At 44.9% G+C, this 424115-nt stretch overlaps 4 protein-coding genes, 1 non-coding gene and 2 pseudogenes across 6 annotated transcripts; 5 read left to right on the forward strand and 2 right to left on the reverse strand.

Moving 5' to 3' along the window:
- Positions 1–9325: 9325 nt before the first annotated feature.
- On the forward strand, positions 9326–18600 carry LOC121554756 (transcription factor p65). The gene is made up of 11 exons (XM_041868497.1): positions 9326–9566; positions 10743–10778; positions 11139–11275; positions 12072–12217; positions 12658–12749; positions 13180–13314; positions 16195–16299; positions 16693–16908; positions 17186–17263; positions 17353–17430; positions 17631–18600. Exons 1-11 carry the CDS (start codon positions 9560–9562, stop codon positions 18395–18397), a joined length of 1797 nt encoding a protein of 598 aa, XP_041724431.1. The 5' UTR covers positions 9326–9559; the 3' UTR covers positions 18398–18600.
- trnat-ugu lies at positions 11521–11596 on the forward strand. The gene has a single exon. It is a non-coding gene; the product is annotated as a tRNA-Thr (tRNA).
- Positions 18601–57270: 38670 nt separating the features above from the next.
- On the forward strand, positions 57271–66198 carry LOC121554244 (annotated as a pseudogene).
- A 3816-nt stretch (positions 66199–70014) lies between these two features.
- LOC121554243 lies at positions 70015–70745 on the reverse strand (annotated as a pseudogene).
- Positions 70746–76938: 6193 nt separating this feature from the next.
- Positions 76939–83282, forward strand: LOC121554443 (dr1-associated corepressor). The gene is made up of 7 exons (XM_041868039.2): positions 76939–77319; positions 80261–80333; positions 80638–80731; positions 80876–80998; positions 81128–81218; positions 81431–81519; positions 81717–83282. The coding sequence occupies exons 1-7, from the start codon at positions 77278–77280 to the stop codon at positions 81886–81888; spliced, it is 684 nt and encodes a 227-aa protein (XP_041723973.2). The 5' UTR covers positions 76939–77277; the 3' UTR covers positions 81889–83282.
- A 1934-nt stretch (positions 83283–85216) lies between these two features.
- On the forward strand, positions 85217–131361 carry LOC121554741 (mitogen-activated protein kinase kinase kinase 11). The gene is made up of 10 exons (XM_041868469.2): positions 85217–87129; positions 105795–105975; positions 113528–113676; positions 115610–115785; positions 117633–117879; positions 119177–119293; positions 122548–122719; positions 122838–122944; positions 123063–123791; positions 124954–131361. The coding sequence occupies exons 1-10, from the start codon at positions 86370–86372 to the stop codon at positions 125577–125579; spliced, it is 3264 nt and encodes a 1087-aa protein (XP_041724403.2). The 5' UTR covers positions 85217–86369; the 3' UTR covers positions 125580–131361.
- Positions 131362–165651: 34290 nt separating this feature from the next.
- Positions 165652–422600, reverse strand: LOC121554279 (neurexin-1-beta). 2 transcript variants are annotated; one of them, XM_041867759.2, is made up of 7 exons: positions 420851–422600; positions 289415–289596; positions 217237–217408; positions 203904–203993; positions 186955–187283; positions 179181–179259; positions 165652–169035 (listed from the first exon to the last, which is right to left on the reverse strand). In XM_041867759.2, exons 1-7 carry the CDS (start codon positions 421179–421181, stop codon positions 168146–168148), a joined length of 2073 nt encoding a protein of 690 aa, XP_041723693.1. In that variant the 5' UTR covers positions 421182–422600; the 3' UTR covers positions 165652–168145. The 2 variants fall into 2 exon arrangements, with proteins under 2 accessions (XP_041723693.1, XP_041723694.1); XM_041867760.2 differs by lacking the exon at positions 203904–203993.
- Positions 422601–424115: the final 1515 nt, after the last annotated feature.

Genomic DNA, 424115 nt, shown 5'->3' on the forward strand with positions numbered 1-424115 from the left:
GTTTGCTTATGTCAGTGCTTGATTAGGGATGAAAGAGGTCGGTCCATTAGACTAGCATATGTTCACCGAAATTCACAAATGACATTATCCTATAAAGCTCGGAGTATTCACTGTTAAGGGTTCATACACATTTTGACAGATGGAGTCATGACTTTTCCATGACTTCTCCATGACTTTTAACAACATTTCCATGACCAATAATTGATGGCGTCTCTATGTAGCCTATACATGAAAAAGTAAGCATACATGTGGAATTGAAAGGCTGCTAGTCTTCGATCGATGTAGCATCCCCTGCGTTGTGCCCTTGATCAAGGCACTTAACCAAAGTATAATAACTGCACTGTTATGTTATTCTTGATTAAAGCAAAAAACATAAACAAATTAGTAAATAATTCAGTAAAAATGAAAGACATCTCATTGGGTAGCCTAGATTTGTAAATCACTTCAAAATCAATAGTGAATTTCATTTATATAAATACTGGCAATCTTGTAGACTGGCTTGTTTTTATTCCTCCTGGAGTGAAATATTTTATTCCTCTTGGAGTTGAGTTGACTTTCTGAGTAGGCTAGTGGAGACTGGAGAGAGGGTGATGGGTCAGCTTCTAAACTTGGCTTTTTGCCCTTGATCCAAGAGCACACTAGGATAAATGCCCACACTGGTGACTTTACCCTTTTAACTCGCTCGAAGACAGTACCAATTTATGTTCTATAAAGAACATATACAGGTACATGTACATTAGCACAACAAATGTACATATAGGTACAATAAAGATTTGGCCTTTTTATTGGACAAAATAGTGATACCACATGCCTGTAGGTTCACTGGCCCAGTTGTATATACCAAACAACTGTATTCTGCCTTGCTGACCTAGTCTCTTACGTCTCTACTCAGCTTCAACATATTAATAGGCCTATAATATAGGCTAAAATTATAAAATAGAATAGAATATATGGGATTATGAATAGAATGTAACATACAACAAATACGCATCGAAATTGCACTAAAACTCTTGGTTGATTAAGGACTTCAGCCTTCCGAGCCACGGCCTATTCACTCCGCTAACATCCAGAAGGCGGAGACGGTACAGGTGCATCAAAGCTGGGACCGAGAGACTAATAAATAGCTTCTATCTCCAGGCCATCAGACTGTTAAACTGTCATCACCAGCCGGCCTTGCCCTGCCCTGCCCTGAACTTTAGACACTGTCACTAGCCGGTTACCACCCGGTACTCTACCCTGCACCTTTGAGACTGCTGCCCTATATACAGTGCATTCAGAAAGTATTCAGACAATCTTCCCTTTTCCACATTTTGTTATGTTCCATTCTTATTCTAAAATGGATTTTAAAAAAAAAATCTACACACAATACCCCATAATGAAAAGGCGAAACCAGGTTTTTAGATTTTTTTTGCAAATTTATAACAAATAAAAAATAGAAATACCTTCTTTACATAAGTATTCAGACCCTTTGCTATGAGACTCGAAATTGAGCTCAGGTGCATCCTGTTTCCATTGATCATCCTTGAGATGTTTCTACAACTTGATTGGAGTCCACCTGTGGTACATTCAATTGTTTGGACATGATTTGGAAAGGTACACACCTATCTATATAAGGCCCCACAGTTGACAGCGCATGTCAGAGCAAAATCCAAGCCATGAGGTCGAAGGAATTGTCCGTAGAGCTCAGAGACAGGATTGTGTCGCGGCACAGATCTGGGGAAGTGTACCAAAAAATGTCTGCAGCATTGAAGGTCCCCAAGAACACAGTGGCCTCCATCATTCTTAAATGGAAGAAGTTTGGAACCACCAAGACTCTTCCTAGAGCTGGCCGCCCGTCCAAACTGAGCAATCGGGGGAGTAGGGCCTTGGTCAGGGAGGTGACCAAGAACCCGATGGTCACTCCAGAGTTGCTCTGTGGAGATGGGAGAACCTTTCAGAAGGACAACCATCTCTGCAGCACACCACCAATCAGGCCTTTCTGGTAGAGTGGCCAGATGGAAGCCACTCCTCAGTAAAAGGCACATGACAGCCTACTTGGAGTTTGCCAAAAGGTACCTAAAGGACTCTCAGACCATGAGAAACAAGATTCTCTGCACTGATGAAACCAAGATTGAACTCTTTGGCCTGAATTCCAAGCGTCACGTCTGGAGGAAACCTAGCACCATCCCTATGGTGAAGCATGGTGGGGATGTTTCTCAGCAGCAGGGACTGGGAGACTAGTCAGGATCGAGGGAAAGATGAACAGAGCAAAGTACAGAGAGGTCCTTGATGAAAACCTGCTCCAAAGCGCTCAGGACCTCAGACTGGTGCGAAGGTTCACCTTCCAACAGGACAACGACCCTAAGCACACAGCCAAGACAACACAGGAGTGGCTTCGGGACAAGTCTTGGAATGTCCTTGAGTGGCCCAGCCAGAGCCCGGACTTGAACCCGATCGAACATCTCTGGAGAGACCTGAAAATAGCTGTGCAGTGACGCCCCCCATCCAACCTGACAGAGCTTGAGAGGATCTGCAGAGAAGAATGTGAGAAACTCCTCAAATACAGGTGTGCCAAGCTTGTAGCGTCATACCCAAGAAGACTCAAGGCTGTAATTGCTACAAAAGGTGCTTCAACAAGGTACTGAGTAAAGTGTCTGAATACTTATGTAAATGTGATATTTAATTTTTTTAATGTTTATAAATGTGCAAACATTTCTAAAAACCTGTTTTTACTTTCATTATGGGGTATTGTGCATAGATTGATGAGGGGGGAAAAACATTTAATCAATTTTAGAATAAGGTTGTAACGTAACAAAATGTGGAGAAAGTCAAGGGGTCTGAATACTTTCCGAATGCACTACAGTAGATAGACTCATTGAACACTGGTCACTTGGAAATGTTTCCATACTGTTCTACCCACTGTATATGTATATACTGCATTTTACTCATGGCTCATCCTATGTAACTACTGCTGTACACACCTTTTCTATTCACATAGACTACTGTCCATATTGTCTATACACACCATTCACAAACATATATATCTATATTCCGGACTCTGGTCCGGTACCTGAATTCCTGCAATTCTATCCAGTTCATGGGGTTTAATATTGTGTATTTAAATACTATATTCCCGACATAGCTCATTCTATTATTTATACTACTGTACATTGCATTTTAGTTACACTGTTTATACACACTACATATTTATTAATATAGGGCCTACTGGATTCTTGACGTAGCTCACTCTAATATATCTACTGCTGTACATATATATCATTCTTAGTAGGTCTATGTCTTGTGTAAATATATCCGGTGTATATATACACTACCGGTCAAAAGTCTTAGAACACCTGCTCATTCAAGAGTTTTTCTTTATTTTTACTATTTTCTACATTGTAGAATAATAGTGAAGACATCAAAACTATGAGATAACGCAAATAGAACCATGTAGTAACCAAAAAAGTGTTAAACAAATCAAAATATATGTTATATTTGAGATTCTTCAAATAGCCACCCTTTGTCACGACTTCCTCCGAAGCTGCCTCTTCTCCTTGTTGGGGAAGGCTTCGGCGTTCGTCGTCACTGCCGCTCCTCTTCTCATCATTCCATTTGTTTTGTCTTGTTTTTTACATACACCTGGTTCATATCCCCTCCTCAGTCCCTGTATAAGTATTCCCTCTGCCCCCCATGTCTTTGTGTGTGATTGTTTCCATGTGGAGGTGTCAATATCTCGGTGGAGCATTATGTACTTTATCGCCGGGATATTCACCCGTGTGTTTTGTTTTCCCCAGTGCGCCGTTAAGTCGCACTGTAGTTGTTTTACGCATTGCTGTGAACCACTGTATTGGCCGAATAAACCATTATTCTGTGATTTACACCTACTGCGCCTGACTCCGTCCAAATCACCCGCTACAGAATCACACACCCAACAGCATGAAGTCAGCAGGAGCAGGGAATATGCCTGGAGTCTTTGAGCGGGTCCGGGGGCATTCCAACACGTTAGCCAGCTTGGGCGAAGCGATGGATCGGGTTCTCCAGGCTGTCCAGTGCCTGGAGAGGAGAGGACCCGACGCTGCGGAACCAGCTGAGCGACCGGATCCAGCCACCCACACCCCAGCACCCAGAGGTATTCACTTGTCTCGACCGAGGAAATACGACGGGACAGCGGCCTGCTGCCAGGGTTTCCTCCTGCAGCTTGACCTCTATTTCACCACCATCATCAGCCCTGCTCCATCGGAGCGGGAGAAGGTGTCCGCCCTCGTCTCCTGCCTCTCTGGGAATGACCTGGATTGGGCCAACACGGTCTGGAGTGAAGGAGGAGACGCGTTGAACAACTACAGAGAGTTCGCTCGCCTCTTCCGGGCAGTCTTCGATCATCCCCCCGAAGGAAGAGAGGCGGGCGAGTGCCTGGTCCATCTGAGGCAGGGGATGAGGACCGCGCAAGACTTTGCCCTGGAGTTTAGAACTCTAGCGGCTGGGTCCGGGTGGAACTAGCAGGCCCTCATCGACTCTATGTCCGCATCCACCGCCCACACCACTGGCGCCACAATGCAGGAGGCCGGGAGAATGGGGGTGTTGTCAATAGGCCTCTCCTCTGTGTCATACAGCCGTAACAGTGTGTCTGCCTTCACGTTCTTCGTGCCTGGTATATAGGACAGCGTGAAATCAAACCAGGTGAAGAACAAGGCCCACCTGGCCTGGCGAGGGTTCAGCCTCCTCGCTGCCCGGATGTACTCCAGGTTACGGTGGTCAGTCTAGATGAGGAAAGGGTGTTTTGCCCCCTCGAGCGTGTGCCTCCATGCTGTCAGGGCTCTGACAACAGCCAACAGTTCCCGATCACCAACATCATAGTTCTGCTCCGCCGGGCTGAGCTTCTTAGAGAAGAAGGCACAGGGGCTGAGCTTGGGTGGCATAGCCGAGCGTTGGGATAGGACAGCGCCTATCCCTACCTCGGACAAGTCCAACTCCACTACGAACGGTAATGATGGATCGGGATGGGCCAGTACCGGGGCTGAGGTGAACAGAGCCCTCAGGTTACTGAAAGCCCTGTCAGCTTCAGCAGACCAGCGGAGCCGGGAAGGCCCACCCTTCAACAGAGAGGTGATGGGGGCTGCGACCTTCCCAAAGCCCCTGATAAACCTCCGATAGTAATTGGCAAAGCCAATGAAGCTCTGCACCTCCTTTACCGTGGTTGGATTCGGCCAATTACACACGGCTGAAATGCGGTCTCCCTCCATTTCCACACCTGAGGTGGTGATGTGGTATCCGAGGAAGGAGATGGATTGTTGGAAGAACAGACATTTTTCAGCCTTGGCATACAGGTCATGCTCCTACAGTCGGCCAAGCACTCTGCGAACCAGGGACACATGCTCGGGGCGCGTAGGGGAATACACCAGATTGTCATCGATGTAGACCACCACACCGCGACCAAGCATGTCCCGAAACACCTTGTTCACAAAGGACTGGAAGACTGATGGATCATTCATCAACCCGTTTGGCATCACCAGGTATTCATAATGCCCGGTGGTTGTGCTAAATGCTGTCTTCCATTCGTCCCCTTCCCGGACACACACCAGGTTGTACGCACTCCTGAAATCAAATTTTTCTAAATAGTTTTTCAACAGGACAATGACCCAACACACCTCCAGGCTGTGTAAGGGCTATTTGACCAAGAAGGAGAGTGATGGAGTGCTGCATCAGATGACCTGGCCTCCACAATCCCCAGACCTCAACCCAATTGAGATGGTTTGGGATGAGTCGGATGGCAGAGTGAAGGAAAAGCAGCCAACAAGTGCTCAGCATATGTGGGAACTCATTCAAGACTGTTGGAAAAGCATTCCAGGTGAAGCTGGTTGAGAGAATGCCAAGAGTGTGCAACGCTGCCATAATGGCAAAGGGTGGCTATTTGAAGAATCTCAAATATACAATATGATTTGATTTGTTTAACACTTTTTTGGTTACTACAGGATTCCATGTGTGTTATTTCATAGTTTTGATGTCTTCATTATTATTCTACAATGTAGAAAATAGTAAAAAATTAAGAAAAACCCTTGAATGAATAGGTGTGTCCAATTTTTTGACTGGTACTGTATGTATGTGTATATATATACATGTGTATATATATATATATATATATATATATATATATATATATATATATATATATAACATTGCATTTGGATTACTGTTACAGTGCTATTTCGGTTAATTGGATTCGTTCAAAATGTATTGTTTAAAAAAACAAAACAAAATTGATTATTTGTGTAGGCTACTTGTTTGCCATTTTACTATATAGTTCGTAACATTAGCTAGTAATATAACTCTGCACCCGCTATAACATCTGCTAAACTGTATACACGACCAATATTGATTTGATTTGATCTTTTCCCATGCAATAGTCTAACAGTTTTTTTTTTTTTTACTTTGAATACCTGCGGTAGGGCTATGACTGCTACCAAACCAATATATAGTTATGTTCCTTTATAGCAGCATTAAGCAGTAAAACAAATTAAAGCATTTTTCTTCCCCTGTTACGTTAGAAAGCTGAGGGATGGGGCTGAAGAAATGAGAGCATTCTCAAATTCATAGACAGAGCTATTGATGCAACGATTGACCATCCATGATATCAACATTTTGTTTATCCATGTTTTGAGGCTATATATAGTGTTTACATTTACTTTGTTTACAAGGAGGTCTAAGAGAGAGAGGAAGAGGGTGAGCTAGAGTCTGTTAAAAATGGTGGGGAAAGGGGAGATAGAAGAATGATAGAAAGTATAAGCAGAGTGAGCTGAAGACAGGAGGAGAAATGGAAGTGAATGAGGGCGAAGTACCGGAGGTGGTAGGTGTGGTGAAGTTGTTGGAGCCCGAGGCTTGCACCAATGGTCAGGATAAAGATGAGTGTGTGACAGTAGGAGTGAACTTTTTGGAAAAAGTGGACCCTTGTCTTTTGGCTGATCCATTTGTGGTTTCAGGGTGGGTGAAAACAGAGTTGGGTGCTTTGGAATCGGTGACGGTAACCAGAAGTGGTCTTGTGATAATTGTTTGTGTTTCTGCTGGTCAGAGGGAGCAGGTGCTCCGTGTTAAAAGAATGGGGGCAAGAGATGTGAATTGTTTTGTGCTCAAGAAAAGGGCACCATTGAAAGGAGTGATTGCTGGGGTAGCAGTAAATGTAAAAGTTGACCAACTGAAGGGGAAGATTCCCGGTGTTTGTGATGCTCGTCGTTTGGTGTGATGCAGACAGGGTGGCGTGAGTGGTGAAACAGAAGAGTCATTGTCTGTTCTTTTGAGTTTTGATATTGAGTCTTTGCCCGACAAAGTGATGTTAGGATATACACTGCTCAAAAAAATTAAGGGAACACTAAAATAACACATCCTAGATCTGAATGAATGAAATAATCTTATTAAATACTTTTTTCTTTACATAGTTGAATGTGCTGACAACAAAATCACACAAAAATTATCAATGGAAATCAAATTTGGAGACATCCTCAAAATTAAAGTGGAAAACCACACTACAGGCTGATCCAACTTTGATGTAATGTCCTTAAAACAAGTCAAAATGAGGCTCAGTAGTGTATGTGGCCTCCACGTGCCTGTATGACCTCCCTACAACGCCTGGGCATGCTCCTGATGAGGTGGCGGATGGTCTCCTGAGGGATCTCCTCCCAAACCTGGACTAAAGCATCCGCCAACTCCTGGACAGTCTGTGGTGCAACGTGGCGTTGGTGAATGGAGCGAGACATGATGTCCCAGATGTGCTCAATTGGATTCAGGTCTGGGGAACGGGCGGTCCATAGCATCAATGCCTTCCTCTTGCAGGAACTGCTGACACACTCCAGCCACATGAGGTCTAGCATTGTCTTGCATTAGGAGGAACCCAGGGCCAACCGCACCAGCATATGGTCTCACAATGGGTCTGAGGATCTCATCTCGGTACCTAATGGCAGTCAGGCTACCTCTGGTGAGCACATGGAGGGCTGTGCGGCCCCTCCTGCTCCTCCTTGCACAAAGGCGGAGGTAGCAGTCCTGCTGCTGGGTTGTTGCCCTCCTACGGCCTCCTCCACGTCTCCTGATGTACTGGCCTGTCTCCTGGTAGTGCCTCCATGCTCTGGACACTACGCTGACAGACACAGCAAACCTTCTTGCCACAGCTCGCATTGATGTGCCATCCTGGATGAGCTGCACTACCTGAGCCACTTGTGGGTTGTAGACTCCGTCTCATGCTACCACTAGAGTGAAAGCACCGCCAGCATTCAAAAGTGACCAAAATATCAGCCAGGAAGCATAGGAACTAAGAAGTGGTCTGTGGTCACCATCTGCAAAACCAGTCCTTTATTGGGGGTGTCTTGCTAATTGCCTATAATTTCCACCTGTTGTCTATTCCATTTGCACAACAGCATGTGCAATATATTGTCAATCAGTGTTGCTTCCTAAGTGGACAGTTTGATTTCACAGAAGTGTGATTGACTTGGAGTTACATTGTGTTGTTTAAGTGTTCCCTTTATTTTTTTGAGCAGTGTATAAGTTATCCTGTACGAGATTTTGTGCCGAATACATTACATTGTTACAGGTGTCAAGCTTATGGGCATGTGGGAGCAGTGTGTAGGAGGGAGGTTCCTAGGTGTGAGAAGTGTGCAGAAGGGCATGAGACAAAGGAATGAGTAGCATTGGGGAATGTAGTGGTATGTGTTAATTGTAGGGGTGCCCATGGGGCTGGGGATCAGAAATGTCCCGTGGGAGAGAGGCAGGTTGAGGTTTCCAGGGTTAGAGTAGTGCAGAAGTTGTCATATGCTGAGGCTGTGAAGAAAGTAGAGGAAGATGGGTCAAGGGGGAGGGATCCTGAGTGGAGTGGTGCGAGTAGTAGATCTGTACCAGTACAGAGGAATAGGCCAACAAGTTATATATGTTTCAGTAAGATTGGATTTTTAGCATTTATAGCAATGGTTATCAACTGTACTGCAGGGATGGAACATAAGTCACAGAAAATGGAGGTTGTGGTGGCAGCTGAAGAGAGGTATTTGGGTGTGCGAGACTTGACATCAGAAGAGTTACAGGGTGTGTTCAGTGGTGGTGTCCATCCTTTCAGGTTGTTGGCCTGAGGTAGGACTAAATAGATTTAAATAGTGGAGTAGGGTGGTGTTATTCTTTTGTTCTATTTTTTGTGCATTTTGTTGTTGTTGTTGTTGGTAGTGTAGTGTTAGATGGTAGGGTATTTATTTATTTATTTTTTCAAGCAAAATATAAGGGAGTTGTACTCCAGTCTAGTAGGTGGCGGTAATGCGACATTTATTGGATGCCAACCACCGTAAAACTCATCGAAGAAGAAGAAAAAGACTAAGAAAAAAATAAAAAAATAAGTAGCAACTGCAGATTGTTTTTTTAACATATGTTTACGTAATTTGGGTATTTCCGCATCATTTGAGTGGGTGGTTGCAAGTTGAATTGGAGACTCGAAGGTGGTGGTGGCGCGAGGGAGGCGAAAGAGCAAGCTGTCAAGAGAAGTTAACACTGTGTTCAAGGGAAAAAATAACCTATAGGGAAAAGGCTATTCGATTAATCACCGTGGCCGAAGTTGGAAATGGATGGTAAGTTTGTTTACAAACTGATCCTCAAAGTAAATGCATTTTAGAGTCTCGTGTGAAGCTTAGCAACTTGTTTGCGCACAAGGGTGAAGCCCGGATACCATTGGTTTAGTACTACCTCAGGAGGAGTCAATACAAAATAATGGAGATCATTGCCCGCACTGTACTAGGAAGTAAATAGGCCTGCGTCTATTAGGCTATAGTTCTAGAATTGCACATCATATCTAGTAGAACATATCATAGCCTATGCTCATGATGGATGCTTTTTAAAATCCAAACATTAGACTAGTGCGGTAGTCAAGCGCCTACGTGATTCTCCGAGATATTTGACTTTAGTCACAGGAAGATATTTAACTTGTAGGCCTATGACAAGATATACAGCTTTGACACTTAATTGATAAGGGGACGCCGATGTCCCCAAAATGACGTAATCAAATCAATGATAAATGTATGCTAGCTGGGCGTAAATGTTTGCAATGTAAAGTTATGAAAATATCCAACGTCGTCACAGGTTTTGTGCTTATACCTATATAGGTTAATAGCATGTTTAATAAAGCTACGCAACAATATGACATTACGAAAAGTTACATTGTAGACAATCAACACACATGGAAGACATCCCTTTCCGTTAGTGGCCATTTCAAAGAAAAGTAATCCATGAAATAGTGGTGGGTGGGGCTATGAACAAGCACCACAAATGAAGTTTCCAGTCTTTTCCATGAACCAGGACAGTACTTTTAGTGTAGATGTGTTAAATTGGACACCGACTACTCACAGACACAATAGGAGCGAACTAATCTGAGACCTTTTATTGTCCCCGTGTGAATACTTTTCTTTATTCATCCGCTGTACACGTTCAGGCCGATCCTAGCAGGTCTAACATTATGAGCAATTATGCCTTGGCTACTATTGTGATTAAGAGGAACCTCCAGTGTTTTCAATTAAAAGCTATTAACTTCTACTTTTAGTTAACACCCTTCTCCATATGTAGGAGCTGAATTTCTACAGCAGATCTGTGCTGAACTGTTGTGATCTTCAACGTCACCAGTTATTGTGTGCCATTACTTATCAGAGAATAGTTGAGGGAAATTATAGGTTGTGTATTTTGGTTGATCATCCTTTCTTACTGATTTATTTGTTCTAGTAAATGTTTTGTGTAAATTTCTGCCATCTCCATAGGAATGTTTGGATGGGGACAGACCCCTTTGAACCAAGGTAAGGAGAGTTATATCACTCTGTGTAACCGTTTTCTGTTTGTCTCAACTTTTCATGTTGATGGGTGACAATCAGTGAGTCAACTTTTTGGCTTCTCCCTCATCATGACTGTATTGAATTGAATCTCCAGCTTTGTTTTAAAACACATACAAACATGATGAATCACAGCTGTTGCAAAAGCTCAACACAGCATTAGATAAATTACATTGTGATAGTTTAGAGATACATTGTGACCTTAATTACATTGGTATCTCTCTACATATATTTCTCTCTATTTCTTTCTCTATTTTCTCTCTCTATTTCTCTATATATCGATTTCTCACGCTCTCTCTTTATCGCTCTCTCTCTCTCTCTCTGCAGGGAATCCCTTCATTGAGATCATTGAACAGCCCAAGCAGAGGGGCATGAGGTTCAGGTACAAGTGTGAGGGGCGCTCTGCGGGAAGCACCCCGGGAGAGAAGAGCAATGACACCACCAAGACACACCCTGCCATTAAGGTGAGGATGCCCTTTAATAACACACAGATAATGGCACTCAGATAATTAACCTGTAATTTTACAATGATTCCATGCCATCGTTTACACTGTAGCTCAATGAATTTATTCCGATACCTTAAAGGGATACTTCGGAATTGTGGCAAAAAAGGCCCTTTATCCATTTCACCAGATTCAGATGAACTCGTGGGTACCATTTTTATGTCTCTGTGTCCAGTATGAAGGAAGTTAGAGGTAGTGTTAGAATTGGCCCCGTGTAGCTCAGTTGGTAGAGCATGGCGCTTGTAACGCCAAGGTTGTGGGTTTGATTCCCACGGGGGGCCAGTATGAAAAATGGATAAGAGCGTCTGCTAAATGACAATAATGTAAATGTTAGTGCAATGACTGGAAGTTTATTGGTATCTTCTGCTAACATGCTAGTGGATACCTATAGACTTCCAGTCATTGCGCAAGCGCTAGTTAGTAATTGCACTAGTTAGCAACTTAAAAATGGTATCCACAAGTTCACCTGACTCCGGGGAAGTAGATAAAAATTCCCAAAATCTCGAAGTATCCCTTTAATAATCGTAGCTTAGTCACCTTATATTCTGAGATGGTTAATGAATAAACTATTAATCAAAGTAAGATTTGTTATACAAATTAGCAATTTTGTCTAGTTATAACCATGGTATAGCTAATCAGTACTACACCATGCTTTACGACACATGATTTATGGAGATTTGAAGGTGATAATTAAGTGGTGGAGATTCTATGGTGAGTGATGATACACATCCTGCTAACCTGGCTTGCTACCATGCAGGTACACAACTACAATGGCCCCCTGCGTGTCCGAGTGTCCTTGGTGACCAAGAACCCACCTCACAAGCCCCACCCCCATGAACTGGTGGGGAAAGACTGCAAACATGGTTACTATGAGGCAGACCTGCAGGAGAGACGAGTACACAGGTTAGACTGTGTGTGTGTGTGTGTGTGTGTGTGTGTGTGTGTGTGTGTGTGTGTGTGTGTTGGGGGCTTGAGGGTTTGTGTGTGTGTGTATGCGAGGGCAGGTCTGTGGAAATTACTAGACAGGCATGGATGTGTATGTGCACGTGTGTGTCGCAAGCATGTTAGTGGGTGGGTGTGTGATGAAATACAAAGGAACAAAATGTTTGTTTGGTGCAGTGTGCATCTGCCAATATCTTGATCGAGGACATACACTTGGATGACAAAAGGGTACCAGTTAATGATTTATATGACCATTTAGAAAAAGTTGTTTCACGTGGTCTTGATTTTAAAGGCTAGAACCAGAGGATGGTTGAATGAAGCACCCTCTTCTGGTCGATATCTACAGTATCTCACTTTCACACACGTTCACTCTGACTCCTTGTCTCACTGTCTGCTCTCAGTTTTCAGAACCTGGGCATTCAGTGTGTGAAGAAAAAGGATGTGGCCGAAGCAGTTTCCTGTAGACTGCAGACCCAAAACAACCCCTTCAACAGTGAGTACATACATACACACACACACATTTGTTGTACTATCATTGTGGGGACCAAACAATTGATTCCCACTCCTAACCCTAATTCTAACCCTAACCCCAAAGCATAAAATAGCTTTTTTCCTTGTGGGGACTGGCAAAATGTTCCTTGTTTTACTATCCTTGTGAGTACTTCTGGTCCCCATAAGGATAGGTAAACCAAAAGAACACACGTGACAATCCACTGTCATAACATTATACCAGTTATATAATTCACTTCTCCAATCAAATTTTCATGTTTGTTTACCTTGGTTTAATCCAATAATATTGTGTGAATAGGAATTTATTTTTCCTCCGTTGACTGTGACTGACAGGATACAGTCAGTGTCAGATAGCCAATCTCAGATGCCACACCAATTTGCTTTGTGTCTGATGTGTTGTGTTTTGGCTGCAGTTCCTGAGGCAAAGGTGTGGGAGGAGGAGTTTGACCTGAATGCAGTGAGGCTGTGTTTCCAGGCCTCGATCACTCTACCTACCGGGGAACTCTGCCCTCTGGAGCCCGTGGTGTCCCAGCCCATCTACGACAACAGTGAGTCTGCCCCACACACACACACACACACACACACACACACACCCACACACCAAACACTCACCAAGTACACACTGACTCATCTGTCACTGTTCTGTCCTGGCTGTTCATGTTTTTGTGAACAAATATTTTTTGTTATTTTCTATATAAGGCTAAATACACTGCTCAAAAAAATAAAGAGAACACTCAAATAACACATCCTAGATCTGAATGAATGAAATAATCTTATTAAATACTTTTTTCTTTACATAGTTGAATGTGCTGACAACAAAATCACACAAAAATTATCAATGGAAATCAAATTTATCAACCCATGGAGGTCTGGATTTGGAGTCACCCACAAAATTAAAGTGGAAAACCACACTACAGGCTGATCCAACTTTGATGTAATGTCCTTAAAACAAGTCAAAAAGAGGCTCAGTAGTGTGTGTGGCCTCCACGTGCCTGTATGACCTCCCTACAACGCCTGGGCATGCTCCTGATGAGGTGGCGGATGGTCTCCTGAGGGATCTCCTCCCAGACCTGGACTAAAGCATCCGCCAACTCCTGGACAGTCTGTGGTGCAACGTGGCGTTGGTGGATGGAGCGAGACATGATGTCCCAGATGTGCTCAATTGGATTCAGGTCTGGGGAACGGGCGGGCCAGTCCATAGCATCAATGCCTTCCTCTTGCAGGAACTGCTGACACACTCCAGCCACATGTGGTCTAGCTTTGTCTTGCATTAGTAGGAACCCAGGGCCAACCGCACCAGCATATGGTCTCACAAGGGGTCTGAGGATCTCATCTCGGTACCTAATGGCAGTCAGGCTACCTCTGGCGAGCACATGGAGGACTGTGCGGCCCCCCAAAGAAATGCCACCCCACACCATGACTGACCCTCCGCCAAACCGGTCATGCTGGAGGATGTTGCAGGTAGCAGAACGTTCTCCACGGCGTCTCCAGACTCTGTCACGTCTGTCACGTGCTCAGTGTGAACCTGCTTTCATCTGTGAAGAGCACAGGGCGCTAGTGGCGAATTTGCCAATCTTGGTGTTCTCTGGCAAATGCCAAACGTCCTGCACGGTGTTGGGCTGTAAGCACAACCCCCACTTGTGGACGTCGGGCCCTCATACCACCCTCATGGAGTCTGTTTCTGACCGTTTGAGCAGACACATGCACATTTGTGGCCTGCTGGAGGTCATTTTGCAGGGCTCTGGCAGTGCTCCTCCTGCTCCTCCTTGCACAAAGGCGGAGGTAGCAGTCCTGCTGCTGGGTTGTTGCCCTCCTACGGCCTCCTCCACGTCTCCTGATGTACTGGCCTGTCTCCTGGTAGCGCCTCCATGTTCTGGACACTACGCTGACAGACACAGCAAACCTTCTTGCCACAGCTCGCATTGATGTGCCATCCTGGATGAGCTGCACTACCTGAGCCTCTTGTGTGGGTTGTAGACTCCGTCTCATGCTACCACTAGAGTGAAAGCACCGCCAGCATTCAAAAGTGACCAAAACATCAGCCAGGAATCATAGGAACTGAGAAGTGGTCTGTGGTCACCAGCTGCAAAACCAGTCCTTGTGTGATTGACTTGGAGTTACATTGTGTTGTTTAAGTGTTCCCTTTATTTTTTTGAGCAGTGTATAAGCAGTACATACAAGCAGTACCCAGGGGGAGCAACATCACACAAAAAGACGAGAAAAAACTAAATAATAAATAAAGACGAGTGAAGGAAAACGCAAATCAAATTGCAAACATACATATACACATTTGGGCTGTTAAACGTTTTAAAATAATGAATTGAGTTAATGGCATTAGTAAACAATTACCTCGACTAACCGGTGCCCCCACACATTGACTCGGTACCGGTACCCCCTGTATATAGCCTCGCTATTGTTATTTTACTGCTGCTCTTTAATTATGTTTTTTTTTTTTTTTTGGGGTATTGCTTCTTAAAACTGCATTGTTGGTTAAGGGCTTGTAAGTAAGCATTTCACTGTAAGGTGAAACCTGTTGTATTCGGCGCATGTGACAAATAAAATGGGATTTGATTTGAAATCGCGATTTAAACCGTTTTTGAATTTGCTCAAATTTGGCCCTAAAATAAAGATTTTTTAAATTTGAACAGCAGTGCATTGAGTTACAGGCATACTATGCTTTGATTGTAAAGGTCGGAAACACAAAATAATCTACATCAGAAAGTTTTAATAGCATTTTCACCATAAAAACACAGAAGCCACTGTAACATTCAGCTATTAATGCTCCCAATGTTTAAGTAGGCCTGCTCCCTCTTATCAATGTCCTTGATGTTTAACACTTGCACACACACTTTTTTTTCTTACACACACACACACACACACACACCTTTTAAGTACTGTTAAAGCTTCAGGCATTCTAAATGAGTGTGACTATAGGAAAAAATAACTGTCTCTATGGATACAAAGAGCTTTTAAACTTATGAAAACATTGTAACCATCTGTACACACACAGGCCTTCACATCCTCTCTGACACACACACAATCATACACACCCCACAATTTTGGCAGTTGATCTTACTAATATACAAATGTTGTTGTACATGAAAACCCAAAGCCTGCACAGTACAACATTCGGTTCAAACCAGCTTTTAAGAATGTTTTTTCTTCACAGCTGTTGAAACTGCTATAATTAATCAATTTTCTTGAAAAGAGATGTGGACATTTGGGTTATAACCAAAGAGCATGAGAGCGGGACAAAATTTTCCTAAGACGTCAACAACATATTTCCAAAGAAGTTAAACAGTGCCAAAACGTATGCATGCATGTTTCACAGTTGACTCTGTCAGTTTCACTCATTTCTAAACATGAACTAGACAGCCGCTGTAGGCCTTTTACACTCCTTCACTCCAGCTCTCTCTTCCGTCTCACAGGAGCACCCAACACAGCAGAACTGAAGATCTGTCGAGTGAACAGAAACTCTGGAAGCTGCAGAGGGGGGGATGAGATCTTCTTACTTTGTGACAAAGTGCAAAAAGGTTTCTCTGTCACACACACACGCGCTTCTATTTTTGTTGGTATTAATGAGTTGAGCCTTTTTTAGTTTCTTTAACCTTCCATCAACGGCTTTGTTCCTGTATGTCCTCTTTTGAAGTTCCTCTTTGCCAGACACACATTTGAAAGTATTGTATATAAGCCCACAGGTAACCACTTATTTAGTTGGTCAAACTTAGAACCAATGGACTACGTTATCTCCTTTCTGTATTACATGAAAAGGTGGCCAATGAAAGAATGTTGTTACAGAATGTTACCAAGTCAGTTAGACTGGCTCAGAATCAATTCTCCCAGACAGTCAATCTCGTCTCACTGTCCCACCCCTCCTCCTTCCCATCCCCTCCCCTCTCCCACTCTCTTCTTTCTCCCCTCCACAGAGGACATCGAGGTGCGGTTCTTCCAGGACTCGTGGGAGGGGAAGGGCACCTTCTCCCAAGCGGACGTCCACAGGCAGGTGGCCATTGTGTTCCGCACCCCGCCCTACTGCGACACCAACCTGACCGAGCCAATCCGAGTGAAGATGCAGCTCCGCAGGCCCTCGGACCGCGAGGTCAGCGAGCCAATGGACTTCCAGTTTCTGCCCTCCGACCCAGGTCACTTCCCTTTCCATTACAATGGCGACCCACTTTGGCCCTCCTGTAGCTCAGTTGGTAGAGCATGGTGCTTGCAACACAAGGGTTGTGGGTTCGATTCCCACAGGGGGCCAGTATGAAAAATGTATGCACTCACTAATTGGAAGTCGCTCTGGATAAGAGCGTCTGCTAAATGACTAATATGTAAAAATGTTTCTCTGGCATCACTCCTGTAGCCTGTGTGGTTGTAATGCAAAACATTTTACCCAGGCTAACTCTAGATTTTTTCACTGTACAGATGAATATAGACTGATGGAGAAGAGAAAACGGACCGAGGGAATGTTCCAGAATCTGAAGCTGGGGTCCATCATGCCAGGTAAGTGTCTAAAATGATCCATGTTGCTGAACTAGGCAGCTGTGTCCTCTGATGGTTTTAATGTGTGATGGTGTTTGTTTGAATTCCAGGGGCCATGCCAGCAGAGAGAAGGCCTTTCAACACTGCCAGGAGAACAGTCACCGCCAAGCTAGCAGCTAGCCAGCCTGGTAAACCATACTATTTATTTAGCTGTTTATTATTAATAGGTGCGTTAATACAGTAAAGGGTGTTGTTCTGTATGTAACATTAGTGGTCAGAAGTTAACATGGAAACTACTGTTTAGGGACCCTACATTTATTTGTACATTTGGCAGGATACAGCATTGGGTAAGGGACAGTGGTATTGACTGTTTGTTTGTCTCTTTCAGTGGTGAACCCAGTGGTGCCCCCTAGTGCCGTCTCTGTGAAGCCCCAGCCTTACTACAAAGGCCCCCAGCCAGGCCAGCTGTTTCAAACCCAACCCAAGGCAGAGGCCTCCTCCACCACAGCAGAGACCTGGAAGTTCCTCAACAGCCTGACTCTGGACTCCCATCCCAAAGCCACCCCCGTGGCCAGCTTCACCACCAACCCCCAGGCCTCTGCAGCCACATCCTCCTCCTCCTCCGCCCAGGCCTTTTCCACCGTAAACCTGTCGGACCTCCACGGCTTCGCTTTCTCCACCTTTGCTTGTCCCCAGGAGCCGGTGAGTGCAGCCGCTACCCCAGAGCCCACCTCTACCTTCGGGGTCCAGGGCTCCCAGTTCAAGGTGGATGAGGAGCTACCTGAGTTCCCCAGCTTTTCTGAGGTACAACCGTCAGGGACTCTAGATAGTATAAACGTTGACGACTTCCAGGCTCTTCTGGGCCAGAGTGGTCTGGCTGGAGAGGGACCAGGGAGCAGTGGGCCGTCAGCCCCTCAGGCACCCTGCCAATTACCCTCCACCATCAGCTGTGGCGGCAGCACCTGGATGAACTACCCCAACAGCATTGTCAACCTGCTCCAGAACGAGAGCATGATGGACAGTTCCCCCGGCAACGCCAGCCAGCCGGCCGTCCTTGACGACCTGGACGTCTTCGGCTCCATGGACGAAGACTGTCTCATGTCCATCCTGAACAGTAGCAACCAGACCGGTTTTGTGTCCGGTCATCAGACCTAAGAGACATCCGTGTGATTTGACTGACATGATTTTTGACATAATCCCCCTTGCAGACTACTTTTAGCTTTTCCCTCGCCCTTGAGACCCTGGGCCCGGTTGCATAAAACACCTTAAGTTAATTTTCCCCTTATATTTTCCCTTAACTTTAAGTCAGTTGCACAAAACATTTTAAGGTGAATTTTCCCCTTAAATTAAGTACAAAAGTTAAGGGTGCCCATGAGGTCCCTTAACTGCTTCATTCAGTATGGATATCAATGTAAACAGCATTTGTGGAGGTGAATGTTGCCTTTGTCTGCTCTGGTTACAAAAGGAAAACATCAACCAGCTAGCTACTTAGCTAAACAATGGAAGGTGCACAATCCATTGCTACAAAGCTAGCTGGCTAGTTAGCTATAGCTATTCTGTAAGCTACCTTGACGTACTAGAAACAAGTTGAGAAAAAAGTAACAACAAGAAACGTGGTTTATTATCATCTGAAGCAATTTGGTTATCCTGTCTTGATTGTGGAAGTAATATTTTGCTATCTCACAAAATGAAAGGGATCAGTCAGTGAATCAGGCCGTCTCCATGGTAACCAGATACTCTTTCTGCCATACATGCCTTCAAACTACCGTAAAACCCCTTAAGTATGCCCGTACCTAAGGAAATATTTGAGGGGCTCTATGCAACGCCCTTAAACAATTCCCTTAGGAAAGGGAAAGTTATTCCGTAAGGTAAACCCTTAAGGGAAACACTTAAGATGTTTTATGCAACCGGCCCTAGCTCCCAACCCAACTTCCCTTTGTACTTGCTATTCTAAAGGGCTACAAAGGAGAGTCATTTGAAGGCTGGCTGAAAGAGAGTCAGAAGGTAGGGCTTTCTGCTCTCTTCTCTATGTGGATTGTGGACATGCTTATTAGGACAGATGCAGAACCCTGCCAGTACACAATGAACAGAGTGAATAGAAGGAAGAGCTACAGGGAAGTTCTGTATCTGCCAGTTTGTGGGCAATCGCAAGACCCGAGGATGAACTGTATGACCTGAAGCGTCCCTCTTCGTCAACCCCTAAAGATACACCCCCACTGGGTTGTGTATAAACCCAGGTTTGTTTCTAGTCTCCAAAGGCAGTGGTATTCACTTCTGTTCCCACAGAGCTTCAGGGTTCAAAATGTGTCTACTTCAATCATTGTCAATGTAACCAAAGTTAAAGATTAGGACTAAATCACTTTATATGCACTTTAAATAAAGTTTGATTTAGTCCTATTCAGCCACTAAATATCATTACATTTTAAATCAACCAGAGCTTGAAACCCTAGACCTATTGTATTGTCTATTTTTAGTTGAATTCTGGGTTGAATTCAAACAATAGCTGTTGATGACTTTGCAAATGTTATATAGGCCTAAATAGCATCATTGATGATAAAGTATGGTCACATTTAATTTGCTCTGTTAAATCTACCCTTTGGAATGACTTCGATAGCCACAGTGAATCGATTTAGTTTTTAAATGGAGATCTCTCAACAATCGTTCTCACGATAGCACATTGGTAATAGTTAGTGTCAAATATCATAGCTAATTAGGGCTGGGCTTGGTTAAAACCCTGCATGGAAGACTAAAGGGTAGCTGTAGATCGATCAATTCTCCAGTAGGAGGCCTATTGTGTTTTTCTTTTCTGAAAGTACATATAACATTGAAGATCTGACGTTGTTTTAAAGGTACAAATTCTATATTTTATACAAGGTTTGTATATGTTGAAATGTGGTTACCATGATGACATAATCCTGTGGTAAAAATTTCACAAATTACATTGAAAAAATGTTGATTAAACCAGTTTGTGCCCAGTGGGTATTGACTAGACAGACTAGGTGAGGAGAAATTGCTGAGCCAATAGACCAGGAGTTGAACCTGCCAACCAATCAATTGGTGACAAAATGTAACCATTATTCTATTATGGGGAGTAGGGGGAAGTTGCCCCTAGACACTGATCTTGAGTCCTTTTGCATTTCCCCCACTTACAGTTAAGGGAAGGGAAGCTGATCCTAGATTTGTACCTAGGGGACACAGCATAACATTAACAGACTACATTCCCAAATCAACCTTCTACTAAAATACTTTTGATGCTTGCACTTTGTGTTCACCAGATACACCAAAGTCACTAGGTGACCACTATGTCTGTATCAAGGCCTTCTAGGATGGTTTTTATTCAAATAAGAATCCAAATGAAAAGTTTCATCTTTTATATTGTGCTTTTTTGTGTACTATCTGTTCTGTTGGACTCCTTGAAGATTGTCTGAATATTAAGATTTTGACAAGAAATCGGGTCATAATATGGCCAACCTTGGCTTTCACAGCTGAGATTGTCTGGTGGTTGTGAAATTTGTTTGTAAAAAGGCAAATATTTCTCAAAGGGAATGACAATCAGAATAGTTCATTAATGGCTGTGGGGTATACTAAAGTAGTGGAATATCATCATAAAGAAAGATTGTAATTTCAATGTGCGTAAGCCTTAGGTGATGATATACACTGAGTATTCCAAACATTAAGAACATCTTCCTAATATTGAGTTGCCCCCCCTTTTACCCTCGGAACAGCCTCAATTCGTCAGAGCATGGACTCCGCAAAGTGTCGAAAGCGTTCCACAGGGATGCTGGCCCATGTTGACTCCAATGCTTCACACAGTTGTGTCATGTTGGCTGGATGTCCTTTGGGTGGTGGACAATTCTTGATACACACGGGAAATTGAGTGTGAGAAACCTGCAGCGTTGCAGTTCTTGACACAAACCGGTGCGCCTGGCACCCACTACCATACCACGTTCAAAGGCACTTGCATTTTTTGTCTTGCCCATTCACCCTCTGAATGGCACACATACACAATCCATGTCTCAAGGCTTAAAAATCCTTCTTTAACCTGTCTCCTCCCCTTCATCTACACTGATTGATTGAAGTGGATTTAACAGGTGGTATCAATAAGGGATCATAGCTTTCACCTGGTCAGTCTGTCATGGAAAGAGCAGATATTCTTAATGTTTTGTATACTCTGTGTACGTGACATACAGTACTCACCTTGATGACGGATATCTTAATGTTATGTACAGTTTTACCATGACAACATCTGCAAGTATAACTTTGGAACAGGAAGGATATTGCTGTTTATAAATGTAAATTATGTCAGAATGTAGCAGATGCATTGATAATATCAGTTAAAAAGACTAATTCCATATCATGTTAGTAGTTTTGAGTCAGTATCTCAATATATTTCTGTTCATCACTAGATCAATTATACTTATTCACAGTGCGGTTTGCTTTTAGACCAGTGTAATATTAGTACATTTTGCTGTATGGTATATGAACATCAGTGGCAGTTTATTTTCCATTGTCAATTAGGACATTTTTAAACCGTAACTTTGTACTTACTCAATGCTGCCTTAATGAAAACAGAAAATGGTATAATGTTTTGTACAAGTATATATTCAGGCAGGAAATAAATGACATATTGAAAACATTTGGGTTTGCTAAGTGATTCCACAATGTGTAGCCTACTTTACTTCCACAATGTCACTCAAGACAGTATAACCAAATATTGTTTTATCTGTGGTATAACTGTAATACAACAAATGTTTAAAATAACTTTATTTGGCAATTGTTGTAATTAACTGGTAACTGAGTGCAAACTATATTGAAGCCAAACAATAAAAAAGGTAAGAAATTGTCACGTATATACAGAAGATCAGTTTTAATAATGATAAATGCAGATAAACAAAACATGAGAAGCGTACAGAACGTGAATCAAAACAAACCAATACTGACGATACTGAGGGCTAAATAAAGGGAAGGTGATGATGAAGTCCAGGTGTGCTTAATGATGGGGAGCAGGTGTGCAAAATAATGGTTGCCAGGGCCGCTGGTTAGTAGACCGTCGAGCACTGGAGAGGGGTAGCGGGGGTAGGTGTGACAGAAATCCACAATAAATAAAAAAAATCACATAATCAGAAAACTTGACATGTTTGTCATACAGCCATCTTTGTAAAAGTTAAGGTACAGAGTTAAAGGGATACTTCGGAATTTTGGCAATGAGTCACTCATTGTCCAGTATGAAGGAAGTTAAAGGTAGTTGAGCCCTGGAAGTATATGGGTATCTAGCATTGAGATCTTCAGTTTCTTGGCAATTTCTCGCATGGAATAGCCTTAATTTCTCAGAACAATAATAGACTGATGAGTTTCAAAAGAAAGTTATTTGTTTCTGGCCATTTTGAGCCTGTAATCGAACCCACAATTGCTGATGTTCTAGATCAGGGGTGTCAAACGTCCGGCCCGCGGGCCGGATCAGGCCCGCAAACGGGTTTAATCCGGCCCGCGAGATGATTACAAAAATAAATCAAAAGAAAAAAAGAAAAAAAGAATTATAATAATTTTGTAAAGTATAAAAATGCGCTGCAATTTTTCAATAAAATTAACTGCTTTTCCAATTGCGTCCACTGGATGGCGCAATAGCAATTGTGTTAAGCAAGCAAATTGTTTATACCGGGGCAGAGCAAGTAGGTCAAGCACGTGCAGCCAATGAGCTACTTTGTTTTGCCCGCAATATTTATTACGGCTTCTACTTTTAACATTATCTGTCAAAAAAGAGAAAAGTGGATGCAGAGTGCAGAGTGTTCCAAGAAAAATGGTCATCCTATTTATGCTGAAAGAATATAACCTTCGTCGCCACTATGTGAGTCTTCATGCCGACAAATATGACAACTTTCAAGGACAGCGGAGATGAGAGAAGGTGAATGAACTGTTGGCGGGTCTGAAGAAACAGCAGTCTGTGTTTACTCACAGCCGAGACATCAGTGACGCTGCAGTGAAAGCTAGCTACCTCATTGCTAATGAAATCGCAGTGGCTTCAAAACCATTTAGTGAGGGTGAATTTGTAAAAACATGCATGATGAAGGGAGCGGAGATTGTGTGCCCTGAAAAGCGGCAGGCTTTTTGCAAATATCAGCCTGACAAGAAACACAGTTGCAGACAGGATTTCCGATCTTTCAGTGGATTTGGACAGCCAGTTGAAGCAAAAAGTAAAGTCATTTATTGCGTTTTCGGTTGCAATTGATGAAAGCACGGACATTACAGATGTTGCACAACTGGCCATTTTCATCCGCGGAGTTGATGACACATTGACCGTCACCGAGGAGTTCGTGGAGTTGGTGCCGATGACAGATACAACGACAGCAGCTGATATTTTTACCGCACTCGTCGGCGCGCTGGACAGGGTCGGAGTGGACTGGTCCCGCGCTGTCAGCCTGGCTACAGATGGTGCGCCCTCAATGACAAAGTTCAGAGAGAAAGTGCAATCTGCAAATGGAGGACGTGATTTTTTGACTTTTCACTGTATTTTGCACCAGGAGGCTTTGTGTTGCAAGTCATTAAAGATGGATAACGTCATGAAGGTGGTCATCCAAACTGTTAATTTAATCCGATCCAGAAGCCTGAATCACCGTCAGTTTGACAGCCTTCTCAGAGAGAAAGACCACATCTATGGCCTGCCATACCACACTGAGGTAAGATGGTTAAGCCGAGGTGCTGTGCTGAGGCGTTTCTTTGATTTACGAGAAGAAATTGAACAGTTCATGGAAGAAAAGGGCAAACCAGTGTTAGAATTTCATTCCGCAGAATGGATGCAGGACCTTGCATTTATGGTGGATGTTACAGAGCACCTGAATAACTTGAACAAACAGCTGCAAGGGCGCAACAAAGTTGTCACGCAGTATTATGACAGCATACGTTCTTTCAAGTTGAAGCTGTCATTGTGGGAGACGCAACTTGCCGGTGGTGATGCAGCTCACTTCCCCTGTCTGAAAAATGTGTGCGCGACCCAACATGTGGCAGACATGAAGCGGTTCAAAGATAAAATAACGGGACTGTTACGGGAGTTTGAGCAACGCTTTCAGATTTATGTTTATATGTTTTTATGTTGATGTGCTATTGTTTTTAATTGATTTTATTTGATTTGTATATTTAACCTATTCTTGACTCTGTGGTTCTTGCACTTGTTTGGGGAACAGGATTTCATTATTTTTATCTACATTTCTGCCTGAGAAATGACACCCTAAAATATAGTTCTGTGATCTGTGATATACTTCTGTGAATCACTGAGGCATTGTGTGTTTGTGTGTTCTTTGTCCTCAGAACTTTCAAATAACTTGAGGTGTTTTATGATTAATAGTGATGTTGTGCTTTTGGACACTGTCCTCAGGCTCCAGCTTTATGTTTATATGTTTTTATGTTGATGTGCTATTGTTTTTAATTGTTTTTATTTTATTTGTATATTTAACCTATTCTTGACTCTGTGGTTCTTGCACTTGTTTGGGGAACAGGATTTCATTATTTTTATCTACATTTCTGCCTGAGAAATGACACCCTGATATAGTTCTGTGATATACTTCTGTGAATCACTGAGGCATTGTGTGTTTGTGTGTTCTTTGTCCTCAGAACTTTCAAATAACTTGAGGTGTTTTATGATTAATAGTGATGTTGTGCTTTTTGGACACTGTCCTCAGGCTCCAGCTTTATGTTTATATGTTTTTATGTTGATGTGCTATTGTTTTTAATTAATTTTATTTTATTTGTATATTTAACCTATTCTTGACTCTGTGGTTCTTGCACTTGTTTGGGGAACAGGATTTCATTATTTTTATCTACATTTCTGCCTGAGAAATGACACCCTGATATAGTTCTGTGATCTGTGAAACAGTTCTGTTAATCACTGAGGCATTGTGTGTTTGTGTGTTCTTTGTCCTCAGAACTTTCAAATAACTTGAGGTGTTTTATGATTAATAGTGATGTTGTGCTTTTGGACACTGTCCTCAGGCTCCAGCTTTATGTTTATATGTTTTTATGTTGATGTGCTATTGTTTTTAATTAATTTTTATTTTATTTGTATATTTAACCTATTCTTGACTCTGTGGTTCTTGCACTTGTTTGGGGAACAGGATTTCATTATTTTTATCTACATTTCTGCCTGAGAAATGACACCCTGATATAGTTCTGTGATATACTTCTGTGAATCACTGAGGCATTGTGTGTTTGTGTGTTCTTTGTCCTCAGAACTTTCAAATAACTTGAGGTGTTTTATGATTAATAGTGATGTTGTGCTTTTGGACACTGTCCTCAGGCTCCAGCTTTATGTTTATATGTTTTTATGTTGATGTGCTATTGTTTTTAATTAATTTTATTTTATTTGTATATTTAACCTATTCTTGACTCTGTGGTTCTTGCACTTGTTTGGGGAACAGGATTTCATTATTTTTATCTACATTTCTGCCTGAGAAATGACACCCTGATATAGTTCTGTGATCTGTGAAACAGTTCTGTTAATCACTGAGGCATTGTGTGTTTGTGTGTTCTTTGTCCTCAGAACTTTCAAATAACTTGAGGTGTTTTATGATTAATAGTGATGTTGTGCTTTTGGACACTGTCCTCAGGCTCCAGCTTTATGTTTATATGTTTTTATGTTGATGTGCTATTGTTTTTAATTGATTTTTATTTTATTTGTATATTTAACCTATTCTTGACTCTGTGGTTCTTGCACTTGTTTGGGGAACAGGATTTCATTATTTTTATCTACATTTCTGCCTGAGAAATGACACCCTGATATAGTTCTGTGATCTGTGAAACAGTTCTGTTAATCACTGAGGCATTGTGTGTTTGTGTGTTCTTTTTCTTTAGAATTTTCAAATAAACTTGACGTGTTTTATGATTAATAGTGATGTTGTGCTTGTACTATTTTGGACACACTGTCCTCAGGCTCCAGCTTTATGTTGTATGTTGATCGTATTAAAACAAAGAAAACAATCTGAAGTTGTTTTTTTTAAGTTATATATACCATGATTTTTCCGGTCCGGCCCACTTGGGAATAGATTTTCCTCCATGTGGCCCCTGAGCTAAAATGAGTTTGACACCCCTGCTCTAGATACTCAACTAGTCTCAAGAAGGCCATTAAAAATCAGCCGTTTCCAGCTACAATAGCCATTTACAACATTAACAATGTCTACACTGTATTTCTGATCAATCTGATGTTATTTTATTGGACAAAAAATTTGCTTTTCTTTCGAAAACAAGGACATTTCTAAGTGACCACAAACTTTTGAACGGTAGTGTATGTCTACAGAAATAAGACAGATCCTGCTTCTGTTGCCGGTTTGAGTGTTTGTTTAATAGCCTACTGATTCCGTGAACACCAAGCCTCACGCAACGACAAAATGGAGGATAAAGCAATTTCACAGATTCAGCTGTTTTTAATTTTTGCTATGCTGTAATAAAGGCATTACTTTTTGTTTCTCGTTAGAACAGACTGGTATTTCTTATAATTTATTTAGTGTTGTTTACACTGTTCCAAACAGGCAGGAAAATAATATTGTCATCTAACAGCACCTGTTTGTCACACATAATATGAACGCAGTTCTAGCTCCTATACCCCCCTTTTTTAAATATCCTTCTTATTGTTATTATTACAATATTATTATGATTAACATTATAATAATAAGTAACGTCGTTATCATTAGTAGGCTTTGTATATTAGCCTTGTATAACCACCATCGAGCTGTAGGCTAAGAGCGCGTCCTGTTTAGTGTTAATACTGTACTTACTTAGGCCTATAATTCAATATATAGGCTACTGTATCAATCAATCAATCATTAATTTGTTCATGCCATCACACAGCATACCAGACATTCATGCTTTGAAATGCAATCAAGTATTTTAGTTTTTAAATTAAATAACAAAGGGAGCTTTGAATAATTAGCCTAAACAATAAATAAACCGCAATTCACGAATGCATGCAACTGATTTTTGTTATGTGGGCAGCTTGTCTCTCCCTTTTCTGTTTCCCTTCCTCCTTGTTTTGTCCCCTCTGTGTCTGTTGTATCTGTATGTGTGTTTGTCCCCTTTATGTGGGTGTGTCTGGAGTGGATCAGGGGGCGTGCTCAGGATCTGCCTCTCCGGTGCAGCTGCGGGTTGTTTCCAGTGATTCCTGCCTACGCAGCTGCATCCTATTCTCTAATCAACCTGCACTACTAATTCCGGGGCATGGCTCTCCACCGGCGCCAGATCGTTGTTCTTACCAGAGCGTTTCGGACATACCTCCCTTCCTGCCTTCCTGCCTGCCTGCCTGCCTGCCTGCCTGCCTGCCTGCCTCAGCCTCTCCTTCCTCCGGAGCCGACTAGCCCACTCTGTTCCTTTACTTCAGTTGTTTTTGGACTAAGACAATTTTAACTTTTATTAAATATTTTTGTTTCTTCCACTCCCTTTGTCGTGTTTGTTTCTCTGAGTGCTGGGTTGAACCATAGCCTAACAGAACGATCTGGCCATGGACCCAACAGAGAGATAGCACGGGGCAAACGAAGACAGCTTCCAACAAGCTATCCAGGCTCAAGGAACGTTGCTAGGACAGCATGACCAACTGATTCGGACTCTTTTGGAAAATAATCATCAACTGCTGAACCAGGTGACTCAGTTAACTACACAAGTCTCTAAATTGTCTGTTATCAGTTCTCCATCTCTCTCTGACCCCCAGTTTGATGCACCCCAAGTTGGTTCCTCGGACATGATGCAGGCTTCGTTTCCATCGGGAACCCCCTGTCACGTCGCCTGAACCGTTCAATGGAGAATTGGACAAGTGCCGGGGATTTTTGCTTCAGTGTGACTTGATTTTTCGGCAGAGACCACTGTCATTTTCTACTGATTCCTCTAAGGTACATTATGTTCTGGGGCTGTTAAGAGGAGAGCTCTGGTTTGGGCTGAGGCTGTGTGCTCAAATCAAACTTTGACTGGATTGACTTTCGCTGATTTTTCTGCTAAATTGAAGACTGTTTTTGACCATCCTGACCATGTGGGTAATTCCTCCAAGATACTTTTTAATTTGAGGCAGGGGTTCTAACAGTGTGGCTGAGTACTCTATTGAGTTCTGGACTTTGGCAGCGGACTCCAAGTGGAACAATGTGGCACTTCAAGGAGCATTTCTAAACGGTTTGAATGAAGCCATTAGGGATGAACTGGCTGCTCGTGACGCAGCCACATGATTTACATTCTCTCGTTTCCCTGTCCATTAAGCTAGACAACCGGTTGCGGAGGCGTCGGGAGAGAGGCGGTCGGCCGCATCTAGGAGGACGAGTTCCCCAGCCTTCAACCACTCGAGTCTCGCCTCCCGGAGCCGGCAGCTTCTTATTCCTGATTCCATCCCGAGCACAGAGGAGGAACCTATGCAAGTGGGTCAAGCTCGACTACCTCCAGCAGAACGGCAACGGCGCCTCCAGGCGGGTGAGTGCCTGTACTGTGGAGACGCCACACACATTCTGGCTACATGCCCTAAGCGGCCAAAGACAAGGCTCGCTCAGTAGGGTGGGTCTACTTGCGAGCCCAGAGTTAGATCCTGAACCCATCATTCCCCGATTACAAGTACCTGTAACCTTACGTTTCCAGAGTCATTCCCTGCCACTCTCAGCTCTCATAGACTCAGGTGCAGAAGACAACTTTATTAGCCACCAGTTCGTTACACAAGCTCGTATCCCCATGGAGCCACTACCTACCCCCATTCGGGTCACAGCCCTTGATGGCGCCTCCTCAGGAGATAACTCATCAAACCATCCCCGTTTCCCTAGTGATTTCTGGCAATCATTGTGAAAGCATTCAGCTAAGAGTTATGTCTGGCTCAGCTACCTCCCCTAATCCTTGGCTTCCCCTGGTTGGCTCTTCACAACCCACAAATTGATTGGACACGTCACACCATTCTCAGTTGGAGCACTAACTGCCATTCAGAGTGCCTTAGGTCAGCGGTTCCCCCCACTAAGTGTAACCCAACTCATCCCTCAGCTCCTCTTGATCTGTCATCTGTCCCCAAAGAATACCATGACTTAGCGGAGGTTTTCAGTAAGGACAAGGCTCTGTCTCTACCACCACATGAGGCCTTATGATTGCCCTATTGAACTGCTTCCTGGTGCTCCCTTGCCCTCTAGTCGCTTATACAATCTGTCCCGACCGGAAAGAGAGGCAATGGAGCAGTACATTGGTGATTCTCTGGTCTCGGGCATAATCCGTCCCTCGTCGTCTCCTTTGGGTGCAGGTTTCTTTTTCGTGGAAAAGAAGGACAAGTCGTTACGCCCCTGTATCGATTTCAGGGGTTTAAACAACATAACTGTTAAAAACAAGTATCCCCCTTCCACTCATCAACTCTGCTTTTGAACCTCTGCATGGCGCCACAGTTTTCTCCAAGCTCGACCTCAGGAACGCTTATCACCTTGTCCGGATCCGTAAGGGAGATGAGTGGAAAACCGCTTTCAACACTCCACTGGGACATTTTTGAGTATTTGGTCATGCCCTTTGGGCTCTCAAACGCCCCTGCTGTTTTCCAAGCCATGGTGAACGATGTTCTTAGGGATTTTTGAACCGTTTTGTCTTTGTATACCTGGATGATATTCTTGTTTTTTCCAAGTCACCCGAGGAGCATGAGTCACACGTCCGTCAAGTCCTGCAACGGCTCTTGGAAAACAAGCTGTATGTCAAAGCAGAGAAGTGTGAGTTCCACAAACAGTCTACATCGTTCCTTGGTTTCATCATTGAGAGCGGGCAGGTGAAGGCGGACCCCGAGAAGATCCGGGCAGTGACGGAATGGCCCATACCCACCACCCGTAAGCAACTTCAACGATTTTTGGGCTTTGCTAACTTCTACCGTAGGTTCATTAAGGGTTTTAGTAAAGTGGTGGCACCCCTTACTAGGCTCACATCCCCAAAAGTCCCTTTTCTGTGGTCCCCTGAGGCGGAGCAGGCGGTAGGGGTTTTGGAAGGAACTGTTTTCCACCTCCCCTGTGTTGATACACCCCAATACCTCTCTGCAGTTTGTTGTGGAGGTGGACGCGTCGGACTCAGGTGTGGGAGCCGTCCTCTCCCAGCGCTCCCCCACTGACCAAAAGCTTCACCCCTGTGCTTTTTCTCCAAAAAATTGTCACCCACAGAACGGAATTACGACGTTGGAAACCGAGAACTGCTGGCGGTCAAGCTAGCACTGGAAGAATGCGGCACTGGCTGGATGGAGCTGAACTGCCGTTTGTGGTCTGGACAGACCACAAGAACTTGGCTTACATCCAAGCCACTAAGAGACTCAACTCACGCCAAGCCAGATGGGCCCTGTTTTTTAGTAGGTTTAACTTTATTCTTACATACAGACCAGGGTCAAGAAATGTTAAACCAGATGCTTTGTCCCGCCAGTTTGCTGACCCTTCGGAGACCAGCGAGCCTGAGGCAGTCCTGCCTTCCTCATGCGTCGTGGCGGCTGTTCAGTGGGAGATCGAGTCTCTTGTGAAGACTGCACTTGCCACGGACCCGGGACCGGGTGATGGACCTCCCAACCTACTCTTTGTTCCCGAGACGGTCCCGGTCTCAGGTGTTGCAGTGGATTCACACCTCCCGTTTTGCTGGTCACCCTGGGATGAGGCGCACGTTGGACGCTGCTTAGGAGACATTTTTGGTGGCCTTCAATGGAAACTGACGTTCGGGCTTTTGTGGCAGCCTGTTCAACCTGTGCTCGGGGCAAAGCCTCCCATCAGTCCCCTTCGGGGCTGCTGCTACCCCTCCCAGTTCCCAGCCGTCCCTGGTCCCACATAGCCATGGATTTTGTCACCGGCCTACCCAAGTCTGAAGGTAATGATACTATACTTACCATTGTGGACAGATTCTCTAAATCTGTTCACTATATAGCATTACCAAAATTACCGTCTGCCAGTGAGACAGCGGACCTCCCTAGTCCAACATGTATTCCGTCCCCATGGAATACCTGTGGACATCGTATCTGATAGAGGCCCACAGTTTACTTCCCGTGTTTGGAAGGTTTTCTGTTCTGCTTTGGGTGCTTCCGTTAGTCTGTCCTCAGGGTTTCATCCCCAGACCAACGGTCAAACAGAAAGAGCCAATCAAGACCTCGAAGCAACCCTTCGTTGTGTGGCTGCTCAACATCCATCATCCTGGGCCAAACATCTGCCTTGGATAGAGTACGCCCACAACTCCCTCACCACCTCTGCCACTGGTCTTTCACCCTTTGAAGTTACCATGGGTTATCAACCCCCTCTGTTTCCTGCTCAGGAGAAGGAATTGGCTGTTCCTTCGGTTCAGGAGAACCTCCGCCGCTGCCAGAGAGTGTGGCGCGGCGCTTCGGGAAGCGTTGCTTCGGACCACCGACAGGAACAAGATGACAGCGGATAAGAGCAGGACTCCCGCACCTGTGTTTCATCCTGGTCAAGAGGTTTGGCTGTCGTCTAGAACGTACCTCTTCGTACCAAATCACGCAAGCTGTCTCCTCGGTACCTGGGTCCGTTTGTGGTGGAGTCCATCATTAACCCCGCTGCGGTTCGTTTGAAGTTGCCTTCAGCCATGAAGATACACCCCTACTTTCCCACGTCTCCCAACTGAAACCTGTGTCCTCCAGCCTTTTGTGTCCGCCGGCTGTTCCACCTCCACCTGTTCGTCTCATTGACGACCATCCGGCCCTACACCGTCAGTAGGCTACTGGACTCTCGGAGGCGGGGTAGGGGTCTCAATACCTAGTCGATTGGGAAGGTTATGGACCAGAGGAGAGGTCTTGGGTCCCAAGCGTTTGTGTTGGATCCTCAGTTGATCACGGACTTCCATCACGACAACCCTGACAGGCCTGGTGGGTCGCCAGGTGGCGACCATTGAGGGGGTACTGTTATGTGGGCAGCTTGTCTCTCCCTTTTCTGTTTCCCTTCCTCCTTGTTTTGTCCCCTCTGTGTCTGTTGTATCTGTATGTGTGTTTGTCCCCTTTATGTGGGTGTGTCTGGAGTGGATCAGGGGCGTGCTCAGGATCTGCCTCTCCCGGTGCAGCTGCGGGTTGTTTCCAGTGATTCCTGCCTACGCAGCTGCATCCTATTCTCTAATCAACCTGCACTACTAATTCCGGGGCATGGCTCTCCACCGGCGCCAGATCGTTGTTCTTACCAGAGCGTTTCGGACATACCTCCCTTCCTGCCTTCCTGCCTGCCTGCCTGCCTGCCTGCCTGCCTGCCTGCCTCAGCCTCTCCTTCCTCCGGAGCCGACTAGCCCACTCTGTTCCTTTACTTCAGTTGTTTTTGGACTAAGACAATTTTAACTTTTATTAAATATTTTTGTTTCTTCCACTCCCTTTGTCGTGTTTGTTTCTCTGAGTGCTGGGTTGAACCATAGCCTAACAATTTTAGTCTGCTGTAATAAAGGCTTTATATATATATATATTTTCCCTGTTAGAACACTCTCTGGTACACTTATTTATTTAGTGTTGTTTACATGTACACTGTTCCAAATGGTCAGAAAACATTATAATAGTGCAATCTAACAGCAACTGTTTAACACACATAATACTAACGTAATGCTTGCTCCTACACCCTCCTTTCTCCAGTAGTTTCCACAACTAAGTCAAATGTCTTCCACAGATCTGACTTCACCTTTCCCTCCTGAGCAACCAGTAAACATTCGCCCGTTTGGAGTTTTTTTTTCACAAGGGAAAAAGCTGTTATGTGTTACTCTGTTCGGAGTTTGTTATAACCAATTTATTGATGTGATTATGATAGGCTATAGGTCAGGCCCTATTGGTCACATGCATGCGATGCTTACATGTTTCACGTAAAGAGAGCCAGGGTTGAGGGAATAGGGAATGTTTTTCCTAAACAAATTAGGGATTTCGGTAACAGAACTGTTCAGTCACAAACAAGTAACAAACTAAATGGTTGAAATTATGTTGCAGCTTCAGCACGGACAGCGCAATAAACACTTACTATGCTGTGGTGCCTTTTTGCTGCAGTAGGGAGGAGAGCGAAACACCGTGCGCCAGTCACACAGGCACCCGCTGTCATTTTCTTTAACACAGTGTGACAATCGGGCTCTTTCTTGAGTCATTTTTGTGTCTTAATTATTTAATCAAACAGTATGCTTAAGCATCAGACAAGCTCAGTGCATATGTAGTTGATTTTATTCAAACGCATAGGGTGTGTCTGTCTATATATGGAAAAATAAGTTGAAACATTTCGCCCAATCGATTGGTCGAAACAACAGGACGACTCTCGGTTGACCAATATTTTTTTAGTCGGGGACAGCCCTATGCTACAGCATACAATGACATTCTAGACGATTCTGTGCTTCCAAATTTGTGGCAACAGTTTGGGGAAGGCCCTTTCCTGTTTCAGCATGACAATGCCCCCGTGCACAAAGCGAGGTCCATACAGAAATGGTTTGTTGAGATCGGTGTGGAAGAACTTGACTGGCCTGCACAGAGCCCTGACCTCAACCCCATCGAACACCTTTGGGATGAATTGGAACGCCAACTGTGAACCAGGCCTAACCGCCCAACATCAGTGCCCGACCTCACTAATGCTCGTGACTGAATGGAAGCAAGTCCCTGCAGCAATGTTCCAACATCTAGTGGAAAGCATTCCCAGAAGAGTAGAGGCTGTTATAGCATTAAAGGGGGGACCAACTCCATATTAATGCCCATGATTTTGGAATGAGATGTTCGACGAGCAGGTGTCCACATACTTTTTGTCATGTAGTGTATTTGTTTATGGTTGAGCAAAAGCTTTCAAGATTTTGGTTGATCGTCCTTACTGACCTATTTTCGATATCTCCATACATGTCTTTGTCTCCATAGAAATATATGAATGGAGACAGCCCCCTTTGAACCAAGGTAAGGAGAGTTCTATCATTCTGTGTAACTGTTTTCTGTTCATCTCAACTGTTCATCTTGACTCATCATGAATGTTTTCACTTGAAGCTTCAGCTTAGTTTTGAAACACATGCATACATGATGAATCACAGCAGTTGCAAAAGTAGTTTAGCTGTTGTGATAGTTTAGCAGTATGGCCCCATGCGTGTCCGAGTGTCCTTGGTGACCAAGAACCCACCTCACAAGCCCCACCCCCATGAACTGGTGGGGAAAGACTGCAAACATGGTTACTATGAGGCAGACCTGCAGGAGAGACGAGTACACAGGTTAGACTGTGTGTATGTGTGTATGTTTTGGGAGTGAGTGTGTGTGTGTCTGCATGTGAGGGGAGGTCTGTGTGTGTGTGTATGGGTGTGTGATGAAATACAAAGTAACAAAATGTTTGTTTGATGCAGTGTGCACCTGCCAACATCTTGTTAGAGGACACAGAAGACATCTGTGGGAAGCCGTTGTCACGGATTCAGCCGAGGCTGCCCCTCCTCCTTGCTCGGGCAGGCTTCGGCGTTCGTCGTCCACGGAGTACTAGCGGCTACCGATCCATGTATCTATGTTCGACTTGTTTTGTCTTTATTGATCACACCTGTTTCCCATTATGTAGTTATGTCTTCCCTATTTAACCCTCTGTCTCACACTGTTTGTTGTGTGTGTTTGTTCATGTTTCGGCTGTCGTTAGTGTGCAGGTTTGTTCCCTCCCTGCGTGGAGGTTGTTGTTCTTTCTTTTACCTTCGAGTAAAGTACGCCTTCTGATTAGCTCTGTGTCCTGCGCCTGACTTCGCCTACCGCATTACAACTACGCCCTGACAGAAACACACACCATCTACATGGAGTCAGCAGGTACAGCGATGCCAGCCGGATCGATGGAGGAATGCGTCCAACAACAAGCGGCCATGATCCAGGCTCTCGGCACCGCCATGGAACGAGTGGTGAACACTATGGAGCGATGGGAGAGAGGAGGTCTCCCTATACCTCCTCCGATTACACCACCACCCACACCATGTCCATCACTTCACCTCCAGGGTCCAGTGGGATTCGGCTCTCGCTCCCGAGGGCTTATGACGGTACAGCTGTCGGGTGTCAGGGTTTTCTGCTCCAGGTAGAGCTCTACCTGGAAACCATCCACCCGGCTCCCTCGGGATACGAGAGCGTGTCCGCCCTCATCTCCTGTCTGTCTGGTAAAGCGCTGGAGTGGGCCAACGCCGTGTGGGGGGGAATAGACGCCGCAACGGTAAGCTATGCAGAGTTTACCCGCCGCTTTAGGGCGGTATTCAATCATCCACCAGAGGGGAGAGCGGCGGGTGAGCATCTATTCCACCTCAGACAGGGGAAGAGGAGCGTGCACTGGACTTTCGGACTCTGGCTGCCAGCGCAGGATGGAATGAGAGGGCCCTCATCGACCACTACCGTTGTAGCTTGAGGGAGGACGTTTGTCGGGAATTGGCCTGCAGGGACACCAACCTAAACCTGGACCAACTGGTTGATATGTCGATTCGACTGGATAACCTGTTGGCTACTCGCGGACGTCCGGATCAGGGGCCGTCCATTCCAGCACCTCCGACCCTACCCCTATGGAGCTCGGAGGTGCTGCTATGAGGGAGACCGGTAGAGGGGCCGTCTCCTGCACCAACTGTGGCCGCAGAGGACACACTGCTGGTCGGTGCTGGGGAGGGCCTCCAAGGAGTCGAGGCAGTAGGCACCCAACTCACCCAGAGCTCCCTGTTGCGCATATGTGTATTCATGTTGTGTTTCCCGAGTTTTCTTCTCATTCCCAGCATAAGGCGCTAGTAGATTCAGGCGCAGCTGGGAACTTTATTGATCGTCAGTTTACCCGTAGGTTAGGGATTCCTATTGTGCCAGTCGATGTGCCCTTCCCTATCCATGCCCTAGATAGTCGCCCTTTAGGGTCAGGTCTGATTAGGGAGGTCACAGCACCACTCTGGATGAAGATGCAGGAGGGGCATGAGGAAATAATGAGTCTATATCTGATTGATTCTCCTGCGTTTCCCGTGGTGTTGGGGCTTCCCTGGTTAACTTCTCATGACCCCACTATTTCATGGCAACAGAGGGCTCTCAAGGGATGGTCAAGTCAGTGCTTGGGGAGGTGTGTAGGTGTTTCCATAGGGGCAACTACGGTGGAAAGTCCAAACCAGGTTCCCACCATGCACATTCCGACTGAATATGCCGATTTGGCTCTCGCCTTCTCGCCGACTCAATTACCACCCCATCGACAGGGGGATTGTGCGATAAACCTCCAGGTAGGCGCTGCGCTTCCCCGGAGTCACGTGTATCCTCTGTCACAGGAAGAGACGGCGGCTATGGAAACATATGTCACCGAATCTCTGAGACAGGGATACATTCGGCCTTCCACTTCCCCTGCGTCATCGAGTTTCTTTTTTGTGAAGAAGAAAGATGGTGGCTTACGCCCGTGCATTGACTACCGTGGTCTAAATCAGATCACAATAAAATACAGCTATCCATTACCTCTGATTGCGAGTATGACGGAGTCATTGCACAGGGCGCGTTTCTTCACTAAATTGGATCTCAGGAGCGCGTACAACCTGGTGCATATCCGGGAGGGAGATGAGTGGAAGACAGCATTTAGTACCACCTCGGGGCACTATGAGTACCTCGTCATGCCATACGGTTTGATGAATGCTCCTTCAGTCTTCCAATCTTTTGTTGATGAGATTTCCCGGGACCTGCATGGACAGGGTGTAGTGGTGTATATTGATGACATTCTAATATACTCCGCTACACGGGCCGAGCATGCTTCCTTGGTGCGTCAGGTGCTTGGCAGACTGTTGGAGCATGACCTGTATGTGAAGGCGGAGAAATGTCTGTTCTTCCAAGAATCCATCTCCTTCCTAGGACACCGCCTGTCCGCGTCAGGTGTGGAGATGGAGATTGACCGCGTTTCGGCCGTGTGTAATTGGCAGACTCCAACGGTGAAGGAGGTGCAGCGATTCTTGGGTTTTGCCAATTACTACCGGAGGTTTATCCGGGGCTTTGGGCTGTACTGTCTCAGCGCTCGTGTACGCCACCAAAACTCCGCCCCTGTGCTTTCTTTTCTAAGTAGCTCAGTCCGGCGGAGCGCAATTATGATGTGGGGGACCGGGAGCTGTTAGCTGTGGTTCAAGTTCTGAAAGTGTGGAGGCATTGGCTTGAGGGGGCTAAACACCCTTTTCTCATTTTGACTGACCATCGTAACCTGGAGTACGTCCGGGCGGCGAGGAGGTTGAACCCTCGTCAGGCAAGGTGGGCCATGTTCTTCACTCGTTTTGTGTTTACGCTCACTTACAGACCAGGTTCCCAGAACGCTAAGGCAGACGCCCTGTCCCGACTGTATGACACAGAGGAGAGGTCCATTGAGCCCACTCCCATACTCCTGGCGTCGTGTCTGGTGGCACCGGTGGTATGGGAGATTGACGCGGACATCGAGCGGGCGTTACGTACCGAGCCCACTCCCCCCCAGTGTCCAGAGGGTCGGATGTACGTGCCGCTCGAGGTTCGTGATCGATTGATCTATCGGGCTCACACGTCACCCTCCTCTGGTCATCCTGGCATCGGTCGGACAGTGCACTGTCTTAGTGGGAAGTACTGGTGGCCCACTTTAGCCAAGGACGTGAGAGTTTATGTTTCCTCCTGCTCGGTGTGCGCCCAGTGTAAGGCACCTAGACATCTGCCCAGAAGGAAATTACAACCCCTACCTGTTCCACAACGGCCGTGGTCCCACCTATCGGTGGATTTTGTGACGGACCTTCCCCCCTCGCAAGGGAATACCACGATCCTGGTCGTTGTGGATCGGTTTTTGAAGGCCTGCCGTCTCATTCCTATGCCAGGTCTTCCTACAGCCTGCTGAAGCCCTGTTTACACACGTCTTCCGGCACTACGGGGTACCTGAGGATATTGTGTCGGATCGGGGTCCCCAGTTCACCTCAAGGGTCTGGAGGACGTTCATGGAATGTCTGGGGGTCTCGATTAGCCTTACCTCAGGTTTTCACCCCGAGAGTAATGGGCAGGTGGAGAGAGTTAACCAGGATGTGGGTAGGTTTCTGAGGTCCTATTGCCAGGACCAGCAGGGGGAGTGGTCAGGTTATATCCCCTGGGCAGAGATAGCCCAAAACTCACTCCGCCACTCCTCTACTAACCTTACGCCTTTCCAGTGTGTGTTAGGTTATCAGCCGGTCCTGGCACCTTGGCATCAGAGCCAGATCGAGGCTCCTGCGGTGGATGAGTGGTTTTGGCGCTCGGAAGAGACCTGGAACGCTGCTCATGTACACCTGCAGAGGGCAATCAGGCGACAAAAGGCAGGTGGCGATCGCCACCGCAGTGAGAATCGGGTCTGGCTCTCGACCCGAAACCTGCCCCTTCGCCTACCCTGCCGGAAGCTGGGTCGGCGGTTTGTGGGGCCATTTAAAGTCCTGAGGAGATTGAACAAGGTTTGTTATAGGTTACAACTTCCTATTAATTACCGTATTAACCCCTCGTTCCATGTGTCTCTCCTCAGGCCGGTAGTAGCTGGTCCACTCCAGGAGTCTGAGGTACGGGAGGTTCCTCCGCACCCACTGGACATCGAGGGGGCTCCGGCGTACTCGGTCTGTTCCATCTTGGATTCGAGGCGTCAGGTGGGGGGCCTGCTGTATCTCGTGGAGTGGGAGGGGTACGGTCCGGAGGAACGGTGCTGGGTCCCGAGGAGGGACATCCTCGATACCTCCATGTTGAGGGATTTCCACCAGAGTCATCCGACCCGCCCTGCTCCGTGTCCTCCTGGCCGTCCCCGAGGCCGGGGTCGGCGCACGGCTGGAGCCGCACGTCAAGGGGGGTACTATCACGTATTCAGCCGAGGCTGCCCCTCCTCCTTGCTCGGGCAGGCTTTGGCGTTCGTCGTCACCAGAGTACTAGCGGCTACTGATCCATGTACAGTGGGGAGAACAAGTATTTGATACACTGCTGATTTTGCAGGTTTTCCTACTTACAAAGCATGTAGAGGTCTGTAATTTTTATCATAGGTACACTTCAACTGTGAGAGACGGAATCTAAAACAAAAATCCAGAAAATCACATTGTATGATTTTTAAGTAATTAATTTGCATTTTATTGCATGACATAAGTATTTGATACATCAGAAAAGCAGAACTTAATATTTGGTACAGAAACCTTTTATTGCAATTACAGAGATCATACGTTTCCTGTAGGTCTTGACCAGGTATGCACACACTGCAGCAGGGATATTTTTTTTGGTGTTCTTGGGGTTGTACTCATCCTTCTTCTTCCTCCAAACACGGCGAGTGGAGTTTAGACCAAAAAGCTCTATTTTTGTCTCATCAGACCACATGACCTTCTCCCATTCCTCCTCTGGATCATCCAGATGGTCATTGGCAAACTTCAGACGGGCCTGGACATGCGCTGGCTTGAGCAGGGGGACCTTGCGTGCGCTGCAGGATTTTAATCCATGACGGCGTAGTGTGTTACTAATGGTTTTCTTTGAGACTGTGGTCCCAGCTCTCTTCAGGTCATTCACCAGGTCCTGCCGTGTAGTTCTGGGCTGATCCCTCACCTTCCTCATGATCATTGATGCCCCACGAGGTGAGATCTTGCATGGAGCCCCAGACCGAGGGTGATTGACCGTCATCTTGAACTTCTTCCATTTTCTAATAATTGCGCCAACAGTTGTTGCCTTCTCACCAAGCTGCTTGCCTATTGTCCTGTAGCCCATCCCAGCCTTGTGCAGGTCTACAATTGTATCCCTGATGTCCTTACACAGCTCTCTGGTCTTGGCCATTGTGGAGAGGTTGGAGTCTGTTTGATTGAGTGTGTGGACAGGTGTCTTTTATACAGGTAACGAGTTCAAACAGGTGCAGTTAATACAGGTAATGAGTGGAGAACAGGAGGGCTTCTTAAAGAAAAACTAACAGGTCTGTGAGAGCCGGAATTCTTACTGGTTGGTAGGTGATCAAATACTTATGTCATGCAATAAAATGCAAATTAATTACTTAAAAATCATACAATGTTATTTTCTGGATTTTTGTTTTAGATTCCGTCTCTCACAGTTGAAGTGTACCTATGATAAAAATTACAGACCTCTACATGCTCTGTAAGTAGGAAAACCTGCAAAATCGGCAGTGTATCAAATACTTCTTCTTCCCACTGTATCTATGTTCGACTTGTTTTGTCTTTATTGATTACACCTGTTTCCCATTATGTAATTATGTCTTCCCTATTTAACCCTCTGTCTCACACTGTGTGTTGTGTGTGTTTGTTCATGTTTCGGCTGTCGTTAGTGTGCGGGTTTGTTCCCTCCCTGCGTGGAGGTTGTTGTTCTTTCTTTTACCTTCGAGTAAAGTACGCCTTCTGATTAGCTCTGTGTCCTGCGCCTGACTTCGCCTACCGCATTACACTGACGCCCTGACAGCCGTGGACATGTGTGTGGATGTGTGTGTGGATGTGTGTTGAGTCTTGGTTTTAAAGGCTAGAACCAGAGGATGGTTGAATGAAGCACCTTCTTGTGGTCGATATCTACAGTATTTCACTTTCACTCTGACTCCTTCTCTCACTGTCTGCTCTCAGTTTTCAGAACCTGGGCATTCAGTGTGTGTGAAGAAAAAGGATGTGTTTCCTGTAAACTGCAGACCCAAAACAACCCCTTCAACAGTGAGTACATGCACGCATGCACGCATGGACGCAAACGCACACACACTCTCTACGTGACAGTCCACTGTCATAACATTATGCCAGTTACATACAGTAATTGACTACTCCAATCTAATTTTCATGTTTTGTCCTCCATTGACCCTAACTGAAAGGATACAGCCAATGCCAAATAGCCAATCCCAGATGCCACACCCATTGGCTTTGTCTGACTGTGTTGTGTTTTGGCTGCAGTTCCTGAGGCGAAGGTGTGGTAGGAGAGTTTGACCTAAATGCAGTGAGGCTGTGTTTCCAGGCCTCGATCACTCTACCTACCGGGGAACTCTGCACACTGGAGCCCGTGGTATCCCAGCCCATCTACAACAACAGTGAGTCTGTTATACACACAGACACACCCACGTACATACACATGTAAATGCGCACTCATGCGCACACACACACCCAATACATTATTTCGATACACACTCTCCCCAAACACTCACTAAGTCCAGCCTGGCTCCTTCCTCTGTCACTGCTGTCCATGCTGTTTCACTGTGGGGCAATTCCACAGTAACGGAATTGCGCTGAAACTAAGATTTTTCTCTTAAAATGTATGCCAAACAAAAACAATTGATTTAAACATTTAACAAACCACACAGCTCTATACACAAGGACTACTTTTAACAATTTACACTGAAATTTTTCAAAAACACATTTACTGGAAGAACTGTGCAGACGCAAAGTTTGGTAACAAAATGTCGGTAAAATCTCCCTTCGTTTTTTTACGTGTCCACGTTTTACAAAAACTAAAATATCTGCTCCGAATTAAGATTCAAAGATGTCTACAGAAAGAATGACATGGCACCTTGAGTTTGAAAAAAACTATTTTGGTTTTTGAACTACAGTAAGTGAAGTGGATTTACACCCGATAACGGAATTTCATCATGGGTCCCTGATCTGTACTTCACAGAAATGCATAATTATGGATATGAATATCATTCTCTTCATGATGATATATCCTAAATAGGTACACAAATGTAGAAATATGCAATATCCTCTTCTGCATATTTGGGTATTATTCTACATACTGGCTATTATTTTAATGAGCTCCGCCACCAAACAAGACAACATTTCCGGACCGAATTTGAGCCAATCATAGGCGTCTACGTTTCATAAGTTTGGACATCAAAGTACAGCACAGTAGAGCTCAGTAGAGTACATAACAGAGAGTAAAGTTCAGTACCAGAACTTGGGTAACTATAGTTTTAACTATGCTTTATGAAAAGTAACTATTTTTCCGGGGAAACAAATAGTTACTTTGGAGGTGACTACAACTATTTTAATACAGATCCCAAAAAAGGACTACTTTTCAAAACTATTTGAATACAGATCTGAGAAAGCAACTACTTTTCAGAAACTATTGGATTGGCTGCCTTCAAGTAATGGCAGGGCTGCATCTGAAACTGCATGTTGAAGAATACAATTTAATGAATAGAGCACACACAATCACCTATATTATTCAAATCAATCTGACAGTCATATCTGAACTGCACAATACATTTATATCTGAGCAGTTTGTAAATGTCCATTCTCCTGAATGTCCATTGCCCCATGGGTACATGATCAGGTCAAACCAATTAACCAATGATATTTTGTACAGATAAGTATAAATAAGTTGTGACACTCAACTACTGTATGACCCTGTCAACATGCCACTGAAAAGATCGAAAGCTGCAATTCATTTAATGATACCTGAAAATACTGCAGAGTAATTCAAAGCCGTTCGCAAACATTGCAAACAGCAAATTGGATGCTTAGCAAAAACAACTTCGAACATCTTTGTCCATCTGAGGGTAAGTGTTCTTGTTTCAAACAAACACTATAGCATATTTAAAGGGATAGTTTACTCAGAATACAAACTAACATGATTTTCCACTTACCTTGGCTGTAGTTGATTTAAGAAGGCAGTTTTGGGATATTTAATTTCCTTTCGACACTTAATAGCCATATTTGTTACTGTTAGTATTCTCAGTAACATTAACATTAACATTATTGTTCTTGTGCCTGTGTAATAAAACTGTAATTACATTTGGAGCAACATTTTATTAGTATATTGTTAGATAATAGTTTGGCAATTTCATTGTAATTGCCTAGCAATGAGCTGAGAGTTTTTGTAACTACTGTACACAAGAGGAATAGTGACTGTTCCTTATTCCACTTATGTAATAACTTAATTATTATGCAATTATATAACAATTTCCAAAGTCCTATGTAACAGCAATGTTGCTATTGTAATAATCACAAAGTTACTACACATACAGTGCATTCGGAAAGTATTCAGACCCCTTGACTTTTTCGACATTTTGTTACGTTACAGCCTTATTCTAAAATTGATTAAATCGTTTTTTCCCCCTCATCAATACCCCATTTATTTCCACACAATACCCCATAATGACAAAGCAAAAACAGGTTTTTAGAAATGTTTGCAAATGTATATAAAAAAAATTATATCACATTTACATAAGTATTCAGACCCTTTACTCAGTACTTTGTTGAAGCACCTTTGGCGATTACGGCCTCAAGTCTTATTGGGTAGGACGCTACAAGCTTGGCACACCTTTATTTGGGGAGTTTCTCCTATTCCTCTCTGCAGATCCTCTCAAGCTCTGGCAGGTTGGATGGGGAGCGTTGCTGCACAGCTATTTTCAGGTCTTTCCAGAGATGTTCAATCGGGTTCAAGTCCGGGCTCTGGCTGGGCCACTCAAGGACATTCAGAGACTTGTCCCGAAGCCACTCCTGCGTTGTCTTGGCTGTGTGCTTAGGGTCGTTCTCCTGTTGGAAGGTGAACCTTTGCCCCAGTCTGAGGTCCTGAGCGCTCTGGAGCAGGTTTTCATCAAGGATTTCTCCGTTCATCTTTCCCTCGATCTTGACTAGTCTCCCTGCTGCTGAAAAACATCCCCACTGCATGATGCTGCCACCACCATGCATCACCGTGGGGATGGTGCCAGGTTTCCTTCAGACGTGATGCTTGGCATTCAGGCCAACGAGTTCAATCTTGGTTTCATCAGACCAGAGAATCTTGTTTCTCATGGTCTGAGAGTCATTAGGGGCCTTTTGGCAAACTCCAAGCGGGCTGTCATGTGCCTTTTACTGAGGAGTGGCTTCCGTCTGGCCACTCTACCATAAATGCCTTATTGGTGGAGTGCTGCAGAGATGGTTGTCCTTCTGGACAGTTCTCCCATCTCCACAGAGGAACTCTGAAACTTGGTCACCTCCCTGACCAAGGCCCTTCTCCCCGATTGCTCAGTTTGGCTGGCTGCCAGCTCTAGGAAGAGTCTTGATGCTTCCAAACTTCTTCCATTTAAGAATGATGGAGGCCACTGTGTTCTTGGGGACCTTCAATGCAGCAGAAATGTGTTGGTACCCTTCCCCAGATCTGTGCCTCGACACAATCCTGTCTCGGAGCTCTATGGACAATTCCTTCGACCTCATGGCTTGGTTTTTCCTCTGACATGCACTGTCAACTGTTGGACCTTATTTAGACAGGTACGTGCCTTTCCAAATCATGTCCAATCAATAGAATGTACCACAGGTGAACTCCAATCAAGTTGTAGAAGCATCTCAAGGATGATCAATGGAAACAGGATGCACCTGAGCTCAATTTCGAGTCTCATAGCAAAGGGTCTGAATACTTATGTAAATAAGGTATTTCTGTTTTAAAAACCAGTTTTTTCGCTTTATCATTATGGGGTATTGTGTGTAGATGGCAAAAAATAAAAAATAATAATCCATTTTAGAATAATAACTGTAACGTAACAAAATGTGGAAAAGGTCAAGGAGCCTGAATACTTTCCGAAGGCACTGTATATAAGAATTTGATGTCAAATGCTACTGTATTACCTTATGTCTCAGTCATTATGAAAATATATTTGTTAGTCATTTTGAAGCTGCAAAAGTGGTCTACTCTAATGTTGAGGTGAGTCCATGGCCCTCATGTATTTAATTTTAGGCTATAGGCTACATTAAGATTAATATCTAAGAGCCCTCCAAACCATGTGCTTATGATCATACTGTATATTTAGACTAATTCAACTAGCTATTGTCGTTTTTGGTTCTTCATCAAATAATGTTTTATTTTTTTCAAATAACTTGCATAATCTTTAGCAAGCTAGCAAAATTTGTCAAGGAAACTTTCAAAACAACAAACCGAGCTCTCTCGTTCTGCATTCCATATGCGTTCTGATGACATGCCATAGCTTCCTCCGAGGCAGCAAAACAATTGTATCACTCCTCTCCCAATGAATCTTCCAGCAGTGTTTTAAAAGTAGCTATTCTACCCTAGTAGCCTCCCACTTTACTAAATTACTTTAACCCTTATCCTCTCTGGAGGCAGAAGAGTAAGTATGCCTAACATGCCATTCTGCCATAGTACCTTCTCCAGAAGCAGTAACATCTATAATATATATCTATCTGAGATGCTACGTTCCCCGGGGCAGCCATATCAACAGTATACACCATTCTGTCATAGTACCTTCTCTCGAGGCAGCAGATTTCTAATCGTACCTTCTCTGCACATCTGCCATAGTTCCTGCCCTTGGGGTAGCAAGAACTGCTTACTAACTTCAACCTTATGCCCGCAGAGGCAGTTAAGCCAACGGTATCACTCCTTTTGCCATAGCTTCCTCGAAGGCAGCAAAAAAATTGTATTACTCCTATCCCAATGGCTCTTCCTTTGAGGCAGCAAAATAAATAGCAGCAGTAACTTTACTAGATTACTTTAACCTTATTATACTCCCTGGAGGCAGAAGAGTAAGTAGGCCTAACATGCCTTTCTGACATAGTATCTTCCCCTTCCCTGGAGGCAGCACAGTTCTAATCATACCTTCTCTGCACATCTGCCATAGTTCCTGCCCCTGGGGTATTAAGCTCTAAGTACGGCTCCCACACATCAGGACTGTTTGAGCACTGCTCTGGATCAAAGCATTCTAGAGCAACATCCAACGGGGTAGGCACTGTTGTCTGAGGCGCCGCTTCTCCCTCACAAAACATTCTCTATAATAATCATATCATTGTCTCACTCTCACTACGCTAACCCCGTTCTCTTATTGACTGAAAACTCAATATAGGAGTAGCACATTAAACTCTGAATCAGTACACAGCTCTACATCTGTAAGTCGCTCTGGATAAGAGCGTCTGCTAAATGACTAAAATGTAAATGTAAATGTACACCAGAGGAACATGTAAGTAGAGTACATCATCATTACTTCAGTCTTTCAGTTTAACTCAGTCAGTACTTAAAGGGATGCTAGTAGATACCCGTAAACTTCGTCATTGCGCTAATGCTAGTTAGCATTGGCTCGCGAAGCTACCTCTAACTTCCTTAATATTGGACACAGAGACATAAAATTGCTATCCACAAGTTCATCTGACACTGGGGAAGTAGATAAAGTGTATTATTGCTAAATACCCAAAGTATCCCTTTAAAGTGATAGTTCACTCCAATGATTTTACTCCTCAAACGTTGTGTAATGTCGAGTCCACATCCCTCAGTTGAGTATAATAGATCAATTTATATGCCTCAATCCCAAATAATAATAAAAAATAGACGGTGGCTGTCTTTTCCTTTCATTTAGAAGGGTTGGTTGTTTAGCAACAAAACCGACACATGCGCAACTATTGGGCAAAACAGACAGGGTTGGCTTAGATTGTTGACAACATGTTAACTATATTTAGTCTCCAAATGTTTATTGAAAACATAAATACATTTGCACAATGAGAACTTGTCTCTCAAATACATCGTTACAGTTGTTGGTTAGCTAGCTAGCAAATGTTTTGCCATATTAGCATTAACATGAAATAAGTAAAAACACTTCAAAACAAGACATGGTATCAAGAACAAAATACAACTAGCTGAAACGAGCCACCTACGATTCCCCACATGGAAGCTTCTTGTCATAGAGCCCCACAGTGGTGTCATAATACCCATAAAACCTAGCGGTCAAACAGGGATATGGTTCCAATCGTTTTTCCACCATTCATTTTTCCCATAGGGGATTTTAGAAACACTTAAAATAAGGGCTGCGTTTCGCGCAGGCTTACCCTGGCATGACGTTTTGATAAACATGTACAGTTAATCTCTCTCGGACAAGTTGACTTTTATCAATATATTTGGCTCTATTAACTCTCAGATTTCGAAAATGCTAATTAGCATCAAAGTAGACATCATGCAAAACTACAAATCCCTGCAAGCTCCTGCACGTCATCTCTAACTGACGCCTTTGCTAACAGGAATTGTGTCAATTTAAAACTTGCACAAGACAGTTAAAAGAATTGTCCATTTAAAGAAATGTAGCCAATTCATTCATTACTACATTTAGCTAACATTAGATAGTTAATCCAGAGATTCTTACCTTTGCCCTTCGACTCGGCAGTCTCGTCCAGATCATCGTGGCATTTGTATTTTTTTATTTTTTTATTTCACCTTTATTTAACGAGGTAAGCCAGTTGAGAACAAGTTCTCATTTACAACTGCGACCTGGCCAAGATAAAGCAAAGCAGTTCTTTATGATAGCCACATTAGCTGAAACATAGATCTGAAAACATCGGACAAACATTTTGTAGTGAACTATCGTTTTAAGAGGACTGATGTGCAGATTAAAGGTGGTGTTTCTATAAGACTGCTGATTTTATTGTATTTTCTTTCTGCATTACAGACTCCAGTAATTGTAACAAAATTAACACCTGAAACAACCACAAAATTTACAGAAACCTCATACAGGTGACTATTTATTGCTGATAACATTGTTACATTTGATTCAGAGGATGTTATAATTATTGTAAGGGTGATTATTGTCCTGTGGCTCCCAGGCTCCAGTGCTCCGATGCAGGTCTGTTTCAGTGCAGTTTGACAGGGCTGGTGTTTCTGATGGAGGGGGAGGTGCTGTACAAGACTGTCCAATGGGACGAGAATCTCCTGCATTCTACAGGCCGGACTCCTGCAGGACCCCTGTTCAGTATTGAGTGTCCTCAGGGGTCTGTCTGTCAGCTACACCTCCCACACTGTGAGATTCTCTCTGATGAGTTACACACCACTCAAGCGATCATAAAAATGATCAAAACAATGGGTAAATGACACACAGTGTTTGTTGATATTTCTGTTTTGCAGGAGATGGTCTTGATTCCCTGTCTGTGGCCCATGTTACTGGTGACAGTGTGTAGGTTTTACCACCGCTGAGGGTGACTGACACACACATAGTGGTAAACACCACCAACCTCTCCTTATGGGGCCTTGTCAGAAAGTATATACGGGAAGCCCTGCTCTCGATCAAGGGGCAGGTGTTGCCTTTCCAATCACTCCAATCAGTTCTCAATGTGATCGTCCTGCCATCAAATGTGCCACTTGAACAGGTAAAAAATCCCTTCTGATGGTTGGGTAACTCTCTTTTTCTACCACAGACAGCCAGATGTGTATTGAGTTTTCAGTGTGTGTCCAATATGCTGTGGTAGACAGCATTTCTACACAATTTAAAAACTCGAAAAGGCTATTTGGAGAACAGCAAAAACAAGCAAAAGTGACCCCAGCCATTAATTTTCACCACAATATTAGGTTTAAAGGTCTGTGGAATGGCATATACACTGTCAACCACTACTCTCATCATACATTTACTCATTTACTTGTGAAATGGCGCATAAAGTGCAACGTGAAACAGATGCACAACATGTATGCACTCTACTGTAAGTCTGCTAAAATGCTAAATTATAAATGATGCATAATACACGCTATCAAGTCACAAAGGCCGACTTCAAATGCTGAAATCCAAAGGCGGTGCGCGAGTTTCAAGTTTGGTCAAGCAATTTTTTCACCATTCTTAATGTGATGAGTAGATTGCACAGTCATAATAATATAACTCAATCACCATTAGCAAAACAGACAGTTCTGAACAATGCATGCCTGACCGCATAGTGACAGAGTAGGCCTAATCAGAAACATTTCTTCTCCTTTCTTTGCAGGGAAAAAATGTGGCCTTTCATAAACACATTTCATGCAATTCTACGACACTTTACAGTTGAAGTCGGAAGTTTACATACACCTGGAGACATTAAAACTTGTTTTTCAACCACTCCACAAATTTCTTGTTAACAAACTATAGCTTTGGCAAGTCGGTTATGACATCTACTTTGTGCATGACACAAGTAATTATTCCAACAATTGTTTACAGACAGATTATTTCACTTATAATTCACTGTATCACAATTCCAGTGGGTCAGAAGTTTACATACACTAAGTTGACTGTGCCTTTAAACAGCTTGGAAAATTCCATAAAATGAAGTCATGGCTTTAGAAGCTTCTGATAGGCTAATTGACATCATTTGAGTCAATTGGAGGTGTACCTGTGGATGTATTTCAAGGCCTACCTTCAAACTCAGTGCCTCTTTGCTTGACATCATGGGAAAATCAAAAGAAATCAGCCAAGACCTCAGAAAAAAATGTGTAGACCTCCACAAGTATTGTTCATCCGCAATTTCCAAACACCTGAAGGTACCACGTTCATCTGTACAAACAATAGTATGCAAGTATAAACACCATTGGACCACGCAGCCGTCATACCGCTCAGGAAGGAGACGCGTTCTGTCTCCTAGAGATGAAAGTACTTTGGTGCGAAAAGTGCTAATCAATACCAGAACAACAGCAAAGTACCTGATGATGGAGGAAACAGATACAAAAGTATCTATATCCACAGTAAAACGAGTCCTATATCGAAATAACCTGAAAGGCCTCTCAACAAGGAAGAAGCCACTGCTCCAAAGCCGCCATAAAAAAGCCAGACTACAGTTTGCAACTGTGCACATGAGGACTGTTTGTCCATAATGACCATCGTAATGTTTGGAGGAAAAAGGGGGACGCTTGAAAGCCGAAGAACACCATCCCAACTGTGAAGGACAGGGGTGGCAGCATCATGCTGCAGGAGGGACTGGTGCACTTCACAAAATAGATGGCATCATGAGGAAGGAAAATTATGTGGATATATTGAAGCAACATCTCAAGACATCAGTCAGGAAGTTAAAGCTTGGTCGCAAATGGGTCTTCCAAATGGACAATGACCCTAAGCATAATTCCAAAGTTGTGGCAAAATGGTTTAAGGACAACAAAGTCAAGGTATTGGAGTGGCCATCACAAAGCCCTGACCTCAATCCTACAGAAAATGTGTGGGCAGAACTGAAAAAGCATGTGCGAGCAAGGAGGCCTACAAACCTGACTCAGTTACACCAGCTCTGTCAGGAGGAATGGTCCAAAATTCACCCAACTTATTGTGGGAAGCTTGTGGAAGGCTACCCGAAACGTTTGACCCAAGTTAAAGAATTTAAAGGCAATGCTACCAAATACTAATTGAGTGTGTGTAAACTTCTGACCCACTGGGAATGTGATGAAAGAAATAAAAGCTGAAATAAATAATTCTCTCTACTATTATTCTGACATTTCACATTCTTAAAATAAAGTGGTGATCCTAACTGGCCTAAGACAGGGAATTTGTACTAGGATTAAATGTCAGGAATTGTGAAAAACTGAGTTTAAATGTATTTGGCTAAGGTGTATGTAAACTTCCGACTTCAACTGTATATGACTGGGGCCATAAGCAATATCTTATTTTAATATGACACTGACAAACAGATCCGTAAAAACAACCTTGTCCTGAATGCAGCGATCTAATCTAGGCCTATGAAAAGGGGACACACAAGTTGTACAATATGACATCCATCTAGCCTGGAGGAGGAAATGATTGTCCCCCAAAATACTTTTCAGTGGCACTAATCCAATGATAAAGACAGTGAATATGTGTGCACTCTCCGGGGATATGGCTAATAAGATAGGCTACCATACGCTCAATTGGGAGTTGAGAATTTTGATAACTATGTTTTTCCTACAATTGTATTTTGAAATATTGCGATAGGCCTAGGACTATTTAACTGCTTTTCACTGACTGCTGCAACTCAACAATCAGCTATTTTGTATGCTATTTGCCGCCCTCATTTTAAAAAGAAGCTAATGATCCTCTGTGACCAAATCATGCTCTCTGGTAGCCGACAAAGCACACACGCTGGCAGCTTCTCTCCGAGTGATGCTCCGCATGGTCCTAAAGCCAGCCAATCAATACGCTAAACAGCCGTTGCATTTTAATTGGGTTGGAATGATTTTAGTCTACTTTTTTGTAGCATACTTTTACATTTTTGGTCTTGAGCTAGGGCATGGCAACTGCCATACCCTTTCATACTCAACTGATGCCCCTGATAATGTCACCTTTAATTTGAGGGTATGTTCATATATATACAGTGGGGAGAACAAGTATTTGATACACTGCCGATTTTGCAGGTTTTCCTACTTACAAAGCATGTAGAGGTCTGTAATTTTTATCATAGGTACACTTCAACTGTGAGAGACAGAATATAAAACAAAAATCCAGAAAATCACATTGTATGATTTTTAAGTAATTAATTTGCATTTTATTGCATGACATAAGTATTTGATCACCTACCAACCAGTAAGAATTCCGGCTCTCACAGACCTGTTAGTTTTTCTTTAAGAAGCCCTCCTGTTCTCCACTCATTACCTGTATTAACTGCACCTGTTTGAACTCGTTACCTGTATAAAAGACACCTGTCCACACACTCAGTCAAACAGACTCCAACCTCTCCACAACGGCCAAGACCAGAGATCTGTGTAAGGACATCAGGGATAAAATTGTAGACCTGCACAAGGCTGGGATGGGCTACAGGACAATAGGCAAGCAACTTGGTGAGAAGGCAACAACTGTTGGCGCAATTATTAGAAAATGGAAGAGGTTCAAGATGACGGTCAATCACCCTCGGTCTGGGGCTCCATGCAAGATCTCACCTCGTGGGGCATCAATGATCATGAGGAAGGTGAGGGATCAGCCCAGAACTACACGGCAGGACCTGGTGAATGACCTGAAGAGAGCTGGGACCACAGTCTCAAAGAAAACCATTAGTAACACACTACGCCATCATGGATTAAAATCCTGCAGCGCACGCAAGGTCCCCCTGCTCAAGCCAGCGCATGTCCAGGCCCATCTGAAGTTTGCCAATGACCATCTGGATGATCCAGAGGAGGAATGGGAGAAGGTCATGTGGTCTGATGAGACAGAAATAGAGCTTTTTGGTCTAAACTCCACTCGCCGTGTTTGGAGGAAGAAGAAGGATGAGTACAACCCCAAGAACACCATCCCAACCGTGAAGCATGGAGGTGGAAACATCATTCTTTGGGGGTGCTTTTCTGCAAAGGGGACAGGACGACTGCACCGTATTGAGGAGAGGATGGATGGGGCCATGTATCGCGAGATCTTGGCCAACAACCTCCTTCCCTCAGTAAGAGCATTGAAGATGGTTCGTGGCTGGGTCTTCCAGCATGACAATGACCCAAAACACACAGCCAGGGCAACTAAGGAGTGGCTCCGTAAGAAGCATCTCAAGGTCCTGGAGTGGCCTAGCCAGTCTCCAGACCTGAACCCAATAGAAAATCTTTGGAGGGAGCTGAAAGTCCGTATTGCCCAGCGACAGCCCCGAAACCTGAAGGATCTGGAGAAGGCCTGTATGGAGGAGTGGGCCAAAATCCCTGCTGCAGTGTGTGCAAACCTGGTCAAGACCTACAGGAAACGTATGATCTCTGTAATTGCAATGAAAGGTTTCTGTACCAAATATTATGTTCTGCTTTTCTGATGTATCAAATACTTATGTCATGCAATAAAATGCAAATTAATTATTTAAAAATCATACAATGTGATTTTCAGGATTTTTGTTTTAGATTCTGTCTCTCACAGTTGAAGTGTACCTATGATAAAAATTACAGACCTCTACATGCTTTGTAAGTAGGAAAACCTGCAAAATCGGCAGTGTATCAAATACTTGTTCTCCCCACTGTATATATATACAGTTCCAGTCAAAAGTTTGGACACACCTACTCATTGTAGAATAATAGTGAAGACATCAAAACTATGAAATAGCACATATGGAATCATGTAGTAACCAAAAAAGTGTTAAACAAATCAAAATATATTTGAGATTTGAGATTCTTCAAATAGCCACCCTTTGCCTTGATGACAGTTTTGCACAGTCTTAGCATTCTCTCAACCAGCTTCACCTGGAATGCTTTTCCAACAGTCTTGAAGGAGTTCCCACATTTGCTGAGCACTTGTTGGCTGCTTTTCCTTCACTCTGCCGTCCGCCTCATCCCAAACCATCTCAATTGGGTTGAGGTCGGGGGATTGTGGAGGCCAGGTCATCTGATGCAGCACTCCATCACTCTCCTTCTTGGACAAATAACCCTTACACAGCCTGGAGGTGTGTTGTGTCATTGAAAAACAAATGATAGTCCCACTAAGCCCAAACCAGATGGGATGGCGTATCGCTGCAGAATGCTGTGGTAGCCATGCTGGTTAAGTGTGCCTTGAATTCTAAATGAATCACAGACAGTGTCACCAGCAAAGCACCCCCACACCATAACACCTTCTCCTCCATGCTTTAAGGTGAGAACTACACACACAGAAATTAAAGCACTTTATGTATATATTTTGAATAAGTCGTAAGTATTTGGACAAATTCACTTATTGTGTATTAAAGTAGTCAAAAGTTGAGTATTTGGTCCCATATTCCTAGCACACAATAACCAGATTTCCATCCAACCATTTCATGCTGATGAATTACCTGAGGCATAAAAAAACTCACGACAGCCTGATGGAAACAGCAAATTTGTCTGTAAAATGTTGACAAAACTAAATACGCTAGACAAGGGTAGTTCATTTTTTGGTCAGTGAAATAGATTATGCGACAATTGCGGTGGAAACGCCCAACATGACGTGGAAAAGCATGAAAAGTTAATAGGCAGATGAAATACGTTATGATGAACTTCATATGGTGGTTAAGTGCATCTTCATGCAAATTTCCAACAAATATCAAGGGTATTATTTGAATGCTGCTGACATGATGATCTGTGCTTGGCTGACAATTATCCCAAAAAATGTGTATAGCTCTTATCCATTTCTCATCATATAACCTACCCTGTCCACTTTATCAGCAAACTGTTGTCTAGAGAGCATGCGCCAAAACCAGATTGGGCAATTTTGTGTGACAAAACCATCGGTAGGGTTGAAAATGTGATGGAAACAAATTGAAATTCTGCTGTTTATTCAGTGCATGGAAACTTAAGTGCAAAAGTGATTTTTATGTGCACTATGTCATCACACACACCTTTTCATCTGCAACAAGTCAATTTGATGGAAACACCTCTGTTGGGAAAATGTGCTTATGCAGATTTTATAATATTCGCATTAAAAATGTTTGCCAATTGGATGGAAACTTTGTAAATGACTACATTAATAAGCATGTGACTCTACAAACTCGTTGGATGCATTTGCAGTTTGGTTGTGCTTTGGGTTATGTTTTGCCCAATGGGAACTGAATTGTGAATTATGACTGGAGTAATTGTGTTTTTAAGTGAGTAGATATGTTTCTGAACACTTCTAAATGAATCCTGATAATGTCATGATTATGAAAAATTACAAATGAGGTTACAGAGGCTGCAACAATGTATGATCTTTGTGCCTCTAACTTTCTCAATCATCATTATCATTATTCACGATTCATTCGCATCCACATTCATGTAGACATGTTCTATTCTTACTTACAAAAAAGGTGACTCCAAAATGACACAATACATTATTCACCATTCAGTTCCTATTGGACATGCACTTCAAAACTGCAGCCTTTGATATTATTGACCATTTGTTATTGAAAAACTCAAGTGTTATGGTTTTACATCATCTCCCATATCATGGGCTCCAGAGTGGTGCAGCGGTCTAAGGCACTGCATCTCAGTGCTTGAGGCGTCACTACAGACCCCCTGGTTCAATTCCAGGCTGTATCACAACCGGCCGTGATTGGGAGTCCCATAGGGCGGCGCACAATTGGCCCAGTGTCGTCCGGGTTTGGCCGGTGTAGGCCGTCATTGTAAATAAGAATTTGTTCTTAACTGACTTGCCTAGTTAAATAAAGGTAAAATAAAAATGGATAGAGAGTGTAAGGAGGCAGACTGGCTGGAGTGTTGTTTAAGGTGCCAAAAGACTGGACAGGAGAATTGTGGACAGTTGCAACTAGTTTTATTAATTTTTTTCAAAGGTGAAGGCTTTTTACAGTACCCGAGTTCCAAAAATTATAAACATAAAAAATTATAATAAAGTAGAAAAAAAGGAATAAAGTTAACTGAAAAAATTTGTCAAAAAAAACTTAAGGGAGAAACTGAACCCTTGTACTGCTTTAGCTTAGCGTCGGCATGTTAGTCTGGGAGCCAGCCCAGCCAGCTCTCACGGCACTCCAGCTCTAATTGGCCCTGCCTGGTCAGTCAGGCTTATGCTGTTCTGGATTGGAATAAACCAACCTATCAATTAGCTCAAAGATTCACCATATTGCATATTACAACATTTATCTTTTCACATGTTAATCTTTATAATTTATACAATGTTGATAAATAATTTAGAACTTCATGATTATCAATTCCGACAAAAAATGTACATGATCACATTTTATGAACCCATTCAATCTCCATTTTGAAGTAGTACATTTTCTTCTTCACTATTGACTGATCCTAAACTAAAACACCGTAATGGGTTCAGGACATAGAGAATCATAGAGTTCCCTAGTGGCCAAAAGGCAGCTTTAGAATGGACAACGCCATTAAGGGCTTCCACCATTTTAATGTAGTGAACTGGGTGGGACTTCCAGCTACAGTGGGGAAAAAAAGTATTTAGTCAGCCACCAATTGTGCAAGTTCTCCCACTTAAAAAGATGAGAGAGGCCTGTAATTTTCATCATAGGTACACGTCAACTATGACAGACAAAATGAGAAAAAAAATCCAGAAAATCACATTGTAGGATTTTTAATGAATCTATTTGCAAATTATGGTGGAAAATAAGTATTTGGTCAATAACAAAAGTTTCTCAATACTTTGTTATATACCCTTTGTTGGCAATGACACAGGTCAAATGTTTTCTGTAAGTCTTCACAAGGTTTTCACACACTGTTGCTGGTATTTTGAGTTGAGTTGAGTTTTTACCAAAAAGTTCTGTTTTGGTTTCATCTGACCATATGACATTCTCCCAATCCTCTTCTGGATCATCCAAATGCACTCTAGCAAACTTCAGACGGGCCTGGACATGTACTGGCTTAAGCAGGGGGACACGTCTGGCACTGCAGGATTTGAGTCCCTGGCGGCGTAGTGTGTTACTGATGGTAGGCTTTGTTACTTTGGTCCCAGCTCTCTGCAGGTCATTCACTAGGTCCCCCCGTGTGGTTCTGGGATTTTTGCTCACCGTTCTTGTGATCATTTTGACCCCACGGGGTGAGATCTTGCGTGGAGACCCAGATCGAGGGAGATTATCAGTGGTCTTGTATGTCTTCCATTTCCTAATAATTGCTCCCACAGTTGATTTCTTCAAACCAAGCTGCTTACCTATTGCAGATTCAGTCTTCCCAGCCTGGTGCAGGTCTACAATTTTGTTTCTGGTGTCCTTTGACAGCTCTTTGGTCTTGGCCATAGTGGAGTTTAGAGTGTGACTGTTTGAGGTTGTGGACAGGTGTCTTTTATACTGATAACAAGTTCAAACAGGTGCCATTAATACAGGTAACGAGTGGAGGACAGAGGAGCCTCTTAAAGAATAAGTTACAGGTCTGTGAGAGCCAGAAATCTTGCTTGTTTGTAGGTGACCAAATACTTATTTTCCACCATAATTTGCAAATAAATTCATTAAAAATCCTACAATGTGATATTCTGGAGAAAAAAAATCTCAATTTGTCTGTCATAGTTGACGTGTACCTATGATGAAAATTACAGGCCTCTCTCATCTTTTTAAGTGGGAGAACTTGCACAATTGGTGGCTGACTAAATACTTTTTTCCCCCACTGTATATTGGCTGAACCCTCCTGATGACCCTGTTGGAGTGTCCAAATGGGTCATCAGGAGGGTTCAGCCAATATAGCTGGAAGTCCCACCCAGTTCACTACATTAAAATGGTGGAAGCCCTTAATGGCGTTGTCCATTCTAAAGCTGCCTTTTGGCCACTAGGGAACTCTATCATTCTCTATGTCCTGAACCCATTACGGTGTTTTAGCTTAGGATCATGTTGCAGCAATATGTAGGAGGGCATGTGAGAAGTGTGCAGGAGGGCATGGGACAAAGGAATGTGTAGTATTGGTGGAAAAATATGTGTATTAACTGTAGTGCACAGGAGGTTGGTGGCACCTTAATTGGGGAGGACGGGCTCGTGGTAATGGCTGGAGCGGAATAGGTGGAATGGTATCAAACACATGGTTTCCATGTTTTTGATGCCATTCCATTTGCACCGTTCCAGACATTATTATGAGCCGTCCTCCCTTCAGCAGCCTCCACTGCTGTAGTGGTCCCCACCGGGGTCCAGTGAGAGAAAGACAGGTCGAGGCTGTCAGGGTCAGAGTAGTACATGGGGGCATGGCTCAGGTAGCTTAGTGGTTAAGAGCGTTGTGCCAGTAACCGAAAGGTCGCTGGTTCTAATCCCCGAGCCAACTAGGTGAAAAATATGTCGATGTGCCCTTGAGCAAGGCACTTAACCCTAATTGCTCTTGTAAGTCGCTCTGGATAAGAGCGTCTGCTAAATGACCATTTATTATTATTTACATAAGGTGTCGTATGCTGAGGCAGTGAAGAGAGTACTCGAGGAAGAGGGATCCTAAGAGGCTCCCTGTGAGTAGGCCAAGGCCAATACAGTGATACAAATAATGTGCTTCAGTAAGGTTCTCTTCTTAGAGTTCATAGCCATGGTTATCAACTGTACCGCAGAAATGGAAAGTAAATCACAGAAAATAGATATTGTGGTGGCAGCTGCAGAGAAGTACTTGGGTGTAAAAGATTTTTGCTTCCCTTTTCCTCTGTCCTTTTCCCCGTTTTTATATCACAAAGTGTAATGAACTTACATCACCAGTACAGTAGGTGGCAGTGTATGCACCTGTCAAATGGGTGAGATTTCACCTATACAAACTCAAAGGAGAAGTCACTTCCTTTATAGGCCTTGCAGTGAGTGGAGGAAGTCAAACCAGATAGAGAAGTTATTTGCTCTGATTCATGTGCAGACAAGACCTGCTTTATGAGGTGCTACAAACCCATGGCAGGATTAGACAGATGGGTATACAGATAAGATTGACTTGGGTCCCAGCCCATGTGGGGCTGGATGGGAACGAGGCAGTTGATGTACTGGCTAAACAAGCACTTAGTAGTGGGGATGTTGATGTTGTAGTTTCAATGTGCAAGGCAGAGGCAAAAAGCCTGATATATACAGTGATGGTGCAGAGATGGTAGGAGCAGTGGAATAGAGATAATAAGGGCAGGCATTTATTTCAAGTACAGAGAAAAGTTGGGGAGGGGAGGACGGCAGGAAGGGACAGAAGAGAGGAGGCTATTTTTACAAGATTAAGGGTGGGACACAGCCAGTTGAATAAGACATTACATGTGATAGGAAAGCATCCAACATGAAAGTGTGATTATTGCCAGGAAACAGAGACCGTGGAGCATGTATTGCTACAGTGTGGGAAGTATCAGAGGGAAAGAGAGAGGATGAGATCTAGTATGAGGGAGAAGGGGATACAGGAAATTAGTTTAAAGAGTATATTGAGTAGAACGTCATTAGTTAAATATTTTGTTATCTTTTTTAAGAGCAACGGGGCTGGCAGGTAGGATTTTGTTTCTCCTTGTCTCTGGCCCACACTCCAGTACAGTAGGTGGTGGTAATGCACCATAATGTTGGATGCCAACCGCCAATAAACCCCATTGAAGAAGAAGAAGCCACTTCCTTTACAACTCCCAGGAATGCGCACATAAAGGTAAGTACACATCTCAGCTACTGAAACACAAACCCAGTTAGCGAACAGCAACTCCCATACAAAGCACAACATCACAATTCTTAACAATACTAGGTGATCAGTCTAATAATGGACAAGAGATAGCTTAAATGTGTTGTTTGTTTCTTCTGTTCCAGCTTAATGTGGGCCAGCTGTGTGAACTTCCAACACTTTGCACATACGGTGCTCTGTTGCACATTACACACACCGGTGCTCAATAAACAATTAAACGTTACCTTTTATACATGTGATCATTTATAATCGATTGTGGCGGGCCGAGAAACGTCACAGAAAGCTATCTAATCAAATCAAATCAAATTGGCCACATGCGCCGAATACAACAGGTGCAGACATTACAGTGAAATGCTTACTTACAGCCCTTAACCAACAGTGCATTTATTTTTAATAAAAAAGTAGAATAAAACAACAAAAAAGTGTTGAGAAAAAAAGAACAGAAGTAAAATAAAATAACAGTAGGGAGGCTATATATACAGGGGGGTACCGGTGCAGAGTCAATGTGCGGGGGCACCGGCTAGTTGAGGTAGTTGATGTAATATGTACATGTGAGTAGAGTTAAAGTGACTATGCATAAATAATTAACAGAGTAGCAGTAGCGTAAAAAGATGGGGTGGGGGGGCAGTGCAAATAGTCCGGGTAGCCATGATTAGCTGTTCAGGAGTCTTATGGCTTGGGGGTAGAAGCTGTTGAGAAGTCTTTTAGACCTAGACTTGGCACTCCGGTACCGCTTGCCGTGCGGTAGCAGAGAGAACAGTCTATGACTAGGGTGGCTGGAGTCTTTGCCAATTTTTAGGGCCTTCCTCTGACACCGCCTGGTATAGAGGTCCTAGATGGCAGGAAGCTTGGCTCCAGTGATGTACTGGCCGTACGCACTACTCTCTGTAGTGCCTTGCGGTCGGAGGCCAAGCAGTTGCCATACCAGGCGGTGATGCAACCAGTCAGGATGCTCTCGATGGTGCAGCTGTAGAATTTTTTGAGGATCTGAGGACCCATGCCAAATCTTTTCAGTCTCCTGAGGGGGAATAGGCTTTGTCGTGCCCTCTTCACGACTGTCTTGGTGTGTTTGGACCATGATAGTTCGTTGGTCATGTGGACACCAAGGCACTTGAAGCTCTCAACCTGTTCCACTACAGCCCCGTCGATGAGAATGGGGGCGTGCTCAGTCCTCTTTTTTTTTTCCTGTAGACCACAATCATCTCCTTTGTCTTGGTCACGTTGAGGGAGAGGTTGTTGTCCTGGCACCACACGGCCAGGTCTCTGACCTCCTCCCTATAGGCTGTCTCATCGTTGTCGGTGATCAGTCCTACCACTGTTGTGTCGTCGGCAAACTTAATGATGGTGTTGGAGTCGTGCCTGGCCATGCAGTCATGGGTGAACAGGGAGTACAGGAGGGGACTGAGCACGCACCCCTGAGGGGCCCCCGTGTTGAGGATCAGTGTGGCAGATGTGTTGTTACCTACCCTTACCACCTGGGGGCGGCCCGTCAGGAAGTCCAGGATCCAGTTGCAGAGACAGGTGTTTAGTCCCAGGATCCTTAGCTTAGTGATGAGCTTTGAGGGCACTATGGTGTTGAATGCTGAGCTGTAGTCAAAACTGTTCGCTGCTCTGGCACCCCAATGGTGGAACAAGCTCCCTCACGTCGCCAGGACAGCGGAGTCACTCACCACCTTCCGGAGACATTTGAAACCCCACCTCTTTAAGGAATACCTGGGATAGGATAAAGTAATCCTTCTACCCCCCCCCCAAAAAAAAATGGAAAAAAAAATTACAAAAAAAAAATAAAAAATTGTAAAGTGGTTATCCCACTGGCTATAGGGTGAATGCACCAATTTGTAAGTCGCTCTGGATAAGAGCGTCTGCTAAATGACGTAAATGAAATGTAAATGTAAATGTAGTCAATAAATAGCATTCTCACGTAGGTGTTCCTCTTGTCCTGGTGGGAAAGGGCAGTGTGGAGTGCAATAGAGATTGCATCATCTGTGGATCTGTTGGGGCGGTATGCAAATTGGAGTGGGTCTAGGGTTTCTGGGATAATGGTGTTGATGTAAGCCATGACCAGCCTTTCAAAGCACTTCATGGCTACAGACGTCAGTGCTACTGGTCGATAGTCATTTAGGCAGGTTATCCTTGGCCACGGTGACTATGGTGGTCTGCTTGTAATAGAACACAGACGGTTTTCTTTAATGGAAGCTTCTCTAACGTAAAACATGTCAAGTGTGGTGTTCCCCAAGGGAGCTGGTCCTTTATTGTTTTCTATTTTTACTTATGATCTACCACTAGCCTAAAACAAAGCCTGTGTCTATGTACGCAGATGATTGGTATGGCAACTGCTCGGCATCCGACCGTAAGGCTCTACAGAGGGTAGTGCGTACATCACTGGTGCCAAGCTCCCTGCCATCCAGGACCTATATACTAGGCGATGTCAGAGGAAGGCCCAGAAAAATTGTCAAAGACTCCAGTCACTCAAGTCATAGACTGTTCTCTCTGCTACCGCACGGCAAGCGATACCGGAGCGCCAAGTCTAGGTCCAAAAGGCTTCTTAACAGCTTCTACCCCCAAGCCATATGACTGCTGAACAATTAATCAAATGGCCACCCAGACTATTTACATTAACACCCCCCCTTTGTTTTTACACTGCAGCTACTCGCTGTTTATTATCTATGCATAGTCACTTTACTCGACTAACCTGTACCCCCGCACATTGACTCGGTACCGATACCCCCTGTATATAGCCTCGTTATTTTTATTTTATTGTTACTTTTTATTTAATTTAATTTTTTACTTTAGTTTATTTAGTAAATATTTTCTTAACTATTTTTTAAAACTGCATTGTTGGTTAAGGGCTTGTAAGCATTTCACGGTAAGGTCTACACCTGTTGTATTCAGCGCATGTGACAAATAAGATTTGATTTGATTCAACATTATACATGTCAGCACCCACAACTAGTGAACTCACTGCAACCCTAAACAACCCCATGTCCATTATTTTATTATGCATGCACACAGCAGGCCCACCGTCGTGTGGGAGACGCATCTCCAAGGCTTCCTTCGGTTCCATTTTCACACTGACACATAAAGTCACACACACACAAACTGTAGCTGATAGCACAGTTCTCCCACGCAGCACACAGGTAGGCCGCTCCATCCATTAGGGCATCCAGCCGATCAAAAAGCTGAATCCTCCTTCCTACGCGAGAGCGCCCCCATGCAGCCACGCATGTAGAATCGTTGTAGTTAGTCGCATCCATCTTTTAGAAGCCAAGGCTCAGGCCCTCATTGAGTGGAGGAAGAAGCACCATTCCCGTTACGTCCACAAAGCAAAAATAAATGTCCAAGATGTGTAAAAGTCAGGGTAAAAATTATTAATGACGTTTCAGACAAGTGGACATTCTAGTACTCACTGTTCGTATGCCCGACAGTTAACAGTGAGGGAGATGGTGGTTGTCTGTCATGAATAAAGTCACGTCTCGTAGAGCTCCTGTATGCTGCCTCTGTCTGGTCTTAACTTTCATTATAGTTGACGTTCCACTCTTCAAACCCTCCAAACGGCGTGATACATTATTCCAACTTGGAAAATTGTTCGAGGTGCAGTATAGTGTCCATTTGTCAGGCTGTTTGTTAGCTTCGTTCAGTTCAAGGGTTGCGAACGAAAAATTATGTAGACACGGCCAAATGTGCAGAGTTTACCCACACAACATGTTTAGGCGATACGCATGCTCAAAATATTAAATCGGCTCAATGCAACGAATGAAGCTACTTCAAGCTAGGCAATGCAGCGACGCCCATGCTGACCCTGTCCATTAACAGTGACTGGAGTGAGGAGTGGCCGCACGCGTCAACGATTTGAATGGATTGAAAGGAAGGCATGAAGATCCTAGTGCCTTTCCTGAGGTTTTGATGCAGTTTTAGCAAATTGTACGATTTTGAGCATAAAAACCTACAGAATCATTGAGAAAAAACATTAGATAACAAAGTATTATTATTTTGTATTTGGCTTTTCATAAGCATTTTTTTTTATTATGGAGGAATTGTCTAAGATCCCTGTGTTCCCCAATCCCATAAAACATTTTAGAAAATGCTCAGTGTCGTTATCCTCGCAAAGGGAGTATTGAAAACAGGGGATCCCATAATTTTGACCCCTATCTTTTTTAAAAGATTTTTTGATATTACTTGTTAAACAAAATCTCTTTCTCTAAGCAATTGTATTAGTATAAAATAATTGTTCTATTTGTTTGAGCATACAATATAGCTCAGTATTTGTGTTATGTACTTTATACAATCTTTTTTGCTAACCTTTATTAAGGGATCCATTAATTCCGGACCCCACTGTATGTGACAGCTGATACTGTATGTACTGTGCCTTCAGAAAGTATTCACACCCGTTGACTTTTTCCACATTTGTGTTACAGCCTGAATTTAAAATGGATTACATTTAGATTTTTTGTCACTGGCCTGTTTCAGTGGAGGAAGGTAGTGGAGGGACGGTGAGAGCGCTGAGACTGACCGTCAGATGGAGACACCATCAGTCCAGTAAAATAAATAAAAGCAAAATCAATTTATGCTCACTCAGCTGTGGCTCACAAGTAATACAACAGCTGGTGTTGTGTAACAGTATACCGGTGTGATCATATACCTCAAAATGGTCTGAGAAGAACAACTTTGGCATGGCAAGTCATAGCCAATATGCGGTGATAATGTGTTGGACCTATAGCCTAGTGCACAAACGTAATTTCTACAGAACTGTTTTTAATAGGTTAATGTTGCATAGGCTTACGTTTGTTAAAATAATTTCATGTAAAAAACAACAACATCTGAGCGGTAGATCTCGGCTTGCATTTTGACTCAGAAAGTAATCTTGACTGAGACCACTGCAGTAAAGGTTGTTCTGTATGTAACATTAGTTATCCAAATTTAACATAGATACTACTGTTTAGGGACCCTACGTTTATTTGTATATTTGGCAGTATACAGCATTGGGTAAGGGACAGTGGTATTCTCTGTGTTTGTCTCTTGCAGTGGTGAACCCAGGGGCACCCTCTAGTTCTGTCTCTGTGAAGCCCCAGCCCTACTACAACAGCCCCCTGCCAAGCCAGCTGTTCCAAACCCAGCCCAAAGCAGAGGCCTCCTCCTCCACCGCATTAGAGACCTGGAAGTTCCTCAGTAGCCTGACCCTGGACTCCCAGCCCAAAGCCACGGCCAGCTTCACCACCAACCCTCAGGGTCAGGGCTCTGCAGCCACTGCCTCCTCCTCCTCCTCCTCCTCCTCCTCACAGGCCTTCCCTACCGTTAACCTGTCAGACCTCCACGGCTTCACCTTCCCCACCTTTGCTAGTCCCCAGAAGCCAGTGAGCGCAGCCGTTAACCCAGGGCCCACCTCTACCTTCGGGGTCCAAGGTTCCCACTTCAGGGTGGAGGCCTCCATGCTGGATGAGGAGCTATCCGAGTTCCCCAGCTTTTCCGAGGCACACTCGTCAGGGACTCTAGATAGCATAAACATCGACGACTTCCAGGTTATGCTTGGTCAGAGTTGTCTGGCTGGAGAGGGGTCAAAGAGCCTGCCACTTACCCTCCACTAACACTGTGGCCAACAACGCAGCCCAGGACCAAGCAGACCCAGCAAACCACCACAACATCAGCTGTGGCGGCAGAACCTGGATTAACTACCCCAACAGCATTGTCAACCTGCTCCAGAGCAAGGGCATGATGGACAGTTCCCCCGGCAACGCCAGCCGGCCGTCCTTGACGACCTGGACGTCTTCAGCTCCATGTACGAAGACTGTCTCATGTCCATCCTGAACAGTGGCAATCAGACTGGTTTTGTGTCCAGAAATCAGAACTAAGAGACAACCGTGTGATTTGACTGACATGTTTACTGATATAATGCCCCTGGCAGACTACTTTTATCTGTTCCCTCGCCCTTGAGACCTTGGGCCCCTCCAACTCAACTTCCCTTTGTACTTGCTATTCTAAAGGGCTACAAAGGAGAATAATTTGAAGGCTGGCAGAAAGAGAGTCAGAAGGTGGTGCTTTCTGCTCTCTTCTCTATGTGGATTGTGGACATGCTTATTAGGACAGATGCAGAACCCTGCCTGTACACAATGAACAGAGTGAATAGAAGGAAGAGCTACAGGGAAGTTCTGTATCTGCCAGTTTGTGGGCAATCGCAAGACCCGAGGATGAACTGTATGACCTGAAGCGTCCCTCTTCGTCAACCCCTAAAGATACACCCTCACTGGGTTGTGTATAAACCCAGGTTTGTTTCTAGTCTCCAAAGGCAGTGGTATTCACTTCTGTTCCCACAGAGCTTCAGGGTTCATATGTGTTTACTTGAATCATTATCAACGTATGCACTGGACAGTCCAGGTGTGGAGAAATTGATGAGCCAACAGACCAGGAGTTTATATCACTGGTTAGTGTACCAAAGCGTCTGTCTCCTGTCCACCTTTCTGCTCATTGGTCATTTTCGTGGCCAGAAAGGAGATAATTAGCTCCTTGGACCAAGCCTTTGAACCTGCCAACCAATCAATTGATCACAAAATGTGACCATTATTCTATTATGGGGAGTAGGGTGAAGTTGCCCCTAGACACTGATCTTGGGTCAGTTTTGCATTTACCCCGCTCATGGTTAAGGTTGGATTGGGGCAAGGGAAGCTGATCCTAGATCTGTACCTAGGGAAAACATTAACAGACCACTTTCCCAAACTGACCTTCTACTAAAATACTTATGTTGATGATTGCACCTAATTCACTCGACATCCACAATGTCTATCAAGGCCTTTTGGGATGGCCCTTGGTTTTTCTCCAAATAAGAATATAAATGAAATCATCATCTTTTATATTGTGCTTTTTTGTGTACTATTTTCTGTTGGATTCCTTGAAGAGATTATCAGAAGATTCAGATTTTGACAAGAAATCGGGTCATAATATTGTCGACCTTGGCTTTCACAGCTGAGACTGTCTGGTGTTTGTGAATGGGCAAATATTTCTTAAAAAGGGAATCATTTTTGTAAACATAAAATAAGTTCCCAATTTTCTAACAACCAATGGAAAGCCTTACTTGTTGGTCCGTCTATTTGTAGATGAGTTGTGCAGATGTCTATGCATTATGGCCATTCAAAATGACAATCTGAATAGTTTATTACTGGCTGTGAGGTATACTAAAGTAGTGGAATATGACCAAATACTGTAAAGCAAGACAAGAATACATTGTCATTTCAATGTGCATAAGCCTTAGGTGATGATATATACGTGAAAAATACAGTACTCACCTTGGTGACAGATATCTTAATGTTATGTACAGTTTTACTATGTCAACATCTGTAAGTATAACTTGTCGTTTTAATTTTCAATACATCTTTGGAACAGGAAGTATATTGTTGGTTATAAATGTAGCAGACTCATTCTATATCATGTTAGTAGTTTTGACTCAGTATCTAACATTTCTGTGCATCACTATTTTATTTATGCTAATTCACAGTGTGGTTTGCTTTATATTATTTCACTTCAGCTGCAGAATAATAAATTTACATTTTACATTTTAGTCATTTAGCAGACACTCTTGTCCAGAGCGACTTACAGTTAGTGAGTGCATACATTATTTATTTGATTTTTTTCATACTGGCCCCCCGTGGGAAACGAACCCACAACCCTGGCGTTGCAAACGCCATGCTCTACCAACTGAGCTACATCCCTGCCGGCCATTCCCTCCCCTAGCCTGGACGATGCTGGGCCAATTGTGCGCCGCTCCATGGGTCTCCCGGTCGCGGTCGGCTACGACAGAGCCTGGATGAAGACATGTTTAAAACCTACCTGGGCCGCTCCATGAAATGAGTGCCTTTTACGTCCCTTTGATATTTTAAGTAGAAATTGTGCGCAAATATTAAATGAAATGCCCTTTAATATAGACCACATGGAAAATTCAATAAATCTGACATTTTGACATGTCCCTCTGTGCATCCTCTGGGAAGAATTTAACCCACTTAACCCCAACATTTAGTTCTCACCATCATTTTAAACCCTGGTTATTTTGTTTCTTTGACAAAGTCAATATGTATTCAACCCCTTTGTAATGAGCTGCTTAAATAAGTTCAGGAGTAAAAATGTGCTTAACAAGTCACATAATAAGTTTGCAATAATAGAGGTTAACATAATTTTTGAATGACTACCTCATCTCTGTACCCCACACATACAATTATATACAGTATAAGGTTACTCAGTCGAGCAGTGAATTTCAAACACAGATTCGACCACAAAGACCAGGAAGGTTTTCCAATGCCTCGCAAGGAAGGGCAACTATTGGTAGATGGGTAAAAATAAAAAAAGCAGACATTGAATATCCCTTTGAGCATGGTGAAGTTATTAATTACACTTTTGGTGGTGTATCAGTACACCTAGTCACTACAAAGATACAGGCGTCCTTCCTAACTCAGTTGCTGAACAGGAAGGAAACCGCTCAGGGATTTCATCATGAGGCCAATGGTGACTTTAAAACAGTTTAATGGCTGTGATAGGAGAAAACTGAGGATGGATCAACAACATTGTAGTAACTCCACAATACTAACCTAAATGACAGAGTGAAAAGAAGGAAGCCTGTACACAATACAAATATTCCAAAACATGCGTCCTGTTTGCAATAAGGCAATAAAGTAAAGCTGAAAAAAATGTGGCAAAGAAATTAACTTTAAGTCCTGAATACAAAGCGTTAAATTTGGGCAAATCCAACACAACACTGAGTACAACTCTTCATATTTTCAAGCATGGTGGTGGCTGCATCGTGTTATGGGTATGCTTGTCATCGGCAAGGACTAGGTCATTTTTAAAAATAAAAATAAATGGAATAGAGCTACGCACAGGCAAAATCCTAGAGGAAAACCTGGTTCAGTCTCCTTTCCAACAACTGGGAGACAAATTCACCTTTCAGCAGGACAATAACCTAAAACACAAGGCCAGATATACACTGGAGTTGCTTACCAAGACAACATTGAATGTTCGTGAGTGGCCTAGTAACAGTTTTGACTTAAATTGGCTTGAATATCTACGGCAAGACTTGAAAATGGCTGTCTAGCAATGATGAACAACCAACTTGACAGAGCTTCAATATTTTTTTAAATAATGTGATAATATTGTACAATCCAGGTGTGCAAAGCTCTTAGAGACTTACCCAGAAAGACTCACAGCTGTAATCGATGCCAAAGGTGATTCTAACAAGTATAGACTCAGGGGTGTGAATACTAATGTAAATGAGATACAGTATTTCTGTATTTAATTAGAAAAAATGTCTAGAAACATGTTTTCACTTTGTCAAAAATCTATTTAATCCATTTTGAAATCAGGCTTTAACACAACAAAATGTGTAATAAGTCAAGGGGTATGAATACTTTCTGAAGGAAATGTTTTACCAATAAAAATTTTTTTGTGAAGCTTGTATTCAACTGCCCCTCCTTGTTGCACACAAGCTTCCATTTCCCCTGTCACAAGGGGATTTATGGATGATTTAAGATGAAGTTGTCAACCCTGTTACTTTACTATATATATATTTTGAGATGGGAAAACATTATTTTGATTAAGTTGAACATGTGCTCTTTATGATGTTAAAATAAGTTGATAACTTTGTTTCACCAAGTTACACTACTCAAAAGGTACCTAATCGGTGGAAGGACCCAACTCTGTACTTAGTCAATGCTGCCTTACTAAAAACTGACAATTGTATAATATTTTGTGGACAAGTATATACAGGAAATAAATGAAATGAATTGAAAACTAAGTGTGATAAGTGATTGTACAATGTGTAGCCTACTTTACTTCCCACAATGTCACTCAATACAGTATAACTGACAATACAACTAATTAGAGGTGTTTAAAATACACTACATATACAAAAGTATGTGGACACCCTTTCAAATGAGTGGATTCGGCTATTTCAGCCACACCTGTTGGTATAAAATTGAGCACACAGCCATGCAATCTCCGTAGACAAACATTGACAGTAGAATGGCCTTACTGAAGAGCTCAGTGTCTTTCAACGTGGCTCTGTCATAGGATGCCACCTATCCAACAAGACAGTTCGTCAAATTTCTGCCCTGCTAGAGCTGCCCCGGTCAACTGTAAGTGCTGTTATTGTGAAGTGGAAACGTCTAGGAGCAACAACGGCTCAGCTGCGAAGTGGTAGGCCACACAAGCTCACAGAACGGGAGTGCTGAAGCACGTATTGAGTAAAAATCGTCTGTCCTCGGTTGCAACACTCACTACCGAGTTCCATACTGCCTCTGGAAGCAACATCAGCACAATAACTGTTAGTCGGGAGCTTCATGAAATGGGTTTCCATGAGTGAGCAGCCGCACACAAGCCTAAGATCACCATACACAATGCAGAGCGTCGGCTAGAGTGGTGTAAAGCTCGCCGTCATTGAACTCTGGAGCAGTGGAAACACGTTCTCTGGAGTGATGAATCCCGCTTCACCATCTGGCTGTCCAACTGACAAATCTGGGTTTGGCAGATACCAGGTTTACGCTACCTGCCCCAATGCATAGGGCCAACTGTAAAGTTTGGTGGAAGAGGGATAATGGTCTGGGGCTGTTTTTCATGGTTCGGGGTAGGCCCCTCAGTTCCAGTGAAGGGAAATCTTAACGCTACAGCAGACAATGACATTCTAGACAATTCTGTGCTTCCGACTTTGTGGCAACAGTTTGGGGAAGGCCCTTTCCTGTTTCAGCATGACAATGCCCCCATGCACGAAGCGAGGTCCATACAGAAATGGTTTGTCGAGATCGGTGTGGAAGAACTTGACTGGCCTGCACAGAGCCCTGACCTCAACCCCATCGAACACCTTTGGGATGAATTGGAACACAGACTGCGAGCCAGGCCTAATTGCCCAACATCAGTGCCCGACCTCACTAATGCTCTTGTAGCTGAATGGAAGCAAGTCCCCGCAGCAATGTTTCAACATCTAGTGAAAAGCATTTATAGGCTGTTATAGCAGCAAAGGGGGACCAACTCCATATTAATGCCCATGATTTTGCAATGAGATGTTCGAAGAGCTGGTGTCCTCATACAATTGGTCATGTAGTGTAATTACAGAAGAAGTAAACTTAAAATACATGTATTTCTCTTGAAGTAGACCTAACAAAACATAATTAGCTTTTATGGTAGACAATAGAATCTGAATCTTGAAGCACCCTCCAATGATATGATCAGAAATTATTTTCAGCACGATGAAACAAGCATGCTTCGAGACATAGGAAGAACTCAAGGAACAATTAAACCCCATATATGGGGAATTTACGAACCGACCCCAAGTCAGAAGTACTATACTGTGTAACGTAGCCTAACACGTGGCATGTATCCAACTGTCTGCTGCTAAGTGCTTGTTTAGAAATAGTAAACTATACTCCCACTCTCCTTCCTTTGCGACCTCCAGATTGGTGACTTTGTTGATGATGTGGGAGCGTCAGGGCACACACTCCAGGCCGAATTTACTCGCATAGATGGTAGGGCAGAGCTTGCAGCGGTAGATGCATCCTGCTTGAAAGACAGCGGACGTGGCCCGGGTGACTGCGTCCAGCCTCATCACCTCGTTTTCGTCCATTAAGTCCTTGTTATAGGAACAGATGACGTGCTTGCTGTCAGACTTGGGGTCACATGGGCTCACCTTGGTCAGGGAGATCTTCCCTTCCAGGGCTGCTCTGGGCACACACTCCCAGGCATGGTCCACCTTGAAGCCTGAGTCCAGGTGCATCAGTCACTTCCCGGTGAGCACCCCGTGGTTCAGTGCCAGTTCCTTCACAGTCTGGAAGGTGACAGGTCTCCCGCTGTCCAACAGCCTCTCCCAGCTCTCCTGTAGTCCAGTGATGTCCCCAGTGGCAGGACAGTTGTCCTGTTGGTCTCCAGCCAGCCGTCAAACTCTGCTCTGGGTGTTATGTGGGAGTCAAATACGATCCAGGGGTCCATGTCTGCAGCCATGGCCACTGCTGCATAGCTCTCGGCGTAGAGTGGCTCTGGGTTCTCCACCTCTGTCCCCTTCCCTGTGACATCTTCCTCCACCTGAACCTCCTCCATAGTGGAATCTCAACAAGGGGTTCCTGGGGTGGGTTCTCAGCAATGGTCAAACGGGTGCACAATTTCCCTGTACTGTAGATAAGCATAAAGTTAGTTTGAGTAGGAAAAGCTATGAAACCCTGTTCACAAGAACTGCCTTGCAGTCAGTCATTCCCTAACATGCATGCAACACAGAACATGGAAAGTCTGCAATGACTTCATGCAACCAAAGATAGAAGCTGTTATGCCCTAGCTTATTTAGCCAGCTAGCTAGCTCGACGTTGGCATGTAAATTCTGTTGTTTAGAACTCGCACAGTATTTACATTGTATACTGAACAAAAATATAAATGCAACAATTTCAAAGACTTTACTGAGTTACAGTTCATATAAGGAAATCAGTCAATTGAAATTAATTAATTAGGCCCTAATCTAAGGATTTCATGACTGGGCAAGGACGCAGCCATGGGTGGGCCACTTGAGAGCCAGGCCCACTCACTGTAGAGCCAGGCCCACCCACTGTGGAGCCAGGCCCAGCCAATCAGAATTAGCTTTTCCCCACAAAAGGGCTTTATTACAGACATAAATACTCATCAGCACCGCCTCAGACGATCCCGCAGGTGAAGCAGCCGGATATGTACAGTTGAAGTCGGAAGTTTACATACACCTTAGCCAAATACATTTAAACTCAGTTTTTCACCATTTCTGACGTTTAATCCTAGTAAACATTCCCTGTCTTAGGTCAGTTAGGATCACCACTTTATTTTAAGAATGTGAAATGTCAGAATAATAGTAGAGAGAATGATTTATTTCAGCTTTTATTACTTTCATCACATTCCCAGTGGGTCAGAAGTTTACATACACTCAATTAGTATTTAGTAGCATTGCCTTTAAATTCTTTAACTTGGGTCAAACGTATTGGGTAGCCTTCCACAAGCTTCTCACAATAAGTTGGGTGAATTTTGGCTCATTCCTCCTGACAGAGCTGGTGTAACTGAGTCAGGTTTGTAGGCCTCCTTGCTCGCACACGCTTTTTCAGTTCTGCCCACAAATGTTCTATAGGATTGAGGTCAGGGCTTTGTGATGGCCACTCCAATACCTTGACTTTGTTGTCCTTAAGCCATTTTGCCACAACTTTGGAAGTATGCTTGGGTTCATTGTCCATTTGAAAGACTGATTTGCGACCAAGCATTAACTTCCTGACTGATGTCTTGAGATGTTGCTTCAATACAGTGAGGGAAAAAAGTATTTGATCCCCTGCTGATTTTGTAAGTTTGCCCACTGACAAAGAAATTCTCAGTCTATAATTTTAATGGTAGGTTTATTTGAACAGTGAGAGACAGAATAACCCTGTCTATCCCTGTTCTCTCCTCTCCGCACAGGCCATACAAACGCCTCACACCGCGTGGCTGCTGTCTCTCTAACCTGGTGGTCCCTGCACGCACGACCCACGTGGAGTTCCAGGTCTCCGGCAGCCTCTGGAACTGCCGTTCTCCGGCCAACAAGGCAGAGTTCATGTCAGCCTATGCTACCCTCCAGTCCCTCGACTTCTTGGCGCTGACACAAACATAGATTACCACAGAAAACACTGCTACTCCTACTGCTCTCTCCTCGTCTGACCATGTCTTCTCGCATACCCCGAGAGCATCTGGTCAGCGGGGCGGTGGCACAGGAATCCTCATCTCTCCCAAGTGGACATTCTCTCTTTCTCCCCTGACCCATCTGTCTATCTCCTCATTTGAATTACATGCTGTCACAGTCACTAGCCCATTCAAGCTTAACATCCTTATCATTTATCGCCCTCCAGGTTCCCTTGGAGAGTTCATCAATGAGCTTGACGCCTTGATAAGTTCCTTTCCTGAGGATGGCTCACCCCTCACAGTTCTGGATGACTTTAACCTCCCTACGTCTACCTTTGACTCATTTCTCTCTGTCTCCTTCTTTCCACTCCTCTCCTCTTTTGACCTCACCCTCTCCCCGTCTCCCCCTACTCACAAGGCAGGCAATACGCTTGACCTCATCTTTACTAGACGCTGTTCTTCTACTAATCTCACTGCAACTCCCCTCCAAGTCTCCGACCACTACTTTGTATCCTTTTCTCTCTCGCTCTCCTCCAACACTACTCACTCTGCCCCTGCTCAGATGGTAATGCACCGTCGCGACCTTCGCTATCTATCTCCTGCTACTCTCTTCTCTTCCATCCTATCATCTCTTCCCTCTGCTCAATCCTTCTCCCTCCGATCTCCTGATTCTGCCTCCTCAACCCTCCTCTCCTCCCTTTCTGCATCTTTTGACTCTCTATGTCCCCTATCCTCCCAGGCCGGCTCGGTCCTCCCCTCCTGCTCCGTGGCTTGACTACTCATTGCGAGCTCACAGAACAGGGCTCCGGGCAGCCGAGCGGAAATGGAGGAAAACTAGACTCCCTGCCGACCTGTCATCTTTTCACTCCCTCCTCTCTACATTTTCTTCCTCTGTTTCTGCTGTTAAAGCCACTTTCTACCACTCTAAATGTCAAGCCTCTGCCTCTAACCCTAGGAAGCTCTTTGCCACCTTCTCCTCCCTGCTGAATCCTCCTCCTCCTCCTCCCCCTCCCTCCTCCCTCTCTGTGGATGACTTCGTCAACCATTTTGAAAAGAAGGTTGACAACATCCGATCCTCATTTATTAAGTCAAATGACACCGCTGGTCCTGCTCACACTGCCCTACCCTATGCTTTGACTTCTTTCTCCCCTCTCTCTCCAGATGAAATCTTGCGACTTGTGACGGCCGGCCGCCCAACAACCTGCCCGCTTGACCATATCCCCTCCGCTCTTCTCCAGACCATTTGCGGAGACCTTCTCCCTTACCTCACCTCGCTCATCAACTCATCCTTGACCACTGGCTATGTCCCTTCCGTCTTCAAGAGAGCGAGAGTTGCACCCCTTCTCAAAAAACCTACACTCGATCCCTCCAATGTCAACAACTACAGACCAGTATCCCTTCTTTCTTTTCTCTCCAAAACTCTTGAGCGTGCCGTCTTTAGCCAACTCTCTTGCTATCTCTCTCAGAATGATCTTCTTGATCCAAACCAGTCAGGTTTCAAGACTGGTCATTCAACTGAGACTGCTCTTCTCTGTGTCACGGAGGCTCTCCGCACTGCTAAAGCTAACTCTCTCTCCTCTGCTCTCATCCTTCTAGACCTATCTGCTGCCTTTGATACTGTGAACCATCAGATCCTCCTCTCCACCCTCTCCGAGTTGGGCATCTCCGGCGCGGCTCACTCTTGGTTTGCGTCCTACCTCACAGGTCGCTCCTACCAGGTGGCGTGGCGAGAATCTGTCTCCGCACCACGTGCTCTCACCACTGGTGTCCCCCAGGGCTCAGTTCTAGGCCCTCTCCTATTCTCTCTATACACCAAGTCACTTGGCTCTGTCATATCCTCACATGGTCTCTCCTATCATTGCCACACAGAGGACACACAATTAATCTTATCCTTTCCCCCTTCTGATAACCAGGTGGCGAATCGCATCTCTGCATGTCTGGCAGACATATCAGTGTGGATGACGGATCACCACCTCAAGCTGAACCTCAGCAAGACGGAGCTGCTCTTCCTCCCTGGGAAGGACTGCCCGCTCCATGATCTCGCCATCATGGTTGACAACTCCGTTGTGTCCTCCTCCCAGAGTGCAAAGAACCTTGGCGTGACCCTGGACAACACCCTGTCGTTCTCCGCCTACATCAAAGCGGTGACCCGATCCTGTAGGTTCATGCTCTACAACATTCGCAGAGTACGACCCTACCTTACACAGGAAGCGGCACAGGTCCTAATCCAGGCACTTGTCATCTCCCGTCTGGATTACTGCAACTCGCTGTTGTCTGGGCTCCCTGCCTGTGCCATTAAACCCCTACAACTCATCCAGAACGCTGCAGCCCGTCTGGTGTTCAACCTTCCCAAGTTCTCTTACGTCACCCCGCTCCTCCGCACACTCCATTGGCTTCCAGTTGAAGCCCGCATCTGCTACAAGACCATGGTGCTTGCCTATGGAGCTGTGAGCAGAACGGCACCTCCGTACCTTCAGGCTCTGATCAGTCCCTACACCCAAACGAGGGCATTGCGTTCATCCACCTCTGGCCTGCTGGCCCCCCTACCTCTGTGGAAGCACAGTTCCCGCTCAGCCCAGTCAAAACTGTTCGCTGCTCTGGCACCCCAATGGTGGAACAAGCTCCCTCACGACGCCAGGACAGCGGAGTCACTCACCACCTTCCGGAGACACTTGAAACCCCACCTCTTTAAGGAATACCTGGGATAGGATAAAAGTAATCCTTCTACCCTCCCCCTACCCCCCCAATTTTTTTATATATATATATATATATATATATATATATATATATATATTGTAAAGTGGTTGTCCAACTGGCTATCATAAGGTGAATGCACCAATTTGTAAGTCGCTCTGGATAAGAGTGTCTGCTAAATGACGAAAATGTAAAAAGTAAAATATAGGACTCGTTTTACTGTGGATATAGATACTTTTGTACCTGTTTCCTCCAGCATCTTCACAAGGTCCTTTGCTGTTTTCCTGGGATTTATTTGCACTTTTCGCACCAAAGTACGTTCATCTCTAGGAGACAGAACGCGTCTCCTTTCTGAGCGGTATGACGGCTGCGTGGTCCCATGGTGTTTATACTTGCATACTATTGTTTGTACAGATGAACGTGGTACCTTCAGGCGTTTGGAAATTGCTCCCAAGGATGAACCATACTTGTGGAGGTCTACAATTTGGCTGATTTCTTTTGATTTTCCCATGATGTCAAGCAAAGAGGCACTGAGTTTGAAGGTAGGCCTTGAACTACATCCACTGATACACCTCCAATTGACTCAAATTATGTCAATTAGCCTATCAGAAGCTTCTAAAGCCATGACTTCATTTTATGGAATTTTCCAAGCTGTTTAAAGGCACAGTCAACTTAGTGTATGTAAACTTCTGACCCACTGGAATTGTGATACAGTGAATTATAAGTGAAATAATCTGTCTGTAAACAATTATTGAAAAATTACTTGTGTCATGCACAAAGTAGATGTCCTAACCGACTTGCTAAAACTATAGTTTGTTAACAAGAAATGTGTGGAGTGGTTGAAAAATGAGTTTTAATGACTCCAACCTAAGTGTATGTAAACTTCCGACTTCAACTGTAGGTCCTGGGCTGGCGTGGTTACACGTGGTCTGCGGTTGTGAGGCCGGTTAGACATACTGCCAAATTCTCTAAAACGACGTTGGATGGCGGCTTATTGTAGAGAAATTAACATTAAATTATCTGGAAACAGCTCTGGTGAACATTCCTGCAGTCAGCATGCCAACTGCACGCTCCCTCAAAACTTGAGACATCTGTGGCATTGTGTTGTGTGACAAAACTGAACATTTTAGAGTGGCCTTTAGATTGTCCCCAGCACAAGGTTCACCAGTGTAATGATCATGCTGTTTAATCAGCTTCTTGATTGTGGTCCTCTGTAGCTCAATTGGTAGAGCATGGCGCTTGTAACGCCAGGGTACTGAGTTCGATCCCCGGGACCACCCATACGTAAAAATGTATGCACACATGACTGTAAGTCGCTTTGGATAAAAGCGTCTGCTAATGGCATATGATATTATTATTGAAATGCCACACCTGTCAGGTGGGTGGATAATCTTGACAAAGGAGAAATTCTCACTAACAGTGATGTAAACAAATTTGTGCACACCATTTGAGAGAAATAAGCGTTCCCTTACAAAAAATACATAAAAGTGCAGTAACTGAAGTCGACTGTGGTATTTTGAACGCAGTGTACTGCAGTTGAACTGCAGTTACACTGCAAAATGACTGCAGTAAAAAAAAAAGTGTTATTTTGGACGCAGTATTTGCAGCATCCTGCAGTTATACTACACTGTACTGCAGTTATACTGCACTCTGCAATCTCCGACTGCAATTTCTGGGATATTTTATTTCAGTTCATGAAATATGGGACCAACACTTTACATGTTGCGTTTATATTTTGTGTTCAGTATACTTGCATGAACATAGAACAACTTACAGTAGCTATAATAATGAAATGTTTTCCTGTACCGATATGTTTTATATGCCAGCTACCAAGTCTAGGGGGTAGCTGGCCGCCTATCAATATTTCTGCTCAAGCCTCCATCATGATTTCAATGTCGCTAGCAAAACTTTATTGAAACACCCCGTATACACAATAGCTTAGCTAACGTTATCTAGTAGAAAACGAGCAAAGTAACAGTTTGGTCGGCTTTTAACTTTTTGTCACGTTGAGCTGGCAATGTTGCATTTTACCTCAACGCGACAGTACTTTGATAATGCAACAATCTGTGTTTGTTTATTATTTAATACTAGCGTGCTGTCTATTTGAACAGAGTGTAGGGTAGAAGAATCCGACGGAACGTGAGACCCTGCGGAACATCTCGAGAAGACGACGTTGCTACTTGCTAGGCTAGCTAGCTACCCACTTGGGTGCGGGTTGGAGGGACATATAATAACAAAATATTGAAGATTGTTTTAAGTTAGCTAGCCAGTTTATAAAATAATGCCCAGCAAAAAGAAGAAATACAATGCCAGATTCCCTCCGGTAAGTAGTTACTAAAGCTTTGCTTGCTAAGCTGATAGCTAATTAGCAAGCTAACTAACTTCATTATCTAAATATGTGGAATGCTTGCTAACTTTACTTAAACAGTGCACATATTAATAGGATTTGGCCTAGGTAGGTTGCTAGCTAGTTAGTTAACAGACAATAAGATAAAGCTAGTTAGTTAACTTTACTTCGTAGTTAGCTAGAGCTGTAGATATGCATTGTTATCCAGCTAATGGTAGCTAGCTAAGTTAGCTAGCCAGTCAGCCACTATTTTGGGGAGGGTAGCTATTAAAAAGGTTTGCTAGCTTAGTTTGTTCATTGTTGTTAGCAAGTTTGCTAGCTGTACTAACTGATATACGAGATTTGGTTATTGTCCAAAACAAGTATTAGCTAGGCCTGCTAAGGGGTTGTATCATTCAGAATAAGTTAGACATGATCGGGAAAAGTGGAGGATGTTGCTAGCTAGTTTGGAAATGCTAGCCAGATACTAGCATAAGTTGTCAACAAATCAGTCCCCCTAAGAATGTCATGATACACTATTATTATTATAATAATAATAATATGCCATTTAGCAGACGCTTTTATCCAAAGCGACTTAGTCATGTGTGCATACATTTTTAGTATGGGTGGTCCCGGGGATCGAACCCACTACCCTGGCGTTTCAAGCGCCATGCTCTACCAACTGAGCTACAGAGGACCACCACTACATGACCAAAAGTATGTGGACACCTTCTCGTCAAACATCTAATTCCAAAATCATGGGCATTAATATGGACTTAGTCCCCCCTTTGCTGCTATAACAGCCTCCACTCTTCTGGGAAGGCGTTCCACTAGATGTTGGAACATTGTAGTGGGGACTTGCTTCGATTTAGCCACAAGAGCATTAGTGAGGTCGGGCACTGATGTTGGGCGATTAGGCATGGCTCGCAGTCGCCGTTCCAATTCATCCCAAAGGTGTTTGATGGGGTTGAGGTCAGGGCTCTGTGCAGGCCAGTCAAGTTCTTCCACACCGATCTCGACAAACCATTTCTGTATGGACCTCGCATTGTGCACGGGGGCATTGTCATGCTGAAACAGGAAAGGGCCTTCCCCAAACTGTTGCCACAAAGTTGGAAGCACAGAATCATCTAGAATGTAATTGTATGCTGTAGCGTTAAGATTTCCTTTCAGTGGAACTAAGGGGTCTAGCCTCCACCAAACTTTACAGTTGGCACTATGCATTGGGGCAGGTAGCGTTCTCCTGGCATCCTCCAAACGCAGATTCGTCAGTCGGACTGCCAGATGGTGAAGCGTGATTAATCACTCCAGGGAACGCGTTTCCACTGCTCCAGAGTCCAATGGCGGCGAGCTTTACACCACTCCAGCCGATGCTTTGCGTTGCGCATGGTAATCTTAGGCTGGTGTGCGGTTGCTTGACCATGGAAACCCATTTCATGAAGCTCCCGACGAACAGTACTTGTGCTGATGTTGCTTCCAGAGGCAGTTTGGAACTCAGTAGTGAATGTTGCAACTGAGGACAGGCGATTTTTACGCGCTTCAGCACTCGACGGTCCCGTTCTGTGAAGTTGTGTGGCCTACCACTTCGCGGCTGAGTCGTTGTTGCTCCTTGACGTTTCCACTTCACAATAACAGCATTTACAGTTGACCGGGGCAGCTCTAGCAGGGCAGAAATCTGACGAACTGACTTATTGGAAAGGTGGCATCCTATGACGATGCCACAGTAAAAGTCACTGAGCTCTTCAGTAAGGCCATTCTACTGTCAATGTTTGTCTATGGAGATTGCATGGCTGTGTGCTCTATTTTATACATCTGTCAGCAACAGGTGTGGCTGAAATAGCCGAATCCACTAATTTGAAGGTGTGTCCACATACTTTTGTATATATAGTGTACCTGCTGCCACTACTGTCAGATCGTGCTGAGCGGGGTAGCTAGAAGTCTGTTTTGTTGACCACCTCCCTGACTTCACATGTGAGATGAGCCGAAACAGACGGGGCAGAAGCCAAGAAGGTGCATGGTGGTATCTTTAGCTTGGTAGGACAAAAGGTAGCTACAGCTTCAAAAGAAATGGGCCTATGGATTATATAATCAAAACCATAACAAACAACTAACTCCCAATTTACGATCTGTAGAAACATTGAGAATAGAAAGGTTCAGAACTTTTGTAAAACATAAATGTATATAGTATGTATGGGCTGGAAGTAGAGGCCTAAGCGTTGTTGTTCACTAGTTTACTCCAACTGGGGAAGGGGTGGTGGGGTTGGAAAGTAATGAAGGGAAATATAATTTTAAAAAAGCGTGTGTGTGTGTATGCATGTATATGTAATAATAATATGCCATTTAGCAGACACTTTTATCCAAAGTGACTTACAGTCATGTGCGCATAAATTTTTACGTATGGGTGGTCCCGGGGATCGAACCCACTATCCTGGCGTTACAAGCGCCATGCTCTACCAATTGAGCTACAGAGGACCATATATATATATATATATATATATATATATATATATATATATATATATATATATATATGAGAAAAAAAACATATGGGGGATTGGAAGTGATGCAGACAATTACATTGATGGAAGTTACAATCTATCTGAAATATTAAAGCTGATCTACCCCTTTAAAAAAAAAAATAAGAAAAGAAAACTAGCTCCCAGTGTCAGTGTGTTATTTTTAGCTACCTATCAAGGTCATCACTTCTGCTTAGTACCTAAATCCTCAGATGATGCAAACGGATGGGAATAGACCTAGTTGAAAGTTCTTTTGGCATTTCTGTCTATAGCCTAGTTTCTTTGTCAACTAACTATGGTCAATGTGCTGGGCATGTGTGGTTGGTTGATTGATCAATTAGTAACTCAGCAATTATGCAAATGCTCTAATGGTAGTCAAATCTTCGAAGCACTCCCTCACTGACCTCTTCCCGTTCCGATTACAGGCGAGGATTAAGAAGATTATGCAGACTGATGAAGAGATAGGCAAAGTGGCTGCCGCAGTTCCTGTCATCATATGTATCCGTTGTTCTCACCTGAACGCTTCATCTGTATTTCATTGCATGTTCCAAGTAACTGCATTTCAAAACATGTATTTTTGCCAATGACAATATGGAGATTGTAGGGTTAATTGTTTGTGTTGTGCAGTTTGAATGAAATTCATATGACTCACTGTTTTTACTTTTGAGGGGTTGTGTGCCTAGTAAGTTAAGTAATCACTCTTGTGTAGTTGTGAAATGTCTAACTGTTATTGAAGACAAAAAAACACCCCGGTCCTGTGTGGCCAGTGGCTACTTTTGCCTTTCCTTAATTCAACCACCAGCACGAGCTCTGGAGCTGTTCCTGGAGTCTCTCCTGACGAAAGCCTGTCAAGTCACCCAGTCCCGGAACGCAAAAACAATGACAACCTCACACTTGTAAGTCATGTATTCAGTTATCAGTGTTGGTCATAAAAGTCGGTAGGACTACAGATTGTAATTTTCAGCATTCTTGCCCTTCTGTGCTTTTGAAGCTATGGGAAAGTATTATGTTTTAAACAATGTGTGTGTGTGTCTTGGTAGAAAACAGTGCATTGAACTGGAGCAGCAGTTTGACTTCCTGAAGGACCTGGTAGCGGCAGTGCCGGACATGCAGGGCGAGGGAGAGGACAACCACGCAGAGGGAGGGGAAAAGGTTGCGCGCAGGTAACGGACTCTGAATGATACCAACTGTTTACTTGGATAGGATATTACTGATGGTCCCCTAAAGCTTTGTGTGTTGGAAAATGTGTGAATTATGTCATCTTGACTTTGTACTTACTTGATGTCCTCCAGAGGTCGAAAGCCGGGGTCAGGCCGCAAGAACGGAGGAGCTGGCTCCAAGGGAAAGGACAAGAAGCTATCAGGCACAGAGTCGGAGCAAGAGGTGGGGGTTGGCCTTCAATTTAGTAGCCACGAAGCATAACCTTAGCTTAGATAACAATAACTTTTTATAGAGGGAAATGTTAAAGTTAGTTTGGCTTGGTGGCCAATTGAAGTGATATCAGGTGTGATGAGGGGGAAAAGGGAGGAGTTTTGATAGGGTAGAGGTGTGAGGATTTCAGAGGCTTATTTAGCTTTTTGTTGCCATGGGAGCAGGATGACTCTGAGGACAGCGAGACAGACGAGGATGAGGAGGACGGGTCTCAGTCAAGCACAAACCTGCAGCCGCAATCCCGATTCCACAGGTAATGGACATGGACACATACACACACGGTTAACCACAACCCAACTGTACTCTTTGCTAATGTGCTTTCCTGGGTCGTATTCAGGCATTACCTTTCCATTTCACTCAGTTTCAAAACATTTTCTTAACTGAACATGACCCTGTTGTGCGGGGGTACTATTACTAACGCGTTGTCCCCTGTTCTGCCCTGTGCCACAGCCCAGACGCCATGCCACCCCAGTACCTCCACATGGGCACTGCACAAGGGGGCCTGGTCATGCCCCTGGGCTCTTTTGCCCCCCACCCCTCGCTGATGGGCACCGCACCCCCGCCTCCCCCCTCCTTGCCGCACAAAGACGAAGACAATGATGATGAAGACTATGACTCTTAGCTCCCCCCACTCTTTTACCTTTCATTTTCTCTTAAGTTGTTATTTTATGTGGCTGCATTGAGAAAGAGGTGAGTCTGAGCAGACGCTCACATGCAGCCCATTGTTAAGGAAAAGCCTCCAACAACTGTCAGTAAGGCGTGTAGACACGACAGCCTGCACCACTGAAGACCAGTAATCGGTTGTATATTGTGTTTTAATAATTTTTTGTTCTTATTTTATTGTGGAGAAAAAATGTACCAGGTTGTTTTATAAAACAGGTGGTTGTTATATTTGGACTACAAAAAAATTGCAGTTGATGTTCTGAAAGGCCCCCGGCCCAGCCCAAGGACCGGTTTGATTAAGTCCCCCATTGTAGTTTGCACTTTGGTTATTCTCTCATCTCTCTCTTTGTTTTCTGCATACGTCATTGGTGTTCAACGAACATATCACTCCAGTTCCATGTCCACTTCTTCAACGTCTGCTCAAGTTCAGTTGAGATGAACAAACTATAATGCCTGTGCAACCTAACATAGCCTCATAGAATACTGTACACACCCCTTCTCGAGATGAATTCAGAGCAGCAGTTGGTTGTATTTTGAAAGTGATCAGCACTTACCTATAGCAAAGGGAGATGAGATTATTGTCTGTGAGGGTTATTATGAACTTGGCAGAGCGGTTAGATCTTGGTCTTGCTTTCAGACTTGGTCGTCATCGCACGTGGCTATTCCAATTGTTAGGCTACATAGGCCCTCAAAATGAACTGGTAAGGAGATGTATTTTACTATAGGTTATGAATTCTTCTCAATGTGACTGCGGAGTTGTGGATTTTTCCCCTTTTAATGCACATTTTTATGACGATAATTTATCCTCATGAAGACCTTGTCCATTAGCTTACGTCAACCATATTCACATGTCATTACAACTCTGATTGGATGTTTTTGTTCATTTGAAATTTGGGTGACAAGTCACTGCTTTGGAGGTATGACATGAAATATGTTGTTTTGTACCCCCTCACCCCAACTATCTCCTTCTTGAAGACAGATGTGTCTGTGCTGGCTATTCTTATCTGAAGGATACTGTGATGCTCCTCCTGGACCATAACTTTGTTTTTAAAGTTGTTAAACCTCACCCCCTTCCTTCTCACCTATAATTTGCGTAATTTGTTTTCAAAAAGATCACGTACCCTCCCCTCACTTGGAATAAAATTATCCTTTGTATTGTTTTTATTTTTCTCTCTATTAGATAGTTTTAATGTACTCATTGAAAAGCAGAGAAGGATAAGTCTCCCGTTTCTGTGTCTGTGTTGATATTAAATGTTTGAAGGTAGGCCGTTGAATCTGACGCTGTATGTAAACTTTTAACATTCTTTTTATTTTGTATGGGTGAAATAAAGTTCAGATTTCAATAAAACACTGCCCAACTTTTTTTTTCTTTCTTTTACATAAAACGGCATGAGATATTTTACCAAGCGTATCTGTGACATTACAAGCCACGATGCCATAAGCTATTTGTTGTTGAGTCCATTGAAACTGGCAATGAACTTCATTCCATTTGCACCTAAGCGAAACATTGCACAAGGCTTCACCTTACGACTTCACAGTAGTGTAACACATCCTTTGTGTTCAACCCATCCCCATCCTACATTCTCTGAGCTTCCCATTCACATTCCCATATGGAAAATCTGTACATTTCTCTCTAAGCAGCCTTCATGTCTCCTCCAAATACTTCCTGTCTCAGACTCTCGGGTATAGACAAAAGAAATGGCCAACCATGCATTAGTACTCCTATGAAGTGTGTATAAACTTTTAACAATGGACGTTTGTTACCACAGCTGATGTGATGTGTGTTTTCCCCTGTCAAGGCCATGTCATCATCAACAGAGTAAGCAAGGTGATTGAAGTGCAAGCCAGCACAGGTCTGTTCTGTGGGAGAGATTCCCATGGAGAGAAGATTGCTTTGATTAGACACACTGCACAAAGGAAATACTCTTTCTGAAAATGCAGTACATTTTTCGTTCTCTGTGTGCACTGTGGACCCACACCCTTCCCTCCCTCCTCTGAGTTTGGTTTCATATTGTAAATGTAGCAGGAGGCTTGTCTCAGCCACCAGGCCACAAAAACAACTGCCTTCTTCCTGCACAAGTGAAGAGTCAGCGCTGGGTAGCAGGGGATGGGGGAGGCAGGCAGGGGTGTTTGGCCGGGGTTATGGGAGGGGATTGACTTTCGGGGGCGGCGGAGCAACAAAGGCCTGCCATGGGGCAGGGGAGCCATCAAAGGCCTCAGAAGGAAGCACACTGTTTCCACACAGCATCACAGGGCAAAGGTGCCCTCCTCCGAATGGCCCCCTAGGTAGAAAAGTTTAGTCTGTCTCAGACCCCAATAGCATGACATATTTTATGTTTATTCAAAGTGATAAATATGTAAGTGCTTTATGCATACTTTTGCATATTACACCAAACTCAGGGCTCCTGAGTGGCGCAGTGGTCTAAGGCACTGCATCTCAGTGCTTGAGGTGTCACTACAGACCCCCTGGTTCCATTCCAGGCTGTATCACAACCTTGGGAGTCCCATAGGGCAGCGCACAATTGGCCCAGCGTCGTCCGGGTTTGGCCGGTGTAGGCGTCATTGTAAATAAGAATTTGTTCTTAACTGACTTGCCTAGTTAAATAAAGGATAAAATAAACACAGTGTATCATCAACCTCATTATTATTGGAGACTATGTAACCTATTATAGGCCTTATGAACTGAATGATGATATTTATATTACAACATTTGCACGTTGGACCACTAACTTGCCCCAAGGAAACATAAAACCCCATCCAATTGAGGCCCATAACAATTAACGGCCTAATACCACGCCCATTCTTCTGTGGGCCAAAAATCGTGCGTATTTATTTGTCACACACATATTCTAGTGAACCTCAAATATAGAACACGGGAATTACTCCGCATATTACTGCTGCCTCCTCCAGAACAAGAGTTGCGTTGTTTCTGTCACCTGGAGCGTATTCATTACGCCGCTTATGTTGCAAAACGTTTCTTAAATGGAAGCAAACGAAAATAAACGGGGAGGGACCTAACTGAATTTGTCCAAAATAAACTCTAGTTTTAGTTGCAAAACGGAAGAAGTTTGGACTAATGGGCGAGTTCGTTTTGCATGTCCCGGTGTCCCGGATGAGTGGAGATTATACTTAAGGACCAATGGAATGGTCAAACATATACTGACTCCGCCCAGGGGCACCGGACCATGGAACACGAAATCGCCCAATGATTACACACATGATTCTTTCTTTTCCTGTTGGGAAAAAAGTTACTAAACCCCACCCTCTTCTCTGACTGTAAGCACAGACGTAGAGTGGTTCGAGAACGGGACGAGGGAAGACTGCTAAAGGAAGTGGGGACATGATAACAATAATGCATCTATCACGACGCTTTTTGGACATCGATAATAACAACGAGCTGGTCGGAGCTTGGCACTAAAGTATCGTTACGCACGACGGACAATACATTATTTGTTTTCGGTGTGCGGTTCTCTTTAAAAAGTAGACTCATAAGCAGGATCGTACAGTTCTTCCTGTTGGGAACTCGGTGGATATAAAGTTCTTATTGAATATACAGATTTGTACAATTGAGACATTGTATATCACCATCGGGCGAGACAGCAAATATGGATACAGTTGGGCAAACGGATGTGAGAATAGTTGACAGAACGCAAAGAAGTTTCGGCCAGACACCGTTGTTCGTGATGTGGGTTTAGGGCGAGTTGGTCAGCTTTGAAATTTGCGGTAAAGCACGGGGTTCGCAGGACTGAATGCTTATTTCCTGCTATTCTTCTCTTCTTTTCAGCGCTTCCTGCTTATGATAGCCACGGCACTTAATGGCTAAAAATACAGAAAACTCTAAATGGACAACTAAATGAAGTTGAGCTCCTTCTTTGAGGTTATTATTGTCCAATGGTCTGGATATTTTACAACCACCTGATGCTAATTTTAGTGACTGATCCATCCAGTTCTCTGCACAGTCTTGGTTTTGCTATAATGGAATAAGTTCCCCTTTATTTCAAATCTCAATCTCAGCACATAATCATTGGTTAATATGTGAGTATGTGTGATATAATAATTGAGTAATTAAGTGAGCTATGTGCTCAAACCACGCATTGAGACACCACATCAGTCAAGTAGAAACTTGCTTTATGGAGACAATTCTGCCATTTTACAAATTGGAACAATTGGCAGAACTGGTCACATCCATGGCCTTTGTTTGATCATTACCAGCTCCAATGGAAACAAGCAGTCCATGACGAGTCGCATGAGAGGCACTTTTTATCCTGTTATCTTTGAACACTGTTGTGTTCCTGTTGGCCAGGCCTTTGAACACATTTCACTGGTCCCTGATGAACCAACTAGACACAGAGGAAAGGGAGAGAGGCGCAATAAAGTACTTTATTTTAAAAATCGTACAGAATCAAACCTAGTGTCTGAACATCTGCTCCTTGTGGCTCCATGGAGCCACTGAAGACCATTTTTAGCCGCGGCCCACTGTTGAACTGGAAAGGTTTGGATCAATCGCAAAAAGGAAACTTCACCAATCCTGTGTGGACAGCTTTATTCGACTATGAGGCGTCCGGTAAAGACGAGCTCACCCTCCACAAAGGTGACCTGGTGGAAGTTCTGTCACTGGACTCCGAGATATCCGGTGACGAGGGCTGGTGGGCGGGCAAGGTCAACAACAAAGTGGGTATCTTTCCCTCAAACTACGTGTCCTTCAAGCCTCCTTCATATGGGAAACTGCAGGGCAGTGGAGTCGGGGAGCTTGGGCCAGCCGTGGTGGGGGTGGGGGAGTTCGAACCCGAGGCTGTGGATTTCAGGGAACTGAGCCTCGAGGAGGTCATTGGGGTCGGAGGCTTCGGCAAGGTGTATCGCGGTACATGGAGAGGTGGACTGGTGGCCGTGAAGGCGGCCCGCCAGGACCCGGATGAGGACATCAGTGTGACGGCCCAGAACGTGCGCCAGGAGGCTCGGCTGTTTGCCATGCTCACTCACCCCAACATCATCGCTCTCAAAGGGGTTTGCTTACGGGAACCCAATTTGTGCCTCATCATGGAGTACGCATCCGGTGGCGCACTGAGCCGAGCATTGGCCGGACGCCGCATCCCGCCGCACGTCCTGGTCAACTGGGCGGTGCAGATCGCCAGGGGCATGCTCTACCTGCACACGGAGGCCATTGTTCCTGTCATCCACCGTGACCTTAAGTCTAACAACAGTAAGTCACTGCACTAGGCCCGTCTATGTCCAGAGTTGGTTTTAACGATGCACTGTGGTTAGAACATTGTTATAGACAACACCTAGTGGGGAGCTAGAAGGTCATAAACAGGTGAATTACTGGCATTTCCTTAGCTCCATGACAAACTATCAAATTCAGTTTCACCAGTTCACTTGGCTCGGAGTAAAATGGGCGTAGGCTACATATTTGCTGGGGTCTTGACCTACAGGCCTCAGGCAGGATTGTCAGGACATTGTGCACTGTAGGCTAGGGTATTTGTTGCATTACCACAAGCTACACCACACCACACACTTCGCCTTTGACAAAGCTCACTTTTCTCCCTTCTGCACTAGAATATTGACTCGAATAGCTCACAAATTACAAGCACAAACATCCCACCTATCAGACAAATTCAATTTCACACACACACACACACACACACACACACACACACACACACACACACACACACATTAATGCAACACACACATCACTGCAACACACACATCACAACTTATGCTACCAGACTCGTATTATACTGCTCAATTTATACACTTGACCCCCTTCCCCAATACACATGTAAATATTGTACTATACATTGTGCCTTCCTGTATTATACTTGCTCAAAAGTATTATTCTATTCTACTGAGCCATTTACTTTATGTTCATATTATTATTTCTTATTGTTGTTTCATTGTCCAGAAGGAACCTGAAAGTAAGCATTTCGTTGGACGATGTATTCCATGCGTATCCCGTACATATGATTAATAAAAGTTGAAACTTGATTTTGAAAGTCTAGTGAGCATTTCTCGATAACGAGACCAGCTGCTTCGCAAGCAAAGGTCAAGAATTCTAGTGGGTGCATTTAAAGTCCGTCACAATTCACTCTTTGGACTTTGATGCACTGGATTGTTGGAATAACAGTGATGTAGGCTTAGGTAGGTGTTTTGGGCTCTAGCTCTGGCCACGTAGCCATATACCATGGACCTTGTCATTAAGCCACATCAAATAGATGTAGTGAAGGTGATAAAGAGAGAATTCAACTCTCTCGATCCATAACAAACGGTTCTTGGAGCTGTCAGGCTGAGAGTGTCTAAGTAACCTTGATGGTCAAAACACAAAGCCACCTGAATTCACACACAGAGGCAAAACCATTATTATACCTTTGACAAATCCGATAATCCCTGTCAGCGGCTCAGCAATGTTCAGGGTTTGTTATTGTTCAACATCCCCTCTTTTATCGTTCGTTCAAATCACCAAAGAATCCCTCTGAACAGCCATGTTACGTTACGCAAAATATCAAGGTTATTTTTTTGGTTTGACTAGACACCGACACCACTTCTGAGAATATGGGCCTTGGTAGGTCGGTGTTAGTAGTTCTATACCCAGTTTCAAGGTTTTCGGTCACACCTAACCCTAATTAGGCCAAAGTATCACTGTTTCAGTACATCGTCATCTTCTTCATTGATTCTCACAAAGCACAATCCTCTTTCACTTGTTCCACTGCACATTTCCTCTCTCAACCCTCTACTCTCTTCATGGCCCAGGGCAATTACTTTTTAACTTTAAAATGTCTGCCAAACAAAGACCATTGGTTTCAAAATTTAACAAACCATACAACATTTCCAATGAAACATTTCCAAAAACTAATTTAGTGGAAGAACTGTGCAGATGAAACTTTGGTAACTGAATTTCGATAAACTCTCCCTCAGGATTTTATGCAACCACGTTTTCCAAAAACTCTGTTAAATATCCGCTACGAATTAAGATTGAAAGATGTCTGCAGAAATAATGGAGACTATGACATGACACCTTGAAAAAATCTCTTATTATTGAACTCCATTAAGTGAAGTGGATTTACACCCGGTAACAGAATTTCATCATGTATCTGACCTGTACTAAACAGAAATGCATAATTATGGATATGAATGTCATTCTCCTCATGTTTCAAAAGTTTCGACATCACAGCGCAGAACAGCAGAGTACAGTAGAGTGCAATACAATACAGCACATCAGAGAGTAGAGTACAGTACAATATACTGTATATATTGTACTGTTCTATAATCTACTTTTCTGTACTGTACTACTGTATTGTACTGTACTTTATTGTACTCACTGTACTCTGCTTTACTATCCAAACTTGTGAAATATATGTCTATGATGGGTTCAGATTTGGTCCAGTCCGGTCCGTCTGTGGACATTAACATCAAGGCCAGGGTGGACTGACCACATTAATCTACTTTTCAACATCTATGGACTTCCAGTGTCGGTCCATGCTCAGTGGTTGAGGATGCTGGTTACAGTAAATGGAAAGAGAGGTAGAGGTAGAGGTAGAGGTAGAGGTAGAGGTAGAGGTAGAGGTAGAGAGAGAGAGAGAGAGAGGTTTTTAACACTTTGTTTGACCACCAGAAAGCGAAATAAAACCATTATGAGCTGAACATAACAGTATGCCAGTGGAAGGGAGAACAGTAGCAGGTGACCCAACTGTAGTTTGTGACTATTATGATTTCCCATTATTACCAATTCAGTTGCAGAAATTCCCTTACTGAATTATGAGTTTAATTCACTTGATAGTTCAATGGTAGGTCTACCGTTACTTTGTTAAACTTTCATTATCCTCCCTCATGAGGGAGAGAAATTAGAAAATATCTTAAAGATATGTAGGTTTTTGGTAACGGAATTACAAGGCAATATTTCTTAAACTTACAGAAGGTAAACGATTTCTCCAAAACTATATATAAATGTTGATATTAGGTGGCAGGGGTCTTTATGTCAACATTATTGTGTTTTGATGTATTTCTGATACCTTTTAAGACTATTTCTGGTAGATGTTTTGTACGACCCATTTTCCACCTGTTTATCCAGAAATCAAAGCCTTTACTTATAGCACATTTTTAAGATGGAAAATGATTGAAAAATGTATCTATGCCTTCATATCCCCAAAATATAGACTCTTAGCTTTCATTTGACACCAAATTTGATATGCTCCTATGAACTTCAATTGTTTGTACTTTTAGATGGAAATGCCCCCCACTGTTCAGACTGAGCAGACATCAACGAACCCACTGGACTGGAAAACACCCATGTTGTGCAAAGAGAAAGCTTTTTTAAATGTAGGGTTTATAGGCTATATGGAGCGACACAACCAACAGTCCCTCTCTACCTCCTACCTCATGTTTTTTTATTATTATCTGAAGCTTTGTCCCAGGCCTGCCTCTACTCGTCTCTATCCTGCTGTTTGGGGAAGGAGAGATCTGTGTTTTAGAGAGGAGAGGGAGAAAGAGATCTTCCTTCAGTGTTTCACTGGTCCCTTTAAAGTGTACAGGAGAATCAAGGGAAGTATCAAGGAAAGGTACACACTATTCAAGTTGGCGGCCATTGAAAGTATAATGAGAGGTTCGAGCTTCTAAAATTGGCCACAAACCACTGAACCACAACGAGGCCTTAGATTCAGTAAGACAGTAGGTGAAAGGAGAATGTTGTCAAGTTTACAGATAAAGACGTTCACTACACGATAACAATGATTTTAAAGTTAATTAAATGCATTGTTTAGTGGACTGTTGCAATGACAGAGCTGTGAGTAAAGGATACGTTTTATTTTTTACAACCAAATCTCAATTTTTTTATGTAAATGGCATGTTATAGAAGGGTCCAGACCAGTAGCAGTGCGTGGGTAAAATCACTGAGGAAGCAAAGCCAAGCCAGCAAAAAAGCCATATTAGAACCTATGTTGTGATAATTGCGTCGTTTGTTATATAACAACCGTGATATACAGTAAGGCTGTTAGAACAAAAAGACAAGTACATTTTAGTCATTTAGCAGACGCTCTTATCCAGAGCGACTTACAGTTATTGAGTGCATACATAATTTTTTTATTTTTCATACTGGCCCCCCGTGGGAATCGAACCCACAACCCTGGCGTTGCAAACACCATGCTCTACCAACTGAGCTACATCCCTGCCGGCCATTCCCTCCCCTCCCCTGGACGACGCTGGGCCAATTGTGCGCCGCCCCATGGGTCTCCCGGTCGCGGCCCCATGGGTCTCCCGCTACGACAGAGCCTGGATTCAAACCAGGATCTCTAGTGGCACAGCTAGCACTGCGATGCAGTGCCTTAGACCACTGCGCCACTCGGCGCCCACAGTCACACAGCGGCGAAATAAATTCAACTACACATACGTTTGTTTAATCACAAAACCGGAGAGCAACATCTGTCTGGTGAAGTCCACAAAGCAAATGTTGCATACAAACACATACACTACATGACCAAAAGTATGTGGACACCTGCTTGTCGAAAATCTCATTCCAAAATCATGGGCATTAATATGGAGTTGGTCCCCCCTTTGCTGCAATAACTGCCTTCACTCTTCTAGGAAGGCTTTCCACTAGATGTTGGAACATTGCTGCGGGGATTTGCTTTCATTCAGCCACAAGAGCATTAGTGAGGTTGTGCACTGATGTTGGGCAAGGTCTGGCTCGCAGTCTGCGTTCCAATTCATCCCAAAGTTGTTAGATGGGGTTGAGGTCAGGGCTCTGTGCAGGCCAGTCAATTTCTTCCACGCCGTTCTTGACAAACCATTTCTGTAGGGACCTCGCTTTGTGCACGGGGACATTGTCATGCTGTTACAGGAAAGGGCCTTCCCCAAACTGTTGCCACAAAGTTGGAAGCACAGAATCATCCAGAATGTCATTGTATGCTGTAGCGTTAAGATTTCCCTTCACTGGAACTAAGGAGCCTAGCCCGAACCATGATAAACAGCCCCAGACCATTATTCCTCATCCACCAAACTTTACAGTTGGCCCTATGCATTGGGACAGGTAGTGTTCTGCTGGCATCTGCTAAACCCAGATTTGTCTGTCGGACTGCCAGATGGTGATGCGCAATTCATCACTCCAGACAACACAATTCCACTGCTTCAGAGTCCAATGGCGGTGAGCATTACACCATTCCAGCCGACGCTTGGCCTTGCGCATGGTGATCTTAGGCTTGTGTGCAGCTGCTCGACGAACAGTTATTGTGCTGACGTTGCTTGCAGAGGCAGTTTGGAACTCGGTAGTGAGTGTTGCAACCGAAGACAGACGATTTTTACGGGCTTCAGCACTCAACGGTCCAGTTCTGTGAGCTTGTGTGGCTTACCGCTTCGTGGCTGAGCCGTTGTTGCTCCTAGACGTTTGCACTTCACAATAACAGCACTTACAGTTGACCGGCGCAAATTCTAGCAGGGCAGACATTTTACAAACTGACTTGTTGGAAAGGTGGCATCCTATGACGGGGCCGCGTTGAAGGCCATTCTACTGCCAATGTTTGTCTATGGAGATTGCATGGCAGTGTGCTCGATTTTATACACCTGTCAGAAATGGGTTTGGCTGAAATAGCCGAATCCACTAATTTGAAGGAGTGCCCACATGCTTTTGTATATATAGTGTATATCACCTGCAGCATGGTCAAGCAAGTTAATGCTTTCGACAGTTTACTAAACAACTACTGATTTAGTGTTACTGCAAGTCAGCACAAAGACAACAGACACTGGCTCCACTATTCCAGCACCATTTCAACTTAAACATTTAAACATCATCAAATCAACAAGGCTATATACGGTATGCTTAGTTTAATACACTGAAAACAAACTTAAAGATACCAAAAACAATTGAGTCCAATCAATGTTGCTAAATATCATGTTGGCTGTCCATCGTACTGATTTGTGGTGCTTGTGCAAGTATAACAAAACATGTTGACTCACCCTACTTGTAGACTAGTTGAACGCCAATGGCATCCTTCTCTCTTTCATGTTGGCAAAACGTCTATGGCTCTGTCATACGGTACACTTTTTTAGTTTTTGTTGTAGCTAAAATGCTTGCTAGCCTGACTTCCTCTCATGGGCAACAATTAACCACTAAGTTAGCTAGCTAACGTTAGCTAGTTAACGTGAGCCTACTTGGCTACATATTGAACTTCAATCGTCTCAGGCCAGTGGCACAACATATTCATTTATGGTTAGATCAGAATCGCCGTCATAATCATTGGCCTGTACAGAGAATTAAGTCAAAACTACAAGTCCAAATCCCTATCTCCATCCATGGCTTAGGAAAGGGACGATTTAGCAAGTTAGGACATCAACACAAGCAGACCAGAAACTGACACGTTTTTCTGAAAATGACATTTTGCAAAGGAAGTAATTTCATTGGTCTGAAGCCAAATCCAAACTGGCCACCAGGACAACCCACAGTTGAGCTCAGCTCAATGCTGAATGGCTAATTCTTTTATAGTTATTTTTTATCAAGGGAGGCCAAATGCTTGTTGGCATCAGTCAGTCAAATGCTACGGCGGCAACATGTTATACTCTTTTTGTCCAGACAGCATCAGATACATGGGCTACACATACTGAGACAGAGGGGCTCTGTTTCCCTTGCTCTGATGATTTCTCAGTTGAGATTCAGCCACTTGTGAATTGACAGAAAATTATGAAAACACAGAGACAGAAAATACATATTTTATATATATATATATATTTGGGGAGCCTGGCTTCCCTTGGCATCCATGAATACACGCCACTGGTCCAGACACCTTTTTTGTGATTTCACATGTTTTTGAGAAACTTACCCCAAACAGAAAATCACTTCCTCATCCTCCTTGTGTAGTATGGGGGCCTGACAAAATGGAATATAACGTTGCAGATAGATTTCGGAATGGCACAATTTCATGTGTAGAACATCTAAAGACCTGCATCACTATACTGAGGGTTTTTCCGTTTCTAAAATTACGTATTTGAGTGTTTTCTTGGGGCCCCCATACAACACAACAAGGATGAGGAAGTGATTTGCTGTTTGGTGTAAGTTTTTCAAAAACGTGAAATCCCAAAAAGATGTCTGGACCCTATAACATGCCATTTACATCAAAAATAGAGATTTGGTTGTAAAAAAGAACATTTGTCCTTTAAGGGTGAAATGTACTTTCTATAGCTGTAGAGGTTTTAAAAGATAAAAGCCTGTAGCTTTGTGTTGTAGTTACAAATCAGTGAAGCTTATTGTACTTACTGCACAAATGGAAGATGCTGATTAAACAGGATCGTTGAAGAAAGTGCACACAGAGGAAGGCCTTGGATGCAGGCCAGAGGCCATAACTGGAATTCTGTTGAAAGTAAATACAGAGTAGGATACAGCAGAAAGGAGCCTCTTCCTCTCGCATTCCCAGTACCAGCACACACACACACGAGCGAGTGTGTGTGTGTACATACACAAACACTCACGAGCGAGCACATACACACACACATACCTTGGGCCCCCTTATCAGTCAGGCATTGACACATTGGCCATCAGACACACACAATCAGTCATAAACACATTGGCTATCATACAGTATATTTACACACATTATAAATGTACACTATAGTTTAAAATCACATGGTAAATGCCACACTAAGCATTGGTGGAGTCAAACTAAACTTAAAGGCCTTTTTTTAAAGAAGAACCACAGTTTAAGTAGATCTTGGATTAACATGTTTTTTTCCCCCCCAGAGTGGACAAGCATCTGATACATCCGTGTACCACCAGTATGTTTTCGTTCAGGGTCCTTAGAGCCCAATGCAGCACACTGAAAACATCCCCTGTGTTGCTCTGCACTCACACAAACACACTGGCAGCCTCTCGCTACTCACACACTCGTTCTCACACACATCAACATTCCCAAGTTCTCACACACATCAACATTCCCAAATACACTGAGGGGAATTATGAGGGCAATTTGGACATTTAGCCCGCAGTGGCGGCGTGAGGTATTCAGACCAGGAAGTAGAGACATTTTGAACTTGATCAACTCTGGCATGTTGACTTTTATTATCTGTAGCAGGGGCTGCTGCAGCAATAGACTAGCTTTGCCTATCATTGGATACAAACAATACTAGGCTAAAGAGTGCTGATCTAGGATCAGGTCCCCCTGTCATCTTATTCATAATGATCTAAGAAGGCAAAACTGATTCTAGATCAGTACTCCTACTCTGAGACGCTGTATGAATACGGGCCCTGATATGGACATTTGAAAGTAAATCCTAGAGGAATTGTATGTAAATTAAATGGTTAGAGATACCAATGGGGCTTGACAGTTATGGCCAGTTAGTCATTTTAAATATTAAATAAATGACCTTGCTGTAGGTTAATTCCCATCTTCTATCTTCATCAATCAATCAGTAAAAGTTTTTTACAACACAAAGTTCATAGCCTTTCTTGTTTGTCGCTGTTGGATGAGACAACAATGTTCAAACCCCCATCTACAGTAGCAAACACAGCCGACAGACAGTGGCAAGGAAAAACTCCCTCAGCCTCAATAGGAACAAACCTGTCCTTATCCTTTCACTGACACATCTTCAATACCAGTGTGTTGCTGCCTGACAGGAATCACCTGTGATGGGGTGGCAGTGCCAGGTTCTGTGGAGGAGGTCACTCAGGGCAAGGCTCAGCTGCGTTTCCATTGGCACAGTGTCTGGCTGGCTGTGATAAGAGTACAATAGGCCCAGGAGGGGTGAGGGTAGCTGGCCTCCCCTCTATCTCTGTGTTCCCTCTTCTTTATTTTGGAAATGCCGGGCAGGCTGCATCCTGAGATCCCAGGGTCTGATTGGGATAGGGAGGGGAGGGTGGTGGAGGAGAGTGGGGAGCATGTAGGAGCTGGCATGGGATTCCCATACACACACACTGCTGGCCCCTGTGGGTAACTGTTGGCTTGGATACACACATGCATGGATACACAAACATGCACAGACAGTATGTACACACACACACTCAACTAATATTTCCGTAATAATATGCTGTGTGGAACAGAGAGCAGGAGGATAAGGTCCTGAACAACTCCAGGGGATGAGAGGAGTGAGGGAAAAACGAGACTCTGTAAGGACACACCACAGAGGATGTGGAGAGGGTTGCAAAACCCAGGGAATCAGGGAGAGATCTTTTCCAGGCTTACAGCTAGTTTTCTCTCACTAGCCTGGTTTGGCATCTTTTCTACAGTGATCCAAAGGCAGTTCTCATGTAGATAGAGAATTCTTACCGCTGGCTGATATTTGGCTAGAATGATTTGACCAATTGTCCTGTATTATGCTTCTCTGTACCTCCTGTATGCTTCTCTGTACCTCCTGTATGCTTCTCTGTACCTCCTGTATGCTTCTCTGTACCTCTGTATGCTTCTCTGTACCTGATCATTTTGTATGTGTTTATGCAGCTGTTGTACTAGTCGAGCAGTGGAGGCTGCTGAGGGGAGGACGGCTCATAAAAATGTCTGGAACGGCACTAATGGAACGGCACTAATGGAATGGCATCAAACACATTGAAAACGTGTTTGATACCATTCCACTTATTCCACTCCAGCCATTACCAAGAGCCCGTCCTCCCCAATTAAGGTGGCACCAACCTCCTGTGGAGTCGAGGTATGTTTATCATACTGCTACATTTTTGTTGTCTCCCTCAGTAAGTTGAAACTGATGTATCTGTTCCAGTGCTGTTCTACATGACTGTGCAAACATTAGTGAAGGTTTCTTGTCAGTCAAACTTTGATAGCTAACTAGATCAATGCACGACATGGGACCATCACATTGTACTATGCTGTATAAAGGGGACCGTCTTTCAAAAGTAGGAAGTAACTGCCCACTTATACACCAGCCACCTCTGACGCAACCCCCCCTGAGCTCCTGACCTCTACACCCTGTGTAGTTGACCCCTGATTTACCCCCAGGGTCTGAGTTTCCCAGGATACCAGAAAGGAAGAGGCGAAGCGAAAGGGCTGACTCCACCCCAAAATCTGTCAGCGCAAGAATAAAGCATGAAGCAGACCAAGTGGGTATTTTTTTGTATGGAGGTCAATGAGAGAGTGTCAAATTTAGTCAACATAAACATAGGTATAAACTTTAGCTGCCAAGAGGAAAATACTCAACGACTTGACTTGGTTTAGGTCTCCAAATAATGACATCCTACACTAGTGTATGTTATGAAGAACCCATAGACGGAGTAGTCCCTTAATGCGCCCTTCTTAAGAGGAGGCCTAGTGTCTGAGGAGAACTGTCTTTATGATGCCAAGTAACTAACTAAATGGCTTTTAATACCACAAATTCTATGTTTCAGGTTAATCATGAGTTGTATTGTCTTGCAAGTTGCAGCTTTGCTGCTATTCCTCCATATCTCTGCATCTCTCTCGCTCTCTTTACCCCTCTCTCTCTGTCTCTCTCTCTCTCTCGGTCTCTCTTTCTCTCTCTTTCAGTCTCTCTCTCTCTCCATCGCCCTCTCTCACCATGTCAGAATTAGAGGTTGCCAGACTGTCTGTCAGCCTATGGCTCTGTCCCTCAGGGGACAAAGCTCCCGTTCTTTGTGGGGAAAGCCCCCACCCCTGTCTGAATTCTCCCTCGCCTACGGGCAGAGAGCAGAGCCGGCCCTAACACACAGGAGGGGAGGGCAGAGAGAGATGAAATAAAATAAAATTGTATTGGTTGCGTACACATATTTTGCAGATGTTATTCCAGGTGCAGTTTCTAGTTCCAAACAGTGCAGTAATACCTAATACAAAACAATACACACAAATCCCCAAAACATTAAGAAATATCAGAACAAAAACATATGGAAATGTCTGCTCTACCCAAAATTACAACCAAATAATTGCAGCATTACCGCAAAAAGGGAAGAGGAAAGTGGAAGGGGGAAAAAGTAAAGAACTTGTCTGTCGGCCCTGCATTAAAGAACATAATTGGTTAAAGAAAATTGTGATAAATAAAAAAGTATACCAGTTTCATTTAAGGACCAAAGGATTGACAGCCGTCCCATATAGATTGCAAAATAGAACGGTTCAGAACTTTTGTGAAACATCACAGTACAGTTGAAAAATATATGGCAAATAGAAAACCAATATGGATGGTATTAAGAGCTAGATGGGAGGTGTTGAATGCAGCTGAAGGATGGGACTAATAACAACTAACAACAACTAATAACAACAAGATAACAACTAATGTAACGCATACTGTGTCCATAATAAATATATACAGTTGAAGTCGGAAGTTTACATACACCTTAGCCAAATACATTTAAACTCAGCTCTGCCCACACACATTTTCTATAGGATTGAGGTCAGGGCTTTGTGATGGCCACTCCAATACCTTGAGATGTTTCTTCAATATATCCACATAATTTTCCTTCCTCATGATGCCATCTATTTTGTGAAGTGCACCAGTCCCTCCTGCAGCAAAGCACCCCCACAGCATGATGCTGCCACTCCCGTGCTTCACGGTTGGGATGGTGTTCTTCGGCTTGCAAGCCGCCCTTTTTCCTCCAAACATAATGATGGTCATTATGGCCAAACAGTTCTATTTTTGTTTCATCAGACCAGAGGACATTTCTCCAAAAAGTACGATCTTTGTCCCCATGTGCAGTTGCAAACCGTAGTCTGGCTTTTTTATGGCAGTTTTGGAGCAGTGGCTTCTTCCTTGCTGAGCGGCCTTTCAGGTTATGTCGATATAGGACTCGTTTTACTGTGGATATAGATACTTTTGTACCTGTTTCCTCCAGCATCTTCACAAGGTCCTTTGCTGTTGTTCTGGGATTGATTTGCACTTTTCGCACCAAAGTACGTTCATCTCTAGGAGACAGAACGCGTCTCCTTCCTGAGCGGTATGACGGCTGCGTGGTCCCATGGTGTTTATACTTGTTTGTACAGATGAATGTGGTACCTTCAGGCATTTTTAAATTGCTCCCAAGGATGAAACAGACTTGTGGAGGTCTACAATTGTTTTTCTGAGGGCTTGGCTGATTTCTTTTGATTTTCCCATGATGTCAAGCAAAGAGGCACTGAGTTTGAAGGTATGTCTTGAAATACATCCACAGGTACACCTCCAATTGACTCAAAATGTCAATTAGCCTATCAGAAGCTTCTAAAGCCATGACATAATTTTCTGGAATTTTCCAAGCTGTTTAAAGGCACAGTCAACTTAGTGTATGTAAACTTCTGACCCACTGGAATTGTGATACAGTGAATTATAAGTGAAATAATCTGTCTGTAAACAATTGTTGGAAAAATTACTTGTGTCATGCACAAAGTAGATGTCCTAACCGACTTGCCAAAACTATAGTTTGTTATCAAGAAATTTGTGGAGTGGTTGAAAAACGAGTTGCATGCTGCAAAGAGGCATGAGGACTGCAGATGTGGCCAGGGAAATAAATTGCAATGTCCGTACTGTGAGATGCCTAAGACAGCACTACAGGGAGACAGGACAGACAGCTGATCGTCCTCGCAGTGGCAGACCACGTGTAACAACACCTGCACAGGATCGGTACATCCGAACATCATACCTGCGGGACAGGTACATGATGGCAACAACAACTGCACGAGTTACACCAGGAACACACAATCCCTCCATCAGTGCTCAAACTGTCCGCAATAGGCTGAGAGAGGCTGGACTGAGGGCTTGTAGGCCTGTTGTAAGGCAGGTCCTCACCAGACATCACCGGCAACAACGTCGGAAGGAATGAGCGTTACTCCGAGGCCTGTACTCTGGAGCGGGATCAATTTGGAGGTGGAGGGTCCGTCATGGTCTGGGGCGGTGTGTCACAGCATAATCGTACTGAGGTTGTTGTCATTGCAGGCAATCTCAACACTGTATTACAGGGAAGACATCCTCCTCCCTCATGTGGTACCCTTCCTGCAGGCTCATCCTGACATGACCCTCCATTATGACAATGCCACCAGCCAAACTGCTCGTTCTGTGCGTGATTTCCTGCAAGACAGGAATGTCAGTGTTCTGCCGTGGCCAGCTAAGAGCCCGGATCTCAATCCCATTGAGCACGTCTGGGACCTGTTGGATCGGAGGGTGAGGGCTAGGACAATTCCCCCCAGAAATGTCCGGGAACTTGCAGGTGCCTTGGTGGAAGAGTGGGGTAACATCTCACAGTAAGAACTGGCAAATCTGGTGCACTCCATGAGGAGGAGATGCACTGCAGTACTTAAAGCAGCTGTTGGCCACACCAGATACTGACTGTTACTTTTGATTTTGACCCCCCTTTGTTCAGGGACACGTTATTCAATTTCTGTTAGTCACATGTCTGTGGAACTTGTTCAGTTTATGTCTCAGTTGTTGAATCTTAAAACAGTATGTAAACATTATTAAAGTGACCAGTGTTCAATGACTATGTACATAGGGCAGCAGTCTCTAAGGTGTAGGCTAGAGCAGTGGTTCCCAAACTGTGGGGCTTTAAACTTACTGTAATAGTAGAATGCACAAGGTGCAATTTCGAATTGGGTAGTACATCATCAGTTTCTCTTGTAATGTTAGTCATTGCATACCTTAGAGAGCTATTTATAACTGTCCAGATCAACTAGCCCATGTCAGCTGACACTTTTTTTATTTAGGCTTTTTAGCCCATAGATATTGTTGTAATTTATTTGTCACTCAAATATCACATGAATACACATTAGACATGGCAACATGTATAGAATTGCCAGAAAATGTTGCTTTAAAACTGCAACATTATCTTTGCACCCCATGACAAAATGTGTAGAATTGCAGGAAATAAGCTTTAAACCTGCAACATTCTCTCCACCAACAAGAGGGGTGTGAACATTTTGTGTCATGAACAGTGCTTGTGCCCATAGAAATAGACGTGGGGCATGTGCACACGCAGGGGGCGAAGCGGGATGTTCCCCAATTCTGGAAGGGGGGCCCAGAGTGAAAAAGTTTGGGAACCCCTGGGCTAGAGTGCCGGGTGGTAGCCGGCTAGTACCAGTGACTAAGGTTTTCACCCTCTCCATCGATGTGGATGGGGGCGTGCTCTCTGCTGTCTCCTGAAGTCCACGATCAGCTCCTTCTTTTTGTTGACGTTGAGGGAGAGGTTATTTTCCTGGCACCACTCTGCCAGGGCCCTCACCTCCTCCCTGTAGGCTGTCTCGTCATTGCTGGTAATCAGGCCTACCACTGTTATGTCATCAGGAAACTTGGGTGAGTGTAGCCACGCAGGAGGGGGCTGAGCACGCACCCTTGTGTGGCCCCCGTGTTGAGGATCAGCATGGTGGAGGTGTTGTTGCCTACCTTCACCACCTGGGGTCGGCCCGTCAGGAAGTCCAGGACCCAGTTGCAGAGGGCAGGGTTCAGACCCAGGTTCCCGAGCTTAGTAATGAAAGCTGAGCTGTAGTCGATGAACAGCATTCTTACGTAGGTATTGTGTGTTGTGCGATTGCGTCATCCGTGGATCTGTTGGGGCGGTATGCAAATTGTAGTGGGTCTAGGGTGTCAGGTAAGGTGAAGGTGATATGATCCTTAACTAGCGTCTCAAAGCACTTCATGATGACAGAAGTGAATGCTACGGGGTGATAGTAATTTAGTTCAGTTACCTTCACTTTCTTGGGTACAGGAACAATGGTGGACATTTTGAAGCAAGTGGGGACAACAGACTGGGATAGGGAGAGATTGAATATGTCCGTAAACACTCCAGCCAGCTGATCTGCACATGCTCAGAGGACGCGGCTTGGGATGCCGCCTGGGCTGGCAGCCTCGCGAGGGTTAACATGTTTATATAGCTTACTCACGTCAGCGTCGTAGAAGAAGAGCTCACAGTCCTCGTGAGCGGCAGTGGCCCGCGTCGGCGCGTCTGTGTTTTCCTCAAAGGTGTTTTAGCTTGTCCGGGAGCGAGGCGTCGGTGTCCGCGACTAGGCTGGCTTTCCCTTTACAATCTGTGATTGTCTGGAGTCCCTGCCACATACGTCTCGTGTCTGAGCCGTTGAATTGCGAGTCCACTTTGTCCCTGTACTGTCGTGTTGCCTCTTTGATTGCCTTGTGGAGGGCATAGCTGGTCTGTTTGTACACGTCCATGTTCCCAGTCACCTTGCCATGGTTAAATGCGGTGGTTCGCGCTTTCAGTTTTGAGAGAGAGGGAGATATGGAGAGAGAGAAAGAGAGTGGGAGAGATGAAGTGTAGTGAAAAGGAGAAGTGATGGGGTAAGAAGAACAGTAGTTTAGTGCAGCTGACCACTTTAATGAATTACAGATCAATGTCATGCTACTAATGAATTTAGTAAAGCTGTCAACGCAGGTGAGCTTCTTATATGTGCATCCTGCCAACAGGGATTCAGGATTTCATGATACCCCGGCCCTTATTCCATACCATTTTTCCTTTTGAGAAATGCCCACTGAACAACCAATATCTGTGTGCAACTAGCTACACTTCTTGGAACGGCGTGCCTCTGGAGAATGCAAACGTGTTCTCTCATAAGCTGCTGTGGAAATTAAATAGGCCCACAGCCCTTCCTTGGTGGTGCATGAAGTGCATGTCAGTGCGAACTCACCCACACTCTTGAGAAAAATGTAAATAGCTCGAGTGCCCCTAAATAAGATAAGGCAATACGATACTTTTCTTCCCACATACAAATATGCAATAGAGCAGTTGAGCTTCCTTTCCATATAGGTATACTATTTTAGATAGTCTTGGCCGGTATACATATCTTGGTCGCTCCTGAGAGAGTAATTTCAGTAAGTGACTGACTACCTTCTCTCTCTCTCTCTCTCTCTCTCTCTCTCTCTCTCTCTCTCTCTCTCTCTCTCTCTCTCTCTCTCTCTCTCTCTCTCTCTCTCTCTCTCTCTCTCTCTCTCTCTCTCTGAACAACAAACAATACCAAACAGAGTCCCGTTGCCATGGGGATGTAGCTGCCATCTCGCGGGCGTCTTTGTTTGGTTGCCATGTCTGTGTCAGGAGGTTGTCTGGGGCTGGGCAGACTGGCAGGGACCAACTCTGGGTCTAGTGCCACATGTCCTTGTTCACCTTATTCACAATGAGTGACCAGTTAACTGTTACGATAACGTTACAAAGGCCTACTATCTTCTACATAACGGTTATGGTAACATTAGTTATGAGCGCAAGTGTGTGCAAGGCGTTAGACTTGGTGAACCCTGAGATATGTCATGCCATAGAAGTCAATGGTTACATACTAGACCAGTTCACTGCTTATTGTTCTAGCAGCCAGAATGGCGTGGTCATGTGGTGGGAGGGGCCAAAGGGTGTCTTAATTGAGGATGCAGTTTGCCTCAACACAGGAAATAGAGGAAGAATATTGATGTTGCTAAAACGCTGTGTGTGTGTCTGTACGTCTCGACAATTTTCTTTTAGTTACTGTAAGTCATTCAGGACACAACAGGTCACAACCCTGGCAACAACCAACATTCTCTCATCGGAGCGACCGATTGATTCACTCACCCATATATCCCACATTCCTCTCTAGCTGTCTCAATCAGTTGCCGGAAGCCAAATGACCCCTGTTAACCCCAGTTTCTAAAAATAGGATTCGGCTTAATCTGCACCATAAAGCAAAACGGTGAAATGGATCCTCTGTTTTGAGGAAGGGCCAGAGCGCTTTGGTCCAATTGGCGTCACTTCCTGGAGATTAGGTCACGAGAGCAGGCCAAGAGGAAATGGAGGTTATTGCCCAGAGCTTGTCTGTGTCCCAAATTGTACCCTATTCCCTATACCTTTGACCATGGCCCATAGGGCGCTGGTCAAAAGTAGTACATTATGTAGGAATTAGGGTTCCACTTGGGATGCAGCCTTGTTTTGAAATGTGCTCAACACTAGTTGACCGACAAACTAGTCAAGTTTCATTAAAGAGAGTAAAATAGATTAGTGTGGTAAATATTTATCCCCCTAGGGGCTGTATACTTAAGAAAAACAACAACAAGAGGATGGAATGGAGACTTGTTTTTATTGTTGTTTACATTTACAAGGAGGACTTGTCATGCAGCCGACAACGTAGACAATGAAAAGTCTCCTATCTATCCAATTTGGTTTGTTTTTCTTTAGTTGCCTGATAACCTACTATTCTAAGACAATGGTTTTAGTGGAAATCCTATGAAGAAGTGAAAGACCATGGAACATTTCTGACGCACATAAATGACAAAAACGGATGGTTCTTAGAAAGACAATACAGAGAGGCAAAGGGACTGAGGGCATTTGTCTGGTTCTCATCCCACAATTTCATGCTATGGATCTGTGGTGCATCTGTTCACATTGAACGCAGCTCCCATAACTGTGTCTGTGCTAAGTTTTCAGATACTCCCCCTAAGGCATCTCTGTGTGTACAATATGTATGTTTATTTGATGCTGTGTGTGACACTGTGTGGGTGTGTGAACACGTGTCCACTGTTCTCTCCGTCTTTCTAGTTATCTCTGTGTGTGTGTGTGTGTGTGTGTGTGTACGGATGAGAGCTAGCACCGTGAAGTGATGGTGCCAGAGGTTTATTGTGAGAGCTGAGCCTTTTCACAATGCCCCCCACCCCACACTCTTGTGATGCATTCCTTTGTGACGTCAAACACGGCACAGCCGCTGGCCTGCCAGGCAGAGCACAGGATGTGTGCAGAGGGAGGGAGCCAGAGACTATAGTGTTTGTGTGTGAGAGACCGAGACAGAGGGAGAAGGCAAGAGATGACAGACAGAAAGAAAACATGTACTTATACACTTAAAAAAACAGAAAGTGGCTGGAAATAGCAGAAGGCCTACTTCCCTATAAAAAGTCAAATTCTTCCATAATTCCGACTCCGTCTTTCTCGCTGGACGTTGGGTGCCCGTCTCTCACCCTGAGGGTGCCCATTTGGGCTGCCAAGGAAGAGTGCATAGACACATCCTAACACATGCTTGTCATTCTAAGGCGTATTTCCTTTTCACCTCACACGAGAGAGGAGGGAGGATGCATGACCTCTGTATTGCATGTCAATAAGGCATAGGCTAATGAAGGCCTCTCAATGCAGGTTGATTGTACCTAGCATGTATTGCCCGTGCATAGCAGGAAGACATGCAGGTATGAGGGGCAGAGGAGATGAATATCAGGAAATAAAACGAATGTGCCTCTGTATTCCATGAGCTAAATTCTGTTCCATAGGATATCATTCTAGATCATAGATATCTATGATGAGAGGATGATATGGGATATATGCCCATTGTCTCGTTTGGAGGTTATAGGGAGAGGGGATGTTAATGTGTAGATTAAGAAGGTCTTATCAGTGTTCATTTCTTCTTTGTATTATAAGTCTGATCTCACTGATCTAAAATAGTAAAGGGAAGAGGATGTGAAAGGCTTTGTGTGTATGTGTTGTCACAAAGTGTCTTAATACTTAGTTATGTAGGAAAAGTGCTAAATGCCCTTTTGCAATTATGCATTTAATTGCATTATAATGACTTGATGCATTTAATAGTTTAATACATCTTTTACTTTTTTTCTTCCTTCATACCCACCTTGCTTTATAAGGTCGGTATGAGTGTAAATATTATTTAGGTTTTGCTTGTCTTTTCTTACATTTACATGTTAGTCATTTAGCAGACACTCTTATCCAGAGCGACTTACAGTTAGTGAGTGCATACATTTTCATTCTTACTAGCAATGATTCTGGTGACGGTTGCTTTATTGATTTAACGTTTTTACTTTACTGTGACTGTCATGTGGTTGTCGTACCTTGCAACCATAAGTTGAATGCACTAACTGTAAGCCGCTCTGGCTCAGATCATCTGCTACATCGCTAAAATTTAAATGTTTTAAAGGAGGATGTCTCAATAAAAGCGTCTCTCTCTCTCTCTCTCTCTCTCTCTCTCTCTCTCTCTCTCTCTCTCTCTCTCTCTCTCTCTCTCTCTCTCTCTCTCTCTCTCTCTCTCTCTCTCTCTCACACAGTCCTCCTGGCCCAGCCGATGGAGAATGATTGTATGGAAGGGATAACCTTGAAGATCACAGACTTTGGCCTGGCACGGGAGTGGCACAATACCACCAAGATGAGCACGGCGGGCACCTATGCCTGGATGGCACCGGAGGTCATCAAGTCCTCCACCTTCTCCAAGGGCAGCGACGTCTGGAGGTAAGGTGGCTTGTAGGTGTGTATGATGGAGCAGTGCAGGAGGCACATCCAGCAATAAATAGCTACTTACCTAACGTTACCATCACAATTCTGTATGTATGATGACGAGAGATGCCAACTTCCCTTCTGAGAGATGCCAACTTCCCTGCTAAAATAATAATTGAATTAAAATAAAGATGTATGACGAGACTATTTATGAACCAGGACTGTTGTGTGTGTGTGTGTGTGTGTGGGAACTTGTCCCCCCCACCTTCTCTGACAGTGATGGGATAGGTTGCAGGAGGGGAACAGCCATGTGATAGCAGCAGCAGCATTTCAAAGCCTGCTCTGTGCTTTGTGTGAGACGTGTCAGGCACACTGTCCTATTGTCCCCCTGCATGGCGGTAGAGAGGAAGGGAGGCCACACAGCAGACCTGACCACAGCCGTTTATCTGTGAAGGGTGTGTGGTTTTTTTGTGTGTGTGGCCAAGCATACGTGTGTGTGTGTGTGTTAGTGTGCATGCACTTGCATACCAGTATGTGTGGCCACACACAGGATGTGTATCCAAAATAGCACACTGTGCATCCAACACACACAACACAAACTTCTCTCTCTCACTATTCCCAAACTATATTTTTCAATTGTATCTTCATAACAAGTACTTTGAATATGTTAATGAGAGGGTGAAAATGAGGGCCAATATTGACCTCTTCTATTCTCCTTTATTAATCTCCTTGGTTGTGTCCCAAAATGACACCCTATTTCCTTTTATAGTGCACTATTTAAGGAATAGGGTGCGATCTGGGACGTAGCCCTTCACTTCTTCTTCTTCATAAAGCTGTAGATTTCAGATGATGGCAAAAACAGAGCGGTTGAGTGGCAGAGTAATTAAAGGACTATTTTAAAATGCTGCAGGCTACACTCCCCACTTACAAGACAGCCTAGAGGGCTTTTAGAATAGTGTGTGTGTGGAACTGTGACATTGAATGGATCTAATTGAAAGTGTGGGAGATCCAAGTACTTTGCCACTCTTTGAGGATTGGCACAGTCCCATGTGTGTGTATTTCGTATATATACACTACCGTTCAAAAGTTTGGGGTCACTTTGAAATGTCCTTGTTTTCGAAAAAAAAAGAGAATTTTTTATAACATCAAATTGATCAGAAATACAGTGTAGACATTGTTAATGTTGTAAATGGCTATTGTAGCTGGAAACGGCTGATTTTTGTATGGAATATCTACATAGGCTTACAGAGGCCCATTATCAGCAACCATCAGTCCTGTGTTCCAATGGCACGTTGTGTTTGCTAATCCAAGTTTATCATTTTAAAAGGCTAATTGATCATTAGAAAACCCTTTTGCAATTATGTTAGCACAGCTGAAAACTGTTGTGCTGATTTAAAGAAGCAATTAAACTGGCCTTCTTGAGACTAGTTGAGTATCTGGAGCATCAGCAATTGTGGGTTCGATTACAGAATCAAAATGCCCAGAAACAAATAACTTTCTTCTGAAACTCGTCAGTCTACAGTTGAAGTCGTAAGTTTACATAAACTTAGGTTGGAGTCATTAAAACTATTTTTCAACCACTCCACAAATGTCTTGTTAACAAACTATAGTTTTGGCAAGTCGGTTAGGACATCTACTTTGTGCATGACACAAGTAATTTTTCCAACAATTGTTTACAGACAGATTATTTGACTTATAATTCACTGTATCACAATTCCAGTGGGTCAGAAGTTTACATACACTAAGTTGACTGTGCCTTTAAACAGCTTGGAAAATTCCAGAAAATGAAGTCATGGCTTTAGAAGCTTCTGATAGGCTAATTGGCATACTTTGAGTCAATTGGAGGTGTATCAGTGGATGTAGTTCAAGGCCTACCTTCAAACTCAGTGTCTCTTTGCTTGACATCATGGGAAAATCAAAAGAAATCAGCCAAGACCTCAGAAAATAAATTTGTAGACCTCCACAAAGTCTAGTTCATCCTTGGGAGCAATTTCCAAACGCCTGAAGGTACCACGTTCATCTGTACAAACAATAGTATGAAAGTATAAACACCATGGGACCACGCAGCCGTCATACCGCTCAGGAAGGAGACGCGTTCTGTCTCCGAGAGATGAACGTACTTTGGTGCGAAAAGTGCAAATCAATCCCAGAACAACAGCAAAGGACCTTGTGAAGATGCTGGAGGAAACAGGTACAAAAGTATCTATATCCACAGTAAAACGAGTCCTATATCGACATAACCTGAAAGGCCGCTCAGCAAGGAAGAAGCCACTGCTCCAAAACCGCCATAAAAAAGCCAGACTACGGTTTGCAACTGCACATGGGGACAAAGATCATACTTTTTGGAGAAATGTCCTCTGGTCTAATGAAACAATAATAGATCTGTTTGGCCATAATGACCATCGTTATGTTTGGAGGAAAAAGGGGGGAGCTTGCAAGCCGAAGAACACCATCCCAATCGTGAAGCACGGGGGTGGCAGCATCATGCTGTGGGGGTGCTTTGCTGCAGGAGGGACTGGTGCACTTCACAAAATAGATGGCATCATGAGGAAAGAAAATTATGTGGATATATTGAAGCAACATCTCAAGACATCAGTCAGGAAGTTAAAGCTTGGTCGCAAATGGGTCTCCAAATGGACAATGACCCCAAGCATACTTCCAAAGTTGTGGCAAAATGGCTCAAGGACAACAAAGTCAAGGTATTGGAGTGGCCATCACAAAGCCCTGACCTCAATCCTATAGAAAATGTGTGGGCAGAGCTGAAAAAGTGTGTGCGAGCAAGGAGGCCTACAAATCTGACTCAGTTACACCAGCTCAGTTACACCAGGAGGAATGGGCCAAAATTCACCCAACTTATTGTGGGAAGCTTGTGGAAGGCTACCCGAAACGTTTGACCCAAGTTAAAGAATTTAAAGGCAATGCTACCAAATACTAATTGAGTGTATATAAACTTCTGACCCACTGGGAATGTGATGAAATAAATGAAAGCTGAAATAAATCATTCTCTCTACTATTATTCTGACATTTCACATTCTTAAAATAAAGTGGTGATCCTAACTGACCTAAGACAGGGAATATTTACTAGGATTAAATGTCAGGAATTGTGAAAAACTGAGTTTAAATGTATTTGGCTAAGGTGTATGTAAACTTCCGACTTCAACTGTATTCTTGTTCTGAGAAATGAAGGCTATTCCATGCGAGAAATTGCCAAGAAACTGAAGATCTCGTACAACGCTGTGTACTACTCCCTTCACAGAACAGCGCAAACTGGCTCTAACCAGAATAGAAAGAGGAGTGGGAGGCCCCGGTGCACAACTGAGCAAGAGGACAAATACATTAGTGTCTAGTTTGAGAAAGACGCCTCACAGGTCCTCAACTGGCAGCTTCATTAAATAGTACCCGCAAAACACCAGTCTCAACGTCAACAGTGAAGAGGCAACTCCGGGATGCTGACCTTCTTGGCAGAGTTGCAAAGAAAAAGCCATGTCTCAGACTGGCCAATAAAAATAAAAGATTAAGATGGGCGAAAGAACACAGACACTGGACAGAGGAAGATTGGAAAAAAGTGTTATGGACAGACGAATCGAAGTTTGAGGTGTTCGGATCACAAAGAAGAACATTTGTGAGATGCAGACCAAATGAAAAGATGCTGGAGGAGTGCTTGATGCCATCTGTCAAGCATGGTGGAGGCAATGTGATGGTCTGGGGGTGATTTGGTGGTGGTAAAGTGGGAGATTTGTACAGGGTAAAAGGGATCTTGAAGAAGGAAGGCCATCATTCCATTTTGCAACGCCATGCCATACCCTGTGGACGGCGCTTGATTGGAGCCAATTTCCTCCTACAACAGGACAATGACCCAAAGCACAGCTCCAAACTATGCAATAACTATTTAGGGAAGAAGCAGTCAGCTGGTATTATGTCTATAATGGAGTGGCCAGCACAGTCACCGGATCTCAACCCTATTGAGCTGTTGTGGGAGCAGCTTGACCGTATGGTACGTAAGAAGTGCCCATCAAGCCAATCCAACTTGTGGGAGGTGCTTCAGGAAGCATGGGGTGAAATCTCTTCAGATTACCTCAACAAATTGACAACTAGAATTCCAAAGGTCTGCAAGGCTGTAATTGCTGCAAATGGAGGATTCTTTGACGAAAGCAAAGTTTTGAAGGACACAATTATTATTTCTATTAAAAATCATTATTTCTAACCTTGTCAATGACTACATTTCCTATTCATTTTGCTATATTTCCTATTCAAACTAATTTCATGTATGTTTTCAATGAAAACAAGGACATTTCTAAGTGACCCCAAACCTTTGAACGGTAGTGTAGGTGACATGCCCCATCATGTTTTTGTTATAGTAAACAATAGTTGACTAATTGAATCAGATGTGATCATACTAGAACAGGGGTGTCAAACTCATTTTAGCTCAGGGGCCACATGGAGGAAAATCTATTCCCAAGTGGGCCGGACCGGAAAAATCATGGTATATATAACTTAAAAACAACAACTTCAGATTGTTTTCTTTGTTTTAATACGATCAACATACAACATAAAGCTGGAGCCTGAGGACAGTGTGTCCAAAATAGTACAACACAACATCACTATTAATCATAAAACACGTCAAGTTTATTTGAAAATTCTAAAGAAAAAGAACACACAAACACACAATGCCTCAGTGATTAACAGAACTGTTTCACAGATCACAGAACTATATCAGGGTGTCATTTCTCAGGCAGAAATGTAGATAAAAATAATGAAATCCTGTTCCCCAAACAAGTGCAAGAACCACAGAGTCAAGAATAGGTTAAATATACAAATAAAATAAAATCAATTAAAAACAATAGCACATCAACATAAAAACATATAAACATAAAGCTGGAGCCTGAGGACAGTGTCCAAAAGCACAACATCACTATTAATCATAAAACACCTCAAGTTATTTGAAAGTTCTGAGGACAAAGAACACACAAACACACAATGCCTCAGTGATTCACAGAAGTATATCACAGAACTATATCAGGGTGTCATTTCTCAGGCAGAAATGTAGATAAAAATAATGAAATCCTGTTCCCCAAACAAGTGCAAGAACCACAGAGTCAAGAATAGGTTAAATATACAAATAAAATAAAATCAATTAAAAACAATAGCACATCAACATAAAAACATATAAACATAAAGCTGGAGCCTGAGGACAGTGTCCAAAAGCACAACATCACTATTAATCATAAAACACCTCAAGTTATTTGAAAGTTCTGAGGACAAAGAACACACAAACACACAATGCCTCAGTGATTAACAGAACTTTTTCACAGATCACAGAACTATATCAGGGTGTCATTTCTCAGGCAGAAATGTAGATAAAAATAATGAAATCCTGTTCCCCAAACAAGTGCAAGAACCACAGAGTCAAGAATAGGTTAAATATACAAATAAAATAAAATCAATTAAAAACAATAGCACATCAACATAAAAACATATAAACATAAAGCTGGAGCCTGAGGACAGTGTCCAAAAGCACAACATCACTATTAATCATAAAACACCTCAAGTTATTTGAAAGTTCTGAGGACAAAGAACACACAAACACACAATGCCTCAGTGATTAACATAACTATTTCACAGATCACAGAACTATATCAGGGTGTCATTTCTCAGGCAGAAATGTAGATAAAAATAATGAAATCCTGTTCCCCAAACAAGTGCAAGAACCACAGAGTCAAGAATAGGTTAAATATACAAATAAAATAAAATCAATTAAAAACAATAGCACATCAACATAAAAACATATAAACATAAATCTGAAAGCGTTGCTCAAACTCCCGTAACAGTCCTGTTATTTTATCTTTGAACCGCTTCATGTCTGCCACATGTTGGGTCGCACACACATTTTTCAGACAGGGGAAGTGAGCTGCATCACCACCGGCAAGTTGCGTCTCCCACAATGACAGCTTCAACTTGAAAGAACGTATGCTGTCATAATACTGCGTGACAACTTTGTTGCGCCCTTGCAGCTGTTTGTTCAAGTTATTCAGGTGCTCTGTAACATCCACCATAAATGCAAGGTCCTGCATCCATTCTGCGGAATGAAATTCTAACACTGGTTTGCCCTTTTCTTCCATGAACTGTTCAATTTCTTCTCGTAAATCAAAGAAACGCCTCAGCACAGCACCTCGGCTTAACCATCTTACCTCAGTGTGGTATGGCAGGCCATAGATGTGGTCTTTCTCTCTGAGAAGGCTGTCAAACTGACGGTGATTCAGGCTTCTGGATCGGATGAAATTAACAGTTTGGATGACCACCTTCATGACGTTATCCATCTTTAATGACTTGCAACACAAAGCCTCCTGGTGCAAAATACAGTGAAAAGTCAAAAAATCACGTCCTCCATTTGCAGATTGCACTTTCTCTCTGAACTTTGTCACAACGCCTGCTTTTTTCCCGATCATTGAGGGCGCACCATCTGTAGCCAGGCTGACAGCGCGGGACCAGTCCACTCCGACCCTGTCCAGCGCGCCGACGAGTGCGGTAAAAATATCAGCTGCTGTCGTTGTATCTGTCATCGGCACCAACTCCACGAACTCCTCGGTGACGGTCAATGTGTCATCAACACCGCGGATGAAAATGGCCAGTTGGGCAACATCTGTAATGTCCGTGCTTTCATCAATTGCAACCGAAAACGCAATAAATGACTTTACTTTTTGCTTCAACTGGCTGTCCAAATCCACTGAAAGATCGGAAATCCTGTCTGCAACTGTGTTTCTTGTCAGGCTGATATTTGCAAAAGCCTGCCGCTTTTCAGGGCACACAATCGCCGCTGCCTTCATCATGCATGTTTTTACAAATTCACCCTCACTAAATGGTTTTGAAGCCACTGCGATTTCATTAGCAATGAGGTAGCTAGCTTTCACTGCAGCGTCACTGATGTCTCGGCTGTGAGTAAACACAGACTGCTGTTTCTTCAGACCCGCCAACAGTTCATTCACCTTCTCTCATCTCCGCTGTCCTTGAAAGTTGTCATATTTGTTGGCATGAAGACTCACATAGTGGCGACGAAGGTTATATTCTTTCAGCATAAATAGGATGACCATTTTTCTTGGAACACTCTGCACTCTGCGTCCACTTTTCTCTTTTTTGACAGAGACATATTGGGGCAATGAGGGTGCCAAAGCACATAATGTTAAAAGTAGAAGCCGTAATAAATATCGCGGGCAAAACAAAGTAGCTCATTGGTTGCACGTGCTTGACCTACTTGCTCTGCCCCGGTATAAACAGTTTGCTTGCTTAACACAATTGCTATTGCGCCATCCAGTGGACGCAATTGGAACAGCAGTTTATTTTATTGAAAAATTGCAGCGCATTTTTATACTTTACAAAATTATTATATATTTTTTTATTTATTATTAATTTTTTTTTAATCATCTCGCGGGCCGGATTAAACCCGTTTGCGGGCCTGATCCGGCCTGCGGGCCGGACGTTTGACACCCCTGTACTAGAAGGACCAGGGAATGGTTTGAGAAACTGCCCTAACCTTCCATTGATGGCTCCTCTCACCCTCTCTCCTCCCCAGCTATGGTGTTCTTCTGTGGGAGTTGCTGACAGGAGAGGTTCCCTACAGGGGCATAGATGGTTTGGCTGTGGCCTACGGAGTGGCTGTCAACAAACTCACCCTCCCCATCCCCTCCACCTGCCCAGAACCCTTCGCCATGCTCATGGCAGGTAAGAGACCTCTGTGTGTGTGCGTGTGTGTGTGTGTGTGTGTTTTAAATTTGGTGTAACCATTATTCTCTCTCTGTCTCCATTTCCTCAAACCAGGAGGCTGAATAAAAAAATGAGTGTTCTGTAAAATGTTAGATTTGGTCATGCACAAGAAAAACATTCTGAGCTACTGGTTAGGTTGTGGCTGCTGTTCAAGGATGTTGGAGGTTGTTGTTGGTTTGCTGTGTTGGTGATGGTTAGATTTGACAAAACCACTAATGAAATAATTTGGTCATCAGTCGGGTATACAGCCTTGACAATGCCTAGCCAAATTACAGCCATAATGCGCTTTAAGTTGTAAACTCAGCAAAAAAATAAACGTCCTCTCACTGTCAACTTATTTTCAGCAATCTTAACGTGTAAATATTTGTAAGAACATAACAAGATTCAACAACTGAGACATAAACTAAACAAGTTCCACAGACATGTGACTAACAGAAATTGAATAATGTGTCCCTGAACAAAAGTGTCCCTAGTTGTCAAAAGTGACAGTCAGTATCTGGTGTGGCCACCAGCTGCATTAAGTACTGCAGTGCATCTCCTCCTCATGGACTGCACCAGATTTGCCAGTTCTTGCTGTGAGATGTTACCCCACTCTTCCACCAAGGCACCTGCAAGTTCCCGGACATTTCTGGGGGAATGGCCCTCACCCTCCGATCCAACAGGTCCCAGACGTGCTCAATGGGATTGAGATCCGGGCTCTTCGCTGGCCATGGCAGAACACTGACATTCCTGTCTTGCAGGAAATCATGTACAGAACTAGTAGTATGGCTGGTGGCATTGTCATGCTGGAGGGTCATGTCAGGATGAGCCTGCAGGAAGGGTACCACATGAGGGAGGAGGATGTCTTCCCTGTAACGCAGTGTTGAGATTGCCTGCAATGACAACAACCTCAGTACGATTATGCTGTGACACGTGACGGACCCTCCACCTCCAAATCGATCCCGCTCCAGAGTATAGGCCTCGGTGTAATGCTCATTCCTTCGACGATAAACGCGAATCCGAACATCACCCCTGGTGAGACAAAACCGCGACTCGTCAGTGAAGAGCACTTTTTGCCAGTCCTGTCTGGTCCAGCGACGGTGGGTTTGTGCCCATAGGTGACGTTGTTGCCAGTGATATCTGGTGAGGACCTGCCTTACAACAGGCCTACAAGCCCTCAGTCCAGTATCTCTCAGCCTATTGCGGACAGTCTGAGCACTGATGGAGGGATTGTGCGTTCCTGATGTAACTCTGGCAGTTGTTGTTGCCATCCTGTACCTGTCCCGCAGGTGTGATGTTCGGATGTACCGATCCTGTGCAGGTGTTGTTACACGTGGTCTGCCACTGCGAGGACGATCAGCTGTCCGTCCTGTCTCCTTGTAGCGCTGTCTTAGGCATCTCACAGTACGGACATTGTAATTTATTGCCCTGGCCACATCTGCAGTCCTCATGCCTCCTTGCAGCATGCCTAAGGCACGTTCACACAGATGAGCAGGGACCCTGGGTATCTTTCTTTTGGTGTTTTTCAGAGTCAGTAGAAAGGCCTCTTTAGTGTCCTACGTTTTCATAACTGTGACCTTAATTGCTTACCGTCTGTAAGCTGTTAGTGTCTTAACGACCGTTCCACAGGTGCATGTTCATTAATTGTTTATGGTTCATTGAACAAGCATGGGAAACAGTGTTTAAACCCTTTACAATGAAGATCTGTGAAGTTATTTGGATTTTTACGAATTATCTTTGAAAGACAGGGTCCTGAAAAAGGGAAGTTTCTTTTTTTGCTGAGTTTAGATTTGTTTGTGCATGAATTGTGTCATGTCCTGAATTTACAGGGTTATGTATGCTTTGGTAGTGGAGTAACTGTCATTTGCATGTTATTATAATTCGTCTCAACTCGATGTGTCTGCCTTCACAGAGTGCTGGGATCAGGACCCACACCACAGGCCCAACTTTGCCTCCATCTTGGTTCAGCTGACGGCTCTGGAGAGGCAGGTGGTGGAGGAGATGCCTCAGGACTCCTTTCATTCCCTACAGGAGGACTGGAAACTGGAGATCCAGGACATGTTTGATGAGCTCAGGGCCAAGGAGAAGGTGAGTGAAACGGCTGTCTTTTAGAGAGAGGCTGGGATGGTTGTGGTTATTGTGTGTGAGTTTCTAATAGACATGGAGAAGTAGGAGTGTGCTTGTTATTGATGCACATAAATGGAGCACCCCTTTACTTTTTCCACATTTTGTTACAGCCTGAATTTAAAATTGATTAAATTGAGATTCTGTGTCACTGATCTACACACAATACCCCATAATATCACAGTGGAATGTCAAAAAGTGGAATAAAAAATGTAAAACTGAACTGTCTTGAGTCAATAAGTATTCAACCCCTTTTTTATTGCAAGGCTAAATAAGTTCAGGAGTAAAAATGTGCTTAACAAATCTCATAATAAGTTGCATGGACTCATTCTGTGTTCAATAATAGTGGTTAACATGATTTTTGAATGACTACCCTATCTCTGTAGCCCACACATTATATGTAAGGTTCAACCACAAGCCCAGATTCAACCACAAAGACCAGGGAGGTTTTTCAATGACTCGCAAAGATATGGGTAAAAAAAAGAAAGAAAGGAGAGAAAAAAAGACACTGAATATCCCTTTGAGCATCTTTAATTTATTAATTACGCTTTGTATGGTGTATCAATACACCCAGTCACTTGCTCAGTTGCTGGAGAGGAAGGAAACTGCTCGGGGATTTCACCATGAGGCCAATGAGGATTTTAAAACAGTTAGAGTTTAAAGGTTGTGATACGAGAACTGAGGATGGATCAACAACATTGTAATTACTCCACAATACTAACCTAAATGACAGAGTGAAAAGGAAGCCTGTACAGAATAAAAATATTCCAAAATGTGCATCCTGTTTGCAACAAGGCGCTTAAGTAATACTGCAAAAAATGTGGCTAAGAAATTAACTTTTTGTCCAGAATACAAAGCGTTATGTTTGGGGGAAATCCAACACATCACTGAGTACAACTCTTCATATTTTCAAGCATGGTGGTGGCTGCATCGTGTTATTGGTATGCTTGTCATAAGGAAAGACTAGGACGTTTTTTAGGATAAAAATAAACAAAATACAGCTATAAGCAAAGGCAAAATCTTAGTTCAGTCTGCTTTCCAACAGGCACTGGGAGATGAATTCACCTTTCAGCAGGACAATAACCTAAACACAAGGCCAAATCTACACTGGAGTTGCTTACCAAGACGACATTGAATGTTCCTAAGTCTCCTAGTTACAGTTTTGACTTAAATCGGTTTGAAAATCTTTGGCAAGACTTGAAAATGGCTGTCTAGCAATGATTAACAATCAACTTGACAGAGCTTGAAGAATTTAAAGAAATTATAATGGGCAAATATTGTATAATCCAGGTGTGCAAAGCTCTTAGAGACTTACCCCAAAAAACGGACTGCTGTAATCTCCGCCAAAAATGCTTCTACAAAGTATTGAAGGCTCTGCTGTAGCCGGCCGCAACCGGGAGACCAATGGGGCGGCGCACAATTGGCCCAGCGTCGTCCAGGGTAGGGGAGGGAATGGCAGGCAGGGAGGTAGCTCAGTTGATAGAGCATGGCGTTTGCAACGCCAGGGTTGTGGGTTCGTTTCCCACGGGGGGCCAGTATGAAAATAATAATGTATGCACTAACTGTAAGTCGCTCTGGATAAGAGCGTCAGCTAAATGACGTAAATGTAAATGTAAATGGGTGTGAATACAGATATTTCGGTATTTCATTTTCAATAAATGTGCAACATTTTCTAAGAATATTAGTTTGTGTGTGAGTGTGTAATAAATACAAATTGTATTGTTTTATCTATGTAATGTGTGTGTGTATTTGCTTGTTTGCTATAAACAATAACTCCAGCAGTAACCACAAAAAAATCTCCCAATTTCCAGGAGCTGCGTTGCCGCGAGGAGGAGCTGAAGCGTGCGGCGGTGGAGCAGAAGTCCCACGAGGAGTTCCTGAGGCAGAGGGAGCAGCAGCTGGCCCAGTGGGAACAGGACGTGTTTGAGAGGGAGCTCAGTCTGCTCATCCTGCACATGAACAACCAGGAGAAGCCCAACGTCAAGAAGAGGAAGGGAACGTTCAAGAAGCACAAGCTCAAGGGCAGCAAGAACGGAGAGAAGATCAGCATGCCCCAAGGTGAGGGGACGGGGTAACTTGCTTGGGATGTCTTGAAATAGGAAATACTGGTCAATTGGTTGGATGGTCTGTGAGTCAGATAGATAGGCAGAGAAGGAATCAGTCAGTTGCCATTTGAAATCATTGAGACCTGGCCAAGAAGGCAGCTACAGTACTTGTCATTGTACTTAGTTCACCTCAGCTCACCTCACACTACTTCACGACTGAGTGTGCGGAAGTATTACATACTGTAGCATCATATCTTATAATGGCCATCCAAATACCCATTGATATTTGTTGCTAACTGCATAGGTTTTTACTAAACAATACATTCTAAATAGTAGGTAGAACTAGAAGTACACAGTGTGTCGTTTTAGTAAGTAGTAGGCGAGACAGATTTCGGACACGGCCATAATCAACTATAGGCTCACTTTCTCCTGTAGACTACTCCCATTGTTACTGATAAGAATCTCACCATAGAAACAAACCCACACACACACTTTCATCCTGCACACTCGTCATGCCTCATACGGACACACTCAGCGTTTCTCATACAGATCCACTCTCTCTTTCCAAATGCGCTCAGACTCTTACTGCGTGCGTGCATGAGTACTGTCTGTGTGTGGGTAAACTGGTGTATTCATGTTCAGTCTGTGTGTCTCTGTGTGTATGTGCATGTGTGCGCACTTGTTTATGCGCATGGGTGTGTGGAGGCTGTGGTCAGGCCTTCCCAGCAGCAGGGAAGAGATTTGATGTGGGGTTGATGAGAGGGACATGGAGCCAACCCAACCACGCCTCTGGGCTTCCTGTCACCCCTGGCTGGCCCTTCTCGCTCTATCGCTCTATCGCTCCCCCGCCCCCAACCCCCCCCAACATTTCCACCTACACACCCACAAAGATACATTATCCTACTACGCAAAGCTAGAACAGACATCCTTCAGGCCTCTCATGTTTTCGTTTAGTTTGGCCTAACAAATTACCATATTCTCATGGCATTACATGAAAAGGAAATTCAGACACCCACTCCACCACATTAATTATTTTCAAGGAGAAGCTAGGTAAACAATCTTGCCGAAGACGAGCAATTCCTTGCCTGTTTGAATCGGAGTCGAGTTCAGTAGGGCACACCATAGCAAAATGCTTTGCAACGGTAAAATAAATCTGTGTTCTTATTGTTACACAAGATCCGGTACTACCTCCCCGTTTACTCTGTTTCAAAACATTTTCTCTCTACTGAACAGGACCCAGGATTGTGATTTATTATTGTTTATTTCTGTGTGTGTGGCCTGTTCTCACATCTGGTGTATGTCTCTTCCAGACTTCATCCACAAGATCACAGTGCAGGCGTCTCCGGGGCTGGAGAAGAGACGCAATTCTCCTGATCTGGGCTCCGGCAACTCTCCCTCCTTAGGCCCACGCTTCCGAGCAATCCAACGTGAGTGTGGTCTTTCTCTGCACCACACATACACACACACACACCCTCTCAGTTCACACACTAACACACTATACATTATCTCAGTTTACACACACACATGCACACAAACAGGCATGTATGCAGTGCACGTGTGCATGACACACACACACACACACCTCATCCTTTGTTTGACCTATACCTATAGGTTTGTTTGACCTATACATGCTCACTTCAATCAGCCCTTACATTCCCTCTCTCCTTCACCCTGTCTTGCAGCCTCTCTCTCTCTCTCTCTCTCTCTCTCTCTCTCTCTCTCTCTCTCTCTCACACTCACACTCACACTCACACTCACACTCACACTCACACACACACACACACACACACACCCTTTCACAACAATACAGTGCCTTCGGAAAGTTTTCTGACCCCTTGACTTTTTCCACATTTTGTGACGTTACAGCCTTATTCTAAAATTGATTAAATCGTTTTTCCCCCCCTCATCAATCTACACACAATACCCCATAATGACAAAGCAAAAACGTTTTTTTTTTGAATTTTTTGCTAATTTATTAAAAATAAAACAACTAAATATTACATTTACATAAGTAAAAAAAAAAGAAAAGAAAAAAAAATTCAGACCTTTTACCCAGTACTTTGTTGAAGCACCTTTGGCAGCGATTACAGCATCGAGTCTTCTTGGGTATGACGCTACAAGCTTGGCACACTTGTATTTGGCGAGTTTCTCCCATTCTTCTCTGCAGATCCTCTCAAGCTCTGTCAGGTTGGATGGGGAGCGTTGCTGCACAGAGATTTTCAGGTCTCTCCAGAGATGTTAGATCGGATTCAAGTCTGGGCTCTGCCTGGGCCACTCAAGGACATTCAGGGACTTGTCCCGAAGCCACTCCTGCGTTGTCTTGGCTGTGTGCTTAGAGTCGTTATCCTTTTGGAAGGTAAACCTTCGCCCCAGTCTGAGGTCCTGAGCGCTCTGGAGCAGGTTTTCATCAAGGATCTCTCTTTACTTTGCTCCGTTCATCTTTGCCTCGATCCTGAATAGTGTCCCAGTCCCTGTCGCTGAAAAACATCCCCACAGCATGATGCTGCCACCAACATGCTTCACCGTAGGGATGGTGCCAGGTTTCCTCCAGACGTGACGCTTGGCATTCAGGCCAAAGAGCTCCATCTTGGTTTCATCAGACCAGAGAATCTTGTTTCTCATGGTCTGAGAGTCTTTAGGTGCCTTTTGGCAAACTCCAAGCGGGCTATCATGTGCCTTTTACTGAGGAGTGGCTTCCGTCTGGCCACTCTACCATAAAGGCCTGATTGGTGGAGTGCTGCAGAGGTGGTTGTCTTTCTGGAAGGTTCTCCCATCTCCACAGAGGAACTCTGAATCTTGGTCACCTCCCTGACCAAGGCCCTTCTCCACCGATTGGTCAGTTTGGCATGGCGGCCAACTCTAGGAAGAGTGGTGGTTCCAAACCTCTTCCATTTAAGAATGATGGAGGCCACTGTGTTCTTGTGGACCTTCAATGCAGCAGAAATGTCTCGGAGCTCTACGTACAATTCCTTCGACCTCATGGCTTGGTTTATGCTCTGACATGCAACTGTGGGACCTTATATAGACAGGTGTGTGCCTTTCCAAGTCATGTCCAATCAATTGTATTTACCACAGGTGGACTCCAATCAAGTTGTAGAAACATCTCAAGGATGATCAGTGGAAACAGGATGCACCTAAGCTCCATTTTTCGAGTCTCATAGCAAAGGGTCTGAATACTTATGTATAAGGAATTTCTGTTTTTTTATTTTTAATACATTTGCAAAAATGTCTAAAAACCTGTTGTCGCTTTGTCATTATGGGGTATTGTGTGTAGATTGCTAAGGAAAATGTTTAATTTAATCCATTTTAGAATAAGGCTGTAATGTAACAAAATGTGGAAAAAGTCAAGGGGTCTGAATACTTTCCGAAGGCACTGTAGCTGTTCCAGTCCAAATATTATCTGACTTACTTTTAATAAGGGATCAGCAGTGTATTTGTTTCAGCCTTCAGTTCTAGTTCTGCAATTTCCCCTTTCTACCAGATAGGGGAGTCCTTGCTCCATGTGTTACAATGTCAAAATAATCTCTGCATTTTTACATGCATGTCTTGTTCCAGATTGAATGCCTTTTTACTGAATTAGAAACCAGCCTGGTCATTGGTCTTGGTGAGGCTGTGTTGCAGTACTTAGTAGGGGGTGGAGGTCCATTTGAGTAAGAGCACTGTTCTGGAGTCAGCACTAAATACAAATGAGAATGACTGTTTCCTCTTAGTGGGGGAATTCTCCCAATAGATCACGCGTCTACAGGAATTTTCTGTGTCGCAACAGACTGTAAGGGGTTTTCCCAAAATTCCCCATAAAATAGGCCTAACCACTGTGGTTGAGTTTAAGAGCACCATTTAATTTATATTAAATATTTAATTGGTTTAGCAGTTTCAAAAACCATCTGTTTGATTCCTTTATGCATTAAAAAGTGGGTTGGATTCATGACTCGGTAATAACGCGTCTGCTTAATGGTAATTTTCACGGTTTGAGAGTGCGGCTGTCATTAAAATGTATTTCCTTATTTAGCGAACATCTGTGCTAGCAATGTCAAGGCAGACGATGACTCACTGAACCCAGGGGCCATATGGGTAGAATTGTGTTAGCGCTTTAGCATCTTGCTAGTGTTTTAGCGTCTTCTCACTGTATCGGTCCATAGAGATTTCTGAGATGTCATAACTGACACAAACCTGATAGCACATTGCGTCTCAGTCGGAACCCCATTTGGGATGGCTGTTGAGAGCTGTTCAGAATCATGCAGCATTTGTTTAACATTAGCGTAACGTTAGCTAGCCCCGAGGGGGGTTAGAAAGTAGGCTGTTAGTGTGTCAGCATCAGGTGGAGTCTCACTTCTGTTATTGCTCTCTTTGTTCCCCCACTCTCCGTCGCTCCTCCCCTCTCTCCCCCTGTATACTTGGCTCCTCGGTTCCACACTGTTCCAGTGACATGTGAAATCTTGGTTTTAGCCCGGAGCACCTCACCTGTTCTGGTGCACACTGGCACACATGTATCCCAGCTAGAGAACGCAATGTGTTGGACAAGACCCAGTTGTTCTACTCTGTTTGATGGTTGTGTGTCACTGTCACCAACCTATGTTATGGTGCTTGTTTTAGAGGTGGTCTTGAACTGAAATGTATTGTGTGTGTTCATGTAAGTGTTTTTTAATTAATATACTCTCTCTCTCTCACTCCTCCTCTCCAGTGAGCCCCAGTGAGAACAACAGGGCATTTGGTCTGAGCTCTATGTGGCCCTTGGAGGCCCCTCCACACAACAAGCAGGCTAACGGGGACCGGCTGGGCCCTCACTGGAGGCCCCAGAGCCCAAAGAGCCCCAAGAGCCCCAAAGTCCTGCGCTTAAGCCCTCAGGAGAGCAGGTAGTAACCCTCTCCCTCAGACCCCTCCATAAACAGGGCCAGATATGGACAATTTATACCGTATTGGCTAAAGCAGAACTAGTGTGTTTTTAAGTCACTGTGTATGTGTGTGTTCCAGTCTTTCAATGAGAGCCAAGCTCCTGGAAATGGACAGCAATGAGAACGTAGACTCCAAGGATGACTTTGAGGAGTACAGACCCTCCACGCCACAGCCTGCCCAAAACGGTATGCTCTTCACCACTATTAGAGTTACACTACCATATTCACATGCACACACACCACCTCTAGCCTAACTCACTCTCTCCCTCTCTCCATCTCCCTCTCTCTCCCTCCATCTCCCCAGGCTCCTCAGTGAAGGAGCCCCCCAGGCCTTCTCTACCTCATGGGGACTCGGGCAGCGAGGAGGGGCTGGAGGGGGGTTCCCCGGCCGGTTCCCCCAGGCCCGAGCACCGTTCCCTGGGAGGCCTTCTGAGGAGCACCCACCGGGCCCTACTGGGAGGAGGCTCTCTCCTAGCCTCAGTGGCCCTGGGACGACACCTGGACGTGCCCCACATCCCCCCCAGGGTGCCCCCCCGGACTAACCCCCAGCCTCTGGACCACCACCACCCCCCGCAGGAGGTCAACATCACGGCCCCCAAAGTCCTCTCCTCCTCGGACCCCCCTGTGGTGGATGATCTTATAACCTTCTCCAGCTCGGAGCCCCTACACCGGCCCCTCTTTGACTTTCCCTGCGCCCTGCACGCCCCTGAGGTGAAACCCCTGCCCCTCACGCCGCCTCCCCCTCACCCCCGGGAAAGGGCCTGCCACAGGCACGCCCAGGCCCCCCGGAGCCCCCATCACCAGACCCAGGGACAGGCCAGCCCAGGGGAGTGGATCTGCCACAGGCATGCCCAGAGTCCCCACACCCCCCAGAGTCCCCAGCAGCAGATCCAGGTCCAGGGCCAAGCTAGCCCAGCGGAGTGGGCCCCTTCCCCCCACCACACCAACGGGGTGCCTGGTTGTGACGCCTGGGGCTATGGGGCGGACAGGAGGAGGAGGTCCAGCCAAAGCCTGCTCTCCGCCTCTCAGCTAGGTGAGGGTATATACACACACACGCACAAATACAAACGCATGCATGCAAGACAGGGGATTTTTCTTATTTCATCATTACAGAGCAAAAACACACATATCATCCAAATGCTTACATGTAGGTAAGCTCAGCTCTGACAGTTACTTTTACAGTCAGTCATTTAATGATGGTGGAGCAGGAGCACTGTAAATGTAATAGATTCTCACAGCGAACCTAAGGGGTGTTTTAAAGCGTTGCCCTCCGGTGCCATTTGATATGCTAACTTCATATCTAGTCGCAACAGTGTTCTCTCTGAGGAAGCCGTCTTGGAACTGCCTCGAGCTTATCATCAAGCCTGCGTCTGCTTGTAATGCTGCTAATAACTTTCATCTTATAACTATAATCAAACCACTCATCAACTCCTCACATGGTGCATGCAGAGGTGAAAGGTTAATTAAACAAATAACAAAGCTATTACCATATGCCCGAATATGTTCTGTTTTTTTTTTTGCGGTTGTTATAAAGTTGTTGGCAGCATACATATGAAATTGCTGGAACTGAAAAGAAACTCAGACCGCAGCAATTTGATTGCAGTCTCATGGGTACACTAAATATGCCTGTGTAATTGTGTTTCTATACTTGTGGCACCCTATTCCCTATATAGTGCACTACTTTTGATCAGGGCCCATAGGCAATAGGGTACCATTTGGGAGGCAGCCTTGGAGAGCTAACAATAGAGGATTTGTTATTTGTTGACTGAAAAGTGGTGTTTGGTTGGTTCTCCGTCGTGGGGTTCTTGATTGCGGTTCCGTGTCAGCTGAACTACTTAACACCTCCAGAGAGCTGTCTCAGATCGAACACCTTTGGGTTTCCGCCTCACCTTTTCAACCCTATCGTCTGCACGCAAGCTCGTCTCGCTTCAGTGCTTATTCAATGCCCCATTAGGATCTAATTTCCATCACTGAAAGTGGGGCTTTTCTCAGTCTGTAACGTTAGACTAAGAAGAAAATGTCTGCACACTTAGTCAATAGACATTTATTTGATGCGTTTTAATGAAACGGTATATACATATTTATTATCATCTCTGTGTCATCTCTCTCTCTCTCTCTCTCTCTCTCTCTCTCTCTCTCTCTCTCTCTCTCTCTCTCTCTCTCTCTCTCTCTCTCTCTCTCTCTCTGTGTTTTAGACCTCCCCCTTTGCCAGGACAGTCTGGAGTCAGAAGACGACAAGCCCTCTGCGGCCCCCTTCTCCCTGTTCCCTGACCCTCGCCTCTGGAGCCCTAAAACACGGCGCCTGGAGGTCAACGTCATCCCGCGCCCGCGCCCCTCCCCCATCCGACCACGCATTGACCCATGGAGCTTCATCTCAGCCGGGGGCGGTGGCGGGGGGTATGGTAGTGCCCACGGGCCACGGCGGTCAGACAGCCACCTGCTGGGGTACCAGCCTTCGCCCACTAACCCCTTCACGAACTGTGACCCCTTCCCCTCCCCGGACTGTGACCCGTTCTCCCTGAGGGCCTACCCATCGTCAGGCACCACGCCCGACACACCATTGCCCTTTGACCCCTTCTCTGCACCGTTTCCCACCTCCCGCTCAGCGCCCTGCTCCACCAACGGGTCCCCGACCCTGCCCACGTTCCGGGTAGCACCCCTGAACCCGGCCGACTCACCGCTCATCGACCTGGGCTGGGCTGCTGCATGCGGGGTCGGGGTCAAGCCCCTGGATGTCACCAAAGAGAAGATGCGACCCAGGAAGACTCTAGGACTCAAGCCCTTCAAGTCCCCCACGCAACTCAGAGACGATCGCTTCTAAACTAAACCCCCAAACCCTACTCTGACCTCCCAGAGAGCCGGAACTTGCCTTCCTCATAAGAGTTTTTACCCCCCCCTCCCCACAAGGATTTTGAGTCCTTTTCAAAACAAAAATGCACATGACCCCTATCTCCGCCCACCTTTAGGGGAATTGGCCTGTGTGGGAACTGGGGTGCCCAAACAGTGGAGTGGTTTCCACTCCATGTTGCCTTAGAAACCAACCAGGAAGCTAATCTGGCTAGCCATCTAGCCCAGTGACAATGGATTGTGGGAATGGGAGCCCTGTGCACAAGAACCAACGTCTGATGCCCATTTTATTCCAAACAAAGGATTCCTCTCTCTTCGCTCTCGCTCCCTCTCTCTCGTTCTCTCTGGAGAGTCAGATCAGTGAGCATCTCCAGACTCAATCAGACGCCTCCCTATCTCCCCCACTATTTTCTCTCACTACTTTTGAAGTGTCTGGAAACAACAGTGGCTCACCCTCTATAAGCAGAGTTGTCTCTCAAGCATTTGACTCTCTTTGCAATAGACTGTGGTGGGTCAACGTGAGAGAGAACTCCAAGTATAGCTACAGAGGAGCCATATCATCCATCGAAATTCTCTGGATATTAAAGCCAAACAAACCCAGGACCCAGGCATTCCACTAGGAAGCAGATAACATTCCAATAACATTCTGACGACATTCACAGAATGCGATTGATTTATTTGGCAGGTCGGCAGGCGACAAAGCATCAGAAGACGAGGGGCACATTCCGTTCATGTGCCAAAGAATGCGACTGCTTCTGCCCACATTTTTATACATGTCCTTCCCTACAGTACAGCATAGTGGTATGACCCATAACCCTAGCCCCTCACACATCTTTCCAGTATTATGTACCAGGATGTCTGGTAAATTTGATTGGATGGAATCCAGGAAGTGACTAATTGGCATGTTAGGAGGTACGCTACAGTATAATTGGGTTGAGATAACCCCCCCTCACAAAAGCCATGTCATTGGAATACATTGGCTGTTCCATTCTAGGGGAAGAGAATCGACCCACGTGGCAAGCTTTGTGATTAGTCTTAATAACTGTGCTGACGAACCGGGTGATAATATTAATTAGGGTTGCGATAAAGACAGGGTTAATTGAATGAAAATGGAGATATGCCTAATTAATTAAATTTCCTCCAACATAAAGTTTGTATTTAATGAGTCAGGATCTTAAAAGGGATTTAAGTGGCACTGTGCGTTTTAGTGGATTCCATGGCAGGAGGCCCCTTTAATGTGATGTCAGATAATACAAAAGCAGGAGTTTTTCCTGATCATGTGACCTGACCAGGGGCCCAGAGTTCTTACTTCCTGGTCAGGTCACATGGTCAAGAACAACTCCTGGCCTTACCTATCATTCACATCCCACTTGTTCTCAGGTCAGGCTAACCGCTCTTCTCTTGAGCCAAAGAGGTCTGTTTTTGGCTCGCGCCATTGGCTAACAGACTACTAATTGGACTGCGTCTCAACCTATAAGGTGCCTCCCCTCTCTACCTCTCCCCCTATGTGACATGCACATAGCTTAGAGACCTATCATGTTTAATCCAGATCGTCATTCTTATTGAGATTTGTTTGAGAGGCAGATCTGGTTTAAGACTACAGTATGTCATCCCACTTGTCTTCCTCATCATTCCATATCAGGTAAAAAACAGAATGTGAGCATTTACTCCAGTAGCAGTAACATGCACTATGGGATTTCAATTGAGGTTAACAGATACCGGCATTGAGGTAAACCGATACTGAGTCTATAAAGACAGTCCATTGCAACTCTCAATAGTGATGTAGTCATCATCAAAGGACAAGGAAATGGGCAAGAATATTACATATTTTGGATTATAAGAGCATCTTCAAAAAATAATTGTATTCGCATTCATCATAGTATTACATATTGGTATTTCAAAACGTTCCTTTACAGGTTTGTTTGTATATTTGTAAACCTGTGACACTTTGATTAAGGCTTTAAAACACAAAATACACCTTTATTTCCCTGACTTAAGGGTCCTGCTCAACACCCCATGTGTACGTGCATGTGCATCAAAAAAGTAGTGCACTACTGTTGACCATGTCCCATAGGGCTTTGGACAAAAGTAGTGCACTATATAGAGAATACGGTTCCATTTCGGGATGGAGAAACTGTCAGTAAACAGAAAATTAATATAGAGCTCCTCGGCTCTGGCCCCGTGGCTTTTCCCTCTCCCATCGCAGTCGTCTAAAGCAGTGACAGGTGTGTTATTGCTTACAATACTAATCCACACAAGACCTGTGCGCTTTAGCCTCGACAAACAAGTCAACAGGTGCTACATCCTCCCATCGCCATTATGGGGATTCGTGTCGCAGTTACAGACAACCCCTGTAATTCCTATAGCGACATGATGAAACAGACTGATGGTTGCAATCGTAGCAAGAGTTTTTGGTATTGCTGCCTGTCTGTCACATCAAGTGTCAGTCAGTTTGTCTAGGCCCTGGACCTCATATCCGACTCAGTTCTTGAAGGTCTTATCTTTAGACTTTGATTTCCCTTAGATCACACGCTGTCAGTCAGTCGGATGCGTCAAAGTCCTCAAAGGCTATAGTGTAGTACAACGATAATTCAAAGTGTTCTCAATTTATGGCCATCTTAACTGTTGTGAGATTGTATGTTTGCCCTATTAAGGGCAGAGTCACTATCCACTTATGTGATGATCTTGTGTAGATCATATCAGTTTGACTATATTTTATCATCTTAGGTCAAGAGTCCGAGAGATCCGTTTGAGGAGTGTGTTTTGATCTTGGCAAGCCATCAGACAAACAGATACAGTTGAATCAACCCTTAATTTTGGATTCCATACTACACTGATCCTGTAGTGAGATTGAAAATGGGCAATTTTCTTGAAGTAACTAGCTGTTAGGAGCTGAACTGACGGTCATAGATGATGACCTTGGGAATGACCTTTCAGTTGTACAAAAACGTCATATTCACTCATCTATGGATAGAATCAAATAAACCTCAGGTCCTTGGCCTGTTCTCCTCTTTGTTTCGCTTCATGGTCTTCTAACCCTGGTCAGGAAGTTTTTGGACAGGAAACTAGATTCCTCGAACTCTCCTAGAACGCTGTCGGGTCGCGCCGCTGCCCATCCCTAGATTGATGCGGATGACATGCGGCGTTCCAATAAAAAAACTCCTGACGAGTTGTTTGTGACGCAATGCCCTTTCAGGCACTGCCTCATCCGTCATCGGGGATCAGTGTCCCCATCCGTGCTGACAGGCCAAATGAAACAGAACTTTGCAGAGGAGGAGAGGAAGGTATGCCAATAGACCATGTTATGACTACTTTACTACAAGTACCGGCTTCATTCAGGCTTACTTTGTCCATTCATGTCAAGCTTTGAAGGGTATCAGTTATTAACATATCCAAATTACTGAAACTCTTACTTTCATTTAGCAAATCGCATTGGGTCTACAACATCAATTGCTTCCTGCCTCGGCCAAGGCCTGCTCTCCGTCGGACGCAGCTCATTTACCCAGCATCCTCGCTGCTTACCTGGACTGAATGAATCAGATGTTCATTCAAATAAACCTGATTACAGGATTCCATTGCCATCCTTTTGTACCCAGCTATTATCACCAGAGGGGAGATGATTTCTCTTCGTGGACCGTATTAAATGGCAACACCTGCCCTGTCCCTTTGTTCTGAATGACGTCATCAAACAAAATGATTAAAGATTACCTTTACGAACTGTGGGGAGAAAATGGCTTCTAGGGAGCCAACTACATGTCTGTGTGAGTCTAGGCCAATACCAGGTGTAGCCTAGTTCTGAAGCTAGCTCTTAAGTATAAACATAATTTCACATCTGTTTCATTCTGAACAGTCAAGGTCACCAAATGATAACACTTAACGGGATAGTTCACCCATATTACAAAACGACACATTGCTTACAGGATAAGGAAACCAGTCTATGGACAAGGTATGACAGCAATCCATACTTTGCTTTTATTTCCCTTGTACAGTTTCCAAATGCTAACATTTTAGCATTTGTGGCACAAATCCCATTCAAGTCCTGGTACCAGTATTAGCATTTTTCGCACATCTTGTCTACACCAGCGCTACAGTGGCTACCCAGAATTCAGTTCAGTTCATAGAAGTGTGAGGAAATGATGCATGGACCAATCTGTGCGCTTATTTAGTTCCAAGGTCTAAACGCGTCTTCTCCGTAGCCAAACTGACTTTATTATTGTCCTGTCTGAATATGTGTGACTACTCACTGAGAAAGAAAGTAGTTATGAGCAGTTGACAAAGATGTGGAAAAGCAGACTGTAATTGTTTCATCTAAAGTACTACTTTATTTTGAATCAACCCTGTGCCAAAGAGACTTTCCCTGCACACAAAGCATATGGAACACAAAGAATTAGAATATCTCTGTTATGGAACTGTCAAGAATTTAAGACGTTGATAGAAAGAGAAGATTATCTAGTCAACACTAATTAGACTGAATCAGATCAATTAAGTATCTGATTACTCTTTTCCTTGCCCTGTGCTTAATTTGAATAGACCTCATTACATGCTAACAAGGTTAAACGTTGCTATCAGAACCACTAGGCAAAAAAACAACAGTTGCTATTCAAGGTATTTGGGGGTATTTGTAGTGGGTGGTCTATTTCAGGTGCTGCTTCAATAAAGTTTGAATTGAATTAAAATTCATCAAACAACAAGTAGCCTATAAAAGAGGATGGTGCAATTCCCTGGGACTTTGTGGTAGAATATGTGGGACTCCCACTCAGAGAATCACAGTACTGTATAGCACTCCTTCCTGCTGTGACCGGCTCCCATCAGCTTACTATAGAGTTTTATAATGGCCCTTTTTTACACACTGGACTGAAAACATTTTGAAGAGGGCCAGAGACAGAGTCTACATTAGGATGCTTGATTGCTTCATATTTTTGGCCGACATTGTTTTTAATTGTATTTTGTATTTCACTTTAGGTCTTCACTGGAGTATTTAAGATAAAAACAGTATGGGTGCTTCACCAGGGGCGAATCTTAAAACATTCCTGCTTCCAAATTTAACCAAAATGGTTTTGTATCACAAATATCTCTCTAGACATCCCAGTATTTCTTTGTAACAGAAAATCGAAGACTACTTTTATAGTATAGTTTGATCATCATAAATATGTTTGACAGATGTCCTCCTGACATTGAACAAGATCCCAAACTGAGATCCCTTCGATAGCACCCATACTGTGCATAAAACTGCTATCTACCTAGACATAGATGAGGTCTTCAGTTTCACTGAAACATGTCTTGACAACAGTGGACATTTTGTGACCTCCTCCCTGTCTTTGTGGAGTATCTATTTGCTTTGTGTTTGTTCAACATTCCTTTCCGAATCTATTTTTTTGTTTCAAAAGCATAGGCTGTCAGTGTTTCCCAACCCTGGATTTGGGCTATGTGATGAATATTATGTTGCATTGCCTCAAAGCCTGCAATACAACTTCCAGATTTGGTTTCTGCTCGTATGAGCTAAGTTGTTGTTGTTGGGCTTTGAGATGATGTTGTCGTTCATTGCGTTGTGTTGTGTGTTTGTGAAATCTCGCACTGGGCTGGGCCTAATCAAAAACTATTTTGTTGTTGTGCGTCAGAGGCGTGTTTGTGTGTATATGTGAGAATGTGTGTGCTTGTTTATTTTGTTCTTGACTATTTTAATTGGGTTTAACCTGTGAAAAACAAAGGAAAAACTCAAAGAAAACGAGACCAAATAAAATGTAACACAACCCTGAGATGTGTGGGTTTATTATTTTCAACTGTAAGTCGCTCTGGATAAGTGTCTGCTAAATGACTAAAATCAAAAAAATGTAATTCAATTATTTTCTGCCTTTTTTCAAACCAGTTCTTTTCTGCTTCAACTCATGTCAAAATAAGTCCCCCACAAGCCGAGAAGGGGTCAAAGGGCAATGGTGTGTTGCGCATAGCCTGCTTACCCACATATGGCGCACATGCAGGACTTTTATTTTGACATGAGGTGAAGCAGCAAGGAAGTGATACACTATATATACAAAAGTATGTGGACACTGCTTTTTCAGCCACACCTGTTGCTGACAGGTTTATAAAATTGAGCACACAGCCATGCAATCTCCATAAACAAACACTGGCAGTAGAATGACCTTACTGATGCGCTCAGTGACTTTTAACGTGGCACCGTCATAGGATGCCACCTTTCCAACAAGTCAGTTCGTCAAATTTCTGCCCTGCTAGAGCTGCACTGGTCAACTGTAAGTGCTGTTATTGTGAAGTGGAAACGTCTAGGAGCAACAACGGCTCAGCCGCGAAGTGGTAGGCCACACAAGCTCACAGAACGGGACCGCCGAGTGCTGTAGCGCGTAAAAATCGTCTGTCCTCGGTTGCAACACTCACTACCAACTTCCAAACTGCCTCTGGAAGCAACTTCAGCCCAATAACTGTTAGTCGGGAGCTTCATGAAATTGGTTTCCATGGCCGAACAGCCGCACACAAGCCTAAGATCACCAGGCGCAATGTCAAGCGTCGGCTGGAGTGGTGTAAAAATCACCGCCATTTGACTCTGGAGCAGTGGAAACTTGTTCTCTGGAGTGATGAATCACGCTTCACCATCTGGCAGTCCGACGGACTAATCTGGGTTTGGCGGATGCCAGGAGAACGCTACCTGCTCGAATGCACAGTGCGAACTGTAAAGTTTGGTGGAGGAGGAATAATGGTCTGTGGCTGTTTTTCGTGGTTCGGGCTAGACCCCTTAATTCCAGTGAAGGGAAATCTTAACGCTACAGCATACAATGACATTCTAGATGATTCTGTGATTCCAACTTTGTGGCAATAGTTTGGGGAAGGCCCTTACCTGTTTCAGCATGACAATACCCCCGTGCACAAATCGAGGCCATATAGAAATGGTTTGTCGAGATTGGTGTGGAAAAATTTGACAGAGCCCTGACCTCAACCCCATCGAACACCTTTGGGATGAATTGGAACACAGACTGCGAACCAGGCCTAATCACCCAACATCAGTGCCCGACCTCACTAATGCTCTTGTGACTGAATGGAAGCAAATCCCCACAGCAATGTTCCAACATCTAGTGGAAAGCCTTCTCAGAAGAGTAGAGGCTGTTATAGCAGCAAAGGGGGACCAACTCCATATTAATGCCCATGATTTTGGAATGAGATGTTCGACAAGCAGATGTCCACATACCTTTGGTCATGTAGTGTATGTCAGTTGAGGAAAGGCATGCAAAAGACCTCTGTGGGAATTTGTGTTAAAAAACAGTCAGCATATATTTTGTATTAATTAAATAATTTATCTGTGATATGAAAAAGTGAATTCCAAAGGTTTAAAAAACCGTATTGCAAACGAGGATCTTTTAACGTTTATAAACGTTAGAACAGTACACATTGGCTGCACTGTGACATATACTTTTGACTCAGACCCCGAGGCTGGGTATGCCTGCTTGGGTTCTCGAGAGCTATGTTTAATAATACTTCTCTGTGGGTATTTTGTTCCCCTCTGCATAAGGACCAACCACCCAGATAAATTGAAATTGAATTTTATTCAACATTTTGGCTTGCAGGGGACTGTTTATAACAGTGAATAGCTATAAAACGTATATTGTAATGCTACAACCAATCTCTGTAGAACATCATAGAAATCTGCACAGTGCATATAGAGGTGAAAATGTCAACAGTAATTAGGCCTACACAAAGTCATGCTCAGTTGAAAGCATTTATTTGAATGCTATATGCTCCATCCATGGTGAAGTGTGTTCAACAGGTGACATTGCACTGTGTTATTGCAGTTGTGGAGCCCAATGCTTTTCAGATACATGACAAGTGATGAGGTGAGGTGCAATGAGTGTTTACTGAGGTGTGTGCCTATGCGCACAGCGTGTACGGAGGGGCTGAGTTCACTGACCCATTCACTCCACACACACACATATACATCAGAGGGTGTTTTTTGTCTTCTCTGTCAGTACCCTGTCTCACATCACCTCGCCTCGTTTATGCAGTGACTAACCAAGTGCAATTTTGTAAAGACAGGCAAGGCAGAAAAGTCACAAGTTGTTAAAATTAGAGCTCCAAAAGTATTGGGACAGTGACAATTTTGTTGTTTGGGCTCTATACTCCAGCACTTTGGATTTGAAATGATACAATGACTATGAGGTTAAAGTGCAGACTGTCAGCTTTAAATTGAGGGTGTTTTCATCCATATCGGGTGAATCGTTTAGTATTTGGTTCCATATTCCTAGCACGCAATGATTACATCAAGCTTGTGACTCTACAAACTTGTTGGATGCATTTACTGTTTGTTTTGGTGTGTTTCAGATTATTTTGTGCCCAATCAAAATGAATGGTAAATAATGTATTTTATCATTTTGGAGCCACTTTTATTGTAAATAAGAATATAATGTTTCTAAACACATCTACATTAATGTGGATGCTACTATGATTACAGATAATCCTGAATGAATCGTGAATAATGAGTGAGAAAGTTACAGAGGCATAAATATCATACCCCCACCCCCAAAATGCTAACATCCCCTTTTATTGTAATGGTGAGAGGTTAGCATGTCTTGGGGGTATGATATTTGTGCGTCTGTATCTTTCTCACTGAAACCTTTGACTATTTTAATACATATTTAAGTGAGTTTGTCCCAATACTTTTGGTCCCCTAAAATGGGGACACAAAGAGTGCTGTAATTTCTAAAATGGTTCACCAGATATACACTACCAGTCAAAGGTTTGGACACACCTACTCATTCAAGGATTCTTCTTTATTTTATATTTAAAAAATTACATTGTAGAATAATAGTCAAGACATCAAAACTATGAAATAACACATGGAATCTTGTAGTAAAAAAAAAAGGGTTAAACAAAAAGATTATTCAAATAGCCACCCTTTCCCTCTTGGCATTCTCTCAACCAGCTTCACCTGGAATGCTTTTCCAACAGTCTTGAAAGAGTTCCCACATATGCTGAGCACGTGTTGGCTGCTTTTCCTTCACTCTGCGGTCCGACTCATCCCAAACCATCTCAATTGGGTTGAGGTCAGGGGATTGTGGAGGCCAGGTCATCTGATGCAGCACTCCATCACTCTCCTTCTTGGTAAAATAGCCCTTACACAGCCTGGAGGTGTGTTGGGTCATTGTCCTGTTGAAAAACAAATGATAGTCCCACTAAGCCCAAACCAGATGGGATGGCGTATCGCTGTAGAATGCTGTGGTAGACATGCTGGTTAAGTGTGCCTTGAATTCTAAATAAATCACAGACAGTGTCACCAGCAAAGCACCCCCACACCATAACACCTCCTCCTCCATGCTTTACGGTGGGAAATACACATGCGGAGATCATCCGTTCACCCACACCGCATCTCACAAAGACACGGCGGTTGGAATCAAAAATCTCAAATTTGGACTCCAGACCAAAGGACACATTTCCACCGGTCTAATGTCCATTGCTTGTGTTTCTTCGCCCAAGCAGGTCTCTTATTATTATTGGTGTCCTTTAGTAGTGGTTTCTTTGCAGCAATTTGACCATGAAGGCCTGATTCACACAGTCCCCTCTGAACAGTTGATGTTGAGATGTGTCTGTGACTTGAACTCTGTGAAGCATTTATTTGGGCTGCAATTTCTGAGGGTGGTAACTCTAATGAACTTAACCTCTGCAGCAGAGGTAACTCTGGGTCTTCCAGTCCTGTGGCGCTCCTCATGAGAGCCAGTTTCTTCATAGCGCTTGATGGTTTTTGCGACTGCACATGAAGAAACTTTCAAAGTTCATGAAATGTTCCGCATTGACTGACCTTCATGTCTTAAAGTAATGATGGACTGTCGTTTCGATTTGCTTATTTGAGCTGTTCTTGCCATAATATGTACTTGGTCTTTTACCAAATAGGGCTAACTTCTGTATGAGAATATGTTCAGAGTTCTGTTACTTCATCGCTCACCCTGAAGGGTACACCATTTTGTATGTTACCGTTATGGTTCAATCTGTTTGCAGGCATTCTGATGGGCTGGCAGGGGAAGAGCAAAAGATAGTGTTCTCCCTCTGGGTCCTCATCTGATGTTACGGTATAAAGTAAGGCTGCGGAGCATTGGAAAACTTTGCAGGCAAGCTGTATGCTACTTCTCATTGCCTGAATGCTGTTAAACCGTTAAAAGACCATCGTTGTTCTCACTATCCTTGGATAGTGGGATTATTTAAGATACTTTTTGAAGAGGTAGGGTTGAATGTTTTCAGCAGGGACTCTGCTGTCCTAGCTTCAGGCTGAGAATGAGAACACAGGAGACAGTCAGCTTAGGCAGTGCGGAGAGCCTCTGTGACACAGAGGAGAGCAGTCTCAGTTGAGTGACCAGTCTTGAAGCCTGACTGGTTACGTTCAAGAATATTGTTCTGAGAGAGCTAGCGAGAGAGTTGGTCAGAGACAGCATGCTCAAGTGTTTTGGAAAGAAAAGAAAGAAAGGATACCGGTCTGTAGGTTTTGACTTCAAAGTGGTCAAGTGTGACTCTGGCCATTTTGAAGTCAGAGGGGACGCAGACAGTGGTCAGGGATCAGTTGATGAGGGAAGTGAAGAATGAGAGGTCTCTAGAGAAAAATGTGTACTGTTGGGGGTACTGGAGGACCGGAGTTGGGAACCACTGTTCTAGAGAATACAGACCATTTCCAATGCATATTTTGATTTTTTTGTATATACACCATATCCTGACAAATTCTGAATCTAGATGTGTCTTTTAGACATATAAACTCAGCAAAAAAAGAAACTTCCCCTTTTCAGGACCCTGTCTTTCAAAGATAATTCGTAAAAATCCAAATAACTTCACAGATCTTCATTGTAAAGGTTTAAACACTGTTTCCCATGCTTGTTCAATGAACCATAAACAATTAATGAACATGCACCTGTGGAACGGTCGTTAAGACACTAACAGCTTACAGACGGTAGGCAATTAAGGTCATAGATAAGAAAACCTAGGACACTAAAGAGGCCTTTCTACTGACTCTGAAAAACACCAAACGAAAGATGCCCAGGGTCCCTGCTCATCTGCGTGAATGTGCTTTAGGCATGAGGACTGCAGATGTGGCCAGGGCAATAAATTGCAACGTCCGTACTGTGAGACACCTAAGACAGCACTACAGGGAGACAGGACGGACAGCTGATCATCCTCGCAGTGGCAGACCACGTGTAACAACACCTGCACAGGATCAGTACATCCGAACATCACACCTGCGGGACAGGTACAGGATGGCAACAACAACTGCCCGAGTTACACCAGGAACACACAATCCTTCCATAAGTGCTCAGACTGTCCGCAATAGGCTGAGAGAGGCTGGACTGAGGGATTGTAGGCCTGTTGTAAGGCAGGTCCTCACCAGACATCACCGACAACAACGTTGCCTATGGGCACAAACCCACCGTCGCTGGACCAGACAGGACTGGCAAAAAGTGCTCTTCACTGACGAGTCGTGGTTTTGTCTCACCAGGGGTGATGGTCGGATTCGCGTTTATCGTCGAAGGAATGAGCGTTACACCGAGGCCTGTACTCTGAAGCGGGATCGATTTGGAGGTGGAGGGTCCGTCATGGTCTGGGGCGGACACCTCCTCCCTCATGTGATACCCTTCCTGTAGCCTCATTCTGACATGACCCTCCAGCATGACAAGGCCACCAGCCATTCTGCTCGTTCTGTGCATGATTTCCTGCAAGACAGGAATGTCAGTGTTCTGCCATGGCCAGCGAAGAGCCCGGATCTTAATCCCATTGAGCACGTCTGGGACCTGTTGGATCGGAGGGTGAGGGCTAGGGCCATTCCCCCCAGAAATGTCAGGAAACTTGCAGGTGCCTTGGTGGAAGAGTGGGGTAACATCTCACAGCAAGAACGGGCAAATCTGGTGCAGTCCATGAGGAGGAGATGCACTGCAGTACTTAATGCAGCTGGTGGCCACACCAGATACTGACTGTTACTTTTGATTTTGACCCCCCCTTTGTTCATGGACACATTATTCCATTTCTGTTAGTCACATGTCTGTGGAACTTGTTCAGTTTATGTCTCAGTTGTTGAATCTTGTTATTTTCATACAAATATTTGCACATGTTAAGTTTACTGAAAATAAACACAGTTGACAGTGAGAGGATGTTTCTTTTTTTGCTGAGTTTATAATATTGGGATTACTCCGAATATCACACGTGGACATTTCCAATGGCAGGATATGGACTCATTCAATATCCTGAGATATGTGACATTCAGTGGTGTCGTTTTTTGTGGTATCTGTACCTTACTTTGCTATTTACATTCAGCATAGTGTCTGGAAACATGGAATAAAGATGCGTAAAAAATTGGTAATAAACATGTGATAGACATGTAATAAGCAATGGCTTCTATTAAAGAGTTACACACCATTCATATGAGACACAAAAAATACATAAATGTGAAACATTGCAAATCACTGTGTGGAGAAAGCTGACCCTCAATTGTTAACAGGTAGAGAGGTTCAGCAGTTTTGTATTTGTATTTATTACAGATCCCCATTAGCGGCTGCCAAGGCAGCAGCTACTCTTCCTGGGGTCCAACCACAATTTACATACAATAAAACAATCCATAATCCATCCTTAAATCTGATTTTACTGCTTGACTGAGTTACATGATGTGGAATAGAGTTCCATGTATTCATGGCTCTATGTAGTACTGTGCGTTTCCCCTAGTCTGCTCTGGACTTGAGGACTGTGAAGCGACCTCTGGTGGCATGTCTCATGGGGTATGCATGGGTGTCCGAGCTGTGTGCCAGCATTCCAAACAGACAGCTCGGTATATTCAGCTTGTCTACACCTCTTAAAAAAACAAGCAGTGATGAAGTCAATCTCTCTTCCACTCTAAGCCAGGAGATACTAACATGTCATTAATGTTAGCTCTCCGTGTACTTTTAAGGGCCAGCCGTGCTGCCCTGTTCTGAGCCAACTGCAATTTTCCCAAGTCTCTTTTTGTGTCACCTGACCACACTACTGAACAGTAGTCTAGGTGCGACAAAACTAGGGCCTGTAGGACCTGCCTTGTTGATAGTGTTGTTAAGGCAGAGCAGCGCTTAATTATAGATATACTTCTCCCCATTTTAGCTACTGTTGTATCAATAGCTTTGCCCATGACAGTTAACAATCCAGGGTTACTCCAAGCAGTTTAGTCACCTCAACTTGCTCAATTTCCACATTATTCATTACGAGATGTAGTTGAGGTTTAGGGTTTAGTGAATGATTTGACCCAAATACAGTGCTTTTATTTTGGGAAATATTTAGGACAAACCTATTCCTTGCAACCCATTCTGAAACTAATTGCAACTCTTGATTAAGTGTTGCAGTTATTTCAGTTGCTGTAGCAGCTGACGTGTTTAGTGTTGAGTCATCCACATACATCGACACACTGGCTTTACTTGTCGTTAGTAAAGATGGAAAAAAAGCAAGGGGCCTAGAGAGCTGCCCTGGGGAATTCCTGATTCTACCTGGATTATATTTGAGAGGCTTCCATTAAAGAACACCCTCTGTGTTCTGTTAGACAAGTAACTCTTTATCCACATTATAGCAGGGGGTGTAAAGCCATAACACATACGTTTTTCCAGCAGCAGACTATGATCGATAATATCAAAAGCTGCACTGAAGTTTAACAAAACAGCCCCCACAATCTTTTTATCATCGATTTCTCTCAGCCAATCATCAGTCATTTGTGTAAGTGCTGTGCTTGTTGAATGTCCTTCTCATTAAGCATGCTGAAAGTTTGCTGTCAATTTGTTTACTGTAAAATAGCATTGTATCTGGTCAAACACCATTTTTTCCAATAGTTTACTAAGGGTTGGTAACATGCTAATTGGTCGGCTATTTGAGCCAGTAAAGGGGGCTTTACTATTCTTAGGTAGCGGAATGACTTTTGCTTCCCTCCAAGCCTTGGGGAACATACATTATAGTAGGCTTAAATTGAAAATATGGCAAATAGGAGTGGCAATATCGTCCGCTATTATCCTCAGTAATTTTCCATCCAAGTTGTCAGACCCCGGTGGCTTGTCATTGTTAATAGACAACAATAATGTTTTCACCTCTACCACACTCACTTTACTGAATTCAAAATTACAATGCTTGTCTTTCATAATTTGGTCAGATATACTTGGATGTGTAGTGTCAGCAATTGTAATTGCACACTCACTTTACTGAATTCAAAATTACAATGCTTGTCTTTCATCATTTGGTCAGATATACTTGGATGTGTAGTGTCAGCAATTGTTGCTGGCATGTCATGCCTACGTTTGCTAATCTTGCAAATGAAAAAAATATTAAAGTAGTTGGCAATAACAGTTGGTTTTGTGATGAATGAGCCATCTGATTCAATGAATGATGGAGCTGAGTTTGCCTTTTTTCCCAGAATTTCATTTTAGGTGCTCCAAAGCTTTTACTATCATTCCTTGTTATTTATCCCTGTTTCATAGTGTTGTTTCTTCTTCTTTTTATTCAGTTTAGTCACATGATTTCTCAATTTGCAATACGTTTGCCAATCGGTTGTGCAGCCAGACTTATTTGCCTTTCCTTGTGCCTCATCCCTCTCAACCATACAATTGTTCAATTCCTCATCAATCCACAGGGATTTAACCGTTTTTAGTAATTTTCTTAATGGCTGCATGCTTCTTAGTAACTGGAATAAGCAATTTCATAAATGCGTCAAGTGCAGTGTCTGTCTGTTCCTTATTACACACCACGGACCAACATATTCTTTACATCAACATAGGAATCACTACAACACGTATTGTATGACCTCTTATACACAATATTAGGCCCAGCCTTTGGAACTTTGGTTTTCCTAGATATGGCTACTGTATTGTGATCACTACATCCATTGGATTTGGATACTGCTTTCAAACAAATCTCTGCAGCATTAGTAAAGATATGATCAATACATGTTGATGATTTAATTCCTGTACTGTTTGTAACTACCCTGGTAGGTTGACTGATAACCTGAACCAGGTTGCAGGCACTGGTTAAAGTTTGAAGCTTTCTCTTGAGTGGGCAGCCTGATGAAAGCTAGTCAATATTTAAAATCACCCAGAAAGTATACCTCTCTATTGATATCACATACATTATCAAGTATTTCACACGTTATCCAGATACTGACTGTTAGCACTTGGTGGTCTATAGTAGCTTCACACTAGAATTGGCTTTAGGTGAGGCAGATGAACCTGTAGCCATATTACTTCAACAGTATTTAACATGAGATCCTCTCTAATCTTCACAGGAATGTGTTTCTGAATATAAACAGCAACAACTCCACCATTGGCATTTCTATCTTTTCTGAAAACGTTATAACATTGTATTGCTACCAGTGCTACCAAAGGTATTATCTAAGTGAGTTTCAGAGATAGTCAGAATATGAATGTCATCTGTTACTAGCAAATTATTGATTTCATGAACCTTGTTTCTTAAGCTACATATGTTAACGTGTGCTATTTTGAGCACTTTTCTTCTGGGATGCTTACTTGTTTTTATTGCTTTGCTGGGAAGCTTAGCAGCAGTAGATGTGCTCATGTTCTTTATGTTAGTGCAGGGTGAGCTGCACACAGTGGACTTCCTCCTAGGGCACACCGGCTCAGTGCTAACAGTATACATCTGGTTCTTAGGCACATGATTACTGCATACAATAGCTGTAGGATCAGCGGTGGCATTCAGGGCAGTTAGAGGGACATAAATTAGGTTACTTATATTGTGTCTACCGATGCTCCTGTTGTAATGTACATTTGCTGAAGCATTTTGACAACTCTGCGTCACAATGGTAGGGATTAGAGGAGCTGGGCTTGGGTCATTGCTAAGTCATTGTCTCAACGCATCCTTATAATGCTGTGAAAGGATCCAGGAACCCAAATGATTTGGGTGGATCCCAACCTCCTAATAAAATGTGTTTTGTTTCCAAAAGGTGTCGAAATTGTCATCAAAAGTTACACCCATTGAGCTGCAATAATCACATAGCCAATTGTGAAGAGCAAGAATCCTGCTAAAGCGTTCAATGCCACGATTCAGAGAGGGCACAGGGCCAGATATGTTTTCTTTTGTTAGAGTCTAGCAGAGAGTCAATCAGTTCTTTAAAATCCAGTTTCAACTGTTCAGAGCTGCCCTTCATAATGTCATTAAAACCCACATAGACTACAATAGAATTGATTTCCATGTCCTGACTTAGTACGTTCGGGAGCAGCTTAGTCATGTAATTTACTCGCGCTCCGGGATAGGACATTGCTTTTGCACCAGGAACGATCACATTTCTTACCATGGAGCTGCCCAAAATCACAGCTGGCGAGAAGGACGAGGAAGTTCGCCCACTCCCACGCTTCACAGGATGCAGGTCTCCGACAGATGGAGAAGCCCCGCTCGATCCAGAGCAGGGACAGAAGGTTGCCGACTTCTAAATCGTAGTAGTAGGCACTGCGGCCGCAGACACAGGTACCCCCAGTGAAGATCAGGCTCCAGGACAATGAAACTATTTGTTGTTTGTATCCGCTCCGGGCCTCTCGTTGGGAGTGTAGACTGCTTTGCGGGAGGTCGCTGTCTTCGGCTTCCACAGCTCGTGACATGCGACCATCGTTGATTGCCTTTCTCCTCATGCTGTGCTCCTTCGACGGCGCTATCAGATGGGGGAGCTCCAGTCGGATAACGACAAACGACAAGGCGGAGATGCATCCAACAAGCGCGAACGCCGTCCAGCCACCGGTGTAGAAAATGTAAACATTCCGCTCTGCGTTTTCCCCAGTTTCTTACGTAGGCTGGCGACCTGCGTGATCAAGGAAGCCACCTCAAGCCTATAATCCTCGGCAAGTAAACAATTGCCGCATTGGAACTCCGAGTGATCCGGTTTGTCCATAAACAAAGCGTAATATATACAGCTCCTACAGCGCTGGAACCGTTCATTTAGTTCTCCAGAAAGAGGGCTCCATTGCAAAACTCATCTGGTACTAACTTTGTTAGCTTGATGGCTAGCAGCTTAGCATCTCTGTCAAGCAGGCTTCAACCTGTCAATTAAGCGGGATTCCAAGACAAGAAATAGCGGTCCTAGCTGTTAAAAGCTAACCGTGTCGTGGAATCCACGCAAAAAAAAGTTCTGTATTCGTATTTATGAATAGCGTTTTTGTTTTAATCGAGTGTTTTCCATCATACAATGTTTAGCTGCACACTGATGACGTGGTGTAAATGACTTAGAGACTATTACATACAGAAGCCTCAACTTCACTGAAAACACAGTACATTTTACACTTACCTGCTATGGAGACATGCGCCTCGACATAGTTCCCACAATCCTGTGTCGCTATTACACCTGCCACCTGTTACATCAAGCTGAGGAAGGTAGTCAGTATGGGCTCTGCTGTCTGAGGGCAGCAGTGCTCAGGCCTTTAGAGGCTGTATGACACAGGCAAGGAAGAAGGCATCACACAAATAGCAGGGGACTTAATTCACAATCTGTGTGGCTTCTTCCAGCGCCTGCCCTCTGGTCTGAGATACAGAACATACCCCAAAATTAATTAACAACTGAGGCAGGGGCAGCTTCATTACCACTGCAATCCGGCTGCTCAATTAGATCAAGAAGTTATTGAAATTCTAAGTCAATAATTGAACTAATAAATGAAGGTAAAATAAATACATCCACTGTTCAGAAAATTTACCATGTGAACATTCCAAATTTGGTTTGAGGTGTCTTGGTCAAGGAGCTATTGCATTTTAAGTGATTTTGTATAAATAAATATATATACTGTGGCGTACAGCAGGTCAGCCACCAGGGGGAGACTCGTCGAGGCCTGGTAACAGATGGAGTATACATCATGAGGCGGTGGCTCCATCTGCTGGACGTGCCAGGTCTCGACGGGCTCCCCGGACAGGCCTAATTGGGGCTGATTGGGAGCTGGTGAGTAATTAAGGGTGGATTGCTCACCAGCTGTGCAAGGCCCATAAAGCTACCAGAAGGGCAGCACATGAGAGAGGACTGGGGGAAGTAAGGTAACTTCTGTGAAGTTGGAGACGGTATCCTGGAGAGGGTCTCATGGGGGAGACCTAATCTTTTCTTTTGATTATTTTATTAATAAACACCCTTGAAACCGAGCTAATCATACTCTGTCCGTGTCTGATCTGTGTAAACGTCTTGACCCAACCCCCTGATCTGCCACAAGTGGTGGAGAATGCGGGCATCTTGATAATGTGGTCAGATCAGGGTTGACGTTTACACAGCATCAGCATGGACGAGTTGATAGCTCAGTTCATCCGGGCCCAACAAGCGGTTCAGGAACGAACGTTGGAGGAACAGGGACTACAAAACGTCCGCCTCGTGGAGGAAGTCAGGAAGCTGCAAGGAGGAGCGTCTCCTGAATCCCATCCCAACCAGTTTTTAATCAAGCTAACGGAAGATGATGACATTGAAACATACCTCTGTACGTTTGAACGGACAGCGCTATGGGAAGGATGGCCAAGGCCGAAATGGGCAAGTCTGCTGGCCCCGTTCCTCTCTGGGAATGCCCAAAAGGCGTATTGGGACCTGAACGACGAACAGGCGGCTAACTATGACGGACTCAAACGGGAGATACTCAGACGCTACTGGTACAGCCTGGCTCAACGGTTCCACGACTGAAGGTTCGTACCCGACGCATCCCCCCCGAGCCCAGATGAGCGACCTTCTGCGCGTCACCAGCAGGGCATGGCTCCTAACCGACGTATCCACCCTCTCCCTCCTCGACAATGTAGTCCTGGATCGCTTCGTACGGGCGCTACCCCACGACATGAAGAGGGCAGCGAGCCTATGCGCGCCCCAGACCTTGTAGGGCCTCCTGGAAGCAGTGGAGATGCATCAGAACACTCAGGCCCTACTGAGGGGCAGCCGGGGCGAGGGGACGGAAGGACAGCCCCACCATGGTGTAAGGTAACTTCCGTGTAGTTGGAGACGGTATCCTGGAGAGGATCTCATGAGGGAGACCTAACCTTTTCTTTTGATTATTTTATTAATAAACACCCTTGAAACCGAGCTAATCATACTCTGTCCGTGTCTGATCTGTGTAAACGTCTTGACACAACCCCCTGATCTGCCACAATACATAAATGTCAACATTTTATGAAAGAACCAAAGGGAGTGCAACTTGCCTCTATGAAAGGAATAATGGACAGTTTAAATGAGGTTGCAAAGTCACGTGGTGTAAGAGCTATTGAAATTTGAATATTGTGATAATGCACCGTTGCAGTGAGATTATGAAACTCTGGTCAGAATTGGGGAAATAAGACCTGTGGAAGGTTGTACACCTTTTTTCACGAATAAAGAGCCTAACCTGAGGTATATCTCAAATCATTTGCAAGCTATTGAAGTTTGGTTACAATGTCTGGCAGATACTGAATCTCAAACCAACTTTACCACGGCCTTTCACCGTTTAGGCTATGACCCTCTTCTATCCCGACCGACGTCTGAGGCTCTTGCTCTTATCATGGACACCATGTTAAGTGAACATCTATAGCCACCTGTGCATATTTCTATGGTATCAATTTTTTTTCTGTTTTTCCATCACCTTGGCTTTTAGCACGCATAAAGATCATTCTATTCAAAAAGGTTATTTTTTGAATTTCCTCAACTCCTCTCCGATAACAAATTGACCTTTTCACATCCTATCTTTTACAAATAATTTGCTGAATAATTTCAGGGTGGGTAGGCCTAATACATTTAAGCACGTCGAAGCATCGTGTGTGCACACTTAGTCCAATCTCAGCACTCCAATAAGAATCCCCACTCTTCCTAAGTACTCCACTCCCTAAGGGAGGACTCCATCCTCATCACTAATGAAGAGTAGAGACTTTCTCTTAGCAACACCTACGCTCCGTAGTTTCTGCTGGCTGCCTCACCACCACAGAAAGCACTGAGCTAGGCTGAAACGCCTGCATTTTGGAGCTACCTTAATCAAGAAAGCAAAAAAAAAGAGACCATGTTTGTATGCGGCTTTATTAATTCATTGTTTGCAAACTATGTGACACGTATTAATGCTAAAATATAATGCAAAACAGGCGACCCCCCCGGTTCTAGACCATTTCAACTGGAGGGGCCAGTTACATTAGACATTGTCATATTGTTTTCTTCACTGCATTGCAGGCATTAATAGGCAAAAGACCATGTTTATAATAATTGAACTATTTATTATTTGCATTTCCATTACATTTTTACATTTGCATTACATATTCAGTATCAGCTACATCAGGGTTCTTCAAATCCGGTCCTGGAGGGCCAAAACACCTCTGTTTTTCATTCTCTCCTTCTAATCAGGGGCTAATTCAGACCTGGGACACCAGGTGAGTGCAATTAACTACCAGGTAGAAATAAAAAACAGAAGTGTTTCGGCCCTCCAGGACCGGAATTGAAGAACCCTGAGCTACATCAACTGTATTCTACGGTTTTTGTGGTTTCTTGCAAAAAGATCAGCAACTTCATCTAGATTCAAGGCCTTTGCCCTCCTTGACTCTATACACAGAAATTGCTTAATCTCTCATCTGAACCTAAGATATGTTTTCACCAGCTTTAGTGCAGAAAATCTGTTCACAAGAAGTGGTACTAACAGGGATTGAAACAGCTATTTTGCAGTTTAGAGCTCAAAGAAAACTTATTTTATAAGGCTCAATGAATAATGCTAGCTCTACTACACTGGAGGGTCTCTGCATGCCACTCTGTATTTTCCTTTGTAAAATTATTCTGAACTGATGTAGTTCATGCCCCAAGTCCTCAATATTTGATTCATACATTCTAGCAAAACAGGGACTTTTCTTTAAGAAATGCATCACATTTGGGGTTTAGAGTTAGGATGCCTTTCATTATTTCACAGTTTTTGCTAGAGAACCGTCTGTTAAGCTCATTGAGCATCTGATCTAATAGGGTAGAAAAAGGTTGTACAAAAACTGTATATTTCTGAATCTGACCGACTGTACTGAGTACACAGTCTCCATTAAATTGAGAGCTTAGCTTTTTTTGGTCATTTTGCAGTATCACATTGTTCAGCTGTTTTCAAAACTTCTTTCCATAGGTCATCAAAACATGACTCATCCCTGTAGTCGTTCAAAGTCTGAACTAAGGCTTCAACTAAATCAACAGTGTTTGACAGGTCAAGTGATAAACTGTAGCATATCTGATAGAAATGTTGCTTCTCCAAAAACTTGATGGAGTGTAACAAGGCACACAATGAATTGTAAATCTATCTGTGCAAGCAGACCTTGTGCCTCAACAGATCTGTCACCGTTGTGTTCCTGGACTGTCTTGCAGGACTCACTTAATGGCAGGCAATCTATCCATAATAGTATGTAGAGCCATATCGACATGCCCAGCGAGTGTCACTTAGTCTCTGAAGCTCTCTAGGTGCATCTCTCTATGTACGCTAAGCCATTTTTTATGCACATATAACCCAGATGTGAAGACAGTCTTTCTTGTAAGGAGAAGAACTGTCCTACCTCAGGGACAGCGTCATATGATTGGCCTACTAGGTTGTTTTTGTATTCAAGACCATTACTTTCTAATACGTGTATGATTTTGTCAGTAAGCCCTGCTTCATCTAGTCGATCAGCCGATTCAAAGTGGAGAAAGCTCTCACTGACAGCTCCACTGAAATATTACCTGAGTACTAGAGATATAGGCTCCTTATTTTATTATTTACATATTTTGTTTTATCTGCCATTATGCTAAAGACCTCACTGTCTTTCACTTCTATAATTTTTGTTCGAACCATGTCTGCCGAACATTATCTACATTATAGTCATTTAGCAGACGTTCTTATCCAGAGCGACCCACAGGAGCAATTAGAACCTCATTCTGAATCCCTTTGCTTGTGTATTTTGCATTATGAATGGAAGTCAACCTTTTTTCACAGTTGTGTCATGCTTAGCTATTGTTTCTAGGATTGCCATGAAGTTCCCTTTATTATCAGACGCATCGTGTCCTCTTTGTGCAATGTTTTGTGTGGCTGTAAGTAGTAATACTTCTATTGTTTTAATATAGTCTCGATTTTCTTGAACCCATTTGTGTTCCTTGTTTAGGGCATTTTCCAGTGTTGCATTACTTTTTACAGCTTTCTGATAGTCTCCATGTAATCATTGCTTGTTTGTGCCGCTCAGACCTTGCATGAATTGCAAATTCCCCCCTCTTTGTACGGTGCCTTCTTCCAGTTGTTAAAACCCAATTTTGAATCAAATACAGTCAGACTTTGGGAGGGCTAAAATGCCTGCAGGCGTAACAAAACAGTCAGTTTTTTATTGAATATTCAAGGCAGGGGTGGATGTGGTACCAGGCTGCCTTGAAGCTCCTCCTCCTGTCCCCCATCAGAGTTAATAATAATATGCCATTTAGCAGACGCTTTTATCCAAAGCGACTTACAGTCATGCGTGCATAAATTTTTTGTGTATGGGTGGTCCCGGGGATCGAACCCACTACCTTGGCGTTACAAGCGCCATGCTCTACCAGCTGAGCTAGAAAGGACATGTTCATGTTCATCCCTGGCTGCACCGGTGTCCTCCCGGGGTTGCTGATATCTGTTGAAGAAAAAAAAAACTATAATTAAAAGTATCTATTTGGGTAATTTTAGACACATACCATAGCCATCAGACAACTTCTGAAATCCATCTGATATCTATATTACAAGCCCAATAGCATGTTAAATGAGATCATTCCTAAACCGACACATTTCCATACACACTGACTAATTGCACTGCTTTACAAGTAACCACAGATTTATTCAACATCACAAACCTGATTTGTCCACTGCTTGTGGACGCACATGGCTCCTCTGTTGGTGTCTCACTCTCAGCCTCTACCTCCCCCTCAGCTGCTCCATCTGTCTCACTTTCCTGCTCTACTATGCCTTCACTCTCAGTCTCTCCAATGGACAAGTCTACCTGCTCTCTCCACACCTGAACACTCTGGCTCTGTCTGACTTTCTGCCTTTTCTTTGGAAGGACATGTCCCTTTTTCTCTTTTTGGTGAGAACTAGAGAGCAAAAGCAATGGGGACCAAGCTTATTAATTCATTTAGTGAAAATAACTGACTTGCTAGGTAGCTAGCTTTCATGTCTAACCGTTTAACGTTACAATGCGTTTACTGAGTGTGGTTTAAGTAAAAACACTCAGCACCATGCGTTTTTGATAAAATATTATATCCTTTTTCATATTGCCATACATTTTCGATGCCTGACTGTTGGAATTAGCTACAAAACTAAACCAAAAACAATGCAAACGAATACATAGCCCAGGATTCAAGCCAATTCATTAATTAATACAAAGAAAGTAACAAACGGCCAGGTTAACATTAGCTGATCTAACGTTACACTTCTGTAATGCGTTTAATAGTTAACTATGTTATAAATACAACATATTAAACATTTTGCTCACCTCTCGTTATTTCCTCCTCCTTGCTTGAACGATATTATTCGCGCAGAATTTCTTTACACTTCTGAATAGAAAAAAACTTGCAGATCCATGTGGTACAATACTGTTGTGTTCCGCCTAAAGGAGTCCCACTAGAAAATGTGTTGGGTTACTTTAGTGTTCCGTTTGCCACTGTCTAAAAACGGATGTAAAAAAAAAAAAGAACAACATATGATCGCAAAAATGTATTCTGTGATAATTATTTCAGACTCCGCATTTAGGGGGGCCACAAGGGGGTCCAAGCTTGTTGTCACAGGGGCACTGTCCCCCCCCCAGAACCGCTAGTGGCTCAAAACAGGTGGGGCTCTGTCACTAAGTAAGGAACTCTCCTCACCTGGTTGTCTAGAGCTTAATTGAAAGGAAAAAACTAAAACCAGCAGACACTAGGCCCTCCATGGAATGAGTTATACACCCCTGCTCTATACTCTTCCCCTCTGGTGATTATCCTTTGAAGTGATTTCATTTTCTTTGAGGAAAATCTGAAGGAGCAGAGAAACCCTTGAGCCCAATGCAAGATTACATTTCTTTCCATGTAAATCCATAGTGTATTTCCCTGATCATCAAGCCATAATGTTAAGAATTATGATTTTTCTCTTTGACGAGGACATGCAAGCTTTCTGAGGGAAATAAAAGCCTTCTGAACTTTTTCTTCCTTCTGATTTGATAGTTCACATTTGACATTATTTTTGTCAATTTCCAATCAAATTTGACATTATTTTTGCCAATTTCCAGACAATGCCCCCGGCTTTCATTTTGGAACCAGGGATGATTCTATCCCTTTACACTCGTGGGAATTGCAGAAGGAAAAAAAATACCTGCGCTGAAGAAGTCTATATGGGTCTGCTAATACATGACTAGTCTTTTTGTCACATTGGTTTTTGCCGTTTGGCCCTGGCTGTCTTGCATGTGACATGAGAAACTGACAAGATGACGTATTTGTACAGGATGTGGAAGGTTTTGTAATCCAACTTTAAATACATTTTTACTTAATGTTGCTACTAGTGAAAGCAGCTCCAATGGCCTGTTGAGTGTGATCAAAGTTCATTGTCCTTATTTGACTTCCCTGACGCATCTGAGTCATGTGACAGCTTTATAGTTTCAGAGACATCTATATCGGTCCACTAATACAGGACTATTAAAGGCCCAGTGCACTACTTTTGTGATAAATACTTGCTTAATATATGTTTTCCAGTTTCTAGATATACTTAATGGTCTACTCATTATTTTTCCATTTTAGTGAGTGCATAAATTTTCATACTGACCCCCCGTAGGAATCGAACCCACAACCCTTGCATTCCAAGCGCCATGCTCTACCAACTGAGTCACATCATCTCAAACCACTTGATGTCTCAATGTACTCAATTACTGTATTGTGCATTGCTTTTCTTCATGGTGATGGAAAGCCTACAGGTACAAACCTAGATGACCAGCCTATGTACAATACAGTAATGCACATTTACATTAAGTGGTTTGTAAGGATGGTCAATTAATACAGCAAAAAAAAGAGGTTTTCCATGTTATTTGATCAAGACAAATATTTAATTTGATGTGGATGTTTTGTGTCTTTGTCCATAACTTTGCACCTTTTGATGTAAATGTTTGTAAATGTTCTTTCTGGATTCCATTAGAATGACAATCGCAGCGAAAGTGACAGGGCAACAACTCTTACAATTCCAACTATTGAATCCTGCAAGATACTGTTCTTAATTTTACAACTACCTTTTTTGCCAAAGCAGAGATGCTGAAAAAATAGCATTAGCTACAGACGTCTATACCGGTCCGCTAATACTAGTAAAGGCCCAGTGCACAATTTTTTAAAAATATATATATATATTTTTAAAATCTTTTTTTTTTGGGGGGTGGATCAGCTTAATATTGCAGATAGATTGTATCTTCTATCAATGTAATTGTCTGCATCACTTCCAATCCCCCATGTTTTTTTAAAAATATATATATATACTCCCCTTTATTACTTTTCAACCCCACCATCCTTTCCCTACTTGGAGTAAATTAGTGAACAACAATGCCCAGGCCTCTACTTCCGGTCTATACTTACTATCTACACCTTATGGACAGAGTTAATTTTACAATAATTATATATATATATATATATATATATATATATATATATATATATATATATATATATATATATATATATATATATATATTTATTATTATTTTTATTTTATTTTTGCTCCTGAACTACTTCTACTTTCAACCTCTCCGATCATTTTCATGATGTCCATCCGGTTTGCTTCTATATGCCATATCTTTCTAACTGTGCTCTTTCCCAAAAGCTCCCAACATACAACCTATATACTTATTATGGACACAGTATGCTTACATTATTAGCTATCTTTGTTATTATTTGTTGTTATTTGTTATTAGTCCCATCCTTCAACTCTATTCAATACCTCCCATCTATCTCTTAACACCATCCATATAGGATTTCTATTTGCCATATATATTTCAACCGTACTGTGATGTTTTACAAAGGTTCTGAACCTTTCTATTCTCATTGCTACAGATTGTGAATTAAAAATAAACATTTTTGCCAAAAGTATTATTATATTATTGATTGATTGACTATGACTTTTCAGATCACCCAGTAATGCTATCTGCAAGGTTAGCTCCAGGTAAATATTGCAATCCTTTAGCCATTCCTGGACCTGTGTCCAAAAACAAGCTACAAATGGACAGAACCAAAACAAATGATCTAATGATTCTGTCTCTTCACAGCAAAATCTGCAGAGCTGGGAATATTGTATCCCCCATATAAATAACATTCTATTGGTAGCAAGAATTTTATAGAATAATTTAAATTGAAAGATTCTAATTTTTGAATCCGGTGTCGTTTTGCGTGTCAGTTCATAAACACTATGCCATGGGATCGGTACGTCAAAGATCTCTTCCCAACTATTTTGCAATCTATATGGGACGGCTGTCAATCCTTTGGTCCTTAAGTGAAACTGATATACTTTTTTATTTATCACAGTTTTCCTTAACCAATTATGTTCTTTAATGCAAGGCCGACAGACAAGTTCCTTACTTTCTCCCCCTTCCACTTTCCTCTTCCACTTTTGCGGTAAGGCTGCAATTATTTGGTTGTAATTTTGGGTAGAGCAGACATTTCCATATGTTTTTGTTAGCTGCATGTGCGACATAACTCCACCAGTCCTACCGATGATATCATTTACGAAGATTATACCTTTTTTAAACATTCTGTCATAAGCAAATAGGTAAACTGGGATAATACTAAAGAGTTAATCAGTGCACTACTTTTGTTGCAAAATATTTTTTTTTCATGTGGGCGAGCGGTTTGCTGATGTCAACGTTGTGAACAGAGTGTCCCATGGTGGGGTTATGGTATGGGCAGGCATAAGCTATGGACAACGAACACAATTGCATTTTATTGATAGCAATTTGAATGCACAGAGATACCGTGATGAGATCCTGAGGCCCATTGTGCCATTCATCCACCGCCATCACCTCATGTTTCAGCATGATAATGCATGGCCCCATGTCGGAAGGATCTGTACACAATTCCTGGAAGCTAAAAATGTCCCTGCATACTCAGACGTCACCCATTGAGCATGTTTGGGATGCTCTGGATCGACTTGTACGAAAGCTTGTTCCAGTTCCTGACAATATCCAGCAACTTCGCACAGCTGTTAAAGAGGAGTGGGACAACATTCCACAGGCCACAATCAACACCCTGATCAACTCTATGCGAAGGAGATGTGCCGTGTTGCATGAGGCAAATGGTGGTCACTTCAGATACTGACTTGTTTTCTGATCCATGCCCTACCTTTTTTCTAAGGTACTGTATCTGTATTCCCAGTCATGTGAAATCCATAGATTAGGGCCTAAATAATTTATTTCAATTGATTTATTTCCTTATATGAACTGTAACTCCGTAAAATCTTTGAAATTGTTACATTTATATTTTTGTTGTGTAAATACATCGCAGGCATATGTACATGTACTGATTTATGTATGCGTGTAACTGTCAGTTGTAACTTTGTTGGTTCTATTGTTCTTATTGAAAACGTGTGTAGTTCAGTCCTTGAGCTGTTCTTGTCTATTGATGTTCTGTATTATGTCATGTTTTGTGTGGACTCCAGCAATAAAGAGTAGCTGCTGCTTCAGCAACTCTGACTGTTCTAGTGTTCTATCCACGTGAAATTGAGTAATATTCAGTATGGATTCCAGACTATCCTTTGACATGGATAAAGTGAAAACCATATAGGTCAATTAAAGTGTCTTCTATTCTCCATGTGCAGCAGCACACCAAACAACCAGATTCTATGGTCTCTGTTAAATATGTATTGTGGAAGTTCAGCCCTAAAGCACAATTGAAATTAAGGCAATGTTCCCGCATTGGCGGAGACTGCATTCACGGTAAACGCTGCATATGTCAGCTCAATCGGAAATTCAGCGTACAGACTGAATAGAGAGAGCATGACCTGTTCTGAAGATGGGCAGCAGGGGGCAGTGTTTCAGTGTTCACCTGCTGTGAACAACTCCAACAGCAAGATGCCTTGACTTTCTGCATGAATCTACACAATTTATAACTGTCATGGTTTACAATTTTGTTAATGTATTTAGATCACATGCACATTTTGATTAATCTATCAAGGCTAAATGACAAAACATATGCAATGTTTAGGCAGTCCTTTGACTCATTTATTGAGCCTGTATTTTTCTGCTATGGCTTTCACTGTGGAATGGTCAATTGATGTTTAGAGAAGATTGAATAATGCTTGTGTCATAGTGGGTAATGGAAGCCAAGACTGAATATTGACAGTTTGAGAACAGCAACATTACATGCAAGAGGATGTTATGTAAAACCTGCCTTGTAGCATTCTATTGTACTAGTGAAATGACTCCTTACTTGCCACATATATTCTTAAAAAGATGGCACATGGCAAAGGGACCCAGCCTGAATCTATTTCAGAATGTACTTTTGGACAAAATACTAAATTATTCTTTGAACACAATTTTTTTGCAATAGTTATAGCTCCGCTGAGGAGTATGCAAAGTCTCCTTTTTCAATTTGTCACATGATATCTTGACCTTCCTAAGTACAAGATTCTAAATGATCAGTTATTGTAGTTGTTCTTTGGGATTAGCATCTAATAGGTCTGACAACCTCTTGGTTGATCTCCAAACGAATTCCACAAATACCATGGCTATGTATGAGGCTGTGAAGTGCATGCCAGTGCACAAACAATTACCCAGCACAACACTGACAAAATATGCAATTTTGAAGCAAAAGAAGCTGAATACATGGCTGATAAGAAGCTGAATACATGGTTGTGTGAACATGAAATACTTTAGAGAAGGCGTGTTTGAGGGTAAATATTTAAGTTGGCCTCTGCAAAATGTGTACAGAACAATTACATGCATCATTGTGACAAAACGGAAGAGGCGACAGTTACTTCACTTTCCTTGAGAAGTGTCAGGCACTTGGGATTCATTTTCTTTGGATGTGTGTCACAGAGCACAAAATAATACATGTTGCTTGTTTTAAAGCTAAGGAGTGGGACGGTTCTCCTAATGAGCTTTGCTATGGTTCAGCACACCATGCAAATACAAACCTCCCTTGGAAGCAGAAGCTGTTACAATGTCCTAAATGGCAAATTCTTTAACAATCTCATACTGGACACACTCTGACCTGAATAAAGGTGCAATATAGATTTAACTCGTCAGCCTAAGGTCTTGATTTTTAGTTGCGTGTCAGTGTATTCAATTTAAAGAGTATTGAGATGGGTAGTGTACCAACGCACCAAGAGTTTTGAGATGCACCCCCCACAATAGAATATTGAGCTGCACCCCAAAAGTAGTATTGAGACGGGTAGAGTACCAACGCAACAATAGAGTATTGAAATGTACCCCATCCAAAGACTATTGAGATGCACCCCAGAAATACTCAGGAAAGAATTACATTAAATTGTTAGATGCTGCCACCCCCTCCAAATAAAAAACAAACATGGATTCCATGTTGTCACTCCTAGCGCGCACATCTGTCTGTTTCACACCTGTTTGTTTAGTTAATCAGCCTCAGATGGGAAAAAGAACGGAGCATGTGTGCGTAAACATTGACATCCATGTTTGGTTTTGATTTGGACAGGGGTGGTAGCAGCTAACAATTGGATTGGATTATTTCCTGGGCACTGCCTTGCGACGCAAACAACAATTTCCTTATCAGAACTGTCCACGGATATACTCTCCAACGTGGGAAAAGGGTTGCAAAACAGGCACGGGTTGGCAAATATCTCACACACTCTTCAAGACGGAGTGTTACTGTTAACATAACTGTACATGCGAGCCTGTAGGGTTAGGGCCAGCCCATTAACGTTGTAAGAATGGCTCATGGCTCACATCAACACCATCATCCCGGAAACCCTAGACACATTCCAATTCGCATACCGCCCCAACAGATCCACAGATAACGCAATCTCAATCGCACTCCACACTGCCCTTTCCCACCTGGACAAAAGGTACACCTATGTGAGAATGCTGTTCATTGACTACAGCTCAGCGTTCAACACCATAGTGACCACACAGCTCATCACTAAGCTAAGGACCCCTGGACTAAACACCTCCCTCTGAAACTGGATCCTGGACGTCCTGACAGGCCGCCCCCAGGTGGTAAGGGTAGGCAACAACACATCTGCCACGCTGATCCTCAACACGGGGGCTCCTCCTGTACTCCCTGTTCACCCACGACTGCTTGGCCAAGCACGACTCCAACACCATCATTGAGTTTGCTGACGACACAACAGTGGTAGGCCTAATCACCGACAACGATGAGACAGCCTATAGGGTGAGGTCAGAGACCTGGCAGTGTGGTGCCAGGACAACAATCTCTCCCTCAACGTGAGCAAGACAAAGGAGCTGATCATGGACTACAGGGAAAGGAGGGCCGAATGGGCCGGGGCTGTAGTGGAGCGGGTCGGGAGTTTCAAGTTCCTTGGTGTCCACATCATCAACAAACTATCATGGTCCAAACACACCAAGACAGTCGTGAGGAGGGCACGACAACACCTTTGCCCCTCAGGAGACTGAGAAGATTTGGCATAGGTCCCCAGATCCTCAAAAAGTTATACAGCTGCACCATCGAGAGCATCCTGACCGTTTGCATCACCGCCTGGTATGATAACGGCTCGGCATCCGACCGTAAGGTGCTACAGAGGGTAGTGCGTACGGCCCAGTACATCACTTGGGCCAAGCTTCCTGCCATCCAGGACATATATACTAGGCGGTGTCAGAGGAAGGCCCAAAAAATTGTCAAAGACACCAGTCACCCAAGTCATAGACTGTTCTCTCTGCTACCGTATGGCAAGCGGTACCAGAGCGCCAAGTCTAGGTCCAAAAGGCTCCTTAACAGCTTCTACCCCCAAGCCATAAGTCTGCTGAACAATTAATCAAATGGCCACCCAGACTATTTACAATGAACCCCCCCCCCTTTGTTTTTACACTGCTGCTACTCGCTGTTTATTATCTATGCATAGTCACTTTACCCCTACCTACATGTACAAATTACCTTGACTAACCTGTACCCCCACACATTGACTCAGTACCCCCTGTAGACAGTTGAAGTCGGAAGTTTACATACACCTTAGCCAAATACATTTAAACAGTTTTTCACAATTCCTGACATTTAATCCTAGTACAAATTTCCTGTCTTAGGTCAGTTAGGATCACCACTTTATTTTAAGTATGTGAAATGTCAGAATAATAGTAGAGAGATTTATTTCAGCTTTTATTTCTTTCGTCACATTCCCAGTGGGTCAGAAGTTTACATACACTCAATTAGTATTTGGTAGCGTTGCCTTTAAATTGTTTAACTTGGGTCAAACGTTTTGGGTAGTCTTCCACAAGCTTCCCACAATAAGTTGGGTGAATTTTGGCCCATTCCTCCTGACAGAGCTGGTGTAACTGAGTCAGGTTTGTAGGCCTCCTTGCTCGCACACGTTTTTTCAGTTCTGCCAACAAATATTCTATAGGGTTGAGGTCAGGGCTTTGTGATGCCCACTCCAATACCTTGACTTTGTTGTCCTTAAGCCATTTTGACACAACTTTGGAAGTATGCTTGGGGTCATTGCCCATTTGGAAGACCCATTTACGACCAATCTTGAACTTCCTGACTGATGTCTTGAGATGTTGCTTCAATATATCCACATCATTTTCCTTCCTCATGATGCCATCTATTTTGTGAAGTGCACCAGTCCCTCCTGCAGCAAAGCACCCCCACAGCATGATGCTGCCACCCCTGTGCTTCACGGTTGGGATGGTGTTCTTCGGCTTGCAAGCGTCCCCATTTTTCCTCCAAACATAACGATGGTCATTATGGCCAAACAGTTCTATTTTTGTTTCATCAGACCAGAGGACATTTCTCCAAAAAGTACGATATTTGTCCCCATGTGCAGTTGCAGGTTATGTCGATATAGGACTCGTTTTACTGTGGATATACAATGCTCAAAAAAATAAAGGGAACACTTAAACAACACATCCTAGATCTGAATGAATGAAATAATCTTAGTAAATACTTTTTTCTTTACATAGTTGAATGTGCTGACAACAAAATCACACAAAAATGATCAAAGGAAATGAAATGTATCAACCCATGGAGGTCTGGATTTGGAGTCACCCTCAAAATTAAAGTGGAAAACCACACTACAGGCTGATCCAACTTTGATGTAATGTCCTTAAAACAAGTCAAAATTAGGCTCAGTAGTGTGTGTGGCCTCCACGTGCCTGTATGACCTCCCTACAACGCTTGGGCATGCTCCTGATGAGGTGGTGAATGGTCTCCTGAGGGATCTCCACCCAGACCTGGACTAAAGCATCCGCCAACTCCTGGACAGTCTGTGGTGCAACGTGGCGTTGGTGGATGGAGCGAGACATGATGTCCCAGATGTGCTCAATTGGATTCAGGTCTGGGGAACGGGCGGGCCAGTCCATAGCATCAATGCCTTCCTCTTGCAGGAACTGCTGACACACTCCAGCCACATGAGGTCTAGCATTGTCTTGCATTAGGAGGAACCCAGGGCCAACCGCACCAGCATATGGTCTCACAAGGGGTCTGAGGATCTCATCTCGGTACCTAATGGCAGTCAGGCTACCTCTGGCGAGCACATGGAGGGCTGTGCGCCCCCCCAAAGAAATGCCACCCCACACCATGACTGACCCACCGCCAAACCGGTCATGCTGGAGGATATTGCAGGCAGCAGAATGTTCTCCACGGCGTCTCCAGACTCTGTCACGTCTGTCACATGTGCTCAGTGTGAACCTGCTTTCATCTGTGAAGAGCACAGGGCGCCAGTGGCGAATTTGCCAATCTTGGTGTTCTCTGGAAAATGCCAAACGTCCTGCACGGTGTTGGGCTGTAAGCACAGCCCCCACCTGTGGATGTCGGGCCCTCATATCACCCTCATGGAGTCTGTTTCTGACCGTTTGAGCAGACACATGCACATTTGTGGCCTGCTGGAGGTCATTTTGCAGGGCTCTGGCAGTGCTCCTCCTTGCACAAAGGCGGAGGTAGCGGTCCTGCTGCTGGGTTGTTGCCCTCCTACGGCCTCCTCCACGTCTCCTGATGTACTGGCCTGTCTCCTGGTAGCGCCTCCATGCTCTGGACACTACGCTGACAGACACAGCAAACCTTCTTGCCACAGCTCGCATTGATGTGCCATCCTGGATGAGCTGCACTACCTGAGCCACTTGTGTGGGTAGTAGACTCCGTCTCATGCTACCACTAGAGTGAAAGCACCGCCAGCATTCAAAAGTGACCAAAACATCAGCCAAGAAGCATAGGAACTGAGAAGTGGTCTGTGGTCACCACCTGCAGAACCACTTCTTTATTGGGGGTGTCTTGCTAATTGCCTATAATTTCCACCTGTTGTCTATTCCATTTGCACAACATCATGTGAAATGTATTGTCAATCAGTGTTGCTTCCTAAGTGGACAGTTTGATTTCACAGAAGTGTGATTGACTTGGAGTTACATTGTGTTGTTTAAGTGTTCCCTTTATTTTTTTGAGCAGTGTAGATACTTTTGTACCTGTTTCCTCCAGCATCTTCATAAGGTCCTTTGCTGTTGTTCTGGGATTGATTTGCACTTTTCGCACCAAAGTACGTTCATCTCTTGGAGACAGAATGCGTCTCCTTCCTGAGCGATATGACGGCTGCGTGGTCCCATGGTGTTTATACTTGCGTACTATTGTTTGTACAGATGAACGTGGTACCTTCAGGCGTTTGGAAATTGCTCCCAAGGATGAACCAGACTTGTGGAGGTCTACAATTTTTTTGGGCTGATTTCTTTTGATTTTCCCATGATGTCAAGCAAAGAGGCACTGAGTTTGATAGGTAGGTCTTGAAATACATCCACAGGTACACCTCCAATTGACTCAAATTATGTCAATTAGCCTATCAGAAGCTTCTAAAGCCATGACATCATTTTCTGGAATTTTCCAAGCTGTTTAAAGGCACAGTCAACTTAGTGTACGTAAACTTCTGACCCACTGCAATTGTGATACAGTGAATTATAAGTGAAATAATCTGTCTGTAAACAATTGTTGGAATAATTACTTGTGTCATGCACAAAGTAGATGTCATAACCGACTTGCCAAAGCTATAGTTTGTTAACAAGAAATTTGTGGAGTGGTTGAAAAATGAGTTTTAATGACTCCAACCTAAGTGTATGTAAACTTACGACTTCAACTGTATAGCCTCGTTATTGTTATTTTATTGTGTTACTTTTTATACAACATTTTTAGTAAATATTTTCTTAACTCTATTTCTTGAACTGCATTGTTGGTTAAGGGCTTGTCAGTAAGCATTTCACAATAAGGTCTACTACACCTGTTGTATTCGGTGCATGTGACAAATTAAATTTGATTTGATTTGAAGTTAGGTATTGGACTTAACCTAGGGAAATAAACACTTTTACATACGAAAGTAACTCAATTCATGCTGTAAATTCACTCAAAATGATATAAATAGGCACATTTAGGTGTTCACAGAAAACAAGACAGCTAGTACTAGTAGAAGCTTTTAAGTGGCTACTCCCTTTAGCAACTACACAATGTAGTCAATTGTTTTAAAAGCACAATAGATATCTCCCAGAAAATACAATGAAAACAGATTACCTCTGGACTCCAACTAAACACACTGTCCACACAGAAAACCTAAGAAAAAAGCACTGAGACTGGACTACAGATTAGATTCAACTTCATAAAAAGGAGTCCCGTGTAGCTCAGTTGGTAGAGCATGGCGCTTGCAACACCAGGGTTGTGGGTTCGATTCCCACGGGGGGCAAGTATGAAAAATGTATGCACTCACTAACTGTAAGTCGCTCTGCATAAGAGTGTCTGCTAAATGACTAAAATGTAAATAAAACAGCTTTCAATACAAAGTTAAGAAGCTGGATAGAATTGGAGGCGAGGTGCGGCGTGCATTGTTAGAGTGCAGCACCTCTCCTCTCTGTCTCTACCTGCTCTGGCAAAACTGTGGTAGAGGGCACAGACATTCTTAAAGAGTGCAACACCTGTCAATTGGACGGATTATCTTGGCAAATTAGAAATGCTCACTAACAGGGATGTAAAAAAAATGTGTGCACAACATTTGAGAGAAATAAGCTTTTTGTGCATATGGAACATTTCTAGGATAATTTATTTCAGCTCATGAAACATAGGACCAACACTTTACATGTTGCGTTTATATTTTTGTTCAGTATAAAACGTTGATCCCAAAAGTGAAACAATGATAAGAGGAAGAGAGTGAGAAAGGGCATAAAGAAAAGAGAAAAGGACACAGAACGAAACAAATCTCAGACTCGTGAAAAAGCTCTGCAGGATACATTCACCATAAATAATAGAGATAAACAAAGATGGGACAGCATATATAGATATCATCTCCTGTTGCATTAGTGCGGAGGATGATATTGCACTCCATTTTTCTCCTCCTGCCTCTGTCCCTGAAGACTTAAAGCAAAATGCATCATAAGGGCCAGATTTCTGTATTTTGAAAGTTACATATCTTGAAAACTTGATTCTTGACATGCAAAACATTTTGGGACTATATCAAGAATGGACTAATGAAACAAATACCAAAAGTTCGTTTTTGGGTAGAGTTTTCCTTTAAAGCTTAATTTTGATTAGCCATAGCCCTGCTGTGTTCTTAAGAGCCATCCATAGCAGGGCTGTGTTCTTAAGAGCCATCCATAGCAGGGCTGTGTTCTTAAGAGCCATCCATAGCAGGGCTGTGTTCTTAAGAGCCATCCATAGCAGGGCTGTGTTCTTAAGAGCCATCCATAGCAGGGCTGTGTTCTTAAGAGCCATCCATAGCAGGGCTGTGTTCTTAAGAGCCATCCATAGCCCTGCTGTGTGACTCCAGTGCAGCAGAATGATGAAAGATTGGTTTCATGTGCTCTGCCTGACCTCTTATCCAAATGAAATCTAGGAATTCCTTAAAGATATAATGAATTGGACCTGTTGCTGGGCACATGGACTTTATTACCTGACCCCTTCCTCTTTTCTATCTCTTTCTTCTCAACCCCTCTATTTTCCTCTACCCCATCACTGTTCCACAGTTGGTGATTCATCTTTACCTTTTGTAGGTCATTCCACCCTATTGCGCTCGGTCACCACAATGTCTTCCTATCGGGATTGTTGCTCATGCGGTTTCCCCTCCTCCCTTGGACTTCTCATACAGTGTGTGGTATTGTTTTCACCTGAAAGTGTGTGAATAGTCTGGTCAGCTTCAATATCCTCATTGGTTTTATAGAGTTGAATGGCATAATGAGTAGATCTTAGTAGAATAGAATCTAACTACCTTCAAAGAATACAACTCAGTAAACTGGATATTTGCTTCAATGCCACATTGGCCTAATTACAATGGCATATAGGCCTATTTAATGAGCACCTATTCATTATTTTGTCCTTAATTTGTTGCGCATGAATGAGCATATGATTAATGTATGATTCATCTAAAATATGATGAATTAATCAATTACAATTATGTAGATTGTTATTGGTAAGGTGGTCATTAGAATTCCACTGGGAGTGGTTGTATGGGCTGAGTGAATAAGCCTCTGCCTCTATAGATGACACACTGTGGTGTCTGCTGCTGGTCTCAACATTGCCTTTACTTCCAAAACACACACACAATGATGGTACCAGGTTACCATGGCAACCATGGGCAAAAATAGTAGGGGAAGGATGGTGCAGCTCAGGAAAAAGACACACACACACAATTCTAGGCTCACTCCTCTGTAGCGCTCTGGCAATCTCAGCTACCTATCTCCCCTTTGCAATACAGATCACTCCATCCCATCCCTGTCTCCCTCTGAGCTGCTCTTATCCTCTGACAGTCGATTGATTGATAAGCGCATTGAGAATGGCTCTATTCTAGTGACTAGTGTTTGGTGGCAGGTACCTACAGTATATGTTCATTCATCATGCCACGTCCCTGTGCTTCAGTATGCCTACATGGCTGCTGAGTTCTCTCTCTCTCTCTCTCTCTCTCTCTCTCTCTCTCTCTCTCTCTCTCTCTCTCTCTCTCTCTCTCTCTCTCTCTCTCTCTCTCTCTCTCTCTCTCTCTCTCTCTCTCTCTCTCTCTCTCTCTCTCTCTCTCTCTCTCTCTCTCTCTCTCTCTCTCTCTCTCTCTCTCTCTCTCTCTCTCTCTCTCTCTCTCTCTCTCTCTTTCTCTCCTTCATTCTCTCTCTCCAGGCTCCCATCCACACAGATAGCTCCCGCTACATATTTGACTTGTAAATTGAGCATCTATTTGTGTCATGCCCACCAGGGGCTGTCAATATGTCCCTCTGAATTCCTACACACTGAGATGGAAAGCGAGCGAACGAGAGGGAGGGGTGGATAGAAATGGAGAGAGGCTTCTGCTACTAGTATGGCATCAGAGAAAGACTCCCGTGGTTTCAACAGGCCCTAGATCAGTTGGTGTGTCATCAGACCCGCCCCCGGCGGTTCAGAGAGTTCTAGATCAGTAACACATGATGCACCCCATGGAGGAGACTTGAGTGTTGGGGAGTGGTAGGAGAGAGAGACTAGACCACTGTAGTGGAGAGAGATTTGGATGGTGTTAACACACAGCAGATGTTCAGCACACTGAAGCTATTTATTTATTATATATACACTACCAGTCAAAAGTTTGGACACACCTACTCATTCAAGGGTTTTTCTTTACTCTGGGTCTTCCATTCCTGTGGTGGTCCTCATGAGAGCCAGTTTCATCATAGCGCTTGATGGTTTTTGCGATTGCACTTGAAGAAATGTTCCGTATTGACTGACCTTCATGTCTTAAAGTAATGATGGACTGTCGTTTCTCTTTGCTTATTTGAGCTGTTCTTGCCATAATATGGACTTGGTCTTTTACCAAATAGTATATAAAATATAAAATGTATGCACTCACTATCTGTAAGTCTGTCTGGATAAGAGCGTCTGCTAAATGACTAAAATGTAAAAAGGTCTATCTTCTGTATACCCCCCCTACCTTGTCACAACACAACTCATTGGCTCAAACGCATGAAGAAGGAAAGAAATTCCACAAATTAATTTCTAAGAAGGCACACCTGTTAATTGAAATGCATTCTGGGTGACTACCTCATGAAGCTGGTTGAGAGAATGCCAAGAGTGTGCAACGCTGTCATCAAGGCAAAGGGTGGCTATTTGAAGAGTCTCAAATCTCAAATACATTTTGATTTGTTTATCGATTTTTGGGTTACTACATGATTCCATATGTGTTATTTCATAGTTTTGATGTCTTCACTATGTAGAAAATAGTGAGTAGGTGTGTCCAAACTTTTGACTGGTAATGTATATATATAGTGGGGGTAGATCAGCTTTAACATTTCAGATAGCTGGGTTGTTAGTGGCACTGGGAACTGAGACACACATACAACCACGTGTGCACACACGCACAGGAATACCTATTTATATTCCTTTTTGCCATTTCTCTAATTATTTCACGAGGCAATATGGGACACGATGTCTCTGCATCTTTGATGGCATGTTAGCAAAACAATACCCAGAATTCTATCATGGCCTGCCAATCAAATAGCACTGACGAGTCCCTGCCCCAAATCCCTTTACTGGTAATAGACTAGAAGGATAACCTGCCCTGTTCTCTTCAACGGTACAACTCCTAACCCTGAGGGATGCTCCTCTGTCATTTAAAACACTGTGCCTGGGGGAACACCCACACATTGTACATCACACAAGCCATTTGAGCATCTGACTCAGAGAACCAAGTGAATAAACAAGAAAGTGGGACTGAAGTCCCTTCGTGAACGCAAACACGCACAGAGTAACACACACTAATTTTACATGCCACGGCGGCTGCTTCAGATGATGTCAGAGCTGATGGCACATTGAGGGAAGCGATGCTGTATTCCTTGTGACGGCTGCTTTTGGGCTTGTTTACCGCAGCGCTTTTCTCAACAATGCGTAGCCATGGGGGAAATAAAGACGCCATAGACGTTTTGATGAATGCAGAGCGAAGCAAGCTCAGGAGGAACAAACATGAGTATTTTCAGAGAAAAAAAAGAAGGGATTTAGCGTCGGTGCAAAGCTCTCTCACTTCTCCAGACGAGTTAGGAGTGGTAATGTTTGAGGGGACCTGTGAGGGGACATATTGGGAAGGCGGGAGCAAACGGCCACGGCGAGGGAAAGAAGAGAAGGAGGGATGGAAGGAACAAGGGATGATGAAATGGAGAGGAAACACCAACAAGAATTGGAGGGAAAATGTGCACCCGGGGGGGCCCCAGGACCAAGTTTGGGGAAACCCTGACCTACCCTGCTCCAGATGACCTTACTCCAGATGTACATCATCTAAGGAAGAGTCCATCGTTGGAGGCCACTGTAAGAAGAGAGACTTCATCTTCCTCTAACCCCAATAACTCTTACCTGTGTCCTTGTGTTCCTTGCGCAGGTCTTGGTCAGATGAAATACCTCCAGGATTATGAGAGGATTATCATCACTACCAGTGGAACATTCACCTCTCTGGGGTTGGAAGCCAGATGTTCTTCATAGTGTGTGTGCTCATTATAAGGGAATATGGGATTTCAGCTGGTATACATTATGACTTATGTGTGTAGGTTAGGAAGCAATGCAGCACCTTTATGGCCTCTTCCACTCGCCGTTTATGCATCTTGGAAGGCAGACAGGCTTCTTGTTATGTTGTGATGATATTGGTGTATGTGTATAAATGGATACCTGTGCGTCATACATAAACTCGTACAATGACTTTTAAAAAGTGTGATGAACAAATGCTGGAATAACACCATTAATATCTAGCCTCATTAGTATCTACAGTGAGGGAAAAAAGTATTTGATCCCCTGCTGATTTTGTACGTTTGCCCATGTCTTTGTCAGTGGGCAAACGTACAAAATCAGCAGGGGATCAAATACTTTTTTCCCTCACTGTATAATGCAGCAGCTAGAATACTTATGTAAGTTGAACTAAGAGACACTTTGGTAAGAGTTATGTACAGGTTAAAGTAGGAGTGTTAAAATAAGTATTAACACCTTCCAACCTGAAAAAACACAACATCGGGAATATATTTAACTGATTGAGACCAACAGACCACGCAACAAGAGGTAGAAGAAGTATATAACCAAGTGTATTCCCCTCTGTTAATGTACACATATTTAGAGTAATCTCACTGGAACACTTTACAATAACATTTAGAAAGAACAGGAAGATACTGGGAGGAGGAGGATGGTTCGTTTCGCAATGGATTGAAAGAGAAACCGGACAAACTGGATGAGGAAAAAGATTGGTGGGATGGAGTCAGTCTCCAGACATGGCGGCCATTTTGATCTAGCAGTTATAGATAGAGATAGAAATAAAACAATAGAAAATAGTGGATGGTTGAGACCTTGTGCGGTCTTCAGTTAAATGGTTACATACAATCTGCCATTGTGAGAAAAGGGTGATGAGGGATGGAGGGATGGACATGGGACAAGAATGGATTGAGATGGCAGTAGGAGGGATGGAGGAGAGGTTTAATGTTTGTAACCCAAATCACATTTGCTTAATTACCGAAAAATAACATATACATTTTAAATTTCCCAGAATTGATTATCTTTGTCATATTTTTTCTCCGAACAGGAATGGTAATAGGGAAAACACATTTTCTTAGTAATGGGATGAGATTCAAATATTTAGACATTTCACAAACTTTTTTTGAAGGTTTTTCTTTTCTTTTCATGGTACAGTTTTCTTTTTTAATAGAGTTGAGAAAATTGGAATACTAGAGTTCTTGTTGTACATCTGCAAGGGAACTTGCTGTTCGCCTTGATCTGTGTTTTTTTCTCTCCATTGAACCTGTTTCACTGTGCTTGCCCTCATTGGCTGTCATCAGTCTTGACCAATGAGAGGCAAGAACGCAGATCCAAGGTAGCGTACACTTTCTCCCCAACACTAGGGGGCGACAGTGGGACTCCAGCAAATTAATTCACAATTTCCATCAAATGTCTCTCATTTTTCAGGGAAAGAAACTAAAAAACAAAAACAGCAAACGAAAAAACACTGTCCCACTCTTCCTTTTAAACTCCACCTTAGTGGGGCTGCGTTTCCCACTGTCGTTGAATGTTGGTCAAAGTGTGCATGATTAAGGGGATTGGTGGGGGAAATCGGTCTCACGTCAAGTATCAATTGTCCATCATCGTCCGTCCACACAGTCCACTGATGCGCGAGCATTAGGGTGCATTTCTCCTCTTATGATACACTCTCAGTTAGGTCCATAGGGTTTTTTCTCTGAAACGTCTATACATATATATATTTATATAGAACAAAGTCAGGTTGTCTGCTGGAGGTTGGTTTCTGGTCTGTGTGTGATAGGACTGTAACGACGTGAGCCACATCCTCTGCGGTAGTGGGCTCAGTAGGGGGAAATGCTGTGTGGCGCCCCCAAGAAAAACACATTAAGGATATCTGCTGGAAAACTGAAAGACGACCTAGGGTTTTGGCCTCAGTAGTTGTTTTGGCGGCTAAAACGTAAAACGTAGCATCCGTTGGTTGGTTCAAGGTGTTGTTCTCACACGTGGTTTGCTAGTTAAACGTTATCATCATCATTTTTTGTGTTTTCTCCACAGAAAGTTTATATTTTTCGGAAATGAATACTACATGCTTGAAACACAGCAGAATAATGTTGCATCAGCTCCTCAGGACCATAGACAGGGACAGAAAAAGACGCTCACGAGTGAGAGAAGGAGTGAGAGAAAGAGGGAGAGACTTCACGAGAGACAAGTGAGGTGAAGTTTGAATACTTGGATGAGGGAAGGAGGCAGATTTGACACCTAGTTTCTGTTTGTTGGCAGTATTTTGGTGTTACTGTACTTGGCTAGCAGTGGGGTTTCAATTTCCAATACAAACCCATCTAGTAGATAGAATCAATACATTTACGATTTAATATGTTAGCTTTTTAGCTATTTAGACCAGATACTTAACCTCTGATACAGACGAATAGGCCTCTGCTCAAACACTGATGGTGGTTCTTCCTTCGCTGTGTCTATCTATAGTCAATCACCATGCTTAACTCTGATTGTAGGCTATGTACAATACAATACCCTTTAAACAGTGCTGGATTAGCTAGCTCCATTGTAGCATGAGATCTGGGTATGGCTGTTGGCACAAAATTATATTGTATTGAGCGAGACATTGTAGTCAAGACTTTGTCTGTCTGTGTTTTCAAAGAAAAGTTTATGAGGCTATGTGAGAAAGAATATTACTGTACTGAAGAAAAATCGCAATAATATTTTTAATAGTTGTGAAAAAATAGGACTGTGTGTAGATGTAATGAAGATGTAAAAAAAGGTGTCTGTGCCAATCCCATCCTTTCTCCCTCTGCTTTAGGCTCTAAATGGGTTGAGGAGGAACGCGAGGAGGTCATTTTGGCAGCAAGGTAACCTACATACTAAACAAAATAAAACTCTGCCAACAAAGATGTTACTACTTACTTTACAGTTCTCAGGTCATATACTGCCTTACCTTTCTCCTTCCTCTACCTCCATCTCTCCCCTCTCCACTCTCTCCCTCCCTTCCTGTCTCTCTCTGTGCGTCTCCCTTCGTCCTCTGTCTCTGGCTGGTCTCAGACGTAGTACTCCTTGTCTTTGTTCTTCTTGTTCTTGGTGGTTGTCTTGGCTGTGCCCGGCTGCTTCTCCTTCACCAGGGTGCCGTTGCTCTGCGTGGCCGAGTTACTGATGTAGTTTCGGCTCTGGTCCACCTGGTAGGAGCCCTCGTCCCGGTTACGGTACTTGTACATGGCGTAGAGCAGGATGAGGATGCAGAGGGCAGCGGCCGCCACGATGCCCACCACCATGCCCGTGGTGCTGCTGGACTCCCTGATTACCTCTACTGCGCCGGGAGGCCCTCCTCTCTCTGGGGACGTGGGGTCTGGGATGGGCACATGGGGGAAATTGGGAGGGTAGGTTATGCCTGGGACGTGGCGGTGGCGGTCAGGGTCGGAGGAGGGGTGGGCGGGCGGCAGCAGCACCTGGTCCCGGGTGTTCATCTTGCCGGCAGGGTTTTTGCTGCTGCTGCCAGGCTTGTTGAGCCTGGGGCCTAGCTGGTTGGGGTTGGCTGTGGGGGTGGAGGACAGGGGGGGGTGGTGGGAGTTGGGGGGCCGGTGGGAGAAGTGACGGTCGCGGGGGTTATGGACGCCGCCCTCATTGGGGGGAGGGGGGAGGACCGTCCTGTCGGTGACGAGGGGGGAGTTTTTGTAATAGTCCTCGTCGTCTGACTCGGTCATCTCGCCCGAGCCGTAGGCGGACACCTCGATGGGCCCCGCCTCCTCGCAGTCCTCCTGATCCAGTGGGCAGGGGGGGCGACCGTTGGGCAGGGGGAGGGACTCTTTGGTTGTTTCGAGGAAGGGGAAGAGGGGGCGGTAGGTGGGGGGCGGGGGGATTACGGGGTAGCGGGTGGCGATGGATGGGGGGTCTAGGGAGTCCACCGTTATTATGGGCAACACTAATTCACCTCCTAGGACAAGAAAGAGACAACGGAGGGAAAAGAGCGTTAGGGAAAAACAGAGCGTCCTCTCCAGACCAAAAAAGAAAAACAACAAAAGTTCAAATGAAAACAGCAACACCATTATTAGAACAGCACTAAAACCTGACATGAGGTCAGTTCTAAAGTTGAGTTAGTCTCTAGTCTTCTATTTAACGAGTTACGATGACTAAACAGATGTACAATACATAGTATAAAGATAATAATACATTTTCTGACTATCCTTACATCTCCCTTGCTCTAGACTGAACATGACTATACATATATGTTACTGTTGTCCTTGGACAACATGTTTAAAAGACTAAACAACAGATCAACATCTACTAGATACAAGCTATCTTTTGCTGTCTGCCTGTCTATGCTGTTCTATTTCTACGCTAACTCTTAAGTTTTCTTTGGGTTAAATAAGATAGCAAACCACGGAGTTCAGGTCACTTACATCAACAAATTGGCCGCATGATTTTTGCATGAAAAAAAAAATTACAAAAAGAAAGCTGTGTAAGATTGTTCTTGGATAGTGATAAACAACTCCCCCCCACCCCCCATATTCTTTTTATTTTTGTGTGTGTGAAAAATCTAATAATTCTCTAAATAATTCATTGTGCTTTCATAAAGAATGGCTCAAATCCTATTCTGCCTGGGGGCATGGTGATTTCTATGGCTCAGTTCTAATTAGCTGTAATCTGTATTCAAACCCTGAAGACCAGCTGGGGGAAACTGATGCCCCTAGTTTCTACCCAGAAACATAGTCTACAGATGCGGTCCTAACACCCACCTCCCTCCCACTAGATATGCTAAAACAAGGAACATAAAAAATCCTATTCCCTTCTACCAATTATCACCCGACACAGTTAATAACAATTTCTCAGATCTTTATGCCTGATCTCTATGCCTTTATATTCAGTCTTAGAGGGGATTGAATTATTTTGTGAACTACTTTTTTGTCCTTTGTAGTATAATCACACCCACAGTTAATAAAACATGTTGGGTGTTACAAGTCAGTACATTGCTTTAAAGGTAGGTAGGACAAAATCATTGAGACAAACATAGGAGTACCAATTGGAGATGTTAAACATAATAGGAAAATGTTAGCAGTACATAGCACAATATCAATGACAAGTTACATTCCCTCTTCAAAAAACAATTTGCTACCCTCTGCCGCATCCCATAATCTCGTTAGGGTCACAATCACAGAAACAATTAGCAAAAATGTTAGGGGCAGTTTAAAAGATTATGACATTTCTCTTTATGGACAATGATAAGGTAACTCACAGAAATGTCCATAACATGAATCATACATATTCTTAACCCTTTTTGAGTTGATGAGGTAAATTTGTGTATCTAAACGGAATAGGGATCGGATAAAGCGAGTGAGTGTGGTGTGGGGGATTCTAGAAACGTGTATTGAGGATATTTTGGGCTGTATTTGTCATCCCCAGGTCAACATATCCCACAAGTGCTCAAGCCCCCTCCAAGCCCTCAAGCCCCATTTTTTGTGACAACCCCACAATAAGTAGGGCAAGGGACTTTCATAAGGGTTATAGTGCAACTTTTACACAAAACCTTTCAAAAGATAATCAACAATAATACACAGAGCAAAAACAAGGCCTTGAAAGGGAGTAAAAACATGAATGCTGAGAAAGAGAAAAGTTAGTCAGTATTCAACCTTATAGGATCCAGCCCATTCCCAACTCATACAACTCCTATTGCACAGTCAAAATGGCTATGTTACCCTGGCAACATAAGGGTGCATACTTATGTGAGTATCTCTGTGTCTGAGGGTTGAGATTCACCTTGAAGAGAGTGTTGGCACATTTGAGGAACAAAGTAAAAATAAACAGAGGAAATGAATAAACCATTAGCCCAAATAAGATAGAAATATGGAATATTGGATGATTTGTCATACATATTCTGTAAATTCGTCAGATTCTGAGCAATGTTTCCAATGTTTCACTACTTTCCTCTCTTCTGGACTCTAGAGATATTTAGCTTCTATTCTGACTCGCTGGATAAGATAGAGGTGCATCTATCTTTACCTTGCCATCTGTCTGTATGACTGAAACGGTGCCAGCGGAATACCTCGCTGTCCGCCTGCCTCTCTGTATGCAGTCTACCCCTCGCTGTGTTCCGCTACTGCGTGGCCCAGTTGCAGGTGTCTGACACTGAGCGAGTGTTGTCAGAAAACCAAGAGCAGTTATGAAGCCGTCCAGCATCTGGTGGAGCTGTTCAATGTGTGCCCTGTCTACAGAATGATAAGAGGGTGAGAGGTGAATGTTTGGTGTTGTTGCCGCAATGTGATTATATCTGTGAAGAAATGCCACTTTGTCAGAGTAGTTGCTAAAGATGATTTGTGCACCTGCTTCTACGTAGTCATGATCATTAGGTGAATCCAATACTTTCTTAAAAAGTGGATTAATTTATTACTGTTCACTTTGGTTCTAATGAGCATATATGAATGCGAAAGTGCAAACGATACCAACACTCTCTTCTTGGCACATAATTCAGCTTTGTGCCATAAGCTTTGTCCTTGGTGCCATACTTGGATAGGAAAAGTTACTGTTAACCACAGTGCCAAGGATGGAGAAGATGATGGGTTCTCAACCCTCAAACACAGACCCACACAGACATCTACATTTATAGCTGTACTCGTCTCGCTTGTCTCTTCACTGAGTGTGTCTTTGTCTGGACACAGACCTATCAACACTGGTATACCTCCCCTTCCCATGACTGTGCCCGTAAACTGCATATGCAGCTTCTGATTGGTCAGATCACACCCATAGGTTGGCCACACCATTGGCTGTATGGTGAATCAGCTGGTGTGAATGGACACGTTCAAACAGGTTTCAAATGCTTCTGTCATCATCACACTGAGAACTGCCAAGAACCCATAGAGAACCCATTGCGGTGCCCTTCGTTTGGAAGATTGAAAATCCACTTTACTCTCTCCATTGTAAAATGATTTGACCTGTCAAGAGCGTTAGAGGATGACTCACCTTGTTCAAACCAAAACTCAAAGTGGGTATGTTTTTTCTCTCAGTGTTAAAGATGGATACTGATGCATCGACGATGGATGCCAAACAAACACTGGGACTTAGTTGTTCTGCCGATCAAGTTGGCTCGTCCTGAGCCACTTGAAATATTAACGGTTGAACGACCGTTCAGAGTTTATATGCTGCATAAAGAATGAGCTTTGATTACATTGTGAAGAGAATAGAGTACATAGAGAACAGTATGTTCTAGTTTCTCTTTAATGACTACTCTAATCATTCTCCATCTCCGCAATGGTCTACTATACTGGATAATAATCCATTTCATAAAGACTACATTCTTGATTTAGTTAAAGGAAAACTCCACCCCAAAACTATCTTTTGGTATTTGTTTCATTAGTCCATTGTTGATATAGTCCCAAAAATGTTTTGCATGTCAACAATCAAGTTTTCAAGATATGTAACTTTCAAAATACAGAAATCTGGACTGTATGGCGCATTTTGCATCATATGATGCAAAATGCATCATAGGGGCTACATTTCTGTATTTTGAAAGTTACATATCTTGAAAACCTAGTGTGCGTTCAATAGTGAAAAGCATTCATTCCTTTCAACATAGACAGTGCATAATTGAATAAACAGTCCACACATGCCGTCCTATGCCCTGAGGGTGGGTAATGTATTCTGACGTTGATCAATGAAGATACGTTCACCACGTATGGTTGATTGTAACGGATTGCTTTCCACAGTGCTTTTCTACACAACACTTCTGGATGGGTTCTATGAACTCTCCCTGGTGTTGGCTTGGTCGGCAGCCTAGTGTTTCTATCTCAGCATGACGCAAAGTAAAGGGTGCAGAGGCCCCGACGAGCACTGTTTGATCCTGGGCTGAGTCAATGCATGAAATATCAATGTACCCTCTACCCTCTTCCCTCTTTTCCTCTCATTCTTTTTCTCTTCTTTGCCTTGCTGTTTCTCTCCCTCTTTTCTTCTCCCTCTCCATCACTGTCAGTGTTTTCTCATCTCTCTCTAACATATTTACTGTCAGTGTTTTCTCATCTCTCTCTAACATACATTACATGACCAAAAGTATGTGGACACCTGCTCGTCAAACATTTCATTCCAAAATCATGGGCATTAATATGGAGTTGCCCCCCCCTGTTGTTGCTCCTAGACGTTTGCACTTCACAATAACAGCACTTACAGTTGACCTAGCAGAAATTTGACAAACTGACTTGTTGGAAAGGTGCCACGTTGAAAGTAACTGAGCTCTTTAGTAAGGCCATTCTACTGCCAATGTTTGTCTATGGAGATTGCATGGCTGTGTGCTCGATTTTATACACCTGTGAGCAACGGGTGTGGCTGAAATAGCCGAATCCACTAATTTGAAAGGATGTCCACATACTTTTGTATATATAGTGCATTTACTGTCAGTGTTCTCATCTCTCTCTAACATATTTACTGAGATGTTTTTTGTTTGTTATTATTACTTTTCTTAATCCACAATGGTACTTAAGACTAGAAAATGTGTTAGTATAAAAAACAAGGGACAGATGTTTCATCCAAATGAAGTATTTGCAGGGCATACTAAAATCCACAATCTCATTAACGAAAAAAGAAGAAAAACAATCTGGCAAGATAAATTTGTTAGAAATTGTTCACAGTTGTAGGTAGACGTCCCATGGCGATTCCGGTTATTCTAACTGTGCTAACATCGTGGCCCGGTATGGTGGCTGGAGAGATATTTGGAACCCCGTCATCTTTTGTTCATTAATATTATTATTTTGTAATTACATTTTTAATGTGATTTCTTGAACATGAATTTATTTTTAATAGGATATGGCTACAGTGTTTTTTTTCTTCCTGAGGAGATTGGAGCCAAAGCTGGTTGATATTCTGTCTCAGTGAGTGTATTGGATTTGAAGTACCTCATAAGACACCCAATATACTATATTGATATACAGAAAATGCCTCAACTCTAGTCTCTGTTGACTTATGGAAATATATGCAACTTATTAACCAGCACAGGTTGGCTTCCTGGGAAAATCTTTATCTAGACACTGTATAATATATACGCAAGAGGAAAAGGAAGATATTGCTACAGTCAATGTGATCATTTTTAATTGCCCTGTATGACCCAAAATGGCTACAGCTATGGAGTCAAGAGGGTATATAATCTAGCTAAGGTGATATGAAATATATCAACATCACCATACAGATGCCCATTGAGCTCAATGGGTCCGTTTGTCCACATGGGGGCTGCAGTGCTGTCTATGAGAAGTTAAAGGGTCTGGGTTTGGATTTTAAATCACATTACATTATTTCGGTCTCACCATCTGTTCTTTAAAGGGGAACATTCATGATCAATTATGTATTGCTATCTCAGAGCAGATCTGGCCAGGGAACTGAACTTTTGATCTCACTCTGTGATAACCCTGTCACCTGCTCCTCTCATGATACGTTACTGTAGGGTAAATTAATGGATGAGAGAGGGGGAGAGAGAGAGAACGAAAGAGCGGGGGGCAGATTGTTTTTTGTTGTTGTTTTTTAAAATTAAAACGTACACTCTACCTGCAGTGAAGCCACTCAACATTTACATTACATTCCAGTCATCTAGCAGGCGCTCCCATCCAGAGCGACCCACGGGAGCAATCAGGGTCAAGCGCCCCGCCCAAGGGCACATTGACAGATCCCCCACCCAGTCGACTCGAGGACCCAAACCAGAGACCTCTGGGCCACCAGCCCAATGCTCCCAACTGCCAGGCCACCCGCCGTCCTCAACCATCCAAGATCCCCCCCGCAGTTCCCCCCGAGAGCTGCCCCTCAACCATCCAAGACCCTCCCACAGTCCCCCCCCCGAAAAACCTCCCTCTCCATTCCCCATCCCCAACCCCTCCTCCATCTCCACCCCCTCCAAGCCACCATCCCTTTCCAACCCAACCAAAACAACTACCCATCCGTTGTGCCAACAATCAATAAAAAGAATCAAAGAGAAAAAAGACAAGAACAAAGGAAAACAACAATGTAGAAACAATAGACATTGAGGACAATAAAAATGAAAACAGCCAGAGGAAGATTGTTAGCAGGCTAGAGAGAGTAGACTGAAGCTAGCTGTGATGTATCTGTGTCTGTCTGTGTGTGTGTGTGCCTATGTCTCTGTCTATGTGTGTGACTCCTCCAAAACTGATGCTGCAGTGTAGATAGCAGGGTTTTGTTAAAGGGATCCCTGATATGTATTCTCCCTATTCTGGCTGGGGCTCATTAAAAGTGAGCGAAACCAAATCCAGGCTTGTTGGATGATGTAATTACAGCAAGCCTAACGAGGCCAAAGATTAATTAGCCCGGTGGGAGATGCAGGAAGGGCAGATAGAAAACTAATCAGAGGGATCCCACATTTCTCTCTCTCTCTCTCTCTTTTCCCCCTCTCTCTCCTCCGCTCCTTCTCTCTTTGGAGAGTAAGGGGACGTGACGCACATCTCAACGCCAATCACCCCTCCAAGATGTGGCATTTCGCTCCCTCTCTCTACCTCTCTGATGCGGCCGCCTCTTTCTTTTATGATCCGTCTCACTCCTCACCCTCTCTGTCGCTATTCTAGTTCTCTCCCCTTCTTTATCTTTGTCTGTGTGTTTTAGTGTGTGTGTCTGTGTGTTTGTGTATGTGCCTGCCTGTGTCTGTATCTCTCTTTGGACTTGTCTCCCTTTAGACTCCACTGAAAAGCCATCAGAGTTACATTGTTTGAGCTTTCCGCACTTTCCTCTGCGGAAGTGTTAAAAACACAAACACCCTTTAAAGGGAGGAATAAAACAAAACCGGTAGAACAAGATGCTCTCGACTGTAGTGAATGAACAGAAAACACCAACACTCCTTTACAATTACAACTCTACTATCCTTACTACTACTGAATATAGCCGTGGAGCCTATAAGTATTGTTTAACATGAACTAGCCTTGCCACAGTGGAGCAGCTGCTTGTTACAGTAGGGAGCTAACCGTATTGATCAATATCAATTCTCATTAGTGCTCCATCCCATGTTTCAGAGACAAATCAAGGCCGTCTCTTCCAGGTCTCCTGCAGGTCTCATTGGCTCATATCAGATCATGACTAGTGGCTGTGGCTGTCTGCAAGATTTACAGCAGTGGAGGGTCCTTAGATGAGGAAGGGAGGACCTCCTCTGTGAATTTCATAAAAATGAAAATAGTGGAACATAAAATTTTCCATAGTTTTTAGATAAAACTATACTAAATATATTCACGTCACCAAATAATTGATTAAAACACACTGTTTTGCAATGAAGGTTGCAGCATGAACTCTTACAGCAGGAACTGACATGTTGTCCTGTTATGTGGGCAGCTTGTCTCTCCCTTTTCTGTTTCCCTTCCTCCTTGTTTTGTCCCCTCTTTGTCTGTTGTATCTGTATGTGTGTTTGTCCCCATTATGTGGGTGTGTCTGGAGTGGATCGGGGGGCGTGCTCAGGATCTGCCTCTCCTGTGCAGCTGCGGGTTGTTTCCAGTGATTCCTGCCTACGCAGCTGCATCCTATTCTCTCATCAACCTGCACTACTAATTCCTGGGCATGGCTCCCCACCGGCGCCAGATCGTTGTTCTTACTAGAGCGGTAACTTGGCTCACCAGTAGAGTAAATTGTCTTTGTCTTCAGCCTGGCTCTTTACTCTCCTTAACCTGTCGTTTGTTTTGTCTTCAGTTCAGACATACCTCCCAACCTGCCTGCCTGCCTTCCAGCCTGCCTGCCTGCCTGCCTGCCTGCCTCAGCCTCTCCTTCCTCCGGAGCTGACTAGCCCACTCTGTTCCTTTTCTTCAGTTGTTTTTGGACTAAGACAAATTGAACTTTTATTAAAATAATTTTTGTTTCTTCCACTCCCTTAGTCGTGTTTTGTTTCTCTGAGTGCTGGGTTTAACCATAGCTTAACATGTCCACCCAATCAAAGGATCAGAGAATGAAACTAGGAAAGCTACAGCTAGCTAGCACTGCAGTGCAGTGCATAAAACGTGGTGAGTAGTTGACTCAAAGAGAGAGAAAGACAATAGTTGAAAAGTTTTGAACAAATACATTTCTTCAAAAAAGACAGAGAATCAAGAAAGAGGGAGAGCGAGACATTTCATAGTATTTTTTTCACTTTCACTTAGCTAGCGAATGCAGCTAGCTAGTTTAGTCTACTCAAACACCCGGCTCAAGAGGGATGCTATGTTAGCTAGCTGGTTATGGCTATCCAACACTGGAACTTCCACTGGGGCCAGCTGGTGTAACTGCTAAACTGCTTGCTGACTGTACACTGTTCTGCATGATTGTAATGGGTTTACTAATGCATTAATTCTATTAGCTATGTTGACTATGACGTTAGCTGATATGATGACAACGATGAAGGCTGTGTGTAGCGGTTAGCGGTTATGATATAACGGTTTGGCTTGGAAAGGTTTTACAATGAGTTACAATGAGCAAAGGGATCATGCTGTTTGTATGTGGCTGCTATGAATCATTCCACCGATTCTGTTGAAAAACGCTTCTTAAACGAAAGCAAATGGAACAAAACGGGGAAAAACATACTTGAATTTGTCCAACAAACTCTCATTTGCAACTGATGGACTAAAGATTACAGCCTAGATCAGCTAGATGCAGGCAAGAGAGTGCAAAGCAGTATTGAATGTGTCACTGTCTGTTACCTTGATTACCAACTGTGCACCTACATTATCAACTTTCATTCATATAGTTATAGGGAACATTCGAGTATCATGTAGCAGCCTAAACCTATCACTGTTACATTATCGGCCTCCCTCATCTTAAACGGCACCGACTGCCACTGGTTTACAATACATAACCTGACTGGGCTGTCTGGGACAATGGAGACTAGCAGGAGGAGGGGTGTGTGTGTGTGTGTGTGTGTGTGTGGAGGATAAGGGTGTGTGTGTGAGAGAAAGTGAGAGAGAGAGATTTTGTGTGTGGGTGTGTATGTGCACGCTTGTGTTTGTGTGTCTTTCACGGTCTTGTAGGTAGCGGGGATGATGCTGTCCTGTCTGTGTGATTGTTGTTGTGTCTCAGCGGTGATGGCCAGGCTGAGGATAAACTTTCTGCCAACAGAGTGTCAGAGACAGACTAGTGTCTTGCTCTTCTCTCTAGAGAGATTAGTTTTGGGCAGCAGTCAGTCTGCTTCTGATAAGAAGACAATTGAGCCTCTATTTCGGCTTCCACCACCTACAGTGAAACCACACAGAGAATTGATGTAGTGTAGAATATTTTGGCTTAGTTTAGATCAGTATTACCTAATAAACACAGCGATTCTCCATAATCTCCACCCACTTAAGGTGTAATAAGCGTTTCAGTAGATTTTTAAAGCTGCCTTAACATTATTGAATCAAAATAGTCAAAACGTAATAGAATCTATGATGAGTTCTATTCCACATCAAATGAAAACATTAATGTAAAAAACTGAACGTTAACAAAATGTTCCTGATGGTTTTATAAAGGTTATTCCTAGCCTAGAGTTATTTCTAGACCTCCTAGGTTGTTTAGCGTAAGCGTTTGATTTGAGCCTTCTGGAAAACACAGAAACACGCCCAGTGGAGCTTAGGTCTGGCAGTCTTAGCATTCTGATTCATGTAAGAGTTCTTGGCAGTTCCCAGGCAATCAGCCAGTGCACTATGTCCTGAAACCACAGTCAACATCCTGCCCTTTTCACGGGCCCTCTCCATCCTCTCTCAGAAGTTCATTTTGACCTTTCCGCTCACACCGACATCGCTCAGCTACGGGTCCGCTCAGCCGCCGCTGTGAGGCAGACGGTCAAGAGGAGTTCAATGTTGAACCTGTCTGGAATCGTTAAGAACGGAGCGGCTGATTGATGCAACAGCTGACCTAGCACCAGCTGCTACCCAATCAGGATGCAAAGCTGCCCCGCAGATGGCTCGGGAGACTTAGGAACTGTCACTGCGCCGCTTTGAACCTTAGCCAATGAGAAACCAGGGTGGGCACACATCTGACCCAATCAGGGCTGCATGTGGGAGGTCATGGGGTCACAGTAGTAGAACAAAGTGGGTAAGGGGAGCTAGCTGTTTCTGTTGTGGGTCTCTGCTGGGCTGGTGGACCCCTGTAGTGCACACAGAACCCCCAGAGTGGACTCACCATTTCCAGGCTCGCACTCCTCCAAGTCCTCATCATCGCTGGGACACTCAGCAGACGCTACCAACAGGTCATCCGTGTTCTGGAACAGAGATGGAGATGGAGAAAGGGGCAGATAGAAGGGTGTGAGTGTGTGTTCTACTACCCAGACAGAGATACGTTTTTCCTGACCATAGGACCTGTCCAGGAACAACTCGGCCCTGGTTGTAGGATATAGTGTAACTAAGGGCCCCGAGTTTTACCTGGTCAGGTAGCCTCGGACCTTACCCATTATGCAACTAGTCATGCACGAAAGAACAAGGTAAACAAGGCAATGTCATAACTTTAACCTAGTCATCACTCTGTTTCTGCTTTAGCCAAGTCGGTCATCGTCGTCACGCAGAAACAGAAGAATGGCAACCGAGCTGACACCCCTCCATTTTGAGATCACGACATAAAATACAACCCAGTAAAAACCCATTGTTGAAGTCCATTAAGCCCAGAGCCACAACGAGCTAGTGGAAGCTAGGCTAATAGCCCCAATACAAAAAGCCCATTCAGAACTCTGTTGCTCGTGTACTCTCCCTCTCAACCACCTGTGCTGCTAGGCAGCACCTTGTCTAATCTATTATCCTCAACCCCCAGACTCAAGTTAATATTCAAGATGAGCTCAGCCTGATGGAATATAGGGGGAGGGATGAGGGCTTTTATCATGGGCAGCACAATTCATTTGAGCACAGTGATCTGTTCAATGTCTGTACACAGTTGTACCCCTCTCCATTATGTATCCACAGACAGGATGCATTTACTTATTCATCAAATACAGTGCGTGTTGGTGTGTGTGTGAGAGCAAGATAGAGTGTGTGTGTATGTGTCCCCATGGGCCTCTCAGATGGGCTTAATGAGAACATAGCAAAATCTGCACCCTACACACACTTCCATTTCATTTCCATCCTAAATGACCAGCGCTCCTTTTGATAACAAATATCTAATGATGTAGCCTATAATGCATTTCTGACATTTTGTGATTTCAAAGTAGTGGAATTTTAATATACAGTACATTTTATTAGTATTTTCTCTTTATTGATATAGAAAGACATTAATGAGAGGGGGAGACAGATGTAGAGGAATGCAGATATGAAGGTGGGGTTTGAACCCATGCCGAAAAGTATTGGCATTTTTACGTTACATTTTAGAAACACAGTTTTAAAACTTCACCTAGATATCAATGAATATCTGAAGTGAATATATCCTCATGTTTGACAATGGCACTACAATATAATTGTATTTCTTTATCGAGCTAGGGTAGTCCACTCAGTAACACTTGCCACTGTTTTTGAGGGAGTCCTATTAGAAGCTGTATGTTGTCAAGTAATTGTCTCAATTACTCCCCCTGGTGTTAGGAATGCAGACATTCACTCCTTTCATCTGTGCAACCTGCCCAACCTGCACTGTTGACGTCTTGCTGCAATACTTTCCACTCCTGCAGGTCAGTGTTTCCCAAATCTCTTCTCAAGTACCACATGCCAGTTATACTTATTTTATCTAGTCTAGTATCAGCACACATCATTCAACTGGTCATCTAATCATCAAGCTCTTGATTAGTTGAATCAGGTGTGCAAGTACCTGAATATACCAAATGTAATGGCTGGTGGTACACGGAGTAGGGTGAAGTTGACCCTAGACGCTGATCTTGTGTCAGTTTTGCATTTCCACCAGTAATAGTTAAGGTTAAGATCATAGGAGGGGAAGCTGATCCTAGATCAGTACCAACGGGATACTTCACCTGGAGCAGGGTCCTCGAGGTGAGGTTTGAGTTGGGAAGCACTGCTCCAGAGTCAGACTATCTGTGCGAGATCACATGCTCTGACTGTGCATAGGAGGGGCTCCTACTGATCTTAGTTTACCCCAAACCACAGCCTCCAAATTGGGGTCAACGCAGGAGAAGTGATGACTTCCCCCATTCTGTAGCATCTAGTCTTCTATCAGGGTAAAAACTAACACATTAAAAAGTATGTTCTTATTTAAACCATCAAGGCATTATTTGTCATTATCAAAGTGTCTCGCTACAGGTAGCTCACAGCTTTTTTTTTGCTCCGTCTTGGAGGAGAAATGTACATTCGTGTTTGTTTGCCTGTGTCCCGTTCCCCTGTCCCGTTTGGATGGTGATGGTGGTGTCACGTCGAGTAGTAGAGGGGCTACAGGCTTGTTAAACCAATGCTGAGACGTTAGCTTGGGCCCCGGTTGAGGCTGTATAGTATACATAGTGCAATTATCAAGTTTCCTCTAGCGCAAAACACCACCACAGACTCCATAAGATGACCTATTAACTGCACAGACGACAGAGTGTGTATCCTGTGTGTGTGTGTTGGGATGCAAAGCTAGCTAACACCATGTAAACATTGCATGACTAATGAATGGGCCATGTGAACAGGGTTGAGAGGAATAGGAGTGCTTCATTAGATCAGTTGCCCAGGAAATGGAAGTGAGAAGATCAACAGGATCTGATGGGCGGCCATCTAAGCTGTTGAATGGTACCGTGTGATCTGGGCTTCTTCAGCTGTAAAGGGATGGAGCTGTTTCAGCCATGGTTGTAATGTGTCACATGGGATTGGGGGGTGACATGTTCGCTTTTCCTTCGTCTTTGTCCTCATTGTCTTTCTGCTTCCTCTTATTTTCTTTCGGACCCAAAAACAATACTCATGTTCTGTCTCTTCCTGTCCTATCTTCCTCCATCTCTCTGTCCACTCTGTCTCCCTCTCTCTGTTTGCCTCCGTCTGCTACTCAACACTCTCCTCCCCTTCCTCAATTTCCTTCTCCTTGTCTCCTCTCTCCTTGTCCACCAGAGGAGCCCAATCTGGGCCTGTGTTCATCAGGGAGAGAGACCAAGGCGAGCTCGCTGGGCTTATGTTATGACTTGGTGAAATTCATGTCAAGCATTAAACATTATGCTTGTTAATTATAAACAGCGCAATGGTGGAGCGCCAAACAAACAGAAACACCAGATATCTGCTAGAGCTGAATGTGCCTCTGGGCACTAGGACGCCTACAGACATTTCTCAAGATGGCTGTCTATTTCACAGCACACAAAACAACACCTGCTAAGGAGTTTTGTCATTACACACTTCTACACACAGATGTCTAGTCTGCCTAGAGGCCAGTAGAAAGACATTGATATGGAACTCAACACAGTGGATGTGAATACATATTGAGTGACATATACAATGCCTTGCAAAATTATTCATCCCCCTTGGCTTTTTTCCATTACCACCTGTAATTGAAATGGATTTTTATTTGGAGTGGCCAGAAAAAAAGCCATTGCTTAAAGAAAAAAATAAGCAAACACGTTTGGTGTTTACCAAAAGGCATGTGGGAGACTCCCGAAACATATGGAAGAAGGTACTCTGGTCAGATGAGACTAAAATTGAGCTTTTTGGCCATCAAGGAAAACGCTATGTCTGGCGCAAACCCAACACCTCTCATCACCCCGAGAACACCATCCACACAGTGAAGCATGGTGATGGCAGCATCACGCTGTGGGGATATTTTTCATCGGCAGGGACTGGGAAACTGGTCAGAATTGAAGGAATGATGGATGGCGCTAAATACAGGGAAATTCTTGAGGGAAACCTGTTTCAGTCTTCCAGAGATTTGAGACTGGGACAGAGGTTCACCTTCCAGAAGGACAATGACCCTAAGCATACAGCTAAAGCAACACTCGAGTGGTTTAAGGGGAAACATTGAAATATCTTGGAATGGCCTAGTCAAACCCCAGACCTCAATCCAATTGAGAATCTGTGGTATGACTTAAATATTGCTGTACACCAGCAGAACTCATCCAACTTGAAGGAGCTGGAGCAGTTTTGCCTTGAAGAATGGGCAAAAATCCCAGTGGCTAGATGTGCCAAGCTTATAGAGACATACCCCAAGAGACTGTAATTGCTGCAAAAGGTGGCTCTACAAAGTATTGACTTTGGGGGGGTGAATAGTTATGCACGCTCAAGTTTTCTGCTTGAGATAAAACTGGGGTAATCATGAACATAGAGTTAGAATTCTTTGTTGCTGGGCCAGGAACTCAATTGGGTCATTTCACTGTGTGTGGGTGGGTAAAGCGGGAATCTGACCTAGGGTCGAATTGCTCGCTCTTACTTAAATCCATGGCTGTCCTACTTTATGAGAGACTGAAACCAGATTGTGGCCTTTTGCCTCTCACCTCAAACAAAGTGGAAAAAGCGGCCGGGATTGAACAGAGTTTCACCTAAACATGAGTGTTTTTGCAAGATAAGGGATTGATTGATTGGATTGCTATTGATTCTGAACTAAATGAAAGTCTAATTTAGTCGCCCTCATAGACAAAGGAAGTGGGCGGAGCGATAAAGAGCGGGAAGCTGAAGAGGGAGGGATTTTAAGATAGGGTGGGGGTGAAGGAGACTATAGAGCTAGGGAAGGGAGAGAGAAAAGAGGCCTAATCTGAAGATTAGCCTGGCTTTGTTGAAATTGTAATAAAGTCATTCTTGATTCTACAAAACCTCTGAAATAACTTTGATTTTTTTGAAGTATAGTGATTATTTTCCACAACATTCCACAATAAAAAATATTTTGCATCTTCAAAGTGGTAGGCATGTTGTGTAAATCAAATGATACAAACCCCCAAAAAATCAATTTTAATTACAGGTTGTAAGGCAACAAAATAGGAAAAATGCCAAGGTGAATACTTTCTCAAGCTACTGTATATGCATTGTAGACACACACACACACACACACACACACACACACACACACACACACACACACACACACACACACACACACACACACACACACACACACACACACACACACACAGGCACGTAAAATATGAGTAGTACATATCCAGCTTAGGTTACATTGATCTTCTGTTTACTAGCTAGGCACAGAGAGTTGCTAAACCACAGACCATCATGTCTGCAGTATAAACACAGCAAAGAGGTAATCAGATATAACATTGGTTGTGTCCCAAATGGCACCATATTCCCCATATAGGGCACTATTTTGACCAGGGCAGATAGGGCTCTTGTCAAAAGTAGTGCACTATATAGGGAAAAGGGTGCCATTTGGGATGCACCCACAATGTGTAATGGAACTCTACAGGGGTCCCTAAACTCCATGCCTAATAGTAGAGCCAGTTGCAGCATCATACAGTGCATTAACTTTGGAAGGACAGTCTTTCTGTATTGATAATGGCTCAGTACTAGCGATACAACCCGTTGCATCATACACACATGACTTTGGATGGATGAAGTAGCTAGCAGCATTGACCTTAGTACAGTCAACAATGTCTGATCTCTACTCCTCTTCTGGAAAAAGTACACAGACAGTCCCCGACTGCTTTGATAACGCCATATAGAGATAATTAAGCTCATTTTCTGCCCATTTATTGAATTGAGTAAAGCTGAAATCAAAGGACTGTGGCTCCGGCTACGCAGCGCGATGAGGAAAGGATGATGGAAGAAAAAGTCTCAAAAGGTAAACAAACAACGGCTGTCCAAAAGCGAACATTCAATTAGATAAGACTTGACTGGTGTTTGCAGTGCGGTAGCTAGTAGCATGAGACACCTACCTCTCTCTAGTCTACCCCTACACCCTCCCTGTGTCTCTCACACTCTTGCATACCTCTCAGTCTCCATCTCTCTCTACCTCCATCTCTCTCTCGTTAGCACTGTTGTTATTGGCTGAGGAGAGAGAGAGAGAGAGAGAGAGAGAGAGAGAGAGAGAGAGAGAGAGAGAGAGAGAGAGAGAGAGAGAGAGAGAGAGAGAGAGAGAGAGAGAGAGAGAGAGAGAGAGAGAGAGAGAGAGAGAGAGAGAGAGAGAGAGAGAGAGAGAGACCTTCGCTTTCAAGTGTGGTGAGTTAGGAAGATAGAGGGAAAGAGAGATGGGAGAAAGAGGGGGAGGTAGGTAGCTGGTATGAGAGCAATGTTCTTAGGCAGAGAACGCTTCGTCATGGTTGTCAAAGGAAGGCTGTCAGGCCAAGAGGTTTGTGTGATTGATCTCGGGTAAGCGTCTGAGGACAAGGAGGGTGATAATGAACAAGCTGTTTGAGAGAAACCCAATGTTAATTGGTACTTTTAGCTTAACGTCTTTTCCATGCAACACCACGCAAGTTTGTTGAAATTGTAGAAACAGCCACAGCTTGTTAGAACCGAGCTTTACCTAACCTAACCTTAAAGGCTCTGCATGGTCAATCCGACAGCATTTACTGCGATGCGGCCTCCGCAGAAGTCAGAGCATTCATTCTTCTTGTGCTTGGTGGACCACAGCAGAGCTGTTGTGAAGGAAGTTGTCAAGGAAGCGAGTTTGTGTTTATACAGGACCTCCCGCCCTCACCTACCGTCAGCCAATCATGTCAATGCGGAGCTATACGGCACTATACAGAGCCCTCTGCATTGTTACAGAATTTGGGAGGTGCACGGCGATGCGGCACAGAGCTCGATTTGGCCTCCACAAGCCTCCAGAAGCTCCGCAATTGCGTCACACCCTCTGTATGGAGCCTCCGGATCGTATTGCCAGAGCAAGCATAAATTGGCTTTTACCTTACATAATTGGGTATTCTATAACACTTGAAACATGGAACAAAGTAAACAAACAGAAAGACAAAAAACGACCATCCAGACCTGGTTTAGTTATACGTTTCCTTTCAAATACTTGTGTTTTCACATTGACTGAGTGATTCAGCCTACCTGGAATTGCAGATGAGCCTACCTGGAATTGCACACTTTTGGGACTATTCCATTTGTTCAGTTGTGTCAGGCAAGCTCAATCGATATAGCAAAAGTGTTTGGAAGAAAACTTTTGAACTCTAAAACCAACAGCTAGTCCTTCACTTAACTCCCATTTCTCTCTGGGCGCCTGGAGCCTAATACTATTCTAATGCTATACCACCACACTGCTGCAGCAGACTGCTAATGTAGCTGCGCTATATTACATTACAATGCATGCGGCTCGTGGCTAATTAATAGATAGTACGGGCTGTGAAATTGGAGGAAACGATTCCCTCTCCTGGAGGACAGCTTATTATGGGCTGCGTGGGGACTGGGCAGCATTTCGACAACAGGGGGACTGTGTGTGACTGTGTGTCTAGTTGGCGTAATAGCTCTATCTCCCATTGTTCCCCAATTGCCACTTCCAGGAGTGGTGGATCGACTGATCATAACATGTCGAGATTAGTACTAAGAAAACTTAGCCTTTGTATGGGGACGTGTATACTAGACACACGGGCAGGACGCGCTCACTCAAACACACACGCACACACAACATGTTTAGAGGGTGAGGCAAGGTAATTGAGGCAAGCAATTTATTTGCTTTTATTCCTTCGATGCCCCAACTGTCTGGCTACATGTGATTGGTGTGGATGGGTGTGATTCATATTGCCTCTAACAATGTGTCTAGTCTTCGATTTGTGATTTTGCTTTAGAAGGAATCAAAACCCCCGTCTGGATTGCTCTAATGGGGTATGCTAGACTTGTTATTGGGTTCGTTTTGATGTTCTGAATGTCAATCTTTGGCCAAGCAGAGAGTACGTAGCTACAGAAAGTTTGTATGATTCTGTAGAGAGGAATAACTACTATGAAACAGTCATGACTCCCACTCACTCCGGGAAGAAGTTGCTCTTATAAGCACAGATCTAGGATCAGAGTATAATCACCATTTGCAGGGGAAAATCCCAAACTGGCCACAGATCAGTGTCAACCCAGTCCCCCCCCACTCCACCCCAGTCCTCCACTCACCTTCCCCCACTCCACCCCAGTCCTCCCCTACAAACCTGTGTGACACTGTCCCTCATGGTGGGCGAGCGCTGCTTGCGGGTGGTGGTGGTAGCCATGGTCGTGGTTGTCTCCATGATGGTGGTGGACATGTCGGCCAGCGGCGTGGTGCTGGTGGTGTCCGTGGTGAGCACAGAGGGCACGTCGCCCACCAGCCGCAGGTTGCCCTGGGCCTGCACGTTGGGGTCGCTCTCCGCCGCCAGCTTGAGCACCTGCAGCCCGTTGTAATAGAGTCCCGAGATCTGGCCCTGGAAGTGACGGGCCTTGTCGCCGCCACCACCGCCAATCTTGATGAACGCCTGGCTGTTGAAGATGGTCAACTGTCGACCTGGTGGAGGGAGGAGGAGAGAACGTCGGGGGGGATGCAGAAAAGAGAAAGAGGGAAGAGAGAGGTGGGAGATAAAAGGGGGTTAGGAGAAGGAGAAAGGGGGTGAAGATTGATAGGTGGGCAGGGAAACAAATAGAGAGAGAAGAAGAGAAAGAAGAAAGCGGAAAGAGGAGAGAAGCGGCAAAGGAAGACGCAATCAATCTCTGTCTCTTCGTAGGCTGCCCAACACACATCCCAATTCCCTATACTCACACATAGACAGACAGAGTGAAACAGCGGGGGACAGTATCCATCACATGGGAGGATTTTCCCCTGGTAACACGTTAAGGATATTATAACCTTGCCTGAGCCGTGCTGCTGCAGGTGGCGGCCATTATGGCTCGATTCTAACAAACACGGGCCACTCAGTTTCACAGCAGAGCCTGAAGAATGTGGAAACTGGCAGTCAAATAGATTGCAGAGTGTAGCCGTGGGCTGACCCTGAGGCTGGGGGCTGGGTGGAGATGCATCTCATTCCCCACAGAGATGGAATACATTACCAAGCCTGGTGTCATTGACCCCAACGCACCTGAGACGCAGCACAAATGATGAAGTGCCTCAGACAGATTTTTTTTCAACGTCCCATCCCAAAGTACGGAGACGGAGAAGCCGTTTAGGAAAAATAAACCACTTCGGTGGAAATGGTTGAATGTTTAATTCAACAGCTCTCTCTTCTGGTCCTCCAGTCATTACTATACATCTGGATTGGACAGATGAGGGTTCGGCTCATTTGCAAGTTCCATTACTAATGTGTTACCAGGGGTTGGTGGAGGGGGGTGATCTGAAGAGTTGAAAAAAATAAAAAAAGATCCTATTTTTCTTTGCTGATATCAGTCCTTTTTTCTTTCCCCTCTGCTTCCCTCACACTCATTTTCTCAGTGGATGGGGTGTCATGCTGGGCCAATCAGGTTGGATATCAGAAGTGATGACCCTTGACCACATTAATGGGCCTCCCGGTGGGTGTGGTGGGGGGGGGGATTACTGTAGGATATTGTTTTGGAGGAAGTGGGTTAAAATGAGACTTGATGAGGTAATTACTGCAGAGAGGGGAAGGAGCAGAGGAGAAGCTAAATTGGCCCTCTTTATGGATTATTCAATGCCTGTTGTGTGTGTGTGTGTGTGTGTGTGCGTTCGTGCGTGCGTGCGCATGTTTGTGTGCGCGTGTGATATGGCTCATGCACACTAGTATGTGTGGGATGGACTCCCCAGTGATGGCAGACCATGGTAATGGGATACTTTGAGTGTGTTTACGGGGGAGGAGTGTGTGTGTGTGTGTTTGCACGCGTGTCCATCTAACGTGTGTACAATATGTGTAATTATAAAGATTATGTTTACATTTCTACATTACTGTCCTCTACATTACAAACCCCTAGAGGATACACTTCAATCATTTAGAGGACAGAAATGGAAAATAGTTCCCATTCCCTTTCAATTAAGAGAAAAGACATGACATTCTTACTAGCTTAATAAGGTATTGTGTGTATGAGCGTACGTGTGTGTGTCTATGACCATGTCTGTGTGTGTTTGTGTGTGTATACTGTGTGCAGATGTCCCAGGCATAAAGCCTCCAGTGAGATAGTCCATTACACATGCCATCATTAGATGTGATCATTAGGTCCATCTGAACCCCTATAGGGATACTCTCCCATCCCCTCAATGCCTGCCTAACTAAATATATTACTATATTTTGGTATTTTTTTTTAGTTTTCCTTTAATGTGGGGCATATGTGCTGTTGCCATAATAGCTCTCTCTCACTCTATCTCTGTGAAGATGCTGCTCAACATGTTTGGTTGGGGAAAGTGATAGTGGTGGAAGGAAGGAGGAGACTTGGTAGAGGATGGACATCAGCAAAGAAGATTCAGCAGAACATTGGCACGTAGTAGGTACAAGTATGCGTACATACACACACCACATGTTGTTCACACACACACTTTCCAACCCTACACACACCCACACACTCACTCTTGATCTCCTCCCACACACGTACTTGGTCCCCCCACTGTGAGGGAGGATCATCTCTCGTCCTTGACCAGAGGACAGAGACACACACGTCAGCCCAGTGGCTCTCCTGTTTTAGAGGTGCTGTCTCAGCAACCCTGTCTCTCCAGGGGGAGTCCAGACTCCAGATAGACAGACAGCAAAGCAGAGGAGAGGACACGGTCCGTCTGTCTCAGAGCCTGGATTCTAAATCACCTCTCAGCTTACCACGCTCTATCGTGGCCACCCAACAACTCCTGTACCTAACATTCTCCCCTGTGAGTGTAGTGATCCTCAGTGAGAAGACTGAAATTAGATTTGGTTCTTAGGGGCAGGAGTTTGATCATGATCAGGTCACGCGGTCAGGAACAACTCCTGTCCCAAATGAGTGCAGTGATCATCAGCAAACTACTAAGGTGAAATATGGAATTTCCAGTAGCTATGCAGAAGCTAGGGAATACTGTATACAGCCGAGTGATACTTTTAGCCTGTAAAAGTATTGTTGTACACAGTTATGTTGTACTGGGAGAAGTTAGTGCGTATGCTGAGAGAAAGTGAACTAAAACAGTCAAGTATTCAACATTTGTGAGGTCCTTGGTGGATGCTTGAAGACATTCTATTACCTCTTGAACATCAGTCAGAGGAAAAGGTGCCCTCCGGAAGAGAGAGGGAATCAGTGTTTGTTTGTGTGGCTGTCTCATGGAGAGGAGACTAACAGGGGCTGATGAAGTTATTGTTTTGGGGCCTGCCGAGTCAAATTGAAACTGACGTGTCAATTCAGGGGCAATTTAGGCTGGGGGGGTTTAGAGGAAGGGAGAGGAGAGAGGAGGAGGAGAAGGGAAGGTCTTTGAACGACTGGCAATCAGACAGCTTAAGACACAAGGGTATGTGTGTGTGTGTGTTCGTGTGTGCATAATAACGTGCGTGAGCTGTCAGATGTGTCAGGGAGGTGACCTTTACGTGTGTTAAAGGTGGCCTTTTGGAAAACCACATTTTTTCTGTTTGTATATAAGTGTGTGTGTGTGCGCCTGGCCGTCTGCAGTGTGTGTCCTCTCAGTGGACAGCACCGGGCTGGGGTGCATTGATGAGGGTTTATTGAACCAATTTGGGTCTTGAATCAGGTGGCAGTGGTCCGGTCTCCCTCTCTCCATGGGCCCTTATGATGATGGGCACCATTTGGCCCTGGGGCCAGGGCCAGGGCCCAGGGCTGGCTGGCTCAGAGATTCTAAAATCTAGGCTGAGAAGACAGTCACTAGCTGGTCTTCATTAAAACACTTATTCAGGAAGACACACACACACTACTACCTAATTAACTTCAGCCCTGCCAACTGTAGAGTGATGGACGTCGCTCTGCGCTGAAGGAGCTCAAGTACACTTAGGTGATGGTCTCTCTCTTCCTCTCACTCCCGCTTGCTTTCATATTATATTTTCTTCTCTATCTATCTTTCTATCTGTCTAACTATAACTCACTCACACTCTCTCTCTCTCTCTCTATCTATCTTTCAGTGACTCTCCTGCTTCATCTCCCCTTCTCTTTCTCTTTCGTTCTCTTATCATATCTCTCAGTCCCTCTTATCTCCCTCTGTATCTCCTTTTCACTCTCACACACTTGACATATAGCTCGCTGCCAGCGTTTGGGAGTAGTGAACTGTTGTTCAGCTAGTCATTTTACTACATTTTGCAGTCGCTTGGTGGTAGTTGAACTAAATTCAAATCTGGTTACTGTTTTCAGTAGTTAATTACTTTTTTTGTCATGTTGTGGTGTAGCTAACTACACACTAACATTTGGGTGCAGTAGGCAATAATTACCTTTCTTTTTCAGCATCAGACCTGCCTTATTTAGGCACACTGTTTGTATTTAATAGGCTAAATTACACATTCCGTTAACATCTGATTCCAGAGTGATCTGCTCTTGTAATTTGTAGTCTATGACATTTTAGATTTAGATATGATAATTGTTCACTAAGTAGTTTGAAGTTTGAAAAGACAGACTGAGTGGGTGGGGATCTTATATTCATGAGCTCACCTTGATTTACAACTCTTTGAAGTGCATATGTAAAGAAACTTGGATGCCGTGAGCAGTGTGGCAGTAAAATCATCTCAAGCTAATTTGGTGAAACACAAAGCAACTCAAACAACATTGAAATTGCATTAATGAGGTCAATTGTTTTATACATCCCCCATTTGGCATGTCTCTTGTGATGCGGTTCACAGCAGCACTGACGGATGTGTTGCCATGACAACTGCGTCAGAGCTTAGAACAACCCTTTATTTTGTTCCATGCTGGCTGAAGACCTAGCTAGCCAGTAACTAGCTAACAACAGACACATATGAAAGGGGAGACATGTAAGTATCTTAGATGAAGTGTAAACTTTTAATTATATTTGCTGACACCCTACAGTCAAATGTTGACACCAGTGTGGTGGCTATCTAGCTATATAAACTACGCCCCTCTGCAAACACGCCTTCTCTGATGTTGGTTACAAGGCGGTACTTATTTAAATTAGGTAAGAGAATATCATGTTACCATTGGTGTATTAAAATGAGAGTTTGGGTGATTTCACCCTATGCCCTTAATAATACCACCACCTGAATCCAAGTGTTTGAGATGGGGGAGGGGACAAGTACATTTATGATCAAACTTGATCAATGTAGAAGCAACAGTCATTTTTCATACTTTGGTCATCCTACTTTGATCTGGTTTCATCCAAATATCATCAAATTTCATGAAAAACATGATATTGAATGAACATGACCTTTAAGTAAACTATATTTTTCTTTAGGGTATCTTTAGTGTAGCTTAACTTCTTCCAGTGTGAAGTAATTGGTAGTTTGGTAAACAATATTTTCAGAGTAGCTTCCCCAACACTGCTCGCTGCCCCCAGCTTCCTCTCCCTCTTCCTCTCCCTCTATCATTAGGACATGGCTGTATTGTGTGTTATCCCCTGGTGTCTCGTCCCCTGCTGAATGCACATGGATGTTTTGTGTTCTAATCCGTAAAGGAGAACATCCAGTCAATTTGACTGACAGGGGATGACGCTAGCTAGCGCTGGGGATAAGAATAGCACTACGGAAAACACGTAGACAGAGAACATGCTAGAAAGGGGGTCGTGGGGGTGGCGGTGTTCAAAGCATTATGGACCGCAATCACTCGCGCTTTTCCCAAATCACAGGGGGGCTTAGCGACTGATAGCCTAGCCAGCTGGCCAGGAGGTGAGAGATGCATTGCCGCTTCGATTTCCTTACTGAGGGCATGAGCTAACGATCCCCTAGCACAGATGCTATGACCCATGCTATGAACTGCTCGTGTTGAATGCCAGTTGACAGTTGAATGCCAAAGGCATTTGATTGTGACAGGAAATGTATATATTTTCGGGGGGAGGAGGAGGATGGGGCTTCTTCTTGCATATCACACACGGGCTGTCATTTTCTTGGAGAGGGAACAGTGGAGGCTCCTCAGAGGAGGAAGGGGAGGACACTCATGGTTCGCACCATGGTGTAGCTGGAGGACAGCTAGTTTCCGTCCTCCTCTGGGTACATTGACTTCAATACAAAACCTAGGACACTCATGGTTCTCACCTCCTTCCATAGACACAGTAATTATGACAACTTCCGGACATCCTCCAACCTATCAGAGCTCTTGCAGCATGAACTGACATGTTGTCCACTCAATCAAAGGATCAGAGAATGAATCTAGTACTGAAGGCATAAGCTACAGCTAGCTAGCACTGCAGTGCATAAAATGTGGTAAGTAGTTGACTCAAAGAGAGAGAAAGACAATAGTTGAACAGTTTTGAACAAATTAATTTCTTCAAAAATGAAGGAGAAGCAAGAAAGAGAGCGAAAGAGAGCTAACTATATTTTGTTGTATTTTTTTTCACTTAGCTAGCAAACGCAGCTAGCTAGTTTAGTCTACTCAAACAGGCCGGGATGCTATGTTAGCTAGCTGGTTATGGCTATCCAACACTGGAACGCTTCCAAGTCAAAGTAAGCTTTTGGTTTTATTATTTTACTGCTACCGGGGCCCACCGGTGTAACTGCTAAACTGCTTGCTGCTGACTGTACTGCACGATTGTAGCGGGTATCTCTCTCTCTCTCTCTCTCTCTCTCTCTCTCTCTCTCTCTCTCTCTCTGCTCTCTCTCTCTCTCTATCTGCTCCCTCTCTCTCTGCTCCCTCTCTCTCTGCTCCCTCTCTCTATCTGCTCCCTCTCTCTCTGCTCCATCTCCCTCTCTCTCTTCCTTATCATTACAACATGGCTGTATTGTGTGTTATTTCCCCCTGCTGAATCCACATGAATGTTCTGTGTTCTAATTCGTGAGGGAGAACATCCAGTCTATTTGACTGACAGGGGATGACGCTAGCTAGCTAGCGCTGGGGATACGCATAGCACTAGGGAAAACATGTAGACAGAGAATATGCTAGAAAGCCAGCGAGATAAAGGAGGGATTTAAAGGAGAATAAGAGGGAAGGAGGATAATTGCTGTATGGAGAGTGAAGAAGCATGTTGTCATGTAAATCCCTCCAGTCAGACAAATGAGTCTGCTTTGGAGTGTTGTAACACTCTGGCCTCATCATGACCCTCTCTAAGGCCTCTTACACTGTATCTGTCATCAGTGGCGCACCCTGGAAAATAGTCCCAGTCACTTGGTAGCTCGGAAACAAGAGAGGATCATGGAAGCGATGAATGCTCCCCACTCTTCGCTTCATAAACACGGCATATAGGAAATGGGGAAGGGGTGCTCAACGCATTATGGGCCGCAATCACTTGCGCCTTTCCCAAATCACACAAGGGGGCTTAGCGGCTGATAGCCTAGCAGAGTGGCCAGGATGTGAGAGATGCATTCCCGCTTTGATTTCCTCACTGAGGGCATGAGCTAACGATCCACCAAAAGGAAATAAAATGCGAAAAAAATAATAAACGCATAAATAAGTCGTTTATCATATGTTTGGTTGCTTCGAGACTAATGTGTCTTGTGGGTACACATTATGATTTTTCAATCACCAATGTGCAATGGAACAATGGAATGTCACAGGCTTTGGTTTTGACAGGAAGTCAATATATTTTCGGGGGGAGGAGGGGGATGGGGCTTCTTGCATATCACACACGGGCTGTAATTTTTTGGAGGGGAAATATCAGTAAAATATATTTTTTTGCTAGAGGAAATGTCAAGACGGGTTGAATTGTTCTCAGCATTGTAATTTCCCAATTAATAACCCCACTGTAATGAAAATATATTTAGACTGACACCTAATGGCCCTAGGGCCCGGGGCTCAGCTGGGCTGGGCTTAGAGACTGGGCTGGAATAGGAGGGTGACAGACACTAGCTTTCCCTCATTTAAACAGCCAACAGGATGAAACACACACTACTACCCAATTAACTTCAGCCCTGCCGACTCTAGAGTGATGGACGTCCCTCTGTGATGAAAGTGTCCAAGTCACTTCGGTGATGGTCTCTCTCTCTCTCTCTCTCTCTCTCTCTCTCTCTCTCTCTCTCTCTCTCTCTCTCTCTCTCTCCCTCTATCTATGTCTCTGTCTCTCTCTCTGTCTCTCTCTCTCTCTGTCTCTCTCTCTCTGTCTCTTGCTCTCTCTCTCTCGCCTCTGTCTGTAACTATCTGACCTTCCTTCTTTCTACAGGTATCTTTTATCAGTTTCCCTCTTCCTCCTGAATGATCTTCCCTTCTTCTTTTTCTCTCTCTTTCTCTCCTTTTCTATCACACCTGACCCAGGTTGTTGCCGTAAATGAGAATGTGTTCTCAGTCAACTTACCTGGTAAAGTAAAGGTAATAAATAAAATAAATAAATAAAGCTCTCTGCCCCCACCTCAGTCTCCCTTGCTCTCTATATCATTAGAACATGGCTGTATTGTGTGTTATTTCCCCCTGTGAGAGATAGCTTAGCATGTTGTCATGTAAATCCCTTGAGCCAGAGAAAGAAGTCTGCATTGGAGTGTCATAACACTCCGGCCTCATCACGACCCTCTCTAAGTCTCTCACACTGTATCTGTCATCAGCGGAGCGCCCTGGAAAATAGTTCCAGTAGGTTGGTCACTCGGAAACAAGAGAGGATCAGGGAAGCGATGAATGCTCCTCCTCCCTCTTCACTCCATAAACGGGGCATCTGGGGAAGGGGACGTGTAGGTGGCGGTGCTCACCAAATCACACAAGGGGGCTTAGCGGCTGATTGGCCAGGAGGTGAGAGATGCATTTCCGCTTCGATTTCCTCATTGAGGGCATGAGCTAACGATCCCCTAGTGCCAATGCTACGGGAGGGGGGGAACGACAGTGGAATGTGCATTGGAACAGTGGAATGCCACAGGCTTTGGTTGTGACAGAATATCCGTCTATTTTCGGGGGAGGAGCTTCATCTTGCTTATCACACACAGGTTGTCATTTTCTTGGAGAGGGAAATATTTGTTTGCGAGTGTCACGATCGTCGATAGATGAAGCGGACCAAGGCGCAGCGTGATAAGCGTACATACTTTATTGTGTACATACACGAACCAAAACAATAAACAAACGATACGTGAAGTCCTAGGTTAAATCACACAAACCTTAACGGAACAAGATCCCACAATGACTAGTGAAAACAGGCTGCCTAAGTATGGTCCCCAATCAGAGACAACGAGCTACAGCTGCCTCTGATTGGGAACCACCCTGGCCAACATAGATCTAACCGATCTAGAACGAAAACCATAGCAAACAAAACATAGAAAATCCACACCCTGGCTCAACAATTAAGAGTCCCCAGAGCCAGGGCGTGACAGCGAGAGGAATCATTGAGAAAGGTTGAATTGTTCTCGGGCTTGTAATGTCCGGATATGAAAATCAATTTTGACTGCAATTGTATCCCTCAATGGTTGTTCCGAAATTATAGTGGTTAGATGAAACAACAGAATGATGAAATAAAACAAAGTGATGAGATTGAGATTGCACATTTCCGTAAGTGATTTCTTCGGGTGTGTTTTCATGAGCGAGAAATTGAGCCAGATTGATGGTGAAATAATAACTCCTAATATTGGCCCTTCTATTTAAACACTAGAAGCGCAGAGGCAGGCATATTCATTTAAAATTGAAATACAGTATCTCTGCCATTTTCTTTTTCACGCCCCCCTCTGTCCTTGACTTTTCCTAAATATGTACAGTATATTTAACACAAGTATTTGTTTTATAAGCAGTTTAAAAAGGTAGTCATTTTTTTTTCCTGGAGCGCCAAAAAGTTACTTTTTTAAATCCTCCTACAGAGTAACACGCAGTTAAGACGTTTTGATATCTATATAGTATCAGAAAGATCAGGTTCTGAGGTTTCCAAAACACTTATCTTTGTCAAATAACTCTCAAAATTGAGGAGATGAGCTCTATTTCAAAAGATCCCCTTTTCCAAGAATAACCACTGTTCCATGCGCTCCACAGGTGAGCACTCGGCAGCAGATAGCCTACATTAACATAAACTAATGAAAATGCTATTGTGTTCTTTGAAATATATATATTTTCGTATTCTAATGTTACCCAAGACCTTCATAAACACAACCAAAGGAAAAAATGTTCCGATAGCATATATGAAATGTATATATTAGACTGTTAGAATGTTCCAGTCAAAATGACTGCTCATTGGCTCAAAGTGGGGTCCCTCGAGGCCTGGCTTTTCTAGCAACTTCTCTGTTCTCTGTTTATTTCTAGCTGAAATGAATGGAGATAGACAGGGCCATAAGACACTCAGAGACTATAGCCTAGCCGAGTGAACGATATGACGAGGGGAGAGGAGAAAGAAGAAGGGACTTCAGGGAGAATTGGGACGTGAAATGACAGGAGAGAGGGAGGAAGACAAACAAGTGCAGGGCTAAAGGAAGATCACAGGCCTGATAAAGGAGAGGAGCGACAAAGGGCTAGAAAATAGTGTTAACCAGGGATGATGGAGAGAAGAAAAGGTCGAAGGAGAGAGTGAGAGAAAGATGATGAGAAGTACATCAAGGGAGAGAACGGAGGAGTTAGTGAAACAGAGGGAGCGATAGAGTGTCAACCAATGATTGAGAGAAGAAAAGGTGGAGGGAATGAGAGCGAAACCAGGGTAGAGAAAAAAGGAGGAGTTAGTGAAACAGAGGGAGCGATAGAGAGCATGTGCATTGACATGCTAACTAAACGCATGTAGGAGTAATACAACTTCAGTGAATCATACAATGCAAGCTTCCCCATTTCCCTTTCTTGTTTCGAGCTAATGATACCGCTAACCTAGCAGCATTCGCTGGGGCTCGGCAGAGAAAAACCACGGGACTCAGTTACTAGTTCCGTGGGAAACCTGTTCACATCAACTGTATCACTGTTTCACTCTACACTGACCAGAAGGGAATCGCTCAGTGGGGTGTAGCGAATCTACATCCGTGTATCCATCTCCATGTTTTTTCTCGACAAGAGAAAAGATGAGCCGGGGCCGGTAATTACCGGCTGAGTTGACGGAGCCGTGGAGGAGTGGGCCGAGTCCGGCCACGCTCGGCTGGCTATTGCACAGATTGCCTGTCTGAAGGCTTAGGTAATGAGAGCAAGTCTGCAACCTCCAGTGGATGTGGAGGGGAGGCTCGAACACAGCTCAGCCCCATCCAAGTGGCTAAGGTGGGGGAGAGGTGGCAGGAGGGGGGATGGATGTTCTGGATGGATGTTCTGGATCTAATGGCATTCCAGTGGAAGGAATCAGAGGGAGGGATTGGAAGTGGAGACTGGCGAGACCTCTTTCTCTCCAACATCATTATACTCCCTTTCTTCCATAGCCTGTATTATCTAGGAGAGAGAGTGTGACACATAGGCACAGAAGAAGAGGCTACCATCTTAAGTGCTTTGCGGTGGCAACTCGGCTAGTGGGCCGGATGGATGGACTACCCAGGCTCCTCCACAGCGAAGGCGCCGCTTGTGGAATTTTGATTGACAGAAGCTTGGAATGTTTACACCGAGAACCTTTCGTATTGCTTGGCCGTTGGCGAATCATTCACTCAATTCCAGGATTCCACAGGGAATCTCAAGAAAAACACAGGCTTTTCTCCCTTTTGCCCTCCTCTTTTCCAACCTCTGAGACAAGACAGAACGGGGTGCACAGAGTTGATTATGAAGTGGGTAGTAGTTATCTCCTTAGCGCAAGGCGCTCTTTGCTAATTAAGTCTTTCACTTTTTTTTATTCCACTGGAAAAGTAGGCGATTTGGTAACGCTCTGAATTAATTATGTTTGACAAAGGAAGGCGAGGGGCGGAATGCACCGTGACTTTAGGAGAGCAAGCGCTGCGTGAGGGAGGAGTGAGGCCCTCAGGGGCCAGGGGACGTAGATAGAGACACTGTGGCGGGGAGGTACAGGAGGACTTCAGATAGGGTACAGTACACTAGATACAGTATGACAGGGTGTAGTGGCTTTCTCTGCATCATGACATATCTGGAGAGATCTAGGAAGTTGGTGAGAGGCATAGCAGTAAGCTAAGGTACAGGACGTCAGATAGGGTACAGTACACTAGATATGACAGGGTGTAGTGGCTTTTTCCGTATCATGACATATCTGGAGAGATCTAGGAAGTTGGTGAGCGACGTATCGGTGAGCTCGCGACAGATCCTATTTCTTCAGTCACTCCAGCTGCTCTAGCCCCCTCAAACTCAACTCTGGACATGGAAGCTAGTTTCACTGCATTCTTTAATTGTTCCCCTCTAATCAGGGACTGATTTAGACCTGGGGCACCAGGTGGGTGCAATTAATTATCAGGTAGAACAGAAAACCAGCAGGCGCTGGACCTCGTAGGGTAAGAGTTGGATACCCTTGCTCTAGGCCAGGGTTCTTCAATTCCGGTCCTGGAGGGCCGAAACACTTGTGTTTTTTATTTCTACCTGGTAGTTAATTGCTCTCACCTGGTGTCCCAGGTCTGAATTAGCCCCTGATTAGAAGGAGAGGATGAAAAACAGAGGTGTTTCGGCCCTCCAGGACCGGAATTGAAGAACCCTGCTCTAGGCCATTTCATGGTAGGGAAAGGAATAACACAGCCAAAGTGCCCCATTATTTAAGCCAGTAGGAACCGGAGTCTCACGACCACTTTTCCCTCTACGAGTTACAAATGGAAAAATGTCTTTCTGTTTTTCCAACACAACTGTAATAAAAGAGAAAGAGCTAATGAAAAGAGGTAAAAGAGGAGAATGCAGCGTGTGAGCCAAATCAACTCATCATGGGCTGTCTGGAGTGGGTTGCAGGGGCCACAGAGCCGGCCCCACCTGTGAGGGGCCCGGTTAGAAAAATCTCTGTAATAAAGCCGGGCTCAAGCATGTCCTGTCTGGATGAGCGCCCAGCCAAGAGAAGGTCGATTTGGGCTCAGGCATCATACCGACTAGGAGGACTCGATTGCTCTCGATTAGGGAGAAAGGGGGCGCTTGAACCAGGCCATTAAACACTGAACATTAAACCCAGCTCACTGGGTAGCTCGCTAGAAGCTGTCCAGGCACCACTGTTGACTCAAAGGCCTTGTGGTGTGTTGTGTTCCTCCCTTCCTCCTCCTTCCATCTCAGTTTCGTCCACCTAAACAAGTCTCTGGACGTTCCATTTGGGTTCTTAATGGCACAAGAGAGTTTGGTATCCTCCCTAAACCCAGATGTACGCCACACTGCTCCCATTTTAAACTGTAGCTCCAGCTATTCTTCTCTTCTCTGTGACTGGAGTAAAGCCAGGAAGTAAATATACTTCATTGGCTAAAAGCGGAACGTTTTACTGGTTTGAGAAGGAGAACAAGGGAAATGGATTCTCGCTGGTTATTTGTAATCTCTATTTTGTTATCTCTCTCCTCTCTCTCCCCAGAAAGATTAGGAAACCGTATCTTATTCTGGTTGTTCGAAAAGAAAAGAGGCTGCGGTGTCTGCGTGCCAAGAAAACTGCTGAGGATGTGGAGGGAGAGCGATAGAGAGAGAGAAACTGAGAGACAAAGAAAAGAGGGAGAGAGAGTGGGAGCGGTGGAATACAGCAGACCATTTGGTGTGATGGATATGAGGTGAGAGAGAGAGAGAGGGAGAGCGAGAGGAACGAGGGAAAAGGAGGGCACATCCGAGTGAGTTTGGTTGGATTGAGCTGTTAAAAACTTTTGGGTCTCTTATTTTTCCCCTCCATTGAGTCTGTATAAGTGCTGCCATTTTGGATTTATTTGGCAAGCACTGGGAGGGCCAGAGATGTTCTCTCTGATCTGCCTCAAAGTCTGGAGTAGAACAGAGAACGAGAGCTGCACACTGAGATGTGTGATCCAACAGCCATCTCTGGGCTAGGGGAGACATAATAATACCTACTAAGCCCTCTCTACTTCAGCCTGTAAAGTTGGTTGGGAGCATTGATAAGCGTGTGTGTGGGAGTGTTACCTACCTTTTCCACCGCTTGATTGCACTCCGTACTTGACTTTATGGGAAGTCTATTGCTTTAAGGTAGCATGAAATCTCATGGAATCGTTATGTTTCAAAATAAACCACTCTTCAATGCTTTTGAATAGTGCGTTGACTACTCTAGCTACCCCAGCTAGTTTTTATATCAATGAGAGCAAATGTCCATTCTTTGTGGTTATACGGTTCCACAGACCTGACCACACTGACCACAGACTGACCATGAGTTCAGGAGACACACTGGACTGACGTTTGTTTCACTCCGGTCAAGACATCTGAAGCAATGAAGACCACAGATTCAGGGGTGTGGTCAGAGGGGTGTGGTCTATAAGAGATAGGCAGTCTGGACCATTACAGACCAGGCTGCAATATCCATAGGATAAACCCCACTCTCTTTCATTCATACATGCATATATCCACCACCTTGAACAGACATTAGCATTCATTCAACATAACAAATGACATATTATTTAACCCATTTTGGTTCATAGAAGTTATTACACAAACAACATATTTTCTGTGCTAACATGGTGGAACAGTAAATGTTAAAGGGACCTTATAATCTCTTGTAACTTTATACTCAAAGAAGCATTCAAATAATTGCGGGTTTCATCACAAAATAATTCGATTCAGATACCATGTTTAGAATTTGGTGTTCAAGTTAAATGGTTCGTTTTTAACCCTCTGAGTTTTGCGTTTCGGGGGGTGAGGAGGGGTGAGGGGACAGGGGAGTATTCTGGCACCACTTCATCATGGTTTAAAGGGGTTCAGCACTTAGTTAGCTGTTTAGTTGTTATCCTGTCTAAGTTCTAGATTTGGGAGGAATTTCGAAAGTTCCAATTGAGCTCGTTAGAGATGTTTATAACAGGATTATGACTGAGGGCTTCTTGGTTGTGTACTAGCTACTGTTCAGAAGGTAAGGAATCATTTTGGTGTGATTGTCAATAACATACTGGCCTCCTGCTCATAGTTTTGGAGGGGGTGATGTGGGGAGAGTCAGCCCTCAGTAGTTAGTGTGGGTTGAGTTTGGTTTGCTGTTAGGTGGTTAGATTATGCTTAGTTCAGGTCTTAGGATTCATCTCTGTCTGTTTCCATAGCAAAGTAACTTTGAACTTTAACCCTTTGAGTTGAGAAATGTCCTCTGCCTCCCTCTTTCCATTCCCCTCCCTCCAACTTTGTTTTTGGTAAGAGTGCCTCTATACTAACCTCCCCAGCTTTCTCTCGCACTGTTGATTCTTTGGTTCTTATTGTGTTGATTCTTTGGTTCTTATTGTGTTGATTCTTTGGTTCTTATTGTGTTGATTCTTTGGTTCTTATTGTGTTGATTCTTTGGTTCTTATTGTGTTGATTCTTTGGTTCTTATTGTGTTGATTCTTTGGTTCTTATTGTGTTGATTCTTTGGTTCTTATTGTGTTGATTCTTTGGTTCTTATTGTGTCTTGTCATCATGATCCTAAATCTGGTTGGTAATTCATATGAAATCATCCTTATTAATGTATGAAAAAATGTGTACTAAATCCTTCAGCTGATTCTGGTTCTATCTGATATACTGATTCTGTCCAATACATGCTAAATTATCTATTAATCCAAATGACATGCAATGAGCAGTTTACTGAGTCTGTTTTTATCAAATAAACATGGGAACGCTTAATTTATCTTGTTTGACTCTCACATAAATACAAATTACTTTATTTTGAATCTTTCCTCGCATGTGGGTTCACTTATAATACAATTTCAAAGAACAGCCGGCCGCAGCAAATTAAAATATGTAAAATGTGATATATTCATGACACTGCATCTATTATTAGTCATACAAACAGAATACAAACTTGGGTAAAGCCTTTAGAGCCTTAGAGATTCATGACTTAGACTAATCTACCCTAAAATTCCCCTAGCAAGTCATATTTTACTGTGTTGTGATGGCTAACATCAACTAATTTAAATCGGAGTCACTTTGTCTAGCAGTCATGGAATAAGTAACAATTACACTTTGCTCAGAGGCCGACTCTCAGTTCTTCTAAATAATTATTGTATGTGTAATAAGGCACATCTACACCTTATAGTTATCATTAGTAATCGTGCTAGATGTGGACGGCCCATTATTGTGCTGTGAAAGCTGAGCTAGCTAGCGCTAGTTTAAAATGGCCAACATTGTGGTGTGACTGAGGTAACTGTGGCCAGAGGGATGTAATGAAAGGGGGAGGAGGAGGAGCAGCAACAAAGGCCACACCTCCATTTGGGGAGTTTTTAGAATCAACCACCTTTCAGCAGCACAAACACACAATACAAGACAAAGACAAAGAGGTTGGGGGATGTTTGGCACTCAAAGGGTTAAAGAATCGTCACTTTTGGTCAGATCCAAACTGCAGATCGATCGTGCTCGTTGTTGTCGGGCAGAATAAGGCCGACACAGCGAACTGTAGGCTTATTAACAAAGTTCAACAGACACATTAAACAGTCCCTTTAACTTTTAATGACTTTCAGGTGGCTACTTTTCTCTGGAGTGTCTAAAAAATAATTCAGTGGTTGTTCTTTCTTCCTCTAATTGTCACTTTTGTGAATAAGAATTTGAATAATAATCACCATAATTAATAAAACTTCACAAGACCAAACAACAGAAACACAGGAAGAGAAGCAGAAGGGGAACCAATAAGATCTGTCTTTTTGTCAGGTTGGTTACTGGGGGGTTATGTTGGGGTTATTGGGAAGTTATGACTCTGAAGAGATGCAGCCCCATGTCAAGGTGCTTTGGACATGGTTCCCCTGTGCAGTGCAGCCTACTGCTGGCTCTTTAGTTCAGTACCTTCATTGTAATGCTATGAAGAATGTTTAAAGTCATTAGCAACATTGTAATATTAGTTAACCCGCTAGCTGATAAGGGATGTGGATTTAGTAGCAATTTGCATACTTTCATAATTGCCAATTACCAGATAGAATGACCTGTCTAATTGCTTTCAGTATACAGTAAAACTGTAGAGCGTGCCGCTACCTGTTTGAATGTGTTACTAATGTATATTACTACTCAGTGACATAATTGAATGGTGAAGTTTAAGCCAATCACATTGGGTAAGGTCATAAGCCAATTGCATTGGACATATGTGAATCAGGGGAACTGTAAAGAGCCAATCACATCCACCTTTGTTGCGTGGCACTGCACCTCCTCCAGAGCGGTGGTTAACGGTGATTAAGTGGTTAGGTCATTAGTGGAGTGTTAAGGGGTTTTTAGTTACCTTTGTCGAGTAGCCACTCGTCAACTACCCGACCAAGTCGGTATGGGATTCTTTGTCTAGCAATAGCCAGGCGTTCATTATCAAAGTTCCCTTTAGAGAATTTGGAAAAGACAGAGTGCAGCAGGTTAATATCTGGAAGGTCAAAGGTTCAAAGGTTAAAGGTTAGAGAAAGGGCAACATGGCAAAACGTTTAGCAAGGTTATGTACGTTAAAATCAGCTTTAGGTAGTTTCAGGAAGTAGTAGCTTTTTGCGGACTGGTTTGGATTGGTTAGACAGCATTCTAGTTACCTCAGGTTTAAATGGTTGTTTTGGTTATGAGTCCGATAAGTTAAACATATTTATGAATAATTTAGAAATAGTATATTTGTATAATGATTAGCTGATATAGCCAATAGCTCAGTGGACAGTGAAAATCAATAGCATCAATGAAATCAATAGTAGCAATCTATAACATTTGTCAAAACCAACATGAAAAGCATTCAGTTATAGCAATATGCATTAACATCATCATTACATTATTCAAACATTCATCATCAAACCATTGTCATTTAATATTCAGAGACCCATAAGCACATATTACTTAACACATTACATGGTTAATACCAGGAAGACATATTCGGCTTGGGATCCCACGCAACCATCTTTAGAGGCAAGTCTCGGTGCTCAAGTCTGACATATTATATCAAGAAACTCAAAATCCATAAAGCAACACTAATCCCAACTTGTGCACTTTTGGGTAAATATAAAAACTTGGTGGATTTGAGTTCTGCTGTTTCATACATAATGTACATAACCTATCCGGGCTTTTTTCAGCTTAATAATCAGGGACTCATCAACGGCACTTCATAATTTCCATCATCTCATCAGTGCGTCAAAAGCTCTTCATTGCTTTTCCATTAAACCGCATGACATCATTTAGCCAGAGCTAAAATGATTATCTCCCTTATCATTTCAATCAAAATCAACCGCTGGATTGTCCTGTTTAGGGACGGGATCTTGAGAGCTATCCATAGAGCGATGCCTGGGGTGAGGAAATCATACAAATATGTAAAAGAAAGCCAGAAAAACAGCGTGTTAACAGTCTGGAGCGCTGTACTGTAATAATGTGCTACAAAATGGATGGTTTTTGAGCTGCAATAGCCAGGTAAAAGGTAGGGTGTAGGTGTAGTGGTAGAGGAGTAAGGCGTGGGTAGAGTGATCATGTGCCTGTAATTCTTGTCTAAAAAGCTGCTGTCCTCTCTCCCTCTATTCACCGCAGTGCTATATATACACTCAGTTCTGCAGTACCCAGGCCCACTCTCCAGGGGTCTATACACACGCCTGTGTGTGTAGTACAACCTGTCAGACGTAAGCTACAGAGGTGTGTGTGTGTGTGAGAGGGGGGGGTGGATGCAGAGCCTCGATGGAGAGAGTGAGGGAGGAGAAAAGGTGGAAAAGAGGAGGGGAGATGAGCAAAGAAGTCAAAGGGAGGGATACGAGTTGGATAGTAAGAATAGAATTGGAGAGAGAAGGTGAGAGTTTCAGAGTGTAGTGTTCGTTTAGGGGGAAAACACAAGTCAGGCGAGGTGTGTGTGTGTGTGTATTTCTGCTGAGCGATTAGTGCTTTTTGAGGTCGGTTCGGTTTCGGTTAGATTATTAAAACTTTATCACGGTTTTCGATTTTGGTTTCGATTATTGTTTTAAATATTAAATGCACTGTGCATTATGTGGGTTGAATGCTGTAACAACACAGAATAAAACATTTAATAAAAGTCCCATGATGGTAGAGACTGCTCATTACTGCTTATCACTTATTAACCATAATTTATTCACATTACTTTACTTTAATACAATATTTCAGTTGTTGTGTATATTACATTTGTTTTATTTGATTACTTTATTATTTCATTCCAAGTCATCATCTCATCTCTATAGAGCTGCTCTCTATATCACCTCACGATCACAAATTATTCTCTCTTCAGTAGCAGGCGTAAAAGGAACACAGACCGGACAAGTAGATGTGCAAGGGATTATGGTAATTGTAGTTCATTACCATGTTTTAAACTACAACTCACAACTACATCGCACAGTTCAGGTTGGATCTGATTTATCTCTAGAGAAACTCTGCAATGTGCGCATTGAGCTCACAGAAGAAAAAAAACAAACGAAATGGAATTCAAATAATTTAACAGACGGCAGTAAATTAGTTGTTTAAAAAACGAAAAATAAACTAAATGTTGGTTAATCGCTCAGCAATAGTGTTATGTGTGTGTGTGTGTGTGTGTACGTTTGTGTCGTTTAGATCACATGGGTCTCCAGGTAAGACTAGGAGATTGGCCTGTGCAAAGCCAGTGCTGCAATTACAGAGCTCCTCTCTCCACACACAACGCATTTATTTTTTATTTTTTTATTTTTTTTACAGCAACGCCAGCACTATGCAGCAAAACAGATTAGAGAGAGATAGAAAGAGAGCGAGAGACAGAGAAGCAGAGATGGAGAGGCCAGAGAGAGAAAGTGAAGAGAGACCAAAAGAGGGAGAGAGTCAGTGAGGAGGGGATGGAAAGAGTGAGCAGAGAAAAGGAGAGAAAGAAACAGTGGGAGGCAGTTGTCCTTAGTGAGATAAATCAATACCTCCCTAGACATATCCCTCGCCTAGTCCCTCTCTCCCTCTCTGCCATTACCAGAGCCTGGGCACAGAGCTTAAACAGGCATCCCTTAAGCAGTCTGACAACTAAACCCCTCCCTGCTACTGAACACTGAACAGCCTACTTCAGAAAGGAAAGGTATCTCTGATATTAAGTCGTCCCTCTAGTGGTAGTATTCGAACAGTGCAGCCATTTTAATAACTCCATGGCTCTGATCAAAATTACATTTTAGTCATTTAGCAGACGCTCTTATCCAGAGCGACTTACAGTTAGTGAGTGCATACATTTTCATACTGCCCCCCCGTGGGAAACGAACCCACAACCCTGGTGTTGCAAGCCCCATGCTCTACCAACTGAGCTAGAAATACTCTATTTCTAAAAGGCATCCGTCCTTTCTTCCTGCCTTGAAATAATATTTGATCTTGATCTATGTAGGGGAAACTGATCAGGTTAGATCATTAATTTACCCCAAGGAAATGTCCTACGAGGTACTGTGCCTCCTCTCTGAGTGGAGGGAGGTAGAAAGAGAGGGAGAAAAAAATTGCAGAAAGAAGTCAGAATACCGTGGCTCCACACTGGCCATAATAAGATTACAATTAGGAGATTCAAAGTCATCCTGCGTGAATCTGATGATGTCATTCAATAGAACGTCTATTGGTTCATTATTCCTGCCACCCCTCCCTCCATAGCTGCTAAGGGAGGATAGAAGAGGGGGATTTAGGGTTGAAGAATTTCCTCCCCCCCCCCCCATCCACCACCTCCCCAGGAAGTCCCCAGGTGTTCGGCCAATCAGAAACGGGGAAGACGCACAGGGCCGTGTTAAGCATAGACAGTGGTGTGTGTGTGTGCCTGTGCGTATCTGTGTGTGTGGAGGTGTGTGTGTACTATTTAGTGTATGTGTGTGACTAAGTGCGCATGTGTTTGCTCCTTGCTGACAAACACTATAGCGGCAACAGCCCCTTGGCGTCAGGCAGCCTCGTCACCAGCAACAAGCGAAAAATAACTGCAGGAGGATGAACAAACGACAAGCGGAGGCCCCAAGCCTGTTCTTTCTATATAAAGAGGGATTTGGAAATGCCAATGTGGAACAGCTGAAGATGGATGAGACGGATACGGTAAAAGGGAATGTGTCCGCTACACACATTGATATTTGTCTCTATCGTCTATAGCATACCTACTCTCCACTATAGCAGGGACTGAACACTATGCACCCAGGACATTGAAATAGACGAGAGAGGACCACAATGCCTGGAAAGCCGCAAGCCAGCATGCCCTCTCCCGTAGCCCAGAGCGGGTGCCTGGAGCCTGGGTTAGATTCATGGCAGCGGTGGGCAGCGCCCGGCACCAGGGGAGCCTGGATGTCATAGCTGTGATGCCAGGGTCAGGGCAAGGGCAGCGTGATTGACTGGCATCGTGGGAGACACAATGGGAGAGGCGGAGGACAGACAGAGGCTGGCATGCCAGGGATAGGTGTGTGTGTGTCCTGGGCTGACGGGCATCACTGTGAAGGCCAGCCTCTCCGGTCTATTACTCAGAACCACTACTCGTCTCACTGACACTGTCACTTTAGTTGGATTGTGTGTGTGAGATTCATGTTGTGAGTCAGTGTGTGTGTGTGAGAGAGACATGCAAGTTGGTGTGTGTGTTTGGAGGGATATCTATCAGGGGATGTCAACTGTATATCATCTCTCGCTCTGCAGCCAGATGCCCTTGTACAGGACACACATCTGAAATCTATCCAGCATGGTGGAATGGAGCTGTCTGGTTGTTTTGGCCATCTCTCTCTCTCTGCCCCTACCTCTCTCTCTCTCTCTCTGCCCCTACCTCTCTCTCTGCCCCCTCTCTCTCTCTCTGCCCCCTATCTCTCTCTCTCTCTCTCTCTCTCTCTCTCTCTCTCTCTCTCTCTCTCTCTCTCTCTCTCTCTCTCTCTCTCTCTCTCTCTCTCTCTCTCTCTCTCTCTCTCTCTCTCTCTCTCTCTCTCTCTCTCTGACCTTTCTCTCCACACTGCATTCAAATGTGTTATTCCTCTCTGAGTTTTACTGTAAACCCAAGCTGAAACATCCCTCCCATTGGAATGCATATATTCCATATCAATCCCTTTTCTCCCAACATCCTCACACATCTCTTCCCATATGAATTTAGAACGGATTCATCTTCACCATATAACTACAGTGTGATCTCTGCAGTAGTTGTCAGTCTAACGGTTCTGTTTAATCCATAGAAATAGAATTCTAGTTCTGGTTTTATCGCTCCTCTCCTCTCTGGGTTTGCATGTTGATGTCAGACTGAGGGAACGGGGCTCGTGTGGAAATCAAAGTTGTCAGTTCTTTAATTAGCTAGAGCAATCTTTTTCCGCCGTCTCCCTGATGAGGGCTCCTGTCCCTCTCCTGTCCCCCTCTCCTCCCCCAGCCACACAGGCCTGTAATTGGACCGCTGTCTAACTGTGAAAGATCCAATCAGAGCGTACTGTGTCGGTGGACCGTGAGTCCCTATAAGCTCCCACACCAACCAAGGAACGCGTGTCACCCTGCTGTCACTATAATTGTGACTGGGAGAATGAGCTGGCCTACTCTCAATAATCTGCAATGTTACATCAATGACATCAATCTTTATTCCCTTCAGACATTTTATATACATTTGATTTGACTGGAATTCAGTTCAATGACTGTAGTGGAATTTCAATACCTGAACCATAGTAGGTTGGAGGTGTCGCTGTTTAGTCAGACAAATTGTCACTCAAATCATACCCATAATGCATTATTTGACCATCCCCATCCTTATCCCTTTAGCACAGTGGAGCATCAAAGTCACATTGAGACTTCAACTGCTACGGTTCAGGTATTGAAGTTCTAATGCAACTCTAAGTAGGGCCGGCCAAGCCTATAGCTCTGCTCCGGAAAGTTAGATTGCACCGCTGCTATACGATTCAACTACTTGTTCTACTCCAAGTAGGAGGGCTGATCCTGTGGCTCTGTGTGCGCCTGACCTGGTGTTCCCTGAGCTGGAGCCAGTCTGTCTAAACCCTGCCAGCCTGCCACGTCCATGCCTCCTGGAACTTAAACGGGCATGGCTGGAGGGAAGGGAAGTGCTGAGCTTCTCAGAGATCCTGGCCTCCTCACAACTCTGCAGCTCTCTGTCTCTCTCCCGTTCTCCCTCCCGTTAGCTCTCTCTCTCTCCCCCCCCCATCCCTAGCGTTTACAGTGGCTCAGAGGTAAGAGAAGGCAGACAAAGGCAGGTAGACTTTAAAAGGGTTGAGCTGCTTCGCAGGCTCCCCCTGTGCTGACCTCTGAGTGGCTGGGACAACGAGACTCCTAGCTGGGAGACAGCTGTTCAGCCACCCTGGCTCTCTTGTTCTCTCTCTGTCTCCAGCCATGCAGGTTCAGTATAGGTCAGCACTCAGCACTCACAGAAACTTCTGTTAAACGCCTGGCAGCAAGAGCACAGGGAAGGAAGACGAGGAATTCTCTCACTGTCTCTCCTTTTCTTTCTTTCTCTGTTTCCCTCTGTCATCTGTCACTCATTTCCCCTCCTTTTCTCTAGAGTCCCTTTCTTTTATTGGCACCTGTGATAAAGATGAGCAAAAAAGACTAAAATAAATTATACAAATACTGAGCTATATTGTATGCCAAAAAAAGAGATGGCCATTGCAAAATGTTGATTTTGTGGTCAATTAACCATTAATTTGTGGATTTGGATGTGTGCTTTGGGTTATTGTCTTCCTGGAAGATCTACTTGGGGCCAAGATTCAGCCTCCTGGCAGAGGCAACCAGGTTTTTGGCTAAAATGTCCATGGTAATAGGTAAAGTGCATGATGCCGTTGACCTTAAAAAAAGGGACACAGGACCATTGGAAGCAAAATAGCGCCATAACTTCAAAGATCCCCCACCATATTTTACAGTAGGGATTAGGTATTTTCTGCATATGCATTGTTCAACACTGGTGTGTGTGGCTAAAGAGCTCTATTTTTATGTCATCCAACAATGTAAACGTCTGGAGTTTGCTAAACGGCATTGGCACTTGGATTGGAACTGGTGCTACAGTCAGATGACATGAAAATATCACTCTTTGGCTACGCACACCAGTGGTGAGTTTGGCGTCGAAATAAGGATGCATAAGCAGAAAAGAACCCCACACGTACTGTAAAATATGGTGGTGGATCTTTGATTTTATGGAGCCATTTTGCTTCCACAGGTCCTGGGGCCATTGTTCAAGGAAAAATCAACTCAAACCACTTATTCCTATAATTTACAGTGTTAAATAACACTAATATGTGAGAACAATATTTTTTGAGAAACAAATGTTTAATTTTGTCATTATAATAAGGTTGGTAGCAACATGTGAAAATCGTTGTGGAAATGTGTTGCAGCTCAAGTCGAATACAAAACCCACAATGCAATGCTCTCTCTATGGGCTGGCTTGCTAGCTAGCTAGCTAGGTAGCTAGCAAACGTAGCGACACACAATAATACAAAAGTCAATATCAGCATGTGAAGTAGCTAGTTGGCTGTAAAATCGCCTAAACAAACTGTACTATCAATTTAGGAGTCTACAGTCTCAACATGTTCAATATGCAGATCGATGTTCCTCGCAGAGTGGAGTCTGACATTTGCAACGGCACTATGCAATGCACCCTGGACTGAAGAGGCAGACAAATAGGAGAAATGTGGTGGACCCTCTGTTAAATTACACAATTCTCAAGTTAGGAATATCGAAAAAAAATATGATCAATTGCTTATTCGAGAGAAGACAACCTACCGCGTTATGACATCGGCCAGTATTGAAATCTCACGTGTGATAGATGTTTTCGTGATCTAAAAGTCGTATTCCTATTAATTTCCAGTGTAGTGAGAGCGGCTTTATCGCAATGCTATGTCATACCGGACACATTTCTGCCTGCTTGGCCGGAAATAGCTCAGATAACATTCAAAATGAATCTTTCCTTTAAGGTCAACTGCATCATGAACTTTGCCCAGTACCAGGTAATTTCAGCCGAAAAACTCGTTGCCTCTGCCAGGAAGCTGAAACTTGGGTGCAAGTGGATCTTCCAGCAAGACAATAACCCCAAGCACACATCAAAATCCACAAAGAAATGGTTAATTGGCCACAAAATCAACATTTTGCAATGACCATATCAGTCTCCAGACTTGAAACCCATTGAAAACCAGTGGTTTGAATTGAAGAGGGCGGTCCATATGCGCAGATGAAGGATATCAAGGATCTAGAAATATTCTGTATGGAGGAATGGTCTAAGATCCCTTCCAATGTGTTCTCCAATCTCATTTTAGAAAAAGGCTTAGTGCCGTTATCCTCGCAAGGTGAGGTATTGAAAGGTGTTGAAAACAGGGGACTCCAACCTAAGTGTATGTAAACTTCCGACTTTAACTGTAAGTAGAAATGTAAAGGAACATAATGCTACTGTTACTATGGGAGAGCTCATCTTTCCCTGGTCTGTCCCCACTACCCATTGCCCTCCAAATCACCTGTCCACAGTCTATTTGATGAGGAGTCTCCCTCGTCTCCTCCAGCCTGCCAGCTGCCTGACTGGACAGTGTTAGAGACCGTAATGGCTGCCCAGAGAGCCTCCCTGAACTGGACCAAAATGGCTCCTGAGTTGACCATAAGAGGGCACTTTTCCAAAGCAGCTACATCTACATGAAAGGAGAATCCCGACAGCCAATAATTCTGAAACCTAACTTTATGAGAATTTTTTTTTTTTTAAACAAAATCTCTTTATCTTAACAAATGTATTAGTATAAAATAAAATAATTACAAAAAATCTAGCATACAATATAGCTCAGTATTTGTATTATTTATTTTATACCATATTTTTTGCTCATCTTTATCAAGGGTGCCAATAATTATGGACCCCACTGTATGTGTGTGTTATCTAAATGAATGTACGCCATCTTGAACTAAATGTGTGCGTTTGTGCGCATGTTACAGACTGTGTGCACATACAATACAGTATGTGTAATCTCGGTAGCTGTGATGCTATCCAATTTGTGCACTGCTTTTTATACAGTACTGTAGATGCAGACCCTATCCATCAGAGAGCTGATAGCAGCTGGCTTACACAACCCATGGCCAGCAGCTATCTCTATCTCTCACTCCTTCATCCTCTCTTTCTCAATCTGAGGGGCGGGGAACATCGCTACTGAACACCCTCTCCTTTTTTCTCTTCCTCCCCCTCTCTTTATGTACTTCTCCCTTTCCACTCCACCTCTCTTTTCCCCACTCACTCTCTACTCCTTATCTCTCCTCTCTCATATTCTATTTTTCCCTCCCTTTCCCCACATAACTCTTTCCCCACTTCCTCCCCATCTCTATCCATTTCTTCCCAGGCACAGCCAGGAGCCAAAGCAATGAGACAGCTTTATTGGTGGAGTGCTGCAAACACCCTGGATCAGGAAAGTGCGTTTGCACAGTGTGCACTCTCTACTTGTCATAATGATGAAGTTACTAGGCGGCAAATATGCTAATCACCAGGAGGCAGCCCAGCTATAGGGAATTGAAAGTGGGATGACAATGTACAGTTGAAGTCGGAAGTTTACATACACCTTAGCCAAATACATTTAAACTCAGTTTTTCACAATTCCTGACATTTAATCCTAGTAAAAATTCACTGTCTTAGGTCAGTTAGGATCAGCACTTTATTTTAAGAATGTGAAATGTCAGAATAATAGTAGAGAGAATTATTTATTTCAGCTTTTATTTCTTTCATCACATTCCCAGTGGGTCAGACGTTTACATACACTCAATTAGTATTTGGTAGCATTGCCTTTAAATTGTTTAACTTGGGTCAAACGTTTCGGGTAGCCTTCCACAAGCTTCCCACAATAAGTTGGGTGAATTTTGGCCCATTCCTCCTGACAGAGCTGGTGTAACTGAGTCAGGTTTGTAGGCCTCCTTGCTCGCACACGCTTTTTCAGTTCTGGCCACACATTTTTTATAGGATTGAGGTCAGGGCTTTGTGATGGCCACTCCAATACCTTTACTTTGTTGTCCTTAAGCCATTTTGCCACAACTTTGGAAGTATGCTTGGGGTCATTGTCCATTTGGAAGACCCATTTGCGACCAAGCTTTGACTTCCTGACTGATGTCTTGAGATGTTGCTTCAATATATCCACATAATGCCATCTATTTTGTGAAGTGCACCAGTCCCTCCTGCAGCAAAGCACCCCCACAGCATGATGCTACCACCCCCGTGCTTCACGGTTGTGATGGTGTTCTTCGGCTTGCAAGCTACCCCTTTTTTCCTCCAAACATAATGATGGTCATTATGGCCAAACAGTTCTATTTTTGTTTCATCAGACCAGAGGACATTTCTCCAAAAAGTACGATCTTTGTCCCCATGTGCAGTTGCAAACCGTAGTCTGTCTTTTTTACGGCTGTTTTGGAGCAGTGGCTTCTTCCTTGCTGAGCGGCCTTTCAGGTTATGTCGATATAGGACTCGTTTTACTGTGGATATAGATACTTTTGTACCTGTTTCCTCCAGCATCTTCACAAGGTCCTTTGCTGTTGTTCTGGGATTGATTTGCACTTTTCGCACCAAAGTACGTTAATCTCTAGGAGACAGAATGCGTCTCCTTCCTGAGCGGTATGACGGCTGCGTGGTCCCATGGTGTTTATACTTGCGTACTATTGTTTGTACAGATGAACGTGGTACCTTCAGGCATTTGGAAATTGCTCCCAAGGATGAACCAGACTTGTGGAGGTCTACAATTTTATTATCTGAGGTCTTGGCTGATTTCTTTAGATTTTCCCATTATGTCAAGAAAAGAGGCACTGAGTTTGAAGGTTGGCCTTGAAATACATCCACAGGTACACCTCCAATTGACTTACATTATGTCAATTAGCCTATCAGAAGCTTCTAAAGCCATGACATAATTTTCTGGAATTTTCCAAGCTGTTTAAAAGGCACAGTCAACTTAGTGTATGTAAACTTCTAACCCACTGGAATTGTGATACGGTGAATTATTAATGAAATAATCTGTCTGTAAACAATTGTTGGAAAAATTACTTGTGTGCCAAAACTATAGTTTGTTAACAAAAAATGTGTGGAGTGGTTGAAAAATGAGTTTTAATGACTCCAACCTAAGTGTATGTAAACTTCCGACTTCAACTGTAAGTAGAAATGTAAAGGAACATAGTGCTACTGTTACTATGGGAGAGCTCATCTTTCCCTGGTCTGTCCCCACTACCCATTGCCCTCCAAATCACCTGTCCACAGTCTATTTGATGAGGAGTCTCCCTCGTCTCCTCCAGCCTACCAGCTGCCTGACTGGACAGTGTTAGAGACCGTAATGGCTGCCCAGAGAGCCTCCCTGAACTGGACCAAAATGGCTCCTGAGTTGACCATGAGAGGGCACTTTTCCTAGTGTAGATGGAAACAAAGCAGCTACATCTACATGAAAGGAGAATCCTGACAGCATTTTGCAAGGTTTATTCTTTCTGGACATAGTTAGATATGACTATTCACTCTGCATTGACAGTTTCATAGAGATCTTTCTTGGTTAACAGGTGGATATGAGATTCTCCCCTATGGATAATTCATTTTAATAAAGGCATTTGATCTTTATGGTAAGAGTGCCTTGAATGAGCTATGTCCATATAGGTTTATCGTTCCATTTTATGACGATATTAGTGTCATTAAAATACATTCATTAGTAAAATATGTTCTATCTTTGGGAGCAATTCCTTCAGAGTGGCCTATTCCATTGAGAAAATCTCAGAGTGGTTTAAATTTCTATCTGGGTCACAGGCATCTGTTCCGACACCATCGTTCCCCCCTTTCCCTCCTCTTAAAACTCCTCTTCCTTCTTTCATTTCACGCACTCCTTGGCTCAATTAGGAAGTCCCCCTTCCTCCTCTCCCCTCTCTATCCCTCCATCCCATCGGAGCTTTGCTCTCCTAATGCGCAGCATCTCTGAGACAGACAGACAGGGAACCTTCAAAGTGCCACTCGAAATAAACCGTGTGTACGTAGCTAACGTGCATAAATCAGTAAAGCTAAATCCGCCGGCGCCTTCCCCCCACCCCTCCTCCTCCACCCCACCCACCCCTCCTCCTCCACCCCACCCCATACACCCACCGCAAAACAATAGTGCCAACCCCAACGACTGAACCGACAAATACCTCGATCAGCAGGAGAGAGAAGAAGAGAGACGCTCGACTGACAAACTACAACAACGGCGACAACAACAACGGAAGAAGAAAAGATGAAAGGGAAAACGAGGCCTCCAAATTCAATTACAATGAAGGCTGAAAATAGAATGAACGGGGGCACCGTTGTCAACAGGCTGCTCGGCTACTGTTGTGCACCGCCGTTAGCTTTATCGCTAACCCCGTTTGGAACACATGCCACGGCGAGAAGGGACTATTTCCATCACAATGGCCATAGAGAAGAGACTGTCACACGGTGTTCTATTCTTCTTGGCCGTGATGCATGGACTTCTGTCCCGGTGCTGACGGATGGATCTAGCTTTTCTCTGCAGGTGACAATAGAGCCAAGGTGTGTGGGTTGGATCACCACGGTGACAGGGGATGCCAGAGTGGAGAGAGGGGCCGCATCACTCCTGGATATCACTCCACAGAGGCGAGCGTTTTGACTTTGATTCAGTGGAGTGGGTCTATTTTCTCTGTTTACCTTTGACAAACTTTTTTTAATCAAAAAAGTCCTCCAAAATACCAATAATTGGAGCCAGAGAATGAGTCACCTGAAACACTGTGAAACATTCATCAGTGTCTAAGAAAATAATATTTATTACAAAGACAATTAACCCATAATTAACCAATTCTTTGTCTTCCAGGGTGGTGGTTCTACCAGCGTGAACAGATCAAGCTCAGTATAATCAGGGATCAGAAACAGAAAATGTCTTCCTTGGAATAACCATGGTGGAGGTGGAGTTGACATGACCACAGTAGAATACAATGGAGAGAGATACCAAGTGAGAGTTTTTGAATTGGCAACAAATACCCTCATAATTTAACCAGCATATTAAAGGGATTGTTACATTTTTTATTGTATATAATCATGAGGAGTGCTATATATGACATTGTTGGTTGGCATATTCATCTGCTGAGTCATAGGTGTGTGTGTGTCTGTGTGTGTGTGTGTGTGTGTGTGTGTGCATATTTCTGTCTGTGTGTGTTCGAGAGCCAGGGGTTTCCCTTCAGCCACCTACACACAGCTGTAGCATTGAGGCATAAAGCTCTCACTGTTTCCATCCAACCCTGCCCCGGTGGGCCTACACACCCAGTGGCTATATCCACATTACTACCCCCCAAATACAGCTAGCTACAGCCAGTTAGAGCAGTGAGACAGCTATTCTCGCCTGATGGTGGGATTTCAGCCCACGTAGACATGAGGTTGTTTGCTTAAGGACATTCACTGCTCTCTCTCTCTCTGCCTTAATTGCCTGGAAACTTTGCAAGTGTACACTAAATATGTATGAAGCGTTTACACAGAGGTACATAGATATTGCATTTTCCTCTGCGGGAAAAGGCCAATTTGACAGATAATAACTTTGGGTTGTGGGTTCGAGTCCGTTATGGGTTGAATGTATGTTACTTAACCTTATATAAAAACAGCCATATTATTTGAGTCTCTCACTTTCTCTCTCTTTCCACTGTATTCCTTTAGATCAACTTATACTTTAGCCCTGTTATCCCTCCACTGTCCCTCCCTCCCTCCATCCCGGTGGTCCTACCTGTGGGGAAGCGTTCGATAACGGGCTGGCTGTCCACCTGCAGGGTAGCGTTGCCGCCGCTGCGCGTGAAGCGCACCACGTGGTATTTGCCGTCGCTCACCATCACCGCGCTCTCCTCGATGATGATGTCGTCCGTTCCCACGTTGAAGATGACGCCGATCCTTCCCCGTTCCTAGAAGGAAAGAGAGAGAGAAAGGAGCTTAGCGTGAGAGAACATCTTTCATCTCTGTTCAAGAGTGGATCGGTGAAAGGTGTGTCCAGAGTCTGGATATGACCAACCAGATTTCGAACCCAGGTCGAGGTCATCGGATGCAACTTTAAACCATGTTAACCTACTAAGCTAAAGCCTACAGTTGGCCTTAGCTCTGGGAGCTATCAACCACATCATCTTTAGATCTCAGGAAGGATTACTCATCACTTTTGTGTAGTTAACCAAACCGCGTCTACTAAACATAAATGAAAGAAATATGCCATTATATTTCCATCAAGTGTAAAACAGTTTTCAACCTATACACTCTACAGTATGACAGGTACAGTGCAGTGGCCAATGGACAATGTTCCAGTGTGTGTTCTGATCACTGTTGGGGCATAACGGTGTTCAGTCATGCGTGAAGTATAGACTACTTGTTGAGGACTGCGCCACCTTTAGCATTCATCACCCTCTTAACCACCTCCCCTCTCACATTTATTAGTGTTGACAGCCTCCTACTGCTTTGAGTTTATTACATTCTACCCCCCTCTCTCTCTCTCTCCACTCCTCCCATCCCTTTCTCCCTCTTTCACCCTCCTTCTGCGCCTCTCGTCCTCTCCTGTCCTCAGTCCCCAAGAAAGGTCAAAGTAATTTACAGAGTTACTCTGGCTGCCACGGGGGGATGGTGGGAGAGAAAGAGAGGGGGAGAAAAGGAAAGAGAGGGAGGTAGAAACACGATACACTACAGACAGAGACTACTCCACTCTTCACTCAAAAAAGGTGCTATCTAGAGCTTAAAAGGGTTCTTCGGCTGTCCCCATAAGATAACCTGTTTGGAACCCAAAAGAGTTCTACCTGGAACCAAAAAGGGCTTTACTGGGAACCAAAAAGGGTTCTACCTGAAACCAAAAAGGGTTCTTCTACGGGGACAGCCCTTTGGAACATTTCTTTTTCTTAGAGTGTAGCTTCTGTTGTGCATGTTCACTGCTGTGACTATCTAATGGCAGCCGGTGCCCTTCCCATTGGCCGCTTGTCCGTGCCTTTTCCAACAACACTTCCTGGTTTGACACGAGAGGTCAAGCTCATTTGCTGTGGGGGTCGCAGTGCACGCCGCTATCGTTCCGCTCTAGACCTCCTCTCCGCCGCCATCTCCATTGATCGCTTTATCTAATTAGCTATGTGCATTTATTTAGTCGAAAACCTTCCCAGCGTGCCACGATATTGTGAGGTTAAATTATGGCTTTAGCTTACAGCACTGTTTTAATAATTCATGCTCAATTAAATATTTTAGGAACATTTTAAAATAGCTGCTAAAATGTTAAAGGGACTAAAGTATCAAGTTCATTGAGTAAATAAGAGTGAGAGGTTGGGATGTAAATTTATGAGTTGTGTAATCACGGTTACATTTATCTAACACACACATTGCTGGGATAAAACAGCCATGTTATTTAACGAGGAGTGCGGTTGGGTGACAGTGACGATTAAGGCCCTAATTGAGTGTGCTCAAACGGTGGTGTCACTGGATGTGTTCAGAGCGGGATTAATACCTTTAAAGGCTCAACAGGGGCTTAGCCAACTGTATCAGTCAAACTGTCTGTCAGAATAATAAAGCTAGTTCATTTTGAATAGGCATCTGTATTTGACGGTGTTAGCTACTGCACCTACTATCACTGAGGCTTAAATACAGTAGAATTAAAAAATCCATTGAGTTTGTTGACATTACAAAGGAACTTTGATGGGTGAAGACTGATGGAGTGTTGATCTAAGCCCCTTAGGGATGTCAATCTTAAATCCTCCTTGGCACTTTATCAATCAATTAAAGTTATTGAATGACCAGAGAGTCCATATAGGACTACCTGGCTTCTTGTGTCTAAACCCAATATTGATTAATAAAAACAAACAGAAATGATGGCAATTGAAGATTGGAGTTTGATGTCCCTTTAATGATCATACCACCTTTTTACTCCCAGAGGAAAAAATAAAAATGGCAGCAGTTAGCCAAATGCTAACACAGTGCAGTGAACAGTAGGTAATGACGTCTCCTGCCTCACCACTGCCCACCCACAATGAAGCACTAACACTAATTGCGTTACCTTTTTCCTCGAGAATTAATTACATTTTCCACTAGGCAATCATTTTATTTGGGAAATGAATCCCTAGTATTAGGGTATTAGCGGAGGGGAAAGCGCACAGGGGAAAGAGATATTTACAGAGAGATTAGCATTTATGTTCCGCAACATTAGGGCTTCTTCTCTCTCGCCTGCGCTGAGGAATGTATCGACCCCATTACACCAAGCAGCCGACGGGAATCGCTGTTTTTTTAAAGATGATTTCTGTGTTGCTGTAATATCCTTTTAATGGCCGTTCCCTTAAGCGAAATATCTCTGGAAGAAAAAAAGGCCCATAATCCCCTATGACTGGGAGCAGTCATGCCCATACAGTAACCGTGAAATGAAGGGAGAGGAGAAAGGGAACATGGCTTAGGTAAAGTACTGTAGTAACCAACAATAAAAATCAAATGCCTTTTAAACATGAAAAGCTTAAAAGACAGTTAAGACGCCTCCTAATTTGTTTTAACTGGGAGTCTAATGGGCCCTATTGCTTGGTTTTTATTGTGCTGGTCCCAGTTGTTAGTTAGCTGGGTCAATCATGTGGATCGGTAGGCGGCCGTTGTGTTCTTGGAGGGACCGGAGTCCTGTTGGGTTTATGAATGCTTTTCGATTAACCACTGATTTAAATCTAGAGCATCAAGGATGTACCATCACATCCTGTTAATGACTTCAATTAAACAATCAAAGCACTGGGATGGTATGGAGAAGGCCTAAAGAACTTCACCTAGAGTTACTACACAGCTCTCTGGGGTGGGCTACAAATTAGAGTTAAAAGCTTCCTGCAGTTTTAGGAGGATCCACAAGTCTCTTATTCCAAATGTGGTTGCGTAATGCTAAACTTTTTGGTTTTATGCTTTTATTTTGTGTGCAGTAGGGTTTTAGAGTAAGCTGTTACTGTTCTAAGTTATAAGAATGGCCAAGTGTTGTTCCTGAACACCTGATCTGACTAGTAAAAACTCTAAGCCCTAGTTAAAGCCTTTTTTCAAGCAATAGATACTTCACATTTGGTGTCAGAAATAGGAAGAGTAGAAGTAAAAACCCAGGCTACAGAGAGCATTTCAGAGGGGAAATTTGGACATGACCTTGCAGTGTGTGAGTGTGTTGAGGTAAGCTGGGCATACGGAGGGGAATGTGAATGAGTAGTACCAGACAGAGGCCCCTGTGTGTGTGTGTGTGTGTGTGTGTGTGTGTGTATTAGTGCGTGCTAGGCTTATCAGTCAGCCTCCAAGAGGGTTTACCATCGATCAGAATAAAAGAAAGGGTGAGAGAAAGACATGAAGAGAGAGAAAGTGCGCAACGTAGAGAGCGGACGCAAATGATATAGAGCACGGAGAGCGAAATAGCAACACTATGATAAAAAGAAAGAGGGGAACCTTGATGATCTTCAAGGGCCTTGAGGTGCACTGTGATCAAAGAGTCTTTTGAAGATGTCAAGATGGCTTTTCTCTCCCCACTAAACATATCGGTATAGTCAATTAAGAAGGAGAGACGGGGAAAAAAAACTGACAGAGAGAAAGGAGGGCTGCGTTTTTCAGGGATTTGTTTCCTGCGTTTTTTTTCTAAGTGGCTCACGGATAGAACAACGGCTCCATCAGTATGACTGACGGTCTCCTCTCTCATCCCCCTATCTTTATCTCCCCCCTCCGCTACTCCATCTCTTTATTCTCCGCAGTCTAAGTGTGATGCCAGAAAAGACATGAAAGACGTGTAAGGATGAATGAAGGAGCCAATCATGACTGCCAGAAAACTGCCAGGGAGGTTAATGGGGGATTGGTAGAGTATGGCAATAATTTAGTTGATTAATTATAAAGGAATAATTTAGCAGAATTGATGTTTTTCAGTAGAATCAATGGAAAACACAGATTTACAGACTGGAATTAGGTATGTGGATATATTGGCATGTAAATATTAATGAAGGGGTTTGATTGATCAGAACCTTCAATTCTTAAAATTAATCACTGTGTTCCATTCACATAAGATAGGCGTCATATTGTTTTCACCCCGAGGGCTGGATTGATATAGCATACAATGCCATATTTACATGGCATTGTATGCTATGGCAGGATAATAATGCTAATGAATTCATGAGGCTAATCCGAACATATGAGGGATTGAGTTAGTCAGGGCCTACTGTTTTAGGAGGGTACAGTACATATAGCCCTGGTTTATCTCCGTCTCTCTCTCTCAGTCAGAATATACAGCAGTGTTTACGTAACCACAAGGAATAGGTTGTTATGTAAGATGAGGCCATATACCAGCAGCTAAACCCTTTTAACATTCACAGCCCAGCTAAAACACATCAAGGACTGTCTCTGACGGATGTTGTCCACCCGGTAGACCACAGGGTGTGGGGAACAGGTCTTCCAGATAAGGGGGGAAGGCTGACAGGTGGTGGTGGGGGAAACGAGGGGGGGGTCTGGAATGTGAGTGTGCCTCTCACTCCCCCCTCTCTCTCTTATTCACTCTCTCTGCTCGGCTCAGTCAGCCTCATTTGTATGTGTTTGCAGTAATCTGCGGCAGTCACCTTGAGAAAGTTGCCCCCATCTCCTCATCTTAATAGAGCTTTATCTCTCTCTCATTCTCTCCCTTCCCCATATCTCTTACAGTCAGTGCTTCAGCATCTAACCAACCCCTGCTCTGTGAGACAACGACATGAAACTCAGGCTATGATAAAGGATCCCATTTCGTTACAAATCAATCTGTCAGAGAGGCTGGGAGAGAAACGATACTAGTGTGTGTATGTGTGTGTCTGTGTGTGTGTGTGTCGGTTTGAAAGATAGAGAGAAAGTGAGAGAGTGTGTATGTGTGACAACCTGACTTCCATGAGTCACACTAGGCATGCCCAGACGTCCTATACTTCCTCTGGCACTGATCCAAGATGGTACAGCAACATTTATGCTAATCATTCTAATAGATATACATCAGTCATAATAAATAGGAACTTGTAATCCTGACAGTGTTGCCAACCATCAGCCTTCCCCCATTCATTCCCTCCAGTGTCAGTCCTTGACCTCAGCACAGATCACACGTGCATACGCACAGTTGGATCATTACTGCTGGGTACTAGTGATTTGAGCCCGTGAGACTGGTGATTGATGATGTCCTTCAGCTCATGACCCACTGGCCCTGTAGGACAGAACCCCCTCAGACACACCTATTATGAAAGCGTGTACTATACACATACTGTGAACACACACGTGCACACACACAGAAAAACTGAAGACAATAAACAAACATGAAAGAACCCCAGCGTCCTTGAGTGGAGGTTGTTGTTGCAGTGGGGCAGAGGGTGGTTGGACACACACAGAGTGTGTGTCGATGTGTGTGTTTGTAGTGCCTGCGTGTGCATACATGATTGTGTGTGTGTGTGATTGTGTGTGTGTGCGTGGTGCTCAGGGTTTGTTGACTATGTAGAGTTTGCGCTGCGGCTTGGCTACACCTGAACACACACAGCGGAAGTGTTGAATGGCTGACATGCTGGTTGTGTTTTGTCTGGGACTGTGTGTGATCATGCGAGACTGGCTTGGAGCTGCCGACATGGATCAAAACTTCAGGGTTTGTGTGTGTGTGTTTCTCTGAGTGTGTGTCTGAGTATTTGGGTCTGTGGGTGTGTGTTCAGTGTGTGTGCGCATGTGTACGGTATGTGTGTGGCTATGTGTGTATGTGTGTGTATGTAAAGTTAGTGTGTGTGGGTACAGTTGGTGTGTGTCTGCGTTCGATGTGTGTGTGTGTGTGTACTGTATTAAGAACTAAAATCATACGTAATTTGGACAGCTGCGTGATTAAGTTCTGGGTCTATTAGTGTTAATTTCACCACATGCGCGAAGCAGACATTGTTTAAGCTTTGTGCATGTGGTACGTCTTGGTACGTCCAAATAATCAGTGACGAAAACCCAAACTCCGGAACTACTGCTGCGCGTTATCCTACGCATTCCATCCTGTTGCGACAGATTCTATCCACGGGAGCTTATAATTTATGTGTACCAGTGTGTGTGTGTGTGTGTATGTGTGTGTGTGTGAAAACATAGAATCCTTACAACAAATAGAATGACAGATCACCTCTCGACGCCCTCACTCCTCTCCCAGTCACTCAGCCATGTCGAGGGGACTTTTGACGTTGTGACGGTATAAATGATAAACTCAGCTATCAGTCTACATCCCGCTCTGCCTCCCCTTTCAACTCAACTTACCCTGGAGAACATGTTGAAATCTCAAGTTATGATAGCTTGGCGTCCACCGCTGCCGCCATGACTTAAAATCAAGAGGCACCATATCTCCAACTCAATCAAAGAGCAGAGACGGAGAGAGATTAAGAACCCTCACATATCTCAGAGGATTCTATTTGCCTCTCACAGAGTAGAACTGTCTTTCTTTAACTATCTATCTTTCTCTAACTGAATTCTAATTGAGTGTTTCTAGTCCGTCCACTGTGTGACTGAGTCAGTGGAGGCTGGTGGGAGGAGCTATAGGAGGACGGGCTCATTGTGATGGCTGGAATGGAATGAATGGAACAGTATCAAACACATGGAAACCACATGTTTAACTCCTTTCCTTTCGTTCCATTCCAGCCATTCCAATGTGCCCGTCCTCCTATAGCTCCTCCCACCAGCCTCCACTGGACTGAATGGCTCCTGGAGACGAAGAAGAAATAGAGAAAAGAAAAAGGAAAAGGAGAAAGAGGGGGAGGAAGAGAAGACGAATAGACCGAGGGACAGGTCAAAGGAGAGGTAAAAAGAGAGAGTATGTGGAAGCACTGTGGAAGTTTATTCCTGGGCCGTAGCCAGAAAAGGCAAAGGAATCGATGGCGTTCCGCCCACCCTACTGTTTCTCTACCAGTTCACTAGCCTAGCGGTTAAGAGCGTTGGGCCGATAACCGAAAGGTCACTGGTTCAAATCCCCAAGCTGACTAGGGTAAAAATCTGTCAATGTGCTCTTGAGCAAGGCACTTAACCCTAGTTGCTCTGGATAAGAGCGTCTGCTAAATGACTAAAATGATAGTGTAGCTATGGGCCATTTGGGAAGCTATGGGACTTTTCTTTTTCTCTGCAGCCATCTATGTTTCTCTCCAGTTCCTCTCTCCTTCCTTCCCTATGGACTTATTACAGGATTGAGTGGTGGTGTTGCATGGGACTTGGCAGGATCCCACTCGTCTTCACCTCATGTGTTGGAGTGATATGCTGCGAACAGAGAAAGAGACTGCTAACGACTTCTCTGTGCGGTGTGCTCTCTGTGTGCCATGTGTGAGTCTCCAGGGTGTGCCCACGGGGTGAGACACTCCATTTTTGGATTTTCTAACTGTGTGTCGCAAGCAAATAGTAGGAATTGAAAAAATAGATCTGGGGAATAATTAACAAAAGGTTTAATGGGTTCAATTTGAGATGTGAGTGAGAGGCAGACAAAGAGACTAAGAGGAGGAGGAGGAGTGCCAAATTGATCTATTCTTCTTTACACAAATAAATTAATTTTCAGTGTTTTCAACCGTTTCCACTATTTGTGTGTGTGTGTTTGAGCAATAGAGGGGATGTGAGGGAGAGACAATCTTGTTGTGTGTGTGTGTGTGTGTGTGTGTGTGTGTGCGTGCGCGCGCGCGCATGCGTAATTGCAGCCGATTCCCCTCCAAAGAAACGCTTGAGGAAGAGAAGCACACAGACTGGCAAAATTGAAGCAAATGAGACAAAATCAAGAACAAAGTGTTTTCTGTCTGGCAATCCCTCCTCTCCTCTTTCCCTGTCCTCTCTCTGTTCCCCTCCCCACTGCAGAACAACTTCAATGGACCACAAGAGTACTTTGTCCCTTTCCTCTTATCCTCATGCATTTCCTCATTGTACCAATACATCATGTACACGCTGTACATTCCAATAACAGTTTGGCATGCAGTAGTAGAATATGTAATCCTGAAGAAACAAACAACTATCGATGAACAGCGATTATGTAACTATTATGCAGTTGCGATTACTAGCTCTTTTCTAAATAAAAACCAGGGAATAGTGGAACGTCTAATGAAGTGTAACCAAGACTACTGTCTAAGCATGTGTTGTATGGACAGAGAAATATTGCACAGTAACCGTCCTCGCCTTACTGAAAGCAGTAAACCTCACGTATCAAAAAGTAGGCTAGTGAATTTCATACATAATCGCCACTGAAATGTATATCCTCTGTCCAGCCAAGAGAGAAACACTTTTAACGACTTTTGTTTGTGATCATAATCAGGTCATATGGAGTGCATTTTCTCTCTCAGTTTCTGCAAATCTAAGATCCATGCCAAAGTCTTTACCATCTCGCTCCCTTCCTTTCTTCATTTGCACCTCTTCTTTATCCCCCTTTATCTATCTCCATCCCCTTCTCTCTCGATTTTCTCTTGGGCGGCCTAGTGGTTAGAGCTTCTGGCTACTAACCGAAAGGTTGCTAGTTCGAATCCCTAAACTGACAAGGTGAAAAATCGGTTGATGTGCCTTGAGTAAGGCACGTAACCCTAATTGCTCCAGGGTCGCCGTTGATAATGGCAGACCATGGCCGTGACCCAAATCTCCAACGGTGTCTCAGGGGAGTTGGGGTATGCAAAAAACACATTTCAAATTCACACATGCATATTGATACACACTTGTGAAATAGGACAAATAAGCACCCACCTAATTATTATAATTCTCCCTTCCTTCATTTGCCACCTTTCCTCCATCGCCCTTTCCCTATATCGTTCTGTCAGAGAGTTGCCTCTTTCTCTCTCAACTTTGTTGGGCTTGGCACAAGGTTGAAGCCTAGCAGAGGGGAACGGCTGCCCAGCACACAGGCTAATATTTGCTCGCCGCTAAACTGAGCAAACACGGATAAACCGCCCACAATCCCCCCCTCTCTCTATCTCTCGCGTTTCCGCCTATCTACTTTTCTGTCCCCTCTATCTTTCTTCTCCGGTTCAAGGTTGTTCGCGGTGATTGGTGGTTTAAGGGATGTGTGTTTGTGCGTGTGTGTGTGTGTGCGTGCGTGTGTGTCTGAGTGTGTGTGTGTCGGGGGACCTTCACCTCAGAGGCCCTCTATTTCAGACAGAATCGTTCCCTGTGGGCCAGTGGAAACTAACCTGTCCACTCCTCTAACTGGGTTTTCGTTTTAAGGCCCAAAGTGATTGAAACAGTCAGCGCAAAACATCCCTAGGTCTCTAACCTAATCTCCTTGGTTTTTCTCCTCGAAACGATTCAGTAACTTTATTCACCTCTGCTAGGTCATCTGAGTACACTTTCTGAAGGACCCCACAAGTGCTGCCTGCTGGTATGCCTGTGTGAAATCATGAGTATGTGTGGTAACACTCTCCCTCCTCTCCTCCCTCTTTCCAGTCACAACAGTGTGGGGTTAAGTGCGGTGGAGACCCTAGTGCTAAGTACTGAGGCTGACACAGTGTTCAGAATGAATGCTAAGCTCAGCTGCACTCTGCCTTGACACAAACATCTACATAGAGACACCTGCTGCCGAGGAACAAACGCGTGAGATAGAATTGATTTGGCAAAAACACCCAGCGCACTTAGGGGTGGTTGCTGGGAGCTGAAAGCGACACAGAGTGAACAATGAACACATCACTGTATTCTGTCAAATCATCTCAAATAGGTTTGGCGGTGATTCAGATAAGGGTCTTCACTAGATAACACCAACCATGGCAATTCACCTTGATATTTTGTGTCCACTCACAACGATGACATTGATTTAAATAACAAATATTCAAATTCATCAAATAACTAAAAGGGTCCATAAGTGTCCAATTACACTATTATAAAACCAGATTCTAGCCTATAGTCCTATCTTGTATTGAGCTGCCCTGTTGCTGCCTGAGTAAAAATAAACCAGACCACTCTCTCATCCTGTTTGTGATGTTTTCCCCTCCATTACAGGCCTACAGTGGGACATGTCAGGGGGGATAATTGGTGGCCAGTGTGGCATGGGGGATGTGTTGTGACAGGGTGACACAACACGACTGGACATACCACCCAGGCCAACATACTGTGCAAACAATGCCCCTGGGTATATCACTAGCACTAACATCAGCCTTATGGGGGAGGAGGAGAAACAGAACATACTAGATGCCAGATCCAATGTCATCATAGTGTAGAAAGCCATTAGGAGTTGTGGACTCATGTTACTGGACAATCCCCCTCCTCTTTACTCCTCTTCCCTCTCTCCTCCGCTGGAAAGTACATCTCGTTTTCCCCTCCTCTGTACTGTGTGTGTGTCTGTGCTCCTGGTTGGGGGCCAGGTGTTACCAACCTCTCCCAGCAGGTGATAAACACACGGTCGCCTCGCTGCCCGCAGGTACTTCCTGGTAGAGTCCTGCACGGCTGTTTTTTTAAGCCAGCCACATCAATTCCGAGCCCCACCCGATACTCGACATCAGGACAGATTTTTTTTCCCGCAGCCCGATCCACATGCATAGAATTTTTCCAAGAGCCAATATGTGACCCTCCAAATAACCGCAATTTATTTAATTATTTTTATGACTCCAGAGTAATAGGCTTTTAGACTATTCCCTTTCCCTGCATGAATTAATTTGTCTACATGTCTACTCAACATTTGGATAAAAGGAAACCATGCCATGAATTAAGAACGATATCTTATTTTCACAATGCGATGCGGCACATAAAAAAACTCAAATCGCTTTGGGAAAAAAAAGAGCCTTCTAATTAGCCCTCTTACCTAATGAAAGCTTATAGCCGACATAACAAAACCTTTACATACAATATTGTTTAGATAAACTTGAATAAACAACTCCCAGAATCTAATAGGCTGCAAAAAAACATTTAGGCTATTTAGTAAGCTATACTCTATCTTTGACCAGACACACAGGTTTAAACTTTATATGGCCTGCGTATGGTTTGAATCAGGGGTCTCCAACCCTGTTCCTGGAGAGCTGTTCCTGTAGGTTTTCGCTCCAACCCCAGTTGTAACTAACCTGGTTCGGAACGAAAGCCTGAATTAATGTAATAATTAACTAAATTATCGTAAACAAATACTGTTTGCACTTTTTGCAGGCTGTGTGTATCCATCTACCGGGTTGTTGTCCTCCTTGTCCACAATGACTCCAAAATCCTTCCAAACCTGGGATTTCATTCGCACAAAACCTGTTCCCATGATGCCATATTCCACCATCATAACCTTTCTTTTTATTTCTCCAGGGAAAGTAAACTTGCCAATGTCTTGTCGCGTGGAGGGAGGAAATGTTTCAGCACCACACAAATAATGGACAGTTCCCTGCTCCACTCTCTCACTGCGTGTGTAGCTGGTAGCCTAGGCCTAGTCTAGTATGTCTGCCTCGCCGCTCACAGAATGGAATTCACAACACAATGCAACACATCAAGCTCCTGGGTTTGTCAAAATAAATATATTATCTTGAGTTAAAACGTTGCTGACCCGCAATATAATTGTTCTGTACCGCGAGCCGTCCCGCCCATAGCAGGTTGTCACCAAGCCTCAACGCGAGTCTCATACTATAGAGTGATGCCACCCTCTCAGACACCACTTGTTTTCTAACTCTAGTGTCCCCCCCCCCCCCAAATGGCATTACTGTGTGCCTCTATATAATACACCACTTTAATCCTCAAAGTAGTGCACTATATAGGGATTAGGGTGCCATTTGGGACGCAGCTCTTCTCTTCCCGTCTCCTCCATCTCTGTGTAAGCTCATCTGAACACTCTTTTACAATCACAACCCTCTAGCTGTGTCTCTCTAGATACTGTGACATCGAGTAGCTGAATTGCATATTCCATATACAACCAGAAATAACTCCAGCGTAAATCCCAGCCTGTATTCAGGAGTATGTTGTGTCTCTACCGATGGCGGGTACAACACAAACACCTCAGATGATGTAAAATAGGGTCTAAGCTACGACATACGCGATTGTGAATATGTAAAAGTTGACGTGTTTTTAGATAATTGACGTTTAAGGTTAAAAAAAAGACTTCAACGAAATTATCAAATCGTTTGACAACCCTGTTCGTAAGCGTTTAAATTATATCAATCTCAACCGTTTATCTTTTCCAGTGATGAAGACATGGATGTCTCATGGTATGGTGGGGTATGCAAAATAGGTCGACTTTGGGCACCTTTTATCTTTTTCTGAGCACTTCTACAATGGGCAAATATATATGGAAGGTTGCTGTCAAAAAGTGATTGAATTAAAATGGATTTACCCTCAACACAATGACCTCTCTCTCAATATGACTGGTACTGTACGTTAACTCACTCTTTCCCATTTGGAAAAAGATGAACCCACACATCCAGTAAGATTGCCTTGTATGTGCATTGGAAGACGAAACAAGATTCCAAAACTCTAAAATCAAATCAAATTCCATTCGTTACCGACACAGTTTATAGCAGGTATAAAAGCTGCGGCGAAATGCTTGTGCTAGTTCCCTCAAAATTGCAGTACAATAATCAATAATAAGAGTCAAATAAAATACAATTCACAAGTAATAGAAGACGTAGCACGCATAGTAATATCCTGATATGTGCACAATATATACAGTACAGAATGTGCTATGTCAAGTATAACTGTATTTACAAATATAAAGTGGATAGTGTCTTGGTAGCGCAGTTAAATCTATAGTATACACTAGATAAGCAGCGTTGACTGTGTGTGTGTGTGTGTGTGTGTGCGCGAGTCTGTGTGCGTGTGTGTGTTTATGGGTGGTTATGTGTGCGTGTGCTTGTGTGTAAGGGTTGGATGTGTCAGTGTAAATAGTCTAAGGTGCTGATAGCATGGCAATCAGGGGCAGAGACTATCACTATTTGTCTATATTTAACTAGATCGTTCCTCTTCCTGCCTCTCTGAGATAGTGATGCCCTGCTGACGCCCAGTGTGGGCTGAACCCAGTGCCAGGTGGCACGCCCACCATGGTCAAGTCATTGGAAGGGTGCCAGCATGACTGGGCACACATATGAAATTGCTGACCTGTGTGTGAGATCAGAGAGTTTGGGATGGACGGATGGAAGTAGAGGTGGGGTGAGAGGGAGGTCATGTCCCACTAGCCCCCTGGCGTCTCCTCTGCTGCCTTGAATAGCATCACGCCCCAGGCAGCCTGGATCACCTTCATACAAGGTACACACGCTAGCATGCAAACACACACACACAGGCACGCACACAGGCACATACACAAACACACATGCATGCACAGTGGGTGCATGGAATGATGTGGGTGGTTGTGTGTGTGATTGTGCATGTGCACGGATGTGCATGTGTGCAAACCTGAAACTCACACAATATTTTTCAGATGGTGCAATTTCTCGAGTTGAATTCAGAGCTGACTTGTATCATTGTTCAGTGTTCATATCCAGATCCTAACCTTGCTGACAACCTCTCTCCATTATGGAGATGCCTGTTCATTGTTATTCACAGCACTGGAGTTCTACTCTGCTAACAAAGTCAGAATGCCTCTCCTCCTTATACCTGACAAACTATACTTATCCTTGAGTAGTGGAGGAGTTGTGAGAGAAGCACACACACCTTTGAGAACCACGAGCACACTATTGAGAGACACGTCGTGTGAAGCACACATGCTTAAGAAGCGAGAGACACACACTTTGGAGCACATGCACACTGGTGAGGCACACACACACTATTGTGAGACCCACTGTAGACTAGAAAAATCTGGCATAATACATTAAGAAGTGCCTGTCATGTCACTGCAGAACAATAGAGGACCCAATTCCTGTGTTTTTTGGGGGATTGCATTGTAGTGTACACACACACACACATGCACGCTCACACGCACACACTCCCGCATTCTCCAATACATACAGTGCCAGCCTGTAGTGGTGTAGTGTATGACAAGGGCAAATACAACTCGTTACAGCAGCGCAAATAGAGCATAACAGCACCTGTAAATAACCAACAGCACTGGCTCATAAATCTACCAGTACAGACCACCCTGTGTGTGTGTGTGTGTGTGTGTGGTGGCACCTGTACTGTTTAACATCTTCCTCCCATGTGTCACCCAGCTTCTTCACAAGGAGCTTGAGGACAGCAGCGAGGTTGCGGTGGACTTCAGGCTGGATGGAAACGTATTCAACATCAGGAGGTTTCAAGCAACCACCAACGTTTCGACGGAGCGGATTCTTGAGCTGCAGAATGCTGATGACTGTGCTCTTGTGGTCCACACTCCGGAAGACCTTCAGTCCATCCTTGTAATGGCTGTGAGGGTCTATAGCAGGATGGGACTGTGTATCAACACCACCAAGACAGAGGTGGTCTGCCAATGGAGATCCAGCCTTCCACCTACCATGCCTGTCTTCACCATTGAACATAAATCACTGGCAATAGTCCCATCATTCAAATACCTTGGCAGCATCCTCTTGAAGGACTGCAGCATCGACCCCAAAATTCAAAACATGATCAATCAAGCCTCAGCTACCTTCAGGAAACTCAGACGCAGGGTCTTCCAAAACAGGGATCTTCACCTCCACACCAAAGTCGGCGTCTATCAAGCCATCTGCATCAGCACACTTCTTTACAGCTGTGAAGCCTGGGGTCACCTACAGTCCTGACCCTACAGGCCTGACCCTACAGGCCTGACCCTACAGGCCTGACCCTACAGGCCTGACCCTACAGGCCTGACCCTACAGTCCTGACCCTACAGTCCTGACCCTACAGGCCTGACCCTACAGTCCTGACCCTACAGGCCTGACCCTACAGGCCTGACCCTACAGGCCTGACTCTACAGTCCTGACCCTACAGGCCTGACCCTACAGGCCTGACCCACAGGCCTGACCCTACAGGCCTGACCCTACAGGCCTGACCCTACAGTCCTGACCCTACAGTCCTGACCCTACAGTCCTGACCCTACAGGCCTGACCCTACAGTCCTGACCCTACAGGCCTGACCCTACAGGCCTGACCCTACAGTCCTGACCCTACAGGCCTGACCCTACAGGCCTGACCCTACAGTCCTGACCCTACAGGCCTGACCCTACAGGCCTGACTCTACAGTCCTGACCCTACAGTCCTGACCCTACAGGCCTGACCCTACAGTCCTGACCCTACAGGCCTGACCCTACAGTCCTGACCCTACAGTCCTGACCCTACAGTCCTGACCCTACAGGCCTGACCCTACAGGCCTGACCCTACAGGCCTGACCCTACAGTCCTGACCCTACAGGCCTGACCCTACAGGCCTGACCCTACAGGCCTGACTCTACAGTCCTGACCCTACAGGCCTGACCCTACAGGCCTGACCCTACAGGCCTGACCCTACAGGCCTGACCCTACAGGCCTGACCCTACAGGCCTGACCCTACAGTCCTGACCCTACAGTCCTGACCCTACAGTCCTGACCCTACAGGCCTGACCCTACAGGCCTGACCCTACAGGCCTGACCCTACAGGCCTGACCCTACAGGCCTGACTCTACAGTCCTGACCCTACAGGCCTGACCCTACAGGCCTGACCCTACAGGCCTGACTCTACAGTCCTGACCCTACAGTCCTGACTCTACAGTCCTGACCCTACAGTCCTGACCCTACAGTCCTGACCCTACAGTCCTGACTCTACAGTCCTGACCCTACAGGCCTGACCCTACAGGCCTGACCCTACAGTCCTGACCCTACAGTCCTGACCCTACAGTCCTGACCCTACAGGCCTGACCCTACAGTCCTGACCCTACAGTCCTGACCCTACAGGCCTGACCCTACAGTCCTGACCCTACAGGCCTGACCCTACAGTCCTGACTCTACAGTCCTGACCCTACAGTCCTGACCCTACAGTCCTGACCCTACAGGCCTGACTCTACAGTCCTGACCCTACAGTCCTGACCCTACAGGCCTGACCCTACAGGCCTGACCCTACAGGCCTGACCCTACAGGCCTGACCCTACAGTGCTGACCCTACAGGCCTGACCCTACAGGCCTGACCCTACAGTGCTGACCCTACAGGCCTGACCCTACAGTCCTGACCCAACTGCACTGGCTCAGGCATGTCATTAGAATGTCTCAGGAGCGCTTGCCGCAGTATATCCTGTATGGCCAGCTACACCTGAGCCGGCGGTCTGCAGGGGGGCAGATGAAGCGCTAAAGGGACCAGCTGAAAACTTGGCTGAAGAAGTGCAACATCAAACCCACAGAACTGGAGGACGCTGCCGCCGACCGTTCCACCTGGTGGAAGCTCTGCCAGAGCGGTGTACAGAGGACGGAGGAGGAGAGGAGCACAAAGAGACAACAAAAACAGCTCAGGAGACACACAACCATGTCTGCCCCCCACCAACAGACTGCACATGCCCCACCTGCAATAACGTTTGTGGATCTGCATTGCTTGCTGTTTGGGGTTTTAGGGTGGGTTTCTGTATAGCACTTTGTGACATCTGCTGATGTAAAAAGGGCTTTAGAAATACATTTGATTGATTGATTGATTGAGCTCAGATTGGACTTTACAGCCGCCAAATAATTCACTGTGAACTCAGAAGTGGAAGTCATCATCGGATACGATGGACTACCACAAGCAAGTAAGTGTGTGTGTGTGTGTGTGTGTGCGTGTGTGTGTGTGTGTGTGTGTGTGTGTGTGTGTGTGTGTGTGTGTGTGTGTGTGTGTGTGTGTGTGTGTGTGTGTGTATGTATGTATGTATGTATGTATGTGTCTCTCACTATATATTTATGTGTGTGTGTGTATCTCTCTATGCGCGCGTGTGTGTAACAGTGTGTGTGTGTGTGTGTGTGTGTGTATGAAAGTGGAATGTGATGCCTCAACAGCCCTCATATAGAATCCACAACACCACAACAGCTCTCCAGTACATTCAGTCTGGAAAGTGGCCAACTAACCGTTATCGTCCATCATTACTCATCCCTCTATAAAAGACTGCAAACAAATGTCCCCAAAAATATCCTCAAACATCAATCACATCAACTGTTACTCACTATTTCCCATTATTTTGTGTGGGAGTACGTTTGGAGAGACCACCTAAAATGTGGTACGGTGTGTTTGTTTTACAGATGAGGGCCGCTCCCTTTGAAAAGCAACCAGACATCTTATCAGGCAATCAGGCAGACAGACCTGCCGCTTCCACAGACTCAGAACTCATCCAAATGATAGTCTTTACCAGGAGGGATGGAGGGAGGGAAGGAGTGGGGTAGATAACAGGGAGACAGAAGGGATGATGAGGGAGATGGAGAGAAGAAGGAATTAGAAGTGAGGGAAAATGGAGGATGAAATACAGGGAGGGACAGTGAAAATGTGCCTTGATTGTTGCCGAAACAGACCCTGTTATTTGTCCGCGAATAGCACAAATGCCTATGATTCAACTCTTGCCTTTAATGACACAAAGACGTTCATTTGGGAACATTGTCCTCTAATAATGGTTCTACTACAGCTATTTATATTTACTGGGGCTCCCGAGTGGCGCAGTGGTCTAAGGCACTGCATCTCAGTGCTTGAGGCGTCACTACAGACACCCTGGTTCAATTCCAGGCTGTATCACAACCGGCTGAGTCCCATAGGGAGGCGCACAATTGGCCCAGCGTCGGCAGGTGTAGGTCGTCATTGTAAATAAGAATTTGTTCTTAACTGACTTACCTAGTTAAATTCAGGCAGTGAGCTGATGATGGTCATGCTTCCTGGTCTCTGACTGTGTGTGTGTGTCTATTTAAAACAGCCAAGTTGAAGGTACAGGCTCGTCCTTCTCCTCTCAAAGACGCTGTCTCACCGGATGCCCTCACCCGATGCCCCTCCCACATCATGTCCTCACCGGATGCCCCTCCCACATCATGCCCCCTCTTCTTTTTGTCTTCTGCTTCCATACTGTCTATTCCTCTCTTCCTGCCCTTCCTCTTTCAGCATCTCTCTCTCTCTCTGAACTACACTTCCTGAAATCTCCCACCTTCTATATTCCTGCCTCTTCCTCTCTCCCTCTTTTTCTCTCTCTTCTGTTAATGAGGACCTAATGACTGCTTCTATATGGAACTCAGTAAGGCCCTAATTAAAATAGATGGAATCATGTAGCCATGTATCCTCCTCTGAGTGCCTGTGGTCTAGGCTATGTGTGTGTGTGAAGTAAGAGAGGGAGGGAGAAAGAGAGAGAGAGTAGGTGCTTTTGTGTACAGTACGTGTGTGTGTGATTCTACAAGTGTCTGTGTGTGTGTGTTGATGTGCATGTGTGTTTGGGGAACAAACCGTAATCTTTAGCAGCCACAGAATTACTGACCCAGTTTCTGAAAGTCAATGTTCCAAACAGCCACAATAACCCATTAACTACAATACTGTGACCATGGGACACGCAACAATAACTGCTTCCTCCAATGGACAGGTAGCTACAATCATCAAACAAATGTACGTGTCGTCTGTATTTTGAGAGATCACCGAAAGCGTCGGATAAGAGTCGATATTTCATTAGACGAACCGAAAGACACACATTCGAGCAAGGAAATCCATAAAGACACAATTACCAGTATGTTTTACCCCCCCCATCAACACTAGTGTAATGGCTCATTGACAAAATATTAAAAGCCGGTGCAATTAATTCCGCAGTGTTGTTTTGTGTTGTACGGCTTCGCTATTTCCCGAGCTCTCAAAGTCAACATTTAATCTCGAGCCAAAATCTCGTGCTGTTATTTCACTCTCCAAAAAACTACAGATGAATTTCAAGTTCCTTGCCAAACATAAAAGTAAGTACCCACAATGCAACTGAACGAGGTCAGGGGCAGATGGATGTATTATTATTCACAGTTTAGGGCAAGGGAAGAGGAGAGACAGATTATCATTATCGGAGAGCTGGGGTTTCTATCCGTGCATTATTCCTGCTCCGTAATTAGGGGAGATTAAGGAGGAGTGCCGTCCCCCTGTAGAGAGATGGCCGACACCAGAGCCAATGCTTGCGCAATTAGCAAGCCAAAGAAAAGTTTCCCTTATAGCCCCTAACCTTTACTGTTACAGGAGGGGGAGGGTATAGTGCAGTCACTGTTGCAGTGTCTACGTTTAATATTCTTTCTCCATTTCTCGTGTGTCCTTTTTTCTCTTTGCCTCTCCCTCTCTTGTTCTTGCTTTCTGTCTCTCTTTCTCTCTCACTCTTGCCCTGCCACCCCTGCTCTTCTCTTCTCTCCATCCTATCCTCTCCTCTTACATCTTCCATATTGTTCTAGCTCTGAAGAGATTTCCTTAGAAGTGCAGATGGTGTGATAGGTGTACTGTAGCATGTACATGTACACTATATATACAAAAGTATGTGGACACCCCTTCAAGTTAGTGGATTCGGCTATTTCAGCCACACCCGTTGCTGACAAGTGTATTACATCAAGCACACAGCCATGCAATCACCATAGACAAACATTGGCAGTAGAATGGCCTTACTGAAGAGCTCAGTGACTTTCAACGTGGCACTGTCATAGGACGCCACCTTTCCAACAAGTCAGTTTGTCAATTTCTGCCCTGCTAGAGCTGCCCCGGTCAACTGTAAGTGCTGTTATTGTGAAGTGGAAACGTCTAGGAGCAACAACGGCTCAGCCGCAAAATGGTAGGCCACACAAGCTCACAGAACAGGACCGCCGAGTGCTGGAGCATGTGGCTAGTAAAAATCGTCTGTTCTCGGTTGCAACACTCACTACCGAGTTTCAAACTGCCTCTGGAACTGTTCGTCGGGAGCTTCTATGAAATGGGTTTCCATGGCCAAGCAGCCGCACACAAGCCTAAGATCACCATGCACAATGCCAAGTGTCGGCTGGAGTGGTGTAAAGCTCGCCGCCATTGGACTCTGGAGCAGTGGAAATGCGTTCTCTGGAGGGATGAATCACACTTCACCATCTGGCAGTCCAACGGACGAATCTGGGTTTGGCGGGTGCCAGGAGAACGCTATCAGTTTGGTGGAGGAGGAATAATGGTCTGGGGCTGTTTTTCATGGTTCGGGCTAGGCCCCTCAGTTCCAGTGAAGGGAAATCTTAACGCTACAGCATACAATTACATTGTAGACGATTCTGTGCTTCCAACTTTGTGGCAACAGTTTGGGGAAGGCCCTTTTGTGTTTCAGCATGACAATGCCCCCATGCACAAAGCGAGGTCCATACAGAAATGGTTTGTCAAGATGGGTGTGGAAGAACTTGACTGGCCTGCACAGAGCCCTGACCTCAACCCCATCAAACACCTTTGAGATGAATTGGAACGCCGACTGCGAGCCAGGCCTAATCGCCCAACATCAGTGCCCGACCTCACTAATGCTCTTGTGGCTGAATGGAAGCAAGTCCCTACAGAAATGTTCCAACATCTAGTGGAAAGCCTTCCCAGAAGAGTGGAGGCTGTTATAGCAGCAAAGGGGGGACCAACTCCATATTAATGCCCATAATTTTGGAATGAGATGTTCGACGAGCAGATGTCCAGATACTTTTGGTCATGTAGTGCACCTGTGACCCAGACTCAAACCAGCCCTGTGTGTTCCCTGATGTGATTCCAAGTTCTCCACCAGGACCACCTTCGTGCCTGTCCAGATCCATCAGTGTGTGTGTGTGTGTGTGTGTGTGTGTGTGTGTGTGTGTGTGTGTGTGTGTGTGTGTGTGTGTGTGTGTGTGTGTGTGTGTGTGTGTGTGTGTGTGTGTGTGTGTGTAAAGTACGAGTTGGTGGGTAACAGGTGTTACTAGGGCCACATGGCTGAGTGGAGGTGGAGGTAGAGACAGGGTGATGATTGGTTCTGTAGTGGACCTGTCGGCTCCGCTCTATTCCGACTCACATTCTCCCTTGGGTCTAGCTAACTGACTGTAGCAGTCCATGGGAAGACATGGAAAACCCTAACCCTTACTGTAGCAGTCCATGGGAAGACATGGAAAACCCTAACCCTTACTGTAGCAGTCCATGGGAAGACATGGAAAACCCTAATCCTTACTGCAGCAGTCGATGGGAAGACATGGAAAACCCTAACCCTTACTGCAGCAGTCGATGGGAAGACATGGAAAAAGATAAGATGTACACTGAGTGTACCACACATTAGGAACACCTTCCTAATATTGAGTTGCACCCCCCCCCCAACCTTTAGCCCTCAGAACAGCCTCAATTCTTCAGGGCATGGACTCTACACAGTGTCGAAAGTGTTCCACAGGGATGCTTGCCCATGTTGACTCCAATACTTCCCACAGTTGTGTCAACTTGGCTGGATGTTCTTTGGGTGGTGGACAATTCATTTTTTAAATATTTTTTACAACATATTTCTTGGCATTTTTTTTTACAATTTAACAATCATCAGCAAAATATGACAATCAGATAATGCCCCTATGTAAAATATTGAATTGCATTAACTTGTGCGTTGTGTTAAATGAAAGACGCTGAGCATCTAAAAAGAGCTTTCCCCATTTCTCATCCTCAAAAATGAGACCAAGGTCATCATGACACTTTATGCAAGCTTCATCATTCCCCATCAGAGCTTGAAGACCAGAGCACATGTATGAAATGAAGCCTTTTACCCCTTTCCTCTCCAGCCACAGTTTATCAGTTGTAGATTTACTCATGGGGCTGAATCCTACCTTCCTGTCGAGTGGCAATATAATGCCAAACCTGTAGGTACTTGAATAAATGAGTTTGAGGTAACTGAAAGTGAGATGCCAATTGTTGGAAGGATAATAATTAACCTTCTCTATACAGATGACCAAATGTTTAAATTCCTTTGCTGAACCACGAAAATGTAATACCATCTCTCAGGGCTTTGCGTAAGATGGGGTTATTATCGAAAGGTGTTTGTTCATATATAGATCTATGTCCTTCTGTTTGTTTACGGACTTCAATCAATATATTTAGACTGTTTTTAGATCCATCAATGCTATAGGTGGGCTAATATAAGGTATAGATGCCAATGACACACGGGAAAGACACGCTTCCTCTATCTGTCTCCAAGAGGGTGAACTTGTTGTTGTATCTTGCCATAACCACCCAGTCTTTAACTGAGATGCCCAGTAATACAACTGGAAGTCAGGTAGAGTACACCTAGCTTCTGAGTATGGTTTGCATAAAGTTGTGAGTTTCACTCTGGGAGGTTTCCCTTTCCACTGAAATGAAGAGATCTTCCTATTAAGTTGTTTGAAAAAATCTTTGGGAATAGGAAACGGCAAGGTTTGAAAAAGGTACAATCATTTTGGTAATATTTTCATCTTTACACAATTGGCCTGCCCAATAAGAGAAATTGGCAAAACCTTTTTGAGAAGGGGAATACAGTTCAGTTGATATGTCTTATTCATTTCAGAAGGAATTTGCAATCCCAGATATGTCATCTTCTGAGGTCTCCAAGAAAACGGCTGGTCTAAAATTGGTTTCTGCATAGCTGCCCTGTTAAAAGACATGATTATACTTTTTGATTGGTCCACCAGGATATAAAATAAACCTTTCTTGATACACACAGGAAAGTGTTGAGCGTGAAAAACCCAGCAGCGTTGCAGTTCTTGATACACTCAAACCGGTTCACATGGCACCTACTACAATACCCCGTTATTTTGCTTGCCCATTCACCCTCAATGGCACACATATACAGTGGGGGAAAAAAGTATTTAGTCAGCCACCAATTGTGCAAGTTCTCCCACTTAAAAAGATGAGAGAGGCCTGTAATTTTCATCATAGGTACACGTCAACTATGACAGACAAATTGAGATTTTTTTTCTCCAGAAGATCACATAGTAGGATTTTTAATGAATTTATTTGCAAATTATGGTGGAAAATAAGTATTTGGTCACCTACAAACAAGCAAGATTTCTGGCTCTCACAGACCTGTAACTTCTTCTTTAAGAGGCTCCTCTGTCCTCCACTCGTTACCTGTATTAATGGCACCTGTTTGAACTTGTTATCAGTATAAAAGACACCTGTCCACAACCTCAAACAGTCACACTCCAAACTCCACTATGGCCAAGACCAAAGAGCTGTCAAAGGACACCAGAAACAAAATTGTAGACCTGCACCAGGCTGGGAAGACTGAATCTGCAATAGGTAAGTAGCTTGGTTTGAAGAAATCAACTGTGAGAGCAATTATTAGGAAATGGAAGACATACAAGACCACTGATAATCTCCCTCGATCTGGGGCTCCACGCAAGATCTCACCCCGTGGGGTCAAAATGATCACAAGAACGGTGAGCAAAAATCCCAGAACCACACGGGGGACCTAGTGAATGACCTGCAGAGAGCTGGGACCAAAGTAACAAAGCCTACCATCAGTAACACACTACGCCGCCAGGGACTCAAATCCTGCAGTACCAGACGTGTCCCCCTGCTTAAGCCAGTACATGTCCAGGCCCGTCTGAAGTTTGCTAGAGTGCATTTGGATGATCCAGAAGATGATTGGGAGAATGTCATATGGTCAGATGAAACCAAAATAGAACTTTTTGATAAAAACTCAACTCGTCGTGTTTGGAGGACAAAGAATGCTGAGTTGCACCCAAAGAACACCATACCTACTGTGAAGCATGGGGGTGGAAACATCATGCTTTGGGGCTGTTTTTCTGCAAAGGGACCAGGACGACTGATCCGTGTAAAGGAAAGAATGAATGGGGCCATGTATCGTGAGATTTTGAGTGAAAACCTCCTTCCATCAGCAAGGGCATTGAAGATGAAACGTGGCTGGGTCTTTCAGCATGACAATGATCCCAAACACACCGCCCGGGCAACGAAGGAGTGGCTTCGTAAGAAGCATTTCAAGGTCCTGGAGTGGCCTAGCCAGTCTCCAGATCTCAACCCCATAGAAAATCTTTGGAGGGAGTTGAAAGTCCGTGTTGCCCAGCGACAGCCCCAAAACATCACTGCTCTAGAGGAGATCTGCATGGAGGAATGGGCCAAAATACCAGCAACAGTGTGTGAAAACCTTGTGAAGACTTACAGAAAACGTTTGACCTGTGTCATTGCCAACAAAGGGTATATAACAAAGTATTGAGAAACTTTTGTTATTGACCAAATACTTATTTTCCACCATAATTTGCAAATAAATTCATTAAAAATCCTACAATGTGATTTTCTGGATTTTTTTTCTCATTTTGTCTGTCATAGTTGACGAGTACCTATGATGAAAATTACAGGCCTCTCTCATCTTTTTTTAGTGGGAGAACTTGCACAATTGGTGGCTGACTAAATATTTTTTTTCCCCACTGTACAATCCATGTCTCAATTGTCTCAAGGTTTAAAAATCCTTCTTTAACCTGTCTCCTCCCCTTCATCTACACTGATTGAAGTGGATTTAACAAGTGACATCAATAAGGGATCATAGCTTACACCTGGATTCACCTGGTCAGACTATGTTATGGAAAGAACAGGTGTTCTTAATGTTTTGTATACTCAGTGTAGAGCTTGTTTGACCCTTTGTATAGTTTGGAGTATAGTATATCAAATATATAATGTCACATGCATTGTGGTATTAGGTGTTGTGTAATTAGGTCTACCTAGAACTCCCCATACATTAGAAGTCAAGCTTTATATCCAATATGTACTGTATGGGTATGTATGTACAGACCACACTAGGGTACTGCCTTGTAAAGGGTTTAGCCAGCAGCATACCACCCTGCATCCCACTACTGGCTTGCCTCTGAAGCTAAACAGGGTTGGTCCTGGTCGGTCCCTTGATGGGAGACCAGATGCTGCTGGAAGTGGTGTTGGAGGGCCAGTAGGAGGCACTCTTTCCTTTGGTCTTAAAATAATAGCCCAATGCCCCAGGTCAGTGATTGGGGACATTGCCCTGTGTAGGGTGCAGTCTTTCGGATGGGACGTTAAACGGGTGTCCTGACTCTCTGTGGTCACTAAAGATCCCATGGCACTTATCATAAGAGTAGGGGTGTTAACCCCGGTGTCCTGGCTAAATTCCCAATCTGGCCCTCATTCATCATGGCCATCTAATCATCCCCAGCTTCCAATTGGCTCATTCATCCCTGTGCTGTAACTATTCCCCAGGTCGTTGCTGTAAATGAGAATGTGTTCTCAGTCAACTTACCAGGTAAAGTATAAATAATAATCACTCTTAGACAGAACTGCCCCCTAGGTTGACTGAGTATTGTAAGTGTCAACTTAAGCCCACTCACTCAGCATGCGGCCTCTGTGTGTTGCTAGGGATCATAATAATATAATAATAATAATAATATGTGTGTTGCTAGGGATCATCTGTGTGTTGTAGCGGTGTATGGGTATTATAATGTGTGTTTCTATTCTGCTGTGTGTGTATCGTAGTGTCATACATCAGGGCCCGTTTGACACTAATCTGATTCCAGTGGCTCACCATAGGATGACATGAGTAGTACCCCAATTCCTCCACAGTGCACAAACCACTCTAGGCCATATTATCTCAGCAGCTGCAGTTCACTGCTCCTAACAAGGTGTCTGATACCAGATGGATGGGTAACGGCAGGCTTTGGTGTGGATTGTACAACTCATTAAATTACATAGGGAGATGGAGACTGATCAAGGAGAGCATGCGTGGCGTGAAACATGTAACCTGAAAGGGGTCTCATACAGAATATGTGATTTCTGCTGTGAATTACACCATGGCATGGGAACATGGTAGTTTATGTATTATACTGAGATATTTGATTTGGATTTATTGGGAAGATGTGTGAAGTCCATGTATACGCACGTATGCATGCACACGCTCACACACAATCCCTCTCAACTGGATTTGACCTGTCTAAATTCTGTATTAAGGATGAATAAATAATGAAATAAACACAATGTTAGAATCTTAGGAATATTCACACTTAAACTGCTGAAAGTGAGTGAACATGAACGTCTCTTCACACACCGTTGTTCAACAGCTATGCAGGGAGGTGATGATAAGCATCAGACACAATTTTAAGGAACCAGATATGCCTCACTTCCTGGCCCACACTGTGGCTTGCGTGTATGCGAATGTGTGACTGTGAGAGAGAGACAGAGAGAGTGAGAGTGAGAGTGAGAGTGAGTGAGAGAGAGAGAGAGAGAGAGAGAGAGAGAGAGAGAGAGAGAGATATGCAGCAAAACCCTTTCCTTTATCTCAGTATGAGGATTAGAGAGCATAAGCAAAGCCTGAGGGCCGGCTCCTGATATCAAACACTATCAAACACTATCAACCATCAGCGAGTCCCTCTAAAGAGACGGCAATCACAGATAACTAATCAACCAGTCAGATAAACTAATAGAACATTTCTACTAGAAAAGACCATCCACTAGATGACCTCAATAATGTATCATCACTGTATGAAGAGTGAAAATGCCTTTTGTACTGTAATCATTTTATACTGTTTAGGGGAGAGAGAAGAGGAGAGAAGAGGGAGAATTAGGGGAATGTAAGATGCCTGCACTGTGTGTTTGGATGTAATATTGGTTTATTGGTTTATTCAGATCTCCATTAGCTTTTGCCAATGCAGCAGCTATTCTTCCTGGGGTCCACACCAAAACATAAAACAAGACAAGTAACAAAACACTGATAGACAAGGACAGTCACACAATTTAAATATCACCAATCAACATAAATATTGAATTACAAAAAAGTAAGCACTGCAGGCTACTCCTGTTCCTAAAAGACATTGTCGTAATTGCTAATACCAGCCCTGAACAAGGCTCAGGCGGTGGGGTTTTAGAGCCCCAAGGCACACAGTCCCTTTCTTGTTTTTCCCAGGGATATAGCCTTTGGTGCAGTGTACACTTAGCGACTCGCGGGACAGGGACAGGCCATGTTTCAAAACACATACTGTAATACATTCATAGGAGAGAGGAGAGAACTCAGAAGGAGGGGTAAGAAAGCGCTAGGCTCCAGCTCCAAATCCCTTGGGGGAGAGGATGTTTTTGTGCGGCCGTCTCGGCCCTAAGTGGAGTCTGACAAACAGATAAATCCACTCCCCATAACACTGACTAAATCTGGGACGAGAGGAAGAGGGGAGGACTGCTCTAGCTAGATTAATATTTCACAAAGTAAAAGGTACATGCTGCACCAGGGTCCTGTTCATTTGGGAAACAATGTTTTGAAAAGGAGGGAAACAGGGAGGTACCACCAGAACTGCGCCGATTTTCGTATTCTGTTGCACAACTTTTCGTTACAGTGTGCCTAATTGAACACAACCCAGGCTAATGATTACGTCAGCACTCAGAATGAAAACCCTATGTGCCTAATAAACACACTACCTACCTACCTACCTACCGCCACACAAAAACACCAACACAAGACAAAGATACATCTAGATGGACTGCGATCATGACGGGGGTGAGTGTGTTTTGATTCAGCCCCATAGAAAGTTATTTGGAGGTTATATATGACGGGATATCCATTACTGGCTCCCAGAGGATTGTGGGTAGTGATAAATGAATGGCCACCTGGGAAATATTAGAGCTCCATTCAGAGACAATTTGGGCCCATTATTCTCAATCAAAGACACGTCAGACTCCACCACCGCATGTCACTAAAAGGATCCACACTGAAAGGAAGGACCATGGAATGGAAACCACATTAGAAAAGATGGAGGGCCTACGAGAGAGGAGAGAGGAATGGATGGACTGGACGTGTCTTTTTAGAACGACGCCCAAGAGAAATAATCTCTGGCTACAAATGAATGTGAGTGTGTGTGTGTGTGTGTGTGTGTGTCAGAGAGAGAGAGATAGAGGTGTGTGTGAGAGAGAGAGCGACAGAGAGTGTCAGTAAGATTGAGCGGAGTGTGTGGTCAAGTTTGTGGGTTTATGGGACTAGACTCTAGTGGCCAGCCTGATGTATATGTAGGCCTATATTCATCAGTCTTTTTAATACATACAGTATACTGCATGTGCGTCTCTCCTCATCTCTATCGCCCTACATCAGGCCCTGTGTGTGACGGCGGCAGCCCCCTTTCACGCTAGTCTGTCAGTTTGCTTGAATTCCCTTTCCTCCACACTCCTCTCCACTGTGAATGGGAGATTGTAGTCCTGATCTATTAGGGCGGAGGAGGTCTATCTCGACTCAGCCATCTGGCAGCCTATAATGAATACATGTGGGCTCTTCATCAGGACCTCTGCACCCACCATCCCCAATCAAAGTGAGAGAAGTCTCAGTTAATGCCTTATTAACCGTCATGACCTTTGTCACCCTGAAGTTGGCAGGCTGAAGACAGCTCATTGCATTATGGAACATAAAGTCCCCATAGGGTTGGCTAGAAGAGATCACACTAAAAAATAACTCAACATCCCATGATGCATTGAAGGACACATATTTGTTTTTACAAATAAATACCTTTATGCACTCAATGGGGCAGCAACTAATTCAATTCAATTGACACCTATGTTGGGTTACAAAAACAAGTCCTGTAAGCTAACCAATCATACAACTAATAAATATAAGACGTTCTATTCTTTCAATGAAGACATGATTATCTGAGTTTGTTGTGCCTGTAAGGCTGCGTTAGAAGGTGAACAGGGGTTAACGGAGGATCGTTTAATGTCGTTGCTTGTGGGTGATCATCTTTCCATGTTCCCTTGGCCCAAAGTCAGAGCATCAGAGCAGCATCACTGTGACAACACACCCCTGCAGGTCTGGGCCCTCACACGCTCCATGTTGTGCTTTATGCAACAACCCAACCTCCAACCCCGACGCAATTATCATCTGGGTGACACTCAAATCAGTGTTTTAGCCTCTGGCCACCAGTGATGCTGAATGATGGTGAATTTCTTGGGAGAGAGAGAAAGAGGGGGAGAGAAAGACGGCAAGGAGGGAGGGAGGGAGAGAGAGAGAGAGAGAAGAAGATGGGCAACAAACATTTTTTATTATTTTTTTGCCCTAGTTTTTGGGAAACTGAAAAAATGGAGAGGAAAGAAGGAAGAGAGCGAAAGATAGAAAAAAAGCAGAGGGAGAACGTGATCATGAAGACAGTTAATTCAGGAACAGGCTGTGTGTGTGAGGAGATTAGCCTGCTCGCGGGCCCATTCAGTCCACAGATTCAGGCTCCCACTTGTCAAAGTAGCTGAGTGCTGGGCAGAGCGTGGCAGAGCTGCGGCGGAGGAAAGGAGAGGAGGAAGAGAGGAGCGCTCTAGCGGGGCGATCATTTTAATTAAGGATTGGCGTTTGGGGTAAATAGACATTTCCAGGTCAGCCTTAGATAAGCCGGTGTGCGTCCCAAATGGCACCCTATTCCCTATTTAGTGCACTACTTTTGACCAGGGCCCCTATGGATTTGGTCAATAGTAGTGCACTAAATAGGGATTAGGGTGCTATTTGGGACACAAGCCCGGTCTAGGTGGGTGAGTCTCACTGCTGCAGGGGCCTGGTCTGGGGAGCTGGCCATGGTGAGGTGGTGCTGAAACGGCAAGTCTATGTGCCTATAGCCTCTTTCTTCTCTGCACTCCTCTATTCTATTCACCTACAGTGCCTCAAGGGTCTCTTTCTCTCGTTCTCTCCTTTTTCTATTATCTTCTCTTCACTTCTATTGTGAAACAAACGAGAAATAAGACAAAAAAACTGAAAACTTGAGCGTGCATAACTATTCACCCCCCCTTCCCATTCTTCAAGGCAAAACTGCTCCAGCTCCTTCAAGTTGGATGGGTTCCGCTGGTGTACAGCAATCTTTAAGTCATACCACAGATTCTCAATTGGATTGAGGTCTGGGCTTTGACAACAAAATAGGAAAAACGCCAAGGTGGATGAATACTTTTGCAAGGCACTGTATGTTATGCTATACTGTTTTCTTTTCAACTCCTCTCAATGTAGGCCTACATATCGTTCCACTTCCGTCTATCTCTTACCTTCCCCCTGTTTACACCCCTCCTTCTTACTCTAGCTCCATCTTCGATTAGATCCCCCCCTCCCAACCTCTCTATCACCTTTCCCCCTCTCTCACTTGATCTTTTCCCCTCTCTCTCGCTTTACATTTCTCTATCTCCCTTCATTTATCTCTCCTCCTCTCTCTAGCTCACTTAATCTTCTCCCCTCTTTCTCATTCACTTTATCTTTCCCTCTCAAAGTCCCGGGCATAAACAGTAAATGGGATCGATGTGCCATGGGTGAGAGTGCTCCGGTCTCTGCCGGCACTCAGTGGCCACTCGACTGGATCGCTGTCAAAACACATGAGTCTGGGAGTCCATCAGAGAGCACAGGGAACATTTAGCCAATCGGATATTTTATGTACAGTAGTGTTAATAATAACCATGTACCTTATTTGCTTTCAAAGACACAGGCATTGATGTTCAAGAGGCGAGATGTTATGCTATAGACTAATAAGATCTGTATGCTCTTGTAGATCCACAGCATGGACATGATGCGTTTCTGTTTAGGTGTGTGTTTTCTATGTTGGTATTGATGTTGACATGATGTCCCTAGTTCTTGTAAGACACAAGGTTGGAGCCTATTCTACTATGCCTATGGCCACAAGTCTGACCAACACCCTTTAAGCAGACAGAACAACACAACGGCTCCCTCCCTCATCCCTCTATCCCCTCTAAGGCTCTCACCCCTTCCACATCTTGTCTTATTGTGACAGTAATGGCCTGTGTTGAGATGACTGAGCTTTCATCTCTGTTTTTTTAGCTGTCAGCTTGCGGCGCCTTATCAGCAAAGCACTACTCCCCTAGCCTCCTCCCCAAAATATGAAGTTAGAAATTCTCCAAATCCCATCAGATCAATGGAGCAGCACTGGCAGGCCTGGCTAATGGAATGCATCGCATGCCCTAGATTATAATGTTTGGGGGGGAAAGTGTTTTATCAGAAAGCTGAAGTCAGAAGGGAGGAGTGAGGGAGAGAGAGAGAGTGGTCTGATCTGACCCTGGACTGACTGCCCGCTGGGACAGACAGACATGCAGACAGATACACAGACAGACAGACGGGAGGGTCCATGTCTGTCTGGGCCCACTGGAGTGCAACTTAACGTCAGCTTCCCAGCCAGACAGCCCATCAGACAGCCCAGACACCCCCAAATGCTTAGTGCATTTGGGGCCATTTCTCCCACAATAAACTTGACCTGCACTTCCTTGGTGTGTGTGTGTGTGTGTGTGTGTGTGGGCCTGTGTGTGTTTGTTGAGGGAGTCCTTCAAGAGCCACAAGTGACAGAGAGAGGGGCATTGAGCATGGCCTAATGGGGAAGAACAGTGCCTGGGCTCTAAAAGTTTAGATGAGCAGACCACAAAGCATTACATAACCTTCAGAGGAGCAAGGCCACTTAAGATCTGATTTTAATCACAAGCTAAACCCCCTTCACCAGAAACACTTAACGCAGTGAAGGAGATGAGAGAGGAAGTAAAGTGACAGAGAACATGTGTGTGTGTGTCAGAGAGAGGGACAGAGAAAGAGATGGGAGTGAGAGAGAGAGAGAGCGATAGCACCACAGAGAGGATAGATGATGGATGGAGGCTTCTAAACTCAGCCATCTTCATGCATGCTGCGTGCTCCTCCCGGTGAGAGAGAGCGAGAGAGACAGACCAACAGCTGGACGGGGAGAGAGAGAGGGAGATGAATAACTTAAGTGATAATGCCAGAGAAGCCGGTGTTTGGAGGATATATTGGCACAGGTGTTGTTAGGCCCGACACAAATCTAAGGTTGCTACCCAAGAATAACAGCAAAGTAGCTGTATTTGTGGACTACAGGGAAAAAGAGGACCAAGCACGCCCCCATTCTCATCAACGGGGCTGTAGTGGAGCAGATTGAGAGCTTCAAGTTCCTTGGTGTCCACATCAGCAACAAACTATCATGGTCCAAACACACCAAGACAGTTGTGAAGAGGGCACGACAAAGCCTATTCCCCCCCAGGAGACTGAAAAGAATTGGCATGGGTCCTCAGATCCTCAAAAAGTTATACAACATCGAGAGCATCCTGACTGGTTGCATCACTGCCTGGTATGGCAACTGCTTGGCCTCTGACTGCAAGGCACTACAGAGGGTAGTGCGTACGGCCCAGTACATCACTGGGGCCAAGCTTCCTGCCATCCAGGACCTCTATACCAGGCGGTATCAGAGGAAGGCCCTAAAAATTGTCAAAGACTCCAGCCACCCTAGTCATAGACTGTTCTCTCTGCTACCGCACGGCAAGTGGTACCGGAGCGCCAAGTCTAGGTCAAAAAGGCTTCTTAACAGCTTCTACCCCCAAGCCATAAGACTCCTGAACAGCTAATCAAATGGCTACCTGATTAAATAGGCATTTAAATGTCATAGCTTTAGCCGGTGGTAACTTGTGGAATAGAGACTGGCTGGAATGCGGTTTTAACCAATCAGCATCAAGGAATAGACCCACCCGATGTATAATGGTGATTATAAACTGGGTGGTTCGAGCCCTGAATGCTGACTCCGCGTTGCGTCTTGCCTAATGTTCTGCTAGTCTAGTCTAGTGAGGTAGGCTGGAGGGAGGCTGCTAATTAATTTCAATAGGAAAAGCCTACAACCTGGGCCATATATCCCCTGGCCTGCAGCCTCAGGCCCCAGGCACTGGAGGACAGTGCTAGGGGGAGTGTGTGTGGGGTGATGATTGTTTGTACAGGGAGGATTTACTGTATGTGGCTGAGTGTGCCTGTCTGTCTTTGTGTTTTTACTTTAGAGTGTGTGTTATTGTTGTTTGACCCTGTCTGACTTACTCACTGTGTGTGTTTAGGCTCACGTGGACCGTGCCTGCCAGGGTCAATCAGGCTCACTCTGAGGCCCAGATGTTGGTGTCTGAGGCTGGCTGGCTTCACCAGCTGTTCCCCTTGGACACCCGGGCTCCACCCGGCCCCCTGTCCATCTGTCCGGGCCCCCACTCAGCCCCGGCCAATCACAGAGGGGGATACTGAGACTGATGTGGACAGCAGGACAGCTCACAGCCTGCCCTCTTTAAAAACAACATCAGTAACTTTGAGCTAAATAAATTAGGATGACCGTAGCAAGAGAACTGCCAGGCTAATCGCTTCCATCTTTATCCAAAAGCTCATGTGCTTTGAGGTTGGTTTAGGATATGGCCATACTGTTAATTTTCCCCAGAGGGAAATTGGGTGTGACACACGAGCACACATTAAATACACATATCCCACATAACTCCTCATCTAACTTCTTATGACAGATTATCGGCCAAAAGGGACAGACAGACAGCCATCCATCCTAACTAACTCTTGGTTCTGTAGAGTAGGAGAGGTCCAGGCAGAGAACGTTTGTAGTGCACTATAAAGGGAATAGGGTGCCATTTGGGACACATCCCAAGTGATTTACACAACACTCACGCAGCAATGTGCTGCCCATTCATCTGACTCTGCCCACCTCTACCAGAACATGAAAGGCTGGCAGGCATGCAGAGCCAGAGAGGGGGTAGAGGAGCACCTCGGCCATTGTTTAAAGTTGTTTTGCTCGGCGCTCCTCAGCGGTGGTCAAGATAATTGGGCGAGGGAAGAATTCTAAGTCGTACCACCCTCCAAGATGTTTGCACACACACACCTGTTAGATACAGATATACACAACTGTATGAACACACAAACACAAGTACACATCGCACAGGCATGCACATATGTACGCATGCATGCACAGACATACACACAATATCCACATCTTATCATCTTCCCTTCTTTTCAAAACAAGTCTACCTCGCCGCGACCACATACAGATCAGTGAAGAGTCAACGTTGTTTACCCTTTCCAACCAGAATTACACAGTAAGAGTATAATAATGATAATGGTGGGAGCAATAACACACCTTTAAAAAGCAGTGTTGGAAGTAGCCAGTCAGACAGCCCTTATCATAATTATGACTGAGAGCAACACAAAAAGAGAAGTACTACTTTGAAAGGAGAAGCCTCTTTACCTGAAGAGAAGAGATTAGACGGAGGTTTGGGAGAATGAAAAGATGAACTCCTGAAATAATTAAAGGGATTTAAGTGTCTCGTTGTGTTATGTACCCCAGGGTTGATTGACGTTGATAAGTGCAGCGCGAGACCTTAGGCATGTACACAATCACGCACGTGTGTATATACAAACGCACAATTCATCTTGAGGGAAAGGAACTGGAAATATTGGGTTTGAGCGACTCTTATTCATGTGTATGACACGTTTGTTGCTGAGGGCAGGATTCATATTTAATATCAAGGTATAAAGATGAAGATATCAGCTCCCGACTGACAAACGGCTCCTCGTGGTCCTTCCTCGCCCTCCTCCATCCCCATTCATCACGACCCCGAACTATCAATCAAAAATAATAAAAAAGACAATAATAAAGCATAACAGCGGATGCCTTTCAATCGGTCCATCAAATGACGGCCGAGGCAGGACGTCTGACAGAAAAGAAAGAGCCATTATTAAGAGGAAGAATGCGTAGTGATTACTAATTTAAAAAACTGTGATGGCTTTTTCACTTTTTCGCTCCAAGCTGGATATATCATTGGAATGAAAATAAAGTTCTCCATATAGCTTGGTGCAGAATTCTGAATTATACGTTTGTGCCATTGGGGTTGTGAGAAGGTAGAGGGGAGTGGTGGTCACCCTTCCTCACACAGACACGGACACACACTGACACTGAGGATAGAGTGCCCTGTCATTCAGAGGAGAGAGAGGGAGGGAGAGGGACAATAAGGAGAGGCAGTGATGCTGTCTTGAGAGAGAGAGAGGGGGGGGGAGAAAGAGAGCGTGAAATAAATAGAGATTGGTATAGAGAGAGGGTGGGAGGCAGAGAGAGGAAGGGTGACAGTGTGGGAGAAAGAGGAAAAGTGAGACAGAGTGACAAAATAAGAGTAAAAGAGTGGGAGAGGAAGAGGAAGAGGAGGAAGGAGAAAGAGTGGGAAGGGAGAGACAAAATTATTTCGAGTCACCGTTGATATCTGCCAGTCATCAGATATTCCGGAAAAAACTGCAACGCAGCGAGTCCCAGATAATCACCTTAAGCTTGAAGCAGCACGCATCGGCACAATGGAAAATAACAAAAAGTCACTCCAATTAGAAAACAGAGTTTAATAAAAAATAATAATAATAGCTGGAAAACCTGATGCATCCCCCACCCTCCTCCCCCTCGTCTCTCCCTTCTCCTCCTCTCTACTTCCTCCCTCGCGAACCCACCCCATTCATAAGCACAACACCCGCTCGCGTCTCCCTGTAGAAAAAGCTTACTATTGTAAATATACTGAACAAAAATATAAACGCAACATGCAACAATTTCATTGATTTTTACTGAGATACAGTTCATATGAGGAAATCAGTCAATTGAAATAAATTCATTAGGCCCTAATCTATAGATTTCACATGACTGGGAATACAGATATGCATCTGTTAGTCACAGATACCTTTAAAAAAAATGGGCCTCAGGATCTCATCACGATATCTTTGTCCATTCAAATTGCCATCGATAAAATGCAATTGTGTTCGTTGTCCATAGCTTATGCCTGCCCATACCATAACCCCACCACCATCATGGGGCACTCTGTTCACAACGTTGACATCAGCAAACCGCTCGCCCACACGACGCCATACACGTGGTCTGCGGTTGTGAGGCCGGTTGGACGTACTGCCAAATTCTCTAAAACAACGTTGAGAGGTGGCTTATGGTAGAGAAATTAACATTCAATTCTCTGGCAACAGCTCTGGTGTACATTGCTGCAGTCAGCATGCAAATTGCACGCTCCCTCAAAACTTCAGATATCTGTGGCATTGTGTTGAGTGACAAAACGGCACATTTTAGAGTGGCCTTTTAATGTCCCCAGCACAAGGTGCACCTGTGTAATGATCATGCTGTTTAGTTAGCTTCTTGATATGCAACACCTGTCAGGTGGATGGATTATCTTGGCAAAGGACAAATGCTCACTAACAGGGATGTAAACACATTTGTGCGTAACATTTGAGAGAAATAAGGTTTATGCATATGGAACATTTCTGGGTTGTTTTGGCGTAGTCGGCCGGTGGCCATTACAGGGCAGAAACCAGATCATGTGTGTGTGTATCGAAGATGGGGGATATGGTGAGTGGAGGGGCTAGTGGTTCTGACTCAGTTGGTTGGAGCCTGGTTCCTCTCTAGGTTTCTTCCTAGGTTCATGGCTTTCTAGGGAGTTTATCCTAGCCACCGTGCTTCTACATCTGCATGGCTTGCTGTTTGGGGTTTTAGGCTGGGTTTCTGTATAAACACTGTGTGACATCTACTGATGTAAAAAGGGCTTAATAAACACATTCGATTTGATTTTGGTGGTTGCCAAAGCAGTTGTTGGTTTGATTTCCTCAAGGATTACTGAATACATGACATGTTGATTGTAAGTCACTTCGTATAAGAATGAGTAAATGACTTGAAACATTGCACTGTTATTTCTTCATGTGAAGGAGGATTTACGACAGTGGATCAAGCAGTCTAAACATTAGGAATTTGGGGTGTGTTTCCGGTTGGTTCACTACAAGTGGTGTTTGTGTAAATGTGTTGCTAATTATGGCCGGTAGTGGTTCCGTTTGGCTGGACTGACGGGGCTCAGGCTGTGTACCAATTGATCCTCCTCCCCTTCCATCCCCTCCACACCTCCCTTACTACGCTCTGCTGGAGGAGTACAGAGTGTTCGGTACCAGTAACTGAACCGCACACACACACACACACACACACACACACACACACACACACACACACACACACACACACACACACACACACACACACACACACACACAGCAAAGTGCACTAACCCCAATTACTGGTAGAGTGGATAAAGCTGTCCAACAGCTTGAGAAGGCAGACAGATGCTTACATGCTGGCTAGAATCAACTGGAGGATGATACCAGAGACAGTGCCAAGCCCAAAAGAGGATGTTACAACAAACAGACAGGTAACTACATTCTGGCCCAGAGTAGTCTGAATTGAGAATGGGAGAGAACGAATAAGAGAGGGAGCGAGAGAAATAGAGCAGAGAGACAGAGTAGTAGCACAGTAGCAGTATATGTGTCAAGGGCTGATGTGGATGCGGTGTTGGAGTCAGGTGCAGGACACAGAAGCTTAGTCGATCCGACTTTAATAGTCACAGAGGCAAAATACAAAAACAACTGGCCTCAACACACAGGAGGCGAGCGATTACGCAAACAGTGCGTAAAGTGCGTAAAGCATGAACAACAAGAAAACAATAAACCTACACCAACGGACAGGCGTACAACAACACACAACTACAAACAAAACCAAAGGAAACTTATAGGTGACATAATCAATACATGATATGAAACAGGTGCACCAACCAGACAAAACCAAACAAACATAGAGAACATCAAACGGTAGCAGCTAGTACTCCGGGGACGACGAACGCCGAAGCCTGCCCGAACAAGGAGGAGGAGCAGCCTCGGCGGAATTCGTGACAATATGTGTGTGTCTATCTCGGGCTGTATCCAGGACTGCATGGGGGGGTTCCAGTATTTCTGCTCCTATCTGCTGTTGTGAAGGGGCCTCTTAAGGACAGTCACCCGGCCACCCCAGCCACACACCCTGTCCCCCTGAATCACCCTGCCTTCTCTGTCCACTCCCCTCTCCTCTCCCAGCACACACACTCCTTTACCAGCGCGCGCACACACACACATGCAGATACGCACACACACACACTCAAATCTAACCACACTGGCTCCAAATGGCCTCATAAGGACCGTATACTTTGTGTCCCTAGGGAAGAGTAAATATGAATGTTGTCACACCTGGTTTGGGAAGGGTAGAACATAACACTTAGAAAAGTGTTGTTCTGGCACGTGTTAATTAAAATGGTAATATGTGAAAATGTTGCTCGTCTCTGTACATAGTGTGCTTGGGAAGATGACCGGTGATTACTCTCTGCAGTCAGTGTGAGATGCAGAGTCATACGCATGTGTGTCAGTCAGACTGTGATTGTCTGATACGGTATATGACGCCAGCGTTCTGGGAATGCAAGAACACACACACCTTTCCTGTAAGGGTGTGAGATGTGCACTGTAAGCTTTCTTGGATGATGTTAGAAACCCCCACTCACCACCCCCGCACCCGACACACACATACACACACGATTAGACACCCCAACCCATTTTAAGCACTTCGAGCTATGCCTGCTCACATTACGCAACCCCATGCAACCCCCCTTAACTTGGCCTGTGTGATAACTTCCAAGCTGCAGTTGATCTTTCTCGAGCTGCAGCAGGTCATTTATTCTGGGCATAATTAATTACTTTTTGGTTGTATTATCGGGCGCACCACGCATTAATCTGGGATTTAGGAAGGTATCTGTGCATTAATCCATACAGCTCGGGTCTCCCCGCTCGCTGCACTGAGTCTTAAATCCGCCCACTTTACCTACGTGATAGTTTTATACCCGCGGCCCAACCGATGTTAACTGTGTCGTTAATTGTGTCGAGTCTTTCAAAAAAGCTGTAAAATAACGTGTGTCGTCCATCAAGACCACCTCAGTATGCAGTACATGTTTTGTACTGCGTTCTACTGTATGCAAACTGGGCACTGTGCCATAACTCCTCATCTTCCTCGGTCTTCCTCCACTGCAGGAAATGCTTAGGATCGCTTTGCCAGTGGAAATTGACCATACAAGCAGCATCCTCCTATTCTCCCAGCCGTGTGTGTGTGTGTGTGTGTGTGTGTGTGTGTGTGTGTGTGTGTGTGTGTGTGTATCTACTGCAGCGGTTCTCCTTCACCCATTTACATGGTAATTGGCTGAACAGCATACACACAAACACACACTGCTACAACATCCCAGAACTAATGCTTAGGGGCAGAGATTAAGCGCAGGACAATTACAGAGATGGCTACCCCTGCCTGCCATGCACAACGACAAGGAAGGACCCCTGCTTTTTTAAACAGGCTTTTAAACAGCCGCCCTGAGAGGCAGGGGAGGATGAGCTGAGGGGATGGAGACACACACAGGGTACATCTCAATAGTCTTCAGTGGCTTCCTCTCCTAGTCTCCTTCCCTTCATCCAGCTGCACTGATTGGAAAATACTTGGAAGGTGAAAACAATACTCTGACGCTCATCATCTTGACGTCGCTCACCTGTTCAGTTTTTTCCAGTTAGTGCAGCTGAAGGAGAGGAGACGAGTAGAGGAAGAGGCTTGTTGACACTATTGTGTGACTCAGCGGAACATGGCGCCAGGCGTTAGCGTGTTAGGAAGTGAACGGATACCCTGACATCCGTCGCCCTTCATGACACCATGACATTAACAGGGTCGGAGTGGCACAGACGGGGTGAGAAAGGGCTCACAAGGCCCCCCTGGAGGGCATGGCGGGGTCAGTGGTGGTGACACCACCGGATTATAACATAAGGGTCAATGACAGTGAAGCGGTCACAACAGCCACAACAGCTTCATCTGGGCTGATGTGTTAGACAGGGGATCCACAATATTCCCCTGACACTACTCACACTAGCAGAAGCCGATCAGAAGCTATTTAAATCACAGCCAGGTCAAAGACATGGTAGCATCTATCATACTATCCAGGTCTGTGCCCAAACAGTTTGAGCTTCTACTTCTAAAAATCCACCTTTCCAGAAATAAGTCTCTCACTGTTGCAGCTTGCTACAGACCCCCCTCAGCCCCCAGTTGTGCCCTGGACACCATATGTGAATTGCTTGCCCCCCATCTATCCTCAGAGTTCGTACTGCTTGGTGACCTAAACTGGGATATGCTTAACACCCTGGCCGTCCTACAATCTAAACTAGATGCCCTCAATCTCACACAAATTATCAAGGAATTTACCAGGTACAACACTAAATCCGTAAACATGGGCACCCTCATAGATATCATCCTGACTAATTTACCCTCTAAATACACCTCCGCTGTCTTCAACCAGGATCTCAGTGATCACTGCCTCATTGCCTGCGTCCGAAATGGGTCCACGGTCAAACAACCACCCCTCATCACTGTCAAACGCTCCCTAAAACACTTCAGCGAGCAGGCCTTTCTAATTGACCTGGCCCGGGTATCCTGGATGGATATTGACCTCATTCCGTCAGTAGAGGATGCCTGGATGTTCTTCAAAAGTGCTTTCCTCTCCATCTTAAATAAGCATGCCCCATTAAAAAAATTCAGAACTAAGAACAGATATAGCCCCTGGTTCACCCCATACATGACTGCCCTTGACCAGCACAAAAACATCCTGTGGCGTACTGCATTAGCATCGAACAGCCCCCGCGATATGCAACTTTTCAGGGAAGTCAGGAACCAATATACACAATCAGTTAGGAAAGCAAAGGCTAGCTTTTTCAAACAGAAATGTGCATCATGTAGCACTAACTCCAAAAAGTTTTGGGACACTGTAAAGTCCATGGAGAATAAGAGAACCTCCTCCCAGCTACCTACTGCACTGAGGCTAGGAAACACTGTCACCACCGATAAATCTACGATAATCGAGAATTTCAATAAGCATTTTGCTACGGCTGGCCATGGTTTCCACCTGGCTACCCCTACCCCTGCAACTTGCCCATGCCCCCCCGATTCTCCTTCACCCAAATGCATATAGCTGATGTACTAAAAGAGCTGCTAAATCTGGAACCCTACAAATCAGCTGGGCTAGACAATCTGGACCCTTTCTTTCTAAAATTAGCCACCGAAATTGTTGCAACCCCTATTACTAGCCTGTTCAACTTCTCTTTCGTATCGTCTGAGATCCCCAGAGATTGGAAAGATGCCGCGGTCATCCCCCTCTTCAAAGGGGGTGACACTCTCCAAACTGTTACAGACCTATATCCATCCTGCCCTGCCTTTCGAAAGTATTTGAAAGCCAAGTTAACAAACAGATCACCGACCATTTCGAATCCTACCGTACCTTCTCCGCTATGCAATCTGGTTTCCGAGCTGGTCATGGGTGCACCTCAGCCACGCTCAAGGTCCTAAACTATATAATAACCGCGATCGATAAAAGACAGTACTGTGCAGCCGTCTTCATCAACCTGGCCAAGGCTTTTGCCTCTGTCAATCACCGCATTCGTATTGGCAGACTAAATAGCCTTGGTTTCTCTAATGACTGCCTCGCCTGGTTCACCAACTACTTCTCAGATAGAGTTCAATGTGTCAAATCGGAGGGCCTGTTGTCTGGACCTCTGGCAGTCTCTATGGGGGTGCCACAGGGTTCAATTCTCGGGCCGAGAGTTTAACCTAGAATCGGCTTCCTATTTCGCAACAAAGCATCCTTCACTCATGCTGCTAAACATACCCTCGTAAAACTGACTATCCTTCTTATCCTTGACTTCCGCGATGTCATTTACAAAATAGCTTCCAACACTCTACTCAGAAAATTGGATGTAGTCTATCACAGTGCCATCCGTTTTGTCACGAAAGCCCCATATACTACCTACCATTGTGACCTGTATGCTCTCGTTGGCTGGCCCTCACTACATATTCGTCGCCAAACCCACTGGCTCCAGGTAATCTATAAATCACTTCTAGGCAAATCCCCGCCTTATCTTAGATCATTGGTCACCATAGCAACACCCACCCGTAGTATGCGTTCCAGCAGGTATATCTCACTTGTCATCCCCAAAGCCAACACCTCCTTTGGCCGCCATTCCTTCCAGTTCTCTGCTGCAAATGACTGGAATGAACTGCAAAAATCTCTGAAGCTGGAGACACTTATCTCCCTCACTAACTTTAAGCATGAGTTGTCAGAGCAGCTTACCGATCACTGCACCTGTACACAGCCCATCTGTAATTAGCCCACCCAACTACCTCATCCCCATATTGTTATTTACATTGTTATTTATTTTGCTCATTGCACCCCAGTATCTCTATTTGCACATCATCTTCTGCACATCTATCATTCCAGTGTTAGTACTAAATTGTAATTATTTTGCACTATGGCTTATTTATTTCCTTACCTCCATAACTTACTACATTTGCACACACTGTATATAGATTTTCTATTGTGTTATTGACTGTACGTTTTGTTTATTCCATATGTAACTCTGTGTTGTTGTTTTTATCGCACTGCTTTGCTTTATCTTGGCCAGGTCGCAGTTGTTGGCTTACCTGGTTAAATAAAGTTTAAATAAAAATAAAAATAAATAAAAATATGCAAAAGCACAGCTATGGGGCTTCAATACTTTATATCTACCATCTGTAGAAGAGGCTGTGATGTATTGTGATTATATATCACAGCTCAGGTTTATTCCTTCCTGCTTCAATAAAACGCATATGTGCACTGTACAAAAGAGACAGTCTCTTTAGACAGGGGATTCAGATATCAATTCATCATATGTTGGTGAACACCATGAGTGGTGACATTACACCGCTGACATTATGTACCGCTGTTACGTTAAAGACATTTTGCCCCTCGCGCTACCCCTCAACAAGCCCCTATCAGCCAACTATACAATATGTAACGGTGTTGGGGGACTAGACAGTAATGACTAGAGATAGCGATTAATTATAGAGTTAATCATAGAGTTATGTGTTCTCGTAGAATAAGCTCCTCCAGCTCTTCCCCATTAGCATCAAAACAACAGCTTGTGCCAGATGTTGGATATTAAACAAAGTTTATAGTTTAATTAAAGCTGGGCTGCAAACTTTCTGTTTGCATTGGGACTCTGGGCTGTTCTCCCACTATACGTTAGCCGTCTGGGAGACAGCGAAAGAACGATGCCAGCATCTCTAAGGGAGGCAGCATGGCGGCGGCAGTAGCGGCGCTTGTAGTAATCAGCATACAGTATGTTGCCTGATTTCCTGGTAGAATCAAATAACCTTTGTAATGAGTTTTATATCCGCATGCGTTTGGAGTTTTGAAGAGTATAGCGAGACACCTTGGGATGATGGTGTATTAAAGTATTTAGATAGATACTGGCTGCTGACTAATGCATTTTGAAATTCACTAGTGACGTTGAACGTCGTGTGCAATGACAACGGATGCCTGAACACTGGAAGGTATTTTATTTGTAGTTCCCATCCATTAGCCTGTCTGTCACAACTCACGTGGTACACAGAAAGGGAGAGCTGTGACACACTGGTCTGGACAGAAGTCCGTTTGTTGGTGCAATATTCACACAAAAACTGGCTCGAGCTTTGATTGGTTATCTCATTGTTTGGATTTGAATATCCAACAGTTGTATTGCAAGGGGGCGGTGCTCGAGGGATGTGTGTAGCTGTCCATGTGGGTGTTTGAGTGAGAAAGACTCAGAACCAATCAGTCCCCTTCATTCATGCCTACATCATCAAATAGCCTTTCCAGACTCTGAAGTCAGGAAGACAGAGTTTGGTGTCAGCCAGACTACCCATCCATACCCATCTGGTTAAAGTAATCTCCGAAACTCTTATGGTCTTTAAAGGATTGATCAAACTTCACAATATCACACCAGTGGCTTCTAGTAGCTTACAAAAGACCACAAGTGCATTCTGCCATGGATTCCCTCTTTCCATACTCTCTGATCTCTACCATTCAATGCAGACAATCTCTCTCAAAGCTTGTACTTACCTTGCGACAAGTGGCCATCCTTATAACCTGATGAAAACCTAAGTGTCAAAACCTTGTTGTTATAATAAACAAACTTCCAAACATATATCTCCTTATGCTCCACGCCTTCATTTCTTTGCTTGCGCTATCCTTCCCATTAGGAATGTGACAAATGTAAAAATGTTCTTAACGTTTAAACTGCCATTTTTGTTTGCATTTAAACGATAAGAAAAACTCATAAATGACATGAATTCACAATTCAGATATGGTCCTGCGTATGACCGCTATGGGACAATGCAGTTCAATCTACCGCAGTCCTGGCTACCTACCAGATGGCACTCACCTTACTGATTTTTCCCACCCACTCAGCAATGATGGCAGTTAATGCCGTTTTAGGTTCTCTGAGCAGGTTGACATTTATTGGGTTGAGTCTTGTCCTGGAGGCAGAACTGAGTGAATTCCAATAGATGGGCCAGCTGCAAAGTCAAAATTGGCTATATTGCAAAAATGTGCTCTTTGGTCTTAATTTAAGGATAGAGTTAGGCATTAGAGTTAGCAGTGTGATTAAGGTTACGGTTAAGGTTAGGTTTAAAATCTGATTATATGACTTTGTGGCTGTGCCAGCTAGTGACCACTGCAGAGCTGCCTCCAGAACAAGAGTCACTTTAACTCTACCCACATGTACATATTACCTCAATTACCTCGACTAACCGGTGCCCCCGCACATTGACTCTGTACCAGTACCCCCGTATATAGCCTCCCTACTGTTATTTTATTTTACTGCTGCTCTTTAATTATTTAAATATTAATTACATATTTTTTACTTATCAATTGTTTACTTAACATTTATTTTTCTTAACACTGCATTGTTGGTTAAGGGCTTGTAAGCGTTTCACTGTAAGGTCTACACCTGTTGTATTCGGCACATGTTCTCAGTGGTCAGTACATGGAACTTCATGTCCCACTTCTCATCAATGTGATGGCTCGTTGCAGTGATGTATGACAGCATTTTCATAGACGTCCAACAATCTGTTGTTAACGCCACTTACGGTGTTCGAGAGCTCGCGCTTTGTACTTGCAGAGCAATCAGTGTACAATTTCTCCATCCGGCCCATCACGGTTTTCGACACGGCATCTTGTAGTCTGGTTCTAGATATGCCATTAGGGCATTGAAGCGGACATCCTCTACCATTGACAATGGCTGCATATCAACTGCAATCATTTCTGTAATCAGCACTGTGATTTTCTCACTCCGTCCCTTATCACACTGCTGCCAGCAATGGGTTGGGTCTTATGGTGCCTCCCTTTGAGCATTGCACTTGTACTGCCACTGTAGCTCAATTCCACGTTGCAAAGTTCACATTTCACAACCTTCTCATTTAACTTCACAAATCAAATCAAATTTGATTTGTCACATTCTTCGTAAACAACAGGTGTAGACTAACAGTGAAATGCTTACTTATGGACCCTTTCTAAAGAACGAATATTAAAAAAAATATATATAATACAAGAATAAATACACAATGAGTAACGATAACTTGGCTATATACACGTGGTACCAGTACCGAGTCAATGTGCGGGGGTATGAGGTAATTGAGGTAGATATGTACATATAGGTAGGGATAAAGTGACTAGGCAACAGGATAGATAATAAACAGTAACAGCAGCATATTTGATGAGTCAAAATAGTTAGTGCAAAAAGGGTTAATGCAGATAGTTAAATAGTTAACCAATAGCTACCCGGACGAACTATTTATCAGTCTTATGGCTTGGGGGTAGAAGCTGTTCAGGATCCTATTGGTTCCAGACTTGGTGCATTGGTACCGCTTGCCGTGCGGTAGCAGAGAAACAGTCTATGACTTGGGTGTCTGGAGTCTGACAATTTTTAGGGCCTTCCTCTGACACTGCCTCGTATTGGGGTCCTGGATGGCAGGGAGCTCGGCCCCAGTGACGTACTAGGCTGTACGCTCTACCCTCTGTAGCTCCATGCAGTCGGATGCCAAGCAGTTTCCATACCAAGCGGTGACGCAGCCAGTCAAGATGCTCTCAATGGTGCAGCTGTAGAACTTTTTCAAAGTATTGTCATACAGGACTTCGCTCCTTTCGCTTCCCTGTCTCACTCGCTGCCATTTTCCCAACTGTTAACGACATGTTACAGCATTGTTGTGTTGGGTATTTGTTAAATGTTTATTTTTCCCCTTTATGATGATGGTAGTTTTTTTCTAAACGTTAACAATTCCAATTTCGTTTAAACGTCACACCCCTACTTCCCATTGCTATTCTATGTCTGTGCTATCATTCCCATTAGCCATCATCATCCTGATCCCTTCCCATAGAAACAGATGGGACCTTCTCCACCTCTACTTCTTTTATCTCCAGACATGCATCAGAAATTCTAAACCTGCCCAGACAGACATAGCCCATCTCATTTTTATGGGCTGCGCTAAATGGCCCTGTCCACCATGCTCCGTCTTATATTAAAATGTTCATCATTCAACAGACTCTCTACCTACCAGGAAGTACAGTATAATTGAGACCTTAGTGGCAGGAGGGGGGGTCACCCTTCCTCTGACCTCTGGGTACATGATCTGTTTTCCAATGTTGCGCCAAGATGCAGAGCCTCACCCCTTTCACCCCTTCCTCTACCCATTCGACCCCGACTCGTTTAATCTATCTCCCCTTCTTTCCCTCCATCCTTTCATACACCATGCTATGCACTCCTCCTTTTCTCCTCTATCACTCTGTCATCTTCTACACCAGGGCTGTTCAACTCCGGTCCTGGAGGACAAAACACTTCTGGTTTTCATATCTTGTTCTAACCAGGGACTGATTCAGACCTGGGACACCAGGTGAGTGCAATTAACTACCAGGTAGAAACAAAAACCAGGACTGAATGACCCTGCTATAGACTATAGGCACCCCTCCTTTCCCACTCATCCCCTTTCATTTCTCCCTGTCGCTCCCTCCATCACGTCATCATCCTATAATACTACAAGCTTGTAAATTGACACAGCGTGACCATCCCCAACCTCAGCCCGGTAATTGAACCAACGCCTTTTTATTAATCATTGAGCCAATTACACTAGGCTGGTTCCACAGTGAGCAAAACCTTTAATCCCATCTGGGTTTGCCCCGCAGGAGGAACGACAGGCAAGTCGTGACCGCCATTCACACACACACACACACACATACACACACACACACACACGCACGCACGCACACACACACACACACACACACACACACACACACACACACACACACACACACACACACACACACACCACCAAATACGCTTTAACGTTCCTTTTCTATAAGTATCAGTGTGCATGCATCATCTAAACCTATTGTATCTAAACCTATACTCCCCATATAGCTAGCTAAAGAGGATTAGCGTCTTTTGAGTTAGCTCGTGGCTAACTGTCGGCTAACTGTCATCATGACAGACAGCAGGCTTGTCCACTGTGGGGGAGGGGGATGCTAGCATGTTAGCAGTGTTGCCAGGGTGTCTGCACATGCTTGGTGGGGGTATGATTACTGTGCTGTTATTGTACCAGGTAAATTGGCAGTGCCATGTGTTCATCGGGTGTACCTGGCTAGAGTTGCCATGCATCATGGTTCCTCATGCCAACATTGAGACGAAGCAGTGCTTGGCCAACATTCACTATCATCAGTCCAGATGTGGCGCTAATCGTCATGGAAAGCCTGGCATCTGAGGAACCCCGGGGTGACAGATCCAGCATGGAAAAGGTGTGTGTGTGTGTCCATGTGTGTGTGCATGTGTGTCTGCGGAGGTTCCTGTGGCTGAAACATTTTCAGCCAACCCCCTCCCTACTACCACCTTGCCAGTTAACTCAGGTGTGGGCTCTGAGTTTGCGTGGGTGTGTTGTGGGTCTGTTGTGTGTTTTCAAGCCAAAGAGAAGAGACAACCTGCATCATTAAGCATTCAGTCCATCCTCTGTCTGGGACTTAGTACAGCAGGATGCCTCAGACACAGCTGTAGGCTTGGCAGGGGGGAAACAGACCTCCAGGACTCCAGCTCAGCCATTACATCCAGGGAGGGCCCACTGATCTGGGGCTTGTTAGCACAGTAGGAGAGGGGCCATGTGTGTCCTGTATGCTGCCTGCACAGTGATTATCTCTCCCAGGTGGACTGCTGCTCAGAGTTGGTCAGCGGCGGCATCCCAAATGGCACCCTATTCCCTATATTGTCTACTTCTTTTGACCAGGGCCCATAGGGCTCTGGTCAAAAGTAGTGCACTATGCAGGGAATAGGGTGCCATTTATGACGCATCCAGAGAGTTTATCTTTTGTTTAGTCATCTAATTTCCTATCTGCGGCAATAATGATGATGATACGTCTTCTTTGGGCATACAATTACATCATGTTGATTAGCTAGACGATTGGTTTTGATCGAGTGTGAATCCAGAGAAACGTATTACAGACGCACAATAAGTCTTCCATCGTGACCGTCGCGCTGTTGAGGGTAAACATCTATTGCACTCTGGGTAGAAGCAATCGGCGTTCATCCATCAGCAAAATGGCGAAGCAGCCGACTATTGCCGTTTTCTAATTATTGGGACTGCCAGCTATGATAACTTGTCGCGATCCGTCACAGACGTGTACATTTCATTGAGGGGGGGAACGGGGAAGGAAGATAGTGTGGCAAATGTAAATAGGCAAAGAGGGGATTGGATCACATTCATCCGTCAAACAAAATGGCGGAAAGCAGTTCTCCCCACTTTCATTTTCTACCTACTAGCACGAATCACAGACATTACTCCTACATCGCGCTAACCAAATCACAGTATCCTACACATTCAAAGGAGAACCTGCACATAACATATACATTGACTCTATGCCAGAAGTGCCAGAAGAGAGAGTAGTGTATTGTAGTGTCGTCACGATACCAGAATTTTTACTTTGATACCGATACCAGGTTTAGTGTCACGATAACCGATACCATCACGATACTCGATTCTAAAACGACACCACAACAACAAAAAAGAAAGCATATTAGCCAAAGTCACAGAATGACACTTGATCCAGACAGATAAACTCAGCTACTGCTCTGTTCAATAGTTGGGCATCTTTCGAGTTCAATATCATTACATCAAACATTTTTATGTCAAGTTTTTTGAGACTGCCATGTATGGATTAATGAATCAATTATACAATCATACAATCAATTTGACTTAGTTTTTACCAATCTAACTACTACACAAAACAATATTGGTAATAATTTATTTGTAAGGTAAATCTCTATTGATAAACTGGGTAAATCAAGATGTAGCCTAGGTCTATTCACAATACAGGTGAATGTATTCAATATGTATTCAATAGGAATCAATAAGAGTGTGTGCATCCATTGAATTATTGAGCTTGTTTTAGCCGATTTCTTGGGGCTACAGATGACAAACAATCCCTTCCATTTAGGACTTATTTTATTGGCAACTGCAAGGAGAACATATTATTTTATTGTACTGAATAAACAACATTTGCATAGAAGAAGCAATCTCTTCTTTTATAAAAGTGTGCGCCCTCTTTAAGAAAGTAATGACATCAGACATAAGGCAGGATGTGGCTGTGGAATCTGACTTTGTGGCTATGGAATCTAGTGGAAACCAGATGGGAGGCGAGGGAGTCGAAGAAGTGAATTTGGTTTTGGTGGCGAGGGAGACAAAGTGAATAAAGATTTTGGTGACAATCAGCTTTGAAATCAGCATATTTTGCGTTATGGTTTGCATGTTATCAGAAACAAAGTACTAGGGTGGTGAATTGAAGTTGCTTCAGCTGTAAACTAGCAAGGAAAGTTAGCCTATAATTAAAGCTGGAAGCTACCGGTATCGTCTTGCATTGTAAAACTGTTCTAGCCTGTATGGACATTGTTTTGCAAACAGTAATGAACAGTTTCAACATTTCTACATGCCATGTTGCATTATTCAAGTGTGTTAATTTCTGTGCTAACAGAGGGGAGCTAACAATGCAGCCCAGAAAGCTCAATTAATGGGTAAGTGGAGTAGGCACTTTGTTCTTCGCACTATGAAGGGCTATGGTGATAGACAGACATGATCCTCTGAATCACGTGAGACACATTACCGAACGTAACCAAAATTCTAGTACGTAACCACTTGTATTGAAAAAGTACACAAGTTTCGGTATACCGTGCAATACTAGTGTCTTGAGGGAGTTTTACAAACCTTTCCCTGCATATATAAAAAAAAAACATTTCTACATTTTGTGTTGTATTGTTCAAGTGTGTTAATTTCTGTGCAGCATGAGTGGGGACTCCAGACAATCACGGATTATAAAGGGAAAACCAACCACGTCGCGGACACCGACGTCTTGCTCCCGGACAAGCTAAACACAGTGCCACCGACGCGGGCCACCACCGCTCCCGTGGACTGTGGCCTCTCATTCTCCATGGCCGACGCAAGACATTTAAGCATGTTAACCCTCGCAAGGCTGCGGGCCAAGACGGCATCCCTAGACATGTCCTCAGAGCATGCGCAGACCAGCTGGCTGGAGTGTTTACGGACATATTCAATCTCTCCCTATCCCAGTCTGCTGTCCCGACTTGCTTCAAGATGTCCACCATTGTTCCTGTACCCAAGAAAGTGAAGGTAACTGAACTAAATGACTATCGCCCTGTAGCACTCACATTTGTCATCATGAAGTGCTTTGAGAGGCTAGTCACAACGACTAGACAAACTACAAGGAGGAGGTGAGGGCCCTGGCAGAGTGGTGCCAGGAATATAACCTCTCCCTCAACGTCAACAAAACAAAGGAGCTGATCGTGGACTTCAGGAGACAGCAGAAGGAGCACGCCCCTATCCACATCGACGGGACCACAGTGGAGAAGGTGAAAGCTTCAAGTTCCTTGGCGTACACATCACTGACAATCTGAAATGGTCCACCCACACAGACAGTGTGGTGAAGAAGGTGCAACAGTGCCTCTTCAACCTTAGGAGGCTGAAGAAATTCCGCTTGGCCCATAAGAACCTCACAAACTTTTACAGATGCACCACTGAGAGCATCCTGTCGGGCTGTATCACCGCCTGGTACGGCAACTGCACCGTCTGCAACCGCAGGGCTCTCCAGAGGGTGGTGCAGTCTACCCAATGCATCACTGGTGGCACAATTCCTATGACACCCAGTGTCATAGGAAGGCCAAGAAGATCATCAAGGACCTCAGCCACCCGCCCAGTATCCTGCCCTGAACTTTAGTCACTTTCACTAAATGGCTACCACCCGGTTTCTCTACCATGCACCTTAGAGGCTGCTGCTCTATGTACATAGTCATGGAATCACTGGTCACTTTAATAATGGAACACTGGTCACTTTAATAATGGAACACTGGTCACTTTAATAATGTTTACATACTGTTTTACGCATTTCATATGTATATACTGTATTCTAGTCAAGGCCATCCTATTTAACTATTGTCGTACATATACTATTCTTCAGACATACTACATATTCTATCCATTTACTGTCTATATTGTCTATATATACAGTATATTTATATTCCGGACTGCGACATTGCTCTTCCTAATATTTATATATTTCTTAATTCCATTCTTTTACTTTTTAGATTTTTGTGTCTTGTTGTGTATTGTTAGATATTACTGTACTGCTGGAGCTAGGAACACAAGTATTTCGCTACCAAGGCAGCAAGGCAGCAGCTACTCTTCCTGGGGTCCAGCAAAATAAAGGCAGTTACACCATTTTTAAAAACTTTACAATACATTCAATACAGAGCTCACAATACATTAAGTGAGTGCCCTCAGGCCCCTACTCTATTACCACATAGTAGATGTGTATGCGTCCAATCACATTTGATTTGATTTGCCATACAGAACCTAAACCTACACGTTACATAAACACAGACTCTACAATGCCAGAAGAGCATCAAGTCTTGACCACAGCCTTGTCACATTGGAGCAGGCTTAGAGTAGTGCGGTACAGCTGGGGAGAGCTAATTTCCTCAGTGTATTAATCCAACAGGCATGTGGGCTCAGCTCATTTCTCTGGGAAGATATCCAGCTCTGGCTCAGTGTGTTTTTACAACGTCAGACCTCAGCTCTTTACAATGCAGAGGAGATGAGCAACTAAACCCTCATTAGGCAAGACAGGCCCCCTGTCTTAGGGATCTGCACACAAACACCCGGTTAGTTAGACCAGAGAATGCTGCGGTCAGTCTAAGTCCTCTTCCGACTTATTACAATACAAGTGAACGCCTGTACTGTTGTCTCCTGCCATTGTTCTCTTTCTCTAAAATACCATCCTCCATCCAGTACAACTTTCTCTCCTCAGTCCCCTCTCTGAAATTGTGACTTTAGCCTTCATGCCTTCCCTCCTTTCAACCTTTTGTTGTCAAGTCTTTGTCTAAATCTTTGTCCTTCTTTCCACCAGTGACATCCTGCATGATAATATTTCTTTGTCCCCACCAAAATCTCTCTAAGATACAGTCTCCAGCCATTGTGACATCCTCCATCTTCCTTCCAGACTCACAGGCTCTAACTCCCCTTCACCTCGTCAGCCATGCCTGGGACATGCTGTTAAAATAAGTGTAGGTACACCTGACTCAGCAGAGAGTAGACAATAAAGAGCTAATATAACGAGAGAGAGAGAGAGAGAGAGAGAGAGAGAGAGAGAGAGAGAGAGAGAGAGAGAGAGAGAGAGAGAGAGAGAGAGAGAGAGAGAGAGAGAGAGAGAGAGAGAGAGCACAAGAGAACGATATAACGAGAGAGAAAGAGAGAGAGAGAGAGAGAGAACAAGAGAACGATATAACGAGAGAGAGAGAGAGAGAGTACAAGAGAACAATATAACGAGAGAGAGAGAGAGAGAGGGGGGGGGGGGGGTGGGGGGAAGTCCTCCTGTCTGTTTGCTGACTTAGTTTTAAGGGGCTGCAGTATTTTCTATTTAATGAGGACACCATTTGGTTGCTGCAGGTTGCTTGATGAGGTGGGCTCACTTCCTAGAAATTACACTTGCAGAGGATAGGATTATCTTTCATTTGCTCCATCCCTCTCTCTGTCCCCTCACATACTGCGTCCTGTTGTCCACAAAGTGTATTTTAATTGTCAGTCCACTTCTCACTGTTCGCTCATACAGACACTTTAAGCTTGTACGCTAACAATTACGGAGTTCAAAAAGAAAGAATTTGAAGTACAGAACATCTTTTCAAAACACGGATTGCCAATGGCGTGGAATGAATCATTCAAGTTTGTTGTTCTGAATGAGTGGGAAAGAGAGACAACAGAATGGGAGACAGACACTATGATTATGGTTTCTCTTCCTATTTCAGGCGGTGTTCAATGAATGATGAACCCGAAGCTCTCTGCTTCCGATCCCCTCCCTGCACATGTAGCCATGACGGTGGGATGGTGACATGTATCGCTAAATCATGTAAAACTTTCTAGCAGTTCATCTGAATGGAAAGAGCTCTCCTGCCTCCAGAGCCATGTTATGCACTGTGTGTGTGTGTGTGTTTGCTTTCCCCTAAATTCTGGGGAAGTAAGCACACACACCAGCGTATTCCCTTAGATGCAAATCAAAGCGTCAGTGAGTTCTTTGCCGAGCCTCTTGTTGACTCTGTGTCTCCGTGAATTCCCACCGCAGAAACCCAACTGGGATTTTAACGTTAGTGCTTTTTTGTTCCTTAGCATTCACACGATTGCCTCATGCATTGGAAATGAGTGGCAAGAGAATAAACTTTTCTACATAACATTTTTTGTAAAAAGCTGACGGGAGACAGCCCCACCATTTGAGTGGGAAAACAAAAGCTCATTTGTGTGCCAGTGGTGGATATAAATCAGTGTGTGATGACGTAGTGCACACAAAATGTACTTTTTCACTTTTGTTTTCATGTACCAAACTAAAATCTAAAGTTCAATGTGTTTGTGTTAAATGGCAAATGTGCCTACTCTGGTCTTGGCACGTGTGCTCTAGCCAACATCTCGCAGATACAGTGCGGGTAAGCTGTGCGGGTAGGCTAGTCTACATGATGAGATTATTATGGATTGTCAAACGGCAGTCAAGCATCGATCATCATGTCACCAGAATAAGACCATCGATATTTATTGCATCAAGATCACTATGCAATTTCACCACCCTGTGAAGATCATCAAAACGTATTTAATCTGTAGCCTAATAAACTGCATGGTTTCCCAAGTCGTAGTAGGAGGACCACACACCATGTCATCACGTGACTTAAAGTTTACTTCGATATGATGGTTATTATATCAATATCTGCGCATATATGAGTTTCCTCCGCCATTTCTCCCATAATTACACATATTCGCCAAACACACACTTCCACACTCATCACATATAATGCTGCTACTGTTTATTATCTATCCTGTTGCCTAGTCACTTTATCCCTACCTATATGAACATATCTACCTCAATCACCTCGTACCCCTGCACATCGACTCGGTACTGGTACCCCGTGTATATTGCCAAGTTATCGTTACTCATTGTGTATTTATTCCTAATATTATATATTTGTTCCTATTATTATTATTAATATTATTATTATAACTTTTTATTGTATTCTGCATTGTAAGTAAGTATTTCACTGTTAGTCTTCACCTGTTGTTTACAAAGCATGTAACAATAAAAATGTGATTTTAAAATCTTATTTGAATACATTTTACCGACACAAAAAGATCTCACCATGTCAAATTGTTGGCATTTATAAAATTGTACCGAAACGCCCTGTTTCAATCACAGCTGTCGTGATTATTATTATTTTTATACGGTATGACTTTACTCACATAAAAACTGTGGATGGAAACGTGGTTAATGAGAGCGGTTGGATTTATTTTCTCCCACTCACTCATCAAATGGAATGCTGATGTTGGGGGCAGTATGAAACATGAGATGATTTGTGTTGATGGATTTTTTTCTGTCTCGCCGCCTCAGAGGTGGACGGTGGGATAAGCCATAGTTAAAACTCAAACTGACTGAGGTTGTGAGGATTGAATATTACAGTAAGGGATTGGATGGAACCAAGTCAAGACAAGGGGGTGGTATGGGGTGAGGGGGGATTCAGAGAGGCATAGTGTTTGCCTGCTGCTGTGTGTCTTTTTTTCCGCAGTCAGGTAGTGTGTGTGTGTGTGTGTGTGTGTGTGTGTGTGTGTGTGTGTGTGTGGCGCTCTTCCAGGGCCGGGAGCTCCCCCAGGACCTCTGCCTCTGCCGCATAAACATATCCACCCAGCCCATCTCTCCTCACCTCCCCTCTCTTCATCCACCTCTCTCACTCCTTTTCTCCTCACCTCTTGCCTTCTTTCTCTCCTCCTCATCATTACACCTGCACTCTTATCCCCCTCTTCTGTACATTTACCTTCATTTCTCTCTCTTCCTCCTCTTGTAACTTTATGAAGGTAACCGAGTTCATCATATGTGTGTGTTTGAGAGAGAAGAGATAAACAGATACAGATGGAGAGAGCGGAGGTGAAGAGGAGATCCCAGAGAGCGTGTACATGTGCGCATGTGCCGCCGTTGCACATCACTGAACACATTCTGTATGGGAGCCAAGCAATTGGATTGCATATCTGTCTGCCTACTGCATATACCTACAGCAAAACATAACCCACTCTCAGCATCCCTTCGCGGCCCTCTCCCTTTCTCCCCGCCGCTACACTGCAACCCAGCTCAGCCTCCAAATCCAATCTAAAGTGGTCCTAACAGCGGATTTGGCATAGCAATAACCGCTGTTACAGAATAATATTTGCACCTTATCAGAGGGGCCGGTGATAGCGCATGAAAGATTCAGAGCACATCATGGTGGTAGAAGGCTCCTTCAGGGGCCGATGCACGCGCACGCACACGCGTGCACACACACACACACACACACACCCACACCCCTTTAGGACCAATATTACAGGGCCTGAGCTTCCTGCCACTGATATTGCCGACAATGGAATCCCATGGCGGGGGGAAGAGAGGAGGGGAAAAAGCTCTCTCTCTGTTCACTGAGCTACAACCTCAATCACTCATATCAGTCAACCCTCCAGGTTTATGGGGAAAGCTCTCCTAGACCTGAGAGAGAGGGAGGGAGAGAGAGAGAGAGGACACGGAGAGGGAGAGAGAGAGAGAGAGGGGAGAGAGATAGAAGACACGGAGAGGGAGGGAGAGAGAGATAGAGGACATGGAGAGGGAGGGAGAGAGAGAGAGAGAGGGGAGAGAGATAGAAGACACGGAGAGAGAGGGAGAGAGAGATAGAAGACACGGAGAGGGAGGGAGAGAGAGATAGAAGACACGGAGAGAGAGGGAGATTAATAGAGAGAGAAGTGAGAGAAGTTTTCACAAACTCATCTCTGATACAGCATGCAGATGCAGGGAAGATACACTATATATACACCAAAGTATGTGGACACCCCTTCAAATGAGTGGATTCGGCTATTTCAGCCACACCCGTTGCTGACAGGTGTATAAAATCGAGCACACAGCCATGAAATCTCTATAGACAAACATTGGCAGTAGAATGGCCTTACTGAAGAGCTCAGTGACTTTAAATGTGGCACTGTCATAGGATGCCACTTTTCCAACAAGTCCGTTCTTGCTAGAGCTGCCCCGTTCAATTGTAAGTGCTGTTATTGGGAAGTGGAAATATCTAGGAGCAACAACGGCTCGGCCGCGAAGTGGTAGGCAACGCAAACTCACAGAACGGAACCGCCGAGTGCTGAAGCGCATAGCGCGCAAATATCGTCTGTCCTCGGTTGCAACACTAACTACTGAGTTCCAAACTGCCTCTGGAAGCAACGTCAGCACAATAATTGTTTGTCGGGAGCTTCATGACATGGGTTTCCATGGCCGAGCAGCCGCACACACAAGCCTAAGATCACCATGAGCAATGCCAAGCGTTGGCTGGAGTGGTGTAAAGCTTGACGCTATTAGACTCTAGAGCAGTGGAAATGCGCTCTCTGGAGTGATGAATCACGCTTCACCATCTGGCAGTCCGATTAATGAATCTAGGTTTGGCGGATGACAGGAGAACGCTACCTGCCCGAATGCATAGTACCAACTGTAAAGTTGGGTGGAGGAGGAATAATGGTCTGGGGATGCTTTTCATGGTTCGGGCTAGGCCCCTTAATTCCAGTGAAGGTAATCTTAACGCTACAGCATACAATGACATTCTAGACGATTCTGTGCTTCCAACTTTGTGGCAACCATTTGGGGAAGGTCCTTTCCTGTTTCAGCCTGACAACGCCCCCCCATTCACAAAGCGAGGTTAATATAGAAATGGTTTGTCGAGATCGGTGTGGAAGAAGTTGACTGGCCTGCACAGAGCCCTGACCTCAACCCCATCGAACACCTTTGGGATGAATTGGAACGCCGACTGCGAGCCAGGCCTAATCGCCTAACATCAGTGCCGACCTCACTAATGCTCTTGTAGCTGAATGGAACCAAGTCCCCGCAGCAATGTTCCAACAACTAGTGGAAAGCCTTCCCAGAAGAGTGGAGGCCGTTATAGCAGCTCCATATTAATGCCCGTGAGTTTGGAATGAGACGTTCGACGAGCAGGTGTCAACATACCTTGGTCATGTAGTGTATCAAACTCCTACTCCTCTATACCTCTGCCTCCTCTTTTTCCAAACAACACAAATGAATTGCCTGTTAAACGAGGGCTCAAATTAGGGGGAATGCCCGGGAGGAAAGCGCTGCACTAGTTCTGGGCATGCCGACTACAACGGTCACTCACTCACACACACACACACCAATGCGTAGTTACCATCAAGTTGTGGTAGTGCGAACAAAATAATACACACACACACATACACCACTCTGCAAACACTAATAATCTCCAACCCTATGAAAAACCCACTCTGACCAGGGTCCGCCTAAAGCTCAACTTCACTAGGAGAGGGAGGGGCAGAGGGCTAACCGGCCAATGGAAAGGCTCCAGTTCTGTTCTCTTGCTGAGTAGAGAATTGGCAGAGGGAGCGGCAGCCAGTGGCGGCTCCTGAAAAAATTCTCAGGAGGGGCAATTTTTCTGATGATTTAGGTGACCTACACACATTTTAAAAAAAGATATGTCCAGCAACAACATGAAGACAGGGGCAGCATATAAGTCAATACCAGAAGCATTTATTGACTGATCTCAAAAGTGTTGGCTTACCAGGGTTGGTGGAGCCCTCAGTTTCATCTTTGCCTGCAGTTAACTCAAACACTCCGTAAAACTTCACACACTGGATTAGCCGGCTGAGGATGTGGCGGTTCTTGCTAATGTCGTAGTAAATATATTTGTTATAGTGAATATGGAATATGATATGTTGAGTAAAATGTTGTGCTAAGATCTATTTAGGTCAGGAGCTGGTTATAAGTTCTGTTCCTATCCAATAACAATGGACAAAAGGGTCCTATCTTGTCAGCCTTGTCAGCAGGTGGCCAAGGACAACACCCACGCCATAGGCCTCTCAGTTCTTCAACTCACGAGTTCTTGCTCTGAGGACACACACACACACAAACACACACACACACACACACATCATCACTGTTAAACACACACACACACACACATCATCACTGTTAAACACACACACACACACACAAAAAATCCCCTCTCTTAGGCTGAACATTTGAAGACAGAGAACCCGACTCAGAGCCAATGCAACAGTGACAGTAGCCTGGAGGTGACCTCGCCCAACTCATCAGGACCAATCAGAAGATCAGAACTACTAGATTGAACCTACTTCATTTATTGCATAAAATGTCTGCACACAATGTTTCGGGGCTCTCTTCAGATAATAATAATAATAATAATAAATATGCCATTTAGCAGACGCTTTATCCAAAGCGACTTACAGTCATGCGTGCATACATTTTTGTGTATGGGTGGTCCCGGGATCGAACCCACTACCTTGGCGTTACAAGCACCATGCTCTACCAGCTGAGCTACAGAAAGTGGATACTCATGGATGCGCATTGCAATTGTAAAATGTCAACACAATTGGAGACACCACGTCATTTTTGGAGACATGTTATTGACAGTAAACTATTGTAGATGCGACTGCTAACTAAATAAAACATTTTAGCTGGCTAGCTAATCATCTTAGCTAAATGTGGGGCAAACAATTCAGTTATTTACCGTTAATTTGAGGGATTGGGGTGAAATAAATCGAGTTACATAGTGATACTTTACGATATACTGTATTGACAATATCGCAATATTTTAGCGCTAGTTGGCTGTACCTGCACCAAAACACCATTATTGTTCCTTCATAGCTTGTTCTCAATCTTTTCACATTGGGAGCCAATTAGTTTTCAGCACTTTTATTTCCATGACTGATCAAAACTCGTTCTCATGGCTTTCTGATCCCTCTGCAACAGACATATGGTGCGCAATAAAATCACAGTATCGAATCGCAATACGTATAGAATCATGAGACTCGCAATGCCGATGCATATATCTTATCGTGAGGTTCCTGGCAATTCCCAGCCCAAGTTCATTTGCCACAACAAATCTCTTCGCTAGCAAACGCTAATATTTTGGTAAGTGATGCAAATAGTGAACTATGTAGGGCCAGGATGTAAAATATATGTAGCTGCAGCAATTTCTCTTATCTGATATGGTAAGTAATGGGGGCTTAATTTATAGCTCCCTAAGAGTTTGACGAACGGGTCCGTGAACGCGATTCCAGATATATTTACCTCTGAATAAACTGCCTTTATTACACCATATCCACATCCAGTAAACTTGTGATTATCAACACTAACCTCATCGTTGTGGCGGCGGACAGCTAGCCTGTATCCCTCGTCATCCAGTTGAGTGAGTGGCAATGTCTTTTTCGTTCAGTACCAATTTTTGGAAAATCCTCGGGTGTAGGACTTTCCGCCTTTAGTAGAAACCTGTTGAATTATTAAATTTGGTCTGGGAGGTCCTAATTGTTTCGTTGCCAATTTATCTTCATTTGTTCGCCGACAAAAAGGAACTTCTTTCAAAGACACAATCGAGTTGGACTGAAGCCTAGCCATTTTGATAGTAGTAGTGAATTGATTGAGGCTGCTACCTGGTCTTTTCTTAGTTACGTTCATTCGTGGTTACGTTATGTATGACGAAAGCGCGTAAGTGCAAGCCCACAGACACCCATAGAGAATGTATTGAAAGCTTTGAAATGTGAAACAAATAGATTTTACATGACAGGCTATGAGAGACTTCTGGGCGATTTTCAACCTGACTGAAATCGCCCAAAAACGGGCGGGGCCATTTGAAGCACGACTTTAGCCTGATTTGACATTTAGTGGCTGTCAGATCAGACGTGAACACTGATAACTGCTGTTGCCGTGATATAATTTTTTATAAATTTATAATTTTTTTTAATTATTTTTTATTTTTTTATTTTTTTATAATTGATTAGAAAAAAAATCCCTTCCTTTTCCCGTTTGGCAGTGCGTCGCCCATATCGCCCTATTGAACAGGCCGTCCCTGGCGGCAGCTGGCTGTCTAGTTATCACTTCACCAAGGCTGGAAGAAGATCTAAATAAACAACATGGCAGCCATTCCCATTCTGCTCAAGCAAGCTTATGCCTCATGAGGAATTAGAATAAAACAACACATTTTCTAACCTTTCTCTCCGCTTCACTTTCAAGAGTCTAATGCGCTATTCAGTAAAAATGTAAATTGACAGAGCCGCATCTATTCTTAATAGCGTGCATTTTGAAAAAGAATAAAACAATGCCACACTGATGTTGAATTATGTAGGACTTTGTTCGGTTTGTCAACAATAGTGAGGAGCGCGGCGGCGAGGGCGGCAGTTGTTTAAATCGAGGGTGCTCTCGGCAGACTGGCTTTGGGGCTTTGGTTACATTGAGTGTTTGGACCCACACATGAGTGCGTGTGAACTCTGCATGGCTGAACAGAGATAAACATCTCTATTTTCCCTCTTTCCTCTCCCTCTCTCCAACTCTCGCTACATTGCATCCTCTCTATCTCTCCCCTATCTATCCTTACCATATCTCTCTCCCTTTCTCTCTCCCCTATCTCTCTCTCCTGCTCCCCCTCTTTATCTGTCTCTCTCTTTCTTTCCCAGTTCCTCTCTTTCAATTTTTCTGAGATACACTCTCTGTTGACTGGCTCCAGAGATAGAAAACAAATCCACTGCTGCCCACAGGGAGCCCATAGGGAGTCCACAACCTCAGTCAGAAAACAGAAAGTCACTGAGGGATACTCATCCATGGGAGAAGGTTTAGGTGAGAGTTGAGGAATAGTTTGGTTCAAAGTCAATACAGAAACATTTGAGTTTTGTTTTAGTCATAGAAGGTACATTGCAGCCAAAGTCGAGGGACAGAGAGAAGCAGGGAGGTTCATATAGGCCCAGCTGAAGTACTGCTACATTGGATTACAAGGCTGGAGCTGCAGTGGTGACATTTGAGGAGTGACCCAAAGCGGAAATGTCCAGCAGCTCTCTCTTCAGGGCATCACACAAAGGACAGGACAGAAGAGGAGAGAGGCTGGTAATTCATAATCTACCCAGTCTCTCCCTCTCTTCCCCTCCCTCTTTCTCTCGCTAACCCTTTCACTCACTTTCACTTCCTCTCTCCATTCTCTCTCTCTCTCTCATCCCACTTCATTTGAACAGGGACTTAGGGGCCGCCAATAGACTTTCTGGCAAAAACCATTTCCACTCCGATCCACAGAGAAGAAAAAGAAGAAACACAAATCCTGCGTTGAGAGGAGTCGCAGTGGAATTGGATTAACTCCCAATTCAATTTATCTGCCAGATGAAAAGCACATCATGTTGTGAGCAAGAGCTACTGCTGCTGCTGCGATGCTATGGCTAAATGCAATATAACACTTTTCAGATGCAGCCTTACACAATGACTCATGCTAAACTAAATATAAATCTCACCACCCGGACTGGAATTGATACTGGCTGTATGTTATTGTAATGAAGCTGTATTGGTCCCAAGTGTAATCAGAAGGGTGACGTGGATGAGTAGAAAGAGATGCAAAGGAATCAATGGAGTCGTCCCAAAAGTGCAAACCATGCCCATCTTGAGCCATCTAGGCAGCCATCTAGGCAGGCTCAATCAAACCTCTTGGCGTACACGTAATAAAACAAATACTATTTGACCCATATGTGGTAGACAGAGAGGTATCTATAGTAGGTGTATGGGGGCTGTGTTGTACCCTCCACCCAGGTGATTAGACCAACCAGGATACAGCAGGACAGTCCTGCCTCCCTGCTCCTCTAATAGCTTATCGATCCTGGGGAGGCAATCCATTTACTTTCACCCAGAACTCACTCGGCATTCACAGCCTCATCGCCACCGCTAACCCACCGCTAACCCACCGCTAACCCACCGCTGCCACTACAAACACGACAAGGGATCGGTTCTGCGCTACTACTTATCCACCGTGTTAGCTAACTGTCTGACTATGTGCTTAGCCTACCTGGGTGGTTGCCTGTATTTTTCGGAATATGTCCAACCTCGAAATGGTTAAAAGGTCCATCTGTCCATTCATTTTGGTTCAGTCTCTGATGCAGAGACTGCAAATACTATATTATATCAAATCAAATCAAATCAAATCAAATCAAATTTTATTGGTCACATGCGCCGAATACAACAGGTGCAGACATTACAGTGAAATGCTTACTTACAGCCCTTAACCAACAGTGCATTTATTTTAAACAAAAAAAGTAAGAATAAAACAACAACAAAAAAGTGTTGAGAAAAAAAGAGCAGAAGTAAAAATAAAGTGACAGTAGGGAGGCTATATATACAATAGAATAAAGTGACAGTAGGGAGGCTATATATACAGGGGGGTACCGTTGCATAGTCAATGTGCGGGGGCACCGGCTAGTTGAGGTAGTTGAGGTAATATGTACATGTGGGTAGAGTTAAAGTGACTATGCATAAATACTTAACAGAGTAGCAGCAGCGTAAAAGTATGGGGTGGGGGGGCAGTGCAAATAGTCCGGGTAGCCATGATTAGCTGTTCAGGAGTCTTATGGCTTGGGGGTAGAAGCTGTTGAGAAGTCTTTTGGACCTAGACTTGGCACTCCGGTACCGCTTGCCGTGCGGTAGCAGAGAGAACAGTCTATGACTAGGGTGACTGGAGTCTTTGACAATTTTGAGGGCCTTCCTCTGACACCGCCTGGTATAGAGGTCCTGGATGGCAGGGAGCTTTGCCCCTGTGATGTACTGGGCCGTACGCACTACCCTCTGTAGTGCCTTGCGGTCAGAGGCCAAGCAGTTGCCATACCAGGCGGTGATGCAACCAGTCAGGATGCTCTCGATGGTGCAGCTGTAGAATTTTTTGAGGATCTGAGGACCCATGCCAAATCTTTTTAGTCTCCTGAGGGGGAATAGGCTTTGTCGTGCCCTCTTCACGACTGTCTTGGTGTGTTTGGACCATGATAGTTCGTTGGTGATGTGGACACCAAGGAACTTGAAGCTCTCAACCTGTTCCACTACAGCCCCGTCGATGAGAATGGGGGCGTGCTCAGTCCTCTTTTTTTTCCTGTAGTCCACAATCATCTCCTTTGTCTTGGTCACGTTGAGGGAGAGGTTGTTGTCCTGGCACCACACGGCCAGATCTCTGACCTCCTCCCTATAGGCTGTCTCATCGTTGTCGGTGATCAGGCCTACCACTGTTGTGTCGTCGGCAAACTTAATGATGGTGTTGGAGTCGTGCCTGGCCATGCAGTCATGGGTGAACAGAGAGTACAGGAGGGGACTGAGCACGCACCCCTGAGGGGCCCCCGTGGGCCCCCGGGGCCTTGACCACATCCTCTGGTGTGCCTGAAACTAATCGATGCTAATGGCGAAGCTGCATAAAGATGTCGGAATTCAGATATGACGTCATTGTTTTAGCACTATCCACTGAGTTTTGAAACTACAGCGTTTGACATGGTTCAATGCACCAATAAATTAGCACAATCCTATTTTTTGGTTTATCAAATGGACGCCATCTGACAATACAAAAAATAGTAATGAAGAGCAATGTACAATACAGAGAACATGTACAACATAGCGAACTTAGCAAACGAGGCATTTGTGGTAAGTGCATGGGGGCCGCCATATTTATGCATCTCCGCCATTCCCCAAAGCATCCCAGATGTGGGGGGCGTTGACCTCCAAGCAGCTCCTCGTGGAGGGGAGAGAGAGTAGTCCCCAACCCCCTGCAGAGGCAGGAAGACCAAGGAGAGCACGGAGAGTCAGGTGGAGGCTGTCAGGCGAGGCTGTCAGCCTTCCACCCATGTGGGGAAAATATATTAGTGGGCCGCAAAGGCAGGATTAATCGATAGCCGTCCGGCCCCTCAAATGCCAAGGAGAGGCCCCTGCCAAACCTACCAGGGCCCTCTCTCTTTACCGCCGGCGACCGCTGGCCCACCTCCGCCGGCAGAGCATTCATCAAACACCCATGCACATGCACACACACACACGCTTGTTTGGCTTGCGTTTACTCTCTCCCTAGGCAAGATGAAGGGGAGTGATTTTTAAAAGTGACACTCGTTTAAGAGGAAAACAGGTGAGAGGAAGAAATCTAAGGGGAGAGAATGTGTGTGTGCCTTAGAGAATCAGTGTGAGTGTGTGTGGGTGTATGTGTATGTGACTATGTGTGTAAGAGTGTAGGTGTGTCCGCCGATCTTCACGGCGAAGGGACCTGACAGGGGTTTTATCTGCACCGCCATCTACCTTTATCTGACACCAACATCTCCAACATCTCCACGACTCTGGGGCTCCGAGGAACACTCCCGAACGCTAGTAATCTCTTCCCAGCTGTCACCAAGACGTCCAATGAACATTTTCCCACTTACAAATCCCTTCCCTGTACGAGGGAGCCGTAAAAAGGAACATTACGGCCAAAGGAATGCTTCAAAAGAGAGAGAGAGAGAGCAAGAGCTACCATCTCGCAAGGGACCATCGCTATCTAATGAAGTTAAGAGCCCATATTTCACCGTGACCCTGAAAAACACTTCTCCATTGTTTATGAGGACCTGTCGCCCGTTACACTAGACATCGGCTGGGTCTTCTGAGGAATAGACCTGAAATCAGCGCTTGGGTTATTTAATGCGATGACCCAGGACAGCTCGTTGACAAACAGACTCCTGGTCGGCTCGGTAACTGCCGATGAGGGCCATATCCATTGGGGCCATTACCGTGACAACTCACTGTCATTTGTTAGGACCGTAGATACACACCGACTTACACTCCCTCCTTTTCTCCGCTAGAAGTTTGGATACAGTCTGGCTTGTCAGCTAAACTTGGAACTGTGGTGAATGGTCTACAAATCACCTATTATTCAGCTAAATGGGCAATTTACCGTGATGATACTGTAAGTTAACAAGGAAATGGCTCCTAAAACATGATTGACAAGTGTGCTATCAGCAGCATCAGTGACTCATCACCCCAAAATGGATGCTGTTGAATTGATGAATAATGAGCCATATAAAAACACACAGTTATGGATCCCCAATGGCAACCTATTCCCTATATAGTGCACTACTTTTGACCAGAGCCATACGGGACCCTGATCAAAAGTAGTGCACAATGTAGGAAGTAGGGTGCTTTTTGGGACACAGGCAATGGGAGGAGAGAAGATATTATCTCCATGTTGCCTTAAAAGAGAGAGCACAAAGCATAGTCTGTACTCTGTATTCTACAGAAATGTCCCCTACAAAGCTCTATTGAGTTTCCCCAGAGGTTACTATTTGTGGATGAGTTATGCACTGGGCCTTTCAGATACAGGTCCCAGGCCCTGAGGCGACAGGACGGGGAGGAGTTTGGGCATTCCTATCAGCTACAGTACCATACGTTCGCCCAGTCTCTTTCTCTTATCCCCCCGAGGCTCATGGGAAATGTCAGTGAGATGTGAGACACAGACACTGAAGATTTGGCCCCTGTGACAGACAGTGTGTGCATGGCTTGACATTCAGATAAATTTGCCAGTGGCACACAGGTCCAGTGTCAACTTAAAGCTAAAGGCCGAATGAAAACAATACTGGCACGGGAAATCGGATGATGCGCAAATAATTTAAATTGTATCTTTAATTTGTGGGCTGAGCAAGTAACCTATAGCCTACCCTCCATACACAAATAATTACATTTTAATTTGACAATATAATTTTTACAGTGATTGTTTAAACCTTTCCACAATATCAAAAAGGGTGTTATTGATAGCGATTTTGTACCGTCAGCAGTCTACAGTTGTAGAGCACTATATAATCAGTTTTAATCTTTTGCTAAATTCAGTTGTAGGTTCACTCTCAAAACCATACTTCTTCTTATAGATTTGTTTTTGTGGATGCTCTAAGTCAACAACAATTCTTAAACCACATCAAGACACCACGTTTGAGGTCTGGGAACAGTTATAAAATATATATAACAATTGTAGTGTGTAGTTGCCCTTTAATTCAATTGTTTTGCTAGCTGTGTTTTTGTACTGTACAATGTCCAGAGTAGGCTACATGTGATGGCAGAGTTCGCAAAACAAATGCCCCGCGGTTAATACAAATCATCATGATATCATTCTGCCAGGTAGGCCTAGATATCAGAAATGTAAACGTCTTTCATACCTACCCTACCGCTGTCGTTATTCGTTCTGTGAGCTGCTCCACATGACAACCAGTTGAGAGCTGCGCACTCTTGCTGCCAGACAGATTATTCCACTCAAACTAGGCTTTGTGTGCGGTGTGCATGTGATAAATAATCTATATAACGAACTAACAGCTTTGGGAATTCGTCTTTTTTTTAAATCAATGATATAGCCTACATTGAAAACAGCATTATTTTTGTTCACTGGCCCAAGCGGGCCACTGATGTAGATGATTGACTGGCCCGAACCAGTGGGGAGCCCTGTATGTCCATCCCTGATGTGTGTATAAAATCAAATAAAAAATTGTTGTCACATGTGCCGAATATAACAGGTGTAGTCCTTACCGTGAAATGCTTACTTACAAGCCCTTAACCAACAATGCAGTTTTAAGAAAATAGAGTTAAGAAAATATTTACTAAATAAACGGGTGGCCATTTGATTAATTGTTCAGCAGTCCTAGACTTGGCGCTCCGGTACCGTTTGCCGTGCGATAGCACAGAGAACAGTCTATGACTTGGGTGACTGGAGTCTCTGACACTGCCTGGTATATAGGTCCTGGATGGCAGGAAGCTTGGCCCCAGTGATGTACTGGGCCGTATGCCCTACCCTCTGTAGCACCTTAAGGTCGCATGCCGAGCAGTTGCCATACCATGCGGTGATGCAACCGGTCAGGATGCTCTCGATGGTGCAGCTATTTTTGAGGATCTGGGGACCCATGCCAAATCTTCTCAGTCTCCTGAGGGGGAAAAGGAATGTTTGGACCATGATAGTTTGTTGGTGATGTGGACACCAAGGAACTTGAAATTCTCGACCCACTCCACTACAGCCCCGTCGATGTGAATGGGGGCGTGTTCGGCCCTCCTTTTCCTGTAGTCCACGATCAGCTCCTTTGTCTTGCTCACGTTGAGGGAGAGGTTGTTGTCCTGGCACCACACTGCCAGGTCTCTGACCTCCTCCCTATAGGCTGTCTCATCGCTGTCGGTGATCAGGCCTACCACTGTTGTGTCGTCAGCAAACTTAATGATGGTGTTGGAGTTGTGCTTGGCCACGCAGTCGTGGGTGAACAGGAAGTACACAAGGGGACTAAGCATGCACCCCTGAGGGGCCCCCGTGTTGAGGATCAGCGTGGCAGATGTGTTGGTCATCGTTGTGTGTATATGTGTGTGTGTGAGAGAGGGAGATAGCGAAAGAGAGAGGGGGTGTCTGCATGTGTTTGCGCGACGTTGACAGACAGTGTGTGCCGGTGCGTTTGGGTGTGTGTGTGTGCACGCGCATCTATGTGTGTGTGTCTCTCCCTCTCTGGGTGTGTGTGTGCCAATGCATATCACATAGGTAAAGCCCCCTAAGTCCTGGTCTTAATTTGACTCTGTTTGTCCTCTACCACAGAGCTGATAGTAATTAAAGAGGCCCAAACACTGTTGCATGGGGTGGAGGGGAGTCATTTGGGTGAATGACTCAGGAGGAGCGCAGAGCAAATCAAATGTAATTGCAGTGGGACTGGTGCAAGAGCTGGGAGAGAGGCTGATGGCCTGACGTGATGGGGGGAGAGAGGGAGGGGGGAGAGAAGGGGTGAGACTGAATGAGGATGAGAGACCAAGCGAGAGAGAGAGAGTGTAAGGGATCGAGATAGAATCAACAATAATGAGAGTGAATGAACGAGAAATGAGATGGTGGGAGGGGAGGGGAGGGGAGGGGAGGGGGAGGGGGGGGTGTTCAATTCAATAAAACAGTGAGCTGCTCAGATGTCCAGAAAGTGGAGGGAAGTGTCGTACCAGCGCTCATCAGCCCTATAATGAAACCATGATTCACTAACACTGACACACTGGTATACTGTCTACGTCCCAAATGGCACCCTATTCCCTATATACCCCATAGGGCTCTATTCAAAAGTAGTGCACTATGAAGGGAATAGGGTGCCATTCCCTATAAACCCAACAGGGCTCTGGTCAAAAGTAGTGCACTATATAGGGAATAGGGTGCCATTCCCTATACTCCATAGTGCTCTGGTCAAAAGTAGTCCTCTGTAGCTCAGCTGGTAGAGCACGGCGCTTGTAACGCTAAGGTAGTGGGTTCGATCCCCGGGACCACCCATACACGAAAAAAAATGTATGCACGCATGACTGTAAGTCGCTTTGGATAAAAGCGTCTGCTAAATGGCATATTATTATTATTATAGGGAATAGGGTGCCATTTCCTATACTCCATAGGGCTCTGGTCAAAAGTAGTGCACTATATAGGGAATAGGGTGCCATTCCCTATAAACCCCAAAGGGCTCTGGTCAAAAGTAGTGCACTATATAGGGAATAGGGTGCCATTCGGGACACACACTAATATACTGGGAGGAGCACACTGTGATGATACCAGGTAATGGACTGTCATGGAAGCCCATGTGATATAGTGTAATATGGAAGACTGCGTGATATTTAAGCAATAATACATGAGAGGCCATGTTTTATGAAATTTTTATCATGGCAATGACGTGGTCATAGACATGAGGCGAAGCTCGAGTCCATAACACAATGATTCGAGTGTATTATTGCTTTTATACAACGGGTTACCAGCATTAAAAAGCCAGATTATTTCCCAAACCATCAATTTTTCAACAAAACGTGATGCTACATTCACTAACACTGGTTGTCAAGTGCAATTTAAATCGTTCTATTCGTATTGACTGCCATGTAAAAAAAAAATACCCAAGTGCTGGATGATGGTTCCAGAACTTTGCAGGTTGTTATGGCAAACAAAAATGGTTGCTATGGAGGCTCTTCCCCCCTTGTACTTGTATATATCCATAAAAATGACGATGCATGATTTTGACTGTCTGAGAAAAGCTGCCTGTCTGTCTCGTCCCGACTCCCGAATTGCAATATTGAAACAATGTAGCAAATGTTGGCGATCATTTCTAGATGCTTTTTACAGTGGAGATCAAGTTTATAAATTGCATGGCTGGGCAGATGAGACAGTGTATCTGTAAAAGTAGTAGTAGTAGTGGTAGTAGTAGCAGTAATAGTAGTAGCAGTAGTAGTAGTACAACAATGTTTGGACTCACTACTCTAAATTGCTCTGGATAAGAGCGTCTGCTAAATGACCAAAATGTAAAGTAGCCTCAACTCGTTGGTTGCGTCTCAAATTGGCACGCTAATCCCTATATAGTTATAGCAGTAGTAGTCGTAGTAGTTGTAGTAGTAGCAGTAGTGCGATGCTAGGTAAAGACGTGAACGATTACACTTTTTATGAATGTGGCCATGTGTATGTTGGGCAGGATAGACTCTAACAATGGGAATTCCAAACCACCCGTTGTATAAAGTGTGATAACACTGGGAGGCTACTATACTTATTTATGTGTTGGGGCCAAATGGAAGTGACGATTCAGTTGTGAAATTTCTCAATCTTGCTTGTGGACTGATCAATTGGAAAATCTATGAGTTGTGTGATGAATACTGTACGCATTGAATGAATGATGATTGAGATGGTTTACCATTGCAATACTATCAATATGTTTCTGTCAATAACTGCTGAGATATGCTAGCATTAGTATGATTATTGATTACATACCAGTGAGGACATTGGTTTTGACCTTGACCTGTGGTTTGAAGTACAACCACTGAGCCAGATCTCAGATGCGGTAAACAGGTCAATCGAACTCGACCAATACAATAGAATTGCCATGGAAATGCGTGGGGGATTGGGCCGTGGGGGAATGATCCGGAATCTCCTCATTGCCCCCTAGCTAAATGTTCCTACATTTAGGATATTGTTTATATGTGTATTTCACACTATGTTGAGGTAAAAATCTTTAAACTTTCTACATCTCTTACTCTTTCCAACTGATGATGTGCAGGGGTGTAGAGTGCGATAGGCCACTTCAGTAAAAAATCATGTTTGATGTGTGGACTTTCTTTTCAACAATGCACGTTTTCATTGCTTGCTAGGAAATAAATAATTTCTTTTTAAAAAGGTTGGATGTGTCTGACTATTCATTCATTATTCAGCAGCAGTCAACAAGGTTGTTCTGGCTCTGAGGCCTATAATGCGCTAATGTTGATTCAAATGGACAATGCACCAATCCTCTCCATCCTGGCATGGTATAATTTGATACATAATTTTTTTCTTCGTTTATAGACTAATCAACGCTGATCATGGCCGGTCCAGGCCAATATGCCACCCTTTTTTTGCCGTGCTCCTATCCCCGCAAAGTAGAATAGTAGCCTAGGCTATAAAGTGTCGGCCCGCAATACACTTTTATGAATGACCGCGTGGTAACCTACCATTTGTAAAACAGGCAATTTTGCGTTAATCCCAGTCATGTCTTCATGTGTTAATAACAGTAATTTACCGTTCTCATTCTCGGAGTGGAAACGTTATTTGCAGAGTTCACAACCTGCTACACTTGTGAGAAACAAGTTTAGATTTATTTCATATCATCATTTATGTGAGTGATGAGCATGTGTCTGATTTCTCTGTCCTCTTAATGTTAACGGAGTGCGTGCATGAGCCCGCATAGGAGTACCTGGTCTGCTTCTCGCAAATGTAAAATGTAGGAAAGTGCCCAGCTGTGCTTTTCAGTCATTTTTTCTTCACCTCACACAGTAAGTCAACAAAGTCCTTAAAAAAATTATTATTATTATTGTTTTTTGTTTTTTTTACATCCATTCAAATTATAATAGGTCCTCACAGTATTTGAAAAATCTTTCCAACACTCTCCCCCTCGATAATCAGCGTCGCTGATAAATGGGTTATGGACATGTTGCGCGTATTTGTTTCTATTTTAATGATTGTCAATTTCATCTTCATACTATAGCATAGCTGTCCCCTTCATACTTTCCTTGTCAACTCATTATCTTCTAGCCTAAGATAGGCACAGGTTTTTTTTAATACGTTTTAAGGAAAGCTGAAATAGGGAGAATGAGGATGGAGAGGAAAAGAGGAGCGAGGAGGCCTTGAAGGCTGTAGTTAGTCAGTGTGAGTCCTGAGAGAGAGAGGCAACATGGAGACAGAGACAGTAAAGCACAGGCACTGTCTAGCGGAGCAGCTGGCACCAGTCTCTCTCTATAGCTGCAGGCAAAGTGTGTGTGTATGTGTGTGTGTTTGACACCGGTGACATGTTGAGTGGAACAGAGTCAGTGGGTTCCGCAGGGAGCAGATAATTAACAGAAAGGCAACCATTAAAATAATAATATGGGCTTTGAATCTCGTTGGTAGGCAGGGATCACATGGGTCAACGAGCAATTTACAGGCAGCATTAATGCCTTTTTAAAATGCCTGATGTCCTATAATTGCCTTATAAAGATATCCTTAGGCAGGGTTCTCTCTTAAAACACCTTTTACCTAGACCATATGGAAGTCATAGTGGCAGGGATGGAGTAATTACTAGTTTGTAATACTAGTAAGATGGGATGAGAGGTAAAGAGCTGCTCAATGATCATTCTTTGAGTAGTTACTTTCACCTGTAAATCTCCAACTTTGGACAATATGAGCTCAACCTACCAACTTCTCCCTGTGGCTCAACCATATCCCCACTGTCCCCAGTCCAACTTGTACCCCTTCAAACCCAGCCATCTCTTGACATGCTCCTCCTTGGTCCCCCAGTTCCCCTGGTCTCTTATTATGTGAAGCTCCAAGAAGTTGCTGTCCCTCCAACTAAGTGTCCCTCCAATCTACTGTCCCTCCAATCTACTATCCCTCCAACTAAGTGTCCCTCCAATCTACTGTCCCTCCAACTAAGTGTCCCTCCAATCTACTGTCCCTCCAACTAAGTGTCCCTCCAACTAAGTGTCCCTCCAATCTACTGTCCCTCCAACTAAGTGTCCCTCCAATCTACTGTCCCTCCAACTAAGTGTCCCTCCAATCTACTGTCCCTCCAACTAAGTGTCCCTCCAATCTACTATCCCTCCAACTAAGTGTCCCTCCAATCTACTGTCCCTCCAACTAAGTGTCCCTCCAATCTACTGTCCCTCCAACTAACTGTCCCTCCAATCTACTGTCACTCCATTCTACTGTCCCCTTCAACTTTATGTCCCTCCAACCCACACACCCCACCAATAGGCAAAACCAATGTACTCCTCTACCCAAATGATGTCCCGCCTCCAACTCCCCACGCATGCCCCCATATATCCCCCCTTGCAGTTCCCCAGGTAGTCACTTACTATGTGCAGCTCCAGGTAGTCTCCCAGTCCCTCTGCGCTCTCCACCCTGACCAGCACGGCCTCCTTGAGCTGCGTGCTGAAGCCCACCGCCAGCCGGTCTGCCCGTGTGCTCGGCCGGTCGTTGGGGGGCCAGGTGTATGTGATGAGGGCTCCTCCTCTCCCAAAGATGTAGGTTGTCCCAGCTGTGGACAGAAGAAGACCATCGTGTCATATATGATAGATACTATTCCATATACCTATTTCATGTGGTACAGTGGAAGATCAAACTACCAAAAAGAAAGCTTTGGTTTAAGGTAGGTGCTTGTCATTGCCTGCTGTTAAGCCATAGTAGGTATGTCTTCCCTGATGTGACGCGCACAAAGCAGTGCTTCCTGGGACAGAGCCTATTCTCTCACATCAAAATCGTTCAGTTTCTACAAAGTAACGTGGCAAGTCCAGTTCCCCTTTCTCCTGGTTGTATTCTTTTAGCGCAGTGTGGCAGGGGAGAAAGAAGAGCAGGTGGAGAGAGGGAGGAGGAAGAGGGAGGGAGGGATGGAAAGAAATTAGGAAAGGGGGGTGACGATGAGGTGCGAGATGCGATGGTTGGATGTAATGAAGGCAGTGAGAGAACAGTTCGAGGCAGTGTTCATCTGTTCCACCGCTACACCACTCTATTCTGTTGTAGTGTTCCTGCTCAAAGGCATTAGGGCTGTTCAAGATGAGAGGAGATACATGGAAGGAAACTGCTCTAAAATGGCTGTCGGTAGGAAGGCAGCCATGTTGCAGAGAGATTGAGGAACAGAGGCTATAACAGTAGCAGCAGCTCCCACACTCAGGTGTGAGTCTCTCTCCCCCCCCTCTATCTTCTCTCTCTTCGCCTCAAGCACATGATGCCTCGGCTCTCCGAGTCCCAGCCTTCCAATCTAATTTTATTTTCTAAATAAATAAACTGAAATACTATAACTAGCTCACAGCATGAAAAACCGGCTTAGAGGAAGAAGATGCACAACAAAGGGTTTCGATTTCTCCCCTCCTCTATCTGGCCGGGAAGAATGCAGAGCATTGTGGGATAAATGGAAATGATGATGATGATGATGATGATGATGATGATGGTGAGGATGAAGATGTCAAAGAGTAATTAACACTAACATTAATCAACACTACGCAATCCATAGACAATTCCAGACGTCATTCCCAGAGCAACGTTTTACAATCAACACCTCTCTTTCTCGATTTGTCAGGGTAGAATCCAGAGCATTGTCAATAAATCAATAGAAAGGACGATGGTGAGGAGGAGGATGATGATGACTGAAGACAGAACATTTCCACCTCATATATATTTAGAATATCTGCATCTCTCTTTACTCATATAGCATTAATCAACACTACATACTCTATTGGCAAATTAATTCCAGATGTCATGCCCAGAGCAAAGAGATTAACACCTCTTACCACTGTAATAGCACAAACTCAAAAGCTGCAAAGTACCTGTTGCCAAATAATAAACTAGAAAACGTTATTTCCACTTTCCCCTCTAAGTGTATGATTATTTCAGTTTATTTGATTTAGTCCTTGTCCAGTGTGGTGGCAGGCCGGCTGTCTGCAGAAATGGTGGCCACCTGCTGTTACGGCAACCCTGCAGCAGCCCACTAAGCGAAGAGACAAAGAGGTGACGAGGCATCTAATGAGGTAGTCTGGCAGGTTCTCCTTGACTGAACCCACGTCTTAGTGTGTCAGAGACACCCAACACCTGCTCCTGGTCCGCTAGACCACTGGTGCAGAGACAATGCATGCAGAGCCATGCTAACCACCAACCACCTCTCCCTTTCTACATACCAAGGGATGGAGTAAGAAAGAGGTGTAGATGTGCGATATGGAGGGAAATGGAAGGGGGTAGAAGACAGAAAGCGAGAGGGAATGATAGCAAAAGAGTGGGAGAGGGGAAGCGGGAGAGAGAGAGAACAAGAATAAGAGAGAGATAGGAAAGGAAACTAAAATGTTTCCATCCACAGTTTCTATGCGAGTACAGTCATACCGTATAAATAAAAAAATCACAACAGCTGGGATGGAAACAGGTAGTTTCGGTGCAATTTTATAAATGGCGACAGATAATTTGTTTGTTCGACATGGTGGGATCGTTTGTGTCTGTAAAATGTATTATGTGAAAAATGGTAGTGGAAATGCCTTTAGGCGCAAATATTGATATAACAACCATCATGGTAAACTTGGAGTCACGCGATGATATGGTGTGTGGTCCTCCTACTATGACTCGGGTAAGAGCTATTGGCTAAAGCGTTTTTGTGATAAAACTATCGGTAGAGTTGAAAATGCGATGGAAACACACTGAACTTTAATTTAAAACTTAAGTGAAAAAGTACATTTTGTATGCACTACGTCATCACACACTGATTTTTATCCGCAACAGTTCCGTTTGGTGGAAACACACCACTGGTGGGAAAATGCGCATATTTTCTTTATGCAGATTTTTGAATATTCATATGAAAATCTGGCGCCAATTGGATGGAAACCTAGCTACCGAGAGAGATAAAAGGAGATGGAGACAGTCCGAGAGAGAGTCTGAGCTATCAGCATAACACCAAAAGTCTACACACTGCCCGTTTGATACTTAAGACTGAAGTTAAAACTAAATGAATAAGGCCTTGGGAGACTTCCTCGGCAAACAAAACTCGGGGTAGACTATGGATTTTCCACTGACCTTGACCGGCCTGCCTCTAATCAAGCAATCTGTTCTCACTGTTTCACTGGAATAACAATGATGATGGACATGCTCCGTGGCACTCATGTTTATTTTGCAGACTGAAAAATAGCTAAATATTGAATGCATTTGTCCAATTAGCTCGAGTTGTGATCAATGTCTGCCAATCAATGCTCTCTACCGGGAACAGAGAGGCGTGAGGCGTGAGGATAAATCAAACGTCACAGGATGCCCCTTGATTATTATTTCAATTTTCGGGGCCAGTTTGGTAATTTGATTGGAAGAAAAATAACATTTTATTTTTGGTCGTGGCCGGTGGAAATAATTATCATAAAGTGCCCGAATCAAAAGTGTAATGAAAAAGCTGATTGATTTTCATTTTTCCTATGCAGGGCAAGTGGAGTGTGTGTGTGTGGTGTTATTTTTCTTCTATTGGACACTCTCTGTGAATAGCCATTGATTTGGGCTAAAGCAAAGCATTCTGGGACACTTTTTGTCCACAACAGGTATAAAATAAACAGGTCATTACAGACACACAGCTAGACCACACCAGATGTCTTTCATCCCCGACAGACCAAAGTCCACTGCATTCAGCCCATAGACAAGATGTATAACACTAGTGGCTTATGTCATAAGACTTCATAACCTTTAGTGTTCTATTTAATTGTGTGATTCAGCCTTCCTGATGATTTGTATTTATATTTGTATTTATTATGGATCCCCATTAGCTGCTGCCAAGGCTACTCTTCCTGGGGTCCAGCAAAATTAAGGCAGTTCATACAATTTTAAAAACATTACAATACATTCACAACACACTGTGTGCCCTCAGGCCCTTACTCCACCACTACCACATATCTACAGTACAAAATCCATGTGTATGTGTGTGTATAGTGCATATGTTATCGTGTGTGTGTATGCATGTCTCTGTGCCTATGTTTGTGTTGCTTCACAGTCCCTGCTGTTCCATAAGGTGTTTTTTTAATCTAATTGGACTACCTGCATCAGTTACTTGATGTGAAATAGAGTTCCATGTAGTTATGGCTCTATGTAGTACTGTGTGCCTCCCATAGTCTGTTCTGGAATTGGGGACTGTGAAGAGGCCTCTGGTGGCATGTCTTGTGGGGTATGCATGTCAACATGTTAATACCTCTCATAAATACAAGTAGTGATGAAGTCAATCTCTCCTCCACTTTGAGCCAGGAAAGATTGACATGGATATTACTAATATTAGCTCTCTGTGTACATCCAAGGGCCAGCCGTGCTGCCCTGTTCTGAGCCAATTGCAATTGTGGCACCTGACCACAATTTGTGGCACCTGACCACACGACTGAACAGTAGTCCAGGTGTGACAAAACTAGGGCCTGTAGGACCTGCCTTGTTGATAGTGCTGTTAAGAAGGTAGAGCAGAGTTTTATTATGGACATACTTCTCCCCATCTTAGCTCCTGTTGTATCAATATGTTTTGACCATGACAGTTTACAATCCAGGGTTACTCCAAGCAGTTTAGTCACCTCAACTTGCTCAATTTCCACATTATTTATTACAAGATTTAGTTGAGGTTTAGGGTTTAGTGAATGATTTGTCCCAAATACAGTGCTTTTAGTTTTAGAAATATTTAGGACTAACTTATTCCTTGCCACCCACTCTGAAACTAACTGCAATTTTTTGTTAAGTGTTGCAGTCATTTCAGTCGCTGTAGCAGCTGACATGTATAGTGTTGAGTCATCCGCATACATAGACAGTCTGGCTTTACTCAAAGCCAGTGGCATGTCGTTAGTAAAGATTGAAAAAAGTAGTGGTCCTAGACAGCTGCCCTGGGGAATTCCTGATACTACCTGGATTATGTTGGAAAGGCTTCCATTAAAGAACCCTCTGTGTTCTGTTAGACAGGTAACTCTGTATCCACAATATAGCAGGTGGAGTAAAGCCATAACACATATGTTTTTCCAGCAGCAGACTATGATCGATAATGTCAAAAGCCGCACTGAAGTCTAACAAAACAGCCTCCACAATCTTTTCATCATCAATTACTCTCAGCCAATCATCAGTCATTTGTGTAAGTGCTGTGCTTGTTGAATGTCCTTCTCTATAAGCATGCTGAAAGTTTGTTGTCAATTTGTTTACTGTAAAATAGCATTGTATCTGGACTTTTGCTTCCCCCCAAGCCTGGGGCATGCACATTCTAGAAGGCTTAAATTGAAAATATGGCAAATAGGAGTGGCAACATCATCCGCTATTATCCTCAGTAATTTTACATCCAAGTTCTCAGACCCTGGTGGCTTGTCATTGTTGATAGACAACAATAATTGTTTAACCTCTTCCACACTCACTTTGCGGAATTCAAAATTACAATGCTTGTCTTTCATAATTTGGTCAGATATACTTGGATGTGTAGTGTCAGCAATTATTGCTGGCATGTCATGCCTAAGTTTGCTAATCTTGCCAATGAAAAAAATAATTAAAGTAGTTGGCAATATCAATTGCTTTTGAGGTGAATGAGCCATCTGATTCAATGAATGATGGAGCTGAGTTTGTCTTTTTTCCCATAATTTCATTTAAGGTGCTCCAAAGCTTTTTACTATCATTCTTCATGTCATTGATCTTTGTTTCATTGTGTAGTTTCTTCTTATTTTTATTCAGTTTAGTCACATGATTTCTCAATTTGCAATACGTTTGCCAATCGGTTGTGCAGCCAGACTTATTTGCCATTACTTTTGCCTCATCCATCTCAACCATTCAATTTTTCAATTCCTCATCAATTAATGGGGATTTAACCGTTTTTACAGTCATTTTCTTAATGGGTGGATGCTTATTAGTAACTGGAATAAGCAATTTCATAAATGTGTCAAGTGCAGTGTCTGTTTGCTCGTCATTATACACCACGGACTAACATATATTCTTTATATCAACAACATAGGAATCACTACAAAACTTATTGTATGACCTCTTATACACAATATTAGGCCCAGCCTTTGGAACTTTGGTTTTCCTAGATATGGCTACAATATTGTGATTTGGATACTGCTTTCAAACAAATCTCTGCAGCATTAGTGATCAATACATGTTGATGATTTAATTCCCGTACTGTTTGTAACTACCCTGGTAGGTTGACTGATAACCTGAACCAGGTTGCAGGCACTGGTTACAGTTTGAAGCTATCTCTTGAGTGGGCAGCCTGATGAAATCCAGTCAATAATTAAATCACCCAGAAAGTACACCTTTCTATTGATATCACATACATTATCAATCATTTCACACATGTTATCCAGATACTGACTGTTAGCACTTGGTGGTCTATAGCAGCTTCCCACCAGAATGGGCTTTAGGTGAGGCAGATGAACCTGTAGCCATTTTACTTCAACAATATTTAACATGAGATCCTCTCTAATCGTCACAGGAATTTGTTTCTGAATATAAACAGCAACACCTCCACCATTGGCATTTCTATATTTTCTGTAAATGTTATAACCTTGTATTGCTACCACTGTATCATCAAAGGTATTATCTAAGTGAGTTTCAGAGATAGAATATGAATGTCATCTGTTACTAGCAAATTATTGATTTCACGAACCTTGTTTCTTAAGCTACATATGTTAACGTGGGCTATTTTGAGCACTTTTCTTCTGGGATACTTGTTTTTATTGCTTTACTGGGAAGCTTAGCAGCATTAGATGTGCTCATGTTCTTTATGTTAGTGCAGGGTGAGCTGCACACAGTGGACTTCCTCCTAGGGCACACCGGCTCAGTGCTAACAGTATACATCTGGTTCTTAGGCACATGATTACTGCATACAATAGCTGTAGGATCAGCAGATTCAGGGCAGTTAGAGGGACATAAATTAGGTTACTTATATTGTGTCTACCGACGCCCCTGTTGTAATGTACATTTGCTGAAGCATTTTGACAACTCTGCGTCACAATGTTAGGGATTAGCTGAGCTGGGCTTGGGTCATTGCTAAGTCATTGTCTTAATGCAGCCTTAAAATGCTGTGAAAGGATCCAGGAACCCAAATGATTTGGGTGGATCCCATCCTCCTTATAAAACGTGTTTTGTTTCCAAAAGGTATCCATAAGTTACATGATTCACAGTGACGAAGGACAAGTTGATCCAAAACTGGAAGAACAACAACACTGTGAATATCTTTAATAGCGGCTAGACAGAGAAACTAGACTCAGTCCTTAAACCCTCTCTGTTATTGTTTCTGTTCATAAATGAACCAAGTGGGTTGTTGGTGTAGTTAGTCCATGTGACATAGGAGTTACACTGCTATATTGATTCCCTTTGAGAGCAGACAGAAACTTTGCAACAGTTTGGTTCTAAAGAGAAGTTTGACAATGAAGTGACTTGGTTGACTGGATGGTGCAGAAAGGACATTTTCCAACTAGAACTCTGTTGATCTCAACACAACTGATACAACACGAACACGCACACATACACACACACACGCGTGCACACATACACGCACCTTTGGCAGTTTGACAATCTACTCCAGCGACTGCCACTGATACGGGGTTGATTGTGTCAGATAGCTATCTCTCTGTAGGCCCATATAAAAAATGTAGCTGCTGCGGGTAAGAGATTGGCCCATATTATCTAGCGTGAAAATAGTCTGAGGAAGCTTGGCCTTTTACTCTGATGGGGTGGAATAGAGTGTGTGTGGAATAGTGTGTGTATGTGAGTGAGTGTGTTTGGATGTGTGTGTGCAGTTCTCATGCCCAGTTTAATTGCATTGCAGAATTAACTTTCCGGTCCAACCCTATGGCGGCCACAGTGTCTCTTTAGATTCTGCTCTAAAGAGCAGTTTGACACAACACTGACCATGACAACCAATGGAATTCACAGAAGAGAAAATAACACCTGTATCCCAATGGTATGGAGGCACAGGAGTGGAAACCTTTCAACTCCATTGATTCTACAAGCAAGTTTTGGGCTACAATAATTCACCATCTTGTTTTTTTGGCAAACTACTCGAGTCCCTGCTCTTTCACTGTGTCACAAAATGGAGGGAATGGGATAAAGGGATGTAGGGGAAGATAAGCGATGGAAAGGAGGGAGGTCAGAGACGGACAGTTTTACATGCAGATAAGGGGAACATCTCTCTGAGGATTGATAGGTAGGACGTTGTGTCAACGCCCCGTATGTATTACCAGGCCTGCTTATCGATTACGCCAAAATGCACTTCTGCATGATAACACGTGTGATAGCTCTGGGGGTGCCTCTGGAACGCCACCTCGAGAGTAATAATGGGCCGACTCAAAGATGTAATCACAAACAGTCACACGCGCGCCTCCGAATCAAACCACACATACACAAACACACACACATCCCCCCACCCTCCCACTACGCATCTGCAGGAACATTCCTAATAACCTGCCAATCAAAGATGCGGGGAAAATAGAGGCAGCTGAATATTTCAGTGTGAGGTTCAGCCCTTGGACTCTCCCAGTCTTAATTATTCATCACATTCATAGGCTGCAGCGCACCACGCATTCACAGCGCATGATAGATTTTTTTGGGAAATAACGAGAAATGTGACATTAGCTAGGTTTCACCGCTGATTATGTAAATAGGGAGAACAGATAGCGTCTTGGGGGCAGAGGGAGGCAAATGGTTCCTTCTACATGTGGCTCATTGGAGGAACCAGAGTCAACGAGACACAGGGAAGAGTTCAAGCGAGACACCAACGTCTCCCGCATGGTGCCATCATTATCATGCAAGACTCTGGAAAGGTCAGGATTCTTTGTTCCTCCCTATATCTGAGAAGATACACCCCTGTGGTGGTTGCCTCAGCGATGTGTGCTCTTCTTGTTAGCGCACCGCGGGGCAAATTAGCGTTAACATCATACTAATTACGCTCCGGCGTAAGAAAACAAACGAGGGCTAATGCCTTGCACCTGTCGCTCCATCTTTTCATTGGTGACCTTATGAAAACGGCAGCTCGCCTCGTTGGAACCAGCCTCGTGAAAATTTGAGGGGCGTAAAGTTCACAATGCACAACAACACATCCATCACTCTATTATGGGAAAGAACTCACATTAAAAGGGTATTGGGATGGAGAAAATGAGGAAAATGGACTCGTCTTGTACTGTAGCCTAAATAACAAGTACTCAGCCGTATGGATGAAGCTAGCTCCTAGCTTCTATTTTGCAAATCAAATTAACATGAAAAGGGACTCTTGGATCTCCCAGTAGCTTATAAAAGCGTATAGCTCATTGATTCCATGAATCAAATTAGCCTTTGTCCATTTAATCAATTCCTGTCTGATTGTCAGACAACCTCTTTTCAAAAGGGTCACTTATCTCTTATTGCCAGTATACAGTTTCTCTCAGTTAACATTAACTTCCATTCTGGACCAATCAGTGTTGACACAAAATGGACACCTGCACTAATGATGACACGGGCTTAGAGTAGCATTCTAATGGCTCCTCAGATTGAGTGCGCCACAATGGAATGGAGTGGACAGGGGGTTGTACTGGTAATGGAGATGGGTGATGGATGGTCAGCCTGGCCTCAAAGACGTAACATAGTCAACTTAAATCTGTGACACTCAAATTAGTATGATATGTTACATTTGGTATGGTTACATAAGACAGAAGGTTACTTAAGCCAAAAACGAAAAGTGGGTGGTTGGTTGGGGAGGATGGGTGGGGGCGTATAACATGAATATCTAGGAACCCAAAGGTTGTGTGTTCGAATCACAGACAACTTTAGCATTTTTGCTAAATTAGCAACATTGCAACTACTTACTACTTTTTAGCTACTTTGCAACTACTTATCATGTTAGCTAATCCTTCCCCTAATCCTTCCCCTAACCCTATCCCCTAGCCTAGTTAACATTAGTCACCTAGCCACCTAGCTAACGTTAGCCATAACAAATTGCAAATTCGTAAAGTGGGGGCTCGTCTGGGATCCTATCTATCCCATGCTACTCATGTAAATTAGCAAGTGTCTGGTTCAGTGTTGAGCTTAGCAGCTGTAACTACCTGTTTTTTTTGTGTGTTCAGTAGTCGACGGCTCGTGTTGCTAGTAGGATGGCTACTTTTGAGTTGGAGGCATTTTTGGAAAACCCTACGTGGGAGGTTTTTGATAATTGCCGTAGAGTGGATCTACAGGCTTTGGCTGACCACTTTTCTGTACCCATACCGAGGGGTTTAGTGAAAGCAGAAGTTAGGGAAGTAGTGTTAGCGATATTGTTAAACGAGCGAGTGCTTGAGTTACCGCCGCCTGAGTCTGCTGCTCCTGTAGGGGATGTGGTTGCTGTTCCTGTAAGCCCATCAGTGTCTGAGGACGAGGCTAAGGCTCCAGCCACATTGCCCCGTTATGACCCACTCTCCCCACTGACTGACAGTGATGCCAGGATGGATGTCCGCTCGACACGGCTCCAAATAGAGGCGGAAGAGCGGGCACAAATCAGGCAAGACAAGCTGGAGATGCGTAAAATGGAGCTAGAGGCAGAACAGGAGACGCGTAAGCTAGAGGCAGAACAGGAGACGCGTAAGCTAGAGGCAGAACAGGAGACGCGTAAAATGGAACTAGAGGCAGAACAGGAGACGCGTAAGATAGAACAGGAGACGCGTAAGCTAGAGGCAGAAACAGCGAGGTTAGTCTCTGCTCATACTATGCCTGCTAGTGAGCCAGCCTCACCAGCGGTGTCGTCTGCTACATTTGATATTAGTAGACAGATCACCTTGGTACCTGTGTTCAGGGAGTCAGAGGTTGATTCCTATTTCAGTGTGTTTGAACGTATAGCGGTAGCATTGAAATGGCCCGAAGAGGTATGGTGCCTATTACTTCAGTGTAAACTAACAGGTAAAGCCCAAGAGGTTCTGGCAGCGCTACCTCTTGAAGACAGTTTGAATTATGAAGTGGTCAAAGCTACTGTTCTTCGTGCCTATGAGCTTGTTCCTGAGGCATATCGACAGAGATTTAGGTCTCATAAAAAGTCTCCTACTCAGACTTATGTGGAGTTTGCTAGAGACAAAGGAAATCTGTTTGACAAATGGCACAGTGCAAGTAAGGTAACTGATTTTAACTCTCTACGGGAGTTAATCTTGTTAGAAGAGTTTAAAAATTGCTTACCGGAACGCATTGTAGTTTATCTGAACGAACAGAAAGTATCCTCACTGTCGGAAGCGTCTGTATTGGCAGACGAGTTTGTGTTGACGCATAAGAGCGTGTTTTCGGCTCGTACGGAGAGCCGGGCTGCGGAGTTGCTAACTTTTAATCCTAGTCGACCAGCAGTACATCCAGCGCGCCCAAAAGATGTGCGTCACTGTTTCTATTAACATAAGTTCTATTAACTATGTTACGAACCCCGTGGCTCTAAACGTCTAGGGTGGATGGACATGAGACCCGTAACATAAATTATGCAAATTAGGAGTGTGGCATGGAGCAGTGAGAACAAATGTGACACAACAACCATGAACTACCGTCAAACACAAATGGTTTATTTCAGAACACACGGTAAGGGTTTGGGAAAAAGGGCTGAGCAGGACCCAAGAAATGAAACAATAGTGTAAAACCCCCTAAACTGATCTAGCCTGCCTGAAGAACCGCTAGGCTACTGCTAGTCATACAAAAGTACAGTGGGTGGTCCGCTCAGGTCTAACTAGTGTTTTTAGACAGATTTCTTCCTACGGGTAATGTACGCCCAAGGGCAACTAGCTTAAACTCCCCTTTTCCCAGAAACACACAAAGCTACCAAACAGGGTAATCAGCAATTAAGTAGTACACAATACACAGGACACAACAGTATCCGCACTCACATAACAAAACAGTAGTCTAACAGAATTACCAATCATAATAAACAGCAACTTTAGTGAGTAACCAAAAACAGGACACCACCGTGTCCATACTCACATCCGGAAATATTCTCTCTGAATAGAATCGTGTCTGACAAATCTACCACTTCACCCACTTGTCGTGCTTGAGCACGTGTGACAGCACAAGCGGGGAACACATCTGGATAACCCTGTGCCAGCTCCTCGGAGAGAGACTGGTCACTTTTATCCAATACCTCCAATATGGGTATTACCTTTCCTCCGGCAATATCGTTGCCCATTATAAATGTCACACCTTTTACTGGCAACATAGGACGTACGCCCACTCTGAACAATCCACTGACTAACTCAGAGTGTACGTTCACAAAGTGCAATGGCACTGGGACAAATCCCATTTCATTTCCTTGTACTAACACACTGGAACCACAATATGTATTACTGGACAAGGGCAACACATCAGCTAGTATGAACGACTGCGCCGCACCAGTATCTCTGAGGATTCTAACTGGACGCTGAGACGCTTCATCATCTGATATAGAAACAAACCCCTCAAAAATGAACGGTTCATAACTGTGATCTGGGACAGGGACTTTCAAACCACATTCACTATGAGGCTTCTGTCTTGATTCCGGCCTGACAACCGCATCGAATCAGCCCAACACCCGTTGGCGGCCTGGCGTGCTGAGGCACCCCGGTTTGCGTTTAGCAAAAAGCAATCACTAACCAAATGTCCCACCTTATGACAATAGAAACAGTGACGCACATCTTTTGGGCGTGCTGGATGTACTGCTGGTCGACTAGGACTAGAAGTTAGCAACTCCGCAGCCCTGCTCTCCGTACGAGCCGAAAACACGCTCTTATGCGTCAACACAAACTCGTCTGCCAATACAGACGCTTCCGACAGTGAGGATACTTTCTGTTCGTTCAGATAAACTACAATGCGTTCCGGTAAACAATTTTTAAACTCTTCTAACAAGATTAACTCCCGTAGAGAGTTAAAATCAGTTACCTTACTAGCACTGTGCCATTTGTCAAACAGATTTCCTTTGTCTCTAGCAAACTCCACATAAGTCTGAGTAGGAGACTTTTTATGAGACCTAAATCTCTGTCGATATGCCTCAGGAACAAGCTCATAGGCACGAAGAACAGTAGCTTTGACCACCTCATAATTCAAACTGTCTTCAAGAGGTAGCGCTGCCAGAACCTCTTGGGCTTTACCTGTTAGCTTACACTGAAGTAATAGGCACCATACCTCGTCGGGCCATTTCAATGCTACCGCTATACGCTCAAACACACTGAAATAGGAATCAACCTCTGACTCCCTAAACACAGGTACCAAGGTGATCTGTCTACTAATATCAAATGTAGCAGACGACACCGCTGGTGAGGCTGGCTCACTAGCAGGCATAGTATGAGCAGAGACTAACCTCGCTGTTTCTGCCTCTAGTTCCATTTTACGCATCTCCAGTTCCATCTTACGCGTCTCCAGTTCTTGATCAAGCCTACGCGTCTCCAGTTCCATCTTACGCGTCTCCTGTTCTGCCTCTAGCTTACGCGTCTCCTGTTCTGCCTCTAGCTTACGCGTCTCCTGTTCTGCCTCTAGCTTACGCGTCTCCTGTTCTGCCTCTAGTTCCATTTTACGCATCTCCAGCTTGTCTTGCCTGATGTGTGCCCGCTCTTCCGCCTCCATTTGGAGCCGCGTCGAGCGGACATCGATCCTGGCATCACTGTCAGTCAGTGGGGAGAGTGGGTCATAACGGGGCAATGTGGCTGGAGCCTTAGCCTCGTCCTCAGACACTGATGGGCTTACAGAAACAGCAACCACATCCCCTACAGGAGCAGCAGACTCAGGCGGGCGGTAACACAAGCACTCGCTCGCTCAACAATATCGCTAGCACTACTTCCCTAACTTCTGCTTTCACTATACCCCTCGGTATGGGTACAGAAAAGTGGTCAGCCAAAGCCTGTAGATCCACTCTACGACAATTCTCAAAAACCTCCCACGTAGGGTTTTCCAAAAATGCCTCCAACTCAAAAGTAGCCATCCTACTAGCAACACGAGCCGTCGACTACTGAACACACAAAAAAAAACAGGTAGTACCGCTGCCAAGCTCAACACTGAACCAGACACTTACTAATTTGCATGAGTAGCACGGGATGGATCCCGGACGAACCCCCACTATGTTACATACAAAATGGATGATGGACATCCACAAATGAATACATTTACGTTTACTATTAAATGATGGCTGGGATGGAGAGTAATGGTGAAGCCAGTGCAGATGACATTCAGTCTGAGACAAGGTGAGAGGAAGTTATGGATGGAGAGGGAGTGGACAGAGGGAGGTGGGCGAGTAGAGGAAGTAGAGAGAGAGAGAGAGAGAGAGAGAGAGAGAGAGAGAGAGAGAGAGAGAGAGAGAGAGATGTGTGTGCTTTTCATTCCTCTGTACTGTATATTCTACAGACTGCAGGGCGTCCCACTTCAAAGGCGTTGGGGATGAAGAGTGAAGAGATGAAAGGAGGACTGATGGACAGACGCTCTGTGTGTGTGTGTGTTTGACTGCGTTTGTGTGTGTTTGAGTGAGTGTGTTGGGTCTGACACATGAACAAGATGAGCTTTCATGCGTGGGTCAATCAACATGGAGTTTGGGCTTCTGCACAGCTGTTCTGGATGAAAGCTGTTTGCCGTTGCTGAAGCCTTCATGAAAAATACCATGTGAGTGGAAACCATATATGGACATAGGAAATGCAGGAAATACATTTGGCATCCCATTACTAAATATGGCTGGTGAATGAATTTTCACTGACCCACCAGGTAAGGTAAGGAGATACTGAGGTTCAGGTTGACCCGAGTAACCTCATCCACTGTGGTCACAGAGGGGTTAAAACCACCTAGATACCTTTAGTGTGGTGGCTATTGAAATAAGCTTGGACAGGGGTTAGATGGGGGCAGAAGTTGAACATATTTCAAAGCTGTCCGCAACCAAAGACCACAAAGGGCCATGGTCAGCCATTTTAAATGTCATCGCCTCCCTCTCTATGATGTTATTCTGAGTCGTTGACGCGCCAGAGAGAGGGAGCGAGAAAAAAAGAGCGACAGTTCACTGTTTGGCATGGTTTTGGAGCCTCCACACCTGTCAAAGGAGGACATTTCGTACAGCGAGGCCTGCCAAAGACAGAGGAGCTGAAGATAGGAAACAAAACGACTGTCCTACGGAACCCTTCAATGAAAAACGAATCGAGCAAAACCAATAATGCGACGAGACAATGCCCAAACAAAGGAGCGCAAAGGGGAACAGGGAAGGAGATTTGCTGTGCCATGTCTCGAACCCGGAAGTGTCCCTCTCTCCTTCTCTCCCTCCAAATCTCTCCTTCCATTAAACCTGGTAGTGAGTGGTTCAAACAAAGCTCTATCCTCCTGCATCTCCTCCTGCATCTGCCCCCTTACTTATTTGCCCTCCATCTCTCCCTCCAACACCAACCAACCCCGTCGCTTCCTTGATTCATGTCTTGGGTTCACTCCCTGTATCTTGCTCGTTCTCGGTCTCCCTCCATCTCTCCTTTATATCCTCTCCTATGTTCTCCCATCACCCCTGTCTCTCTCTCTTTTTTCCCCTCACTCTCTTTCCCTTTCCTGCTCTCTTTCTCCCTTCTCCCACCTCTCTCGCTTCCTCCCTCTCCCTCTGTTTCTTTCTTTCCCTTTCCTGCTCTCTTTCTCCCTTCTCCCACCTCTCTCGCTTCCTCCCTCTCCCTCTGTTTCTTTCCCTCCCTGCCGGTTGGCAGTGGTACATAGCAGGCTGCTGTTACATAGCCCCTCCATTTGTTGGCTGGCTCTGCCAGGGCGGACCATCCAGCCAGGCTGAACCACAGTAAATAAGACATTAACAGAGAAGGAGATGCAGTGAACAAACACATAAACAAACAAACAAATACTGGAGGGTCTGGAGGAGGAGGATGGCCGGAAGCTTGGGTCGTCACTAATTACCATAGCCACAAAGTCTCTCAGCGTTCGAAAGGGCATCTCCCGGTTGCAACGTTACGCAACAGGATAAGATGACTGATTCTTAGGCAGTCTGGATGGCATCTCCTCAGGCTATGTATGTGCAAGCTGAAAGCTTATCCTGATGTATGCATCTGTAATTCTACACAAATGTGGTGCAGGGCAATTATTATTTCCAAAGCAGTCTATAGGGGTTGATAGAATTTAATGCCGCTTTCCCGCTCTGTGGAAACGTACACAAAGCCAAAGCATAAAGAGATGCACCAGACAGCCAAAAGGGCATCAGGCAGCTATTCATCCAACGCCTCAGACTCATTTACTGTCTATGGCCGCCAGTGGAAACACAGCTTATCTACGTGTCAGCCAATTTGGGACTGCTTCGAGACGGCTGAAGGCAGGGCAAAAGGGTTGAAAAGCAGGATATATAGAAATCCCATATGACACATTGAGCTCACTGACTGGAATAGGAAGACAGATTGTTGTGTGTTTGGTGGGGGGTGAAATGGCTGGAGGAAGGAACCTTTTCTACTGCAGAAACCCCCATTGTTTTACTAAAGTAATGCTAGCCGAATCATTCATGTATTTGAATAGTGCCCCTTTGAAACTTGACGTAAGTGCCAGCTGAGATCTCCATACATTATATGTCCATATGTTTGTGCTGTAGTTATGTTGTTGACTGTTTGTAAATGTTCGGGGCAGTTTTAAGCTTCAAGTCCCATTTCTCATATGTAATTTGTCCTCTGCACTTGGAAATAGCTGGAGGGGTCGATCAGCCAAAAACAATGGCCATATAAACATTATTTTGATAGATTCCTGTTTAAGAGAGTCAAACAGTGGCACACAGAATATACTGTAGCTTCAGGCTATACAGCATATTTGGAAACTACTTAGGAATCATTGATGTGATGGATAACAAATATATTATAGATTTCTCAAAGCTCAAGCGACTTCCCATTAAGGAGAAACATTGCAAATACAAAAACACTGTAGAGAATTGCATTTGAAACATGTTTGATCTTGATAATATCCAATTATGTTTACCTGTGTTCTATTTGTCCATGTATTACTTCATACACATAAAGTCATGTCCCATTAATGTAGAATGTTGTGACATTAACATAGAAAGGAAAGCAAATACTGTTTCAGCCTGGTAATAAAACTGCAAAAATATCTCCCCAAAAACAAAAAAACTGAACCTTGACTTGATGACACGAGTCAGGCACGCTAGTATACACACAACACACCGACATCTTGTGAGCTAGGATAACTAGCCTCCAATAAACAAAAACTAATTTCCAGAGCACGTAGCCCTGTGTACGCTCTGTGGCTAATTCCTCTCATTAGCGAGCTAACGAGGGCGGCGTGACGCACATTTCATCCTGCATTCGAGTCGACAACATCTCCAAAACAGCCTCTACCAGAGCCACGCGACCGTGAGAAATTATGCTTGCCTGAAAACCACGTTTTCCCTCCAAATGAAACAACAACTGCTTTTATCATTGTAATTATGTCCAGTGTAACAGATGTACGAAGGACTGTACTAGATTGGTTTTCGAGAACAACATAGATGAGGACCGAACAGGCCTTGAGGTCTCTCCACTCTCCATATTTGCCTTGGAAATGTTTCTTTCAAGTATGTTTTGTTACTTTTGGTGCAACAACACCTTTCTGTTGTCTGTACTTAGCTAGAACATTCTTCAGCAAATCTTGACACTTATTGGACTCGCGGTGGAAAAGAAAGATGAACACAGAATGTTCCTGTACAACATGACATGTTTACCATGATCGCTATAATATCCTGTTACATTTCTACAGATGATACATACAGTAACATTACTTTAAACACCTATGTGCTACAGCTATACCTTGAAAACACAGCACAAGTTCTACACTACAGTACTGACAAGTCCAATAAAACGATATGTCCTCTGAAAAGAGGGGCTTTGCATGACTTCATTTCGCCTCAATGCCTCTCTACACCCAGGGATGTGCCGAGGAAAAAGCCCTAAGAGGATCATTCCAAAGTGGAGTTGATTTCATACAGAGACCCCCTCCTCCTTTCTTTTCCTTCTACCCTCCATCCCCTGTCTCTTTCTCTCTCTCGGCAGATTAAAAAAGAGGTTTCACGGATGCCATGAGGCATTAACTTCTTCCCACATGAGGCGGTATAGGATGTTGTGGCTCCCCATTTCTCTTGCTCTTTTACCCCCTCTCTCTCTCCCTCTCTCTCTCTCCCTCTCTCTCTCACTCTCTGTCTCCTTCTGTCTCCGTCTATTTCTGTCTCTGTGTCTCTTTGTCTCTCTCTGTATCTCAATTCAATTCAATTCAATTCAAAGGGCCTTATTGGCATGGGAAACATATGTTAACATTGCCAAAGCAAGTGAAATAGATAATAAACTAAAGTGAAAAAAACAATCAAAAATACACCATTTAAAGTGTAATTAAAAATGGACAGTAAACATTACATTTGTATGGCTGCTATGCAAATGACCTGTGTGTGTGGGTGATCAGGGGTGTATTTATTCTGCCGATTCTGTTGCAAAACCTTTCTTAAACAGAAGCAAATGGAACGAAACAGGTATGGACCTACCTGAATTTGTCCAATAGAAACTCTAGTTTTAGTTGCAAAAGTTTTGCAACTGTTTGGACTAATGATTTAAGGGCCGGTACGATACCAGTATCACAATATTTTTTCCATGGCGAAAATGAAAACACGAAGCAGACCAAAGTCTTTGGTCCTTTAAAAACCTGATGTATATAAAATATTGTGTGCTTTAGCTTTGAAAATAAATAAATGTGACTCTTGATGACAACATAATGATGTATGTTTCCAAAATTAGGGCTGTTTTCCTAAAGACGTTAAATCCGCTTTGTGTTTTATTCCTTGCCAAGATACTAATGAGTATCGCGATACCGATCATCGTCCTGGCCCTAATGATTACAACCTAGATCAGCTAGATGCAGGCAAGAGTGTGCAAGGTGGTATTTAATGTATCACTGTCTGTCACCTTGATTACTCCAATTTGTCTCTCGACCTGTGCACCTACGTTATAAACTTTAGTTTGTAGGCTAGGTTGTAGTAACCTCATGATGGGTATAGGGCAAATTCAAGTATAATGTAGTAGCCTAAACCTATCGATGTTACATTGAGCTAGGTGAATGGAATATGAATGACAGTCGTCCAATATGCTGTAACAGAAATAAGGCCCATAAAAAAAGAAATCATCCTCCCTAATCTTAAACAGCACTGACCGCCACTGTTACAGTAGTGGGAGAGGGTTGACACTTATTCCCTGCCTTCTCTGTCTCTCCATCTACTTCTGCTGTTACCACAAGTCAATTACAGAGAGAAAAACGAGAGAAAGAGACAAAAATGGCTGACCCAGACCTCTCTCTCCCTCTGCTTCTTTCCTCCCCCTCTTTTTCTGCCGTTGGCGTTCTCTCCCTCCCCTCTCTTTCACCTCACCCCCTCTCTCCATCCCTCCCTCATTCTCTCCATCTCTCAGCAGATAGTTGGCACAGTGCAGAGGTAGCCAACGGGCTTGTCCTGGGTTTGTAGGAGGCCTTGCTGTTCCTAATGAGACACTCTGTCAAATATCAGCTTCTCTGCCAGACCCACCCCTCAGGTAGAGTGATACACAGGGAAGGAAGGAAGGAAGGAAGGAAGGATACCACAGTGTGCACTCACAGCAGCAAGATTTGTGACCTGTTGCCACAAGAAAAGGGCAACCAGTGAAGAACAAACACCATTGTAAATACAACCTATATTTATGTTTATTTATTTTCCTTTTTGTACTTGAACTATTTGCACATCATTGCAACACTGTATATAGACATAATATGACACTTTAAATGTCTTTATTCTTTTAGAACTTTTATGAGTGTAATGTTTACAGTTAATTATTTAATTGTTTAATTCACTTTTGTTTATCATCTATTACAATTGCTTTGGCAATGTAAACATGTGTTTCCCATGACAATAAAGCCCCTTAAATGGAAATGAAATTGAATTGAGAGGGGGGGGGGGGGCGCGAGCGAGAGAGAGAGAGTAAGTGAGAGAGGAGAGAGAGGGGGGAAGGTGAGAGATTGAGAATGGGAAAGGATGGAGAATAGAGGGAAGATTATGAGGGAGAGAGAGAGTGTAGAGGAGTGAGAGAGTGTAGAGGAGTGAGAGAGGGAGAGACGGAGGACAGAAAGAGAGAGAGCGGTACAAGAGAGAAAGAAGGAGGGGTAGCGCTAGAAAACACCAGGAGGGAAGTTGGCTTACTAATAATAAAAAGATCAGAGTACAGGAGAAAGGGAGCGATGGCAAGAGAATAGACTACCTAGCGTACCTAAAAAAAAAACTTCCCACACTACAATCTATCTCCTTACTATGCACCACAGACCGACACCAAGCATACTGTACATAGCACAAGACTGGTCTAGACTAGAAAACTGCAGCCTCAGTGTGACAAGCTGGTTGGGGGCATTGAAATGTTCTCCGATTGTGCAGATCACGGCGTAATAAAACAATGGTTGAAAGAAGGATGAGTAAGAGACTCAGAGGGAGAGCAGTCAATCTTCCAATATTTTATGCATGCAAGGAGGGAAGGAGAGAGGAAGGGAGGAAGGGAACGGGGTAGCGAAAAAGTGGTGTGTAAGGGACCTGGGGTTCGGATCTAGTTAACTACACAGTGATACAGCAACACGGGGGGATATAGGTAGGGAATCGTGGGTAGTAGAGTTGTATGTTCCCACTCCAGCTAGGGATGAGCGGAAAGCTGAAATTACATTTTGTGTTTATGCTAAAATACCTTGAGGAACTGCGTGTAGGTAGATGTTTGTTTGTGTAAAAGCCTGTGTCTGTCGGTGCAATTGTGTATTTAGGATGACAGTACACAGTGAATAAAATAAGGAATAAAAGTGTGTGTGAGTTGTACTCCCTAGGACATGAACAGAAACAGAACACGCCTGTCAGCTCAACTGGAGAGAGAGAGAGAGAGAGGGGTGGAGAGAGAGGGAGACAGAGAGAGGAAGGGGGAGATGAAGAGAGGCGCAGAAGAGCTCGAGGGAGAAAGAAAGAGAGAAAGAGAAATGGGAGAGAGAGAGAGGAAGAGGGAGAGAGAGAATGAAGGAGAGATCGAAAGATCGTAACTGTGAGAGAGAAAGAACAAACATAAGCCAGAGAGTAGCAAATGAGAGTCAGAGAAGGTGTCTGAAATCTGTTGCCTACTACTTACTAAAACTGCATACTGTGTACTAATCATCCTAATTGGTATGTAGAATTGTATGTTCCTTTTGATGGCGTAGAAGGCCGTTATTTCCTTGTCTCTCAGATCGTTCATAGTTTTGTGGAAGTTACCTGTGGTGCTGATTTTTAGGCCAAGGTATGTGCTCTAGGGCAACGGTGTCTAGATGGAATTTGTATTTGTGGTCCTTTTTTGGAACACTATTATTTTTGTCTTACTAAGATTTACTGTCAGGGCCCACGTCTGACAGAATCTGTGCAGAAGATCTAGGTTCTGCTGTAGGCCCTCCTTGGTTGGGGAGAGAAGCACCGGATCATCAGCAAACAGTAGATATTTGAATTCAAATTCTAGTAGGGTGAGGCCGGGTGCTGCAGACTGTTCTAGTGCCCTCGACAATTTGTTGATATACACTGTATGTTGAAGAGGGTGGGGCTCAAGCTGCATCCCTCTCACCCCACGGCCCTGTGGAAAGAAATGTGTGTTTTTCTCTCGCTCTCTCTATGTACGACATGTCTCTCCTTGCACTAAATCAGCTCTTTATTAAGGGAGCCAGTACCAGCACCATCCACAGCAACATGGCTCCTGATAATGATTCTGCCCCTCCTCCTGTCAGTTCTCCGCCATCAAACAGTACACTGTTTCATTGAATGCTTCAATGAGGAATCCTACATAATTTGCCACCCTCTCTCTTGCTCTCCCTCCTTCCTCTCTTCTTACCTCTTCATATTTAAAAAACATTCTGGTGGGCTCATTTGCAGTTAGCCAGCTGCTCCATGATCACTGGTTGGTAGGCTGGCACACAGGCTAGCATAGAACACAGATATTAAAAGCCCCTTTGACCGGTCTGCCACCTATCTAATGGCATCTGCCCCCCTTGAAACAACTGTAGTTGCCATGCCAACAAACACTGGGATGCGAGGCGAACGCGAGCCGATGTCTGCTCTTTGAATAGGGGAGTTTGTCTAGGTTGAGAGGGAGTTTGTCTAGGATGAGAGGGAGTTTGTCTAGGATGAGAGGGAGTTTGTCTAGGATGAGAGGGAGTTTGTCTAGGTTGAGAGGGAGATTGTCTAGGATGAGAGGGAGTTTGTCTAGGTTGAGAGGGAGTTTGTCTAGGATGAGAGGGTGTTTGTCTAGGATGAGAGGGAGTTTGTCTAGGATGAGAGGGAGTTTGTCTAGGTTGAGAAAGGAATTTGTCTAGGATGAGAGGGAGTTTGTCTAGGTTGAGAGGGAGTTTGTCTAGGATGAGAGGGAGTTTGTCTAGGTTGAGAGGGAGTTTGTCTAGGATGAGAGGGAGTTTGTCTAGGATGAGAGGGAGTTTGTCTAGGATGAGAGGGAGTTTGTCTAGGTTGAGAGGGAGTTTGTCTAGGATGAGAGGGAGTTTGTCTAGGTTGAGAGGGAGTTTGGCTACTGTTGTGCTGTTTTCAGATACTCATACATCTCTTAAGAGTAAAAAAAGAAACTGGAAATGAGAGTACCACAACCACCACAGGGGGCGCACAGTCTAGAACAGGGGTTCCCACAGTTTAGAACAGGGGTTCACAAACTTTTCACTCAGGCCCCCCGCGCCACATCTATTTCTATGGGCACAAGCACTGTTCATGACACAAACTGTTCACACCCCTCTTGTTGGTGGAGAGAACATTTAGCAGGTTTATAGCATATTTTCTAGCAATTCTATATATTTTGCCATGTCTAATGTGTATTCATGTGATATTTGAATGACTCAAACATTACAACAAAATATATGGTCTAAAATACCTAGCTATAAAACGTAAGCTGACATGGGCTAGTTGATCTGGACATCTCTGACAAGTTATAAATAGCTCTCTAAGGTCTGCAATGACTGAATTTCGAGAATTGCATTCTACTATTAGACCCCCCTACTATTAGACCCCCGCGACCCCTTACCGACCCCTTGTGCCCCACAGTTTGGGAACCACTGGTCTAGAACACAGTGCTGCATCTCAGAGAGAAAAGCCAGAGGAAGAGGCAGAGCAGTATCACTTCTGATTCACACCCATTGTGATGAAACAGTCTGGGCTTGATATTATCAGATGTTATTGCCATAGTTAATAACAATAGCCCAGTCTGCTAACGTGATAAAAGCATTTTAGCGAGGCGCAACATCGGCCCTGCTGCACCATCACTTTGCTAGTTCCAGCCATAAATCCAGCCACTAATGCTATTTTAGCTCTTTATCCTTGACGCGTCATGTTAGCCAACACAAATTTGGAAATATAAATGTGCCTTGTGTATAAACATATACAGGGATAAATGAGAGTGTTGGAAGTATCGTGAGTTACAGCGGTACAGTAATGTAAGTGTGAGTTACCTTGGCTCTAGCCTCCAGTTCCACTGTGACCCACTTTGATTTGGCGGCGAGAACGAGGGGCTTTGATATTTATACAGATCACAGCTCGGTGTTCTGCTGCTTCTGCCTAATACAACTCCCAATCATCAGCCCTATATAGGACTGACACCCTCTCTTTTGATTCCTCTCTCCTATTTTGTATTCTTTCCACCTTTTATGTAGTTTTTTCCACCTCTCTTTCCACCATATCTCTTCCATCTCTTTCTTTCACTCCCTTGATTGCTCTCTTGTTCCCTCCTTTCCTCTCATCCCCCCTCCATCACTTCCCTCTCTCCAATACCCTCCCTCTCCTCCTCCTCTCTTTTCATACCACCCTCCCTTGCTCGCTCCCTCCACCCCCCCTCCTCCCATTCTCTCCTTCTCTCTCTAAATCAGCCGTTTCCTCTCTGTCCATACTCTGAGTCATCATTAGCTTTGTGCTAATCAACCAGTGCCCATTAAGATCCATTCTCATCCCAGTGGAGCGGCGGTGGTGACAGACATAAAGAAAAGTGATGGAAATTGGCCTTAATAACATGCACACAGTTCTACAGGCCCAGGCCTGGGCCATGCTGTAATCAAACGCTAAGAATGAAAGACAAAGAGGCAGAGAGGCAGAGAGGCAGAGAGGCAGAGAGCGAGAGAGAGAGAGAGAGAGAGAGAGAGAGAGAGAGCTGAGAGAAAGAAAGAAAGGGTAGTGTGATACTCATTTGGGAGTAAGACGGGCTGGGTTGGAATTGAGTGATGAAAGCAGGAGAGTGACCAACAAAATGGGAGCATGCAGAGAGAAAATGGTGGCTGTGAAGGATAAGAGATGTGTGCTGAATCTGCCAAATGGACTAAGCTGCAACGCTGACAACACTGATAGACAGATAATGATTGGGTGTTGAGTATCTCTTGATCCCTATTGGGGGCAAAGGTCAGCGACCTATTAGAGAGAGGTCACATACAGTATCTAGATGGGAGAGAATACTAATGCAACAGAAATATGTGGCCAGACTATACATAACTCATTCCTTATGTTAAGTCCCCAGAGCCTCCATTCAAATCCTCTTTCTTACTCTTCTCAACAACATCAACAAAGCTCCTCGTCCATATCTGCCTTTTCCAAAAGGACACCATGCAAAAGCAGTGACAATGGCAGCCATTTTGTGACAATGTCCCCCGCAACCCTCCAGCCCTGACTGTGACTGACTTGGGTCTCTGCAGAGTGAATAGTGAAAAACCAGGACAGGGGCCAAATTATCATTGGCAGGGGGAACACAGGCGGTACATGACAAACGACCGTGTCATGCATATTGTTGAGACGAGGCGGACCTGTGCCATACCGCTGTTCGGTTAAGACAGTCAATTCCATTACAAAACCACCCCATATCTGTGAGGAAAGCAGGGGGTGTTTGTGCTCCATCCAGGAACAGAGAGAGAGAGAGAGAAAGAGAGGGAGTGACAGAGAGAGAGAGAGTGAGAGAGAAAGCGAAAGAGAGAAAGCGAGAGAGAGAGAGAACGAGGGAAAGCAAGAGAGAGAGAAAGAGAAATAGGGAGAGAGAGAGATAGAGAGAGAGAGAGAGAGAGAGAGAGAGAGAGAGAGAGAGAAAGAGAGACCCCTCAAAGTGTCAACTATCTTCTCCACAGACTCTACTACTATATTTTACTATCATTGTCAGAAGTGCTGTCGATAAGGCCACATCTCCATCTGTCTGAATCTATACAATTTGCATGCAGAGCTCTCTCTCTTTCCCACTCTGTCGTTCTCTCTCTCCCCAAGAACAGAACAATACATCATCTTCCAGACTGTTTTACACTCCGCGGAGCAATGCATTTGACAAGTTTATTTCATGCCAATTATTATTTTTTATTTATTAGTTTGGTTTAAGACAAACTCCTGTGTGTTTGATTAGACACCTCAGTCAGACAGAGGAGATGTCTCCTGGAGAAGATATATGCTGCAAGGTATATGCTGCTGGGGCGGCAGGTAGCTTAGTGGTTAAGAGCGTTGTGCCAGTAACCAAAAGGTCGCTGCTTCTAATCACCGAGCCGACTAGGTGAAAAATCTGTCGATGTGCCCTTGAGCAAGGCACTTAACCCTAATTGCTCCTGTAAGTCGCTCTGGATAAGAGTGTCTGCTAAATGACTAAAATGTAAATGTAAGGTGTTTTTTCTTACCTCCAAAGGTTAATTACAAAATACCGTACGCATAAAATGTGTAGAATAATTTATCTTCTATGAAAACAAAAACTTAAAAAGAGAAATTGTATCCTTTTGTAGTGTTAAATCCATCTGAATGATCTTTAAGCCTATAACAGCCACAGCAACATCTGTTCTGCTGTGTTATATAATATAGAGGAAGCATTAAACCCTACACAAACTGACAAAATACCTCTTAGAAATAAAACAAACCTGGGCTTGAATGTTATGTTATCTAAGATGACAGGTCGGATGTAGCCGGGTGTAGGTTACACCAAACCCCATTTGTCTGTCTCGGTCTGTCGGTCTTGGTCTGTATGTCTGCGTCCCTGTCTTTCCATTGGTCTGTGTTTCCATCTGTCTGTCTGTTTGTCTCTGTCTGTCTCTGTGTATTCAGCCTAGCCCAGGAATATAGAGCATAACTATGTTAAACACCTGACTTTCTCTGTGTGTGTGTGTGTGTGTGTGTGTGTGTGTGTGTGTGTGTGTGTGTGTGTGTGTGTGTGTGTATAGATGGGCAGAGCCCAGGGTAGAGAGCATAACCATGTTAAACAGCTGCTGTTAATCTCCCCCTGATGGAGCTGGGCCGGATGTGTTGGCTGTAAATCTGCAGTGGCGAGACAGGGGACAGGCACCCCTCCATTAACTCTGCTTACCACCTCACCTGGCCCACCCGGCTGCACCTCCTCCCTCTCTCTCTCGATCATATTTTTCCCATTCCCTCCCTATTTCTCTCTCCCTTGTCTTTCTCTTTCCCGCTCTCCTCCTTCTCTCTCCTCTCTCTCCTCTCTCTCTCTCGCGCCCTCTCTCCCCCAGAGGAAGAGGAGGTGGCAACGTGATCGTGTTCGACAGCCTAACAGGCCTAATGGGTTCTGCCAGATTAAATACCTGTAACTGGATCTCAACAGATGGTGACTTAATGTAGCGTCACTCCAAGACGCCACCAGTTTAGAGGCGCCTTGACACACGCCAGCCCTCCCTCACTCAACCCACTGCCATGTCAGCACACTGACTACACCACTCAGGGGGAGGGGGGAGGAGAGGAGGGATGAAAGAGGTGAAGGGAGAAAGCTAACTTCCTCCAATTCTACACATTTTGCCATGGTGCAAAGAGAAAAATTTGCAGTTTTATAGCTAATCTCATGATATTCTACACATTTTGCCATGAAGCCGAGAGAACATTTTGCATTTTTAAAGCTAATTTCCTGTCATTCTAAAATGTTTTGCCATGGCTTATGACATGTTCATATGCCAGTGCCACACCGGCCCTTTAGCAACAAAAAGTTAAAGAGCTAACTGATCATTTAGAGCTATTTAACTGAAGATTGCAGGGGAGTGAGGCTTGGGGGCTTAGAGCAGATAGCAGGAGAGTGTTTAACGCAATAGAGATAGCAGGGTCATTTAAAGCACCACTGACACAACCACTATGATACCTACAGGCCACAACTCTCTCTCTCTCTTTCTTTCTCTCTCTTTCACTCTGCCATTATGACCGGTATTGCATGGATGATCTACAGTGCTATTACATGGAGCGACAATAGTTTCTCAATTTTCAGCTCTACAATAACAAGTTACTCAGGGAAAAACAAGCTACTAGCTAGCTGTTCTCATCTTTCAGCTCACTATGCGTTCTCTTGGTCATGGCAGGTTGACTTTTGTCCCTGTTTTTCTAATGGGATATAGAGACACTGTGGAGGGAGACAGGAGCCTTTATTCCTCTGAACGAGGTAAAGAAACACATGTAAGAGAGATACAGTAACCACATATAATTCACTTGGGAAGAGGAAAAGGTAGAATAGCACAACAGGAGAATAGCACAAGACCCCATTTTTATTGCCTACAGTTTGTGCACCGGTGTTACGGTGAACTGTGTCCCCACTTCCCCGAGGACATTACCTCTACGGGGGGAAGGAGATGATTAAAGTGCAGGAGCGCGTTGGGGCTCCGTTTGATACTGGGACGAGGCATGTAGCCCTCCCACCTCCCTTTGACTGTCAATCACGGGGACGCCTGTGAAACAGCGGAGAGATCAGAGCCCCGCGCTTACCGAGAAAATACGCATACCCGCCGGCTATTAACGCTCGGGAATACCTCGGCGACTGTAATTTGCGCCTCCATTTGGGGTGTAATATACACAACCCCCTGCTGAGCCCTTGTTTTGAGTGTTTTTTAACATGCTGAGGTCTTTAGAATGCTAAATTCCCATTCCCCATTGAAAGAACATGGGCGTAGCTTGCAGGGAGCATCAATAACAATGACTAGCGAGATAAAAAATTAGAGGGGTTTGTAGGTTGACTGTTGGAGATGTTGGCAGGCTTTCAGGGGTGACATGCACCTGAAATTGCAATGTCTGCCTCACTTATTTGGACTGAAGTGTTCTAGCCTCGGTCTCTTTTACCCTGCTATTACTTTCTCTCTCTTACATTCTTTCCTCATCTCTTTTGATCCCTGCTTTTTTTCAATCTACAAAACGATCCCATCCTGGCATTTGAACCCTCTCTGCACTGTTTCCTCTTCTTTCCCGCCATTTCTCCCCTCTCTCTTCTACAGAACAGGTATTTAGGTATTCAACCAAAATAAAATAAAATAAAAAGAAGAAAAAAACATGTTTAGCAACATGGCGGCCATTTTAGATTTGAGCAGCCAGAGTTCCCACACACATCAGCAGCCTCTCATCTCAGAGACACGGCAGCTAAGAGCATACAGTGAGGGAAAAAAGTATTTGATCCCCTGCTGATTTTGTAAGTTTGCCCACTGACAAAGACATGATCAGTCTATAATTTTAATGATAGGTTTATTTGAACAGTGAGAGTCAGAATAACAACAAAAGAATCCAGAAAAACACATGTCAAAAATCTTATAAACTGATTAGCATTTTAATGAGGGAAATAAGTATTTGACCCCCTCTCAATCAGAAAGATTTCTGGCTCCCAGGTGTCTTTTTTACAGGTAACGAGCTGAGATTAGGAGCACACTCTTGAAGGGAGTGCTCCTAATCTCAGTTTGTTACCTGTATAAAAGACACCTGTCCACAGAAGCAATCAATCAATCAGATTCCAAACTCTCCACCATAGCCAAGACCAAAGAGCTCTCCAAGGATGTCAGGGACACGATTGTAGACCTACACAAGGCTGGAGTGGGCTACAAGACCATCGGCAAGCAGCTTGGTGAGAAGGTGACAACAGTTGGTGCGATTTTTCGCAAATGGAAGAAACACAAATTAACTGTCAATCTCCCTCGGCCTGGGGCTTCATGCAAGATCTCACCTCGTGGAGTTGCAGTGATCATGAGAACGGTGAGGAATCAGCCCAGAACTACACGGGAGGATCTTGTCAATGATCTCAAGGCAGCTGGGACCATAGTCACCAAGAAAACAATTCGTAACACACTACGCCGTGAAGGACTGAAATCCTGCAGCGCCCGCAAGGTCCCCCTGCTCAAGAAAGCACATACACAGGCCCGTCTGAAGTTTGCCAATGAACATCTGAATGATTCAGAGGAGAACTGGGTGAAAGTGTTGTGGTCAGATGAGACCAAAATGGAGCTCTTTGGCATCACCTCAACTCGCCGTGTTTGGAGGAGGAGGAATGCTGCTTATGACCCCAAGAACACCATCCCCACCGTCAAACATGGAGGTGGAAACATTATGCTTTGGGTATGTTTTTCTGCTAAGGGGACAGGACAACTTCACCGCATCAAAGGGACGATGGACGGGGCCATGTCCTTCAGCCAGGGCATTGAAAATGGGTCGTGGATGGGTATTCCAGCATGACGATGACCCAAAACACACGGCCAAGTCAACAAAGGAGTGGCTCAAGAAGAAGCACATTAAGGTCCTGGAGTGGCCTAGCCAGTCTCCTGACCTTAATCCCATAGAAAATCTGTGGAGGGAGCTGAAGGTTCGAGTTGCCAAATGTCAGCCTCGAAACCTTAATGGCTTGGAGAAGATCTGCAAAGAGGAGTGGGACAAAATCCCTCCTAAGATGTGTGCAAACCTGGTGGCTAACTACAAGAAACGTCTGACCTCTGTGATTGCCAACAAGGGTTTTGCCACCTAGTACTAAGTCATGTTTTGCAGAGGTGTCAAATACTTATTTCCCTCATTAAAATGCTAATCAATTCATAACATTTTTGACATGCGTTTTCCTGGAATTTTTTGTTGTTATTCTGTCTCTCAATGTTCAAATAAACCTACCATTAAAATTATAGACTGATCATGTCTTTGTCATTGGGCAAACGTACAAAATCAGCAGGGGAACAAATACTTTTTTCCCTCACTGTATCTAGAGAGAAATGTGTAAATACCTCCAATTACAGAAGGAACCGTGGCTGACCTCATGAATTTAAACAGGCTCATGTATTCAAAATAGTCACATGCCAACAGCCTAAATGAGAACATTTAATTAGAATACATGTGATTTGGTGGCAAGGCACTACATAAACATAATTCCCCCTCTCTTTTCCTTAAGAACGGAGAGTATCATATAGGACATGTCTCCTCAGATAAGCATAGAGACGGTATGTAAAACAGGGCTGAGAGATGGAGAAAGAAAAAAGATTTCTCATGAATATAAAAGGACAAAGGGAAAGAGAAGGGAATGATGAAAAGAAAGACAGATGAGCAATTTGCCTTTGTGTGGGTGAGAAAGGGAGAGGGGGAAGACAAGAGATGGAGGGAGGAGAGAAAGGGTGATGTGTTGTAGATTGTGTTGCGACTAGTACAGATTTGAATGATAAGCATGATGTTATGTGCACTGTGTATGAATAAAAGTAGGAATAGAGATGAGGTGTGTCCTAACAAAAACGACAATAGGCTTGGGCGGTATCAAGATTGTCATACCTTCATTCCGACCTTGTGCCATACCGGGATATTCAGTAATACCGGCACTGAACACAAGGGATGCTGTTTTCAAACCTCAATGATACTCTGTAATCCGAAAGGTTAGCAATGCTAACAAGTTCATTTAAAATCCCATAGAGAATGCTAACTAAATGCTAACAAGCGCTTTGCGAAAATGTTATACAGTCTCTGACCTAAACTATACAAGTATACAAGTAACTCAAACATGCTACTCACAGTTTGCTGCATGCACAAAACACATATTAGACAGCAAAGGCTCTTGATCCAGGAGGGGATTCTCTGCTGTTACCAAGCGAATGCTTGATTTTGCAAGAAGCTAACCACTTAGACATATAGCTAACAAGCTACTAAATTAGCAAGTTAAATCAAATTAATCAAATCTAATTGTATTTGTCACATGCGCCGAATACAGCAGGTGTAGACCTTACAGTGAAATGCTTACTTACAAGCCCTTAACCAACAATGTCGTTTTAAGAAAGAATACCAAAAAAAAATCACTAAGAAATACAATATAAAATAATACGAAATAAAAGTAACAAATAATTAAAGAGCAGCAGTAAAAATAACAATAGCGAGGCTATATACAGGGGGCCAGTTCAAGGTGAGTAATTGCTGTTCTGATGTCCAGAAGCTCTTTCGGTCATAAGAGATGGTAGCAGCAACATTATGTACAAAATAAGTTAAAAACAATGCGAAAAAACACACAAAATAGCACGGTTGGTTAAGAGTCCATAAAACGGCAGCCATCCCCCCCCGGCGCCATCATAAACCGGCGCCAAATGCACAACTGCAGAGCATTTAGCACATTTTAGACAGTTAACTTAATAGTTATAAGATATCTAGCTGGCAATCATTTAGTTGTGAATTTCATTCTGTAACTAGATCACCTGGCGCGTGCTACACGACAGTGAGTGACTCACAAGGCTCCGGTCTCTCATTGTTGTGTGCTTGTAAACAAACACCATGTGACTGTGGACTACCGGTAAGCTTCATAATGAAAAATTATGTGACAGGGGAAAAGAAGAACGCAATCTTCTTTATCTCCTAACATATTGCACAAGTTGACTGCAGGTATTTACTTAAAAAGTAGCTACAAATATTCATATTTATACAAAAAAATCTAAGAAATAGTTTAAATGGTATTGACGGTTTTGAAAAACCCTCCCGTGGCTTTTTCCAAATACCTCGATATACGGTATATATGGTATACCGCCCAAGTCTAAACTACTACTACTACTACTACTACTGTATCACCTAATCTTGAATAAGGACGAGCCACAATGTCTGCCCCCTCCCTTTCTGCACCCCTTATTAAATCACAAGCATCACTGTTATTGAGATGCTGGTACAAGATGTCCTAAATTCAGCATGCCTGTGTGATTTTCAAAAAACTATCTCAACCAATCATAACCACTGCTCTCATTAATTTTGCAACACTTTTGAATATTAAGATGTGATATACGGAGAAGTCGCATGAAGAAATAAGAAGTCTCTGCTGAGAAAATGCGCAAGTTGCAACACATCGCAATCCCACTTCATTATGCATAATTAATCATATCTGTACTTCTCAACGGCGGTCTCTGTAGCCCTCACATTTTTCGTAATTAAGACTTTTTTCATAATTAAATGTAGTGGAAGCAGTAGCTAAATCATTGTCACAACACAGACTGAATTGAACCGTTTCACAGAAAAACTCTGGTGATTGTCAAAGAACTTAGCAGAGGAATTGGATCTGTAATTAAAATAGTTTCTTTAAGCCGGATTCAATTCTCCCCAGTTTTCCATTTCCTAGCCACATAGATATGTAATCCATTGTCTTCGCCCCTTGAAAACGACAGAAAAAAAGTAATCAAGCAAAAGGAAATGTCTCACTATCGCCAAACCCTGGATGACATGTGCCCAAGTCTACTTCTGTCTTTGTACTTGCTTCCATGGCTTAAAACTGTAGATCGTTTCAGCTTTTCACAGATGAAGGTGAATGATAGGCCAACAGTATGCATCATTTGGCCAGTCAGTGTAACATTTGTACAATGTATTTAATGACTTACCTATTTAGATGTTTTCAAGGTGGTTGCCAGGTGGAAGGAACATCACCGGAAAGAGAAGAGAAAATAAAATTAGTTAGTTCAAATGGTCCTTTTTAAATGTGTTGTGTATCTTACTGTATTTCCAGGGTAAAGTCAGAAAACAGGATATATGAAAAAAGACAAAGATGAAGGTCAAAGTCAAGACTAAGACCAGGAATAAGGTTGAGAACGAACAAGATCAACAAGGAGAAAGAGTTCAATATTTATGTTAAAAGCAGATAGTGCTTGCAAGATGAACATACAGCACAGATAGTACATGTAAGTATGAATGTGACCAACAGAGAAGGAAATAAGCTTTGATTCTCAGCCCAAGGCTGAGTTGTGATATTCAGTCGATGCTGACCTAGATCGGCAGTGAGAAATGATAAGACACAGGCCACAGAGCAAGGGATGTTACAGCCTGACCCCTGGGGGGAGGGGGAGAGAGAGAGAGAGGCAACTACTAGCATGCTAGCAGATACCCATAGACTTCCAGTCATTGCGCTAACGCTAGTTAGCATTGACTCACTAAACTACCTCTAAATTCCTTCATACTGGACACAGAGATATACAAATAGTTTCCACTAGTTCATCTGACTTTGGAGAAGTAGACTGGCAAAATCCAGAAGTAGCCCTATAAAGGCTGATCGAAGTGTGCATGTGTGTGTGTGTGCGCACTGATGTGAATAGATTATATCTATACAATTTGGAAAATGTATATTGTACACACAGTCAATTTGTAAAAACCCTATGAGGCAAGCTTAAAAACTCAGAGGTTTTTTAATTTGAAGTGGAGATTAGAACTCACCCGGAGTCTGCCACTTAAAGTTCCCTACTTTTCAAAAACCCCATAGAGGGTGAAAATACATGACCAACAACTATAAATACTGCACACAAATCTGGAGATTGGAGAATACATCTGCAAGTGCTGCCTATCTATCTAGAACATAACAAAGGGCTAGTCTTCCAGGCTGTTGAAAGCATTTACATTTTGCTGAAGTCATGTTTTGCTAGCACCATGGTTTTAATAACTGGGCCAGCCAAGACGATATTGAGAGCCTGGGAGAAAGGGAGGTGCGGCGGGAGTGAGGGGGTGTTGGATGGGTGGTTGGGTAGTTGGGTGGTGGGGGGTTGAGGGTGGGGTTGGTAGGGTGGTGGGGGGTTGAGGGTGGAAGGGTGGTTGGGGTTGAGGGTGGGGTTGGAAGGGTTGTTGGGTGGTGGGGGTTGAGGGTGGGGTTGGAAGGGTGGTTGGGTGGTGGGGAGTGAGGGGGTGTTGGAAGCGTGGTTGGGTGGTGGGAAGTGAGGGGGTGTTGGAAGGGTGGTTGGGTGGTTGGGGTTGGGAAGGATGTACTTCATACCTCTCTGATGATTGGGTGAAATTAAGTGCTAATGGAGGGAGAGATCCAAAAACAGGCAGTTCTCCAGCTTATCCTTGCTCTCTGTTACTACATTGTTTATTAGTTGGTATCTTATCCGTTGGTATCTTATCCGTCGGAAGGGGAGGGAGGAGAGAGATAGAGAGAGAGAGGGGAAGGGAGGGAGGGAGAGATTTCAAACACCTATCTTCTCCACAGCGGGAACAGGAGGAAGTGTTCCATGTTATACCTCCCTAATTACTCCCCCACACACACACACATCAACCACCGCCCTCCTGTCTCTGCCAACATTAATGGAATCAAGTGTCTGTGCCATCAGAAATCTGCTATTATCTCCCCCTAAATTCAATTTGCTGATATTTCCAGAATGTGTACCCCTTCTCCTCCTCCTCCCTCCCTCCCTCCCTCCCTCCCTCCCTCCCTCCCTCCCTCCCTCCCTCCCTCCCTCCCTCCCTCCCTCCCTCCCTCCCTCCTCCCTCCCTCCCTCCCTCCCTCCCTCCCTCCCTCCTTGCCTGTTGTTCTCTGCTCCGTCTTATCGGATTCCAAACAAACTGTCTGGCTCCCTTTGCCCTGATTAGTACCACACCGGCGTAAAGAGGAGGTGGAAGAGGGGGCGGGAGGGAGGGAGGGAGCCAAGGAGGTAGAGGAGGGGAGAACCTCCTTCAGTATGCATAGAAAGCAGATAAGAGCTGCTGCCGCAGTGACACCGCCGAGGTGGAAGGAGAGAAAGATGGAGGGAGAGAAAAGGAGAGGGAGAGGAAAGGAGATAGACATGGACGGAGAGAGAGGGAGAAGGAAAAAGTTGGAAGGGGAGTCTCGCCACATATGCATGTATATTAAGGAGAGACACAAGCACACACTTTCTCTATATATTTCTCTCTCTCCCTCCCTCTATCTCAGCCATATTTCTATGGGAGATGCCCCTCGCTGTCCCTGAGGAGAAGGGCTCTTCTGCATGCTGCCTTTGTCCTGAGGTAGCACAGCCAGCCCCCAGTGGCTTTGACATTAGAATGAAACAAGCAAGGGAGTCCTCCACCTCCGCAGACTGCCTAAAGTATCGTACATGCAAAAATACAGGCTATAAAGCAATTTGGGCTTCCCAACACAGCTAGGTCAGTCTACTGTAATGCCACAATGAAGAGGGGAAGATATCCCTGGAGTGTAGGGATCTCTGCTCAACACTCTCCATTTAGAAAGTGTTTCAGGGTAAGGCTTAAGATAGAGATCCATTTGAAGGGTTTTAATACCCTGCAGTGAAGCAGTGATCTTCCTCATTTTGTGATAGTCTCACCGAATGGTCTCAGCGCAATCTCATCCCATTACCTTATGATTCTTCAAGACTGATTGACCAGATCACGCCCCCTCAGCCAATCAAGGCCAATGGCAGTGCCCTGGGACACCAGAATGCTGTTAACAACAGGGGAATGGCCCAATGGGGCTGTCCTGCCTCCCACCTCCCTGACATTCTCTACCTGTTTGCATATGCAGCTCACGCCTGACATTTCCAGCCCTTCTTTATCATCCCATCTTCGGGGGCCCATTATCGAGCTGCCGTTCCCTCATTCTTCCCCCAGCCCCTCCATCTCTTGTCCTTTATTTTCCTCGCTCTTCTCTTTTCAGCAGCGCTAAATGTCAGCAGAGGTGCCTCAGGAGACTGTGTTCTCACTGCGGTCTAGAGATAGAATATCTAGAATGGTTATGATCACAGTCCAATGGGTGCAACAGTGTCTCCTGGGGCATTGGTAACGAGTGCAGGGATCTATGATCAAACTCTAAAGTAATTATGTGTCAGTGGCCATGTTGCTCTGTTCAAAGATGATTTGAAGCTTTGTGGAGTCTCAGGTATCTATAACCTTGGGTGTAGGCACAATCACAGAGGTAAAGTAATTGGAACAGTGCCTTGAGAATGTAATACGCTCTTTCCATACAGAGAGGCACATCCACACATAGGCTGCGTACCCAATGGTACCCGTTTCCCTATTTAGTACACTACTTTGAACAAAAGCCCTGATGAATGTTGCAGACAGCGACAAGTACACTAATAAGCCAAACAATAGTGAGAATCCAGACGACAGACTGTTTAACTGTGGCCAATACCCCCACCACACCTCTTCTCTCCCATCACCCTGTCAGCTGCCAGAAGCCCCAGACCCAGACAGAAACACAGATAGAAATAATGTGGCTGCCACTCCCTAAGGTGTTACAGAGCAGAGAGAGAGAGAGAGAGAGAGAGAGAGAGATAGGGAGAGGAGAGAGAGAAAGAAAATGAGAGAAAGAGAGATCTGCACTGCTTTACTGATCATGTCAGTTTACTGATCAAGAGAGAGAGAGACCGTGTGACCCGCCCAAGGCAAACATTACTTTTCATTTCTCTATTTATTTCTTCCCTCTTTCTTTTTTATTTACTTTTTTCGTTCGATCTCTCTCACACAACGTCATCTGGCGACGTTTCTAATTAGCAAAAAAACAAAAACATTCTCAGTTTGTCTCCACATTCCTTCTCTTACCCTTACACAACCAATTGGTAAAACCTCACATGTACACCACTGAGCATGTCATTGCAAGAGGACTTTGAGTAGGGCCACTTTTTGAGGCACTGTTCTTTTACCAGTATTTCCAGTATTGTCCACTAGTGTTGCTGTAGGTAGGAAATCCTAGGAATTGTTCTGTAATTGACACAAGCTGTCTCCAATCAATCAATCAGTGTCAGGTTGTGCGTGTGTATTCGGTGGGGGGGGAAGACGTAGCTCTTTGAAACTTATTATATAACAAAACCTATTATTTGGCAGGGAATACTATTTGTAGATCAGTGATTCTACACCTCACTTTGCTCAGTTGATCATCTCCAACGGACTCGGACGTTGTAGCAAAAAAATCAGTCCATGGATATTTGACAACCATGTTTTTCTCTTTCTTTGAAATGCTACCGGGCGAAAGTAGGGAAGTCGGGGGGAGACACACAGGGAGCTGGCTTAATTTCCAGCCAGTGTGGGGCTTCTCTACCAGCAAATTGGCTCTGCGATTGAAAGTCAGTGAGATGAAGAGGGAATAAGGGACCGTGGGGAGGTGTGTAGAGACTGGGGAGGGGGGAGTGCAGAGTGTGTGTGTGTCTAAGGGGGAAAGAGATTGGGGAGGTGGGGTTTAGATTTCCCAGAGCACTTCTTTTTCAAATTCCCTCCCCCTTTTTTTGACCCAAGCGTTTTCTAAGAAGATAGTGAGGTAACATCATATCTTTACTAAGGGGGTAGGATATAATTCTGAAGTCCTTGTGAATATGGAGTGAGTAAACCTCCTGACTTTTATTTTAATTGTATTCAAAACAGCCCTCATACAGCATATAATTTAAAGATAGATGATAAACCACTGCACATCAGCATCCAATCTAAGACCATGAACTAAGCAGCCAGTCTATGGCTGAGTCCCAAATGACACCTTTTTCCTACATAGTGCACTACTTTTGACCAGAACACTATGGGCCCTGATCAAAAGTAGTGTATAGGGTGCCATTTGGGACAAAGCCTATAATATCAGTTAACAGCCAAAAGTGTTTCAACCTAAGGTTTGTCTTGTTGTAGGGGGAGACCCATAGCTCCCTCTCTGAGGGTTTAAACCGAACGTATGTATTGCCCTGTTGTGGAGAGAAACCCATAGCTCCAGCCTCTAGCTCCCTGGTACTCTGGAGTGGTATTCCAAGTTTCAGCACCAGGCTGTGATGGACAGCTCCCCCAGGCCATGCTGTGTGGTTCTCACCTACAGTGCAAACACAGGGCTGGACAGGGATAAACAACACTAGGGCCTCCCCACTGAGGATAGCACAGCAGCAACAGTGCTCTGCTTTCTGAGTTTCAGCACCATGGTTGGACGGACAGCTCCACCAACCCTGACAATGCAGGGCCGAGACAGATTACATGCATTTTCCATTAGGCTGGCTGATGCTGCAGCATGGGGGTCTCTCTCTCTCTCTCTCATTCTTGCTCTTTCTTTCACACGCACCCACACACATATAGACACGCAGGCAAACACACACACACACCCTCTCTCTCCATCTCCATCCCTCCCTCTATCCCTGTCATTATATCGTGATGACAGGAGATGACAGGCCTTGGCTAACTTTTAATTTGCTACTACTAGCTATCTCCTTAAAAACTCATGGCTGACTGTCAGGGGATGACATGGTAATTAACAGACCTTCACTACTACACAGAGAAGCCTTTTACTGTGGAACTGGACTGAAGGGGGGAGACTGAGGAGAGGGAGGGAGAGAGAGAGAGAGAGAGAATGAAAGCAAGAAAGAGAGGGGTGGAGAGAATGTGAGAGAGGGAGAGAGGGAGTGAGGGAGAGAGACAGAGAGAGGAAGAGAGAAAGGGATGGAGAGGGAGGGAGATAAAAAGGGATGGAGAGAGAGAGAACAGGAAAAATATACTCTCCTTAATTTAGATTGAAGAAAGAGCTACGCATAAACATTGGATCCTGGTTCTAAACTCTGATGCATTCAACATCCTCAGACATTCACAGATATTCTAATTTCCAGGTTGTTTTATATGCCCACATGTCGCATCACAGTTCGCATTCATGTTGAAAAGTTGCTTGAACGGACTGCTGCTGACATTTTATGTGTCCATAAATCAGGAGCCAAGTATCCCGGAAATATTTAGTGTCGGTAACGCAGGTTCGTTCCTGCTATGTTTCATCCATCTGTCTTGATAAAGAGTCGGGGCTTGTGATATATGAGTGGGATATATGCACATTCTGCAGGCTGGGAGAGAGATCAATGGCGCTCAAGGGCTAACCCCCTCTCTGATAGATCACTGACACACTGATCATAAAACAAGTCAGCAAAGCAGCGCCCCCGCCAAGTGCTAATGCTCATTTGAGCCCCTTTGAGTGCAAGGAAGAGGAGAAACACACACACACACACACAAAAGATGTAGGCCTACACACACACACACGCACGCAGCTACACATGCAAGTGTGCACACACACAGAGACACAGGCTCTCACACACACTTGCGCACGCACACGCACGCCCACACACATGCGCGCACATATACACACGGAGAGCCAAGGGGAGGCACAACCTCTCCCAAATATCAGTGCATTATTAAACAGGATTGATCCGGAAGAAGATCAATGTGAATTCCAATCAGGATGGATGTGACAGTCGCCTGGCTACCACCGCCATCTTGGATTAGTCAAGCAATGACGTGTGTTTTAGCCTGTAGTCAAGATGCCTTTTAGATCCAAGAAACTTCCCTAAACCAACTGATAATGACTGGATGCGTCATACATGCTGTACACTTACAACCTGTTCCAGCCTTCGTGTGTGTGTGCATGTTTGAGTGTGTGTATCAACCCAGATCACAGTATGATCTTAAAAGATGCCTGTGGACTGTTTGGGAGCGGCGGTGGCAGCTGTTGCATTGCATGGAGCCCCACGGCTGGTCATATGTCACTGTCGTGCCTGTCCCCCTAACTCACCCCCCACCTCCCCCTAACTGACCCCTCAGGGGATAGGAACCAACACAAAGGTCACCAGCCGAGATAATTGTCGCATTGTTAGATCGCTCCATGTTGGGACACGCAGGGAGAGGATGGAGAGGGGGAGAGAGAATGGCCCCAGGACCACAGTGCTATTTTACTGTGTCCGAATGCAGAGTCTGCACAATCTGTGACCTTTTGTGTGGCAGAGTTCCTCTAAGCTTCCTCTCCTCAATATAGGCCTACTTCAGCCCCATTGGTTTATTTAAGAGGCCCACTCATAGGCTTCTACTCTTGTGTGGTGTTCATTTAACCCCAGAAAACACAAACTGTTAGCCTTATCTCTCTCAGGGTTGCTGCTAGTGCCACTCCATTACAAGTGTTCACTCCCCCCCGCCAGTCCCCTCCAGCAATCTCTAACAGCCCTGACGAGGAGAGCACATCGTTAGGTAATTGAAGGCTACAAAAGTCCATCCACTCCACACCCCACGCACAGATTAACACACGGCCTAATGAGTCCTCTCCACTTCTCTACCACTCTCTTTCCTCATGTCACGTCTTTATTTCTTTATCTACTTAATGACTGACTGTGTTACTTTTACCCAATGTGCTCTCAACGCCGAAGGTGAAGAATTGAGGCAATGCTTATTTCCAATGATTAGACCATTGGATTTGTTATCTTCCATTGACATGTCACATATCATGAATCAACAGGCCATATACACTATATAAATCTGATTGGACTTCTGAAGAGACATCTGATTGGACGATAATGATCTGATCAGATCAAATGTAATCTCACTGGTCACTAGTGATGGGGGTTGTCATTGCAAATAGTCCGTGTAGCCATTTGATTAACTGTTTAGCAGTTTTATGGCTTGGGGGTAGAAGCTGTTAAGGAGCCTTTTGGACCTAGACTTGGCACTCCGGTACCGCTTGCCGTGCCGTAGCAGAGAGAAGAGTCTATGACTAGGGTGGCTGGAGTCTTTTACCATTTTTAGGGCCTTCCTCTGGCACCGCCTGGTATAGAGGTCCTGGATGGCAGGAAGCTTGGCCCCAGTGATGTTCTGGGCCATACGCAAAACCCTCTGTAGCGCCTTGCGGTTGGATGCTGAGCAGTTACCATACCAGGCGGTGATGCAACCAGTCAGGATGCTCTCGATGGTCCAGCTGTATCACTTTTTGAGGGTCTGAACCAAATCATTTCAGTCTCCTGAGGGGGAATAGGCGTTGTCGTGCCCTCTTCACGACTGTCTTGGTGTGTTTGGACCATGATAGTTTGCTGGTGATGTGGACACCAAGGAACTTGAAGTTCTCGACCTGCTCGACTACAGCCCCGTCGATGTGAATGGGGGAGTACTCGGCCCTCCTTTTCCTGTAGTCCACGGTCATCTCCTTTGTCTTGATCACGTTGAGGGAGAGGTTGTTGTCATGGTACCTCACTGTTAGGTCTCTGACCTCCCTATAGGCTGTCTCATCGTTGTCGGTGATCAGGTCTACCGCCGTTGTGTTGTCAGCAAACTTAATGATGGTGTTGGAGTCGTGCATGGCCACGCAGTTGTGGGTGAACAGGGAGTACAGGTGGGGACTAAGCACGCACCCCTGAGGGGCCCCCGTCAGGAAGTCCACAATCCAGTTGCAGAGGGAGGTGTTTAGTCCCAGGGTCCTTAGCTTAGTGATGAGCTTTGAGGGCAATATGGTGTAGTCAATGAACAGCATTCTCACGTAGGTGTTCCTTTTGTCCAGGTGGGAAAGGGAAGTGCGGAGTGCAATACAGATTGCATCATCTGTGGATCTGTTGGGGCGTTATGCGAATTGAAGTGGGTCTAGGGTTTCTGGGATGATGGGGTTTCTACAGACGTGAGTGCTACAGGTTGGTAGTCATTTTGTCAGGTTACCTTGGCGTTCTTGGGCACAGGGACTATGGTCTGGTTGAAATATGTAGGTATTACAGACTGGGTCAGGGACAGGTTGAAAATATCAGTGAAGACACTTGCCAGTTGGTCAGCGCTTGCTCTGAGTACACATCCTGGTAATCCATCTGGCCCTGCGGCCTTGTGAATGTTGACCTGTTTAAAGGTCTTACTCACATCGGCTACGGAGAGCGTGATTACACAGTCGTCCGGAACAGCTGGTGCTCTCATGTATGCTTCAGTGTTGCTTGCCTCGAAGCGCACATAGAAGTCATTTAGCTCGTCTGGTAGGCTCGTGTTACTTGGCAGCTAGCGGCTGGGCTTCCCTTTGTGGTCCGTAATAGTTTGCAAGCCCTGCCATATCCGACGAGCGTCAGAGCCGGTGTAGTAGGATTCAATCTTAGTCCTGTATTGACACTTTGCCTATTTGATGGTTCGTCAGAGCGCATAGTGGGATTTCTTATAAGCGTCCAGGATAGAGTCCCGCTCCTTGAAGGCAGCAGCTCTACCCTTTAATGTTGTGATAATATCGTATCGTGAGGTCCCTGGCAATTCCCACATACTAATCCTTGTTATCCCATAGGCTGTCCTAGTAATTATGTCCCCTACGGATCTATAGGCTGACATCAGTCAATCAGTCAGTCATTAAATTAAATAATCTTTACTCCAGGTCAAAGATCAAGTAGTTGATCAATAACAAGGCACCTGAGGGCAGTAGAAGGGTGGATAATCAGAAACCCCTTAATTCCAAAACAACCCCTACCCGTTAACCCCTAGGCAAATGATCTGATAGGTTCAAGTTGTATGGCAATTAATTCACCTTGCCTTCTGATCTGCAGGAGTGCCTAGGGGGTAGGGGCCAGTTTGGAATTGACCACAACACTGTATAATAAAGATGAATCGCTAATGCTAAATGGCAAGTATGGTAGAAATCTACGGAGTGTACGCCATGTTTATGTGAATGACTTACTCACATAACAGCATAGAACACAACACCTCCTAAACACCATAAACAACAACAATACTGTTAACCATTTCAAGATCACAGACATTCGTGACACACTTCTACCTCACCAAGGCCGAGCACCTCGCCTCCTTGACACATCCAAGGTAGCGTGGATCTATCAAACAACGACCCGAACTCAAAGAAGAACAGTTCAAAAAGAGGAGTGTTATAATTTGGCACAGAGAGTGTGTGGATAATTAGTTTCTAGGATCGGTTGCGACAGAAGTATTCCCCCTTCTTATCACCTGCTTCTGTCACTCACTAATGAAGTTGCTATTTCCAATTACCGCTCCCCATTAAGAATAATTATTCGCTCGGCTGTTATTGTGGCTCCCTCAGCGGGGCAAGGCAGCCGAGGCAGGAGGCTCAACGGAACCCAGAGCCCATCAGATCTTCATTTGTGGATTAGCGGTGTCGTCAAGGTAGAAATAAGGATGGTGTGTGTGTGAGTACACGGAGGCAGATGGCAAGTGTGTGTGTGTGTCATTGTTTACCTGTGTGTGCTGGTCATGCTCCACACACACCATCTGCATACCAACAATTCGACGGCAGTACAATTATCTGTAATGGCTGTAAAAGCATGGTGATTAGCGAGGAAGCTGAATGTTAGCGCTGCATCTTGGTTGGTGGTGGAAGGTCTAGCTGGCCAGAGGAGAATGGAGAGAAGTGCCCACCGGAAGAGAATCACTGTGTCCTTGGAATAAAAAATAACTTAATGATGTCCTAAAGAACTCTCAGCAGTCACAGGAAACCACCCACCACTTTTACGTGGCTCTTTCTTGTGATGCACTGCAATATGTCACTGTGAGTTACACAACCACGGGTGTGTGTCTCCGTGTACAGTGCATTCGGAAAATATTCAGACTCCTTCCCTTTTTCCTCATTTTGTTACGTTACAGCCTTATTCTAAAATGAATTAAATAATGTTTTCCCCTCATCAATCTACACACAATACCTCACAATGACAAAGCGAAAAAGTTTTTTTTTTTTATTCTGCAACTTTATAAAAAATGTATTTACATAAGTTTTCAGACCCTTTGCTATGAGACTCGAAATTGAGCTCAGTTGCATCCTGTTTCCATTCATCATCCCTGAGATGTTTCTACAACTTGATTGGTGTCCACCTGTGGTAAATTCAATTGATTGGACATGATTTGGAAAGGCACACACCTGTCTATATAAGGTCCCACAGTTGACAGTGCATGTCAGAGCAAAAACCAAGTCATGAGGTCGAAGGAATTGTCCGTAGAGCTCCGGGACAGGATTGTGTCGAGGCACAGATCTGGGGAAGGGTAGCAAAACACTTCGGCAACATTGAAGGTCCCCAAGAACACAGTGGCCTCCATCATTCTTAAATGGAAGACATTTGGAACCACTAAGACTCTTCCTAGAGCTGGCTGCCCAGCCAAACTGAGCAATCGGGGGAGAAGGGCCTTGGTCAGGGAGGTGACCAAGAACCCAATGGGCACTTTGACAGAGCTCCAGAGTTCCTCTGTGGAGATGGGAGAACCTTCCAGAAGGACAACCATCTCTGCAGCACTCCACCAATCAGGCCTTTATGGTAGAGTGGCCAGACGGAAGCCACTCCTCAGTAAAAGGCACATGACAGCCCACTTGGAGTTTGCCAAAGGGCACCAAAGACTCTCAGACCATGAGAAACAAGATTGAACTCTTTGGCCTGAATGCCAAGCGTCACGTCTGGAGGAAACCTGCTACCATCCCTACGGTGAAGCCTGGTGGTGGCAGCATCATGCTTTGTGGATATTTTTCAGCGGCAGAGACTGGGAGACTAGTCCGGATCGAGGCAAAGATGAACGGAGCAAAGTACAGAGAGATCCTTGATGAAAAACTGCTCAAGAGCTCTCAGGACCTCAGACTGGAGCAAACGTTCACCTTCCAAAAGGACAACGACCCTAAGCACACAGCCAAGACAACGCAGGAGTGGCTTCGGGACAAGTCTCTGAATGTCCTTGAGTGGCACAGCCAGAGCCCGGACTTCAACATGATCGAACATCTCTGGAGAGACCTGAAAATAGCTGTGCAGCAACGCTCCCCATCCAACCTGACAGAGCTTGAGAGGATCTGTAGAGAAGAATGGGAGAAACTCCCCAAATACAGGCTTGTAGCGTCATACCCAAGAAGACTCAAGGCTGTAATCGCTGCCATAGGTGCTTCAACAAAGTTCTGAGTAAAGGGTCTGAATACTTATGTACATGTGATTTTTCTGTAGGTTTCTAAAAACCTGTTTTTGCTTTGTCATTATGGGGTATTGTGTGTAGATTGATGAGGGGGGAAACATTTTTTAAAATCAATTTTAGAATAAGGCTGTAACCTAACAAAATGTGGAAAAAGTCAACAGGTCTGAATACTTTCCGAAGGCACTGTACATGCGTGTGTATGTGGCTGTATGTGACTTCTGTTGTGCATATGTGTGTGTTGGCATATTGCGTGCGTGCGTGCCCCATCAGTATGTGTGCTCTTGCTAAGCGTCTGACATCTGTGATCATTGCCATGTGTAATCCAAGGTCTGTCCACTCTGACGGCCAGCCTGATCAATCTTATCACACAGAGTTGTCACACTGTGACAACAGCCTGCTCCGCAAGTCCCTGACAACACCTAACAGGCACCAAGAATGAGGAGAGAGGAGAGAGGGAAGGAGGGGATGGAAGGAGGGAGAGAGAAGAGGGGAGAGATGGGAAAGAATGGGTTGGATAGAGGAGGGGGAGAAGGAATAAGGGAATGGAAAGCGGGGGAGGGGTAAGGGTGAAGGTAGGATGGAGACCTACAGAGGAAAAAGGAAAAGAAAGGAAAGGAAAGGAAAGGAAAAGAAAGAAAGAAAGAAAGAAAGAAAGAAAGAAAGAAAGAAAGAAAGAAAGAAAGAAAGAAAGAAAGAAAGAAAGAAAGAAAGAAAGAAAGAAAGAAAGAAAGAAAGAAAGAAAGAAAGAAAGAAAGAAAGAAAGAAAGAAAGAAAGAAAGAAAGAAAGGGATAAGATTGACTGATAATACAACGATAGCCATTCTTTCACCATGATTACACTATTGTATAACTACAGGTGTAAATACCTTAGAGATCTAGGTATGATTGACTTTGAGAACTGGGTAAGCTTAATACATAGTGTACAGTAGGTCAGTAAGAACACACAGTAGGTTAACTCTCTCCACTGTTCAAGGCTGCCCTTCATTTAAAAGACAAAGAGAGATGGAGAGAGAGAAAGGCGAGGAAGGAAGGGAGAGCAGGAGAAAGTGGGTACGTGATGATGATACATGAGATGCTATTTCTGTTAACATGCCCCTGATGTTTCCACCTTTCCTGAAGGACGAGAGAAGGAAAGAGAGGGATAGAGAGGGAGGGAGAGAGTGTGTGTGTGAGAGAGAGAGAGAGAGAGAGAGAAGTGGTGGGTGGGTGGGTGGACGGGATGGAGTGAGACGAGCGAGCAAAGGGAAAAGTAGGGAGAGAGCGATCCATAAAGTTGATTAATTAGCTGTAAAAACAGGAAGTAGTGAGTCAGAAGGAGCTAGGTGACGCTGTTGTTGACATGCTGTTGATGTGCTGTCATCTTTACTGTGACACAGCTGGTGATACAACTGTCATAAACAGAATTCTAATGAGCAATATCAACATCCACATACCATACCAACTGGTGCCAGAGGATCTCAGCCAAGAACCAGGAATAGAAAAAGGTAATTTTATTTCGTATTATGAATCATTCCAATTAGTCTTGTGTGGGGAAAATGTTGGCAAAACATTTTGCATCAGAAAACTAGCTTAGTGGTTAAGAGCGTTGTGCCAGTAACCAAAAGGTTGCTGGTTCTAATCCCCGAGCCGACTAGGTGAAAAAATCTGTCGATTTAACCCTAATCTGCACTTAACCCTAATTGCTCCTGTAAATCGCTCTGGATAAGAGTGTCTGCTAAATGACTAAAATGTAAAAAATGTACATGTAAAACAATCTATATTCTTACTGGACAAGTTTAGAAAGTGCCTCCCCATTTCAAAACGTTTCCTGAACACGACCCAGGTTTCTCCCCCTTCTGCCTTCATTATCGACAACCTCTTCCATGCCTAAAGAACAAAAGCCTTGGAAGACCCTTTTCATTGAGGGGTCTGTTCCGTCTGTGGGTGGATTGTGGATGTTTGAAACCTCATTGCTTCCTTCCCTCTGATAAATATCAGCGCTATCTCTTAATTCTGTCACTTCATCTGGCTGCCGGGCGGGTCGATGCCGACGGGCATTCTGCCCCCGCTAGAGGCACACCAGACGGATGGATGATGAAGGGAAGGAGAGGGGAAGAAAGAAAGGAGCGAGGGGACAGCCTTGTTGTGATCAGTCTTGATCGCTCAGGTAGTCAGCATGTCAAGCGTCAGGCAGCTGGCATACAGTACGCCCACTTTCTACCCACGCTCTCATTGATTGGAGGAAACATAATGCCATGCATGAGGACAGGAGCAGAAGATACAATACTGCAACAACTAGAGTGCAGGGGGAAATTCCTATCTTGAGAAAACAACAGCTTAGCACCACCCAAAAGTGACAATGCAAACCTATCAGTTTGCCTCTATTCACCTACATATGACTACAGTAGTCCTCCAACACTTCAACTAAACAACTCTGACACTTCAAGTGTACCATGACATTTACCACAGATAGCTGTACTCATGTTGTAACACTGTAGTGGGGAATCTACAATTCCAAAGCTTAACCTAGGCAAAAATCACAGCCACACTCCACCATTCTAGTTCCAATTTAACACACTGGCAGACACTTAAGTCCCGTGCTCGGGGGACCGCCGCCGCCGTCCTTGCTTCATGCCGGCATCAATGAGAGAACAGAGTATTTTTATACTACCCGACATATCATGATCCCCTAGCTATGGCATGTGACATTCCCCACTACAGAAGAGAAGCTGTTTTGATGTCAGAGGAAGAGGAGCCTCGTGTTGTTGACAGTAACGGACACTATATATACAAAAGTCTGTGGACACCCCTTCAATTTAGTGGATTCGGCTATTTCAGCCACATCTGTTGCTGACAGGTGTATTACATCAAGCACACAGCCATGCAATCTCCATAGACAAACCTTAGCAGTAGAATGGCCTTACTGAAGAGCTCAGTGACTTTCAACGTGGCACCGTCATAGGATGCCACCTTTCCAACAAGTCAGTTCATCAAATGTCTGCCCTGCTAGAGCTGCCCCGGTCAACTGTAAGTGCTTTTATTGTGAATTGGAAATGTCTAGGAGCAACAACGGCTCAGCCGCGAAGTGGTAGGCCACACAAGCTCACAGAACAGGACCGCTGAGTGTAAAAATCGTCTGTCCTCGGTTACAACACTCACTACCGAGTTCCAAACTGCCTCTGGAAGCAACTTCAGTTGCTGTTCGTTGGAAGCTTCACTCTCTGAAGTGATGAATCACCCTTCACCATCTGGCAGTCCGATGGACGAATTTGGGTTTGGCAGATGCCAGTTGAACGCTACCTGCCCGTATGCATAGTACCAACTGTAAAGTTTGGTGGAGGAGGAATAATGGTCTGGGGATGTTTTTCATGGTTCGGGCTAAGCCCCTTAGTTCCAGTGAAGGGAAATGTTAACGCTACAGCATACAATGACATTCTAGACGATTCTGTGCTTCCAACTTTGTGGCAACAGTTTCGGAAAGGCCCTTTCCTGTTTCAGCATCACAATGCCCCCATGCACAAAGCAAGGTCCATACAAAAGGTAGGTGTGAAAGAACTTGACTGGCCTGCACAGAGCCCTAACCTCAACTCCATCAAACAGCTTTGGGATGAATTGGAACGCCGACTGCGAGCAAGGCCTAATCGCCCAACATCAGTGCCCGACCTCACTAATGCTCTTGTAGCTGAATGGAAGCAAGTCCCTGCAGCAATGTTCCAACATCTAGTGGAAAGCCTTCACATAAGAGTGGAGGCTGTTATTTTTTATTTTTTTTATTTTATTTCACCTTTATTTAACCAGGTAAGCCAGTTGAGAACAGGTTCTCATTTACAACTGCGACCTGGCCAAGATAAAGCAAAGTAGTGCAATAAAAACAACACAGAGTTACATATGGGGTAAAAAAAACATAAAGTCAGAAATACAACAGAAAATATATATACAGTGTGTGCAAATGTAGCAAGTTATGGAGGTAAGGCAATAAATAGGCTATAGTGCAGAATAATTACAATAGTATTAACACTGGAATGCTAGATGTGCAAGATATTATGTGCAAATAGAGATACTGGGGTGCAAAAGAGCAAAATAAATAACAATATAGCAGCAAAGGGGGGGGACCAACTCCATATTAATGCCCATGATTTTGGAATGAGATGTTCGATGAGCAGGTGTCCACATACTTTTGGTCATGTAGTGTATGTCCTTATCTCTGCAGAGATGAAGGAGGGATGTGTCGGTGGATGTCAGACACAGTGTATCCATAGTTCCTCCATTATGCTCGCTCTAAAGTGCCACTCTTCTAGCTTCCTCCTGTCTCTCGTAATCCAGCTGGCTTGCCATTACCTGTATGTAAGGTAATGGCTTTCACCCCTTGTATCGGATATAATTCTCATCAAGGGATATCTGAACGCAATAGTCATTTAAACTGGGGAGCACCTCAGTCAGAGGTAGCTAACAACCCAGTCGATACTAGTAAACAGTGTAGCCAACGCTAGCAAACTGCACAGCCAATAAAATCGAAGTGTGAGGAAATAATAAAGGATCTACAACTAGGGCCTAGTAAATTCTGCTACTGCCCCTCAAGGCTGATTTATAATGGTCTGGAGTTGGGGTTTGCCCTAGTGAAAAAAGTGTGTGTGTGTATTCGTGAGTGTGTCCTGCAGCAGTCAATAGCTGCTCTAAACCTATACATTACAGGTCTGGATTAGAATACAAAGCACACCTTGCACAACCTCAGAATCCTGAGATGGCTGCTTCACCACCAAACACACACACACACACACACACACACACACACACACACACACACACACACACACACACACACACACACACTCCCCCATCTTCAGGAAACAGATGGCCTCATTGTGGGAAGCTTCTCTCTGCTTTCTGTTAATGGAGGCCAGGAAGCCTGTACTTAAAGTCTTCTCGCCAACATCCTGCGCCTCAAAATCAATGACCTATTGACTCGCCGCCTCTCCACCCTCTGCACTCCACTGCTAGCCTATTCCCTTCACTCGCTTATGTGTTTAATTTGGGGTTTTATTACTCTGAAATCTCCATCTCTGCAGAGAAGGGCGTGATAGTGGAACTCACTCAGCTCAGGGATAAAAGCAAAGCAGTGTTTGGATTGGATCTCCGGTTTGCTCCGTGTCCTTAATTCACTCATATCAGGCCTTGGAGGCTTTCTCTGTCCCAATGCCAGGCTCCTGTGACGCAAACGACTGCTTCGTTACACTACCATTACTTTCCGATCGAATATGACAAGTTGTTCGATAAAGTTATGAAACTGTAATTGAGGGTAATGTAGAAGAAATTGTGTGTGTGTAGCTGTGTGTGTGTGTGGCTGTGTGTGTGTGTGTGTGTGTGTGTGTGTGTCTCTGTGTGTGTGTGTGTGTGTGTGTGGGGCTGTGTGTGTGTGGCTGTGTGTGTGTGTGTGTGTGTGTGGCTGGGTGCTGTATCTCTATCTATTGTCCAAGTGTGTGGGAGAGGGAGGTATTATATGTTTGTTTCATGTTTCAAAGTTTATTCATCACGTGCACAGAATACAACAGGTGTAAAACAGTACAGTGATATTCTTACCTTGAGAGCTCTTTCCAACAATCCTGTAATAATAATAATAATAATAATAATAATAATAATAATAATATTGATAATAATAAAAAAACTATGTCAGCACCCCCACCCCTAAACATCTTCCCGCGGCCATGAATATATGAGTTTCAGTTGGGCAGCATAGAGCAAATCTCAAACAGCAGCAGTACTAGTTCTCGCCTAGTGAACGCTTCCCCACCTCCCACATCCCCAACAGAAAGAGGTCACAGCAAGCGCCCTTTGAGTACATCATTGACTCTAATGGCTAATCCAGACATTTATGCCCACCTCCCCATCTATTTACCTCTCTATTCGCCGTCTCCATTTCTTCTCCTCCTCCCTGTCCCCGCGCCTACGGTCTATCAGCCACAAAAGCACTAATGTTCTAATGTTCTCACTTTAAAATAAAATGATACATGCATCAAAGGACGAGGCAAGAATATTACAATATCACACAAAGCCTACAGAGGTATTCTCTTATCTTCAGATATTATACTGTTAAATGTTTCTCGCCCCATTTCCGAGTGCTTTTGTGCTTTTGTATGCTCAATAACTTCCACGTGAGACGCCGGCTGTGTTGGTATTTGTATGCTATTGACTTATTGTAGGCTGTTCTCAGTGCAGTAGTCCATTAGCACAACCAGCCGCCGTGGCGTTTCACTACTACTGCTGCTGCTTCTCCCTTGACTTCATTACCGACGGCGCTGATTTTCATTATTAAAGTAGCTGAACTTCATTACCGACGGAGCTGATTCTCATAACCGAAGTAGCTGATTGTCATTATTGACGGAGCAGATTTTCATTACCGAAGGAGCTGACCTTCATTATCGACGGTGCTGATTCTCATTACTGAAGTAGCTGATTGTCATTATTGACGGAGCTGATCTTCATTACCGAAGGAGCTGAGCTTCATTACCGAAGGCGCTGATTTTCATTACAGAAGGAGCTGATTTTCATTACCGGTGGATTTGATCTTAATTCCCGAGGGAGCTGATTTTCATTCCCGAAGGAGCTGATTTTCATTACCGACGGAGCTTATTTTCATTCCCGACGGAGCTGATTTTCATTCCCGACTGAGCTGATTTTCATTCCCGACGGAGCTGATCTTCATTACCGACGGAGCTGATGGGCACTGCGGAATGTGGTTGCTAAGCAGCCTAGCTTGCTGCTGTCAGGTATAGTAAACTCACCAAAAAAAGAAACGTCCTCTCACTGTCAAATGCGTTTATTTTCAGCAAACTTAACGTGTAAATATTTGTATGAACATAACAAGATTCAACAACTGAGACATTAACTGAACAAGTTCCACAGACACGTGACTAACATAAATGGAATAATGTGTCCCTGAACAAAGGGGGTGTCAAAATCAAAAGTAACAGTCAGTATCTGGTGAGGTCACCAGCTGCATTAAGTACGGCAGCGCATCTCCTCCTCATGGACCAGATTTGCCAGTTCTTGCTGCGAGATTGAGATCCGGGCTCTTCGCTGGCCATGGCACTGACATTCCTGTCTTGCAGGAAATCACGCACAGAACGAGCAGTATGGCTGGTGGCATTGTCATGCTGGAGGGTCATGTCAGGATGAGCCTGCAGGAATGGTACCACATGAGGGAGGAGGATGTCTTCCCTGTAACGCACAGCGTTGTGACTGCCTGCAATGACAACAAGCTCAGTCCGATGATGCTGTGACACACCGCCCCAGACCATGACGGACCCTCCACCTCCAAATCGATCCCGCTCCAGAGTACAGGCCTCGGTGTAACGCTCATTCCTTCGACGATAAACGCGAATCCGACCATCACCCCTGGTGAGACAAAACCGTGACTCGTCAGTGAAGAGCACTTTTTGCCAGTCCTGTCTGGTCCAGCGACGGTGGGTTTGTGCCCATAGGCGACGTTGTTGCCGGTGATGTCTGGTGAGGACCTGCCTTACAACAGGCCTACAAGCCCTCAGTCCAGCCTCTCTCAGCCTATTGCAAACAGTCTGAGCACTGATGGAGGGATTGTGCGTTCCTGGTGTAACTCTGGCAGTTGTTGTTGCCATCCTGTACCTGTCCCGCAGGTGTGATGTTCGGATGTACCGATCCTGTGCAGGTGTTGTTACAAGTGGTCTACCACTGCGAGGACGATCAGCTGTCCGTCCTGTCTCCCTGTAGCGCTGTCTTAGGCATCTCACAGTACGGACATTGCAATTTATTGCCCTGGCCACATCTGCAGTCCACATGCCTCCTTGCAGCATGCCTAAGGCACGTTCACGCAGATGAGCAGGGACCCTGGGCATCTTTCTTTTGGTGTTTTTCAGAGTCAGTAGAAAGGCCTCTTTAGTGTCCTAAGTTTTCATAACTGTGACCTTAATTGCCTACCGTCTGTAAGCTGTTAGTGTCTTATCGACCGTTTCACAGGTGCATGATCATTATTTATGGTTCATTGAACAAACATGGGAAACAGTGTTTAAACCCTTTACAATGAAGATCTGTGAAGTTATTTGGATTTTTACGAATTATCTTTAAAAGCCAGGGTACTGAAAAAGGGACGTTTCTTTTTTTGCTGAGTTTAGAAGGAGAGAGAGGCTACCTGATTACATTAGGCTTGAATCCAGTTGCAGGTATTAGCCTTTCATCTATTGCTCACTCAAACCTATGGGAGTAGTCTGGTCTGAAAGTGGCTATATTATTATGAATAGGGCCAGGAGCATGGTCAGGTAAAACTCCTAACCCATGCTCTGAATGCATTCATGGTGTTGAATGACCCACGGCAGAGCTCTTAAGACTAAGGCCGTTACTTTCCTCCTTCTGTAGGCTGAACCCATAAAAGGGGAACTCGTGTGTCTGTAGCCAGAAGGAAGAGAAGTACACTAAATAATGCAGTGGTACAGTATCTAGCATGTCAGTGGCTGGAGTTAAAGTGAGGACTTTTGCTAGAACTCTGTTGCTTTAACATCCATTATGGATATCTTCAATCAGACCTGATCCGGTCCAAGGCAGGGGCACAAAAATGACACCTTGTAAATAAAACAACAATCCAGAAGATGAGAGAGTGGGTGAGGTGGGAGGAGAGGAGGGGTGGCGCGATGGGGCTTGACTGGGCTGAGTTGACACATGGGAAGAGGAGCACAGTAAAAAAACATTGCCTACATGTCACCAGAATGTACTAGCCTGCTGAGCTCATGAGTTTCACATGAGCGTGGTTCGCCGACCTACCTCTGTTACACAAAACCTCACATCTCCCTACACACCTTTAGGACTTCCTGATTCAGCATGCCTTACACCGTGCATACCGTTTTTATATCTTCCCTACATTTGCAAATCCATTTCTTTTTTACTGGATCATTTCAGCTTTTATTGCATCTATGAAGGTGAAGTATGGCTGGGGGGGTAGAGAGTTGACACCATCCATGTCTTCCACTGGCTTTAGATCAAAACACCCTCCGGTCCAGTAGGCATCCAGCGAGCGCTCTCCATCTACCCAATACCAGTTACACATTCTCCTAGTGCAACCTAGCTTAAAGTCAACACTTATTCTAACCCGGAGCAAGACCATTAGGGACAACCAGGGCATCCACAATGCGCCTAAAATGCAAATAAAGTAATGAATCAACTTCCTAAGACCCATCTATCGTGGTGGTTGTCAAGCGACGGCTGAATCGGAATGGCAATATTACCGCCAACGTCCCCTTTTTAATGGCACTATGAGGTGTTCAAATCCACTGAGTGACACTTACACACAATGGCTTACGCTTCCAATTACCACCAGTGACAGGCAATTTTGTCAGGAGTTGCCGGCTATTAGCGAGCCATCACCTTCTGTTGGCAAGGCCATTTCAAAATGAGATCAAGGGAAGGAAGAGAGGATGACCTCGAGCTTCACTCAATTATGGAATATTTATCGCGGACTGTGGCGAGCGCTGGCTTCTAATTGGAGGAGTTTTTATTTATGAGGTTACACTTAAGATTGAGAGCCTCAGCGCTTAGGGAAGAAGCCAAGGTCCTTCTCTTTCTCAAGATCTGTCACTCAAACCCGGTACTTTATAACAGGTGGATAATTTGCCACTCAACAATAATAACTCCTTGATGAAATCTGTGAAATCAGAAATGTGTTTTCTTTACACATTTGTTCCATGATGAGATGCCACTCAGGTCTCCCGAAGCAATTTGCTTGCCGTGACGTCAAAGACAAAGACTTCAGTGAAAGTCGTAACCCTGTACTGTGTATCTTGCTGGCGTAACGGCTGAAAGAAATCCCCCCCTTTCAAAAGGTTTGTTGTTCTGAAGGATAGGAGGGACCATCACACCTGTATCGCCCCCAGTGTTTCTCTTCGCTCCCCTCTGTGTCAAACCAATGTCCAAACTTTTCATCAACGAAAGAGCCGAGGTTGAACAGAGCACTCCTGAGCTGTCCCAATGGTTCCATTAATTCACCGGCCAGGAGCCACACACACAGACAGGGAAAGTGCCGCACTCACGGAATGTTCCAAAACACTTTGCACCGTGGGTAGAGACGCTCACAGGCAGTGAGTGACACGCACACGCAGCAAACAAATGTACTGTGGCATAGCGACAGTAAGTCACACACACGCATGCACACACACACTCACTAAGTTCCCACACAAAATGGGGAGTCTAATCAGAGTTAGTTCAATACAGTTGGTCTCTGGCTCCCAGGTGATTGCTGTGCCAGCCGGACCCCCGTTGCGTGAACATGAATTAACACTCTTCCAATCAGGCCAGCACTGTCAAACAGCAGCTTTGCAGTGACATACACACACTTTCAGCAGCACAGATAGAAGTAAGGGAGAAAGTGAAAGAGACTGGCAGAGGAAATCTGAAATAAAAAATAAGCGTTTGTCATAAGAGACTGACAGACTATTTTGTCTGCTACAGCACTGGGGAATAGTCCAAATACCAAGCCTTCCAAATAAAGGCACTTGTTGGACAGCGCTAGGCCTGCTCTGAGTTGTCGGTGTCGTGTACTGGGAGGGCGGTGCCAACTAAATGTAAGGCTCAATTGTATAATTGAATGTAAATGACAGACTCCGGTCCATTTTTTTTTTTTTTTCACCTTTATTTAACCAGGTAAGCTAGTTGAGAACAAGTTCTCATTTACAACTGCGACCTGGCCAAGATAAAGCAAAGCAGTACGATAAAAACAACAACACAGAGTTACATATGGGATAAACAAAATGTACAGTCAATAACACAATAGAAAATCTATATACAGTGTGTGCAAATGTAGTAAGTTATGGAGGTAAGGCAATAAATAGGCCATAGTGCAAAATAATTACAATTTAGTATTAACACTGGAGTGATATATGTGCAGAAGATGATGTGCAAATAGAGATACTGGGGTGCAAATGAGCAAAATAAATAACAATGTAAATAACAATATGGGGATGAGGTAGTTGGGTGGGCTAATTACAGATGGGCTGTGTACAGGTGCAGTGATCGATAAGCTGCTCTGACAACTCATGCTTAAAGTTAGTGAGGGAGATAAGTGTCTCCAGCTTCAGAGATTTTTGCAGTTCGTTCCAGTCATTTGCAGCAGAGAACTGGAAAGAATGGCGGCCAAAGGAGGTGTTGGCTTTGGGGATGACCAGTGAGATATACCTGCTGGAATGCATACTACGGGTGGGTGTTGCTATGGTGACCAATGAGCTAAGATAAGGCGGGGATTTGCCTAGAAGTGATTTATAGATGATGGTTTGGCGACGAATATGTAGTGAGGGCCAGCCAACGAGAGCGTACAGGTCACAATGGTGGGTAGTATATCGGGCTTTGGTGAAAAAACGGATGGCACTGTGATAGACTACATCCAATCCTATTTTGTAAATGACATCGCCGAAGTCAAGGATCGGTAGGATAGTCAGTTTTACGAGGGCATGTTTAGCAGCATGAGTGAAGGATGCTTTGTTGCAAAATAGGAAGCCGATTCTGGATTTAACTTTGGATTGGAGATGCTTAATGTGAGTCTGGAAGGAGAGTTTACGGTCTAACCAGACACCTAGGTATTTGTAGTTGTCCACATATTCTAAGTCAGACCCGCCGAGAGTAGTGATTCTAGTCGGGCGGGCAGGGGGCAAGCAGCGTTCGATTGAAGAGCATGCATTTAGTTTTACTAGTGTTTAAGAGCAGTTGGAGGCCACAGAAGGAGTGTTGTATGGCATTGAAGCTCGTTTGGAGGTTTGTTAACACAGTGTCCAATGAAGGGAAAGATGTATACAAAATGGTGTCGTCTGCGTAGAGGTGGATCTGAGAGTCACCAGCAGCAAGAGCGACATCATTGATATACACAGAGAATAAAGTCGGCCTGAGAATTGAACCCAGTGGCACCCCCATAGAGACTGCCAGAGGTCCAGACAACAGGCCCTCTGATTTGACACATTGAACTCTATCTGATAAGTACCGGTAGTTTGTGAATCAGGCGAGGCAGTCATTTGAGAAACCAAGGCTATTTAGTCTGCCAATAAGAATGCGGTGATTGACAGAGTCAAAAGCCTTGGCCAGGTCGATGAAGAGGGCAAGTTGCAGTGGAGGGTGCAGAGCTGGTGGCCGGGGTAGGAGTAGCCAGGTGGAAAGCATGGCCAGCCGTAGCAAAATGCTTATTGACATTTTTTGAATGGGGCTTGCTTATTTAAGATGGAGAGGAAAGCATTTTTGAAGAACAACATTGAGGTCAATATCCATCCAGGATACCCGGGCCAGGTCAATTAGAAAGGCCTGCTCGCTGAAGTGTTTTAGGGAGCGTTTGACAGTGATGAGGGGTGGTCGTTTGACCGCGGACCCATTACGGACGCAGGCAATGAAGCAGTGATCGCTGAGATCCTGGTTGAAGACAGCGGAGGTGTATTTAGAGGGTAAATTAGTCAGGATGATATCTATGAGGGTGCCCATGTTTACAGATTTTGGGTTGTACCTGGTAGATTCCTTGATAATTTGTGTGAGATTGAGGGCATCTAGTTTAGATTGTAGGACGGCTGGGGTGTTAAGCATATCCCAGTTTAGGTCACCAAGCAGTACGAACTCTGAGGATAGATGGGGGGCAAGCAATTCACATATGGTGTCCAGGGCACAACTGGGGGCTGAGGGGGGGCTGTAGCAAGTGGTAACAGTGAGAGACTTATTTCTGGATTTTTAGAAGTAGAAGCTCAAACTGTTTGGGCACAGACCTGGATAGTATGATAGAGCTCTGCAGGCTATCTCTACAGTAGATTGCAACTCCGCCCCCTTTGGCAGTTCTATCTAGACGGAAAATGTTGTAATTTGGGATGGACATTTCTGCATTTTTGGTGGCCTTCCTAAGAGGATTCAGACACTGCTAGAACATCAGGGTTTGCAGAGTGTGCTAACGCAGTGAATAACTCAAACTTGGGGAGGAGGCTTCCGATGTTAACATGCAAGAAACCAAGGCTTTTATGGTTACAGAAGTCAACAAATGATAGCACCTGGGGAGTAGAAGTGATACTGGTGGCTACAGGAGCTGGGTTAACCTCTACATCACCAGAGGAACAGTGGAGAAATAGAATAAGGATACGGCTAAAGGCTTTAAGAACTGGTCTTCTAGTGCGTTGGGTACAGAGAATAAAAGGGGCAGATTTCCGGGCGTTGTAGAATAGATTCAGGGCATTATGTACAGACAAGGATATGGAAGGATATGAGTACAGTGGAGGTACACCTAAGCATTGGGTAACGATGAAAGAGATAGCATCACTGGAGGTACCGATTGAGCCGGTCTCCGCGTGTATGGGGAGTGGGACAAAGGAGCTCTCAGAGGCTGGTTGAGCGTGACTGGGGGCTCTACAGTGAAATAGTACAATAAGAACTAACCCAAACAGCAATAGGATAGGCATATTGACATGGGAGAGAGGCATAACGCAATCACAGGTGTTATTCGAGAGGGCTAAGACAACAACTGGTAATGGCAACGAAAGTTTGGGCTGAGGCTAAACAGATAAACAGGATAGGGTACCGTGTAAAGGAACAGTCCAGCAGGCATCAGCTGTGTAGCTGAGTGATCATAAGGTCCAGTGAACAGCAATAGGTAAATCCGGAAGCAGTTCGTAGGCTGCTACAGCACAGGCGAGCAGGAGGCACGGCTGTTGATTGCGCGTGCTAGCGGGCCGGAGCTAGCAGATGGATCTTCGTGGTCGTCGCAACGGGAAGCCTGTTGAAACCACATCAGACGATTACGTCGGCAGACCAATCGTGATGGATCGGCGGGGCTCTGTGTCCACACTAGGAGGTCCCGTCCGGTTGACAGAGAGGTAGATAGCCGGGAGATGGGCCTGGCTCAAGGCTAGCTCAAGGCTAACTGGTGTGTCTGGACAGTGGTGATTAGCTAACAACAGCCATTCGGTTGCAGCTAGCTAGTTGCGATGATCCAGTGTTAAGGTCCAGTGATTCAGTGATTCCGGCAGAAAATCTGATATGCTCTGGGTCGATAGCACGCTGTGCAGACTGGCCCGATAATTGTCCAGGGTAGAGCTGGCTGGTAGGTAGTGCAGGCCACGGACAGTGGTGAAGACCGCTAACAGTGGCTAATAGCAAGTAGCTAGTTAGCTGGCTAGCTGGCTAGTTTCAGCCGTAGGTTCTTGATAAAAATAAAGAAATAATAGAATCCGTTCCACATTGGGTGAGGCGGGTTGCAGGAAAGTATATTTAGTTAAAGGATGGAAAGTGAGATAGAGAAATATATACGAAAAAAGACAAAAAACTGGCTATTTACACGAGGACACAACAGAATACACGACCGCACTGCTACGCCATCTTGGATATAATCCGTCTGTTCTTAAAGAGAAACCCCTTTGGACCGGCATTTCTTTAACGTTTCCCGTATCGTCTGTGAACAGACATTTCTGTCAGTGACAGTATTATCTCTGAAGTGGGACTCAGCTAGCAGCAAAACAACCGTCTAGCCCTCACTGTTCAGGGTCAGAACATTGTCCACTTATGCTATAGAATGGCTGATAGCATTTTCATTAACCTGGCAGGCTAGCAGGCTAGGCTAGAAGGGTTGGTTGGGGTCAATTCCACTTTAACTCAGTCATACAGTATAAGGACATAAAGTTTTATTAAATTCCTGAATTTGAATGTCCAAAAGGAACATTATGGGCAGCTTTCATGAATGTAATGTCATTGCATTCCCTGAAGGCTAGGTAAGCTAGCATCTAGCATAGGAAGAAACCCAGCGTCACAAACGTAGCCTGAATAATCAACAGAGGTTGTGTTATTAGTCAAATACAAGAGGAAAAAACAGCATGTTTATCCAATGCCACGCTGTACTTAAATAACTCTTAGCAGCATCTACCCACGCATCATTGCTAACAACAGCGGGAATCCCCATTGTGCTCTATCATGAATATAAGCCACCAGGGCCAATGTATACAGTACTTTCTAGCTATATCAATGAGACGTATACAGAAATATGGGAGAATAATACATGGTGGGTATAAGGGTAAGAAGACAGACCTATGCATTGGATAAATTTTTTTCGCTAATGAAAATAACTAAACAGTAAAGAAAGCATCAACGTACAGAACATAGGATCAGTGCCCACATACTGTACACTCACATTCCTATAGCTCCTAGCTCAGTAACCCTCGGCCTTGACATAATTTCTCCTTTGGCTCGGGTGTAATTACAGCCAAATCGTCTGAATCCCGCGGAATCAATGACTTGTGCAAATACAAGGGAGTATTGATGCCTGAGTGGCCCTGACATTGTGTTGACTTGTGGGGCTGCTGTCGTTTGCCATGTGTTACGCGGCTCAGCCATTATTGTAAACATGCTGCTCAACAGATCATGTCGCTCGTGGGTAATATATAGGAAATGAGGTGCGATGACATCCTCTAATCTAGTCGTGCCTATGCCTATATGACAAGAGCCATTGTTTATATAGGCTATATAAGTAGGGACCAGAGGTAATCTTGGTCAGGCAACACAGCCAGAAAGAAAAATTCAGTCTTGGCACCAGGTTGGAACATAAGCTTTTATGTTCTTTTATGATCGGAGAGGCTTGTATAGACTGCTAGACTGCTTTCAACCTATCATATAAAAACCAGGTCACCCACTTCTTTCCCCCCCCCCATCATTCCCTCCCTCTCTTCCCCAAATCTTCACACCGGGAAAATGGAACCGCGAGGGGCCAGTGACACATGAATGATGGATAGAGAGAGAGAGAGAGAGAGAGAGAGAGAGAGAGAGAGGAGCAGGGCAGGTGCAGGCAACATAGGGCTTGGCAGGCTGACCTGGTACATCAGCACATGGATTTATAGGCTGATTTATTTCTCCCTCGCCGCTGCATGAGCCATTCAGTTTGGCTCACAGTCTCTCTCCTCCACTCCCACTATCTCCCACCCTCTTTCTGAATCACTCTCTCGCTCTCCAATTTTCTCCTTAGCCTCTCCCCACCCCTCTCTCTTTGTCCTTCACTACACTTTCATCTCCCCCTTCCTCTCTCTTTACCCCTCTTCAATCTCCGTCTATAAAACGTCCTTTCTTCAGTCTCACATTAAGTCTCATACTGTGACATCTTAACTATGTCCTAAAAAAGACGTTCTAAATATTGCTTGAGTGCTGGTTATATTGAACATTTGAATGGTTGAAATAGACCTGTTATATAGGTTGAAATCACCAATAGGCTTGGCTGAAATCTGCTATCCCAGCTGTTCTAAACCAGAACACTGTCTGTCTGATCTATAAGACTCGTAACCATAATAAATCATACAACCTTAGTGACAGAGAGTGCTAGAGCGTTCTCCGAACGTCAGCCCAGCGTTGCTGCTCCCACTGTCCTTCAGCCAGCTCTCCTGTGCTCATTATTACTCCCGATCCCCCTCACTTCTTTTATCAAAATGAAATGTATGAACCGCTGATTATAGAGGCCGCTGGGAAAATCAATTCTCATTTCGAGGGGAAAGATTTGTCTTTTCGCTTCGCCGGCCCATGGGAGGTTTGACAGGAAAGTTGAACGTTAAAGGGTGTGTGTGCACGTGCGAGAGAGAGAGAGAGAGAGAAGATATGTGTGTGTAGAGGATAGATGGGGCAAGGAGTTGGGCCGCGATCAAAAGTCACTCTCTCCTTATTGAATGTGTGGGGCGACCCTAGGGAGAGAGGAAACAATCCCAGTCCCATGGGTTGAATGAGTGTGTTAGGAGGAGTAAGCAGAGTCTATTAGCTATTACACTGTGGCAAGTACTACATCCATTACAATGACCTTTACTTCTCACCTAATATTGTTTGTCATTGCTATGGTCTAATCTATGGCCCTTGGGAAGTGCAAGGTCAACCAGGAAAGACTGTGAAGCAGCGAAGATATTTACTCTCCTCGTCGCTATCGTTATTGACTCTCCTCGTCGCTATCGTTATTGACTCTCCTCGTCGCTATCGTTATTGACTCTCCTCGTCGCTATCGTTATTGACTCTCCTCGTCGCTATCGTTATTGACTCTCCTCGTCACTATCGTTATTGACTCTCCTCTCGTCGCTATCGTTATTGACTCTCCTCGTCGCTATCGTTATTGACTCTCCTCGTCGCTATCGTTATTGACTCTCCTCGTCACTATCGTTATTGACTCTCCTCGTCCCTATCGTTATTGACTCTCCTCGTCGCTATCGTTATTGACTCTCCTCGTCACTATCGTTATTGACTCTCCTCGTCACTATCGTTATTGACTCTCCTCGTCACTATCGTTATTGACTCTCCTCGTCGCTATCGTTATTGACTCTCCTCGTCGCTATCGTCATTGACTCATCACTGTCGTTATTGACTCGTCTCGTCACTATCGTCATTGACTCTCATCATCATTATTGTCATTGCACAAATGCAGTTAGAACATTGTTTTGATAGTCCAATGACCTACAAATATCAGTGAAAACATAGCATTGACACCCAGTCATTGTGTTTGTGTCTCTCCAGGCCAGTGAATAGTGTCCATAAGTGAGCGACTGTGGAAAGCCTCTCCAACCCCTGCTACCTTCACAGGAAGACCCTGCTTGCCCCTGCTATTTTCAGACCCCATTGAGAAACAACTGGAGCCCAGACTACTTCTCTTTTCACTTCTAGACTGTCTGTTGCTTAGACTCAACAGTAGCCCACCACAGATGTGTTTCTATTGATAAAAGACGCAAAGCATCTATCCTGTGTGCCACGCTTCAAAAACGAACGAAAAAGCAAAAAGAGAGCGAACCTGCGTTTAGGGAACATCAGTCGGCAAAATGGGCCCTGTGTTTTCTTTCTTCTCCCTGTATCCTCACAGCTCAATTTAACTGTCAGAAGCAAAGGCACAACAAAATATGTGAAAACAGATAACGTGCTGATCCGTGGTGAACCTGAGCTTCCGGGCTTTGGCACACGGCTCTGGGTACACATGCAATCTGATATCAGATCTGTGTACAAACAGACACACACCGACCATAACATCAGCCAACAGCCATCGTCTATATATATATATATATATATATACACATACACACACACATATATATATATATATATATATATATATACATACACTTCCAGTCAAACATTTGGACACACCTACTCATTCAAGGGTTTTTCTTTATTTTTACATTGTACAATAATACTGAAGACATCAAAACTATGAAATAACACATATGGAATCATGTAGTAACCAAAAAAGTGTTAAACAAATCAAAATATATTTTAGATTTTAGATTCTTCAAAGTAGCCACCATTTGCCTTGATGACAGCTTTGCACACTCTTGGCATTCTCTCAACCAGCTTCATGAGGTAGTCACCTGGAATGAATTTCAATTAACAGGTGTGCCTTGTTAAAAGTTAATTTGTGGAATTTCTTTCCTTCTTAATGCGTTCGAGCCAGTCAGTTGTGTTGTGACGAGGTAGGGGTGGTATACAGAAGATAGCCATATTTGGTAAAAGACCAAGTCCATATTATGGCAAGAACAGGAAAATTTCACCCGACCTCAACCCAATTGAAATGGTTTGGGATGAGTTGGACCGCAGAGTGAAGGAAAAGCAGCCAACAAGTGCTCAGCATATGTGGGAACTCCTTCAAGACTGCATTCCTCATGAAGCTGGTTGAGAGAATGCCAAGAGTGTGCAAAGCTGTCATCAAGGCAAAGGGTGGCTACTTTGAAGAATCTAAAATATATTTTGATTTGTTTAACACTTTTTGGGGTACTACATGATTCCATATGTGTTATTTCACCGCTTTGATGTCTTCACTATTATTCTACAATGTAGAAAATAGTAAAAATAAAGAAAAACCCTTGAATGAGTAGGTGTGTCCAAACTTTTGACTGGTACTGTATATCTTTTTTAAAGGAACTCAGTCCGGCTTTAAACTTAGTCTTGAAAGTTGTAATAGTAGAATGCACAAGGTGCAATTTCTAAATTGGGTAGTGCATCATCAGTTCCTCTTGTCATGTTAGTCATTGCATACCTTAGAGAGCTATGTATAACTTGTCAGAAATGTTCAGATCAACTATGTAACACCCTGGCTCTGGGACTCTATATGTTGAGCCAGGGTGTGTTCTTTCTATGTGTTATATTTCTATGTTGGGAGTTCTAGTTGTGTTTATTTCTATGTTGGCTAGAGTGACTCCCAATCAGAGGCAACGAGTGTCAGCTGGGGCTGGTTGTCTCTGATTGGGAGCCATATTTAAACTGTCTGTTTTCCCTTTGTGGTTGTGGGTTCTTGTTCCGTGTTGGTCTATGTTACCTAGGACGTTACGAGTCGTTTGTTGTTTTTGTTTACTGTCCGTGTTTATCGCTAATGATAAATAAACATGTTCGTTCATCAAGCTGCGCCTTGGTCCTCCTCTCTTAACGACGATCGTGACAGAAGAACCCACCATACAAGGACCAAGCAGCGTGTCCAGGAGCAGGCAGACTGGACATTGGAGGAAGCGCCGGGAAAGGAGATGGAGAGGCTGGCGATGGCCCAGGTGGGCAAATCGTGGTCCTGGGAGGACATGCTCGGGAGCAAAGGGCCATGGGCTAGGATTAAGGCCCTGGCGAGAGAGGAGCAGCGGCGTCAGCAGTGTCATCGTCGGACGGACGAGAGGCAACCCCAAAACATTTTTAGGGGGGGGCACACGGCATGGGCGGCTGGGCAGCAGGAGGCTGCCACAGGGCGATTTGGAGAGGAGGCCACCGGGTTTTGGGGGCCAGAAGGCAGGTTGGCGGAGCCTGGATGGAGAGCAGAGCCAACTCCCCGTACTCAGGCATGGCAGCATGAGACTGGGCAGGTTCCGCGGTATGCGGAGCTGCGCACTGTGCCATGAGTGGTCCGGCATAGTCCGGTACGTCCTGTGCGAGCACCCCGCACGTGTTGTGCGAAGGTGGGCATGCAGCCAGGACGGAGTGTGCCGGCTCAGCGCTCGTGGCCTCCAGTGCCTCTCCTCGGTCCCGGATATCCTGCGCCAGTGTCACGTGCTGTTATGCCAGTACGGGTACACAGCCCTGTACGTCCTGTGCTGATGCCTCACACAGAGTGTGTGAAGGTAGGCATTCAGCCAGGACGGGTTGTGGCAGCTCTTCACTCCAGGTCTCCTATCCGTCTCCACAGCCCGGTCCGGCCTGTCCCTGCTCCACGCACCAAGCCTACGGTGTGCGTCGCCAGCCCGGTCCGGCCTGTCCCTGCTCCTCGCACCAAGCCTATGGTGTGCGTCGCCAGCCCGGTCCTGCCTGTCCCTGCTCCACGCACCAAGCCTACGGTGTGCGTCGCCAGCCCGGTCCGGCCTGTCCCTGCTCCTCGCACCAAGCCTACGGTGTGCGTCGCCAGCCCGGTCCGGCCTGTCCCTGCTCCTCGCACCAAGCCTACGGTGTGCGTCGCCAGCCCGGTCCGGCCTGTCCCTGCTCCTCGCACCAAGCCTACGGTGTGCGTCGCCAGTCCGGTCCGGCCTGTCCCTGCTCCTCGCACCAAGCCTACGGTGTGCGTCGCCAGCCCGGTCCGGCCTGTCCCTGCTCCTCGCACCAAGCCTACGGTGTGCGTCGCCAGCCCGGTCCGGCCTGTCCCTGCTCCTCGCACCAAGCCTACGGTGTGCGTCGCCAGCCCGGTCCGGCCTGTCCCTGCTCCTCGCACCAAGCCTACGGTGTGCCTCGCCAGTCCGGTCCGGCCTGGCCCTGCTCCACGCACCAGGCCAGGGGTGCGCATCGTCAGCCCGGTCCGCCCGTTGCTGCTCCACGCACAAGCCAGGGGTGCGCATCGTCAGCCCGGTCCGGCCGTTCCTACTCCACGCACCAAGCCAGGGGGTGCGCATCGTCAGCCCGGTCCGGCCCGTTCCTACCCACGCACCAAGCCAGGGGTGCGCATCGTCAGCCCGGTCCGGCCCGTTCCTACCCACGCACCAAGCCAGGGGGTGCGCATCGCCAGCCCCGTCCGGCCCGTTCCTACCCACGCACCAAGCCAGGGGTGCGCGTCGTCAGTCCCGCACAACCCGTGCCTGGGTCACCGGTGCCTGGTAAGGTACCGGTCAACTGCTCCACTACGGAGCTGAAGCTAACCGCTCCTGCTAAGTCCAGTTCAGCTCCAGCCAGCGGGGCCAGACCGGACCAGGGGCGCTATGGGGGGTTTATTGGAGGGTGGTGGGCAAGACCGGAGCCAGAACCGCCGCAGAGGAGGAATGCCCACCCAGCCCTCCCCTGTGTTGCTCTAGTTGAGGCGCGGTCGCAGTCTGCGCCTTTAGGGGGGGGGGTACTGTAACACCCTGACTCTGGGACTCTATATGTTGAGCCAGGGTGTGTTCTTTCTATGTGTTATATTTCTATGTTGGGAGTTCTAGTTGTGTTTATTTCTATGTTGGCTAGAGTGACTCCCAATCAGAGGCAACGAGTGTCAGCTGGGGCTGGTTGTCTCTGATTGGGAGCCATATTTATACTGTCTGTTTTCCCTTTGTGGTTGTGGGTTCTTGTTCCGTGTTGGTCTATGTTACCTAGGACGTTACGAGTCGTTTGTTGTTTTTGTTTACTGTCCGTGTTTATCGCTAATGATAAATAAACATGTTCGTTCATCACGCTGCGCCTTGGTCCTCCTCTCTTAACGACGATCGTGACAAACTAGCCCATGTCAGCATGTCAGCATGTTTTTTTCTTCATTTAGTTGTTTTAGCCCATAGATATTGTTGTCATTTTTTTGTCACTCAAATATCACATGAATACACATAAGACATGGCAATATGTATAGAATTGCAAGAAAATATGCTATAAAACTGCAAAATGATCCTTGCACCCCACGACAAAATGTGTAGAATTGCAGGAAATAAGCTTTAAATCTGCAAAATTGAACAGTTTGTGTCACGAACAGTGCTTGTTTGGGAACCCCTGGTTTAAGCAATGTTCTAGACTAGCTTACAAATGCAGTATACAAATAGGCAATTTATTGCAGCAAATAAAATAAAATAAAAACTATTACCTGAAAACAACCACTTTCGTGCCTCCTATAGCTTTGAGCTGTCAGTAAACCCTAAGCATGACACATGTATAGGTATGTGAGTGTTTGTGTGTTACATGAGAGTTGTGTGTCCGGCGATGCTTGCGTTTATGCGTGCGTGCATGTGTTCTTCCCAGACACTCTACTCTGACTTCAGGGATTCCCGCTGTCTTTCAGACCCAATACCATGAAAGAAATGAGTGTGATAAAACCCAGGGAATGGAGTTAGAGAAGAGAAGAAAGCTATTTGTATTTCATTCCCTCTAAACTAATATGTGCTTTTTGCCTTGGCCCAAGATAAGTACAGTGGTGTGCGTTTATTACGGGCTCTCTCTCTCCATCATCGTGGCGTGTGTGTGACTTAAAGCGCGAGTGGCGAGGCCACTGTATTCATCAAATTGACTGTGTCCAAATTGGGTGACTGCATTAGCTGGTGAGCGAGAGGAGGTGCTCAGAACTGGATGGTAATAGAATGTAGGCTACTGTAATGTACAACGTGGTTATACGACACGTGTTATAACACCTCGATCACACCGACAGTGTAATGCATTTTGGTCCACCAGAAGTAAATTCATTTCCAATGGAATGTAGTGTTTGCCTTGCAGCATTGCGTTGCAGAGGCAGTTGCAGTGCGTTCTGTGTGGGGCATACGTTGGATTTATCGAACATTTGCGTCAAACTGTATGCGTAGACGGCTTGACAGAAATGGTAGAAGAAGTTGATTGTCAAACTTTTGTCGCACACATATCCAGATGATGCTGCATACCATTTTGCGCAAGACGCTATCTGTGTAATCGAGGCGTCACTCTGCCAAGCATTGTGACGTCCAAGGAGAAATACTGGTGGGGATATTTCAATGTAGAAACTATTTAGGTTGATGCGAAATACCAATTGCCTTTGTGGAAATAAAACCGTTATTTCTATAGTCCGCTAGTATCTATAGCGAAACAATGTAGCCGCTAGAGTGTGGAATGATAGAAATAACATTCAATATATGCTGCTATGCAGTAACTGCTATTTCTATGGTTTAAAGCTATTGTCCTTGGAACTATACCTGTTACAGTGATATCACAACACCATTTCAGACATTTCTATGGCACCATTGTTTAGATGCTTTTCGCAGGGGAAAGAATGGTAATTTAATGGCACTGTAGCACTTCTGGCTGGTGCTCTTTAAAGAGAGAGAAAGAGACGAAGAAATTGAGACATGGATCGTGTATGTGCCATTCAGAGGGTGAATGGGCAAGACAACATATTTAAGTGCCTTTGAACGGGGTATGGTAGTAGGTGCCAGGCACACCGGTTTGAGTGTGTCAAGAACTGCAACGCTGCTGGGTTTTTCACGCTCAACAGTTTCCCGTGTGTATCAAGAATAGTCCACCACCCAAACGACATCCAGCCAACTTGACACAACTGTGGGAAGCATTGGAGACAACATGGGCCAGCATCCCTGTGGAAAGCTTTCAACACCTGAGGGGAAAAGGGGGTGCAACTCAATATTAGAAAGGTGTTCCTAATGTTTTGTACACTCATTGTACACAACTACATCAACTCATATAATCATAATGATAAAGTAGCAGGATTAAACTGCAGTATTCTGTTCACATTACCCCTTCTTCCTCTTCCAACTCCTTCCATCTCAGCTTCCCCCAGCCGGTGCAAGCAAACAAGATATAGGGAGCGTGGAGGGGAGAGAGAGAAAATGAAAGGTGGAGATTGAGAAGCATAATCCAAAGGATGGATTGGCTGAAGAGAGAGAGATGGAAAAGAGCTGGGAGGGGGATGTGACTCGACTCGCGGAGGGAACTCAATGGAGGGAAGGAGGAGGAGGAGGGGAGAAATCGAAGAGAGGAACTAAGAGATGAGGGTAGAGGGGCGTGACAAGATGCTACATTGATCTCTCGCAGCCTGTACCTCATTAGGAGTTTACACCAAGCCTACAAACATTCATTTACTTAATTTCCACCTGACAAACTCCGTCGTATATTAGAGGTGTCACACCTTCCATCTTATTACATTTATTTGAGGATGCAGCGAGAGGCAGCTTTCTGAGTCTTCCTGGCTGTGAGCTAATAGGCACCCTGGTTAACTATGTGTGGGTGAAGGGAAAGGACACTAGATTATGTTTTTCCCTCACAGGAAAATACCATAGAAAGCTGCCCTATAGTGATCCTTATCTTTCCTAGCATAGAATAAAAATGATTATTTCTATGAATCCGATTGGATATTTAAACAGCCGCTATAGAGCAATCGTAGGTCAAATACCTTTTAATACAGTAAACAGTTGCAACCGCATAGCTACCAAAGTGCTCCTATAAAAGGCACATAAGGTAGAATGGTCCTTGTTTAGTTTAGTCCAACTCTAAGAGCCTTTTCACACAGTGGTGCCAAAACACTGGCCCGACCACCATCCCCAGTCACACACACCATCCAAACCCAATCTAGGGCCACAGACACACAGCTGAGGCACCGGCCATGAGCTGCCAACACTGAACAGGAGCCACCAGACTGCTACAAGGGCTCCTCAGGGCCCTTCAGCAGCACGCCACTTGACTATTCTTCCTCATTCTCCTGCTCATCTTCCTCCTCTTGATCTCCCCCCTCCCATGACACTTATGAGGGTTCCGTGAGGGTTGTGCTATCACAGAGAAACATGCAGGTAGTGGGGCAATGGAACTAAGGGCTATTTGGACAGAGCAGAGCTGGATGGCAGGAACAGGGACATGGAGTTGGCAGACCTGCCTGGCTGAACACCAAGCAGGAGAAATGGAGCAGAGAGTGGAGAGCTGCGATGGTGTCAACGCGGGTCACCTGTCATGGAGGTGGAGCTTCCCGTGTCATCTCTGGACCTTTTTACTCTCATTTTCTCTGATGCATTAAACACACTTTCACACGTGTTATGTGCACTTTTCTCCTTCACCCTCTTACATCAATTCACCGTGGTCTCTCTCCTATGTTTATATCCCTCTCCCTATCTCTCTCGCTTCTTTGGACATGTCTTTCTTCCTTTTAACCAAGGCGCCCATCACTCCCTCTCTCCTCCTCCTCTCACCGCTCCTGCAACCTGAGCAGTACACGTACACTAACAGGCGAGGAGACAGGCTAATAGGGAAACCTAGAGAGAAGAGAAGCGCTCTCCTGTGAGCTAACAAGACCAAACCGCTGGGCTGACTACTCCCCAGCAATCACACAGGGCAGAAAAGGGGTTGACAGTTCAGCAGTGACACACACACACACACACACCACAGTGAAACCCCCCACCCATAGGGTGTGAACAGAGAAAGAGGGGGAGAGAGAGGGATGAGGAAGAAACAAACATAGAAAGAGAAAGAAGGAAGACCGCAAACAAGGAGGACAATAACAAAATAAGAAAGGTTGAGGGAAAACAAGACAGCTGGATATAGAACATTACATGAATTATCTTGAATTATCTCGAAAATGTGCCTGCAGTCCTTAGAACGGAACACTGCCTACTGATGCCAACTGATGCCCATGTAAGCACAATTGCCTGGAAAAGCTGTGAAAGCGGGTAGTGTAGCACCTTGGCCCTTTTTCGGGAGGTGGGTCAACACGAAGGAACAAGCTGCATCAGGTGCACTCCCCCTCTGTGTTTGGGGTTAATGGGATCAACCTTGACTACTGCCACAGGGACACAGATAAGAGAGGGGGGGGAGTAGGAGGAGGGATGGGCGAGGTGGGAAGGGGGTGTAGAGAGAGGGAGAGAAAGAGAGAGAGAAAAAAGAAAGGATTGAGTGAGGAAGAAAAAAATTGAGAAAAGAAAGAGAGAAAGACGATGAGAGAAAGAAATAAGGTGACGAGAGCAGCAACAGAGAGCGGCTGCAGACAATGTCCTCAAATTAACTGGCTGTTATTTTGACAGACTCTAGAACAACTCTCCAGCCCCATCTGCACCACTGAAGGGCTGGATGAGGAGGGGGGAGATGGACATAGTGGGAGACCGGAAGAGATGGAAGGAGAGGAGAGAGAGTGAAAGACAGAAAGTTAAAATGGTGGGATGGAAGGAGGGAGAAAGAAAGAAAGAAAGCAGAGAGACAGCAAGAGAGAGAGGTAAGGAAGAAAGGGGGGGGGGGGGAGAAGGAAACCAAGAGAAAGAGAGAGGGGGGGAGAGAGTGATAGGAAGGGGTGAGAGAAAGAAACAAAGAGCGAGTTAGAAGGAGAGAAAGTGCGACGACAGAGTGGGGTTGATGTTATCTTTGCTCCACACCTCTCAGAGCTGAGCCCCTTCTTTGTCACGTTTCCAGTGGCAGAGAGACGCCTGGCAAGCTTTACTCTTCATATTTATTTATACCCAGCTGTGATTACGTGCCCTCAATATTTATCACAGGCCCGCCTCAGAAGCCCCTAAAATGCATGCCCCATCCCAGAGGGAGTTCCCCGTTCATATACCACAGTACCATTTCCTCATTAAAAACCTCCAATTCGCTACATAACCTGCAACCGACGGTAAACCATTGAGCTTGCTTTCTCACAATGAAAGTAAATTCTTTATCAGAAAACATATTTTTCCCCTTTCTTCCTGAAGTGTTTCTTGTTGTTGTGTGTTAGCGTGTGTGTTGCTTTGAAGAGAGATGAGTGTTTCTGTGGTGATGAGATTGTTATGGGATATTATGGGATAAAGCTAGTGATTTGCCGCAGTGGCTGCTGGGTAGATTGGCGGGAGATGGAGGGGGAATGGTACCTCAGGGCCAGATGGGATTATTTACTGCATTTTGATCATGGTGACATGAAGTTGTTTATTTAAAAAAAAATCTTATTCTGTCTTTCCCCGCTCTCTCTCTCCATCTCACGCTCCTTCCATCACTACCTTGCTTTTCGATGTTCAACCCTTCCCTCTACTGCTCTCTCCTCACCCGCCTCCCTTGACTCACTCTCTCTACCCTGTATTCCCTCTCGCTATCTCCATCACGGTCCCTTTCTCTCTCTATCACTCCGCAACCCATCCCTTTTCTCTCCAACACCCCATTTCCTCAGCCGCTACGTCTCCTTCCTCTCGCTCTACTTCTTTTTCTCTCTCCCTCCATCCCTCTCTTTCTATGCTTTATTCTTTTCCTTCTGAATCACCGATCAAACTCATGAATATACATATCTCCGTCTGTCCTACAGCGGTGTGCGAGTGCATTAAGCACAGCTCCAAATTGAATGGCCTCCCAGCTATGTAGTATTCAGCCAGTGTTGTCGTGCACAGACACACACACACACACACACACACAAACATGCCTCCGCCGCCTTCATTTAATTCACACTGGGGGAGGGGGGGGGGGGGGTGTAAGTGTGTATATGTGTGTGCTCCTGCATGTGTTGGTGTCTAATTGGAGTCTGTTTTCCTCGCAAGTTACATATACAAGCTACATATCCCGCTTATCGAAAGTGTGTGTTTCTGTTCGCTCTAGTTTGGGCCAGATGTTGCATCCTGCGATGGACCATAAATTATCAATCATAAAAGGCTAGTGAGAGACTGGAGGCTGACTCAGGAGACATCAACAGCCTAATCAGCAATGACAGATAGACCACCACAGCTCCCATTTACACTGTATCTACCCCATCTAACACACCCACACACCTGTCAAACTAGCCCTCCTGGCCCCTTCAACGCCTCACCCAAATAGAGCATCTGTCAACACCTCTGTCCACTGCCCACATATAACATCAATACGTAATCAACCTGATGACACTGTCGAAGAACACACACAGCTTTCACGTAACATGCATTCATGATAAATTAATTGGTACTCTCAGAGAAGTCAGCCAGAATAAAGTAATATGATGTATCTTCTATGCGCACCATGAAACATGGTGAACCCTCATCTGTTTCTCTCTCTCTGGTGTAATATAGTATGGTAACTGAGGAGAACTGTGGTGGGTTGAAAGATGGAGGTATAGGTGCAGTGTTTCCTATGAAATGTCAGAATAATAGTAGAGAGAATTATTTATTTCAGCTTATTTCTTTTATCACATTCCCAGTGGGTCAGAAGTTAACATACACTCAATTAGTATTTGGTAGCATTGCCTTTAAATTGTTTAACTTGGGTCAAACGTTTCGGGTAGCCTTCCACAAGCTTCCCACAATAAATTGGGTGAATTTTGGCCCATTCCTCCTGACAGAGCTGGTGTAACTGAGTCAGGTTTGTAGGCCTCCTTACTCGCACACGCTTTTTCAGTTCTGCCCACAAATGTTCTATAGGATTGAGGTCAGGGCTTTGTGATGGCCACTCCAATACCTTGACTTTGTTGTCCTTTAGCCATTTTGCCACAACTTTGGAAGTATGCTTGGGGTCATTGTCCATTTGGAAGACCCATTTGCGACCAAGCTTTTAAGTTCCTGACTGATGTCTTGAGATGTTGCTTTAATATATCCTCATAATTTTCCTTCCTCATGATGCCATCTATTTTGTGAAGTGCACCAGTCCCTCCTGCAGCAAAGCATGATGCTGCCACCCCCGTGCTTCACGGTTGGGATGGTGTTCTTCGGCTTGCAAGCCAACCCCTTTTTCCTCCAGACATTACGATGGTCATTATGGGCAAACAGTTCGATTTTTGTTTCATCAGACCAGAGGACATTTCTCCAAAAAGTACGATCTTTGTCCCCATGTGCAGTTGAAAACCGTAGACTGGCTTTTTTATGGCGGTTTTGGAGCAGTGGCTTCTCCTTGCTGAGCGGCCTTTCAGGTTATGTCGATATAGGACTCGTTTTACTGTGGATATAGATACTTTTGTACCTGTTTCCTCCAGCATCTTCACAAGGTCCTTTGCTGTTGTTCTGGGATTGATTTGCAAAGTACATTATTCTCTAGGAGACAGAACGCGTCTCCTTCCTGAGCGGTATGACGGCTGCGTGGTCCCATGATGTTTATACTTGCGTACTTTTGTTTGTACAGATGAACGTGGTACCTTCAGGCGTTTGGAAACTGCTCCCAAGGATGAACCAGACTTGTGGAGGTCTACCATTTTTTTTCTGAGGTCTTGGCTGATTTCTTTTGATTTTCCCATGATGTCAAGCAAAGAGGCACTGAGTTTGAAGGTAGGCCTTGAAATATATCCACAGGTACACCTCCAATTGAATCAAATTATGTCAATTAGCCTATCAGAAGCTACTAAATCTTACATTTTCCAAGCTGTTTAAAGGCACAGTCAACTTAGTGTATGTAAACTTCTGACCCACTGGAATTGTGATACAGTGAATTATAAGTGAAATAATCTGTCTGTAAACAATTGTTGGAAAAATTACTTGTGTCATGCACAAAGTAGATGTCCTAACCGACTTGCCAAAACTATAGTTTGATAACAAGAAATGTGTGGAGTGGTTGAAAAACGAGTTTTAAAGACTCCAACTGTAGCCTATGTATGGTCCATATTATCAGGTATGCTATTAGCAATAAGCATTATTACCCAACTGATGCAGCATATTGGCTATAAATAAATATGCTGAAGCAAGGGGTTGCATATCTGCATTTACCCTATTTAGCTAATCACTAGTAGAGTCCTGCATCAGTAGGAAACCCACGGTAGAGGGCTGCATTGATCTCTGTCGGGACCCGCAGGTACCGCAGGCATCATTGCGGTCTGGGATGAAAATATTTTTGTTTTCCCGCAGATTATTTAGAAACAGTCGTCTTTCTGCTTTGTATGCGTTAGCCTACCTATTGTATTAAAAGCACAACTTTGTCGCATTATTCGTACACTGTCAGAATTCGCTGCTTCAAGTTAAGTAGCCTACCTCTCCTCTCCTAGTTGACGTGTGAGATCAAGGGCACCTAGTATATGTGTGGTCTCAATAAAATATAGAGTAGAGCTTATGTTCCCTTTCTCCACGTGATAATGCGACACATTGCCAAGTTTACTTTCCTTTACTAGCCTAGCTCATGCGAAAATGGTTAACATAGGCCTAACCAGAGAAATAAAATGATAGATTATGATAGGGGAATAGGCTACAACACCATCGTGGAAACAGGTGCTGCGTGAGTTAAAACCCCAGTTTGGAAGGACAACAACGCGGTAGATGGATACACAGCCTGCACAAAGTGAAAGCAGGAAGGCCTATTCGTTTTTAATAATTCAGTTAATTATCAGTTAATTATTACATTAATTCAGGCTTTTGTTCATTAGACCATACTCAGGCCATAAAGTGTAAACCGGTGCGGCTGGTAAAAGTTTGGTGTAGCCTACTAAATAAATGTAGCCTATTTTTACAGCTTATATCCGACTAGGTTGCCTAAATAGATACATTATTCTACTACATGCCTGACTTTTCTATTCATAACTCGTTTTGCTTGCAGACGAAAAGTAAATGTGGACTCTTCCAGCATCTTCAAAGTACGCCTTGGCATATTTTTTTTTTCTTCCATGTTACATATTTTTGGGCCGCAGCAACACAGCTAAATGCCTGCAGCGGAAACACTGTATAGTTGGATGGAGGGATGAATAAAGGAATTGATAGTTCTTTCATAAACTCTTGGAAGCAGCTGGTGGTTGTGGCCTTGAGTTATGTTTGCATGTGAGGGAGGGAGGGAGGGAGGGAGGGAGAGGGAGGGAGAGAGGGAGAGAGAGAGAGAGAGAGAGAGAGAGAGAGAGAGAGAGAGAGAGAGAGAGAGAGAGAGAGGACACAATAAAATAGTGATAACAATCATGAAATATGCAGCCCTAATGCGAGGGGAGCAGACAGACTTGTGAAATCCATGCAGTGGCTCAAGGAGCGAAGAGGCACATTAGTGCTTGTTCTCTCGCTCCCTCTACACCTCTCCAACTGCCTCCCTCCATCTAGCTCCACATCTCCCTTCCACATTTCCCTCCCTCCCACTCTCTCTTCACACATCCTTTGTCTGCCTCTGTCTCCCTGACGAGAGTGAGTGATCCTAAAATGGATCCAAATGGGAAGAGAAACGTCCCGGTCTACGCTATTCTCCCCAGCGTCTCTCAATCTCCTCTTCTCTTCTGCCTGTCCATCTGTGGTGGATGTTGTGTTCTAAATTGTGCTGGGTCAACGGTTAGCTAGACCTCTCCTTCTCTACCATTACCTAATGCTCGGTCTTCTGCACTCTACGTTACACATCTACATACACACATCAGAAAAACATACACAAAGGTTGACTATGATAAAGCGCCTCCAAAGGACTGTGTGAGAGATTTTGTGTGTGTACAACGTATGTGTGTAGAATGTGTGTTTACATCCAACATGTTTGTGTGTGTCTGTGTGCAAAAGATAGCGAGAACACATATGCACCCTATGTGCTGTCCCAGCTTATCTTCCAACAGATAGGACCACAAAGCCCAAAACCCATTAAAGCAATCCATCCTCTTCCTAAATCCCCGGGAAGTAATGCAATCACGGGATTGGCCAGTAAACCCTCACATCCAATCAAAACCCTCACACACTCTTATCCCATCCTTGAGCTTTCACCGAGCCATGACCATTCAACATCGCTGCCATTACCAGCTGCTGAATCACTGAAACAAACGTTGTCTGGACCAAGTCTGGAACCAACAGGACCTTGAACAGCTTCTACCCCCAAGCCATAAGACTGATAAATAGTTAGTGAAATAGTTATCCAATAGCTACCCGGACTATCTGCATTAACCCTTTTTGCACTAACTCTTTTGACTCATCACATGCGCTGCAGTTACTGTTTATTGTATATCCTGTTGCCTAGTCACATTATCCCTACCTATATGTACATACACTATATGACATCCCCCCTTTGCTGCTATAACAGCCCCCACTCTTCTGGGAAGGCTTTCCACTAGATGTTGGAACATTGCTGCGGGACTTCTATTCAGCCACAAGAGCATTAGTGAGGTCGGGCACTGATGTTGGGCAATTAGGCCTGGCTCGCAGTCGGCGTTCCAATTCATCCCAAAGGTGTTCGATGGGGTTGAGGTCAGGGCTCTGTGCAGGCCAGTCAAGTTCATCCACACAGATCTCTACAAAACATTTCTGTATGGTCCTTGCTTTGTGCATGGGGGCATTGTCATGTTGAAACAGGAAAGGGCCTTCCCCAAACTGTTGCCACAAAGTTTGAAGCACAGAATTGTCTAGAATGTCATTGTATGCTGTAGTGTTAAGATTTCCCTTCACTGGAACTAAGGGGCCTAGCCCTAACCATGAAAAACATCCCCAGACCATTATTCCTCCTCGACCAAACTTTACAGTTGGCACTATGCATTGGGGCAGGTAGCGTTCTCCTGGCATCCGCCAAACCCAGATTCGTCTGTCAGACTGCCGGATGGTGAAGCATGATTCATCACTCCATAGAACGCATTTCCACTGGCGACGAGCATTAAACCACTCCAGCCGACACTTGGCATTGCGCATGGTGATCTTAGGTTTGTGTGCGGCTGCTCGGCTATTTCATGAAGCTCCCAACGAACAGTTCTTGTGCTGACGTTGCCTCCAGAGGCAGTTTGGTACTCAGTAGGAGTTTTGCAACTAAGTACAGACGATTTTTACACGCTTCAGCACTCGGCGGTCCTGTGAGCTTGTGTGGCCTACCACTTTGCGGCTGAGCCGTTGTTGCTCCTAGACGTTTCCACTTCACAATAACAGCACTTACAGTTGACCGGGATAGCTCTAGCAGGGCAGAAATTTTACCAACTTACTTTCTGGAAAGGTGGCATCCTATGACGGTGCCACGTTGAAAGTAACTGAGCTCTTTAGTAAGGCCATTCTACTGCCAATGTTTGTCTATGGAGATTGCATGGCTGTGTGTTAGATTATATACACCTGTCAGCAATGGGTGTGGCTGAAATTGCAGAATCCACTAATTTGAAGGGGTGTCCACATACTTCTTATATATAGTGTATCTACCTTAATTACCTCGTACCCCTGCACATCGACTCGGTACTGGTACCCCGTGTATATAGCCAAGTTATCGTTACTTATTGTGTATTTATTACTTGTGTATTTATTATTTTTCAATATTTATTTTTCATAATTGTTGGGAAGGGCCCATAATTAAGCATTTCACTCTTAGTCTACACCTGTTGTTTACAAAGCATGTGACAAATACAATTTGATTTGAGTGTTGACCATTAAAACGTAAATTACCACTCAATTGACCACCGATTATTAGGGTAATTGAAGGCTGAGGCGAGTGTTAAGCCATGATGGTAACAGGGGCTGCCAACTACTGAGAAGGATGGTAAATAGATTGGATGGACCTGGAAGGGCCCAAATAGGCCTGCAATATGGAGGCCTCTATCGATTCAGACATACATCTCCCTGATAACTAGGCGAATGAGAGCAGTAGAGAAAAGTCCAGTTTGTGAAACAGGGTTAGACAGTAGAAACCGTAGGGATACTGTAGTCAGTATGGCTGCCATAGTGAAAGGGATGTAGTTCTGGTAGGCTGTAGAGGAGTGATGAAGACAACTGTGAAGGTTAACACTCGAGTCCTTTCACGTCCTCTTAGACTATCTCACTTTCTTGGAATATCTCCATTTTGACTAGCGTTAGCTTCAGCCTACCTGCATTCATAAAGCTTACACACCAGTCAGCATACACCTACATTTAAGCAATAAGGAACATCGGGGGTTTGTGGTATATTGGCCATATACCACAAACCCCCGATGTGCTTTATTGCTATTATAAACTGGTTACCAACGTAATTAGAGCAGTAAAAATAAATGTTTTGTCATACAGGGCCTCCTGTAGCTCAGTTGGTAGAGCATGGCGCTTGCAACGCCAGGGTTGTGGGTTCGTTTTCCAAGGGGGGCCAGTATGGAAAATGTATGCATTCACTAACTGTAAGTTGCTCTGGATAAGAGCGTCTGCTAAATGACTAAAATGTAGAAATACCCGTTGTATACGGTCTGATATACCAAGGCTGTCAGCCAATCAGCATTCAGGGCTCGAACCATCCAGTTTAGAATAAATACATTGCGGACACCTTCCTAATAATGAGTTGCACCGCCCCTTTTGCCATCAGAACAGCCTCATCAATTCATCACGGTATGGGCTCTACAAGGTGTTGAAAGCGTTCCACAGGGATGCTGGCCCATGTTGACTCCAATGCTTCCCACGGTTGTGTCAAGTTGGCTGGATGTCCTTTGGGTGGTGGACCATTCTTGATACACATGGGAAACTGTGTAGCATCGTTGCAGTTCTTGACACAAACCGGTGCGGTTGGCACCTACTACCATACCCCGTTCAAAGGCACTTAAATATTTTGTCTTGCCAATTCACCCTCTGAATGGCACACATACACAATCCATGTCTCAATTGTCTCAAGGCTTAAAAATCCTTCTTTCACCCGTCTCCTCCCCTTCATCTACACTGATTGAAGTGGATTTAACAAGTGACATCAATAATCATAGCTTTCACCTGGATTCACCTGGTCAGTCTATGTCATGGAAAGAGCATGTGTCCTTAATGTTTTGTAAACTCAGTGTATATGATAATGGTCAAATGACAGGGGATCAGAGTCCCATAGAAAGCTAGCCTGCCCTCCATAATAATAATAATAATATGCCATTTAGCAGACGCTTTTATCCAAAGCGACTTACAGTCATGCGTGCATACATTTTTTTTGTGTATGGGTGGTCCCGGGGATCGAACCCACTACCTTGGCGTTACAAGCGCCGTGCTCTACCAGCTGAGCTCTACCGCAGCCCTCTGACAGTGCAGTGAGTGGGTTGTGAGCCCCTTACTGTGAACCAGAGCCTTTAAGAGACACTCTTCTGGAAGCTAAGAGGATTGCCTGGATAAAGCCCCAGTAGTCATCTGAAACTACCCAGACAGGAGGCACCTGGAGTGGGCAGGAAGAGGAAGGAGAGCAGGGTGCTCAGTGGGGGAAGTGGAGGGTAGTAATAATATCACATGTTCGCGCAGCATGATCAAAAAAAATTGCTGTACATATTGTGCTCTTTTATTGCGCGTGCAATGATGTGGCTGTTTCACCAGTAAGGATCCCAGCTTTAGTTACGTCTCAGTCCTGATTTAGACTCCTGAAGAGGGGGCACACTGCTGGGTAGTGCACTGCTGGCTGAGTGATCACTTTAGGCTAGTATTAGAGTAGTTGACTGAGGCTGAGATTTCTAGAGTTTATTGAAGTAAAATAATACATTGCTTTGTTATCTGACTAATGATATGGCTGGGCCTTTGCAACATTTTGAATCAATGACAGTAATGTTTACGCGTTCCGAGCATCCAAATGTTTTTGGAATGCTCTGATTACAGTTGCCTCTTTTAGATAAACATCGAACAATGCCCTACAAATTGTGTTTTCTCTGTATTGTTAATTAACAAATTAGTAACCTCTTTTAGGTTTGAAACAGGGTTATCAAACGATGACATAGGAAATGAGCTTAACATAGAAACGCCGACGGTGACTAAAATACCTCACCTCGCTGTGGTTTACGAACATATTCTCTCAGAAGCCGCAGTTATTTGTGGCTATTAAGAGTTTTCCTTTTTTTTTGTTGAGAGGCGTGAGAAAGAAAAACAGAAGGATGGAGGGAGGGAAGGAGCGAGAGAGGGGGAGGGAACTGTCATAATGATTGAGAGAGAGGTAAACCTAGGGCAGGTACAACCCTTCCAGCTGTGTGCTCTCGACTGTCACATACGAGTGTGTGTGTGTGTGTGTGTGTGTGTGTGTGTGTGTGTGTGTGTGTGTGTGTGTGTACTGTTTACACTGGAGAACGTCTTTTGTTTGGATCTACCTAAGTGTGTGTGCCTCTCAGTGTTTAAACAATTGTGTGTTTCTACACAAGCAATGCAGAGGTTCCACCCCCTCCTCACTGCAACATGGCAACATGGCTGTGTGAGTGAGGCTTGGACCACACAGTGTCGTGTGCCTATCCGTACTCCTCTCCAGTCGTGCCCCCTGTGCTCCTGTAGATTGCTGTTTAGCCCAGCCAAGCGTTTAGGACAGAGGCAGGTATTCTGTCATCTCCCATAGGCGCCCCCAGCCGTCCCTCCACCCAGTCACGCTTCACAAAACCCAGAACCCTCCACTGCACCAGGAAGTGACTCAATGCTCCAGTGCATTGTGGGATCACGACGACTGCTCAAAGAGACCAGGCTCGCTGCACCACTGACATGGGATTCTATGATTCTACACTAGCTGGCTGTTGGCAAGCTAGGCCAAACCACCTACTGTATACCATCTAACCACCTGCCAAGGTTGGCATCTCATCAGAGGTGTGACCTTAAATAAGTGTGGAAGAAAACACAATGTGTGAATGATATTGCCTAGGAACAAAGGGAGGGAAGGAGGGAGAGAAGAGAGAGAGACCAATGATACATCCGCACCGCTTTACTGATCATGTAGGTCACAGTGTCACAGAGATAGAGAGAGAGAGAGAGAGAGAGAGAGAGAGAGATGAAATAAGGTGATCGGAAATGAGGTGATGAAGTTAAATTGGTCGGTATGGCTGATTCCCTGTGATGCTGCAATAGAGGAGACAACATGCCCATGGAAACCAACAGGAACTCACACAGAGACGCAGGTGGCCTTAATGGCGGAAACAGCCCACTCACCCTCTCCCCTCTCTCTTCCTCTCTCACTGTGAGAGACTAATGACAAACACCACCTAAAAAATGTATAATTACAAATAAAAAAAGACAGGGAGTTTGAAAGAATGACACCGGAATAAAACGGAAGCCAAATATATACTGATATGCCTAGATATTTGCATCCTATACATATTACCCCATGCTTAATAACAATCTTAAAATGTGTAAAGAAAAATTACCCATTTGGATCCTATACTTTACCCACGCTTGGTATTAACAAGTTTAAAATATACCCATTTGGTTCTAACCCATCAAATCTATGTCATAAAGTCCTTCCTTTCACAATTCTCGACAGACGAGCGAAAAATCCTGTACATTAATTTAGTAGTCTCCTAATGTAGCTTTCAGCACAGCATGTCTGTCTCCCTCCCTTCCTCCCAAGGCCATTGTGTCTATCCATCAGTGATGCTACGCTAACGCTACCTAGCCATCAATCAACCTGGGGGTTCCCACTCTGTCAGTTTGTTAGGTACAGCTCATAAAACATCCCCCATGTTATTGTACATTAGACAATGGAGAGGAGAGCTGAGGGGGGAAAGCCATTAACTTAATTTACAGGCAACGTATGAATGAATAGACAATCTAGCTGCTACATAGGCGGCCATTTTGTGTTGTAATGGCAGAGATGGAGTCTTTGTGTGCTGGAACATGAACATGGGGCTCTAATGAGAAGAGGAGAAGAGGAGAATATCTTGCGGGGTGAGATATCGATGTCTAGTTTATTTCCAAGGTTTTGAAATGATGATCTGGAGCAGGGGTATTCAACTCTTACGCTACGAGGGCCAACGCCTGCTGGTTTTCTGTTCTACCTGATAATTGCACCCACCTGGTGTCCCAGGTCTATATCAGACCCTGATTAGAGGGGAACAATGAAAAGAACGCAGTGGAACTGGCTTCCAGGTCCAGAGATGAGTTTAAGATCTATAGCATATCTCTATTTTAGGGATCAATAACTAGATTCAGCCACGGACAATTTTTTCTTCAGCGTATGGTCAGAGGGCCTTAACATAATTACAAATTTGTAGACTGGAAATTGTCCGCAAGAAGCCCAAACAGATATAATATTTGACTAAAACATAATAATTTCAAACCTTGCTTAAATTTGTATACGATCACATACACTGAGTATACAAAACATTAGGAACACCTGCTCTTCATGACAGACTGACCAGGTGAACCCAGGTAAAATCTATGATTCCTTATTGATGTCACTTGTTAAATCCACTTCAATGAAGGGGAGAAGACAGGTTAAATACGTATTTTTAAGCCTTGAGACAATTGAGACATGGATTGTGTATGTGTGCCAGAGGGTGAATGGGGAAGACAAAATATTTAAGTGCCTTTGAACAGGGTATGGTAGTAGGTGCCAGGTGCACCAGTTTGAGTGTGTCAAGAACTGCAACGCTGCTGGGTTTTTCACACTTAACAGTTTTCCATGTGTATCAAGAATGGTCCACCACCCAAAGAACATCCAGCCAACACAACCGTGGAAAGCATTGTAGTCAACATGGGCTTTCGGCACCATGTAGAGTACATGCCCCAACGAATTAAGGCTGTTCTGAGGGCAAAAGGGGGTGCAGCTCAATATTAGGAAGGTGTTCCTAATGTTTTGTACAGAGAGAGAATTCCAAAATTAAAATCACTTGGAGCGGATTTGCGGGCCTCCCTACCCATCTTTTCTCTACCTCCCTCCCTTACACTCTCCTCTCTCTCTTTTGTTTTAGTCCCAGTAGACTGCTGTAATGTACGCACAGCAGGTGGTGGGGAGGTGTTCTCTCTCTCTCTCTCTCTCTCTCTCTCTCTCTCTCTCTCTCTCTCTCTCTCTCTCTCTCTCTCTCTCTCTCTCTCTCTCTCTCTCTCTCTCTCTCTCTCTCTCTCTCTCTCTCTCTCTCTCTCTCTCTCTCTCTCTCTCTCTCTCTCTCTCTCTCTCTCTCTCTCTCTCTCTCTCTCTCTCTCTCTCTCTCTCTCTCTCTCTCTCTCTCTCTCTCTCTCTCTCTCTCTCTCTCCAGCTAATTGCTATATATACCCTACCATTATCACTCAATATTTATCCCATACTTGCCAACGCTGTAACTATGAGCTAACCATGCTACTTTATTTCCATATAGTCAACAGACGCCTACTTCTGAATTGCAAATGCTTCTATGCATTGTATGAGATTTCAGTACTATATGGATAGTCCAAAATATCATAAAAGGGATGAAACGGGCATGTCTCTTCGTGAATACCGAAACCGTTTAACCACATTAAAGCCTCCTGAATCACTGTGTTTATGTCGACTTTGACACTAGGTTCCAGAAACACTGCTCTAATGTAATGAAACAGCAAGCCAATTCTACCGGACAGGTTTCAACTCTGAGCTGAGCATCAGAACTACCGCGATGCATTAGTGACCACAAACCCATCTATTATGTATAGCCTACATATATTTGTTTTGCACTCAACTCCATCCCGCCTGGCATATCCAATACATCATCAAAAGACATCCACCTCAACGATGCTCGAGTTAATACCGGATGGAAAAATCTCTTAGATGGTGGAAGACAGCATCGGCAGCATAACTCTATGGACTCCTGTCTGTCTCTTCTGGTTATGAATGAATGTACATACTCTTGACAGCCATCTGCTATGCTTTGGGTTGCCTGGAGATAAAACTCTACCCAGGGTACATCAAAGTAACTTTCATTTTTCTGATCACACACTCCGACTCAGACCGGCTCCACTTCTTGCCCCTTTCTTCTGGTTGACTGACCCTTGACTTTTCCGCTCAGCATTCCACCTGATGTGTCCTCCCATCATGCCCCTCATCTTTCTCCTGGCGGGGCCTTCATCGGCCTCATCAGTCACTGCGCCAGTCGATCTCTGCCCCATCCCCCGGATCCCCATTTCCCAAGTCCAAAATGTTTTTTTTCCACTTTCAACTTTTGTGTTTTTAGGTCCCTTACTAGAGCATTCTGTGAACAGCAGTCTCCCTCCCACTCATATCCCATCAAGATCCTCTCTTTCAACTCACTCTTCCAATAGTTTGTCCTTCCTGTGGAGAGAATTTCTCTCCTCCATCTCTCCCCCTCTGCTCTTCTTCCAATAGTCTGTCCTTCCTGTGGAGAGGATCTCTCTCTCTGTCCCTCCCCCTCCCTCCCTCTCTTTGCTCTGTGTGCCGGCATTTCTTAGCCTCTTGCTCCCCTCTCTGTCACTTTAACTGGGTGCTCATCTGTCTCAATTGTGGCCTCCTTCGTCTGGCTGGGCTTGAGAGAGAGGGAAAGAGAGAGAGAGAGAGAGAGAGAGAGAGAGAGAGAGAGAGAGAGAGAGAGAGAGAGAGAGAGAGAGAGAGAGAGAGAGAGAGAGAGAGAGAGAGAGAGGAGATTGCATGCCAGACTACAAGCTCAGGGAGTCTCTTTGCCATTTGTTTCCGAGCGGGTTTAATCACCCGCACATTGGCGATCAACAATCGTTAGAGGCCTTTTTCCACCGCTATGCCACTGTCTCCGCCGCTGGCCCACCCGCCTCGAGGACCACTCAAGGTTATTACCACACACACACTCTGACTTCCACGTGCACACACACGTTTAAAACATGGCTTGGTGGTATTTGCTTAGTGGGTTTAGGGTCAGAAAACATTATGGCAGGTATGTGTGTGCATGAATCTATGTGTGTAGACCTGCAATGTATCCTAATGAGAATGGACAGGTGTGTGAGTGTGTGTGTGAGTGAGTGAGTGTGTACAAGCGACAACAGGGTTGTGACTGTGTATAATTCAGGCTGGGTTGAATCCCAGAGGGGCCAGTCCTCTCCTCGCTCGGCTAACCACCAGGAAAGGGAAACAAGTAGCGACGTTGCCAACGTTCAGCCCGTAGGGCTAGAAACAAATTGAGCTAAAGGTCAATCATTACCCCTGCATAGCTTTAATCAACAAATCATTTGAAATGCCAGAAGACCAGAGGCTAGGAAAATATCACACACTAATATAGCTTGGAAGGTTCCCATGTTATATTACTCAATAGTAATTGTGAGCCATCCTACGAAAAAAAGGTGCTATCTAGAACCTAAAAGGGTTCTTCGGCTGTCCTCATAGGAGAACCCTTTAAAGAACCCTTTTTGATTATTTGGTTCACTTTCATTCATGATCACTGATAAGAAGAACAATTGAATACATTTCAATTCAGTGACCATGAAGGGAAAGAAAGCCAGAATCTTATCCATTCAGTGCAAAGCTTCTCAGCATTGTCTGTTCATTATGATTGTGTTGGGTACAGTCCTTCACTGAACACATCCTCTGTATATCCTCCTTGGGAAGTACTGAAGGCTTTGTTATTAAATAAGCACTTTCATCACAAATACTGAGCCAAGCCATAACAGTGTTCTCAGACTCTCTTCAGAGACACAGACATTAGCCAGATCTACAGGACACATGTACACTGCACTCCTCCATCCCTCTATACATCCATCCCTTCTACAACTCAGTATCTTGATTAATGGGGAAATATAATCAGACGTGTGTTATTTGGAGCCATGTCACGATGCCCAACTAGTTGGATTGGAGAGAGAGAGAGAGAGAGAGAGAGAGAGAGAGAGAGAGAGAGAGAGAGAGAGAGAGAGAGAGAGAGAGAGAAACAGAGAGAGCACTGGAATCACATTAACTTAATGAGCGCTTGTCTCCGAAAAAAAAAAAAGAGAAGACAGTGCCTCGTGGTTCCCATGGACAGAAAGGGGGCAAGTGGAGAGAACGCGGGATGGCGGAGGAGAGGAATTAAAAGGAAAGAGGGAGTGAGGGAAGGATATGACTGATTTATGGACTCATCCTTCAGCTCAGGGCTGGGCCAGCAGGAAAATGAAGGAGAGATGGGTAGAGAGAGAAAAAGAGATGAGTAAATAGATAAAAGGTATAGGTAAAAAGTATTAACCAATTAACCAATACTGAGCAGGAGGAAGAGAGGAGGAGGGGTAAGGAGAGTGATGCAGGGTGGAGGAAGAGAGGAGGGGTAAGGAGAGTGATGCAGGGTGGAGGAAGAGAGGAGGGGTAAGGAGAGTGATGCAGGGTGGAGGAAGAGAGGAGGAGGGGTAAGGATAGTGATGCAGGGTGGAGGAAGAGAGGAGGGGTAAGGAGAGTGATGCAGGGTGGAGGAAGAGAGGAGGGGTAAGGAGAGTGATGCAGGGTGGAGGAAGAGATGAGGGGTAAGGAGAGTGATGCAGGGTGGAGGAAGAGAGAAGGGTAGGGGTAAGGAGAGTGATGCAGGGTGGAGGAAGAGAGGAGGGGTAAGGATAGTGATACAGGGTGGAGGAAGAGAGGAGGGGTAAGGAGAGTGATGCAGGGTGGAGGAAGAGAGGAGGAGGGGTAAGGATAGTGATGCAGGGTGGAGGAAGAGAGGAGGGGTAAGGGAGAGTGATGCAGGGTGGAGGAAGAGAGAAGGGTAGGGGTAAGGAGAGTGATGCAGGGTGGAGGAAGAGAGGAGGGGTAAGGAGAGTGATGCAGGGTGGAGGAAGAGAGGAGGAGGGTAAGGAGAGTGATGCAGGGTGGAGGAAGAGAGGAGGAGGAGTAAGGAGAGAGATGCAGGCTGGAGGAAGAGAGGAGGAGGAGTAAGGAGAGTGATGCAGGGTGGAGGAAGAGAGGAGGAGGAGTAAGGAGAGTGATGCAGGGTGGAGGAAGAGAGGAGGAGGGGTAAAGAGAGTGATGCAGGGTGGAGGAAGAGAGGAGGAGGGGTAAGGAGAGTGATGTAGGGTGGAGGAAGAGAGGAGGAGTAAGGAGAGTGATGCAGGGTGGAGGAAGAGAGGAGGGGTAAGGAGAGTGATGCAGGGTGGAGGAAGAGAGGAGGGGTAAGGAGAGTGATGCAGGGTGGAGGAAGAGAGGAGGAGGGGTAAGGATAGTGATGCAGGGTGGAGGAAGAGAGGAGGGGTAAGGAGAGTGATGCAGGGTGGAGGAAGAGAGGAGGGGTAAGGAGAGTGATGCAGGGTGGAGGAAGAGATGAGGGGTAAGGAGAGTGATGCAGGGTGGAGGAAGAGAGAAGGGTAGGGGGTAAGGAGAGTGATGCAGGGTGGAGGAAGAGAGGAGGGGTAAGGATAGTGATACAGGGTGGAGGAAGAGAGGAGGGGTAAGGAGAGTGATGCAGGGTGGAGGAAGAGAGGAGGAGGGGTAAGGATAGTGATGCAGGGTGGAGGAAGAGAGGAGGGGTAAGGAGAGTGATGCAGGGTGGAGGAAGAGAGAAGGGTAGGGGTAAGGAGAGTGATGCAGGGTGGAGGAAGAGAGGAGGGGTAAGGAGAGTGATGCAGGGTGGAGGAAGAGAGGAGGAGGGTAAGGAGAGTGATGCAGGGTGGAGGAAGAGAGGAGGAGGAGTAAGGAGAGAGATGCAGGCTGGAGGAAGAGAGGAGGAGGAGTAAGGAGAGTGATGCAGGGTGGAGGAAGAGAGGAGGAGGAGTAAGGAGAGTGATGCAGGGTGGAGGAAGAGAGGAGGAGGGGTAAAGAGAGTGATGCAGGGTGGAGGAAGAGAGGAGGAGGGGTAAGGAGAGTGATGTAGGGTGGAGGAAGAGAGGAGGAGTAAGGAGAGTGATGCAGGGTGGAGGAAGAGAGGAGGAGGGGTAAGGAGAGTGATACAGGGAGGAGGAAGAGAGGATGGGTAAGGAGAGTAATGCAGGGTGGAGGAAGAGAGGAGGAGGAGTAAGGAGAGTGATGCAGGGTGGAGGAAGAGAGGAGGAGGAGTAAGGAGAGTGATGCAGGGTGGAGGAAGAGAGGAGGGGTAAGGAGAGTGATGCAGGGTGGAGGAAGAGAGGAGGGGTAAGGAGAGTGATGCAGGGTGGAGGAAGAGAGGAGGAGGGGTAAGGAGAGTGATGCAGGGTGGAGGAAGAGAGGAGGAGTAAGGAGAGTGATGCAGGGTGGAGGAAGAGAGGAGGGGTAAGGAGAGTGATGCAGGGTGGAGGAAGAGAGGAGGATGAGTAAGGAGAGTGATGCAGGGTGGAGGAAGAGAGGAGGAGGAGTAAGGAGAGTGATGCAGGGTGGAGGAAGAGAGGAGGAGGAGTAAGGAGAGTGATGCAGGGTGGAGGAAGAGAGGAGGGGTAAGGAGAGTGATGCAGGGTGGAGGAAGAGAGGAGGGGTAAGGAGAGTGATGCAGGGTGGAGGAAGAGAGGAGGAGGGGTAAGGAGAGTGATGCAGGGTGGAGGAAGAGAGGAGGAGGGGTAAGGAGAGTGATGCAGGGTGGAGGAAGAGAGGAGTAGGAGTAAGGAGAGTGATGCAGGGTGGAGGAAGAGAGGACGAGATTTGACGAGATTTGACGTGACTTCCGTCTCGCTTCCGCATTGTCTCCGTACTGCTGTGCTGTTTGTTGCTACTTGGCTACCTGCCAAACTATTCACGTTTTACTTTTAATAAACGTTTAATCAATCTTTGTGTTCAACAAATTTACCAACTTTTTAGTTTTGTCCTCACTCATCTTTTTTCGTTAAACTTTTTCACCCCGGACGTTTATCCCGAGACAGAAGAGTCATTTTCCTGTGCGTTTTAGCTGCCAACTTTACGTTATTTTCCTTTTTTCCATCGCAACTTTTTTCCCTTATTCAACTTTTTCACTCCGGACGCTTTATCTGGACATGGTTCATCAACATCTTCAACAGCCAAAGCTAAGTAGTAACATTAACATGATGTCTTCTAATTGCAGTCGCTGTACTCATAATATACAGGAGAACGATCGCCTTACGGCGAAAATAGCTGTGCTACAAGCCCAGCTTCAGACGCAATCGTTAGGCAAGGGTAATCTCAGTGTAGGAAAGGAAGAAACAGCGTCTGTGCCACCAGTAAGTACAGACAGTAACGTTAGTATAAATCCCCCGCACAGTCCCCGCAGCCGGACAACTTTCTCATGGCTTCTGGAGGGAAATACTGTTGGAATGCTCAACCGGTGTCGCTCATTCAGCCGACAGAAACCTTCAACCGGTTTTCCCCATTATGTAGCGAGTCGGAGTCTGAGTCTGAGTCTTCTCTAGTCTCTACTCCTCCCGTTACGGGGTCTGAGACGCCGAAGGCTCCCACCATTAGCTCTGACAAATTGAAAACCCTAGTCATTGGCGACTCCATTACCCGCAGTATTAGACTTAAAACGAATCACCCAGCGATCATACACTGTTTACCAGGGGGCAGGGCTACCGACGTTAAGGCTAATCTAAAGATGGTGCTGGCTAAAGCTAAAACTGGCGAGTGTAGAGAGTATAGAGATATTGTTATCCACGTCGGCACCAACGATGTTAGGATGAAACAGTCAGAGGTCACCAAGTGCAACATAGCTTCAGCTTGTAAATCAGCTAGAAAGATGTGTCGGCATCGAGTAATTGTCTCTGGCCCCCTCCCAGTTAGGGGAAGTGACGAGCTCTACAGCAGAGTCTCAGCACTTAATCGCTGGTTGAAAACTGTTTTCTGCCCCTCCCAAAAGATAACATTTGTGGATAATTGGCCCTCTTTCTGGGACTCACCCACAAACAGGACCAAGCCTGACCTGCTGAGGAGTGACGGACTCCATCCTAGCTGGAGGGGTGCTCTCCTCTTATCTACCAACATAGATAGGGCTCTAACTCCTCTAGCCCCACAGTGAAATAGGGTGCAGGCCAGGCAGCAGGCTGTTAGCCAACCTGCCAGCTTAGTGGAGTCTGCCAATAGCACAGTCAGTGTAGTCAGCTCAGCCATACCCATTGAGACTGTGTCTGTGCCTCGACCTAGGTTGGGCAAAACTAAACATGGCGGTGTTCACCCTAGCAATCTTATTAGGATAAAGACCTCCTCCATTCCTGCCATTATTGAAAGAGATCGTGATACCTCACATCTCAAAATAGGGTTACTTAATGTTAGATCCCTCACTTCAAAGGCAGTCATAGTCAATGAACTAATCACTGATCATAATCTCGATGTGATTGGCCTGACTGAAACATGGCTTAAGCCTGATGAATTTGCTGTGTTAAATGAGGCCTCACCTCCTGGTTACACTAGTGACCATATTCCCCGTGCATCCCGCAAAGGCGGAGGTGTTGCTAACATTTACGATAGCAAATTTCAATTTACAAAAAAAAAAATGGCGTTTTCATCTTTTGAGCTTCTAGTCATGAAATCTATGCAGCCTACTCAATCACTTTTTATAGCTACTGTTTACAGGCCTCCTGGGCCATATACAGCGTTCCTCTCTGAGTTTCCTGAATTCCTATCAGACCTTGTAGTCATAGCAGATCATATTCTAATTTTTGGTGATTTTAATATTCACATGGAGAAGTCCACAGACCCACTCCAAAAGTCTTTCGGAGCCATTATCGACTCAGTGGGTTTTGTCCAACATGTCTCTGGACCTACTCACTGCCACAGTCATACTCTGGACCTAGTTTTGTCCCATGGAATAAATGTTGTAGATCTTAATGTTTTTCCACAAAATCCTGGACTATCGGACCACCATTTTATTACATTTGCAATCGCAACAAATAATCTGCTCAGACCCCAACCAAGGAGCATCAAAAGTCGTGCTATAAATTCTCTAACAACACAAAAATTCATTGATGCCCTTCCAGACTCCTTCTGCCTACCCAAGGACGTCAGAGGACAAAAATCAGTTAACCACTTAACTGAGGAACTCAATTTAACCTTGCGCAATACCCTAGATGCAGTTGCACCCCTAAAAACGAAAAACATTTGTCATAAGAAACTAGCTCCCTGGTATACAGAAAATACCCGAGCTTTGAAGCAAGCTTCCAGGAAATTGGAACGGAAATGGCGCCACACCAAACTGGAAGTCTTCCGACTAGCTTGGAAAGACAGTACCGTGCAGTACCGAAGAGCCCTCACTGCTGCTCGATCATCCTACTTTTCCAACTTAATTGAGGAAAATAAGAACAATCCAAAATTTCTTTTTGATACTGTTGCAAAGCTAACTAAAAAGCAGCATTCCCCAAGAGAGGATGGCTTTCACTTCAGCAGTGATAAATTCATGAACTTCTTTGAGGAAAAGATCATGACCATTAGAAAGCAAATTACGGACTCCTCTTTGAATCTGCGTATTCCTCCAGGGCTTAGCTGTCCTGGATCTGCACAGCTCTGCGAGGGCCTGGGATCGGGAGAGACACTTAAGTGTTTTAGTACTATATCTCTTGACACAATGATGAAAATAATCATGGCCTCTAAACCTTCAAGCTGCATACTGGATCCTATTCCTACTAAACTGCTGAAGGAGCTGCTTCCTGTGCTTGGCCCTCCTATGTTGAACATAATAAACAGCTCTCTATCCACCGGATGTGTACCAAACTCACTAAAAGTGGCAGTGATAAAAAAAAAGCCAAACCTTGACCCGGAAAATATAAAAAACTATCGGCCTATATCGAATCTTCCATTCCTCTCAAAAAATTTTAGAAAAAGCTGTTGCGCAGCAACTCACTGCCTTTCTGAAGACAAACAATGTATACGAAATGCTTCAGTCTGGTTTTAGACCCCATCATAGCACTGAGACTGCACTTGTGAAGGTGGTAAATGACCTTTTAATGGCGTCAGACCGAGGCTCTGCATCTGTCCTCGTGCTACTAGACCTTAGTGCTGCCTTTGACACCATCGATCACCACATTCTTTTGGAGAGACTGGAAACCCAAATTGGTCTACACGGACAAGTTCTGGCCTGGTTTAGATCCTACCTGTCGGAAAGATATCAGTTTGTCTCTGTGAATGGTCTGTCCTCCGACAAATCAACTGTACATTTCGGTGTTCCTCAAGGTTCCGTTTTAGGACCACTATTGTTTTCACTATATATTTTACCTCTTGGGGATGTTATTCGAAAACATAATGTTAACTTTCACTGCTATGCGGATGACACACAGCTGTACATTTCAATGAAGCATGGTGAAGCCCCAAAATTGCCCTCGCTAGAAGCCTGTGTTTCAGACATAAGGAAGTGGATGGCTGAAAACTTTTTACTTTTAAACTCGGACAAAACAGAGATGCTTGTTCTAGGTCCCAAGAAACAAAGAGATCTTCTGTTAAATCTGACAATTCATCTAGATGGTTGTAAAGTCGTCTCAAATAAAACTGTGAAGGACCTCGGCGTTACTCTTGACCCTGATCTCTCTTTTGACGAACATATCAAGACTGTTTCAAGGACAGCTTTTTTCCATCTACGTAACATTGCAAAAATCTGAAATTTTCTGTCCAAAAATGATGCAGAAAAATTAATCCATGCATTTGTTACTTCTAGGTTAGACTACTGCAATGCTCTATTTTCCGGCTACCGGATAAAGCACTAAATAAACTTCAGTTAGTGCTAAATACGGCTGCTAGAATCCTGACTAGAACCAAGAAATTTGATCATATTACTCCAGTGCTAGCTTCCCTACACTGGCTTCCTGTTAAGGCAAGGGCTGATTTCAAGGTTTTACTGTTAACCTATAAAGCGTTACATGGGCTTGCTCCTACCTATCTTTCCGAGTTGGTCCTGCCGTACATACCAATACGTACGCTACGGTCACAAGACGCAGGCCTCCTAATTGTCCCTAGAATTTCTAAGCAAACAGCGGGAGGCAGGGCTTTCTCCTATAGATCTCCATTTTTATGGAACAGTCTGCCTACCCATGTGAGAGACGCAGACTCGGTCTCAACCTTTAAGTCTTTACTGAAGACTTATCTCTTCAGTAGGTCATATGATTGAGTGTAGTCTGGCCCAGGAGTGTGAAGGTGAACGGAAAGGCTGGAGCAACGAACAGCCCTTGCTGTCTCTGCCGGGCCGGTTCCCCTCTCCACTGGGGTTCTCTGCCTCTAACCCTGTTGCAGGGGCTGAGTCACTGGCTTGCTGGTGCTCTTTCATGCCGTCCCTGGGAGGGGTGCGTCACTTGAGTGGGTTGAGTTACTGACGTGATCTTCCTGTCTGGGTTGGCGCCCCCCCTTGGTTTGTGCTGTGGTGGAGACCTCTGTGGGCTATACTCGGCCTTGTCTCAGGATTGTAAGTTGGTGGTTGGGGATATCCCTCTAGTGGTGCGGGGGCTGTGCTTTGGCGGAGTGGGTGGGGTTATATCCTTCCTGTTTGGCCCTGTCCGGGGGTTTCTTCGGATGGGGCCACAGTGTCTCCGGACCGCTCCTGTCTCAGCCTCCAGTATTTATGCTGCAGTAGTTTATGTGTCGGGGGGCTGGGGGTTAGTTGGTTATACCTGGAGTACTTCTCCTGTCTTATCCAGTGTCCTGTGTGAATTTAAGTATGCTCTCTCTAATTCTCTCGTTCTCTCTTTCTCTCTGAGAACCTGAGCCCTAGGACCATACGTCAGGACTACCGGGCATGATGACACCTTGCTGTCCCCAGTCCGCCTGGCCTTGCTGCTATTCCAGTTTCAACTGTTCTGCCTGCGGCTACGAAACCCCCTACCTGTCCCAGACCTGCTGTTTTCAACTCTTTAATGATCGGCTATGAAAAGCCAACTGAGAGACCTGAGCCCTAGGACCATACGTCGGGACTACTGTCCGTGGTGACTCCTTGCTGTCCCCAGTCCGCCTGGCCTTGCTGCTATTCCAGTTTCAACTGTTCTGCCTGCGGTTATGGAACCCCTACCTGTCCCAGACCTGCTGTTTTCAACTCTTAATGATCGGCTATGAAAAGCCAACTGAGATTTATTCCTGATTATTATTTGACCATGCTTGTCACTTATGAACATTTTTGAACATCTTGGCATGGTTCTGTTATAATCTCCACCCGGCACAGCCAGAAGAGGACTGGCCACCCCTCATAGCCTGGTTCCTCTCTAGGTTTCTTCCTAGGCTTTCGCCTTTCTAGGGAGTTTTTCCTAGCCACCGTGCTTCTACACCTGCATTACTAGCTGTTTGGGGTTTTAGGCTGGGTTTCTGTACAGCACTTCGAGATATTAGCTGATGTAAGAAGGGCTATATAAAATACAATTGATTGATTGATTGATTGATTGAGAGGAGGAGGGGTAAGGAGAGTGATACAGGGTGGAGGAAGAGAGGAGGAGTAAGGAGGGTGGAGGAAGAGAGGAGGAGTAAGGAGAGTGATGCAGGGTGGAGGAAGAGAGGAGGGGTAAGGAGAGTGATGCAGGGTGGAGGAAGATAGGAGGAGGAGTAAGGAGAGTGATGCAGGGTGGAGGAAGAGAGGAGGAGTAAGGAGAGTGATACAGGGTGGAGGAAGAGAGGAGGGGTAAGGAGAGTGATGCAGGGTGGATAGAGAGGAGGAGGGGTAAGGAGAGTGATGCAGGGTAGAGGAAGAGAGGAAGACAACGAGAGAGGGGAGGAGGAGAGCTGAGCTAAGGAGGAGTATTTTACCCAGCAGCCTCACAGTGTGATTTATATAACCCTGGTAATCTGTAGGCATGAGATCACTATTATTACCATTACAACACCTTCATGATAATGGGGAGCCATGGCTGTAAGCCTGCTTATGGCTCAACACATGCTGTGGCAGCTCCATAGCTGAGACTGACAATACGGTGTCAGGATCCAGGTAAAACACCACGTATTATTACAAAGTGGGTGTATGTTTACATGTCGTCATTTCAGTAATGCTAGTTATTTCTGAGAATATCATGAGCTATGAGATACCGTTCAAAATCCAAACAGAGCGTATTGAGTCATCAGATGTGGTTCCATTTCCAAACTGCTTGATATTTCTGGTAGGGTTATTGAAAGCTATACAGCACCTCAGTCCTGCCAGGAGACATTGTTGACCTTTGCCAGTGGGCTGGGTGATGTCTCTATGGAGCCTGATAAAGGCTGCATGGTGTGTTGTGTTCTGTCTAAACGTGCTAGCTGTCACGGTTTCGGCCGAGGCTGCTCCTCTTCCTTGTTCGGGCGGACTTCGGCGGTCGTCGTCTCCGGAGTACTAGCTGCCACCGTTCTATGTTTCTTGTTTCGTTTGGTTTTGTCTGTGCATAACACCTGTCCCTTGTTTGTGTCTTGATTGTTCTCCTATTTAGTTTCTTGGTTTGGGGCAGGTGTTATGCGTGATTGTTTATGTCAGACTGCCTCTGTATCGTGTCTAGTTTCTCTCGTTGTTGGCTTGTGCCCGAGAGTTCGCACTGCGTGCGCTTTTCGTTGTTATTTGCGCACTGTGTTTGGTGCGTAATTGTTTTGCGCCACCCGGTTGGGTTGGTTATATTATTGTGTACGTGCTTGGTTACGTTACTAAAGACGGTTGAAGTCATCCTGGTGCCTGCGCTTGATTCCGACACTCATCCACACACACACCTGTCTGACAGAATCACGCATCAAGATGGAATCAGCAGGAGCGACCGCGCCACCAGCTGATTTGGCGGAACGTCTTCGAGGTCAGGAGGACCGGATGAACCAGGTCTGCCACGCTCTGGATAGGGTGATGACCACGCTGCACCGTTGGGAGACCAGCGGGGTTCCCACACCTCCACACACCGACCCAGATCCAGCGGTCAGCCCTCCAGTGTCCTCTTCGGAACCCAGTGGGATTCGGCTCTCGCTCCCGAGGGCGTACGACGGCTCCACCGCTCGGGTGTCAAGGGTTCCTGCTGCAGGTGGAGCTCTACCTCGCCACCGTCCACCCGGGCGCCCTCGGGACACGAGAGCGTCTCAGCCCTCATCTCCTGTCTCACCGGCAAGGCGTTGGAGTGGGCCAACGCCGAGTGGAGGAGAATGGACGCCGCAACGACGAACTACGCGGAGTTCTCCCGCCGCTTCCGGCGGTATTCGACCATCCACCAGAAGGGAAGGCGGCGGGGGAACGTCTGTTCTACCTCCGACAGGGGATGAGGAGCGCCAGGACTTTGCATTAGAGTTCGGACCCTAGCGGCTGATGCAGGGTGGAATGAGCGGGCCCTGACTGACCATTTCCGCTGCAGCCTCCGAGAGGACGTCCAGCGAGAGTTGGCGTGCAGGGACACGTGCGGTGACTTTCGACCAACTGGTCGACATGGCCATCCGGCTGGATACCCTGCTCGCCACCCGTGGGCGTCCCGGAGGGGGGTTCGCCCATTCCACTCCCAACGCCTCCCGAGCCGAGTCCTATGGAGCTCGGGGGTGCTGGCGCTAGGGAACGGAGGAGGAGGAGCCCACGGGGACCCGGCCCTTGCACCAACTGTGGTCGTGGAGGGCACACTGCGGCTAGGTGCTGGGGCGGGTCCTCCAGAGGAGGAGATGGCAGGACAGGCATTGGGGGTCACCCCAGGTGAGTAGGCGCCCTGCTTACCCAGAGCTTTCTGTCGTGCACCTAACCTTGCCTGTTTGTTTCCCACAGGTTGCACCTCGTTCCCAGCATAAGGCGCTGGTAGATTCAGGCGCAGCTGGGAATTTTATAGATCGCCAGTTCTGTTTAGAGTTAGGGATTCCCCTCATCCCAGTGGATAAGCCTTTCCCCGTCCATGCCCTAGATAGCCGTCCGTTAGGGTCTGGTTTGATTAGGGGAAGTCACAGCACCACTTCAGATGATGGCGCAGGAGGGTCATGAGGAGAGAATTCAGCTTTATTTGATTGACTCTCCTGCGTATCCGGTGGTGTTGGGTCTTCCTGGTTGATAACTCATGACCCTATTATTGGGTGGCGAGAGAAAGCTCTTAAAGGGGTGGTCTGCTCAATGTGAGGGGCGATGTCTGGGTGTTTCCATAGGGGCGACCTCGGTGGAGAGTCCGAATCTAATGCCAGCATTGCAGATTCCCCCAGTATGAGGATTTGGCACTGGCGTTCAGTAAGACTAGGGCTGCTCAGCTGCCGCCTCATAGACGGGGGGATTGTGCGATAGATCTCCAGTCAGGCGCAGCTCTCCCGCGAGCCATGTGTATCCCTTGTCTCAAGAGGAGAAAAGATCTATGGAGACATACATCTCTGAGTCTCTTAGACAGGGATACATACGGTCCTCCGTTTCACCCGTTTCCTCAAGTTTCTTTTTTGTGAAGAAGAAGGATGGAGGTCTGCGGCCGTGTATTGATTACCGCGGTCTCAATCAGATCACAGTGAAGTACAGCTATCCACTTCCTCTGATTGCGACTATGACGGAGTCACTGCACGGTGCGCAGTTCTTTACAAAATTGGATCTTAGGAGCGCATACAACTTGGTGCGCATTCGTAAGGGGCGATGAATGGAAGACAGCGTTTAGCACGACTTCTGGGCACTACGAGTATCTAGTCATGCCATATGGGTTGATGAATGCTCCCTCAGTCTTCCAATCCTTCGTTGATGAGATTTTCCGGGACATGCAGGGACAGGGAGTGGTTGTGTACATCGACGACATTCTGGTGTATAGCCCCTACCCGTGCTGAGCATGTAGCCCTGGTGCGCCGAGTATTGAGGGGAGGCTGTTGGAGCATGACCTATATGTCAAGGCAGAGAAATGTCTGTTTTTTCAGAAGTCGGTCTCCTTTCTGGGTTACCAGTTGTCTGCGTCAGGGGTGAAGATGGAGGTAGACCGGGTCTCGGCTGTGCGTAATTGGCAGACCCCAACCACTGTGAAGGAGGTGCAACGGTTCTTGGGTTTTGCGAATTACTACCGGAGGTTTATCCGGGGTTTTGGACAGGTGGCAGCTCCCATCACGTCTCTGTTAAAGGGGGGTCCGGTGCGCTTGCGGTGGTCAGCTGAGGCGGACAGGGCATTTGGGAGACTGAAGGACCTGTTTACCTCGGCGCGGTGTTGGCGCATCCGGATCCCTCCTTACCGTTCCAAGTAGAGGTGGACGCGTCAGAGGCCGGGATAGGGGCCGTTCTTTCCCAGCGGTCTGGCACTCCACCTAAACTCCGCCCCTGTGCGTTCTACTCAAAGAAGCTCAGTCCGGCGGAGCGGAATTATGGCGTAGGAGACAGGGAGCTGTTAGCTCGTAGTACAGGCCCTAAAGGTGTGGCGGCATTGGCTCGAGGGGGCTCAACACCCTTTCCTCATTCAAACTGACCATCGTAACCTGGAGTACATCCGGGCAGCTAGGAGACTGAATCTCGCCAGGCTCGTTGGGCTATGTTCCTGGCCCGGTTTGTGTTCAAGATCACATACATCCCTGGGTCCCAGAACGGGAAGGCAGATGCTCTGTCCCGGCGGTATGACGAGAGGAGAGGTCAGTTGAGTCCACGCCCATACTACGGAGTCTTGTCTGGTTGCTCCGGTGGTGTGGGAGGTTGATGGTGAGATCGAGCGGGCGTTACGCACCGACCCGAGTCCTCCTCAGTGTCCTGTGGGTCGGACGTACGTTCCGCTCGAGATACGCGATCGCCTCATTTGTTGGGCTCATACGTCCCCCTCCTCTGGCCATCCGGGTATCGGCCGGACAGTGCACTGCCTTAGCACGAAGTACTGGTGGCCAACGTTAGCTAGGGATGTGAGGATTTATGTCTCCTCCTGTTCGGTGTGTGCCCAGTGTAAGGCACCCAGACATTTGCCCAGGGGTAAGTTACAACCCCTGCCTATTCCACAGCGACCCTGGTCCCACCTCTCGGTGGATTTTGTTACCGACCTTCCACCCTCACAGGGGAATACGGCCATCCTGAGTCGTTGTGGATAGGTTCTCGAAGGCCTGTCGTCTCCTTCCCATGCCGGGTCTACCCACTGCCCTACAGACCGCTGAGGCTCTGTTCACCCATGTCTTCCGGCATTACGGTACCCGAGGATATAGTGTCTGACCGAGGCCCCCAGTTCACGTCCAGAGTGTGGAGAGCTTTTATGGAACGGTTGGGGGGTTTCGGTAAGCCTTACCTCGGGTTATCACCCGGAGAGTAATGGGCAGGTTGAACGTGTCAACCAGGATGTGGGTAGGTTTCTGAGGTCATACTGTCAGGACCGGCCGGAGGAGTGGGCGAGATATGTGCCCTGGGCCGAGATGGCACAGAACTCTCTTCGCCACTCCTCCACCCAACTAACCCCTTTCAGTGTGTGTTAGGGTACCAGCCGGTTCTGGCACCATGGCACGAGAGCCAGATCGAGGCCCCCGCTGTGGATGAGTGGGTGCGGCGCTCGGAGGAGACGTGGGACGCTGCACACGTCCATCTGCAGCGTGCCATACGTCGACAGAAGACGAGCGCCGACCTACACCGCAGTGAGGGGCCAGTGTACGCACCGGGAGATCGAGTCTGGCTCTCAACCAGAAACCTGCCCCTCCGCCTGCCCTGCCGGAAGCTGGGTCGGCGGTTTGTAGGGCCCTTTAAAGTCCTGAGGAGATTGAACGAGGTGAGTTATAGGTTAGAATTACCTATTGACTACAAGAATATTAACCCCCTCGTTCCATGTGTCTCTCCTCAGGCCGGGTGGTAGCTGGTCCACTCCAGGACTTTGAGATTGAGGAGACTCCTCCGCCCCGTTGGACATCGAGGGGGCTCCGGCGTACACCGTGAGGTCCATCCTGGATTCTAGACGCCGGATGGGGGTCTTCAATATCTCGTGGAGTGGGAGGGGTACGGTCCGGAGGAGCGGTGCTGGGGTGCCCAGGAGGGACATATTGGACCAGTCCCTACTGACCGAGTTCCATCGGGGTCATCCTGCGCGCCCTGCTCCGCGTCGTCCGGGTCGTCCCGAGCTCCGGGTCGGCGCACGGCTGGAGCCGCAGCGTCAAGGGGGTACTGTCACGGTTTCGGCCGAGGCTGCTCCTCTTCCTTGTTCGGGCGGACTTCGGCGGTCGTCGTCTCCGGAGTACTAGCTGCCACCGTTCTATGTTTCTTGTTTCGTTTGGTTTGTCTGTGCATAACACCTGTCCCTTGTTTGTGTCTTGATTGTTCTCCTATTTAGTTTCTTGGTTTGGGGCAGGTGTTATGCGTGATTGTTTATGTCAGACTGCCTCTGTATCGTGTCTAGTTTCTCTCGTTGTTGGCTTGTGCCCGAGGAGTTCGCACTCGTGCGCTTTTCGTTGTTATTTGCGCACTGTGTTTGGTGCGTAATTGTTTTGCGCCACCCGGTTGGGTTGGTTATATTATTGTGTACGTGCTTGGTTACGTTACTAAAGACGGTTGAAGTCATCCTGGTGCCTGCGCTTGATTCCGACACTCATCCACACACACACCTGTCTGACACTAGCCCTATAGAGCCCTGTTGAGCTATGTACTGGGAGTACAGAAATCACCCTGATCTAAGGCCAGTTTTTCCCCTTCCTCCCTTAATGATAAATCTCAGCATTTAAGAACCTAAGCTGATCCTAGATCTGTACCTAAGCCCATCTTCACCTCAGTGTGCCTGGCTCTCCTCAGCATACCAATACCTTTAACATGCCTTTACACTGGGATGTAGGGACATCCCTGGAGAACCAATTAGGACTGTCCACTGTGTCTGTGACAGCTGCTGAGATAGGGAGGGTGAGGATAGAGAGGGATGGAGAATTAGAGACTGGGATAGCAAGGGAGGAAGGAAGAGGGAGGTATGGAGTGAGGGAATGAGGGAGAACGAGGGAGAGAGAGAGAGAGAGAGAGAGAGAGAGAGAGAGAGAGAGAGAGAGAGAGAGAGAGAGAGAGAGAGAGAGAGAGAGAGAGAGAGAGAGAGAGAGAGAGAGAGAGAGAGAGAGAGAGAGAGAGAGAGAGAGAGAGAGAGAGAGAGAGAGAGAGAGAGAGAGAGAGAGAGATATCAATACAGAAAGCAACCCGGCCGAGAGGAGAATTAGGTGTGGGAAGAGAAGCTGTGGTATTGTGGATCTTTGATCTCATGATAGGACACTGCGAAATAGAAATTCGACAGTGCACACTTGATCCCAAAATAAGGTGTACATGGGGGAATGATAGCACTGAGTACACTTCATTAAAGTGCATGACGTGAATGTTTGTGGCCTTCTGTGCGCTTCCATTTCTTTCTCTCCATTTCTCCTCTCTTACCCTCTTTTTCCCTTATTTTTTTTACGCCAAGCAATATTTGCTGCATTTTTTCCCGAAACCTGCACATCAAAAGGATAGAACAGAGAATTCATCCTCCATTCACACACACAAGAGAAAATAGGGCGAGCGAAAGAAAGAGACAGTGTTTTGCATAACACAAGCATGCTGGCACTGCAAGTCTGGGAAAGTTTTAATTGGCGGAGCCGGTGTCTGTACTCCTGATACAGATAGCCCTGGGTAAGGGCAGAAAAAAACGCCTCCTCCCTCCTTCGTGCTCCTCTCCCATTCTACGTTTCCTCTCTTTCTCCTATAGGCTTCACTTGTCTCTACTTCCACCCTTCTCTCCATCCTCTTCCCCTTTATCGTTTATGATCTCTCTTGTCTTTTTCTTATTTTCTTCACCACCATTTTTTGTCCTTTCTGTCGCTCCTGCTCCCTCTCTCCTTTCTTCTTCCCGTCTGCCTTGAATGACTCCACTGCATTCAGCTCCACTTCCCCTGCCTCTGTCAGATCATCGCCTGACAGAACCCACTGATTGATCCAGAAAATATTGCTGCTCCAACCCGACAATGCACTCCATAGAGAGGCCACATGACATTGGAAGAAAGGAGGATGGAGACAAAATACGAGGGCAAGAGATACTTAATTTTTCCATGTTCACTTTTTTCCAATTGCTTTTAAATTGCTCCATTGATCAGGCGGCACCGAGAGGTTGTCTTTCCTCAGTCATGATTGTGTGCCTCAAAAGTATTTTATTAGTTGAATTGTTTCTTTTTCTATTGGCACATGTGATGTCAGTTGTTGTCTGTGTATGCAGAAAATCCATAGAGACAGATGACAATGACATCACAGCAAAATACTTCCCAACGGAGGCAAACATTTGCGTTTCCTATTCGACATGTTCAGGTAGTCCCTCCCTGTTTCAGTCTTTTCTTTCCGTTTCATGCTAATCCAATATTTATCACCTAGCTTCAGGCATCTGGTCGGATACCTATTCCCTGGACAACTTGGCAACCTGGGGTCCTTCAAAGGTGTCTTTGGCCGGCAACCCTGTCGCTGTGGTAACCAAGTGCTGGGCTGTGTGATGAAAGTTACTGGCACTACGCTCTTAACCACTAAGCTACCTGCCGCCCTATCAAATAAAAAAATTGTATTTGTCACATGCTTCGTAAACAACAGGTGTAAACTAACAGTGAAATGCTTACTTACGGACCCTTCCCAACAATGCAGAGAGAAAAATAAGAAATGTAATAAAAATAATAATAATAACACGAGGAATGAGTAACGAAAACGTGGCGATATACACGGGGTAGCAGTACCGAGTCGATGTGCAGGGGTACGAGGTAATTGAGGTAGATATGTAGATATAGGTAGGGATAAAGTGACTAGGCAACATGATAGATAATAAACAGTAGCAGCATATGTGATCAGTCAAAAGAGTTAGTGCAAAAAGGGTCAATGCATATAGTTAAATAATTAATCAATAGCTACCCGGACTAACTCTTTAGAAGTCTTATGGCTTGGGGTAGAAGCTGTTCAGGGTCCTGTTGGTTCCAGACTTGGTGCAGACTTGCTTGCCGTGAGGTTGCAGGTAGAACAATCTATGACTTGGGTTGGCTGGAGACGTTCGTAATTTTTAGGGCCTTCCTCTGACACCGCCTGGTATTGAGGTCCTGGATGGCAGGGAGCTCGGTCCCAGTGATTTACTGGGCCGTACATACTACCCTCTGTAGCACCTTGCGGTCGGATGCCAAGCAGTTGCCATACCAAGCGGTGATGCAGCCAGTCAAGATGCTCTCAATGGTGCAGCTGTATAACTTTTTGAAGATCTGAGGGGCCATGCCTAATATTTTCTGCCTCCTGTGGGGGAAGAGGCGTTGTCGTGCCTTTTTCACGACTGTGTTGGTGTGTGTGGACCATGATAATTCCTTAGTGATTTGGACACAGAGGAACTTGAAGCTCTCAACCCGCTCCATTACAGCCCTGTCGAAGTCAATGGGGGCGTGCTTGGCCCTCCGTTTCTTGTAGTCCACAATCAGCTCCTTTGTCTTGCTGACATTGAGGTAGAGGTTGTTGTCCAGGCACCACACTGCCAGGTCTCTGACCCCCTGTAGGCTGTCTAATCGTCATCGGTGATCAGGCCAACCACCGTTGTGTTGTCAGCAAACTTAACCCTGGTGCTTTGCTGAAAAAATTACATCCATTGTGGTATGGATCAGATTGTCCCGTACAGTTTAAACACACTCAAGACAGTCAATTTTGATTACATTGGAAACTGACAGTCTACCTTGACTTCGTTGTGGTGATGGTGACCATTCTATATTACCATATTTAGACTTCCATGTCCTCTCTTCTCTGGGTCATGGTTGTTGCATGCTCTCTCTCTCATCTGATGGAGGGGATGGTATGGCAGACTCCTCCCTCTGAATCCTCTTCACCAAACAAAAATGCATAATCTGGATCATAAACAGCATTGTCCTCTATCTCTGAAATGTCCTCTGTCTCTGAAACCTCTTCCTCTATTTCACTGTCACAGTCAAGAATTTGTGATAAGGCTTCATTGAAAATCTTTTGGAGCTCATTTTTGAGTGTCTGTGTCAGAGATCTGCTGCTCTCGCAATGAGAAGGAGAAGCTTGGGAAAGCTCCTTTTCACCCAAACATATTTATAAAAGTGCAACCAGAACCAGTCAAAACAATATACGCTTCCTGGGGTCCAGCAACATTAAGGCAGTTATATACAATGTTGAGGGTCAGCGTGGCGGATGTGTTGTCGCCTGCCCTCACCACCTTGGGGAGGGTTGTCAGGAATTCCAGGATCCATTTGCAGAGGGAGGTGTTCAGTCCCAGGGTCCTGAGCTTAGTGATGAGCTTGGAGGGCACTATGCTGTTGAACGCTGGGCTATAGTCAATAAACAGTATTCTCACATAGGTGTTCCTCTTGTCCAGGTGGGAGAGGTCAGTGTGGATTGCAATAGAGATTGCATCATCTGTGGATATGTTGGGCGGTATGCAAATTAAAGTGGGTCCAGTGTGTCTGGGATGATGGTGATGATGTGAGCCATGACCAGCCTTTCAGCCTTTTTACAGACACAATAGTAGCATTTACCACCATCTGTCCACAGACAATGTTTCCTATTCCTGCAGTTGCCCACGTGGGTTCCCGAACAGCGGCTTTCAAAGAGAGAACACTGTTCATCAGCCACCTTTGTTGGGAAATACCCATTGGACTGATATCTCACCTTGGCCACAGTCTCTGTCCCCTGTTCCCTCCATTCAACAAAAGCCATCCCGCTAAATAACCATCACTAACCTTAAAGATTGCAGGATGGGAAGCTAATGAAAAAATCACATATTAGCTGACATCCGTGTTGTCTAATTACACTCCTGCAAACAAAGCAGCCCCGCGTAATGACACAAAAACAGTGAATCGAACCAAAGTGCTCTTGGGAATACATCTCTCTCACTCTCTTCCTCCGTAGCTCATCCTCTGATCTAGCTCATCCCTGCCTGGCTTCCACACCTCCAGACCAATCTCTCTCCTCCCGCCTCTCATCTCAATGGGCGGCTAGTCGTGTGGCCTTTCGGGCTCCGTGCGGACGCTAACTGCTAACCTTCCAATTGTTCAGTGGTAATGGCCTTGCCAGGCAATCTCCATCTGTAACCCCATGATCAATGTCTAATCATTTAGCCAATAACGCCCAGAGTCAGATATCCAATCCAAGAGTCCCTCCATTTTAGATCAACCTCCTGGCATTTACTGCTGTGTCTTCAATTCAGACTAGAGACGAAGAGAAAAGAAAGAGTGGGTTCAGTCTTTAGTGATGCTCAGCAAGGAGTATTGCTAGTAATATATCTCGCTATAATCCTTTATTTTTTAATTCCTTTATTAAGCGGAGGTGTCTTCACTTGGGAGTGACTTGTGAAAATATGATGAAACGATAATCAAACAACGTGCGTACATGTAACCTATTAAATCTATTTAACGGTGCTGAAGGATTTCATATCTGGGCAAATAACCTTGACTTACGGAAAGAGCAAGAAAGAGCAAGGTGGAAGTATATTTACATTTACGTTTGAGTCATTTACCGGACGCTCTTATCCAGAGCGATTTACATGAGCAAGGCCAGTAACCTTTCGGTAACCTCTCTTAACTGCTAGTCTACCTGCCACCCCTTTCTTCTGCCAATCATTTCTCAATGCCGAGCAGTACTTTCTGGAGATTAAATGTTACATTTCCAGATGCTCAGGTTGCTAGGGCCATTCACCATCTTCAGCTCCCTCCCCCCGCCTCCTTCACATTGTGGTGTATTATGAATTTCCGTCCATTTCCACTCCTCTAACAGCATGAACATTTCACCAAGGAGAGCAGTCCTTGACGAAAATAAGGCAATTTAAGATGTGCTGCATGGTAATGGGGTTGGCAACAGAACTCCGTCACACACAGAAATGTGCAAGTAGGCGTATGCACACATGCACACACACGTGCGCTCACACATGCCTCAGTTTTCAAGCTACTTTTCAACCCTCTACACTTTTTTCACACTTAACTTTATCTTCTCCCTCCCCACTCCTCCCCCTCCATCTCTCCACCTCCTCGTGTCTCTCTGCAGTGAGTCAGCCCAGCAGAGGGCTTTACACACCAGCGGGCGGTTGTTGTTTACTTGGCCCCTCAGACCCCCATGTGTTCTGTTTGTATCTCGTGTATAACAGCACGGCCACGTAACAGGGTGGACTCGGTCCCACCGCTGCCGGCGCCATCGTCCGCCCATCGCTGTGCCTTTCACATGTCAGAGTTGACAGCCTTCTGGCAGCTTCCCTCCACAGGGGACGCCCTGTCACAGTGTTACCACTGGCATTTCTCCCCATTAAACCCTCAGCCAGGCCCACATCAAGCCATCACAAAGCCCTGATATGTGCTTAAGAAAAGCCAGCGTCGGCATTTGATTTCCCTTCCTTCTTCACTGTGATAAAAAAGAATGAATCGGCGTTGAACGATAAGATCGAGACCTTTTATCCAATGGGATGTCAGCGTTGTTATGTAATTACCATGAGAAAGACCCGGGGTGGGTGGGAGAAAGACTGGGGCGAGTGAGGGTCAGGGCCTGCCGAACGGAAGAACGGACAGATGGACAGTCACAGGGCGGACCAAGTCGCCCCGCTGCCCCGCACTTTAGGAACACACCGAACACACATACATTCATGTCTAGACTATAGTCTCGTGAAACCAGCATGTCTGTGCCTGCCATATGGCTTATTGAAGAGTATGATTACATTCATAACTTAGTTATTTTATCTTATAACTCTGTTATAGCATAGTAATAACATGGGGTATATGAGGTCAAATATGGAGACCATCTGTAGATATCAATAGTGGAACATATACACCTGACCTCATATAGAGTCATAAAAACTCACCAACAGAGAAAAGTCCTTCTTTGCCCCTGGTATATACCCATAAAAATATGGTGCCTGTGTGAGGTCTGCTGACCAGGGACTTGAGGTCAGAGGACATGTACCATAGATGATTCAGACTCAGCCCCAAGCATGCTGGTCCTCCTCTGAGCCCACCCTGTCACCCAGACTGATTAATACAGCGGACGGGGCGAGACAAAACGGAGAGAGCGAAGGAAGGAACACCACCCTCCTTTTCTCTTTTCTTCACAGTCTCCACTTAATGTCTCAGACATTAATCAAAGAGGAAAAGGAATTGTTTTCCCTCCTCGGCGTGGCGCAAAAAAAACTTCATCTGCGTCTGGGTGAGGAGAGGGGTAATGTTGCGCGACATTCTCTGCATGTCGCAAAAGCTAAAGGTCAGCTCGCAGCGAGAGAGAGAGAGAGAGAGAGAGAGAGAGAGAGAGAGAGAGAGAGAGAGAGAGAGAGAGAGAGAGAGAGAGAGAGAGAGAGAGATCACAATCTCCATCTCTCACCTGCTTGCCCACGGTGCCTGGCATTCATCAAACCCCCTGCTTCTTCTCTCCTCTCCATTCTTTCTCTTCATCTATCTGTCATCCTGCGACACATACAATCACGGGAGACCTCAAACACAAACCCACACATACTCCCAGCACATAGTACACAAACACACAGAGGGAAGCCATATGTAAATCTAATGGTTCTGCAAAGTTACCAAGCCTTGTGACCAGGATGCTATAGGGCTATATACACAGAGTGTACAAAACATGAGGAACACCTTCCTAATATTGAGTTGCACCACCTTTGGCCCTCAGAACAGCCTAAATGCTTCTGGGCATGGATTCTACAAGGTGTCGAAAGCGTTCCACAGGGATGCTGGCCCATGTTGACTACAATGCTTCCCACAGTTGTGTCAAGTTGGCTGGATGTCCTTTGGGTAGTGGACCATTCTTGGTACAATTTTTAAAAATAAAAAAACAGCAGCGTTGCAGTTCTTGACACAAACCGGTGCGCCTGGCACCTACTACCATAAACCGTTCAAAGGCAGTTAAATCTTTTGCCTTGCCCATTCACCCTCTGAATGGCACACATACACAATCCATGTCTCAACTGTCTCAAGGCTTAAAAATCCTTCTTTAACCTGTCTCCTCCCCTTCATCTACACTGACTGAAGTGGATTTAACAAGTGACATGGAAAGAGCACGTGTTCCTAATATTTTGTACACTCAGTGTAGTACAGTGCTTAAAGTGAGCGTGAGAGTGGGGTGACCTGGTGGGCTCTGAGGTACCAGAACATTTGTAATAAAGCAGTGCGTACTAGAGCATTAGAGTAGAGGCACTTACAGAAGTTGCACACATGGGGATTGTTTTTGTACTTGGGTCCGGGAAGAATTTGGCCTTTTATAAACACATTTCCTGCAGTTCTATGTCATTTTATGTGACTGGAGACTTTATCTGAATCTTTTTTAATACCGTACAAACGATCGAAATGACAGGCTACTTTGACACTGACAAACTGAGAATCTGATATCAATAAAAATGGCCTTGTCTTGAATCCATCAATAGCCTAGGCCTAGGTACAGTGGGCTCCAAAATTACTGGCACCCCTGACTGGCAATGCACAAACAATACTTAAAAAAATATAAACAATATAATTATAGAGAAACTCAAAATACCAACATGTGAGAACTACTGTACTATATTAATGTTCCAATGGAATCCACCAACATCATTTATTGATTTAATTAAAAATCAATGTTCTTCAAAATCAAGGTTTCACAATGAATGGCACCCTTAAAGATTATTGTAAATAACATCTACCAAAATTAAACCAGGAATTAAATTCCACTTATTTAAATGTATCTAAGTCTTAAGGAACTATATTGAGCCATTACAGCACTTCCTGTTTCACTAGGGTATAAAAATGAGGTAACACGCATGCAATATCCCTTTGTCATCCAACACCATGAAGAAAACCAAAGAACTGGCAGTTCAAAAGAGACAGATGGTTGTAGACCTTCATAAATCTGGTAATGGCTACAAGAAGATCCACAAACGATTGAATATAACACTGAGCACTGTCAGGGCAATTATACAAAAAATGTAAAACATATGGAACAGTTGACAACCTCTAGCGTAGAGGACGCAAATGCATTTTGCCCCCCAGGATAGGGAGGAGGATGGTGAGAGAAGCAACAAAATCCCCAAGAATCACTGTGAAAGAATTGCAGGCCTTGGTGGCGTCTTGAGGTCACCAGGTTTCAAAAAGCACCATCAGATGCCTCCTCCACAACCACAGGCTCTTTGGAAGGGTTGCCAGAAGAAAGCCCTTTCTGACCCCAAGACACAGACGCAAGCGCTTGGAGTTTGCCAAACGTCATTTAAATTATGCCTGGAAGAAGGTGCTCTGGTCAGATGAGACCAGAGGTTTTGGTCAGATACAGCATCGGCATGTTTGGCGTCGAAACAGAGATGCATACAAGGAGAGGCACCTCATACCCACGGTGAAATATGGTGGTGGGTCAGTGATGTTTTGGGGCTGTTTTAATTCCAGAGGTCCAGGGGCACTGGTTAAGATTGATGGCATAATGAATTCCATCAAGTATTAAGCAATTTTGGCTGACAATCTGGCTGCCAAACAATGACCCAAAACATACCTCAAGATCCACACAGAAATGGTTCTGTGACAACAAAATCAATGTTCTGCCATGGCCATCTCAGTCGCCGGACCTCAATCCAATCAAAAATCTGTGGACTGAGTTGAAGAGGGCAGTTGATAAGCGCAAACCCAAGAATATGAAGAATGTGAAGGATCTTGAAAGGATCTGCATAGAGGAATGGTCCAAAATCCCTCCAAATGTGTTCCTTAACCTTGTCAAACATTATAGGAAAAGACTCCATGCTGTTATCCTTGCCAGAGGTGGTTGCACTAAGTACTACACAAAAAAAAAAAATATGTATGCACGCATGACTGTAAGTCGCTTTGGATAAAAGCGTCTGCTAAATGGCATATTATATTATTATATTTATTATTATACTAAATGAGGAGTGCCAATAATGATGAAACCTTGATTTTGGTTACATTTATTTTGTATTCAATAATTGTATGATTTTGGTTGGTTCCATTGAAACATTAATAAAGTACAGTATTACAGTATATGTTGGTATTTTGAGTTTCTCTCTATAATTATACTGTTTATATTTTTTTAAGTATTGTTTGTGCATTGCCAGTCAGGGGTGCCAGTATTTTTGGAGCCCACTGTATGTGTGGAGACACATATTGTACAATATGTTATAGTCCTAAAAAAGTTTTCCAGTTTCACTGACTCACCCAATGATGAACAGCTCACTCACCTGCGATGGCCGATACTCTCGTGCCAAAAGCCAATTTCTATTGTTTTACTTTGTAAGGCAATGTTTGCTCAATAGGCCTATTTGGAAGTTAATCAAATATTTTGGTAGCCTACAGTCAGATTAGAGTCTTCTCTTTTAAGCAGGAGCCATTTGCTTTCCAAACTGTGGTTTCCCATGATTGTATTTGAAATATTGCGAAAGGCTTGTTCTGGCTGCATGCTGTTCACTGACAGATTTGCCGGGCGTTCCCGGACTATATACCTTGTGATTGGGCTACGTTGGTCTCAAACATAAAGTTGCGCAAACCATAAGACCTGAAAATCTATGTTTTCACATTGTTTTTTTTATGGGGCAGGATAATTAATGAGGAGGCAACTCGAATGAACTCTGATTGTTTTTATTTGAATTTTTACATTGCAAAAAATGTTATTTTTTATGCAGAGGTATCGGATCCGGCCAAATAGGTTCCGTAACGAAACAGTCCAAAACTGAGAGGTGCCGGATCCTGTTCAGGCACCATCCGGCTCAAATTAAGCACTGCATGTAGCCATAGAGCTACACTGAACAAAAATATCAACGCAACATGTAAAGTGTTGGTCCCATGTTTCATGAGCTGAAATAAAAGATCCCAGAAATGTTCAATACGCACAAAAAGTGTATTCTCTCAAATATTCTCTCAAACTGGTTTACATCCCTGTTAGTGAGCATTTCTCCTTTGCCAAGATAATCCATCCACCTGACAGGTGTGGCATATCAAGAAGCTTAATCATTACACAGGTGCACCTTGTGCTGGGGACAATAAAAAGCCAATCTAAAATGTGTAACAAAACTGCACAACACAATGCCACAGATGTCTCAAGTTTTGAGGGAGCATGCAATTTGCATGCTGACTGCAGGAATGTCCACCAGAGCTGTTGGCAGGAGAATTCAATGTTAATTTCTCTACCATAAGAGAATTTGGCAGTACGCCCAACCGGCCTCACAACCACGTGTAACCATGCCCTCCCAGGACCTCCACATCCGCCTTTTCACCTGTGGGAACATCTGAGACCAGGCACCCGGATAGCTGATGAAACTGTGGGTTTGCACAACCGAAGAATTTCTGCACAAACTGTCAGAAACAGTCTCAGAGACGCTTATCTGCGTGCTCGTCGTCCTCACCAGGGTCTTGACTTGACTGCAGTTTGGCGTTGTAACCGACTTCAGTGGGCAAATGCTCACCTTTGATGGCCACTGGCACGCTGGAGAAGTGCGCTGTTCACGGATGAATCCAGGTTTCAATTGTACCGGACAGATGGCAGACGGCGTGTATGGCGTCGTGTGGGCGAGCGGTTTGCTGATGTCAATGTTGTGAACAGAGTGGTGGCGGTGGGGTTACCGTATGGGCAGGCAGGCAGAAGCTACGGAAAACGAACACAATTGCATTTTATTGATGCCAATTTGAATGCATAGAGATACCAGCCTCAAGTCTTCTTGGGTATGACGCTACAAACTTGGCACACCTGTATTTGGGGAGTTTCTCCCATACTTCTCTGCAGATCCTCTCAAGCTCTGTCATGTTGGATGGGGAGCGTCGCTGCAGAGCTATTTTCAGGTCTCTCCAGAGATATTAGATCGGGTTCAAGTCCAGGCTCTGGCTGGGCCACTCAAGGACATTCAGAGACTTGTCCCAAAGTCACTCCTGCGTTGCCTTGGTTGTGTACTTAGTGTCGTTGTCCTGTTGGAAAGTGAACCTTCACCCCAGTCTGAGGTCCTAAGCACTCTGAATCAGGTTTTCTTTAAGGATCTCGCTGTACTTTGCTCCGTTCATCTTTCCCTCGATCCTGACTAGTCTCCCAGTCCCTGCCGCTGAAAAACATCCACACAGCATGATGCTGCCACCACCATGCTTCACCTTAGGGATGGTGCCAGGTTTCCTCCAGACGTGACGCTTGGCATTCAGGCCAAAGAGTTAAATCTTGGTTTCATCAGACCAGAGAATCTTGTTTCTCATGGTCTGAGAGTCCTTTAGGTGCCCTTTGGCAAACTCCAAGTGGTTTGTCATGTGCATTTTACTGAGGAGTGCTTCCATCTGGCCACTCTACCAAAAGGGCCTGATTGGTGGAGTGCTGCAGAGAGGGTTGGCCTTCTGGAAGGTTCTCCCATCTCCACAGAGGAACTCTGGAGGTCTGTCAAAGTGCCCATCTAGGAAGAGTCTTGGAGGTTCCATTCTTCTTCCATTTAAAAATTAAGGAGGCCACTGTGTTCTTGGGGACCTTCAATGCAGCATAATTTTTTGTTACCCTTCCCCAGATCTGTGCCTCGAAACAATCCTTGGAGCTCAACAGACAATTCCTTCGACCTCATGGCTTGGTTTTTGCTCTGACATGCACTGTCAACTGTGGGACCTTACATAGACAGGTGTGTTCCTTTCCAAATCATGTCCAATCAATTGAATTTACTACAGGTGAACTCCAATCAAGTTGTAGAAACATCTCAAGGATGATCAATGGAAACAGGATGCAAATGAGCTCAATGTCGAGTCTCATAGCAAAGGGTCTGAATACGTATGTAAATAAGGTATTTCTGTTTTTTATTTTGTATATATTTGCAAAAAAATCTAAACACCTGTTTTCACTTTGTCATTATGGGGTATTGTGTTGATGAGGATTTTTTTACCTTTTTATCCATTTTAGAATAAGGCTGTAACGTAACCAAATGTGGAAAAAGTCAAGGCGTTTGAATAGTTTCCGAATGCACTGTATAAGTTAAGCTATAGAGCTGGAATAAAGCCTTGTGACCTGATACCTGATTTATACTTAGAGCTACACATGAAGACATATACATTAGCTATACATTATGTATGTGACCTGGAACCTCAGTTAGAAGTGGAAGAAGCACTTCTATATGTTGGCATTACCTCTGCAGATGTTTGTCCGGACGATTGCGAAGTGGGACTCTCATTGCTAATTGTCAGCATCCCACAGTGTAATTGTTATTGCCGCTGAGCTTTGACACAGCAGAACAAACGGTAGGGAGTAAAATTACACCATGTAATTAATGTGACTGGTGGGGAAGGCGGATAAACTCTAGGCCTTTCATTTGGGGCAGGTGTATAATTTTCAAATGGGATAAACACATGCAATCTTTTAACATTTAACATGGGAAATGAGATTGACGGGAAGGAAATGCAGCTCAAACCCAATTGCACTTAGGAAGCCATTTGGAAAAGTGCAAGTGATACTGGGGTCCTGTGGCAATCAGTGTCAATTATTATTGCTTAAATGGAGTGAGCAGAATGCATTTGTAGTCTGAGCTTTGCTTTTCAGCTTGTCAGTCCTCGGCATTGCAGTCTATTCCCAATGAAGTCGGATGCCATTTTCTGATTGAATCAGTACAGTCATGCAAAAATAATTCTGGTTTCAAGGGGCCAATCAGCGCAGAGTAACCTGATGCTAAAGTTTTGATTGCAAGGTTTGCATCACCTGATTGGATGAGTATGCAACTCCTACAGCTATAGACTTTGATAAGAGTTCCTATACTTGCTGCTTGGGGAAACAAATCTAAATTACTTATTTTGTGGAGTAAAATAAATGTGATTAAAAGCTCTACAGTTGCACAGCATTACTGAACGGTTGCCCTACAATAATTTGGATAGGATTGACACGGAGTGACACTTATGAGCATGAGAGACACTCAACTGGCTTTTAATAAATCATAGTACTGCTGTAGTGCCCTTTAATCCCTAAAGTGGTGCCTGTGCACCATAATCTCTGCACCTGTGAGTGTAGTATGATAGTTGGCTGGAGGGCTGGGAATTGTCTGAGATACTACAGCGATAGCTGAGGGTGGGAGAGAAACTGACACGGCAAGACGGATGACTGACAGATAGGGGAATGCATTTCCTCAACGGGGCAACGCTTAGAGTCGAGACGGTGAGCTGACGACTCCGCCTCACCCCTGTGGAAACCACGGTTACCAACAGGGGCCACAAATCACCCAAACTATCAACCCCCTTGCTTGCATGCTATCACGCTCTCCTCTCCACCAACCCTTCTCAAAGAAGAACGGGTGGTAAAACAAAAACAGAGCACCAGAACAAGGGAGAGATGTTAATCAAGTGCCAGAGGAAGCACCAAAAAGGGTGGTAAATCATGGCTGCTGAGTGTCGAGTGTTTCAAGGAGTCAGACGGAGAGGTAGAGGGGTAGATGTCAGGCAGGGTCAACCAAGGCCGACAGCATCTGAGAAATGAAGTCCAGATGGAGGCTGTTTGTTTGGGTAGTGCCTAGATCCAGTCTTAATTAGCTGTTACGCTAGTCACTAGCGATCCACCTCGTCTGAGCTAGAAACGTCAAGGGCAAAAACACTTCTGAAGGACCTTGGATTTGCTAATTCCTCAGGCCAATTGACTTCCTTCCCTTTCGCAAAGTACATCTTGCTCCAATTATATATGCATGTTAAGAGACAATTGTGAAGTGTAGCATCAATCGTATCGCCAAAGAACAAGAGACCCTTGATCCCCATTATTCTAGGAGCCAATACTGGATAAGTTAGCGATATCATCAGCACATCTAGCACATTCAGATAGTGGAATGATCAGAGTTCACTGTGTTGGCCACTCATTACCACGGCTCAATGAATATGCAACAGTAATGCGCTATGATGCTGTGGACAGCCCAAAGCTTTTCTAGGACACAACACATACAAGTTTAATTGAAAAATGCTCTGAGGGGCCCACATTTCTGTTGAGAATCAAATTAAATGTGAATTTCTCAGTATTTAGAGAAAGTGTTAGATGGCAGTTTCAATTTGGGAACTGGGAGGGATCGAGGGAGAGAGAGAGAATACCCAGAGAAGGGAGAGAAAATAGGGAATCAGACCTTGAGCACAAATAAATAATTCAAGAGATTTCCGTCATGTTTTCTGATATTCTGGCTGTCACAGAGACATTCTAATGACCAGTGAAGCCAGCTAGGAGAACACTGTGAGACGAGGGAGCCTCAAATATCTGATTCCTGATTTACTGCAACTCTGAGCCGCTTATCCCGCCCACAGACTTTGCCCATTGGCTGTCAATTCTCTTCCACCCAATAAGATTACAGTAGTAGCACAAAGGAGGACGAGTAGGAGGAGGAGGGCGTAAGCCTTGGAGAGGGGAGACGGAGCGATTTGTCTTACATACAGGCCATGTGATAAGATTTTTCTTCTCCGTCTCCCCCGCTCAGATAAAGCAGACACATAACTGTTATCGTCCCAGACAGATTTAAGACACATCTCCTTCTGTAAGTACAGCAAGACGCCAGGGCACCACCATATTGTACTATTCAAATTAGGATCCCTTTCACCCCACGCCGCCTAAGCATCATGATACAGTGGGGGTGTCAAACTCATTCCACGGAGGGTCTAGTGTCTGCAGGTTTTTGGTTTTTCCTTTCAATTAAGACCTAGATAACCAGGTGAGGGGCGTTCCTTACTAATTAGTGACCTTATTTCAGCAATCAAGTACAAGGGAGGAGCGAAAACCCGCAGACACTCGGCCCTCCGTGGAATGAGTTTGACACGTGTGATACAGCATCAACCTATTCACTTGTGCTGGTAGGCTGTATATTGTATTTTATTTTCATGACAATCTTCATCCATAACTGTCGGTTACACAGTAATTGTGCCAGCCCTAAGCATCACATTCCGATACACTGTCTACATCCACAACGGCGTTAGCAGTCAATGTGTGTGTGGGGGAAACAAAGCTAATTTAATGCCAATTGTCAAATTGAGATGGAGAAATCTCCAAGTCGGTTACATGGTCAATGCTTTCCGCATTATCTAAATGTCATCACCACAGCTTTATAGACAGAAAGGGAAAAATTAAAGCACTCCGCCCAGATATATTCTCCTGATCATTGGAGCGATGGAGTGGAGCTCTGAGGGAAGAGGCTGAGGCAGTGGGCTCTGTGGCCTAGAGCGGTGGGGCCGTGTGGGGCTTTAGTGCCCCGGAGCAGTGTGGAAACCACCAGGGTCGCTCACCCTCACCCAGCTACTGAATAACCAATTTCCTCCCCTCACTTAGTTGAGTGATGGACTGGGGATAGGAGAGGAGTGGAGCGGAGCCCATCTCTGGTTACGTTCCCGTGTTTCGCATGTGCAGCGTCCTTTGGATCTCAGGTAGTGGTAAAAGTGTCAGAGGATGAGCTAGGCGGCTTGAAACAATGTACTGCCAACTTTCTCACTGCATCCCTCCCTCATTCCCCAACTCCCACGCACATCTCTCTCCTTCCTCTGCTTCCTCAATTAATCTACCTCCCCTTCTCCTCCTCCTCCTCTATATCCCTCTATCCATCCCTTCCTTGCTGGCACATTAGCAGCAGCGAATGAGGGGATTTTCAGTGTGATGGATTCAGAGACTGACTGTCAGTCATCAGAGCCCTGACACAGATGTGTCAGATGGAGAAGCGAAGGTCTTTGATGTTTTTGTATCCACATCCCTTGTTCAGCTACGAATTTGTGGCTGTGCACTGCGTGTGTGTGTTTATGTGCGTGTGTGTCTCATAAACGTGTGTGTGTCTGTGTTGTGTGTGTGACTTTGCGTGGGTGAGGCAGCGGGGGACGTAGTCTGTCTATTTCTTATTTCTAGGTTACCTGTCTCTCTGTGGTGTTGTTTCACAGAAAACTGCAGAGTGGAAATGTCGGCTAGCTATGCCGTACTGACATGAGACTGACAACTGTCAATCAGAACTCAAATATACACTATCTATACCCCATCTATACCACCTAAATACCGTACTATATAATTAAACTGAGAAACCTGTATCAAAAATGCTTAATTTAGCCAATATCCTATCCAGCGCCATGGTCTCCCAATTCCAACAACCTGGAAAAATGAACCCAAGGGAAAATCCCTACCGGCATCCCATTTTTTCCCATTGAGCACACAGTCAGGGAAATCAAGCGTAATTTAAGAATTTTACAACACCCAAAATACATGGATGTAATTTCCCACCTAGTAAATGCAGGATCATGAGAGAGAGAAAGTCCCTATACTTTTATGTATATTTTGTCAGAGAGGTCACATCCTAATAGGCCTTCAAACCCCATTGAAGGCCTATAAGGACACCAGAATCATATGACTAGTAACATTTTGGACCGAGAGCAAAGACTAAGATTTATTTCTTTATGGGCACCAACCCAAAGTGGAGCTAGTCTCCGGCATGCTAAACAAGGTTCATGACCTGACCCTGGTCTCCTCAGTGTTGTCCTCTAGCACTGAGCCGCCTCAGCACGTGTTTAGTATGGCTGTCTGAGCTTGTTTTGGCTGGGAACTCGGCTGGATTCCTAAAAAGCTGCTCCCCTGTGAAGTTGACAAAAATAACAACAGCTAAGACAAACAATTGCTCGGCGACAACACAACAACAACAACGTCTGGGATTTGTTTTTGTTTTTTTAGACCAGAAAAGCTTTAAAAAATCGGAAACAAACTGTGATCAAAAGGACCGAGAGAGAGAAAAGGAGATGAAAGTAAGAATAATAACAGTAGCTGATGAAGCCGTCCTAGTAGTCAGCTCCTAAACCCTTCAGCCTTGGGGAAGGGGAGGACCCTTTTCAAAGCAGCAGTCATGCATAATATAAGCCACTTTGTTTATTAATGACGAGGAGTCCCAGCAGAGACGCAAATCCTCGGCACTAGGCCCGAATCGCGGTAGCTTTAATATCTAGCCGGATAAATAATTAATGCCTACACCACCACGCCCTCTGAAGATCCGGCCCTCGCTTCTCAATGCCGACGCACTCGGCCTGGCGCTCTACAAAAGCGAGAGGCGGCGCTGTGCTCGATCTCCTCTCCCTCTGCCACCTCCCTGTGCTTGGTGGTGCTGCTTTCATGTACCTCGCTGGGAAGGGGATGCTGGTAAGGGGGCTACCATGGCCCCACACTTCCAGGCCAACATGTCCTCCACCCCCTAAAATTAATTTCCACAGAGAGCCATGCATTGTGCCCAAGCAGGCAGTTCGCCATTGGGGAATCTACAGAGAAGATACTTTCTAGGAGGGCAGCCATTTTGACACTGCCATCCCTCGCCAGGGTGCTTTATGGAGAAAGAGTAGTACCATTACGGCCCCTACTATGACTGATGAATGTGATGTAATATGTCTGTCATGAGCCCTCTCACTCCACCGGGTTACCACCTTAATTTGTTTCCACTATCTTCCACTCTGCTCACCTCCCTCTCTCTACTCAGCCTAACTAGCTCCACCTGTCCCTGCTCTGCTCGGCTCTAATTACTCTGCCAGCTGCGCTGCATTACCCACTAACCTCTCCCAGTATTTAAGGCCCTGTCTTTCAGCTCTCCGGTGTCAGATCGTCTGCAAAGCTCACACCCGGAACCTGTTTGCTCGCGCTTCTGGCTCACCCTGGTTTTGTGACCCCGGACCTGCCTGTTTTTGGATACTCTTCTGCCTCAGGAGATCCAGACCTGCTTCTGCCATTACGACTCCTGACTACTCTTCAATCCCGGTAACTCTGACCAGCCTTCTGCCTTGCTACTACGTATTTTGGATTTCCCTTGAACTGTACTGCTGCCTGGTTTCATTCCGCCCTGTTGTGTCTGTGTCTCCCCCCAGGACTTCTGGACCACCCACCACCGGCTTCATAGGACGCATCGCTGCCACTGGGGGGGGCACAGACCCAGCGCATTGGACGGGATCCCTGTTACCCCTGGAGCCTTCATTCACTCCCTACTTCCCTTTTCCCTTAAGTTTAATAAACTTTCTGGTGTGACGCAATTGTGGTCCTCTGGTCGTCTGTCTGAATCGTGACAGTACGATCTGACCATTATGGACTCAGCGCACACTTTCCCCGACATGGAAACCGATGAGCATGAGCAGCAGTTCCAGCAGCAGCAACAACAACTCGCCATGATCATTCAACTCCTCACCAACCTTACCCCAGCCAGTCTGCCCACCAGCCCAGCCCCCGAGTTACCTGCCCCGGTCATTGCAGCCGCTGCTCCGAACCCAAGATTGGAAACCCCGAGCGGTTCAACGGCGATTCAACCCAGGTCCGGCCATTCCTGACTAGCTGCCGACTTCAGTTCTCCTTGCAGCCAAGGACCTTCGCCACGGAGGGGGCTAAAGTTGGGTATGCCATCACTCACCTGACGGGCCGAGCTCGACTCTGGGGAACAGCAGAGTTCGAACGTCAAACCCCCGCATGTGCAACCTTCGACCTGTTTGCTGAGGAGATGCTGAAGGTGTTTGACCTGGATTCACCCACCGCAGAGGCGTCTCGTGAACTGTTCAGTATTCGACAAGGCAGACGTACAGTCGCAGACCATTCCATCGACTTCCGAACCCTGGCTAGACGAAGTTCTTGGAACACACCATCGTTGGTAGGACGCGTTCTTCCATAGTTTGGCTGACTATATCAAGGACGAGTTGGTCTCCCATGAACTGCCTTCCACTCTTGATGAAGCCATCGCACTGACTGTCAGGATCGACAGAAGGATACAGACCCGTCGTCGTGAGAGGGGGCGCCAAGGTCCACCTACTACCGGCATTCGGAGAGATCCGACTGGGCTCCTGTCATCTACTGCCACTCACCCAGGTCAGCTTGATCAGTCTGAGCCTATGGAGATTGGGCGAGCCTCCCTCACTCCTGCAGAGCGCCAGCGCCGCTTCACCTCAAACCTCTGCCTCTATTGTGGAGGTGATGGACATCGTGTGGTAACCTGCCCTTTAAAGGGCGAAGCTCACCGGGCGTAGGGGGAGTCCGGTTGAGTTCTATGACCATCCAGTCCTCCGACCGCAAACCCCTGCTGCAAGTTCACCTCCGCCTCTCTGACTCAACTCACACCCTGGCTGCTCTGGTGGATTCTGGCGCCGAAGCCAACATAATGGACATCAAGCTGGCACGCCAACTGGGACTGGAGAACCTCCGTTTGACACCTCCTATTCCTGCCCGGGCACTGGACGGACACTTACTCGGATCGGTCACTCATGTCACGGCCCCGGTCTCGATGGGTCTGTCCGGAAACCATCAAGAAACTATCCAGTTTCACCTGCTCCCCTCTCCAGGCCAACCCCTCATCCTGGGTTACCCATGGCTCCGCCCGGCACAACCCTCAGCTCGACTGGGTGACCGGGGTGATCAGGGAGTGGGGAGAGGACTGCCACCGAACCTGCCTGCTTGCTGCCGCACTACCCCCCTCGGCCAGTACCTACTAACTCCGCTCCTGACCTCTCCAATGTCCCAGAATGCTACCATGGTCTCAGAGAGGTGTTTAACAAAGCAAGAGCCACATCTCTGCCCCCTCACCGACCGTACGACTGTGCCATCGACCTCCTCCCTGGAACAGCTCCTCCAAGGGGTCGTCTTTATTCGTTGTCTGCTCCTGAAAGAAAGTCCATGGAGGACTACATCAATGGCTCTCTGTCCGCAGGATTAATCCGTTCATCTTCATCTCCTGCTGGTGCTGGCTTCTTCTTTGTGGGGAAGAAGGACGGATCTCTTCGCCCCTGCATCGACTACAGGGGACTCAACGACATCACAGTGAAGAACCGTTACCCTCTGCCTCTGCTCACCTCTGCTTTTGAGTTGCTCCAGGGAGCCACTGTTTTTACCAAGTTGGATCTCAGAAACGCTTACCACCTAGTGCGGATCCGGGAGGGAGATGAATGGAAAACCGCATTCAATACACCAACAGGCCACTACGAGTATCTGGTTATGCCTTTTGGCCTCACCAATGCTCCTGCTGTGTTCCAGGCTCTAGTGAATGATGTACTGCGGGACATGTTAAACAAGTTTGTCTTCGTTTACCTGGATGACATCTTAATTTACTCCAGAAACCTGTCTGAACACACCCGCCATGTCCAGCAAGTCCTTCATCGTCTTCTGGAGAATTCCCTCTACGCCAAGGCAGAGAAATGTGAGTTTCACGTCAAGACAGTGGCCTTCCTGGGGTACATAGTGGCAGAAGGAAGTATCCAAATGGATCCTGCCAAAGTATCAGCAGTCACTTCATGGCCAGTTCCGGAGAACAGAAAGAAGCTGCAACAGTTTCTGGGGTTTGCTAACTTCTATAGGAAGTTTATCCGGAACTACAGTACCGTTGCTGCCCCTCTCACTGCTCTAACCAGCACCAAGCAACCCTTCACCTGGACCCCAGCAGCCGACAAAGCCTTCAGTACCCTCAAGGTGAGGTTCACCTCCGCTCCCATCCTCCAGATGCCTGATGTGGACCGGCAATTCATTGTGGAGGTGGACGCCTCGGATGTGGGAGTTGGTGCTGTGATTTCTCAGTGGGCTGCGGAGGATAGGAAGCTCCATCCCTGTGCCTTTTTTCTCACGTCGGTTGTCCCCCTCTGAGTGCAATTACGACATAGGGAACCGTGAGCTGCTGGCTGTGAAGCTTGCCTTGGAGGAGTGGCGTCACTGGCTGGAGGGGTCCACCATTCCATTTCGTTTGGACCGATCATAAGAACTTGGAGTACATCCGCACGGCCAAACGGTTGAACTCCAGGCAGTCCCGCTGGGCCCTGTTCTTCACCAGGTTTAATTTCACTCTGTCATACCGGCCTGGATCACGCAACACCAAGCCAGACGCCCTCTCCCGTCAATTCCAGAAGGATGACACCCCCTCCAAGGACCCTGTGTCGATTCTGCCAAGTCCCTGCATCGTTGCAGCTCTGACCTGGGCTGTTGAGGAACAGGTGCTGGAGGCTCTCCGTAACCAGCCAGGTCCCAGCACTTGCCCAGCTGACCGCCTTTTTGTCCCCGAAGACCTGAGGTCCCAGGTCATTCAGTGGGGACATGACTCCCGCCTAGCTTGTCACCCTGGCTCCACCCGCACTTACAACCTGCTCGCCCAGAGGTTCTGGTGGCCCTCTCTGAGGAGGGATGTACGGGAATTCGTCCAAGCCTGCCCCATCTGCAACCAACACAAGTCGTCCTGCCAGCCCCCCAGCCGGATTGCTGCAGCCCTGCCTGTGCCCAGACGTCCCTGGTCTCACATCGCCCTTGACTTTGTCACGGGGCTGCCCCCTTCAAGTGGCATGACCGTCATTCTCACCATCGTTGACCGTTTCAGCAAGATGGCACACTTCATTCCCCTCCCCAAGCTCCCAACCGCCAAGGAGACCGCCCAGGTGGTCCTGGAACACGTCTTCCGGATCCACGGACTGCCAAGGGATGTTGTTTCTGACCGTGGTCCACAATTCTCCTCCGCTTTTTGGAAGGAGTTCTGTCACCTGCTGGGAGCCACAGTCAGTCTGACTTCCGGATTCCATCCCCAATCCAATGGGCAGTCAGAGCGGGCTAATCAGGAGCTCGAGAAGGCACTGCGATGCATGACTTCACGCAACCCCCCACTCCTGGTCGCAGCAATTGACATGGGTGGAGTACGCACACAATTCTCTGACCTGCTCTGCCATCGGTATGTCCCCTTTCCAATGTGTTTATGGATACCAGCCTCCTCTATTTGCCAGCCAGGAGGAGGAGGTTACTTGCCCATCTGCACTTGCTTTTGCCCGTCGATGTCGCCGCACCTGGTCACAAGCCCGAGCCACACTCCTCAGGTCCGTTGCCAGCTACACTACCGGGGCCAACCGTCGGAGAATTCCTGCTCCCACCTACCATGTTGGTCAAAGGGTGTGGTTGTCATCGAAGAACCTGCCACTCAGGGTGGAGTCGCAGAAGCTGGCACCTCGGTTCATTGGCCCATTCCCTATCATAAGAGTGATTAGCCCAACTGCTGTCCGGCTCCAACTGCCTAATTCCCTGAGGGTGCACCCCACTTTCCATGTGTCTAAGATTAAGCCCATCCATGAGAGTCCGCTGGTTCCTGCTGCGCCTGGTCCTCCTCCTCCACGGCTCGTCGATGGTGGTCTGGTTTACACCGTCCGCCGCCTGCTTCGGTCCAGACGGAGGGGTAGGGGTCTCCAGTACCTCATTGACTGGGAGGGCTATGGACCTGAGGAAAGGACCTGGGTGCCAGCTAGTCGGATTGTGGATAGGACTCTCATCACCGCTTTCCACCAACGGCATCCTGATCAACCTGCAATCCGTAGGGGCCGCCCCAGAGGGGTCCCTAACCGTCCGGCCCGCTCGGCTTCCTGTCCTGTGCCTGATCCTGTCTCGGGACCTGTCCCATCTCCCCACCACGGCCCTCCGGCTTCCTCCGAGGATGAGGACGTTCACTCGGACCGTTCGGAGGAGTTCTAGCCCTCCTCCGGCTCCCCTCCTCCCGCCCGGCGTGGTGTTGCTCTTGGGACTTCTGGGGCCGTCCCTTGGGGGGGTTCTGTCATGAGCCCTCTCACTCCCACCGGGTTACCACCTTAATTTGTTTCCACTATCTTCCACTCTGCTCACCTCCCTCTCTCTACTCAGCCTAACTAGCTCCACCTGTCCCTGCTCTGCTCGGCTCTAATTACTCTGCCAGCTGCGCTGCATTACCCACTAACCTCTCCCAGTATTTAAGGCCCTGTCTTTCAGCTCTCCGGTGTCAGATCGTCTGCAAAGCTCACACCCCGGAACCTGTTTGCTCGCGCTTCTGGCTCACCCTGGTTTTGTGACCCCCGGACCTGCCTGTTTTTTGGATACTCTTCTGCCTCAGGAGATCCAGACCTGCTTCTGCCATTACGACTCCTGACTACTCTTCAATCCCGGTAACTCTGACCAGCCTTCTGCCTTGCTACTACGTATTTTGGATTTCCCTTGAACTGTACTGCTGCCTGGTTTCATTCCGCCCTGTTGTGTCTGTGTCTCCCCCCAGGACTTCTGGACCACCCACCACCGGCTTCATAGGACGCATCGCTGCCACTGGGGGGCACAGACCCAGCGCATTGGACGGGATCCCTGTTACCCCTGGAGCCTTCATTCACTCCCTACTTCCCTTTTCCCTTAAGTTTAATAAACTTTCTGGTGTGGCGTAATTGTGGTCCTCTGGTCGTCTGTCTGAATCGTGACAATGTCAAATTGAATGACCCAGAGCACACATCATGGGCCATCGTTATATATGTAACACGTGGGATATGAACCCACGAAAGCAACAAACATCTTAGACCCTTAGACCAAGAGGAAAATCCCTCTTGGGCCGAGGGCAGACGCTGATTTTGAAGATCGCAGGCTGGGCTACCTCATCACGTGACCATGACCGACTCATGTCCGCTACACATAGAAGACCATTTTGCTTGTCATTGGGACAGGTGATCAGTGAAGTCCATGTATACGCAAGTCCTATCACTCATAATAGTGTGTGTGTGTTTGCATGTAGTGCATGTGTCAAATTCACCTATTCCGACCCAAAAGACTGGTGTGCCGGTCGCGAATAATAACAATCTGAAAGCTATTTCCATTCAGCGGCGCCACAGAATGGCATGATGAGTAGCCAGTCAACGGCGGTGGCGGCGGCGGTGCTCGTTGGGCAGGGCATTGATCAAAACGTTGTCTAGGAGGATCTTTAGCACCTCCGCTGGGCAAAGTGCTTTCTCTCTGCCTCTTACACTCCCTTCTTGGTTTTAATAGAAAAGCTATGAATGGGTATGTCTGGCAGCAGCATGTATTCTCTGGTCCCTGTGTATGACACCTTATTTCCTTTCAGGCATAATGTGAAAGAAAGAAAGAAAGAAAGAAAGAAAGAAAGAAAGAAAGAAAGAAAGAAAGAAAGAAAGAAAGAAAGAAAGAAAGAAAGAAAGAAAGAAAGAAAGAAAGAAAGAAAGAAAGAAAGAAAGAAAGAAAGAAAGAGGAAATCAATTCAAATGGAAGAGCTAGTTAGGTAGATAGCCACAGTCTAGACAGAGCTGCTTGGGTTGTTGATGTATGTCAGCGAATGCAGACTTTCATTTGGTCTCATAACAAGGACTCATTGCGATGGGGTTCGATTCAGTCCAACGTACACCACTGGCGGTCTATGGAAAGTAGACGAGTTTGACAAAAGAAATAATGTCAGCCTTGGTATTTACCATGACATGACAAAGGGCTGAGAAGCAGAAAAGATGGCGTAAGTCAGAACATTTCGGAAATCTTCCTATTATACTGTAATTCCTGGTTGCATCCTGGTTGCATCCATAATCATGGTCCCTGTCTGTTAAGCCTGGCCTAGTATTTACTGTTGATTTTAGGTGCTGTGGTTGCTAAGTACCTGACCTCACCCACAAAATAAAAGGGACGGCACTGCCAAACTGCAGCAGTTAGAACATGAGCATGAAGCTGACAGCACTGGAAAACACATTCACTAACATTTGCTACGAGAAAGAGCACAGTTAGAAAGATATGGCATATAGAAGCAAACCGGATGGACATCATGAAAATGATCGGAGAGGTTGAGGGTAGAGGAAGTTCAGTAGTAAAAACAAACAAAATAGAATTATTGTAGAATTGATTGTGTCCATAAAATGTATATAGTATAAGCTGGAAGTAGAGGCCTAAGCGTTGTTGTTCACTAGTTCACTCCAATTAGGGAAGGGGTGGTGGGGTTGGAAAGTAATAAAGGGAAATATATTTATAAAAAGGATATATATATATATATATATATAAATATATATGTATATATATGTATGTATATATATGTATGTGTATATATATATATATATATGTATGTGTATATATATATATGTATGTGTATATATGTATGTGTGTGTATATATATATATATATATATATATATATATATATATATATATATATATATATATATATATATATATATATATATATATATATGTATGCGAGAGAAAAAAACATATGGGGGAAGTGATGCAGACAATTACATTGATGGAAGTTACAATCTATCTGCAATATTAAAGCTGATCTACCCCCCAAAAAAACAAAAAACAACAACAACAAAGAATTGCTACGAGATACACATACATACTTACATGGCAAGGACGCAAAACTATGATATCCTGATGCCTACTCACCTTACCCCTATACATATCTACCTCTATCACTCCAGTATCCCTGCCCATTGTAAATATGGTATTGGAACTGACCCTGTATATAGCTTCTTACTTCCTCGTGTTCTTCTTTTTTCTATTTCTCCTGTGTTTTTGTTCTACTTCACTTTATTTAATGGTACTACTGATATTGATTACTGCATTGTTGGGAAAGGGCAAGCAAGAAAGGCATTTCACTGCACTTGTGCACGTTACAATAAAAACTTGAAACACATACGCTATATTGAGGACCTGTAGAGTATAACACTATACAGTATGCGTGCCTATGCCAGGTGTAGTGAGTGTTGACTGCATGGATAATGAGGGTACTGCGGAGGACCATTCGTTTTGTGAGGGGTTGAGGTAGCACACACCCAGTGGTGTGCAGTAAGTGCTGCTTGAACATCCACTGCCTAATAACACACTCACAAAGGTCCACTTGGGGAAAAGGGCTCAAGAGCCAAATGAAAGTGTCTGGATCAAGAACCAATTCAGATAACAAGTTGTGCTACTTCCAACAAATATTGTGCATAATACACCAATCTCGTTGAATTAACGATGACACGCCCGTTTACACACTTGTCAGCATTTGAAACGGCTCGGTTTGACAGGCTTGGCTTTGTGTTGCCTTCTTTCAAAGACACAATTGGTCAGGTGGACAGAGAGAGAAAAAAGACTGCAAATGTCAAACCGACGAGCCTTATCTGGAATAGTCAGGAGTTGTCCTTTCTCCTCCTCTGTCACTTTGTGTGTGTCTGTGTGTCTGTGTGTCTCTGTCTGATTGTGTGTGTATGCCTCTGCCCTGCAGAGTGATGAGGAGAATAGAATCGAGAATACTAATGCCAGCCTTCTTAAAAGGAGGGCCGTGTCTCTTGTCCCTGTGTCCCTATGGGCTAAGCTCACTGTCCCCTCCACCCTGACCTCCCACGGTGGTGTCACCACAGAGATAAAGCGGTGATTATCAAACGCCTCCTTGTCATTATCACTAGGAGCTGTGACAACAGGGCCAGCCGTAGGGGCCGCGGCCCCGAGTTCTCCCCCAGGATGAGCGCACAAAGCTGGGGTTCGTGTAGCCTCGGTGCTGCCTGCCTGGAAGTGCTGCTGGGTCATCAGCATGCATGGGGTGCCCGTAAGCAAACATCGCTGCTGTCAAACGCTAACACTGTAGTCAAACAGCAGGCACTCCCCCAGGTCTCCTCTGCGCTCAACACCCCGCAACGGAGGCTATTGTATTGAGCAGAAAGGGAGGGACGGAAGGGAGGGAGGGAGGGATAAAGAGATAGAAGTAATGAGGAGAGTAGAGGGGGAGAGGTAGAGAATTGAACAAGGAGGAGTAGAGAGAGAGAGAGAGATGGAGAATGGTAAGACGAGAGAGGGAGAGAGGAGGTAAAGAGAAATAGAGATATCGAGATAAAGATGTATTCCAAGCGTACGTACAGGTATACAAGGAGAATGCTGCTGGGAGAGGGGAAGATAGAGTGAGGTGCTCTAGGGGAAAGACGTGTTGACAGAGTCAGAGGGAGCGGGGGGCAGCCTCAGGGGTTTGTGTGTGTGTACGGGGGATGGGGGTCAGAGGGGGAGTTGGCTCCTCTGTGGCGGCACTTAATTCAAGGGCACCTGGAGGAGGGTTGCCATGGGGACGTCGTGCCCACAGGGAGAAAGGTGTGAGACCTCTCCATCCTCTGTGAAACACAATAACAGAGATCACACAAACAGAAGAAGTGGGGCGGGGCACAACTATTGTCCTGGTCCTGCATATAGCTAGGGATTCAAGGCTGTTGTAAAACCAGATTATCTCTCTCCGCCTATTAATATAATAGAAAATGCCTATACAAGGTTAAAATGGTATATTGTCATAATGTATGCAAGAGTAATGCTGCCATGGATATCCTTGAGGTAAATGGGAAAAGAAAAGCAAGGTTGTTTGGATGTTTGTGTTGCTAGCGAGCGAGCTCTCCTCTGTTGCTTCTCGTGATTGGCCTTGCATGAAGGACTGAAGGAGATTTGACACTCAGACTGAAGGAGATGCCGCTCCAAGGCCACATCTCAGATCCAAATACCCACAGTACAGTGGTGGAAGCGCACACACACACACACACACACAAACAGGCACACACAGGCACACACACACAGCTAATAGTGACAATATAATTAAAAGGTGTTGAGAAGGCTCTTTACCCTGTGCATGTTTAAATATAGGCTTGTTCAGAGCCTGAATCCCGTGATTGTGTGAGTTTATACATGTCATTCCCCATTTCCTTTTATATGCAACCCTTCCATGTCAAACGGCACATCCAGTTCCTTGCTAATCCAATATGATGGACACCAGCGGAGATGTAGTGATTTTCATGAACCTCCACTCAAATCACAGGGGGAAGCGACAAGGCAACATCTCAGATCCAAACACCCACAATGGCACAAGAACACACACACACACACAGGCATGTGCGAGCACGTACGCATTAAATATCCAGCGATGAAATCTCCTGGAATGTTTCCATCGGAAAAAACAAACAAACAATCCCTTTAGCCCAATGCAGCTGTGTGTGCAGGTATGGATTACACTGCAGGGCAAATAGTCCCCTTGCCTTGCCCATTTCCATTCCAAAGAGCTAGGGTAGGTGTGAGTAGTGTGTGTGCGACACTGTGTGTGTGTGACACTGTGTGTGTGTGACACTGTGTGTGTTGACTGATGAGGAACGAATGAGGTCCGACATACTGTATCAACAAAGCTACTGCAATGTCATTGATCTGTGATGAGTTTATGTTAAGTGTTTTCATAATTGGAGCGTAGAGAAATAAGCATTGACTCAGTAAGACAAAAAGCTCATCAAAACCTTGCATCAAAGAATGTATTCATATAAGTATACTGCAGCTTCCTTCAAAAGAGCCTTAGTGATATAACAACAAAGGCATTCATGAGAAAATGTCATCTGAAAAGCTCAGTGATTTCGCAAGGCTCCTCCATAAGACTGCAGAGCACGGTGTTTGCTGTGACATAACGACGCTGTTAAATAGGTTTTGGTTGGCCTGCGAGCGCTGAGGCTATGTTTTGCCAGCCCCAAGGGAGGCCCGGTGTGAGATGAAACCGTCAACATGAATTAAATATATACCATACGTGGGAGGGAAGAAAGAGCCAGTGCCAAGTCGAGCCAGCCGCAGACTGAGTGCTTCTGGGTAATACCGGAGTGAGGAGAGAGAGAGCAGTTTGAAATGACAAACACGCTCTTCAATTACCTTCAATCAGAAGCAGTGTAGAAGAAATCACACTGGCTTGAATAGGTCATAATGAATTGCTTTTCATATAGACTGGCTGAGAGTGGGGCATCGGTGGCGGCGGGCGATTGGCGATGGGGGCCTTGCAAACAGGCGCCTTCCATTCAGCATCCATCACAATAGTGGCGTCGTGGCGGGCGGTGGCAGTCGTTAATCAGGCAGGATAACAGGACAAACAGTGGCCTCTCCACTCTGTCTGGTACTAAGAGTGGCTCGCCAAACAACTCTGGCTAATACTCAATCACTTTGGAGCAGTTCTTAATACACTCGATTGTCACATGTACATGTACAGACGCATTAGCATGCATACTAGCATCCAAATCCCAATTGGAAACAATATGCCAATATCCCACCACCCAAATGTTAAGCAAACAACTCCCAGCCATACCTACTATGTACCAAAAGGTAAGGCATCTCCTATTAAAATGACCCAATTACACCAGTAAGTGTTATACTATCCATCTCTCCACTGTTATTTGTATCATAAGCTCTCGTCAGTGGCTCTGTCCCTGCAGTATCCTTTCAGGAAGAGACGACGGGGCCAACAGAAACAGAGTAATGACACCACCGGCAGACAGAATATAAGGCCTTCAGCAGCGCTTCCAGAGTCAACCGCCTCAAATATGTTAAACTGAGTGGGGTCAGAGCACTCCGACGGCTTAATGCAGCTAAGAGGACTCTCACTCCTTCCCGGCTCGCCAAAAACATAATTTTGGTGGGGGAACGCAGTCGGGGTTTGAAGTTACTGTTGCGAGTTAGAATAGTAGAATACACAAGGTGCAATTTAGAAATTTGGTTGTGCATCAGCAGTTTTTCTCTTGTTATGTCAGTCACTGACAGTCACTAATTAGCCCATGTCGGCTAAAACATTTTTTATTGTTAAGTTAGTCTAGCGGCCAGCTATCTAAACTTTTAGTAGGCCTAATCATGGTTGAATTACCGACCGGGTGTCCCCCATTGATTATGTTAGTCAGTCTCACTCAGATATCATATTAAAAACTGCAAACATTTCTCTCCACCCTATGGCAAAATGAGTAGAATTACATGAAATTAGTTATTAAATAGCAAAATCTTCTCTCCTCCCCATGGTAAAATGTGTATAATTGCAGCAAAGCGCTTTAAAATGGCAACATTTTCTCCACGCCCATTGGTACACAGATCCGTGAGCCACTGCTGCCCCTCATGATAAGTTAAGATTTCTTTGTGGCCCCCACCCCATCAAAGTTGCCCATTCCTGTCATAGGTCATAGTACTAAGGAGATATTATCACGCAGAAAACTGTAGTAGGGTTTCTAATGAGGGGGCACCACATGGTTGGCAGAAACGAGGGCTGGCACTTGATATAGAGGGGCATGAGTCTGGACTTGGATAACTTATTTAGAGAGCGACTGAAATGGAGTCTCTCCATTGGAGTGATATGCAAGAGCATGTGTGATGTCTTTTTACATGAAATGGAATCGGTGATAAACACATGCTGCTCTGAATAATCTAAAAAAAGACACCCAAGTTGTCAGATGAAGCTGGGTATCATGTGGGTGGGCAATGAGCAACCACTAAAGCAATACCAGACTGTTCAATGGGTTCCATGCATTGTGCACTTCATTACTGTATGCCAATGTGAATGGGAGACAGTAGAAACAACCTTGACTATATGACTATGAGTGTAGCCACATGGTCAGTGTCATGCCTTGAACCACATACTCTTCCTTTCTTTTACCATTCTGTAACTCTAACCAAACAAAAACCCAATTTCTCTAAGTGTCCAATATCATCGAACAGCCGCAAATCCACAGAGACAGCCTGATAACCTTTTTTATGTTAATTATGTAAATAGCTTAGCAACTTGAAATGCAAGAGAAGTGCAATCCAATTACCTAAATAGTGAATAGAACAGGGCTGCCAGGGTTTCAACTGCTATTTTAGAACAGTGTGTGTGTGTGTGTGTGTGTGTGTGTGTGTGTGTGTGTGTTTGCAGCCAGGTCATTACAGGCAAACATTATTAAAAACATCATTCATCAACCCCTTATTGGAAAAAGCAGGCATTATTTTCCCACATCTTCTCCGACTCTATTGGAAGCTCTATTGTGTTCCAGACTGGCATTTGGCTGAGAGACAGTTGGCATTTTGAGCTCAACGGCTCAGCAGAGAATGTGAAAAGTCATAAATCCAATGCGGTACTGAGCACAGCGAAGATGGAGAAAGCCAATAACGTCGATAGAGGCGCAGGCTCAGCCAATTGACTGCGATGGCCTACATGAGCTGCTCTCCTCCGTCTGACACTGCCTTGATTGACTCAGATTACGGCTAAACGGAGGAGAGTGAAGCCGTCAAGCACACGGACTGAAACTATGTGGACATAAGTGAAAGATATGGACAGCGGAACACGTTAAGATGTCGAGTTGCCAGAATACTGGGAATTCTCTTTGCGGGAGGTTGGGAAAGGGCGAGGGGAGACGGGGAGAAAAAAGAAAACTCCAGCAGAGAAAACTGCAGCAATCAACAGACAACCCTGAGAGAAACAGATAGAAACATTTATAGAGCACAGTAAAGACTTCGAGTCAATTTTCTAATGGAAAACCAGTACACAGAGTGTCATAGTGAATACATCAAACAGAACACAATGTCAAAGACCTTGAAAGGACATTAAAACCCAGCCATTGTGTGTCAACAGTTGGGCTACGGATTATGATTACTTGAATCTGCATTGGTCACAAGCGTGGATCTAAAATGGCCGCCACATCATGTGCATTAGGGCCCTGTTGTCTGAGGATGCACAGGATCCGGAGCCATTAACCAGTGTGGCCAGCGGGGACCTGCAGCCAATGAGGTGGGTTTCCTTGTTGAAGCCCTCTGCCTTTGTGTGGATGAACCAGGATCAATAGAGGGATTAACTATTTGGCTTGACTCATGGTCTCAAGCCGGACCACCTCCTCTCCAACCACAAATCAAGCCCCTTCAAGACCACTACGTTTCATTGACCTCCATAGCCCAAATCATAATTCCACACATCACACACTCTCACCGGCGTGATAAAGTGCTAGCTAATCGATTCATCAACCATTAGCTTCCTAGATAGCGAAAGGGACTGGTTACGAGTAAAATAAGGTAGTTTGGACCTTACCGTGGCCCCCACGCGTGAGAAAGGGCATCCTGTTGATGGCGATGGGCACAGTGCCATGCTTGTTGTGGAAGTGGTGGACATGGTGGGTGGTGCTGAGGCTGGAGGAGACGCGGGCGGCCACGGCAGGGCAGGGGAAGGCCAGCAGGGCCAGGGAAAGCACCAGCCGGAACAGGCAGGCCGGGCTGGCCCACACCAGGGGCGCCACGGGCCGCTGCACTAGCAGCAGTCCTCCACCCACCTCCAGGACCAACCGAAGCACAGGGGCGGAGCTCAATGGGAGCAGCATGCCCCTCCAACTTCCTTCCGCACGACAGGAACAGGAAGATGACATCTCAGATGGATCCAGGGCCCATGATCCCCAGCTTGCCAGTGTGGGGCAAAAATATATATATTTGTAAAACCAAACAATCAGCAGAGAATGAAATAAAAAACAGGATCCTCCTCCCGAAGACGATGATCCCAAAAACACTGCAGGGAAAAAAGGTTTGTTCAGGGAAAATAAAAAGCGAAATCCTTCCAAAAAGGAGCAAGAAGAAAAAAAAACGGAAAATTCCTTCAGTGAGTCCTGCGGCTAAATCCTCCCAGGAGCCTATTCCCTATTCCTATGCAATCCTCCAGAGCCCCAAAAAAACTAAACCCAAAAAACAACAGCACCCAAAAAAAAAAGACCCCCCCCCCGCTGCCGACTAAGGACTTTAATTAAGGCACCCTGCTAAGCGCCACAAAATAAACTATCACTAGCGGTGGAAGCCTAAACAGTAACTGGTAAATCAGGTAAAACTATAAGACTAATCAACACAAATGTATTTCTCAGCTACAACTCAATAACCCAGTTTGCTGTCAATAGAACTGAAGTTTTCCACTACAAACCTTCTCGATCCAGAGCCTGAGCCCTCGGTGTGGTTAAAAAAACGACCACCATCCCCACAGTTTGCTGGATGAAGCCTCTCACATCAGAAAACAAAAGGCAAAAAATTGATAGAGTGATGGAGAGAGGGCTAGAGCAGTGCCAAGACGACGGAGGTGCAGCTGAATCCAGCTTCCAGGCTTTTCAAATCCCTGAAGGAACGACAGCGTAGAGCAGAGCTGTCTGCAGAGAGTAGAGGAAAACAAGGGATGTGGAAAACGAGTGCAGGGCAGAGAAAGAGAAAAGGCAGATATACTATAGACACTCGGAATCCCTCTCCCCTGCAGGAGAGAACCAAGCTGGGGTGGAGAGTGGCGCGTATACAGATTCAGAGGGAGTAGAATCGCACCCAAACGCAAAGAGAGCATCCAAGTGATCCTTTTTCCCCTCCAGCTCTGAAACGCATCACAGCGTACCGATCCTTCCAAATCCTCCTAGTCTCCTTCCCACTCAATATCACACAGTATCCTTTCCTTTATGTCACTTAAGATGGAAAGAGCTTCCCGGGTCTCTCCCTCTCAGTCCGTGGATTCCCAGACGCTGGTCTGAGGAAGAAGCAGTCCTCTCGGAGCTCCGGCGCAGACTGCTGGCTGGCTGGCTCGGACCGACGCCACTGCTGTGAAATTCATGCTAATTGAAACAAGGGCTGCAGCAGCGAGAGCATCCTTCCCCTCCTTCCTTCCATGAGACTCTCCTGATCCAGCAGTCTGTAGGCAGGCTGTCTGCGTACGCTGGGGCGGACAAAGGGCAGTAAAACACAAGACCGTGGCATAAATGGAGCAAGGGAAGTTGGACGCACTCCGCTCCCTTTGAAAGCACAGCCGGAGACTAAGATAGATAGAGGCAAACAGATGCGGAGAGAGAGAGTGTGAGCGAGAGAGCGAGAGGGTGGGAGGGGAGGGAGGAGAGAGGCAGGGAGGATGGGTAGCAGGCAGGAACACATGCTTGTGTATGCACATACAGCACACAAATAGAGTGAAGCCACAGATTTGTTGCCAATGTATGGGCTTTCAGCCGGTAAATAACAGCTTGGTGGACTGTTGGGGGTATTCTTCTTCCAAAGTCACTGGAATAACAACATAGTAGCATGAGTCAGAGAGGGTATTTTTGTCATATAGGAATAATGAATAAACACGTGCATGCAGGTGAAAAATAAACAACATGCACACATACAAAAACGTGGATCTGCACACACGCGCACATGCACAAAGAGGGCGAGATCCGGTTGGTCACTTGTGATAAATCATTTAATCGTCTAGCAAATTAATGAGGGACCTCTTTTTCCCCTCATATAGCACACTGCTGCTTCGTTTCATTTCATCCTCCCCTCTTTCATTTCATCCTCCCCTCTTTCATTACCCCCTCTGTACTCCCTCTTTTATCCTGCACTCTAAACACATCACACATCCCCTAGCCCTGAATATTCCACTCTCATTTGTCTTGTGTCTTTTCCTTGTACCTCCACTGCTCTTTTTCTGCTATTATTATCATAAGAGGTAGAGAGAGAATGACGAGAGGCAGAAAGAGAGGGATGTGGAGTGAGAGAGAACGAGAGAGGGAGGAGGGAGAGGCACAGACAGCTGGAGACAGTGAGAGAAATACAGTGGGGAAAAAAAGTATTTAGTCAGCCACCAATTGTGCAAGTTCTCCCACTTAAAAAGATGAGAGAGGCCTGTAATTTTCACCATAGGTACACGTCAACTATGACAGACAAAATGAGAAAAAAAAATCCAGAAAATCACATTGTAGGATTTTTAATGAATTTATTTGCAAATTATGGTGGAAAATAAGTATTTGGTCAATAACAAAAGTTTCTCAATACTTTGTTATATACCCTTTGTTGGCAATGACACAGGTCAAACGTTTTCTGTAAGTCTTCACAAGGTTTTCACACACTGTTGCTGGTATTTTGGCCCATTCCTCCATGCAGATCTCCTCTAGAGCAGTGATGTTTTGTGGCTGTCGCTGGGCAACACAGACTTTCAACTCCCTCCAAAGATTTTCTATGGGGTTGAGATCTGGAGACTGGCTAGGCCACTCCAGGACCTTGAAATGCTTCTTACGAAGCCACTCCTTCGTTGCCCGGGCGGTGTGTTTGGGATCATTGTCATGCTGAAAGACCCAGCCACGTTTCATCTTCAATGCCCTTGCTGATGGAAGGAGGTTTTCACTTAAAATCTCACGATACATGGCCCCATTCATTCTTTCCTTTACACGGATCAGTCGTCCTGGTCCCTTTGCAGAAAAACAGCCCCAAAGCATGATGTTTCCACCCCCATGCTTCACAGTAGGTATGGTGTTCTTTGGATGCAACTCAGCATTCTTTGTCCTCCAAACACGAAGAGTTGAGTTTTTACC

This window comes from Coregonus clupeaformis, chromosome 39, assembly GCF_020615455.1.
Source record: "Coregonus clupeaformis isolate EN_2021a chromosome 39, ASM2061545v1, whole genome shotgun sequence".
Lineage (NCBI taxonomy): Eukaryota > Metazoa > Chordata > Actinopteri > Salmoniformes > Salmonidae > Coregonus > Coregonus clupeaformis.

Excerpts from the sequence above, each read along its gene's own strand:
- LOC121554741 (XM_041868469.2), top strand. The coding sequence starts at position 86,370 with ATGGAGCCACTGAAGACCATTTTTAGCCGCGGCCCACTGTTGAACTGG. Across the intron at positions 105,976-113,527 it reads AAGGGCAGCGACGTCTGGAG|CTATGGTGTTCTTCTGTGGG; the intron begins GTAAGGTGGCTT and ends TCTCCTCCCCAG. Across the intron at positions 122,720-122,837 it reads TTAAGCCCTCAGGAGAGCAG|TCTTTCAATGAGAGCCAAGC; the intron begins GTAGTAACCCTC and ends TGTGTGTTCCAG.
- LOC121554756 (XM_041868497.1), top strand. Across the intron at positions 12,218-12,657 it reads CAGGAGAGACGAGTACACAG|TTTTCAGAACCTGGGCATTC; the intron begins GTTAGACTGTGT and ends GTCTGCTCTCAG. Across the intron at positions 16,300-16,692 it reads TTGTGACAAAGTGCAAAAAG|AGGACATCGAGGTGCGGTTC; the intron begins GTTTCTCTGTCA and ends TCCCCTCCACAG.
- LOC121554443 (XM_041868039.2), top strand. The coding sequence starts at position 77,278 with ATGCCCAGCAAAAAGAAGAAATACAATGCCAGATTCCCTCCG. Across the intron at positions 80,334-80,637 it reads CGCAGTTCCTGTCATCATAT|CACGAGCTCTGGAGCTGTTC; the intron begins GTATCCGTTGTT and ends TTCAACCACCAG. Across the intron at positions 81,219-81,430 it reads GCACAGAGTCGGAGCAAGAG|GATGACTCTGAGGACAGCGA; the intron begins GTGGGGGTTGGC and ends CCATGGGAGCAG.
- LOC121554279 (XM_041867759.2), bottom strand. The coding sequence starts at position 421,181 with ATGTCATCTTCCTGTTCCTGTCGTGCGGAAGGAAGTTGGAGGGGCATG. Across the intron at positions 289,597-420,850 it reads TCTCACGCGTGGGGGCCACG|CTGGGACAACCTACATCTTT; the intron begins GTAAGGTCCAAA and ends TTCTGTCCACAG. Across the intron at positions 187,284-203,903 it reads CGAGTGGCTACTCGACAAAG|GTCGACAGTTGACCATCTTC; the intron begins GTAACTAAAAAC and ends TCCCTCCACCAG.